The sequence below is a fragment of the Falco rusticolus genome, chromosome 1 (genome assembly GCF_015220075.1).
Source record: "Falco rusticolus isolate bFalRus1 chromosome 1, bFalRus1.pri, whole genome shotgun sequence".
NCBI lineage: Eukaryota > Metazoa > Chordata > Aves > Falconiformes > Falconidae > Falco > Falco rusticolus.
This window is the reverse complement of record NC_051187.1, coordinates 58,876,224-59,336,069: the sequence shown is the minus strand read 5'-3', so window position 1 is coordinate 59,336,069 and position 459,846 is coordinate 58,876,224. Positions and strand designations below refer to the sequence as shown.

Here is a 459,846-nt window from a genome sequence, read left to right as displayed (position 1 = left end):
ACGCAATGTGATCTGAGGTCTCCGAAACTGGGAGCACTTGCCATGCAACAGTGTTTTTTTCTTTCCAGCTTTAGGCTGGACTTGAACAGGGCAATTGGGGTTAAACTTAGCTTTCCTGTTCAAAATTTCATGCTGTTAACTTGCTATAGCTGTGACAACTTCTGTTGGTCTTGTTGCACAGTGTTCACTTTTTATAGACTGGGGTTGTGTCACAGGACCAACATGTTTATGTATGTGCAGGGTGGAGAAAGCAGAGAAATGAGGGACCCCTTTTCCCATCTCCTTGGAGACCTGGGAGCAGCTGAGAAGCCTGTGCTCAAAGATTTTATTTTACTGTTCCCCAAGTAAACACATTCATGAAGAGACCTGGTCAAGCATGGAGGGGACCATAAATAAATCGCTCCCCTGAGAATAGCCACAGGCATTCACATTTCCCAGCTGCAGAAGCTGTAACCAAGAAGCATTCTGCTAGCTTTGGACATGAATCGATCCCTAGGATACACGTTTAATGTGCTGAAGTCATTAGTTCTTAAGGATTTCAATTAGAAAAATCACTGATATTCAACAAATGGCAGGGAATAATACTAATTTTTTTTTAAAAAAATTATTTTTTAAAGTTGAAAATTTATTTTCAGAATTTTTTAAAATGTTGTATTTTCTCCATTAGCGTATAGCATGTCAGAAGCAGTGTACAATATGACAGCATTACTGGCAATCAAATAACAAGAGGATCAGTATGATGTCCCTTATTTGAAATAATATTTGACCTGAAGCATCATCACCAGTGATACTGGTTACTAATAGTACACAGGGGCTTTTGCTTGCCCAGTTTGACAGGCTGCACAATAATTCAGAGAAAACTGATTGCTCTGCAATCTCTGCAGATAGATATCCCAGAGATAATCCTGCTCCCTTTGTGCTGTAGTACCTTCTTTGGCCTTCGAGGGAAAAAAGAGAGTATGTTTAGTTTTAGATGGGATTTTCCTACCTGCAGTAAACAATGCAGGTTGCAAGAGGAGTTTTGGTGGGGAGAGAGGCGGAGAGGATGAAGAGGAGAGTCCTGGGCTTCAATATCACATTAATGCTTAACATATTTCTAATTCTTACTTCAAACTGAAGAGATGTGTAGTTATTTTCAGGATTTTTCTTTTAATTCTACCTATCAAGGACAGCCAGCATCCAGTTGTCATGAGGATTTTGATCCCCTGGTTCTTCAAAGGTACTTAGTCTTTCTGGGTGCCATGAACCTATATAGCATTTTCTCTGTTTTTTGTACTTTGCAGTGCAAACACTCTATATTCCACCCCCCCACCCCCCCCAATGCTGCTCATCTGCTAAATCTTTAATATTAATCTGGCAAAAAAAGCAACATTTAAATGTAAATGGTGAATTGTTAGAGATTAACATAGTTTGCTCTGATTGTCTGGCCAATGACTCTAAAGTTGTTTTTTCCAGGCTACAAAACCCTTGAGACAGGGCCTGTGTCTCTCTCTGGGTATTGTAAATGTCAATCACACAGAGAGGGCTCAATAAATAAATAATGCTGGTTTTGTTACTGCTGAATGATGTTTCCCTTGCCAGATAAATTACAGCAGAGCAAAGATCAAAATTCATATGAAACAAAAGAACTACTCTGATTTATTGGTGCAGAGGACAGAAAACTGTGTGAGAGCACACTCCTGTGCAAGTTCAATGTTACTTCTTCACTTTTTTTTTAATGTTGGAGATGGAACACTTGGTCTGTCTTAATGTTCTTCAGCAGGCTTCAGAGGAAACGATACTGAAGTTTCAAACAGTCGTGGGGTAATGCAAGCATGGCTATAATGACCAGGATTAGGAATTAACTCAATAGGCAAGTTCCTTCCCAAATAATGGGCTTGACTTGATTCAGGCAAGTCCCCAAATATGTGCCTGACACTTAATCTTGACTTCAAGAGAAGCTAAGCAGCTGCTTAAGCTGCCCTGAATAGCAACAGTCTCTCAACTATGGACTTCTTACGCTGTGCCTAGCAGTGGCAGTGACCAAAGGGACTGTAGTGGGTGTCCAGCAGCTCCGAGGATTATGCCCATCCTGTGTGTGTTGGAAACACTGTACTTTGTTCTGCATGTGCTGACGAACACAGCTCCAGTCTGCTAGCTACAGATTAGAGTTGAAACAGTAACAGCATCTCTAATCTCTGCTGCATTTAGCATCCTGAAATCCTATACATCTCTCGAGCCTTGCTACAGAAAGTACAGAAGCAGATAAAGCAGAGGATAGATTTGTTATGAACTGCTTAGAAAGTAAGTAAACAACTTTTTCACTTAAGCTGGTAAAAGTCAGGACTTCAGTAGCGTTACACTGGTGTAAATGAGCACAAAATTAGACCTGCCATCTGATGCAAGCCTTGCAGAAGCTCTTCCCACGGAAGACCCTCGGCCGGGGCCACTCGGCAAAGCCCACCCTGCCTTTTTCAGCGGCCGGTGGGATGCGTTACGACCCTCACGTTGCCAGATCCTGCGGTAAATCAGGGAGCAGCCCTCACTTCAACCGGTGTTAACAGCGGAGCGCTGCTCCCGCACCAGCGCGGGGAACGCAGCGAGGCGGTGGGAAACGGCGGGGGCCGCGGGGAGGTGCTGCTGCCCAGGGGATGCACCGGCTGCATCGAGGGACGAGGGAGAAACGCTCCAAACCAGGCTGATGGGCTATAGCACGGGGGGGAACAGTTTTGGTTTTTGTTTGTGGTGGGTTTGGGTTGTTTTGTTTTGTGTAGTTTTTTTCTTTTTTTTTTTTTTTTAGGCATTCAGGTTGGAAATTTCAGGCAGAAACGTGCAAGGCTGTTGTGTGGAGTGAAACTTAACTCATGGTTTGCAGTAATTCCGGAGGGCTACTTTAGCGCTTAAGAAAAAGCATTGCCTTTGGGTTCGATACTAATTGCTAATCCAGGAGTTTACTTCTCTAATCTAGAACGTTGGCTGCTGGAATTCAGGTAACAAAAAGATCTGTGGTGCTGTGTGTGGAAGGGTTTAGCCTGCTTGATAATATGACCTAGACATATATTGAAAAACAACCACCCCAATTTACAGGATAAAATGAAATTAAAATTCAGGGGTGTAATTAAACAGAGAAATTAGAAATATGCCTGGGAATTCAAGTAAGGGGATTTTCTATGTCTGGGCAGAAATCCGATAGGTTTAATGGTGATTCCAGTTTGAAACTGAGGTGTTGGAAAAAGCTTTTGCTGGAGCTGTGTTGAAGGACTTCCAAAATATGAAGATTAACTGAAAAGTCCATTTATGTGTTTATATTTACTTGTCGCCGTAGCAAAGCTCCAGCTGCTGTGTAGTTTTTATCACATTTCCCAGTGACTGGGGATGCTGTGAGTGCTTGCATTGTTCATTTGCTATTACATAGTATTGTCTTCTGCTGGCCTATGATGATTGCTGCCATAAAATGAAGAATGTGAAAATCGGTAAAACAATGTCAAATTTGTATTGTCCATTGGCACATAAATGGCTATTCATCCACAGGGAGCCCACTTATCACTAGTGATCTTTTCTCTGTGCCTTTCTTGACATGCTGGCTCAACTCTGGGAATTTTTGTAAAAGCTTTTCTGTTTTGTTTAGTTTTGTTCAGGGCTCTTTGAGGGGTGGGTGGGAGAAGGGATACTGTTTTAGAAGTATTTTGGACATATAAGTTGCGGCAGTTCTCTTGCCCCCATTTTATAGAAAAAGCCTAATGTCTTCATACTTGTGTGTTTATTTTTAGATACCCTATTTCCATATTTAGTGAATGCAGTTCTCAGCCTTGCAGAAAAAGAGGCCATGTATATGGGTATCTAAACGCATAGAATTGAAATTCCAGAATAGTGTATAAATAAGTAGCTCAATTCCCAGTCAGACTCAACTCTGCGCATTTATGTGCCCCACCCCGCTTAATGGATACACTATATTGTGCATCTAAAGCAAATGTATATTCTTTAAGGTGCCATTTTAGGGAAAATATGCTTCTCAGCTACTGCCTTCACACAGTTTCCATCGCTGCTGCTGCTACTTTTACAATCAGATCCCACTTCTTGCCTCTGCTGAAGGTAGGCATGGCAGCTACTGTCTGGTGGCTGCAGCAATGGGAAGCAAGGCATTGGTCCCTGGCAAAACCAGCAACACGAGAGGTAGTAGTGGGATGTGGAGACTGGGAGTCTGAGGTCCCAAGGAAGATGGAAATTGATGTGCTAAAGGGGACACATGCATTGCATGATACATTTGATATTTTTGTGTGGGTCAGTGGTAATCAGGTGTTACGGCACAATTCCAGCTCAGCTTTGCCAATAAGCCAACTGTAATTCTGTGGGGCTTTGCAGGGAGAAGACAGGGAGATAAATATACACTGAAAGGATAAAGTAACTGTTTAAATTTAATTGGGTAAGCTGAAAAACTTGTTCGTGATCAGAAAGCCTACGCTGATAAGCCCTAAGCTTCCAGGAAAAGTATGTCTTGTAGAACAGGGAGCATAATGAGAAATAGTTTAAATTTTACTATTTCTATTCTATATGGCTTGCAAATATTCCTTGTGTGAGAAGTGTACTTATGAGTCTTCCAAGTATTTCTATGTGCAATAGAAATATTTCTTTTTTTTTTTTTTTTTCTTTCTCTAAGAAACTGGTTGGAAGATTGTGCTGTTTTCAGCTGTTCCACTGGCAGGACTCAGCTGGAGGGTCTGCCATCAAAACTTTACCTGGGTTATATCAGATTCTCATTGTTTTTTGGGGGGAAGGAGGGGCATGATCTTAAGATACGTGTATGCTTTGCAAACAAATATAAAACTAGACCCTGCTACAGGCAGCACAAAGTCTACTTTAGGCAGAAGTCGCTGATACTACTTTACCATGAAGTGAGAGCAGATGTTATTGGTGAGCAGAGGAACATTGGAAGCCTTTCAAAGGAAACACATTTAAGGAGGGATTTGAAGGAGGAAGTGGCGGGAGCTTTGCACGTGAGAGGTTATGATGAAATGTTTAGACTTGATCCATAAATGACAGGACAACATTCAGAACAGTCTCACCAAACGAATCATAGGCTATTTGATCTGCAAGTGTCAAGCCTGAAAAGTCCCTTGGCTGCTTGTAAGCATTTCAAAGTGAATTCTTATAAAAGGTAAGCTTAAATGTGTGCCTTCCTTTGGAAGGCGGATTAACAGTGCTCCTAGGAGTATCAAAATGAGAGACATACTCAGTTGGTCAAGAATCTTGATTCCCCAGTCTACAATCAGAGGGTGAGAAAGAAACTAAAGATAGTGGTTGACGCCAACACTTCTCTTCTTGCAGATAAGCTGGCTGTTATATGAAGTTTTCAGTATGAAATTAATTTCAAAGCTAGGACGGGGAAATAAAAAAACCTTTAATGTGTGTTTTCAGTGCTCATCAGAGCAATCAGGAACTTCTAGGAGCTGAGTTTGGACATGTTTCCTTTGCCTGGTAGAAGAATGCCAGCACTACTTCGACCTTTCTAAAAAGTACATCTTTCCCAGTGATTAATTTGCAGAAGAAAAATACACATACTGATTGAAGGAATGAAATAAAATGTAAGAGGAAGGAAGGAATTAGAATATTTAACTGGAGGCTCTGGTCAAATTCATTCTTCCTGGTTCTTCCATTCTGCACTGTTTACTTTAGCTGCACCCCACTGCAAAGTTCAGCTCAGTGTGTATGAATTTATAGAGGATCTCTTCTCTATTTTTAATACACAGATGTATCGAAACATATTTTCACAGAAAAGGGGGAATCTGGTCTTACAAATGCTTTTAACATTAATGGAAACCCTGCTTCTCTGTCCTTTAATTGCCTTGAGACTCTCCAGATGGGGGTCAGATCCTTGTCTCCTATCAGTTTTCTACTGACCACTCACCCAAGTGAGTTACTGCAGGCTTATGCAAACAAGAGAACTGTGGAATCAGATCCTTGGGTTTTCGGCATGTACCCTTCTGTGTTGATGATTAGTCTCTCTAAAATCAAGTGAGATAAGAGCAGTAAGCTCTGCTAACACAGCCAGGCCGTGTATGGACTTTGGGTGATGCACTCCTCTTAAATCACTGCCTGATTCCTTCAATGATTCAAAAGCCAAACCCAGAAACTAATCTATCTATGGCCAAAGTATTTCTGTTCCTAAAAAAGCCAGTGAGCTCCATATGCAGATTTGGGGCACTTCTTGCTGTTATTATTTTAAGGTGATGCCTTCTGAGTAGCTGCCATTTCTCATTGCTGTCAGAGCAGACTAGTAGCTCAGACTGTTGCTGCTGGCACTGTGTCTTGTTGCAGAAATAGTTTATTTGTATAGGTTTCCGATCCTTTGTAAGTAGGAGCCCTGATGCATTTTATTGATGCTTCTGGCTGAAGGTGGCCAGTTCTCATTCTCCTTTTACAGTCTGCATGTAGTTAACAGCTATCAACTGCTCTCATGGAATGAGGATGAGCGTTTGTAGTAATTCTCTCTACTACCACAAACAGCTTGCTGGGTCTGTGCCAGCTTCTTCAGTGCTACCCCACTGTGATCCCACCGCTTGTGTTTCAGATCCCTCGGTTTCTCCTTCGCTATCTAATTCTATGCACTTGCTTCCTGGCAAGGTCCCTCAACAACACGATACCACAGAGCAAAGCTAATATCCTCCATGCTAGGATTTTTTTAGGAAGGGTTGAAAAAGGCTCTCTTATCTTGGCAGGCTGGCATCTAAAAAGTGGGAATGTTGGCAGCTTGCTCTTGGATTGGCCATTCTGAGGAAACTAGCTTCATCTCGCTCTTCATTTTTTATGCCTTTTACAGTCTCACATGTACAGTTTTACTTCTTTTCTTGGTGGAATAGGTTAAGAGCTGTTGATTAGACAGACTGCATCACAGTTGGTTGAAAATCAAAGGTCGAGATTTTCGAAATGTTTAGGAAGATGAATAAGCAGCACGCTTCCTTCACGATTAAACCAGTGGCTGAGCTGCGGGAGCACAGAATGTATGTGATTTGGGCCATTTATTCACATTCCCAAGTATGGCCTTTTGAGCTAACTTTAGGTACTTCTGAAAAAAATCTTGGCCAACTGTCAACAACATAATCAACAAGCAGAGAAGTCAGTTCGAAGTAGACCACCCTGAAATAGTTCTGCTTTTGCTGGCAATTTATACCATTCCCCCCTGGATCTCTGCCTTGAGTGGAATATCCTGTTGGATTTATTGTGGCTTCACCACAAAAATGGTAGCGAAGTCCCCTCTAAATTTTCTCATGAGGAAGGATTCAGCTGCGCACGAGGAAATAAGGTGTCACAGATAGCATACATATTGTTTATAACCTTTTTCTTGAAAGTAAGTATCTTCCACCATCTTTGGATCTTCTTGGATTCTTTATCCTGCAGAACAGGCAAAACTATTCATAATGAATCAGTAACATGTATTTTGGCCCTGCCCAGAGAAGTGGGAAGGCAGTGTATCTCGGTTGCAGTGGAAAGAAAAATATGCTTTTAGAGGATATTTAGACTTATGTGTTACAGCTGGGAGCTGCTCTCCTTCTTTTATGGAAGACAGAGGAGCACTGAATTCACCTAGCAAACCCACACATGGCTTTTAGTGCAGATGTTTCTGACACTTTAAGAGCAGTACTCCTCAAATGGGGCACTCTGGCATGGGTGAGGATTTTAAGCACCGTTTGCCCAGACCTCACCGAGGTCTCAGACTGACATGTGGGAAATCTGTATTTTTTGCCAGACCCTGCAGGTCTCCCAGGGGGCAGCTGCAGTTCACTGCCTCAGTCCCCAGCTGTGGAGGTGACGTGTGCTACATTTCCAGGAACTAAACCTCAGTAAAACTAACCAGCTGGCCTTGAGCTCCTCTGTTTTGGGACTCTTCTTGTGGGTCAGTGTTGGGAATGTACCAATATTAGTTTCCCAGGTGCCATGACAAGTTTTACCATTTTGTTAAATGGTGCTAGGTTTTGTTGATTATATCCTGAAATACAAAAGTAAACTCTGCCTTCCACCAGATTTAAAACAGTGGTGGACTATTTGCTTTTTGATGAGTATCGTGTAGAGGCATTGGTATTAAGTGTTGTGGGGGGATTATGTGGCTTTTCCTTTATTGCTGGATGGGAAGTTTATATTAAAGGGATACTGGGATGGAAAGGTTGAGAGTCAAATGTTTGGTGTTTGGTGCTGACACTGAAGTCATAACTAATGAGAGCAAGCAGGTATACAAAGAAACCTATAATAAGTCCCATGATAATGGAGTTTAGCACCAGAATAGTGCATACTTGTACATTATACTCCATGAGGCTTTAGCACTGACATAACCACTAACAGCTAGAAAAAAAATTCATTAGTAGGATGTGAGGAATTAATTTCAGTACTGATAGAAATTGCACCTCAGGTGCAAAATGCTTAAAAAGTAGATGTACGTGGGAAAGCAATGTCATTTGCGCTAAATGTTTTTACAGTAATGCATGTGAAAAAATAATAACTTTGTGCTGTAAGGATAGGTGAGTTTAACAAAAAACCCACGTAAGATATTGCCTTCAAATAAAGTAGTCTTCCAGACCCATGTACAACTTCTTTTCTTAGTTGCTTTTTACCTTTCTTCTAGCCTCTGATTAAGATTCCATTTGGGTGTCTTTTGTATCCGCAAAACATCAAATCTGAATTTACTTCACCATTTGCATTTTTGGTTTCCTACTGCTTTACATCTTACTTATCAGTAGCAAACCTGTTTTTGTCACTATTTATTTCAGTTCAGATATTGTGCTGCGTGTTTCAGGTTCCCAACCACTCTTGCCCCTCCACATGCAGAAAACAAGCAACAATCTTTGCAGGAGTGCAGATCCCAGCGTAAAACATTTCTGCTAATGTGACTTTGGTGCATATGCCCATAAGACAGCAGTGTAAAAGGAAGGGAAGGCATTCTTCTGGGTGACAGGTTTTGCTGGCTTCATAAGTCTGTGGTGGTCCCCCACTTTGTTAGGTTGTTAACTGGTGTTTGGGAGGGGCACAAACTCATCGTTCCAGAGGCTATGGGAGAATAAGAGGAAGCTGGCTTGGCTCATAATGAAGAGACTGCAAACAGCAGGGTGAACTATCAAGGCACAAACTCATGTCAAGACAGCAGTCATGTTGGGCTCAGGCAGTATTTTAAATTCACAGTTGGCTACAGCTTATTGGAGAGCCTTGCTCCAAAGACTGAAAATACCAAAAGGTGCCTGAATAAAACGCATCTGGAGAAAAAGAAGTATTCAGAGTACTGGTCACTGTAGGGTTCAAGGACATGTTATTAGTAGGTTATTGCTTCATTTTCTGGTATAGGCAGTTGCTCTCTTTGAGGCATTTCTATTCATATTCCCTCTAGGACCACAATTTCCCCTTAAAGAAGGTTACTGTGTGCACAGTTTTATATTTAAGCAAAAGCAAAATACATTTAAATTGTAGATCTGTTAGAAGGAGTTACCTATTTCTTTTTTTCAGGGTGTTGGGCTTACTTAGGGCAGTTCTACATTTGCTTTGTGAAGCTAGGAAAGAGATAGGTTTAGAGATACTGTGTTTTACTTAATTTCTTTCTAAGAGATGACTTTTACTATCTTTAGACATGAATTTGGATGGAATAAATTTAATTCATATCAAAATTAATTTAGGTTTCAATTTCTTAGCTTATTCTTGTATTGAGAGTAAGTCAGAGAAACACATTGATCAGTATTAATTTTCTGTTTCATAACACTGTGGTAGCTGTAACACAATAGTGGGACAATGACTGGTTATTTCCCTGAAGTTTCTTGAAGTCCCAGGGCTGCACTGTAATCTTCTCAAGATTTAACATGCATTTACTAACAGCATAAGTTCTAGCCACAAAGCACATGATTAAAAAGTGCTGAAAGAAATGTTGATATTTAATTTCCTTTACATTAACAGTGGCATTCCAAAAAGAAATAAAACTTAAAGAGTTCAGAAAGTGAACAGGCAAAAGGGAGACTTGGGGGAAAGTTTCAGTTTTCTACTGTGCATTTGAGTTTACTTAAGGTAATGTGATTTACTTATGCATGTGAAGTGGGGAGTCAGCGGTACTTCTCTCTGCAGGATCCTGGAGCAATTGTGCCCAGTTCCTCGGTATGTCATTGCTGGACAAGTCAGTGGCAAACTCATTGTGTTGCTTTTCTCTGAATTCTCTCAGTTGCAGTCTGAAGCAAGTTTGGCTAAGCCATAGGCAATACAATACCCACATATGTTAGCCAAAGCAGTAAAAGCTGATAGGAATGAGTTAATACAGTGTGAGTGAATAATGTAGGTGAAATGGAGGGTTCTGGTTTGTGATCCCTGTCAGATTTGGCAGTGGCAGCTGATTCCTAGCTGCACCAGCTGGCTGTCCTGCCCTTTTTTAAGGTTAGTGCCCCTGTAGCAGAAGCGATGGAGCAGGAGATGTACCTGCTCCTCAGCAGCAGTGCACTGCTCAGTATTTTAACATAAACTAAAATCAGTGGTGCTTTAAGTTGATATGTTGGGCTGTGCACTGTGGCGTCAGTGGAGCTGACGTGTTGCCTGCTGTGCTGTCTCTGCCATCAGGGCAGCAGCTTTTGGCAAAAGGACAGAGAGGATTTGAGGGGCAGCAAACTTTTTTGGATGGCTTTGCTATACATGTTGGGAATTGTGTACTATATTACTAAATTGAGAAAACGTAAAGAGGAGGAATATAATTGCACAAACTCCCTATTAGTGACATATTAGAATATTATAGCACTCACAGTTTTACTAGGTTCCCTGCTATCTTAACCAGCTTTGAACTGTAGTTTAACAGGTCACAATCCTATAGTGGAATTCCACTTGAATTTTGGCTTCCAAAGGCAACTGACAAGATTATTAATTTATCGCACACTGCCATTTGCCTGACTTCATCACCAGTGTTCACAGCATTTTGCAAGGAAACGTGAAGCAGGTCCTAGCTCTGAAAGACTTGTAATTCAACAGTCAGACCATGGCACAGAATTAAATCAAGGAAGGGATGCAAGTCTTTTTTTCAATAGTATGGTAGAGAGTTTGCCACAGCCACATTATCTGAAAGAGAAATTCTGTGGATGCAGAGGAGCTCAGGCGAGCTCAGGAGGGAATGAGTTGACCCTTCTATGCTACAAATGTTCAGCAATGGATTAAGCATTTGGAGAAATCCATCTGAAGACATGTTCTCTGAGACCTTCAGGAAAAAGAGAGGGTCCCAGAGCCAGAGCAGAGACAAAAGATGTCCAAAAATATGGCTTGTGTATTTTGTACCCAGGTTTCACAAAGCTGTAGGGATCCTGGAAGTTGAAGACTTTCTTCCATAAGAGAATGAGCACTGTTCTTCCTTCAGCCCCAGTAACTATGACAGACAGCACCTCCTCTTTGCAATCCTTCCCATGAGAGTGAGTCTCCACTTCTGGCCAGTGGAGACACAGATGGGCAAACAAATGTAGTTAGCTAGCAGACCAAGAGTGAAACTCACAACCGTAGATGATCATAATGCTCTGAACTACTGTCTAAGTGTGGAATTTATTTTATATTTCTTGGAGGTGTACACAGCTTTTAGCAGCACCCTTTTCTGCCTTTGAAATTGAGCAAAACTAAACTAAATGCAGAATATATGAAATCAAGTCCAACGTGCAGACCAAATGGGGTTAGTGTTTGAAAGCTAAATATAGACAGTGTTTCTAATCAGGGTTGGAAGGCCAGGAATAGAACAGCATGGCACACAGGATGCAGAAAGATAGTCAATTAACCTTAATTCAAGTTCAAAGTTTCAGTCTGTGCTGCTTTGCTGGCTGGGAGTGTGTGTCGAAGTACCCATGATATTTTGGTGAGGGCACTATGATCTGTCAAGATTTTCACAGCCCACATCTAAAAATCTATTTTTAGACTTCAGCTCTTAAAGGGGGGGAAAAAATAAGCAAGCTAAGCCAATTTTTGAACAAAGTCTTAGAATAATATTTATTGCTGGGCTGAAAACCGTGATGGCCAGTTACAGATGAGCTACAAACCCCAGAAAATGAGGCTTATAGTGGAAACTGCAACTCAACCATGTAACGATAGCATTGTAGATGGGATATGGTAACACAGAGCCATTCCCTGCCTGAGTGAACTGTCTGCCTTGGAGTTCTGACTCCATCCTCCTCTTTTTGGGGCTGGAAGGGAATCAGCAGACATCTCCTCAGATGCTAAGCATCAGAAACATCAGCATATCAAGTTGTATCACGGTTAATTTCAGGCCTGGAAATAAGAGAAAGACTTTTAGAATACACTGTAAATAGTTAGCAAACTGTAGAATAGGCCACTAGGAGAGAGGGGAGAGGAAAAAGTAAAGGATCAGTGCTCTAGTGGCTTAAACCATGCCCATAAATAAGGGACAGATGTTTCCCGTTGGAGCATCCACTTACAAAACAGCTTCATCTGTGCAAAGTGGCACACTGCAGCTTCTATATATAAACTGCAGCATAACACAACATAGCTGAGTGTTTATGGAAGCTTGTTTATTTGTAAAACATTAAGAGTAAAATCAGATATTTAAGAGCAGGTGGGATGTCTGTTGGTAAGTTCCCAATATTTCCATGTACAACAGCACAATTTTTTGTCTGCCTTCACAGAAGATGCTGCTATGTTCCTGCAGTCAGTGCTGGCTGTCGGTTCTGAATGCTACTTTTTGCATTTATGCAAGACATGAAAGCATCCAGAAGGTTGAGATTTAGGCCATCCAAGGCCAGATAATTGAGGGCTAATGTACTCTCCATATCCTTAAGTCTGTTTCCATGCACAAGTGCATTATGGTGTTTCATTACCAGATCATATAACAGTGTGATGTGACAATGTGACATACTATTCAGCAAAACAGGAAATGTTGAGAAACCTTTCTGTATTATTCACATCAGCAGCTTTCAATAATAAGTGACATGCCCTCCGTGATGGAATGAGTACGGATCCATTAGTATTCTTCATAAAGCATCACTCTTGTCATTATGGTAATGACAGACTTGCATGCTTAACCTATCACTTACAAAAAGAGTATGTTTGTTTCTATAGAACCAGATTGTTCTCCCCCACGTGTACTCAAGTAAGTGAGACAATTCCAGGATTAAGGGTCTCAGCAATGTCAGCAGGATTAAAGAGAACATTTTTTCAGAAGTGACTGGGATTTGTTAAAAGCCTCTTTCTTTAAAGTGTTATTTTTGATGCATTCCAGCAAGCACGGTTTTTACTAGGTTCATCATATACTGCAGTGCCTCAGCTACAAAATCTGGATCCGGATTCATAACTGGACCAAAGTCTCAGGTCTTTCTGTCCTTTACAGAGACAAGAAATTGTGGCTTATGACAGCCAGACTCCCTAAGAGCAGGATTTAGTATTAGGAGATTAGGAGTCCCTTTCCTGATGTACCTGATCTCAGGTACATCATTTCACTTGTATTTCAGTTTCACAATTTCCAACAAAGAGGTAAATAAACTTTTCTATCTGGTGAAAGGGAATCATATCTATAGGAAACATAAAGCATATTAGCATGCATATATTCAAAGACATGGTTAATCACATAAAATAGTTTTGGGACACCTCAGAAAAAAATGCTTTTTCTTGAAGATACCCTCCCAACCTTATAAAAAAAGTCCAGACATGTTTGTTTCACAAGCACCCCTGTTCAGTCCTTGCTAACAATTTCTGTCTGCAAGATTGCACAGGCAGCCCTGCCCCAATGCAGCATCAGCATTTGGAAATGCTTTCCCTGACTGTAGTTGGCTTGAAGTGCCCCTCGCTGAAAAAGTGCTCCTGTGTAATCAGCAGGGGCAGGCAGGATGGTGTTTGCTGGGGTGTGAATTTGCAGCACATTAGCTGCTCTACATTAACTCCCATAGTAAATGTGTCATTGTGCTCACAAAAGCATTCTTAGTACAGATTACGGCTATCCACACAGGAAGCTAGTGCAGAGTAGCTAGGGCTGTATAAATTCACACCTTAGCTTAGTCAGTACTAAATTTCCCCTGTGGACAAGCCCACTGTCTATTCACCTACTTAGCTTGTGTGGCTCATAATGCTGCTTTTCCTCAATTGCCTCGTTTCTGAATTTGCTCGTGGATGCATCTTCTTTTCTGCCTTTGAGAGTCATTCGTTACATGCTAACCACCAGGCAAACCTCTGGTTCCCGCAGCTGCTTTCACGTATGGTACTGGTGGCCTCTGAGCTATCAGCGCTAGGTTTGCCTGCTGGAAAACAGGGATGCTGTGGGATGGTACCTCAAGTTACACCCACTGCCGTGTTTCCAGCTGTAGCTGGTATTCCCTCTATGGACACCCTCCTCTGTCCTCCACGACCGATTTCATCTTCCCCTGCCTCCTCTGCAGCTCTTTGTAACTGGCTTGGATTAGTGTTGTGTGAGAAAAGTGAAGTCCTAGCGCGATCTAAGCATGGGCTCACTGACTTACCCCATACTCTGAGAGCAGCATGCTCAGGGGACAATCTGAACCATACCTGAGCAGAGCTGTTATAATTTGATTATTTGTTTTACAATAAGATCAACACCTCCAAATTGTTTGGACACCTTTGGTTGGGTATAAAGCTATCCGTTATAAGCCAGGAATGCTATAAACTTCCCTTTAGCACCTGCTTTGCCTCATTACTTGCTTTTATGTTGCTCAGACTTGTTGTCTGTCAGTTGGATGGTAAGCTGTTTGGGACAGAATGGATGCCTTTTATACTTTACCAAGGTCTAGGAGAATGGGGGACCCCTATCCTGTTACACAGGGGCACAGCCGCAGTACAAGTAATGGTGATCGTGATTACAACTGACAACTGAAATAAATGGCGCTCTGCAAACCTCTCCCACTTCAGCTGCATTAACATGAATGGCAGAGAATACAAACATGATCCCAACATTGAAATCTAGGATCAGACTGGTAGTGTTACAGTTGTATTTTCCCTCCCCTTTTCATGACCGGATTACACACCTTATTAAGAATATTTTCCTGCATGCTTTGTGTTATTCCTTTGCCCTCAACGGTGAAGGAATGCAAGAGCAAGCCTAGCATTTCTAAGCTTTCTCTCTTTCCCCCTTGCTAAAGTATGTGGGACTTGATGTCTAATCCATACGGTTTCTAGGGCAGGGTACTCAAAGAGAAAACACCATTATTGATAGAGGACATCACTGAGGTGCTTGAACAATGCCCCATTGTGAGAATGGAGAGGTTGTTGATGGTTCAGCTCCAAGCCTTGAATACCCTTTGCTAACCCCACAGCTGACCCACAAGAACATTTTCTCCTTGCCTGCTAGCCCTCTCTTTTCCTGACGAGTCTTTGTTGCTTTTCTATTAAGGGTCCTCGGTGTACTCATTTGCATGGCGATTTGCACTTCCAGCTCACAGATAATCCACAGCCAGGATGTCGCTTCTGTTCTAGAAATAAACCAAAAGGGTCCAGAGAGCTTAAATATTGTATTCAAGGATGTGCTTTGCAGAGGAGAAAGAAGACCATTCCTGCTCCACTCAGCTTCTGCGCTGTACGTCTTTCAAACACAGAGTTATTAATGCAGTAAGTGGGAAATTCTTTCCAAAATCCTCTCTGAAAGCTTGATGAGGTGTATGCCCACTTCCCTGTAACTCCAGCAGGATGCTAACTTTTTATCACAAGGCCATCATAAATAATGGATTTTAGGGGAACTTGGAATCATTGCTAGGAAGTCTTACTGCTCCATAACCACAGATGGAAAGCTCTTTAGAATGGACACCTTGTACTGATTTCCTTGCTGAAAACCTTCGCAAATGCAGATTTTGGCTTCCTACCCAAAGCTTTGAAGAAATTGCTTTAATAAAATCTATCCTCCCCTCCCTAAAAGGTTATTTTCTCCCCACAGCTACCAGTGTCTCAAAGCAAGTTAGTTTAGCCAGGGTGTTTAGCAGAGAAGAGGGTGCATGTAATTCTCACTTTTGACCCTGCAGGCCTGCGCTTAGGCACTACAATCACAAGCTGCCTTAGTCAAACATGGCTTTTAAACATCCAAGTGAAAAGTGTGTGTGTGGTGATGATTCCTAGTTTCGGGTTAGGTCAAAGTAGGTAAGCTTTATGATGGTCTTAACTTTTCATTTCCATGTTCCAAGTAAACACTTGTTACTAATTTTGTAAACGATGTGATAAATAAATATGTTACTGAGCTTCAGCAACTTTAACTTCTTTGGTAATCTTCGCTTTTTTTTTTTTTTTTTTTTAAATAAGTATAAGGAGATTAACTACTGCAAATGTGAATGTTTGGGTTTATTGATTTGACAGGTTAATATTGAACTCTTGTCTTGATCAATATTTGCCTAGGAGGATATTAAATCTTAGTGTCTGTTACAAAAGTCAGTACATGTATTGTAACTAGAACAGAAGAAAGTTGTAATGCTAGAAGTTTTATTAACCAATAATGAAAGTTTGGTAGAATTAATTATTTTCAGGTTAAAGTCAAATTAATCAAACCACTGGGCTGCTTTTTTAAGAGTGGTCAGGCATCTTGACCTGTTTGGAGATGCTTACTTTCAATTTATCCAAGTTTAATAAAGGAAAGTGTGTGGAGGGGAAACAGCCAAGATGATTGATTTACAGTTACATAAACCATTTTGTTTAACCAGAGATTAATATATTTAATTTCATGTGAAAGAAAAGCCCACTGAAGGAACAAACAGAAAATCACAATACTTTTCACCTCGCTTCAGCCAACAAATAGAAAAAGCAATGCTTTGAGCAGAGCTTGTTATTGCATTTGTTATACTTGCTTTCACTAGGTATGTCAAGAAATTTCTCTGTATTATGGTAGTCTAATTTAGATTTTAAGAAAATGGGGGAAAATAGGCAGACAAACATTTATCTCCAGGGAGGAAACAACTGATTCAGCTGCAGCCAGCTGTTTCCATACATTTACCAGAGTACATTCCTCCGGGGCTCTCACACTGCTGACCTATAAAAGGTGAGTGCTAGGAGCTTTCCAATGTGTTATCTTTCCAGCGTAGATGCAAGACAACATGAAAAAGGGAAATAGTTTCCCTTGTTCTCTTTGCTTGACGAGCCACCTTCCTCCTTCTAACGGGTTTCTCAGAGCTCTGCCACTTAATAAAAAAGGAGGTGACACTGATCCCCAGCACACATTCTTCCCATTTCCCTGGGCATAGGTATTTAACAAAAAGGAATGTTCCTCTAAAGTTTTGCCTAACTCTTCTCTGAATTACTGTGGGATGGCTCATGCCATTCCACAGCTGTTGTCTTGTTTACATAGCATGGTTTAAATGGACATTCCCATCATGGGACATATGGAGCGTGGATGTTACATATTGCATTCTAGAATAAGGCTAGTTAAATCCCACTTTTATGGCTTGAGTTTTTAAGTCCCTGTGAGACTTTGCTGCAAGAGACTGACAGGAGGGACAGGTGTATCATGGCTTCAGCCTGGTGACAAGTTTTCACATTCAGCTGCATTCTTCCAGTAGCAAAGGGCTGAGCAGCTGGCAGCCCCCGAGCCTCCCTGCCTCTGCGGGAATGCCTGTGGCAGGGAGAAGAATGTGCTGCGTCCCTTGACCCATCACGCAGCCGCATTACAACACAGGCACGGCTGCCACTCGTGTTCGTCAGGTGAGGCCTCCCTCCGATGCAGCCTCAGCCACCCTTATTTACCCTGAATGTGGTCCTGAGGTCCTTACCCTGAGAGATGCTGAGTGCTTTCAGGCAGTAAGCAGATCTCGCAACCAAGAATACGCAAAGAATAGGGCTTGCTGCATTCAGGTCTCTTTTTGCAAACAGCAACACTTTCCAGTTTTGAAATTGGGTGGAAAATGGACATACCTCATCATGTTCCCTTGCTTGCTTAAACCGAGATTTTAACAGGAATAAATTGCACTATTTTTTGCAGGATACAGTTTTAAAAGGGTCCTTCTGAAGTCCATTCAGCCTGCAAGCAAGGTAACTCCGTTAAGTGAGTGCTCCTAGATGCAGATACCCTTTGTGTGTCTATTTTAGGCAGCAATTTTGAGGAACAGGTATATAACACAACTGTGAGAGCCAAAAGCACATAAAGACTGGGCTTGTTTTGGCTGCATTGCAGCTGAGGGCAGCTAGGTATGAACCAAAGGGCTAGATTACACTTTGTCCTACATGGATGTGTTAGGGACGAGAGTACATCCTCCCTACTCCCTCCCTCTGCCTCATGTCGCATCTCTCATGGTCTGCAGAAATGTTTCTACATAGCTCCAGGGGAGGAGCTGGTACCACTGGCCAGGACTAGACATTTCTGTGGAAGCATAAAGTAGGGCTCAGCAGGCTGGGCATATAAACTGGCTACATTGTCAGAGTGGGCACAGCAAGGGCTCCCTGCACTGCTCTTCCACCAGCTTTCACCTGGGCCGTCCCTCTTCCTTCTCTTGTGCATGTTTGTGGTGCTATGGCAGTGAGCAGGATGAAGTGCTGCACCAAATTCCTATCCTAACTATTCAGGCTAAAAACCTAGCCGTAGGAAAAATAGCTAAGAAAAAGCAGAAACCAGTCACCTTCTTTGGTTGTAAAAGAGGAATGGTGTGAGAATCCAGGGTGAAGTCCCAGCCCCCCACCCCCTCGTATGAGCTATAGCCAGCAGGCAAGCGCTTTTCAGAGTCTTTTCTTGCAAGATGTGTTATAGGTATTTCTGCATACAAGCTATTTCCTCTTTCTTTTTTTTTTTTTTCCCCTCTCCCCTTTGAAGGTCACTGTAAGGGTGAGTTGCACCATTACACAACTCAGTAAAGGCAGGTGCTACAATTACCTAGTCTAAAGAAGCATGCAAGAGCATTTTCTCTTTTGCAAAGAGAGCAAGCATCTGGATCTTTCCTCTTTTACGGTAATTTCATTTGCTGTGAAACGAATGCATTCAGATCCCTGAATTTTCCTTGAAGACTATCCCTAGGTACCAGTGAGCTGATCTGCAGCGATCTAGAGGCTGGGGGATATATAAATCTCATTCATTTATGGCCACCTTCCTCCCGCCCTCCCCCCAAATCATATTGTCTCCCTCCAGATAGCAGCAGCTGTGACTGATGCATCCATCCAGTGGCAGGGAGGACAGCGTGGGTCTGAAGCTGCAATGTTGCTTGGTAACCACCTGCTGAAAGCACCACAGAGCCAGGTGCTGGAGCCCGTGGCGTCGCATCTCTCAGACAAATGGGTGCCTCACAGTTGGCCTGAGGATCAGCAGTGCTCGACATGGACCCTTTCTGCGCGGCAGCCGCTGCGTTATGTGCTGTGTTGTCTGGTCATACCGTTTGAGAAGTTTGGCTCTTTTTCTCATCTCTGCAGTTGATGTTGTGCTCTTCACATGTGGCTTTGGAGCACTCCAAGTCCATAAGGACAATGCAAACCTATTCTGCGCAAATGGACAAGGACATGACCCTGCATCCTCAACACCATGGCAGAAGAACTCAATGGCACAAGAACTCATGTATTTATGAAAGTATTCCTATTTGGATATATTTATCATATAACATTTTGTGATGTTCTGAGACTTTGTCATGTGGTACACTTAAAATATATTTTGGAATTCTGACATATTTGGAGCTGAGTCAGATGTGGAGCTTGGCTCCAGATCAGAATCTCGCTTACATTAAGTCTAGTTGTGGTATGAAACCCTAGACTGGGGTTTGTATTCAAATTAAATAATACTAGAATCCTGCAAGCTGTTCTTGTAAGAGCTCAGCTATATTTAGCGGCTACCTGAGCAGCTGAAGCTTTAAATAAAGTCAGTAGCACTTGCTGGACTTTTGTCCAGCATGATCAGAAGTCTTGTTGAAAAGGAAAAAAAATAAGGGTTTTTTTTGAAACTGAGCTGGTATATAGGCTTTACTTTTAAAAAAAGGAAGTATTTGGCCACAGGTTTGAGTTCATATCAGGGAATTAAATGATTTTTTCTTTCTAATGCTTTCCTTTTTCTGTATTTTTCTTAGCAATGAATGAGCCAATAACTCAATGAAAGGAAGAAGAAAGATGACCAAAGCAACATAGCCATGAAGTATCATGTGTCTGATGGTGTTGAACACAGATATCAAATTTGTCATTGTGCACATTACTGGCTTAAAACTCAGAAGCAAAATCCAAACCAGGATCAGAATGTAGCAGAACATTTATTTTGGCACATTAAACATAGAGTCACGTATTTAGCACAGCTTGTGGAGGAAGAGTCACACCTTTAAAAACAAAATGAAGCCTGTGTTCGCACCTCACGTGTGAAAACTGGACCTAAAAATAACACAATGGTTTTCCTGCATTAAGCAGACTAGAGCACATGGAGCCATCAAGAACTTCCTTAGTTCCTTGGACCTCCTACCCATTTAATACCTGTTCCTTGCCACGATCCCTGCCTTGCCATTTTCCCCTTGCATAAATATACATTGTCCTATCTTAGGCTTACCAAGTGGTGCTCAGAGGCCGTGGCCTCCTGGCAAGCAGCGTGGACAAGAGGAGCAAAGCTGCAGAGCAGAGCCATGGGTTCTCCTGAGCCAGCACCAATGTTGCACAGGCTTCAGGGTCTTTGTCCCCAATCACATCATCCTATTCTCTTCCAGCAGGGAGCCATCCAGCCTCATGGGCCCAGACTGCCAACCTGAACATGGTACTGGTGGGTAATCCAGGCAATTCACTTGAAAAGCACGCTCCTGGTCTGAGCTAGAGCATTAATGTATGCCCAGTCTGATGCGGCAGCAGCTGCTAAGCATCTGTTATTGTTGCTGTAGGCAGGGGCATTGCCTGAAGGTGCCCCTCTCCCTTTCTGCCTCTCTGTTGGTGATCTGATAACACAGAAAAGCCTTAATTTATTCATGCCTTCCCTCTGTGTGCTGTGCTCTCAGTGCCACCATACATAATGACAGCGTGTTAGTGAAGCTCTGTGCCTGCTTATGAAGCACAGCAGGCACTACAGAAATGCTCTGTGCTATTTTTCAGAATTACACAATTTTATTTAATAGTGCACTGGCTACAGGCTCTCCTGGATGCTGTAGGTAATTTCCCCATATTCCAGCCTGGTAAATGAGGAGGAGTCATCTTGTTTCCTCCAGGCACTGCTCCCCTGGGAGTGCTGCTGCCTGTGCAGATGCACAGAAGAAATGGTCCAGGTGTTCTTCTTTTGGTGCTGCTGCAAGGGGCCCTGTGCCTGCCAGGCTGGGGGGGTGGGGGGGGTGGGGGGGAGCGTCCTCTCTGCGCTGAGCTCCTCACACCAGCACCAGCCAGCGGGTCAGCTGTGACATGGCTCCGCATAACTTTCAGACAAACCCAACCCCTCTTTTTCCTGATGCGCAAGAGGATTCTGCCTGCCTTAGTAAATGTGATTCAGGTATCCGCAGTGATGAGAATGAAACAGAAGGTAAATCACCCATTCCACCAATGGGAAGGACTCAACAAGCGTGAATCTGGTAGGTCTTCATAAGAAAGTCATGAGACTGGCTGTGATTCTTCAAAGTACACAAACGTAATTTATTTTCAAATTTGCTTATGGTCTGAGCCTCTAGTATTTGCATTTTCAAACTCTTCTGAGATTTGGAGGGCAAGAACTTACCTCACTCTCTTTCTTTTCTCTGTTTAAACAGGTTCTCATGTAATCCTGACCCTCAGCACTGGGCTGCAAAGGAGCAGGCCATCCCTGCCATCCTGCCTCAGGCAGCTTCCCCTAGGCGAGAGCTGCCACCCGTGGTGCTGTCTTGCAGAGAAGGGCCGAGGGAATGTGTTTCATTCTGAGACATTCCCAGATTGCTGGCTACACAGCCCTGCTCAACAGCTGAAGAAAACACCAGTGACCCAGAAAGAAAGTAAAGATAGGAATGAAGCCCAAAGAGGAAGACCGTGGCATTGGTGACTGGGATATCTTTGACTTCAGGAGAAATAGCAGAGGCCAGGGACAAGCCAGTGTGTTGGCATGCTGGTGGTGGCTCAGAAAGCTACCTCTACCATCAGTTTTCTGCTGCCTGCCGTGCTGCACGCGTGAGTGGCTGTGCCCTGTTTGCTGCGGAGGATTTGCCTCCAGCAGAGCAACCTGCCAGGGGCAGCCCTGCAGCAAAGAGCTGTGGCGGTTTCAAAGCGCATGCAAACCAAAGCTCTGACTTTGTGGTGCTCACAAGACCACAGTTGACAGGACTCTGTGTGTGTGTGTAAGAGTAAAAAGCAAACAGTAATGTGGTAACTTTCCCCTTAACACAGGAGCTATTACTGGAGTCCGTGTGCATGGCTCACACAGCCCCTTTATTATGACACCTTGTAAGAGCTACCTTGCATGATAGAGTCCTTGTTCTCTCTCATCCTTTCCTGCTGTAAGTTTTCCACATGGAATGACACTTTCTTTAAGTGCTTCTTCATTACACTATCAGCTACCTCTCTCACCTGGGAAATAAAAGCTAATTGGCCCTGTGCAATTACAAATTCATATCACAGGCACTCGAGATAGGCAAGATTAACTAACAACCATTGCAAAAATGGTAATGACTAAGCTAGAGACACCTTGAAATTGTTACCCAAAGCGAAAAATTGTGACCAGCATATTACCCAGGTAACGGTAAACTATGAAGTCATACAGACATCTTTGGAAGCTATTTACAGGCAATTAAAGCAGAAGTCATAAATGATAAATTGCAACATTCTCAAAATCTGAAGTGTTAAGTGCTTCCATCCTAAGATTTCTAAGCTATGGATAATATATCCCCACATCATTTTTTTAGAAAATGAATTGCATGCAAGTGACCTTCTATCCTCCTCTGTCTTGATACTCTGTTTCACTTTGTTAGCAATTAGTACTACAGAGAAGACATCTTTAGCTCAGAACAGATTTTTCAGCTCATTTAACAGTTCATTGTTGGATGATAGAAAAACAATTGAATCAGAGAGTGGAGCTAAATGGTTCATCTGAGTACAGAAATGCTGTTTATTATTTCGGACACGTGTAGAAATGGCACTCGCTGTCTCAGGCCATCATTTCAAGAATGAACTGGGTACTAACTCCTAATTCTGTCTACCATAATGGTTGCCACAAGTCAGCGTTGCTACCTATGGCCTGAGGCTGAACTTCATGCAAAAGCTCTTCCTTTCCAAAATGGACCCACTTAAAGCCGTCAACTCCAGTAGGCCTGCCCAACCCTACAACCCACAGCACTACCTGGCCACTGCTGCACTTGTAACTTGTAAAGTACTTAAGGATGAAAGGTAATGGGAAAAAAAAAAAAAAAGATTTTGCATTTTTAGAGCTCAAAGAAGGCTAACAAATAAATGAGTCTTTATGTTCATTTTAGAACATTGTATGGCTTCAGGCAAGTACATGCTCCTTTTCAGGGTAAAACAGAGGAGAAGCAGTTTTGGTCTTTTTGGAAAAGTTTACAGAGGAAGCAAATCGTGTCTCTTAAGTGGAAGTGAAAAAGAAAACAGTAAAAAGAGCCATGTGCCTGCTTCCTTGAAAGTCCTCAACAGGGGAAGGGGGGAGTCTTGTTAGAAGGGTGAGATGTGGTCTATACTTGTATAGAGAGGGAAATAAGAAAATAGCTTCAAGAGGTGAGAAATGCCAAAGAAATAAAATAGGTATGGTAAAAGAGGTGTTTAAGAGGCTTGTTCTCCCTCAATGTATTCCCTGAAATCCTGTTTAATATTAACGGGACTTGAATACACAGCTTGTGGGGAAAGAACAGTGACCTTTGTGGGTTTAAGTAGGATCCTACAAAATTCAGAGCAACACAGGAGGCAGCCAAAACAAGTTGCTTATGTTCTAAAAAAATGCAACATACAGATTCACAGAATGAGCCACTGGGAAAACAAAACAAGACCAATAAAACAAGAGAAATAAAGAGACAGTTAACGTGAGAGCCATACCCTAAACTCAGGCAGATTCCTGGCATCTAGTAGATCTCATTGACCCGTAGAAATGGCATTAGATATGTAGTCTGTAATACAAAGAGCTTCTGCTCACTCCAGCCAGCAGATAACTGCAAAGATATATACATTCTCAGCAGCACATTACTGTAAAGAGTGTTCCTTCCCCTTTTTGCTATGCCATGTGATGAAATGCCGATGATGAAATACACCTCCTTGCATGATTTTTCATATAGCCACAAAGAAAATAACTCAAGAGACAGCATTGCAAATATTCGTACTGAGCTACATTTCTGCTGGAAGCATTTAAGAATATGTAGCAGTTCAGTCTTCAATGGATGTTTGGCAGTAGAGCTCTACAGAAACCTACAGAGCTAGGATGCGGTGACAATGCAGCTGCAGTCAGAAAGGGGACAAACTCTGCTGGAAAGAAGGATGCTGTCTCTGAACTAAGGGGAAGATGCGACAAGCCTTTAACTGGAGGGGATCACAGGAGCCACAGGAAGAAACAAAGAAGGTGGGAGTAAACACAGAGGGTGATTAATTTTGACGGGTCCCATCTCCTGACTGCAATAAATCAGTACATGTTAGCCTCAAATCTGGAAGAAGCGACGTTCCGGCAGATGCCTCTGAAAAGCTGATTGCTCCAGCGCACCCTGATTCGCAAGGGTATGAATGGCAGCAACAGGACAGCTACAGCAGTAAATCTCCCCACGGCTTATCTGCATTTCTTTGTCAATATATCTTCTCAAATCAGCATCCAGCAAAAAAACCCCAACAAAACCACCACCAAATCCCAAACAAACCAGCCTCCAGATGAAATGGCTAAGGCAACATGCAACTGCCCTAAGAAACAGAGCAGGAGTTTGGTTATGGTGCGTGCTGAGGAGCAGCCAGCCTGCAGCACAGCTACCCAGCCAAGAGGCTGCGAAGACCCTCAGACTCTTACATCAGTCCAGGAAGCTTTACATCAGGGTTGGAGTTCATGAAATTTTACATCTGATTTATATTATTGGTTTCAGAACTCTTCACTCTTTTATAAAGTGTATGGGACTTTTCCCATAAACATGGATTGAGGATAAGGCTTTCGAGTATTTTTTACACATTGTAATCATATACAGGCATGCTATCGCTTGCAAAAAAAAATAATATATTCCCTCTCTCTACGTGTATATCTCTCTCTCTCCCCTTTTTATTTTAAGCATATGGGCTGGTATTCCTGTGGGTAAACCACCTAAAAATTAGTTCCAGAACAGACACATTAATGGAGACTCAAATAACTAAAATGTAAAGTACAGCTGATGAAACCTTGGCAGCAAAATATTTGAGCATTGCCAGAAGAAAGTAGATTCTCACCTTACGGCCAAATTTCATTACCATTTTGATAACCAATACTACCAGTTTGCTTTGGCCTTGGTAACTTTTCAGTATTTCTTACATTCTGGAGATTAATGTGTTGTTGTCTGCACATAACACATAGTACTGCGACACTGTCGGATTTCTCCAGTTGAGTTGGGGTCAATGCCCGGATGGGGCATTTCCCGGGCACCTGCGGGATGAGCCCCCTCCCGAGCAGCACAGCACGTGAGCCTGGCGGGACCATTTCTGAGCACGCCACTAGTACCAGCTTTTTCCATGTGGCAGAAAGCTGACAGGCGCTTGCTTACACCCAGTAAAGATTCCAGGAGGAATTTGTAGATGAGTGAGTTATAGATGCCTATTTTCTGGCTTCCTGAAGGGAGTTGCTCTGATGCCAGATTCTATATTCATCACAAAGTTCATTGGAAAAGGTATCTTCACTTCATTTTGAATCTGTTTTGTGAAGCATCTGCTATGTTTCATGCAGGCTATGGCTGATTCCTGTGGAAGCGAGCAATTCCTACGTAGGATTTACACATGACAGCAGCAGGCAGAGCATTGAGGGGCAGGCTTAATCCTCAGCTGTGCTCCAGCTGATATCAAAGAGCTTTTATATTTAATAAGTCTCAAACACTTACAATCACAGAGGACAGAAAAGTACAGAAAAATACAGTAGAACCAAACTATACTCCAGGGCAAGATGAAACAGAAAATTAAAAGCACAAGATTTCATAAATGGCTAGAAGTCCACATTCAATAATAATGAATTATAAACAAATCATCCTGCTGTTTCAGGAGGATAGTTTGTTTAGATATGATGTCAGGCAAAACCCACTGAGTGCTGATGTTGGGTAGGTATATGCCAGAAAGCAGATATACAAGTAAGTACCCTGGGAGAGGACTTCTCCCTGAACCTTTTTTTCCTTTCTTTGTTTCATCTAGGAGAGCGATCCTCAAACATCATAGACCCCTCTCCAGCGAGGCTTTCTGTGCTCTGCATCTCTGCTCACCCACCTGGCCTTCCACATCAAGCAGAAAATACTTCAGCTGCAGCGATCAAAAACATTCCCTCTCCTGCCCCACCGGGGGAATGCTGCTCCCAAAGCTCGCTGGGGTCTGTTTCTGTCCCTCTAACTCAAGGACTGTTTTAATTTTAGACCTGAGCTGTCCTTAACCAGAAACATCAGAAAGACATGTTTTTAGAAGTTTTAAGCAACCCAGAACAAAAATCTCAGCTGGAAAACACTCTTCCTTAAGTCCATTGCACACTTTCTTCCTGCAAGATACCCCCAGTGCCATGCACAGGGCAGCCTCTCCACATGCAAGAGGCCAGCTTCTTGATCTTGAGATCTGCTGAGCCCAGTTAAGATGGCTTCATCCTGTCACCCGTCTAGGTAGCAAAACACAACCTTGAAAGTTCCTGTATCTCCTCCTGGTCCCTGTTTATATAGATATCAAGTGTTTTGTGTCACCATGATAGAGCTTTTCTGCCCTTCTGCTTTTTCATCCATAGTGTTATGATCCCCCACCATCAAAGCCTGTCCACTCTCTTCCCTGAGTCCTACTTCCACTCTGTCAAGAAAGATAGGAGCATTGCCCTCAACTATGAAAGACTATAATAAATCCCCTTTCCTCATATTTCCCTCCAAACATTATTGCTTTCTGCAGTGTTAACACCGAGTTGCCCTTCTTCTCCAACTTCCTCCTTTACCAGCCCCCACCGTCACTGATACTTGCTGCCGATCTCATATGACCCGTTGCTGATATGTTCCTGCTCACCCATAAAGACAGTGTCTCTCCCAACTTCCTGAGAGACTGAGACGGAAAGAGCATTTAACATACATGTAACTTTCAGCTGACTGTTTTTGACAGTGCAGTCTTGGAGAGATAAAGAAACAGGAAAGCTTGTGTTGATGTCTAAGCAGACATCTATAATTCAGCAGTGCAATTTTCTGGGAAGCATGCGTGTGGAGGGCTCTGGGTGAGGAAGCAGCATAGCGGGGCTGTGGAAAAGCCCTGCAGAAGAGATCCGGGACTAAGGAGCATGACTGATACCAAGGATGGTAAATTAAGAGGGTACCTAGTGGTCCCTTTCTCCCTTAAGACTCACTGGGTTAGATCTCCACAGCCAGCATTATCATCAAAGACTTACATTTTCTTAGAGGCACAGCAAATAGGGAAGACTAACCAGCTTGACTTTACCTTTGGCATAAAAATAATAGAAGTAGTGTAAAGAATATGACAGCTACCAGAAGTCTATGGCAGTAATTTGAAGAATCTGTGCCCCTGAAAGATGCAATAAAGTCTCTGGCAGCTGGCGGCCTGATGGAGTTGAGATGATGCAGACACAAGGCTGGGACCTGTAATCCCAAGCAGCCGTGCTATTTTATTATGCTTATTCACGTGAATACTTGTGAAATCTACAGGAGATCTATGGATTCTTTAGCTGATAATATCTCATGACTGGCCTCCTTTATCTCTCCTGGGAAAGAAAAATGTCCTAAATGTTCATGATCAGGTTTCAGACACTTTTCTGACAACCAGCTTACTTTTTTAGCTTTGTGACTCTCGAAGGCTGGGCTCAGTGACACCTTAGCTCCATAATTTTTTGTCCAGATATCACAGGTATCTTACCCCATTCTCTTTCCTTGACAATGTCACACAGAAGAGGTTACAGGGCATGGAGACACATGTAAAAGAGACCTCTCACATCCATTTTTGGAATCAGCTTTAATGGTTACCATTCCATACCCTATAAACCACCCTTTCAAAGCTTTTACAATTCTGCAGCCTTCAAGGAATTGGGCTTCTTTCCTCCTTTTCCTCTGCAGAGAAAAAAACCAAAGCCTAGAGAGTCACAAAGTCAGGAGCTCTGGAAAGCCTGTTGGTCATCTTCATGTACTTCTGCTCTGCAGCGCAGGAGGCAGATCCAAGCCCATTGCAAGGAGAGGGAAAGTGGGTGACCTGACAGCTGGTGGTTTGGTGTGGATGAAAGGTCTGAGAAAACCAGGGTGTCTTCTCAAAACCTCAGTAAATCCATAGGTCACACTTCTTTTGCACTTAATAGTAACCCTGTCAGATAGATTTTGTCACATACTTATAGGCAACTTAAAATTTACTTTAGATCCAGGGAAACTAACCAGCCATTTTGCAGACGCAGATAAGCCTTAGAGTAGGGTTTTCTGGTGTGTGGGTTTTTTTTAATTTGTTTTATTTTATTTTTTTCCCTGCCTGGGGTGTGATGCAGTTGAGCATCTTACCCGTAAAGGGGTTGCTATACACATTTGATCTGAGCATGGTCAGGAAGGGAAGATTTTTCTCTGGAAAATTTTTATGAAGAAGCGACAGTTTCCCTGAACTTTGTTCATCTCCTTCAAAAGTGGATTAAAATCTTCAGCTGCTAATGGCATAGCATTTTGAAACCATACTTGAATAACTGGGGAAGGGACCAACATTGATAGGGATAGTCAAACTAGGGATCGGTGCAGAAAAAAATAGAGCAATAAAACTGGGATTTCCTTTGAATCCAAGTTTGATCTGTTCAAATTTTTGTCTTTTATCCTGACTATCTTCAGCAGTGGCTGAATTATGATTGTCTTCAGAAAAGTAGGAAAAATTTGCCCGAGATCAATCATCCTTTATTAAAAAACCCTACACATTTAATATATATCAACATTGCATTGAATTCTATAATACAGGAAGCTGAATCTGAAATTAAATTGGTTCTCAGATTTTCTTTTCAAGATACAACAACTTTGAGAGTTATGACAGAGCACTTGTGCTTGGATTACTGACTTTTTTACCGTTTGCTGAATGATGTGACACTTTTTTCCTGTGATGTGACACTGGGTAGGTAGTAGTGAGCATGTAGACATCTGTGCCCAGACCTCACTGAAGTAATGAGAAATTCAACAACTGATTGGAAAAAGCAAGTCTTCAGACTTCGCTGCTGCCTTCTTCAGACCTAGTAACATAAAACAGAAACCTTGAGAGGATGGAGGAATCACTAAAAGCATCAAGAAAGGAAACTGAAGATAAGTGCAGGTACTGGACATCCTGATAAGGATTTTCACTTGGTATCGTCATAGTAATTTGGTTAAACAGAGAGAACAATTTGGCCCTGAACAGACTTGTGGAGGCCAGTTTAAAATGAAGCACTTGTCATAGAATCAGAACGGTTTGGGTTGGAAGGGACCTGAAAGATCATGGGGTTCCAACCCCCCTGCCATGGGCAGGGACACCTTCCACTAGAGCAGGTTGCTCAGAGCCCCATCCAGCCTGGCCCCGAACACTGCCAGGGATGGGGCATCCACAGCTGCTCTGGGCAGCCTGTGCCAGCCCCTCACCACCCTCACAGTGAAGAATTTCTTCCTAATACCTGATCTGAATCTACCCTCTTTTATTTTAAAACCATTACCCCTCATCCTATCACTACAGGCCCTTGTAAAAAGTCCTCAAATATGCAGTGATTGTAAGAAGATATTTTATTCCAGATAAATTACTTGGAATATACTAATTCCAAGTTGGTTAAAAATAAAAATCACAAGACTTTATCTGTCTTTAAGTCACTTGGAGGACATGGTCCACTGAACCAAGGGAAAAATTCCTGCTGCAACTAACTCCCTCACCCTCTTAAAATCGATACAGAGATTTTTCTTCTGCTTGCTTCCTGGTTCTTTCCTTTTAATTTGGTAATCAAATCAAATCAGTCCATCTGCTTCCTTTTCTGATTCCTGATTGTTTGTCCCACAATAATCTTTTCAATCTTTGACCCACAATGTCTGTAGGTTTCAGAAGATTTAGCCCGTTTTAAGGATAATGCTTATAGAAATGTTAATCTGCATTATAACAACTCTGTGATTGCCAACGTCCTGTGATCTTCACCTTCACATTTCTGGTAACTTTTCTCTTTGTGTTGGGGCATAAAAATAGCCTCCGAGTTACTGTTGCCTTTTTCAGAAGTGGTTTCCACTGTGATCCCTCAGAGGTGTATTGGCTATTGTAATAATTTCTCTGGGAGATAAAATTACTTCTTAAAAGTAACTGCTTCTGCATACAGAAATTATTTAGTAATGACCTCACATGAAAAAATAGGAAAAAAGCAACCAGAAATTTGGAATTAACTTGATGTAGACAATTTCCCTGCTGTATAATTAGCTTTTTGTTCTGGATCCTATGTCTTGACACCCATCTTGGCATTTTTGTATCCTCCAAATAGTCCAGCACACTTGAAAGTTTACTTCCATGACTAATCCTATTGATTTGCATTAGACAACTCACGTGAGTGGTTACACATTAATATAGGACTTTGCAGGCTCAGAAACTCTTTGTCCAAACTTCGTCCTCCCAGCCCTTCGCCATGACCAACGGATTCCAGTGGTGTTCATTCATATACAAATAAACAAACCAGGGAACCAAGGGATATTAATTGGCCTGGTGCCAGGGAATGGATGTCTTTTTTTCACTCTGAGGTTCTCAGGTCTGGTCTCCTTGTACCATTCCTGATTATGGTTCTCCATTCAGCAAAATTCTTGCCAGTGTTTCCCAAGCATCAATTGCATTTTAAAGCAAGTATTTGAAGCTATGAAAAATATAAGATAGTTGGTTTATCTGTTATGAGGTGTTTTGTAATACAGTCACATGAAAAATGCTTGTGAATTTTAGCAAAGAATGACATACAGGGTCTGAATTTTGTCTTGAATCAGTCAGTTTGTAGGGCTAGGCGAGCTGGTTTCATCATGTTGGAAAAGGAAATCCTGTGAAATATATTAAAATCCAGATGTAAGTGGGGCTTTTTTATTTCTCTCTCTCTCTCTCTCTCTCTTTTATTATCAGGTTTGCCAAAATACCAGTAAGGTTATGGAACTAATAAACTAAATCCTGTGCTCATGTGACTCAATTGCCTCTAGTCTGAAGATAAGTCTGACTTAAAGATTCAAATATATGAAGTGTTTGTACAGTAGATGTGAAATAAGTATATTTAAGTATTAAATCACAAGCAAGTGTTATCCATCTGCTAAGTATATTAATGTACTGCATCATGTATACTGTACTTTAATGTGCTTGTATTAAATTTAAAGTGACAGAAGGCAATCAATTTGGATATTTGAAAGTGAAAGGCGTTTCCAGGTTTTTTCCCCAAAAACAGTGAAGTAAATTGTTTTCTGGAGGTTTTTTGGTGATTCTGTGCTATCTTGGCAGATATTATGAGCAGCTCAATGAGAAATACCATACTACCTAACCTACCAGGGAGCTGAGAAGTGAGGCTAGTCGCAGAAGTGCTGGGTTCCAGTTCTACCTTGCATTTTACCCATATAAAACCACAAAAGTTGAGTAAAACCTCATTTAGGGTGCAAGATGCACTCTAATTCAAAGGCTGAACAGAGCAGAAGTGAGAGGAATGGAGGAAGCAGTAGAATGCAGATACAATTCAAGTCCACATATAATGAATAATATATAAGTTCCATTTGAAAGCGGGAACATTTGGAATACAAGGTTTTAACTCTATCTTGGAACATGCATGACCATTATTAATCAGTTAAGCTTTTATCCTGGTGTGTGTCACCTCAGTTCCAACACAGAGTCCCAGACTCCGATTTATACTTGTATTTATTCTCTGCCTTCTGCTCTCTTTGACCATGTGTGCAAAATATTTTACAAACTGAATGCAGCTTGTCATTTCAGCAGATGAGTGCTTATTTTTCACCAATCTGTTTTTGCATAATTCTAATCACAAGTTTATGTTGTATCTGGTAAAGAAATCCAGTAGTGGATTGTGGATTGGTCAGCCAGAATACAGCACACTGTAGACATAAAAATATGGAAAGAACTCCAGACACTAGTCCTGTCTGGTGGAAAATTGTTATCTGCAAACACCATCCACATCTTCAAACACAGACCCATGAAATGCAAACAGTAGCATCTTGTGTCAATACCTTTGGCCTGGTCGTGCACGAGATCTGCTGAAACGTGGCGTTTAGAGATTCAAATCTTCAAAGTGAGAGCACTCTCCTCCTGGTGGGAAGCATGGTTGCCTCAGGTCTGCGTGCATGAGCACTTCAGCAGACCTTACCTAAAATTCTCCTCCTTTTTTGCCACCGTTTGAGTTGTGTACTGCAGATCTGCTATTTCTTATATTCCACCTGCACGTGTTAATGGTCAGCTCAATATATCTGGGGTACAGTTCTTATTTCAAGCTGCGTTATTCTAGCTACCAGATACAAGATAAGCTTTTTAAGCATTTGAAGAGTTTTGTAACCTGAACTTGCATGCTATATCACCTTAAGTGTGATCAGTAATGTCTGAGATACAGTTCCTGACTGCAAGCAGTTAAATTACTGCTTGCTTGTATGAACAGCCATCGGGTTTACTCCTGGAGTAGGAGTTTGACTCTTCAGACCAAGTTACTCTCTCTATTTCAAAACCTATAAATCTTCACCAATAAAAAAAAGTAAAAAACAATAGGTTTGTTGTTTGTTTGGTTTTTTGGGGGGTGGGGGTGGGGTGGGGAGATAAAACCAGTTCTTCCATTGCATGGATAACATTCTGAAAAGTGCTACAGCAATCTGGTTTCAGTCTTTGCTATGATGTTAGTAGATGCCTTTTTGACTCTGGCATCATCATGGCTGCAAAATAAGAGGCAGGCTCACTGGCACTGAACATACACATGTCCTGGCTTTGCTCTGCCTCCTGCTTGTGGAAAGCTGGCAAAAGCAGCAAGGCTGAGTCTTACATGTTTTTTATCCAGTTTATTGTGTTTAGATGGGGTAAGTGTACTGCAAAGCTGCTGGTTGTCCACTTGATGGTATCAAGTAACTGAACACAGGAGGGTACTGCTGTTTAATGCTCTCTATTTGGGCAGACATGATCAGATAATTTTTTAACAGGTAAACCAGCTGTGTTATGTTCTTCACCTACACGAACAACTTCTGTGTTAGATTTAATCAGATTATGCTTCATTTAGCTTGCAGCTCAGATTCTGTAGTTCAGTCTAGTCTATTCAGGACCAGCCTTGCTGTAAGGTGGATAAATATGCCTAATCAGGAAAATCACCATGGTTTTTCTGTAAGAAGGGGATACTGCTAATCTGCATCTTCAAAGATTCTCTGGTATCTGTTTCTACATGAAAACACATTAGGAAGAAAAGCTATTGGAATTAATTTATTCTCAAATTCTGTCATTATCAAATAGTTTCTAAGCATTTTAACAAACTTTTAGATTAAATCTTTCCCAGACCAAGTTTTGGGAAAAAGAAAAATGTAACTTTAAGCTAGATCAATGAGAAAAGCTTGGCACCGGTCTTTCTCCTATCACTCTTCTCCATTACATTTCCCTTTGAGGATATATGTGAGCAGATTCACGCACGAGGAATGGATGAGCCTCATCTCTTCTCAGAGGTGACACTAGTCAGGGCTAAGATTTCTCTCAAGTGCATAGAGGCATAGCTACCCATTGCAAAAAAAAAGCACAAAACCAATTTCTTGGATAGTTTAAAGTTGTCCTTGCCTGGCTTGGGCTTTGATTCTAGTACAGCAGAGTTTTCTATTTCTCCCAGAGGGAAAAATAAAGGTTTCTCATCACACCTCTCCAGAATAGGAAACATCCAGCATGAGATTTTTTATCCCATAGGAAAGCAACTTTGCATTGTGTCCCACAGAAACATGGTGATCTGGCTCATTGGGCAATCTTTACAACAGCAAGTACGTGTAAACCTAATGCAACAAGGGACTTTCTATCTCAGGCTATTTAATTTCTGATGTGGAGTATGCCTTGTCCAAAACAAACGGATGGCATGATGCTGGGACAGAAAGATGCTTGGACAGAAAGACTGTGTCTTTCGGCCAAGCAAAACATTGAGCCAGATCACACTGATATATGGGTACACAGTTGTCTGTGCCCCATATGGGGCACTGAAGCAGTCAGAGGATGTCCATATCTGCACTGAAATAAAAAGACCTGATCTCGGGAGGAAATTTCACCCTGGCCTAGATGAGGCAGCACCCACTTGAGTACTGCACAGGCAGCAGTGGCGTGTGAGCAGCAAGCCTGCCTCAGCCAGAGGCGCCTCAGTAACCGCCTGCCTAAAATGATAATCATATCCTAAGGGCTTGCAGCTTTACTTTGCTGGATGTCACCACGAGCAGGGGTGAGTAATGGCACTAGTGAACTAACAGCAGGGGGTAATGTTAAGCGCTGGAGCTGGCGCCGACGGCTCCCAGCGCCTCGTGGGCCTGCCAGCTGCTCCAAGGCATCCTGGGGTACCGCTCATACCACACTCAGGGAGCCCGTGCAATGCACCAAATAAGAGCATGTGGGTATTGTTTGTTTTCTTCTGTCAGATTATTCATTCCAAATACCATCTTGTCTTCTTATTACCAACAGATAGTCTGTGAGCAAGTCCTTGTTTCGAAAAGAGCAGTTGTTTTTCACAAGTCGTGATCATGAAGTACGTGCGGCTTGGGGAAATTTGTTTGCAAACCATCCATTGCAGCTATTAACTCTTTATCACGAAGAAATTATCACCTAGGGCTATGTAATCATGATTTCTTCTCCCTGACTAGAGCCCACAAAACTTCTTTTTAGAAAGAAGAAAGACAAGTTATGAAGAATAAATAGCTACAAATTTCTGGTACGCTTTCTTCAAAGTCTGAGTAATTATACCAAAATCCACAAAGCTTTTTGGATCCATGTTTTCAGGCAGTTCTGATTGCTTGAATACCTGGGAAGTAACAGGTAATAAAACTGCACAAATATGACTCCATAAGGAAACTCGATTTGTAGCACAAACCAGCCCTCTCAGTCTTATCTGAGAAGTGCCGTAGTTGCACAAGTCTCTTTTTTCACCTCACGAGCCTTTGTATCTCATAAGGAGTCAGTATTCATGTGAATAAGTGCCAACCAGGGCGAACTATGTGTTTCTGCAGAGTCTGGTCCTGCTTTGAGAAGTTTCTCTATTTTGAGAAGTTTGTGGGGCACAGGAAACGTCTCATGAAGGTGGTGCACCGTGCTAAGGCCAAGATGAGAACCAAACGGGTTTGGAAGGCAAGAGGCAGCGGGGGAAGGAACAACACCCAACAGGCTGTCCGCCAGGTCACACGTGCAGTTCTCTGGGTGTCGATGCTTCCTGCTGTACAAACCAGGAGCCATGAAAATGGGTCAGTGAGTGTGGAACAGCGAAGAAGCAACTTGGTAAATAAGTAAATTAGCTAAAATTAAACCGGCTGCACGCAACGGGGAGTTAGCGCACGCCGCTCCTTTGGAAGCCAGCCCTCGCACCGCGAACGTGGCGACCGTTGAGTTAGACACATTCGTCCTCCCAGCTCTATAAAAAGAGCAGGACGGCAGAGCGCACCCCGTGTTTCATGCCCGCACCGTGGGCACGGCGGCCCGATCACAGGCCGCTGTGCGTCACCCAGCGCGGCCGCCCGCAGCTCCCCCGCCCGGCCGGGCCGCCCCGCAGCCCCTCAAGCCGCCGGTACCTCAGGGGCGCGGACGAGCTCCCGCCCTCCCTTCCCGCCATTTGTTAGTCTAATGTCCCGCGCGCGGCGCATACGTTATGCAAAGAGCGCGGCCAGCCCGCCCCTCCCTCCGCCCAGGTGAATAAATTATGCTAATGAGGAGGCGGGCGGGGGCGGTGGCTCCGCGGCGCGGCTGGCAGCGGGGCAGCGCGGGGGCTGCCTGCCGCCTGCGGGCTTCCCGCCTGGCGCGGCGCGGCTGCTGGGCGCCGGCAGGCAGGTGTGGGGGCAGCAACAAGTCCGCCGGCGGCGGGGAGGAGAGCGGCAGGCGGCGGTGGGGGGGCGCTTCCCGCCCCGCGCCTGAAAACCTCTCTGACAAGTGGCAAAGGGCTAGCAGAGCACGCTGCTCCCTCCGAAGGGCGGGCGCAAGCTGCGGGGGCTCGCCCCGCACCCAGCCCTGCTGCCGGCTCCTGGCTCCTCGCCCCCCCCGCCCCGTCCCCCCCCACCCCTTCCCGCCCCTGCTGCGGGGCTGAGTCGCGACCCGCTGCCGGGCGGCGTGCGGTGCGGACCGCGGTGCGCGCCGCCGCTTCGCCTCGAAAGTGTGTGAGCCGGTTGCGGGCTTTTCTTCTGCTCCCCGCATTTTGAACAACGATATTCTTATTTTGCCTTTTTGTTATTTATTTTCCCGCACTTTATTGCTGTTATTTTTCTTGCCGCTGTTTGCGAACTAATCGCCTCCATGGGGGGCGGAGGGAAGGAAATCAAAGCTGCCGCAGCCGGAGGGTGCCGGAGCGCGCCGGGGGAGCGCCGCGGAGCCGCAGGACGGGATGGCAGCGGGGAGCCCGGCTGCGGCGGGGAGCGCTGCCCGCGGCGGGCCGGGCCGTGCGGCTCGGCGGTGGCCGCTCTCCTCTCGGCGCTGGCGGCCGCCTCCTGCGTCTACCTGGGAGTGCGGACCAGCGACCTCCAGGCCCGGGTCGCGGCCATCGAGGGCGCCCGAGGGGGCTTCTCCGCCGCCGCCCCGCTCCCGCCGCTGCCCGGCTTTTCCCTGGAGCAGCTGAACGCGATGATGCAGGAGAAAGTGGAGCGACTTCTCGCCCAGGTGTGCGGGACGGGGGTGGCCGCTCAGCCTGCCTGCCTGCCGGGGGTGGCGGGTGCGGGGCGGCGGGGGGCGGCCGGGGCAGCTCCGCGGCGGGGAGAAGCGGGGGGGCGGCCCGCAGCTCCGTTGTTGGGGCGGGCGGGGGTCCGCGCTCACGCTTTGCTCGTCCGCAACTTGCCGCCGTGCCCGAGCCTCAGTCCCTCTGATTCTGGATCGTGCGTGTTTAAAAAAAAAATAAAAATAAAATATGCGGGGGTGGGGGGGCACTTGCGGCGGGGATGGGAGAGGGTGGGTGGCGTCGGGCTTGTTTTTGTTGTGGTGGGGGTGGAGAAGGCAGTGAGACACCTTGGGTCGAGGCCAAGCGGAGACGGCACGGCTGGTTGCGCAGCCCGTGGAATAGCGGTAACGCAGTCCGCGCCCGCGCTGGCTGTGCGGGGCTCGCTCGCCCAGCGCCCTCACGTCGCTTCTCTCGCCCACAGAAATCCTACGAGCACTTGGCAAAAATCCGAGTAGCGAGAGAAGCGCCTCCAGAGTGCAACTGCCCACCAGGTAACAGAGACAGCTTGGAAACCTCTTCTCTGAGGATTGTAGCTCTGGGGGTTTTGGTATCCCGATGTTTTGCCAAATGTAAGTCAGATCCATGGGATGCCTCTTCAATCACCAGTTGTACCCTGGGTGGAAAAGCCCAGAATTGTCTGTTTCCACTGTGGCACTGGATCTGAATTAACGGTGGTTAAAAACCCCGGTTAGGCTGGGTGATGCCAAACAGTAACGCTTAAGAAGTTCATGGTCTACCCTAGCAAGAAAAAATATATTGTGTCTTAAATGGGGTAGTACTGAATCAAGGCATTGTATGCCGAGCTTGGGAAGTAGAACAAAAGTTCCTAGCAAAAACATCGAACAACTTATCACACGGATTGAAATAGGTGGAGAGTCTGTCGCAAGTTAGCAGTAATATATACAGGCGTTTTTTCAGTCTCATTTTTCTGTAGTCTTGGGTGAAAGCAGTTCCCCTAGGAAAGGACTGCAGGTTCATACCGAGGGTTCAAAACTGCATGTGTGTTTATGCCACCGGTGATGTTGCTTGACTGGAGATGGGCGTCCCTAATACTGGGGTCAGTTGTTCATACACACAATGTATGCGTGCAATGTTTCCTGTGTTTTCCATGCTGCTTTTTGACAGCTGATAACTGTCTATATTGTTTTATCTTTATAAACTTCTGCTTATACCCAAGTTCAAATGGCATCTTAAAAGTTAAGAAAATAATGTCAGTGTTTCACAGGGCAATGCAGGGATTCCAGCATCCTCTGTGTGTTGAAGCACACTAGCTGCACAGTATGCTTTACACATCCTGCCACTCTGGATGAAAAAAAATATCTCCTTTACAGGTGGAGTATTGACTGTCAACAAGACTTAAGGTGCTGATATTTGACAGTAGGATGTGTGACAGTACTGTGTATATAAGGAAGGAGCTATTCTAGTTTCAGATTTAATTCCTGCCAAACTCATCAGTCTGAAAGGACTACGGAATCTCTGTGTTAAAACCGACTGCAGTGGTCGGTACAGTATTTTGCTGATGCTACAACTGAAAGTGGAGTGTTTACTGGCTGGTATAGGAGTTACCAGGGCTAGCATGAAAAGGGTAATATATATGACTAGGATTGTTTTAAGTGTGCATAGAATTACTTAATTCCCAGCTAGTTTTGGTAAGGAACATTGGCTTCCTACTGTACTACATATGATTTTTTTTCTTTTAAGGCTGACATGTGCATACAGTGTTGATCTTTTTCTGTTGCTTAACTGCAATAAATGACACAATTCAAGTTCCTGCACTAAAAATGGGGGTTGTTTCTCAAGTTGTATGCAAAGATGTATCCTGTGAGCCCGAAAGGTTGAATTTGATGCCAAGCTCTTTTTCCTTGTTTGAATTAATCTGTTACAATGTTTTCACTTGCTGTTTTCATACTAAAGGTCGGTATCTACTTTTCCACAGTTGGTGTTACATGCTGCTTTACTTCCCCACTACCACTAGAGCTCCACATCATACCAATTTTTATCTGACCTTTTTTCTTAAGTAGTATGTTTTATGAAATAGATAAAGAGCAACAGAATATTTCTCACATGCATTGTAAAAGTCGTTGCTAGATGCAAGTCAAAGTGATCTGGGAAAAATTTTCAAGGGGGCAAGATTTGTGGGATCAGGAAAACCTACATGAATCGTTACAAAATAAAAAAGAAAATTGCAGAGAGGACTAGTTGGTATGGGAATTAGAAATGTGATATGGAGCTTTTCACCTCTTGGTAACTATTTCAGTTTGGAAGCAAGTTTTGTAGTGACTGAAAGATGTTGCCATGTGATAGCCTCATTTTGGACAGCTTAAAATGAGTTGATGCTCTCATGCTTGTTGCCAGTGGACAGGTGTCTACCTCAAAATGGCATCATCTTGGGAGCCTTGTCTGAGAGAACAAGGGCTGAGTGGCACCACCACCCGAGTGCAGCGCCTTCCTAACAGCAGGCTTAGGCAAAGCAGGAGGGGATAGAGCAAATAAATTGTTGTTTCTTTGTTTGGCTCACTTTGTTTGTTAGAATTCCTTTTTGACTGGACAGGATGGACTTTTATTTTCATCCTTAATGCTGCTATTACAAATCTGGACTACTGTGTTCAGAAAGATGCTTGGTTTAATAGGAAAAGCATTATGGAAACCTGGTGATTTTTCTGTTGCCTGCTATTTTTGAAGCCAAAGAGTACATTGCCTCTGCACTTTCTGACATGGCTCCCTTTTGCTGCTTTATTCTGCTCTGCGTTTCTTCCCTGGGTTTCTGTAATAATAAAATACATGTCTGTTAGAGGTGACTTTGGAAGGCCTTCATGGTACAGAGGTGATTTTTGAAACTTCCCTATGCTGTGAGAAAAGTCTGCTGCTAAATGGCCACCAAGGCAGTTTCCACCAACCTGCTCTTTGAAGAGGAATAAACATTATTTAAAAATATATTACATTGTTCTCTACCAAAAGAAGAGAGGGAAATTCAGTCTGCAGACAGGAGGTTGAGAATGTGGCCTTTGATTTAGGATTAAAGTTATGTGGCTGGTGTAGTTCTCATTAGCTTGGGATGTTCATCCTGTTGTGGCTCTCCATGGTAGGAACTTGTACATTTGAAGGAAAGTGGGTTGGAACGGCTTGGATACCAAAGGCAGCCAGATTCACAACTGCTTGTAGCTTGCAAAGCTGTCCACGTGTAGCTCCTTTAAATTCAACAGTATTCAGTGTTCTGCCTTGAACTTTGTCTGGAGTGAAGGGTGGTCACATTTCTCTTTAAAAACTTTGTTTTCACTAAATATGTTTTTTCTAATTATTATTATGATTATTTTCTAGTTATTATTTTCTATTTTATTACAAAAGAAACACGATGTGAGGAGATATTGGAGTTTTGATTTTAATTCTGCAGGACTAAAACCAGATACCAAAGATCTTGTAAATATTTTTAAAATGACAATAGCAGGCATTCTTTCTCTTAAAGCAGAGTAATAAAGTTTGAAAAGTAAATGCATGCTGACATTCCTCGTAAATTACCTCAGCTCCACCAAGAGTGCCAGCTTAAATCTCATGCTTGCAACTAGTGCTGCAGTCACTGCTGGCAGTTAGCCTTCTGCACATGGGACTGGGTGGCAGACTGAGTGGCTAAAATTATTTTAAGGCTAATAAATTAATTTTACTTTTCCAAATTTATCATTTATTGTAAATTAACTATTTTCTACGGTAGAAGATGAAAAAAAGAAAAGTAGGTGTGTAGGTAGTTATTTCATGCATTTCAATCTTCCTTTAAATAGCTGCAGGAGCATAATGAGCTTTTATGAGAAACAGTCAAGCACAGTGCTGGATACTTCTTATCAAGTGCCAAGAATTATACTGTTGTGGAAAGAGTAACATGCAGAAAGACAGGGATGCTACCAATTCAATAGAATTTTAAGAAATTCTTAGGTTTTCATAGATACTTCAGAATTTCCTCTTCCAGAAAACATTCGTGTGTATACCTGTGCCCTGTAGACCTAAACTAAAACAATGCTTGCATGTTTCAGTGAATTGATCCTTTGTATGTTGTAAGGGTCAAGTTCTGACACTTGCAGTCATGTGCGTGATGTCTCATTCTGTAAGGGGTCCTCAGAGCCCACTCCTGGAGTCCGATGATGTTGGCAGGAGTAAGAGTCAAGTCTATTAGTACAGAAAGTTCAAACTTGCTCAGCAGGAAAGCTAGCAGTGATTATGTGTGGGTCTACATGTCCCTGTTGGCCCGTTTAGGGAAACAATTACTTTTTTTTTTTTCCATTTTCCTGCTTTTCTTTTGAGGAAGACCTTTATAGTGAATTTATTCCTTAAAAATTATATGCAAACAGTATTATATAGGTAGGAATGCCTATATGCTACACACTATTTCTGCAATGACAAAGTGTAGGTTACATAACACAGGAGACTTTTTTTATCTTGAATTGCTACATCACACTATGCATGGATGCTCACTATAGCTTGCATGTAAAATGATGAGGTTTGCAGGTTTGAGGGTTTTATTGTTTGTTTGGGTTTTTTTTCCCCTTCTTTTTCTCCCCAGAATGTTATCTGAACTTTGCTGATGGATAGCTGGGAAAGTTGACCAAACAAATTTACTTTTGTTTTTCTTTGTGCCACAGGCAATGTTTATTTCCTTGCTGTTTCTCTTGTAATTTTCCCATCAAGAAACCTGCTTTTTTCTTCCTCTTGTGTTCAGATACCTGTGACTTCAAACCTTTTCCAGGCGTGGACACTGTCATCATTCTTCTTTCTTAGCCAGCTATTTTGTGCTGGTTTTGTAATCATGTCATCTTGATTCTTTGTTCCAGTCTTAAAAAGCCTTATGGTTTGTCATTTGAAGTACCTCCTATTTCACTGTGTAATTTGCTGTGATCAGGTTATAAAGCTTGTTTCAGTGTTGTTGTGTGTATATAAACCTGTTCATTCAGGAGATCAAATGCCATAAGCCAAGGGTATTTTTTTTTGGGATGGAGAGTACCACTTGGTCTTATTCTGGTTATAGTCATTCTAGTGTGAAAACTGTGTTGTACAGCTAGTTCTTCCATAAAATAATGAGTCTGCTGCATGCATTTTTGGCAGCAGGATGGGTGACAAAAATCAATGTATTTTCTTAGCATCCCAGTACTGTTTTTGTTGTCTTAAGCACCTAATGCTCTTTTTGACATGCAGTGGAGGTACAATTTGGACACTCTTTCTTGTTTCCACATGTTCCATAAGGACTGTTTCCTGGTGCCTTTTGATGAGTGAGGCTGAAGGAATGGAGGTTAAATAAATCTGGGGGAGTAAAAGAATCCCAAAACAGGTATCAGCTGGGTATTATTTTTTTTTATTTTATTTATTATGACTACAGTAAAGCAGTTGTGTAAAGACTGAAGAGGTAAAGAAAAGAGGAGCTGACTTAAGTGTTCAGTGGTAGAGAGACTCAAAAGAAAATACAGATAGATACAGAAAGTATCCAAAGTGTTTTTCCCTGTTACTTAAAATTCCAGAGTCTGCTATCTGAACCTAGCTCCCAGCGCTACTTATTTCTGCCATGTCTGTATCATCTATTTGCTGAATGCGGTGCTCAGCTCTAATTTTGTAATTTTTCTGACAGGGCTTTGGGTTCTCCTTTCATACCTTCACTGGTTTAATATTTTTCATTTCAGTTCCTAGATAAAGATGTTTATTGATGTGCAGCAGCATGCAACCTTCTGGGTAGTCTGTTGTCTTGTTTGGATGACTGATTAGAGATACTGTTTTCTCCCCACAGAATAGCTAAATATATTTTATTGGCTAAGATGTGACCTTTTAATTCCCTTCCCTCTGGGTAAGGAGGTAGGGCGTGCAGCATGATGAATGAAACATAATGTAGCTCAAAGGAGAACTGATTGACAGCAGGCTGCACCAGGTTTTTATCTTTTGTAATATCATTGATGTCAGTGGTGGTGTAACAAAGGTTGATTTGACCACAGATGTGTTATTAACAAAATATTTCTCTATGACTTGGATTAAAATTCATTGAACTTGCACACTTTTGTCAAAAGGCACATTAAAAAGGTTTGACTAGCTGCACAAATGGTTCTTGGATTGAGATTAATATAAGAATTTACGTTCTTATATATGTTCTTAGATTTCCTTCCATGTGGCAGCTGTCCATCTTGAACTGCTGAAGTGTCAAAGCAGTTCAAGTACAGTGAGTCTTGCAGTGTGAGAAGTGGCTGCTAAGCCCCCTTCTGGAACAATGCCTCGCGTGTGTGTTCTTTTGTCTTTTTTTCTTTTTGTCTTTCTTAAATCATTAAATATATGCATCTCTTTCCTTAAAGAGTCTTTGAAGCTTGGGTAACTGAGTTCTGTTAGGCAATACTCCCCACCCCTTTCGTTAAAGGTTAGTGGGTTCTTGGGAATGTGTTGCCAGAAGAACAGCGCTGCCACACTGGCATTACAGCACTTGCTCTCCTGCTCAATCCCTTCTGAATTTACTGGCTGCAGCTTACTTGTCTATTTTCTGTATACACAGAGCAGTAAAAAAATCAGCTGGCTTTGAAAACAGCATGACTGACAGAAGCTGTCTTTATAGGGCCTTTTATGTTATCAGATAGAATCATATAATTAATATGTTCAAGCTACCAACCCTGTGAAACCATCAATCTTTAACACAGAACTTGAGCAACGTTCTTTCTTCAGGAATGTTCATCTACAAGGAGCAATTCTCCCCGTCATTGTTTCAGTTGATTTTCTAAGTCAGCTACAAAAAGGAAATCTGACTGCTTGCTTAGAACTATTAAGAAGATGTAAGAAAGCATAGAATAATACAGGCTGGAAGAAACATTTTTCACTCTATACAATTAAAGCTGCAGCTTGCAGTTAGATAATACACACAATAGTGAACACGATGCTGCAGGCTTGCTTTTTGGAAGCTTCTGGACTGTCATGTTTTTACTGATTAGACTTACTGCAAAGCAGTGCCTGCTTAGATTCATCTGCTAGGGTCTTTTCATGAAATTAAGTTAAGCAGAAAAAGCTGTTTGTGAGACCTTAATAAAAATAAATGTCAGGACAAATTTTCAGAACTGAGTGCCAAATTTGAAAGTGCAAGATTCATATGTACCTCTCATGTAAATACAGCTATGTTTTTCTCTGTTTAGACTTGATCTTCTGGGGTATCAACCCTGCCTGTATTTCTAAAGTTTGTCATCTCATTCATGCTTCTGGCCTCTGGAGCAAATGTATCTAGGCCATTATCAGATATTTCCTTCCATGTGGTTCACAACTGCAGTGTCTAGTCAGTCGTAGCTCAGCAAGTTGTAGGATCTGCTTTAAATTTGTGATTAAGTGCAGTAGCCTTGTGTAAATAGTGTCCTCAGCTAAAAATGTGCTGCTCTGCAAATAGGTGAATGCGTATGACAAGAAATTGCTCTGCAAATAGGTGAATGCGTATGACAAGAAATTGCTAATGCATAATGTGCCAAAGCTAAAATAATCTACTATTTAAATATTTCCTTAGATTGTCTAGTTCTTAGCAGGCAAGCTACAATTTACTTATTTGTAAAGTAAACCACTTGTCCTATGCTTCGTATTCACAAAGAAAACCTTGTCATTGTTCTCTCCTTAAAACAGCTTTTAAAATATGTTGGAAGACAGTCTTGTCTGTGATGCAGCTATGAAACTTATCCTTTCTTCTCCTCCCCTGCTCTTCTGTCCAGGTTTTGGGTTTTTTTTAGGTGTGTGTGTTAAATTAAACTTGATTCTTGTTTATATGTGCAGATGTATTTTTACAGGAGCAGGCATTTACATGCAGTTGTAAATATTGCATGCGTGTTTGGGGAGAACTGTTTCTTCTTGAGCTTGGAAAGCTTTGAAACAGATGATGCTGCCTGGTGAGCTTTTTGAAGAAATATGAAGTTATACAATTGTGTAAATCTTTTTACTAGAAACATATGTTCTTGTAATTATCAAAGATACAATGACAGCACTTTGTAGGGCAAAGGAACAACAAATGGAATGAAGAAAGAGTGTAATAACAGAGGTGATAAAACCGGGATGTTACTTTTTCTTTTAGAACATTCTGAAAATTAATACAGTGATTTCAGAGACTTTAGCTTAGATGTGCTCGACCAAGAAGCAATGTGGCTTTTAAGCAGGAATAGTTTATCCTACACTGTCTTAAAAATTAAGCAGGAAATTGCCAACTATGATGAAAATATAGTTTTCTTTAGAATATGTACAGATGAATTACCGGAGGAAATGGATGGAGGTCTATTAAAATCAGTACTTCTGGTTTAGTCTTTGTTAGGCATTATAATTGTCATCTTAGTTTTGGTTGTGCATGAGACTCATCTTGCAATTATTGTGTGTGGGCATGTATATCAGAAAATTAATGATTTGTGTATTTTTAAGTGCTTAGGAATTTAAATTTGGGTTTTTAGGAATAGGTCTTACAGAGATATATTTTTTTTATTTTATTTTATTTTTTCTCATAGATATTTACCTCTGCTCGTATGTCTTGTTTGGGCTCACAATGGAGAGTGGATCACAAATTCAGGTTCTTGGAGAGGTTGACAAGGAGGCTGTACAGGGGATAATGATGGACATGAATCCCTCTAAGTAGCTTCGCCTACCTTTCTGTGGCTCCTACTACAAGCTCAGCTGAAGTAGTGTTGAGGAGAAGGGTACCAAATGGTCTTTCTCTTTGATCTTTAATCCTCCTTTTAATGCAATATACTGTACTGTATAACATAGCAGTATGATGTTTTTGGTAGTCTTTCACACTCTGCTGTAACTTGGACACATAGTAGGCTGTCTGCCGAGTCACAGTGAAATAGCGTAGAATATAGCTTGCTATAGCAGGGAAAACCTGCATAAAGCCAGGTGGCTGATACACTGCTTCCCGCTGACCGAAGTAGCTGGTTTGTGCCATTTCCTGGTACTGCTTTGGTTTGATGGTACCTGGGAGGTGCTTCCCCTGAGCACTAAAGATTTGTGGGAGGGTAGTGTTTTATTTTCTCCTCTTTAAAAAAAAAAAAAAAAAAAAAAAAAGAGAGAGAGAGAAGGAGAAACGGAACCAGTTAGCTCATAAACTTTCGTTTTCTTACCCTTTGAAGAGTTCTAGTACCCCTAGGAGTAAGGAGCTGTAGAGGATGAAAATAGCACGGGTGAAAGACTGTAGAAAATAAGTAGTTTTAAGGCCTTTACTGTTCTTTCATTTGCAGTTTATGCTGTCTTAAGAGGAAATCCACTTATTTTACTTTGCACTTGAGTATTTTTAATATCCCTTCTCTGAATATAACAGCACGGGGGAAAAAAGTCATACCACATGTATATGTTAAAAGTTTAGCTTATGAATGAGGTTCCTTCCATAAGTATAAACTCATTCTTAGCACTGAGGTTCCTTCCATAAGTATATACTCATTCTTAGCACACTGTGCTTAAGATTATGTTGAAAAACTGTTACTGAAAAGATCTTTTCTAAATTGTGTGTGTGTGGGGGAAGGGACGGGGAACACAGAACGACTTTCAAAATCAGGGAAATATATTGAAAATTGGAGACGACAATCTTTTATCAGAGGTGTAGCTGCCATTGCAGCGATAGATTCGTGTATGTATATCTGAAAGTGGAACAGCACCCTGTAATTTGAAGGATGCTAAATGGAGTCTAAAAAGATACTTCTGTGACTAAGACCATGTACAGCCTGTAAGAGCAAGAGCATAGCCAGCTACAGACTAAGACCTGGCTTCTGCTCATAGTGCTAGTTGTGTTGCTAGGGAATGATGTAAGGTTTCTTAAATATCTGCTTCAGCTGGGTAATAGTAGGGTTTTCATTGAGGACTGTGGTGCTGAAAGTCAAAGTGTAGATATCTTAAGCTGAGGAGGTATTTCCTTCAGCTGCCACCTCTAATAATCTCATATTCTTATATGAGAACCAGCTGCTTGAAGGCACCCCTCCTCTTCTTTCCTGCCCTGTGCCCATACCCTCTGAGTAAGCTTCTGTTCCCTTGATGCCATTGGGCGAAGCCTTGATACCTGAGCATTGGGGTATGGCTGCAGGGGATTAAAAGGATAAACTCCACAGTCTGTGTATTAATATTCTCTTCTCCTGTCACAGAGTTTACATCTAGATAATGCCCAGTGCCTTCACTGTGGAAAAACACTGTGAAGTGTTGGCTGGAGAATCTCTGTGCTGTCAACCCTTCTGCTGCTTTTTATCAAATGTTCCTTTAATGTTTGTACCTCCACTGCTGTACTACTGGTTGCTGCCAGCTGAAGGTTGACAAATGCTGAGAAATTGTCACTTCACCTTGACATGGAGGTGATTAATATACTATTGATTTCATACCTTTCACCTCTCAGACAGGATAGCTGTCAAACTTCAGTAAAAAAATACTTCCTGACTTGTAATTTGGCCCTTGTACCAGGAGGTGTGCTCTGTGTAGACCAAAGTGGGGCCCTTGTTCAGGTGGCCCTTATGGCAGTGCTGAGCGTGAACTCTGCTGTTCTTTGTCCTCTGTCCTGGTGGATGCTTGATGGTTGTTTGTGTTGGTTAATAATACGCAGCTGAGGGAATGGCTTTATGTGGCACTTAAAAATGGGGTGGTATCTCAGAAACGGATCGTGGTGTTTGCTGTAGCTGTCTATGTGTTCTTATGAAAAAGTTGCAGTTTGGTAGGAATCATCTTATGTTTCCCAAGTGGCTCCTGGGAGTAGATGCACAGAATACTGATGAACCAGAGAGGCTGAAAGATACAGTGGCATGGCATCAGCTTAAAATGAACCAGTGCTTAGCCAGCCATTGTCAATACTTACTTAGAGTTGGTGTCTTTGTAACGATGACAGCCGTGTTTGTAGAAGGCTGGAAATGTTTCTGTATGTGAAGATGAAGTGTTTTTCCAATGGAGCAAGCATGTAAGTGCGCTGTATTTTTTTAGTGTAGGGAGACTCATTTTAGTGAAGAGAGATTGAGGTTAATATTAAAGTCTGACAGTTGTGGATTTCACTTTAGGACAGCCTTGCATAATTCCTTAGTTTGAATTCCAGGCTAAGCCACATCCTAAAGTGCTGTGGGAGGACTTTCTTTCAGTACATTCAATTAAGAAGCAACACACAAGCTGTTGGAGTGGCCAGTTAAAAAGAAGCATAAGCCTTTAAAACTGAACCACCAGCAATGAGTAAGAAATACAGCAAGACTGAAACCCTCACTTGTTTTTTTTTTAATTCTCTCTTAAAATTGATTTGCTGCTACAAGGTAATCTTTTGATGTATTCCAAATAATTCCAGTCCATTTTAGGATAATAGGGAGAAATTAATCTGTTTTCAATGTGTATTATAACAACTGGAACGCTCTGGAAACACTCTGGAAAAAGCTCTTTCATAGCACTTTTAAAGGAATGCACCTTAGAGGAAACATTGTGCTTAATGAATTACAGCAGGGAGGACTAAGTAAGAGTTCTCTGTTGTGACTGTATTCCTTTACAGGACTGCAAAGCTGGGGTAGAGCATCTCACTATTTGAGTTCTTCCACCTCTAAAACAGAATTGATGTAAATATATTAACCAAAGTGCGCCAAAGACTTACAGGTACAAAATATTCATAATTTTGAATAAAGTTACTGTCTTGAGGAGCAGAAGTTTTGTTCTCTCCAATGCATTCCAATAGTCTCCTTTTAAATTTTGGTTATCACCTCTCCATGCTCCGTTTTGGTCAGTAGTACAGGATGTGATCAGATGGAACCTGTTGAAGTATCATTGCTGGCAGTCACATGTTCATTTTCTGACCATACTGAAACAGGATGTTGTATAGTGCTCTTCTCTTAGGTTGTTGAATCATCATGTGTGAAAGTAGTTGAAAAAACATCGATTTGCAGCTGAAGTAACTTTTTGGGAACTGTTTTGAAGGATGTTTTTGTTCTAAAAGCAACCCACTCAAGAAACATTTTCTTAATTGAACGTGTGGGCAATGCTAGCTCAGAGCACTTATGCAAAGACAGAAGTAGCTGCTTCCGCTATCACAATTTCTGCTATCCAAACACTATTTTACTCTTAACTGAAGGTAGGTGGAAGTAGCCTTTAACTGGAATTCTGATTGACAATAATCAGAACTGATATGTGCATATATGTTACTTCAGGCACATTAATAGTCTCACAGATTTTAACTGAAATCGGTAATTACTCTGGAATGAGAGAGCTGAGTTCGGCCTCATTTTTTTGTTTTATTATTTGTTTGGGTTTTTTTCTTGTAACCTTGTGCATATCTGTTTATATGTGCAGCCATTATCATCTGCTTTAGCTTTGATATATATAGTTCTTTTCCATCGTAAAAAATATAATAATTTTTGTTTATTTACCATTCATTTTATTCTTTACTTTTTCCAGTCTCTAAGCAAGAACATTATGTCTATTATCTACATCTACTTCTAGGAATACAGAATTAGTTTTGTAATATTGTAAGAGTTATGGCTGCACTTGGGGACAGTCTGAAAAGTAGAAATTATTAAATATATTTATCTTTATGGGAAAGTTACATATTCTCAGATCTCAATTCATCGGTCACAGACCTGCTGAGTATTGTTCTGAGAATTGTTGATTGTTTAGAATGATTAGATAAAGCTACTAAAAAAGTCTTAAGGAAGTCTTCAAAACCTCAGTTCTCAGTTCTGAGGGACAGAAAAAACCAGACCCAAATATACAGCTGGACCTTTATCTTAATTTCCTTACCAACATGACGGAATTCTGCATTATGCATGTTTTTTTCTGCTCATATACATTTTAATACTTGTGGAAGAGGTGATCCTTCAGTTCAGCTCAGACCGTTCTTTTAACTCTGAACTAGCTCTCCTGTTTCCCACTTTCCTGATGCTATTCTTAAAAAGTCTCTATTTACCTAACCCAAATGTTCCCCTCTTCCTTTTTTTTTTTTTTTTTTTTTAAGCATTAATTAACATTTTTCATACCAATGTGTTTTTGTAAATTTCTTTGCTTGCAGTGGTATGAAAAATTTGAAGATCCCTGTTTGGGTCGTAATGTGGAATAATCATAAAATCACGAAATATCTTGAGTTGGAAGAGACTCATAAGGATCACTGAGTACAACTCCCTGCTCTCTGCAGAACTAGCAAAAACTAAACCATATGATTAAGAGTGTCCAGATGCTTCTTGAGCTCTGACAGGCTTGACGTTGTGACCGCTCCCCCGGGGAGCCTGTTCTGGTGACTAACGACGGTCTCAGTGGAGAACCTTTTCCTAATGTCCAATCTGAATTTCCCCTGATGCAGCTTCATTCCCTTTCCTCGTGCCCTGTCTCTGGTCACCAGAGAGAGGATATCAGTACCTCCCCCTCCTCTGTGCTCCTTAAGGAAGTTGTAGACCTTGATGGGGTCACTCCTCACCCTTCTCTTCTCCAAGCTGAACAAACCAAGCGACCTCAGCAGCTCCTAGTAAGTCTTGCCCTTGACCTTTCACCACCCTGGTTGTCCTCCTCTGGATACACTCATAGTCTGATGTCCTTCTTCTATTAAGGTGGCCAAACCTGCACACAGTACTTGAGGTGGGGCTGTGCCAGTGCAGCGCAGAGTGGGATGATCACCTCCCTCAGTTGGCTAGCTATGTGGCGCTTGATGCACCCCAGGACATGGCTGGCCCTGTAGGCTGCCAGGGCACACTGACTCATATTCAACTTGCCATCAACCCAAACCCCCAGATCTCTTTCTGCAGGGCTGCTCTGCAGCTTCTTTTCCGCCAATTTGTATGTATAACGGGGATTACCCCATCCCAGGTGGAGAATCTGGCACTTGCTAAATTTCATATGGTTGGTGTTTGCCCAGCTCTCTGGTCTATCCAGATCTCTCGGTAAGGCCTCTCTGCCCTTGAAGGAGTCCATAGCTGCTCCTAGTTTAGTATTATTGGCAAACTTGTTTAATGTACATTTGATTCCTGTGTCCAGATAATTTGCAAAAACATTAAAGAGCACTGGCCCTAAAACTGAGCTGTAGGGAACACCCCTGGTGACTGGCTGTTGACCGACGTAACCCTATTTACTATCACTCTTTGAGCCTGACCTGTCAGCCGATTGCTCACCCAGTGTATTAGGGACTTGTCTAGCTTGTATGGTAGACATTTTGTCTGGAAGGATATTGTGAGAGACAGTATCAAAAGCTTTGCTAAAATGCCAAACCACCACATCTACAGGCTTTCCTTGGCCAATTAGATGGGTGACCTTGTCATGAAAGGGTATTAAGATGATTTAGCAGGACTTTCCCCTCATGCTGGCTGTGACCAATGACTATCTCTCAACTGTTTTTCAGTAACTCCCAGAATAATCTTCTTCATAATTTTACCAGGTACTGAAGTGAGACTGATAGGCCTGTAATTACCAGGGTCTTCCTTCTTACTGTTCTTGGAAACTGGGACATGCTAGTCGACTGGGACCTCTCTAGACTCCCAAGACGGGTAAAAAATAATGCAGAGAAGTCCCATGATGACATTGGCCAGCTCTTTCAGTATCCTGGGATGAATCCCATCAGGCCCTATAGATCCAGCACACCCAGCTGGAGCAGCAAGTTTCAAACAAGTTCAGCATTGACTGGGAGTTTATCATCCCCCCAGTCATAGTTTTCTAGTGCAGGGCTCCAGGGCCCATCATTGGTGTGGAAGACCAAGGCAAAGACATTAAACATCTCCTCTTTGACTACATCCCTATTTGTGAGGTAACTGACCTCATCAAGTAATGGACCGATGTTATCACTGATCCTCCTTTTGCTGTTAACGTATTTTAAAAAAAGCCTTTTTTGTTGTCCTTCACAGTGCTGGCATGTTTCTCCCTAAAGTGGCAATCAGCATCTCTGGGGTCCTCCCATGTCACCTGTACTTGCTTCCAATGTCCATACACTTTCCTTCTACCAGAACCCTGCTCAGCCAAGCTGGCCTTCTGCTCTACTTGCTTGACTCCTGACACTTTGGAATTGCTTGCTCCTGTGCTCTTAAGAGATGGCTCTTAAAAAGTAACCAGCATTCATGGATCCTGATACCTTCAAAAGCACATTCCCAGGGGACTTTGCTGACTAGCTCCTTCAGCAGCCCGAAATCTGCTCTCCCCATATGCAGGGTTGAAGTTTTGCTGGCAGTTTTTCTCCTATTGCCAGTGATTTGAATCTCGGGTACTTCATGGTCACTGTGACCATGACAGCCGCCAGTCACCACCCACAAGTCCTCCTGTTTACAAACAACAAATCTGGGAGGGCATCTTTCCTAGCCAGCTCCCTTAGTACCTGCACCAAGTATTTACCTTCAAACATTCTTCAGCAGTGTGCTAGCAGAGGGGAGAATACATTAGTCTGTTGCTAACTTCCATACTCAGAGGAAAATCCAGTTGTCAGAGACTGAGGTAAGTGAGGAGGAATATGCCATAGCAGGGACAAGGTGCCTGATTTGTTCATAAAGAGTCTTCCAAGATAGCCTAACAAAAAAGAATTAAGGATTGACACAACCTGAGGGAAAAAACAGTAAAATAGTCTTTTAACATTTTTTCTGTATGGCTTTTCTCTGCAGCATCTGGGAAAGGTTAGCTTGGGGTGGATTTTAGTATTCTGGAGATTGTCTCGCACAGTACTTACTGCTCACTCAGTCTGAGCAGTGGATGACAGCAGGATATGTTGAAGTGTAAACTGCTGAAAGGGCTTCCCAAAGCTTAGCAAATACGTGATATCAAGAGGAAAAAAAGGTGACATGTCTGTGGGGTGTCTTCTACTGAAGATTTTGTAGATATCTGCTCATCCAAGATCTCCATATTTAATGGCTTGAGGGACAGGTTGGCTGGGGACTTGAGCAATGGTATGTAGTGGGGTAAGTGCCTCTTATTTCTGGGTTGCTTCCTACTGATGTGTATACGCAAGTAGTCATTGCACGCCCTCAGCTTCTCCTGAAAGATCACGAGCAGGGAGAATGCGTGGCCTGAACGCTGCCCTCCTGACAGAAGGTGTTATCCTGCTGCGTGGAGCTGACAGGGAAGGAATTTATAGGAAGACAGAGGCTAGTGTGAGCTAGTAGTAAGTTATTCCCTAAGAAAGGGAGTGATCATAACTCTTTCCTATTCTATATCACTCTCTTCTGGTCTGGTAGTAACACGACACAAGCAGAAGCCTGAAAACAGTGCATGTGCTGGCTTCCTCTGTGCTGCAGCAGTGTTCTTCAAAGCCCACAGGAGCCATCACACTCTGCATGTTATTTATCTCTATTGAAACAAGTTCAAGTGCCAAGACAAACGGGCTGTGGCAGAAGTTGACGTTGAAGTCCTAAAGCATAGGGATGGACTTGATTTATTCCAAAGGCTGTTATCATCCCTCCTTGCTTGATCGTGTTGCTGAGTTCTTTATCTCTCTTTTATTTCCTGCTTTGTGTAGAGCAGGAAGGACAACAGCTAGGGCCTGAACTCTGATCCCTCCTATAGACTGGTGTTTTGCTAGAACTGGACTTGACTTATGGACTTATGGTCCCAGATGACTTTTTTTTTTTTTTCCTGAGGCATGTAATTTCATTTCTATGCTCGGCTTAGTAGCCTAGTGACCACATATCCCTATTACATGTGTGTTTGTCTTGTGAAGTGTAGGGCTTCACAGGAAAAGATTGCTGGGGCACAACATTATTATGCTGTTAATAATCATACTTTGTGTTGAGCTGTAATCACTTAGTTACTAATAATAGCAGTTGGATAGGGATAATGAAGCCAAAACTTTCTAACTCTTTGGGAAAATTCCTGCTGGTTCTAAAGAATGCTTGTTTTAAATGAAGACACATATCTCCTCAAACTGTCATCTGTCTTTCAGATGCCCAAGCATTCTCTCTCTTTGACTGCCTTCAGTGTTCTCTAGACTGTGTTACTGGACGTGGCCAAGAGGGTTACTCACATCTCTGTATTGCGCTGTGTTCAGACACACTAATCTTTTTGTTAGGCTGTGATTGGTCACCTCAGTCTAAACCCTGTGAAGCTGAGTAAAGTGTCTTGAGGAGGACTTTTTGTGACAGATAGTCAATAGTTTAAAGTCTGGGAGAAATCTATAGTGATCTGTGGGGGTCCTTTTCACGGCAAATGGACAGATGATATTCTCCACTTGAGGTTACACAAAGCATACAATAGCACCAGGACTTGCATCCACGTCAAATGAGATTGCATGGCTGCTTCATGATGGCAGCATACACCTTTCATAGACACAGCAAGGGGACATTTACTTGTTGCTACTTTCCTTTCATTTGCTTTGTGAGAATAAGACTGCTCTTTTATGAAGTGAAATAGCATTCATAGTAAAACAATAGCTTCATAAATGATGCCATTATATACATATGTACCTTCTATAGAACTGGCCCCCATTTTCTTTCTGAAATGCAATCACAAGGAAGGCTAGAACCAGTAGTTCTGAATTCCGTTGATTGTTTTGGTAAAATACAATTAGTTTTTTTAATTGTGCTGTGAAATGATTGAACTGAATAAAAAGACAATTTTTTTTCCATAAAGAAAGTTAATTACATGCTCTTTGATTAGCAAAGAAAGTACATAACGTTAATTTTGCTGAGCATGCTGCAAAATAACTACTAATGTATTGACCAGCGGCAGGCGGCTTATGTTCATTTGCATTCTTTAAATAGGCTGCATTTTACCATTCAATTAATTTTCTTGTTCAGTTATGTACTAAATACCATCTTCTGACGTTGGCCTTTTTAGAGTCAAAAAATGCCTCTTGGTTTAATTATGAGGACAAAGGACCGATTTCTTATTCTGCTGTCAGCTAAGAACAGTTATAAAATAATGAGATGGAAGTTGGGAGTCTTTTTATCCCTACATGACATACTTAAACTTAGTATGGTTTGGGTTTTCTTTTCCTTTTCCTGAGTGGAACATCTCTTATTGTGGTCCATGACAATATCTTTTAGTGATAATGTGTTAATATCACTTTTATTTTTCTGTTCGCTGTCTGCATCAGGAGTAAAAGTAAATACAAATCTTGCTGGTTGACTTGGTTGTCAACAGCTGAATACACTTAATGAAAACAGTGGTTTAAAACTTTTGCCCCAAAAGGTGAACTGTAGGATCAAAGTGTATTTAGTAGTGTCGTTAGCAATAAGTTGTCTTTCTAACCTGTTCTCACATGTAGTGTATTTTTCAGTAATAACTATTCCAAAGCCTGGAATTTAAGCTAGTGTATATGGCTATATATTAGTGAATAATTTTTTTTGCTTCAAGACAATAACAGTGAACAGACTATCAGCAGAACTTCTGTTAAAAACCCCAAAAAACTAGCAAAAATCTTCTATCCTTGGAAGCTGTAGCATTCTTTTAAAAAACTTGAACTTGAAAAATCTTACAGCCTTATTTCCCAAAAAAGTAATGGAAAACTGCAGAAAACTTTTCTTTGAAAAATACCTCTTTGGATTCTTTCTGAAGTAAAACTTTAAAAAAAAGTGCAAACAAACAAACCAAAATCAAGAGAGACCCCATTTTTACAAGACAGTTTTTCATTAAAAGTTTGATAAATGACTGAGCAAAACAGACTAGCTATAGGCAAAGAAGTATCCTTCAGTGCTGTACAGCATTGCTGGACGCATGTGGTGTTACAGGATATCAAGGGAGAGGAGGAATAGAATGTTCAGAGTTTTGTTAGTGTTTTCTTTTAGCCTTTTTGCAGAAGTCATTGCCTGTTTAATCCAAGCATAGTCCCTTAAAGTGAGAGGAAGAACAGCTCCTTGGAGCTAACTTTGAAATTTCATGTTATTTCCATTAATATGGACTCAAAAGTGATTTTTTTCCTTTGGAGACTCATTCTCGTGTTACCTGATTTGGTAGAAATATTTTCACTTGACTTGAATGAGAACTAGGTAAAGTTGCACTACTTCATATGATGAACTACCTCACAGGATTCTTGTGATACACCATAGCTATTAAAAAACATTGGCCTTTATTCACAGGATATACCTAGCTGATGAATCCAGCTTTCAGGTTTTACATATTTAATGGTTGTTGGTGGAGGGCTACTCATACTGAAATACTTTATTTTCAACGGTTACAAATCTGTTTTGCACAGTATACAAGATCTAGGTTGTTACTGGGCTGGATTTCCAGTGCTTTGCGCTTATTCTAAACCCCTTATACTACTACATTAAACAGCTTAAAATAGCTCAGTGTGTTCTTCCTGATGGATCTGTGGTACTTTATCCCTACTACGCTTTTTAGACTGACCTCGAATTTGAATTAGAAACTGTATTTGTTTAAGTCAATTATAGTTAAGATATATGGAGAAAAGGTGACTTTGAAAAAGTGAATTTATGTTTTCCATACATGTGTTTTGTTTGCAAATGAGGGTGTGTTTTTCTTTCTATTTGGCAGCGTTGCAACCCATGCTAAGTGAAAAACAAAGCTGCATTCAGTGTAAAGCTCCCTTCTCCCTGCCTCCCACCAGGAATCACTGTCAATAATAAACCTTTTGAGGTAGTGCTTCTAATGAATCAGGAGGCAGAACAGGCCATTTGCACTTCTGTTGTTTATTTGGTTTCTAGGGAGATTCTTCTTTGCATGTAGAGATGGCTGTTGAGATGTAAGGATATATAGGCCGGAAAGAAAGCCTTGGTTAATAAGGTGAGACATTTCTAAGTTACTTTCTTCTTGCCCATTAAAATAATGATTGGAATGCATTTTCTAGAAACAAGGTGCCAGTTCCCCAAACAGATGTATATTGCTGTTGGCTGGATGTGTTAATAGGATAGGTATTACATATATATGAGGTGTTAGGTCCTTAGCTACTTATTTGCATGTGCAGCTATACAGACGTATTAGGGCACTCCTGTCCATGCATATGCTTATAGCTCTTCTGGTTGGTTTTTTTTTTTTTTTCTGAATTTTTGCCTTTAAGAATTTAGATTAGCACTTTACATCTCCATTTGTTACATCCAAATGTACAGATTTCCCCTGCCTTCCATTAGCCTTGAAGCATTGCAGGGGGGGAAAGCCTTATTCATGTAACAAGTGTAGCTTGGATCGAATCTCATCTATTGTTGGTGTCAATCAAAGTTGGCTTTCTCTGCTTAAGTAAATCAAAATTTACCAGGTTGGGTTTGCCCGATCCTTTATTGTCCCACTAGATTGGTCAACAACTTCCTAACACCTAGGTTTGTAACTTCATGTTTTATCAGAGTTTCTGATGTACTTTTTCTGGAGATCTGATGGGTTCTCATAGGCAAATGATGACAAGTTGTCTTGGTTTTGGCTGGGAGAGAGTTAATTTTCTTCCTAGTGGCTGGTACAGTGCTGTGTTTTGGATTTAGTATGAAAATAATGTTGATAACACACCGATGTTTTAGTTGCTATGTAGTGCTTACGCAAGTTGAGGACTCTTCAGTTGCCCATGCTCAGTCAGTGAGGAGGTGCACAAGAAGCCGGGAGGGAGCAGAGCCAGGACAGCTGACCCAAACTGGCCAAAGGGATATTCCATACCACAGAATGTCACGCTTAGTGTACATACTGAGGGGACCTGGCGGGTGCTGCCAGTCACTGCTCAGGGACTGTCTGGGCATCGGTCAGTGGGTGGTGAGCAGTTGTGTGTGCACCACTTGTTTTTCCCCTTGGGTTTTTTTATTCCTCTCTCTCCCTCTCTCTTCATTACAAGTGTTATTCTTGTTGTTGCTATTATTTTTTACTCTTGTTTCAATTATTAAACTGCTCTTATCTCGATCCATGGGTTTTACCTTTTTCTGATTATCCTCCCTATCCCACCATGGGGGAGTGGGGTGGGAGGGAATGAGCGAGCAGCTGCATGGTACTTAATGGCTGGATGGGGTTAAACCATGACACGAGTAAACAACTTTTTATTTTATGGTAATATTGTAGATATTTACAGTTACTTAAAAGTTAGTAAAAGAAGTTATTTAGGATAAAATTTGTTCTCTTTAAGTTAATAGGACTTTTAAAACTGCATCTTTTCCACATGTTGCTTATTTTCATGAATTATTGTTTGCCCATAGAACAGTACCAAAAATAGAAGAGCACACCCTGTTCTTACAGCAAACTCTTTTTTTTTTCTTTTTCCCTCCCCTCTATGTACCATATTATTACCAGAATAATTTATGCCATGATATGCTGCTTTAACTCATCTGCGCATTCTTTTTAGCTGTCTAGCGGTGCTTTCATTGTTGCTTTAACAGGTAAGCTAGTGAGAAGCATTTTAATTGCACACCTAACAATCGAAACTGAAAGGCATTTTGTTGTTCAGTCTTGCTTCCACTGCTGCTTTCTGTATGTTTCAGTTTCTGGAACAACCTGGGAGGATCTGCAAATCTATTTGAGGACAGAACTAGAATTCAGGTGTCTCAAAATTGAAAGGTTTACATGAATCCTGAAGTGGACAAATAATCTGAAAAAAAAAAAAAAAAAGTGTGCAGTTGAGTAAGGCTGAGTACAAAATACTTGGGATGTAAGTAAGATTGCTGTACAGACATTGATAAAGCAGCTATTCTGAAGAACTTTCTGGGGTTTATAGTCAATTACAAGCTGAGCGTAAGTGTTATACTCTTATGACAAATGACAAATAGCGTGGGTATATCGAAACAGGTTATCTGTATGAAATAGCTCCTGCACTCTGAATTGGTAAGGTGTCACTTGCAGAATTTTGTCCAGTTCTGGGAAGCATTTAAACACAAACATGGCTCAGATGAGGAGATTCCAGAGCACAGCTGCAACAGCCATCAGAAGAAAGCCTGTAGGTACAAGGGAGTTTGAGAACTGGAGTGGTTTAGATTAGAAAGAACAGAGGGGAGGAGTGAGTTTTCAAGACCTAAAAGTCAAGTTGGGGGGTGTGTTGGGGGGGTGGAGAAAGAAGGTAGAGCAAGCTGTGTGTTTGTTTCTCATCTTCTCTACAGAAGACAATGCAAGCAGTGGAACCTGTTCTATTTGATGGTTATAGCATCTCCATTACAAGATGTTTTTTAAGAAGAGACCTGTAAATACGTAAGGAGTGATATTGATAACTTTTGCCCTTACTTTATGGAAGGTGTCTAGATGATCTCTGGAAATTCTAGTGTTGCTTCTCAGTTGCTCAAATGTTAAACATCCTGCAAGTTAAATATTGATTCATTGCTTGTGGCAGGTATCATTGCTCCATCAATACCCTTCATAGATATGACTTTTTAGAATCCCAGGATTTGTTCGCTGTCATCTTTACACTTGAATTCAATTTAAAAGATAAGACTGCCTGTAGGTATAGGTGTAACATTGATATCAGAAATGTATAACTGCCAAGATTGGAAAGGAGAAACGTAGCTCAAAAGCCAGGGCTAAGGGGTACTGTTCGTGTATAACAGAAATGTTCTGAGGAGCTAAGAGATTGGCAGTACTTTCTTTTCCAGTTTTCGGTTGTTGCATAGTATGGTAGTACTGAAATATTGCAGTCAGATGATTTTATTTCTAGAAATTCATAGATTCTAAAGTTAGAGTGATTTTCTAAATTGCCAAGATAAAACTTAAAAAAATAAACTTCACTGCTAACACTATTTAGGGGAGAGTGGAGTGCTTTTTGGATGATTATTTGTTGTAGTAGCATAGTGACTAAATTTTTGTAGACCTGCTTGCCAGTGTTTGATTTCTTTCTATTTAGCATGTATATGGATTTTTTTGGTAAGAATTTTTCCTTCAGTTTCAGTGAGGCTGTGTGTATCTTTGGTGATCTTTTTACATGCAAGTCAAGCGATTACAGCTCTAGTAAGTACTTGGTTGGTAGACTGTGAAATAAAAAAAGCAAACATGCCACAGGAGATACCAGAGTGAGTTAAGTTTCATAGTGCTTTTTTTGGTGTGTTTATGTGTGCTGTTGCAGACGCAATATGTTATGGTAGTATTTGGAGAAACTGTGAAATTGTGTGGTTGTTTTCTTTTCTTTGGGCATGGTACTGAAATTGTGATCACTGGTACAGTAGATGCAGTTCTGTTTCAAAAATAAACAGTAAAACATATTAATAAGAGCTAGGATAGAATATACCTCTCTAAATCCTCAGTACTTCTGAAATTGTTAGGAAATCTGTTAGGGTAACACTTGGAAAATCTGTCTTTTTGCATTATGTATAGAACTTGGCGTGGGTCTGTTTGCTGTATTTCTTGATTCTCCTTTTACACAAACCTCCTTTACCTGTTTTATTCTTCACAAATTAATTTACTGGGAATTCTCCTGCAAGATTTAACAGAATCAGTCTGATGTGTTTTTCTTCATTTCTCCCCATGTCTTCCTTAAACCTTTAAGAAGTTGGCATGGCTAGCTAAATGCTGGAATGGTAGATGAATGCTCCTTAGGTTCAGAAAAACCAGGGGCCTCACAGTGAAGGGAGCCTCCTTTGCTTTGAGTCACAGTTTGATCAAGCTTGGTGCTTTCTGTGCTCCTTATGAAAAGAGGTTGCAGTCAAAACCATAGTACTGTTGGCATCATTTCTGTATATATGAGGTGGCAGCCGTGATTAAGCAAACATGACTTTAAAGCGTGGCTGAATTCTAAAAACTGACTTGTAAAATTAACACCTTCACTAACTGTCTGTTCCGTATGTGTATGAAGACATGAAGTATAATTGACTTAAGTGACAAAAAATATCATTATTCCTAGTCCTGTCATCAGCAGGGTAAACTGCTCCTTAGGCATCATCAGAATTGTTGCATGACTTACAAGGCTAATCATTCTCACCCATGCTAACCCCCGTAAGCTCATGTTGCAGAGGTCTTTGCCAACAAAATGACTGATATGTTTTGACTCTCACAAGCTTTATGGAAATGGTGTGCATGAAAATAAGAATGATCTTGCTTGATGTTGTGGGTTTTCTTTTTAAATAGGTTATAGACTGATTTTATTTTTCTTTCTTTCTTTCATAAGAACAACTGTAGATTTACTGCTATATCTTTTGGCCAGTAGCAGATCTGCAGAAAAAACATAGAATGGGTACGAATACATCTCTGCATAAATCAAGAAACATAAACCTGAAAATATCACTGTCGGATGTGAACACACAGTAATTTTTCACTTAAACATGCTTGCAGCCTCCGGTAATTTGCTTCTTGGAGTGGTGTTCAGGTACTGATTGTTTTCTGTGGTGGGCACATATAGTTTACCATCTAAACTGGTATCCAAAATTACACTTTAAAATTACTTTCTCCTGAAATAAGCTGTACAGAGGCAGTTGATGACTGCCAGCACATGGGGTAATATTTGTGAGAAACGGTACTTACACTGCTGCCGCAAACTCTAGGGATCAGGATATCCCTATAACCCCCATAAAGACCATTATGTGCACATATAGAATGAAGCACTAAGACCAGTGTCTTAACAACAGTCACGTTTCAAACCTGGGAAATATATTGAGGGATTTCATTGACTATCTGCAGTTTGAAAGCTAGATGCCGATTTTGTAGATTAGCCTTTCTATTTTGAGAGTTGTTATCAGAACGACAGCAAGTTCTTAATGAAGTTTGAGCTTTGTTGCTGCTAATGATTATGCCATTGTTATTTATATCTGTAAATGAAGGTTTTAAAGATGAAAAGAAATGAAGCTTCAGAGGCAGCTTTTGGGACTCCATCCTCAGAGGAGTAAATTCAAGATGGTGGGCGGGTCCTTGCAGGACCCTGCTGTTCCTCTCATGGGTTTGGTTTGCTTTTCAAAGGAGACAACTGTATAAATTACACTAATTAATAAGAGGAACTGTATTCCCACTAGTTTCTCTGAATTAAAGCCCTACATGATAACCTTGGACAAAAGAAATGCTGTAAATGTTTTTATTACAAGTATTATTTTGTACACGCACAGATTTTATGGGGATCTCTTTACGTCTCTGTTTCTCTTAAGAGCAAGATTAACATTTCTGCAAAAGAAGGTCTCCATTTGGCCTCATTATGTTTGCTTTTTGGCCTTTGCACCCCTGTGGTGGTGGGAAACTTGTCTGTAGTCTTTGGGGGATTTGTTAGTGTGAAGGGGAAAAGAGGAAATGTCTTTGTGATCTAGATTCATTCAAATGGGGGGATGGCTATTTCTCTTTTATGAAAGTGCAAAGGTGCATAAAAATTGTGTGAATATGTCAGTTAGGGGGCTGTTTCTTGTAACCAGTGGATTATAGCCTATCCTTAACATTTAAGCAATTTAACTTTTTAAATAAGTGATATAAAAGCGTATCTTAGAACAATCCTTGTTATTTTATAGGGCCTTAGAAATGTGAGTCTAAAATAAGAAACATCTTATGTTGTAACAGTATGGAAAAGGTAAGTAATGATTTTCATTAAATTAATTTGAGAGGGTTTTGTAACTGTCATCAGTCTTTGGGTGTTTCTTTTTTCCTTTTTATAAAGAGCAGAATGTTGATGATAGTGAGTTTTAAAGAATGATTCAGCTACTTGATCATTTAAAAGTGGAGGAGTTTCTCATGTAGTACCTATGCATTGCCAAGGAAACTTTTACGTCATTAGTAACTCTTTGGGTTAGGCAATCTTGTTACTTTAAATAAAATCTTTACTGTTTCCCAAGACCTGGACGATTCTACATTGTTAAAAGAACCCTAAAGATGTTATAGTAATATTGTGCAACAGTTGGCAGCTGTTGACTGGAAAGTTTGCTCATTTCAGTGTATAGTCTGTTAAAAAAACCCTAAACCCAAAACCCACACCAAAAAACCTACCCCATGCAAAAACACGATCACAAAACCACCATCACAAAAACATATCATGAAATACTTGCAAACAAAACAAGTCATGACACTAAACGATCTTCTAATTTTGGTAAGCATAATTGGCAATAAGCTGCTAAGAGGAGGAACTTTGAAAGAACAGTCCTAACTGCTTACAAGGGTAGGAGTATGGTCTTAGTAGAGAGATTCCACATACGGTACTGAATTGTGTTACCATTCCAAATTCAGTTTACATTACTAGAAAAGTCTTAAGGTGATATTTACTATATGGAACAGATTACAATAGTGATCAACAAGTTATATATAAGTATAGTCTTAGGTATAATGTGTTTATTCCTCTCAGTATTACTATATTGCTTAGGGACTTTGCTGGGATCAAGATTTTGTTGCCCCAAGTATTGTATAAACAAAAGGGGGAAGGGGGAGGCAGTCTTTACTCCTGACACTTTACGATTTAAGCGTGAGGTAACAGGAAAAGGTAAGTTCAGTACAAGCTCTTGGGGAGAATATGTAAACAGTGTGGCAATATTGGTTAGTACAGCAGGCAATCATTGATCAAATTGGCACCATAAGAGTTATGAAGTTGTTTTATTTGATTACCTTGTCTTGTAGCAGGAAACCAGAGGGTTTATCCTTTTAAGTAGGACTTGAAGAAAAATAATAAGGAAGCTTTGCAGATCTTTGAAAATGTCCTGCAAAATGGGAAGGGCAGGATGGGGAAAGCTTTTTGGAAAGGTACTGCTTGAAAATTAGAAAAAACAAAAGTGGGCAGACATTGTTATTTGCTGTTTAGGCACTGAGCCTGATGTTTTGGAGATGAGATTATTGGGAATGTGGAAGAAATTGAGTCACAGAATGGTTGGGGTTGGAAGGGACCTCTGCAGACCATCTAGTCCAACCCCCTGCTAAAGCAGGTTCTCCTAGAGCAGGTTGCACAGAATCGTGTCCAGGCAACTTTCAAATGTCTCCAGAGAAGGAGACTCCACTGTCTCTCTGGGCAGCCTGTCCCAGTGCTCCGTCACCCTCAAGGTAAAGACGTTCTTCCTCATATTCAGGTGGAACCTCCTGTGTTCACTTTGTTCACATTGCCCCTTCTCCTGTCAGTGGGCACCGCTGAAAAGAGCCTGGCCCCATCCTCTTGACACTTGCCCTTAAGTTATTTGTATGCATTGCTAAGATGCCCTCTAAGTCTTCTCCAGGCTAAACAGGCCCAGCTCTCTCAGCCTGCCCTCATAAGGGAGGTGCTCGTGTCCCCTCATCATCTTTGTATCCCTCCACTGGACCTTTTCGAGTAGTTCCCTGTCTCTCTTGACCTGGCGAGCCCAGAGCTGGACCCAGCACTCCAGATGAGATCTCACCAGGGCAGAGCAGAGGGGGAGGATAAGCTCCCTCAACCTGCTGGCCGCACTCCTCCTAATGCACCCCAGGATGGTACCATTGACCTTCTTGGTCACAAGGGCACACTGCTGGCTCATGGGCAACTTGCTGTTGACCAGAACTCATGGGTCCTTCTCCACAGCACTGCCTTCCACGTAAGCATTGATCCATTAGAGAAAGGAGTGCCAACAGAAAGAAAAGGGGAGAGAAGAGATTCAGCCATAGCATTCCATACAGGTTCTCACATCTGTCCTGAATGAAAGATGATGTGCAAACTGTGTTCCAGAGTGACCAGGAATTTATTCACTGCTCTTGAGTTGGGAGACATGGAAAGAAGTCTTGTGATGGAGGGATCGGGGTGTCTTTTCATGTTGAACATATAATTGAACACGTTGAGTTGAGAAATAAGAAACAGCTAGGCAGATGCTAGATGCTATCACTGGACTCTGAAATGACTTCAGTATAAACTTCTCCATCTTGGTCATACTATTGAACTGGAAAAGTTGGAAACTACCTAAAGAAAATGCATAGAGGTAGAAATAATAAGGACCAAAAAAAGAAAACAGAGGTTCCCTCTGCCAGCCTGGCTTGAGGTGATACAAATATTGCAGCATCCTTTGAACAGAGCCTTGTTCTTTAGCATTGCCTGCCTGTAACAGATGTATGCTTTACTTTATCCAATTTCACGGCTTTGGTTTGTACAAGTTTTATGTTTTCACAATACTCATGTGTTTTTAACTGGATACGATAAAGTTTCTACTTTCTGTATAGTTCCTAATTCTTCTGAAGTGCTATATGGCCAATAATTTTAATGGAAATAGGAGACCTAGAATTCTGAATTATGAGGGTTGGATTTCTGAAGCTGTTCTGGAATTTGCTTCTCACTGACTTAGTTGAAAAGGGTAGTAGGTGCTGAAATCAATCTAAGTGCAAGTCCTTACTGTGATGATGTGTGTTAAGATGTTGCCTGAGCACATACAAACATAGACACTTAAATGCTTTGTTAAACCTGGGCCAAGATGTAATACTTTAAGAGCCAAGTATCCATTTTTTTTCATCAAATATATGAAGAGTACACACACAGTTGCTCTCAGCAGTCTCATGCGTGACTAAAAATTGCTATTCCATTGGCAATGATACCATGTCTGTGGTGCAGCCCAGCTGTATCAGACTTAATGACAGAAGCATCAAGCCAAGAGCGTTTAGCCTAGACTATGAGCACTTCAAAAATATTAGAATTCATCAATGGTCTGCAAAGACGAACAAAAAATAGCTGCACAGATAGAGTATGGTTAGGCTGTAAAAATTCTGGTTATTTAAAGGAGGTACTGGCATGTAACAGGGCTCTGCTGAAACGAGTAGATCTCAGACCTCTCTGTCTTGGTGACATTGCTCAAATTGAAAATGTCAGAAATGTCACCATTTGAGCATGACGCATGAACATGAAACTTTAATTATATTTCTTAAAAAATGATTTTACAAATGATCAGATTTGCTTGGAGTTATGATGAAGGCCTGTTGCTGTTCAAGACTGTAATGAATCATCAGTTTGTTTGCTCAGTATTCACACACCCTTCATGCAACACAGACAACATGATTTAACTGAAAAAATAGAAAACATTTATTATATGAAGATGGAATACACTTCAGAGGCTGAGACACAGTGATGCATAGGTACATGAGTTCAAACTAGCATTTTGGGGCCTGATTCTGTGGAGCAGTTGCAGAAGAAAGATTTGGGTTTGAGTGGTGTTTTGTATGTGGTTTGGGCTTTTTTTTTTGGGTGGTGGTGATTGTTGGCTTGTTTTTCTTTGGGGGTGTGTGTGTGTGTAAGTGCAAACATGGCTGAGCTTTGTGGAGGAACTGCAGTATGCTTTACTCATTAAACTTGGGCTGTAGAGTTCTCAGAGTAAGTGGAATAAGAGGATTTGAGAAAACTATAAGGAGTTATCTACCCCCTGCAGACCTTGGATCCTGTGTTTATTGCAAGTAGTATGAAAAGCCTCTGAAAAGCACTTTTTGTAGGAAGATGAAGTTGCTATAAGACCTTTTGTGAGAATGCATATCAGCATGTTGTTTTTTTTTTTTTTTTTTTTTTTTTTTATGGCTAGGAAACAGCCTGATACTTCAAGCTCCCCAATCTCAGTTTAAATTTCAGTTTAACAAACCTTCTTTGGAGAATGTGATTTGATTTCTGAGGTGAGTTTTGTGAGAATCTGAGAAAATGTGTGTTTTCAGCACAACATGCTAGTTACAGCTGCGGTTTCTCTTGTTTGTTTATTTAAGCTGAAATCTGAATCGAGACTCTGGGATTGGACCCTGGCAAATTAAATCACCTCAGTCTGAAACAAACTGGTACAATTTTAAGAAAGGGACATGTTTATTAAAAAAACCCAAACAAACAACAAACCCAAACAAACACAAAATTTTAGTAAGTGCTACTAGCATTTCATTATACCTAAAGCGTGTGGTAGCTCCTGATATTGTGTTGGGAGAATTTTTGTGAAGCTGCTTTACAAGAGTATTTCTGTCTGGCTCAGTGAAATATCTCTAAGATTTGTTTTCATCCTATGAGATGAGGAGTTGATGTGTTAGCAGTAGGGGTAGTAGGAGAGACTGTTTTCACAACAGGCTAACAAATGAGAAGCTAAAGGGGAAGGACTGTGACAGAGACTTCTTGTGATCTGTGAATGTTCAGCTTCATTCTGCTGCTCAGTGAAAGACACTTAAGATCAATCACGATGGTAAGAAAGTTTAAGATGCTGTTTGTTCTGAATTTTTACCTTTTTTTTTTTTTTTTTTTTTTTTTTTTTTTTTCCCTGAGGTGTAATGACAATTCCAGTGCCAGGGTCATCCCAGATTTCTCATACCTCTTGAAATGTCTCAACATAACCAAATGTGTTTGAATATGTTTCTCCACAACTTGTGGGTTTGCTTTAAAGCAGCTAAGTGTATTGCAGGAAAACTGTTGGCCTTTTTATTCCACACTCAAGAAACTGATGAAAGGTACCATAAAAATACCTGACTGCAAACAAAACCTCCCTCTGCTGATACAATTGTCTTAAACCAGAAAGATGCACTTGGAGTAGTGCTGCAGTGAGCCAGATGTGTTCTGTGTAGGACTATTTAGTTGATCCTAGTTCTGTATTCATATAATCTTTTTTCAAAAGTAGGATGTATTAAAGGTAAGTCCCTATGTTTGCTTGTTGGATATGATGCTAAACTTGAGATTGTTTATAGATAAAAGTTCTACTTTTGAAGGTAAAAAGGAAAACTTGTATTATTGGCTGCAATTCCCCACAAATCTCACAGGTTGTAAAATGTATCTACAGGCAGGTGTTCTGCACACTTAATCTGGTATCGTTACTGCCTGATGTGCTAGTTTGTACCTCTTGGAATATTAATTTTAATAATTACTCATGTGTGGAAATTACAGACTTATTAAGTCTCAGGGTTGTTTTTCTGAGAGATGATAAAAAGCAGGTAAGCATGCCTCTGTTCAGAGAAGTTTATTTGTAGTAGACTTTTGTCTGGAAAGGAAAAATTGTTAAAATTGAACCTTGTATATAACTGTAGATATGACTGGATGTAAAATGGAGACACTCAAAGTTAAGAGGGGGGATACCTGCTCAGAAGTAAAAAGAAAATAAAACCCCGAATTAAATATAATTTCTTTTTCTCCTCCTGCATAAATGCTCTTGAGCATTGGCCATAGCACTGCTACTGACTGATGTGATTGCAAAAGGCCACCAAGTGATGTGATTTTGCAGAAATGCCCAATAATCAAGAGGTTTTGTACTTCTCTCTCTGTGTGTATGTATGTTTCCCTATTGCCTGTTAGCGACGTAGAATTCTGTTATTTCTCAGCAGTTATGTGAACTTTTTTTTTTTGGGGGGGGGGAAGTCCTTTACTGGCAATATTTTTCTGGAACATCATGTCTGTACTGTAAGTGGATTTGCTGTGATTCTTATTGCCCATACTATTACTATAGCTTCTCTACTGGTTCCAGATGTGTAAAATACAATATGGGGTGGGAGGAGGGAGAAGTATAATGAAAAACTTCTGGATTTCCATATCATAGACAATTGCTGTAATTTGGCAAAGAAAGTTTATGGAAGTGCATATGATATTTAATGGAAATGCAGTTACTTGATTAGATCACTTCAAGGAATATAGAGTAAAAAAAGCTAATTCTGGACCCTCCATATGGACCATATAAATACTACTAGACAGTTTGCCCATAAAAGCAACTGTCTTCTTATATAAAAAGGAAGAGAGAGATTGTAGGTCAGAAACTGTTGTATTGTAGCTGGAAATACACCTGAAAAGATTCTTGAACTATGAAACCATAGAGAAAGCTGAAAGTTATTCTACTTCCTTCCACCCCCAGTTCTCTTTGTGAAACTGGAGTTCTCTGGATGTGCTCTGTTTATCCAAAGGCTTTGATCTTGGAAATTTGTTGGAGATGTCTTTAAGTTCAGTAGGGATTCGCAGAACCAGCTGAATCTTTGGACCTGTCACTAATGAATTTAAACTTCCAAGCAATCTTCAAAATGCCTTAATGTCCTTGTATCAGATGCTGAATGCATCCACCTAACCTGTTTAAATGTGGGTCTTTTTTCAAGAATGTGGTTTCAAGTGTATTGTGTATACATTCAAAGACAGTGAAAGGGAGGCCCTCGAGCTAAAAACAAAGCAATCCCCCTAAAAATAAAAGCATCCTACAACATCCAAGGATCAGTCATGACTGAGATAACCAAACAGGCCTTGTAGGTGAGTAGCCTCAAAATCAGAAGGGATCCTTACTGTGTTGAGAGCAGCAGACTCAAAGCATAACATGGTCATCCTGGCAGAGCAAACTGCTCAGGGTATTGTAGTGAGGGCATGTTTGATACATAGCACTCAGTTTGGCTTGATGTTATACTTATTTTTGAAGGACAGATACTGTTCCTTAATACTACAGTAAGTTGAGAATAACCCCCTGAAGTCAGAGCTCTCTCTGATCTAATATACAGATTATTAGCTTAATTCTTATCACAGGTAACTGCAAATTCGTCCCTGATGCACAGAAAAGCTGTTGTAGTTAGACAAAGGTGCAACCATTTCTGCTGTCACTTCTACATCTGTAATTTTGCAATATTGCTGTGTGTGCCAACAGCATTAGTCTGCTAATTTACCAAATACTAGAACTAAGCCAAATATACACACTTCAAGAACACTGCTGATCAGTAGTTTAAATATTTAGATTAACCCGGGCCTGCTTGTAAAACAAGACAAACCCATCGGTTTCCAAGCCAGTCAGACTCAGCATGAAGTAAATTAAGATGCACATTTTACTAAAGAAAAGCTAGAATTAATTATAGAAGCAGCTACAGCGTCCCATCAAATATGTGGAGAGCTGGGAAAAGATGGCTTTCTTAAATTTCATGATTCCTGAGAACCATGTATTTTCTTCCATGGTCTTTGAAGATAAACATTTTTGGGTTGTTTCAATAATAGATGTAGATACATGAAGTATCTTGTATGAACTCCTCAGCTTGTTTATTCATCTAAAATCATAATTATATAATCATCTTAGCCACTGCATGTGTGCGTTATATTGTGGATTAACACTTCATATTATTAATTGGGGGAGGGGGAGAAAATGTCTTTTTGCTTTGTGTAACTGCAGTGCATGTTAATAGCTTAAAAATGCTAAAATAGAACTTGAAAGTGTTCTTAATGGTTAGCTGATTTACTTTTTAATTGAATTTCAGACAGAGGGCAAAAGTTTGTCTTTGAATTCAACTGCAAGACAGCTTTCAAGTTAGGTTAAAAAAAAGTGGGAGTCACTTTTGAAAAGACAGACTACACAACTGTCTATCATTTGGGCAAATGAAGCTGGCTTAGGTTACACAACTCTTTATATTGGGTTTAAAGGGGATAGTGCAAAAACAACAAGTGATGCTATGTAAAAAATTATATTAAATGGTATAAACCAGAAAAAGTTGCTTGCTTAGAAGATTATTTGTCTGTAAACGGGATGCTTTTTTCTTGACGTATGTGTCCTGAGTTGTCTCAATGATCAAACAGATTTTCAAAATACTTTGTCCTAGCAAATGAAGGAGCTGGATACAGGGTTCCTTTTAGATCATTTTTAGTTAAATGTTTCCTACCTTTACTTTGACAAAAAGAGAGGCCTGTAGGAAGTAATGCTTTCATCATTTCAAACACATATTTCTATTCTAAGCATCTCAGGTGGTCTGTGTGCTCTTAAAACTGAGTCTTTTGAAATAACACATAGTTTTAATACTTTTTTAAAAAAGTATAGCATGCAGTAAAATAACCATAGTTTGTCTTCCTTAGCATTCTGTGTTTTAAGCATTCATGTCACTGTATTGGCTAACATGACTCTGGGGAATTTCCTTTATAATTGTTGCGCTTACACTTCAAGAGTGATTAGAGTCCCAAAACTATTTCAGAAAGCAAACTGATTTTCAGCATTCTCTGTCGAGAGGAGAATTGAACCTCCTTGTTGTAAGAGGTGGTGTGGGGGTGCAGGAGATAGGGGAGACTAAGCAAAAAAAAAAAAAAAAAAAAAAAGAAAAGATCTCTTAATATCATGGGTTGGACCTTATGTTTGAATGTTTTGGGTACTACCAAACAGTCACTTCAATACAGTTTTGGATTATGACATGCATTATAATAGATTTTGAGATCTATGAATTTTCTCTCTGAAGTTGTGTGCAAAAATATCTCGTGTTTGAGTAGAGGGCATATGAAATGGTTGTGATTCAGGAGGCGGCTGCGGCTAACTCTCATGTCCTCAAAGGAGCCAGCAGAGTAGGTAGGACCTTCATTCTACCCTTGTGGCACTAAACCAGCAGTGATGAGTTACTGTCCTGGTGTCTGGCCCAGGTGGGAGGCAAAGGAACTGTTTATCAAGCTGCAAGCAGTTTGTGACCTACCAAAGGTGAGTGAAAATGCTCTTGTGAAACCACTGGTGTTCTGTTGTGTAAGGTTTTGTAGAAAATGGCTTTAGGGATGCAGTTAAAGGATATTGAATTTTGTTGGTAGAGTCAGGTCCTGTGACTTTGTAAAATTTCAATGCTGATAATCAATATCCATCTACAAAAAAAAATAATCTAATACAATAATTAACAAACACGTGCTTACTTTTTAACACTGTAAGTACCTTTTCTTCACTGTCTCTTGTTTTCTTTCTGTATGCTTTGTGGGAGTTTGGAAAGAAAGGTTACTTCTGTAGCTTGTTGCATAACCTTTTCATGAGAAAGAATTTTCTCAGTAAGTTCCTTGCCCTTATAGAAAAATCTAATAGAGAAAAATGGGATTCAACTCTTGAAAGGAAATGGGTAGTATGAACCATGAAGGAATGAAAGTGATCAAGTCATCAAAGGGTACTTAAAGACAGTCTCTAAATCACCAGCAAAACGAAGTCATTCTTTGGATCTTGGGGTTTGTGGGAGTCTGAATTTCAGGTGCCACTGTTCAGAGTCTGAAGTGGAAAAGTTGTCTGCTTTCAAGAAAGGAGAGAGAAAAAAATATATTAAAGTTTATGCTGTAGTTAGGTTTCAAAGTTGGTGCTGAAATAACTTAATAAAAGCTCATGATGTTGTTTCCATGAAAAATCAGTGGCTAATATATGCTTTGTGTATATCTGTGATTGCAGAAGCTGAGACATCTTTTATATTTTATTATGAATTCATTCATTTGCAGTAGATAAAAGTGCAGTGGCCAGAGAAATCTAGGCACCACTAAACCATATTTATCTTGACATTGCTTAAGAGCACTGAATTGTAATTTTTTTCATGGGTAGGAGGATTGAAGAGAAAATAATTAAGCAGAACAATCATTGTCCAGGCCATCACCTGATAAATAATGCTGAAATATAAGGCATGTTAGTATTTGACGTCACACCTCCATTTGCAATAAGTAAAAGCATCCAAAAACCCAGTAAGTTTTTGTAAACGAGAAGAAAGTGTTCATCTTGGTAGTTTACTTGGAAATTTTTATTGGGGTTAATTGCTTAGCAGAATATCAGAAGAAGCTTGAATATTGACTTAAGAAAAGATGGACTGAAAACTAAGTAATGGTTTCCCTGCAAATGCATGTGGGGAAGCAGTCTGTTGAGCACTTCCAGAGCATTGTCGGGATGAAGAGACTGAAGAGCTCCCAGGGTACTGGGTATGTCTGCAAGCTGTATGTGTGTTTATTTCCATGCCTCAAAAGTGCCATAAATTTACTGCATGCTTAGTGTGGTTGTGTGTAGTCTTTTCCTGACTTCTGTAGCAGGAAGGAATTTGAGATTTCTCTTAACTATACATGTATGTGCTCTCATAGCAATCTCTCAGCTTGCCTTAACTTCTCAGTGTTTTTCCTTTCACCTTTTGCTTTCTAATCTTCTGCTTACACACCCATTTTCCTGTAACAGTTGCAGAAACAATCGCTACTGAGGTGCCTATTTATTTATTTATTAGTGATGCTAAAATAAAATACTGATAAAGCAGAGTCCAGTTTCTGACTGTCTGGCTGATGGACCTTCCTTTTTTTTTTGGCCAAGGTAGAATTACACAGCAGGGAAACAAGTTAGGAGAAGAAAGTTTAAGTGAAAGAGTGACAGCACACGTACAGATTTGTGTGTGAACATGATATTTTCCATTCAAGTCCTTTTTTGATGGAGTTTTATTTTCTGCTCTTTCCAAGGATCCAGGCAAATGAGCTGTTTTATGGTTGGTATTTAGGATAGTTTATTAAACCCGTCAAGCTGGTTCCTTTTGGTACACATATCCAGACATTTACCGTGTCTCTGCTGAGAGTGTCTTCTGGAAAGCATTTTGAAGATGGAGCTAGATACTTGCGCCCCTCGAAGTCACTTAATGGTTTTCCTGGCAAAGATGAGCAAACCTGTGGCCATCTTCAGCAAGTATGTGAGGATTTCTCTGGGGATGTATGCAAAGCTGCACTTCCTGTTAGTGTATGTCACCTTAATTGGAGCAATCTGTGCATACAAGCACTGGGGAAACCTCCATTGTGAACTTCAGGATTTGTGATAAGGCATTGAAAATCACTCAAAAACATCAGTCGTGGCCTGGATCATATTGTATTAGACGTTGTGTAAACACAAAAGAAGACTGTCCTTTTTCCATAAAGAACTATGGACATGTTGGAGCTGGTCCAGAAGAGGGTGACAGAGGTGAGCAAAGGGCTGGAGCACCTCTCCTATGAAGACAGGCTGAGAGAGCTGGGGCTGTTTAGCCTGGAGAAGAGAAGGCTCCAGGGAGACCTTACAGCAGCCTTCCAGTACCTAAAAGGGGGATTTGTAAGAAAGCTGGAGAGGGACTTTCCACAAGGGCACGTAGTGATAGGACAAGGGGAAATGGCTTTATACTGAAAGAGGGTAAATTTAGATTAGATATAACAAAAAAAATCTTCACTGTGAGAGTGGTGAGGCACTGAAACAGGTTGCCCAGAGAATTTGTGGGTACCCTATCCCTGGCAGTGTTCAGGGCCAGGCTGGATGGGGCTTTGAGCAACCTGGTCTAGTGCAAGGTGTCCCTGCCCATGGCAGGGGGGTTGGGACTAGATTATTAATGTCCCTTCTAGCCCAACCCATTCTATGATTCTATGTTCAAAGTAAAAGCTATAAACAGAAAATGGGGTGGGAAACAGGACCACTGAAATATGTAAAAGAAGAGTGATCCTTGAGGGGTGGGAAACAGGACCACTGAAATATGTAAAAGAAGAGTGATCCTTGAGGGTGGCATCATGTTGCCTTGTTCTCAAATAAAAACACCTCAGACAAAAAGGTATGAAGGGAAAGTTGCTGGGGTCTGACCAAATGCAGTAAGAGACACTGATAGGCACTTTGGAATCAGAAAATGGAGGAAGTCTACAAGTAGAAATGTGGGAAGAATGTAGGAGGGTGGCAAAGAGGGTGCCAATTCGAAGAGACTGGCTGAAGAGGAGGAAAGAAAAGAGACAGTAGAGAAAAAAAGGTAATATTCAAAAAAGTAGTTTTACATGCACTTTTCAATATATAATCTTTAACTGTGAGAAACCATTGGGAAGAACTTGTGGTCACTCATTTTGACAAATCAGGCACCTTACTGAGATGCTGAAATGAGGATGTGCACCACTGGTTAAGCCACATTGAATTAAATTAATCTGTTTACAGTTTTATCACTGAAACAGTGTACAGATGAGGGAATTTACTTTTCTGAAACATACTTTTGCTCGATGTGTCCAGTTCTAGGATTTCCAGTTCAAGAGAGACAGGGAACTACTCGAAAAGGTCCAGTGGAGGGATACAAAGATGATGAGGGGACACGAGCACCTCCCTTATGAGGGCAGGCTGAGAGAGCTGGGCCTGTTTAGCCTGGAGAAGACTTAGAGGGCATCTTAGCAATGCATACAAATAACTTAAGGGCGAGTGTCAAGAGGACGGGGCCAGGCTCTTTTCAGCGGTGCCCACTGACAGGAGAAGGGACAATGTGCACAAAGTGAACACAGGAGGTTCCACCTGAATATGAGGAAGAACGTCTTTACCTTGAGGGTGACGGAGCACTGGGACAGGCTGCCCAGAGAGGCAGTGGAGTCTCCTTCTCTGGAGACATTTGAAAGTTGCCTGGACACGATTCTGTGCAACCTGCTCTAGGAGAACCTGCTTTAGCAGGGGGTTGGACTAGATGGTCTGCAGAGGTCCCTTCCAACCCCAACCATTCTGTGGTGTGATTCTTTGAAAGGCCAACACTGACCTGGAGGTTCAGGTATGGCTAAACTGTTAGTGTTAGTCAAGTTAACTTGACAAATAAAACTTATTTCATGAAAATTAAAAAGAAAGTAGAGGCAATATATGTGCATTGCCAAGGATTTAAAATTAATTGTATAAGGAGAAAAAATAATTTCTTTGATTATATTTTCTTGGAGAATTTTATCATATAATAGTTTGAGCTGGAAGGGAATTTTCAGGGACATCTTCAACTAAATCAGGTTGCTCTGAGCCCCATCCAACCTGACCTTGAATTTTTTCCAGTGTTGGGATATCTACCAGCTCTCTGGGCAACCTGTTCCAGTGTTTCATCACCCTCATCATGACAAATTTCTTCCTTATTCCCACTTGAAATCTACCCTCTTTTAGTTTAAAACCACTACCCCTTGTCCTATTGCAACAGGCCCTGCTAAAAAGTTTGTCCCCATGTTTCTTATAAGCCCCCTTTAGGTATTGAAAGGTCACAATAAGCTCTCCCCAGAGCCTTTTCTTCTCCAGGCTGAGCCAAATCTCCCCAAATCTCAGCCTGTCTTCATAGGAGAGGTGCTCCAGCTCCCTGATAGTCTTCATGGTCCTCCTCTTGACCTGCTCCAACAGGTCTGTGTCTTTCCTGTGGTGAGGACTTCAGAGCTGGATGCAGCACTCCAGGTGGGGTCTCACCAGAGCAGAGCAGAGGGGGAGAATCTGTATTGAGCTTTTCCAAACTTTCTGGTATGGTAAATAACAGAATTCTCCTTCTTATGGTATGATATACTTTGTGTATGTTTATTTAGTACATTAATAACACTGTTGTTCTGGTGGTGTTCTAGGTAAATACGTGTATTTTGATGTAAGGGGAAAATATCATACATGGCATAAATGAGATCCAGTGGATTGGGTGTTATTCCATTTCCAGTTCGTGCATAATCTTACAAAACATTTACTGCTGGTTTTAGTTTTGGTTGTAAGCTGTTACTAAATATGTGCTTGTGTTTGTACGAAAGTAAAGTACTACCTGTTGTAAAAACCTAGCTAGAAATGAGACTGAAAATTTTTATTCAGTCTTAGAGGTGTTATTGGTTGATTGAGCTTTGAGTTACTGAGCTGTACACCTGGTACTCTCTTTACCTGTTTGTTTAGTAGAAAAGCAGGTGCATGAGGAGTGTGTTGCAAAGATGTATGGATATCCCACTTAGGTGCTTTGGAGCAGTGACATTGCTTTTGCAAAATGTGATGTGCTTGAGGGGAAAAAGCAAGACTGCTAGTAATAATCCAGGCAGAAAGTTTGCCTATATGCTTTAATCTCTATTTGCAGAGCTGAAACAGATCGAAGGACAGGGATGCAAGAATGGAAAGGAATAAATACCTCTTTGTGTGATGACACATATTTTATGTGAAACTTACTTATTTTGGGGGGTTAAGGTACTAATGGAAGCACAGAACAATTGTTAGAGTAAAGAAGACTTATGAGCACAACAGGACCTTAAGTAGATGAATTAAAGATATCAATGTACCTGTCTGGGAGTGAGATCTGGGTTTTGGGGGTTTCACTAGCACTACTTCAACAACAGTTTCAAAATGTCTCCTGTGCTGTAAATTAGAAACTACTCTATTTTAATTAAGACCATGTGGGAGCTCAAAGGGGACTGAAGGTTGGGGAAAACGCCAAGGTGCATGTATTTGTAGCTGCTTGTTTTCAAGGAAAGAACCTTTCTCTACAAAGCAGCATGCTGAATAGAATGAAATCATTGAATGTTGTTTTGCAGTCACTATTTTTTTACATTGTAGAGTATTAAAAAGATTAATAGGTAACTTGATTGTATTTGGGGAGAATATTTCATATATGTGCATATTCCCTTTAAATGATGAGTAGTTGAAATTTAATTTTAAGTGGTGCTAAATAGAATGTACAGCACAGTGCAAAAGGCTGTAGGTATTTTCAACATCTGCATGTCAAAAAGCATAGAATTACAAAGTTAAGCTGGTTCAGATTAAACCAAAGGTAGTGTTTCATTTTTGTGTGTTTCAAGATGGCAATGTGAAAGTGATGCTTCATTTGACATGAAATGGTCTGTCTGAGTAGGGACAGAATACTTTATTTTGAACACTCTGTGGCCAAGTGAATAAACCCAGAGATTTAAACTTCTGAGAAGGCATCTCCTTACATCTGACAGCTTGAGCTGTGTGTTAGTTGCCCTGGATGTGCTAGGTGGAGCCCAGATTTGCCATGTATCCACAGTGCTCTGGCTGGGCTGTTGGGTAGTGAGGGAATAATTCCAGCCTCTGAGGGAGGTTTTATGACACTGGCTCTTAGTTTGTTTTTCCTCAGATTAAATTAGTCCAGTGGATTTGATCTGGATTCATTAATCCTTTCAAGTTGGCTGAAACCACACGTTTACTGAAGAAAAGCCTGCCCGCTTGAGCCAAATACCCTTGTCTTCGTTGCAAATGGAGAAAAAGAGAGCATAGCTCTATGAAAGGGTCACAGCTCCGTAAGGTCAGGTCCAGCGCTGCTGCTGTTCTTTTAGGAGGGGAATTGAACTGAACAGCCTCTTATCTAAATTTCTCACACAGTTTCTCTAGTAGCACATATCTAATGCTGAAAGCACTGCACTGTTGAGAGCTAATTTTCTTTATTTAGGTTCAGTAGTTTGCTTATCCTGCTACAGCTGATAACTTCATGCAGAAACTTCAGCCTTGATAAGTAGAACAGGAAGTATTTTAAATCCCGTGGATATGAAGGATGATTGTGTTGCTTTGTTTCATGTTAGTTTAGTAATGGAGAATTGATTTTGTTTTTGAAGTAAATCTCATAACACACACAGTTTGCAGTTGTATTCCATGGGGTTGTGTTTGTGTGTGCATGTGCACATATGTGTGACTTAAAGATTATTACCCCTTTTTACATATTGTATGGTAGGATCAAATTCTCAACTAAGAGGAGCTGAGATCCATGCAACTTTAGTGGTGCTGTGCTGATTTAAATCAGCTGAACTTCTGTCTCTTAAGTCACTGGCTATTAAGCTCATGTTTGCCTAATATGTAGTCTAAACTTATCTTTTGATTACCACTGCCACAAAAATTGCAGGTTTGCCTGGGTGTTTGCATGTGTCTGTTTGATGGGTAGGTACGAGGTTACAAGAACTGATGTGCAGATGTATGGTTTTTATGAATGCATACAGCACGTATGTGCATGTCCCTGGAGCCATATAGAAAATTAGTCTTTCTGTGATAGGGAAAAAGCAAGGTAGAGGCTGACCTCCCCATTACATCACGTAACCAGACAAATTCATGATGTAATGCCTTGTTCCTTCTAGCACTGTGAAGATCATATGTATTTCTATTCTTCTCCCTTTGTCTGAAATTAATTTATGAACTTTCAATGCCTTTTATATGTAATCTAGTGCATATTTTCCTCTGCTGGATCAGTAAGAATCCAGGCCAACTCCATGGAAGTCTATGGCACGATTAGGAGCAGGGGGTGAACCTTAATGAACTCTTTTTCTCTGGAACTGCAGTATACCATCACCTCCCCTAAAAATGGGGGCAGGTACAGATGCTGCAATTTTTGAGAGAATCCTAGAGGAAGAGAAACATGGAGCATCAGCAAAATCCCGTAATTCTCACTAGACAGAAGACAGAGTTCCCACTGCCTTTCGGTAGGAGCAGAATAGCTTTGCTCTTGTGGCAGTGTCTGGCTGTACTCCTGTGTGGAAATTCTGTACTGCTTACGCCTTGTCACAGAGCACTTCAGCCAGTGGTGGTGTGTGCAGGTTCCATTACAACACTAAGGATGTAGATGAACTTTTTACCCTAAATACCTAATAACATGGTGCATGCCACTGTATTTGGACGCTTATGTAAGCAGTTGATTTCAAAGTGTTCCTATTGACTTCAAAGGGAAAATATATCTTTTGATGTATGCTTAGATGCCTAACTTTTGGCATCCAAAGTTTCTAAAGAACTACATTGTCATTAACATCTATAGCATATATGTTTATACATATGTAGGAACAAAGGTCCTACCTTCTAAAACCTGCCTAAACAGATCCAAGACAGAAGTTAGAGTAGTTAAGTGTGGAAAGATAAAGCTCCAGATTCTCTTACCAGCAATGTAATCTTTTACAGGGACATGGCTTTTTCAGAAAGTTCTTTTTCAGGGGAGGAGTCGAAAGAGAAGGCATGCATTCTTGTTGTTGAAAGCCTGCTTGTGCTTTTTATGTTGACCTTTTTCAGGAGCAGTCTATCCATACATAAAGGAATGCAATGCTGACAAGTTTAATAAAGTTTTTCTGAATTGCTCTGAAAGAGGTGAGTGGGGGAAAAAAAATTAAGATGCAGGAACTACTTTTCCCTCACAAATAATTTAGAAAATCATTCTCATATTTTGTTTTCTGTCTACCAGTGTACGTAACTCAAGGTGATCTCCCCCTGCTTTATTTCACTTGACTAACACTCGTGCAGTAAATTCTGTTGCAGTGAATTCCATTTGGCCCAGCCCTGCAAATGCTTGTATGATGCATGCTCCAGAAGGTAGCCCGATTAATAAATCAGTTCCTCTGCTGTAGCTAAGGTATACAGAAACTAAGACATGTGGAGAATGATGGCTGAAAGGTCTCTTTGCTTTGTAGTCCTGTTTGATATGGCAGTACAAAGTTACTGCAGCTTTTCTCATCTGTTATACTGAATGTATTTTTATCTGATATCTCCTATCTGGTCAGAAAACTGAATTACCATTGAAGGGAAAATGTAATCATTTAAGAAGAAAGTGAAATTTTAGCATAGAAATCTACCACAAAATGCATGTTCCATAAAACTTCGGTGTAATCGGATAATTCATGGAGGTGCAGTGGAATTCTTTTGTTTAAATCATCTTGAACTGCTTTTATGTTTAATTATGGTGAAAGCATACACTACTACTAATAATTTAAGATTACTACTCCACTTTGTAATTTGGAATGAACAGAATATTTGGAAAAATATTCTGATACATTACAGATGTATGTGCTTGTGCACTTGTCTTCATTCTTGATATGAAATGGGAAAATGGAGTTCAATTCATGCATAATGAATATATTTTGTGTTTAGATATAGCAATGTATCCATAAAAAAAATTGCTATTGAATAGAATAGTTCAGTTGAAAAGGACCTACAGTGATCATCTACTCCAACTGCCTGACCACTTCAGGACTGACCAAAAGTTAAAGCACATTAAGAGCATTGTCCAAACACCTCTAGAACACTGACCGGCTCAGGGCATCGACCACCCCTCTAGGAAGCCTGTTCCAGTGTTTGACCACCCTCTCAGTGAAGACATGCTTCCTAATGTCAAGTCTGAACCTTTAAACCATTCCCATGTGTCCTGTCACTGGATCCCAGGGAGAAGAGCTCAGCACCTCCTTCTCCACTTCCCCCCCTCAGGAAGCTGTAGAGCGCAATGAGGTCACCCCTCAGCCTCCTTTTCTCAGAACTAGATGCACCCAGAGTCCTTGGCTGGCCCTCACAGGACATGCCTTCCAGCCCTCTCACCAGCTTTGTTGGCCTCCCCTGGATGCATTCGAGTACCTCAACACCCTTCTTAAATTGTGGGGCCCAATTCTGATACATTACATATGCATGTGCTTGTGCACACAGCCCCAACTGTGTTGTGAGGCTGCACTGACGCTGAGTGGAGCGGGACAGTCACCTCCTTCGGCTGGCTGGTTATGCCGTTCGGTCACCACAGGATGCAATTTGCCCTCTGCTGCCAGGACACACTGCTGGCTCACCCCCAGCCTGCTGCCAGCCAGCACCCCCAGACCCCCTTCTGCAGGGCTGCTACCCAGCCACTCCTCTCCCTTTTTATACTTGTGCCCAGCAATACTCCGTCCTAGATGCAGAGCCCAGCATTTGGTCTTGTTAACTTTCGTACCATTAACAATTTTCCAATGCTCCAATTTATTTAGATCCTTCTGCAAGGCCTCTCATCCCTCAAGAGAGTCAAAAGCACCTCCCAGTTTGGTATTGCCAGCAAACTTGCTAATGGTGCATTGAACTTCTGCGTCCAGATCATTGATAAAGATATTGAACAGAACTAGTACTAGAATTGAGCCGTGAGGAGCACTGCTAGTGACTGGTCACCAGCCAGATGTAGCTCCAAATATCAGGTATTGATATAACCTTATATTTAATGAGAAAATCTGTGTCAAAATATTTTTGATCCATGCAGCTAAATACTTATGATAATCTGTGCAGTCTGATACACTCTGTATTGTTTGCTAGGAAAATTTTATAACCTTTTTAGTGGACCTGTTCTAATTTTTTCTACAAGGGCTAACATTGGCCAAAAGCACAACTACAAAGCAGCACTGCACAAAGGTTGTCTGGCAAATCCTTTTCCTGCTGCTCTTGTGGTTGTTTTTTTTTTTTTTTTTCCTGTGCCAGAAACAGTTCTATCCTGATGGAAGCTAGCTGTTACAACAAGGAGCTGATCCTCCTGGGGTTGGTAGAAAGGGCACTTGCCTTATGTTGTGGTTAATGGAGCATTGGAGAAAGGTTGGGAAAGATGAGGGGGAGCAACTGGCTTCAGCCTGCTTTCAGAGAAAGGAGGGAAGTATTTTTCCCGATTTTTAACTAAAACTGGATTTATTCAGTACGCGTAGCCATTGTGGCAGCAGTAATAGTGATGATAATGATAGTCTGTCAGTAGGTGGGTAAGACAGCCAATCTTTGCCCCTCAAGCACAGGCAGACAAGGCAAAGTGCTGCCTCTTCAGGTTATTCCTACAGACGGCTGTCTTGGACTGCTTGTGCCTTGAGTCAGCTCTGATACTTGCTGGGGGAAAAAAGAAAGAAAATAATCTTGGTGCTTTAAAAAAATATTTTCAAATCTATAGCAGTGCAGAGTTTAAATTGCACCTAAATTCCTTCCTGACAAATGCCAACCTGACCATCTGCACAGTTTGCCTGCAGGCCATGCTGCAGAATGGCTTTAGTATGAACTGTGAATCATCAGTGTTAGCACTTGTAGCTCTCTGGATACTCTGAAGAAGTAATAACCCAGAGGAACTGTGTGTGAGGTCTGAGGAAATCATAATATCTCAATCTACAGCCTAGCTCTTTCATGTAAGGAAAGATTTTTTTTTTTTTTTTTCCACTGTTGCACTGTTAAGAAGATGCATTTTCTTTTCTAATATAATGGACTATAGTAATCAAGTGATTACTTGAAACCTTGCAATAAAGAACTCAAGAAATTTTTTTTCAACAGCTTGTTTTCATAATGTACTGTCAGAAATTACTTGATCTATGCTGTTCATTCTTAATTCAGAAATTATTTTTGACATTGTGTCCTTACAGTTTTTATGCTGTAGTGACGTTCATCTGAATGGTCACCTCCAGCAAACTGGAGTTCTTATTCTCTCTAAGAAATAGATCACATTTGAAATATTTTTACATGCAACTATCTGGTTACCAATTCAAGAAGTAGAGGGATTGTTATCATACTCCCAGGACTGTGATATAAGTTCTAAGTAAAACAGAATACAGTGTAAGTTGTTCGCTTTTCATGACTGGTTTGGATCATACTGATTCAAGTTTTTTAAGGCAGATGTGTTTTCCAGAATGACAAGGGGAGGTCACATGGTAGCTCTTCACACAGTTTCATTTATCTGGACCTCAATTTACAAGGATCTGAAACAATGTCAAGTTACTTTTCTGTCTAGTGAAAATGCATAACTATAACAGCATGCAATGGTCTCTGCGCTCATTCACTTCATTGCTGTCTGATAGTTGAACTGGAATGACAGAAACAAACCAAGTGTTTTTAATTCTTTCCTGGGGCTGAGGATATTAAACAGGAAGGATATTAAATGTCGTGAGTCAGATTATCACTTTGGACAAATTGGAGTAATGTCACTGAAGTCAAAGCACTGGTTTACACCTGCTGAATGTGTTTCCATGGCCTCAGTACTGTGCATAAGGGCAGCAATTCCTCCAATCATCACTTATAGTTCTTATAATAAATATTGATTTGTAGATATCAGCATCGGGAATTTCTACTTGAAAATAAAGTAATTCTTGTGAGCAATAACTTATTTTGAACAATCTTTCCATTGTCAAGAAAATTGTGATGGCTTAGGACTAACAGCCTCTAGAGGCTTTCCATATTCAGGTTTTGATATAAACTGGTTCACTTAGGGAAGAGTTTCACAGGGTGTGTACAACTTACTACTGTCCTCCAACTTTCTGAATTTATGAAATATACAGATCCAGTGGGCAGGGGTGACTGTTGGCAGAGGCTTTTAAAAACATCTGGGAAGTTACATCTGTGCTGGGAGTTTTAAATCTCAGTTGAAAGTACCCTGCCAGCCTCAGTTTTTTGGCAGCCAGGGAACTACAGATCTGTTTTTGAAAGAAAATCAGTTTTGGATGTCGCTTATGTAATTTATTCATGTATTGCACTAAAGCTTTTTTTTTTTTTTATCAACAACAAAAAGGTAGCTGGTTATATATAGGCATCAAGTAGCACTCTGAGAAGATGAAAAGCGGGTGCCAAGCCAAAATTTTGGATTCTTTAGAAAGACCAATCCCATTTTGAGTGTGCATTCAAAGCAGTTACGGGCAATTTTAAACGTATTATTCTACAATGACACCCTTTCTTTTGAAACTTAAACTGTTCAAGAACTTAGATGGAGAGTAGAGTAATAGTTTTTAGATGACAGAAAAATACCAGGTCGGCAGTTCTACTAACTTGTGACAAATGGAATACCTTGACATTTTATTTAGACTTCAAACTCTGGCTGTGGGCTAGAACGTGCATTTTGTTGTGTGTCTGGGTTGAGGGGGCAGCGCACAGAGGAAGCTCCAGAGACGCAATGATGTCCCAGAGGCATAACCTGTCTTTGGTGCCGCTACTGCCCCAAGTCACATCTTAAAAAGGCGCAGAGTGCTTCTGTTAGCCCAGCTTGATGTGGGTGCCTGTCGTGCCTATGCTGCAGCCATGCAAAGCAGTACTCTCTCTCTCCCCATGAGAAACTATGCTCAGTATACTCTTTCTCACACACACATCACTTTGCAGCAGCGAGGTCTGAAGGGAGGCCCTGCCACAAAATCCTAGTGTTCAGGTAAGTCAGGAAGGTTGACAAAGCACAGACAGAAGGGGCGAAGCAATATTCTGCTTTGACAGAATAGTCAGAAGACCAAGTTTGTTTTCGTAGCGGGAATATGCCACACTTTCTAACAAGTTACTAAACAAAAGGCTAATTCAGGTTCTGGTATAGATTGTCTGGGTCCTGGTATACATTGTATATGGGAATCTATATCTCCTGAACAAGGCCGATGTTTCAGTTTGTGCTTACGTGGTACGCAGGCTCAACTGAGTGCTGTCTTTCACTGGTGTGGTGAAAGATGCATCTACAATGTACTTTGAAACAGCGGCTGCAGTTGTGTGAAATACCCTGGCTGTCTCGGGGTTAATAGTAAAGTGGGGAACAGTGCTAGATGATTTCTGTGTGCCTCGGGAAGATTTTGCTACTGATGGCTGTGGTTTCTCTACTTACCGGTCTAGCTAGCTGCAGAACATACATGTGCCACAGCTGTACTGTGAGAGTCAAGTTACTCAAGTCATTAGTTGTCATATAGCTACTGCCAAATTAAATGAGTGTCCAGAGTTACGAAGAATGTAAGATTCTACTAGAGAGGCATTTATTACCCAAGCTGACGGATAATATGTACTGAAGAGTTTACATTAGTAATTCTTTTCTTGTTTTATGGAGAGCCATAAATGTCTTCATGTTTTTAACAAGCATAAAAAGACTGACCAAAACTTGCTTTTTACATTGATGCTGAATGGTCTACTGTACATACCTGATGCACACATCTGTTCTGTTCAGTACAGAATTCATGCAATTCCAGACACAGTGCATGTTAGATACCGTCCTGCTCTCTTAGGGGGTAAGTGCTATGTTAAGCCCTGAGAAACCAGTTCCCAAAGGCTCTTGCAGATTTGGAAAGAGCTGAAAATGAAGTAAAGGTGTGTTGAGAGAGGAAAAAAGCTGTCATTTGCAGAGGCTAAAAACTGATCCCTGCTTCAGGTAAAGCCTGTGAAGAGCTGTGAGCCATTGGGTTCATTCTCTCTCTCTCTGGACCTCTGTTAACTGTTAGCAAATCTGTGACATTGGCAGTGTCGGGGCAGCAGAAGGCATGTCTGTCTACATTCAGATGGCTCCACATCCTCTCTCATTCCAGCAGTCTATTACTTCCTCTTTCTCACTTCAGACTGCAATTAGCACTTTTTTATGGCTTTGAAATATTAGAAGGGGGAACCATGATGGATAGTAATGTAGATGCTTGAACTTTTGGGGAACATTCTTTTCATATAGTGGTGATGCCAGCTGCTCCATTGGCTCTGTCTGGTTAATGCTTTTTCTCTTGATGGTTTTTAAAAATGAAAACATGCTGAAACCAAGACATCAAGGTTATTTTAAGTCTAGCCAGCAGTAGAAAAAGTGGCTGAATTAAAGTGCTTTGTTCTTCAGTGAGGGGCAGAAGTTTTAAGGCTTGCCTTTCAGTGGTTGTAACCCAACAGAATAACTAAATACCCTATCAAATATAATATGCTACAATATTCTGTATTTTGTGGCCATTAACACTTGCATCTAAACACATTCTAAATGTGAGCAATCAAGAGGATATCCTGCATGGTGTTTTCATGAGGGATACAATTCCTCCAGTTCTGACTTTGTCAGCCTAGCATTTCTGGATGGTCTCTTCAATTGGATGCCTGCCACCTTGGTTCACAACATGTAATATACCATCTATACGTGTTCTAATACAAGCGTCAGCCGTACTAAAATTTTAATTTTCTCCCAGTTAAAATTGCCAGTTTCATTCCAATATGTTAAATAAAACTGACCTTTTTTGATTTTAGATAATTCATTTTTTAATAACTTGGATTTTAAAATCAGGTTTCCATGTACCAAAAACTGTCTCGAGGTACTGGCAATGTGGCCAGCTGTAGACTTCTAACTTGAGGTACTTAAGACTGTGATTATATAGTTTTTCAGAGCTGAAAATTGTGCTGTGGGCATTTGTACTGCAGAGGTGATTTTGATGTTTGAGAAACAAAACTTAGATAATGAGAAGTTGATACAGAAATAATTTAAAAATTAATTTTTCATAAGCAGCAGGACAGAGACATTAAAAAGCTCGGAGTGAGGGTGGTGATGAGAAAACTAGCTAGGTAGGTTGTTTGGGATGCTGATGATATTGAAAGACATTAAAAGACTGCTGATTAATTTTATCATACATTAAAAATAACTGAATATTATATGTTCATCTTTTGTTGATTTAACTGTGACTGTCATGTCTAATTTTTGTAGTATTACTTCAAACAAACCCTTTTAAAGTGAATTACAAGGTGAGACTGTTGTTTTGACATGGGAGGTGTGAAAGTAAGTGTGGTGAAATAACACTCCTTAATGTTAATGCAACATTGTGCCAAGTGCAATGACATTTTAGCATCATAATGCACTGATGCCTGGTAAAGGTTGGGCCACTTCATTCTACTGATCTGTGGAAATACCAGCCAATGTTGCAGAAAAATGTAGTCCTTCAGTCCAATTCCCATTAACTATGTGGAAATATTCCTACAGAGTAATAAAGCTTAGACTGACACTGGACTATTTAATATGTAGAAAAAGGAACTGCTGTAAATTTTATTTGGCTTAGATATAAATGAGACCTGATTATAGCACTTCATGCACTCTTTATAGCAGCACATATTAGTCTAATGGCTGAAGAAAGAGGATCTCAAGCTACCAGGATAGTAGATCTTCATACTTTAATATTGATGACACCAGTTAAGATCCAAGTTCAGGAGAAAAAAGCCCCAACATGGCTTTGCCTTCTATGTGTAACTGCATCATTTTACTCTCCAAGTCATTGCTCTTGGCAGATCAAAATGTCAGCTACACTACTATTACCCATCAGGCACTTTTCAAATAATAATAATTACACTAACAAACAGATAAATAAATAAATTTAAATGCATTGTTTAAAGGGGATAAATGTGTTTTTCCTTTGGGGAAAGCTGTGTTGATAAGGAACCCACCTAATTATTGTTTTTGTTGGGTTTTTTTAGTGTCCAGTAAGAGTATCTATTAGACAATGTAAACATTTTATTAACATAGCCTCTGCTGTACTTGTTCTGTGAGGTACAGGGTGGCTTCTGTTACTAGCTCTTTCATATTCTGGCTAATACATGTAACATTTTTGTTTTAAAAAAGAAGAAAATGTCCATACTATGTCTTATCTCACACACAAACCGCGCCCCCCCGAGCCCCACCTCCCCCCCCCCCCCCCCCCCCCCCCCCCCCCGGTCACATTCCAAGATATTCAAGAAAAGATACAAAATTTTAATTCTTTAGGCCCAGTCTGTCAGCCCTTTTGATTTTGCTTTTATGGGGACACAGTGTTTTGCCCTTTGGTTCTGTGACCACAGAGGGTATAAATGAACCTTTCGTTAGTAGGCCATTGCTTTATATGCTGAAAAAGTACCTGTATTCATCAGCTTCCGTGTAGATGCTGTAACATTGAGGAATTGTGTGGAAAAGGACAGAGAAAAGAATCTTATGAGGTTACTATGGTAATGTGATGATTTCATGATGTAATTCCTGGGTGCATATGTAGTGCTGCTCCCCAGTCTCAAAAAGGATGTGGTAGAACCAGAAAAGTCATAGAAAGGGGTGAAAGGCTGACTGAAGCTATGGAGTCATTCCTTACACAGAACAAGCTAAGACTCCTCATGTTGAAAGAGGTGCAGATATCACTGTGTGTAAAAGCTCAGCTGATCCACAAAAGGTGAGCACATAATGACAATTTGCTTGTCTTTTTAATGCAAGGTCAAATGATCTTTGCACAAAACTGGCTTGCTTACAGCAAACAGAGTTAAATGACTTTTGTGCAATGTATGGCGAGTCTGTGGAAGTCTTTGTCACAAAAGATGGATGCTGATGGTGTACAAGGCTTCAGAAAGCATCTTTATACATCTATGAAAGAAATGTTTGTCTATTAGGCATATACCCTTACTTCCAAAATGCCTGAGCTGCACTGTCACTGGGACACTTTTCTGAGAAAGTATCATTGTGTGCCACTGCCCTGTAATAGCTTTCCCCAAACATCCACCTTTGGTCTGATAAGCAAATTCTTGTAATGTTTTGAAACTAGCTAAAAGTGACATCAGAATAGCGTGGCACATTTAAATTTGCTCCAAAGTTTTAGAAAAGGCATCTATACCAGTGAAAACTTCACAGGCAATTTTCAAAAGCTGCGTTCTACAAATAAGTTGATTAATTTACAATTTATGTGGCGCTTTTTTATTTAGTGTTTAAAAAACAGTACAGAAATGGGTAAGAAATGTTAACAGAGGTTGCAGATGGAGTTCACAAAGAGCAAAAGATCAAACTTTCAGTTTCTGTCCTCCCATGTATTGAAACAAATTACATAAGATTTAAACTATAAATACAGAGGTTAAAAGTTATGCCCTAGTTTTAGCTATGTAGATATCTTTCTCTGCTAGGGGCTGTTTGGTCAGAAATAATGCATTAGTGGTATGAGCTGTTTGAAGAAAAAAACCCACCCCATCATTACTATTTATACCTCTAATTTTTTATTTATAAAAGAGGTTGTCATAGGAGTCCTGTTTCTCTCCCATACATAGAATGTGGCCAATCATCTGCATAAGAGTTGCATATCTAAATGATTTTGTATATCTGGAGATGAGCGTCTGAACAGGAGTCACACCCATGAATCTGTGGTGAATCAACGAAGTATTGGATTTGCAAGCTTCACACTTGGACTTCGTCTTGGAAATTGTGCTGAACCTGTGTTAAGCAGAAAGTTTGTCTAAACACTTACAATGATTCCAACTTTGAGCGTATGAATTGTTCTCCATAAAGTAAATTTTAGTGTAGTTAGGGCTTCTATTTCTGAATATAAATGTTTTAGGTACTTAGTGAGCTGCAACAATTACAAGATTAAAACTTCAGTACTAGGCAATTCTGCTATAACCAATACAAGGTGCTGGGTTAGCTCTCTAGACTACTACATATTTGAATTCTGCTTTCAGATGCAATGTCTTACAGGACCGTGCAAAAGAAGGATATCTTTTTTTTTTTTTTAAATAATGCCATCGGCAACATATAGAAACACAGAACTAGAGAATAAAAATTAGGGGATTTTTAAAATGGAAAAATCTATTAGATGCCCTAACAGGCAAAGAGTGTTTTTATCTAGTATTTTTCTTCCGGGATACTGCTGTTATATTGCAATAGTATTTCTTTTTCTATATTTGGGGGATGGACAGGACAGACTAGCTGGTTATTCCCCAGTTAATTTAAACAAATATTAATAGTATTTTTTCATAAATCATAGGCAAGCTTGTCCTTAGATATCCCCAAAATATTTTTAAAAATCCTGATCTTCGAGGTATTAAAGTACAATGGAAAGTGGCATAAGATTTTTTTTTTTTTTAAATGAAACAAGTTATCCATCATCAAAAGCCAGAAAGCAGGAAATCAACAAATATTTCTCTTATACCTGTATGGTAACGTGTACTGTTGAGGAACTGCATGACTCTCAAGTTACTAATTTTTAATTTAGATATCCGTTAGGTATTAAATTTGAAAACTACACGGTGCATAAATGTTTCTGCTGGGTACTACCATCAGAATGTCATTGAGCAAAATTATTTAGCTTTCTTCCACTCCTTTCCAAAGCTTAATGGACTTTAAAATCTTGGTTAGTGGTTTTTTTTTTTTTTCTTTTGTTTTAGGAAGGAAACCCCAATTCAAGTTGTTCTATCACTTTAATTCTTTTCTTCCTTAGAAATGACACCATGTGTTGAGAATTTTTCCTTGTCTTAATTTCTAAATGTTTCTAAACCATTGGGTTTTCCTCCTGTTGAATGAATGTTTTTTAAAAAATAATAGTAATTAAACACTGGAACTTACCTTTTGATTCACTGGATTTTCCAGCACTTGCAACACTTCAATTACTTTCTAAAAGATATGTTCTACGTCCAATAGAGATTACAGGGCTGTTGAAAGCGTCAGTTAGTGAAATTCAAGAGATCCAATGAGATGGATGATCATAACACTTTCTTCCAGGTTTTGGTGTCTGAATTTATTGAAATTACTGTGTTTGTCAGCCAGTTCAGTCAAATTTCTTTAAAAAGTTCATAGAATAGACAATAAGCCATCATAACAGGCACAGAAACATAGTCCCGGGACAGAACTCCCACTGATGCCCTGATTACGGCCTGAATAAGGATTTGCTTTCTGGAATAAGACCTAACAAAGTGTGGATTGTGCTGCATAAATGCATTTCCAGTGTGGGGTTAAGCAGGAGGTCAAAGGATGAGTGCCATTCACATAAATATGAGTGTGAAGTAAAAGAATTAATTTCAGTTAACTGTGCACAAAGGAATCAATGGAATTGTTAATCCCAGTAAGCTGTTCATTGCTATATGCTCTTGTAATAGCTATAAACTTCTTTCTTTTTTAATTGAAAGGAGAAATAATTCCAATTAATGAAACTCTTGAAATGATCTGTAGCTCTTGAATATTTTTTCAGTACATTTTTGGATCATATTTTCAGAAGCGTTCGACTTCTGTGTTATTGTGATAAGTGTTATTGTGATAAGTGATAACAAGCAGACTTCTAGTGTCCCATGTTCAGAAGGTAAATGGGGGCAATCTTGAAAACAGGGTTTATTTACGTGAATAGGTAACCAGACGCTGTTAGGCATAGGGGAGTTCTGGGAACCTGCTTCGCTCTCAAACCCAGCTGCAAAGTTGATGCATGATTTGGACCTGTGCTGGTCATTGTTTTCATAACAGCCCAGTGTAAATTAAATGAGTCTTGAACGACAGCTATACGACATACCTATATGACCTCTTCTCTCACATTTTAGTCGCTAGTCAGATCTCCTATTATAACTGATGTATGTGCAGTTCTCTAGAGCACAGGTCTGCCTTTAAGTAGGCTGTTAGGGTGAAGGTAAAGTTTAGGTCTTTTGTATTTAGAATGATGCCTGGGCTTAGGGATGGATCACTTAATTTAACCCAACTGTGCTAGGGCAACTGAATGAGTGTATTATCATTGTGTATTGATGGGTACACACACATCTTGTCTAGCAGTAATGGACTGCATAAACAGTTTGCCATTTCAGCTGACCTACAGCTGAAAAAAATTATTTGGAAACGTGTAACAACTTGCTGCATTAGCTGGGGAAGTTCAGTCCACAAAAACTGAATTGTGGGTGTATAATTTTACCTTGAAGGTACCATTATTTCATTATGTGTACCTTGCTAGACTTCACTGTTTTGCAGACCATGATGATGCCTTTTTATAACTGACATACTGAAACCTGATGCAATCAGGCCAATAAAGTGTTGAAACAACTCAGGGTTAAAGCATGCTGTGTGCTTGCCCTACAAAAGGGAAAATTGGTTCCATGTGCTCAAATTAAATGTTGATTTAGACCTCATTTTCTGAAATGTAAACCATGCTTTTGAAAGAACAGCTTGGTAAATACTTTTGGTTTTATTATATGGATTTAGAAATAAATTGGGGAGAACTTCAGGCCTGTCTTGTCTTCCTTCCTTGGGAAGAGGTTTCATTCAATTGAGCAGTGTATTTCAGTGTGAGTGTGTACAATACGGACCCTTTTGCCATGCTCAGCACTTTGTATACCTGATTGAGGGCTATTAAACTCAAATTTGATGCACTGGCGGAGTTAGCTGAGTCTTGTTTAACATAATTAAAATTCTGTGGTCAACTTTTTTTCCCCCTGCATTCCACAGCCAGAAAAGCCAATGTGTGCTTCGTGAATGGCCTTTGTAGTCAATCTGTTTGTCTCTACTGAACTGCTTTTGTTTTTAATAGATGTCCTCTGTATGGTCATTTCTGAATGTCTCTTCAGTGTGAGTTAAACTGCTAATACAAGTACCTAGAGTGATCTGGAGGTCTGTTCAATCTCAAGGAGCCTTAAGGTTCAAACAAGGGTCTACTGAAGAGCAAATCAGTTAACGGTTAAGACAAAATGTAGTGAGCCAAATAAAGAAACCACAGTTCACATAGCTGACATCATCCTATAATATCTCCCAGACAACACTGTTCTTTATAATGTGTTTGATGCATTTTTTCTTCTGTAGACACAAAGATTTCAATTGACTTGAGTGCTCCAGAGGCTGAATTGTCAAAGGTATTTGAGTACTTAAAGGTACACACAGAAATTTATTTGGATTAAAAAATAATGCCTAGGCACTTCATTCCTGTTTGTGATTTTAGGGACACCTATTTGCATTCCTAGATACTGAAATACTTTAGAAGTCCGGTAGACAAGAAGGTCTTTCATTTTCTGTGAGGTGTGTCATCCTCCCGTTTGCTTGCTACGCACATGCTACGCACAACATCGGTGTGGAAAGAGGTGAGAAAAGAGTGGAAGCTGAAGAGCTGATGTGACTGAGCATGTTTACCACAGTAAGCAATGCATTTGACACGTTTGGTCCTTGTTTATGGTGATATCATGTATGGGATAAAAAACTGGTACTGTCTGATGTTTAAAACATAGCTGAATGCTTGATCTCTGACATTCTTAGTGTTGATGTTGGCAGCCAGCGTATAGACAGAGGTCTCAGACATTCCCTTCTAGCACAGCCTCCTCTCAGATAGCAGAATCACTTACGAGTCTTTTACCAGCTCTTTTCTTGGAAGACAAAGATGATAATTGGCTCCCAGTTTTGCCGAAGTACCCTATTCCTTCAATTGGTGGTGAAGTAATTTTCTGTCAGTGTGCTCCCCACTATTTTCTGTAGGCTGGATGGCACCCTTTGAGGAGAAAATGTTCTGAAAAGGCTGTAAGAAGGAATTTTTTAAAATGTGGGTTTCTTTCTCAGTGGCCTGAATAGTTAAAAAAAAAGAGGAAAAGAGTGCAACATCTACGTTAAGGTATAAAACCTCCACCTGTTTGTCTAGCTGCTTCCTCTGTTTTCCAGGCTGGGTGTCAGTGTTTGGACTCGCAATGGCTGGTTTTGAAACAGCCACTGAAGAAGTTCTGCTGCACGGAACTGTGAGCCTGGAAGAAACCCACGTCTGAGAACAGTCCTGCCTGTGTGCCTGAAGAGTACTCATGTGGCCACAGATCACTTTATTTTACATAAGGCAAGGAGCCTGCAGCTGTAATGCTATAGGCAGTCAAAACTTTGATTAGCTTATACTGATTAGCTTTGTTGTGATTTACCATGACATAGCCTGTCATTTGACTTATGTCATCGTTGTAAGTGGAATGTGATTTTTCTGCTGGTTACTTTGGCTAATACCGCATCGTTGTGATGGGAATTGTTGACTCCATGTCTAGGGAGTCCAAGATACAGTTTTACAGCAGTGGCGAAATATACTGCATAGAGCTGTCTGGCAAACAGTTTACTATCTGCCCTAAATGTTGCAATGTTATTAATATGTTTAGAACCAAAATTATACTGACAGCTATTGTTTAGTAATCCATTTTGTTACAATCTCTTTATGACATGGGTCAGATTTTGTATCTCTAGTGCATTTTTAGGGCCCTGTGGAGTTTTTTCCTTACTTAAGTAATTGAAATCATGATAGTAATTAATGTGTAAGGTTTCTGGCTATAATAGAACCCCTGTCAGAAAGTACAGAGTCTTCAGGAGACAGGAAAAAACATTTAGTGGGAGCCTGTTTTCAGAATTGTCTTGTTTCTCTAGGAAGGAGGATTTTAATGCTGGTTTGAAATTGTGCTTGGTGTTGAAGAGAAAGTGCATTTAGGGAAATATGGCTTTTATTACAAAGGGCTTTGCATATGGGAAATTGGAAAATATTGTTTTCAGTGATTTCTCACAGTAAATCTAAATGCTGTGGGGAAAAAAACAGATGACCTCTCGGTTTGGCATTCCTGTAGCAAATCTGAAGGGAAGGCGCAAGTCGCCAACACAACTGTGGAGCTTACCAAAGCCCAAAGGGTGATTAAAGCATTTCAACAGTATTTTACTCTTAGTCCCATCGTGCTTGGGTATGTCTTCCAGATAGCTGTACTGATCACACTCTGTGGGGGGTGGGGAGAATCTAGGGAGAAGGATTAGGATATATCAGGATATTTAATCAACTTAGGTGAATTGTTTAAGACTATGTTAATAATAATAATAAATAATAATGTTGTTAATAAATTCAGTCTCTTTATCCTACTATTAATAATATAATAATAAATTTAAAGGACCAGCTCCTGCTTTGGTCAATGTGGAGAATTTACGGTTTTGCTTTTAAATGCATCAGCCAGGATTGAGATTCTGTAATACCACGAAGTCCTGTCCAGTGCAAAAGAAGGTGCTGCTCCTTTAGAAATATGACTCTCTTGCTGTGAATACGTGTACTGTTAGTTGCTGCTTTTCTGTTGCCTGGCTGGTTGTGCCCAAATTGCTTAACTTGGTTAGTTTCTTACTTCATGATCATTACAGACAGTCAAGTCTGTCTTCATCTGTGGGTGAAAATAAAAAGTACAAGCTGTAGATGGACATAGAAACTGTCTTCTCAAAATGAGCTCGTGTCCATAGCCGTTACTAGCTCAGATAAAATGCTGTTGTAGAAGCAGCAGTCAACATTACTAAGACAGGTATTATGGAACCTAGTAATTGGGATATGTAGAGCTCATTCTTAAACGGGAAATTCTGACAAGTACAGCTTAGACTCACCAGTAGATGCCTACACATTAGCATATTACCTATTAGCATATGTACTGAGGGTTCCTACCCAGTGATTGTATTGATGTGTTGAATCTGTTGGGGAAAACACTCATGGATGTATTTTGAAATAGTTATAAGTAGTATTGTGTTTACTGAAGCAGCACAGCATGGGCAATTCCAAATTTAGGATGGAGCTGGATAATGAGAATCTCAAGCTTTGTGAAGCCTAGCTTTTGTCTATTCCCTATATGGCTGCAGAGTATTGCAGAGGAAGCTATATGGAAATGTCTGCTCTTTCCTTCATTAACTATTTTCAAACTATAACAACTGTGAAATGAGAGGGGTAGGTAGGACTCGGGCTGGTTGAACAGCCCTTGATTACTTCCCTTGATAGTGCTGAAAGCTGTATGATTCTAGATCCAGCTCTGAGATTACCAAATGCTATCTTTGCATTTCCCTAATCAGGTCCTATCAGCCTGACATGGAAAAGAGTGACATCAAACCTGCAGGCCCCCTCCAGAGAAGAGCATATTAAATACAGGAACTTGTCCCATAATACACTTTGTAAGGCCTTCATTAGCTAGAAACCCCCAGCATGTCCTAAACTTGACAAGCAGAAAACAAGACTGGTGTACAGCCTGTGCATACAGAACTGAACTTGGGTGAATCCTGAATAAATGGTTCCATGTATACCTTCGCCTAAGGTATGCCAGCATGCTGCTTTTCTGAATTTGTTCCCCTTTGGAAATTTTTGTGATGCTTTCCTAACTATTCAGCAGTCAGAAGTAATAATAATAATAATGTTTAATTGTGACTAGTCATGGAAAAGGACACAAGAATAATGGTACTACAACTCCAATCAGAATACCCTGAAGGTTAAAGTTTGGCTTGTAATTATAGTAATGTCCTTATTGTAAAAGGGTGCCTTTTTTCTTATGGGACAACATAAATTTGAGCTCATTTCTTATCTGAGCTCATTTATCTTTCACGTTTTCTTTCCCTGTGAAGGGAAATGGAATCAGAAGTCAGAAATGAATTTTTAAGATGTATTAATTGGTAATATCTCAATCTTTGAAATGAGGCATGTGGTAATTTGATGTTAAAATGGGAAGGAATGGAAGGATATGCAGTCCAATTGGGAAACTGAGAGGGAGGCATACTTTTGCTTGATAGAACCTTAGCTTTTTACAGATGCTATAGTAGAGCTCAGTTATGAGCATGTGTAAGAAAGGGAGTGGCGACTGTTTAATAGTAAGACCTTGAATGTCCCTTTTGCTATTCATGCAGGCACTGATATTATTTACATCTCTATAACCATACTTTAGGGCTGTGCCAAGATTTTTTAAGTCTCCCCCCTCCAGCTAATTGATTATCTGATGTGGGCTGCTTTGACTTGGCAGTATCATATATACACAAAATGAGGTACAGGGGCAGCTGGCATGCTCATTTCTAATTTCAATGCTTGGCAGCTTCCGAAATCAGCACGGGGCATACTGAAACACTTGGCACTTCACCCGAAAGTAATGAAGTCTTTCACTTAACCCAGTGTGAGGGTAAACAGGATGTTAGCCAGAGTTGCTTTGGTGTCAGATATCAGGTTAAGGATAAAAGGCACAATAATTTATGGACTAACTTAAAAGTTTCTCTTTTACCATTCCATTTTTTGTTTACATTATTAATAATCCATTCATATGTTTTCTTTGTAAGTTGTAAATTGTTATCTGCATAGGACTATAAAACAATAATTGAAGTCTTTCTTTAATATAAAGCTAATTTCTTCTTCCGCTTGACAGATTAAGGAGATGATAAACAGTTTCCCTCGTAGTACACGTGCTGTGGCTTCAGCATTCTTGCCTAACCTTGTGTTTCTCAATTTTTGCTTCTGTAGGCCCTTGCCAAATTTATTTTACCTGCAATGCCTATATGAGACTAAATTCTGAAAGAAAGAATTATGAAATGTATGCATGTGTGTAATGGCACAGAACAGAATATGTGTTTATCAACTAATGCAGTATTTACCAGTGCTAATAAAGTAATTAATAAAGTACTAGGAGAGATGATACTAAAAATTTCTCTGTAAAGTAATTGTCTTGTTGAATACAGAAGGTATAATTGGTCTAATGTGGACTTTGTAAGCATTTGCGAAGGATCTGAGATATTATTAATGTAGCTGTAGAAGATGGGTTATATTCTGGAAGTATTTGTAACTAACTGCCCAGGGAGACTAAAGTATTTTACAAGAATGAATGTGTAGTGTAAACAAGATTCTGCAATTTTGTCCTCAAAAGAACTGTACTTTATATTTTCATGAATAAACTTAGCACAGAAATACAGAATTCTACCTATAAGGAGGGAAAAAAGACAACAGTTTTCCAAAACCAATCAGAAATTCATGTATATCATGTATAGGATAAATGACCTTGAGGACTAGAATAATAAAATAGAGGTTAAACAGCCTAGTTCAAAGAAAAAAGTCATGCATTTGGGGAGTAACAGTCATCATAATTTCTGCTGTAAGGTGGGGGGCCAGCAGGTAGAATCCCTGGAAAAGGAGGAAGGCTGGAGTATTATTCAGTCGATGAAGGTGTAAAAGGTGTAAACTGTCTATAAATAAAATGAAGCACAGAATATAGAATCTATCTTTTGAAAGTATGAGTTCCTGCATGTTCCTTCAGTAGAAACAGGAATAGGAAAAAAAGACTAACTGAACCAGGTAGTTAATCAGCCTATGACAAGGTTCCTTGGGGTCCTGAGAAATTGTATTTGTTTGTCAAAAAGCTACACTATGCCAGAGGAGTTCTTTTGATTTCCATATTTTTTATGTGAAAATTCAAGTCTCTGTGATCAACCACAGCTTGGTTTCTATAATAAACCTAACTGGATAAATCCCAGTCCTTCTGTGTCTAGGATAATCTCTGATAAACAAAAGCAAACAAACAAAGACCTCTTAGGTTTCCATCTGTTTCCAGTGTCAAATGCTTTCTTCTACTCTGGCCTTTGTACAGTGTCTGCTTTTATGTGGCCTGCAGCCAGCTGTCCTTAATCCATGATTTCGTGATCTTACAAAGTTAGCTTGGTCATTATGCAGCTGGGAGGTTTCCAGGAGAAAAACTAGATTTTGGTAGGGTATATTGGCACTTCAGTAGGTGGCACTCTTCACTTTAGGTCTTGCCCTAAATTCTATTTTTCCTCAGGAATGAGAGGTTGCAGTTTTGCCTGTGGCCTTAGCTAACTTCTGTTTTGGCAAATGTTGCTTGATCCCCCTGAATTCCTCTCGCTGTGTTGTTTCCATGCTGTGAATTTTACTTCAGTGAAATATTTGAAGTAAAATCACCCTAACACTGGAGTCAGATCAGAAAAGGACCCAATAAATGGGACATAATCTGCTTCCTCTTCCACAAATGTTCATCTTGTAATAACTCAATGGTTTCCATTAAATTGTTCCAGATGGAGTTGGGTAGAGCTGAGCCGTAGTCGTCGTTATTCCTTGCTAATATTTTGTATGCGGTCCAGGCTACTGTGGTTGGTACTGCAGTACTCAGCCCATGGTACACCTAAATCTTCATGTTGGTGGTCTGTAAAGGAGCCAGCCCTGTTTATCTGACATTCCCCGTAGGCACAGGGTCTTGGTCTAATGTAACTTCACAGGAAGGAAAGTTTGCAGTTAAGCTGCCTTTAGAGCTCCCTAAACACACTGGCTCAACTACACCACTTCCTAAAGCTTTAATGTTTTGGACCATGGTTTTTCAGTTCACCTTTTCAGGAAATGTAGTAACTGAAAAATATGACTTTCGGAAAAACCCAAAGAAATCCCAACAGACTTTTGCTTAAATCTGTGCAAATCTTGTCCTACCAAAAGAAAAATGACATGTACCTCAGTTTCCACATTGTGTATTTCTTGGGGTTTGGCCTTAAATGAAGTTCCTGTGATCCCTTTGCTTGATTCTCACTTACTCAAATAATTATATTTATCTGTCTTAATAATTGGTGATCTCCCTCTGTAGTTGGTCTTCTGTTAAAAGGGCTTACTTCTAAAAAAGGGGAGGGGGACAAAAGAAAAAATGCTGCTTACTTTGTGTCTCTTTTGCCTTTGACTTTAAAAAAAAGTTAATGTCTTAACTGTATTACCTTCTCTTATGTTTTGATGATATTCTGAATCTCACTGCCTGCCAATACATATAACAAAATAAGATTTTAGTTTGGGGCACTTGGTCCCTTTCCTGTCTGTAAAACAGCACAGCTCAGTCAATAAGGTACACTGTTTGTGCTGGCTGTCTATCTGTTCTGGTTACAGACAATGATAGAGGATCTCCTCAAGCCTTGCACTGCATATTCGACTCTAAGGCATACAGTAATTATTGTAATAAGCTGGTATTGATTAAATAGCTGTGTTTCCCCAAATGATCAATCTTTATTTTCTCTTCTACGCTGCTGCCTGGTGTTTTTTATGTGTTGCCACGCAGTTTTCATAAAGGTGATAGCATGAACAGAGCTGCATTCTGTGAAAGAGAAGATTCTATACCAATGGCAGTTGCTGTGACAGTAATATTTCTCTGTATTATTTTTATTATTATTACTCTATAACCTCCTAAAAGCAGTTTTTAGCTTGTTTAGAAGTTCTTACTTCTGTTCACTGTAGGAGGAGAGTAGAAAGAGAATATATGGCTTGAAATAATTGTACCTGCTGACGTGGTTCTAAATAAAGATTTTTGGAGGTCTGTGCCTTGAAAAACACCTGTCATTGTGTGGCACTGCAAAGCCACTGTGTTATTTCTTACTGGCTTTGTCTGCATCTAACCACTTACAGTGTAACTTTTCTCATCTCGATATCATTCATTGTATGATACTGAGGATTAGACTGATGACATGAGAGGTCAAGATTCTCTAATCTTCCCCCCTCCCCTCAAGCTTTCACTTTATTTTTAGAAAAGTTTCTCTGATACCTCAGCGCTCTCACTGTTACAAAAGCGACACAAAATGTGTTGCTTGGCTGGGGGAATGTGGGTACAAATTTTGCTGTGGCAATGGAAGCTTCGCCTTGGTGTGTCTTTTACTGTAACACGGTGACAGAGGGGTTTAGACTGTATCCTTGTAGCCATCAGCTTCTGTCCAGAGATTTTGTATTGTGGCTCTCCTGTGACTGATAGCTTTTGTAGAGTTCGCTGGAACCACACTGACCTTTAGCAATTCCCCTCTATCAGAACAAAGATGTCTGCTGATTCCAGTCTGCATAAATTCTGCATTTGCTTTTAAGCTGTTTCTGTATATAAGTGTAGGTTTAAAACTTTCAGAACCCATTTTTAAGCACTGACAAAAAAAGAATAGCATTTCTAGGACAAGAATGTCTGCAGAACAGTAGGAAAATAGCCAAGCTGTCTTTCACCTGCATTTTTTAACCCTTCTGTAGTAGTGGTTATATGAAGCAACTCCCTTTTTACTACTGTCACAACATTTTGGCTCTAGTCACTCTTACTTGTGGGTTGAAAAGATACGCTTGCTCGGAAAATGCACTTACACAGTGTCCCTCGCAAATGTTTGGCCAGATCCTTTTGCAGTAAGCAGACAACTCCCCGAAAGTAAAATGCCATCTTAATTTCATCTTCAGATGATGATTTCATAATTGTTGCATTTCAAAATCCCTCTTGGACCTTATAGATATTGCTTCTGTCTTTACTGGAAGTTTTCAACAAGCAGATCTGGAATGGATACTAGTCTGGTTTGCTTTAAAATGACAGATAAGTGAAGACTGAATGAAGTAAATCCTTTTTGAAAGGAGTGGTTTTGGTTTTGGGTGTTTCTTATGCTGATTAATATTTTCCCTGCTGGCAGGGGGAAAAAAGGCCAGTAATTTTGTATCTTCTGACTGTGGTGTAACCTGCTTGGAAACAGTGTATTATAGCTCATGACCCTACAGAATCTCACTGGAATCTCTTTGCTGGACTGTGCTTTTCAGTAGATTGACATGTAATCGCGTAGGTTTGAGGTTTTTAAAACCTATTTTCTTGCAGCTCTAAAGGTCACTTCATAATGGCAATTCACTTGGAAGAGAAGTTAAAATTAAGTCATATTTTTTCTCACTTCTTTTCTAGATTGTAACCAAATAAATTTCAATCTCAGTTATCACATAGAATTTTGCTTTTGTTTAAGGTTCTAGATATCTGAAGTAGCTTGAGTTGATTCCAAATTGGCTTTAATAGGACATGAATAAGTTCTGGCTGCAAATTAGAAAAAAATCCCTCAACATTAAATGAAAGGTCTGGAACAGTCTTCTGATTAGAGAGTGTTTGGTTCAAAAATCCCAAAGTATTTTGAAATTGAGTTTGTTAGGTACTGTATGATAACTGTACATCACTGAACTTGACGACTCGGGAGGGCTCTCATGTTCTTGTGTCCCTAAATGTGTCTTGTAGCTGAAAGCACAACTGGCCCTGGTTATTAAAGCGAACTGTTAACTGGAAAGGATGAGGTAATTCTGTTTCCCAAGATCCATTTGTGTTTCTGAGGTGTGGGGAGCTATGCTGGCTTGTTTACTTGAGACCCATGCTGGGTGGTTTGTCGGTGGTGAGGAGATTATGCATATCTTCACAGCTGGAATAAAATAACTGCAAGCAAACTTGGAAAGGAAGCAGAACTCAACATATGCAAATATGGAATATTATTTTGAGAAGCCTGAATATTTTCAAGTAGCAGAACATTACTGCATTAATCTCGTATGGAAAGAAAATATTATTGGAGATAATAGCTAAATATTACTGAATATAGCTACATGTACAGCAGTAATAAATATGCCGTTCCCTGGAGGATTTTTAATATTCAGAGAAGAAGTCTGACAGTAGTGCTTTACAGTGTCTCAGATCCAGAGATGGGAAACAGTAGAAGTTTCCTTTGCCAAGGGCTATATATCTGCATTGTAGCCATACAGGCTTGTTAGTTCCCTGGAGGTAAAGTGGCTTTTTGGTCACCTTCTATATCATGTGATTTGGGTACAAATATTGCTTTCCCAAAATTTCCTCACAGGACTGGTTAGGTCTCCATAGCTGATTCAGCTGTCTTAAAGCTATGATCCAGAATACTGGCCAGAAACATGTTTTCAGTAGGTACCAAGTTGTACGCATTGGTTGCAGCGATCTATTTTCAGATGTGGATCTGTTTCTGCACATCTGAAGATTTTTTAGCTGCATTAGAAATAGTTTCTACAAGTAACTTATAAGTGTAGATGCATACGCAGTCGTGTTGACATAGTCATTTAGTCTACTTTTAGACTCATAAGAACTTCACAGTCAATGCACCTTATCTTTAAATTGTATGTGAATAATGAACATAAATGTGCTGGGCAATAATTGCGCATCAGTGATTGTCAGCTATTAGATTTGTAGCAAAAAGCATGAATGTTTGCTAAATAGGGGTGTGAATAATCACGTGGTATTTAATGAAGGAATTAGGTGAATGATTTATTATTTTAATAACACAGAAATAGCCTGGCAATTTTTATGTTTTAATAACTTGTTGATATTTTGAGCAGCAGCTCATATACTGGACAAAGAAATCAAATCTAGTATCAAAATTTGTCTTCAAACTTTGGCAATGAAGTGTAGGCTTTGATAGGTGATTTAGATTAATCAGATTTGTGCCTAAACTGTCCCCGGTTCAGTATTAAAACTAAAAATCTCTAGGTTTTTTGCTATTATTTTGAGTATGCTCAAATATACAGTTCAGTGGAAGGAATGTATTGTACAGAAGAAATCATTTCACCTGTAGGTTCCCTTCATTGTTCTTTAACCTATTTCTGTGCTTTTAGGGAGAGCTGCCTAGCAATTTTATACAGATGCTTCACAAAACAAGGTGTATGCAGCGACTTGCACTTCTGTGCGGGTGGAATGCTCTGGGGGGATAGGTAACAGCAGTGTTAGACAGGGATCCCCCGTAACTTGTGGAAGGAAGCTTACCTTGCGGGAGTTGTCTGTTGCATTTTCCTAGGTGGCACTTCGGTCAGTTGCATGTAGTATGTAAATGTGGGTGTGTATCCTTCCAGAAGATATGTCCTTACTGTACATATGGTATCTATCTAGCACGTAATTTGCGTAAATCAAATTTCTTTCTTCAGAGTAAACTTTTGGGTGACAGCCAAGCTGTACAGTCATCTTTATGTTGCCGTTTTAACCTCATTAAGGGGAAAGGGAAAGCTGCCTGTTTTCCTCTACTACCGTGTATGCATCCCAAACTCTCCAAATCTAGCTTCCTGTCTTGTTGATCCAGCTCAGTATTTCTACAATATATGTACAACATGTGTTCTGGTTACAGTACACATGAAGGCATCTCCCTGTGCGTACTCACTGCCAGAGTGGTACCTTCCTTTAGCTTTGAATAGGTGGCTCTGGTGTGCCATCTGCTTTGAGTGGGAGTGAGTGTACACCAAGAAGGAAGAGGAATTGGCTGCAAAGATGGGCGCTAGGCCCCCTGCCCCCTAAGCTTAATAATAAAAAGAATATGGACAGAAGCCAAGTATATTATGTACCAAAATCACTTCCTCTGCAGAATGCAGTTAAATGAAAAACATATGGCGTAGCTTGTTGAGTTGATTTTGTTCTGTGCTCTGTCCTGGTAATGGATTTGTTTTCAAAATTGAGCGTTCTGCATGTTTCTTGGTGGATGCTAGTAGGCTTGGAAATATCACAGCATGTGGGACCCAGTAAAACACGAATTTCATTTGTTTTCCTTGGCTTCTGTGTGTCATGATGTGTTCAAGATGATAAGGTCTGGAAAACTGTAAATTTTAGTTAGGTCTCAAGTATGAATCCTGAGACTTGTCTTCATCTTGCAGAGGAAGTGTAGTAGTAGTAGGAAGGCTGTTGTTCAGCTGTGCTCCTGAGGGTGTACTGTGCAGCCTATGTTTTGTTTACGTTAAAGGTATGCTGACAAAGCTGTTGGCTCTAATACTGGACTTAATAGTTTTGTTTGGCTTTGCAGCTGTGTCTCGCTGTCCTTTCACGTTGCCTGCCTGCAGTTCTTCACAGGATTATATACTGCAGCAGCAAACCCTGCTCCAGTGACACTGCTGAGGCCAGGATTCTGGTATATTTATGTATTGTCTTCGGAGTTTGCCAGGCACTTTGAAAAGATGGAGATAAGTGGATGGGCATCTGTGTGCTCTCATTGTTTTGTGACCATTTAAGGAGCTGTGAGCTGAAATGAGCCATATGACTATTTGTTTTTCCTTCAGCCTTGTTCTTGAAAAAGTAGAGTTGGGGAGAGTGAAGATAGGGTTCCCCTAGCTTATCTGGCTAAGATACATGGTTCAGAAAAGAAAAAAAGTCATAACTTTAAGAGCTTGGAAGGTGAGCTTTTCATAAGGAATTAAAAAAAAAAACCCCGAACCCAAAACAAAACAAAACCAAAACCCCCTGAAAACCTGAAATACTGTGACTTTACTTCTTAAAAGAGATGTTAAAAATTCAAAACCTGGCTGCTTAATATGCATATTTTAAGAAGCGCTGCAACTCTAAGGGGCTGTGGTCCTGTTGTACTAGCTACCATGGAACCTAAACTATACCCTGCCCAGTGCAGCGTGCTGCTCTTTTGGACTGTGATGGTGCAAGGCATGTCATCTGTGGGGAATTCTTTGTAAGATAGGGTCGTAGAAAGATAAACTAAGGTCAAAGAGATCATGAAAATTGCTAAAGAAGGGAGCTCTGGCTTCCTTGTTACTGAAATATGTATTGACTTCCTCCAAATTTTATTTGGACAAAGGACAGTTCGTGAGGGAATTCTATGCCACTTTTCTATTTAGTGGCAATTTATTTAGCAAAATAAGTACTTACTTTTAAGTAGGGTGAAAATGTTAGTCCATCAGCCTCTCATGTGACACATTTGATCCTAATGAAAGATGAATATTTTGCAGTCTAGTCAGCAGGTCAGATTAAAGCACAGATTTTCCCATCTACCTATGTGGACCTCAGGGCAAAGCTGACTGAGGTCATAAGTGAAAGCCAATTTGCAAGTCCATGTCCTTAACTGATGGTTGTAAGTCACTACGTTTGTTGAAATACAGTTCCTTTTTCTGGAGCGTACCAGGATTTCCTAACATCTCAAATAGATACAGGTTTGATATTTTAAAGGCAGTGGTATTGCCAGAGAAACTACACTGAGTAGCTTTCACTCGATCAGCTCTCAGCTTTTATCTATTGCTATAATTCCTGGAATTTATAAGTAAAGGTATTTTGTCCAGCTTGCCCTGATAGATTGACTGTTTTGTGTCTGGGATAGTGTTTTTACGTTGGTTATAAAGGAAAAACAGATTTAGAGTTTGGGCACTAGAGGAACTTCAAGAGTCTGCTTGCTAGGTTGTGGGTACTTGGCCTCTTCAGAACAGCTGCTTAAGTTCATTTCACTTCTCTCTGTTTCTTGTGGGTGATGAGTAAAATCTCTCGGGGGGAGAGAGGCAGAGAGGGAATGAAGAGACATCGGGGTTCATAGCCTCAGCTGTTGGAGTTCATCACCCAAATCGGATAACTAGGATTCTCTTCTGAGTTTCCCACAGTGTGTTCTTCCTGCCAGCCTACAAGGTCATATGTATAATTGGGTATTGCAGTGAACTTCAGTCTAAATCTGCTCTGGTCATGTGAATAGTAATCTGAAAAGTGACTTCTGTTGAGCCTGTGAAGTCTATCAACCTGCAGCGAGACAGAGCTCTTCAACACTTCTTTGATTTTCACTGCCAGGAGTTGTTGCACCACTACAAAATACAAGCAGGGTAGTTGACAGCTGGGTTTTCTGAGTGATGGCTGCTCTCTCTGCAGATAGTTAAATAAGCCCAATACCACAGATTTGCAGCTGTATGTTGTAGACAGAATGGTTTGACTGGCTGATTTTAACAGTAGACGGTAGGGCAATGACACAGGTCCTCCTTGTTCCTTGGTAGAAGTGACAGTGATTTGGGCCTTGTGTACCTCAAGGAGTCTACCTGCCTTCAACATTGTCACCTTCTCCTACACACTTGTATGGCACAGCCTGCATTCTTCATTGCCTGGCTTCCCAGGTTTTACTGAGGCATGCTGAAATGGGCTATACAAAAACACTATAAGACACAGGGTCTGCAGTCCTGCAACGCCGTCTAGGTTTAATTTCCTATCCTGCTATAATTCTTTATAGCAGTTACCACTCATAAATTATTGTGATGCAACAATGTCACTACTTTTTAATGGCTCCTCAGCTGGCATGAATTGGAAAAACCCAAGCAATGAAGTGGGATGACACCAATTCATACCAAGTGTGGATTTGGCCACTATGCTCATTCTGGCTTTGAGCTGGAAGCTGTATGAAGTGTGTCTTTTCCAGATTGCAAAGTGTGGCATTTCTCCGTATCATTACATCTGCTAGGTCTAGTGGGTAGAGCTCTGTTTACGATAGCTGGAAATTTATATGGAGAAGGATAGGTTCAAAAGGTCTGCAAACATCAGAGTAGAATTTGAGTAATGGCCTCGTGTGGTTTTCCTGTGTAATGGTACTGTTTTTATAGGCATTTAAACTATGGGGGGAAAAAAAAGTCAGGCTTGTGTTTAGATGACTTTTAACATTTTTTTCAAGCAATAAGTTTGATTTTGTTCAGCAAAACTCAGTTATTTTTCAGAAGCTTAGATGCTGAAGAAGATAAGTAAGATACACTGCAGAAATCTAGAAAAAGGTATTTTCAAATTAAAATAACAATTAAGTGTGCCTTATTTCATAAACTTGCATGAACATTTATCTAATCTTTCTTGAATTTGATACCAGCTTTTTGGTCTACAAGGAACCTCTCTTAAAGTGACTGGGGGTTAATATAATACTGTGTTATCAAACTTCAGTAGTTACCTGCTTTGACACCTAATTCAGCAGCTTACCTCATTATGTGTGCTTAATCACACTTCTAACCATAAGCCTATAGTAAATCCCACTGCTATTACTGGGGGGGTTTACCACTTGTGAGCATTACCTTGGATTATTTTGAGTTATGAAGTTCTCATAGTTCTGGATGTCTTTTTCAGCGATCGGGTATTGCCTCTTCAGACTGCAACATTACTGTTTTGGTGTGGGGAGTTTTGTAAACGCACAAGATATCAAGGCCAAGATGAATATTCTGAAGGAGGAAGGTTATTATTTTTTTTTCCTTATGATAGTGTAATGTTTCCTGTAATTAATCTGCTTACCTGGCTGCTAAACAAATAAATGTGCTACAACTTATTTTTGGCACAGGCACAGTGTGGTTAAGGGCACTAGCCATACTCTGACATGAGCTGGCATTCTGACACCTTTTGGCTGTTTTTGCAGCTCTGATGAGACCCATACGTTATCCCAGAAGGGGCAGTTATATCCACTGGATTTTCAGGGGAGTCCTTGTTGTGTAGGTTGCCATTTCTCTCCTCCATGTAGCTTCAAAGTAGGAATAACAGACAGGAGGGCAAGCCATTACAGCAATAGCACGTGTTGTGCCTGTTTAAGGTTAGTAACAGCATGATGTCCTACCCTAATTCTGGCTTTAGTATCATAGGAGAACTGATGGTGCACAGCCCTTCCAAAAGTTCAGAGCCCCAAATGGCTATTGCGCTCCCCCTATTGCAGCCTAGATAAGGTAGTCACCCTTGAGCTTCCAAAGTGCTTGCCCTCAAAAGTATACAGGTTTTAGTGTTACAGGAGGGCAGAAACTGGCCTTTTAGCTTGGGGGTTAGGGGTGACTAACATCTCATTCTGGTTTTAAAAAAATAAAATAAAGGCAAAAAACCCCACCCATGTCCAACACTGACTTTGCGCAGTTTGGCTACTCTTCATATAGCTCAATGTCTTCAACAGATGCTTGCTTGCAAAAGGACCAAACAGTGTAGAAATCTGTCTCATACTTGGAGATCACAATGTAAGCATGTGCCTACTTGAAGCCTGTGGTGAAAGAGGTCTCTTTACCCAGAATTCATACCCAAAAGTGTCCCTGTTTTCTTTTCTCCTTGCTTTGGGAAGTCATCTTTTACTGAATGTGGAATCTGCATTTCGCATGATGGAGTATGGCCCTGAAGTTACTGTATCTCGATCCTGCTGAGCTTCCCAAGTAACATTAGTTTTTCCCCGAATATGACATTGAAGCCTGTTCAGTCTGTGCTTTAAGTAGTCATGACTGGTTCTACTTATAAAAGTACCAGTATTGCACTTGTATACTAGACAACCAAGGTCTGTGCAGGAGAATTATTTTCTGCTCAGCGTTGTAACACCTCATTAGAGTGGGGATGTGGTCCTCAGACTACATGCCAGTACACCCATTTTATTTCAGTGCCAAGAAAGAGGAGAAAAAAACCTAAGCTGCCTTATTGAGAAAATTCTGGAAGCACCACCTGACTTTGTACAGAAGAAAGATGTCAACAGGCATTCTGGACCTGTTAGTGCAATTTCCAAATAAAACCAGACATTCCTAAACTGATAATACATTATCTGCTGAATATTTAGTTCACTATGATCCTACAAGCAATATTCCTTTAAGTTTTACATCTGGAACTGAGCTATTTGCTTGGCCACAGGACCCCAAAAGCCAAGAAAACCACAGCCTGCCCTCTCTAGGGTGTGTTTGAAAAGGGCAGGACAATGAAACATCATATCCTGACTTCTACAGAGATTTTGTGCTTAATCCTTCCAGTTTTGCCATAGTTTGGTTGTGGTCTGTCTGGAAGAGGCCATTGCAGGTCACCTTTAGAACATTTGATTGTTTTGCCACCTTTACTCTTAGAAAGTTAATTTCCTATATCCATAAACATGTGAAGGGCCAGTTACAGTAAAACCCCTGAAGAACAACTGTCTCATATGTAGCCTGTAGCCTGTGTCATTTTAAAGGAAGTTATCATCATTGGAGCAAATTCCAAGCAGCAAACTCAACATGGTACACTGGTCTTGGTGCAGAGTTTGCTAGGGTCAAACCCTTCTTTTCTCTCTCTTCTGTTCTTCTGACGACATGATGGTGAGGGCACAGCAAGGCTGGCACTGAGAAAATAGAGGTCTTGTAGAGGACCTCCCATGTATCTGTTAGAGATGAGGTCGCTAGACAGGTGAACTCTCAAGTGGAAATAGGATGCCAGGAAGCGAATCGAGAGGTACAAAAAACTGGCTTCACTGATAAATTGGGAAAGGAGAACTCATACCTCGGGGGAAGGGCCCACAAATTCTTTGCCCAGTGCTTTACAGGAATGTAAAATTCTGGTGGTGTTGGTCTTTTTTGGCATCTTGTTATCAGCAGCCTTCTCTTCATCTGTTGTCCCTTAGTACAACATAAAACTGGCTTGGTATTTAGTCTAAAAAGCTTAATTTATGAACAATCACCAATTAGCCAGAAAGTGTGACAGCTTTTTTATTTGCTTTTAAATAGTCCATGCATTTCCTAATCTCTGCAATAGGGCTGTCATGCTGAAAGAGCCAGACACACAAATTGAGTCAGAAAATGAAGTGGAACCTACTCTTGCCTTTCTCTCATAAAAAAGATGTGCTTTTAATATAGAACATGGCCAACTCCATGTAAGTATAGAAAGGGCAAGGAGGGGTGCAGCCTTTGTAAATAGCTCAGAACTGATGGTGGACTCCCCAGAGATGGTGGATGGAGCAGAGTCTAGTACCTAATGTGCAAGATAAGATTCTGAATTCTTGAAGTACCAGTAACAGCAACAACCCAACATTTTGTCTAAACTGCTCCTCCTGCAGCTATACTTGCACCTTAGCTAAAGAGTTGCAAGAGATGGAAGAAGAGGAGAAGTAATATATCTAATCTTCAGGATTTATTTTTTAAATTGTTTTTATGTTTTCAGCAGATGTGACATCTAAATGTTTTGCAGCTCAAGTCTTACATAATAGAGTATCAGAGAGGGATAGCAAAAGGGGGAAAAAGTTGTAGTATGAACGTGCTATATGGAAGTTTGAATCAGGATTTAGTTTCTGAAGTCCAAAGGAGATGTAGCAAATGCTTGGGATCGTGACAACATATCAGCAGTCTCAGATGACCATGGTATAACCAGGATGACACCAACATGCATAGTTTAACCGTACAGGGCTTTGAAATCAGTAGCACTGGCTGGAGCTGTCCAAACAGTTGTTGTGTCAGGTGCAGCTGGGGCCAGTCACGGCAGGTTGCGTGGAAAGCAGTCTGTGACGTGGTGAAGGATGTGTTTTTGCCAGTTTGGAGGAATTCCAAAATCAGCTGCCCAGCCCATGAAGCTGCTAGGGTACAGATGGTGACTGTTGCCTTTGGTGGTCACAGTGTAGTGAATGTTAACTTGCAATGAATGGGAAGTGCTAACAAGGTATGAGGAAATGACAAGAACGTGCTTGTAGCAGGGTGGCAGAACATGTTCTTGGGTCGTCGAACAAAATATTTATTCTTGTAAATTAGATGAATCTCTACAGCAAGCCATAAGTTAATCATGCTGCAATGTATTTAAAGAAATAAAAAGTCCAAGGGCTTGTCAAAACCAAGACAGAAAGATCCCTGGAACAAAGGCAAGTTCACAATTTTTGGAGCTCTGAACACAGAGCCATCTGTCAATGCATAACATACAGTGGAAGAAGCAACAACAAAAAAATTATCCCAAGCCCTTATGGGTTGGGGTGTATCTTTTAATAGAATGTTAATTCTATGACCATTCTTGCTACTCCAACTGGACTTGTATTACACCGTCTATTCTAGCACTGTGCTGGTGTTCTGTGGCCCGTAGAAAGATTGGAGTAGTTACAAAGCTCCTGCAGGTTGCCTGTCTGTGTCGGTTAAAGTACCTAATAAAACTGCAAAGCTTGCTATGCCTGAGTTATGGTAATTCATGGAAATATGTCAGACTGATTCTATTCCAAAAAGTAGCATTGAGATGCTAAGAGTGTGCCTACATACCCAACTTAATGTTGAACCACGGATTTGCATCAATTCCAAAGCATCTAAATACACTGTCCTGCTCTTCAGGGTTGCTATTTACACTGTTTGAATTTAGCAATTCTTCTGTTGGTTCCAACTGTTCTGAAGAATCAGGCTGGTTTTATTTAAGTCTGTCAAGGTTTCTTTAATTAAAAATGGCTACAGGTTCAGGATGTTAAACATTCAAAAACAAAACAAAAAAACCCCAAAGCCCCTCTTAGGTTAAAAACTCATTTTAACCTCAAACAATTGCGATTTCATGACCAGATTTTCAACAGTGTTTGGGATCACCAGACTTCACCTCCTGCAGTTATGGATGGATTTGTCATAAATGCTCATGTGTAGGAAGGCAGTTAATGGTGGGATTTTCCAAGTTAGACTGGTCTAACCAGTTTGAAGGGCTTGCAGTAAAGGCATAGGGTAGTATGACGTGACCTATCACAAAAGCTAGTATCCTAGATTTTTTTTCCCCCAATTTATTTATTTATTTTTTGCTTGTTTTGAAGCATCTCTTTGATTCACTTCTGCCTTCCTGGATGGATGGTGTTGGTGATACATGAAAACTTTCAGGACATAAAACTTTTTCATCTGGATCTGCAAGACTGATGATACTAGCTATAATGTTTTAAGTACTTTTCATATATTCTTGATTTTGAGGCTTGACGGTTTTTTGTGAATGCTTAGCTTTCCTTCAAAGATAAAGGGCACCACTGACTAAGTTGAAGTTGGTTTTGTGGAATCTTGCTTTTTCCCTTTGCATTATTTATAAAGTTAGTTTTGATGACTTTTTGCAGTCAACAGTATGTGTAGTAGATGCATGCAGACTCTGCTGGCACCATAATTAAACAATGAATTGTATTATCTGGCACACCAAGCTCTGAAGTTTTAAATTATTCAGAAACGTTTTTGTTGTGAGCTGGCGCATTCTCATTAGCATGGATCTGGTCAGCCAGGATGAATCAGTCATGCAGGGAAAATTTGCGAACTGCTAGGCTTGTCACCTCCTGTTAACTCAGAAGGGAAACTTGGCCTGAAGTAAGTCTCGACTGAGGGGTGTGTGGACAGTATTGATAGCAGATGGTACCCACTCCATTAGCCCTGAAGGAACTCGATTATGCATTGATGGGGTAGGCTGAGGAATGAGGACATGGATAGAAGAAGGTCTTGTTACTCATATGAATATGAAGAGATAAAAAGATAACTTGCTGCCTTGTACTGCTGAAGAATAACAGTACAAGTTTCAGTGATGTAGGCACCTGTCACTGACTGACTGAGTACAGGGCTACAGTGGAGAAAAATCACAAGCACAACTGTCCTTTGCGTGCTTAATTCCTCCTAAAATATTTTTCTGGAGTTGAAGAGAATATTCAACCTTTTTTAGAAAAAGATTGCTTAGTGTTTGTATTGCTTTAAGTTTGCAAGAAATCCCTTTTATTCTCTTAACTTCTACCTAAAGCAAGCACTTTCTTGTTTGTTTTTGTCAAGGAAACAAGAGCTCAGTAGCCAAGTCTAACTTACATTTGCATGAAAATTAGGAGCATCACAACTAGGAAACAAACAGCAAGGCTTTTTTGTTTTGGTGCTGGGTCTCATGGTGCATAGGGACGTTGATATGCTTGGTATGTAGGATGAAATTTTGGTCATGTTTAAGTCAAGAGGGTTTTCACAATGATTTAAAGGCAGGGGGGAAAATCAGGATTTCATCCCAGATATTACCGTCCCCAAGACTTCCAGGCCTTTCAACTAATTGAGTCATAAGGATGAGAAAAGAATGGTTTATGTGTAAGATGTGTAATACTGTAGAATATAAGTATTCTTTTGTATGGTATTTTGGCTTGCTTTGAATGAAATGGTGAAGGTCAGAATTTTTTATACCCCATCCTTTTTTTTTTTTTCTTCTTCAGATTTTGTTTGGTAAAGCTACACCTGCAAATAAGTGAGACTTAATGTAAGTTTGATGGCTGACTTTAACAAAGCTTGATGTTTTATCAGCAAATTAAAGCATGAAATTTAATCCTTATTTTTCTTCAGCAAATAATATTTCTGTGTTGCAGAGTTGTGGCAGCGTCCCACAAATGAATTTTTGGTCTGTTGTCTAAACTTTGCTTACACTTTATTTCAGGTTACATAGGGAGCAATTAAATGCCGTTTTCTACAACACTATCAGAGGCTATAGAAATATTTTTCAGGACCCTGATCAGGATCACAGGAGAGAGTGGAGGCTATGTTAAATAAGCCAAGAAGTTTTTGTAGGGGTTGTCTAAATAGGTAGGAGCCAAGTCACAGGTTCAAAGGTAATAGAAAACCCATGGAAGGCAAAATGGAAGGACTAAAGTAAGGCAGTGGCTTGACCATGCATCTGTGAAAGGGGCTGACTTTGCAATTTGCAAGGGGTGGAAACTAGGCTTGAATTTCTCACCTCTTATGCTTCTATTTCTTAAATTTCATTGGTTATAGCAGTGAAAATAAACAGAACGGTACCAAAGAAACAGCCAACTTAGTAGTCACATACTTCTCTTTACTTTGGTATAGCCCAACAATATCCTAGGCTTTGACTAGTTTCTTGAGCCAATAAGCAACTGTATACATATTACTGTTAAAAAACAGTTAGTATTCAGATTATTTTGGTGGTCTGTAATACCTCAGATGCTTCTTTCAATGTACCCAGAATGGAGAATAATCATCACTTCTCAGACACTGCAAGTGGTTGCCAGAGAGTATTTCAAATGGCAATCTTCCTGATTTGAAGAAAAGGATAAAATTCCATAATGGTGATTTGGCAGGCTGAGGTAACCTCAAATCTGAGTTGCCAAACTAAAGTCTGTTTTTAATAGGAAGAGATAAACTCAAAGCAAAAAATCAGCAGAAAACTTTTATTAAGTGTCCACACCAGAAAATGTGGTATTGCTGATCATAACTGGATTTGAAAATAGTAAACTATTGCTATCTTAAAAGACAATACTCATAAATAGGGCAATATCAATATTCAGTCTGTCCAGCTTAATATAACGGTGCATGTATTTAAAGCCATAGATTTGTATTACACAACTCTGTCAAATATCTGGCTTGTGTGTCTCATAGTGATTTTCATACTGAACCCCTGAGCAACTGATCACCTATTACAGCTCCATTGCCATGAAATTAAATTAATGCTTCCAGATGAATAAGCAAAAAACTTCAGACAAAATCTCATATGACCTTGGGGTTTTTATCATTCCACTTCTTGTCCCGCTTCTAAGGTCTAGGAGCAGTCACTAGGTCAAGGCAGCAAACAACTGTTCAGCTAGCTGGTGGAGCCAGAAGTGTTCTTGGTGTGTTTCAGGGGAGCATTTTTAAATGGTTTTCTAGAACATCTTGGCAATTTCATGTGCAGTAAACACCGACAGCTGTTCTGCAACTCTGTAAAATGCTTTCATAGCGGAAGAACATAACTCTACTGAACACTACATGAATTGTACACTCTTTGTAAGACAGGTTTTTTTTCCCCACTCATATGGATATTGAAGAGAGCTGATAGCACGCACTTTGCCTGTAATGATGAGTGACCAGTTCTTTGGTTTCCAAGGGCTAAACTCCATGTTCAGGATTGATTCCAAGGGATATTAAGATCCTGTAAGATGTTATGAGTTCAATGAGTGCGTTTGTCTTATTGTACATATGGTTACTGGTAATATCTAGTGCTGTTTCTTTCAGAGAAGCATGAAAATAATAAAATAGGTGTGTGAGTACTCATGCAGGGTAAGGATTAGGCTAAAAATCAATATTGTGGTTGAACTAAGTACTGCAAGTACATAACAAAGGAGATATGTTACCATTATGAAAGCGTCATGGATGGCTAAATCTTTATTGGATATGTGAGTACATAATTCAGAAGGCTCCTCTGACCTTTAGTTTGGTTGTAGACCCTTTTGTTATATTAAGCATAAATATATTAGAGATATGGAGAGAATAAAGAAGAGAGAACACTTTTTGCTACATAAAATAACATGACTTTTCATTTAAGCATTAATCATTCTCAGTGCATTAACTACATTTTATCAGATTGCTTGACCTTTGCTGTCAAGGGAGTAAATGCAATTTTACTTCTCCATAATGAAAATAACATCAGGAAATATATGCAAGAATGCTTGTTTAATTTCCTCCTCCCTGCTTTCTTTCTCTGGAAAATTATGAACTGTTGTCTCAGTCCTATGAAACATATTTCGCTTGGTCTTGACTTTAAAACACGAACACATTTGTTTTTACTTCAGGATAAAACAAATTAAGTTGGTATTAAATGAGGTAATCAAATTTTTATCTTTCACTATTCAGTGAGTGGAGTTAAATTACTGCTTAGTTGTACATGTTTAATATTTCTAGATTTAGGTAAATGTGTGTCTGTATATGCGTTTTATCTTCAACAAATTAATATAAACAAGGTAAAGTAATATTAGTTAATGGTAAATTAAATTAAGTGATGATTCTGTGTTCTAGCACTAAGTTTCTGTGTTTCTGTTCCTGCATAGGAATATATCTGAGAGAATCTGAGAGTAAACTGAGACAATATGAACTCATCCATCTTGACTTCGGGCAGTTGAGAGAATCCTGAAATAAAGATACAATTAAAATTAAAAGGGAGAATGCTAAAACAGTTTCAGGCTGTTCAGGCAAGTGAGGCAGGAAATCTGGTAGAGGAGATGCTTTTGGAAGAGTCATGCAGAAAATACCAAGAATAGCTAGTGATAAAGAGAAGCAAATGTGTTATGGAGTCCTGATATTGTATGGTCCATCAAGAGCAGAATCAATTAAAATGACCCATCTCACTGCTCCTCCCAAAACACCTTCTTGGGGAATGGCTCTTGCAATACCAGGCAATTACCAGGGAAGGCAAAATATCCGTTCACTAAACACAGTACAGATGTATACTGGGCAACTTCTGGTGCTAGCAAGTGAATGAGAAGTGCAAGAAGGACAATTTAGATGGTGAGAGAAAGTTTTACTCTGAAGAACATGTTGTAAGTATGTTTGACATGGTGATTTAGTATTAGTTGGCAAATACACGATGCAGAGACTAACATCTACTTAATGGGCAAATGTAAGATACCCAACAGACTAAGAACAACGTAAGAAAATGGACAATGTAGGACGAACAGCTAATATTCTGTCAAATGCATTAAGTGATTGAATAATCTCAAGGAAAATCGTAGATGTTGTATTACTAATTATGATGGGTTAACCCTAGCAGCAAAGTGCCCACTTAGCCACTCTCCCCCTCACTCATCAGTGGAAAGGGAAAAAAGGAAAAAGTCAGAAATGAGAGAGCTTGTGGGTCAAGATAAAGGCAGGGAGATTGCTTATAAATTACTGTCCTGGGCCGAAAGAGGACTTGGGTAAATTTACCTTGCTGCTAGTTAAAATTGATTTAGGTAGTAAGAAACAAATAAACATTAACCTTCCCCTCCTATCCCCTGACTCAACTTCACTCCTTTACTTCACACTCCTCTACCTGCCCCAGGTGGCACAGGTGGGATATAGTCAGTATAAAGCAGTTCCTCTCTCCTGCTCCTTCCCTCACAATTTTCACCTGCTCCAGCACAGTTCCTCTCCACAGGCCACATTTCTTTCAGGAAATATCCACCTGCTTTGGCATGGGGTCCTCCATGGATGTGGATATCTGCTCTGGTATCACCTCCTCTTCTTTAATTTTGTTCTTGCTGTTGCCCCTGGTTTTTTTCATAGTTTTTTTTAATCCTCCTCTGCCTCCATGGCATTTTCTGCCCTTTGTCAGAGGTGTCACCAGCTTGGCTGGGGGGCTCAGCCGTGCCCTGTGGTGGGTCCACTGGTGTTCACTAGACTCAGCTTTTTCAGGCATGGGGCAGCCCTTGGCTTACTGAGGCCACCTCTGCAGCCTCCCACTGCCAGCCACCTGGGCACTTGTGCTTAGTTCTGTGTCATTGACTCAGAAATTATATTTTGAAAAACTGAAAGGGAATATGCAGTAACGAACACTATTGTACTTTTTTTGTTGTTAGTGTACACCCATTTTGTGGCTAAGTGGTAGAGGGGAAAGGAAGAGTGTTTTGTGTCAAAGTAAAGAAAATTTTTTGTTATTGTAGATACACTATAAAGTAAATGGTTTTGGCATTGTATTACTCTTAGTTTTACTGTTTTACTGATGACAGAAGGACTCGTAACTCAGAAGACTTCCACCTTAAGCAAGTTATGTGGTCTTGTAGTCAGTCCCTCATGCATGAACTGACAAGAGTGTTTTCACTTGCAGGCACTCATAATTTTATTCTGCTTGTTTATTTTGTGGTATTTCCCTCAAGATAGTTTCTAACACTCCAGATGCTCTGCACAAAACTTTAAGAAATAGTAATGTCATTTTGAGGATCGCTCAGCTTCTGCTTAAGCTGCACTTTGTAGACAAAACCTCAGTGCAGAATGGGTGCTCAGGTGGCAGCACATTTATGAAAAAGCTCTGTTTTATGGACTTCATTTTTGTTTTTCTGTAGATACCAAACAAGAGGCAACATATTGGTGGTCTGGTTTTGGAAAATACAGGAAGTGTTTATTTCTGTCCTGATAGCCTCTTAGTCTGGTAGGGTAACAACCTTCACAAACCAGGAGCCTGCCAGGTATGAACATCCCAGGCAGGGTGGTGAACTTTCCACTGCCCATTCTTGCTTCTTTGTGTCAATAAACTACAACACAGTTCGGTGTCAGCCAGCTTTCCTAAACCACATCACACTACAGCCTTGCGTGTCCTCTGCCTACATCTGTACAGTTGTATGTCTCTGTGGAAAAAAAGAATGAGAAGAATTACATGGTGGTAGAGATATAAAAACCTTTATTAACGAGAGCTTCAGAGATTATTTAGCTGTATATAATTTGTTGTAGTTTAACTCATAACGGGTGAATGTTTGTCTTTCTAGAAGAGTGCCTGTTAAGCCTGTATATGATGTAATGGCATTATATATATGTCATAGATGTTACAAAAGATCCCAGGATTTCATGGATCTGTGAACATTGTAATGGGACTATTTCTTGTGTCTGGCTATAATTTCTAAATTAATTCAAGGAAAGGGCAAAGAAGTCTATACGCTGCTTCTCTGGACTAAAGATTCCTCAGGTCTCCAAGAGTCTGGGGTTTTCTGTACAGGTTCAAATCCTGAACAGTTTATGGCCTGCGAGCAGCAGCCCACATCTCAGGAAGCTACAGTCTGTAACCATCCACCTCTTCAGCTGTGGTGGAAGATATGTCAGGCAGAGAAAACATTGCTTTTTTTTTTTTTTTGTAATCTTGCAGAAGCAGTTACTGTGGACATTATCTGTGAAACGTAGGTGTAGCTGAGGGCAGTGTTCTAGCAGGAGAACACACTGTATCTGTGTGCAGCTGGGGCTTTATGGTCCCTATTTTCAGGATGCATTTAGACCTATAAGTTTTTCCCACAGAGGTAGAACAGGTTCAGTAGGTTGTGTCTATTGATGTTTGTGTCTGCCTAGATGGGCTTCCTAGTAGATGATACACAGTACATACTCCTTAGTCAACATAAGGTTGGTAACTCCAAGAACCAATGGCGACCTAATAATAAATCTGTGTAGTCTGCTGTCAGATGTGCTTTGAGAAGGGAGTACTGGATAGGAAACATGACTGTATCAGTTTCCCTTCCCCTTTCCCCTACAATTTCTGCTCTGATTAGATAGCTACTTCTCTCCCTGCTCTGGTACACAGAACCCAAATAAATTCTAGAGCACAAACATATTGGTAAAATAGAGCTTAATAATTTAATTGGGAGCCAGAAACAGAAAGGATAAGAGAGTTACGCTGACCATACTTGTGACATTCTAATTTTACTGATTTTGGAGTCAAAACCAAGGTATGAAAATGGCACTATCATTCAGTGAGAAAGGGTTGTGTGTGTGAGGAACTGAAGAAGTGCATTGTGACTAGATTGGCAAAATGACGCTAATGCGTTACAGCTGTATTTAGAAGAAAATCTTTCAGGTTTTGAAAATTAACTGGTGATGGATGGATGGAGGCTGTGGCAATTGATATAGCAGTGGTGCCAAGTGAAACACATTTGTTACCAACAGGGAATAAAATATATGCTACTGAAACCCTTTAGCACAGCTTGGAACGTGATATAAATAAAGTATATTTTACAATTATGCCAACAGTCATTCCCAAGAAACGGTTTCACTCTTTGATTCTTCCCCCTCCACCTCCCTTCTGCATCAGTTTGTACATACGTACAAGTTTCTGTATTATGTTTTAATAAAGAAGTATGCTCAAATTAAGTAACTCTTACATTCAGACTGAGGAGGCACTGCATTCAGGGATATGCACTAGATATTCATTGAGCATCCAGACACACCAGCTCTCTTGAAGTGTTAAAAAGTCACCATCCAGTTGGTTGTGGATCATCAATAATAGTTGACACAATTGTTTTGTGCTGTAGAAGTGCCTAGAAACTCCAGTCATAGGCGGGCAGCACTCTGTCAGGCATGGTGTGAACGTTACATGAGAAGATGGTAGTTGTCCTAGAGAGCTCACAACCCAAGCTTCAGGGCTGTTGTGTGCTGTTTGTTAGACTTCACTTTTTCAACAAAGGGACATCTTTTGTTGTATTTTGCAGAATTCCTCTCCTCCCATCCACCTTCCCTAGTCAGAATAGGATTAAAAGAGAGTAGATAATCTAGTGCTGTCAGATCTTGTATTTCATCACTGTTGCACCTAAATTTGAATTTAACTCCCAGTTGGTGCACTGTGTTTTGAAAAGATGGATATAGCAGGCTGAAACCAATTAAAGAACATGGTCAATCTCCTGAGCTTTGGAGAGCGAGGAATAGGAGACGGAAAGGAAGAGAAGGTCTTTTTTCACCTATACTACTTGCCTGTTCTTTTCATAGACAAAATATATACCTAATAGAAATAGTAAAATAACTCCTGACCTCAGCTTTTTAATAATAGATTGAATTTTTAAACTGCTATGAGGCATGAAGTTTATATCCAGTAGTTCTAGTGTAAAGGTAAAAGCCAGGACCAAAACCATAGCGATGATTATGGCAGTTTCAGCAGCTTTTAAAATTTTATTCCATGGTTGGATTCTGTGTGCTCAACAGCTGTGACTTCTGTCTGTTGGTAAACATATGTTGAATTTGAATGGCTGGATAAAGCTCATGATTAAGTGCTGCACATCTCTATCATCCAAGTAATAAAGTTTCACGTGGAATGCTGTCAAAAATATGTGTCTACTGAAGGCTATTAAAATGATACCAACGTATTTTCTCAAAGATATCCTTTAGCAATATGTATGGGTCTTATGCCCAGCAGCTATTTAAAAAAAATCACTGATAGATAGATTCAAACCTTTCAAGAGGTATGACTGAGCCTGGTCTGCAATAAAGCTTTAAATTACTTAGGCTTTATTTTTACTTTGAAGAGGCTTGTTTTCTGATTAGGGCTTTGGTTTGCTCATTTACGTCTGTGAAAGGACTACATAGGATCATCTCAGTTTTTTTCTGGAATTTGCTTAGCAAGAAAATATAAAGTAATACCCTTTTCTAAACAAAAGCAACATGTCAAATGGCCACGTGAACATAGAAGTGGATATTGTGTTGGCTCCAGATCATGGAAACGCTACAAGCCTAACATATTCAGCATTATTCGAGCTGTCTAATGGAGGTGAGATTGAAACAATTACATACAAAATCAAAAATGAGATCTCGGTTGTTGGAGGGGAGACGGAGAACAATGGTAAGTGCCACTAGTGTGATTAAATGTCTCTTTCTTAAGGTTTGTATTAACTTACAGAGCTGTAAGAATTTGGATGGACGTGACTGTGAATGCTCTTGGGAGGGCAGAAGTATCTAAGAACTTGGAGAAGTTCCATTTGAGATTTTGTTTCTATTACTCTAAAAGTAAAAATGTAAAGGATTGGAGGATGCTTTCAGTCCCATGCAAGTTTAGATGGTTGCAAGCTTTTAATAGTGTCTGCATGTCAGCAGTTCTGGGAGTGCTTTGTACCTAAAACTTGGTGGGGGGTGGGACCGAAGGATGTGGTACAGGGAAGTACAGGTTTATAGACATGTTCTGTCAGCATTCATCCTCATGGTAATAGTTAAATGTATCTGCTGCCATACTGATATAACTGAGCTGATTCACAAAATGAACTATAGATGCTTCACCTGGAAAAGTTAGAGGGGAAAGAGGAATAAAACATCATATAATTCCATGTTTTAAGAAAAATGAGGCCTGGTTTATGGTGCAAGAGAAAGCAGAGTATGATTTTTTCCTATCACCACTTAGTCCTCCTGCTGTGGCCTTTCTGTGGAGAATTTTAGAAGCTTTTCAGCACTGTAGAAGAGGGAGGAGCTCAGTCCACCAAAAATAAGAAACCAGGTGATTGAAAAAATAGTACTGAGTAACGACTCATAACAGTTGAAACCAATTCTGACATTTTTTTTTCACTGTGAAGCCCGTTGTTATAGAGCAGTTTTAATCCAGTATATGAGCCAATTCATATAGACAGGTTTGGAACTACAGATGCGGAACAGAAGCAGAAAATACCAGGAGTTTAAACTTCTATAAAGTTTGACAAGACAGAGAAGAGAGCGCAGTTGATAAGGGCAGAAATCTTGAAAGGGAACCTTTTAAGCAAAGATTTCCTGAAGATAGTCCAGAGATTAAATGTTGATCTTTAGGATAAGAATCATATAATGAATAAATCTTTTTACAAAGAAAGAAACGGCTATTTTTACTTGCATATAAGAGCAAGTAAACTTTTGCACTTCAATATTTTCATGTTCAGCTTGAGTGATTTTGCATAAGGACACTACAATTACATTAGTGTTTCAAGGGTTCCGATTTCTAAATGTCATTTTCATTTCCAAAGCAAGGAAGAACATACAAGGACTTCTTGTGTTATATACTGCTTTTAGTTGGAAGACTGTAAGATAAATCTCCTTACATTACCTGTAAGTATCATTCAAGACTAAATAAAACCAAAAAAGATAATGGATAAACTACTTTATATAGTACATATCGTTGTTGATCTTTGTCCCCGTCAGGCCTGAGTGGTCAGTTAACCTTTACTTTGTAGATTGCTTAGCATTTTTCTGTGAGAACTTAATCACCAACCTCAGAGGAAGCGAAATACTGAACTCTTGGACTGAATGCAGTATTCCATGATTCAGTGTTCTCACTTTTGCAGTGTATGGATTGTCCATTAAACTCTCCAGGTAACCTTTTTTAAATTAGTCATAAGTCGTGGAATTGCAAACTCAGAACTGTTATCACAATGGATATAGGAAAAGGGTATTGCTGGTGGATTCTCTGACTTTAAAAAGAAGTAAAATAAAATAAAAATATCTGTGAGTGTTAGCTAAGTGAATAGCAGATGCTCAGTCCTAGTAATTTCTCCAGCAGTTCCAGAGATTTTCTGCTCAGTATTTCTGGAATTCTAACAGATTTTTACTTTTTTTTTTTTTGGTTCCCCAGGGATATATTCCTTCTGAAGACCTGCTAGCAATGAAGAGGTATTTTTGAGGCATTTGCACATAGTCATTAGGTTTGCTTTGGGGCTTTTGTTATAGGATATACTTTCTGACAACAGTTACAGTGTTCTATAAACAGCAGAGAGCCTGACCTTGTGCTAGGCCATGAAACCTTTCAGTGTGCAATCATACTGTGACCTAGAGCTCCCTTAAGGCTAACAGGTGCTCTGCTCACCCTCTACGCCAAAAAAGATACTTAAGATGTAATTGTGAACAAAAATTTATCAGGCCTGATTCTGAAGTCAGTTGCACTGAAATACAGCAGATGTGAAGTACACTCCCCATGCAAATTTAGTACCCAGTGATTTCAGACCTCAGAACTGAATGTCGTGTTCACCAACACACAACATGAATTCTACAGTTAATTGCAGTTATATGTTGATTATATATAAACTTTTGGTGGCTGGGAAGAGTCAGTGCTTTACAAGGATATTCAGGGCTTCATCTGTTAATTTCGCCACCCCTTTGCAGATTAGAGAGGTTATGAAAACAAATAGGGTGGTCTTGCCAGCAACATTTCACTTAATGGTAATACTAGCAATGCCCTGTTAAGAAGTTACTGACAGCTTTCTTGTGTTGTGAACTTGTCAGCAACAACGTATAGAACTTCGCCTGTGTTGTGTTAGCATAGAGGCTGGTAATTCATAAACGCTGAATTGTTCAGTTTTTGGCATGGCAAATGTTTTTGGGCTGACGGAGCAGATTGCTAATGCACTCAAAACAATAAAAGGCAATTGTCTCACTCAAGAAGAACTTGAGAACACATGCTTAATTTTCTAACAATTTCATCTTGTTAATTATCTCTTTTTCTGAAACATCTTCCTGGGAAATCAAGTTTTTTCAAGTGATACTGGGATGCTACAAGCAAAGCTCACTAGCTAGGACCCAAAGTTCAGTGTAACAGGGAGTTAGGAAAGACATCTTTGCTTTGCAGGAGGAATGTGTTGTGTACCTTTTTATTCCAAGAAGCTTAATTTGAATTCCTATAAAGTAAATCAAAAAAGGTTCCGTGTAGTTCCCAGTTACAGCAAAGAGGATTAGAAGTTGAAAAGATATCTGATATCTGCAGGTAATGAAACTATTTGTGACCTGAGGGTTTTTTTGTTTGAGCAATTACTCATTTGGCCTAGTCTGGGAAAACCATTAATCATAATGACCATTTTAAAGTGCATCCTTTCCTCCACGGGCAGAACCACAGAGGTCATCACCTAGTCATTCAGGTCAGTGGAAAGGTCACACGTCTCCTCTTGCTTGACTACTGGCCCAGCATGTAAGTTGACATTGGGTTAACAAATGGCCACTCTTCTAAGCGTAGGGAATGTGGCAAGCTTGTACAAATGGACAAGGTTCAGGCTTATAGAAACATACAGGTGGCTGGGCCTGTGGTTAAAAGCTGAAACAATGTAAGCCAAATGAGTGCTGCTCTCACCTGAATGAACCTAGTGTTCTCTAAATGACATATTGTTTGGCAGTTGATTCATGTTTGGTATAAACATGGTACAGAGAGAAAATTCCCATAACAATTCAGATTGCATATAGTTTTGGTTTTTAGGTTTTTTGAGACTCTGACCTCTCGAAGATTTAAGTATAATAATTTAAAAAATGCGCTGAATCGTGCCATTAACAATACTTCATTTTACACATGCATGCATGCTGTATAATGAAATGTATTTGTCTTTGTATCTTTATAGCAATGTTTGATTTCAGTAATAGACCTTAAAAGAGTATTAGCCGTACAATATTGATGAATATGCAAAAAAGTAAATAATTTATTATAAGCACAACTTTAAAGAAAAAAAATCTAAATACGGTTTGTTTATGAACTTGCATTTGAGATGCATAACTTTATGTTGGCTTTGTTTAAACTCCTGACTGATAGAAACATATGGTGGGAGGAAAAAGAACCTCAATTGAGTCATCTTCCCAAGGTTGATTAGATGAAGTCTAATTGCCTGTATCATATGCATGTCTGTTGTCATGTCCTAGGAATGTAGCGTTCCAACCAATATTTGTAGCTTGTGGGGTCAAATCCTAAGCAAAGTGATGTGGGAACTTGTAACAGCAGTGTTAGAAACGTGTTGTAAAACTCTGTGTTGCTGCCTTGTGTAAGGTGTGCTGTGGTGGCCATGTAGAGGAAGAGGGAATTGTTTGACAAGTAGAAGCGCTGTTGATGTGTGGGCGGACAGCACAAACTCCATCACCGATTGCCAGTCTCCCAGCCACATGGTCAGTCCCAGGCGTGAGTTGCTTGGGACCTGAAGTGAGAGCTGGCAGCGTGCTCGCAGTGCTAGTGCACCGTATGCTGCTGATTCTGATCCTGCGACTCCACTGCTGCATGCAGTTTCATTTTTACTTGGCTTGTCCTTTTATTCCCTTTACGGCATTTGGCTGGTAGTTAAGACTGAATTGCAGTTTAACTTACTATACTCACTGGGGAGCTAATACAGTATCTTGTCACTTGTAAACTGCCTCAGCATGATGCAAGTTGTCATTTCAAATGTGAATTTCCTATCAGAAAGGAGCTGCATTTCATTACCTTGAGAAACTTATAAAGCCTTTTTTTCTGTAGTTGCTTGCCAGGCTCTGCAAGGTGGAAATACGTGTTGCGGGAAAATAGACTGCAGACAACATGTGATACTGGGTGCTTTGCAGAATAAAAATAGATTTTCTAAGATGTATGTACACATACGTATGTTTGCATGCCTATATATGTTTATCTGCTTTTGAATCAGTCAGCGTATTTTCATCTTTTAATAACCTAGTAAACTTGCTTTTAAATTATAATCTTCCCCTTCTTTCTGATATAACCATGTAAAGATACTCGTATAATTCAGTGAGTCTACTAGCTGGCCTGACTAGCTTTCACTTCACATCTGTTTGTGGCTCTGACAAGAACAAATTAGTACTATTTTCACTCCAGTGAAGGCAGCACAAGTCAGAAGGATGGTGTAAAGAGACTGTGAAAGAGATTTATATGTAGTTTTGTGATGCAAGTTTTATGCAGATAGGTTGGACTGAGGCTCCTATCCATTAACTAGCAGTTTTTAATCTGTGCATTACAGAAAACCTAGTGATTTTGCACCATGAATATAGTCCCTCCCACTATATCTGACTCAAGATATAAAGCAGGCTTTGGAGTTATGTTCAAATGGGACAGCATACACACCAATACCGGGATTTTTTTCTATCCAAGTATAAACCTTGAGATTTAGGGCAGTCATTAGCATTCATGGGATGATGCAAATGTAAAGGATGTTTAAAAGAATCCATGGGGATCAGCCTACAGGTTTTTCACAGACTAATTTGTTCCTTTGTAGTTAATGGCTAACTGAAAACTTTCCCTCTGAGCAATCCCGTAACTTTCTTTTGCAGATGTGTATCTCAGTCAAAATTCCAAATCTGCTTAGATCTGAGTTGCTGGTATTTGGTGTTTTCCATAAAAAGTCATGAAGTAGTTCTTGTAGTACTTTTCCAGCCCCAAAATATCCAAATTCAATGAATACTACTTCTTTCTGTGCATAATATGTTGTGCATTATGTAGCATATAAAAGAAATTTTTATAACAAGTGAATTTGGCTTGTTCCTCAAACACTGGGGTCACGAGCTGCTCTCTGCATGCAGGTCTGTGGTTTTTTTGTTGTTGGTTTTGTTTTTTTTCTTTTTTCCTTTGGGCTTTATTTTGTGATCTTTAGTTTTATAGCTTTCTCTCCTAACAGTCTGCTGCTTATAGCTTCTCTTTGCTGCTGTTTTTCTTGCAGATTGTTCTCAGGCCAACCTGACCACATTCACTGTCAGCCAGCCCCTGTAGTACTTAATGTCCTGTCTGTTCAGAAGTTTCCCTACTTGTAACACTTGCACCTATTCACAAACATTTTACTTGCAAAGACCCCAGGTTCAGTAAATCTGTAATTCTACAGTCTAAGGTTCTGTCTGTAGTTTTCTTACTCCTGAATAGGTTCTGTATTTACAAAAGTGTTTTCACCTCTACATTCTTGCAGACTCAAAATCTGACTTGAAGTCTCTTGTCTTCACCTTTGCTCTGGCAGTGGAACTGCCCAAGTTAGAGTGCACTACCAGAACATTTTGCATAAAGCTTAGGTTATACCTGGGCTGCAAAAAAAGATTACACAAAAGATGGCCAAGCTAGCTTAAAATCTAGCAAGCTGAGTATGGTGATCTGCGCTGTGCTCTATGCAACTTCAGTCACAAACAAATAAATACACCCTTGATAATCAGCTCTCCACCACTAGTGCAAAGCTGTTTGTTTTTCCTTCTGATTTCTTCTTGTTTTCCTCTTCTCCCTCCTTCTCCAATAAAAAAAGGCATCCTGCACAGTGCAGCTGCCATGTTTCTTTTACTGCAAAACCAGTGAGAACAGTACCACCACTTCAGGACTTTTTAAATGTTACAGTCTATTCCAGTCTCTGTTACGTCTCTCAACCTGTTTCTCTGCTTTCCAGGTCAACTTGTTCCTAGCTTTTAAGAATAGTAGTCTTTTTGGGTTCTGCATATGTAATGGTAACTGTCTGCTAATACTTATTATCAGATCCCATGTCCTCCAACCACTTGGAACTGCTGAATGTATCTCAATTGTGCTTAAGTGCCTTCTTCTGTAGTATAACTCATATACTGCAAAGAAATTCTAAACCCCACTCTGTTCTGACCACAGACTTTTAAGACTTTTACATTCTTATTACATGTATGGTGAGAGACAGCTAGGAAATAAAGATAATAGCTATTTACCGACACCTTCTTACAATATAATGCAACCAAGTGTGTGTGCAATTGAATCCACAATTCAAAAATAATACAGTTCCTAGATATGCCTGCATTTCATGGAAATGAGGGCCATTTGTTAAAACAGAGATCTTTGAGATTAGAACACAGTTAAAAAGTGCAAGTTAATTTTTTTTTTTTTAAATGTGGATTCGTAACTGGATATATAGTCTTCCACTCCTGGGTCACCAGTTCAAATCTATCCCAGGTCAGTAGTCACTGAATCCTGGTACCATCTAACAGCTGGTGGTTTATGTGAAATGAGTAGCCTGTCTTACTTCAGTTTGTAGTGAACAGGTGTCCACACTGCAAAAAAGCAATAAACTACAATTGTTAGCTTAGCTAGCAGTCTTTGTATGGGAGCAAAAATCTGGGCTGCTGTAGAATTAAACTGTCCTGCAGCACTTGAAAATGATTTCTCCAAACTGGCACTGAAGTTTATTTGTGGGCAAAATGATAAGGTTTATAATTCTTATATTCTCTTCTTAAACTGCAGATATGGGGAGCTAGAACACTTAATGTGGTGGCCAAGATGGCTGTGTCAGAAACTCTAAATTACCTTTGTAAAAAGGAAACAGTAAGATGACAGCCTAATCTAAGTATCTAAAGATTAGAAGGGTCCGCTCTACAACATTGCTATTAAAAAAGCCAATGAATTAAAAAAATCAAGGAATTTCCTTGAAATTGTCTCCTGTTCTGTGTTATAGTTCTCATCTGATGTTGTCTCCGAGATCACTTTTCACAATCCCACTCTTCCATGAGAGCAGTCCTACGGTGGTATTTGAACATACTGAAAAGCAAGTACAAGACGTTAAAACCTGGTATTTTCAACAGACATACGCCCTGTCTATAGGTGAGAGAATCTTTGATGGGAGGGAATCTGAAAAATTAAAAATTAAATTCCTTAGTCATAGAGATGGATCATTAAAAAGTTTGTCTTAGCCTACCACCCCCGTTCCCCAACTCAGTAATGAAACCTACTGGCCGGGAATTTTTTCAGAAGCTTCTTTTTCCATAGAGTCCCCGTTACAGTGAGGAGCCTCCTCTCTCTGCCCCTGTCATTTTGCCCCATTGCAACAAATGTGAGGTTTGGTGCTTGTGGGAGGGCACGTGGCGCTGCTCGAAGGGTTGACAGGACCTGTGTGATCCCAGGGAGCATGCCCTGGCTGAGCAAGCCAACGTGCCTCTAGAGCCAGGGCTGTTGCAGGGTTCCAGCAGGCATCGCCGGACTGCCCTGCCCCAAACACTCGGCCGTGGCGATTCACACGCCGGGGCTGGTGTGCTGGGGAAAAGGAAAAAATGTCATGAGGACATGCAGTAGAAGGTGGCCTCACAAGGGCACAATGTTACACAGTTTTTCTTCAGCCTAACAGGTGGCTTGTCAACATAACTGTAATTTTATATAGAGGTATTCAGAAGCTTTAGAGACATAGTCTATGGCATTTCAGTTATGTCCATGCCTTTGATACTGGCGCTAGAGTGTTGGGAATGGTATGGCACTATTTAAACTCGGTGTATGTCAGTGTTGGCTACATGGTTGTGTGCCTAGTGCCAGCTCAATACTTTCTTGTGTCAATGACTGCTCATGCTGTGCATGTAAAAGGCAGCTGGAGTAGTAAAGCTTGGGTTTCGCAGATTTGTTGATAATACGGATGAACACTGTGTTACAAACATCATGGTAAAAAAGCCTCTTGGTAATGCATGATGTTCCGTCAGCTGAACACAGGAGTTTAATAAGTAAAGAGATGATAGCACATGGTTTAAAGTGTCACCTTTGTTAATGGTTCTGGTCCATGCAGACTATATGAGTGTGTGTTCTATTTTTGTTTCTCTAAAGAGGAGCTGTGTTACATTCTCTGCAACCTTTAGGAAGAAATAAGGACACTTTTTTAATTTGAAGAGTGGCTTAATGATTATTTTAAGCCCCTGGATTAAAACAAACCAACCAACTTGATATCTGTAAGGTTTCTTCAAATTCATTAAGAATTATTTTTTTTTTTTAGTTTTGTATTCTGACAGATGATTTCTTTCTCATCTCATTTAGACTGAGTAGTTCTACTGACTTTCTTGATTTGTATCTGTGTATGTGAAGGAAGAACACGATGGCAGATACGTACTTATACTTCTGCCACATTTTCATTCCTATGATAACACGAAGGGTACTTGATGTGTTTAAAGTCTGCTTATGTCTCTGTAAAAGAAATTGATTAGCAATAAGACTGATTTTGCTTCCTTTAAGCTGAAGAGAGTTTTTGCTGCTGTTGTCAGAGTCACTTGGTACAGGCGATGCTGCTGTGCCTTTTTTACAAAGAAGAAACTATGAGATTTATACTCATTATGCTCTCTACCCATCAACCTGAAATAAATTCTGATTTCCACCAGTAGGTGAAAATGGAAAAGAAACAAGCTGTGACAACTACTCAAGTTTTCTGTGGGGAAAACTGGTTTAGCCTGATAATTTTAATTTAAATCTGAACCGTGAATTCCTTTGTTTGGGTGAAGATCCCCTAATAACATCAATTTTGCTTACCTATTTGTCTACTCTCTAAGAGGTCTTAAGTGGCTCTTGTACTCTTAAAATCACATTGCAGAGGAAATAACCTTCTATAGTAAAATCTAACTGTAATAACATTAGATTGTCAATTTATAGTCACTGAAATAATAAGTAGTCAATTCTAATGCTTAGTCTTTATTTTGCTTAGTGGGTTGCTGGTGGTCTACTGTGTACTCTGTAGTTTCTCCCCTTTTCACTTGCAGCTGTTTCTTTTGATGCCTTGGCAGCTGTAAGAAGAAGAAAGAGGAGTGATTGCTTAGATCTTCCCTAGTGCTGCTTGTAGCCCTAAAAGCAGGGAAGCGACATGAGAAACACCACCACTTTGAAATGGAATAAAGCCCAAACACCTACTTGTTATCAAGCTTGGAGTTTCAGAGAGGAGGAAAAGACTTGGCTTTCTTTGGCTATACTAAAAGCAGAACAGATGCAGGAAAAAGAACAGTGTGAGGGTACATGACAGAAAAGTCAGTCATCCCTACTTACTAGGACACCAGAAACAACATGATGTTTCTTCCTGCCTGTTTAAAGCACCCTATTAAGGAGCAGGAATGCCAAAAGGGAAGATAAATGAGCACTTCAAGCCTGTGTAGTGAAGCAGTGCTCAGCTCTGTCTCCTTCCCCTCTTTATTAGGTAGCTGCTCAGCAGGGCAAAGAGGAGGATGCTGAAGTCGCACCCCTGACGGTGGATATTCTTTTCCCACTGTGTGGAGTGGCCTGAGTGCCCAAAGACAAGAACCAGAACCACTGAGCAGGAGAACATGGCAGTGTTGGAGACCTTGTCTAGTGTTTGCAGTACAATGAGTAGGATTGCACATTGCACGTTGCTAGTTGGGCTTTTTTTCATCCACAGTCTAGGGCTGCCCTTTCCCGCTATAGCCACTAGATTCTCTACCTTTCCGCAGCAGAGATCAACATTAATATAAGAAATTAAAGAATATGTCAGTTGACTAATTTGGGTGTCACAGGAGCAGAATCATAATTTCATAATGTGATGCATATAATAGCAGCTGTTTAAGTGGAATAGGTATGATTGTCATAAATGGCCACATCTGGAATTACTGATGATGTTCAAGAATAAAAACCTAGAGAAATACCAGCATTTTAGGTAGAATGTGGAGTGTGTGATCTGTTGTCGCTTATGTTCGCTGGCTGATCAAACTGATACTTTCCTTCATAAAGGAGAAAGAAAATTGTGTCTGGATGTCCATCTTGTGCTAGACGGAGGTATAATATTTAAAGGCTGCTTCAGCTTTAGTGAAAGCAAAAATTGCCATAGTGAAGAGCTGTGAACTTTGAAATAAAAAAACCCGAATTGTTGACATTCTGGTACAGCAACTTCTGGAAAAAAGATGCTGGTCAACACCTAAGAACAGACCGAGGATTACGGTTTTTTGATTTAACTGGAATTGACAGAAGTTTTACTTCTTTGAATACTACTACAGTGTGTGCCACTCCTACAGGAAATAATTTACTACTATTAGAACAATCAGGAAAGGTTGAAAAAGGAAAAAATGCAATCAGTAAGATTCATAAGAGCTCATCAGGATTTCATCAGTTGCCTAAGATTGTGATATAATAGGTTTGTTTTCAGACCTAGCCTTTTCACCGTGCTGTTTGAGAACACTTAAATTGTTGGCCTAACAAGGTAAACGTGCTTTGAAGGAGGCATTTTATATATTTTATTGACAGTTTTTATGTTTTTGTTGTAAAAACAAGAGGAGATATGGGCAAGGCTTTATTGTTTGCTTAAAGTGTTCCTAAATAATGGCTAATGATGCAGAGTTCTCAGACCCTTTAGAAAAACCTGTAGGGGCTGTTTGTCTCATGATAGATTTCTGAAGATGCCTTCGTAAAGAATGGCTCAGCGTGCTTACAGTAGTTAGCAATGGCTTTTATTCAGTCAAGCGGCTCCTTTTATGCATCAAATCTAACGCACCAATGATTATCACAAAAGAGCTTGATTCCTGTGTTACAACAGTAGAATAATAAACAGCTAGCTGAGAAGTAGCTCTGTATTGCCACTGGTTCTCTGCTCAACAGATACTGAAAAGAACCTGTGTAACTCTTCCATAATGGTTAAATAGATAGTAGCATCAAATATGTATGTGTGCCATTCAACTGCCCCCACCTCCAACGGTCCTTTAATCTTATGCATCTTCTTAGTGAAGGTAGGAAAGGGAGTTTGCTCTTACTCGTCTATTTTATGTGTTGGGTTTGCCATCCATACCTGAAAAATTAAAACTGGGAAAAAAACCCCCAAATAATATTTGGCATATCCACACCTTTTCTGTGAAAATTATGTATTTAGCATTTCATATAGGCTGTATTAGTACCATACCTCAAACTATATTAATCACATAGACTGTTCTCAGTTGGGATTCATTAGTGGATTACATTGTCATTAATCTGTTGTAAAAAGTGTCTAATGTATAATCGCTGTAAGCAAGTACATCCCATACAACTGTTGAAGAAAAAAATGTGTCTGACATTTAGTAGAAAAAGATGCTATTAAGATTGTTTTTAATTTAGTATTTTTAAAATAGTTTTCAAAATGTGGATTTTGTAATTTTTTTAACGTAAACTTTTGTCTCTTTTCAAGATCACTGTGTTAACTGAGTAGAAATATTCCTTGTTGAACTGTATCATTTCATGTTATTTTAAAGGTAAAGAAAATAGGAAAATGACAGATTTTTTTTTTTTTGTTACCTGAGTGAAAACAATGACTTGCAATTACTTGTGCAATTTGTTCATACATACTGCCATATATTGAATATTATACAGGTGAAAAAATACAGTGTGGAGGGACAGAACAGAGGATAGTTGTCATCACAGCTCTTAGCATTTGATGGATGATGGATGTGGCTTTTAATGCATTATCTACAGATCCATGTATTTAAGGATTCATTGATGATGGGGAGAACTTTGGTGGGTCACTAACTCCCACTCTACCCCAGAAGTCCCTTGAAATTTAATTTATTTTGTGATACTGGTGGCCTAGCTACTAAAGTTTTCAGGCTGCATGACTATATAATTTTAATGGTGTTCTTGGTCTTGCTCGTATCTGAAAAGCTAGGAAGTTTTGATGTTAGATTTATCATTGTTAGCATTTAACAAAGAAGATTTTGTAAACAAAGTTGTGCTTAATTCTCTGTGGCAAACATGAATGAACGCTTGAAGTGGTGATTTGACTGGAAGGTCATGAAGATGTTTTTTGACTGCTGAACTGCATCAACTAATCCTAGCTTTTCATAAGATGTCATCTGTGCAGTGCTTTCGTCTCGTTATGTTAATAGTAGTAAGAATATTGTTGGGAAGAATTCAAAAAGGTGAACTGAAAATATTTTTTTTTAAAAAAATATTAGGGCTAGGAATGATTAAACTAACTTCTTAAACATGCTTCTTACCTTGTGTCTGCAGTGTAATGTGTATTAACTCTTGCTTCAAAAGCTGTGCCCATATGTTATTCTGGTAAATTCCTATCAAACTGCTCTCATTGCAACAATTTTTCCTTGTCTGTCAGGACTTGGATAAAAGGGTGTATAACTGAAATGTTATACATTTTTTTTGTTTGTCTGTTTTTTACTTGTTTGCTATTTGTAGTCTACAGTTACATGGATACCATGCAAAATTCTGTCTTGTCTTTTATGGGCCAACTTCATGCATCTGTATGATTTCGTTATTGGTGTGGTGTTGCTGGCAAAGATGCTGTTTCAGAAAAATTGAGTTGAAATGATGCATATGTCTAAAGCTATCTGCAAAGCTGCAAAACTTCATATTAGGATATGTGTGTGATAAAATACAACTTCAAGGAGCTTGGAGATGGATCATAGATGCATGAAGGTGCCTTACTGTGCTGTTCCTCAGTTGATTGCTCTTTAAATACTTACAGCTCATGTTCCTATTTCCTGGAGTGCTTGGTGGTCCCTTGGAGGAAAGGGGGCAGAAGGAGTGGGGTGGGAGGTGAAGAGTCAGTGGAAATTAGAATGTATTTTACCCTTGCCCTTGTTTTAGTTCTGGGAAGCCCGCTTCAAAAGCTGGATCTTTAAAGGTCTTTGCTTTTATCTGGAACACACAACCCCCTTTAGAAAGTTTCTTTTTCTTTCGCTTGACACCTACACACTAGGTTAGCCAGTGTGCTAAACAGCAATGTCTAAATGCTTCCTTTTATGTGTTTCTAATTGCGGGGGGATGTGGAGTTCAGAAGGGTCAAATTAGAGCTTGCACACTGAGCTGTGACAGTGACAACTGACAGGACCAGCTCAGTTCTGCCTCTTCAGGCAGCCAGTTGGAAAAACTTCTTTTTAAAAGTAACCCCTGTAAAATTTCTTGCTCTGAAAGTGCATCTACTAGGCATGTTTGTGCTTACTATCCCATGGGCTGTTTTGTTTGGTTTTTTCCTTAAATATAAGGGAGTTTTTGGACATTTACTGGAACCATGTAAAGTATGTTTGCTTTTTAATGAAATTTGAGGAGTGAGCAAGGGTGGATGCGTGAGAAAGAGAAACAAAGAGAATAGGAGTGGCAAGTGGATACTTTCCTAAAATTTGTAAATGCTTTTATTTGGACTCATATAGAAGAAGAGTACTTGCACTTTTTCCCTATTTTTGCCTACATTACTATTATACTACTATTCTAAGCAGAATTGCTTCATAGTATTAAGAACGCATTTTGTGAACAAAACTAATAGCATTGGGTAAAATGTTAGACTAATTATCTTAGCTGAATAGATCCCAAATTAGCACTCTAATTATTATATAGTTCCAGGGTCACTTAATGGAAAACCAGTGGAGCTACTCTGTGTATGGAAAGGGAGAGCTAAGAGTAAACTTTAAATGTAGAATTATATATGCAGTCTTTTTGTACTTCAGCATGCGTTTGAAAATATGCTAATGAAACTAGAATAACAACATAAAATAGCTGGGTGCAGAAGAACAGGCAGGTCAATGGAATGCTTTGTTTAGATATATTCTGTTAGTCCTTATGATATTGTTCACATAGGATCAGAGTTTGCTACTAAATGCTGCTTTGCGTTTCTTTGCAGCAAGGGCACCTCACTTATGAATTACAGCTGTTGAAACCAGCTCTTATAATAAGCAAATTTGGTGAGGTGGTAGGGTGTTTAAAATTGATACCTAAGCCTGAATAAACTTTCTGGAGTTCTAATATTTTACTGGATTATAACCTGTTGTTTTATAGCACTGAAAGTAATTTATGACAGTTAAAATAAGTGACAAATGGGGGTTTGGAATGTGCTGCTTTTTCCCAGGAGGCTAAGGGTTAGACGTGGAGGTCAGATATGCTGTACAGGCAACTTTGCCTTTTCTTTAGAATGCCTCAGTGCTCCTAGTTTGAAACAAAACAAAAAGCCAAACAGGCTAGTTGTCTCAGAACAACTTAAGAAATTGCTTCAAGGGTCTTTCAGTTTTTCCTAATGTGAATTTTGATTAGTTTTTTGCCTCTATTTTTTTTTTGTTTTTGTTTGTGTGGGGGTTTTTTTGTTTTTGGTTTTTTTTTTTTTTTTACTTTGAGTAAAAATTTTTGCTGCTGAACTTTTCAGGAAACGTTTTAATTTTGTAAGTATTACTCTCTTTTATTGTGAATTGCCCATAGCATCATCAAAACTGCAAACTGTGGTCTTAGATTTTTACTAAATGTCATCATAGTATATTAGTTTCTGTTTCGGCACTGTGTAGGAATGAAAGACCAGAAAAGCCTCAGAAGTTTATCCTGTGCGCTATCTTTCTTAGGCAGGATGGTTCTCTAAGTACCTGTTGTCCAATCTTGTTTAAATTGTTCTAGTGCTAGATTTTTTCCATTTTCATTGGTAATGAAAATCCATTCTGTAGCTTCTTCCTTGTTTAGCTGTATCCACTAGTTTCTGTGGATTCAGTCCTTAATAATAGGTGTTAGATAAGAGTCACAGATGAGACAAACAACTAGACCTGTTCCTTGTATTGATGGAGGACAACTGCATTAGCCTGCTGTGGAGGATGGGTAGCCAGCTTTGCATCCTGCCCTTCCATGATGGAACTAGTTATCAGGTAGCTGGGGCAGACTATGTGTTCTCAGAAGTGAACGTCTGTCCACTGCAAAGTGTCACATCCAGTGGTGTCATCACCAAACTGCTGAAGGATTATTTCAAGCCTATGCTCATTTTGCTCTATCAGTAGTGGCAGAGTCAATTTGCAGACCCTAATGAGGCATGTTGAATATTCCTTCAAATACAAACATTTCTGCTTCAAAAAACTTCTTGATGGACACTGCATTTTTCTGGGTAACCTTTCATTTTTTGTAGGCCAAATGAGCATAAATACTGAGGCACCATCATTCTTGGTGCCTAGATTCTGCAGAGAGAAGCCATGGATAAATAAATCTGTACATCTTAGGGCATTAAAAATAATATTTCAGGTGAAGCAGCAGTTGCAAATGACTTCAGTTTTATTTGTGTTGAGTTTTGATACAGTCATATAATTTAGTTTCTTTATTGTCATTAAATATTTCCATTTGTAACAGCTGTGTTACTTAAAATACCGATACTGGGAAGTACAGCAGGAGATGGAAATACTTCATTTGAGAATTAAATGATTTACTAAATTACAGTTTAAAACTAGTTGCTTCAGTATTTTAACAGTAACGTTGGTGGGATATCAATTATTTCAAAATGGTGTTTGATCTGCTTTCCTATGTATTTGCTACAGTTATTAATTCCTGTATTACTGAAGCTGGTGGGATTCTTTGTTCTGCTCCTAAATACATAACGTGAAGTCTGAGGAGCCCCAACTAATTTAACTTTTATCCCAGTGGAACATCATCTCTAGCATATTACCAAAATAAACAGTAAGGCTAATGAATTTTTCCCTAAGTTGATTAATATTATTTCCTAATTGGAAGTTATTATAATGCAACCAGTTTTACATTTATGGTAATTAGGCTTTAGAGTGAACATTTTCTGTATTATAATACAAACATGCTTCAAAGTGTGGACCATTATCTCTAAAAGCTAAATGGAGAGAAGCATCACATGTGGAAGAAATGGCTTACCTTATAAAATATTTCCTAATTAAATGCTGAATAATCTGATTGCTTTAAAAATGTGGGGTAAATATGACTTAATACTAAGATTATTCTCCAAATACAGTATTAACCACCAGCAGAATCTGGTCTTGTGTCATAGATGCTCCAATATTGTACCTGGCTATATTTATATTAGAATGCCTGCAGTAACAGCAAAACATCTTCTGCTTTCCATGGGTCCTAAAACAAATATCCTGAAGATCTCATCTCATCAGCTTGCCACTGTGTTTGTATTAAGTAAAGTGAATTGTTGAAGATGTGGGAGCTGCATGCAGCATCAGGGGGCGAAATGACACAGACAGTGGGTCTTCATGGGCTGTGTTTTTTCTGAGCAGATGTGATTATAAGTAAGTGGGTGCCCTGTGAGAACACTTCCCTCTATCTGTTCATATAGTGTGTCTTTGGCTTTACTGAAATTCAAGTAAAAAGAGGTATGATAGGACCTGGGCACGCGTGCTGAAGTTTACTGAAGTTGACAGCTGTTTACCTTGTGCTTGTGTGACTCTTTGAGCAGAGCTGTATTTACGTATTTGCTTAATCACTTTACTGAATAGGAATATTAACTGGCAGAACAGGTTTAATGCAGGCAGCACCTGCCAATCTACCTTAGCTGCGTTGCAGAACGACACTTTCCAGAACTCTGAGGGCAATTCATTCCTCATGCCAGTCACTGGCCTCCCTGCCCAGGCTGCCAATAAACTGCCAATTATGATGGTGGATTTTGTGAGGCTAACAGGTGTTCTTGAGGAGTTGGACCACCAAACCATTTGACACAGTAAGCAACAGCAAAGAGTGAATATTACTGTATATGTAAATGTGTCACTATATATCTTTAGTGTTTATACACCATATTATGAATTTTCCAGAGAATGTTTTTAATCGATGCAACAAAATGTTACAGTTGGCTATATATTCTGTGTAAAAACTGAAAGGCTGAACTAGCGTGACAGAGACCTCCTGTTTGTGAGCGATTTCCCCCGTGCAACACCCTGCAGAAACAGCTTTGGCACCAGGAATGCACAATAGCCATGAAAGGCTGTTTTGTAGCAACCTACTTCCTCCCGTTTCCTCCCACCCATGAGTTTTCCCGGTGGGTACTGTCCCCAGAAATGAAGACCAGTGCATGTGGACCACCCAAAGAGATGTTTCTGTGAGGTTTTAGCAAAGGGAGGCAGTGCACTGGTGGTCACAGCCTTCCTCAGGTTCCTCCATTTTGCCCAAGCGTGGGATGAGGGGCAGACAGGCTCGTAGTTTCGGACAGACTTTGAGAATACATGGCCTCGCGCCTTGGTGCCGTAAACCAGTTCGCATCTGATAGTGTGGTGTTCTAATGTTTGTTTAATTTTATAACTTCACTGCTATGGTATTTGAATGTGCACTTAATTGGACTCACAGCTCTCCTGTGGACCCAGGTTATCACTATGTATTTACATCAGCCAAATGTACTGCAGGCATGAGTCAGAAAAGTACTGCCTTCAGTATTCTCGTCATGCTTGCAGTAAGGTAGAGAGAGCTGGAGGAGTCCTGAATTCAGCTTCGGGTATCTGTATATTTTGTGTCTAAGTCGTGCCTGATCACATGAAGTGTGTTGTAGATGCAGAAGGTTAAAATGTGTTTGCTTTTTTAAAAAATGCCCTGTGTTTCTGTGGATAAGAAAGATTTCCCAGCCAGACAGAATTCCATTCAGAAACTGGATTAGTTGATGACTGAGTTGCTATGAACAGCTTTGGGTGCTATCTGATTAATCCATAGCTGACTGTAGGGAAATGACAAGATATTTTGAATGTTGCTGGATTATGTGAAAGAGAAGTAATTTAAAAATGAGACTAAAGATACCTGTTAAGAAGTTGAACAGTGTCTGCCTTAGAAAACAGGTATTACTGAATTCTTTCTTTCGTGTTTCCAAATCTAGTAATCTGGTTCAAGGGGCTTTGCCCACTGCTGTCCTCCATATCTCTGCATGTCATTTGGGAAACACTTGTTTTCAGGACATGAGACAGTAGTCAATTACTGTTCTTTAGGAAGGAAACAAAAATCAGCGTCGTCTTCATTTTACCTACCATGAAAATTGATGTAGTAATGCCTACATCACGTGGAACTGGGATATTGCCATTGTTGATAGTGTGCTTTGAGGTCTCTGAGTGTAATATATACTGTATAACAGTATTTTGTTTCTATTGAATATTAATATAAGCATGTATATGTTTGTTCATGCTTCCACATACTGTGAAGGTTGCTCCTTGGAGGTTAAGTGTAGACTTACAGAAGTTATTTCTTTTTTAGCATTTAATTCCATTTCCCCTGCTCGTTCTCTTTTTGAACTAAATTATTTCTGATGCATGCTGTTAAAATAAATTAAAAGGTTGCAAAGACATTTCTTCAAGTACATATATTTATCTTTTTTGCCAAATAAAGTACTGTTTCACAGATTTACTCCTGGGTCTTACCCCATGCATAAAGACTGGGTTGTAATTCCTTGAGTACTATAAAAATGGGATACTTAGTCATCTCAGAAGAGCCCTCAGGAGGTATTAGTTGATTAACTGAGTTGAGGAGAACGACCAAAGACTTTGGAAATTCAAGAAGTCTAACAATTATTTTTTTTATTATTATTATTTTTAGAACTGTACTGGGGTAAGCCAATTTTCAAAGTATCCACAGCAAGATTGATCTCAAAGCATATAGTCGTATGAACTTGACGGTCTGTGAATGAACCTTTGTTTTTCACAGCTTTTCATATTGGGCTCTAATTTGAGATGACCAGAGGCTGTATTTCATCTTTCCCACCAGAATTCGTATATATGAGATTGCAACTTATTTTCTGATATGTATAGAATATTATTAAAAGGATGTGATTTAATGATATTTTATCATCTTGTAGACCAATTAAATGCTCTTCATGCTTTATCTTTTTTTTTTTTTTGCTTTTTCTTCCTTTTCTGGTTTTGCCTCTTGCCAGCACAGTGAATGTAGAATCTGACGGAGAGAGATGCAATTATTTTAAAGCATTGTAGTGCTCTATTACAAACCTTTTGTCTAGTGGCTCATAGTATCTCTATTTCAGATTTCATTATGTATAACAGAGACTTATGCGTTAGGTATGACTGCTAGGCAGTGGTTTGTCACTCGGATGCCTGCTATGCTCTGTGAGGACTAATGAGGGAAGGAATGTTTTGACTAGACTGCACAGCCAATGTACTGAACTTTATGCTCAGCATTAAAAACCAGAAGATCTGTTCAGTCAGACAAGCTGCATGTACCTAGAAAACAGCAGGTTCCCATGCTGGAGAAGACTTTAATGGTGAATTGATCAAGGCCTAGGGCTGTTAGTGCCCCTTCTTTGACTTTAAGTCCACCTTAGCTTAGTGATGTAAAGTTTAACAGTATACATGGTGGTGTTTATTCTTTCTCAGTTCTTCCCCTTGTCTTTTGCAATTTGGGTGGACTAGGAAAGTTTCTCAAACAGCAATCTGCTGGTACTTCAGCATAAGAAGGATGTACTTTGCTCAGGTGCTCACCTGAGTCAAATTTAGAATCTTTGACTCAAAGACAGTCAGGTACAAACTTCCCATGGAGATTTTTTGCCGAGGCTGAGCAATCTGTAACTCCATGCTGTCTCATTTAAACCTGCCTTAGATACATCAATATGTCACAATTGCTGCTGTGTACTCAATAGGTCCCTTAGGTTTGCATTTTTGTTGTTATTCCTCATAGACCTTTTTAACCAGAAAACATACAACGTATGTGTGTGTCCCATTGTATTTTTTCTGCACCATTTATAACAAGAAATACTATCTGTTACTATCTCTCCCAGACCCAGTTCAGCTACTCAAGCTGTATGGCATAAATTAGAAAAGGTTTGATTAATTTCTCTCTGTTGCAGCCTTCCTCAAACCTTGCCTTCCACTTATGCCATAAAATAGCTGCATAGACAGCATCACAAAGGCCAAAAGGAGACTTGTCCTGAACAATCTGTCCCATGTTATTTACACAGTATGTATAAGGTAAGCATATCTTTGTGGTTTTAGGTTTTGATTTTTTACCCCTGAAAAGGGAGAGTTTAGCCAGAAACAGTTGAGTAAGAGAAAAAAAAAAAAGTTTAAATAGTCAATGTAATGATCAGTTGGTGGTTGCAGAAGAGCATTAAGGGCTTACAAAAATGTTGGAAATCACAAATTTACAAAGTTCTAAATTTTTTATTGCTTTCAAAATAACACACTGTTCTCTGCCCTGGAATCTACTGCGGCAATGTGATGTTCCAACCTCAGAGCCCTGATTCCTCAAAAGACAGTTTTACACTGATGTTTATTAAGAGGGCATATGTATAGAGAAAAAGTATTCTAGAAAACTTTTTTTACTATCTAGCATTTATTTTACCGTAAGCGTATAAAAACTGCAGAGACATCCTTGCTTTACATTGTCTGTTCTGTTTTAATACTTCTATTACCTTCTTTAAAAGTATATTTGCAAATATACAGCAGACTTTCATAGCAATACAATAGTTTTAGTTACATAAGAAAATGCCATTTTTTATTGTCTCAAATTGTACTACGAACAGTCCATGAAGTTATGCTCGCTTTAATCTGAATTTCAGTGCATTGAAAAGCATAGATTTAATTTACAGCGGTTCATTATGATCTGCTAGTATGAATTGGTGTATAAAGAGGTCTGTGGAAATCCTCAAAGTAGTTCTTCCTTTAGGAAACTCAATTGGATTTTACGTGTCACCAATGATACACTATCTTGACCTTCGGTAAACTGAGTGGTTAATGTCATGTTACATATGTTTTCTTTATCAGACCTCTGAATTTTGCCCAGCTTTTGATTTCCTGCCAGTGTCTGGAAGTTGAAATAGTGAGTGATAGACATGGATTAAAATGCAGCTTCCCTAATTTCTCAATTGTGAAACATCTCCAGCATAATATACATATTGACCTCAAGAGTAATTGTGGCTTTTAAATGTTTCTCAAGATTTAGCATTTTTCTTCATGACACAATGCTATAGAACACAAAGGCATGGCAGTGTGCTATCAAAAGGCTTGCTTAGCTACTGAAAGGACTGTAGTTATATTAGCATGGTGCTCAACTAATTAGTTCCTCCCACCACCCTGCCATCATGAGAAGACTGCTGTGATACCTGAGCTAGCACTATATGTGATAGTTTCTAGCTTAAGTTTGCTAAATCATTTTCCATTTCCATCCATCTCCTTCTGCCTCCTTGGAAATTAAGGCGTATGAGCTGACTGACCACTTTGGTTAGGAAAAAATAAAATAAAACAGACAAAAATATCCCAATTTGAAAGACTTGCAGGAGTGTTGAAACTCTATGTGACAGAATGCTAGCATACTCGTAAATCCTGATCTTGTACCTGAGCATCACTGTTATACCGTACCATTCATCTGTACACCTGTACTTGGCCTTGCATGCATGCATTTCAAATGAGCTTCTGAAAACTAAATTAGTTTATTTTTGGTCAGAATTTGAATTTTCAGGACAGCATATAGCAGTATTCATACATGGTCTTGTTTTTGAAGCTGTAACTCTCTCTGGAGTGATCTAGGTGCTGTGGCTTTCACTGGCTGAATGGAACTTTGTTTCTTCTGAGCATTCTTTTGTGTTTTTATCATTATGTGCCTCTTATTTTCCAAAAGCTTCTCAAACATAAAAGACAAATTCTGTCTGTGGGACATTTCCATGTGTCAGAAATCGTTGATGAGAAGCCTTAAAGTTTGGAAAAGTTTGTGTGTGTATTTTAAGGGAAGCAAAATTGAAGGAAATGAGAAAAAAAAAGCCTAGGCAAAGCAAGTACATGGAGAACTCGCTGTGTATTTAAGGGTATCTGTTATGTCGGGACATGGTATGCATCACTGCTGCCTCTTGACAGGTTCACCATGGAAAGACACAAATTAAATTCTTTCAGTTGCAGTTTTGAAGCTAAAAGTGTTTGACTGGTTCAGCCTCTGAATGGTGTTTAAGGAATAAAGGGAAAAAGAACAGGAAGTTCTAATTGGCAAATTACTTCTTGTTATTTAGTTTGGCTTCCAAATTGGAAATTACGATAATGAGGAGCTTTGTGGGACTAGCCCTTGAAGAGGGCCAGGCAGCTTTTTGTTCAATTACCATTTAATGTGAAGATATTCAAGGAACATATTGTAGCATTTAAGCCATCACTTTCTATTAAACAAGTATTCTAAAGTAATGATTTTTAAATCCCTCTCTGTGGATGGCTTTTGTGATTTTAAGATGTCTAAGTGAAGTGTAGATTGCAAACAAAGGCTAAAAGGTTTTTGTTGTTATGTAATACTTAGCAAAGTGACTTAAAATATATTTCTCAAGATGTAGTAAAGAATACAGTGTTGTATGCCATGATAGGACGACTTCACACTAACTCAGGAACTGTCAAAGTGAATATATACATTTTAAATGCAACTTTCATTCATTCTGTTGTGTTAGAATTTCTTAACAAGTGTTGTTGTTGACTGAAAGCAAGATCATTGAGAAGGATCTGATCCTGGAAATATATATGTAAAAAGTGTTGTTAACTCGTGAATTTTATCTTGCTGATCAAGGCCTAAAACTTGAACTGTTTGGTGTTACATGTATTTATAAATACAAGGGAAAAAAGTCTGAAAATAACAGAGGAGATGTGAAAACTCAGTCCTCTGAGAGGAATACAGTGTGAACTCTTAATGTTTAAAACTTGCTACTAGTAATAGGTTTATGTTTATTTAGAGTGCAAACAGAGAAAATCAGTTGTTGGTTCCATAGAAAATGGACTGGGATTGTACTGTTGTTTTTTTGACTCTCCCTGTTTTGTGCTTTCTTAGTGCAAATGACTCATTCCTTTTCTTTGCCTTGGAGCGATCTGTTTTAGCAATCTTGTCTACTTTTTATTTTGTAGAGCATGCTGCACACAAGCTTGGTAAAAATCTAAAGATTTTTACTTTCTGAGCAAGGAAATGCTGTAGACAAACCAGTTACCAAGTTCCATAAAAAATCTAAAGGCAAAAAGTATTCAGTAATCATGCCTTGAATGGACCACTTAAAAATAATAGTTTTACGCTATTAAGAACCATTTCACACATGCACATATTTTCTTGCCTACAGTTCTGTAATTGGCCTTTCCCATTAAGTTGCAAGCTCAGAATAAACAATCCTAACTAGCTGACTTTTCACTTTTCAATGTTCACATTAATTAAAATGGTTAAGTAGAATACTGGAAGAGAGTTAATTTGTTCAGCATGTTTCCTTCTGAATTGGATCCTTTCAACCCCAAATCTGGCCTAAAGCAAGTGCACTTAATGCCATTTCTTAAACCTCTTAAAACAGGGGCATGTAATAGGAACACAGTTCCTGAACTCCAGCAATGATGCTGGACGCTGTTCTCAGACTGACTGTTCCCGTTTCGGTATGAGTGGATGACCAGTGGGTGATGCATAGTTTCACTCTCCTGTCCAGCACAGAAAGCTGTTTGAGAGCAAACCTACAGGCAATTTGCTTTATGTTTTCCATTTGGCATAAGCTGTTCCAGGAAAAAAAACCACATCAATTCATTAAAAAAAAAAAAATTGTTATGTATGCTGTTTAGTTACATTTATATGTTAATGTGTGTGAGCATGCAACTGTATATCAATGTATACACAGATTCATATGTACATATACATGGTACTAATAAAGGAAATATCAGCAGATTATAGTAGTAAAGTACTTCATTTTCTGCAGTCGTAACCAAAAATATTTGGAATTAGCCCCTGAAAAAATACGGTAGTTCATATCAAAGTTTCATAGTAAAGCCAGGAAGGGACCTCTAGATCACCTATGTTGACCTCCTTCCGTATATCACAGGGAATACATTTTACCCAGAGACTGTAATGAAAATATTTTATTCCTCAGGAGACTGCATGCCATCAGCAGTAAGCAAGAGAGACAAATGCATTAGTAAATATCTGAGCCTTCTGTTATCATCCAGGTTGTATAAAATATATCCCAGTGGCCCCAGGGAAAGCCTGTGTTCAGCAGTGGAAGGGGAGTGAGGAAAGAAACCAAAGTCCCTTGCTCATCTAACTCAGGGGAAACCTTTTCATATTTGAATGGTCTGGTGATCGGTAATGCCTTGAGCATGTGAACTGGTCGCATACCAGTCAGGTATCTCAAAGGCAGATTCCTATGGCAATTTTTAAACAGTGGGTTGCTTCATCTCCTATCTGCTTTGAACCCGTGGCTCGTCTCTGATGGTCCATGGGAAGGCCTGCCCAAATACAGTGAACTGCAGAACAGCATTTGTTTCTGACCTCTCCAACATCTGGCCGAAGCCCTGAAGCATGAGATTCAGTCATGCTGAGTGTTGCAAAGCATTACAAGCATTTGGAGGTCAATACAGGCAATCTTACTCTCCCCTTTTAGCCCTTGCTAGACTGAGATAAGCAGGGGGTGTCATAGATCATCAAGTATCAAAGCTAAAAAGGACAGCAGCATCCCTGCAGTAGGACCCTTCACAAATAGGCCATTGTTTGTTTTTTTGGTGGGGTTTTCTTTTTTCTTCTTCCAGGAAGTAGAGGATTAAAATGTCTTGGATATTGTGTCTTTCTTAGAAGATTCCTGGTAAGATCTTACAGAGTTTAAGATGTTTGCAGATAAAAGTAAAGATGAGTTTAAGTAGACCTTGCTTTAACATTCATAAGAGACCTAGATAGACGGTGTGGGTAGTTGACAATTCAATTTATCTTGGCAGTTCCCTCTACCAAATCTTAGTGCAGCCTTGAGAATGAATACGTTCTGCTAGTGGAGCACAGTCATATTAACCTGAATGGCACTGTTTAAAGTATTACTCAGTTCTTCCATCAGAGATGTTATTGGATCAACTTCCCAGTTATATGGCATTCCTAAATTATTTTTTTTTTATTGGTACATTAGTTTCTGATTCTGAATTATAGATTCATTTTGATCTACAACAGCATAACTGTTACAGATATCTGGGATGGTGTATGGAACACCAGAGTATCAATAAATGCATTGAAACATCTTTCCTTTGCTCTCAGACATACCTATGACTTTTGCTAAAGGAAAAAGATTTGCTTATCAAAAGAAGATAAGTTTATAACTTAATAATTCTAAGTATCTTTTTTTCAAGAAAATATGTTGTGTACTGGGTGCTTTTTTAATAGACATTGAAGAACAAGGACCAATGACAGTCAAAATCACAGACAACGAAAAGCATAAAAAAAAGATGATTAAACACCGGAGCTTAACACTTTTAAGAGAAATGGTACATCTCTATGTCAATCTTTTTATGATTGAATGCCTGTCAGGAAAACGTGTAATAGTGGAACATGGTGCCCAGTGCAGAGGTAGATCATGTAAAGGGGGTCATCCAAAGATGAGTAATGTGAAATAACTCTCTAGCTTTAGCACTCTAGAAACGCAATATGCACAATTATTTTTATTACTGATTTTGCTGTTTGTTTTTCATTGCAACTTCTTTTCAGTCCAAGACACAATTGAAATATGTCTTCACAGTAAAAGAGAAAGTAAGAAAGGATAGAAAATTGAGATTTTAAATCCCCTATTTAATAGTCACTTATGTCTAATGTAACTTCAGTTCTTGGTTTCTATTCAGAATTAATGATGAGGAGGATGGAATATTTCATATCTCCACTGAACCAAAGATGAAACAGTTAGACCATTGTCATCTCGATAGAAGATTTCCTATCTCTTTTGCATAAATCTGGCATCTGAATGCAAAATGCAGTAAGCACATCATCACCTGTCATCATGATGCTATCTTTGACGGGTTTGTGGAAAAGTTAGTATGCTTCATTCATTTATATATTTCTTCTGTGAGTTTTATAAATGAAGATGATTAACCATACTATCAGTAATCCTACTGCAACTCCAAAAGCAGAAACACAAACATTATAAAGTCAAACTGAATTTCACAGGAGCAGTGAAGCAACAGCACACTGTCTCACACAACAGGCCCATTAGTAAAGTGAAAGACCTGTCACTTATAATTTATTGAGTCACTTATAATTTATTGAGAGAGGCACACCACAATTTTGGAGCCGCAAGGACATTTTTTAATACACCTCTAATGATGCTGTATCATCCTCCATAAAATCCTACCGTCTGAACTGCAATGTGCTTCATCACCTTCTGACAGGCAGAGAAGGTGCAAAGGAAAGAGTGTAACAGAGCCATGCGCGTTTTGTGGCTCTTGTTCTGAGCGGTGCACATGGAGTCACAAGCTGGTAACCAGCTAGATGAGAACAGCAGGGGAAATGAAATCATATAATAAAGGGAATGCAGTGAAGCGATTCCTTCTTTAGGGTGAATGAGGTCAGAGGGGCAAACGTGCTATGAACTTTGTTGCTGTAGCAAGAACTGTGCTTCAGAGAGCCTCAGAAATGCCATCCACTCAAATCTCAGTCCCTCCTTTGTTTTTTATTTTTTGAAATCTAGCACAGCTGAAAGCAAAATACCAGGCATTTAAGGGATTTTAGACCCACTTTCAATTACTGTTGCAAAGTTAATGCTAAAACTTAGTTAAAATGAAACATCTGCCTCACTGGTGCTTTCATAGGGCTGATGTTCCCTTGGATGATAACAGGGGATGTCTCTGACATATACGGAGACATTAATTAAAACTGCCATTTTCAGCTGCCTAATTTCTCTCTTCTCTGGAAGTCACTGTTCCCACCACAGGATCAGCAGGAGGGGAGTGTACAAATCTACTGCTACTCTGTTGTCTGCCTTAAACTGTTGATGAAGATGGGTTTATGCAAATATTGTGTCCATGTCATTACTTCATGTTGATTTGTTATTTTTGGGGGTTTATTTTTGTATTTATTATTTTTATTTTGTTATGCATAGTATATTTTAGAATTATTTTATTTGCTTGTTTTTCTTAGTTTTGTCTTATTTGTTTTTATATCTTACTCTCTTTTTTCAGTTTGCTGTCTCACAGAGTAAATTCCCCTTTCTTTTTGTCATACCTCTTCGTTGAGTTTATATGTCTAGTTGTAACACCTGAATACAGCCATACAATATGGAAAAATCAGTTTTCTTGGTAATGAAGTGGCTAAAGTGTAGTCTTTCTACCTGTAGTCGTTACACTCTGAGTATATATATTATATGGAAAGGCACAAAACCCCCAAGAAATCAGTATCAGGAATAAAGTTTTAAAAATACCCAAGATTTCTATCATAAGTCCTAAAAAGTTTTTGTGGCTTGCTCAGATAGCTTGGTAGATAGAAGGAGGAAAAAGGAATATTTTCATCTTATGAAACAGGAAAATCCCATTGAGCCACATCTATACCTTTTCGGAAGTTTATTATATATCTATAGAAAAGAGGAGGAGAACAACAGAGAAAACTTCTTCAAGAACCATAGATCATATTGGGAACATACTGTCACTGGCTTATCCATATTTCCCAGAGGCATGTGGCGACGGAGACAGCCATTAAGCTGAAGCAGAGCTATACTTTCAGGAGATGCAGGACACAAGAACAAAACAAAAAGTGTAACCAATAGCCCGTTGAAGGGTTTAATTAGGGCACACTATATAGATGTAGAATGCTTCTCTGTGTTTTGACCATTTAAGTTCTCATTAGCTTCTGCTGACCTCTGTGTTGTCACCGACATTGCCTAGTGCTTCAAGAACATCACATTCCTCCTGCTCACTGTATTTTCCTCATGAACTAAGCTAAGGAGTAATTACCATACAACGTGATAGTCCTTTGATTGTTCTCAACCCTGAAGGTCCCAAAGAACTCATTTCTGTATCATATGTATCTAAAAGCATAGAGACACAACAAAATGTTAGTTCTCTTATGCTTTCCTACTGTGTTTTAAAATGTCTTACTCTTGAAGAGACGTACATTTTGTTGTAGTTACTCCCTGGACTGAGTTATTGTTTCCTTGAAAAACACAGCATTTTTATTCCATTGCTCTGTTGCTTCTTCAGACTGTGAGCTGATCCTCATCCTCGCTTTTAGGTTTTACACTGACTTCTCAATGCAACCCAATTTTAAATTTTCAGTCGCAGTGTAATGCTTTCTTGAATTTTTATTGTTTTGCCATTGAAAAAAGTGAAGGAAATACTGAATGGCATACAGAGATATAAAAATTATATTTTGCCGAACATAGTTAAGAATATTAATTATATGCAGTAAAATTTCATCATCATTTTTATAGTGTCCTGCATAAATAACAAAAAAGCATGTATTCTAAGAAGCCAAAGAGGGCCAAGCAGGATCTCACATCTCAGAATGTTTACAGCTTTTCTTCAGACTCCTCAGTGTATTTTTAGCATAAGAATCAGATCAAAAGCAAATACGTTAGCTTTATTTTTTTTAATGCATTATGCTATTTATTGCCTTCTGATATCCTCTTTGGTAGTCATTTGTTCTAAGTAGGGAAAGGAAGTTCAATGGAAGATAGAGCTATTTTGTCAAAGCAGATCTCAGTGATGCAGAAGAGTTCAGGAGTGAAATAGTTTTTCTTGCTGCTGTTCTACTGAAGGCATACAGAGAAACTGTAACGTGCATCGTCCTGAAATGTCACACTGCTTTGTGCTACCTTGCCATCATTGTGTTAAATTGATATTGCCATGAGGGGAAAGAAAATGTGACTTTAAATCTCAGGGATCTTGCTGTTCACATTTTGTCTCTGTTACATTCTTCATTAGGCGAAGGAGTTTCATAGTGAGCAAAGTTTATTGTTGAAATTTTTCAAGACTGGAAACAAAAATCTTCATTTTGTTGAGGGATTTTTTGGGTATGCGTGTGTGTGCATGTGCAGGCAGGTTTGCATATCCACATCTGTGTGTCAGTGCTTCAAAGTGGAGTTCATTTTGGCCAGAATATATATGAGAGAATGCAGTTGGCTTCTTTCTTTGACAGCTCCTTACTGGCATGTAATTGCTCAGTAGCTTGTGTTGATCAATTTGCAGCCTGAAGTGAAAATGCCACCATAATGTGAAGGCTGTGTATATCCTTAGGCAGTAAGGACAGTTCTTTTCTTCTGACAACAGGCCATTTAATTTCATCTGGTAAATATGTAATGAGACAATGCTGCATGACTAAATGTACCACAGGAAACAAATCCATCTGTCTTATCCTTTCATAGGTCATCATAATGGCTAATTCATCTCACTTAAAAATGTATACCTTCACCTTGTTCCCAGCTCTTGAATCTAGCCATGCATTCCTCTGCTAGAGTAAATGGCTATCTAATCTGAGGAGTCTGTTCATGTGTAGCTACTTACAAACCATAATCAGGTCACATCCTAACCTTCTCTTTGATAAAATAAATAGATTAAGTGCTTAAGCTTTTCACTCTAAGGCAGATTTCCAAGCCCTGAATAATACTGTTTAGCTGTTCTCTGAACTGTTTCCAAATTGTCAGATTCACATTTTCAAACTGATGCTGGTACTGACCACTTATTTGCAGTTAATGATCTAACTAATGTTATATGAAGTGTAAGCCTTACCTCACTCTCTCTGTACAAGCTAGAGTTGCTTCGACTGCAGCATCTGCAGATGCTCCTTTTTGCTTGGTTAGTAACCACGACCAAGGACGCTTCTTGGAACTCATACCTGTCTTTAATCAGGTTCCCCCATCATAACACTGACCCTTAGGATTTCGTCTTGAAGACGTGACTTTGCATTTGACAGTGGTCCGGATTTTTCTCAGGAAAAATTTCTCTGTATGCAGTTGTTGATTCAATACACTTTTACTCAGTAACTGAGAGCTAAACCCATGTCATAACAGCTGAGGTACTCTCCCTGCTGAGGAATACTAACAAGGTGATTCAGTTAACTCCAGAGTGCTGGAAAGAAGATGAATTCTGCATGTAATCTAAGCAAGTGGGGTCCAAAAGGAACCCTGCAGTTGATCAGGCTTAGGAGATAGCTGAAGCCTTTGTTATTTTTAAAGCAAACTGAAATATGAGGTTAATCCTCACAACAATAAATTCTCGCTCCTAATCGAAAGGGCTTTGTAGTTGTTAACTAGCAGTTCTGCATGAAGTTCAGCAACAGCAAAAGACGTTTCCAGATGCCTGATACTGGATATTTGGAAGCTTTAGTATTGATCTGATTCTTTTGCACTGAGTTTGTGCTCAGCTTTAGAGAATCTCGCTGGGGGCAATAGCAAAGGCAGTTCAGCAGCTTCAATATGGAGCTCCATGCATGACAATTCACTTTGCTGAGCAGTGCAGAGCTCCATGCCAGCAGGGCTATATTGAGTCTTACACCTGCTATGGGTTCACTCAGAGCTAGCTCCTGTATCTTTATGATGTACGTTACACCCTTAGGCTCTTTTGAAGATCCAACCTGTGCTGTTATTTGAGAATAAGAATTTCTCCTGGCATTTATGCAATGTTAAGTCCTTTAAAGTCTATTTTAAAATGTTCAATGATTATTAAAATCAATCTCTTTGAAGACCTAATATTGATACAGTGGGCAAATACATATCTACTATACACATGCACACATGCAAACATTTACAGATGCAAATACACAGGCACACAGAGCACTCTTCTGCAAAACCCACCACTTTTTCTAGCCAGGAGCACACTAGGTTTCATGGAGCCGTTATAGTACTAGCAGGTCCCACAGGCAGCCTTCTGTGAAACTGTTATTGTCATAGCACTGTGATTATACAGTATTTGATATTCTCAGTGTGGGCAGAGGTGGTAATGACACTGAAGCAAACACTTTACGGTGTTTAGTCAGCTGTGTATTAAATGTTATGTATCAACATACCTCCTTGTTTGAAGATTTACATTCTTGCTGGCCTGGCTTTAAAACAAGATAGATGTAAGCAAAGCATATACATAGACCAAAAGTGGAATACGTATGTGAAATATTTGTGTGCTTTTTATTTGTTGGAGGAGTAGAAAGTTTAACAATTACAGCAGATTCACTTTATTAGGTCACCACAGTGTCCAACATAAAGCTGTTAGAATGTGAAACTGAAAAGAAAAAGCCAAATTTATGGATTTGTTCAAATCTGATGATTATTCAGGACTGAGGTATGGGAGTTTGTCTCCCTGTTTATAGGGCCAAAACAAGAGCCAGCAGTTTGTCTCATTATCTTTATTGAAGGATTTGTTTGTGTTGTGTTGCAATTTCCCTAGTTTTCCCTGAACAGCTGACGTGAAGGGTATGTTTTTGGTTATGTAGCTAGTGGCAGGGAAATATCAGTATCAAGAGTATCAATAAATTTTGGATACAGATGCAGTGATCTATGCATCACCTTAATTTGGATGGAAGCCATGATTTTTTTTTTTTTTAATTTGTGAATGTACTAAATGTCATGTGTGTAGAACTGAGTCTGAACTATGAGATAACTGCCTTTTCTAGTGCCCCTTTACTGAAAACTTTAATCCTGTCTCAGGGAATCAAGTTAAGTGAGGGAATCAAGTGAAACACTGACATTTCGATGAAGCAGAACTGTTTTCTGTGTTGATTGGTTGAAAGCATAAAATTTTACTAATTTACAACATTTAACCTTAAAGAGAGTTGAAGTGATTGTGTGTTGAATTCTGTGTTTTCTTTCCCTTGAGTGAGCTGGGGAAACAGGGGTGCCACAGCTGCTGTGAATGGCCTGTTAGGAAGAGGCTGAGGTGCCCAGGTGTGACTGGGGGTGACAGGACCAGCTGTAAATGGTGTGGTGAGGGGCTGGAGGTGCATCCCTGCACCTGGGACCAGGCTGTGACCTCCCTCCTGGCTTTAGAGTGGGGGTGGCTGTTTTAGAAGACCAAACTGCATGTAGATAGAGAAGGGCTAGAGGAATTTGAAAGTATTATTTCATATAGACTTTTGGAAGAGCACATATATGTGTTTTGGAGGTATAATAACTTCAGGTTTAACTTTGCTGGAACAAGAAGGATTTGGATTTAAAAATCTGTGTGTCTCGCACCTGGAGGAGTACATCTGTCTCAGCAGAAGAGCATGGCTGTTCTCTTTCATTATGGGGAGCTTCGATCATTTGAAGCTTGTTCCTTTGAAGTGATACTAGTGAGGGGAGAACTGCTGGGAAGTTCAGAGATGTAAGTAGGGGCTGGAGCTGTTGGCTTGTCTTTATTTGCACTTTTACTTTGAGTTTTGGCTGATGAACTGTCTTTCCTCAAGAAAATGTGGCATCTTGCACATCTGAAGTGTGCTGGCTTAGTCTTTTTGGAGTAAAAGACTGAGGTGGCCAAAGACTGTCTGTCCCTATCCCACACACACCCCAAATTAGGCTGTATGTGAGTGAGTCAATATTATCTTTCAAACACAGCTAAATTTGCAGAAACAGGGAGATAAAATATTTCAACTTGGCAAACTAAGCTAATTGTTGTAATGATACTGCATATAGTCAGTGAACAGCTTTTGATTAATGTCTGACAAAAGCATGCTTTCAAACTAGTTTTAAAGGTCCTGAAAATCACCTTTTCCCTGAAAATACTGAATTTTATGTGACAACATAAATATATGTTTAGTAATACATGTATTGGCTGTGAAAACTTTTTTTCTGATTCTTGGCTATGCAGCACGTTTCTTCTGACAGAGGTTTCCATTATAGTGTGACATCTTGAAGGACTGTGCTCCCTTCCACTGAGGATAAGCTATATGTTAAATAGATTATAAACTTTACAGGAATATATTTTTATCCGTGTGTTTATTAGTCATGCAGACACATCAAAGTCTTTCCCCTAATGGATAGCTGTCTAGTTGCTTCTCACTGCCTAGGAGTAAGCAAGGAAAAGTTTACAAACCGCTTGAATATACCTTATGGAAAAGGAAAACTATTTCTATCAACAACAGTATTTAAGCTTTTCCCAGAAATTATAGTCATCTTTTTTTTTTCTTTCTTTTTTTTTTTTTCCCTTTCCATTCTTTCTTGTTCTCAACAGGATGCCTTTTGCTTACTTTATCCTAAATATAGTCTGAGCTGTAATCATGGAACTATTTGTTCTGAGCAGTAGTAGTGAAAAGAACAATGTGGCTGATTTGCACAAGGATTTCTTACTCTTTCTATAGTTCTGACAATTTTGTACGTGAGCTGCATTTGAAATGTAAGCTTTTATGGGGTCCTTTATGAACCACCTGAACCTTTGGATTTGCACTAAATCTTGAAAACTACTGCTATTCCATGGAAAATTACTTTCTTCCTCTGCTCAATGGTAAACAACTATATATGAAACACTTGAAAAATGCCCCATTGAGTAAATGCAAATGGTAAACAATAATCCCTTACATAAATAGCTTTTCTAGAGGGAAAGGGGCATTTCAAAATGGAAAATCAGGGAAGTATGTGAATAATTCACTAGCTCTACTAGCTTTTGTTAAGGGTGGCTTGGTTGGTGAAGGTTTCTCTGCTAAGAACCTTTCCCTTTTGGCATTCATGTCCATCATATTGATAGCTTTCTACTCTATGGATAAAAAGGATGTGACTATTTTTATTTTTGTTTAATGTGGAACCCAAGGCTGATGTCCTTGGACTACTATGTGCCAAAATAGTAGTAGTAGTGGGTTAAATGATAAAGCTTACTGTAAAGATTTGGTACTTCAGCAGTATGGAGCAGAAATAGTGAATCATCTCTTTTCCTTTGTGCTTTGATACGTTACTGCCAACTCTTTAACATGCTGATCCTGAACACTGTTTTCATTGTTATTTTTAAATAATAAGATCTACAGAGCCAAATAAAAGTAGTAACATTGAATAAGTATATTTGGAAAACTTTATTCAGATTTGAATTGGCAATTGGCACAAGTCAAAGTCTGCATGCTTCAGTATGAAAGTTGTTCTCATGTGTTCTTAATGAATATAAAGTACTTTGCATCACTCAAGGGATATCAAAGCATATAGTGTATGATCATATAGTCTTACTACAGAACTTTATTCTCTGTAGAACTATTAGAGCTTTTCCGCAAGCCCTCTCCACGAAATAAAGGAGTTAGGTAGTGTACTGCCATGAGACTAATCCCTTATCCAAACCTCAAATCCTGTTCTGCTTCTATCACCAAAGGGAGACAAGGCACTGGACCTTGAGAGCTGAAGTTGAGGCTTCCTGTGGTGTCTACTTAGTGTTGGATGTTCATATAGAGAAATGGAGCCACTGTACTGCCACGGTCTGACTAGCTGTACCTGCTGGTATGCAAGGCAGGAAGGACCACATCATACCAACTTGCTTCTCATGCTGCAAATAGCCAAGTCAGAACCATATGATGTGACATCTTGAGTTACAGCTATGGTCTTGCCTTATGCCTTTCCCCTTCTCTTAGGCAAATCAAACACTTTTCTTTGGTGTTATCCCAGCACACCTTAGAATCAGTTTAGGTTGGAAAAAACCTTTAAGATCAAGTCCAACTGTGAACCCAGAACTGCCAAGTTCATCACTAAACCATGTCCCTAAGCACCGCATCTACGCATTTTTTTAAACACCTCCAGGCATAGTGATTCCACCACCTCCCTGGGCAGCCTGTTCCAATGCTTCACCACCCTTTCAGTAAAAAAATTGTCATAATATTCAATCTAAATCTCCCCTGGTGTAACTCGAGGCTGTTTCCTCTTATCCTGTCACTTGTTATCTGGAGAGCAGGCCTACCCCCACCTGCCTACAACCTCTTTCCAGGTAGCTCTAGAGAGCAATAAGGCCCCTCCTGAGCCTTCTCCTCTCCAGGCTAAACAACCCCAGCTTCCTCAGCTGCTCCTCATAAGCCTTGTGCTCCAGACCCTTCACCAGCTTCGCTGTCCTTCTCTGGACACGCTGCAGCACCTCAATGTCCCTCTTGCAGTGAAGAGCCCAAAAGTGAACACAGGATTTGAGGTGCAGCCTCACCAGTGCTGAGTACGAAGGGTACAATTGCTGCCTTAGTCCTGCTGGCCATGGCATCTCGGATACAAGCCAGGATGCTGTTGGCCTTCTTGGCCACCTGGGCACACTGCTGGCTTACGTTCAGCCAGCACCCCCAGGTCCTTTTCCCCCAGGCAGCTTTCCAGCCCCTCTTCCCCAAGCCTGTAGCATTGTGTGGGGTTGGTGTGACCCAAGTGCAGGACCTGGCACTTCTCCTGGTTGAACCTCACACAATTGGCCTCTAGCCCATTTGTCCAGCCTGCCCAGATCCCTCTGCAGAGCCTTCCTGCCCTCCAGCAGATCAACATTCCCTTCCAACTTGACATTGTCTGCAGACTTGCTGAGGGTGCATTCAATGCCCTCATCCAGATCACTGATGAAGATATTAAACAGGACTGGCCCCAATGCTGAACCCTGGGGAACATCAGTTCTTTAGAATTGAGAGTTAGGTTTTCATACTATTTGCTGTTCATAGACATATGCTAGGAAGGATGATGAACAACATCTTCCCAGGTACACAATAGTGTTTGTGCAAGAGCTGCTTTTATGATGTAGTGAAAGTTGAGAAATGCTGAGAAATCTTTGCTTCCTAAAAGGTAGATAAACTGTCACTTCATAAATTGACAGCAATGGGTTAATAATCATCTGTTTCTTTACTGGTCAGAAGGTCAATAGATGAACCCTCTATGAGTCGGCATTGACAAGGTAGGTTTGAACTGGAATTTGACAATGGGGCTCCACAGTGAAGCTTAATATGAATTATATTTTCTTACAATGTATTAGAGCCAAATGCTACTGAAATATGAAAAACATGATCAAAATCTGTTTTACTGCAGTGCTTCAATGAAATGTGGAAATCCATACAACCTGTGAGTTTCCTACCATGGATTAAATATGGTCCCAAGTCTGTGCATGCATCTTGGGGTTAGATATCACAAACTATTTGAGTTTCTAATTACACTGAGTGTAATCAGACCCTTTTGATGTGTGTGCATGTGAACATATAGTTTACATTTACTGGTGAAGAGATTACGCTCTCCTTGCTGCACGTATTTGGTTGTTGGTATGTTAATAGAAGCTTTGTATAAATTGAGTGGAAAATGTGAGTCATAGTTTCCTTTCTTTCTGTCTGTATACCCTGTACAATACCAAGGAAGGCATAATAATACTTGGTCTAGAGTGCTCTTTAGAACGGAGATTCCTCAGCATACAGCTTCTTCCTGTTTTTGCTGCAGTGTGAATTATTTTATCAGAGGAAGCAAATTAATAATGAAACAGTTAAGTAATGTTTTCCGAAGTGTTATTCTCTTACCATGTTTGAAAAATGCAGGAAGTTATATTACCCATTCTGTAACACCATGTCCAGTGACACTTGTTGGAGCTCCAATTTTGCCTACGAATGCGTGAAGAAAAGCTCCTTGCACTTCAGGCTTGTAAATTGCTTTATTATTTAGTCTCAGCCAATTTATGTTCCACAGGTGGTGATCTTGCAGGTGTCAAGGTGTGGTTTAGGAACACACAGATGTTTGCACTTGTACTGGTCACCTAGAGACTCTTCTTCATCAGTGATGACCATTTTCTAACCCACCCCACCCTCCATCATGTGGATTCTTACCCTACTTCACCACCTTCTCAAAAATCATTTCATTTTGATGCTCTGTTGGGGAAAGACAAGATATACACACTGTATTTTTCCTATGCTCTATTGTCTGTCATAATTTTGTGCAAAATTTCTTCATTTTTGGACCTGTAAGAAAAGACCTGTAATTCATATTTCAGAATGAACTGAGAGGTGTTACTACATCACATACAAATCACCATAATGAAAATACCGTGGCACCTGATGAATATATGCAAGAACAAAGAACAAAAAGTATCCCTGTAAAAAAAAAAACAACTCAGATTACTACTGTTAGGACTAAAGTAAACTCTTTTCCCAGCTCTGTGCATCAGAGCTGCAATCTTGAATTGCAATCTGGGTGGAAAACCATATGCAGGAGTTGAGAAGAGCATAGAAGACTGTGTCTCAGACTCATTGTCTTTGATGCACAACTTCCAGCAAAACAAATCAGTAAAAAATACTGTTTTGTAGGCTAATAAAAAATACTTCACAATGCATCTGAAGATAGATCCATCAGAGGTTTTGTAAGTTATCCTCATCTTGCTACTTAAAGATGAAATCATCATTAACATTGTAAAAAGCATATTTGATCTTTCCTGAGGAAAGTGTAACCTGCAGTACCACGAATGTGGGTATTTACACAGTCTCAGCTGTTTGGGTGGGTTATCAGATGAAAGAAAGCTGAAGACGGGGCCATAGTCAAAGTAATATTTTCCACTGCAAACTTTCCATGAAGGAAGAAGTTTCCTGTTTCCATGTTTTTATTCAGAAAACTAATGTATCAAATCAGAAAAGAATGTCACTGATACATTGATACTTTCGTATTTCTGTGCAAGTCAGTCAGCTGGTTTGAGGCCAGTGGCTACTGGACAAAGAACTCTGTGGTAGAGTTTGCTGTCATAAATAAATGTTTTTTTGGTTATGTTAAGAGAAAGGGGATAGATAGAGAAAAAAACATGAGGGACTTCTTATTTTTCCACTTTCTCTGCTTAACTGGTCACTCGGATAAGTGCAGCTTTCAGGGCTTTCACCTGTAATTGACATTCTTTTGAATACTGAAGTTCTTGCAGTTCTCCTTCTACCTTCACCTTGAGACATGCTTACTGAGGGGGAAGTAAGAACATAAACCAGAAAAGCCAATATGGATGGATGCATAGAGAACACATACATAATAAATACATAATGTAAGTAAAAGTAAGGTGTGATTGCGGGGGGGTTGATGATAAAGCTTATGCATGTATAGTAGTAAAAACCTAATTGTAGTTGTAACTGATACAATTGGAAATGCTTTTCAGGTTTCAATAATTTAAAACCAGATTATAGGCTTTTTATTCCTAGTGTTGAGTAGAAAATCAATCAGTTGATTGATATCACTGAACATGCTTTCAAGAGGTAAAGATTTGGAAAGAGACTTGAAAACAGTAACAGACACAAAATAAATAATCATCTTCTTTGTGTAATATTGATGGTTTCCAAAGGAGTTTGTTTAACACCAGGACACACTTTTTTTAAAAGCAGTTTGGGGTTTTTTTGGTTGGTTTTGATTTTGGTTTGTTGTTTGGGTTTTTTTTAGTATGGCTAAAGAATTCAAATGAAAAGCAGATGGATAATATTTAGAGGTTGGGTGGAGTTTTTGCCAACAAAAAGAGACAATTCTACATTTAGATACTTTTTGTAAAGTAAAAAACTTTCATATAACCAAAGAGCATGCCAAGCAGAATAAAATTTGTGATCACTAGAATTGCAGTGCTGTAGCTCTGTGTAATATCAAGGGGGAGAGATCTGTTTTGCACATTCGTGGTAAATCACTCCCCATAGCTACAAAACAACTTGCTTCTGTCATCAGGGGGTTAAAGATGCGGTTGTCTTCCTGTTCTGTTAAGAGAACTTTTATCCACCCTTAGCTGTTCAGGGAAATGCATCAGGAAAAAGATTATTCACAGTTGTCCAATACTGCTATTACATTTCTTTTGAAAAAAATCTTTTTCTTTGTTCATCCAGTGTTAAGAAAATATGGAACTTCACCTGTCATCTTGTCAACTTATTTATTTCTTCTGTCTTGCTGAGCCGTTTTTATTCATAGGTGAACTTGTGAAATCATTTGACTGAAAGAAATGGGGCATTTTGTAGATTAATGTAATCATCAAATTAGAGGCAAAGTTCTTGTCATGTATGTCTTGACTAAATGCTGTAGCCTCCAGAGTTTTGACTCATTTTAAATGTGTGGTTATCTTAATGCAGAGCCTGACTAAAGGATATTTGTGGAGAGTGTGCTGTCTGGCATTTTGTATATGCCTTCAGCCCCTGTAATTGAGATACAATGAAACACCATTGAGAAGACAATTCTTTTCCGCAGAAGTGTTTGACAGTAGATATCATTGCAGGACTTTAGGAGAAGAAATTTTTAGTAATTTACAGATGTCTCGTACTACGTTGGTTGCCATTTCCATTTTAAAACAAAGTAAAAAATATTATTTTTTTTACCTGTAGGACTCCAGACTCTCAGCATTAATTTCTTACAGGAATGAGGAGTAATTTCTTACAAGAAGATAGGATTCAAGGTCAATTATACCAACCTAACAAATTAAAAAACCTAATTAAAATATTGTAAGGAGCTGATAAATAAGCTAGCTTCAAGTATTTCTTTTTTTTTAAAAAATGCTGTTACCACAGAATCATAGAATAATTCAGGTTGGAAAAAACCTTTAAGATCATCGAGTCCAATCATTAACCCAGGACTGCTGTGTCCCTAAGCACCACATCTATACATTTTTTTGACACCACAAGGGATGGTGATTCCACCACCTCCCTGGGCAGCCTGTTCCAATGCTTCACCACCCTTTCAGTAAAAAAATTGTCATAATATTCAATCTAAATCTCCCCTGGTGTAACTCGAGGCTGTTTCCTCTTATCCTGTCACTTGTCATCTGGAGAGCAGGCCTACCCCCACCTGCCTACAACCTCTTTCCAGGTAGCTTTAGAGAGCAATAAGGCCCCTCCTGAGCCTTCTCCTCTCCAGGCTAAACAACCCCAGCTTCCTCAGCTGCTCCTCATAAGCCTTGTGCTCCAGACCCTTCACCAGCTTCGCTGTCCTTCTCTGGACACGCTGCAGCACCTCAATGTCCCTCTTGCAGTGAAGAGCCCAAAAGTGAACACAGGATTTGAGGTGCAGCCTCACCAGTGCTGAGTAGGGAGGGTACAATTGCTGCCTTAGTCCTGCTGGCCATGGCATCTCGGATATGTCCCATATGTCACATGATGGCACTCGGGCTGGTCTGCTCCATAACCTTCCCCCCGGCACTGAGGCCAGGCTGACAGGCCTGTAGCTCCCTGGATCCTCCTTCCTGCCCTTGCTGTAGATGGCTGTCACACTGGCTAACCTCCAGTCTCCTGGGACCTCCCCAGTTAGGCAGGACTGTTGACAAATGATGGAGAGTGGCTTGGTGAGCTCCTCCACCAGCTCCCTCAGTACCCTCGGGTGGGTCCCACCCAGCTCACTAGACTTGTTTGTGTCTAAGTGGAGCAGCAGGTCACTAACCGCTTCCTCCTGGGCTGCAGGGATTTCATTCTGCTCCTCCTCATCCCTGTCCTCCAGTTCACGGGGTTCACTGGTACAACGTATACAATTTTTTAAAGAACAGCTTTAATATTAGTCACAAAATACAGCACATTGCATAAAAATAGCTGTATGTACACTGCTAAAAGATAATGTAAAACCATTCTGAATAGGCCATGCAAAGATTAGTTTGATACTAGAAGTGTCTGAGCCAAGGGGTGTGGAACAGGTGAGGGAGGGCATACGGATAGCTGAATGGCACCATCACCTATTGGACTTGATCAAATAGAGCTATGAAGGAATTTTTTTTGCCACCAATATTTTATGTTAGACAAATGTTTCTGGCCTAGTTGTTACCATGAGGGCTGGTTGATGGAATTGAGAAACTGGGCAGAAAAGGAATGAATAGTTTTTTTTTTTAAAGAATCTCTATTATAAGAATTTTTATTACTGTTTCAACTCATGAGGCCTGAAGTGAACTTCAGTATATTTTATTCTAATATACTTATTCAGTGAATTTTAATAGATAAGATTTTGTTTTACCACCCTTTCATTTTTAGCTGGAAATATTAAACATGCAACTATATAGCAACCAGAAAAATAACTGAATTGAAAGCTTGAAGTGAATGCCAGTTTGGGAGCATATGTAATTCTTTGTTCTTTGGTTTGTTTTTGCACTGACTGAACAAGTGAATATGTGGATTCAGTTTTTCTTGTTTTGATAGCTTGAATATGGTTTAGTGATGCTGCTGAACCTACAAAAAGCAAAACAAAAACTCCAAATCAACAACCAACAAGAAAAAAAAAAAAGTCAGTAGCCCTTTCTATACCACTTAGTCATTCCCTGTGAAAGAGATAGGAAGGCGATGAACAGGGTGGCTTGAGCGCTGAGAGTAACATGGAAAACTTTCCAGGCTGTCCCTAGGCATTAAGCTGAGCTCTGTTGGACAAGCCTGCTAGGAGTGCGCAGGATGCCTGCTGCATCCCTGGCTGCCGGGTTGGTGGGGTAGTGACAGTGGCAGCAGAGCCCTCTGTCCTGGGGTTACCTTTGCAGGTGGTGGGAGGGTTTGTCTCTGAAGTCCTTATCCTGTGCTGGTAGCTTTTGCCGTCCACAAGAGGACGAGGAGCAGTATAATCCATGCTTTGCAGTAGATAAGCCTCCTTTTTCTTGCTTCTCTCTTTTTGCATACTGACTGCCAAGCTGTCTAGGTGCAATCCAGATACAATGAGCTATAATGCGAAGTAGCTTAGTCTGGCTTTTTCCTTTCCCTAGCCCTTTGCAGTGTTTAGGTGGGAAACTGTCTCCTCTGACAAAGTCAATAGATCAGCAAGTGTCAACAGACAACTGTTGAGGCCAGACAACTGTCCTGACTTGCTTCTCTTTATCCTGACCAAGGAAAACTTCTGAGAAATTAACACCTTGTTTAAAAGAAAAACATTGTCAGCACATGACTACTCAGTGGTAATTGTGTCTGAAGGTCTATGCTTTGCTGCAATCATTCAGACTTGCACAATGTCAAAAGATTTGTATAATGTAAATTCTAGCGTTTGAGGCAACAGGTTGATTACTTCCAGAACCCAGACAACTCTCTGCAGTGAATAAACAGTAAAAGAAGAAATTACAATAATTACTAAACCACCCTTTCTCTCTGAAGAGATGGGTTAGAGGAATTGTATTCAGAAAAAATACAGGGAAGTAAAAGGTGATGGGAGGTTAAGACCAAGAAATGTAGAATGAACGTCTGTTAATACATGCCTTTTAGGGCTTTTTAGCGTGGGTGGAAGGCAATGAGCCTACAGGTCCTTCTCTGCAATTTAACTTGTGCTAAAGCAGGTGGAAAATTACTGGGAACCTGGAGTTTGTTCTTTATATTATTTTTGAAGATATAGTTAACAGTTGTACCAAGCGCTGTGGCAACTTCAGATACTGAAGTGGCATGTCTGACAAAAGATTGGTGTTGAATGACAGTCCTCAATGATCAGGTAAGAATGTAAAGAAGGACTGGAACAAAGTATATCTGTGGCTTGAGAGGTCTGTTCTTGCCAGAGAAATAGTCTATGCATCTTTAAAATTGTATTCGTCGTGTATTCGCTGTATTTGCTTAAGCAATGTCAATTTAGCCTCCTTAAAATCTTATTTTTAAATTAATCTCAACCTATAATATCACATTCCAGTTAGTCCTTGACTAGATACATGAACCTTTCAGTGCCTAGTCACTGTAATATATAGGAAAACATAAAAATAAACTGAAATCTTAAAGATAAGACCCATCTGGAAAACAGCAGAAAACTGTCATGTAGTGCATCTGGAATGACCTATTCCCTCAAATTTGTGTGTGAAATGGAGTATAAATCAAGGCTATACAGAATTTTCCACCCCAACCAAACCAAACAACCCATAAAAGAAAAGCTATCTGAATTCATTATGAGGTGTTACCATAAAATTAAGGAGTTCTGGAACAACACTGGGAAAACAAATCATGAGTTATGCATCAAAAAGTTGCAAAACCTTGAATGTTTGCTTCAGCCTACTTTTGCTTGAAGGTTCAGTGACTGAGCTATCATTTCTTAGTTAATGGAATGACATAAGAAAGGAAGAGGATTATGAATACAAGTTGAAAATCTCTTTTCATTAAAGATATCACCTTGTGAAGCAGTATCAGTGTATTTATCATGCTTTCGCCTTAGGAATATTATGTGGGTGCTGAAAGGTATTGACTTCAAATTTTGCAGAAACAGACTTGACTAGCATTCCAATTAGGCTGAGTTGTGGCTATTTTTGTTAACAGGGTAAATTGCTAAAACCACATTTCCAGTTGGCAATTCATTTTTTGAAACATATCAGTATGTCTTTGATGGTTGTCTTTATTTTGTAGAGAACCAACCTGATATAATCAACATTTGATGTTTCTTTTTGTTGACTGAAGCTGTCAACAACTGTACCATGCAAGTGTGGCATGGTATTTGTGGTTATTCTTTATTTATGTTCTTCAAAAAATAAGCAAGGAAAGACATGCAGATCAGTTTGTTGGGTTTTTTTTTTTTTTTGCTCTGTGTTACAGGAGCAAATTTTCATTGGCTAATGGAAATATTTTGAACTTTTTTTTAAATGATAATTTAGTAAACATTTAGTGTTCTCATCTCATTAGAAACTGAAAGACCATAATGCAATATAATGTGACAGCTTAATGAGGCTGTATCTATTTAACTTTACCTGCTAATAATTTCTTTCCCCATAAAAACATTGGTAAGTCTCAGACTTAATTTGTTTTTTGACAGCAAGCTTTATCCATGTGTTCATTCAGTTGGTAACAATTGCTTCAAAATATCAGAAAATAAAGAATTAAGTATTTATGCAATAGGCTAACAAAAGGCTTTTAGGAAAAATTCCTGGCAGAAGGCTTTGCTTATTTTTTTCTTCTTTAAACTCTTCACTAACAGAGTTTTAGCATCATAAAGAGAAGCTTTTTTTCATGCTTCCTGTGAACATTGTAACAGGAATTAATTCCTGACTTTTACTACCTTTGAGGAGGACTTCTGTTTATTGATGCTGGATTCATATATTTATTTTTTTTAAATGGGTTATGTAGTCAAAAGTCTGTAAAATAGAATTTGTGGATTCTAAATTACATACTAAATTTCTTTGTTTTGCAAAAGAAAAACAATTTCTTCTCAAGTATGTTCAGTAATGTTATCAATCTTGGAACTTTCTAGCCATTGATGAAGCCTGAAGTTTGTGTTTGGTTTTGAAACAGATACTTAATCCTTACTTGGAATATAACACACTGTAGACAGCAAACAAAGCATATGTTACTATACCTTTTGTTGCATGATATGACTTCTACAATGTCTGGAGGTGATTAGGAATATGGAAAACAAGCTTTCATGAATATGACCACATCTGTCTTTCTAACCAAATTCTCCTATGGGGTTTGAAATTCCAGTGCTCTGAGCTCCTTAGAAACTCTTTCAGTAACTGAAGGATTTTTCAGAACAGTATTTAATGGATTGTGTTTAAAGAAAATGTCATGTATTGTAGCAAAATAGAAGGGAAATTGTTTCTCAGTCATCAGCTACAGGAACATTTAATGCCTTCTCCCTCAATAAAATCACTGGTGGTGCAGTTTTTCCTTTAAGCAGATATATTGATTGATTTTTTTTAGTTTGGGGTTTTTTTTTTTCCTTTTCTATTTCAAAGGCTTAAGATTAAATAATTTCTTAAGCCCAAGTTATCTTCATTTTTCCAGTGTAATTTAATATGTGACACTTAGGTCAAATGGAGGGTTAACTTCTACCAGGGAGTTAACTACACTGTAAGACAGTGTTACAGTGATTAAGTAATACTGTGAGTTCCTTCTGTTTCTTCTCTGCAGTACGTGTGCAAAATAAAGAAGTCAAGATCTGGTTTAATTTAGGATTTCTATTTCCTTGTAGTCATAAGAGCTCCTGTATGGATGTGTCTGCTGCAGATGTAAGGAATTTATATTACATCTGTTCTGAGTGGCCAGCTACTCTTTTGGTGTAATAGCTGTTCATAGAGAGTAGCCCTTGTTTTTCATGAGTGGTGGCTCCTGATGGCTCCACCATGGCAGGGCAGTGCTCTGCAGTGTCATGACATTGGCAGCCAAGTTTCTGCATGGAATTCTACTGTTTTCCATCAGTTTTCTGCTATTAATATTATTCTGATTTCTTTCGAGGTTTCGGTGAAAATATGGTAGCCAAATTAACTTGTATCAGAAAATGCAATGAAAGGATGGCCCTTTAGGATCCTGTAGATTTTCTCTGTGGATCCAGCTCTAGCATTTCTCTGAGTGGAAGAGCATGTTGTCCCTCACAGAACACTTTACAGGTAGCATGGACAAGAGATTAATGCACACCTTCTATGATCCTTCCAAATCCCAAGGTACGGGGATAAATTCAAGACAGAACTAATTTTTCTTGGGGTAGATTTTAATGCTGTTAATATTAAATGGATTATTTTGAATTATTTTCCTTCAACTGGTGTATAAAGAAGAGTCATGTGAAATTCTATGTGTGGCAAACTTTATTACAGGGGCCAGGATGTGCCCTGTTTGCACTCTTCTTCGATGTAAGTGAGAGTTGAGCTTCTGAGATTCTATAATTGGTCTTTATTGGTCTTCCATAATAGTGCTTCTGAAGCGCGTGTTGAAGGAAATAATACATATTTTAGTAGTATAAAAAGGATAGTTTTCATGTTATTTATTTTTTAAAAAATCTTGTAGCTTTAGCATGGGTTTTTTAATAAGGTGAGACACAGAGAGCTGCTGGTTATATGAATTTCTCACTGGGGAGAGAAAAGAAAACTCCATCAGTAGCTCTGTCAGCTTAGTGTGGATGCAGGGAAGGCCCAGGAGGAACAGAAAGCAACAGCCAGATGTCAGCTTGATGGGGAAACTTTTTTCAATTTCTGTTCAGACTATGGGTTGTTTCATGAGAGGATGATAAACATATGGAATAAATTATGGGGAATCTATTTGGAAGCTAAAAGCATAAATGAATTCAAGAAACACCTAGATTTCTTTTTAGAGAAAGGCAGTATTGAGGGATATTGTGAGAAAACAGGATGACTGCATTAATGCCATCCTAAAGTAAGGAGATACTCAGGGCCAGGTGGCCTTTTATTCCTAATGCTTCTGTGTTTTTTACTTTATCCTTGAATATTTGTGTTCTGAAATACCCATCTCCAGTTTGCAGTTGAAATATGAGTTTCAAAACTGGCACGTTAATTGAGGCTAAGGTTATTGTCCTTAGGTGACTGAAAAGAATTGCCCTTCACGATTAGAGTAGCTTTCCGCATTAGTCTGAGTGGTATGGGAAAGGTTGTGCTGTATGGACAGCTAACAAGAATGTTAAATATGGTGATTAATTTATTACTCAAGGAGACAGTAGAGGAACATTTAAAAAAGCTGTACCTCTGGATTCTGTGTTATTTTGGTCCATTTCTAGGGTTACTCATTTACATATTCGATATCTTTCTTTGACATCTTTACATATAAAGGTATTTTGGTCTGTCTCTACTCGGTTAAACGTAATTAAAACTAAATTATTCTATAAAAGTAATTTAGTCCTGCTGAGATCTTACAAGACTTGTGTCCTAATTGTGCATCCTTATGTATGTGATGTGGGACAAAATGAAATTCTCCTTTCCTCCTTAGGGGCCATCTTTCCATGGTGCTGTATGTTTCCTGCCTACATTTCCAGTAACACTGTAAGGGACTTAGTTTGGAATCAGGCCCTCACAGTCCTGTACTCGATGCGGAATCAAATAATTGATTTAGTAGTAGCTTAGAGGAAAAGCTTCTTCACATCAAGTGTTACAGCTATACAGCATGTGAAATTTAAACATTGTACCATGGTTCTCAGATAAAAATTGTAGAAAATCAATGCACTTTTGAACTAGCACATGGTCAATTAAAATCTGAACAGTTCACTATTGTTCAGTGTCTCTCCAGTTTTATTTTGTTTTCTACCAGAAGCTCCCCTTAAATTGAAATATTTGCAGTCAGAGCCTTTGCTCACAAATGAAGTCGCCCCATAGTAGGTGATCATATAATTGTCTGACTGTGCTTTTACAATAAGTGTGAAATAAAAGCTTTAGTACAAATAAATACACTTAACATGCATCCTAAAATCAGGAAATTTATCTTTGAGCTTAAGCATAAGGATGTACTGAAAGATCTCACTGTATAATTGCTTTGAAACAGAGTGAGGAAAACTTTATGTTCATCTGGACTACTGTAACTGGCCTCTCCTGTCTGTTCCTTTCTTCTATCTCATGCCCTCCAAGGGCTTTGCACGGTTGCTTTCCTTGCATGTAATCTGGCCCTTGAGCTTTATTATTTTAAATTAGTCTTCACTTACACAAGTCAAAATCTGGAATTCCACTTCCATCTGTTTTAGATCAAGAATTAGAGATAGAAATAACTTCCTACAACTCAAGGGTGTTTGTGTGAGATCTGAAAATAGAACTTGGTGGTAGTGGAAAAAAGCCAGCATCTCGTTGCCTTGTGAGCTGAAGCATCTAATTGTAACTGGAGGGAGAAAGTAAGTTAAGTGTCAGAATGTGTTTAATATTTCTTTTGCTGGTGCTAAGGCAGCAATAAAAGATGTAGACTCACAATAATAGGAGAATCAGGAATAGTCTTTGGTGTTTGCTGACATAAGTAAAGAGGATACGGGCCAAAAAGTGTCCCTAGGAGGAAACGCTAATTATGTGGCTGCTTGAAAAAGGAGTTCAGAAAAGCTCTGTTAATTGTTTGGCTGCTGTTCATGCCAGATCTGAATATATCAGCATTTTAAGCCATTACTACCTTTCCATCACTGATAAAGCACTCCAGACCTTCTGATGAAGTAACTTACTGCGAGTAGTTATACTCTGCCTGTAGCCTGCTGAGATCATTTATCCAGCCCATGGTGGCATCATCTTTGGGGATGCTGAAAGGCACACGATCTGATGATGGGCAGTAGGAGGGCCAGATTCCCTCTCTTTATCCCAGGGGAGATGCCAGCTGTTAGAAAGCTGCCACAGGTACAGTTGGTTCACTTCTGAACCCACTACGGTATGAGCCTGAGGCACCTGTGGGAAGGTGAGTCTGTAGGAGAGAGTGGGTGGAAGGCAAGAGCTGTCAGTTGTGTCGTGCCTGTCCGGCCATTGGGGCTTGGCTCTGCTGCTCTGGTGCAGTGCGGTTTCGGAACGTGCACACACAAGGCAGTTGCTGAGGTGAGCACAGGCACAGCAGCCCCTGACAGCTGGCGGTGCTGCATGGCTCTCTGCCCAGCAGAAAGGTTGGACGCTGGTCACCTGCAGTGTCTCCAGAATGTGAAGACCTAGCGAATCTCAATGGCAGTGCTGTACAGATTCACAGATTTCTGTGGGTGAACAAACACTGCATAATCATGGCAGACTTTTACCCTGTGGCATGGCAGACAAGATCAAAGTTGACAAATTCCAGAAATTTGTGTTCTGTTCTAACGAGGTTTCTAGAAGCAAATACTGATTTTCAGTATCTGATTTCTTCATGGGTGGTTTAAGCCAAGCAGTTTTACATAGTTTTTTGTGGTGTTATGTTTGGTTTGTTTTTTTTTTTTTTTTTTTTTTTATTTCCCATGTTGATGGGTCAGAATTCATGGAATCAGTCCGACTTTACCACAGCACACATCGAAACAGTACCTGGCTCTTGTCTTTGCTGTAGAAACCTTGTACCTGACTAGTGATACGGGTTTTGGAGGGTCTGCACCTGCATCTTCATCTAAACCTACACTATATGCTTGTTATTCCAAGTCACAAGACTAATGTGGACACGTGAACTTAAAGCATTTTGTGAAGGCTGAAAATGTAAAATACAATTCTTCAGGAGGTGGAAGTCTAGACGTGAGCGTGCTGTGGTGCTGTGTGCACGGGGGAGCATCACACCTAAGAGCAAGCAGGCAGGTGCTGCTCCAAAGGAGGGTACAGGTCTCCATTCGCATTTCTGCCTCTCTCAGAGCTAGAGACCAGTTAGCCAGCCTCCAGGGGAACTTTTTTGCTCATCCTCCCTCTTACCTCTGGAATGGTTTAAGTACGAAATGTCAGCCGTATACAAGCTTGGACTTGGGAGAAGGCACAGATTTAGATTGTGCCTACTTATTAGCATTGCTACAGAAGTGCAAAAGCCTTGTGAGCTCCTATTCCAGTAAGAACCTGAGCAAGTAACAGTCCCAACCCATCCTTAATCAATTAATCCGTTTTTTAAATTTTTTTTTCTGTAGAATAAGCCAGGTGGCTTGGTTCCCAGTTGCTTGGCTTTGATCATTAAACTATATGCGTTTTCTGACATATGAGTCTGAGTACCCTGTGACAGGCAAGCCAAGGGGATCAATGGAGCTGTGTGTTTTCTTAAAGCCTTTGTTAAGTTGTGGAATAAAACACAACTTATTTTCAGTTGAGGGAAAAAATATATTTCTCCTTCACAGAGATGAATGGAATTGGCTGAGCGCTGGTTTTGTTTCCAAAATCATTCCTGCTGTTCTTCATGCTTTTGCCAGTTTCATATGGAACTTCCTGGATTTCTCTCTCACTATACATATAACATTAATGTATTAAGCATGATATTGAAATGTGGCTAGAGTATTATGTTTACTGAAGACTGGCATGACTGCCTTCATGAAACAATTGTTACATGCTAGCTGTGCATGGAAAACTTGTTCATATGTACAGCATTAAAATATTGCATCCCTTTGTCTAGACATCAAAATATTGGATTTGGTCACCTCATGCTAACACGCAAGTTTTAGAATGAGCTCAACATTGTCTATCCAATGAGATGATAATATCTTTTTCTGTTAGGTTTACCTTTCCCAACCAGGAAGTAAGATCTTTGAGCTAGAAGTGAAGCTGCTTTCTGGTGGGTACCTGCCTTCCCCCAGAAAGGGAAGGGACTGCCAGCAGGGCAGCTGTTACATAATGCCCTGCAGACACAGTACGGGGGGTGGCGCGTTGTTCAGTAATCTGACTTGTTCGTTAGCCAAAAAGTGATTTCCATGAAAAAACTTGTTGGCATACAGAGCTTGATGCATCATGTCACTTTATCTCTGTCCCTCCCTCCCTATACGTATTAAATTTCTTAGAAACAGGTGAAGTGATCTGAGTGAGATTAGCCTGTTCCAAGTTTGTTAAACAAAGAAGTGGAAACAACAGGAGTGCTTTCAAGTGATGGTGATGACGGCTGGTGTAAATTTGGGATCAAAGCTAGTCTCATATTAAAAAATGTTTAATTATTATTCTGAAAGAAAGAGGAATGGAAAAGGATACCTCTTCTGGCATGGCCAAGGTAATTAAGTTAGATTCAAGCATACTTGCTTGCACATTAGAAAACCTTTCACTAGCTTAGAGCACAGCAGGTGGTTACCCATGTCTTCTAAGTTTCCACCTTTGGATACGTGGACTTTGACAATACATTTTGAGAGAACGGCACTGGCAAAAGCTAATACGTTTCAGCAGCTAGGTCTCTTAAAATTTTGGGCATTCAAATGCCCCTTTTATTTCCTATGGTCTTACCCTGTATTAAATAATCACATTCCACTTCACCTACCAGGTACCCCTTTCTCTGTGAACAGGCAGACATACTCGATTGCTTTTGTCTTGTGAAGCCAGTGTCAGCTGTAAGCAATGTAGCAGCAGTACATCTGCTTAAATAAAAGCAGCGTGCTGTAAGTCCAGGAATTTTTTCAGGAAGCACATGATTTTGATGAAGGACTATAAATTACTGTCCAAAACAATGAAGGCCTTTGCGTACACTCTGCTATAGAGTGAGATCTTTGGAAAATCGATAAGACTGTCTTCCCTGCGCGGATGTTGTTTCCTCATTGTTCCAAATGAACTTCATTTACTGCTTTAAGAATGGCATTTCTTATTTACTTAGGATAACATAATATCGATTTAGGAAGTTCACATGCCAGCAGCAACCCTGTGACCAGAATTAGCTCTGTGCTGTGAAATATTGCTGCTCTTGTGTTGAATTCCTGTGCAGAACTGTCAATAATATGAATAGTAATGGATAGCTTATATAAAGCCTAAGAACACCTAGAAAGGAGGTGACACCATAACTCATCAATAAGTTATTTTTCCTACGTATTGTTTAAAGTAAAATGATAGAATTTCTGAGTGAAGTCATTAGATCCGGAAGTCAAGTGCTTGTCCGTAGGCAACAAACCAGCTGAGAGACTTCTGAAGAGAAATGTTAACCTTGTTCGCATCTTGGTCCTTACCACACAACAACCCCTATGTCCATCATATTTACCCATCAGCCACTCTAACCTTGTGGTCATCAAAATTCAACACAATTTTTCTGTATTTTGCTTCTATGTGTTTAGCTTTTCAAGCATGAGTTGATTTCCTCTCCTTGGGTGATACTTGCACTTCCTTCAGCAGAGAATCATCCACCGTTAAGGTGCTGGATGCCCTTTTCCAGGCTTTAGCAGTGTGAATGGTGCTGATTCCCACATTCCCTCCTTGGTCTGCTCAGTGCTTCATCATGCTCAAAAACACTGTTTCCTGTGGTCTTCACTTTAGCCTAGGTTCTGTTCTTAACCAGGGCAAAGGATTTTAGTATCGTTAACCTCAAAGAAAGTAATACATTACAAGGTTTTTCTTTGTAGAGATTGTTTTATTACAGTAGCTATGTTTCTTTTGTATACTTGATGCAACCTGGTTTTTTTTTTCATAAGCCTTTACCTAAAATAAAATTGCTTCAGAAGTTCTCTCCAAATTATGAATAGACAAAATCAACAAAGCCTAGAATTAAAACAATATCAGATGTTTTGCCATTTTGCCTGATTATATACATATGGCCAATATAAGCCAAGCTGAATAGCATTTATTTTTTACCCCTTCCCCCAAAGGGATTGAATTGTAAAAGGTCTCTCAACAGTTTTAAGTTAATTTTTGGTTTCATCTAGTTGGTTCACCAGACCCTATAGATGATCCACCAGATTATTGTTACTTATTTTTTGTGAAATGAATTAATACTTGAAAGCTTGCTTTCTATTGTGGCTTACTGGCAAATGAAGTATGACAATATGCATTCTGAGTAAGAATTAATTTTTCTGTCTGACTAACCTCTGAGTCAAAGCTTTTCCAACAGATGGCATGAAATGTATTGCAAAACCCCATGCACTAATGCTGTGATGTAAATTATCTAATTGAACTTTGACAACCTGCTAACCAAATTGTGAATCTTACATCATGCACTAGGTACATATATGGACTAAGATAAACTCTCCTGTAAGTAATAAGAAATGCAAAAGGATTCCTACACGTGTAGAATGAAAATGGTAAAAACATACTGCTAAAACAGTTTAGAAACCAGGCAATCAATTGCTATTAGCATACCACGTAATGATCATGAAAATGTGGCATACTGAATATAAGTGGTGCAACCTCAGGTGACCTCCCCAGTGGATAAGGGAAAGGCTGTGGATGTTGTCTACCTGGACCCTAGAAAAGCCTTTGACACAGTCTCCTACATCATTCCCCTGGAGGAACTGGCTGCTCATGGCTTTGATAGGGGTACTCTGTGCTGGGTTAAAAGCTGGCTGAATGACCAGGCCCAAAGAGTGGTAGTAAATGGAGACGCATCAGCTGTTGGCTGGTCACACGTGGTGTTCCCCAGGGCTCAACACTGGGGCCAGTTCTGTTTAATATCTTCATTGATGATCTGGATGAGGGTATTGAATGCACCCTCAGCAAGTCTGCAGACAACACCAAGTTGGGGGGGAATGTTGATCTGCTGGAGGGCAGGAAGGCTCTGCAGAGGGATCTAGGCAGGCTGGACCGATGGGCCGAGGCCAATTGTATGAGGTTCAACGAGGAGAAGTGCTGGGTCCTGCACTTGGGTCACACCAACCCCACACAATGCTACAGGCTTGGGGCAGAGCGGCTGGAAAGCTGCCTGGGGGAAAAGGACCTGGGGGTGCTGGCTGACAGCCGGCTGAACATGAGCCAGCAGTGTGCCCAGGTGGCCAAGGAGGCCAACAGCATCCTGGCTTGTATCCAAAACAGGGTGGCCAGCAGGATAGGGGAAGTGATTGTACCTTTGTAGTCGGCACTGGTGAGGCTGCACCTTGAATCCCGTGTTCAGTTTTGGGCTCTTCACTGCAAGAGGGACGTAGAGGTGCTGGAGCGTGTCCAGAGAAGGGCAATGAAGCTGGTGAAGTGGAGCACAAATCTTATGAGGAGTGGCTGAGGGAGCTGGGGTTGTTCAGTGTGGAGAAAAGGAGGCTCAGGGGAGGGAGACCTTATTGCTCTCTGGAGCTACCTGGAAGGAGCTTGTAGTGACAGGGATGTTGGTCTCTTCTCCCAAGTAACAAGTGATAAGATGGGAGGAAAGGGCCTCTTGTTGCATTAGTGAAGGTTTAGACTGGATATTAGGAAAAAAAAAATTCACTGAAAGGGTGGTGAAGCACTGGAGCAGGCTTCTCAGGGAGGTGGTGGTATCACCATCCCTTGTGGTGTTTAAAAAATGCATAGATGTGGTTTACTGATGGACTTGGCAGTGATGGGTTAATGGTTGGACTTGATCTTAAAGGTCTTTTCCAGCTGAAATAATGCTATGATTCTAAGTTGGCACGATTTAAATAGGGACCTCTTTTTTTCTGAAGATCTTTAAATGGAGGTGTCTGTCAGTTATGTCATCTGATTGATTTATATATTAAACAGTTATCAATGCAATAAGAATATATTCCTGTAAAGGGGGGGGGGGGGGAGATAGCTGTGTTAGCTTGTTACATAACAACCTGCACTAACTGCAATGAACTATTCAGAAAAAGTTGTGACTATAACTTACTGGACACCTCTGTGTATGGCAAGCTGCAGTTTTCATGCACTGAGCGAACAGCTGCTGAACATACAGACTTCAGCTTGTTGACTGAACAGTTTGGTTGAAATAGCTGTTTCTTTACTTCTTGACGGGTAAAGTAATAAAATCTGATAACATGATACATGAATCCTGCTATGAAGTATAAATAAAAAGAATTGGAGCTGGACTTTCTTGTAAGCTCTGGATAATTGTTTGTAAAGCCAGAAAACCTTTTAATTCGTATCACTCAGTGAAGACTAATGTTGCAAACATCTATCCTTTATTGGAGTGTGGTATTGGACGCTGCAGGCTGCCTTTGCAGAGAGCTGTAATTTGTTCTGAGAATTTTTTTCTTTCTATAGCTACAGTGCTTTGACTCTAGACATGCTCTAGTGCCACCTTCTCTTCCAGCAGTGCAACCTAATAACGTTTTCAGCTCAATACCTGCCTTCAGCAATGCTAGCAGATAACTAGAAAGAAGCCTGCTGTTGATAAAGGAGGAGAAAAGTAATAGCAATCACGGTGTTGACACAAAATAAATGAAGGGCAGTTTTCTAGAAAATGGAGACAAGTAATAGCAAGAGAATTAGAAAACAGTGGGACATCCAGCCTGCAGAGCTACTTAGAGAGATGAGTACTTGCTTCCAGCCACATTCATGAGGTTTTTTTACGAATGCCTAAAATGCCATTATGGAGGAAATTAACCTGAAAACCTAAATAGTCTATGGGGGGAAGGAGGAAAAAAAAAAAAAAAAAAAAAGAACTTACCAGAATCACTGAGTTACAAGTCAGGCTATATCCCAAGCTATATGAATTTTTTTTTCAGGTGAGAAATAACTTATCTTTTCTTCTGTTGTACTTGACCAAAGGATATCTATATCTCACAAAGTATTCAAAAGATACAGATGATAAACAAATGCAAGAACAGGTTTTATGAAATTCATCTGTAATGTTTTCTTATGCTATAGGATGAAAGAGGATGAAATCTAGTTTCTACTAAACTTCTTGACCATGCAGCTTTGTTCTATTAGAATAGTGTTATTTCAAAGCATAAACATGTACGGGCTCCTTAGCCTCTTTATTGAAATATCTCTTTAGCTAGTGGACCAACAAGCCTGTTACAGAGATTCTAAGAATTGAGTATTAAAATGCAAATATTTATTTTTTTAATGTTTTTTTTTAATTATTTGGTGTTTCTCTGTAATATTTCTTCTAAGAAATGGTGAATACATTTCCAGCATCGTAATTGGCACCTTGGAGAATCAACATATACAGCAATGAAGTTAAACTGGGTTTCGTGGAGAAATGAGTCTGATGCTTTAGTAAGTCTCCGATTTGAGAATGTATGCATAGCTACAATTGGATTCTGTCACAGAACAACTAGGAAGGTCTGTTGTCCTTGGACCAAAAAATGACCTGAAATACAGAGTGCATTTTGTTGCTTAGCATGCATTGCCTTCTCAAGGTTTTTTTCCTGCTTTTTCTTTAATTTAACTTCTCCTGCTGGATCACTGTAAGTAAATAATTCTTTACAGAGGAAGAGAAGAAAACAAGGATGTTGACTGAGGCCAGAATCAGTTCCTGTTAAATGCAATATAAGGTAGTGTCTCTGGAGAAATTTGTGTTATTGTGAAGCTTCTAGAACTCTTCATGGTTCCTAAAATAGCTCTACTGTGAGACTGCAAGGTATCTGTTTGTTTTGTGGGCTAGGTGCCAGGTTATTTCCACATGGAAACATATTCGAAGAATAACTTCAAAAGCTTTCTTAGCCCTCATGGGACATTCCCTGTTAAGAGTGCAGTCTACTCTCTCTCCATGTTCATTAAAACCACTTTTGATTGACAGTGAATTTGTTCACAGAATTTAGTGGAAATAATTTCCTTTTCATAAAAGGAAGTTGTCATGCATTATTCACGAAGGACAAACCCATCCAAGTACAAACTGAGCCATCACTTTCCACAACTTGGATTGCCATCTTTTTCCCAGTAGCAACCCTTCAGGAGTTCTGCCCACTCTGTGCTGGGGAGACTTGTTAATAGTCTGTTGTGCGGATGCTTGACTGCACCTCGTTGAAGCTTTGGTTTGGCTCTGTAGCTGGGAGGTTGTAGGCAGTCTGCCTGCTGAATCCTCTTCAAGTTGTATGAACACAAGATCACATTTGCTTGTTGGGTTTGTTGGCAATGATCTGTGGAACTGTCTGATCATCAGGAAGGATAGATGTCACTCACCAGCAGCGACCTGGCTTTCACTTAAGACTAATCTGGCCTTGGTCATAGTTTTGAGGAGGTACTTCTGAGTAAGAAATGGAAAGTTTTGTATTATACAGTTTTTTAATTAGGCTGTAATATACTGCTGATTTCAATCATTTTGCGATTTTCATGACTGGTCATCTCTGACACGCCTTTAGAGACTGACCCTTTTTAAATACAAATTATCTCTGTAATGACCACAATGCACTCAGGAAAGACTAAAATTGCCTATTCTAAGCAACTTTTGTCTGAGTTAATGGTTCCTTGTTCTGGTAGTGGTGCACTTTGTCAGCTTTCTTTTTTTTTTTTATCAGATGGGGAAATGTTGTTAGAAAAAGAAAATCTTGCTAAAAAGAAATGTTGTAATAAATAGAAAATTTGAAAAGAGCGTGGAAATTTGTTTCTTAGGAGGGCATAGCCTCTATCACCAGGGAACCACTGTCTGGTGGATCCCTTGCTGACTGTGGATCTGTTTCTGAAAGCTTCCCTCCTCCTGGGGACTGACTGTCAGCTGTAGCAAATCATTGAAAGGGAAACCTTTCAAAGTGAGGAGGCCACAAAGGTGGTAGAATAAGTGCTGTTTAATTGCTCCAAAGCAAATAAGGAGAAGATTAGGCCCTTTTTGAGGTCCCCATTCACATCTACAACAGAAGTGCCTTTTGTGCAGTAACCTCTATCCATGCTGTAAATACGATAGTGACTGGCATTGGTGCAGATACAGAAAGATTCATATGGTTAGGGTTGTCAAAGCTCAAAAAATTCCTTCTGGGGTTGGTAGACCCCAATTCAGCTGTGATGCAGTCAGTGACTAGTGTGTCAGGAGCTGTTGAGGATATAACTCCCATGTGAATGGGGAAGCTTTTATCATAAACCTACCATGTGCTATTTTCTTGTGCTTTATGTGAAAACTGAATTTTGCTCTAGTACCTCAGTATCTTGTGCTTTTGCTTTTGTCCATTGGGCAGGCTGCTGTTTTTTTCATATTTAATAGAATTATTTTCTAGGAGATAAGTCAGCTGTGTCTGCAAGAAGTTTTCTGTAATGCTATAGTGAAAGAAGGCATTACTGAAGTAATGGAATGGCATCAGAAGAGATTTTTTTAAGTAGTGAAAGAAACAGTGAGCTGTGATGATACGATGAAGAGAATGCAGTGACAGTTAACCACCTAAATTGGGAAGATCCAATCCTGGTTTAAAAACTGTAACTAGTTGTCCTAGAAAACCAATTTCACCTCAATATAGGTTTCTATTGAACTAAAATGAATTATAATTCACCTTATTCTATGCAGTCATGAAATCTTTTCATTCCAGAAAATTCTGTGAATCCCCTGCTCTCAAGGAAAATCAGAATATATAGGTAACACTAGTATCAAGAGCTTTTAATCACCACGTTTGATTTTTATCTGGAATGGGAAAAGAATTGAGGTCCAGACTATGGGACTCTGCAGTGAAAATTTCCTAATGCATAACATCAGTATATCTGAAAATAGTTTGGATAGCTGGATTGTCTTATCTCTAAAAATATTTTCTTCAGAATCATAGACTGGTTGGGGTTGGAAGGGACCTTAAAGATCACCTAGTTCCAATTCACTTGCCAAGGACAGGGACATCTTCCATTAGACCAGGTTGCTCAAAGCCCCATGTAACCTGGCCTTGAACTCAGGATATAGTAATATGTAAGGGGAGCTTTGCATCATAAAATGAAAAAAATATGTTCTCATAAAATGTAGTACTTTGTTCTGTGTTTTTTAAAATTCTCTAGGTATGGCAGTTTGGGGTTTTGTGTTCTCATCCTAGAATAAGCCACCTTCTTATCAAGTAGTTTGCCAAATATACTTACGTCTCTATAGCATCCTGGATGTGTGCCTAATTTCTTCTTTACATTTGACTCCTGATTTCCAGAGACTGACAAACAAGAGGTGTTTTTGAAGTACGGGAATGTAACCGATACCCAAATTTCCTCTTTATATGCTGTTGACATCAAGGTGAAGGGTCTGTTTCAGTAAGTAATAATCTGAGACATTAGGTTCTTCAGTATATATTTGGGCACTGAAATAAATACCATGGCTTTCAATACCATTGGGGGTTCATTAGCTTTCAGTGATTCTGTTAGCGAGTGTTCAGATTTGAAGTTCACTTCTGTTCTAAGATATTCAACAGCAGAGTGTTGCTCTTGGAAAATCTTTTACTTCACTTCTACATGCAAGCCCAGCAGCAGACTATTCCAGAGAAGTGTTGAAATGCATCAGCCTGTTTCAGATTGTTACTAATTCAACTGCATCAATTTCTAAAGAAAGAAATTGGTTAAACGACTCTTTTAGCTAAAGAATTGACATTTGTTACAAAAGGTGAATGGACTGTGAAATATAGGCTGTGAAAAGTTGACATAGTTGACCCTAAAATGATTTGTTGACCTCAGAAGTGACAGTTGCTACTTTTGAAAGCTCTTCATGTCTTTCTAAGCCTCTTATAAATGTACACTGCTATTGACTGAATTTTTTCCCTTTTTCACAATCTTAAAAAATGAGAAAATGAGTCTACACACTGCTTAGTGCAATTAGAGAAGTATTTATACTCAGGTTTTTTTGGCTAATGTGTTTATCCCTATAAATGATTCTTCAAGCAACACTGCCACAAGCATTGTTTTTGATGAGCCCTCAGTCTTGTTCTCTGTCTATGTCCTGACTTCATCACTCAGTACCTCATACTCAACCCAAAATAATCACTCATTAAAGTGCTGTTGTATTTATAAGCTCAGATGGTGTTGGTTGAGAAAATAAACTTTCAAGTGCAATTTCTATTCAGTATATTCTTCTGGACATTCAAACTGAAGTGTTAGTATTTGAAATGAAAGGGAGAAGGAAAACATTTCTTTGTGACACTTATGAATAAATTACCATTACTGTAACACTTGCAGCAAACTAGAGATGAAGGAAAGTGTTCATTTACATTTCAGTAGTTGAAAGGCCTGCGTTTTAGTCATTGCCTTATATGCCAGAAATGTAGCTTTTAATTTAGTCTAAATAAACAACATGAGCAGGTTTTTTTCACCGCTAGTTTTCACTGATTTCTGATAAGCATGGTTAGGTTTGTATGATGGATGTGTTCCTTGCTGGGCGAATCGATACAGAAAATCACTTGCAAAACTAAAAAGTAATTATGTGGGGGCAGAATATGGAAGGGAAATAAAGTAAATCTGTTAGTTAGGAAGCCGTTTGAAGATTAAATCCCCAGATTAAACATTCATGAATTAATTATCAAAGGCTTTATCAAATGGCTAAACCTTGGAAAAAACTTGACAACACTCCTATGTCTCTTTCCTTGTCTGTCTAAAATGCTTGCTTTATATAAATGTAAAAAGACTTCCTTGTTCAAGAGAAATCATTTAGTTTAAAAACATTCTGAATTTTCTACACAAGTGATTTCTGTCATTTAAAGGTAATTTTTGTTTGTAAGAGCAAACGCCTGGCATGTTTTCAGATGTGAGGCACAGGGCTTTGGGCTTTGGATTTTCTCTTAAGGTTTTTTTTTGTTATTATCTTTCCAAATGAGAATGTGACATTTGTGTGTTACATTGCAGACTTCATCTGCTTGGTTTTTTATGACGTCATTGAGATTTTTTTTTTTCCTTCCCCCTTTTTTTTTTTCTCCTGGTTTCTTAATTCTTCTAGGAACTTTTCTGAAGCAGTTATGAGTCTTCATATTACTAGAGTTAGTAATGCCCTGAATTGCTACTAACATTCAGAAGTAGTCATGGGAGACTGGGCAAGGTGGCCACTAGAAGAGAATCACACCCCATGTTGACACACAATCTAAAATGTGTTTATTTGGCAAGACATACAGCGGGTCGATAGCGATTCCTGTTCTACAAACACACATGTATCACACACAGACCAGAGCTTCAGTCCTACAGTTCAGACCCATCCGGTGACAGGGGAATGGGGTAGTCACTCAGCGAGGTGACATGCAAGGTGTGTGGGTGACGGCTTGGCTACTACATGTACCAGTTGTTCTCATCAGGCTGCAGCTTCTACAAGGTATCCGACATCCATGTATTGTATTTCTCTCCCCTGGCCCCTCTGTTGGCCCTGGGACTGTCCTCATAACTATTTATTCCTCTCTACATTAGATCATTGGCATAGTCATGTAGCCCCAGGCCAATGTCTCCGACTCCCTCCTCCCCTGAGGCTAGCTAGTGGTTGCTGCTGTGGTTTCTATCCCCCCTTGGCCTCCTGCCTGTATGTGTTATAAGAAATGTTACCTTTGTTATCCGGCACATGCTGGATTAATCTAGTCAGCTTGCACTGGGCAGATTTAGTCAAGTCTTACTTACTCTAGGCAGCACCGTGGATAGGTTACACCTGGTGTTGTGAGTTACGAAAAAGAGAACTCCAGGCAGAATATTAACTGGACAGACTAACGGCAGCCCCACTGCCCCACAGTAAGGTGCTGTTTGCAGCCACCTATTTGGCAATCCAGGAGCCCTGTAGTTATGAATATGGTAATAAACAGCGTATTCTGCACTGCCCATCTGTGGCTCTGACCTCCCCGTCCCCTCTATGCTAGTCTCTCTGTCCTCACACGGAAGGGAGCCACAGAGCTCAAGTAATTGGGTGATTAGAAATTGGATTTTCAGAGGCATTTTGTAAAAGCTTTTTTCTTCTCAAATGTCTTTGCCTGACATATAGTACTTTCCCCAGTGATTGAGTTCTGGCAAGGTAAAAGGGTGCCTGAAAAGACATACATTAAGGCTAACACTGAAAGCTGGTTTTGTGTTTTCCAGTGACTTGGATAAATGTGGAGGGATTTTTAATGATGTTAAGTTTGTTCTTTTTAGGTAGGCATCAACTCTAAATCGGCTGTAGACCCCTACAGAGCATCATAGAAGAGCAGTAGCTAGTGATTCAGTGCCACTTGACTGAAATCTTTTTTAGAAAGCAGAGTACCATCTTTCAGAGTTGTCTCCCATAGTGCTGCCAGCTTATAAAGCCACTTTCTGAGGGAAATTGTTGCTCATAGGCAGAGATTTCATTAGTTCTAAGCGTATGATAATGATCTGAACACCACAGTATGCATGTAGTCTTCCTAAAAAAATCCCAGTATAAATATGGAACTATTTGATTCTCTGATATAGAAGCATTTGTACATATTTCTACTGATTCTCAGGTTTTTGAGACCTGTGGTGATTCAGGAAACGGGTGTAGTGTTTTTTGACCTTTTCGCAATGTGTACTGCTGTAGTGGGCATCAGAAATCCTGCGTATCATATGCGAGAAAGCATATCTTTAAAATTGCTGGAAGCTTTCCTAGAATGAAGATGACTTTAGAAGAAGCCAGAATTGCTGATTCAGAGGGGAGCTCTCATAGTCATGACGAGAATTTTTTTTTTCTTCTGTACAGTGATGTCTTAAGGGAACAGAGCAAATTCAAACCTGTTGATTTTAGCGGGGCTCAGGATCCTCCAGCTCCTGTAGCCTTTGTCTGCAGGCATGTATAAATGTGTCCCTTCCTTTGAGATGCTGAGGAGGCAAAGTACAGAAGAGGGCCTCTCGGTCTTAACTATACATCCTGCGCTTGACAAATGAGCAGCACTTACGTTGTTTCCATTTAGTCTGGAGTCCTGTCCTGCACCTGTGCAAACAATAGCTTGGGAGGTGGATCTGGAGTAGTGCACTGGGTCAGCACGTGGCAGTGGGTCAGGCTGGCATCAGTGAGACAGCATGTCTGGATGCTTCGCAGCACTTTTGTCTGCCCTCATACTTCAATTTAGAGGTATGAGTTCAAATTACTTTCAGCGTTTAAAAGCTTTAAAAGTGAGGAAGGTTTTGAGTGCTCCTGAAGGGCCATATTGACTCCCTGTATGTGACTCTCATACAACGAAAGGTTTCATAGAATTTAAGAATAATACCCACAGCAGGAATCACTAATGTCATTGCTGAGTGGCTGGGATCCAGCCATGATTCCTGCATTTCTTGAATGTTGCTGCTACATCAGCTTCTCAGGACATTTCGTCCACACACCAGGAGGTTGACAGACAGGTCCATGTTTGGCCTGCAGCATTACTCACGCTCCGATGCTGTCAGTGATGAAACTGTATAGCATGGACTCAAAGTGGACTATAGGTGACAGCAGGTGTTCCATTACTCACTGTCTGATAACCCTTTTCTTGCCTCGATCCCTGCTGGCCAACACAATGCAACATACTGTGCCACTGGACCTGTTATTGAATCTGCTTGTGGCACTCAGATAATGCTCTGTAGGTGCCTGAGAAATTCTGGTGGGACTTTTAACTAGCTCCTTAAAAGGTCCGTGAAGATATTGTGATTTTATGTACAATCTGTTTTGCTAAAACCGGATTCCCAAGCATGGAGCAGAAGATAACTAGTAATACTTTGCTCTTTTACATTATGTTCATCAATGATCTCAAGCTGCTTTGCACTCATCACATTCATCCAGAGTTTGTGATGGTTGGACCTGTTTCATTCAGAGAGACACTGAGGCCCAGAGAGGTTTTATGACCTGCCCAGCATCACATAGCACAAACAAATTATGAATCTGGAAATGTCTCCTTGCAGAATATTTTGACCTCAGTGTGTGCTAACAGCACATTTCACAGATGGTCCACAATGAAGACCTTGTGAAGGTAGCCCGCTTGCCCACTTACCAGTTTTTAGGGCTTGTTGGTGCTCCACTCTGCAGGCCTTAGCAAATGCAGAGGTAACGGCCTCTTGTTTCACTGCGAACCTCTTTCAGGTGATTTTAACACCTGACAATATCCCCGTGAGCAGGGTCTGTAGTGGGAAGTTAACCCTTTGTGGCTTTTCAAAATACTGGCAGCTTCTTATGTGCTTACTATTGGAATAGCTGTTCCAAAGCTGTTTGTAGTTATTTATATTTGTGGAAACCTGTATATTTATTTTTAACAAGTTCTTTATATACAGTAATTTTGGTTGATTTTTTTTTTTTTAATATATGGCTGCACCTATTTCTTTTTCTACAAGAAATGGTGTTTCTGTCTTCATCAGGGCAAATTTACATGTACAGTAGCTAATGGTCTCAATATTTATGAATTGTTCCATAGAGAATCATATTTAAACAATAGGGTTTTTGGTTGTGGTGGTTGGGGGTGGGAAACACAGAGTGGATTCTTTTTTGCACTTTATCCAGCACTGATTTCTAAACAACTCAATATCGGTTGCTTTTCTCATTTTGTGACCCAGACAAGATGCTGTGCATTTCAACCAGGCAATTGATATTCACAGTCTTTTTGTCTGTTGCACAAACCTTATTCAGAGTCTTTAAGTTCAAATAAGTAAATGGACAGTTATATTTTATTCATGGTACCAAAGATATTGTATTTTATTAGTGTGGAATTAACACGAGTAAGCCTTGGGAAAACTTCTTGGATCACACTGTATTCTGTGGCAGCCGAGTAACAAGAAGATACTGAGAAGCCAAAAGGCTTCTCTTCCGTTGTGAATACAAGTGGAAACTATAGCTGAGAATTAATTTTTTCTGTTGTTTCAAAGTTTAAAGATCTTTTGCCCTTGTCAATGTAACATGTGATCCTAGATCTGATAAATGAGGTGGGATTCACTTGAGGAGCCTGTTAAAGTTAATGTGCCAGTCTTCTTGCATTCTACTGTTGCTGTTTTGTTGAAAGGGTTGGCTGTTCGTATCTTGATTTTCCCAAATACATCACACTGCAATAGTCTGAACGTTTGTTGAGCACCTGTTCAGGGTAAAATGCTGACAGGGTACACAATAGAAATTGCTATATAATGTTACCTATGAAAAAGGCTGTAGAAACACATTACAGTGCTTTGAAATTGGCACGCTCCTATGCCATTCCAGCTTGCTTCCAAGAAAAAAATACCATTGACTCCAGCAAGATAACATGCCCAGATATGAAATTCATCACCTTAAACAATGAGAAGCTGACATAGCATTGTAACTGTACCAGCATGGGCATTATGCCCAGCTGCCGATGTCTTTAGAGTTCATTGCTTTAGACAAGAATAAAATCCCACTCTGCAAGTTTGCACGTGGCTATTGCAGAATTGGCATGAATTCCTGAAGAAGATAGCTTACTATTAAGAAAACATTTAGGCCTCCCGTGGTGATAATGTTAAGTCACTTATGTGAAAACATGCCACAGCTATCTGGGCTGGTACAAACTATTGCTCTGGAGTACATGATATTTATATGTGGCCTTTTAAAGGTCTTGCAGTGCTTGGTAGATGATTCCTCTTATCGGCAGTAGTGAGTTTTGAGAAGTCTTGACCTTGAAATAAGTGAAAAATGTCTTTAAAGTTATTGTCATTTTGGAAAAAGAAAACCAATGTCCTCCACAGGCTTCTTTTTTGTTTTGTTAGTTTTGAGGGTTTTGTTTAGATCCATTAAATGCCAGCATACGAGTGTATTTCTTAATCCTGTCATTGCAAGGCTGGACATGAACCCCTTACTAGATAATGGACTGTATTGGCTATCATGATAAAGTAGTAATTGCACATTTTAATTTGCAGAAGTACTTGCAGTGCTGGGAGGAGATAAGTAATTGCAGGTTTGAAACCTGGAGTACTACATTTAAAGTATGAAAGTTATAGATTCATACATGTTGACCTTGAACTGCCAGAAACAGTAATAAACATGGTAATGTAATATTTTTCTCAGACATAATAATCCTATTAAATAAACATTTCAGAGTCAGCTTATTATGATTTGTGAATACAGAACATTTCTTCTCTTCCCTAATGTAATAGTTTGGATATTAGAGGAAGTAGAGTCAATCCACGCTGGAAAATAGAAAGTGAATTAGATCCTTTTAGTGTTACTTGACCAAGATTTTACAGTAGATGGCTACTCTTAAGAACTGATAGTAAAGAAACTATCTTCATGTCCGAACTATAGCAACTGTAAATACTGAGCGATTCAAGTTTTAGTCTTCACTTTCTCTATTTTTGTGGTTCATACAGAGATGATGTGATCCCAAGAGCTTATGTTCTCATGAGAAACCAAAATGAGTGACTCCTGATAGGGAAAAAATAGTCCAAAGGTATTACAGATACTGAAAAGTTTCAGAATACTCACACATATGGTAGGATTCTGAATTAAGTACCTTTTTTATTCATGTTTTCTATAGGCTTTTATATTTAGTTTGTGTGTTGTCTGAGAAAGCACTTTCAAATCCCTTAAGGGTCTTTAGAACAGTTTCTTGCTGTATTGATGCAAAGACAATAAAATGATAGTTGTGTGCTTGTCAGTTTTTCATTATTAAAAAAATTAATAAGAACTACTAATTCCCATCACTACACATTATATCTTTTCATGAAAATTTCCCATTCTTCAGTCAGGTATTAACTGAAGGAAGTTTTCGACACATGGTATGTCAATTAAGAAGGCAAGTTGACAGTTACTTGTGAAGTTCTGCAGAATGTGAACACAGGTTAAGAAGATTGCAACTCTCAATGTGATTTATGTTGTTGATAATTTTTATGTGTGACAGCATTCTGAGCTTAAAAAATTAATATGAAAAAAAGGAGTGATGCCTATGCATTTTACTGCAATGGACGGTGTGGAGAATCTCATGACAAGGAAGAAGTATTAATATACTTTAGGAGATTGGCTAGCATTTTCATTCTTAGTGAAATTGCACTCTGAAAACTACTAGTATTATATGTCTAGATATACACAAATACCCTTATGTCTCATGGAAAGGAAAGAAATATCTGGAAGATGCTTCTACACTGCATAGCAAGAAAGAATGAGGTAGTTCAGAAAACTGAGACTGATCCTGAGTATCAGGAGTTGGTACTCAATGCAGGAGGCTGTGAGGACTGTTCAGACTGCAGGAAAGGGGAGGAACAGAGAAGTACTCCTCCCTTTACTGTAATGAATAAGCACTTTGTACTCCAGTCTAGTATTTTCTACCCTGCTCTTTCCACATGGTGCAAAATTTCTAGTGGGGAAAAAGATGCTTTCATAGTCGTGACTGAAGTTTTCAGCACCCTAATATGTATGAACACCTTGGTGATCAAGATTTTACATTGCATGCTGGGCAAATGACTCGAGTAGCACTGATAATTCAGTACATCTCTATTTTCCATATGATAGATTCACTGTCTAGGAGAACTGCAAGACAGCATTGAACAAAATCTTAGAATTGTTTATGCAATTTAGAAGACTTTGGAAGGTAATTTCATTAATCCCCTGCTGGTCCTGCTGTGAAAAATCTGTGTGAACCAGAGATTATAAATACATGAAGATTTCCAAAAGCTCCACAGTAGTAAGCACCTGCAATTTTACTAGTGCTAGGAAACTGTTTTCCATATTCAGCTGCTGCTTCATGCATGAATAATAACCACTGTAAGCTGTTCTTCCTTAGGTATTTGCATATATTGCATACACTCGCCTACTTTAATAAACACTTTTGGATGCACACTTTCTGATTAAGCTTATGAAAAGGAAATAAATGACTTAACTATTACATCTATAGCAAAACTCTTCACAGGAATTCTGAAATTTTTGCTATGCATGACAGTCTGGCAAATGAGACAACTATTATGAATTTATTGCGACAGTATTTCTTGTTTTTATCAAAGGTATATATTTTTCACCTTACATTACTTTTTTGTGTGTTGAATGGTGAAAGTTACATTATAGTACCCTGGAATATTAACTCGTTGTTATTTAAGGACAGCGTACCAATGGCACTGATAATAATGGTATTACCAACAGTAACTGCTTCTTACTTAATTGTTTTCTCCCATAGATCTCAAGTTCTTTACAGAGGAAATTGTAATAGCATGTGTAATAAATGTATAATATTTGTAATGTAGTGCTAGAAATTTTATGGCTTGGGAGAAGGAGGGAAGAGGGGCTTATACTTTGTGAATATCACTGTAAAAAAGCCTTTATTGAGTAGAGTGGAAGGGAGTAGATGTTAATTAAAGGTCCTAAACAACCCCATGTATTCATTACTGGGGGAGCTGAGGCTCAATGGAGAATATGCCTTGTCTGTTCATCATTTTAGACAGGCTTTAGGCAAGGCCAAGGAGAGTATCAGGCTTCTGAATTGGAAGGAAATTTGGTTCAGAGACCTTCTGAACCAACCAGCAACACCTTTGTTTTCTGGCTTTTGTCTTTGTTGGATTTTATTTTTAGAGGAAAGGTTACATTTATCTTGTTATACCTGGAAGGGGGAAAACAGTAACATCTTAGTGAAAGCTTGAATAATCAAAATCAGGGTTTGATCATAGGGTGCTGATTGCATTTTCTGACTGTTCCATAAGTGAACATTTCTTTGACTACTGTGATAATGAGAAGAGGGAAATCTGCCAAACATATTCACAGTAATGACATTAAAGATCATGAAAAGGAAGCAGCTGAAATCTGGACATTTTCTAGCAGCGATGACATTTCTGCAGGCAATCAAGACCCTAAATACAGAAAGCTTCCCTCCCTCCTCCCTTTCCTCACCAAATGTTGAGGTTTTTTAATAGGTAATAGTTACATGACTCAATATCTGGCTGTCAAAATTACTCTTTTCATGGTGAAATGAGTAAGACTTTCAAGAGCATGAAAGTGAGTGGGCTGCCCCTATTGAACCTCTATTGAGCTTCTAAGTGACCTTGTTGCAGATTTTTGTCTTTCCATCTATCCTCATCCAAAAGTGATTAATCCTAGTGCTGAGTTCAACACCATTGATTTTGACATACCTTTAAATTCTGGTTCTTCCTTTGTGCCCAGGTCCGCTATAAAGCGATTTTAATGGTACACATCCAACACCACACCAGTATCTAGTTAAATGTTCTTTTGCACAGGAATTAATATAACCTTTCAAATAAATAGATTTGTAGTTAAAGGCCTGCCTTTATTTAATAAGTGGATGTTGCCCTAATTTTTAATTGTTCATGCATTTGTTGTCTTTCAGTTTTCTCATAACATGATCTGAATCTGGCTGTCATCTAACTCAATTAAACCTGCTCAGGCCACTTGTCTTTGGCAGAGACTAGAGACTCATATTCACTAATAACAAAATTTGTGGGGTTTTTTTCCTGGTTACTTTTAAGCGTTAACTTGGGCAAAACAAATTGTTTGCTTTCACCAATAAGTTGTGTAAATATGTAAGTGAGGAGTTGCAAATAACAACAATAAAACCCCTTTTTCTTCTCTGAAATTCTTACTGTGTTATAGTGAAATTGCTGAACTTCATAACAATATGGTTAATATTTGCTCTGTGGTCTGTTATTTGTGTGTAAGTTATCTGAAGACCTGGTAGACTTCCAGATTTGGCATTTTGTGGCCCATAGAGAGGGGCTGCCTGTCCTAGATCTGCTAAAGCTTGCTTCCTTCTCTGCGTGTGCTTATATGTACACACGCATGTGTATGCTAGCACTCTCTAGTTCATGGCTGCATTTGAAAGGCCACAGTAAGCAGGTGGTTTTGCAGCCGTGTTTTCCGTTTATATAGGCTTTCGTTGATTGCATTCACTATCCCTTTAATTAGGGTTGATATCGTAGTCTTAATTCGGAAATGATGTTTGAGCTTTGATGTTCAGCAGACGATCATGACCCTGTATTAACATCTGAGAAATATTGCCAGACCCTAGCATGCTTATTCATGACTGACACCGAGGAGTTAGTCTCTGCCTTTATCCAAGAGAAATTATTCCAATACTCTGCTGTCTGGCTTGCCAAGTAGGTTTATATGCAAACTGTAACTTGTTTCAAACATTGTTGCCAAGTTAGTATTTTGTTCAGGAACATATGAGTACATATCACCGATTTTGGAATCTAAATAAAGCTGTAGGCTTCCAACCCCCTCCCCACCCCCACCTCCACCCCCCCCCAAGAGCTCTTCACACTTGTTTTCCACAAAAACACTGGTCTCTTCCAGCAGGTCTGTGGCCCTTACTAGGGCAGTTCTGTAACTACGGTGGTAGGAGGGTGTTTCGCTTCCTGACTCAGACAGTCCTTGTTAGATCCCACTTGAAGATTCTTTTAGTAATGCTTAACCTTGATGGGGGGGGTGTGTATAGCTTCCAGTTGTATTATAAACATAACTTTTCCCTGCCTGTAGTAAAACACAACACTTAGTCATAGGAAAGTGCTAATGTTTAACTTCCTGTAAGTTCCGCTTTCAGGATATTTAAGTACAGCACCGTATAAATTTATTAACTCTGGACAGCATTTTAGGTGTAATAGAGAGCCCAGTGCTTTTCAACATCCCATTCTTTTGAAGGAGTGTTAAGTCATACTGTCTAGTTTAACTAAGAAAAATGTTTGTAAAAGAAGTGGCTTATTCCATTTGTGACACCCTGAATGCGTCACATCTGGCCAGGTTAAGAATGTCACTCTTGCTCAGACACCTGTACAAGGAACAGCCTTCCATTATGGTCAGCTGCTAGAAGGTTATATTGTGACGCTCAGAATCAGGTTTTCAATAGCTCTTCACACAGAACATAATAGGGTCCTTGCAGCTTGACTTGTAGGGTAAAAAGCCAAGAGCTTGCTGTTTTCAAGCTTGTTCTCCATGATTGTCATTTCACTCCAAATGTTATTGCTGCTTACTGATTGTGGGAAGCTACAGTTGTGTTTTGCAGATGGAAGGCCAAAGCAGGTTGCCCTGTCGACAGCGAGGTGTGTTTCTTTTGTAAGTGGCTTACACATCAACCCACTCATGCTTGGACACAATTAGAAAAGTGTGCCACTATCTACGAATTTGATTAACTTGATTGGCTTAAATACCAGCCTAGCTAGCTTTGACTCTGTGCTTGTATTAGGTATGTAAAAGCTTGCTTAGTGTCTTTATTTCACTCTCTGAAAATACTGTGAGTAGTTTGCATCTAGTCTTTGAATATAAATAATAACAGGTTATAAGTAACCAGTGTCTAGTTTTGGTGTATGAGGATCTTTAACTCTTGTTTACATGGAAACATGTATAAACTATTGTGTGTTGGAGGACAGCTAGCTTTGTAATATATTATGAAGACTATCCATTACTTTGGTGTTTTCTCTGAGACTGAGCTAAATCTCAAGATGCTTTTTTTTAACATTCGGCACTTTCCCAAGTAAAAGCCCTATGGCTTCAGGGGAAGATCTGCCTCAGTCAAAACTGATAAGACCCTCTGGAGTTGCCTTAAAGTAGAAGGCTCTTTTGTGTGTGTGCTTGACTCTGAATGTATATTTGTGTGTCTGGCAGTCTAAAATGATAAATCAACTCGTGTATTTTCTTGAGATGGAAATTTTACTCATTTGTACTGCTAGTCCATTTTCTTTGTATATGGGTAAAGGATGTTCTATATAAGTTAATATGAACAGTCATTAGATTTGTTGTGTCTCTATTATGTCACGAGAAAGACCTTGATAAAGAAAAGGGCACAGGTTCCACCTGTGAAAAGGCAATAATAGAGTGGATTAAGTTATGTGAGTTCAACATGGGGTTACAGTTGGCTGACAAAGTTATAGCACTGGACGGTTTCCAAGCTACCGAAGATACAGCTGGTCACAGAGAAGCAGGTGAGAGCATCCATTCTCTTGTGCTGCTTTCTGCAAGCCCGCTATATGTGGGCATGTACTAAGCTTTATATTTACATCAGGCAATTTTTGACTGTTTAAAAATAATCAGAAACATGTCATGAAACGAGTCACTACAATAGTATAATAAACTTTTATCCATTAATTCTTTAATCGTACTCTGAGCCTGACTTAGTACAAGTTTCCTTGGTTGTCCTCTTAAATTATGAGACGCGTATAGCAAGAATGATCCAACTCCTGGTTGTTTTGGCACCTGCTGAAGTCTTTTTGTTGTCATTATCCAGTGCGCTTGCATCTCAACCTGAAGTACTGTTCAGTGGATCAGAGACACACTGCTATATTACATAAGCACAGTCTCACAAGAGTGTTTAAAACATGGGAGATTGTACTTTCCTTGAAGACTTTTTTTCAGGCAAGTATTCTGTTTGAAATAATTGAGACTAAGGCGCAGGATGTAGCCCAGGATAATAAAAATATTTTACTGCTCTCTGCCGGGTCAAATATGTGTCTCCTTAGGAACCAGAGCCAGTGTCACTCAAAAGTTCACAGGCAGCTGTAAGATGTAAAGCAAAGCAAACAAGTTACTACTTTTTTATTATTTTTGGTCTTTTGCAGTTGTGTACCTCCTGTGTTAATTCAGACAAAATATTTTGAAACATTTGTGTTCAGTTTGTTGTTTTCCCTTCCTGTAGGTGAGTGGTGCATTAATAGAGGGGATGCTTTTATAGATTATCCAGAAGAAACTGACATTTGGAGTTTGGGAGTAAGGCAGTCCTGGCACTCTTTTTATTTATTTAGTTTGTTTGTAAGCAATAATTGCGCTGCTTTGGTGCTGTTATGCAATAGAGACTTATTGAACCTTTTAAAGCCACTTATTATTTTTTGTAATTAGAACTAACTTGTGCAGCTGTCACTAAGCTCTTCGTCAGATGATATATTTATTATGTTAGAAATGAGAGGAGGCACGTGAGTAAGACTTTGAAAAGAATATGCTCTGCTCAGGGTAGGGTTTTATGTTTAAATGGGTGATCAGCACGTGTGGTTAGACCAAGATGATTGCAGTACCAGTGCCTGACTAGTTATGTGCTGCCTTTAATCCCGTGGTATTGTATTTCATTGTCTCCCAGTACACTACTGTCACAACTGAAATAAAAACCCTCTAAATTCAATGAACACTTTAATCTGTCATCATAATCACGAAAGTCTTGTCAATCATGGCTTAAAATTTAAGCATGCGGATCAAATCTGTAGTAAGAGGAGACACCTGGACTCCACAGTGTAAGTGGAGACAGTCTTGGATGTTAAATATTTGTTTCATTTGTGTTGTACAGTTTTAACTGAATATGGTGTTAGTGTCGTTCCACATCTTTAAAAATTTAGAAAGGTTATTCAGTGACTTTGCTGGAGAAACTTTTAAAATAAAATGAAACTGATATGACAAGTAATGCAATGGAAATTTTACTTTTTTGTGTCAACACTTTGGATTTTAGGCTTGCTCTTGAGCTGAGAAGTAAAACCAGAAAATGTGGAAATTTGAGTGGCTTATAAACAGGTTAAGGTAGATCACTTGCAGGTTGACCAAAAGGCACTAAAACTGAAAGAGACTCTAGTCACTTAAAGGTGTATTTGGTTCATCCTCAGCTTGTAAACAGATACATTTGGTAAGCCATTTGCTTTTACATGTTCATTTCAAATGCAGATTTAAAAGTATGTTGCTCTTTGCTCACATAGCAGCTACTTCAGTATCATATCCATAGTACATAAAATAATAAATTTTACACCCTCTCAATAAAGTCTAAGGCAACATTGCTGTATTGTCAGTTTTAAAAAGTTGGATTATTTTTTTTTTTTAAAAAAAAAAGTGGTACTCAAGAAATTACTAGTTCTGTAAGTGCTGTAATAGAAAAATGTAAAAATTGCAATTTGTCATACTTCAGACAGGTTTTGCAGTGTCTAAAGTGAAAAATCCATTTGAAAGCCCTTTCAGTGAGGTTTTCAAAAGCACTTGTATTAATCTAAATTGAATCTTATTGGGAATTGTAGCAAAACTCCAAACTGATGATGAGCATTCGGAGTGATCTGGATCATTGATCCTTAGGTAATTTTACTTTCACTGCGGCCAGTGAAAATAACGTGACTGCCCGCAGTATGGGTTGTGAGTAGCTGACATATCATTATTACCATTGCGTTGCCCTTGCCATTGTGAGGTTCAGTTTTCAGTGGCTTATCTTTTTGCCAAAAATGAACCACAGTCTGTCAGTGTTTCTTTTTAAACAGGGCCAGATCTTTAAGACAGAAAGTTAAAGGAAATATCTTCTGGCTTTGTGTTCTTTGTTAATAAAATCTCACATAACCATATTCTGGAGTGAAAGATTGAGATTTAACTGTGGTTGGTATTTTTATCAGGTATATGACCTTCTGCTATTATCATGTGGGAGGAAAAGATAACACTCTAATTTCACAAAGTTATAAGCCTTGGGAAAGTAATTTTCGTATGCTTGACACTGTTTGCACTTAATCATGTTTGCACGGAGGTGAGCTATCCCAGCTGCTCCAAAGCAAAACCACCAGCCTGTGTTACATCTCCCCAGAGCACTGAAGGTGTGTGTAACTGGCACGTGGGTGCCTGAGCAGGATTTTTTCTAGCTGTTGCCCCTACTTGCTGTTGTACTGGGCCTGGCAGCTGAGAGCCATATGGCCAACAAGGATGAAGGATGAATTTTAAAAAGCAAAACAGAAAAAAACCCAAACAACAACCAGGTGCAAATGCAAAGGGAAAGAATGTGAGGAACTTGGTGGAAGTTATAGAAAGAATAAATTGTTGTAGGACTTGGGAGGAAATAGAAAACGCCACTTTGACTCTAACACGCTGTCGGGGTTTTGGCCTGTGTGGCCCATACATCTAAGCTGTGTCCATCCCACTGCCACATGGGAGAAGTGTGTTGCCTCAGGAGAGAAGAGTTGCTTAAGGAAGCTTTAAGGTCATGTGTTTCCTCAGGTCAGAGTGAACCCATAGAGAACGTCATGACCAAAGTCACCCATGCACATGCAAGACCATGTGCCTAAGTGAAAAATCGCTCAGACTGAGTGTAACTTGACAGAACTAACATGAAAGCCACAGCCAGGATGGAGGCCCGCATAGTGCTTCCTGCATGGAAGCGTACCTGCCTTTTAGTGGGGTGGGGGAGTGCACTGACCGACACAGAAAAGTCCCTGTTTCTCAACAGCACTACATGAAATGCTGCAGTCCTGCTCCGTTCTGACCTATAGCTTATGTTACTGTGTAGTTACTAGGGAAAGACTGACTTGTTCTCAGGAACCGTGACAGACTCTGTACTTGAGAGTTAGCATGCCCAAAGCACCGCGTTTGAGAAGGATGATGCTGTTGTTGTTTGTCATTTTCCGGATGGCAAAAATGTTGACACTGGGGTATAATGTGGCTTCCTAGAGGTGGATGCAGATTAGGTTTTAAGGTTTTAAGGACTTACAAGTCAGAAGCTTTTGCTTTTATACAGCTATGGTTGTACTGTGTAGTTACTTTATCATCCAGTATGGCTGGCGTCCTGAAAAAGTGTCTAAATCTGTTCCTAAAGGTAATTTAAATTGTATTGAGTGTCAAGAATATTTCAATTCTGATACTTTATTTTTTATTTCATCTGCGTTGGTATCTGAAAAAGTTAAATGAAGCCTAAATAGTTTTTCTTAATGCAACATATGCTTTTTGCATCATAGGACCAACTATTGATACAGCATGATAATAATACAATGGAATGGCAAGTTGAAATGATGAGAAGACTTTCATGCCTTGCTAGTATAGAATAGCTATCCCTACATACTTCAGCTGTCCCTCAGCAATATTTGTCAGCCAGGTGATAGCAGCTATTTCTGTGTTTGCAAAGATGACCATGTGTGCTTGGAGTGTTATATGTTCATTAAAATAGTTTAGCAGCCTCACCACTAAAACTTAGTCTGTAAGAACCAGCAAACTTTTCCAGCCCAGGCTACTGGGATGTATTTCAGACTGCTTTAACAAGATAGAGCATAATTAGTGCTGAACACAAAAGCTGTGATCTGAGGTGAATAATTTTGCTGGTTGCCTTATAAATGTGAATCTTCACCTCTGGCAGTATTTTAAATATCAGTTACACACGTTCCATCACAGCACTTTGGTGATGCAGCAACTTGTGAAAAATACAAGTGTTTCCTATCGTACTCCTCCTTCTACTGAACAGAAAAGAAAGAGAGAAAATGTCAGTACAATGAAACTTTGGGACCGTAATGCATCACAGGCTGCCTGTGATTTGGTAAAGTTTTGTGATATATATATATGAATAGGTCAGTGAAGGCACTCCTAAAACTACAGCTGTGGCAAAGGACATGGCCAAAGTGTTGGCATACATAAGGATGAAGAATAATGCAAAATATGCTGCAAGCCGGTTAGGTAAACCAGTGGTGCCTTTTTTGCTGGAACACTGGTCACTTGTATAGAACATGAAAACAACAATATTGAAACAAACACAGAGAAAAAATACAGACTGCGGGGAGGAGGATTTGCAGGGACACCTATTACCTGTGTTAATAAGGTCATGTGTGGTATTTGCAGAAAGTAGATAACATACCTTTTATTGTGGCGTTAAGGGAAGATATGTATACTGGATGTTTTGTGTGATGTTTAATGGGCTCAGTCTTCAGGTTGGGCTGGGAGCTGGTAGCCAGCAGAGCAACTAAAAGGGTGAACATCCCTTAGGCACTCGGGCATCGAGCCCCAGGGAGCAGCACCAGCAGCCATCACAAAGGTCTCGGGCAGCTTCAACCCAATGAACGATCGGTGAGCTGGGTAGGGAAACCTAACTTCAGGCACTTCCAGTGACTGACTGGATCTGAAGAGGACCAAACTGGTGAAGTACATTCATTCCAGAAACCTATATCTGTGAGGAGTGTAGGTGGAGGGAGAGAGAGGGAGAAGTGGAAGTTATGCAGCATTTAGGGAATGCTCAAAACCCAGGGTTGCTGTGAACCCTCTACTGCAGCTGTAACAGAAGGAAAGTATCTTTGGACTTCTAGGTTAGATGGAAAAGAAGAAAGGGTGTCCAGTGGTTGCCCATAGACAAGAATTGAATTTTATGTACATCTTGCTTGTCAAGGCTGATCTTCTACTTTATCGTTGAAGACATAAAGTCTTGCTTAAGAAACTTTTGCCTTTGGTTTAATTTTGAGCCAGTCTCTTGTTAGGGGGAAAGATGAGGCAGAGTGAAACTAGCAGATTTAGTGGAGCTGTCTTTAGAGAAATCATGGAAGTAAGTTTTGAGTACAGACACTGCTTGGAAGGAGGACCTGCTCTTGGGAAGATGCTTGGGAACCCAAGGGCTGAGCGATGCCAGGCTCTGCAGGAAAGGCTGTGTCAGGCTGTTTGTCACCAGCTGCTGACTCCTGGTATGGAGCAGCTCTGCTGGACATACATTAGTGCTCCTCCTGTAGGAGTTACGTTGGAGCGAGACCTCAGGACTGTGGACAAAGCATGAAATGTTTCAGCCTTATCATGCTAAAAGACTCACTGCAGAATCAGAGAAAGCTTAGGAAAAGGTAACAATAATTATGATTTATGATATGGAGAAAATTCAGATGGAGAGACTGAAAAAATAGGGTATGTTCACCCTACAAAGGAGACAAGAAAGCATCTTTACTAGCGTGTGCTATTTAGCACGGTGGTATCAAGAAGCTGGGTAACGAATATGTTTCTCAGTCTTGTAACACTGTAAAAGGAGACACCTGTGATTTTATAAAACAGCAAACTTACCATCAACAAAAAGAAGCAAATAGTTCCTGAAGCAGGTTTTACACTGTGAGGCTTATTGTTACACAGGGTTTCTTAGGCCAGCAATTTTACAAGGTGAAGGTGAAAAAAGGCTAGACTTTGACAGAATTAATTCAGAAATATAGTACTGATTGATTTTAGAATTTTTGGAAGAAATGTCACCTTTTGTGCTTCAAGCATGTTTAACTACCATATAAGAAAAAGAATGAATATATCTGTGTATGCACAGTTCTGGCTATTTTACAAGTGATAATAATGGGATTCTTTGAGCTCCCTCACTAGTACCTGGTACTGGTGAAATGATGTACTGTAGTCAGATGGCATTTAGCATGCAGAGAAATGGTACAAATAATCTGATTTGGGGAGGTCAGATTTCTTTGCTGTGGATCAGATAGACTGATTTTGGCATTTCCTCATCCAAGTTGCATAATAGCCTCTGACATGTATCCAAGCCCTGCGATGCAATGATGTTTCATGGTGAGCCAAAAAGATGATGTACTGTGTGTGAAACAATGAATGATATTTATCCAGCTGAGGCTTGAAATGAGATAGATAATTTTATGAGGTAGGAAATTCAGGCAGGCTGTCCCAGTCACACTGAGGTACAAAGCAGAAGACTGACATGCCAGGTGGAATGATTATGCAGAATGGGAGCAAAGAAGAGTCCAAGTGTTATGTGAGCTAAAAAAGCTGAGAAAAGAGGGAAGAGCAAAAAGGCTGACAAAGTAGGCTGGAATAAATCTATGCAGTGTTTGTATGAAGGTGCTCAGCTTTGGAGATAGAAATCTTCCCATTCTTCCCTATTTGGGGTGGATTTGACAGCAGAGAAGGGACAGTGGATGTGTCTTTCGAGTCTCATGTTGCCCAGACATCCGTCGGGTGAGCTCAGCCCATTGGGATGTTACAGTGCTGTTTGCTGAAGTCAGTGACCATTCCAGCAAGAGGAGGCTAGCAGATTGGGGCAGTTAATCATGCAGCATTAAATGGAGTCACCGTGCTGATCCTGGCATGCATATTTCACAGGCAGAGGTGTTAGGCTCAGCGGCTGCTGCTCTGCTTTGCTGCCTACCTGCATCGCTGGCCTGTGCTGTCACTTGGTGCTCCTGCTGCCATAAAACACAGACATGTCAGTTTGCTGGGGAAGCATTCCTCTCCCTGTGAGCAGCGAGGGGTTGGCTCTGTTCAGCACGGTCCTGCAAGTCCTTCCTGAGCTGTTCTTGACAGCAAGAAACGTGGAATGGGATTAAATGATGGCAGCTGTGTTGCACTCTGGGAGTGGAAAGGAGGGAGTTGAATCCATTGCCAAATTGGGGTGATGGAGACTGAAATGCTACCAACAGCAGTTATCTTGCCAGTGCTACAGTCAAATCAGAAAGTGGGTGGCCTGGCTGGTTTGGTTCAGAGGGCTTCTAGATATTTTAATTGCATGCTTTCAGCAAGGTTGGCAGCTTTATGCCTGATAATACTGAAGTGATTCTACTAACCTCAGCAAAGTTGCGCAGAATTTACTCTGACAGTGTAATTGGGTCAATTCATTTTTCTGACTTGACAGGCAAAATCTTACGCTACTGTAAACTATGTGTGAACTGGATGTCCTTTGAAATGGCCAGGAAAATATTCTTCTTTTGATGTGCACATGGAATTCTCATTACTTTTAACAGTAGCTACGTGTGTGTGTCAAGCAACATGTGAGCAAGGTCCAGGGCATCAGTAAAACAGGGAACAGGATTCTGAACTCTCTTAGGTTGGTGCACTGGTTTGGTGTAAGAGCTCTTACTTGCAGGGACAGTGAGGACCAGCTGGACTTTGATATAACCCGAGATAGGTAAATCTTTTTCCTTTGACTTGACAATGCCACTGTACCACTTTCCAAAATTAGGACAAACTTGACTTTCTAGATAGGTTGAAGACCAAATGGCAAAGTATTGTGATGTGCCTGGCAGGTGCTGATAGAGGAACTCTAGGTCTCATCCACCAAATGGGTGGGGGGTTTTGTGTTTCTTTTTTTCAGTCTGCTGCTTTGAAAAGTAGGATTTGTTTGCTGTAAATATATCAATGAATGAAAGAGTACAGGTGGTGCCAGTGTAACAATATGCTAGTACCACCCTTAGTTCTAAAGGTGAACACGTGGATTTTTTTGAAAGACCTGACTGTTAAGGCATAACTTCCTCTCTCAGTTTGGGTCACTTAATTATTGAATCTGTCTCCTTAACAGCACAGGATTAGTCTTTAGAAGAAGGTTACAGAGCCAAAACTTGATGTAGGCAAAATGCACCTTGTCTATCCCTCTGTTACCAAATTTCCTACCTGGTGTGAAGCAATGTAACTTCATCATCATCACTGATTCATACTAATTAAAAACCTGAGCCAAATTTTTCCAGTGCCTCATAAGTATGCATTATTTTAGCGTAAATTATTTCTTCTATAGTGAAAAAATCTATCTCAGAGAAGGAAAACACTGTTCTTGTTTTAGACTTTTGATAGGTCAGTCCTTTTCCCCTTTGAGCAAGGACAACCTGTTAATGCTTTTGAAATATTCTTTTTTAAAAAGTAGATGGAGAACTGAAGACAATCCTGCTCTTGTTATCTAATGTGTCAACAATATCCACCAGCTTTACATTTTTATGTCTTTGATAAATTAATGACGTCATAGTTTAACTTATGATTCAAGCCCAAGCACTGCAAAAATGCAATAATAAATACATTTTAAAAGAGTGTATTTTCCATCTGTTGTATCTGATTTAGAAAAATATGCATAGGTCTGAAATTAGGATTTATGGTGTTCTTAACTGTCAGATTAAGGCAGATTCTCTTGTCTCTTAAAGCTCATGTGACTTTTCTTGATATATGGCAAGGCACATAGTGGAGCACATAGAACAGTAATTTGCTTTCCTCTAGTAAAAACTGTGTTCCATATAGCAGTATAAAAACAACAGATCTGCTGCAGACCTCTGGCACTGCTGAACACAGAGGACAAATTATTAAATTGTTAAAAAGAAATAAGGCACATTGAGGCAGCCTCTCCAGAACCACAGCAATGATATGACAGTAGTCTACCAGTACAAATTATTTCTGATTTGGATCACTATAATCTAAGATCTCTGATTGTAAAGATTAGAATACCCATTACTAGGAAGTAGATGTCACCAAAATTGTGCTTAATATGTTTTAAAATGTCTTGGAAAAGCTGTTAATAGTTACATTCTTGTTCCTACATGGTCTCTGCAATGGTACTACATCAGTAGTTATTTTGACAGCTACTGTCAAATTTTGTCGAATACTGACTATTGAGAAGAATTGTGGGGTTTAATTAGAGGAATTTGGGGGCGTAGAGGAATTGTTTTTTACAGGCTTATTATTGAGTTGTTACTTCTTATTGCTTGTATTTCAGTTAAAATATCAAGTGCCAAAGTCTAAAGCTGTTATCTGGCTGAAGCTGGTTGTGTGTGGGGTGTGAAGATTTTTTCTATTTGTGGGTTTTCGTTTGTTTGCCAGTTTCTTACAGTAGGTAAGAAAGGCAAAACTTTTTGAGCAGATGAAATTTAGTGCTTGAGAAGATAAATTCAGATAAGTGATTGACTCTTAGTTTTTGGACATTGGTCACGTGAAAAGGGGTAGGGGGGCAGAATCCTCTCAATCCCAGGTGTTTGATCTGTCTATTAGCGCCCCAGGAAAGCTGAGACCCTTGTGCCTGACCAGTCTGTCAGCGTCCTGTTACAGGGACCCTTCACTGGACACTCCCGCTGGATCGGAGGGTGATTCGACCGACTTGTTCAGGGAAATGCAGCAACAACATCAGGGGGACCCCTCGGCGGGTCTGCCCACTTGGTTTAAATGTGTTACCCACCGCTTGCAACTGCTAGTGCCCACGAAGGACTCACACTAACAGTTTATGGAATAACACTCTTTAGTATAAAATGGTGGCAATAAAAAGATTTGTGAATGCCGGTGGTAGGGACTGTCTGCAAAAACAAGTACTATACAACCAAAACCTTAATTACTAATGACAGCTAGAATGAGTTAGTTATTTAGCATGCATAAGTCAAAGTTCTTCCCCAGTAGGCATCCCTATGGGGGAGAAGACAGGTTCAGCCTGTCAACTGATCCCAGAAGTTACAATGGAGTCTTCCCTAACTTCCCCCTCATTCTTTCACTTTTTATACTTTTTTTTTACTCTCACGTGGAACTTGAGTGACTCTGGTCATACATTCTTTCATTATTGATTGGTGTAAACTTCTCTTGCTTTCACTTAAAGACATAGTTGATAAGAAATAGAAAGCACGTGCTCGGTGAGGGGTGGTCGTGCCTTGGAGGTGGGTAACTTTGGGGTGGAGGGGTGTGTTAGTATTACAATGAGATTATAACAAGCAAATTTCATCTTAAGAGAATAGTTGTGCCACAGTTGTTGGCCCAGCAACGGACATAATCTCATGTATTTTCCATTTGACAGCCGGTACGGTACCATCAAGTCCCAGCCCTGCAGGGAGCACAGCAGAGCCTGGCTGCGGTGTCTCCGCTCTGCTCCACCCTCCATTGCTCCTCCAGGACAGCAGGTTGTGTTCCCTAGGGAACCATGGTGGAGTAGATTCTGTGCATGCCAGCTGTCCTAAAGTGGCAACCATATTTTTCCCTAAAAAGGTTGTTATAATAGTACAACTTCTATTAGGTCCCAGTTTTCTAGAACTTCCCCTAAGCAATTTTCCCACAGAAGTATAAATCCTCCCCCTCCTCCCCATTTCTTTAATTTTCAAAATTCCCTTTGTGGATGTGGAATGTAGCATGTAGATGTAGCAGTGGCATTCAATTAAAATACTTCCTAAACTTTCTCTTCATAAAAATCAGATTCATAAATGTTTTTGGAAGAATAAAATAATTTCAAATATTTTGAAGCTAAATTAATTTAAAAATGAAAACCAGCTGATCTCCTGGCATTTCACTTTTACTCCCTACCTGTCAGTAAATGTAGCAAGCTTAGGAAAACAACATTAGGCAAACTTGGCTACTATAAACTAGCTTTTGCTTATTGCTCATTATCATTAATCTTTATTAACCCAGCTCGTTCCACTGTGATTCAGACTTTTGTTTTTCTTTCTAAGTGTTATATTTTTAATATAAAAATATATTCAAAGCAACCTACTTTTTAACTACTCTGGATTAAATTCAATTCAGCATGGATGTTTCTGATACAATTCTAGAGACATTGTTATGCTGGGAAAGAAAGTTCAGAATAGTTGTGTCATATATTGTGTACCTTGTGCAAGCTGCAAAAACCTGTGGACTTGTTGTAAGCTGACACTGTCCTTAGAATAAATTTATTCACCACTCCTTCTACTACAATGAGTCTTCATGAAATCGTCCAATTAGTGCAAAGTTATAAAACTGTAGACAGATGGAAAATTAATATTTATAGCAAAATGCCCAGGGTTTTGATAACTGGAAACTCTTAGAGCAACAGATGATGTTAGCAGTTAAGATTTAGAGAAAGCAGCTGGTTCGGGAAATCATGAAAGCTTATGTACTTTCTGAAATACTAGGTCATCTAGTGATGACCTTAAATGTCAGCGTTAATGTTTCTGTGAATACCATCTGTGATTAACTGTTTAAAATGAATTAGTTTATATTGGTAAAAAATAAATAAATGGATAAAGATAGAGAAATTATTTTTTCATACAGTCCCCAAAACCTGGTAAAAATTTGCAAGACCCACCTCTCATCTCACAATTTCTAAGAGGTTTGAAAATGCCACCACCTTGACAGAGACCCAAGTAGTGCAGAAATCACGAAAACTTTTAATGAGAGAAAGAAGCGATCCACATCACTCAGTAGCCTTAAATGCTGCTGGCCTGATGAGCCACAGGTCAGGGGCGGTGCTATGATTTCATTAATACTGGTGTAATTCCAGAGTAATTTTCCTAACTTCAGTGCTGTGGTTACTTTGGAAATACAATAAGTGGTTTTCTGGTGATTGACACTTGCTCTAAATGTAGTAATCTCAGAATAGCAGCTTGGAAGGGATCAGCACTTGATGTCAGAGGAAAGAACTGAAGCCCCTTCTTTACTGCCACTGTACACAGCTACTAAACTGGCAATTTAATGCTCTGTGGAAATACGGTTTGCTGGTCAAATTTAATTCCCTCCTAAAATTCATAGCTTGAAGTTACCTTCAGGGTTTTCTGTTAGCGGCTTTAATGCCAGACAGCTGGTCTGTAGCTGAAGCTTTTTAGTTTCAAAGTTCTTTTCTTTTCTCAAAAGGAAACTTGGTAATAGACACGTTTGTGTATGTGCACGTGCACTTCTATAGCATAGTTAAAGTTTAATAAAATAATATTCTGCAGAACAGGCTGGGAATATTTTGTTGCTATTTGCTGAAAGACAGGTCATCACCCGGTGAAGAACCTTATAAGCTTCTCCTGCACATCCATGTTTCTGATCAGCCCAAATTGCTGCACAGCTATGTTGTGAGCTTGGGGATAGTCCAGGAAACCTCCCCTGAGGGCTGCTGCAGGGGCATTGTGTGTGCACAGGGACTCGAACAAGTTTCAGTGTCAGCTGGGGGAGGGGGGGAACTATGTGTGTGGAAACTTATTACATGTTGTAACATGCCTCTACCTGTGTAAGGAGTTTCCATGGATATAGAGGCTGGAGTGTTTCAGGAGGAAGTTGCAAGGCTCTCCACACTGAAGTGGCACTTCTGCTATTTTTCAGCATATAATAACAAAATATTCTTGTCTCGTTAAGTATGCTGTTGATTATGACTATCCTATGCCATTCTTGCTTTGTAGAATATTGTCTTAAATTTGTGTTGCATCTTGCCCCTACTGTAATTGTTAGAACAGAAGAAGAAAGAAGGATTTTAGTGAGACTTAAAATGTTCTGATAGGAATAACATTCTCTGCCTTCAGGGCAAGAGCTGCTTCTCTTTCTTTCTTTTTCCTTCTTTTCTTTTTTTTTTTTTTTTTTTTTTTTTAAATCAGTTCTTTTTTATTTCCCTGGCAACCTAATGCTATTTCACATATATATTGGGATTGTATCACTAATGTTACTTTTCAGCATCTTACTCTTTTAAGCCAGACCGCTGTAAATACATCATGCAAAGTAAGATTTGACATTCATATGCATTTAAATACTATGGGATGATAGGATGACTTGTAAAATCTTGTAGCTGTTTAAAGTAGCAGAGAAACGCGCAACATTTGCACAAAACCAACTGTGCACCTAATATCTATTACAAATGGTGAGATACAGCCCCAGCAGAGGTGCTTGTGCTCCTGCATGCGTCGCTGCTTGTGGAAATTCCACCTGTGCACCTGCATTTCTTCAACAGCTCTGGAGTCCCACCCACCTGCGGTTCTCTCTGCAGAGCAGCAGCATGTCTGTGCCACCACCATAGCACCACAGCTGCTGCCTCTCCTCCTGGCTGTGCAAGAAGTGCAAGTCCCTTGCATTTTCAGGAACAGTATGTGAAGGGCACTGAGAAGAGAGCAAGGACGTTGCACTGGTGTCTGCAGCTTAGAAAAGATGTTGAAGGTTGGAGTGCAGAAATGAGGGACAAAAATGATGTAATTTTTTTTTCTTTAGAGGTGGCAGCAGACGCTGACTACAGTATGTAAATATTTCTGGAGAAAGGACAATGAGCAGTAAAGGTTTCCTTAGCAAAAGGCATGCAGGGACTAAGCTGTTGTGTTATGACTACCAGGTACAAACTGGATGCAAAGAACCTTAGTGTCCAACAATCCATACGCTGTTGTTACTGTTCGGGGGATGGCGAGCCAGGTGATGGTTTCACCATCTCTTGGATGTTTTCAGATGAAGGCTGTATGCATTTTCCAGAGGATATGCTCTCATAAATAAATATTAATCTTTGGGCTTAATACAGGAATAACTGAATGAAGTTTAATGCCTTATGCTAAGTTTGGCTTAAGAAGATTGAAGGAACGGTGCAGCAATTTTGAGGAATACAAAGACCTTTTCTTGAGAGAAGAAAAGGAACAATTTCTTCTCTGGGATTGGTGGTGGAAAGCACGAGAATTGATGGGCTTCAGTGCAGCAAGCTGGAAAATAAAGAAAAATGTTCCACTTGTCAGAACAGTGAAATACTAGGGTAAAAATGCCTGTGGAAGTTGCGGTAATAATTTAGATGTGGTAAACTATTTCCTTGAGAAAGAGGGATGAACTGAATGACCTCTCAAGTTTCTCCTAGCCTGTAGTGGGTAATGTAGCTGTCAGTTTTATCTCCAGCTTCCTAAATCTTATTCTGGTTATCTTTTACCCCTGCTCAGCCAAAGTCTCTGGACTTCATGTAATGCATCTGTTTAATCCCTTTACATCCAAACACAAATGATATTCTACACAAAATTTCAAGAAAAAAAGTTACAACCCACCATCTTCTTTTCAGGTCCTCCAGGAAAAAGAGGTAAGCGGGGCAGAAGAGGAGAGACTGGTAAGTTTCCAATTTCATAAGATCCATTGTTACTGGATGTCTGTGTTTTTGGGAGGATGCATACCCAGCATGTCTTCATTTTCAGTTTTATTGCTTGTGTGCTCTGAAAGAGAGTTCTGAAAGTCCTCTGGTAAAAACTTGTGACCCTTGGCATATTACCTGGTGGCCTTCCAGAGTTTTCTAGTCTTGGGCATCGTTAATTTGTAGGCACACTTCATAATGCTTGACATGGTACCATTGGTAACACATTGGTAATTGTCAAACCATTCTGGTGTTAGAATAACTCCGTGTAAGTCAGTAGTTGGAGTACTGTAAGTCGGCATTGCATCAGGCCCCCCTGGTTTGAGGTGAACAGTTTTATAAGGAAATAAAGGAGGAAATAAAATTACTTATGTTAAGAATGTAGATATTCAGGGAAATAATGTGGTAAGTAGACTATGTATGAGAGAAATTTTGTTTACTAGAAATGAATAGCAATTAAGTTCTTACAAAAATAAGAAAAACATTTGTCGGTTTGTTACCCTGTACCAGGGAGATTGCTGTTGAGAGAATCACGCTGTTGGTGCAAAGCTTGAAATTTCATTTGCGACAATGGTGTGAGATGCTGAGTATCTCTTCCTGCTGACCTTCATGGGAATTGAACTGTTGATTAGCTTGCTGTGTTGAGTTTTTCATAACGGTGAACTTTCTGGAGATGATGCAGGACAAAATGAGCATTTCTGTTCTCCTTGACTGTCTCATCTGATCTGCCAGCTAGGACAATCTTCCAATCAGCTTGATTTCTGTAGATCTTCTGTAGTCTTTCTTATCTCTGTAAATGATCGTTTATCTGGTTCCTGAAATCTATGTCCTTATTTTTCTGCATCACAAAATTGAAGCCAAGCCCTGCCAAAGGTTAATGCAAATCACCTTGGTGTTTCCATTCAGTATTGGCTTAGTATTTACTTCAGATAAAAATGCTATGGTACAGAAGGAAATTCTGTGGTTGAAGATTGTCTTACAAATGATCCTCGCAATTACATTGCCGGATGGTGTGGATTCATTTTACATCTCAAATAAACACATATTAAACTATTAATAAAGGAAATTGTTCTCTCTCATTTAAAAGCAGACCTGCACCTTAAAACGCTGTTTAAGAATGTTTACCAGGATAAAGAAATTACCTTAGTTACTGGACAATAAAATCGCATTGTTAAAAGCAAAGGGCTGTCAATATTAAAAGCAATCTCAAAGTACAGCTGCTGCTGTTTTATACTCCTTTTGCATTTCACTTGACTCAGAAATTAGAGAGAGGCATAAAAGCTTAATGAAATGCCATTGATTTGGGAGCTGCAGCTGCTCAACTTAATAAGACTGAAATTGTAGATTTGATTTGTGGCCCTTTGATAATGTTTCCAAGAACTGCTACACAAAAGTCTTTGAATCTAAATAATTGAAAAAATGTGTAAATATCACTTCATGAAGTGTGACATTTTAATAGGGAGCATTTTATATGTGTGCCTTGAGAAAGGAAGGTGATGAAAAGAAAGTTCAGCTCTGTCAGGTGGCCACTGAAACCTTCCCTCATAGGCAAAGTTGGAAGGCTGGAAGATGCTGGTGCACGTATGTCTTGACAAGATGCCCAGGTTAAATGCCAAGGGTACTTTGTGCAGTTTTGCAGCCAAGCTGTGATCGAATGCCAGCTGTGTGGCTAACTGGTGGGGTGGGTACATATGCTTTATGTGGAGTATGGCAACATGAATTGTAGTCAATGACTGGTATTTTTGGACTGGCATGAAATTGCATGGAAATGGATGGAGAAGCAATTTGCATAAGATTGCATGACTGTAATTGAAGAATTGATAAGGTAAGTGCATGCATTCAGGCATTCGTCATATTTACAAGTTGCAAAGCACAGCCAAAGTTAAAAAGTACTTGAATGGGAAAATGTGTACAGTGTATTAGCAGTGTTGCTCACTTAAAATCCTGAGGCCTTGTGCTTGGCTTCATACATGTGTCTTCCTTTAATAACTGCATAAACTTACATATTCTTTTTTCTCTTTTGTTTTACCCTCTTTTCCTCTCCCCCACCCCACAGGACCTCCTGTAAGTACAGTGATACATTGTTGGTTCTTCCAGAATCAGGGAGAAATCTGTTAGATCCTGTTAAGTTACCACCGTGATAAAATGATCTAATGTCATCAAGAGGGACTTTTGATATTTATACTTACACAGCGTAAACACTAATTATCTTGGAGCTGAATAATTTAATTGGAAAGTTCCTTAAGAAAAAAGTCTTAAAACCGTAAGGCTTTATATTCAGCACTCAGATGGCAGTTTGGACCACAATTCCACGTAAGTATGTTACGCTCGTTTTGCTTATGACTTGATAACAGATATTTTACTGCAGTGTAAAAATGTGTGAATATGCCAGACTGAGTCACTTTTGCTGGGTAGTAACTTCTTCTGTGGTTATCACAAAGTCTTGGGGTGCAGGCTCCTTGTCCCTTGGAGGTATGCAGCCTCTCCAGCACATTGCAGTGTAATTGCAACTGAAGCCAGGAAGTGCTTGTGTAAAATGAGTATTAAATAATACTTGTCAGTTTAGAAAGTTGGCTGGATCTTGTGCTAATCCTGTTGGTAAGAAAACAGTTTCTGTCTTCTGTGGTTTTATGGTTGTTTTGGGGTTTTTGTTTGGCTGGGTTTTGTTTTCTGTGTTGTATATTCCCAGGGTAGGTCAAAAGACTAACTTGAAGAACAGAATTGAACACATATATCTCAGATATCTGTATTTTTCATGTCATCCACATGCACCAGATGGTGTAAAAGTGTGACTATTAAAACTATTTCTTTTACCGTGTTTGCAAACTTCTATGTTTTTTTTCTTTGATAGGTATTGTATTTCCACAATACTTTCAGGACCAGATTATCTGTCTGTTCTATGCTATGTGCATGTTTGAGAACAATGAATTAATATGTTGAGGTTCTTCTGTGACCTAATGATTTTCTGTAAACTGTGTATACTGAGCAGTGATACTACTTATGCTTGAAAGATTTTGACCATGTGCTCAGCAGTTCATAGTGGCAAATTCGTTTGACAAGCCATCAATGAAAAGCCAGGCTTAATGCATAATGCTGCTGTGTATTTGAAAGAAACACTGGCTTCCCCAATTTCTTTTGCTGTCTTCCCATGAAACACAAAGAGCAACCATAAATCATGATACAAACCATTTTCCTGTAGCAAGACAACGTGGCAAGAGTTCACTGTGTGCCTCGTTATGAATGTCTTTGGCTTCAGCTCCCCACTGTTTTTGTATAGGTCCATTTAAAAAACAGAAAAAGACTTAACTGTACCAATATTAACACAAACCTAAAATAGCTCCCAAAATGTAATAATTTTAAGAAGTATCTGACTTAAAATTCCAAGTTTCATTCTCAAAACTTAAAAGATTTCATCTTGGCTGACACACAGTAAGGGTTTAAGTTGCTACAAGGCATTTAAAAATATAATTTCTGTTCCTAATACACTTTTTTATTTTCATAGACACAGTCTGGCTAGGGGAAACTGTTGTGAACTTAATTATTGTTTTCACCTGGGAGATTGTGTTATTTGTTTTATTTAAAATAGCAAGTATTTGTATATCCCACATAACACTGCATGGAATTAGGTGTATGTTGTATTTTCAAAGGCTGCTGCAGTGCTGTTTATTTTCCTTGTAAATGACTACTGGCTGTCACATACAATAACAGTCAAAGGCTGAGTTTTTTCAAATTATTTTTAATGATCTCTTATACCATTCTCAAATTGCTTCTTTGGTACCTATGTTGTAGTTGTAGCTTATGTATCTAATTCTTTACTGCCTAAGCGCTAAAGTTTTTTTTTTTCTTTTAACCACATATTACCCTTCAGTCTGCATGGACGATTCTCTTCATAGTAGAAAGGAGTTTCAGTGAGCATCAAAGTAGCCAGTAGCCTTTCAGTTAGAGGGTTTATTTAAGTTAAAACATACAACTTTCACTGTGAAAGCCTTATTTCTTCACTGTGTAGTACCTATTTGATATTTATTGGTTTGTAATATTGTCATATATAAAAATTAAACAATATGCAAATTATAATTTACCAGTAATGTACTCTGCATGTTTGTTATGTCATATGTCATGACTGTGTTGTTAATGTGTGTCATACCATTTCATCTCATTCAACCAGGGTCTACCAGGGCGAAATGGCTATCCGGTAATGCATCATATATTTATGATAGCGTATATTACTTTAAAATCATGTTGTATTTTGGTGGGGTTTTTTATTACTGTCAAAAAGACCTTTTTTCTGTTTCTCAGATGCCTAGAAAATATAGGACTTTCCTTTAAAAACAAAATGAAAAACCTTTTAGAAGTTTTGAATAAGAACCTGTTTACAATGCATAAATGCAATGCACTGATTATTGGACAGTTTACATATTTTGTGTTGAGTTTCTGCATTCTTGCATACAAAAATAATTTTTTTACTTTAATTTTTAAAAAAAAATCTTTAGCAAGCTACTGCATCTCAATTTTCCATATTAGAAAGCTGCACAATTGACATATGGAACCTCTAAGTCCTTTCTTTTTACTCTGTCCTTTTTCTCTTGACTGCTTCATTCAATGCATTTTGAGCAAAGTAAAATGCTATTACAGAGGTCCTAGGAGTTGGCTGCATTGTCTTTTGCAGAGTAATTTCTGATAATGGAGATGCAATTCATTTTTCTGTCAGTTTCATTCATATCTTTAGGATTTATTGCCTGAAAAAATAAAATATGAAATAATGCATCTTTCTAAAATCTATTAATAACCTATTTCTTTCAAGTAGTCAGGCAAGCTGACTACAGTGTCCCACTCAGGGAAAAAAGCATACGCCTACCGTCACATGTGTATTAGAAACCAAATGACAAAATGTGTTAGTGGATGTATTTCAGAGACAATATGTATGTACAACATAATGACTGTTAAAGTATGATAATGACCTTACTTGAAGCACTAGAATAGTATAGCTCAGCGGGCCCTCCTATACTGATTTGCCTATATATTTCAGACAAAAGATGCTTAATTTTTCTGTGGCTTTTAAAAATGTTTCTATTCATAAATATGAATTGGGTACCTTGAACACCTGCAGGTAGAGGGCAATTTCATAGAATCTCAGAATGGTTTGGGTTGGAAAGGACATTTACAGATCATCTAGTCCAACCCACTGCCACGGGCAGGGACATCTTTCATTAGACCAGGTTGCTCAAAGCCCCATCCAACCTCACCCTGAACACCTCCAGGAATGGGGATTCTCTGGGCAACCTATTCTAGTGCCTCACCACCCTCATCATAAAAACTTTCTTCCTTATGTCTGATCTAAACTATCCTTTTTTAGTTTAAAATCATTGCCCCTTGTCCTGTGGCCTTGGCAAAATAAAATATATATATATCTTCACCTTTCTTATAAGCCCTCTTTATATATTGAAAGGTCTCAAAAATGGCTCCCCAGGGCCTTCTCATCTCCAGGCTGAACTCTCTCAGCCTTCCTTCATAGGAGAAGTATTCCATCCCTCTGATGGTTTTTATGATCCTCCTCTGGACATGCTCTAACAGGTCCGCATCTGCCTTGTGCTGGAGACCCCAGAACTGGGCACAGTACTCCAGATGGGGTCTCGTGAGTGGAGTGCAGGGTCAGAATCATCTCCCTTGACCTACTTGACCATGCTTCTTTTTATGCAACCCATTTCAATGCTTTTCTCTGGGCATCTTCTTTAGTTGCAGAGTCTTCTGAGAAATGTTACCAAAGACACATCATCTAATGTCTATTTTTACTATTACAAGTAGCTGAAAATCACCTGGTGAGGAATCAATCATCGGCATCAAGAAACCTGCTTGGATATACTGAAAATAATATTTGGTTTCAGAATGCATACCCCGATTTTACTCAGAGAGCTTAATCTGTGTAGGTGGGTGCACAAGTGTGTGGAGGAGAAGATGGAGTGAAAAGCTTGCTAAAAATACCTCTTTTGGTCATCATCCAGCTGTAAACTCAGTATAGAAAGGTAGGGATTTAAAAGAAAGAAGGACCACAGTGACAACAAACAAGCCCTTAGGCTCTTAGGTGATCGCTTCTGTGGAAATTAAATATCTTTGGTGTTCTTCATTCCAGTTAATGAGCTTAATGCTCATAAAGTTTACACTGTGCAAAGTACAAAAGCCTCACAGGCTTAACTTCTTGGCCTAAAGTATAAACTGAGAAAATGAGTGAATGTGTGTATCGGTGATGGACTCATGCATGTTTTGCAGGCTTCATGGAGACAGTTTGAAAATGTAATTTTCACATTATATTTTTTTATATGTAATATTTAGAGCCTGAAAGCCCAGGCCTTTGTCTAGGTCCAGCTGCTTTCTTGAAGAGATTTGTTGTGGGATCTGAAGACAGATCTTGGAAGCCATGTTATTGAAACTGCTGGGTCTAATTAGTGGCATTGGTATGGGCAAACTTTAGTCTGAATGCATTTCTGTGCATGTGTACAGGCATCTCTGTGTGCACAGGCAAAGGTGTGCTAGGCACTGATTGAACACTTCTGCCTGCCTGAAAATAACTGGGAATAGAACTTGGCTTTGGTTCTTCAAAGGCATCACTTGGCTGGCTGTGTCGATCTTTCAGTTACAGCCATATCCTCATGCTTTGAGTGGGAAATATGTAACAGCGAGTTCAATGCACTTTAAAAGTACTTATACAGCCCTGTAGAGCTCTATGAAAAGGCTATTAGTGTTTTAAAGTTATTTCTCTAGGGTCCTATTTAACTCCAGTAGAACCCTTATTGCTTTAATCTTTATTGGATTTTATAGGATATTCTGTTAGGATAGTGAAGTATATCTGCCACGTATAACCTGAAAAAGCTCTCTGCTTGATAGGCCAAAACATAGCATTGTGATCTCACAAAAGCTAGTGGCTGTTTTCTCCAAGACTCAAGTTTTCATTGTCTGTGTTCATTCTAATTTTAAAGGTAACTTAAGAAATAAGAACAGTAAGAGGAATTACGGTGAGCAATAGAAGTTTCTAGGAAGATATGGTATCAAAAGTCAAGAAAATAAGCTGGACTTACTGCTAATGAGTACCACAGTTAAGGGATTTGTAAGACCATGATTAACTGTTTAATATGTAAGGCACCATGAATACTATAAAAAACATGCATTGGTACAGCTTTTTTCCCTCATTAACATTTGCATAACAGACAGTGACCAAATTCAGAGTTGTAAGTCTTGCAGCTTGAGTTTAAAATTGAAATAGGCTATCACTTGTTCTTAAATAAAAGAGAACAAGAGTGCACAAACATTAGAGAATGAGAACACAGGCGTTTGTTTCCGGGGGTTTATATGACGATGTCACTTCAGAAATAATGCTAGAACTTGGAAAAAAAAAAAACCAACAAAAAAACCTCAACCACTAAAAAAATCCAGCAGCTTCTGAATGCAGTGAGGAAGCCAAATACACAAACCGTGTAGTGCTCTTCAGGGGAAAAAGAATCTTATAAACTGGTTGAATGGGTAGGAGTTATTTACTGTTTTCCATTGAAAAACTGAGGCAGACTGAGAACATTTTTCCTACTCCTTTTCCCAAGTTGGGTTAAAGATCAAGCTCAACATCCAAGTAAATCATCCTGGAAATTGTTGCATGTCTGGTGTAAAGCTGCACTATTTTCAGAATAAAGTGTTAGAATATGAAGATGCTCACATAAGATTACTTCATAGAAGAGTGGATTGGGGACATTTCTCCTACATCTCTCCATGGTGTCAGTTTGCAGAGCACCTGATGTATTTACAAGACACTTAGGAGCTGTAGAGGATTATGACTGCTGCAGGTGATCATATGAGTACATGGTTATGAATATTCTGTATCTGTGACTGTGATAGTGAAGTAACAACTGCCTCATCTGCAAAAGCCAGCAATATAACAAGATATTTTTACCCTTTTCCTCTCTTGCAATTATAAAAAGAAATTGCCTTAGATAAGCAAAAATAGAAACTTCACATGGTGATTTAAGAAAATTATTTGTGCTGCAATAAATGCCTGCCTACTGGTATGTTCTGGTTCTAAAATGTTTCAGTCCATTTTATACATAGAATTACAAATAAAGATTAGAAAATTAATGGAATAATAAAACAGCATTATAATAGATAAGCTCACTGTGCCGTTAGTAATACAGACAATTGTTACCATACGCTGGATCCACCAAGACCCTCTTTAAAGTAGCAATTTCCATCTCAGATGCATAAACAGAGGACACCTGTGTTGTAAAATCCACATCTCCACATGGCATTTTCTACATGTCAGCATGTGATGCAAACCAAGCACATAATGCGAGGATACTGTGGGTTAGTGAGGATCACTGTAGTTTAGATTCACAGCTGATGTCAGTTCAAAATCATACAACCCATATATCAATCAGAGAAATACAGAAATATGGCTGATGGCATACAGATAGGGTAGATGTAATTTAACAATTAAATGTCTTGTTTTCTGTATTCTCCCTTGCAGCTTTAAATATGACCCTCTTCTTTTTCCTAATAAAGCATGTATAGGTAGTGAAAGAAATTAAGCTGATTTGTCATTTATTTGACAGTGTACATAAATTTCTGGTCACTCTAGGCTCTCTGTTGAGTTCAGCTTTGCAGCTAAGCAGGTGGCATGCAGAAGGCTGTAGTTATGATTTTCATGTTTATGCTTTGGCAGGCATAACTAATGCTTGAACTGTACCTAAGGTCATTCATACTTGCCTTTTGTTGGGCATGCCACTTGAAATTTCCCAGTCATTTCCTCACAACGCACGATGCAACTCTCTGGTGTAACAGAAATAGCTTTATTTATGAAACAAACTACCTTGGAGCAAAATTTTGTGTTCCAAAGAAGCTGTAATTCTAGGACTCAATTCTCATTTTGTATTTGGCAATTGCACATGGTTGTAGAGCAAGTAACCAGTGACAGTTAAAAAATGCCTCTTACAATTTGCCTGAACTGTAACTTTCTCACAAAAAAAATTGAGATTCAAAGAAAATGTTAAATCACTTACAGTAGAAATCTGGTATTTAATTATTACTTATATCTGTCACAAACAGCAAAGGAAATTCCAAACCATCCTATAAGAATTCTTAAGTCATCGGTTCCTTCACCTTGAAGGAGGGTTGCCAACATGATGCGTCATTTTCTTTCATGCTGGATTTTTCATTTGGACTTGTGATATAGCTGAAAGATATGTAAAACTTTACTAGCCATACAGCTCCCAGATGAATATTCCTATGTGGGAGTTTAAGTGCGTTGTTAATCCTAGCTGAGGTCAAGGGCTATAATATTTCATTAAAGAAACTTATTCCTAAATCACTGGACTAGGTGGTTGGATTCTGTGATTTCCAGAAAGTGCAAAATAGAAGTGTTTTCTGAAGGCTGCAGCATGCCTGCTTCCCCGTGTGGTCAGCATTCGGTTCCCATTTATAAGACAGGCAATATGAGGAGGGGAACATCTGGAGCAGGCGGGCACCTGAACAGGGTGTTCTTATAAAGCTGAATGAGGAACTTTTCCCCTACTGGGAATCAAAAAGTTCTTTCATACACCTGTGGTGGGCCCCACACTGCTTTGCATCATCCCGTAATTACACCAGAAGTGATATGGCTAGTGCTTGTTCAAGCTAATAATGTTCTCAAAGATATGCTTTGGGTGTTCTTTCTTAATGTGAGAAGTTAGCTGGTAGAACAAAGCCCTAACGTACTTTGTCTCCATTCCTTGGGATCTTTGGGATGGGCACATTTAGTGTGTATCTTGCCTTTTGCATCACAAGGAAAATACTAGGGTGTTGTTTGGACTGCCCTTGTTTTTTGTATTCTCAGCTACATGTGTGCATATTAAAATCAGGATTAGTTAAAGCAGTTTCTGAAAGCAAACATACTTGTCTGGTAGGAAGGATTTATACAAGCAGTGTGGAATGTCAGTTGCAAGTTTATTTCCATGACTGTGTAGGATACAGATCATAAATCATCCTTAGAAAAAGGTTATTTTGGTTCTTTTTTTTTTTTTTTATTTCTCTTTTTTCTCCTCTCTCTGGCTTAAGGTAAAACAATTAACATTTATTGGTTTTGCAAATATTGGGATCTGCATAGTGCTGATAATCTAACAGAGGACCACTGAGTTAAGAATTCTTTTTGGATTATTTTATACATGTTCACAGTAGCTATTTCCAGTATAAACTAGAGGAATTTAACCCTTTGCTGCTTTGCTTCACAAAAGGAGCATAATGGAAAAACAATCATGCACATGAGCACTCATCAGTTGAAAAGACTATTAAGTCTTTAATGTAGAAATCAGTTTATTGCTGCTACATAATATTCTTACCAAAATAAACTGCTGTTTGCTTCAGTTTGGAAGGCTGGAATTCTTAGCAAGTGAAGTAATGCCAGAAAAAAATTGAAAATTTTTAAAAGTCACACTATTCTTTCTGTAACAGTTCCTTGTTTTACCAGATCAATTGCAACTAAGATAAACAAAGGTAAGGGCAGAGTCTTCTACTTTTCTTCATGCTGAGCAGCAGTTACTCAGAGAAGCAATCCCCAAAAGAAGTAGTACTTACTATGAGAGGGCAAGGTAGAACTGGGAGCCATGCGAAGAAAAAATCAGGAGACAAATTGTGGGTGCTAAGGAAGTTCTTTATTTCCTGGTACACAGATTTTTTTGTGAATCGGAAGCTGCATCACTGTATTGGAGTTTAAGGCTTACATTCAAATTCATATTTTAGTTCAGTAGTATTAGACATGTATATTGAGGTTTTTGGCCTCCAGCAGTTGGAACGATCTCAGTTTGCCATTTGTAGTTAGCTTCACTGGGTGACATTAACAAAGGTACAGTATTTTTCTATAGCTGAGAGTGAGGTTGAAAGGAAGTGCTCCAAAAGCACCAGGAGTAGCAGACAGGCAGTTCAGGAACTTCTGTCATGCATAACGTAGTATTTGCATACCCAGTCACTGTGAAAGTTCAAGTTGAGGTTCCTTTTCTTAATCAGAACACTCTTGAGTGAGGCCTGTGATTTTCCTTCAGGTAGTCTGACTGATTAGCCCATCTCCGAAGGGAAAGTGACCTCAGCGTTTCCACTTCCAGCTGTGTGGATCAATTACCCTGATTTTTTAAAATCTACTCTGCATATGATAGGAGATCTCTCATTTTAGTTCTCTGCCCTTAGAGTATGTAAAGTGTAATCTGGTATTGCCATCACACGCATATTGTTTCTCCCTAGCTGGGAATACAAAGAAACACACTTTTGTTCTTCGTGCTGTCACCAGCTACTGCAAAACTCTTTCTATAATCTTGAAAACCAGTTATGTCAGAAGAAAGCAATGAGTATGTTTTATTTGGATGTATTCATGTGTGGATCCCCAAAACTTACAAGAATAGTCTAGAGATTTTGAGATTAAACGAACTAATGAGATTGGTAAATGCTTTAGTATTTTTAAAGTTGTTTCACTGAACTATATTTTGTCTTTGGATTCACCTGTTCAGCTCTGGTGAATTTCAATTTAACTTGCATAATTTGACTGAAATTAGAAAACAAGTGAGAGGAGTGTATGATTTGTTAGAGTATGGCTCAGAAAGGCACAGGAATGTAATATTTGCATTTGCAAGTTTTCTTGGCTCTGGGGGTAGCCCATATTCTGTACTGTAGATCGATCTGATTTCAATAACTTTTGTTTTTTTGGCTAAATGTTTTCTCGGTTGAGTTTGCCTGTTTCTGCTTGTGCAGCAGTTCTGAAGGCAGAAAACTTACTCTCTGACTGTGCAATGACACACCAGCTCTACTTAGAGTTAAAAGGGGATTTCAGAATCAAAGTAGAAAAATCTCTGAATTTCTTTCTGGATAGGCAAGCTTCAAAAAGCAGATGTACGAGTATGGAGAAACTTAGTAGTTTTTCCTAAATACCTTGAGGGGGTGAAACGAGCAGCAACTCAACAGCAAGATTTTGCAGAGATGAGCTTTTGTTCTCCAATGTAAAAAAAAAAAACAACCACCACCTCCCCCCCAAAAAACCCACCAAAAAAACCCCAAACCAAACCCAACCAAATAAAGAAAAACACACACAAAAGAAATTCTACTTCTTTTCACATAAATTTCAAAAATGCATAAATGGAATTTGCCATGAAAGAAAAAGAGTTATCGGAAGTTTTTTTGGAAGTTGGACCTGTATATGTCTTTTCACCTACAAAAAAAAAAGAAAGAACTGCAGAAGTAGTCTGAAGCAACATTGCTGCTGAGGATCTGAATTAAAATGACAGGATTCTTCTAGCATCCTCTCAGTAGTCTCTCTCGAGCCAGTTACGAGCAAACAAAATTCCCTTTAGACACTCCATCTAGCTGGTGAATATATGGCTCCAAGCTTTCCCCTTCATGGCTGCTTTATTGTATTGATTCATTCTTGAGTGAGTCTCTTTTCTTCCTCCTCTGTGACTTGCTCCAATTCCTTACCCAGCAATATAGTTTCTAGGTCCCTCAAATCTTTTGGCAGCCAATATAGTGTTACAACTACACTCTTTCAATCATCTGCTTGCTTCTGATAACACTTTTTTTCTCCCCTCTCCCTCTCCCTCTCCCTCTCCCTCTCCCTCTCCCTCTCCCTCTCCCTCTCCCTCTCCCTCTCCCTCTCCCTCTCCCTCTCCCTCTCCCTCTCCCTCTCCTTCTCCCTCTCCCTCTCCCTCTCCCTCTCCGCATTTTCTCCCTTTTTAAACCCTTTTATGTTTCTTCTTGAGTGAAATATTGAAAAGCAGAAAGTTCTTAAGTTTTCCCAATAGTCTCATAAAAATACTAGCACCAACAGAAGGGTTATCCTATCTCAAACATTATCTCCTACCCAGACACTATTCATTGTCATTTTCCAGGCATGACTGACACCTGGGCTTACAATAAAGAACACCCAACTTCTCCTCTCGCTCCTCTTCCTCATCCTCCACACTCATGTGAACAGGTCAACCTGCTATTTTCAACCTTGTCATAAATTTCCGAATGTTACACTTTAGGTTTAAATTGCATTGTCCAGTGTTTTGCTTGAAAGGCCATTAGGACTGTGGTCTGACGTCAGTGGGACAGGACATTAAGGCATTAAATGAGGAAGAAAGAATGACAAAGGTTGTAGTGCATCCCCAAATACTGATTTATTTCCTGGAACGAAATAATCTTTTAGAGTTTGCTTCATACAGGTTTTTTTCATAATGATTTATGCTTTTTGAGAATTTACTGGTTCCAAGTAATTTTGGAGGGGACAGAATTTTATGTGGTACCATTAGCTTTTGATGAATGATTTAGGTTATAGTGTGTTTAAAACAGTAGTGTCTTTAAACTAGCTGCGTGTATATTTGTGCCTTTTAAATCTAGTAGGTACATGACAGAACTATCTGAATGGGCTTGCGTGTGCAGAATTTTATATTCCAGTTATTTGAGCACATTTGGCAGTGCATAGCTGAAAACACCTGCTTTGGAGTTTAAGTTTTAATGCAGTGCATCCGCACCATTATTTTTTTCTCATCTTGTATCCCAGTTGGAAATAATGCATTTTTGGACTAGGACTAGGTATGAACGCTGGCATTTTGGTTATCTTTGAATTCTTCAAACAAAGTTTTCTTTGACCACATGATAGACCAAAGAGATTGGGGGTTTTATCTACATTTTTATCTATTTATGAACACTTTGTTACTTTGGCTTTTAGGTTTTTTTATCTTTTAAGGCCTTTGTAACTGTTCTCTTTTTTTGGAGATGTATCCACTCTGATTGATCTCTTTTGTTGTAAGTCGAAAGGAAAGTATCTCTATGGCAGCTGTATGGTGTTTTTTTTCATTCCCTGGGAGCCCCATTCAAAATATGTGCCTCTGTAGGCAGATAAAAGGAACGTGATGCTCAGGTTCTTCTATCCTAATGGAACAAAAATCAATTTACATACCTGCTCTTGAGTTTTGGTAATCTTCTAAAGCTGATGGTTCCACCGAGGGAAGGTCAAAAATTGGCTTCTGAAGGTTAGTTCTCTATGATACTGTGTTATTTACCAAACAACTGTATATATTTTTTTTAATTAGCGGACTTCATTCCCTCTGAAAAGAGAAAATTTCTACAAACCAAAAAAAGAAATTTACTAAAAGAAGCATAATGGTTTGTTTTTTGTTTTTTGTTTTTGTGTTGGTTTTTTTTTATTATTATTATTATTCTGTAAAGCCATCAAACAGGTAACAAGAAAGATTGTTCTTTAGTAGGGTTTCAGTGAGCAAATGGATTCACTTCCATGGTGGTGTAAGGAGACAGATTCTTCAGAATTATTCCAGGAGAACAAAAATCTAATTCATCAAAGTCATCGTGCCACAGCTGTTACAACAATCTATCTCCCGCTGAATGCTAGCCAGCTAATTTTTGAGAAGTGACATTTTTTCACAGTTTATTGTTTTCTCATCAACATGGCACCAACCACATCAAATATATTCACACAGTGATGTTGGCGTTGATGAATTAGCCATGTGCTTTCTATTTACAGATACAGGAGTTTCAATTTCTTCAGGAGAAACTTCATTCTTTTAGGTAGAATGTAAATTTCTTCCTGCTCTGTGTGTATGTTGTCTGTGTTCAAGTACTTGTTAAGCTATACAGGAATTCAGTAGCATAATGAGGTATTTTTATGGAAACACGTAGTTCTGCAACCTATTGCAAGGCTGTTTTTATGGATGGGTGAAGCATATGGGGGTAAGCACTTTAAGATCACAATTTCAAAACAGTTTATTTTTTAACAGCAGGCAGTTACAATGTGCTGTTTCTCAATTCACTGTACCATATATGATTTGCCAAGTTTAGGCAGGTTCATTTTACAATTTTCTTTTTTTTTTTTTTTTCTTCTCTCCTGAAGAAGTACCTGAGTATCGGTTAGGTATTTCATACTTGGAGTTTTGATCTACGGTAAACAGTGTTAGACAGTGATAAATAATCTGTTTAAAATGAACCAAAACAAAACAGAGTCCACATGACTCCTTTCTTTACTGTAACTTGAGCTATGTTGCTTTTACTCTTTCTAGGGTCAACAGTAGTTTCCCTTTGCAGTAATTTGTCATACAGATATGACTGTACAAATGTTGCAGATGCTGGTGAGATGTATAGGCTACAAGGAGAAAAACAGTGTCTGTCTGGAAATAATCTTCTTGCTAGCCTGATGTATGGAAGACAACAAAGTGCTTCACAGTTTGGGGTTCACAGTCATACTTGGCCCTTTTCTCCTATATATTTGTGATGTGTGCGATGTTGGCCATGATAAATAGAAGGATGTCTGCCTACAGTCTTTTAGAAGAGTTCATTCCAACTTATATCTGCCCAGTTTTTTCTCATGGTTTTTTAGACATATGTATTTCAGCAGGAAGGGCAGTCATAGTTCTCAGATACTCAAAAATGCATCTGCACCACAAGAAACTGCCTGTCAGATTTCCTGCATAAACTATAAAAATAAAAAGTATCTCGGCAATTATTTTTCGGCCGTGAAATATGCTTTTGAAAAGCTGTGACTATAATTTTTCTTGCATAGAACTCTTTGTACTCCCTTATTGTTACCATATGCAGTGCTTTTTTTGTAGTTCAGCCACTCTGAATAGCCAAACTCTGAACAATTTTTCTTTCTTCAAATCGCCTGCTTCTAGACATAACCAGTCCATCTTATGATTGCAAAGGAACTATTAGAGTATTCAGACTGCATGTAGGGCTCCCAGCTGGGAATCTTGTAATCTAGGGTGATATTGCCCCAAGGAAAAGTTTGGAAAATGTACCTGGCATTTCTGGTTTATTTTGGAATCTTTAAAACTGTCCCTCACTTTCTATCTTGTTCCATCATCGATGATTTCTGTCATCTAACTTAGGCTAATATAGGAACCAGAACCACTTCATGAAATTCATAACTTCAGTTGCATGTCCTTTTGTTTTTTGAAATTCAAAGAAATTAAAACGTATGGAAAAATGCAAACCTTTTCTGTAACAAGAACAGCAAAATACATGTAATATTCCTGCCAGTTATGCTTGGCAGCTTACTATTAGCATTGGCTTATTGCTTCAGATGTGCATGCTGCATATTTCTCTGTACTGAAGGCACTACACTTGACAGGTGGTTAAAAATATAAATTGGAATAACTTCTGATTACCTTTATGCTCATGAACTGAAATCTCAATACTGAGAGCCTACTCTAGGCATGGTGTAGCATTTCTGGCTGATGGAGGTATAGCCTGGAGACTTAATCATGGTGCTGCTATTCTTCATTCTCCAGGTTTTATCAGGACCTTGCTTCTGAGTCACTTTGGTGTTTCCAAGGCATGTTTGAGATCCTTATTAGCTTTTTAAAGGCAATTTTGCAAGGGTTTTTGATGAGTTAATGGCTTGCAACCAAATGAGAGATTCTTGGATTTACAGGATGAGGCTATTAAAGGCTTAAGAATGCCCCCCACCCTCACCACACCCCACCCCAAAAAACCTAAAAAAAAATCCCAAAAATACCAGTGTGATGGATTGGGGAGCAGTTGGAGTTCAATTCTTGAATTAATTTGAATCACTATTTTGCATGAGTCTAGGAGAAGCAAGATGTTGCTTCTGAAGGCTGAATGAGATGAAGTCTCTAGCAGTTCAGATGGGATCTGTAAGCTCCTGGTCAAGAAGATCAAGCAGCTGAACAGTGCTGTGAATTTTTTGAATTTTTTTTAAAAAAACCCAACTTCATTTAAAACTAAATTCCTACCTTGGAATACATTTATACTTATTTTGCAATCTCCAGGTGATGATCCATCTAGTTGAGTTTTATGTCTCAGGTAGTAGCTCATGTGAATTGCTTGAGGGCAGAATTCAGGAAATCCTGAAATGGACTTCTTAGAAAGAATGTTGTAGTACTTCATTTGTCTTTGTCAGTAATTTTGCTTTATGTGGTAAAGGGTTTTAGACAGCAGGCTCAGCTCACCTTTCTTTCACTCTTGTAGAACATTCTTTTCACAGAAGAGTTTTCTCCAGCCCAAATGATCTGTATTATTTGGGGTTTTTTGCAGTAATATCCTGATTGCTGGCCAGAGAGACTTGTTGCACGTTGATTTAGTGTACTTTTTTCTCCCAGGCTTGGAGCAAGTGACTTCTGTACCTGGGCTGTTCTCTCACGTTGTTCTTAATGGCAATCATTTCCATTCATTTTTTGAAAAAGAACCAATAATATTTCATCAGTAGGAGAAATTTAGCTAGCTGACGAGCTTATCTTACTCATTGCCCTTATAAGTTCTAAACCAAAACTTCACTAAAAAGAAATCTTGTCAGACTTGCTAGGAATTATATAACCTTGCTAGGAATACTATACTACGTCTAATTAAAGTAAGCCTTGATAAACCTGTCATTAACCAAAGGAGAGAAAAAGACAGACATGGAGATTCATCATTTTAACGGTGTTGTGATGAGGAAACCTGACAGTTGTGTGGTTTTAAACTTCTATCAATCTTGAACTAAAATAGGTGGTTTGAAAAGGCAATGTGTCATCTTTCACCTTACCTGAATTTAGTGGGGTTGCAAACCTGCTGTCTGAGAGAGATTTCCTTTCTTTTCCCACACATAGGTATTTTAAAATTCAGTCTGACACAGTAACGGGCATGCAGCTCATACAGCAGCTGTAAAGCTAGATTCCTGCGTTCTTCTGAATCTCCTATTGTATATGGATTGACATAAGAGATTTCCAAGCAGTTGCAAGTACCAATTTAACAATCCAGCTTACTATAAATTTTTTAGAAATGTGGAATAATTTAGCCAATTTTATCAGGGTAAGAATTTCTGAATTCTGAAATGCTGCTGTAAGAGTCTAAATTAGTGTATCTTAAGACTGCCAAATGTGTGATCTAAAAAATTACTGGGGGACACTTTAAAATGTTGGGGGGTTATTTATTAACAACTGAGTGCTGAACCACACGCCTATTAAAATCAATCTGAAAATGCACTTTTAATTCAGTGCATTACAAACTGAGTCCAGAAAAGACTTGAATACTGGCCAACTTCAGCTACAGCATTGTTATGTCTCATTAGCTTTATTTGTTGGGCCAACACTGGCCATGAGAAATGTTGAAATAACCTCGGCCACTTATTTGTGCCATGAAGTTCCAGTAAATTGAAATACAGTCTACCATGGTGTCACTGGGATTCTGTTCAGTTTTCTGTATTCATACCTCTCTCTAAGATGCAGGTGTTTCTATATTAATTTTGTGTTTGTGGAGATTTTGAGATACCTATGGTCTGCACTGGGGGAGAGATGATTTTTTTTTTTTTTTTTTGCCAAAATACTTGATTTCACACCAAATAATCGGTAAATACAGAGAGTTTCCAAAGTCTGAGAAGTCATTAACATTTGGAGATAATAATTGACCTGCTTGTAATTTTTTTATACTCAAAACTAGAACTAATTTGCAGTGTCAAAATTTTTCTTCATTTTTTCCACAGAGAAATGTGTTTGCAACATTTCTCTGCATGCTTCCAATTAATATAAAAGCTACAAAAATTATGCATTCTTAAAATATGCCAATCTATTTTATTTTAAAACAAAAAGCCAAACCCCTTCCTTTAGGTAGAGGGTGGTCTGCAACTTATAAAGAAGAAATGACATCTGTTTCTGTTTATTATGTATCTCCTGCTTCACAAGTCAATCTTCTGATGAGTATTCCTTAAACGAAAAGGATCACTGAAGGATGAGTGGAGAACTTAGAAGTAAGAAGACAGGCTGCATCTTCCTTTTTTCCTTCCCTTGGAAGATTTTTTTTTAATCACTTAGTAGATTTCAACATGTGATACCTTTTCTTATCTTCACTTTTCACTTAGAATTTTCTGAAGAAATTAATATTACATTAAAACTGCCTAAAGTAATAATACTGACTATCTTTGTGGTAGGAACACACTCAAGATTTTTGATGCATTTGCTTACGTATTTAATTTCTAGCAATAACCCCTAAAATCCTTAAAATACTTACCTCCAGAGTAACCCATATGTAAAAAGATACTGCTTAGATGAAAAACTACCGATTTTGTATAGCGTTCAAAATCTGACTAAAAATATCTTTCTTTGAGAAATGTTACATTTACAGTCTTCATGAGGAAAAAACCAGACCAAAATGGCACTCATACCCCCCTTACTCCCGTGTGTTGTCTCTGTCCATATTAGGGTTTTTATATAGGTAGGTAGTGAGTAAATAGCTGGGTACTATTTGGAAAAAAAGCAACATACTGTACAAACACCTTTGGTTTGGTATCTTGGAAAAAAATGTATGTAATGCTGTAAGTAAATATCCAGTGTCGTGGTTTAACCCCAGCCAGCAACTAAGCACCACGCAGCTGCTCCCTCCCTCCCTTCCTCCGCTGGTGGGACAGGGAAGAGAATTAGAAGGGTAAAAGTAGAGAAAACTCATGGTTTGAGATAAAGACAGCTTAATAGGTAAAGCAAAAGCTGTGGACACAAAATGAAACAAGGAATTCATTCACCACTTCCCATGGGCAGGCAGGTGTTCAGCCATCTCCAGGAAGGCAGGGCTCCATCACGCGTAACAGTTACTGGGGAAGTGAAATAACCATCACTCTGAATGTCGCCACCTTCCTCCTTCTTCCCCCAGCATTGTATGTTCAGCATGACACCATATGTATGGAATATCACTTTGGTCAGTTGGGGTCAGCTGTCCTGGCTGTGTCCTCTCCTAAGTGTTTGTGCACCCCCAGCCTGCTCGCTGGTGGGGTGGGTGAGAGGTGGAAAAGGCCTTGGCTCTGTGCAAGCGCTGCTCAGAAGTGACTAAACCACCTGTGTTACCAGTGCGATTTTCAGCACAAATCCAAACAACAGTCCTGTACCTAGTTACTGTGAAGAAAACTAACAATATCCCAGCCAAAACTGACACATCCAGTAACAGCATACATTTAGAAATGGTAGTGGAAACCTAAAAAGGGAATGCGTAGCCCAGAAGAATCATTTTCAATACCATGTGTCGTATCTACAGTAAGCAAACAAATAGTGTACATGTCTGTTGCATAAACCTAATCATCCCCCTGCCTTTCATGATACATTGTCTTGTCTAGTTTTCTAAATTTTTTTATGGCCATGGCGTTATAGAAGACTATATATTTGGTACTTGTCAAAAATTACTCACTAATCTGTAGTAGCTGTAATTTAGAGAACAAAGCAGAAAGCAGTTTGAACTATATAGTGCAGCTCTGGAGACAATCAAGTTTAAGTCAAAGACAGGCTATAGTTTAAAGTCTTTCTTTCAGAAAGAATAAAAATATCTTTGAGTATTTTGTGAGACTTCCAGTGCAATCATGTAATGAATTTCAATATATATTGCCTCATGTTGGATTTTTCTCAGTACATCCTGAAGTATCCTTACGTACTCTTTCAGCTTATCTCTCTTAACCAGCCTGTATCAGTTCTGGAAATTCTTATTGTTTCCATTTTTGAAAAGTGTTTTTTCTATCTTTCCAACACTAGAAAGAAGTAATTGAGAAAAGAAGGAAATGACCATGTTTTGCCTTAAAAGATTTAGTATTTTTATAATGAAATAATAATATTAATTTTCACAGTAGTGACCTCTTATCTTCAGGGGTATTTTTTTTCTCCTGTAGGGCAGTATGTCTCAAGCAAATTTCCTTATTATAAAAAGCAAATCCCAGAAGCCTTTCCCAGACTTCAGACCAAATACTCTTGATAGGAATGGAATCATAGGGAAAATACCTGTTATTTCCCATTGTGTGCAGGAGCTTCTTTTCAGACTACTGGGAATTTCTGATTCTTCTTTACTGAGACTCTTCAAGATGCTACACATAGTCCTTTAGTTCAAGTGCAGTAGCTATGTGGCATGGGTAGAGAGTAGGCAAAAATTTAGCAGTAGTTAAAATACCTATCACTGTAAGGGAGTACAAATTGTATTTTTTCCCTATGATAAAGAAACGTTCCCAGCAAAAAGTGCTTCTACACAAAATGCAAGCATTGCTACAGCTGCAAGAGCTTTGGGCTGGTCCCTCTAAGCCAACAGTTTGACCCCATGATGAATTTTCCTTCTACAAATACTTGCATAATTCTTTTCTGTATTCATTCATCATAACAATAATTAAATATTTTGGGCTAAGCTTGCAGCAGACCAAACAGTTCAGTTTAGCTGCTGGCCCACACAGGCCTCTGGGGAACCTTAGATACTTACCATGACCTTACTTTTGAGTGTTTTAACTGGTAATATCTGTAGTTTGCTTTCTAGAAGTATATGTATTCATAGCCAGGCTTCAGCTCAGCCTCCATTTTTGCACCTGCAACAGACTGTGTGTAAATATTACTAGATAAATATCCTGTAGTACAGTGCTAGAAAAATCTGGGAAAGCCAATAACTTGCAGGCATGCTTTGGTTTTTGGGGTGTATAGTACCATATTTAGAAAATTGCTAAATAACTATGAGAAAATTAGTAAGTGCTGTATGTGTGGGATCAAGAGGCACTGAGGAAGCATAATAATAAAAGCTGGCTTGTTAATGCACTGTGAAGTGTTGTTTGCTTTGTTGGATACCAGTGAAGAAGTGTACAGAGATAACATTTGAAGGATATTGTAGGTTATCCCAACAGTCACAAGCTTTCCCAGGACATCAGCACATAAAAAAGGTAGTGGCCATGCAGATAACTAAGATGCTGGTGACCCACTTTACACTCAGTATGTCATCTACTCATGATGTGACAGGACATCACAGTAAGTGCTGGAGGGAAAGAGAGGTAAGGGGGTTTATTCCTGTAGGGCTTCCCAGGCACAGTAACTTGTTATTGGATCTGACAAGTACATTAGTGCACAGTCTTCTTAGAAAGCCAGTAACATACCCCAAATAATGAATTTCACAGTATGTACATCCAACTGATGTTCTCTTTCCTACCGAGTATGTCTGGAATTCTTGGCAGAGTCCATGATCCAGGCTGGGAGAGGACAGATTGCTAGGGAATGCATTAGACTGATAAGGCATCACTTTTTTATAGTGGTTTTATTTTTTTCTTCCTAGCTGGTTGAAGTGACTTATTCATGTGGCTATAGTACCTATTAGCAATAGTCTAGAAGGTAGGAATATGCACTCCTGGGTGAAGGGGTCAGTAGAACCCCTGTCAACCTGATTTAGACTAAGCTATTACACTTCAAATTCTTCTCACAAGCCAAAGTAGTGCTCAAAAAGGAAGCAAAAACCAGCAAAGATAAAAATGGGTCAACATAAAACCAGCAAATATATGTTCTCTTCTCAACAACAGAGATCCAAATCAAGCAGTGTGAGCTATCAGTTCTAAGGAGCCGTGTGCTTAGGGAGGGCAGTCTTGAGAGGTGCCTGTGAAGCTCCAGGGGGAATGTCTGACTGTAGTGCCAGCATTTAAGAGAAAGCTTCTCTCCAGCAGGTGTAAACTAGTGTCCCTTTTGCATGGGACAAGACCTGAAAGCTCACAGTTTCAGCCTAAAAGAGGAATTTAATGGTAGAAACAAGTTCTTTGCCCACTCTTACTCCATTGTCAGTGAAAGGTAACTTCACTCTTCATTTGTCAGAAGGCATAACAATTAAACAGAACATTTAGAATTAATCCAACTTTCTCTAGCCCTCTTCTGTGATCACTTAAATCTGCACTCGATACAGAAGCATTTACTGAGTTACAACAGCTTACATTCACGGTAAATCCTTCCTAGAAGTTGCACCCATATAACTGGAATCAGCCTCTGGACTCTGAAAGAAATAAGTGAATTGTAAAGTATCAGTGAAGATAATTCCATGTTTCCCAAGGAATAATAATAATAAAAAAAAGCAGGATAAGGCACAGGACTTCTTGACTAAAGTATTGGCAGAAATCGTTAGTACCTCAATGAACTGCATGAGCTGAAGTTTCTTATTAACCATCATTATTAATGTTAATTTAAATACAGATCAGTTATGAGATTTTAAATGTTTGCTCTTTTCATCCTGAAACCATGTAAAAAAAAGGTTCAGTAAATAGGCTAACTATTCTGTTTTCTCAGTTATTTAAAGAAAAATACACAAACCAGATGCATTATTTCATATGTTTGGTTATGCTGTGCCACTGTGATTTGCCAAACTAACAATTCCTTCATTGCACGTTGGTCCTGTCTTTTGTTAAACACCAGCTACTGCCTGGTTACTTCCCACCATTCTGTTTTTATTAATTCTCTCTTAGGTCTGCTTCTTTTGTTGTTTCTCTTCTGTGTTTCATTCTCAAAATATCTTTAAGGTATTGCATTTAACTGCTGACATAAAGTTACTCATCTTCCAAAGCCCACAGTATTCCCCAAGTCTGTATATTTTCCCTCATCTTCAGTGTTCCTTTGATTTAACTGTTCCATTTTGTTTTGACTTTTGATTATCCCAGGGTCCGATTGGTATGGATGGAAAGCTGGTAGGTGATTTGTTCAAAACCAGTGTAATTTAGGTCTTGCACATAGTCCCTCTTCACTTTTGTAATTATTCTGGCTGAAATGTATGTTAATCACATATTAGCTTCCTTCAGCATAACTTATTTCAACCTCAATAGCATAGACTTTTTATGAACTGCTGAAAAGCCACTTCAGTCTTTTGTGTCTACAGAAGTAAATGGAGGTCAGCCACGCTGCTCCTGTTTCCTTATCATTTTCTGTCTGGATTAGATGGGAAGATAGATGTTCTTACTTGGGCACTCTGTCCAAAGAACACTCCACAAGGGTAGTTTGGTGTTGCCTTTCAAACAGCAGAATATTATTTCTGACCACTTATCTGTGACTCTTGCTGGCTTCCTTTTTCCACAGGTTTTTCATTTTTGTGTTTTAATTTCTCCATCTGGATTTTGTTGGCTGATGAGATCTGAACAGCCCCATGTCTCATTTTAAATGCATTTGTATGCTATCCCAGATATTCTTCAGGGAGATGCTACTTGAATTAAGTTAGAAATAACTTTTTTTATACAAAGTATTTTTAAATATATTTGTGTTTATGTATATATTTGTACATTTATGTATTCGGATGTATGAGCCTGGAAGTTTGATGTTCCAGCTCTTTAAAGGTTAAAATCAAGCAAAAGATGTGAAAATCCAGTTTCTTCACTTTCTCATGCTATTGTTTTCACTCCCCCTCTCTTTTTCTTTTCCAAGACAGCCCTTTTCTTCAATACCCTGAATACATCTTTTCCTTTCTGTCCTTTCGCTTGCTATAAGCCCCGTTTCCTTTACAAGCTCAACCTGTTAACTTGCAGTGTCAGCTTCCATTTTCTTCTCTTAAGACTTTTTCCTGTGCTCCTTGAGGTCTCTTTCTACGGTTAAGTGACTTTTCTGCAATGATTGCAGCCTCCAATCAATAGGCTTTTTCTTTAATCTCCTCTTTTAGCAGATCGATCGCTTACCTGTTGGCTTCAGCTAGACCTGGCTACACCATATATATTTTCTTTTTCTTTTAATATCGTTTACATATCAGCAGCTAATATTAGGTTAAATTGCTAGGAAGGGATTAACTATCAACCACAGAAGACCTTCCATCATGGTAATTAGAATAGGTTGCCAAACTTAACCCCTTTTTTCCCTGCAAAAGAATGTATTAAGTTGGTAATGTATAGGAATATATAATGGAAAACTGTCCTGAAAATTTTGCTGAAACCTTGACAGATTAGGCAGCTATACCCCCTGTAGTAAGGCAGATTTAAAAATAAATAAATTTTTAAAAAGCAGAAATCAGTAGTAGATAGTCAAGTACGTGAACAATGAACCAGAAGTTCAAAGTAGCATCCACTAAAATACACCTGATCAGTTATTGGTGTTGGGACTGATCTGCACATGCATGCAAAGAGCAGCAGTCAGTTGAAGCTACAACCAGTGAATCAATTTTCAAGTACATAACATGCCTGAATGAAGAGGTGTTCATTAGAAAAAACCTCGGAGTAATGCTGACTTTTCAGCCTTGAAGAGTTTTCACTCTGATTGTTATCTAAACTGTAGAGAAATACTTCCAGCCAAAATATTTTAATCCACGAGTAACATGCATTGGGAATAATTTATGCAGCAATGAGCCAGAATGATGTCAGCAATCCTGGAGCCCTTTTGGGCACACAAGAATATTAATTGAGATTGAGCTTGCTCAAATGAGTTATAATATCAGACTGTATTTGTGTTAGAGGGTTTTTTAATGAACACCAAAGTAACTCACAGCTTTATTCCTGATCCTTTCACAACATAGAAAAATGAGAAAAGGCAAAATGAACAACCTCTTTTTCATCTCCGACGCTTTGAATAGTTGTGTGACAATGACCCTTTACAATAAAAAGGTCAGTATGGTGATGCCTCTCTCTACCTGTACCTTTGTAAGCAGAGCTGATGAGTTCCCTATTACAGTGCTTGCTGCATCCTCTGGTTAGTGTCACTTACTAGATCATTAGTGAGAGGGAAAATTATACTGTTAACTGTAGTAGCCAGTAGGGCAAGGAATATCTAAAAGCATATAAAACTACTGAAGGATTGGGAACAACAGACAAAACCAGAAAATAATTACCTTCACTAATACAAAGTTCCTTCTGTGTTCAAGAAGCCAAGAGGATAAAAAATCCTGCTATGAGTACTTTTGTATTCAGCATCTGCATTTACGGTTAAATGCAGGATGGTTGCAATAGTGACAGCATATATAAACTAAGAGTAACACAAGTACTATATTCCCCATTATCTCATAGTTCTGTTTCCAGGTTTCCTCCCTCTGTATGGCAGACGTGATAAAAAAGTAATTAAAAATGCACAAAAAGAGAAAAAGGTAAACCAGTAATGCTGTTAAGACTGAGAGTAGAAAGTACTTTCATGGGAGCATGATTCCATCCCTAACATTCAATTCAGGATATGTTTGTGTTATGTGTGTACGTCCCTTATATATGTATTTATAGCATGTACCATGTGGACACTTAGTAGCCTACACGTCTAAGTTTGGTTGAGGGGAAAAGTGTCAGTTTTCAAAGAATTTTGTTTTATTTATGTATTCTATTTATGTGCTTTCTACTGCTTTGAATCAACATTTTGTTGAAACGCTTGGTAATTTACTTTCATTGAAGTGCTTTTTTAACATATATATCTTGGAGACATTTGGTCAAAATGTACTGCAACTTTGGATATACTTGCGAGACAAACAAATTGTGAGTTTGTATATAAAAGTTTGCATGCATAGGTCTCAGTTTAGTTAATTTATACAAATTAATTGTACAGGCTGCCCAATACTGCATCAGTAAGCAATTTCTGATAATTTTAGCATAAGGTATAGCATGTAATAGCTCAAAAACTGCTGTGATGAGCAGATTGTGGTAAAGTCTGAGTGCTGAGGAGTCCAGTTGTATTCATTAACCTAGTGTGATGTGTAACTGCATAGAACTGACCAATTCAAAAACTTTACTTCATATTAGAACTGGCAAACTTCAGCCAGTTTTTTGTTTGTTTGTTTGTTCTTGTTTGTGTGTGTGTGTGTCTGAAAACCTCTATAGTGCAGAGTTGTTGTAAGGAACTAATACAAAACTGCAGCACCTACAACAAGAAATGCTTTAGGCTGCCTTCAGTGTAAGGATTAGATAGCCACAGTAATTCTTTATCTCACCATGACTCCTCTGTAACCTTATGTCTAATAATTCTTATATTTGTTTAAAAAAAATCTTTGAAAATTTGCATGTGAATTAAAATATCTTTTTCTGGGTTTTAATTTAGCACAAAAAAAAATCTTTTTAATTGGTAAAAAAAGCATTTTTCTTCAGCTGCTTTTCTTGAAGATAGCAGTTCCCTTTTGAAATGCTTCCACCCTTCAAAGTCACAAAGAATCACAGAACATCTACAGTTGGAAGGGATCTCTAGAGGTCCTCTGGTCTAACCTCTCTGCTCAAGCAGAGCCATCTAGAGCAGGTTGCCCAGGAACACGTCCAGACAGCTTTTGAATATCTCCAAGGATGGAGACTCCACACTCTCCCTGGGCAACCCAGATCAGTGCTTGATTACCCTCACAGTAAACAGTTTCCTGCTGTTCAGACACAAAAGTTTCAGCTCTTTGTAGTAGTACCTTGTAGCTAAAGTGAAGAGGGTTTTGTAAGACTCATAAGAAGTCTCAATAGTCAGTTTCAACAAAAGGTTATGTAGTTTCAGTTCAGAAGCTAAGGTAGCCCTAGGAGTTTCAGAAATTCTCTCTTTATAGGGAGAAGTATAGAAATATTTGTCTCTTTCTTACAGTGTGAGCTGATTGTCTGGGTCGTTGTAGTTCATAGTCACAGCTACTATACCATTTTGTAATATAATTCTGCTTCATGCAAATAATTTGTAATGAGTGGACTGGAACATCTGAAGGCTTGCACTGACTTTCCTGGGCTAGGGACCGTAGCGATGGGAAGTCTGCTCTGTAAGGGCTTGCAGCAGCTAGAGATACATCAAACTCCTCACTGTGCAGAGAGACCCTCTCCGTTTGCCAGGAGTGGTCCAAGGATGATGCTGATAAATAAGGGGGAGGAAATATATCAGCTAACTCTTGGGTAGCTGATAAAAGTTCATCTACTGCTGACTTGATGGTTTAAATATTGGTTTACGCTTGGTTAAAACTCTGGTGCTGGCAGCAATGGCAAAAAGACTATTGTTTGCCCAGCAATGCCTTTCCCCAGCTTTTAGACTTTAATTGTTCAACAGGCAATAATGAGCACTTCCTTGAAACTTAGGGGTGAGCCAAAATACAGGAAAAGCACCCAATGCCTACTTCTAAATCAGCTCAGTATCTGTAGATTTTTTCTAATTTGAGAGTGATTGAATTGGGTCTTTCTGTAACTTCTAAATTATTCTACCTGAAGTATGAAGTTTCTCAAATGCAGGTTCAATGATGTGTTATTGTAATTTATTTCTGCAATAAGTGAATTGCAAGAAAGTTCATCAATTTGAATTAAAACATTCAAATTCAATATACACTTAAGAGTCCAGAATCTGACTTCAATTTGTTGTTAGAGAGTACTGTAACTTCTTGCTACTATTTAAGGAGTTAATTCTTGTCATAACTTTCCATAACATTATCTTTTTCTTGTTTTTCAGGGTCAGCCTGGTCCTCAAGTAAGTGCCATCTTATTGTCTTACATAGTTTAAAGTTAAAGACAAGGCCCACCAAACTCAGGTTATCTACAAAGTATTTTGATGGGGTTTTTAATCTAGTGTAATAAGCTAGAAACTGGTAAGCATTGCATAATTCAGTGAGGCAAGTATTTTCCAAGAGAGAAACATCAGCCCCCCCATATGGTTGTCTGAGTTCCCTCAGCTGTTTGACCAGATGGTGGGGTTGACAACATAATACTGAATAAAGCAAATCTCCTAACTATGGCTTGAAACTTTGCCATTTAACTTTAAAGCAAGATAAAATAACTTAGCAAATGTGTAGCAAATGTCATACTTCAACTGCTTATTAATCACATGCTAATAATGTTGCTATAATCCAGGCAGCTCTCAGTTATTTTAAATATTTCAATGCTAGCTATATTAATTATATACACTGCTTTGAATTAGTTCTGGTTTATGTAATAGTAGAACTACATAAGGTAGTAAGATAATAAGAACTACTTAAGTATAGTAGAATTACTAATAGTAGAACTACTGTTTAAGAATAGTCACTTTGGTGAGCTGTAATTGAAGATGTGGAAATCCAGGGACCTAACTTAAGTTCCAAGGTAGAAATAGACCAGCAGAAAGGAAAGATTAGGTATAGCAAAAGTTAAATGTAGATTGTTTGACTTAAAGAGCAGTATAGAAATGTGGAAAAGCAAGGAAATGGGGGGGAAGCCAATACCAAAACCAAACTTAGGAAAATCAGCTTCAAAACTCTACCTTTTTGCATACTCAAGATGCATTACGGGAAGCAAATTCTGGTCTGTGGGACCATTTTAGCATGAGTTGCCTGAAGCAGGATTTCTGTGAAGGGTGTTTTATATTGCAGAATCATAATTGAAAGTCAAAACTTCACAACCTTATTGACAGATAATTTTTTTAAGTTAAGATTTTCTTTACAGGAAGCAAGCATTTTCCTCAGACTTTTTTTTTTTTTTTTTACTGTCTCTGATCAGCCTTTTCTGTTGAAAAACAATTAGTTATAAACCCTCATCCTACTCAGTTTGATTACCTAGTATCCTTGCACTGCCAGGCTCTATTTAATAGTATTATGCAAGTAGCCTGTATGATATTGGAAATGACCACCCCCCCATAGCACTTATATTTCACAGTAGGCTTTTGATGTGTGTCTTACACAAAGAGGTGTCTTCAGCCTCTGTGCTGCTGGGGGTCGATGAAGAGAGAGCTTGTAATTGTGTGTGGCACTCCTGCTCTGAACAAGCTCTGCTGAGGGCCTGAGGCTGTTACTTGAGCCTGTGAGCTGCCCTCTAGTTGATGTTGACTTGTGCTGCCACCCATGTCTCTTCCCTCTGGGCTTGGACCCCCACCTCCCACATTTCAGTTGCTTGGAGAGCGTCTCTTGATTAATTCTTGTAAACAGCTTCTCAGTCTTTAGAGCTCATATCTTTACGTGGAATGCCCTGAGGTAGCTGTAGGCAAAGAACCACGGTGGATATGGCAGCAATCAGTGCTATTGCAGGGGCAGAAAGGCAGAGAAATCCTGCCATGATTGTAAGAGAAGTGGGTGCAAACCATAGGAAAAACCCTCTAATAATCCACCCACCCCGCCTCCCCAAATTGTATTAACCTCTGTGCCCTGAACATTTATGCCGAAGGCATGTACAAGCTACTAGGACCCACAGGACTTTGGATGAGTATTCTTATATTCTAACTTCAGTAGTTCCTCTCAGTGGAAATGCTCATCTCTGTGGCAGTGCCATTGTTCTGGGCAACACTTTCCTAATTTGTTCTGGGCAAGACTTTCCTAATACTGCCTTTTCCCCCTTTTCAGCTCATGATGCTCTTATTGAGGCAGGGGTATATGTATGTACCCAGACAATCTGACTGGTTGATTGAGTCCAAGAATAATTCTTGCAAGGGCACTGGTGAGGAAGTCATAACAGCAACACAGTCAGAGTAGGATTCAGCTTCACATCATAACAGCTTGAGACAGAGCAGGAATTGGCCTTAGGTTAAGATGCCTAAACCTAGAAGCTTGTGTGTAGGTGTTGACATGTGAAGTGTCTAAGGACTTCTTGCAGTTAGTGAAGATTGAGTCAATACTCAGTGTACCTACAGACCTCTTCAGCTCATTGTAAACCATCAGGGCTCAATTACATTGCCTGCACACAGGCTTTTTTTGTTGCATGAGATGATCCAGGGTCTCCAGCCTAGCCTCTGGCTGTTGTATGTACAACGCCTGGAGCTTGTGTTGGACCACTGTTGCATCTGTCAGTCATGGGCAGCTGTCTTGGGTACCTAGGGAACCTCTCACATGATACTAGTTGCACACATTCATGCTTCTTAATTCCTGATTCTGCTTATAAGCGGCTACTAAATCAAATAACCATTCTGCTGAATTGCTTTCTAGCCTATGTTAACACCTGTGTGTCTTAGGGAACTACATGTACGCTGTACATTTAGATCTTTCCTCTTAAACTGGAACCCAGATCCAGGTAACTTCATGAGACAGCATTTTAAAAATGTTGAAAGCTGTGGTTGAAAATCTTGAGATTTTTAAAGATCATTTTAAAAGTATCAATAGAAAACAGAATCTGTTCACATACAGCTAAAATAAGTTAAACTCCCTCAGTTTCTCATTAAAAAACTGCAGAAATTTCAGCCACCCGTGATTGTCAGTAATTTCCCTGGTCTTAACTGTGACCATGAGAAATCCAAAATGAAAAGTATTGGTGGGTTTGGTTAGTAAGTAAAGGCTTCCTGTCTTCAAAGACCAGCATTGCTATGCTGACAAACGAAGCATTTAGGAAGTTTTTGTTGTCATAGCCAGTAAGTCCACACTAAGATCAAAGACAAATTCTAATCCTTTGTACACTCAGTGTTAATTATTAGCACCTACTCTTCTTTGTTACCATTTTCAAAAAGTGCACGCCAAATTCACCCAACGCGTACATAATCACTGTGTGCAAATATAAATTCATAACATATCAGTAACACCTCCTATCTTTTTATCTTGGAATTTTTACTGCTTCTTTTCATCAAAAATACACTGCAAAACATAATTTTGCTTCATATTTTCCTGTTTTAAGTAAAAAGATTTATTACATCTCACAAACGTGGGTTTTTTTTTTCAGAAAAGCTCATGGTTCTATTGTATCTCTGAAAGGTAAAGACTATAATCAATAGCTAAGGAATTTCTAGCATAACCTTTAAAAAAATAAAGTGCCTTCAAATGAGTTTGGTTTTCTGTTAGAAAGAAAGCTGTTTCAAACACTGTGTAAACAGAGTTTCTTTGTAGAAGAGCAAGTAATATTTTTTTTAATATTTTTGTTGAAACTTAAATTCCGGCTTTTGACTCACTCCAAAGAATACCTACTTTTTCTTATTCAGAATGTAAATATATGTTTAGGTTAGCTTGTACCAGAAAGGGTTATTTCCCCAATAAATCTATACTGTGCATACATGTCCTGTTTAAAATAATGGAAGTATTCATGTTTGTCAAAGAGCAGACTTTAGCTTCTAATCTAAAGTTAATTCCATAAGGAACGTACTATCTGGGTAAAGAGAGAAGGCTTGTTATTTTTAACTTTGTTGTTTAGAAGTAAAGTTCCTATAAATATTAGAAAACAGTGCATTTAGTATTACAGTGAAGGAAGGCAAAATGAGCCTTTACAAAATCCTGCTGAACTAAAACTATTAACAACTGCAAATGTGGGTCAGGGGTGGTGTTTCAGTGTGACTTTGTCTCAGTCAGCCAAGTATTTTATTCTTCATGGCAATATCCTCTCCCTGGCCTATCTCTAGTGCAACATACTTTCTCTCTTATGTCAGCATACACGACCACTCTTTGTGTGGGACTTTGAGATACAGCAGCCCCACAGATGCTTCTCCCTTCTCTTTGGCAGCCATTCAAATCTGCATTAGAAATGGACAAAAATACTGATGATTGATATTTGTTTTCATGAGATTCTTGTTTTCCTGTATGTGGGATGTCTGTGGAAGAGATGTTATTTCAGTCCGAAATTTTCCAGTGTTGTGTGCATGATGAGGGTAACCATAGCAATTCTGGTGACAAATATATGCGTGTGTCTTTTTCACTGTCAAGCTTCAGAGTATGTGACTGGAATATTTTTAATTTCTGATGGCAGAGATTCTGATTCATGGTTGGACAGGCTATTACTGGCTTGTGCTGTCAATAGAGCTGGTGGGAACCATTTTAACTTTTAGTTTGTCAAGGATTGAGAAAAATAGCCAGCAGGACCTAGGCCATAGTTTTGTGGTGTTTGGGATGACAGCAGTGTATGTAGGAGGTTTGTTTGTCACTTCCTAGAGAACACTGTGATGGTAGGGGGAATCCTAGACCTTAGGGAAGAGTTGAGTATCTGACAGCAGGAAGGATGGGAAGGGACTTGTGTAAACAAAATGTATTTAATGTCCTGTTGAGTTTCCCTTTCAGTTTTGGTAGTTTGTATAGTCACCTTCATTCCAAGACCTGTTAAATATTCCTCTTGGTTAGCAGATGCCATTCAGTACTGGGCGTTGACCAAGTCAAGTTATCATGGATGTGTTTTGATGGCTTTTTAAGCTATGGGCAAGGTACATAATATGTCCTATTGACTAATGTTGCAAAGTGATCTCTACCTGTCAGACCCTTAAAGCTGGACATGCTTCTTTTGTTCTGATTACCATAAACTGAGGTGTAAGCTCCATGTTTCTTGTTCTCAGCAGTTTGCCTTTAGGAACACCTTGAGTTTCTCTGCTTGTGTGGAGAATGGGGGAAGGAGGCAAGAAGTACGCTTACGAAGGACAGAATCTGCATAAGGCTGGAGAAATAGTTCATCAGCTTGAGATACACAGTGCAGTAAAGTTGCTGCTCCTGAGAGGAGCCCAGTGGTTGTACTCAGGCCATCAGCTGTTCATACCCTAGAGAATGATCTTGTGTGGTGTTGCTGCTTCTAGCAGCTGACAGCCTAAGCTCTTTTGTAAACTTTGATCCTGCTGAAGGATTGTATGACTCAGTTTGAATATGCAAATGCTACTCTGCTTTTGAGCTAGGAGTTGCAGGTCAGATTTTGCTGTCAAACTTTAATTGGTAAGTTAACACCAAACAGGTACAGTCACTGAAATGTTTGTTTCCTAGGCAAATATGGGGTGGTTATCTTTGTTTTATATATTTGTGTTTGCATCCACACCTTTTTCAGGATGCCATCAGGCCATTATTTCAGGGAAGGTTATGAAATTCTTTCAATAAATTTTAGGCCTTTTAGTTTCTTTTTAATTCCTTATGTAAAACTGTGATTACCTATACAGAAATCAGAATATGACTAAGAAGGTGGGTAAATTCATGGAGGGATACACTCTGTTACTGTGATCTTTCATTTAAAGGGAGCCAAATATAATTTTGCATCCAAAGTTTTGGGTTCAGTTTTTTGTTTCTTCTGAAGTGTCTTCGCTAACATGTAAACAGGGGAAAGAGATACTGCATTGCCCATGTTCTGCCCTCGGTATTAGCGATGTCAGTGAGTGTTGAATACAGAACCTTGATGTCATGTCAAGGCAGGTGCTATAAATTAGGGAGGAAATCTGTTTTCAAAGGGGAATTAACATTTTGTTAGCTTTGGTAAAGAAGGACAAGTACCGAAAGAGAATAAATAACAGGGTTTTTCTTTTGAAAAAAAATCTTCCTAAATGAGTTTAAAACATTTTGGTTTTAGTTTTGAAGTTTTCATATGCATGCTCTACATCTCCTCTCAACTACTGTCATCAAGTCCAAACTAATTAGTTATGCCTGTGTAAATGAAAATAAATTTAGATTTAGCCTAGGAGTCTGGGCTCGTAAACAGCAGTAGAAATAGATTAATGTGTCTTTTAAAAAATAATTAGTCTCATCTAATAGCCAGGTAGGCATAGGAAGACAGCCAAACATGGTATGTAAAAGGTATTTTTTTTTAGATAACCTTATAAAAAAGGATATACAAAAAAATGTATAATGAGGCCAAATACTTGATCCCATTGCTGCTAATAACAATTTACTATCAATTTTGAGATCATAAATAAATCTTAACTGTGGTCAACACGTAAACAAACAAGCTTGTACTAAGTTTCATATGATTTAGCAGGCAGAGCTTCACCATTTGCTTACCATTTTCCTTCCTTTCTAAAGCTGTAGTAGAATTCCTGAACACTATTGAAATTGTGCAGTCTTAGCCCATATTGACTTGTGAACGCAAATGCCATCATCATGGCTTTTCATTTTATGTTAATTGCCAAACCGAACCACATCAGAGAATTTAGGAGGAGAAATCATGCTCAAAACTTGTTAACTGTCTGATGTGTACATAAATGTTTATGACACAAAAGATGCAAGAAATACATCTTTCCAGAAGGAGTTAATGTATTTAATTGTCTTAAAGTATGTTGCTTTCTCAGCTTTGTATGTAATAAAGTAGAAGTTAATTTTGTTAAAAGGAACTAACAACAACAATAAGCACTTCTAAAATATGAAACACTTCAGTTACCCCTGATAGACTTTCATACATGTGTAAAGCAGGATAGCTGTGAATATTAAATGCTTTTTCAGCTAAGCAGATGGCATTAGTGAAAATAAGAGGTTTCTTTGCTTTGTGAAGAAGAGACCACAGAACTGAAAATTTAGGTACAAATTGTGCTGGAGTATCAGTTGTACCAAGACTAAGGAAGCACCACACATAAAAGGCTGAGGAGAGTAAGTTCAAGGCATCGACAAGAAAAATTCTTGTAGCACTGGATATTGTGCTCTGCTTCCAAGATGTTTTTTTACTGGTCTGTTCCCACCCTTCTTGTCAGGATTTTTGAAGGAGCCTCTGGTGGCAGATTAATGACTTCCTTACAGTACCCTGATAAGTGAACTTAGTCGGAGGTAATTGGACTTGTTAGAGCTCTGTTCATCTAATGTTAGATGCCTGAAGCGGAGGCCAGACTCCTACCCCAACTGTGCTACTGTGTTATTTTACCTGCTCTGATAGGCATGCTTTTGAGTTACAATTTCAGTAACTACCTCTGGAAATCTTGTGCTGAAATAACAAGGTGTTCAAATGTTCTGCAGCATTTCCTGGAAATGGTAATTTATTTCTGGTTTTCTTACCTGATTCAGAAAAATGTCAGATTTTAAATCTGTTAATCTAACAATTACCAATTCAATCTAGGTTTTGATTTTCTACAAGCACAAAAATATGAATAGTCATTGTACAGAAATCTATGGAAAGGGCTCTTCAGGCAAGGTGATGTCAGCTCTGGATGCCCTCATAAAATAAGGTCTGTTGTTATGAAGGTGGCTTCTTTTACTAAACCTGAAGGTCTCCTTCCAGAGCTGCTGCATGCAAGAGATGAAGAAAAGGTGGAAGATGGGGTCTTGGAACAGTTCAAATTGTTTGGCCCAAAACTTTTGGAAGTTGATTCCCTCATTCATAGTTCACATAGTGACCACTGATGGTACTGTTACTCTGAAAAAACAAGTCTTAGAATAAAAAAAATTATAAAATTAATATATAAAAATCTAAAACAAAACATGAAGGACAACATTCTGTTTGTAGGGTGTTATTAACTTTTCTTCATGGTGGCATCATTAGTTTCTGAAAATAATTGGGTTTGTTTAAATAAAATAAACATGAAGATCTCAATCATTTGTTACATATGCTAGCATAAGCATCATGGGGAATCACACATTGGCATTCCATCTATTCATCTAGAAGTCGCAGCTGTCGCCAGAGCATACTAGATCTAACAGCAAGTGAAGAACTGTGAAGCAAAAATTACTTGTAAGCCTTATTTTAGTATAGTATTGCTTAGCTTAACAGAGTACATGAGTACAAAAAAGCAATTGCAAGCCTAGTACAGTGGTTCCATTATGAGATGTACAAAGAGTTGTCAAAATATAATTAAGAACTCTGAAATATCTCTTGTATTCCTAAATCGTTTCTTTATCAAATGACCTTTGTGTTTTCTTCACCCTATTCTACAGATGACACAAATACACTAGTGTCTTCTGTGTTTTATTAGGAATTATGTCAAAGTATTGCACTGAGTTCAGGAATATTATATAGTATTTTATCATCCTGCTGCACATGTTTTTAATTTAATATTAAACTCTTACTGGCTTATTGTTTTTACTGATCCTCATGCTGTATTTCAGATTTGAATTCCAGGTCAATTTGTCGCAGATTCCAGTAGTTTCACTAGCTTTAAAGAAAAATTAAATGAAATGAAGAGTTATAAAAATGTGTATTTCATCAAGCTTATGGTGACTTAAAGATAACACTGTGATATATAAGACCTTAGTCTTTTAGAAGTTTCTGAAAATATCAGTTTCCTTGAACACCCATTATCAGCCCAGAGCCCTGGTGACTTTCTGTGCTGGAAGCTTAGAAATCCTGCAAACTAGAGAAGACCTGGGAGATTTGAATCTCAGACTGTCAGATGGAAGCCTCAAAATTTGTATTTTCCATTTTAAAGTGACACTTTTGTCAATTGAAATTTTACTTTAAGCAGCCTCATATGTAGCAGAAATGCTTCAGGTTCTTTATTGAATTGGTGCTGTCATGAAGAGCTGTGATGATGTGCTATTCTATCCTGTAAGTATGAGTCAAGTTTGGAGAGGAGAAAGAATAAAAAATAGAAAATGCAGCAATTCCTTTCATTGGAGTGTTTTGTGTACTGCCAGTAATGCTATTAACGAGCATGGCACGGAAATGTCCATTCTATTTGCGAGCTTTAATCCACAATGTTAGGCTTGAAAAATGCTTTGTCTGTCCATGCAATAGCATAGGAGTTCCTAATAATCCTTTTTGCTGATGTCCATCAGTAACATTCAACAGTTGTGAGCTGCTGAGAAACATGTGAGAGGATCACATATTTTCAGAAATACAATCCAGTTATATTGCACAGTATGTCTGTTAGTGATCATTTGCCAAAAAGAATGAATATCCATTTAAGTATACAAATACATATGTGTGTAATTTCCCCTGAAGATGTTCTGAATTTTGTAGACCAAACTATTAGTCTTGAGGAGAAAACTGTTTTGTTTTTAATAAACTTTATGTTGTCTTAAATTGCTTCCTGTATGAAGATGTTGCCAGCCTTGAAGGTTACAAAAATATCTTCAGTCATCTCACTTTTATATATGACTATGTATAAAAGTATGTGTATGTTTGTAGTTGATATAAAAATTCCTTTACATTTATCCAGTGTTTCAACTCAAACTTTACAAATCTGAACTGTTCTCAAAGTAGCTCTATGAAGTATGTCATTGTAGTTACCTCCTGTTGTAGATGAGGAAATTGATGAAGATAAATGAAAGGTTTAGTTCTCATAGCATTTGTTTCAGACATATTATTTTATATACTATTTTTATGCGCTTTAATTTCTATATACTCATTGACTTTGAATAAATTGATCTTTGATTAAGGCCTGAAACATCCCCATCAAGACTAGAACTATCACTTACGGTGTCAAGTCTTTGCCTTTTTTACCAATGACTTGTAGCTAGGATAGTTTGTAAACATTTGCAGTAACCTGCCTCATATGGATTTGTGCAGTGCAGCTTTTATCATTACATTTGTCAGGCAGTTCTTGTAAAAAGGCTTGTTTGGGTACTGGTGGAGCATGACATGCACAGAAACTGTTTAAGGAACTACAGGACGTGCAAGAGGGAGATAGGAAAGAAAGTAGGATAAGATCTTCAGACAACCGTATGTTGGTATTTCACTAAAAATATGTTTTTCCCAAGCATTATCATATCCTCAAGTTTAAAAAGTTACCTAGGTTGTGAAATATTTTCATTACTTTTAATCTGTGGAGGTTATACTGCAGTCTCAGAAACTTCTATCCCTTGGGCTATGTTGTACACTGCTATGGCTTTATACTAATATTTTACTGCCATCTTCTTTTAACTGTTCATGATATAAGTAATCAAACACACCACTTCTTTTGCAGCAGCATTTTATAGTAGCGTTTGCAGACAACACTAAAAGAATATCTAAATCTTTCTTTGGCATTCTGCTACCTTGAATGTGTAAATGTATCCTGTACTGAGTAGTAAAGTTTGGAAAAGAAAAAAACAGTGTATGACAGGATGCCATGCCTTTGAAGTACTCAGTGAAACTCAGGGCATTGGTACTGAAACAAGTGTGGATTCACCAAAGTAAACAAAAGAGTGGAATTGACCTCCCCTCATTAAATGTCTGTGTTAAAATATATTTGCTGAAATTAAGTTTGGAGTTGAAATACAGCAAATGTATGTTAGCTGCAAAACCTTGTTTGTATGTGAGCTATCCAATATTGCTCATTTACGCAAGTTCAGCTTTTATTAGTTGCCTTGATATGCCTTGATATGGTAACAGGTACGGGCCAAAATTCTTCAAAAAACGCACTAGACTTTTAGTAGAAGATTCTTTGAAATTAAATCTTACTGCTTTCAGGAATTAATTTTGGGTTGGTTTTAATTTCTTCCAAAGAGGGAGATGGGAAAGTGGGATAATTTATGAAAACAGAATTAAATTAGTATGGGTCACAACAATCAACCTGGTTGGGTTTTTTTCCTTGAATAAGCTTACTATTACTTCACTAGCTGCCTTGTTTTGAAACTAGTCCTTATTTCAAGTAGATGAACAGGGAGTTTTTCAGGTACCTCAGTCATTTGTTTCTGTGTGGTTATGATTTTTTTGTAGAGCTGTACCCTGCACAGCATCTGTTAATGAAGTACATCAACCTCCTTGACCCAATTGCCAGTGAAAGGCAGATCTGCCTGGTAGATATTTATGTGCTATTTCTCTACATACAGTAATGGAAACAGTAAAATTGAAAGATCCAGAGGGCTAGGTAGCTTGGAAGACATATTTCAATGGCCACAGGTTATTCTCTTGTAGGTAGTGACTGGCATTGGTGAATCTCCATTGCTCTGAAACTTTCCCCTTCCCTTGCTTTCTTCCTTTGTCTGTTTTCTTCAAAATACTTGAATTTTAGCCTTTCATCCTCATCAAAAAGGTTCTTTTAAGTCAAACAAAAAAAGACCAAGTGAGCAAAGGACACTCATCTCGGCTGAATTACCAACCAGGCCATTAAGCAATCAGGGAAGCAGGAGACGTCTTTCAATTACAGAAGCCACTGTTCAAGTTTTAGGTAAAAAATGATGGAAACATAGAAAATGAACTGCTGTTTCTGAAAATAAAAGGAAGTTGTTAACTCCCAGTGAGGAGCTGTTTTCTTACTAAACTAAGAATAAATGAGAGAGCTCGCCTATGCATAAGTAGCTATCAAAGAAGGTACTAAAAATATTTAATAGTGTGGTTTTTTATCTCAAAAATATGGAAAAAGGATTTCATGAGCTTGATTGGTAGGAGGTGTAATTTTTTTCTTTTCAATGTCTATTGTGTTGGGAAAGAAAGCCAGAATGTACTTCCATGATCCCTGCAGTTTTATAAGCCCTAAATTCCATCAGACTATATTGGTCTCCCTTTTTTAGTCTTGTTCTTTTATTATTATTATTGTTATTGTTGTTTTCCCAAGTTCTCATTTGGATTTGGAGCCTATTAATTGCTTCTACAAAGTAGAATGTGTTATTTGGGTTCAAGGCATTGATACGTAATGCATCTGCTTAGATGAGGGGACCAGAAGGATACCAGGCTTTTTGAGGCTGATTACTGGTACTGTCCCCATTGGCAAGTGCAGAAAACTCCTCTGGAGTGGTACTATGCCATTGTTATTTCAGTAAGTGGGAATAACTGGGAGGTTAAGCAGTGCTAGTTATTTTTTTTCTCCTTTGTTTCATATCCCTTTTAACGTTCAATGCAAAATAAAAGGTGTGAAGTCTGTGGCACTAAAAACTGTTTAGAGCTATAACTTCTTTCCTGTTGCGGTAGTTTAACACAACAATAAATGAAGTTTTTATGAGGAACAGGTGAAGCCATCTACCTTGAAAACTCTTCACGGTCTAGTTCTTCTTATTGTAAAATTTGAAAGCAGCCTTTCATTCTTCTTTGTCTTTCTGTCCCCCAAACATGCTTTTTTATATTTAATTCATTGCTCCTTCAGTTTCTGTGGCATCATTTCTGTTGACTGCAGTGAGTATTTACTAATGAAAGTACAAGACTCTACTCAATTGCACTTGTCATGTTATCGAATCTTATAAACTATGAATCTTATCAAGAAGCCCATGACTTACAATAAATATTTTCATCTACTGATAGCAGACTAATTTTTTCCCATTCCATATATGTAAGTTTTTTCTGTCACTTGTGACATAACCACTCAACTACTGAGTGAAGGCTGATACAGAAATGCAGTCTGGTTTTTAAATTCCACCACCAGCATGCTCACACATGGGAAGAAACACACATACGTATATAAATTCCTATTGGAGAGGATATAACAGGGACACAAAAATAATCTGCTGTGTAGTAGTCTAGTATAGGATGGTGCAGGACTTCAAATGTCTATTCTCAATGCAACAAAAGGAAGAGGAGGAAGAAGTAGGGAGGCTCCGTGAAGTTAAAGGAGTGCAGAACAGCTGAACAGACTACCAGAGATACTGGAGGATGAGGAGTTAATCTCAGTCATACTGTATATTTTAGCAGGGTCTGTTGCAACAGGACAAGGAGTAATGGCTTTAAACTAAAAGAGGGTACATTTAGAATAGATATAAAGAAGACAGTTTTTACAGTGAGGGTGCTGAAGCAAGAATAATCTGTCTAGAGGGGTGGTGGATGCCCCATTCCTGGAGACATTCAAGGTCAGGCTGGACAGGACTCTGAGGAACCTGATTTAGTTGAAGATGTCCCTGCTAATTGCAAGGGGGTTGGACTAGATGACCTTTAAAGGTCCCTTCCAACCCAAATTTTTCTATGATTCTAAGACAGCCTGTGATGCATTTCAGTTCTCAGTTGGACATGTAATTTGACAGGGATCTGCTGGAGGTTTGGTGGAAGACTAGGAAGCCTGAACAAGTCTGTATCAAAAACATGTCTCATTTTTTGAGTGTTTTATAAACCAAGTATTGAATGCCAAAATTGGTATTTTGTTGTACTATCATTAAAAAATATTTTTAAAATCATGAATTGAACTTCAAACAGTCCTGAGGCTGGTTTGGAAAAAGCAAATGTAACAGTTCCAGTCAAAAAATCTCACTGTTCAGTCTGTTTTAGGAATTGTGATTCTGTAGGGCACACATCAGTTGTGTTTTCAAATGTCTTCCTGCAGGTCTGAGCACCAGCAAAAAAATTGTGTGTTTCTGTCTTTTTGCTATACCCAAGATCATGCATTTGTGTCCTCCTTGCATCTATGGCATTATTGAAAACAGAAACTCTGGATGTTTTCTTATAAAATCAGAGAATCAGCAATATTGGATTTTCTCCTCTGTGTTTTTATGTGCTGTCTTACACGTTTAGTAGAGGAGGATATCCTTTGTGGTGGTTGTTTTTACAGTATTGCATCAAAACTCTAGTATCCTCAGTAAACTTCTGCTTATCTAGCAAGTAGAATAGAAAGGTGTGCTGTGGGCAAGGCACTGAGGGCTTACATCCAGGAAATACATGTATTACAGTGTATTGAGCAGTAAGTGGTAGTCAGGAGGCTTTTGACTTTACCAGAAGCCATTTTCTTACCTCTGGCATGTACAGCAGCTACTCGATTCACAAGAACCTTAACAGTCAATTTAGATTATGATGTTTGCTTAAATTCATTTACGGCAATAGTAAAGCCAATCTTGATTTTTCGTGCTCAGGCAATGGGTGCAGTCATATACTCTCTGTTCCATGGAATCTTCACAGGACTATTTGTGTTGAGTTTTGCAGATTTTCAAAGAAAAATACTGTGTTTGTCTGTAGAAGGAAATAAAAAGTTGGGGGAGAGGACAGCCTTATTCGTTAAACAAAGAAGACAAGTGTGTCAGGGAAAGGAAGAGGAGACCTCCGCTAGCAGGTTCTTTCTTGGGACACTGAACCTTGTGTTTCTTCCTGGGTACTGAACTAGTCAGTTAGCAGTGACCTCTGTGCAGCTTGCGATGCAATCTGATGATTTTTGTGGCCAACATTATAAAGTTCAAAAAAGCACCCCATCCTCGTCTCAGCAAGAGCGCTGCATGAGAAATGAGTGTCTAAATTACAGTCTAAATGCTTTCTTGACATATTTTGGGTAGATCATGTTCTCCTGTCTGCAGTTTATGAACTTGTCTGATTTATGCATTGGCGTAAATCACTAGCTTCTGAATATGGTTGTATGGATTTACAGCAGCATTCACTTACAGTTTACTTGTTGGTATGAATGTTAACTGAGCTGTTTATCTAGATTGTTATATATATCAATTTTATGTTTCTCAGGTTACATTTATTTACATTATGTTTATGAAGCTAGGCACAGTTATCATGTCAAATATTCAGGTTTCTTTTTCTCTGCCTTGGAATATTGTAACAAAAACTTGGAATATAAGGGGAGCAAAGAAAAGATTGGTAAGTGTATTTTAGGTGATGGCTTGGCTTTTTCTATAAAGTTTTCACCATAAGTCAGTCATATCCCAGGCAAAGGATAAAATAAGTGAAAGAGAAGGGTATATAGTTTCAGTGGTACAAGCTGTTCTGATTCACCAGAAATTCTTGTGAGCCCTTGTAATATTGATGCAAGGTGAGATGTTGGCATTGTAAACTAGCATATGTAAACATTGGCTGTAAACAGGGCCAAGTTCAGCAAATGTCAAAACCACATTGTGCAGTCATTCAGGGCTTGCATAGTGAATGCAAGACTAAAATGAGTGTTGTAACTTTGAAACAGTATTGTGTTTCATAACACTCCATGTAACCTCTTATCTTATGATTCAGCGTATCTTACCCTAATATTTTGCAGCAGCTCTAGGTTAGCCTGGGGATTGTTGTTATAGTCACGAACTTGCAATTTGTGAAAGTCATGAGCCAATTTCAAAGAAAGAAAAAAGCTGATCTTTGTAACGGAATACTTTGTTGTCATGTGCTGAAACCACCTCAAAATAACTACCCTCAAAATAAACTGCAGGAATTGAAATAGCTTAGGCAATGTATGGCATATCATTTAGATGTGAAAACATGCTTAAACTAAGTTGGCAAATTGGTTTCCTTTTTGAATTTGTCTAGATACCATTGGCCTGTTTAGTTTGCTTTTCTGCTCATCCACACAAGACCACTATTCCCTTACACTGCCAGTTATACTGTTATTGTGGGTGCTGTAGCTGCCAGTAGGGATGAATGCATTGTATGCTGTTTTATCCCAAATAGAAATGAAAAAATCTTGCAGGCTACATTCAGTCCTCTAGCTGCCAGGTTGCCTTAGCTTATGGCTGTTGTGGTTAAATATAGGAAAGCAGTGACTATATCTAAGAGGTTATCATCACCTGCATTTCAGTGGTACCTCTGTCTGATGGGAGCTGCTGAGTTTGACATCTCAGGTTCCTTAGAGCCCTGAAGGTGGATGATCCCACTGGGACCTGGGACTGTCACAGTCCAATTGATTCTATTTGGGTGGTTGTTGCCAGCTTGTGCTGGGCACTGGCAGGTCCTTTTAGCAATGGCAACATATGGGTTACCTTAACAGTCAATAAAATTCTGGATTACTCAGCCTTGACTTTGGAGCTTTCTATAGAACCTAGAAACATTGCTGTTTCTTTGAACCCCTTCCTGAGAATCCTTTACAATTTTCAGTTCTACTTTCCCCTCAGTGCTTGGAGGAGCCTTTTTGGTCAAGTCACGGTAGAACTGCCTGTATTATGGTTAAAGGCAGATCTATAGCAATAGGAATATGGACAGAATATATCTGTAAGAGAATTCAGATAATTTTGAATGTTTGTAAAACCAATATAAATCAAATACTGGCTTTTAAAGAGGTCCTCTGAATATAACCATTGCAAAACTATAAAGGGGGAAATGGCTGCAAGGGTGGCATATAAAATTAGCATCTTTCAGGGAATTAATTAAAAAATGCCAGCTGTGTGAAAAAATCATGCTAATCACACTCGGATAACGCAAAGGGGAATGTTGTCTGAATGAGGGATTGGTCTTATGTTTTATTGTACCACGTTCTCTTGCCTTTCTTTTTCTTGTACACATATTTATAATAATGTAAACATTTTTTACAGAGAATGGAAATGGGATTTTGATAGCCAAAAAAAAAAAAAAAAAAGGTGACCTGCCAGTAATCCTGAGCATGGCTGTTGAATGGATTTGACCCTGATTTCAGCTTTGTTCTTGGCTGGCAGGTGCCTGGAGGCTTTTCAGTCTACTTCAGAAGACCTTGTTTTAAAAACAGTAGTATTTGTCGCCCAATTATGAATGCAGATTTTGCATGTGTTTGTGATTTACAAGGCCTTGCTTATGTGAAACAGGCTATAAACTCTCCTTGGAAATGTATAGTAGTCTGGAGTAGATAATTACACTTTGAGAAAAGAGCCTCTGTTTCCAGTGAAAACACTGTAAAGTTATTTCAGAAATGCTCTGACCTCAGACGTTTCATATAACTTACACAAAATGCTTTCACATTTGTGCAGCAGCTAGCAGCTTGATCTCTGCCATCTCATAAACGAAAGCACAGAAGTGTCCCTGGGAAAAAAGCAGGATGTCTATGCTGTGGCCTACAAAGCTAGTGTTATTTTACTCACTCTGTTCTTTGTGTCTATACCCTTAAACAGAAGAAACCTTGCCCTCCTTTAAACAAATCTGTCTCCTAATCACACCCCACCCCCGCAAACCCAACTTTCCCTCAGATTTGTCTTCCTCCCTGCCTCCACTCAGTGTACACACACTAATAAATTCTGCAGCAAAAACCTTGGGAGAATTTCTCAGCACAAATGGAAAGAAGATGTCAAAGGCTGAGGCTAGGAATTTTGTTTTTAAAGTTGAGAGAACAATAGAGAACAATTGAAACAATGGGGGAAGAGCCAGAGATGGGTGAACAAGCCATGAAAGAATTGCATTAATTTTCTTTTGATGAAACCCCACTGGTTCTCTTCTCTAGCATCCAAAAGAGCTATTTTTGTTTGCAATTGTTTGTTTGTTTTTCAAGACTGTTGGTGGAAAGCAAAAGCATTGCAAACACAAGTGCAGAGGCTTGTGAGAATGTTTACACCAGAAATGCTCTTGTGGCCTTTTGAAAAGCTGTTTTTAACTTCTGGTACAATGAAGTTGTCAGATATATGACGTCGTGTGAAAAATGTGTGTGCTGGAAAGATGATTTAATAGAAACAATGGTGTGTGGCACATCATGAGAGCAAACACCAAACAGTCATAATTGCTGGCTTTGCCCAATAAAGAGCAATGAAAAAAACCCTGGATTTCAGAATATGATGTAGACAGGTAATTCTCAGAAAACCCTGTGCAGAAAAAGGAGAACAAAATTTAATTAAGATATGTGTTTCAGTCTTATTTAAATACAAATTTGGGTATGGATTGTGCTTTCAGAGAACTCATGACAGAGGAAATTACGCAAGGGAAAGGCAAGGGCCACTTCTGTAGGTAGAGACAGTTGAGCATGTTGCCAGCATTTGTAGCAGGCAGACAGTCTAGTGGCCCAGCAGATTTGCTGGCTGAAGCTCTTGTGTGAGCATGCTCCAACTTGTTTCTATTCCAGTGAGCCAGGAGTTCAGTGTTCAGGGAACTGATGCAGTCTCAGCTGTTTCAGTTTGTACCAACTGGCAGAGCTGTGGCAGGCATGCCTCGGGAAAGTTGCGAGCCAAAATCCATCAGAAGCAGGGCTACCCTTGGACATAAGAACGGCGTTGAGCATCTGGATGAAGACAGTAACAACTCCCACAACCACAGCATGATCCAAAAGCCAACATCTGTCTGCAGTCTTGGTCATGTCGTGTTATCTATAATTTCAAGCCTAAGGCCCAAGAAACAGGATTCTGACTGTTGCAGATAGGGGTCATGTTATTTGCAGTTTGCAGCCAGTAAGATATTTAGAGCCAGTAATGGTTTGATAATTTGAGGAGATAGAACACATGAGCACAGCCCTTCACTTGTGCTCAGTGTTGACTGTGAAAAAAGGCAGTAACAGCCAACCCTGGCTGATTTTAGTTCATCCCATTCTGCAGTTACTGTTACTGATGGTATGAGTTTGTGAATTCACAAGCTCAATGGAATGTATGTGCATTTTTTAAAGTGGGCCTGCTGAAAATATACTCTAATGTCATGTCCAAGTAAGTATATGTGGAGTCTGTAACTAACAGTAGACAATGCTGCATGTAGATTCCAGAACACGTGCATTGGAGAGGGTCAGTAAGAGTTAAAGTATGAAAAAAATAGACGGAGAGACCTTAAAGGTGCAGCAAGGTTGTAATCCATTAAATTATTTTGTTTAATTTTTTTTGAAGAGGACAAGTTCTTGCAGGGTAACACAAAGTGGGCAGGGGTCATAGTTAATGCAGCAGATAGTTTTGCTTCAGCTAGTGGTGAGCACTGTCCTTTCTGAAGGAGGCGTGGGGATGTCAGGTAGCAGACTTGTTTCTATATCCTCTGCAGCAGACAGAAGAGATGGCAAGCTATGGAAGGAGAGGCATATGCTTTAACTCCTTGAAAGATTTAGCAGCAGATGCTCCTCTCTGGCATGCATTAGAAGTCCTTAAAAATAAGCAGAAAATTGGCTGCAATAGGGGTTCTCAAAGACTTGCTTGCGGTTGATCACATCTTTAATATACAGCAGACTGACCTTCCTTCCATTTGCATTTATGTGAACCACATGAATTTTTACTAGTATAAATTCTGAAATGGTTCAAATGTGCTCGGCTCAACTGGGTTGCACTTGGTTATTTCTAATTATGTTGCTGGTGGCAACCTTTTCTTGTGCTGCTTGCATGCAGGCACACACACACTCACTCTCTCTGTTGTAACAGTGGATGTTGCTAGCTTGGATGGCTCCTTCTCTGTTTCCAGCTGCTTTCATTATGTACCTCAGGTCTTTCTTTGTAATGAAACACCTGCGTATCTTTCAGAAAGCTGGAGGTAGAGTCTGCTCTGTGTAAGCAGCCAGTTCTCTGCAGACTGCTAGCATTTTTATTCACAAGATACTAACCTGAAAACTAGTGTTTTAGAAACCTGCTGGTAGCTTTCTGGAAGGTGCTCAATAAAAATGGCATAGGAAAGGGCCTCGCTGTTTTGTGATTCTGTCACCTTACTGTTTGGCTGGTGGTAAGTAACAATAAATATTACTTCTGCAAAACCATGTTATAAAAAGAGCTCATTTTGCTTGAAACAGTGTGCTTGAGACTAAACACCAACTTCAGCTTTGCCGAAGCTAGGAATGGAAACACTGCTTTTAGATTCCCTAATCCATTTTTCTTTGGCAATCTAAGCCAAGGAGGGTGCCAAAATACATGACAGATATATATGTCTCTGAATTTATTACCTGCACTTGCAAAGGAGTTTTATAGTCTTAGAAAACATTTACTATCTGGTAGGAGATAAACTGTTGTCCCTAACCAAAATCAATAGAAATTTTGCCATTTCAGGCATAGTTTTGCTTGTCTGCTAGTCTGATTCAACACAAGGGGTGAGCAAGCTATTCAAGAAATAACTGCAGAGTGCCGATTATTAGTACAGTGAACAAGCCAGCTCTGGAATAACCCTGGCATTTGGAGTGAAAAATAATAAGGAACTGCATTGTGAAGAAAAAATCACAGGCTGGTGCAGACCTGTTACTTGCTGTATCTCAGGACTTCGTTAGTATCAGTAATCTATCTTTGCTTCTGTTTCTTTCAGGGCCCTCCTGGTCCAAAAGGCGAGAAGGTGAGTTGATGTACGGGTGACACTAACAACGTGAATGGAAAGTCCTCCCAGCATGAACTAAAGAGACCGTTTCTATTGACGCAGTGTAATGTTAGATTATGTAAGAGAGCTGGGTAGCACACAGATGCTGTGTTAAACCTATCATCTCATCTTTCCACTTTGCAGGGAGATCAAGGTGATCAGGGCCCTCGGGTAAGCATCTTAAAAAAAATGTTACACTTCCCCCTCGCTCAGTAGGCAATTAGTCTTTAGTGCAAAACTAAATTAAATACACTGTCTGAGCTAATTATGCTTATTAGCTGCATTTACCCTGCATGTTGAAGTTAAATGTCTGCAGGACAGTAATACTGAACATGACCAGATAGTGTCTGGGAAGATTTGAGTAACAATAGTAATGCATTAAAATATAGTTTCCATTACGGGTGGAAGCAGGTTTCACAGTGATTTTGCTCTGCTGTTTAAAAGCTGGCTTTCCTAACCAAACCTTTCAGTTTTCCCAGCAATGTTTTCACGCCTTGCATGGGCTTCCACAATGCAGAGGGACGGTGGGTTTCTAATAAAAATGTACTTCTAGATTTCATGTAAAATATATCTAGTATTTAGGGAATTATAAACAACTATAATGTATGCATGTATTAGCTCTTTTTCCTTACATGTATCTATTTAATATTTTTAATAGCAACAATATTATCACCTCATAAATACACCCAGACAGTTAAACAGAACATGGTTTAGTTGTGGAAATGTAAAGGTTCTTTTAATTTTTAACTGTCATGTTTATTTTAATAGAGGAATACAGGGATGAAAGTTCAGATAGATTGGCTGTGCCTCTTCAATCTTTACATCTGTGCTTCGTTAGAAAGTATTTAATTACATTGTTCTGATGATGTAGTGACTCTCTTCAGTTACACATTTATAAATTTTTCCATAACAAAGTGTTCCATGATATTTTTTACTGTCAACTATGATAAGTATTTTGAATTTGCAATTTTATTGAAGTATTTTGTTTCATATTATTTTATGTATTTTAGTTTAATTTCATTTTACTGTTTGCAGTCAATAAGATTATCTAAAGTCACAACATGTTTTTATATCTGAATTTGATGTTGGTGCTACCAGTGTTAATTACCTACAGGGTGTCGAGTTATGTTTGGGGATATGACTGCACATTATAAAGACAGAGGCCTATTACTAAACAGCTTTAAATATTATTTCAGTTGAAACTCAAAAAGAAGAATTGGAAAAGTATTTAAAGAATTAAAAAGGAAGTAGAGGGTAATAAAGCGAGGAATATTTTTTTGTAGGCTAACTAATACAGACACTGAAGATTCTGAAGAATGGGAAAATTTCCTTTTAATTTCTAAGCAAATTTAGTATCTCTCAGGAGCCGTGCTGGGCTGTGTATTTTGGCTGGTTCTGTGCTACAGAACCTCATGAGGAACATGAGGAGAGCGAGGAGAGTGTCTGTGGCTTATGAGAGGATGCTCCATTCAGATAGTGTGAGTCAGGGGTCTGCGCACAGGTGCTTGCACTAAGTGACCTTATGTTCAGAAGAACTGGTGGTTCGTTCAGAACAGGAGAGCACATTTGATGGAGGCATTAGAGAGGGATGCAGTAACAAATAAATATGGAAGAACAATGTTGTAAAGAGTATTACATAACTTGAGGGTAGGAATTTGGAATTATGAGTGTTGGAGAAGTTTCCAGGGAAAGATCCAGAGGTCTAAACACAGAAAAGCAATTGAAGTGGTGTCAACACAAGGGAATGATGATGCTCTTTTTTCTTATGGTGGCACAAAATGTCAGAGCAGAGGACAGTTTTGGAAGGAAAGCAAAGGTGCCATAGCTTCCACTGGTGTAGATATCCTGGCAAAATATTGGAGAGATGCAAGAACTGGAGAGTAGATAAGTGTGCGAGGCTTTCAGTCCCTGGGCTAGAAGTGTTGGCGATACCCAGTAAGAAGATGCCAGTTTTTTCGGTGCTACCTTATAAGAGGAAAACCTGCAAGAGCTGCAGTGGAATATCTGCTACACAGAAACCATTGTGTGTCCCACTTTGCCAAGACATACCCCCTATACTGGAAGGCAGTAGAATCCTTACTGGACCACACAAATTATGGTTATGGCTACTTTGTGGGTTTGATAAATCAAGTACAGCTAAAAAGCAAAAAATATCTAACCTAAGGAATTCACGTTTAAGGACATCTGCAGCAGTAGCTGGCAGTTGAGATTGAATTCTATATCTGAATGTAGAAAAATAATAAGTTCAGAAGTAAAGAGGAAGAGGTGGAAAATAGCACCTTGTGGGTTGGCTGAACCTCCACGGACTGTTTAGTCAGTGCATATTGTAGTAACATACCTCTTTTTTAACTATAAGCATATAAATTAGGTAATTTGCCCAGTCATGTTGTTATCCCTTTATCTCTTTTGAAGTGCATTTGAATGTGTTGTACAGCAGCTTCTCCTTTTTTGCCTTGTGTATTTCACAAGTAATAAGTACTACAAAGCCTCTAACCATTTTATGTTTCATGGTACAGCAGTTATCTCTTCTGATGACTGTCTTCAGCGTAAATCTGCTCAACTTACTGTGCCAGAGGATTTACAATATAATTAATGAAAAGTATATGTGTAAGTTAGTCATGCCCCAAATGAAACTAAACCCATTTAAACCTGGTTGGTTACCTTTGCATGAAGTTTTCCATCACTGCCTATGTAAAATAAATGGTTTTGGAAGTAATACCGTACTGTATTATTTTAGAGAAATGTTGTACCTGAAAGTGACTGTGGGATGACATCAACATTTGGATTTGCCAAGTCTACAGAAAGACTGGATATAGTATCTAAATGTGATAAACATTTTAAAGCTAATTAATCTTTTACAGATAAGGAGCCTGAAGTTTCCTTGGGTTTATATTTTTACATATTGGTTTGAAACTAGCATTTAGCTTAGCAAATATTTCCATTGTTCCAAGTAATTTTTATGACTGAAATTTCAAAATTACCCTCATTCTTTAGAAAAGCTGCTTCTTTTCCTCCAGGCATTTTCATTAGTAAAAGAAACCAAAGTAAAATGTAAAGACTGTCCGGGTCAAGCTGAGACCTTAAACTTTTAAAATTCTGCTGAAAAAAAAAAATATTTGTGAAAGAAGAAATTTTTACTTTCTGTCCTCACCAAAATTTTCACCTTGAGACTTTTGAGAGGTCCTTCTTTCCAAAAAAATTTCAAAAGTGTAAAAACAGAAATCATTTATCTTTAAAATTCTTATTCACAGTCACTGGACATGCTGAGTGTATATACTGAACTACTTGGAAGTTCAGGTTTTCTTGAAAATGTCTTCAATAAATTAATACACTAGTAGGAACCCGGCCCTGACAATACTACCCAGAGTTCAGGCAGCTGTATTTTTAGAATAATGGGTCTGGTTTTGTTTTGGTTTGGGTTTTTTTTGTCTTTTTTCAAAGAAACTGAGAGGTTTTCTTAAGTATTCAGAAGTAATCTATTGATCAATCTCCATCATACAGAGATGGCATAAGGGCTCTAGTTCATAATGTCATATAGCTTACTCTACTTATGTCCATACTGCCTGTAGAAAATGTGAGCTAAAGCAACATTCCAGTAGTGTGACTGATGTTGAAAATCATGCCCTGAGTGTGAGTTTGAGCAGCAAGTTAATACAGCTTTTGGTCACATGAGACCACAGATAAGGTAGTGGTGGATGCGTTCAAAAGTCCTAATCTTATTTGAAAAAAACGCTCTTTTGATTTCTTTATATATTTTTTATGTCAGATCTCTACTCATTACTCTAAAGTTCTAGTAGACAACATTTAGGTCAAATACAGAACTAGCTTTCCTCAATACCAGTGTAAGAAACAGTAATGTTAGTAAGTTTTTTGGATTCTTGTCTTTTTGCAGAGGACATGGCTTCATGACATGTCTACAGAAATTTGCATTACTGTTCTGAGCCATGTCAAAATTAAAAATAATGGGGTTTAGCCTGTGGACTATTAGAATAAATGCTGATGTCAGTCCGGTGCTCAGTTTCATTTGCTCAGCTCTACCACAATTTAAAAAAAGCCTTTGAAGATTTCATAATGGTAGGATTGCAAAGGATATATTGCCAAGTAGAGATTGTACCATGACTAAATCTTCCGAGGTGAACATTTAGGAATGGAACAGCTAGTACTGAGTGTCTTAATAAGTCTGTTCTCATCCTTCTGTAAATGACATAATAAATCTCTTCTGTCATTTAGTTCAGATGCATGAGAGATTCCTTGTTTATTAGGTCCAGAAATCATCAGCTAGCAGCTGCCTTTAAATTGAACTTGGTCTAGGTACAATAAGAAACAACTCGGAGGCCATACTTAAGTATTTCACAAAATTATTTTCTCCTTTTGGTATGCTTAACTAAATTTTCCTAGCAGCTGGTTCTACACAGAACTGATAACATCTCTAAAATATCTTCAGCAGAAGAGATTAAGTTCTAGAAAGGAAAGGTATTCAGAAGTTTATTTTATTGTGTTATTTATTGACTCAAAGTTTTAAGATTCCTTGTGTACTGTTAAAACAGTTAGTTTTGGGTAATGATAAAACATTCTTTTCTATTTAACTCTTTCCCCTTTGCTGATTACTTTTAATATATTTGCCACTTATTTGCTGCACACTAGAGAGAAATCATTGTTCTACAATAGAAATTTTGCAGGTTCTACTCTTATGTGCTGGCAAAGTATTTTAAAATTGTCTAATATTGACAGAAATGGTCCTGGAAGCAGTCTATTTACTGAAATAACTAAATACAAATATGTGTGTATATATAGATACAAGCTATCTCTTTAAGCTCAACTATTGCTTCACTTGTTACATTATAAACAAAACTTTTTTTACTGTCCCATATTAAAGGAAAATTAAAGGTATCCAAGTGATACATTTTCAGCCAATTTTTCTTTTAAGAAAACTTTAGAAAGTCTGGTTTTAATATGTGTGCATTATTACTTGTTAATATTTTTCGAAGGAATGTGTAACAAATATTTTGAACCTTTTCCTGTTCCTACTGACAATAAATGGAAAACCTCTGTTGATGTCATTAGAATCAGTACCTCATTCATAAATCAGAAAATACTAGTTACTGAGTGATGATCAAACCATGATCATTAACTACTCACCCTCTTTTAAAGCCATCTTATTTTGTATTATGTTTCATTCAAAAGTTGGTTGGTGGTTTTGGGGTTTTTCTTTTAGAATGGAATAGGTTTGCTTCATAAAATAGATAGTACTATATAAATTAACCTGATTTCTTGCCTTTACCAAAAGCAGGATTCCATTTTTTGGAGGCATTGCAACTGTAGCAAATGTAGGTAAATCAGTGATGTAATAGGAAGCTTTGTTCCCAAAGAGTGCATGACGCTATTTTTATCCTCATTCAACATCTTGGCAAAGCAAAAATGTATTGTATTATAGTCACAGTACTATATTAATTAAATAAAAATGTACATAATTTAAACATATTCTGTGAATTTCTTTCAGGACTGTCCTTGATGATGTTTGATTAGATACTACTAAAGTTTCTCTTAACTTCTATAAATACTGCTCATTAATTTTATCTGCCTTAATAGAAGGACTACATAGCTTTCATTAGCATAAATTAGCATTGTCCCCACCCTTTTCTTTTCTGATTAAATACTCTTTGGTTTCACCTATATGAATACACTGCAAAAAGCTGTGGCAAAGGTGGTGATACAGTGATGCTATTCCCTTAAGTGGTATTCTTATGTCTGTATAAAAGCTTATTTTCTGGTTTACTATGTGTTACTTCAAACATATAATATAAGCACAGTACTGCTTTAAATTCATACTTTATCAGTATGACTACCCACATAGTTATTTCTTCTGTTATTAATTGTCCTGTGTAGAGCAAATTACAGTTCAAGTTATAAACTATATATAACCACTGTTTCAAACTGTACCCTTAATGTGCCACAATAAGAAGGCTAAAAAATGTTCGTGATTCTTTCTGTTAACATAACTTTCATGAAAGTAACATCACTGAGAAAACTGCTGGAATCTGGTTTAATGTCAATTTATCATGAGCAGTTAATTTAACTTCTCAGACATTGTTTCCTTATCTGCTACATGGCTACAGGGGTGTTCACCTGCTGCATTCCTCGGACTAATTATCTGTTCTGCTTCACTAGTACTAGGCTGATGTGGCTCCCCTGTTTTCCATTAAGCTGAAACTAGGGTAACAAATTGGAGCAAAGTAACCTGGAGCTTTGTAACTAGAAGAGGTTAGGAAAGAACTCAGATTGTACTGGCTGCCAACTTTGTCTGAAGCATTGGGACACTCAGACTTGAGATGTGCCTCCTTTCAGAGTTCATGGGAGCATCCTTTTGGCTCTGGATGGCTCTCCAGGGCCAAGCTATGCCTTTGATGTTTTGCTCCTGAGGTTCCCCTGGGGAATGCAGAACAGCTGTGACACTAGAGTGCCACATACTTGCTCCCAAGACAAGGATGTTGTCATTCCTCTCTAAGAGCTAGGCAATGCACATCTTCAGTCACCACCAGTTGGTTTGCATCTTGCCCCTTTTTAGTAGTGACAGAGGAATGGTGAGGAAGGAAGTCTCTGAACATCCTGTTCCTTTTTCTACAGCCCTGTCCTGTGACTGAGAAAACATCATGTAGTCATTCCATCTCAAACTGCATCTGCCACACAAAAACACTGCAATATTTCACACTTGATTTAGACCAATATGATCAAAACCAGCTCTAAAACCCATCCAGCCCTAATAAATATCACAGAAGTGGCTTGAACCACTTACTTGTATTGCATAACTGCAGTGGGTATAAAATTTGAAGAGAAAAATAAGCCAGGGGAGAAGATTTTTGCTGTAAGAACCAACTTTGGGGGGAGGACCAACCCATCCTGAAGTTAACTTGATGCCTGCCACCACTTTCAGTGAGAGGAGTAGGTTTACCTTCAGGAAGGGTATTCTGTGTAGGTCAGATAGTGATCACTCATCAGAACTCGTAACAGAGTTGTGTGGAAAACACATTTGCATCACTGAAAATTCATCTTTAATACTAAGACCAAAATAGAGAGGTTTTTTCCAGCTTTGTTCATTTTGAGTGCAGCATCAGGTAGAGTTCGTTGTGAAAATACAGAGATTGTTATAGGAAATAACGCTTTTATAGTGATACGTTTGTGCTAGTTCTTTAAACATTACATTTTTATTATTTTAATACAAAGTCTATATTGTTACATAATGTATTCAAATTAAAGGTCTTTGCCGAATGATTGCCTAAGCGAAAAGAAATTCCTGGTTCCTTGTCTTGTTGTGGTGCACTGTTTTAGTTAGCAGATTTGCTGATGGAGAAAGCAGCAGCTATGATAAAAGGGATTGTATAAAAGAGCTCCCACTGAGAGTCCATGGCACCGTACAGGGTGATACCAAACACTGTATTCCCCAGGGCAGTTACAATAATTAGCTGCAGGACTGGCACTTGGTCTGAGGGATTAATTAGAACTGCAGGTAGTGTTGGGGGGAGGTAAAGCAGCCATAAAGAGTGTCAGGATCGCTCTGGCCTGAAGCCTGTGTGATTTGATGTGAAATAGCAGCAGCTGGCTGTAACCTTAGGAAGTGCAAGTGAACAGCAGGTGGTAATTCCTGTCTCATTTACCATGTCTTCACAGGAACATGTAAGCTTGTGCAGCTTGGGTTTATTGGCAGGTCAGAAGGAAAATCCTAAGGAGGACTGTGACATTTACTATACTAAGCAAATGCAGTAGTCAAAATGGAGTGTACGCAACATAGTGCAAAACCAGTAAAGCTGTTGCTTAATGTTATTATACTTGCCTTACGACGAGGTTATAATGAACTTATAATATTGACCTCATGGAGACCAATGCACAAAGCTGAATGTACTGTGAAATATCTAGGACTGCTAGTGGGAATTACATCTTTGAAGGCTGTGATGTATGTAACAGGAGGAGTATTCCATCTAAGTAAAAAATCAGAGAGAGGGAACAATATGTTCTGGCATCCTTTGGTTTTCTCAGTAGCTGTTGTATGGGGATGAGTAGGCTTTATCTGCATTTCCAGGTAGGTAAGCAGGACACTGCATTACATGGTCACATGCCTGTTAGCCTCCACCAAGCATCATGTTTTGCTTGGCATTTGGGCAAAAATTGCAGCGAGGCATGCAACAAATGTGCTAGTTTAGAAATTGTAACCAGCCAGCATTTCAGGGTGAGCTTGAGTCGCTGTCAGCAGAGGAATTTAGTGGGCCAGTGGTCGCTGTTGATCACTGTAGTGTTTTATATTCTGTGAGGGCCTCCCAGGGTGTAGAACGAGAGCCCTTCCTATGTGCAGTTCAAGAATCAAACCAAATAAAGAGAAAATTGAGTAACTTTGAATCCATCGTTGAGAACAGCTTTAGATAGAGAAAAAATAAAACAGATCTGGGGGATATTTGTGACTATATTTATAGCAGAGTGACAGGAAAGGAAGAGAACTCATTTTGTGGGAAGGATAGCTCTTTTTATGCCTTTTTAGAAGCTCATTGTTTGCCAACATTATCTTCCATGGATGCCAGAAGATGCAGTGCCTTCTAAAGCCTCCCACACATGCAAAAACTATGTACCCATTATAGTTTCTTTGCTGGGTTCCATTTCATATTCACGTGTTTCTGGCTGTCTCCAAATATGCCTGTTACATATGGGGAGATGATCCAGATCCAAGCTGGCACGGCATGTCTCTGACCATTAGGTCTGAGATTATGCCTGCTTTGGGTGAAGGAAAGAAAGCTTTGTCCTACTTGGGAAGAAGCTGAAGTTACTAAGCTGCTGATGGAAGAATGGGATTGTCCCTTTTTCCTCATGCGTTGTTTATCTAGGCAGAAAACTGCAGTTCTGATAGCTGCTCTTGAACTGGTTCATGTGGTGTTGGGAAGTATTGAGAATTCTGGGGCTGGACTGTGAAATGTAAATGTCTTTGTGTGGAGCTACACAAAACTTTAAAAATTCTTTCACTTCCTCTCAAGAAAAAAAATATCTTTCATGGCAAACCAGTATATTTTCTGAGTAAACTCCTTTCTTAAACAATTCTCAGCTCTCCTTCATGTTCAAGAGAGATAAACCAAACCTAATATGAGTTTTGAGCTTCTGCTTTTTAAAACGTCGAATTGAAAATATGCTACTTTTAGAGGTAGCTGGAAATTACTGTGCTGTAATCCTAAAGGCTAATGAGTAAAAATGAAGTTGTTAAAAGATTCTCTGTTTATCCTCTTTTTTTTTAATAAATGAGATTTAAAGTTTATTGCTGGCTACTCAGATTTTAGTTATTTTGTAGGTTTCTTGTTTGTACTCATTTCCATTACACGAGTATTCAAGTTTTATTTAGAAGAGGAATGGACCATATGCACAGCAGGGCTAATGAGTCACAGATGTAAAGATTCTGGCACGGTACTATCTAATAACTTCTTTAGCTCGTATTCCATAATGAGATAAATGTAAATATTATACATCTGTTTTCTAGATGATTTATCATTCCAGTCTTAGCAGTGTCTCAGGAGTGAGTTTCTTTAAATGTTTGGAGGTTTAGTCTATTTTGGTTTTGTTTTCTTTTTACTTGTTTCTAAAGAGGAGATTTCAGGTCACTGAGCCACACCATGTTCGTCAGAATGGAGTGGGAAGGCTGGTAAAACTGCCACTGGCTTTATGGGATCCATTTACAGGGTCTTAGCTTGTCTCATGGTTATATATCAGGAATAAAGATGCTGAATGCAGCCCAGAGGTGCTACTGAAGGACATGTATGCATCATGTACCTTTTTCCGTAAAGACCAGTGCAGTCTTTGTGATCCAGAGGATCTCTGATGTGAATGTATGTGGAGTTGAATAGAGCAAATATTTGTCATATTGAAAGAATCTGCTGCAACTGAGGGACCTGGCAGGCTGCTGTTGCCTGTTGGTGCTTTCCACCAGGCCAACGAGACTGCAAAGGTCTCTTGCACTGTGGCAACATGGGTTGCCCCAGCAAAGCCTTCATGCAGGATGTCTTGGAAGCCACCTTGTCTGGCAGCCAGAGCCAGGCACAGCCTTCCCTTTCAGAGGTGCCAAGCTGCAGTCCTGCAGCCATACACTCCAGGCCTCACACAGGGGCTGTGCCACCAGCCACACCTCATAGAGGTGGCATGGTGCATGCATGAATGCGGGGAGCTTAGGGCAACCAGACTGTATTTTAATCTATTTCCTCAGCTGATGCATATCAGCCATTGAACAAGCCTCTACTTCAGTCAGCGTGCTATGCTAAAGGCAAGGAGAGGACTTGGGCATTTCTTTCTTTAGGAGTTCACTGATCAGCTCTATAAGGTTTCAGTTTTATCAGAATGTCTAATTTGCACCCTACAAGGCAGCACAAGAAAGGTGTTGAACTGAGAGCAAAATTCACCCCTTGTATTGTCACAGCAGGCCACAATTACCACACTCTTCTTTTTTGTACCAGTACAGTGCAAATTCTGCACGTGTCAGTAGCATAGGATATGCAAAACCATATGCAGCACACAGCACTTCAGGGGAAAAAAAATTGCCCTGCATAAGAAAATGCAGCTATGCATACGTTTTGAAAATATTGGCCTTGGCCATTTCAGACTACCCAAGATGTAGCAGTAGATTGTTGTTCAGTGTTTATAATTGTGTACTTATTACCAGTTTATGTGCTGAATGTCATATGTTAAACAGAATGTGAGGAGCAGGAAGTTAATCATGCAAAGCGCTTCAAAATCCACTGTCGCTGCTGTCAAGTTCTGCAGCAATCCAGAGTCAAAGCTTTCAGCATAGCTCTCTTGAAGTGCTACAGCACATTTCATTTGAAAATGGCTCAGTCATCTGCTGGCTGATAATCTAACAACTGTCAAATGATCATAACTATTCACTGTAATTTTAAGAAAATTAATCCCTGTGGGACTGCTCCTTCTAAAATCTCTTGATATTCTTGTAGTGAAGTAACAACCTGCATCTGCAGTGTAGTGCAAACCTAACTGTTTCCCATATGACAGAGAGGCTGTTTCCTGTCAGTAGGCAATGTGGGGTATACTAAACAGTGTTCATTCTGTTTGTCTGTTAGTAAATTGTCTCTGTGATGTTTGTGTTGTGCTGTTTTGGTACCATGTTATGCTGTGTCCCTAGGGTCTGCCAGGCTTCCCCACAGTCGCTGCTCTGCACAGTAATCAGATCCTCACCGTCAAGGTTTGTGGCTGACACGTACCTGTTCAGTCAGGTCTCTCTGTATCAGCATAAAAGTGCACATGAAAATTTGTTTTTACCATGGAATACCAATGAATCCTTATGGTGGACCTAAGTCAACCCTTACAAATTGCATTGGTATAAGTACCCCTGATGCAGAGCATGGCATCAAATCTGTAACTGTGTATAGTGTTAGCCCTGGAAACACCCACAATCCCCATTATCCTGGTCAGTATTTTATTTTCAGATGAGATTTTTCTGTAGTTCTGCTTCCCTGAGGCACACAGGAGTGGGGAAAATGCCAGTGAACTCCATACTGGTTACGTAGAGTCAGCTTTTTGTGTTAGATATCAGAGGTTTAATCTGTACATACAGATTTTTGCAAATTAAGCAGGAAGGATTGAAGCAATCTGGTCAAGCTGGAACTCCAGTCCTTATTAAAATCACACCATTCTTCATGGCACAATATGCTGGTTAGAAAATCTGACTGAAAGCTGAACTGGTGCTTTGTCTCTAGAAGCTTTGCTGAAGGAACAGCATATAAAAACACTTATTCTTAGAGCCCAGGTAATGAAAAAGTTAATACACTTGAAGAATTCTCACAGAAAATCTGTGCAGAAAAAACTTACACAGTTAAGTCATTTATACCATTAATTCATAAAGTGTCGCGTCCTGTACGTTAGAGGTAAATTTCTTCAAAACAAAATGCACAGTTTCTGTCAGGCAGAAGCACCGGTTTGTATTATTTTAGCTATGATAAATCTAATGAATATGTCTTTATTTCTTTCTCGGGCCTTCTGATGTCTATTCTTCAATTCTCTCATCTCTGATCTTCAACCTTTGACCTCACCTGCCTGATCAGATGGTGTTTCCTAAAATCAATCATGGGTTTCTCTCTGCTGATCAGCAGCTCATTAAACGCCGCCTCATTAAGGTAGTGCTTCATCTCACTGGAGTCTGGTTCTTCTTTACATTCAATTTACTTTCTGCTGTACCTGTTTTGTAAGATGCCTTCTTATAGCAGGTTGTTAATATGAAAATGTTTTTGGAATGAAGCAACTGTTAATGATATTAACAATTTAAAGGCTATGGGTAGCTTTGCTAAACGATCCACATTTAAGATGCAGTCAGCTTTTTACAGCAGTTTGCAGTGGTGTGCTGGAATTTAAATAACTTCAGCACCATTTTTTGGTGTCTTTTTTTTTTTTTTTTTTAAAGGTGAAGGTAATATGTTTTGACAACTCTTTTGAAAATTGGCTTTTAGAAATGAATTAGTAGAAATCATTAAGAGAGTCACATTATTGTCACTGTAAAGCGGTTCCCCAAAACAGATGAAAAATTACATACAGGTTCCTGGAAATGCAGTTATTTTCTATGCTCATTTTTTAAATCTATCCATGCATCACTGATTGGATTGGAAAATTGCCATGCAAACTGAATATTCTTACATTCTACTTCTCTTTGTTGCCTCAGCTTTGTTATGATTATGCCAATTGTGAAGCAAACAGCTGCTTATTGAAAACGGTTACTTGCTCTGGAGAATTAGACGAGTAAAATACTGCAAGGCTACCCCAAACTTTGGCACATGTCCTGTAGTAGGACAAGCCATTTAGAATTTGAACCTCTGCTCTATGGCTGATTGTACTGGACAGATAAAACCCCTGGTCTTCAAGGCAAAGTGCAGACTCTTGTCACAAGCAGTGAAGAAGCCACTGTCCAGCTTCTTCTAGCCTGGCACTCTTTCTGGGTAAATCTAGCACTCTTTCTGGGTAAATCAATGTCTTTTTGTGTAGTTGATGGCTCTAAAACAAACTTGTGATGAGTTTTTTGTTGGTTTAGGGGGACCAAGGACAAGCTGGACCCCCTGGGCCTCCAGGACCACCGGGACCTCGAGGTCCCCCAGGAGATACCGGCAAAGATGGTCCTCGCGGGATGCCTGGCTTACCGGTGAGTTAGTCTGTTGCTGTCATGTTTCCAAATTCCTCTCAAGTGTATGCCAGCTCAGTTTCAAAAATGTTTTCTGAGGCAAGACTGGCAAGTAAGACATGTGGAAGCTGAACCACTGGCAGATTTCATGGTGTACCTGAAGTCTCACATATACAGGGCAAGTTCATAGCAGGGCCAAGAGTAACACCTAGGTTCCTTGCCTCCCACCCTTGACAGTTTCCCCACACGTTCTAAGGTTTCCCAATTGCTCATTGATATTTAATAGCTGCATAAGGAGGGTCTGTCCCTCTCCACAAGTAGTAAATGTTTCTACTTACACTGCAAGACAAAATTGAATTTGAGATGTCATAGCATTGGATGGGCTTGACTTTTCACCTCCCGATTTAGCCTCAAAAATCATGGAATTTAAGTAATAAACTACTAAATGCTGCCCAAAATGTAGTGAAGTTTTAAGTCAGATTCTGCCATCTTTACACAAGTCAGATGGAACAATTTTCTTTGGCTTATCCCCTGTATTTCACTAGAACAACCAGCAGAATCCAGTATATAGCTTATTGTTTGGTTTAAGCACAGGATCAGACCCACCACCTTTGGCACTTCGTAATCTGATGATTAAACGCTTTTTAAACAGATGCATAAACACGTGGCTTTTTTTTTAAAAAAAAAACAAAATATGAATATGGTTTTGGTTTTATATTTTGCAGCCTCCTTGATTTTCATTTTTTTAAAATAAGTACCCCTCTTTTTCATCACAAATGCCACTGTGTTATTAGTGTGGAAACAGAACCACAGAGAGGAATGAGATGTGACAAGTGAAATACCGCATGTACAGATACACATCCTCACACACCCCCATGATAAGTAAAGATCGCAGCCAAGAGGACACATAGGGAACTAGCAAGGGACCAACACTGAAACATTTTTTTTTTTAAGAAAAAGGATTGCTCATTATGTGGGGCCAGGACAAGAAGGCATTACATGTCCCTGTAGGGCCTTTTATAGGTGAAACCAAGAAAGAAAATATCCACACTCTTGTTCTGGCCCTGCTCGGGTTACCTCATCTGAAATTGTATTAACTGTACAAATATAATATAACATGATGATAATAGTAAGACTCTGCTAAAATTTCCTGTGAAAACCCAGCAAGGCTTGCCAATTAAGACCTGCAGTACTGCAGCGTTGCCTCTGCTGCTGTTTTGGTTTGGTTTGTATTTTACCACCATTGCCCTTGAAAGTTCTAGCTCAAGGTTATGAAATAACATGAAAAATCTGTTGCTTCCATTGTGTTGCTTTACTTTGACCAGCTACTCATTTCTTGTTAGTCCTGCAGGAGATCAGGCTTTGGGCCTGTTGTGGTTTAACCCCGGCCAGTGACTAAGTGCCACGCGCTGCTCGATCGCTCCCCCTCACCCAGGGGGTGGGAGGAGAATCGGAAAGGAACGTGAAACTTCAGGGTTGAGATAGGAACAATTTAATAATTGAAATAATATAAAAATGAAAGAACAATGATAGTAATAACAGTTGTAATGAAAAGGACGGAGAGAGGGAGAGGAATGAAATCCAAAGGGAAGGGAAGAAAGAAAACAAGTGATGCACAACACAACTGCTCACCACCCGCTGACCGATACCCAGGCAGTCCCTGAGCAACGATCAGCCCACCCTGGCCAAGTCCCTCTGGTTTATATACTGAGCATGATGTTTTATGATATGGAATACCCCTTTGGCTAGCTGGGGTCACCTGTACTGGCTGTGTCCCCTCCCAATTCCCCGTGCCCCTCCAGCCCTCTCCCTGACAGGGCCTGAGAACTGAACAGTCCTTGACACAGTATAAACATTACCCAGCAACAACCAAAAACATCAGTGTGCTATCAACACTGCTCTCACACCAAATCCAAAACAGCACTGCACCAGCTACTAAGAAGAAAATTAACTCTCCCCCAGCCAAAACCAGGACAGGGCCTCATCTGGGCCTGCCTTGTGTTGTTTTAGTATGGTAAAATTGGCTGCCAACAGCACAGTGGCTTCTGGTTTGCTGTAGTGAGGGTGAGACTGAAACCAGAACCCATTTCTGACTGCAATGATACCATTTTTATAATTCATGCACAAAAGGCCAGCAGAATCAGCTGGTGTTGCTGATTACAATGTGACTGTGTGTTGCTTCGGGTTTTGTGCTTTTTAGCAAAGGGAACATTAGTGTTTCTCATAACAGGAAAGTCATGCATTTTATGCAATGAGGTCATTCCGTTTCATAATAGTTCTGTAGTGATTTTGACTTTAGATGGCAAGGGAGAGTTTCTTTTTATAGTTTTTTAAGCTGTGGCTATCTTAAGCCCTATAGCATTATGGAAAATCAGTTGATAATACTGCTTTAAAATCATATACAAAAAAGCACTTGGATAGAAACCATCCAGACAGATTGCTGACTGTTATTACCATCCCGTTCCTTGCTACTGTCCTGTACCCTCAGGTTAATGTTTCTGATCCTCAAAAGGCTTGTTCCTCCATAGTTATGTGATATACAGTTGAGCAGCAGAACTGTAAAGGGAAAGCTTAGCTGAGAGGTAATGACAGCTTTCTATTTTTAAAAGGCTTGTGTGGACCTTTGAGCTGAAGAGCTGAACAACAGTAGCCACACTGTGTTATGAGCAGGGACATTGCAACATCACACAGCTATAGAAGGATGTCCTTACAGTGGCCAACCACCAACTAGAAGGCAGTAATACCCTCCTTGCAGTGCTAGGCAATGCAGGGCTTTTCTTCCAACCTGTCCTGCTCAAGCAAGGAGCTTTGCAATCACCAGAGCTATAAGATGATGTTTTGGCCCTTGCTTTTCCCCATGCCTGTACACTTGCTGTGTATCCTGAAAAAGTCAGGCAGCCAAGGTAGCAAGGCACAGTGAGCAACTCCAGCAGCCACCATTACTTCTCTTCCACAGTGTAGCAGGGCTGGGAGCAGCCTGTGAGCCCACACCTCTCCATCTGTGCCCACACATCTCCATCTGTGTCATTACCACCTTGCATACTGGAAGTGTTCATCCTGATACAGATACTTAAAGCTTCTAGAGATGTAAAGGTGTTGGTTTCTCAGGCAGGAAACCTTTAGAGCTGAGGAGGTAGAAATGCTAGGGAAATGCCATTGGGCCTACTGCCAGGAGAGCAAAAACCAAGGAAGGGGTGTAAGAAAAGGTTGTGAAGCCTTCTGCTAAAACTTTTCTTTGGATGTCAACAGAAGAACCTGTTGGAACCAGAAACATACTTGCGTTCCTATGGCATGATACCTAGAATAGGTTACTTCCCTTTGCATCGCACAGAAACCAGCACAGAGACTTTGAAACTTTAACACCTCCAAGAAGAAGTAAAAGGAGAATAAGGATTTTTGCTGGTAATAAGACAAAAGAGTGTGATGCAAACTCTTGAAATTATTTCACCATTATCTCCAAACATTTATGAGGATCTCTTGATGCTCACATCAGGCTGTGTGATTACTGTATATGTAAGTTAGCAAGGCTTCAGAGTGAGATGAAAAGTCCAACAGGTCTGGCTAATTAGCTGTCAGAAATCTATGCCTGTGTGGTTTCTCTCTCCTGGGTGTCTTGGGGTGCAGATGCTCCTGTGTGTTTTCTTCTGAATGGAATGCGCACATACCCGGAGAAGCAGTTCTGATTCTTTTTGGTTGCCAAGAACAACAACCTCAGAACAGTTATCAGGTTTTTGATAGTTCTCTTTTATAACAAAGCTGCTAAAGAAGATCCTGCAGCTGTGCTGATACAACAGCATATGGATTGCCCTGTGCTTTCTTGGGTTTATAAGGGAGTGATCTATAAACCAGATCACTCAAATGGTAGGAACTGTTTTTTGGATGGATATTTTTAGTTCACATTGTACAACTTACATGTTTTACTGTGTCTACAGACAGTTGTATGTGTTCATATGGGAAGAAAGGGGAGAAGGTAGATCCTGACTTCTTGTAGATCTGTGCCCACAGAAAGAGAATACATTGGCAAAATGAAGGATTACTGTTTTAAAAGCCAATCCAAGTATTTAACAGCTGAGTAATTATTGCATGGCTTCAAAACACCAATATTCATGGGTTTATATGGAACATGATAATTTCCAATGGTAAGTTATGCCTGCTAACGGAGGTGATGACACAAAGCAGTAATTTTGCAATATGTAAACAGGGGGATTCAGCACATATGTGAAAATAGCATTTCATTTTGTCCTTTAGCGCCATTGACTGCAAGGGAATATTACATTTGGAACCAAGGAACAGAGTCAGAACAACGATACTTAACTGTTGCCTCAAGAGCTATACCATTACAAGATTGTGAAATAGCACTTGGCCTCTTAAAATGTCTGAGGCTTGGCCTAGTAGTTTAGAAAGAAAAAAAGGTTATATATTTAATCTGCAGTCAGCTGCCATACCTGTTTAAGAGTGGAATTTTCAAGATATTTTATTATTAGGTAGAAAACTGATTTCAAGACATGTTACTGGAATTATTTTCTCCTTTTTTTATTGTCAGGGTGAGCCAGGAAAACCAGGAGAACAAGGACTGACAGTAAGTATTTGTCTCTTCCAGTTTATTAAGAAACTGTAACAGATACATGACATACACAGTTTTTAAAACGAGAAATTCCAAAAAGCTTTATAGCTGTGTATTTCCTAACTTTCCTTTGTCACAGACTATTTGAAGCCTCACTTGTGAAGAAAAGATGAGAAAGACAGCATACTTTTTTTACATACGGTTGCCCATTACATAAGGCAATTTTTTTTAACTTCCATAAGTAGAGGGAAATAAAACAGCTAAGGGCAAGGGCATAGCAAAGCAAAAAAAGAGCCGAGCCAGGTGTTCCCAGTTCCTGGCCCCCACTTATCACTGTCTCTGAAGTTGAGCTGTTTCCATCTTGAGACCATGGAGCAGCACAAGAACCATGTACTTGTTTTAGGGCCAAAATCCCAGCTGTCCTCTGTGGCAACAGCTCTGGCCCTTTGCCTGATGGAACAGCGCAGCATACTGAAACTCTCAAATATTCTTCTCTCCTGGGGTTTTGTATTTTTCCCTCTGTGTGTGTGTGAGAATGTAATAGTCAAATGAATGCATTTTTTACAAATATTAAGATATGGGAGTAGATGTTTTCTGTTGCATCAGGAATTAATTAACCCTATTCATTTCAAAGCAAATTGAAGCTCCACTGGTTGTAAATCAGCTTCAGGCACAGGGTAAGGCATCAGAAGTTTCTGCCTGTCACATATCCCAGAACTGTGACAACATACAGAGTTTTTTTTCCCCTTAAGTTCTCCCTAAACACTCATGGTCATTCCTATTTTTATGAGAGATGACAGAATTGTAGCCCGTGACATGTGGTTTTGATTCCTGAATGCTTCTGAGGAGGAAGATTATATGCTTAGCAATCAGTGCAGATATGATTGCTTTCTGTTGGAATTTATGAAGTTTTAAACAGGTGTGATGATATTTTAACTTGGCAAATTGCAAAACATTTTGAATTGACAAAATCCAATATTTTTGAAGAAAAAACTAAGATTCTGAGACTCAGAACTACCTGCTGTGATCAGCCAGTTAAAGTGCTGTACTTTTAAAATTCAAGATAATTGTTTAACAAACCAAATCAAAGCTCCCAAATGTATTACCAAGGGCTTTTGCATGTTTTGGGCTCTGTTTTCTTCTGTCCTTTTGGTTTCTGAGGGTCTGTTAATAATAGGTGCAATAGCTAGGAAGGGGGGGGGAGGGCGGTTGTTAGTTTTGTTTTCTTTGGAATAGTGTCCTATTTGACCTCTGGACAAAACTCACTCAGATTCTACAACAGTGTCTTCCTTCTATTCAAGACCAGATCTTCAGGTTCACAGAATTCCTGAGGGCTTTTAAAGCAAAACATAGTTCATCACCTTTTAGTCTCCACGTTCAGAAGATTCCCACTGCTCTAAAGTAACCATTTGTGTGTAAGAATACAGAGCTACTACAGACCTGTTTCTCTAAATGCAAGTGTGTTTCAATAAAGAAAAAAAGGTGTTTAAAATATCAAATTGGCAAGCTTGAGTTAGAGAAAGACCCCAGATAACATGAGTTTCCAGCTCCAAATGCCTGCTCTAAAAGTCAGGCTGACAGCTTAAATGTTACATTGTGTGTAGATCAAGTAAAGAGCATCAGAGTATCAGGGAGGTAATTAATTTCTTTTTATTCTTCTGGATGCTTCTGACATGCTCTTTATGCCAGTATAGATTTCCAGACTTTCTTCCCTATGGAAAGTGGTACAATTATTCAGGTGTTGTCTAGCCGCTTCTGACATTTTCCATTGTGGATTTCTGTACTCAGATATCTCTCTACAAACATATTGGAAATTGAGACACTACTTCAGAAATGGCTGATTTCCCAACAAGTATGCTGTAAAATTGTGCTGTCAGAGGAAATAGGTATATTTGATGTGGAGAACACAGGCCTTTGCCTACCTGAGATTCTTTTTTCTGCATTTCCATGTATTATCTTTTTAAAGTAAATGAACGTGGAGATCTCTGCTCAAAGGAACTTCTAGGTTAATTCTGCAGGAATTCTTTGTAAGGACTTGCCTTTGTTTCACACCAAGAGTCTGGAGTCCAAGTTAGCATCCTGTTTGTTGAAAATAGCATTCCTGGTTGAAAATCTTTCCAGATTGTCAGAGTGCCAGTATGCTTCTATTGCTCTTCTATTCTTGCAGTTGAGATGTTTGGGAGAGCTGTTTACAAGGGGGTTTGGGCTCTATATGTTGCTGTGTCAGGAAGAATCTGTTTTCTCTTTAACCCAAGATAGTTCAATTTGGTTTAAGCATGATGGAGGCTTAGGTTTAAGTTAGAAGGTATGGACTGTATGCATCTTTAATGTTAGAAGGAATGTAAGAACAACTAGTTGCAATTGTGTCTGGTTTCCGTTGCACTTGAAAGCCCTGCAGATCTACTTTCTACAAGAGATGAAGCTATCATTCCTGTGTGCAGAAAGGATTAAGAGAATGCAGAGGGAGACCAAGCAGAGGGTCAACCAAAGGGATTAAGTTTTGAAATATTATGTGGAACTAGCAAAATATATGCCCTGCAAGAGGGAAGGCCAGTAGTTTCCTTAGCTTTTCAACCTTTTCAGTTAAAGTTGTGTCCTGCCTCTCCTAATTCATCCTTACTCCCATGCCATTTGTCTTCTTTTCCTGTTGATAAGGACTCTTAAATACTATACATTTTTTCTGGTTTATCTTCTAATTTTCAGAATAAGTTGTAAATGACTTTGTGATTCTTTTCTACCCAAGAGCTAGGATTTCAGTTCCAGACTATTCATAAGAACTTAAGGTGTTCAGTGATGGGAAATCTCAAAAGCTGACACTGATGATCAAAATTTTCCGGTTCATAAACTGCAATAGGATGGAAGGTGTGCATGGGGTGGTTTTGTTTCTAATTTCCACGTGGAAGAGTTTTTAGTGCTTTTGTGTTTAACATATTTTAAACTAGTGCACAGTAAAAAAAATTTGGAAGAATAAAATTTGCAATGTTTTCAGCTCCTTGTAAAAGAATTAAATTTAAACACGTTCAATGTATGAATCAACCACTTCTTGTCACTGAAAAAAACCCCGTATATTATTTTATCCCCCAAAACTGGCTTTAAAGACAGGTAAGTAATTTTACAGATGTTTTGCATGAACAGAATGAATCTCCAGAATAACCAGAAAATTCAGGTAAAGGTGTCTCTCTGCAAAAGAAATCTATACTATAATGATTAACCCAAATGCAAAATCCCTCTGCTTTAAGATATATTGTTTTCCAAACTAATAGTTTTGTGCTTATACAACCTTGCTGGGCATCTGTTCAAGAAAATAAGACCTATAGTTACTGCTTTTACTAGTTATTCAGAATAAGAAGGATGTCCTTCCAAAGGATATTGCCATTTCTGTGAAAAGCAGTGGAAAATTGTGACCTTGCAGTTGAGTCTGCAAAATATCACATCTTTAAAATGAATTAATATTAATTTTTCATCTTAGGTTTAAATGAACTCAGAAGGATCAGGCAGAACTAACTGGGGAGTGTTGCTGGCTTCAATTCAGGCTTTTAGACCAATGGTCAAGGTCAGATCCTCAGCTGGTGTGAACCTTCATAGCTCCTCCAGGAAACTACCAATTGTGATTTTCTTTTCAATTGCCAAAGTCCTGCAGCAGCCCTCTTTGTTTCATTCTGTTAGCATGTTCACAGTAAATTTTATGAGGTATCATTCTTTAGCTGTTTAGCTGCAAACGTTTACCAGAACTAGCAGATAAAACAGAAATTCTCAGCCCGTGCCTCTCACGGCAACTATTTTTTTTTTTTTCTCAAGTACAATTGCATTGGCCTTAAACTGCAGGAATTCTCAGGAAAAATAGGCTTTGGCATTTTGTAACCTCTGTACTTCAGTAACGGTTGCCACAACAATAACTAAGAGAATGATGATAAGAAGCTCTGCCTGAGCACTAATTAACACTTATTGCTGCTCTTTTCATCAGCTAAGGTAGATAGCATAGGAGGGGGGCATTGCTCAATCAGAAGTTATATAAGGTTTCCCATCGTAGTTAATCTGTTTTCTTAGCTGGTCATTCTTTTATCTAGGCAATTAATTAATACTAAAGTATTGCACCTTTCAATACTAAATACTCTAGAAATTACAGTCTTTATGAAACACTCCTTAACCATGCAAGAACACATTGTCAGAATTGCGTTATGTGCCCGTTAAACACAGAAAATGGGATCAGTGGGTATAACACAAGTTCCACTGAAATGCGGATGAATACTTTGTATGAAACCTGTGCTTTCCTCTTCATGTACGTCTGCTAGTTCAGGTTTCTTTTTGAGTTCTTTATGTCATTAGAACAGTAAGAAATTGGTTTGTTGAAATAAGGAGGTGATCGTTCCCCTGTACTCGGCACTGGTGAGGCTGCACCTCAAACACTGTGTTCAGTTTTGGGCTTCTCACTACAAGAAAGAAATTGAGGTGCTGGAGTGTGTCCAAAGTAGGGCAGTGAAGCTGGTGAAGGGTCTACAGAACAAGTCTTATGAGGAGCAGCTGAGGGAACTGGGGTTATTTGGTCTGGAAAGGAGGAGGCTCAGGGGAGGGAGACCTTATTCCTTTCCAGCTACCTGGAAGGAGGTTCTAGGCAGGTGGGTGTTGGTCTCTTCTCCCAATTAACAAGTGATAGGATGAGAAGTTGTTTCTAGTTGCACCAAGGGAGGATATTAGGAAGAATTTCTTAACTGAAAGTGTTATTAGGCACTGGAACAGGCTGCCCAGGGAAGCGGTTGAGTCACCATCCCTGAGGTATTTAAAAGACATGTAGATGTGGCCCTTAGGGAAGTGGTTTAGTAGTGGACTGAGCTGTGCTAGGTTAAAAGTTGGACTCAATGATCTTAAAGGTCTTTTCCAACTGAAATGATTCTATGATTCTATTTTAAGTGTTTGATGATTCTTATAGGCACCAAAAGGGAAATACCTGTTCTCAAGAACAGTCTTGGAACTTCTTTTGTCCTGTAGAAATATAGACACAGTGTCTCCTAGAGGCCTTCTAGTTACTTTACATAGGAAGTGTGGGAGCTTGAAAAAGTCTTTTATTCAAAAGCTTTGGGGGAAAAAAGAGAGGTTTTGTTTGACAGTGTATTGTACCATTGTGATGTATTTTCCTATATAACTTTTTCAGTATACAAAAACATTCACTTTTTCATCGTATTTTGTTAGGCGTTTTCATTTGGTGTTTGTGCTTACTGTCCATGAACTCTGATACCTTGTAAAGAGAACCATTATTGCTGCCCCAGACCTGCAAATTGCCCGAACTTTCTATTTCATACATTTCTTTAAATGTTAAATAACTAAGTCACTAGAAGTTGAATATAAAAACACTTTGAGAGGCTGTTGCTAATGTATCATTCCCTGAATTACTGTGCTTTGAAACTGCAACTTTAACCTTTACAGGGCAGAATTATTTCTTGTTTTACAGCTTGCTAAAGCACAAGGAACAGAGTAAGCTTAAAAGGAAAATATAATTGTAACATAGAAGGGAGGTCTAGGACGAATTCTGTACTCAGAACATTTGTTCTAACTACATTTAGGTCAGTCTTTTCAGTTTTTGTTGTTTTTTTATTTTTATTATTGTTATTTGATTTATTCCATATAGTTATTTGTGAAGGCCCAACTGAAGTGTTGAACTTCATTTGATCATTTCTGTGATGCCAAGGTTTGATATAAGCGCTGGAGGTCTGTTGATTTAAGAAAATAGTGATTGAAGAATGGCATCCATAGTGGAAATATTTTACCTTTTAAAAAACACAGTTGCATAGAAGACTTTTATTAACATTTGTTTATCCTTGGTTACCCAGTTTTCCAAGTGCTCAACTATCAAATAATTCCCCATCTCCAGAGAAACATGGGTAGCAGTTGAATTTCTTTGGAGCAATACACCTTCTTTTCCATCCTCCTATTGAAGAGCTGTTTGAATGAGAACCTAATTCATTGAAGCCCTGCAATAGCTTTTCATAGCTGCCTAGATAGTTTACTCAATTGCATATGATGGCAAAGGGTTCTTCTGAAGTGTTCATGGTATGTGAAACAGAACTATTTTTAATTTTTATTGTATTTAGTTATCTTCCTATTCTGGGCAACCCTTACAATGAAAATTTTAAGCCCTCTCAGCTGAAGTTTCTCAGTGAACGTGTGTATCAGTTTAAAGCAAAGTAGCATAATTTTCTAAAATGTTAAGCAGTCACGTAATCCAAACAGTTTTCATAAACTTTCATGGGAATTTTTGAAGCCTAGGTGCTCCTTATAAAATGAGCTTTTTAACATTAGTCACCAATGGTTTTGGAGTTGATTCTGAGCGTGGAAACTCTGGCAGCTTCCCATGATGCAGGCAAAAGACAAATATTTACTATCAACATTATCTGCATAGACTATTATAGAGTGATTTGTTGATCAACTATAGATAACATATTTATACATATAGGCAGGAAGTGAAAGAATTCTACAGCTCTTTTCTTAAAGGCTTTTGTTTTACCTCCTTCATATTCCCAGGGATGATAGTGACAGAGATTGAATGACAATATATTAGCTGTGGTAGTAGATCAAGCCTCCAACTACTGAAGACTACTGTGTGTTTCACAAGTGCATGGTCACTGCAGAGCAGAGGCTTTGGGCTTGAGAGGAATGAGGTGGAGAGCTGTGGTAGTAGCTCTCTGTACTGGGCAGCCTGGACCAGAAGAGCTATCCAAAATGAAGTTTAGCCAAGTCTGCATTTGCAAAGCATCCCTTTGGTACTACTGCAGCTTTTATGGAACAGAGAACAGCTGAAGAAAAAGAAAGAAAAAGCAAAACAATCTAAGGAGTTGGTTGGAAACCTTTACGTATTTCTTGCCTTCTGCTCCTGTCTCAAGCCCTACATAGAGATTTTGATTGCTGGTCTTACTGTCTGTTCATCAAGTGAGCAACACAGCACTCTTCCCATTTCAGTAGAGTAACCGGGGAGGGGAGAAATCCATGTGGACTTACTGAATTTCCTATATAGGTTCTTCTAGAAGCTATCAATTATACCTCTGGAAATGAACTCAGGTCTTGAGGGTTTTTTTTATTATATCCCTTCATGTTCTTCTCTTTCTCCCAGATTGTACTTGGGAGAATACTTGCTTATTTCTATCTCACCAGTGTGGTTCTGTGCCTTGCTCAGAGAATGTAACTCACTCACGGAAAATAGGCAATTTACAGCAATTCTGCAGTGGTTTACAGTTTTTTGAAGTCATTTTCTGTTAGTAATTTAATTTCAGGTTTTCTGGTTTAAGTGGCTGCTGGCAGGCTTATGTGGGGGAGGGATGGGAGATTTCAATGGATGAGCTGCTAAGTTTCCAGTGGCTTTGAGCTTCTTTTCCATTGCTAGGGAGCAGTGCTTTAAATAAAAATTGTTCCCTTTCAGCTATATCATACAGTCTGAACGGTCAAAGGATAAGCAGCCGTTGTTATCATGTGTAAATTGTGAAATGTGTCACTTTAGGTAAGGTTTTAATTACAATTGGTTTTCTAAGCATAGCTTTTCTGAAGGTAGCCATAATGTTGGGGACTGTTTTTGTCAAGTGGCATGGTAGCTCAATGGGCATGAGCAATGGGAGCCATTTCCAATCTGAGAAAGCCTTTAGTACCCGAAATGGAAAACTACTAATTGTATAAATTATTTATTGATAGGTATCTGCTGCTGCTTTTCTCTGAATGATTCATTTTGAAGGCACAATAAGAGCAAGACTATGCTATGTATAAATATTCTCTTATTCAGTAACTCCTCTGGAGGAGCTGGAATGATGGCAATGGTGAGGGGGAAATTCTGGGAAAAGACCTTTTCCTGGAGACGCCTGCAACATCTTGAATTATATCCATCCCACAGGCTCACAGCTGCAAGCACCACGCATAAAGTGCTCAACAGAGCAGCACATTTAACAGTTTACTTTGGGGGATGGTAATAATAAGTGAATGATCATTTTACCTTTAAGTAGTAAATTTGTATTGAAGGCTCCTGAATGGTAATTTAATATAGCTGAATGTCTTCAGGTTTTATCAGCTTCTTAAATAGCTAGAAACTGAAGAGGCAATATCCATTCCTTGAACGTAAAAGCAGCAGGTATGACCTATAAAGGTAATCTGTTGTTTTGTATTTGGTCTGGCCTATTGATGGAGGAATTTTTCTTAAGACCTGAAATTCCCCCAAAATGTAACTGGTTAATACATGAAAGGTCAACAGATAACTGATGCCCAGGGTGCAGACATCTGGAGCTTATTTTGGTAACGGTGATGTAGGAAAGCTCTAGTTTGTGCATTAATTTCTTGGAGTTTTTAAGATGTTAGTCAGACCTGCACCTTTCTCACAGAAGAAGGAGAGGGTTCCTGGCTTATCACCTTCCATGATGTCAGACACTGAAAGAAACTTATTTCACTCTCTGGAAGAAAGGGAAAAAAAGCTGTTTGTGGAGTATGTTGTTGTATCTGTGATTGCTTCCCCAGCAGGTCACTTTAACCTATCAACATTCTCTTGATTTGTTTTATCTAGTTTTTTCCCTGTCTCCAGTGTTCTTGGAGACTACAAGCAATGCTTAAGAAATAGGCTGTTCTTCATTTACCACATTCAGTATTACTGGTGTCCTCAGCCTCTAGCAAATCTTAGGGTTAGAACTCAGGCATTTACTGAAAAGAAGACCTGATTTAAACAGCAGGTTTTCCAAAATGCAGTGGGCTGCAGGGATTTTTTCTCCACTCTGTAAAAGCAGATAGTGTCTCTACTCATTGCTGTGATCATCACCAGTCCTGAGTGCAGGAAGAAGGAATTTTTCATCCTTTACCTCATAGTTGAATTTCCATTAGCAAAATATGTCCCTGCAGTGAAAAGGAGATGCTTATAAGACGTAGTTCTGCTGAGACAACGAGGCAAAAGTTTCAAGAAGCAACATTAATCTATGTTTTTGCAAGGTTTGATGCCCAACCTTAGACATATGAATCCACTTTTGAAATCGCAAGACTTCATAAAAATCAGTGGATCCAGGACCCAGAATTACCACCAGTGGAGATTATCCATGTTAGCAGTTTAAAGTTGCATTGGAGCAATGTTCCAACAAGTCCTGCATCTGCCAACAGTGGAGGATTCTGCCTAACTTCACACTACCTTAAGAATAAAATTGGCCCTGCATTTTGAAGCAGCTGTTTTTTTGAATAATTGCAGTTCTGATATCTGTCAATTCTTCTTTTGTTCTTTCACACATCAGAAGGATTTGGATTCTCCAGTTTTGACTTTTTGTTTTACACCCTCATGGACTCAGAATTCACCTTCCTTGATACAGCACCAGAACCCAAAGTAAGAACACGGGGAAAACAGTAAGAACTGTAGTATATATGGTCTGGCTCTTACCAAAACGGAATGCCAAAATGTCAAGGACATAGTTGGCTGATCTATTTCCCTGCTGCCTCCCCTCTCCACTGTGGCCACAAACCCTGGGTACTTCAGAGACACCAGATGAGAAATGGGTTCTATTAATATTAACAAGACTTTGACTCTTGTATGACATTAAGCAGTTAAGCTTTCCTGAATTGAAATATCTCTTCCTGCCTTCTCAGGATAAAACAGTGATTCTTTTACTTCCCAGGGGCATTTTTAATAGTTTCTGAAATAAACTCTTAATGATTTTTCTTTTAACTTGCAAATGATGGCACAGATCACATATTGGGTAAAAGATAGTCATGTATGCTGACACCTAGAAGGTGAAAAGTTTTTGAGTCTTATGCTTCTCTCTATCTTAAAAGCTACCTGTCTGCCTAAACCTTGGTTTTATGCTGCCAAGCAGATGTATTACTGTGGACACACAACTGGCTAACTGTTAGCTGGTATCAGAAAGAGAAAAACCACAGTTGTCTTAATGTTAACAGATTTGTCAGTATTAGAAGAAACAGATGGGTGGAAAAGAAAAGATTAGAAGGGGGAAAATTTGCGTCTTCCAGTTAGTAGTTAGATCAGTTCCAAAAGAGAAGGGAACAGATCCAATGTGCATTTTTAGTATAAATTTTTACTTGATGTATAAAACATAAGCTGGTTTCCATCCAGTATCAGAGTGCTTGCACAATAAGACAGTTTTAATTGCTCATTTTGGTTTAAATTGGCTAGAGTTATGATGTTAATTGAATTGTTTTCCCTTTGCAGGGACCTCAGGGGCCTCCAGGACAAAAGGTATAGTATAAAAAACAATACTGTGAAAGTGATTATTCCTCCTGGTGCCAAATTGCGAGCAGAAAAGGTGAATGGAATTAGCTACTGTACACCGCATTGAATCAGTTAGTTTAGGCTCTGAATTTTGTTTTTGCAAAATGCAGCCGTATAATGTGAGACATCAGATTTCTCATTTCCGCCACCATAGGAAGTTCAAGAAATACAGAGCAGACTGTTTTCAATCTGTCTGCTTAACTTTCAGGTGAAAAGGTCACTACAATTTTCTTACTCACGCACTGGTATGACTAGGAAACCAAAGTTAAAACATTGTGAAAGGTGGAGAGATAGAGTTTCTGCTTAAATGCATGTCCTTACTCAAGTAGATCAGTGCCATATGACTAAAGAATTGACCAGCAGAAACAAAGGACATAGGTGTTGCTGATAAATGGTGCTGGGTTGGCAGTGTTCAGGTGGTCCGCCGGTGTCTTCCTGTTCCTTCAGTAACCGGAGACCTGACTTCCTGGGAATGCTTTCAGCATTATTTACACTCATTAAAGCTGACTGCCTCGGTTTGATGGAGTGAGCTTAGGATTTATGGAATTACACCATTAAAACAGTTCTAGATATATCAGCAATAACAGCTAGTAAGTGGCACTTCTCCAGCATCTCACCCATGCACCACCAAGGCAAGTAATTTTCTAGATAATTTCAAAAGTTTAAAAAGTTGTGCGGAAGATATTTAATAAAACAGGCTTAATTTTAACATATGCAAGAAGGATGCCACCTCTGTTTTATTTCTTCTGCAATAATATTCTCTAGGGTGAAGGTTTGCTTGCATCTGTTCAAATGGAACTTTTTCAACAAAAGAAAGAAAAACCTGCTGATATGTAAAAATGTAATCCCAAAGCATGTAAATTGGTGGAATTTTGTCAGATGTGAGCTGTATAGGGTTTGCAAGTTGAAGGAGAAGACTACCACTCATGTTTAGCAATGAGGGAATGCAGCATTGTAAAGCTGTACTAATGTCTAAGTTGTCATTATAAAATTATACCCTAAGACTCAGGGAGGAGGATATGTTACATGTACAGCATCAGCAAAACCTATGTGATGATGACCTTTTGAATATCTGATAAACTTGTACTTGCCATGGTAGAAACAACTTTATTTACACTTTCTAACATCCTCTGTCTCATAAGAAAAATCAACAGCTATAGAAGACTGACACTGAGAGGAAGAACTGTTATGATTAGGATAGTTTATTAAGGCTGATGGTTTAATATTCTCCTGAGTTTTGTCTTTAGTTTTCTGGAAAAATTATACAATGATGTGAAAATGTTCACTAGGCCCCCTTTGCAGCGGGTAGCAGTCACAACCACGCATCCAGCAAAAAGAGCCAACAGGAACATCAAAGTGGAAGCTTTGGGAGTAAGGGGAGAGCATTCTGGGTCATGGAGATATGCTGACATGCCAGTGTATTATTTCTTAGTGGTTTGCAGCTCTGTTATGAGCTGGAGCCTCCTGGGCATTCAAATGTTGGAGGTATTTTGTGATCCTCATGAGTTGCTTCTTTTCTTGTTTCACAGGATTTCTCAACTCTATTCATTGAGAAACATGTGCATCCATTTTGGATGTGTTCCCTTTGGGTGTTGGTGCCCTTTGACTAAACCATTTCTAGTGGAACATCCAACCAATATGAATAGAGGGGGAAATGTCATGCATTGATTCTTGGGATGGAGACAAAGCAGGGCATGAAGGGATTCACAGGGTGCTTATTTGTTGTAAGGGTTCTGGGAAACTGCACATTTCACTGTTAACAAAGCCTCTGTCTTTCCCAGTACCCTGTCCTCTTTTTAGGGTGCCAGCCTTTCAAATAGCTGTTATGGTTTTGTATCCTGTTACAAAGTTTATAAATGAAAAAGAAAAGTAATGCTTTCAGTTTCCTTGCTAAGCGATACCAGTATTATGTAAAACTAGGAGAATGCTGTGTTAAGCATATGCAGTTTTCCTGCTTTCCTTATGCCTCAGGTTTTCACTGAACATCTGTACCAAGTCGCACAAGTTCCTTCAAAAACATTGTCCATCATACAGAAATTTATAGTATGAGAGCTTTGTAAAATTATCTTTCTGATGTTACAAGTCAATGCTGATATTTTGCTTTCCTTCTTAGCTCCTTGTGTTTGGTTTGTGTTGGCTTTTAAATATTGATTGCAGTAATACTGATGCAATTCAAAAGACTATCTGCAATTTGCACTGTCAGGCTGAACTGTTGCAGATTATCTCCAAAAAGCCTTAAAACAGATAGGTGCTACCAGTTACTGAGCTTCAAGCATCCCTCTTGAAACATTAATGGTTTTGTTCAGGTGCCAAATTCCATTTTGTAGGATCAGTCTCAGAATTTATTGAGAGCACTAAATGGAATTGCACTTTAATTCTTTCGTTTCTTGTGAAGCATCCACAACACTACAAAGAAATCAGCTTGAAGTTTGTTTCTGGAAGAGGCCATACAGGGCGGCAATCATTAAAATGTACAATATGAGAACATGTCTAATTAGTATAAAATCTCAATTGAAAAGAGAACTCAGCTTGGATAAAAATTAGGTTTTGAAAAATTTATTGCAGTTACAATAAGCAAGCATTTACCATCATTTCTAAGTGCTGTATTAAGAGATGAAAGGTTTCACGACCTGTTTAATTTGCTAAACACTGGTGTCTGTTTCCCACCAGGGTTCTGTTGGAGTGCCTGGTGTTCCAGGGAGAGACGGACAAGTGGTGAGTTCACTGACTTTGTCAGCACTGCCATTATTTATGTAGTTGATTAAAGCTACTTAGGGCTTGTTCACATGAACAATATGCAACCTTACATCCAGAGCTGTGGTTTCGAATTGGCTGCATTGAAAAACTGTACAATCTGGTTTGTGCTCTGAAGTATTTTTTTCTAGTTTTACTTGAACAGGCAGCAAATGTAATTAATTAAGCTGAAGATCTGGTGGTTCAGATTTGATGGTGACTGATGGATTCCAGAGAGAAATGTGTGTTAGCGATGCGCAACTTCAGACAGTATATTTACAAATATATTTTCCTGTGGATTCTTTTTTTTACTGTTTGTTAACTCAGTCCCATGATGCAAACACTTACGTTAAGATTGGGTATTTATACAGTGCCAATACACTGTTAATGCAACCTATAAATAGAGAATAAACAGAAACTGGAAACACAGGTGGAGAATAATCTGAAATTGAAGTTGGGGACGAAAATGCAGAGGAACAAACAAAAATATTCTTGAACACAACTTGGAGGAAATGCTAACTCAAGCAAGTCAGTGTCATCTTTCAGTGCCATCACCAAGTTAACTCATAGTTCAGAACAGCCATCCATAAGGAGGGGTCGCAGTAAAGCAGCAGGGCTGTTTCACAGCATTGCTAAGGTTTGTTGGCAAATCTGGGTGGTGAAGTTTAAATAATATGCCTCCCTGACTGTAAACTGTACTATCCATCTGTTGTTCTCACAAGCACTAACATTCCCAGTGAACTTCAAAAGCACTTGCAGGGAATACCAAAAGGGAAATGTATGATATAGGTTGTTCCCTATGTTTAAGCAGCAGCAGATGGTAGTGTATAAGGATCACATTATACAACCCTTCTGCTTCCCTCCCCAACAGCCCTAGGAATAAAAGCACTTAGATGTTTCAAATAATTTAATTTTAAGTCCTCTTTCTTAACAAAAAGAATATATTGTTTATTATAGCATAACGTACAGTATGAGACCTGTGTTTTGACAGTGGTTACAAGAAATTATGTAATAATCAATTATTTCGCTTTCATGATAGTGATAATGCTAGGAACTTATTTTTAAAATATTGATTATTGTCAGTCCTGTGGAACAACAAAAGAAAAAATATTCAGAATTAGCTATATATAGCACACAAGAAGTTATAATAAAATGTATGAAACAAATTTGCATTACGACCTGAGATTTTTTCCTTCATATTTTATAGTTGCATTCAATTGCAAAATGAATGGGAGACAATGGTACTTGCCAACACAGATGCTGTTGCTGTACATAATTCAAGTAATTTTTGTGACCAAAGTATGAGTGAAAAGCCAGTGAAGGCACACTTTGCAGCATAATTTTCTTTGGATGTGTAGCAAGATGTAAGAAGACTGGACAGTGTGAGGTTGCAAACCACATTGAATAGAACTGATGATTCACTTTTTATCCAAGAGCTTTATTTTTAATAGCATCATCACATAAACTCTAGTCAGAAATCTTCACTCAGATGAGCACAAAAATTGGATGTTGATGAAATTAGTCAAATGTGCAAAACTTATCTGATTATTAAAGTGTCGTTTGGGGAGATGTGGAATTATTTTTAAGCTGTATTGGCAAAGTTGCTGTATGTCTATTTTTAGGAGACCACACAAACTTACCTGCAGTCATGAAGAAGGAAAGAAATATGCAGTTGCCTTTGATTAAGGGAAAATGCACACACATCTTCAGATGTTGTTTATCAACTTTAAATTATGGTTTTAAAATGCCTCCTAACATTTTTAGTTTATGGTTTTACGTTTATTTGATTTATTTCAATATTTAAGGCACCTAAAACTTTGAAAGCATTCTTAAATTATAGCCACATTAATAAAGATGTCAGCATATTTTTAGCGTAGCTGGACTGTTTTACTTTTGACCTTTAAGAAAAAAATAGATAAAATTCTAAACTAAAATCTAGATAACCGGGACAAAAACCTTACAGATAAAAATGAAATGTGTTCACATTCTTTTGTTTGTTTTCATGGTTGGTTGATATTGACTAGCAATCACTTCCTTATGTGCAGAAAATACATTATTTTCATATAATACTAAGCAGATGAAAGTTGAGTATTGCTACCTCTCAATAAATAGATAAGAAATTCTGCTACCTGGAAACAGCGGTAGAAATAAACTGATGCAGTATTTATCAAAAGTTAGAAAGTATAGTGCAGCCTAGGACTCCCATGGTAATAGTTTGCTACCAAAGGGTCCATTCTTCCAATTTCTATGAAAAAACAGATTCTCAGTGCACTGTGACACAGAAGATATTGTTGAACAAAGACCAGAGTAATAATTTCAAGGGTTGGGCTGTACTATGAGCTGGCTGCTGGGACTCCTGGCTTTACTCATACAGATTCATGCTGATTTGCAGAATAGTGGAATTTGACTTGAATGTGTGATGCAAGTCATCCCCTTTTTAGAAGTTATGTAGTTAAAAGGCTTTACAAAAGCCTTACTGTCTTGTTAGCCTTTTAATCAGTGAGCTCACTCTGTCAAACAGCAGCATGTGCAGTGTCCTGAGTTCCAAGTTAATATTTTTTCTTAGCTTAAAAGGCAGTGAGTGTTAAGCACATGCTTAAAATTAAGTGTGTGTGTGAATGCTTTCCTCATCTGGACAATGAAATATCTTTCAGCTGATGAATGCCAGCAGTGAATTAGCTGTGTTCTCCTTAAGTTGAATAATACAGAGCTAGGTCATCTCCATCTTATATGTGTCTCTGTAATTTTCCTTTTCCTTTCCCTTCACTTCTTCTTTAATTGAAATAGTGGATTATGGGAGACGATTGACAACCAATAGGTCTGGGAATCAGATCATAAATTCTGAGTGCACTTAAAACAAATTTCTAATCCCTTAACATATGAAGTACTTCTCTTAGACAATCTCTAGATAATAAAGTAAGTGTAATTTTACATGACCCACATGTTTTTGCAGGACTGTTAACTAGTAGATTTTTCTTGTTCTAAGAGCAGTAGCAAAATCATTGCCATAAAAACTTCACACGTTTTTTCTTTTAGGCCAAATCCAATGAAACATTACAGGTAGCTTACACGGGCATTAACATTCTTTCTTTGTTCCTGCATTTGGGAAACTACAGCCACACTGCTTATCTTGTTGAGAACAGTAACTGGAAAGGAGATGCCTAATAATACCTGCAGCTAGAGAGAGTGTCATCCCTGGGATGGACAGAAGCCTTCTGAGATAGGTCGGAGAGTCTTTCTGAGTGCTCCCTTTCCTTTGCAGACCGTTGTACAATCCACCTGTAGTAGGTTGCTTCCTAGCAAGATGCCACAGAAGACAATCTTCCCTTTCTTGATCCGTGGCAAGAGGTCCTCAGATACTCAAACAGTATGAGAAAGGATTATGTGCACATGGAGATACGAGGTTGCAGTGATCTAGGGATATCAGATCCCTACTTTAATCATGTTGAAATGTCCAGGGGTTCTTGGAAAGTTTGACTATGCAAGCATGGCATACGTATTCTGGTATATGTTTAGTGGTACTGATTTGATAAGGACTCCCGGTGACTGCAGGACAACACAAGGAGAAAAAGGGAGATTCCCTAGGTAAGGATTGCATTTGGCCTGAAGGAGCCTAGTTTCTGGAGTCTGTGCAACTAACTTTTTTTTTTTTAAATAGGGTTTGTCTGGAGTGCATAAACTCCTCACTCTATACTTCCATGGAATGCTTTTTCTTACATAGTACTGGGTGGTTTTGTCTTTTTGCAATGGTGTCTTGAGAACAGAATGTGTGGTCAGGGTAGTTCCTTCATTTCAAATTATTTCAGAGTTTGACAATAGCAATTAGATAAACCTAAGAAATATTTCCTTTCTTATCAATAGAGTCTGGGTGTGCACATTTCTTATTGCTTTCTTCATGCTTCTCATCACTCTAATTTACATGTATTTCCCCATCAGTGTTTACTGTATTATGTAGGGGACAGTTTTTAAAGTACTATTATCACATTTCTTTAGAGAAATGAGGGAGAGCAAGTGTGTACTAACATTTTCTTCAAGTAGAGAAGCATAAAGGAAGGAAACATCATTCAATGCACTTCAGAAATTCTCAGGCAGTTTTGCAGGCCAGCTGAGCCTTGTTGAAGAGTCTTTCCACTTAATTTCAGCTGGTGAGTGGGCCAGGAGAGATTTCCAGTCCTTAAACAAACAATTTTAAGTTACTTTTGGGGGGGTGGGGGGTGTGAAAAGCAAGTTGAAAGGCAGTAATTCAACCCTGGGTTGAAATGGAAATCATAGTAACAATGTCTGAGAAAACACTTTTTTCCCTTCCGTCCTCGATTATATATTTTAGAGTAAAATTAGACTGGATTAGGTTTGGGGGCCTCTTGTATTTCCTTATCCTTAAAATTGATTACATTCTAGTGACTAAAAAATATAGCAATACTGACAGCTTTTCTTCTTTAGGGTGAGGTGGATATCAACCAGCTGGTGCAGTTATACATCTCACCAAAACCAAACCTATTTCAGAACAGCAGCCTCCAGACTGTTTTTCTCTTACAAAAAAGAAAATCTGGGGCCTCCAGCCATGTTATTTTTAGCTGATTAATTCTGGATATGAAGGTATATGCCTCCAGGGCACAAAGCACTCCAGTAAGGAGAAGCATTCGTTCAGCTGCCTTGACTCCTTTCATATGGACTAAGTGGGTGAAATATTTTCAGACCTGTTCTGAAGTAGGTTTTATGAGTCCATATTGACAGATTTTTCTCATATTAGTGACAGAGCCCAAGCACTGCTTTACACATTTAAGTGCTCATCAAATTTATATTCGCTTCAGTGTAAGCATTAAGACTGCCCCTGCCACAGGAGTATCTGAGGAAATTACTACACCTATGTATTGGGCAGAGCGCTGAAAGACGTTCTTTCCTATATTCCAAATATAGGAAAGACAGAGACAGTCTGTCAATGTTAATACAGTTATACAATAAATATAGGCTCAAGAGTGCCAGGTCACAAACCAAGGAGTTCTCATGTGCTGTTCAAAGGAGCATCCTTCTGGTTATTCTTTGAACTGTCTGAAACTCCTGAATTGAATGCTTGGTTTTGGTGTATTCCTGGCATGTTAGCATTTCATTTGCTCTGGTAATTAATATTAATTGGAAAGAAAATCCATATATTTATGAGTCTCAGAGCATTTTATTGAAGCCAGTTCTGGAAATTATCAGGTTTTGAATAGCTAATGGTGATCTTCTGCATAACTCATTCAGTCATGCCTTGACACTGCAGTTTACTGATGGAACAGTCTTCTTTCTAATTCATCACAGCAGTGACAGTAACTTAGTTTCTTAGAGTGTTGCTACTTTTGAGGAACCAAAGTGCCTGTCCTCCCATCAGGGCCTTTGGGGTTAACATGTGGGACTTATTTGGTGTTAATGGCAGTCCTCCATCCACAGGTTAGCTCCTGTAATATGTTAAAGACTTCCTGTTATTGACAGCAAACACCACACCACAACATATCTGTTAGAAAATGCACCATCACCGTTCCACTGATGGGTTCCCTGAAATTTCTCTACAGCATATAAACAACAGCAAAAAAAAAAAAAAAAATCCCACCGAGTCTACAGCATTCTTCTGTCTAAGTGGTCATCAAATAAATTACTGGAACATTTACAATCCTGCTGAGTTAAGCTGCTTGATTTTGGGTCAGTGAAAGAACAATAGCACATTTGCTGGAAAATTTTATTTCCTCCATTCTGAGACCATTTGTGAATTCAGCAAACTGGATCTGAATAAATTTGGATACTGGTAGTGAATAACTGGGGACTTAAGTGTTTATAAGTCTTCTAGTGGCAGTGTCTTTTTCTGCATAAACAAGAGGCTAGAGAATTACCTTCTAGTACTACATAGGTTTTACAAGAAATTTGGGGAAAAGGAGCTTTTCTAGCATTTTCTAACATTTTATAGTCTATTTGTGTAGTGAGTCATGTCATGAAAACAGTCCTTTTTTGGGGATGGTGCAGTTACTCAAAGGCAAGAGAAAACAATTTTATATGAAACAGAAGCTAAAAGCGACCTAAAGTATTCCTGATGCAGTGTGCGGGTTTATCAGTTTCGGGCAGGACATTTGTACATCTGGTAGTTTTGTTACTGCTTTTACAAATGCAGCAATATCTTGGTAGACAGTATATTCAGATAAGATGGTGCTGGTAGCACAGCATCCTACTAGACTATTTCTTTGTCAACCATAGTTCAGTTAAACTCCACATTGCTGAGCCAGTGTGTAGAAATCATAGCCCATCTCAGTGCCAGTAGGGATAATTTATTTTTGTTATGGTATATTATGGTTGTCCCACATGATTTTCATTGCACAGCACAGCTTCTATTGTGTGGTCTTGCTGAGAATAAGAATGCAGAAGAGCAGAAAGGGCTAGTGACAATTCCTTTAAACAGAGTACTGAGACCTTTCACATCTCCCCACAGCATCTTCTCTGCAGTCCATCCCTTTCAGCGAAGAGTTTCAAGGGGATGCTCTGAGGGTGGCTTCACACAGTTTCTCTGTGCCTTGCATCTTCTTCTTGTGTGAGGGTGTAGTGTGGCCCTCATTATAATTTTAATTGGGAAAGTGGGTTGTGTTTTATGTAGGCACTAGAAGGTTTTAGAATATGTCTGGGTTTTGTGATTCTGGTCTCTTTGTCCCTGAATGATTTCTCAGGATTTCATGATTGCAGAAAGGCAAGTTATGACCTAAAATCAGATGCAGTGTAGACAAAGTTACTCTTCATATGGAAAAGAAAAACCGCTGGTGAGGCCACTCTTGGAGCACTGGGTCCAGTTGTGAGCTTCTAAGTACAAGAAAGATATGGACATACTGGAGAGAGTCCAACAAAGGGCCTCGAGGATGAGTAAGGAACTGGAGCATCTCTCCTATGAGGAAAGGCTGAGAGAGCTGAAGCTGTTCAGTCTAGAGAAGAGAAGGCTCAGGGGGAGTCTCATCAATGCGATCAAACACCTGAGGGGAAGGTGCAAGGAGGATGAGCCAAGCACTTTTCAGCAGTGCCCCGTGGCAGGACCAGAGGCAGTGGGCACAAACTGAAACACAGTGGCTTCCCTCTGAATAGCAGGAAACACATTTTTTTACCGTAAGGGTGACTGAGCACTGGCACAGGTTGCCCAGGGAGGATGTAGAGTTCCCATCTTTGAAGATAAAAGCCATCTGGACGTGCAACTCTAGGTGACCCTGCTTGAGTAGGGAGAGTTGGACCCAATGATCTCCAGAGGTGCCTTCCAACCTCAACCATTCTGTGATGCTGTGAAAAAAAAAAAAAAGTCTCGATCTGAAAGCTAGATGACGTGCAGAAGACAATTGCTCCTGCAGCCTAACACCTTTGTTGTTAGTGCTATTAAAGCAAGGCTGCAATGTGAGTCAGGAAAGACATTACCCATGGCCTGGTGAATGTAAAAAACACGTGAGATTAAGGATCTAGTTTTATAGCTTCTCCCATTTTACCAAGTTGAAAAGCAGTTTGATTGAAATTAGTGCATCAGATGACATTGTTGAATGTCTAGTTTTCCCTTGCAAGCATCACTCCTTGAAGAGCAGTGTGTCTTCAGCCTTTTAAAGGGCAGCTATACTTCTTGTTCAACTCCAAATACTAACCTGTGAGGCTGAAGCATACTCCTACAGCATTTTGAGCTGTATGCAGTTTTAAGATATGCTTCGATTAATAAATAAATAAATAAATAAAAGTAACTAAATGGACAGAAAGTAATTATCTGTACGTCCTAAGAGGAGTATTTTAAATTATTTTCATGCCAAGAATCAAAATCGTCTTTTGGGACCAATATTTCTAAAATAACACAGTACTTCAGTGTACAACAAGGGGAAGAGCTGCCAATCTACTTGCCTTCAAAATGTTAGGTTTTGCTGCTGGTTTCCTTCATGTCTGCTTTTGGAATTTCCTAACTGGTGGGAGGTCTGTCAATGCTTTATTCTTTTTGGGGGTTTGGCTGGAGGGGAAACCAGGGGTGTTGGGGTTTTTGTAGTTCTTTTTGTTGGTGGTGGTTGGTTGGGTGATTTTTAACGTTGGGCTTTAATGGAATTGTTAAAATATATGCCGGTAAAGCCAGACTGCCATGCCTACAAGGCACGCAGTGTGAAAAAGAGAGGCTCCCTGGCACAAAGCTTGTTTTGCTGTGCACTGAGAATGTTCACCAGGGGTAGGATATAGAATAGCTTATGTGCTGTACATTTTTATTTCGTCTTACTACTCCCTGATTCCTTGTATGGACAAGAAAACAGGGTTCCAAAATAGAGAAAGAACTATTGCAGATATGACAGGAAATTATTTTAGCCCCTGTTCTTCTGGCCTTTAGAAACAGAGGGATAATCCACTTCAAAAGCATAAAGCTACAGGGTCATTTCTGTGCTGTCCTAGGTTTGCCCTCTAATTTCTGATCTAATTTCTGCTATGCTAATGCCTAGTACTTTCAGTGCCAGAAGTGTAGCCTTGGCCATAGGAAGGTTGCATATAGGTCAGAAATGAGACTGTTGGTGTGAATAGGGATTAACTCTGACTAGGTGACAGCCTGAGGTTTTCATTTTTTTTCTGAAGAAAATAAGATAATTCTTTTGTCCCATTTTTGCAGTCTCCTTTTTATCACAGTAGTAGCTGTCTGCACTCGGCACTGATGTGTAAACCTGGGAGGAAAGTGCAGGCTTGGGACCTCAACCCTCTGCTTAGAGATTTAAATCCCTGAAAGTGTCAGCTGACAGCAGCTGTTTTAAAATGAAGGGGACAGAAACAAATTTGTTTGGAGTGTGGGGATGAGGAGAAACACGTGCATATTCATTGGTCCCTCCTGCTTCATTTTGTCAACTGGCAGTTTTCTTCAAGTGCCTTTTGGGTCAATCCTTTAGGACACTTATGCCTAATCTCCCAACAGCTTCAAATCCTGACCACTCGTGTATCAAATGCCTGTGGTACTGTATCAGCCTTAGAACTACGGTAGTACAAAGGAGCCTTGAAAAAAGGGCTGACTCAAATGGCTATTTAATTCCCTGTGATATTAATGGTACCTGACACTTTTTCTCTGGCTTGGAAAATACCTCACTAGTGTTTCACTAGAACTTCGATGGTTTTGTTTTATATTTTGAAATAGCCCAGCTCTTAATGAAATCAAGATGTAATTGCTGATCCTGTTACCTAATTTAGAAATAGAATGGAACCTACTTTCATGGACAATCAGAGTTTATGTATCTATGATTAAAATATGACTGTGGAAGTAAGGAAAAGTCCTTTCTTCATGGAAGACTTTTATGCAAGATTGGAAGATACATGCTGTTGCATTTGCAACAAGCCTTTATCTTAACTCCTCTGTAACTTTTGAGTAGAAGGTTGGTTCTTCATGTTTGCTAAGTTTGAACACTGTATAAAAGTTGTCCACTGAGTTTCTGATATGAATTACTGTTTCTGATTTGATTACTATATTAGCTATTTATTTAACTTTTACACATTTCTATACATTTATATCGCAAAGGGCTTACAGAAGAACCTACTTGCAGGCTTTTTGAAATCTTTTTTTGGGTGTTATTTTAATGTGCTTTGCCACCCTAGAAGTACCATGCAGTTGTATACATGAGGATTACCAAAGAAGATGGGTATTTCTTGTGAAACTGAGACATACTTCTGCAGAAGGTTTTACCTAATTAGCAAACACCCCTAGCTGTTTTACAAAAAAGTCTAACCATTGCTTTATCATTTTAAAATAAAGAATATCTGTGGGGTTTTTCCATAAATCTGGGAAATAAACACTAGGAAATATCTTTAATGGTTTGTTTCGGGTTTTTTTCTTTTATTTTTTGGTTTTGTTTTTACATTTGGGGTGAAAAAGGGTATTTATAAGTAATTGTTATTTGTTGATTGACTGATGAAAATTATTTATGACTCCTTGAGCTGTGGAAGAATATACATACTATACTTTAAACATACCCCAAATTTGGAACATTGATGTAATGGTGAAAATTTTAAAATCTTTTAAATCTACTTTTCAGCCACTGGTAGGAGTGTGAAAAGGACAAGTAAGGTATATTTAAAAAATTAAAAAGCTGTCTGTTCTAAACTATTCCATTTCTGGAATGGGACCTTCTCGTTTTTCTTCATTATCTGCTTTCTGTATGAAACCAGAAGCATAAATGTCAGAAACATTTAAGATAAACATTTCTTGTAGTATGTCTGAGTTGCAGAGAAGAAGAAAGCATTGGCAGTCTTACTGGGAAGGCTATCCTCTTAAGGTTAATTGGCTAGCTTTTCAGAATCAGAAGTCACAGTTCTGTTTTTTTAGTTTGGCATCTGTGTATTTCTACCACCTTCAGTAAAAAATATTTCTTATCTATACAGGAGTTAATTAGAGTTAAGCCACCCTAACTGATGAAATAAAGCATTTTTGTGCCCAACCGTGGAGTATTTACAGTGTCTTTTTTTAATTTTATCATTACTTACCCAATAAGAGACAGCAGGGGAAATGCTGTTATTATACTTCATCATGTCTTTCTTAACCCCAGCTTGTGTTTTCTTTGCATTTAGGGTGAGCCTGGTTTGCCTGGCATAGCAGGAGAGAAGGGAGCAGCAGGGCTTAAGGTTGGTATTGAAAATGGTTAAAACCAGAAGCACACAGTATGTGAGTGAATGTATAGATAACAGTCATGCTTTCCAAATTGGGTTTATATTCTGACTGGCTTTTAATAATCTGCTCCCTCCAGTGATCAGTGCTGTAAGAGGCTTTACACATTTCACCATAAAGAAGCATATTCTTCTGCTATGCATGTATAATTCCAGCCAGTGGCACTGACACATATGCATCTACTGCCATGTGAATGTAATATGCCTGCAAATGTTTGGAAATTTGGGAAGCTCTTTAGAAAGGCTTTGTTTATGCTCTTTACAACGTGTTTCAGGCTTCTTTTCAAGAACTACTGTGGTCAATTCCTTGACAAATGTCAGGATTAAGTCTTGAGGGCTGATCCTGCTATTACGGAAGTTAGCAACAAGCCTCATTAGAAGCATGTCTCAGCCTGTATTTGTTAAATATGAATGTCTCTTTACACTTGATTGTTAAATAATTTGTTCAGCTATTTTAATATTGAACAAGTGAAACAACATAAAGTTTATGATAACTTCATTTAAAAGAAAGCTCAACATGTCTGACATGATGGGATCTGTGGGCCTCTTGGAAGGGGTAATACTAAATTCTAATCCCATCAGCTGTGAGCGTGCATCTTTGGTGCACATGTGCTCCTCAGCTGATTCTGTGCATCATGCTACTGCTGACAGACATGCAGGGCAGGGTCTTTACATTTACTGACTGGCTGCTTGTCCATCAGGAATGAAAACAAACCATTTGGGAACATGACCTTTTCTTACTTTGTATACAGAAGAAGCCAAATTATGGCAGTTGATCCTTAATTCGTATTCACAGCTGTAGTCTTTGAGTTGCCTAGCGACTGCCAGCCATCACAAGGGGCAAAGATGAGCCAGGGTGCAGTTCTGAGCCAGAAATGCAGAGCTGAGTTGTCAGGGTCAGGCTGGTGTCCAAAAGTGCATTTGCCATTGAGCCAGTTTCTCAAGCAAATTATAATTTTGAAAAATGTCTATAAGCCATCTTTTTGTTACAGGCAATGTACGGAGCACTGAAGGCTTTGCACTTTGAATAAATCATGAATTAGTTCAAGACACTTCAGGCATTTTGTCTCTCCCAAGGAGCCTTCTAAGCTGTTAACAGAATCATAAGTCTTTTCCCTCACATTTGGCTTTTGGATTTTTCCTTTGTTTGTTCCTAAAATAAGAAGAACCAAATGTAGGAGTCACATAGGTCCTGGCAGGCTGCTTCACAAAGATATATGTCTGTTTGTCAGGGTTTATTCTGGGGCAAAATGGGGAAAAAAAGTCTTTAGATGAAAATCATCAAGCTTTAAAAATTATGTTGAAGATATATTGCCTTTTGAGTTCTATTAAATTTACATATTTTATTGTTTATTGAAGATTTTCTTGTTGGATTTTATCATCTAAGACAATGTCACAGTAGTGACATAATTGTTAGTAATTGACATACTAATGACAATATTACTAACATTTTGATTTTTGCTTGTGGTAGTAACTTACAACTTTGCTCCAATTATTTTCATCAGGGTGACCCTGGAGAAAGAGGAGAAAAGGTGAGACATGTTTTATTTCCTTTGTGGTGGTTGTGTTTTGGAGAGCCGCTTGGAGAATTGCCAGTGCACTGATTCAGAGTTTAAAAAGAAATAAACACAGCTAATACCTAGACCTTGAGCAGCATTGTGCAGCCTTTACGAGTTTCAAATAATACCTACTAATGGAAGTTACTGATCCGCGATTACTGCAGTGGGATTAGTCACAGAAAGCAGTCAGTGGTCATGTGTTAAGGACTGCACAGCTGAGCAACTGTGCAACTAATCCTAACCATGATTAGTCTCAGAAAAAGATGAGTCTGCCTGGATAAATGAGATCCACACATTTCTCATAATTTGGTTTCAATGTTCTGTCAACTGTGCAGAGTAAAACAATTCGGTAACAAAGCAATAACTACACAGACTCTAAATGATAATATGGGTAACCAGTTCTCTGCATACTAAAAGTGGATTCCTCCCTTCTTGCTTTGATCAGATTAAATAAGAGCAAGTGAAGCTGTTAGGCTATAGAATGCATGGAGAGGTACCAGCAGCACAAATGGTACACTAACGGTGCTCTGACTTGCAGTGAGTTAGCAAGGAGCTACTCCTCTGACATCCAGTCATGTGAAGGCAAGATGAGGGGGCAGAACAAGCTCCACACTGCAAAAGTGGGTGTAATTGTGCTCCTCCAGGGAGAATGGGCAGTAGGGGCACCCACATGAGAGTACACACTGAGTGAGAGTCAAGCTTCTGCATCTGTACGAGGGCAGCTTGAGAAATTATGTAAGCCCAATTTTGAGTAGGAATTTGTACACAGCCTCATCTTCTACGAGTACACTGAGACATGTTTTTAAAAAATAAGTTTGTTGTATTTAGGTGCAATTTTCTCTTGAGAAATGTTTACCCATGTCTTTGCAGCTGCAATTGAATTTCACTTCCAGATCTTTGTAAGTCTGTGTAATAGCAGCTGGAAGCATGTTTTGCAAAGGCAATTCATTTCACATTTTGAAAGACACATCATAAAAATAATCCAGGGGAATCTTGAAAGTGTATACCCCACATGTAGAGGTATGTAACTGGGATTCTCTTTTCATGAAATCATTGCTTTGGTTAAAATTACATTTGTTGAAGAACTTCAGTAATCCTTTGTTTGTTTTCATACACAAAACAAATAACTACAAATGTTAATATATACTGAATTTCTGTTACTTAACATAGTGATATTTTTCCATGATTATCCTTTGACTTTTCCTAAAAAATGTAATTATAAATGCCCTCAATATGCTTTATTGTGTCAAATGAACTTGGGATGACATTTCTAACAGTTGCTATTTTGTGTTTCCATGTTTCATCAAGCCCTTAATTAACATGCTGTTAGATTGTCAGCTAGTTCCCATTGTGACAGTCACTGTGACATACAAAATGGTCTCTGTTATAAGTATTCTGAATGGAATTTTACATCAAGGTTTTCAGAGCAATATGGCAGATACTGAATAAATATTGTTATTGGAATAGTACTATTGGTTATCAGACAAAGACCTGGTAGAATTTATTCTATCCTACTTAGACAACATTTATCAATTTTTTGGCATTTTAAATATTCTTCACCCTTTACTTGAACCTCAAATCCCACAGAAAATTCTGGCCTATGGTCTTATATAGAACAAAGACTTTTTGGTGCAGTCTGGGCTTATTGTGTGGCTATATAACTGTAAATGGAAATTGCATTTTTCAATAGACAAATCTTTTGAAATGTTTCTTTTTCAAAATTGTTTTTAAAGTAGAAAATGTCTTCCCAGCCGTGAAAAATTCTTTTCTGAACATCACTTCTTTTAACAGTGAACAAGGCATAGAATTTATGTAGAGATAACAATCATTTTGGTGGCTTCTTGGAGGAATGGCATTCAGTGAAGCTTTCTAGTTTGTGTATCAATCATGACAGACTTCAGACTCAGAAAGTATATGCCATAAATTATTTGAGAATCCTAATAAATAATATAATAATACCTAAATAATAAAAGGTATTGGAATTGTGAGTCACCAGAATTTGATTAGATGCATTTAGGTGAATATCTCCCTCTGTGTTGGAAAAAAACATACTGGTAATCTAAAATGCTGAATCACCATGAAATCATTCCTTCATTGCTAAACCACAGCGAACTGGGGAAGTCTGTAGACTATACCAACAGGTAGTTATTTGATAGTTTGTGGGGGTTTTTGAGGACCTGTGAAAGGGATTACATTTATAGTGAAGACTGTGTAAGACATAGCAGCTATATAAACCGTGCTTGAGAGATTGAGCTTGCCAGTCATGTTGTAATGTGGATTCTTCTCCGCATGCTGTGTGCTTACATAAAATCATTAAAATATAATACGTATTTTAATTATAGGGTGATGCTGGAGAAAATGGACCAAAGGGTGACACAGGAGAAAAGGTACACTATTTAACAGTGGAGAAAAAAATGTGTGCTTTAAGCGTGCTTGCAGTACAACTAGTTAAGGAAAAAGAGTAATTCCATCAAAAGAAAAATGCATTTTAAAATATGTGTGTGTGTGTGTGTGTGTAAAGATGTTGAATGATTTGACTGAGTTCCTTTTTATGAATAGCAGAAAAAATATCATTGTTCTGTCCAATTACACATAAAGTTCCTGACTTTATACATTAGCAGCTTTAGCACAGGATACATCATAAATCAGCATCTCTCTAATTAGCACTGCTCTTTGCTGAAATTTGCATTATAGGAAAACTTTGGTCACAAATTGCCAGACCTCTGGAACTAGGTCTGCTGGGTTATAGCCATTTCTGATATATCCTTTTACGTTTTCCCTTCTGTGCTCCCCTCAAAGGAAGGGACCAAATCAATATGGGACAAAAAAATATGGTATCATGATGGGTAACTTCACTCCAAATTGCCAGCTGGACAATTTAGAGTTGAAGATACAAATAAATTTTAAACCTTCTTGCCAGATGACATCAGACATAACCCCACTTAATACTTTGCTAGTTCATTGTTGCAGAAGACCAACACGTCGTAGAAGTCACTAAAAGGTAGACATTGTCAAAATTTTATTTTACTTAGTTTTGATTTATTTTATGTGAGACCCATACTGTATCACTGGGGGGAAAAAAAAAAAAAAAACCACAAAAATTGAACTTGAGTTATTAAATGTGCTTTACTTACACAAGTTATAGTCTTTAGCAGTCAGAGCAAAGCCTGTGTTGCATGGGAAGAAGGGTCAGTCTCTTCTAGCTATCACTTCGGAACTCATATGCTTCTAAAAACATTCATCTTAGTGGCAAAACTTGGACAGAAGCATAAAAATTTCTTCATGTATCGCTATATGTGTAATTGCTTAACCAACTCACATCAGTTTAGTGCAAGGAGAAATTTATGGCAGATTTATCAAGCTGGTAAGGTATGCATGCAAATCCCTCAGGTCCTGTAATCTGGATACAGTAAAGCTATGCTTTCAAGAACACAAGGATTTTATGGGGCATATTGTAAAATCAGCAATTAAAAAGAGAGTAGATTGAAGAATAGTGAAGTTATTTGATTCCCAAAGTTCATTTAAATAATACTTTATCTGCAACCATGCTTATTAACCCAGATGAAAGTCTTAAGAACTTTATTTAGTTACTTACACAATGTATGCCAATAACATCACCTTGATCCACTCTTATGTGATTCAGGAATATAGTCTCTTAGCAAGTATGAGATTGTTGCTCAGATACGTAGTCCTGCAACAAGTAAATGGGAAGTTTATAACCTCTCAGGGAAGCCTAGTGCAGCTTCGTGTGTTGGTTTTCTAGTTTATCAACTGTGAGAGTGAGGTTGCATCCACTAGAATGCCTGTACTGCACTGTGGCACTGTGGTCCGCAGGGCACATATCTCTCTTTTTGGGATTGTTTAAGGAAAGAAAAACTTCTCTCCTTCTTTCAGTGGGAAATCCTTCCTCCCCAAGTATAATGTTTTAAGTATTTCTGTGTGAGCTTTCAACAGTTTGGCAGTCTAGTTGGGATCAACTTGTGGAAAGTATAGGTCATCAGGAGACTGCTTATATTGCTGTATCTGGAGAAACTTCAATAATTTGTTGAACTTCTTAACACAGAAGTCTCCCATCTCTTCCAGGTTTCATATAAATTTCAGAGGTGGCATGGCGACATGGGAATATATGCTGTTTGTGCGAAGTGGATTGCTTTAACCATAGCAAGCTAGAATCCACTACATGAATTTTTACAACAGTCAGCAGCACTGTGACTTAGTTGACTTTCATTATTTTTCCTCCATTTTCTCTACCTGTAAGACAATCTGCCATCCAGAAAAAAAGATCCAGATCTTATAGGAGAGCTGCATCTTAAAGCTTCTGATACATAGCTGTGCAAAAACCACTTCATAAGGAGCTTAGGAGTGTGGGTTTTGACAATTTAGAAGTAAGAATTAAACTTGATGTCATTACATTACTTTTGTACTGTTAACAAGGATTGTATTATTTCCTGCTTTTCAGTGTAGGCAGGAAATTTTTGCTGTATGATCATTATGTATATATAATTCCAGCAAAAATTCGGATTCCAGCAATAGCCAATCATATGCATTTAGAGGAAATCAGAATGATTGTTACAGCCACATTCAACGAACATGTTCACAAAGTAGCCTTGACTTTTTTCTGTATTTTCTTATTCGTATTTTTTTCTGTATTGTGTCTTCACTTGCTCTACTGGTGTCATGATCATCTTGAGGTGGCAGTTAAACTGACCTTGACTATAAACCCTGCTATAATGCAGGGTTTCAAAGTAGCTCAATAGCATTCCTTCTGTATTTTCCACTGGGTGCTTTGTATTGGGTGGGAAATTAACATAACAAACTATGTTTGCTTTCTTAAAAGAAGCAGATGAAAGCAAGTTTCAACAAATTTCACAACCAGCCTTATTGATGCACTAAGCTTATATATAAATCTCTTCTGTTATAGTTTTTCCCTACTATACAACCTGTGCCTTGTATTTGGGTAAATCTGAAAAGTCTGGGGCATGTGTTACATTATGAAACTTCATTAGTTTTTTTCCAGCTGAACACTTGTGGTGAGGAGTGTTAGACTTATTAAGGCTCAGTTTTTAAAGGCTGTTTTTAAGAGAGCTGTGGGATGTATTCAGAGACAAGACTAGTGTCCATACAGTTCTCAGGTGTTCAACCACATCCATGTACAAACCCTTCCTGCTCAGTAAACAAGCCATTAATTTTATGTAAATAAATGCAGAGACAATTGCACTAGATCATAATGCTGCACATATGCTTAAAAGATGTAATTCATAGCTCCCAAAACTTAAAAGCATTTATCTAAAAGCTTAAATAATGTTTCTGTGAGAAAAATACTAAATTTTAATTTTTGTGGTCAGAGAGAGATCAGATGACAACAGTTTCAGACTAGGTTTAGGAAAGAGTTCTTGTTTGTGCGATTAAAGTAGCTTTGTTTTCCGAACTGCTGTACCTAGTGGCTCTCAGAAATATGGAGCTAGGTGCCTGCTTCTTGGCCTGTGACTTAAGAAATAAACTGGTTTTGTTAAATTGTTCTACTTTGAAGACAGTCTCAATGCCAGACTTGAGTTCTTCCTTCCGCTCTTCCACTGCAGTCTTGGTCCTTAGAAAATACCAAGTATCTTCCTTCTGTGTGCATGTTCCCATGCTAAAGTTTCTTCATTTGCAAACTGTCTGACTCATCAGAGAACTGAGAACATGCTGTACCATATTTTTTTCTTTAATCCCATATAAATTTCAATTTTTGCTGAAAGTGGATTATAAATACTTTGTGTCCTATCTTCCCTGTATCCATCATTACCCCTTAAAATGTTTAAATGGTAAATGTCTCTTACCAGTTGTTTTTCCACTTTATAGCTACAAAAAATCCTTGAGGCTTTGCATTTAGTTGTACACACTTGTAAGGGATTTCAGCAGTATCACTCATGCATGCCTATCAAAATGAGGCAGCTCAGGTTTCTAGACATTAATCAAGCTGTCATAATATCACTTTTTGTGTTTTCTTCACACAAGAGCAAGCTGCAGTAACTGTGTAAAGAAAATCTATTCCTACTCTTCAAGGAGCGGGGAGCACATTATCTGGTAGCATTTAATTTTATCAGGCAAATAACAAAAAGATCCCAAACCAACTTTAAAACTGGCATTCACAGGACACTTCCTGCAGTTTTACTGAATCATCAGGAATGGGTATCCCTTATTTATATTTTAACACAAAGAATATTAAGCATTTATACTCTGCTTATAGATCTTCAAAGTGGATTACAGTACTGGCTTCTGTGCTACCTATGTAAATCACTAGCAGGCTTTGGTAAGCTTGAAGTTGCTACTGTGTAGTAAACTGTAACTTTCAATGAACAATCCAAATTTATTTTGAATAACAAATAATGAGACGGTTCATCAAATATAAGCACTCTAGCCATCTTCAGCAGCAACTAGCAAACTTTCATTAATTTAGTTTTTTTCAGTTTTTTTTGGTGTGTCATTTAGGGAAAAAAAGTGCAGCAAAGTGAGTATACAAGAATTTTAAGGATCCTGCGACAATTGTACAAAACTGGGAGCTAACAGCTTCCTTGGCCAGGTCACTCACTGATCCTCTGCCCTTGTGCGTATCACTGCTTACCAAATCCAGTCAACCCAGCAAAACACAGAAATATCTTTCTGAATGCTAGATGCCTCCTCAGAACAAAGACCCTTCCTGAATACATAAATTATTATAGCTCTCTCATCCTGTAAAGTATAATACTTAACTGCATTAAATTATCAGTTAAAATATGCTGAAGAGCTGTGGAAATAGAACTGTGACTTGTCCTGATGGGGATAAACACAAAGGTCACTGGCGTGTTTTTTCAAGGTAAACTTTCATTAGCACAAAAAGCTTTGTCAGTTGAGACCCGACACTTGCCATCTGTAGAATTAGGTTGCAAAGATTGCCATATTCTTTGTAAATGGCAGTAAATTATTTTTAATGTGTATCAGCAATTTAGAGATGTCAAATTATGTCCCATCTTCTGGTTTTATAGAAGTACACTTATACAAAATCTGCAATTATTACATCTACATTATTAGTTGTGAAATTTGAGGTTAACTATTATGTGGTTTGGATGAGTGAAACTAAAACTCTCTGCTGTTCTTGAAAACAATTTTCTGAATCACACTGATTTATTGGCTAAATTCCTATGTAGCAGTACAGAGAACAGGTAGTCTTGCTATGTATGTAGTTATTTTGCTATATAATCTTGCTATACTCTTGAATGTTTTGTTATATCTGTTTCCTGAAAAACTGTATATGTAATAAGTGTGATTATTTCTTGTGGATTTTGTATCAGGGTGACCCTGGTTCTTCTGCTGCAGGAATTAAGGTAATTTAGTTTTAAAGTAGTTGTACAGGGAGAAGAGGGATGGTTGGTTTGTTACTTTGTGGTGTCACAGACATTTTAGATACCATTAATGTTATGGTTTTCCCCAGCTCTATTTTTAATGCATTTTGTCATATCTCATGTCTTTCATCTCTTTTTTTTTAGGGTGAACCTGGTGAATCTGGGCGGCCTGGACAAAAGGTATTAGTTGGAAATGTTCAGTTTTCCTTTTCTTCTCTGTTGGATTTGTTATAAATGATGTTACACAGATATTACCAGTGGCACTTACCCATATTAGGATGAACCCAAGACAGTACAATTTAACAGCCCAAGCCCTGTACGCATTTGGTGTATGATCATTTTGTATTTTAAAAAAGCACAGGAATGATGATAGTAATTAACATGAAAAGCAGTATCAGACTAACTCACCCACCCTTCTAGCCACAGCACACTTCTTGCCTTGAAAGCTTACCTAATATCAGCTGCTGAGACTAACAAAGAACAGCTCTGCTCCTTGAGTGTTCACAAGTTAACCCTGCATGTTTGACTGAATATTAATATTCAGACTATAGTACAATATTACATCTCATTAGGAAGGAAATAAATACTGACTAGAATCCCTTTCACGTATATCTGTAAGGGGAATCAAACTGTCAGAGGTACACGGTACGTTTGGAACGACATATACCAGGTAATGCCATTCTATTCTTCCTTGCAGGGGAAGAAATTCCCCTGGGTTCTGCGTAGCTGAGGCTGCTATTGCAAGTAAAAGTTCAGCAGGAGCTGTAATGACTCTATGCTGTACGAGGCCCTCTGAAGTTGGGGAATTTCCTCTTTGAATCCACAGTACATCAGACACAGTGAATGCTGTGCCTTCAGCTGCCTTTCATGAGGAGGAGGCAGGTCCTGCTGGGGAGAGCTGATGAAAGGGCAAAGAGAAGAGACAATGAGAGAAACAGATCTTTGCTTTGCAGTACTTGGTTTCCCACGAGAGCTTTCGGCACCATTCTTTCCTCTTACAACATTGAAAATTACCCACTACTGCCAGAGTGGAGCGGAGTCCAGCTGCCAGTTGAGCTAGCAGGTATTCCAGCCAGGCAGCCAAGAACTAAAATTTTATATAGTGGATGGCAGTACAACCATTTTCTAATACTCTAGGTCTTTTGGTGACTAAGCAAAACCCCAAACACATACAAATACACAATAAAAGACAAAGACTTTTGCTTTGAGAAATTATAACTGTCATCAATTTTAATAGACTAAACAAAGACTATTATGGTTGCAAATGCAGTTCTTTAGTAGAATGTAGTGTTAATTAGGAAAGGTAATCAAAGTAGTTTAAAGCTATCAAATCCACAGAATCATTCAGTGTGTATATACTGCAGTGTATGCTTTGCTTGGGTAATAAACTAGACAATGCACTTAAGAGCCTGTTGAGATTCATACTCTCATTAGCTGGCTGCCGTGGAAGCAAAACTAGCAGTGATTTATCAGCAGGCTCCTGGATCTCAGTCCCCAGGCACTCAGGTTTGATCTCATTTAGGTAACATAGATAAGTCAGATGTACGCAGTTCAGACTTTCTTTAGTCTCAGCTTGTTGTTCACACAAAAGGTTTAATGTGTTCTTTCCACTTCACCTCACAAGCTTCCAGTACGCCACATTCATGTCCCCAGCATGAACAAGCAGCTCCTGTAATACACTCATTCAGAGTGCCTCCTCCAACCAGGTGCCCCACGTCTGCTGTTCTGCTCCCTGCTTAACAGGGACTTGTTCACCACATCAGAGGTTGTGAGAGGCCCTTTTTTCAACTGGAGACATGCCTCTGCTCTCCATGTCACCTCAGTACTTTTCCCCCTACTGTGTCCCATTCCTATTTCCTTCCTGTATCTTCTCTCCTTCCTTATATTTTACTTCTTCCTCCTCTTCCAGTTATTCCTTATCCATCTTCTAAGGACAGATATACTGAGCTGCCCACCTGAATATTGTTTCCATGAAATGAAACGTGACAGTATTTCAGTGGCTTGACAAGGCTGTTGTGCTGCAGAGGTGGTAGAAGAACCTGCTCTGCCAACCTGAGCATTAAGAGATGGAGTTAGTATACAGCTTTGTATACTAAAAAATATGTTTTTGGATGTACTTTAAAAATTCTCATAAATCTTGCTCAGACCTTTCATATCAGGAAAGGTCCTGAAAAGAAAATATTATGCATTCATCTACAATACTAATTCTAATGAAGCATTCATGATTTCATTGTGTTTCACATTGTTTAATATATCTTTGAGAGGCATTTTAATGGTTTTAGATTACTGTGACTCCGAACTGGCTTTGGTGGATCCTTGCTGCTTGTTATGTGTGCGTCTATGGGGATTAACTTTGTCCCAAGACTAAACAGTGACCTACTGCAGCAATGCTAATAGGTTAGCAGTTATAATTATTCAAATGCTGTGCTTAAAAGTGAAATTCATTGCTTCCACAATTAGATTAGAAAAGGTCATGGTAGTAGAGTGGTATGTATGGCTACTGAAGAAAGAAACTGAAAGACAGAGGAGTAGGGTTTTGGAGAGAGCATTTTGTCAGGAATGAGTACAGTGGAGACTTTTCAAGATTAACAACCTGTTTTCTGCTTTAGAAAGTGTTAGGCAACATATCGCAAAATAATAGTGTCTATTTAAAATGGTATCCTAGCTTCTATTCCTTCATGTGATTTTATAGTTAGTATTTTGAGACTGGAATCTTTCCTGTGCTTTTAGGGAATGTGAACAGTTAAAATTCTGGAGCAACTGAAATGGACAAAGAAGCTGTTATCAGATCCTTCTATAACATTTTAAAATCACTCCATTTGGTAAAGCAATTTGCAGACCCTTTATTGTGTTTTTCAGTTGGTGGCAGAGTGTAATTTTGTTATTAGTGCTTCAAGTCTACTTAATAATACTGCCTCAAAGAAGTGTCTTTGGGTACTGTAGTCTGATGAACAGCTGTATTATGTATACATGTCCTTTTGTACCTATACATGTGTATGAATGTATGTAAGTGTGTATGTATACACACACACGTAAACTATTTTAATAGCATAATCAGCCCAAACCACAGAGTTGAAATCTGGATTTCTGTAAAGCTCGGGAATGTACAAAAGCTGGAATATAGTTCAACTCATTATAAAACTAAAAGTTGGCTTCGGAGTTCAGATCTGAGCTTCCAGAAAGTTCAGGGAATGTTCAGATCCAAGGTGCTGGTTGGAATCCATCTCTGCATTAAAAAAAAATCTCCAGCCTTTAAAATAATGTTTTCTTCACATGTGTTTGTGCTTTTTTTCCCCCTGTTCATCATCTTTATTTCCCTAGACAACATCTTTCCATTTAGCTGGTATCTCAAAATGATCACTTGTGTGAATGTTGTCGTTCCTGTCCTAGACTAATATCAGCTTCATTTCAAAATTAATACATTCAGTTTTCAACTCCTGTTCCAAAATTACCCTTGCAAATGTAGTACTATAGGTCTTTTCATTGCAGTTGTACATAAGCAAGGTGTTTCTGGGTAAAGCAATAGAAGGTTACATTTCCACTATCCTTCATGACACCCTGTATATTCACAGATAAATAGCAAGCACTGAAATGATGCTACAGATAGCTCTATAAAAATGATGGCCCAGTTATAATTAGGCAGTCCTGCTTCAATTGCACAATTTAAACCAAGCTCTTCTGAATTGCCTTTTCAAAACTAAATCAGACAGTTACACAGCACAATATCTAGCTCAGCGTTGAAAATGGAACAGAATTAAACATCTGTCGTAAGTATGGAACTGAAATGGCAGTGTGTAAAAGGAACCAGTATGCTTCTTTTTTTCTTCTCTTTTGGTGAAGGTTAACGTGAGTTCATTTTTGGCTTTCCTGACAGGGATTTTCAACCTGGGTGTCATCTTCATATCCATGGTTCCCAGAAGACATTTAAGTTCTTAACATGACTCTTACTAATTGTATATTTAAGTCACTCATTTTGAAAATATCAGTACTGCTTAAACTGACTAGCAATCATCTGTGCTGTTCTATCTTGCTGCGGAATATACAGGGGTATTCACTGGATAGTGACTATAACTGAATAATGTCTGTAATATTATGTAATTTTCCTGTATAGGGTGAACCAGGTCTCCCTGGGCTTCCTGGACTCCCTGGGATAAAGGTAAATAAACTGTAGTCTCTGTTGTACTGGGGGGACACCACAAAGAGGGGGAGACTGCAAGAATGTGGCTAAAATAGACTTATGGTACTTGTGCTATATCTTCCGAGTCTCTGGTATCGAACTGGGGATTGTCACAGAAAGGTTTCACTTGGAAAACTGGTTGTCTGTGAATAAGCAAACAGTATAACTTACATTAGAATGTGAAGTAGAACATTGCATTCTAGTGCATTAAAAAATAGCCTAATAGAGAATTTTTATATATTTTTATTTAATGGAAGGGTCTTGTCATCAAAATTTTACTTGGTTTCCACTTTAATGTGTGCTTTCCAGTAACAGTAGTCTACTGAATTTACCAAGCCTACAGCCAGAGGACTGCATTAATTGTACACAGGCTGTGGAGAGCTGGCTCTGTCAAGAAAAACACTCTGTGCTCCATTACACAGCAGTGATTTCCACCAACTAGTCAAAATGTTTTAATAAGATTCTATTCAGTGTTAGCCGCAGTCCCTGACCTAATACCTGGTTTAGTCCCTGGCTTCCGGTTTGTCTGGGATCTTTAGGTAAGTTGATACAAAAGACATGTGGTTGGTTTAGCTCTAGCGTAAGTGGTTGCATTGGGAGTTGCAGACACTTGCACAGTTTGAGCTGTAACTGTATAATGCTGCACAGAGTGGATTCACGTATCCTGAGTGAATGCAGATTAGAGTGGTTGCTTCTCCTCTGTGGCAAAGGCTGTTCATTCAGAAAACAAAATCTCTTTGAAACTTTTTCTTTGCATTCCAGCATGGGCCTGTGTATACCTCAGGAGATAGTTTATATCATTTCTCCAATAACAAGGGGAATAAGTCAGAGGCCAAATGCTTGTCCATTTTGGTAGAATACTGGATTTAGCTCACGGAATATAACATTTGCAGTGGTTTTCTCAAGGGACCTGTGAATTGCCACAGTAGTAAAGCATAATGTCCCTTCTGTGTTACTGGTAAATTATGGGAAGAACGGAATGTGCATATGAAAGTTTGCATGTTGTAATACCTGGAAATATAGATCCCAGGGAGGCTGTTCATTTTCTACAAGGGCAAACTCTATATTGACTAATGAAGATCATGTAGGAGCAAAGTCCTTTGTGTGACCAAACTGTGTTTCTGTGAGGACCTTTGACAGCAATCCCTATGCTGTTTAACAGTGAGCAGAGGTAGCTCAGCTGGTCAGTGCCAGTGTCCTGGGGGCACTTGCCAAAACCAACTGGAGTTGTGGCTGGTCTTCGGGAATTCCATTGATGCAGACCATGCACGTCCATGCATATTATCAACAACTAAATAAAAAAGTCTGAGTCTGAGTATCTTGTCTGGGAAAATTATTGTTGTTAAGTTTTATTTATTGGTGGTACGAATGGGTTAGAAGGGCAGCTTTCAGGTTCATCCAAAAGGCAAGATGTGAAGTAAAAAATGGACAGAGCGTGGGAGTTTTGCTCAGTGAAAATTTATCTCAGAATTCAGTGGATACAGTGGAAAAGCAGTACAGTTGTTTGCAGAATAAAATGGAATAATTTGGTCAAATATTAATCCTTTAGGAGAGCGCTAGCTTCTATTAAAAATAGAAAGGGGAGAGTGATGGTTCAGTGAGGAAATTCTATCCAGTGCAATTTTGCATTGAGGTGGCTAGACACACCCTAGATGGTGACAAGTGACCTAGCAGAACATGCATAGGAGAGAGCAAAGCATTTCTGATCACATCAGACTTGCAGGGTGGGTGCTGTTTGATTCAAGGCATATGTAAACTCTGTTCAATTAAGAAGTCTACAGAAAAGCCTAGATTTTTCTGTCGTAGAGCCTACATCTGTGGCATGAGCAGTGGTAGCAGAAATTAGAGAATGGCTGGAGTTAGGATAGGGGCACTCATCAACAAAGAAAAAGTAGTAGTTTAGCCCCTTTTTCTCATCCTCTGTTTTAGCAAAATTTATGTATCACCACAGTAAAATAATGTCAGCAATTTCCAAGAACAACCTAAGTGATATTGAGAAACAAATTTCCAGTCAACTAATGTTGATTGAAAGCTACTGTGAAATAACAGTGACTGGATGAGAAACCTGAGCATGAAGGAAATCCATTTGTCTGGACTTGCAATCTGTTGAAGCTATCACGATATTACCACACAAAACTGAAAAGAATCTTATTTGGAGCAATGACTTTTTCTTTTTTTCCTCATTGTTCCATGTTGTTTGTTACATTTTTTTCAGGACTGCTGGGGTCTGTCCCTATCAGGACTTTATAAAACTCTAAGATATGTCTTTGCTCTTCTGTCTTAGTAGTGATATGCAGTGGTGGCATAATGCAAGACACAGCACAAACCCCACACAATGTCATTACAACATCTAGGAACTTGTTACAACGTGTAAGAAGTTTCCATAAGGGAAATGGATTACAGAGTTCTTGTGCATTTGCATGCCAGCACAGTAGCTGTCAGGAGGGATTTTGCAGGCTATTCCCAAGCTTTTTGAGATGGACATCTGGCAACTCTAGCAAATCACTAGTAGGGGCATGTAGGAGAAAGTGATGGGGCTCAGTACAATGCAGTGGCCATTTAATCTCTTTCCCAGTAGGAAAAAAAAATGAATATTCTTGTATTGCTGGTATTACTTTAATACTATTCTTTTCTACAGTATTGTTCTCTTCAGTTTCTGTGACATTATGCAGGTGTGCACATGCACACTCCAAAGTCTTCTATAGAATACTCTGTTAAGGTCCCTTACAGCTAAAAAGCTTTAGGGTTCTCATTGCACTTTTTGATCCTTCTTCAGTCCTATGTAATTCGAATTACAGAATGTTCTCCAAATTTGTGTCTTCCTGTGATGTTCTAGAAATTAACATGTTATATTTGTTTTCTGGCTATTTCCCTGAGTTATTCATAAAACACATTTCCCAAATGGATTGGAAAGATTAGCCCTAGGTGGCAAGTGCATCTGAAATGCATTAATTCCTGTAGATCAATGGATATAGCTTAAACCAGTGTTCAACTGGCCAAGTAGTCAAAGAACGGGGACATTATATATTCCGGAAATCAGATAAACAAATAGCAAAAGTTCATATCCATTTGATATACAGTAACATAAATCACACAGGTGATTTCAAATTAACAAACTAGTTGTCTGAGGATCGTGTTTACAGAGCTGTTATGTTCTAGACAGCTTTGGAATGGCTGGATGTTGATAGACAAATACATAGAGGCATCTTCAAGACAGGTGACAAGAAAGATGCAAGAGAAGACCCCATGTTGCCTAATTTTGAAAGAATTTCCTTCAGTATCTCTTAGTACTTCCACGTAATGAAAAGAAGATAGCATACAGGGATATTCTACACACAGGACACTCTTGAATGTGGTTCATCTGGTCTTCCCTTTGACTATTGCGTAAGCAACTGAAATCTCCTTTTCTTCAAATGTTAGCTGAACTATGAATTTGCTTTCTTGTGAATGAATCTCTCCACAGTGGCAGGCTGTGTTACGAAATGCTTTAGGTAACTGTGCACATACATGGCATTCCTTACAAATGCTACACCAGCCTGTGAAAACATAAATGCCATGCCAGGCAGTGGACCGTATCTTTCCAGCTACATCTCAGCTTTCTTCTCATGGTTGAAGAAGCTTCCCAAGGCATCCAGTCCAGTATGCTTGAACATGTAGCCAAACTACTTAAAGGATTAATAAATACTAATCACTGGGAAAGTTTCAGCTTCTTATAATGCCATTTCAATTAATTAATCAATGTTCCCAGGAACCTGTTAGAGCTTGGTTAAACATGATACTGGAGTCTGAATGAACAGCAACATTGGACGGACATGCAAGTATCATATCTGAATTCAGAGTATGCAGCAGGGTCTTTTATTACTTTTCTAGACCCATTCACTATGCACATACGGATGTCTTGGGAGTTCTTCCTGTTCTTTTTCATTCTCTCCTCATTGTCAGTTGGTGCCATGGAGGAAACACAAGCGCAGTCAGTTATTTCCAAGACAGTGATAAAGCTGTCTGTGACATGCTGGAGAAACGTTTCTCAAGCACCTGTTGCTGTTTAGGAATGGCTGGAAACTTAATGAGCCCCTGAATGTGTTCCACCATGTCACTTGGGAAGCAAGTAAGGCACCTAAACACGGAGTATTAACTCATTGCTCTGGTATCTCCCAACTGATGCCAAGCAGACGCAGAATACTTTCTATGAAACACAAACTTCATATATCTGTTTTATCTCATAACTTTCATGGGATGATAAATACAAAGCAGTATGATGATACATACAAAGTACTCACCGTAATGTAAATCATGTATACCCTTATCCATTGTAATGGCAGACATCTCTCAAATCCATTGTGTTGCATTTTCTGGCATTTGGGCAATACAGTCCTCAGATTCATCACTGAAATGGGAAGACCACAGAACACAAGCTTCTTCTCAGTAGCAGCACTTTATGCAGGATCTGGCTTTTCTTTAACATTTCTAGCAATTCTTCCTGTTTTTAAAACAAATACTGAAACAAATTTTGTGAGTGCAACTAAGTTTTTATTCTACCGTGTTCAAGGAAGCTGCTGTTGAATGGTTTGGCATGAGAAAAGAGAGGATGCTTAGCCCTTCTGCTTTTAGGATGTAGGAGAAGTTTTCTATTTTCAGATCCAGTGGAACTAGCTGACTCAATAGACTTGCCAGTATTAAGCATCTTGTATCTTTTTATTCAATTACTTTGGATTGACTTCCCTGGGACTGTGCTTGAGCAAGGTTTCAGAAGAACCTTGATAAGGACATGGACTTTTATGAAAGCAAAAGCAGTTCTAGTTTTCATCTGCTTTGTACTTAAATTTCTTTTTCTCTGTACATACTCGAAGATCTTATCCTGTGACTTCCCTAATTCCACGTGAAGACTGAAAAACTTGCTGCTCCACAGAATGTATTTTTTATAAGAATTGATACTCCTTTCATCCAGTGAGTTCTGTTACAAAAGAAAACTTTCAGAGAAAATGAGAGGCAGAATTTTCAAGCTGGGTGCATAGAAGTTACTCTCCTATTTAAACTCTTTCCTAACAGAGACTGACTGTTGTTGAAGCTCATGTGTTTAGATATTGGTCTTCTCATCTGGTAGCAAAATGAAAGGAAATCTGAAGTAAATGGTAGCTCCAAGCATTTCATTTTGGAGTCAATGTCATTCATCACTTATAGGGAAGTTCCTCAAGCTCCCCTTTCCCCCCACAAGTTCTTAGGAAGGCTGGGCAAATTTTCCTGATACATTTTTCCTTTTCCATATTTCCATACTTCTTCCAGGTTTTCTTCCTTGTTAGTGGCTGTTACCAGAAAACCTGGAGGGCCTATATCTCTCTGCATTTTTTCCAGAACTCAGATATTCTCGTTCAGGCTTCAGTTCATCATTACCCTGTAGGTCACCATACTCGGACCTCTTTCTAGCCTGAACTCAAGAGCAGGAAGGGACCAGCTGACCTTGTGACAGGCACCTCCAAATCCAGGATCCAGACATTTGCTGAACACGTTAATTGCAGCAATTGAAAATTTTGGGAAATCAGCTTCAAACCCTGCTTCATAGAAGCTTAGGTTTCTCCCTGAATTGCACTTTCCTGAGCTGATACATATTTTGAAATATTAAACTGTGAACTAATCTCCAACCTTTCATCCCTCACATATAGTGTTCTTAAGAGTGGGTCATCTGCCTGAGCAGAGGAAAATATACAGTGTAGTATAGGTCAAATACTGAAAAGTAGACTGGAAAGATGTATGTTCTGGGTGAAAAAGACAACTGATCTAAAAAAACCAAGACTTAGTACCTGTGTTTGAAGGGCTTGTTTTCAGAAGTAGCTCTATGCATGGGTAGGTAAAATATAAAATTTTAAAAAAATTACACAACTGTGAAATTGATTTTCAGTATTCAGTTTCTAGAGTGGAAGTACATATACAAACATGTATCTGTATGGATGTAGCTATGTATCTAGCTTTGTTCATTAACTCCTAACTGTCTGGTTTCCATATGTTACAGCAGTAATTACTTGCATAGGGTAGACATGTAATTTCCCAGAACTAATTTTGAGAATCAAGGCCAGAAAATGAAATCACTGTTAACATTGGACAGTATGCATGTGTCAGGAGTGTGTACTGGCGCATTCTTTGAGATATATTCAGTTCTTATTAATCCATCAGAAACTATATCTTCGAAATCATGAAAGCTCTCATTTTCTTTCCTGGAAAAGGCTAAAACATAACTGAAACACTGGATGTTGTTTCCTCTAAAGCTATTAGTAATTGGAAGACTGAGTTTATAAAGTTCTATTTCACAGCATCTGTTTCATAGTGTATTTTAATTTTTTTCTTTGGGGAAAAAAACCCAACAAACAAACAAACAAAAAACCCCCAATCCAAATCCAAAATTTTGAAAACAGCTGGTTAATCTGAGAGTCCAATATTCTGCTGTATTCAGAAGTCAATCAATTTTGTTATCCAGAAAGAAGACTTGACATCAGTAATCTGAAAGTATTTCTGTGCCTCAAATACACAATTTTAGATGGTCAGAAAAGAGTGTGTGCAATAAAGTACTTTATATTTCAGAGTAGTAACAAAAAGTCCTTAGATTTGTCATCTAACTGTTTTCTAAAGGAAGCAATTTGGTGAAAGATTCTTCATAATTTAACAGTTCGGTCATCACAAAGAATTAAAAACAAGGCATTTTTTTGTAATTACATTAAACATCATTACAACAAGTGTTTTTATTCTAATTCTGAGAAGCAGGTACCATGCTGACTTGAATTATAATTAGCTTTTAAATAAGAAGTCCTTGGCATGACTAATACCTGCAGAATTAATCAGTATTACTGGTTCTGTTAACACCTTCCAAAGCAGCATACCTTCTAAGCAGGAAGAACTTAAAAGGAATGGGAATATTAGTCTCACTAAAAAGCAATAAATGTCGTACAAAGTAGGGTATGTTGTGAAGCTTCAGGGTTTTAGCCAGGTTGTAAGGTTTTACTTCTCTAATTCTAAATGAATCATAAAGGCTAAACATGCATCTGGAAATTCTAAACCAGAATGTTTTTTTCTAAGTTGAGAGAGTGATTTGGGAGTAAAGATATTGTTTCAAATGCGATGAGTGAGCCAGACAACCTGTTTTAACTGGTCATTTCTGGAGCCAATCCTGAACTCTTACAAAAAGCTTTAACAAAGACCTTATAAAATGGGGTTAAGGTTTTTTAACAGATTTCCTTTTATCTTGCCTATTTCTTTCTTATGAGCTGAATACTGTAGTCCTCCCAAGAGCAAAATTCCGTTGGACATCAGGTTATATATAAAGTCCCTTTAATACTCTTCACATTGAGAAATTATAAGGTGCCATTCTCTCTGACTTGTATAGTCTAAGGCCAACAGAGTTTCTGAAAAATTGTCTCACTGGAACTGAGTGCCATAGATGCAGGCAGGACATAAGTAAGCACAGCTTCATCAGTTGCCATGGACTGCTCCATTCCAGTCTCCTGAGAATTTACCCCTTGTGCCTCTCCAGAGTGGAAAAGTTGCAGCATTTTGGTTAGATAGTAATCTCAGTAACAATGTCTGAGGGCAGAAGATGGCAATTTCTGGGAAATCAACACAGGTAGCAGTGAACCAAATCCAATTTATTATAATTTCATAGTTGTTCTACAAATTGCCTTGCATCTGGGTTATGGGTTTGGGGTTTTTTTGCTAGGTCTTCTTCTGTATAGCATCACCTTTGCAGGATTTTTTCAGTAGAGTTAGGCAAGGAAAGGTTATCAGACTGTTTTTGTTTTAAATATGCCTGGAGTGAGTCAGGGTAACATTTAAGACAAGCATACCTTGGTTTCTTGATGTGATTAAAATGAGAACCCTTCCATGACAGTGTTTGTCAGAAAGGATACTTCGGGCTCTCCCAAGATCTATGACTCGAGTTTGCAGGGTGCCCCATGCTGGATGCAGGAATTTTGGGAGAACCATTAGACCTACAGGCAGGAGTTTGGAAGCTCCAAGCCTGCCCCCAGGTTGTGTGTGGAAGTATGTCAGGGTTCTCCTCCAGCCCTCACAGCTAGGTTTTCCTTGTATGAAAACTGTGAGATGGACCCACATTAGCAGAATCCTCCACAGGAATTCTGGATGTTTTGGCATGGTTTCCCACCCCAGAGGTGTGCACACGGGAGTCCTGGCCTTGGAGTGTTCAGACTTCCAAGTAAATGCGAGGGAAAGGTGAATCCTGGCTCTGTGGCAGACCTGCCAGTCAGCCCTGGAGGCGCAGAGCTGCCATGGTCCCAGCACTAGGGCAGACACTGAATATAATGTTTCAGGACCAATAAGCCATGTAATAAAGGTGAGAGTCTGACATTTAAACTTCTCTAACTAGTTCTAGTGCATAGCACTAGATAAGGATAAGGATCGAAATGACATTGTTCCTTGCAAATTCATGGTCTAAAAGTTGGTTTAGTCTCATTTCTACAGCATAAAGAAAATAATGCAGTAATCTGATGTAGAAGGAAAATAGTAAGGTGGTCATGAGACTTTAAAAATTTGGGTTTTCTGAGAGCTGTTGCACAATTTAAAACCATAAAGGGAATAACTGGCTCGTGTGTTTTACAGTTTTAGCAACAATGAAATATTTTATCAGTTACTTCAAATATTTTTATTTACCAAAGTAGGATAGTAATTTCAGAAATGGAAGCAAATTTATTTCATTGTTACAGAAAAGTCCATGGTTTGGGTGCTTTTCTGCAGCACAGCTTTTCTTTTTGGCAAACATTGATCTGGATGGGAAAATGTGTGTTACATTCATTAGAAGAATAATTATAGAAGGAAGATCCTTCTGTGGGAAACCCGTGTATCCAACAACTGCTGTTCTCTACTGATGGGTTGTATCAGCATACAGCCATGTATTTCAGGCACTGAAAGTGGGCTGGGTCCCTCTGCAAGAGCAAAGTTTCAAATACTTTTGTTGTGTGTGTCAGTTGTGCAACGAAGGCTAATTCTATCTGAATACAGTATGAGAACCACATTGTTAGTAGACATTTGCCAAATTAATGGTGTTTAAAACAGCAATTATAATTGCAAATGGAATTTCAGCTGTTTCACCTTTTTTAAGTGAAAGTCCAAGTTTTAGCCAATTACAGGTTCTATGAAAGTTCAAACAAGACAGTGACCGTGAACCATGTGTCTTAGGGTTAACCTCTAATATCTAAGCTAACCTCTGCCTCAGCCCATAAAAGCTTTGATCACTGTGAAAACCAATTTATGAATATGTATAGATAATAATCCTCATTAAAATTTTACTGTCCTCTGAAGTAAATTACAGGCAGCTTTTTTACTATTAAATTCTGATACAGCTCAAATTGCAGTAGGTGTACAGCAGGCTTTTTTCTTTTTCAGACATTTTATGATAAAAGGTGAAAATTAACATTAACAAGGTTTGTGAACAGTAGTATATCATTTGCTGTCTGGCCCACTAATATTTCTACAGTTGACAAATATTTGAGGGTGAAAATGAACACACATAGAGGTAATCTTTTAGTCTTTTAAAACAGTAACATACCAAGCCATTAAAAATTATTAAAAAGAACAAATCACTCCTGTAAACTGGAAGCAATTTGCAAGCTTGTTGATTTTTTTTTTTTTCTAATACGAAGTTGCCTGTGTTGTATGGTTGATACAAATTGCTCCAAGCCCTAACAGCAGGTGAAGTTTGAATGCTGAACTTCGTCTTGTTGGATTTTCTTTCTAAGCAGTTGGATCACTTTCTAAGCAGTGATTTTGTAACTGTGCCAAAGGGTTGAACCAAAATGCACAGAGTCATCACTTGCTGATGGCTTTCTATACAGCTGCCAAACTGTATTTCAGATGGGGGAGTTCCCTACTCTTCTTTCCAAACCTACCTGTTTAACTCCTCTTTCTAGATTTTGTGTTCCCTGCCCCTGCTTTAGCAGGCAAACAAGCTTGTGACAGATTTTCACTAAAACTTTGGGTTTATTGTAAGAAGTTGTAGTGAGATGTTTAGGGAACTATTATAAATCTTGGTTACTTTGATTCCTTCCATTCCTCTCAGCATTTCACAGTGGTTTGGGACAAAGTCCTGGCTCATTTAATCAAGAGACATAAGATCAGGAGGTGTTTGTGAATCCCAGAGCTACAATATTGTCAAATCAAAGTGCAGTCCTAAGCAAGCACTTAATTTTGCTTTCCTGCAGCTACCTTCCAACTAAATCATAGATATCATATATTTAAAACAAAACCTAAACCCCTTAGTCCTTGTTTTCCTAACTGCATTCCTCTATGGTTCTAACATCATGTTTCTGTGATGGACTAATCAGAATGGTCTCTCCCTTGCTTTGCATAACAGGGACATCTGCATGCCTTACTGAGAGAAAACTGTTTTCTTTACATTTCACACATCATTGGCAGTGCTAATTTTGATAGATTGTCTATTTTTTTTTCCTATCTGAATGGCATAAAGGATAACATTAAGTAGGAAGCCAGCAATATTTGCAGAATATAATTGCAGGATACAGTAGGTATGAGGAATGGGCATTGCTTCTCATGTAAATGTTTCTCTTCTGAGTAATTGAGACAGAAATGCCAGACACAAACCTGAGGTAACAGTTGTTACCTCCAGTAACTTTGAATGGTGCAAAATTATGATGCACAATGAGCATTTTAGTTAATGTTTTATGCTGTGGTTACACTCAAGAAATTTGAAATTAAATTAGAGAGGTCACAGTTTCACATTGTCCAGACTTCTTGTCTTTTTACCTAGAAACTTAGTTCAGATGGCAAATCAGATCTGTCTTTTAGTCTACTTAGCCTCACCAGCACGAGATAGAGGGAGAGTTGCACATTTTTCTTAATGTAGCCGGGTCTGAACTATGCAGTTTGTGCAGTAAGAATAAGTTTAATGTGTGATAAGAATATACTCTTGGATCATGTTCAAGTTGGCATCTACCATAACTGCCACATCCTTCTCAGCAGAGCTGCTACTCAGCCAGATCTGTTCCTAGTCTCTGACACACCGCTTCTTCCCCTCCACATTTGATAATGTTTTAAAACTCTGTTTCGTATAAGATCTGTATTCTACTTATGCTAATTAAGCCACCAGCTTCTCCTGTTATCAATTTCACTAGATATTGCAAAGCACATTTTTCTTGTCTCTTCAGAGATTTGGGGGGAAGGTGGGACCTCCTTTTGGACCTTGACCAAAAGTGTTCTTTTGTGGTATGCAACTGGTATAGTCCTGAGCAAAATGTGAGAATTTCACACAAAAGCTGGGCATCAACCTCTGAATGACACTTCTAAGCCTTACCACTGAAAAGATTGAATCATGTAGTCACTGCACGTTTGTCCTTCCTGAAGTCATAATTAGCTGGCCAAGAAATTAGTCCCAGTAAAGTCAGTATTAAAACAGTCTGGGGCTATTGAGTACCTTCTTATTCTAAAATAAGTGATTGAAGCTGCATTGTTCTTCATCTACTGACATTAAAGTGCTTCCATCTGCAATGACACCCTTATGTTAATCTTGCTGATGTGCGCTAATATGAAGACTTGCATAAACTGTAAGGTTATTTTCCCATAACAGCAAAAAAACCCCATGATTGTCTGTGACATATTTGTCTTAGTTTATTTCTTTGTTATAATTTTTTGAACCATGGTCAACTGGACCTTTGTGCTAGAAAACTCATTATTTTGTTGTATTTTTTGATACTCTAAATTGAGGTCAGTGAGAGTTTCCTATGGCTCTCTGTATAGCCACAGGAAGGATTTCTCTGGTTATATGTTTGCTAGAGACCTTCTTTGCTTTGTTAATGATGTTAATGATGGATTGCTGATGACAGTGCAGATGAATGTGCAAGAAATCTTCCTAATTTGCTTACCCCATGCAGTTTACCTGCATTTCTATGGAAGCGAAGAAGTGAAAAGAAGAATTATCCAACTGCTTATATTCACTGTCTCTTTATGTTTTCAGTAATCATGTCAATATAGGTTTATGACACATATGTATTTTAGCTATTTGAAGAGGCATTTGATAGGTAATTTTAGTTATTAATTTCAGGGATATTGTTAAAAGGCTAATAAATAAATCTTTATTAATTGGGGTACAGTACTGATTTTAAGATTCACCATAGCTTGTTGGGTACATCTTCTTCATTCAAATTTATGTGAAAAAAATGCAAGATTAAATAGCAGGAAGCCTGGTCCACAAGAGTTTGTGAAGGAAAACGTATGGCTTATTAATCGTCCGCGATGCCCCTTCAGGCATAAAGATGAGTAATAAAATAAGTCCTTACTCCTCTGCTTAATGCTGCTTCTGCTACAACTTAGCTTGATTCCTGCTATTTGCCTATTACATTTGTACAAATGAATGGGCAGGAAGGGGTCGGAACAGAGAGGGAACAGGGAGAGCTGTGGCTCTTTCCCAGGTGTTCACATCCAGAGAAGTCATCAGGGTATAAAGAACTGAAGAATGAGGAGGGAGAGTACCATGGTGCTGGGAGTCTCTGACTTGGAAGGTCACTTTTGATCTCCATTTGGGGGATGCTGCAGCTAAGTACCTCCCTTGTAAAGACATTGCAACAGGACCATCTGGCCTCTTCATTTGTCATTGCTTTGTCATACCCTTACCCTGTCTGCCTATCTATTCACATGCTGCAATAGAAAACTATCTTATAACACATGACTAAAATGAACTGTCCCTTTTTAAATTTAAGGAATCACTTAGAACTCCCCTCCTGTCTTCAGACTTATTTTGATATTCGTTTGATATATTATGTTATAGTCCAGGTTGCATATTAACAGTTGTTAACCTCACAAAAATGATGTTTGACACCTCCATTTGCATTTCATGTGCTGTGTGATGGCTAGCTGCAAGAATTCATGCTTATGAATGTTACCTATGATGAAAAATACGTCTGTGTAACTGCTGCATCACAGCTGGAGAGCTGTAAGCAATACAGGGAAAATATTATCCAAAAGAAACTTGTGTTACTGTAATTATATACTGCAAAATAAGTAATCTAATGTTCCTCTCATATTGATTTTTAAAGGGTGAACCAGGTTTCATTGGTCCACAAGGAGAACCTGGGTTGCCAGGGCTACCAGGAACAAAGGTAAGAGTAATTGGCCAACACTCCAGTGGAACGTCCTTAGAGCCAATGTCAAATTCAACTTCCTCAGCAAGTAGTAGAGACTGAGACTGTACTAGTGGAGGAAAATGTGGAAGGTTCATGGACCAGTGCTATGAGATATGTGTCTTTTACCGATGCCGTCAAATAATGTGAAGGCAGATGTTACATCCATTCACAATTTGAGTTCATCCATTGCCTTTGCTCATGTTAGCATGCCAAAACTTGTTCAAGAGGCATAATATGTATTTTTAGAAAAAAGCTTGAAAGTGTGTGGAGGTATTAGAACTTTGATATTGTAGACCAGACTCTGAAATTACAGATCCACTAAACCCATATTTATTTATTTCTTCCTGTGGGTTTTTTTTTAGCCATTGTATGGCAAAGTTAGAATATTATGAAACCTACAGTCTCAAAGTTTGGGAATCTTTATTGCAGTCCTTTCAGAATAGGGGAAAAATACCTTACAAATCCCATTTCCATTTTGAAGCCCTCTTCTTTTGCCTTCAAGAAGACTGTATTTACTCAGGGGACAGTTCCCCAACTCATTTCAAGTCACAGTTGAACGTGAAAATGTTTTCTTCTGATGGTTTGGTTTCTTTGGTCATGCTGAGTTGGTGTTGTGCTGAAGACCACCTAGTATTTTGTGATATATTTGTATCTCTTGCAATAGGGTGACAGAGGAGAGGCAGGCCCTATTGGGAAGGGTGAGCGAGGTGAACCTGGAGTTCCTGGACCAAAGGTCAGTATGATTTTATGTTGGAAATGTTTTGCTAGCTTTACACCTATGAACCCATCTTTTTTCTGCAGAAAAATAGAACAAAACATTGGTGAGTAAACTTTTAAATGAAAATTCTGTCAAATACTCCAGTTCAGTTCAGAAGACAATAGCAGTTTTGTGTTCACAGCTGTGGAACTGCTGTCTGAATCAACTCTTATTAGTTGGAAAGATACTACCTACATACACTGTCACAGAGTTAGCCTAATTCATTCCAGCTAAAGTCCTGACCTCCAGGTCCCTAACTTTCAGCATCGAACTTCAAACTCTTTGACCAGTGAAGCTATTGAATGCAGAGAAAATCCATTTTGCATGCTGTTTTCTAACTCTGTAAGAAAAAGATCATTCTAACTACATTTTAGCATTGTCTTAATATTTTCCACTGCGTCAATACCATCAGTTTTCCTTTTCTGGTACATCTTGAAAACAGTAGGGCAGATTCTGTGCTCCTTGGCCAGTTAGTTTGTATTCACCTGAACTGCTGGGAAAAGAAGTTGTGGTAATGCTTTATTTTAAGCTCCTTATTTTAGGACATTTAACTATCTTCTCTGTCTCTTAGCTATCATTTTTCAGGAGCTATGGAATGACATAGGTCATTCCCACAAACCAATGTTAACGATGTCTACTCTTTACTAATGCCAATACTACTTTTCCTTTGAAAGGATGGAATCTGTGGCCTTTGCATGCTGGTGTTAAAGAATATATTACTCTAAGTGCTATTAAATTCAGTGCCTTTACAGATTCATTATCTTGGTCATATAAAATGAAGTATTTCTGCTGTTCTATACTGTAGTTAGTCATTACTAATTTTCTTTTTTCTTTTTCTCGGCACTCCCATTTCTCTATCATCTCTCTCCTGTCTCTTTTCCTTCAAACAGGGGAAAACAGGTGAACCTGGATCTAGAGGCCCAAAAGGGTCAAAGGTTAGTAGTAACAAAACTGTCTTTAGTGGAGTAATTAACACAATGGTTTTAGGATAAATTATTTGTAACATTTCACAGAAGCTTCACTTATCTCTTTAAAAGAACTTGTAGCAGTCTGCAGTGTTCTTTATAAGCAAAACCTTCTGACTTTCACTTTCAACTATTAGAATAAAATCCTGCATGTTTTAAACACTGTTTCTGGTTCTTTCCCTGTTAGAACATCTATTCAACTGCCTGTGCAACTTGGTTTCTCTCTGTGTAACTAATGTGTGTTAGTCCTCGCACATGCCAGGAACCAACACCTGACAATGCCTGTGAAGATTTAATTGGTTTTTGCAATAATTCTGTGGATCCACACTTTGATGAATTGGGTGGGAATCAGTGGTATTCCACATACTGCAGGCTGAGATATGTTGGTCATAAGTCCTTCAAAGGCAAGACTTGTAGGTTACATTAGTGTTTAACCTACTTTTAAAAACTATTTTGATTATATCTATCCATCCATCTCTATATAAATATAGTTGATTAGCATATATGTGAAGAGAGATAAAATATATGCTTTTCTATTACTTCATCTGTTGTGCAAATACTGTGCTCACTGGACTTCATGTTATATTATGGAGTCAAAATAAAATGAAAGTAGAATTGTTTTGGCAGTTATTGAGTCTACTGTCGCAATAAAGATGACGAGACAATGGAGACTGGTGGGATACTGTTTGCAGCGCTTGTAAGGCCCGTTCACAGTGCTTAAGAACATGATTAGATAAGTGCCACTTAACCTCATTCCAGAAGGAAACATTGGAAAGTGAGGGAGCAGATGAGGAGATTAAAGCATCAGAGTGAGAGTGGAAGAGTGAATCAGCCTCTCATTTGCCTACAGTACCTGGACACTTCCAAAATGCAGCAAAAAGATAAATACATCCCCTTTAATTCCCTTTTTATCAAAAAAGAGAAATACACTTTTCATTTTACCTGCATATTTGTCTTGAAAATATGGACCACAAAAGTCAATCCAGTATTGGGAGCTTCATTTTTTAACATGACATGTTAAAAATGTCTAATGACATGTTCACTGGCTGCTGCCAAGGCGACACTGAGAGACAGATGTCACAACCTTGATTTTGTCCTGCCACTAGCCTGCTCTCCATATTCTTCATTAGCCCCAGGAAAGTTTTCTGGTTTCTACGTTTTCTATTACCACAGGTGAATTAATCATTCTTCCCTGACTTTTGCCAAAGTTTTATAGATTTCAACACGAACAAAAGTTGCAGTTCTTACCCAGATTAATCTGGAGTAAAATAAAAATATACAATCTTGCTATGAAAGCATGAAATTAAATGAATCGTAGTTATTGGATGCTGGGTTATGAATGCATACATGTTTGAAATTCTCTCTGTTGCTTAAAACATATTAGTAATAGTTGGGAAAAAAAGCTTGATTCTTTGGGACTTCTTATTCCAAACCAATACAGCACTCTGTAACAATTCACACAGAACAAAATGGGTCGTCAACCCTGCCACAATACAGATTTTTAAAGAAATTTTTCCTTTAATTAAGATCCACATTCTGTTTATGATGAAAGACCTTTTAAACTGGTTTATTTAAAAGGTAAGAACTACATGATATATTGTCAAATGGCATATCTGTTTTCAAATATCATTTTTGCATAGGGCGATACAGGTGACAGAGGTGACACAGGATCTACAGGCCCACGGGTAAGTCTGCTTCTCATTTCAGCTGTTTGCTTTCTACTCTTAGATTCAGTCCACGCTATGAATTGAAATTGTGTCAGCAACTCTAGTTAATCTGGTGAAATTGGGCAGTTGACTGGTGGAATGTGTGTTGCTAACTGGCCTTTAATATGAATAACAGCCCTTGCTACCATTTGGAGCAGTCTCCTGTTCACAGCTCATGGGCAGGATGTTACATGCCAGATGTTCTGACATTGTTCACAGCTAATACAGAGCTAGAGTATGGGAACTGCTTAAATTTTTAACCTCAGAGGTTTCATATATTTGCTTTCCCACTGCAGCACAAATCACTGTGTACTGACTTGTTTCTTTATGTTTACTTTTGAAAAAATATATATTTTCCTTTAAAAACAATCTTTAGTTTAATGGTAACTTTTGTGGTTTGTAGTAATATATTGTAAGTATAACAAGATTCCAACACCACCCAATCAAATCAAAGCATGTGTCAGTAGTTAAATGTGTAGAATAGTCTTTGGCTATTTTTGGCTAAGTCTCAAAATTTTTATGGAAAATATATTACAGGGACCACCTGGACAGAAGGGTGATCAAGGTGCAACAGAGATAATTGATTATAATGGCAATATCCACGAAGCTCTGCAGGTATGCAATACAACACGGCTGGAGTGGCTTAGTCTGATCTGGGAAAGAGCAGTTTGACAGCATTCTACTTCTCTTTTGTGTAGACGTTGAAAACATTTTGTTTGCAAAGATTTGCAAGATTTGCTGAGCTAATTAATCAGGGATCTCTTTCTATATTTGGAAACCATGTTTTCTGTTCCATGTTAGACAAACTGTTTCCTTGATACAATTTAGCTGAGTGAATTAGCTTCATTTCCCCTGGAGTGTACTGACATCATCTAATGAGGATAAAGCTGATTCATTGCTGGCTCTGGTGCTTAGTGCTGAATTGATGTAATAAGCCACATACATAGGTTCAACAGAAGTGTCTGCTTTTCAGTTCATGTAGTATTATATTGACATTTCTTTTTTTCCTCTTTTTCCTCCTCCTCTTCTTATAAAATGCAAAGTGCAGAATATTTGAGATTTGGAAACCTTGTAACATGGTTCCATTAGCAAGCTGTGGATTCAGTCAGCAACTTGAGTTTGTTAAATAGACCAAGCACCAGTCTTCCAACTTATTTATTTCCAGAAAACTTATTTTGACTGGTGTGCAGAAAAGTGTGGAGGATTAAAGTGGGGTTACAAAAAGAATGAATGAGCGTTTGCATAAAAGCAAAGTACCAAGGTGACATATGTCATTGCAGTCAAGGTGATTTACACTGCAGTCTACTCAGATGCAAATTCCATGCATTATAGCTCTACCGAAGTGAATGGCTTGCTTATGTGCAACTGAAGAGTGAATTTGGCTCATTGTGCAGCTGATCATTTTCTCACTGAATCCGCTGAGCTGTTTTTTCTTGCATTTACTCAGTGGGAGCGGATAGATGTCTGGCCAGTCATTTGTTTTTCAAGACTTTTGAAAAATGAAAAAATCTCACTGCATTTACTAAAATGTGAAAGCTTGTATGTTGTTAAGGCTAAGTCCACTCTTTCATTGTGTGTGGCGTCTATGGGGAAGTCTACATAGGCATGTTGTAAGGCTCTGAATTATATCTGTCTCATTATTTGGTTTACTTTTAAGGGACACACAACTTTCAGTCTTTTAAATCAGTCTCTGAGATAGATGCCTGAAGTAGCCTGAAATTAATGTTGCATATCACCAGACACATTTACCAGGGGCTTTAGCCCCTGTATCTCCTGTATCCTGTCTTTGTGTGTTAACTCTGGCATCAATGTTACTTTCAAGTTTCCTCAGAAAAGCTGCAGCACATCGAGGAGTCTTAAAAAGGGACTAAAGTCTGAAGCAGTGGTTGAAACTGTATTAGGAGGCCCTTTTTTGTAAATAATTTCAAATGTCATCACCTTCTGATCCATGGCAACAAATAATTTACATTAATGGAATGGTTCTGCAAGGGTGATCTAAATAAGATTATACAGGAGCAGTCAAAAATACCCTTCCCAAATCCAGCTCAGTCCTTTCAGATGGCAAGCACCCATTCCTATGTTTCCTGGTGCCACCTTCTTGGGGGCTCTGAGATTTGCAGCTCTCCCATAGAAGCAAATGAGAAGTTTCAGTGCTCAGCACTAAGCTGTGAACTTGTACAGGATTTGGCCTGCTGATTTAAGAAGTTGACAAGAGTTTGCAAGATCTGGGCTGCCTGTCTGTTTTTTTAAAATTTAGTAATCAAGCAGCCTAGAAGCTTCAGAACAATTTAGTTTCTTTGCTTTGTGCCTCCCACTCAATTTCATGTGTCAGTGGAGAAGGTGTCTTAGTCCATCAGCACTGAAAATTGCGATCTTAAAATCATCATCATCATAGTTTGAGCAAGACCCCTGCTAACTGTATGCAGCTTTCACTTGAAGGACAAAATTCGTGTCTGTAAAAACCTAATCTTCAGAAGTATTCTGCAGAATTTCCTAAGGCAAAAGGCAGTAGCTGCAAAAGTTTAACCTTTGTAGGAACTACAGGATCAGATATTAAAACCTGAATATGCTGCTGAAAAAGAACCCGTTAGTGTGAACGTGGAAACATTAATTTGTAATAGTTTAGGTTTTCATATCTAAATAAACTAAACTTTTAACTATTTTTAAAGTTCTTGATATATTTCCATTAATATGTTAAAATACAAAGGACATACATATATTAAACCCATATGTTAAAGAACACTTTTTTTCCAAGTACTTCATGTTGAGCAGCTTCCAGATTCTTGACAACAGTATGTATTGTTGCACTGGCAAATGAAAATTCTTTTAAAGTTTAAAACAGAAGATTGCAAACCTTTGTTTGACCATAGGAAAACTATTAGAAAAGCTAAATATTTCCTGTTCCAAGTAAGCCAGTACGTTCTTCACAGGCAATAGGAAAGCATGTGCAAGCAGCAGTATTTGGGGGTTTTGTTCTGTTTAAAAATGTAGACAAACATTTTAATGACTTCTAAACACTGTTTCACTTGCTTTTAGATTCTTCTTTGGCAAACAAATAGTGTCAAGTCAAGATCTTTTGCTTCCTACATGAAAATGTATTTTGTCTTTCCAAATATTTAAAGCAGAATTGCAGTATCTATAGCTGGGTTTGTAGACCGGAAGTTTTGGATTTAGATCTTAACTTTTATGTACATCTACATTTCTATATGAAAATCAACGTTGTATCTCCACTCTACGATTTATATTTCTTAATTATACATTGGTGCAGAACCTGCAGAGAATGCAAAACATAGGGCAAGTCCTTCAGTCAACTTACGACACCAAATCATGTTTTATTAAAATGTTTAAAAAAAAATCTTTTGGAAGACTTTTGCTGTGGTTTACCTATTTAGTCATCATTTATTTGATCTCTTAAATTGTATAAGAATCTGCAGTCTTCATCTGTTTAAACTCCTGATTCTCATAGAAGCCAAGTAGCTAGTACAACATGGGGAGTTAAAAATAATGTGGTTTTTACTCTCATTTTTTGGAGGCATGGTGTGTCCCCAATACAGCATAGGTTTTGTGGAGATGATAGTTGTAGCAAGCAGAATAATGTATTTCCTTGTTCAATACTGGTAATTGTGTCTCTTTTTAATACATTTTGCCAACAGAGGATTGCCACCCTGACTGTCACGGTAATTCCTATTGCATGACTTACTGTATGTTGTAGAACTTCTCCTTTGTGTTGTAGCATGTTCATAATTCTGCTAGTTTGGGACATACTTTCATTGGGTGTCAACCTGGTTCACACCATCACATGTATTTATTTGCTTGGTGTTCCCATAACAGAGAACCTCTGGTTAAATGCCATTCAACAGTGGAACCAGTTCTGCTCCTGCCGAATTAATGACAAAATTTCAGTTCACCTAATTAAGAGACCAGGAAAGTATAGAATTCAGTAATTCTGTAGGTACACATCTAGGCAGATGGCTGGTTTGGAATTTTTAGTGTATGTTCCCATCTTTGTGTGTCTCCGTGGAACATAGAATGAAAACATGAAGCAGAATTTGAGTACCAAAATAATTTTCAATTACCAACCTTATTTTCAGGGCAGAAATTCACTTCTTTCAAATTGGCTTGCAAAGAAACTTCATTTGGGAGCTTTCAGACCAGATGCAAATTAACTCTTTTCTAAAAAAAAAGGCCTGTTGCAGCTAACTATAAATAAGTAAAGCTAAGTAGAAAGCTCAAGTATGAGGAATTCTCTTGTCCCACCTTATCAGATCTCAAAAATCAAAATAAACTTTCCAGCATCTGTCCCCAAAATTGTGCAGACATCTGAACACTCCAGTGCTCTTACTCCAGCTGATTTCTGTGGGAGGTTTAGCCATATCAGGCCAGACACAATTTCTGAGAATACTGACACCAGCTAGGAGATGCTTAGAGTATCGCAGGTTCTGCCTTTTCTTAAAGATGCATACTTGGTATAAACAAATTATTTTATTCTTCTTTCTCTTTCAAGTTCTTCTCTGCAAGATTGCTCTTAGTTCTATTTTCCCATCTGTACAAATGGTCTCTTTATATTAATAGAGAGGATTTTTAAATGTTGATTGTTGATTTTTTTTAAAAGGATCCCCCGCCCCGTGCACCATCCAAACCAATATTTGATAAATGACACTGTCCCCAGCCTGAGGCAGAAATGAAACAGATAGTTACAATTTAGTCCATGGCAAGTTCACAAAGCACTGGGTATCCCCAAATACACTTAGCATCTTTTAGCAGAATCCTCTTTGCAATCAGTTGGAAATTTTTTTCTGAATGTGGATTGTTTTGGATCAGGATATGAGCGCTGGCAAATGTGGATGATGTGAGTTTTGGTCTCCCTGCCATTAAGAGGAGTTTTGCCATTTTGTCAATGGGAGCAGCAGGACCTTATTATAAAATATGAGCTGGACTCATTTTAACAGGTTTTTGTCGTACCCTTTTGGTTGTTGAGAGTTGTCATAGATTAACCAACTTGTCCCTAACTGTTCTTGGTTTCCCTTGTGTTAAAAATCTATCCCATTTTGCTGTTGTACAGCCTGTGTTTACATGGCAAGTCCTGCAGGAATTTATTTAAAAGCTGAGAGGTTTGTATGTTTCTGTTTAGGGACCACCAGGACCACCAGGACCCCAAGGGCTGCAAGGGCCAAAGGTGATATTCCTAATATTCCATTGTATCTTAATAGTGAAGGTATTTTCTGAGGGTTTTTTACCTGGTGTGTGCACAGAGGTACATGGATCTCTCCTGTACAGAAAATTTAACTGCAACTTTACCACATATGGTATGTTTCAAACTTTGCGTCCAAGCCTTTTAATATGTAGCTTTCCAGAACAGGTGCTTTGTTTGGTTGCCACACACACATGCTCAGCTGAGAACCAACAAAAATGATTAGTACTAAAATGGGGCAAAAGCATCCCCGCCCCCCCCAGATCTGCACTAAGGCTGTTCCCTAGGATTTTGCAAAGTAGCCGCACAACCAGATGCTCTTACTCATCACTTCTGGCTGGATAGGAATGAGGTAGGCAAAACTGTGTGCAAGGCACCACTGGCCACAGTATGAGGGCATGTGAATGAAGATTTTATATTACAGTGGTGCCCTCCCAAACAAGTACAGCATTTTCTAATGACAGTAAAAATTAAAGGACGCACATGCAGGCAGGAGCCTGGCTGCAAAGCCAAGCCTGCTAATCCCACCTGGCTGATGCAATCATAGTACCAGAACTGTAAGTGAGTAGCCCACACAGAGACAATGAATACCATATGCTGCACTGTTCTGTAAAATTTAAAACATAAATTTGCCTATACTTTAAAAAAAATAAAATGGTGCAGTTAGTGGACCTTCCTTAAATTGGTTTTAAATTAGTTGAGATAATTCTAGTTCTTAAATACTAGATATATTTTCTGTCAGTGTCTCTAAGCTCTTCCAAGAGTAAATACATCTTTCTTCAATAACAGTGCTAGACATTTCAGTTTAAGGCTTCATCCAAGGTATCATATGGAAATACATCACATTATACAACTTAATTGTTTTGAGAAATTGTGAGAAATCAGGTTCATTCTTCTACATGAAAACTGATAATGGAATACACTGTTAAGTGCGCAGAAATGGCTTTCTGCATTAGGATCTACCCAGCATTTCTGCAGCCTGGAGTATGTTGTAAAACACAAGGAGTTGGAGTGTGGAAGAGGTTGTGTTCCTTCACATGGGTGAGCGTTCTCATCCAAAATTAATGATGTAAAGCTGAATTCAACCTTACAGGAGTTGTTTTCCAGTATTATAGCCTCTACCCATCAATGTAACTTGTTCCCTTGGAGAATGTTGTTCAGGAACCAGTCATAGGGCAATGTTGTGAACTCCTTTGCTGGGTGATTTATACTAGCCAGGGAAAGAAAACATGAAGTCTCTGTCTACCCTACATATATTGAGAGCCATGATCCCTTATTTATTCCAGTTGCTGACAAAGTTCCCATTGGATTGGAGTCTTTTCACAAAGTTTCTGGGGTTTCTTCTTTTTTTTCCCCTTTCTTTTTATGCACTGTCTGGCCTTTATACAACCCAACGTTTGTGTAATGCCCTCATCATCAGGGCTCTTTACTCAATATGTTGCATATAGGTATTATATATATGCTGTTTGTTTTGAAGGTTCTCAGGTTTTGCTGTTGTTAATTATGGCAATTTCTCTGCCTCTTTCCTCTGATGTCTGGGACAATTGGGATAACCCAATTCCATCTCAACTTTTGCAGGGTGAACCAGGATCGCCAGGAGCTCCAGGAGCTGAAGGGGAGCAGGTACATTATGTGTAAATAATGCAGTGAAGATCATGTGAGCAGCCGTAGGTTATTTCAGGAGATTTCTGTGATCTAATGTTGTAGATTAGATTTCATAATTTAGATAATAATAATATGATGATAGTAATTAATAAAGATCATTATTATCTTTCTGCATACTCTAGCCTAATAATGGCTGCATTTCTACATATCAATAACAAAGGTCAATCCATGGAATAACTTATTTTGCTTATTAGGATCAAAGCTAGAATTCTGTTGGTGTATCTGTTTGCACATGACTTGCTGAATAAGTACATATTTTAGGGTCCTAAAGGCTCAAAAGGAGATACAGGTGATCCTGGAATGCCTGGAGAAAAGGGAGGAATTGGTCTGCCTGGCCTGCCAGTAAGTATAAAAAAATTAATAAATTTTAGCTAAAATACTTGTAATTTTTCTTTCTTCTGCTATCAGGAATTTCCAACAGTACTGATAAATTGCAAATGGGACACAAAGCACTGGGGAGGAAAATTCTGAGATTGTTCTGCAGCTAATCTAGGAGGAGGTGTAAGATTGTCAGAACTTTTCATTCCAGTTACAGTCAAACAAAATATTGCTTTGGGAAGAGAGAGATTAGTTGGCACGTGGATCAGATTTGTACCTCTCTTGTAATATATAATGCAATTTGGGCAAGTGTAGCTTGTAGGAGAAAGGAGCTATGTTTCAAACATTTGTCAGGAATTTTAGATGACTCTAGATTGAGGAGGGAGAGAAAACACATCAATATTTATGGGATGCATTAATCCTATTCCTATATAGACATATATGTACAAATGAAATTTCTCAGTAAAAATAGAAACAATTCCAAAAATGTATCCATAATACAATATACCAACTTAAGAACTTGTCATAAATATCATGCCACAATTGATAGCTGACAATATAAAAGCATACCTTTACATTTGTTAAGTTTATTAATAAAATAACACCAAAATTTTAAAAAAGGAATCCCATTATGTGTGCTGTATTATTCTTTTGAAAAAATTATAATTATTTGAAAAAAAGTATTATAATTTCTATATTGATTGCTAACAAGATTAAAGCTGTTTATAAATGCCATTTTGTAATGATTTTGTAGGGAGCCAATGGTATGAAAGGCGAAAAAGGAGATGTCGGTTTGCCTGGTGCCCAAGGTCCTTCAGTAAGTCTCAGTGTGGTGTTGCAGTGAACACAGTGGTCTATCAGTGGTTCTCCAGCTTTTGATTCTGAACAATAGTTCATATCCACGACTGATCTTTCCTGACATCTTTGACGGTTCCTACGCTGGAACTTTCAAAATATTTTTCTTTTTTGAATAATTTTTGCTTTTTTGAGAATTTACAGATTTCTGGTCATAGAGCTAAATAGTGTTTAAGAAATTCTGAAGATATAATCCTGTTCTGTTATGTTCTCTCACTATGAACATTCCTGCTCACTTCAGTGAAAGCCTTCTGGCTCTGTAACGAATCAAAAGAGAAATACTTTGCAAGATAAATGAGAGAGATGAAACTGATGGGGGGGGGGAGGGGGAGGGGGAAGAAAACCCAACACCAAATCTCTCTCAACACCTTGTATTCTGAGCATCTGAGAGAGACCAGTGAGAACTAGACTAGACTGACTTCAGTGATGTCAGGAATAGTGGTATGTGATCCAGGATAAAGACTAATTTTATGAGACCAGACATTCTCCTGTTTTTTCAGAGCATTGTAAAGGCATTTAAAAAAACAAACAAACAAACAAAAAAAACCCAACCCACAAGCAAACAAAGAAACCAAACCCACAACAAAACCAAATCAAACAAACAAACCTCCCCACACAATACCTTTATGATATGGGTGTTTGACATTACCAGAGCACAGTAAGTTAGGAAACCTCAGAGCAGAAGTTAACTACTGCTGCCTTATTAGCGATGTGCCCTGGGGATTTGAAACCACAGCTATGAGGAGTCAACAAGGTTACCCTCTGCCAATGACACACTAGGCACCCTGATCTCCAAGTCTCTTTCTTTGAAATTAAAATTAGTTACCAATTAATTCACTAACTGATTAATCTTGTGCTGATTGTTTTCACTTGAAACGAGGCTTTTCGTTTTCAGGAGATTTCACAGATGGTGGAGTCTCTGTCTTATGTTTCAAAGCTGATTTGTTGCTGCTATTGCCATCACCAACTAGTCTGGCAGAAGGGTTGCACATAAGTCTGGAGACCTGATTTAGAATCCCTCCTGCCGCCTTGCAGGTTACGATAACAGCCCTTTGGGATTAAACCCGGGAAGAGAGGTGATATTAAACTGTATATGTCATCGTTAAATTTTCTTCTATGGATTTATTAGGTACACAGAAAGCCAGCACAGAATATACATGCAGTAAGTGCTGAGCAACCTGATTACATATTTTAATGACTTTAGGGACTCATTGGTACAAGTGAGCTGAATGAAATAAAAGGAAAGACAAGGGGCAGTTTTGAAAATATGCCAAGCCCTAGCTTGAACTTAGTATCTTTTCCATTCATCAGTATTGAGGAGGAATAAATCCACACATTGTCGTCTTCTGTGTCTGTAGATTATGTAGTACGGAGACAACTAAGGAACACATACCACAAAATATTAAAAAACAAGCTCAGTACTGTTTGTTTTAGAAAGACATCCCCCCAACACCTCCCAGTAGCTTAAAATGTATCTCAGACCCTAGGAGTAAGAATCAGGAGACAGGCATGCTGCCATATGGCACAGGTAAACCTATGCTTCAGGTACCCGGTCTTTCAAACCAAAAAAATTTCCATTCCTAAAACCTTTCTAGATAGGCTGTCAATGTGCACCATTGTATCACTATGTTTGTAAGTGCCTGCCAACAGAAGGGTCAGTCTGACTTTTGGTATCTGTGAGGGATTTTTCACTCTGCATAATTTAATGCCGTTGTTTTTTATCTGTAGATGATAGGACCACCTGGACCACCAGGGCCACATGGTCCTCCAGGACCTATGGTAAGCTTGGAAGGAAGAGAGGGTCTAGAAAGGGCCTAAGTCCTCTTGTCATTTTCATGCTTGCTTAATAGAAGTGCTATGAGAGCATGTGACCATTACAGAGAGATCTAATTTAGAACCTTTTCTGCATGTCTTGAAGTTCATAGGAAGCAGAGAAACAAATTACATCTGCCTATGTCATTGTTAACACACTAGTGGTCTGGTTCAGTCTCTGAATCAGGTGTTCACAGTTGCTTTATTGATAGCTGCATTTCATTTGTGAGGACAAAAATATAGGTGCAACTTGCACCCCTATAAAGCAACAAACTCTTAAAAATTTGTGGCATATTTTCATAATAAAAAATGGTATCTTTATTTTCAGGGACCTCATGGACTGCCTGGCCCAAAGGTAAATTAATGGCTGCCTTGAATAGTCACGTTCTTGATGTCTGCAGAGTGTCATGCTTTGTTCTTTAATGCATGCAGCTATATTTTGTCTTATGTCTCATTTAATAAATGTTTCTGATATTCTTAAACCTTAAAGCAGATTTTAATATCAACAGATAGCTCAAAAGCTTTTTAGATTTTCTGTGATTTTTTCTCAGTAGTATTTCTATTGAACATTGGCTGTATCCATTTTTTGTATTAATATTTGTGATGTGGCACTACGTTTTTTATTTTCCTATTTATGGGCAAGTTACCATTGTGCTTGCAATTGGAATTACTTTTGAACACAAAAGCATGTCACATGCTCAGGAAATGGAGTCAGACAAACTATTCTTTATGCTCTCTTGCATCTCCTACTTCTTCCAGTATGAATGATTTTTCACCTTCTTAGGTGCCATTTACTTTGCTGACCAGTTACCAGTTCCTTCACACATTATGCAAGTTCCCGATGACAAACTCATGTGTGTATTTTCATGTTTTCCAGCCTGGACCCCCTGATCAGGCAGGTCTGCAATACTATTTGAACATTTTCCACAGCATAGTGCATGAAGATACACTGTAGGCACCATCTATGCCCATGTAAAGAGCTCAGGAGGAGGAAAGGGGCTTTTGGCAGAGTTGGAATATTTTGATTTGTGCTTTGTAATTCACTAACCACCAGAAACTAAAATTCAGTGTGACACTATAGCATAGCATTCATTAGGGCCAGTGGTGTTGTCAGGTATGATCATTTTAACCACTATAGCTCCCTAATGACATGCACCTTTCTCAAAAAATAAGTAAGAGCAGGATGGTTTTTTTTTTAGTTTTGAGGATTTCTTTTGTGGTTTTTTTTTAAGGTGTGAGACAGAAAATCACAGGTTTGGCTCCTTATGAGACTGTGTTACTTTGGCAAAAGAAGCCTGAGTCATAAATCATTTTTTGAAGTCAAATCTGTTCCATCTTAGCACCAGCCCTGCCTTACCTCAGGCTTTTGGCCCTGGACCCAGGCTTTTGTGAGATTTGTCAGGTCTGTTTCCAAAACTTCAGCATTTTCAGTGCTACTGCTCCGAAAGTCACATCGAGTCAAATAGAAGCATGAAGAAATGGCTACTTAGCCAGGGTGCAAAGCAGGCAGATGATGTCTGGAGTTACTTAAAGCAGCAGACAAGATTCTATTGAGATTTTTTTTACAAAATATGAATATGATATAAGGTAACATAATGTATCAAAGGGAAACCTAGGAAGAAGGCGATGGAGAGCAGCCTAGATGAAATACCCATGTATTTCTGTTTCCCAAAAGAGGCAGGTGTGGTCAGTACTCTTTCTGACTGGGCAGCCCTCATGCTGAGGTAGTTTTTCATGATGCAAGAATGATTTATTGGCAACTCCAAGGCCACCATTATCCTCTTAGTGATGTTTGATGTAACAGCCTATGCATAATTTAACAATCACAACAAGACAAGTGCCATTTTTTATGCTGTTTAAACTTCTCTTTATGAACACAGAAACTGTGGACCTCCCAAACAGCTTGGCATTGTATAACCTATACTGCTTCTTTTAATTTGTTAGTTTAATTATGTATGCTTAAAGGTTTAAAATATCTTTATGTTAGATTTTGCTGCAAATTCCAGTTTGTCATATGAAAAATTATTGCTTTCTTACAAAATGTACTTTTCAGGAGATCTCACTGTAGAAACCTGCAGTTTTGAGACTTATTTTTCTGAGTTTCTTTCAGTTGGAATTATCTGCATAGAATGGTTTATGGGATTTGAGGAAATTCCAAAAACCCCTGAAAGCCTGAAACTCATGCTTAACTCAAACCATCTAACTATAGTGATAATTATTAGGAAAAGACTCAAAAGAATCTGTTACTTATAAGTTTCCTGTAGGTTTTTTCACACATCTTTTAAATCTCCAGCAGACATCTCCCAAGTGCTTTTGCCCAGTACTGTATCAGTATGTAAATTGTCAGTAAACTGAGAAGGTTAAATTTGTGTCCTTGTTTCAAACTGGAATTTGCAGCCATTTCTGAGACTGGCTTCTTCTATCCCAGCTTAAACACCCATTATAGCACCAAAAACTTGGCATTTATACTTTTACATTTAGGGTGAACCAGGGTTAAATGGTCTTAAAGGATTGAAGGGTGAACCAGGTCAAAAGGGTGACAGAGGGCCCCTTGGTCTTCCAGTAAGTAAAAAACCCCAACTATTCAATCTCAGTGCAAATCACAAACTTCTCTTTCTACTCCTGATAAACAGCTCTGGTTTACTCAACAGCAAACACAGAATATACCACCTCAGAGCAGAGCATCGGTCTTTGTTTTGTTTTACTCCAGATCTGTGCTATTGTCCAAAGTAACGTCCTGTAACACCCATTGCTGTCAGGTTGTTGGTTTTTTGTTACGTGTCAGTTGAAAGTGTTCAGTGTCACAAGGATGCCGTCACTCCCATTACATTATTCACATTGTTATTTAAGTGTCTTATGGTGTTTGCGTTAAAAAAGGAAACTGCCCTTTCCCCCACCTCTTCAGTTATTCTTCCTCTGATTGTACTTCTGCAGTTAAAATGGAGAGACCTAACTGAGGAAAGTTAAAAATTGATTTAGGGATTATTTTTTATTTGTCTCATTCATTAGGGATGGTGGATTGTTACTTTTGCCTTGTTCTTTAGAAAATTTCCATTCGGAGTGTTTGGCGTAAATTTTGTCTTAGAATGAAATAAAGGACCTTAAAAGTAAATTTTCGAGTGGAAACATTATGGTTCTTAAAATTTAGGTTGACAAAGAGAAAATAACTTGTGTGCTTACTTTGTATGTTTGAAAGCACTCTGAAATGTTAGTTTTATTTTTTGCTCACAAAAAGACCTCATTTTTCCTTTTCTTTTTTTTTTATGTATTACTCCACGTGATTATATTGTTAATAGTAAAATACAAGAAAAAGAGTTAGTTGACCCAAAGGAACCCAAACCCCTCTGATTAATATTTTCAAGAATTATGTGCAGGGCCTGCAGACAAATTTATATGCAAAATTATGTGCAGGGCCTTCACTAAGAATGTTCAATTATTTTGAAAAAAAAAGTTCATTTTCAAGTAGACGGTCACAGCTACATAGAGAGGGGGCTTTGGAGGCCTGAGCCAACTCCCTGAAAGTGCTAAAAAGAAGAAAGTTTTAGTTCTGCCAGAAATTATTGTTGTCGCTCGGAGCAAAATATGCCATTAGTTTTTCAAATTTATGTAAGTCTTGTCTTGCCTCCTGCTTACAACTTTTTCTAAATGTCTTTTTAAGGAGCAAAGTCCAAGTGTTTGACTGTCTAAAAATGACTCATTTTGACCGTTAACGAGGGTTGGTTTAGCCCCCCGCCTTCTGCCCCTTCCTCGCCCCGATTATTTCCCAAGTCCCCAAGAGCTGTGGTCCCCCCGGGCTCAGAGTGACCGCCAGCAGTGCCGGGCTTTCGCTGCCGCTCTGTTATTCGCACAAAATCCACGAGAGGTCACCCCGTCCCCAAGGATGCCGGAGCAAATAGCCCCGCTGCCGGCTGCCGCCCGCCCCCGGCCAGCCCGCGGCTGTGCGCTGAACTGGGAGGACGCTGGGAAAACAGGCGACGTGACGGTCTCCCGGGCTCTTGGAAATGAATGAGGCCGTTGTAGTCGGGACCCCGAACTTGGTGACTGCATAATGCAGTATTCTTGCACCTAAGTACTTTCCATCGTGGTTAACGTACGTTGTTCTTTCTTCGTGTAGCGTAGTATGCAGTATTGTCAGTATTTACAAATAGCATCTAAGTAAATTGAAAAGTAAATATTTGTGTGTTGAGGCTCAAAAACACCCTAACGCCTGGTGCTTGTAGCACTCCTATATACTGTGATGTGCAGGCAGGGGTGGATCAGTGATGTTACAGTAATGTGAGAACAGAATCAGGCTCTTGATGTTTTATGTGGATTTTAAACCAACTAATGTGATACCCATTCCAGAACCCTGTCACAACTTTTACTGTATGTTTGAATTATGTTTATTCATCAGCATCATTTACTAATCTCACATTCTTGTCATTTGTGTTGTATCCATCATCCATGCTTCCACCTAACCACACAGGGAGCATCTGGCTTAGACGGAAAGCCAGGACCCCGGGTGAGTCCCTTGTCTTTCTGTGTCGCTCTTCGTTACTTGGTTCGTGTGCTTTCCAGCAGCTCCACCAGCCACGCTCATGGAAAGAAGGCCAGACACCACAGGCATTTTCCAGGCTGTATAAGAGGGGGCTTCGAGCAGGCTCTTAGGGCAATGTGTGTGGGAAAGAGAACGTAATTCTCTGGAGAAGGAGCTCTGGTTCTTAAAAAGGTTGTTTGGTTTTGATTTTCGGTTGGACAGCTACCTTGGCTGGGGTGTGTATTTTCCCGAGTAAGGTTAGGGATTTAGTTCACGCAGGAAAACATGCTTGTTCAATGCTAATATGGAATCAGCAAAATGGATGCAGAGGTGCTGGGCTTCTGCCATAGGCATTCTGATATTAAACATAAATGTTAAATTGTTTCCTTTCTATAATGATAAAGAAATGGATAAAGTGAAAGAGGAGTGGAGTTATGTATTTGAAGGCTTCTCTAAGATTCCCATTGATCACTGCAACAGGCAAGTCTACCTTACAGGTGGACATTTCAATTTAAAAACTAATCAGTGTTTTGAAAAATATGTATCTTTGTGTGACCTTTCCTTTCACTTTTTCTGGCAAAATTTCTTTCAATAAATGTAAAATCTTTGTAAATCTAATGGCTTCCGTGAATAAAGTAAAATCCAACTAGAAGAAAAATGTGTTACCTCATAACAGGAGAGTTTGTAGTTGGCATTTTGAAAGCCAAATGTATTTGTTTGGCCGGGTCCCATCACAATTAAGTCTGAATTTTTAACCGGTGAAGACTGATTCCATGTTAGTTCTTGGCTAGAAGACAGCTGTTTAAACTAAAGACTTGTAAGAACAAGACCTCTCTCTTACCCTCTTTGTTTCCTTTCATAGGGTGTAGATGGCCCAGTTGGTCCCCATGGCCCTGCAGGTCCCAAAGGAGACAGAGTAAGTAGATGTTCCATGTGCTTCTCTTTACAAAGCAGCTGCCGCAATGGCAAAGTGTCGCGTGGCTACTTACAGTGTGCCTAGAGGTTACTAAACGCAACAGTATCTCATCTGTTTAAGGATCAGCTCACAACTGGATAGGTGTTCTAGTTACACACACATTTATCTGTTTAAGGTCAGTTTTGTAACTCATTAACTTCAGAGGAGCTGGTATTTTGTAATGACTAATCAGTAAGAAAATTACAGGACTTTCAAGTTCACAGTGCTACACAGAACATAATTTTGGTTGATTTCATTACTTCATGTAAAGGGATTGAGTGAACAAACTGGGACAAAAGAAGACAGTGTGATCTGATTATATGCATGTGCAATGGCAAAAAAAAAAAAAAAGAGTACTCTCACCTCTGCACTTAAATGTTTTTATCTTGAAAAAATTCTTTAACCTCTATAAAATTTAAACTTTTCTTCCTTTTTTTTAAAGCTTAAAAATAGGAGTCCTCCTATGTTATTTGAAATATTCACAGTAAATTTTCTCCAATGGAAAAATATGATAGGGACCTTAGTCTTTAACTGTGAGCCTGTCACCTTTAACAATAAAACCACCAACTTGTACAACAAAACAGGAGATGTTACTTTATACTAAATAAAACCTCCAAGGAGTTGCCAGCCCAGAATTTTGTCTCTGAATGTCTCACTTTAACAAAAGAGCTGTGCTAAAATGACTTCAGACTTGCTGTATTAAGGACATGGCCATGTGGCACAGGTCCAATTAGCTTTAACAGCAATACATCTGAGAAAGATATGTGGTGTGACTTGATAATTCATTTTTACAGAACTCTGTGTTGAGAAATAAATACAAGACATGCAGCATAGTCCAAAATAGGAACGGTAGACTGTAGTTACCAGGACAGTTAACCGTCTGGAGGACCTAAATATTATTCTTTTTTTCCTAGGGGACTACAGTTTCAAATCTTTTTTTCAACTAAGTCATAACTTTTTTTCTATCAACTCTCTATGAAAATAGTTGAACGTAATTTCCTAAACCTCGGGAAACAATTTAAATTGGAGATACATGTAGTAGTATATATAGATACTGCATATTTTATTCTTGTGTTATGAGCTTTTATCTTAAGGATACACAAAGTTTATACAAAATTTATATAGATGGTGAAAAAGTAGACTAGGAAAACAGTGCATGTCACTAGAAAATAGGAAAACATGACTTTTAGAATGAATGCACTATTAATTTACTGTGTGAGCTTAACCATGTAATTTTCTCTCCAAACTTTACACTGTTCATTGATTATTAAAAGCTAACACAGGATTTCACACTTCCTGAGGTATGATACTGGTGAACATTCCAATACTGTGGTTTTGTGCATTTCTTTTGGTAGAAACAGAAATGATAATTAATAGTATGAATTAATATCATTTATTAGGCTGGTGTCTTACACTCCTTAATAAATTCTTCAGCTATTGAAAATACCATTTTGCTAGGTGCTTAGGGAGCTTTTACCGAGACCATCTTCATTAAGCAGAGGAGCTGATCCTAACAGGCCTCTGAATCTGACTGTGTACCTACTAATCTCACTTATACATTGTCTTGAGAGAAAATTGAGAACATTGGTAAGCAAACATCTTAAACTACTACTAGTGAAAGGGGACATGTAAATGTGAAGGGTAATGACATGCATAATGAATATCCAACTTCTTGTCCATCTAAAAGAGGCTAAAAGACAAAATTAAGGAAATGCTAAGTTCCTGAAACTCTTGCCTTGATGGCAAAGACCTGGTTTTGAGCTTGGGTTTGGCGCTTAGATGTGTAGCCTGTGAAACAATGTCATCACTACACATGTTCTGTTCTGGGAGGGAAAGTGCATTCTCTTTAATTTGGTTGAAATGTTTGTTATTGTGGCAGTGTTATGAAATCAATCTTAAAGGAGACACCAATTATGCAGCTTTATCCATGCAAATGGTAGTTCGTATTCATCCATGATTCAGGAGGCTGCAGTGAAACAGGAGGCAAAAATCAAAGGCTACAGCTTCTGTTCTTCGGGTACTGATGAATTGTCTTACAAAAATATTAAAAACCTTGAAGTCTGAGAATGTCTGTTTCCCTGAAGAAAAGAAATGCTTTATCGTGATGGCTGAGGGCAGTATGTCCATGACAGTTCATCAATCTTACATAATCCATAAACATTCAGGATCTCACTTGATATTCCAAACACATTTTAGCATGTGCTTTGTATTGGAGGCAAAAAATTGTGAGATACCTTTCTCTAATTATATTCTTAAATAACAGATGAGATTATTTCCTAGACTGATACATTCAGTATCTTTATGTCTGCCATATGTTTAGAAATATTGTAGGCCTGTCTTGAGAGGACTTTGTACAGTCATCCTTGCTGTTGAAGATCTAAAAAAATTATACCTAACTAGTCTTAACATATTTCAAGTATTGATCAGATTTGTAGGTCAGCACATTAGTTTCTTCTCAGCAGAAAGTTATAAAGCTGCAAGGGATATACTGTTTTGAAAATCAGCTGTTACTTCCCAGTACCTCTTAGCGTTCTGCAAGGGCATCCATCCTAAATCTGGCTCAGAAATGGCTGGAGATTAGCAGAATTCAGGAAGAGCAGGCATTACGTATCCATCACCACTAGACTAAAGTGAGTATAGACAGTGTACACTTATGTAAACGTATGAAGTATCTAAAATAGATCCAAAGTCAGTTACATTGGACAAATTCCTTACTGCTGTGATTATTCAACAACAGCTTCAGACTCAGTTTATTTTGCTACCTGCTTTTTTGTATTATCCAGTAAATAAAATTTAGACTTAGCAGCCCATTTTCAGAGCTTTGCTAAGGGACTTGGCTGCACTGATAATCACCACTATTAATTAGGCACACAACTACATCTCTGTCTTGTGCTTTTAATAATAGAGTAATGAATTAATAATGAGTAGTAAATAATCCAGACCTTTAGAGGACCTTCTACACAGACTTATCACAAGAGCTTAAGTGCAACTACTGCTAGGACAAAACACAGCACCTCTGTATGTCAGGGGTTGCACAAAGCCTGCATTAGGTTAAGGAAAGAAGGTGAAGAAGGAATCCAAATAACCCTGCATAAAAGATCTAGGGTAGGAGCTTTGAAACTGGAAGTGGTCAGGACAGGTCATTTAATCTCATCAACACTGAACAGTTTAGTTCTCTCAAAAGAGTATGGCTTTTCTGCTGGATTTTATTCAGAAGAAAGAGCACCACAGTCCAAAATGAGACTGCTGCCCACACCTGCTCGCCAGCCTTGGCCGCCAGTAAACTCACAGAGGGCTCTGCTTGCAGTTACATGGGCTAATGTGGGCTGACTCAAAAAGTTTAACTCCACGTCAATCCTGACAAAGAACAATTTGAGAACAAAGATGATTTTGCTACTGTCAGCCTGAATTTTTCCACCTTGAAATTGCATTTCATTTGGAAAGGTTTGCTCTATATTAAGCTTGCAAAATTATTTTGGTAGCATCCCTCTTGAAATCAGTAATTTTTCCATGGATTTTGGTGCAAAATGAGATCAGACTTCTAGAGTAATAGCTGTACTTGTTTGTCTTGCACTTTAATACAGTTTTGATTTAATAAACTCGGGTATTTACATCGCTAATTTAGAATCCAATAGAGCAGTTAGCAACACAGTACAGCGTATGGGATAATCTTCACAATGTCACTGTTAATAGCATTGCCTGTGTAAATACAAGCTTTGATTGACACATTTTTGGTTGTCACTGTGTTGCATCTCAGCTGCTGTGCTGGAGCTTGATGCTGTACATCCTCAGTTTTCATTACAACATTGGATTTTTGCTAAGCGTGATGTTGCAGCTATTACTAGCCTAAAATTGAAATTGGTGCAAGTTCAGTTTAAAAAATATTTTCAGTTACTAATGGATTTACAAACAAATGTAATATCACATGCCCAAAAAGTCATTTTACCTAGAAAGTAATACACCCCTTCTTTTCACCCCCTTAATCATTTTATAAAAATAAATGAGCTTGGAAATTTTTCACTCAAAAGATTTAGGAATGCATAAGCTTTAACCTGAAGCACTTGGTAGAGATAATTTCTATCTAAGACAACGTTTTTGTTTGCTTGTTCTACAATCTTTCCTTAGGGTGAAAAGGGAACTGTAGGTGACCCTGGACCCAGAGGACCGTACGGCTTGCCTGTAAGTTGCGCATAGTTTGTACACACTGCGCTTTTCATCACTCCTTGATTAAACTTGATGTGCTTTATGACTGCTTTTCACCTAGTGATACAATTAGCTGGAAAAGGCAAAGGCAGATAATGATCCCTGCTAGTGCAAGGTCACTGCTCTGTATCACAGACTTAGATTTCTACCCATGCACTTGGTCATGCAAAAGTAGTGACACAGTGACACAGACCTGACACGAATCAGCAAAGGAGAGGAAATCCAGCATGCAAGGTCTTCTGCTTCTGCGGCCTGTGGTCTGGGGGCTGTGTGAGCGTGGCAGCAGTTCAGGATGAACTGTGGAAGGCTATGATTTTCTTAATGTCAATTAGCTCCTTGGTTTCCTGTGCTGCAAGGCTACTTCACCACTGTATTTCTGTTTTGTTTGATACTTCAGAGACCAGATTTGTTTTCATTTCTGTGCAGTGCGTTCAGAAGCAATTTGAGAGGTTCATTGGTGATTCATAGGTGGAGATGGTATGCTTTAAATCAACTATCCAAATGATATTGTGTTTCTGAAATATGAGTAAGAACTTCCTTTGGCCTAACGAGGACAGCGCCAATAAAATCAGTTGACTTACTCTATTTACTTTGCTGATGACTGGGTCAGGTGTGTAATATATGCATGACTATTCTATACTTTGACACAAGAAAAGCTGTGTAAATGTGTTTGGCCAGGCACAACAAGCCTTTGCAAGAGACTTGCAATGTTTCCATACTCTCTCCAGTCTAATCTATTTTGTTACTTAATTTAAACTTGAATACAAACTCGTGGTTTAATTGGATCCCTTTAGTTGGATCAGGACTCAATGACTAGAGACAGTTCTCAGGCTTTGGGGAGTGTTAAATCAGCTTGCAGTGCATGTTATTTGAAGTTCACTTTTGTGAGATAAGGAAAAAAATCCAATTTCTGTTTCCACTTCCTGTGAATTAAAAATGAAAAATTATAGACTTTTCTGTATTTTTAGTTTGCTCTTGGAATCTGCATACTACAAAAAAAATTTTACAGTCAAGTTATCAGGTCCTGGAAATGTTAAACACTGACAGAAATGTCCTTCACTAATGGCAATGCTGTGCCTACAGCCTTAGCAGCATGGGGTACCGCTGTACAGAAGGAGCGCAGAAGCTGGGCATCAAGGCAGCTGTTGGTATCACAGCTTAGGGATGCTAATGTAGTTTATATCGTTCTTTGGCAGGGCAAAGATGGCGAGCCTGGCCTTGATGTAAGTAATATGTATGACCAATACACTCTCAATGGTAGGTAAGCGTCTTTCAAGAAATAGCTCACTGAGAGTAACACCTTTGTTTCCCTTTAATGTGCATGCAGTACATACAGAGAGTGTGCTAAATGCTGCATTTGTTCTTTCTCTATGATAAAGAGGACAAAGATTATGCAGTATACAGCCCTTATCCACAGACCCCACCAGATACACTGTTTAGTAATACAAGTAGTTGGTTCTTTGGATGTCAATAGGCTGAAAAACTGTGCTTGGTAACAAAATATTCAGATTTTTGGCTCAGTCATAGAAAGACAAGGAGTCACTAACATTTGTTTAAGTAAATTAATCTTAACAAGAGAATAATTCCATAACCATAAAGGGATAAATTTCAAAATATAGGCTTTTTCCTTGGCATGCTAAAAAGACTTATTGAAAATCTTTTCCTCTACTCCTACACTGGTTTCAGACCTAACTTGGAGGAGTCTTTCCTAGAACGTACATATACTACATAGCATGGAATGTTGCCATTTTGAGTGATATGATTTCTTTCTGTTGCTGCCAAAATAACTCCACAAAACACTATGATTTACTTGCCTCACATGCTGTCATGTGCATGCATGTGTGCACACATAACACATGTACAAAGCATGTAGTAAAATCATCTTTTTTTATGTTTTCCAAGAGTATTTGAAAGCTTAACCTGCATGTGAATAAAAGTCGACCTATCCATTTTGTTTTTATAGGGTTTCCCTGGTCCTCGAGGAGAAAAGGGTGATATAGGAGAAAAGGGAGAAAAGGTGACCACAGCGTTATTAACTGTTGCTTGATTCCTCAGCCTAGTCAGTTCTGCTGTCTTTATGCTATAAATTGTCCCATTAAATTTATCTTTGTTTTACTGTGTGCCAAAAGGCAGGTCACAGGTACATGCTAAGCAAAATCATGAAAAACCACGAAAATTTATGCACAGAACTAGTGATATCAACGTGTCCCTAAACACAGCTTCTTTTTAGAATCATTTTCTCCAATCCATCCTACACTCGCTGAAAATCCTTGTCAGCCTGAAATTTTTAATGCAGACATCACTGAAATGTGTCATTGTGGTAGTAATTTTATACTGAAGACCCCAACTCTGTTCCCTGGCAGTGTTTGCAGTATAACTGCTGACCCTAGTGACCCTGTACACACTACCTGTCCCACACCAAATGGATAACGACAGGAACTGTTTACATTTCTATTTTTGGCAATGTCTTATTTGCAATTAAGTACTTTGTGATACTTATGGATTGAAATTAAATCACATACGCTACCTTTCTGGTAAACCAGCTAGACAGTGAAGGTAACAGAAACAGCCTAACTTCATTTGCACTGTCCAGACACAGTGACATAGAAATATGTTTAGTAAAAAGCAATTTAGGGCTAAATGCATGCAGAGAAAGCTAATGTGAAAATCTCCTCTATTTCTAACCAACACAGAGCCCAGTTGCTAAAAATGCTGAATTACCAAGCCACTTAATATTAAAGCCCATATGCAAAGCAGGTGATTTTTCTATCTCAGACAACTATTTTGCCTAGCTGACATGTACAGAGTTATACGAGGACCACTTCCTATCACGATATCTGAAACAAGAAGCAGGGTTAAAAAATCACCATGGCTGTTTGAATTCATCTCCTTTTCTTAATACTGTCAGGCAAAACACTTCCCAAGAATGCATTGATAAGGATACTATGTAATGTATCCTACCCTTCTGTTCCTTGTTATATTGCTTATTTTAAGCTCAGAGATCACTGGTAAGGTACTGATTTTGAAAAACAACTGTTGCTTAAGCAAGTGCTCTATGAATATTATAAAGGCAGTGTCTGACCTGGCAGAGTAATCACAATGAATGGTGAGCTCTTGCTTGCTGTCAAAGACTACAGATCTTTCTGTCACAAGCAAATAGCTTTATTTTTTGAGAGTAGTTATTAGTAGAAAGGTGTAACAGATAACTGCCAGCTCTGATAGATGACTGGCAAAATGGCCAGCCTGTGCCTAGTGGGAGATTCGGTAGGTGCCAACCTGAATGAGGTTAACAGTATGTTCTCATACTGGGATACATTAGAGGAGTCATGTCCAGAAGAATAAAATAAGTTATTCTCTAATCAATCCTAGTGAGGTTGCTTGAAAACTGCAGGTGGTGTTTTCAGCCTCCCAGTTCAAGAAAAACTTGAGAACTTGGAGATGAAGAAGGCTACCAAGCTGACAGGGGGCTGGGGCACGTGCAACCAGCAGAAGAGGCTGGAAGGATGTGCACTGGCTCGGTCTGACAAAGAGGAGGCCAAGCTGCTTGAAGGGGAGGTACAAAGATGGTGGAGCAAAACTCTTCTGGTTAATGGCAAATGGGAAAACACAGGACCATGAGCTAGCTGCTCCTGGGAGGCTGAGAGTGGCTATGAGGAAAACCTTGTTCACTAGGAGGGCAACGCAGCACTGGGACAGTTTACCCAGACAGGTGGCTGAACCACTGCCCAAGGAGGACTGCAGGACCTGCTCTGGTCTGACCCAGTCTGGGGTCAGGGAATCGTCCTGCTCAGGGTACAAAGTTAGACTAGGTCACGTGCAGAAGTCCCTTGCAACCTGACCTTTAAGACTCTATGTTTCCTTGTACAGCTAGAGATAGGCAGATAAAATACAGCCATCAGAACCTCAGATCTCTGGAAGAAAAGCTGGAAAAACAGTTGGCTTGTACAAATATGATATCACATGAAAATGGAACAGCTGAGATTCTTGCACTCAGGATGTAGAAATATTTTAAAGTCCTAGAGTCCAGCATGCTGCTTTTGAGTGTTAGTTGATTATTCCCAGAAACTGACTAAATAGCTCGAACATAGGCCCTCCAGTTCCAAGAGGGCAAGGGAGTTCTACATGTGAATTGTGTGTGGCCACAAGGCACGGTGAGGCTGGTTCTGGCGCTTAGTTGTGATTCAGGCTGCCTGTGTAGCCTTGATCTGCTGGGCTGCAGGAGTCTGGTGCCCCACCCCCCTAAAAATTTGGGAAAAGGTGAAACTTGTTTCTTGAGGAGAATGCATGGGATAAAGTACTTAGCAAATCTGACAGATGTTTCAGAAACCACATTATCTTAACAGTGTTCAGGTTAAAAGGATTGCCAGAAAATCTGTAAAGCAAAAATGGAGATGTAATCTCTGCATTAAAAATTCCTAGAATATTCAAAGCAAATTAGAAAGCAAAGGAAGTTCTTTCTTAGTGAAAAATTGGTGAAGATACAACTGAGACCTCTGGGAAAGAGACTTCAGTTTCACAGTTTCAACACATTTTTTCCAAAGGTGAGGGAATACTTGTTACTTGCAAGTAAACTGGTTTTACCAAAACCACCTCAGCTGCATCAACTGTTCCTTTTCCAAATGGAAGGCTGACTCTCAAAAGACACAAAGTAATGCAATTAATAGAAGCTTTCATTATAACAAATTTTCTCAGTTCTGGTCTTTTTCCTCATGTTAATTGCTAAATATCTATGACCAAATTTGTGTAACACTACCAATTTCAACAGAGATAAACCAGTTTACAAACTGAGGGTCCAGCTCACGATTTCTTGGTTTTTAAATATTCCTTACAGTATTGGCTGTTAGACTGACATCGCACAAGGTGAGATTAGCGAGTTTCTAGTTAAGAAACTTAATTAGAGTTGCATTGCAAAACTCTATATCATTATTAACATTTTATTAAGAACCAGTGACACAGTTTTTTCATAGACACACTATGATAGGTAGGGATTATATCTTTACTTCTTCAGTTTGAGATGAGTTCTAGACTGATGATTTTTATTGTAACTTGTCAGTAGATCTGCTACAGTGAAAGCAAGTCAGTGTTTGCATTATAATGTCTGCTTAACTTGGCTGTAAAAATAATTTTTAAGTGTTCTAGCTGTAATTACTTATATAAAATTATGGTCCAGGAGCACTCGGCCTGAAAAAGGTTTGTACAATTGAATTTCTATTTGCAGGTTGTATGAATAAAACTAAAAAAAAAAAATCTTTTAAAAAAGGAATTGCCTTTAACAAAAGGTAGACATGGGGTTGTGGGGAGAGGGAGGGAAGAGGGCCCTGATCCCAAATGTGCAGTTGTGTCTCTTGTAATAAATATTGACAGAGGAGTATGATGTATCACAACAGTGGCTGGAAGGGCACCATCCTTACCACCCAACATTCCGCACTGATGAAAATCTATGCATGTGAAGATCAGAGATTGTTCCGACCATAACAGTGTTTCAGAAGTGCCACAAATTTGTATTTCTCTAGGCACTGAGAAAGGGCAGGAAGGATTTATTTTAATCTTCATCAGATATAGGTTTTCCATATCTCCTATGGATCTCTGTAGTTCAGAGCAAGGAGGTGAAGATTAAGAGACAAGAACTCAGTCTGCCAAAAAAAGTAGTAAAGTATTTAGAAAATCCAGACCATTCTCTACACAGATGACTGCTGCATTGTTTTGAATAAGATTGTAGGTTTGCCCTGCAAAACTGGAAGTTTAAATAGTTGTCTGCTGACTTGTAACACAAGTTAAAGAATTAAAAGTCCTGAAGATAAAAAAAAAGTCAGAAACCAAACTGTACTGTCCATTTTCAGAATATTTTTTGGAGTATGTCCATGCTCTGTGCTTGCATACACTCGCAGCAAATATATTGGCGTTAACATCAAGCACAAATAACATGAGATTTGACTCTGAAATTGTTGGGCTTCTGTGCTATACTGTTGTGTTTGCAGATTTAAGATGAAAACCTAGCCAATTTACAGTTCCTGACTCCCGGGGATTTTTTTTACATGACAGTCTCATAATTTGGTAAAGAAGGGTAATGTTTGGGTTGATGTTTCCCTAAATATTATCCTGTGACTTTTTGGCACACAGACAAGGTAGACAAGAAACTCTGTTCCTATCATGTCATGAATGCAGTATGTTTTGTTCACAGAAAAGTTTTTTTTTCATTTGAATGAGTCAAGTATGCTGTGATATTAAATGAATAATGTGCTTTCTTTTCTTTTTTAAATATGATATAGCTAATTAATTGTGTAAAAAGAATTTTTCTCTCTTGTTAATGGATTAAGTCTTTCTGTACTGGTGTGGAACTATTTAAATGTCTATGTACTATGCTTCACCAAAATCCGTCTGTCTTTCCAAAGGGGCATTCCTTCCTTCTCCTTCTACCTTCATTCCTTACAATTCCTCTGTCTTTTTTACCCTTTTCCTCACAAATTAAATCCTCCCAATAGCCACAACCTCGCTTGCTGGTTCTCCAATATCATACTAATTTTCCTATGACTATTTTTCCCATTTCTTTGTGATATTCCTGATTTACTCATCCTTCCTATCCCATTTTTTACAATCCTAGTCCAATTTGTTTCTTTTTTTTTTTTTTAACAGAACCTTTTATGATTTTTGTGAAATTGAGAGCAAACCTGAAACTCATTTACCATTGTGATCAACTGGTGTGAAATCGATTATAAAATGAACTCTCTAAACATTTTATACTGCTTGAAGGTGAGGTCTTCTTTGCAGGTAGCTTTGTTGAGGGAAGTCAACTCATTTCCATGAGTAATTAAAGCATTGTGAGTTTTATATCTTAAAAGAAAACTCACTATGAAATCAAAGGACTGAATTTCAGTAAAATAATTAGATGAAATGTTGCCTGCAGTAGAGGGACCATTTAAAATTTGGAATATTTAAATAAAGAGTCTAATTATCACTTCTGATTACTCTATGATACCAAGACATTATGAAATCATTGAAAGTGTCATAGCACCTCTCCATCAAGCAGCTTGAATGTTTTAATTCCTGTAACAGGGTTTGAAATGGTTGTGTTGTATTTGGAATGACAAGAGTGCACCCTCAGTAATGTCTGTGGATTTCTGTCAACACCACTAAGAACAGGATTTGTCCCAAACTCTTACCGGAATGCAAAGGGTCAGTTCAGCAAAGGCCAGTTCACCCATGACATGGCACCGTGGAAGCTGATAGAATTTAGCCAGAGACCAGCCATCCTTGCAAAGCATCCGTGCCACAGGCCTTTTTTTCACAGAGACTGAGCTGATGTACTCTGCTACTGCAAAGTCACTTCTGACTAGTGACAAATCTAGGGAAGCTGACAAATTCAGCTTACCGTGCATGTGCACTTCAGTACTACCACTTAAAACAAAAAGGAGACATCTTACTGTGTGGATGTGGATGGGGAGGATTTGCAGATTTGCCTCTGTCTCAAGAAATCAGTGATTTCAAGCCCTGTTCTAGGATTCAAAACATTCATAATACTGGTATGAAATACCAACACAAACTAATACCGACTGATTGCAGTTCTTGCTTGTGATCATGTAATTTATTTTTCCACATAATGCACCATCCAAACCAGAACACAGTGGTAAGTGTCCTTTCAGCTCTCCATTGGCTTAAAAAGAAAAAACCCAAACTTTTAAACCAATATTTCTTTAATTTTTTTTTTCCAAAAGAATGAAACTTGTTTTATCCAAACCATTGTATCCACAGGGGGAAAAGGGAAAGAAAGGCAAAAAGGGGCCTAAAGGGGAGAAAGGAGAACAGGGTGCTCCTGGATTAGATGCACCTTGCCCATTGGTACGTCTCACTTGTGTATTGGACAATCGATTGCCCTGCTGTAGACTGATGGAATAAGAAATGAGGGGAGAGGAACGAGCACCAGCTACTGTGTCACCTGTTACCCATTGTTAATGCAGTATCTTAAGTTCTTGGCAAATTCTCAAGCAGTCCTTGTTTGTCAACCTCCTCGTTTGGTTTAAAGCACCATACTTAAGACCTTCAGACTAAATTTGTGGCTTTTGTTGGTGCTTTATTTCATTTTCTACCAAACATGTTGGCAAGAAACCAAATTTTGGATGTGCCAGAGTCGTCGAAATTGTGCCACGGTGGTCAGCTTGCTCCTCTTGCCTCTCTGTTGTTATTTGTTCACTCCAGCTAAGTCAATACTGAAGGCATTTCCTTGATAGTAACATTGCAAGTTAATCTTTACAAACAGGGATTCCGTGGAATTAAGGGGGAAAAAGGGGAGCCAGGCCAGCCTGGTCTGGATGGGCTGGATGCCCCTTGCCAATTGGTACAGTATTTCTCTTTCCTACCAACCCTGCATGCAGTTCCTTTGTTTGTAGTCAGCCATTCTCAATGTAAAGTAATGTTTTTCTGAGCTGACTTTACATTATTCATGTAATACATGCATGTGCATGAACAAACCAGTTGCTTCAGTGATCCTAACGGCAATGAGAGAACACACATTTTTGTTGACACCTCAAACCTAACTCTCAGTAGTTTGCTCCCACATCACATGGCAACTTGTAAGTTTGTGTCCTTCCTACATTTTCCCTGAGAATCTTTGGTTTGTTATTTTCCTCACAAAATACCTATTGCCTTACTCACCCTGAACGCAAGTCTTTGTAGAAATCCAGCACAACCTCCACCTCCACCTCTAATCAAGTCTGATGACTTCTGTCTGCACTGGCTCAGTTCTTCACCCTAGCCTGCCCCAGAGCTACTCTGCACCCTGGACTTCCTTTCAAATCCATGCAGTCTTAGGTGCATGTTTTCATGATTTGGTCAAATGAGTGTCATGTACAGAACGATGTAAATATTAGTTCTAAAAATCAAGTCATAGCTTTCCATTAAAACAAGCTGGAGCCTGATCTCCCAGGCGTTACCCAAGTAATATTCTTGGTGCCTGGCCTGTTAATCAAATAGTATTCAAAGAGATCTGGAAATGACAAGCTTACCTGAGGTTTGTAAGAAGATAACAGTCTGCAGCCCAAACCCTCACTGTCTTTGTTATTTAACGTCTTCAATTTAATGGTCTTACCCTTGGAACTTACTTTCCTGGAATACACACGACACTCCCCACCCTATGTTAGCATGAATTCAAGTTCCCACCTATACTAAAATGCTACTTGTTGACCCTCTCCCTTGTACCAATCTGGCAACAGTGATTTTTATTTAATGGCAAAGTAAGTTTAAATTCTTTACCATTTTAAAAAAAAAAAAGGAACAGTACATACACATATCCTAAAGATACAATGAAAATTTTCTTTTTAATTGTTCACAGTAAAATTTGATCTGCATGTTCTGATATTGTTTGGTGGTTAAGCACGGTTCTCTAAGATGAATGTTAAATTAAGTAGATTTTGTTTCAACTATAGCACATCTAATTTGAAGTCAGTGGATTTTAATCTTAAATACATAGTCCATTAAGATTATTCCATAGTCCATTTTGTTTGCTTCCAATTAATGGTAACCATATCTCATGTTTTGTTGGGGATAATCAAGCATGCTTTTGTAATTCAAAAATGTTTCTCTGTCTCTATATTATCATTTATATCTGGAGATTCACTAACAGTCATTGATGGATGAAAAATACTGCGTTCATAGGTAATTACTAGAACAAGCTGCTAAGCAAACAGCACTGTTTCTTGCCTTAAGCAGCAAGCCATTCCCACCAGATTACATACAAGCACATTAAAAATTCTCATTAACCACTACCTTCACATGTAAAGTAAGATAATAAGTACTGTTATTCTATATTCTAAAAAATGTCAAGGCCCAATCTTTTTTTTTTTTTTTTTTTTGCTCATTGTATAGTCTAATGACATAGTATCTGCTCCTAATTCTGAGCTTACAACTCTCTGGATAAGCTGTATACCAATGTAAATTGGAATGAGTTTCATGAAAAGCAGTATGACTGTGGTCAAAAGTTGGCTCTGATCTTACTGGACACATGAAGATATGTGAAAGCAGGGTGGTGACAGAAAAGAAATGGAGTGACTCTCACTAGCATAAGAAGAAATTAGATGGCCATATTGTCCAAGTGATGAAATAATCAATGCTTCCGTACTGCCCTCCTCTTACCACTGACATCTTCTTCCACTATGTCAGTTGAGGTATGTTCAGGCCTTAAGATTTTGCTGCTTCATTTAAAAGCTAAGAATGAAACTGAATAGAAAATACCCAAATTTGAGTCTCACTATCTTATCATTTGATTAACTTTGTACTAGGACCCATAAAACACAATATCCTCCAGATAAAAGTGATAATATCTTTTTGCTCATTGATCTGGTACATTCAGCTACAGATTGTTGTGAATAACAGATTATATTTAAAATAATGTGCAGCCTGAGCTCTAACAGCAGTATGAAACTGATGAAGATGTTCTAATGATTTAGGGGGAAAAAAATTCTTTATGGCAGAGAGGCACACATATGTATTTACAGTGTAAACCTTCTCTCCTTTGGCTTTTCCTTCTTGAAAACAAGAGAGGAAATAAGTTAGGAACTGGTAGCTACTTACTAGATAGTAAGTCAGAGCTGCTTCAGCTGTTCTAACAGATATTGATGGCTTATCTATACTATCAAACTTAACTATGCCTTTTTTTGTTTTTCCTCCCTCCCCTTGAAACAGGGTCCCGATGGATTACCAATGCCTGGCTGTTGGCAAAAGGTAGGATGCGCAGAGCTTTTTTCTTTTCAGGGGCAGTACATCCTCGGCACACAGAAAAGCCTGTCACAGTCATACTGAACAGTATCAGAATATACTTCAGAGCCTCTCACAACACAGAACAAGGCCTCTCCATCACAGCAGCTGGTGTGCTAAGGTTGTAAAATATGTAGAAGTAATAACTCATTGAGGCAGAAACAGTTGGCATTAGATTTCTGGAAAGTCTACGACTTTTCTCATTCATATGAAGACTCACACATACTTTGGTTTGTGCACATGACCACTGCTTCCCATTCTTTATAAAAGCTCATGGGTAGGGCATTTTTTCAAATATTTATATTGATCTCTTAGATTATTTTTCTGGGACACGTAGAACAGCAGTGCATCCTGTCTTTCTCTTTGCCTTACCTTTCTATTCTTCAGTACATTCTCTTGGCTGTTACATTGTATGCTAATGTTAACTGACAACACTATTTCAGTAAAGATTTAACCTAGGCAGTGCTAGATTTAAAAACAGAGATTTCAGACTAATCTAAATGGAAGGATACTTGTGTACATTTGAAAACATAAAGCATACATGAGACCCTGGGCGTGTTTATCTCTGAAGAATAGCCGGTGCTGAGGAAATAGCTATCCATATTTGCAACTCTGCTATATCTATGTATTTGGAATAGAAATTTGAAATAGAAATTTACTAATTTGATTAATCTGTATCTCTTTTTGTCTTTGCAGTGATGAATCTAACCTTACAAGCATGAAGTTGTGTATATAATGCTCCACTTTTTGTATTTATAGTTGAAAACTGAAAATTTGATTTTACAAGTCTGAGATATGTTTACATGTAGCTGCTTCTACTTGTTTGCAATAGTCCATGTGTACATCTTGTTTTCACTCATATCTGCAGTTAGATGATACATAACTGCAGGGTAAACCTGCAGAGATTCTCTCTCTAATGAGAGAGAGATATCTCAATACAAAGATCAATAATAGAAATCTGATTATTTCTGTAAATTCTTATATTTTGGCTTGTGGACCTACATGGACAATGAGTTCCATGAACTAGTTTACAAGAAATTGTGACCAAATAAGAGCAAAATGCTATGAAATGTACTGTACCAGCTGCCGTTGGAGTTTACTGACTTGGCTTCCATGTCCATCTTAAACACTTCACTGATTCATGCCACCATATCTGCTTGTACGGACTAAAAGCATGAATTTGTGTGCCAAACCTGCTTGTTGTGTGATCATGTCACATACTAAATGGCTGCTCACAGTGACCTTTGATTCCAGCTTCTGAATTGTTTCCTTTTGTCATCTCAAGGGAGTCACACCATGGCTTATTGCTAAAAAGAGATAAACCAAAGGAGGATAGAAAAAGGCCTTGAATTTTTGGGGAATAGAGTTCCAACTGCAGGTGGATGGCTTCCAGTCTTGCGGGTCACTTGGTCCCTTTGATCAAAGAGGGTCCTGCCTGTTAATCAGCGTCGGTTTGCCTTGCACTGCTCATGGTTGTGAAGACATTCACGATAGGCCCTGTCGAGTCCTTAATCAAGAAGGAAAGAAGTTTGAAGAAGAAACCAGACTTCTCTGTGGGTTGTTTGAAAAGGTTACAGAGGTGCTGCAAGGGATCATTTGATGGCAGACACCACCTGAGACCAGAAGCTTCTCAACCTTGTTCAAGGATGGACAGAGTATGTACTCTGCATATTGTGTTTTGGGACTGCTGGAGGAAAAAGCATTCTTGTGGTGGGGATGAATTGGAACATCCTCCAGAGGAGGAGGATAATGGAACTGACCAGAGACATTATGTACCATGGTGTGGTTTTCAGGTGATTCAGTTTAAATTACACAAATCTAGCTGAACTTCTTTGCAGAATTTTGGAAGCTATGGTTAATTTTGTTACCTTTTCCCATAACTGTTGCCATAAAGGATGCATTTCAATAATGTATTCAACATTTGGAGTGATGGTATTGAAGAAAATACTTCAAGCCACATGTTCATCTTGTTTCAGTATTAATGGTTTTTATTTCAGAGTCTTTGAAGCCTTTAAGTCTAAAAAGAAAAAAAAAAAGAGTTTATGTTTGTATTTCACAGACTGATTTATTCATCTTGTTCCTTTTCTGCTGTTACAGTGACCTTAGTGGACATTATTACTCAAAAAACATTGGAGAGAAACAAGTCTGTGTGATTACGGCTGCACGCTTGTCATCGCACTACACTGTTAAAGGTGTCGATACTTCTCCATTTCTGTTCAGATGACTAGCTTTCTAGAGAAACGTTGGCAACATTTTGCTTCCCCGCTTTTTTTATTGCTTATTTTGTGCACATTTGTAGTTTTTGCCATGAAGTATTTTTTTCCAGTTTTGAGTCTTCATATGGTGCGCTGTAGTTAGTTTGAGAGACTAGTTTATGAGAAATGGTGCCATATTTGGCAGATGGAAATTCTTTTTATATCACTTCTGTTCCTAGTGTATAGCAGGATGATCACAAACTTCTTTAGTTACTTTTCCTGAGTTGTCTTTCATACGTAGACCAAAACTGAAGTTGAAGACAGCCTGTCTCCATCCATGTGAAGGCACCTTGCCCTTCATGGAATACATATTTTTCTTTGCTCCATCATTTCTGAATCATGAGAAGATGGGGACCTGCTGTGGTTGCACTTTTTGTATTGCTTCACAATCTCAATCAATGGAAATGCCACTATAATGCAGTCTTTCACTTTGCTAAGTCTTTACTGTCATTTTGGTATATCAGAGACAAAACCAGCATTTCATAGGGGAAGATCTTCCACAGATTTTTAAAACTAAGAATTAGTTTAGTGGCCTCCATCTAGTAGTACCTTATTAATAAAAACAAAATTCCAGCACTATATAGATATATATACTGAATTTATACATATTTTTACTGATCAATTCCATCTTTCCAAAAATAAACAAGTGTTCATAGATACGAGGAAAAATTTCTTTGCTTAAATTTGCAGACGTGCAAGTATCAACCTGTTTCAATAATCATGATACAATAGTAAAAGCCTTCATGTGGCATAGACTGAATGTAAAACGTTAATAATCAGAGTGCTACAGCAGTAATGTGAATGAGGGACTTTCCAGAAAGCGGACGAGTGGAGCAGCATGGAAGCCCTCCAGCTTGGCAGTTTCAGTCTGCTTGTTTAAGAAGCGCTGCCTCAAAAAACAACCGGCTGAGGAGCAAGCTGCCCACCTAACAAAAGTGAGTCTCTTATGCCTATGTCCTGACTTGGCACATTTGGCTAGGTATATTATAGACATGATGACTAGTAGTTGAATGTTTTTTATAAAATATCGAATACTGGCAATCATACAGTAAGATGAAATATTTTTTTAATGTCCTCAGAGTATTCAAATGCAAAATCAAGTAGAATGTTTATTATCTGGCTAGGTGTTTTAGCAATTCCATACCGAGACTGTCCAGAAACACAACTCATTTAAGAAATAGCAACAAGATAAAGAGCTATTAAATGCATGCTGTTATTAGCACTTTCATAGTTTTTAAATTTCTGTATCTATATTTTTAAACTGTCCTCGTAGCATCCCTTTCTATATGAATCAATAAAGCTAGCAGAACCTTGGTTCATGATTTCTTCATTCAGAAAATACAGACGCTACTGTTAAGTGTTAGTCAAAACTCAGTTTTCTTTTAGCACCCTGACACTGAGAACTGCTGAAGAAATACTTAAGCACCTTTATTCAGTTTCTTTTCTGTCTTGTAAATTAATTTCTTTCTTTAACTCCTGCCAGGTAGGAATACTTTTTTTCCCCAAATAATCTAACTGAATTTTTTTAAACTTCTGTATTGTTCAATATCATGAAAGGTTCATTCCATTTAAATGACCATGGGTGAACAGCAGATAAACAATTAAATCTGACAAGCTAAACTACATACATAGCTTTGACATTAAGATTTGCATCTCAAAGATTGATTTGAAATGAAACCTAACAGTATCTAGAAAAGTGGCATGTTCAGTACAAGAAAACAAAATAATTTAGTTTAATATTTCATCAAGAAAAGCACCCTGTGAAGACTTGCAACATGTTTATTTTGCTGAAAAAGCAGCTATTTTTGGTGCTAGTATATCTTTTCTCTTTTGACGGCAAAGCTACAGTTTGAAACACCTGTGTGTTGTTGTATCTTTTAGTAGCATTCCTCCAAATAGTTATGATTTATTTTGTTTAGTTTGTGACAGGAACAGTAGTTCCTCTACCAGTCTTTTCAGTGGTAGAAATGTGTAGTGGTATTAGTCTACACAGTTTCTATATCCCTGACTTTTCAGGTATAATTAATTCTTGTTTCTTTGAGAGTTTTCAGTATTTGTTTCATACCAAGTTTTGTAATCTGTTACTCCAGTGTGCTATAACCATATTGTGCAGAAGTCCTGCTACAGAAGCAGCAAGTCTTTTAAGCACTGTATGGAATATGTCTGACATACATGGTCCTTGTCTTCATATTCATAGATTAGCTATGGGGAATCTTTCTTTCAGGATGCTTTGGACACCTTTTTATTTTTTCCTGAGGTAAAGCATGAAAAGTTAATTCATGGAACAATGAAACAATGTATTTTTTGACTTATATTTTTATTTATTGCTGATTTTGATGTCGTGTTCTGATAGTGTAGCAAAGCAGAATGACACTCTTCATCCAGCTATTTATATATTCTTTTAGTGTACTGTGTCAGTAGTATGAATGACTTTCAGAATCATCAAATCCATATACCTGCACATGTGTAAAGTACAGAGCTGAAGAAGGGAAAATTCTTAAGATTGATGTGCAGTGCGGAAAGATAGCATTGGCTCCACTGAGCACTACCCTTGTGGAAGAGTGCATGTGAGCATCAATTACCCAGTTACACCAGCGGAAAAGACAATGCAACCCCAGTGGAGATAAGCAGACCTCTGGTCCTTGTGGGAAGGTGGTGCTGCATAAGGCTGGGGGCCGTGTTGTAAGATGTGGTTTGGATCCTGGATCACGTTAGGGTTTGGAGAGAGTTGTCCCACTGACCACCACAGAACAGGGATTGTAAACCTGGGCTCAGCCACGCAGGGCTCTTCACTTGGCTGTGCATCCCTTTCCCCAGCAATGAAATGGGAAGAGCGATGCATCCTTCCCCTGCAAAGCGCAGTGGGATGTGCAGAAGGAAGGACCCAGGTATTGTGCTTAGTAGCAAGGGGAATATTATCAACTTCAGCAGTGTGGTTTTGCTTACATCAGGACCACTTCAGCGAGTAAAAACTGCAGAGATCCTCCCAGTCTATTGAATGGGATCAAGATGTTCAAGGCATGCAGAAGCAGACCTTTCCTTTCAAATTTCCCAATCTCTGCCACTTGACCATCTTAAATTACATTTTTTATTCTCTGTATTTTACCTAATGAGAGACTTACATTTTCATACTAAAGAGTCACACAAAACACTAACATCTGCCAAGAATAGTGGCAGTCTAATTTTTAGTCACTGCAAAAAATTATTCAATTTCAGTGACCAGAATTAAAACTAACATCTGATTAATTTTACCCCCCCTTTGTGCAACTTGTTTTTGTGGATTTGAATGTTACTGTAATGTACAAAGGAAGGTTTTCTTGCACCCTCTGTTATTGAAGTATTTTACATGGTGGTTGGATTCATTAAATGCTGTTAGAAACAAGTGCCTGCCACCATCGCTTCTGACAGAATTTGAAAAACATACTCCACAAAACAAGTAGAGTTTGCATTAAAAAAAAAGGATTTGGAGTGTTGTTTTTGTTTCATTTTGGTTTTAAATGCATCCAATTATCAATGCTGCTTGGAAATTGAATTTTCTTTGGAAAACAGGGGGCCTTAACTTAACCTGGGACCGTTAGTGTTTTACTTGTTTCTATTTAAAAAAGAAATTGTATGAATTTCCCAGATACCATTGGTACTTGCACACTTCTCTGAAGTATTATGAAAAGTTGGGTTGGTAGAAGAATGTTTTACATATCGTTAACATATATGTGGATATTCTTATATTATTGTACATGTTTGGGAAAATATCACACAACTTTTAAAATGTCACTAAGATGTATGTATCTGACTTTTTCCTTTGGAAAATATTATATATTTTTATTTGTATTTTTTACTTTTTTAAGTTCATTAATATGTGCCGTTATTTTTGTATTGGAAATGGTCTCATAAATGCAGTAGAAGAGAGAAAAATACAAAGTAAGGTAATTTGGCAAGGATTACAATGCTTGGGGGGAAAAACACATGGGTCAGTATCATATTATCAATACTACAAATATTCCGAGTGTCTTAGCATTGTAAATATGTCACGAGACCTCTTTTGACAAATAGTGTAAAGAATTGCAAGGTTTTAATCACCCATTTTAATTTGTTATTAATTACCACTTTCTTGTGGCCTCTGGTCTTGACTTAATTGAACCCGATCAAACAGCATGCTTTTGTTTTTATTATTAAAATTTCTCCTTGTTTTTCGGTTGAATACTGTTTTGTTTTCTTTCAGTTTTGTACTTCGGGTTTTGTTTCTTGCTTGTGAGAAGTTGATCTTCAGAATTATTTTTACACTATTTATGATTTATTTTCATAATGTAAAAAGTGTGTAATTATTAAAATATTAATCCAACCGTTGGTGCTGATTTTGCATAGTTATAAAGTTGTTAGTGTAGGTGCAAAAAATTGTTCTAGTCTGTCTGGATTGGAAAAAATGTGTGCTGCACTGTGCTAATCTGTAGTCTGAAATCTGGTGCGGGTCCTGTGAGTCAGTATTTACAAAGACGCAAAAATCAGGGCCTTTGCAACCTGTTCCATTTTCCTACAGTGTGCAATAAAACAAAAACCCACCTCACTCTTCCTACTCTTAATGTGTCTTCTCCCTTCAAAGTCAAGTCCATTAAGTCATCTTTTTGTAAACAGGCCGCTCAGGCTTCGGGCATCCACAAAAGTAAGGAAGGAAGAAGCTTTGCTGCAGACCAGAGCCTTTCCTCATGCTGGAAAAGCTGCAAGGATCTATGTATAAACCAGAAGTTAAAACTTGCTTAGGCCAGTCCATAGGCATCCTAGGATCCAAAGAAATAAAGCTTAAAATCACCAGTCTCCCCCTTCTATAATACTGAAGGTGAAAAATTAACCGATCCAGTTTGTTCAGAAAAGACAGTAATTATTGCAAAATGGTATATTTTCAAGTACCCTGGTCTAAGAAGACATGTATGTGCAGGGGTCTCTTTGAACAAAGGACTTTCTTTGAAAAATAAAACATTGGGCAGCAACTGTAATCTCTCCAAAATGTTATTTAAACGTTTGGGTTTTCTAAATCCCAAAATATTTTAGACAAACAAAACACTTCCCATTGTTTCCCCTTCCTTCACCTCCAAAATATAGTCACTCTAGGCTAAGAGAGAGAATGAGCACCGCCAGGGTTTAACTTCTGTTCTTGACTCTTGGCAATGTTCATAAATGTTTGTTAGTCTTACCTAGTTCAGGTTTTAGATTCTTGGGGGAACTGAAAATAGCTTTTCTCCCTTTCCCAGATGAGGTACTTACAGGTTAACATGCCCAGCATCCCTGAGGAAGCACCCGGTGACACCGAGAGCAGCCCCTGCTCTGCCATGCTGCACATATGTCCATATGCATATATATACATTAAATATATATATATGACCTGTAGTGTTCAGGGAAATACTGTACACAAACCTCCTCAGAAATCGCAGTCTCCCTGTGTATAGTGTAGATGTACTCAAGCTGCTTTAGTTTGTCTCTGAGATCAAAGGTGGACACAGCTCCTGTCACATCAACCAAGATGCAGGTTTTTAATGTGCTTACACCAAAATGCAATGTTCTATAATTAATAAATATCCTGATTACTTTTTCTGTGTGCAGGTTACAGCTTGACTGAGTTTTCCAAGCGCCCACACTTAAACCAAGCAGTCAGGAGCTCTCGCTGGATCACCTTTGTCTGGCTGCTCCCACCTGGAGCTAACAACTACCTAACAACTTTTTTCAAGGTTTTAGGACCTCTCTTCTCTTTGGCGTCTTAAGATTGTTGTGAGGTAATTAGTTCTGGTTGAGATAAAGCTGACAAAAACAAATACGACCAAAACAAAATTAATAATCTAAAATATCAATTTTCACTATTATTTCAATTAGCTTGTGTCAGAAAGATGTGCATAAAATAGATTTGCCATTTAAAAACCTGGAATTGCAAACACTACTGGTTCATTCTTGACAAAAATTATTCAGGACCCAGGGAGCATGCGAATGGCTCTGCAAGGTGATGCTGCCTTGAAACCCAGTAAGTAACATCATCTTGCCCTTTTCTGCCTTCCCCTGTAAAGGCCTATTTAATTGGCCTGTTTAACCCAATTAACAGACCCTGCGCTCAGCTGGCTCGGACTGCTGGACTGATCACCCCATCAATGCACAGGCAAGTCCATTCCCCTTCCAGCGCGCATGCCAAGCGGCTGGCTATCCCTGAGAAGCTGCAGCTGGGTATGGTTTGTTCATCTTTACCTTTCTGCACTGAAACAGGTCTTGAGCGCAGATCATTTTCCGCTGGCCACCCGTAGTGCTTCTCAGGATGCACCAGCAATACATTGTTTTTCAGAGGTACAGTAACTCCTTAAACATTTAAATAGGGAGACAAAGGCACCTTACTTGGATACTTTGAATAGTGCTTAGAAATACTTACTCCTTTTCATCATTTGTGCAGGAAGCCGGGCTGCTGGTTGCTGGTACCCTGCCAGGACTAAGCCCTTAAACAAGTGTGGAAAAGATCAGTTAAAATTTTCAGAAAGCAAACAGAGCAGGACTGAGAAAACTGTATGGTTTGGGATTTTTAAAAAACCGCAAGTATTTTGAAAAGAAAGGAACTATATCGGGGAGAAATAGCTGCTTGTATTTACTCCTCAGCATTACGAGGGCAAGTGGAAGAAGCGGGGGAAGTCTAAAAAAGCCAAGTGACAAGGTGCAGGAAAGCCCTGTGTCTTGAGCAGGCTCTCTCTGCTAATCGGGGCAGGGGGAGACCTCTTCTGCTCTACGTGAGACCTGGCAGGCTGGCTTCTGCTGACGTTATCAAAAGTGTGTGCAAAAACTGTGAGCTAAGAGCAAGGGACAGATATTTTCTTGATTGTTAAGCCTCTTTCCGTGGCTGTGAAGGAACAGGGAAGCAACCCTGCCCTTGCCCTGCCGCCCATTCTAACAAGGTACTTCACCTACCACTCTGAGCTTTCCTGATGAAGTTTAATATTAATTCAAGTAGTTATTAACCTAGCTGTGAACAAACTATCTTTTGCTGAGCCTGGAACAAAAAGGTCTGATACAAGTAGGGCTGCTGCCAATTCGTGCTGGCAAAGGATTAGAAGCACAGCAATTTGCATGTGCCTTAAATCTCTTTGTGGTCCAGGGTTTCTGTGAGAGCAAGACTGGGCAGGTGAGCGTAAACAGCTGAAGTTTTTCAGTGTTAGTGTTCCCAGCAGCCCCGGAGGAGGGACGAGGCTGTGCTTGGCACTGACAGAGGGCAGGTACTAGCTGGGTGCAGGAAAATCATCTCTCCCGAAATGCTTTCAGACTCAGACTCACATGCTGCCACTCACTGCCTTGGCTCTAGCCTTTCTTTATGTTACTCTTTCAAAGGGATTGCAGTTATGTCCAGTATATAACGTGTACAACTTGAACTACATCTGCCCTGTGCTAAATATCATTTCCCAGCTTTCACAGGTGGGCAAAATGGAAAAGCGTTTGCTGACAGCATTCCTGACAGGCTCTATCCCAGGCTCAACTCGGATGTTAGCAGATTTAAATGCCTGTTCTCTTCTTGAGACCCATGAATGAACCTCATCACTGCCTGTATGATACTGCCCTAGCTGACTAGCTGACAGCTTTGACACCTTCATGTCTTTTGAGGCCATCCCTTCTTCTGCCTGGATGAGGCACCGAAAGCAGGCAGCTGCTGTCTCTGCTGGGGTATAAGAGGTGTAGCTGCTGGTGCCTCCTACTGCTTCTGCTGCATGGCTGATTTGATGAGGCAAGGCTTCTGATGCAGCAGGAATGCAGGAATGTGAAAGCTGTGGAGTTCCAAAATTAACACTGTCTGAAGAAGCTCAAGAAAACGGCTGTAGGAAAAGAAGTGCTTGACTAGAGAAGCAGAAAGGCAGATATAAAAAAATGTAAAAATCAGGAGGTGTATTTCTTCCATCTGCAAAATTTGGGATGAGATACTGGATACTGATCTAGAAAAGACAAGTATCAGCAAGGGGAATTGTGTGGCTTTACATAAGCTCTCTGAAAACTCTTCCAAACACAGAGCTGCAGGTGGCACAGACGAGCTGCAGATGGGCAGCAGGGAGTAGGTGCAGGTTTTGCTGCTGGCTGCCCATGCAGCTCTCGAAGCAGCCTCCAGCCGAGGAGCGGGGGGCATCATCCATGCGAAGGGGAAGGTAAAGCTGAGGTGCTCTATCAGCAGCTAAACTGGTCTGAAACACAATGCCTCTGGATGTGAGTTCTGCCATTCTTCCCCATGAAATTGTCCCCTCTTTTTTCTTACGGGCTTTGACGTCCAGTGAGATGGTCATCAAGGGGAACCATGAAGAAATAGAATCAAAGGATCGTTTAGGTTGGAAAAGACCTTTGAGATTCGTCTGTAACCCAGCACTCCCAAGTCCACCACCGAGCAGGCAAATCACTTCTACATTGGCGTAGTGGTTAGAAGGAGCTCATGGGACAGGTTATACTTAGGTCTTGCCCAGGCCAAAAAGGGCGTACCGATACATCAGGGCACCAGGGCTTGAGCCCTTTTCTACTTACATGTCTAAAAACACAGAAAACCATGCTCTTACTAATTTGCTGCGCTTTACAAGAAATACAGGTACTGGCTTTGATGGATGGATGTGAGTACACCTCAGCCTACACTTATGACCAGGTTCCGACAGAGAAGGAGCTGTGAAGATCTTTCTGTTATGACCCTAATTCTGATTAAATCAGCCGCTCGGTGCCCCCCAGGAGGATGTCTGCAGCAGAAGCGCTTTGCCCACCGTAAGCACACCGAGCAAAGCCGCGCCTGGCACCGCCGGCCCGGCCCCGCCCCCGGTCCCGCCCCCCGGCCGAATAAGCCCAAAAATGGAAGGGGAAGGCGGGGCGAGCAGGGACTGGGCGGGGCCCGACGCCGGCATAAGAGGCGGGGTGTCCCCAGCGCCCCCAGCAGTGTCATGCCGAGCCGGGCGGAGCAGGGCAGGGCCGGGGCGATGGAGGAGCGCTACAGCAAGGCGGAGACCCTCGCCCTGCGCAGGAAGCACATCGGGTAGGGGCGGCGGGGCGGACGTGGACGTGGACGTGGACGTTCTGTGGCGGCTGCACCGGCCCCCGGCGGTGGCGGCGGCCCTCACGGCGCCGGGGAGCCTCTCCGGCCCCGCGTGGGTCCGTGCACGACCCGTCATCTCCGCTTGCCAGACCCGTGTGCCACCTCCGTGCCACCTCCAGCTCCCGGGGGGGGGGGGGGGCGGGGGTGATGCCGGTGCAGCCGTTACAGCGCAGCACGTCAAACGCTGCTTCGCTGCTGCTAGCGGACCCGCGCAAGCCGCCCGACCGTGGTGCCCGGCGTCCGTCTGAAACGCGGCGGTGCGGGGTCAGGGCTTGGGGTCCGTGAGCGACCTGCCCGCTGCTGAAGAACGGACGCCTCCGTGGGGTGAGGCTGAGGGGTCACTCAGCCGGGAGCGCCCGGGGCCGTGGGGGACGAGCGCCGGCAGCCGCCGCCGTGTGTGCCGCCCGGGTCTGGCCTCGGTGGGTGCTGCCGAGTGACAAACGAGTGCGGATTGTTAAAAGCAGTGCTGGCTGCTGAGGGCGTTAGAGGTGTGTGGCATGTACAGGGGGCGCAGCAAAGGGTCACAGAAGTAGTGCCCTGGCGCGGTGTGCGGGGGGGGATGGGCGGGGGGCAGCGCAGGATCCCTTCCCTGCGCAGGGACTGTGAGATCCACCGTGCCGGGCGTGCAAAAAGAAACTCACTGAGCGAGCTGACACCTGTTAGAAGAAAAAAACCGTAGCCAAGAGATGGCAGATGATGATGATGATGTGCGCTGCTTTTAAAGCGTACCAAATAGCCTTGGGAAAGACCTATGCAGTGGGGCTAGAGACTGTCAGAAAGTGAACTAACTTCACTTTCTAGGGGTCCCATACGGGCTTTACAAGTTCATAATATCAATATACCCAACAATAACTCTGTGACTGAGTTAAACACAGGTCTTTCCAGGTATCTGAGGCCATATAAACATTACTAAAAGTTCAGAAGACTTTATTCCCCTCAGTAATAACATCCAACGTAATTACATAGCTGGCATGTACTCCAAGGTGTGTGTGGGGGGGGATAAAGTGTTTAAGGAGTACTTTGTATAATTTTACAAGGAGCCTGAGTTTTGCTGGAAGCCGGTGTGATTTAGGTGCCTATAAAAAGCTGCTTTTAAAGATTTTATTCCAAAGCAAGCAGGATGAGATAGTGAGATCTTTAGGACCCGCAAGGCAATAATGTGGTGTTCTTGAGTGTGACCTCTATACGGTACGGTCAGCCATTGTGTGATGAACAGTGATGATATAGTATAAAACAAGGCTTAGCAAACTTCGTTTTATTCACAGCAAGATAATTGGCCATTGTGCTGTTTTTGGGTGGGATAGCATTAGGTTTCTTCATGGTAGCTGGTATGGGGCTATGTTTTGGATTTGTGCTGAAAACACGGATGCTGTAGTCGTTGCTGAGCAGGGCTTACAATGAGTCAAAGCCTTTTCTGCCTCTCGCCCCACCCCACCAGTGAGTGGGCTGGGGGTGCACAAGAAGCTGGGAGGGGACACAGCCAGGACAGGTGACCCCAGCTGACCAAAGGGATATCCCATACCATATTTCATCATACTGAGCATATAAAGCTGGAGGAAGAAGAAGGAAGGAGGGGCCATTCAGACTTGTGGCATTTGTCTTCCCAAGGAACCGTTACACATGATGGAGCCCTGCTTTCCCGGAGGTGGCTGAACCTGCTGATGGGAAGAAGTGGAGGAGTTCCTTGTTTTGCTTCTCTTGTGTGCACAGCTTTTGTTTTACCTGTTAAACTGTCTTTATCTCAGCCCACGAATTTTCTTACTTTTACCCTTCCAGTTCTCTTCCCTGACCCACTGGGGCGAAGGGAGTGAGTGTGCGAGCAGCTGTGTGGTGCTTAGTTGCTGGCTGGATTTAAACCATGACAGCCATATACGTTCATAAGGCATGTAAACAAACAGCTACAGCCTAGAAATGCAGCAGGACATGGAAGGACTTGCAGTCACTGTGCTCCTGGGAAACCACTTGCAGACAGAATCATGCTTTGAAAACACCCTCATTAAAGACCTACTTCTGTTCCCACTGTGTTTGGGGAGGTGTGCAGAGACTTTTTAATTTCAGCACCATCCTGACCACCATCTGAAGTGCTCAAGAAGCTGTTTGCAGAGGGAGGCAGTTGTCTCCAGAGCTGCAAAAGATCAACCCCCTCAACACCCTAAGGAGGGGGAACAACTGTGAAAACTAAAATGATGTTAAAACGTTTTTTGGGTTTTTTTAGGCCTTCCTGCAAAATGTTCTTTGCCAAGGACCCTCTGAAGATAGTGCGTGCTCAGGGCCAATATATGTTTGATGAGAAAGGAGAAAAATACTTAGACTGTATCAACAACGTTGCACATGGTAAGCAGTTTAACTTACAAGTCTGCTTCTATTCCTTCATTTCTAATGGGGATCAGAACACACTCCTCCCAAGTGATGATGTTCACATTGCTTCTCCGAATCTCCTTGTGTGGTTCAATAGCTGACTGCTTGCTAGTAATAACTAATTATTTTCTTCTTTAGTCGGTCACAGTCATCCAGAAGTGATAAAGGCTGCAACAAAACAAATGGAACTGCTCAATACAAATTCCCGGTTCCTGCATGACAACCTTGTTCATTACGCGCAGCGTCTTACAGCCACCCTACCCAAGAAACTCTCTGTTTGCTATTTTGTTAACTCTGGGTATGTCTGAATATTTTTTTTCCATTATGACTATTTTGCTTCTGTTTGAGATGGACACTTGGAAGGGCTTGGTCTAAACCTTACTAAGTAGGACTTAACTACTAAACAACAAAAATATTTCTAGTACTGATTGAAGGATCCTTCCCATGTGCAGCTGTCATATTTAGTGTGATGGCTCAATGAAGGAAAGCCAAAACAAGAAACTGGTCTGCTGAATGCTATGCAAAAAAAAAAAAAAAAGGGGGGGGGGGGAGCAGGAAAAGGAAATTAGACTGCAAATTGGTGAAATGTTATGTGCAGATCGGTGCATGCTATCGGTAAACTGGCATATGACCTTGGAAATGAGTAGTTTTCTTTAGGCAGTCCATTTAGTCTGTGATCACTTCTGTTGCCAGAACAGACAACCTGCAGGCGCTTGTGAGCAGAGGGGCTGCTATGGGTCAGGCTTTAAGTATGAGTACCTGTCCAGGGAGCAGATTTGCGTTCTCTGCTGCCTGATGGTGCAAGCGCTGGGGAGAACGGAGCTGTTATGGAGGGTGGGAGATGGGGCTGGCAAGCTGTTGCTTTTCAAGGGTTTGTGGCTGCATTGCACTCTCGGCTGCAAAGCAGTCTCATTTGTACCAAGAGGAGGTAAATGTCTACGAGCAAACTGGGGGAGGGAAAGAAAGCATCTCTTTGTTTGCTATTTATACAAAGAGCTGTTTCTTCTTTGCCCTTTTACAGACATTCAGTCTCAACCTTAGCAATGTAGTATGTATAGTACCAGAGCCTGCTGCATTGATTTATTATATATCCATTAGTCCCATGCCTCCTCTTCTCTGTCAGAATACCACTTTAATTGGAAGTGCTTCCTCACTGTTTGGTGGCTGTATCTGGTATTATGCAGGTCTGAAGCAAATGATCTTGCTTTACGACTGGCTCGGCAGTACCATGGGCACCAAGATGTGATCACCCTTGAAAAGTAAGTACACAGAGTAGCTTATGTGAATGTAGCCAGAAACTCCTGCCATTACTTCAGAAGCGATTTTTCAGCAACCCCCTGCTGTTTGTACTCACTGCCTGCTGAAAGAAAAGCTTTGTTGCTGTCATACTAGAACAGGTCAGGAAATCCCTTTTCTACATTCAGATAAACACAAGTTTTGAAGATCTCTGAAAAAGAAGCTTGTCAGGCACCTCAGAAAGTCAATCACCTGTTACAGGGTATTTCCCACAGAGACTTCTAGAGCAATTCAGGCCAGAGACTTGAATGTTGGTTTTCAACACCAGTGAGTGGTTTGGCCACTGGGCTGCTCTGGAAAAGGGCTTTCTGTTTGTCATGCTCTGCTGGACATGTTTCTTTTTGTACAAATAAATGTTCAGTGATCAAGAAGAAAGATCCTGTAGCTCTGCAGCGGTGCTGCACTGATGCACCACTCTCCTCCAGTGAACGCAAGTACACACAAAACCAAGCAGCTCCAAAATTGGGAGACACCGAGAGGGCTGTCAGCCGTGGCTGACCACATCTCTGTGTTTCCCTATCCTAGATGCAGCTGTAGAGTTAGTTATGTGCTGTAGGGCTGGATCTTCTTAGGCTGTGATTAGCAAGTCCAGCCAGAGCAACTGCAAGAGCATGTGTCTCTGAATGGCACAAAGCTGCTTTGACCCAGCCGTGCTCAGACCCCTTTTAGCCCTCCTTGACTCATGTGGCCAAGATCTGGAACCACTGAGAGCAGCTTCTGTCAGGAGAAGCTGAGGATGGAGCTGGCTCTGTCACTGTTTCACTGCAACATCTTGTCTTTCTGAACACGATGGGGTATTTCTTTGCCATTGTCCCAAGGCTCTGTAGGCTTTTGCCATAGCTACCATTCCAGTCAGGGTGGGCTTTCTGTCTTTTCTTTGTGTCCTTTGGCAGATTTTGTTGACTGGCTAGTAGAAGGGTGTAAAGAAGACAAAGGAATGCAAAACTGTCCTCTCTACCCCCTGTGTATGCTACTGTGAGATTGTGATATGTCTTTGATATGGTTTGAGGTTCCCTTCACTTCAAGTTTATGGCTGAATGAAAGTGTTTATTGCCTGAATGAAGCTGCTACATGCTTCAGTCTCAAGAATCTGTTTCCTCATTTTTAAATTAAATTGGTCTCCGTCGTAACCAGCTTTTGCATACTCTGCAATATAAAAGTTTTATATTCATACATTAATCCTTATCCTGAAAGTGACTTCTTCCAGACAGTCTAGCCTGCAGGGCCTTCAGGGCAGGCGGTGGTGTGCTGCTGCTGCGTAAGATCCCCACCTTCCAGTGCAATGCACACTCTTGAGAGTCTCTGCAACGGTGTTGGGGTCTTGCTTGCAAAGCTTAGATTGGCTGGAGTGGGGCCCACAAGCTGGAAATGAGGGAGCTGGTCTCACCCTTTAATTGCTGGGTAAGGCTGCTAGGGAAGCCACCTTAGAGGCAGTGCAGTCCAAGGAACATCATCTTGGTCCATCCCCATGCTGGCACTTAATTTTATGCAAGAAAAATACCTCCTGGTTCCAGTCTTGCTGGTGAATTAAAGTCAACAGCAATTGCATATTGCCTGTGAGAGAAAGACAAAGAGTAAATTAAATCAAGATCCCTTCACAAACAGTGCTACTGTGTTGCAGATACAGTTGCTTATTCTGGACTATTTATGGGCACGGTTGTAAATTTAGCTCTTCTGTACATTTGGTGAAAAATGACTTCAATATTTAACACTTATGCAGTGCTTACCATGGCCATGTTACATCTCTGATTGACATCAGTCCCTATAAATTTAATCAGCTGGGAAAGGACAGCAAGAAGGAGTTTGTGCATGTGGTAAGTGTGTTTTTTTGGTTTTTTGTCATTTTTATGCCTGTTATGCAACATATTGAATTACCCACTTCTGGTGTAAATACACTTTCATTCCGTTTTGCTGATGCTAGAGTACATGTACTTGGCTGTGTGTCAGTGGATTAAACACAGCAAAATTGTTTGCTTTTGGATTTCTAAGAAGTTATTCAGCTGTGAGACTGACTTCCTTCATAGCGCTACAAGTTTCCTGAGTCACTGCACTGTGTAGTTACACAGTTGGAAGAACTTAGCCAGTATCTGTTGTGTTGGCTTGTCTAAAGATACGCAGGACAGGCTGCTTCCAAAAACTGGCAAGGCAGACCGCACAAGTTCACACAGATCTGGGTATAGAGCTCATGGGTGTCCAGCTGAGTGGGATACTGTTTGATTTTCAGCCTGAACTTACAAAGACAAAAATCATTCACAGTCCAGAGATGTACACCAAGCAGGTCTTTCCTATCTAGGCCTCCTTGTGTTAACCACACTGCCGAAGTAGTATCTACGTTTTTATACCACTGCCTTTCTCTTATTTACTGAACATCTCCCGACTCTGTTTGTAGAGGCTTGAAGGTGATACAGCTTCATACCATGACTTGGATGCTAGAATGGAAAACCCCATTCTCCACTTGCAGAAATGGATCTTTCTGCAGAATCTGAAAGGAGATGATGGATGAGGGCTCAGTATTGTGTCTTAGGGGAAGAGGAGGGGTGGTCTTGAAAGGTGATGAGGTAGACGATGCCTTTTTCAGCAGCTGCATCCAGTAATGTTGAACACATCACAGGGCTGGATTGAGTTTAAGCTCCTGTAAGCATTTTTGCAATTCCATGGAGAAATTCAGGCTGTAATAACTCCTATTATCCACCTGTGTGGAAAGACAAAAATGCAGAGCAATAGGAAAGCACATAAATATTTCATAGAAGGATGGGTTTTAAAAGAAAAAAAAAACCAACAACATATTGGTCTTTTCAGGCTCCTTCTCCGGATATCTACAGAGGGAAATACAGGGAAGATTACCCAGATCCAGCAAGTGCTTATGCTGAAGAGGTGAAAAAGATTATTGAAGAAACACAGAAGAATGGACGCAAGGTGTGTGGTTTGTGCTCTAGAAATGCTGAGGCTTCATCTATGAAGTGTGGCATGGGGGCATGAAACAGGCAACTAAGGACACGTTTCTTTACTTGGTTTCCCTTGCCTCACCCCACCCCCCACCTTCATTTTCCTATGGTGGGTTCTGTGTTCAAAATGAGTCATTTTTCTACCTGACACTCGTATCATAATTTTTCTAGGCATCAATGAAAGGATCAATAATAGTTGTAAACAAGACGATAACAACCAAAGCAGTTTAATTTCCTATTTTATGCATTGAATCAGTAGATTGTAAATGTGTTAGGGCAAGCTGATAAACTACGTCACAAATTCTAGCAAGGATATATAGAAGTCTCCAGGACATGGAGAAAATATGCTAGATAAAATCTTCATACTGGATTTCTGAGTCTAGTAGCTTAATATAACTTTGGAGTCATCTAGAAAGGTGAACCTTTCAATCATTTACAGTATGACCTTGATAAAAACAGACAGTGGCTGAACAGGTTTACCTAAAGTATGTATTAATATTTTGTATGATGGCATTAGTGTTTTGAGACATGAAGGGCTTGATCCAAAGCCCACTGAAGTCCCAGAAGACTTCAGTGGAGACTGGAACAACATGTTCCCTTCTAGTCCAATGGACTTAAGTCACTCTTATTTTAGTTTCTTTATCAACTTTTTTTTGTTCTCTACTAACGGATAGTTTTGTGTTTTTCTTCCCTTGTTTCCTTTCTCTTGCATATTTCTTAGGTTTTGGTGACATAGATCTGTGGCAGGACAAGTTGTGCTAAAGGCTAAGCCTCACATGCTATGGAAAGCTTCGTACTCTTTGGCCATAGCATGCCTCTTCAAATATAATGTACGGTTCTTTACACGTCACTGCTCAGCCTTGTTTCCAGGAAGACTGCACCAGCCCAGAGAGACCTCTTGATGCTCAGGGAGGGTTCACAAGTGGTGTGGGGATGCAATCCCTTAAATAGCAGACTTATGCTGAGACTTTGGGGTAATATCGTATCTCTGCTGCATAGACCTCTGCTGTTGACAAGAAACAAAATTTTGATGTTCCAGTGTATCTGATCTGCTGCTCTTCCCCTTCCTGACTTGAAATAACTTCTTTTTCATTCCTAGCAACTGGACTTATTTCACCTATAGAGTTTTTCTCCTCTTTTGTCAAGTGCCTCATGCTGACATTTTACTTGTGTAGTTATTTGCATTAGGCAGAGGTGCCCAAAGCATAGCCTCAGGTCATCTTACAGTTCAGCTTCTACCCAGCTATGCCTGGTGTTCAGGGTTGAACAAAAAAGCTGATCACCACCTATGCCCATTACTGGAGAGCCTTGGCATTAAGCAAGTTATTAACCTTCTGGGAAAAATGGCAAACACTGCTATGTGTCTCCTGTAAATTGACATTTGTAAATAAAATTACAGTGCTCCCGGGAGCCTGATCCAAGGTCCACTGATACCAGTAAGTGTCTTCCACTTTAACAACTGTAGGACTAATGGAGGTCCTTGTATTCCCATCGGGTTGCAAAGGTGGCCCTGGCTACTGCAAATTTGGGCACCCCAGATTACAAAATGAATAAATTCTTTAGCCATAGCTGTTCTCAAGAGCCCTCAGATGTCCAACCCATTGCATGATTAAATTAAGGCACACATTTAAACATTTATTTCTAGACTGTTAGATGTTTGTGCAAAGGCCAAGTAGATGAACACAGCTCTCACCTGCATTTGTTTTTTGTAGATTGCTGCCTTCATAGCCGAATCCATGCAGAGCTGTGGAGGCCAAGTAATTCCACCTGTGGGATATTTCCAGAAAGTGGCAGAGTACGTACATCACTTCAAAAGGGCACAACTGGAAAATTAACCAAAGAAACAGGTTCTTTACTATAGGCTTATCCAATCAATTCAGCTATCACCCTCTCTTGTTCCTGGCTATCTATGGTTCCTTTCTACTTTTTGAAGACCATGATTCCACTTCTGGTTTTTTATTGAACATCAGCTGACTAATTGTTTTTGGCTGGATAATTGTCTTTCCTTTTCTATCTTTATTCCTCAGGCCATAAGTCTGATGGAAGATGAAGTTGAACCATCATAGATATAACCCTGCAGTACCATTACAGTACCTCTATTTTGCACCAAAATACCAGATTATTTTTTTTCTTAACGTTTAGCAAACTAAAATGTTTGTCGATTGAAATAGCTATAGCTGTGTTTCAGCAACCTGGTCTCACACTGGAGAATTTCTGTAATACAAACTGCCTTGTCCAAGATTGCCTACCCAAGGCATGTACTGCAGAACTAGTCATTCAAGCTGTTCTATTTGTTTTCAGGTACGTGCGTGCCGCAGGTGGGGTGTTCATTGCTGATGAGGTCCAGGTTGGCTTTGGCAGAGTTGGGAAGCATTTTTGGGCATTCCAGCTGCAAGGTGAAGACTTTGTGCCAGACATTGTCACCATGGGAAAGCCCATTGGCAATGGCCACCCTATGTCTTGTGTGGTCACAACAAGGGAAATTGCTGAAAGTTTTGGTGCTTCTGGACTGGAGTATTTCAATACAGTAAGTTTGTAGGTGAAGGCTTGCCTTTTTTTTTTTTTTTTTTTTTCTTTTGATCTGCATTTAGCAATTAGAAGTTGTTCAGGTGATTCAGCTAAACTCTGCATCCATCACTGCATCATGTTACTAAGAGCTTGAGCCAACCTCCATCTAATATCTAAAAGCAAGCTGTGAAATATGCTCTGTACCAAGTGGTGTGTCTTAATATGGACCAGCATTAGCTCTCTGGCAAGTCGTGCATCCCAGCTCACATCCATACAGATAAATTCTTCCTTACTTTTCCCTCTCCCCACTCCGAAATGTTGGCCATGTAAAATTTCACTTTCTGGGACAAGCTGTGTGCTGGTGGGGCTCCTGCCCTTGCAGGCCTTGGTCTGCTTTGTCACCTAACAAAACAGTGACCCTTTACCAGGAAACCCGAGCTGCCTGCATGCCACAGAGGAGCAGCTTTCTTTACACTGAGTCCTCTTTCTGCTCCTTTGACTAAGCCTTCTTCCCAGCTATCGTGAATCTTCCTGCTTTCAATGGAGTTTATACCCTCCAGTTCAAGAAATACCAGACCTATCACCCACTGCTCTTCACAGGAGCATTTTGCCTGCACATGCAGTTAGCAAACCATGAGAGCAGACTGAATGCTTCAGCTGTGAAATCTTCAGATTACTGAAACCTGAAGAGGAGGCCCCAGCCTTGGGCCTCTCACACTTCCCAAAGCGTGAGAGATGGTGCTCCACAGCCTACACAGCACAAAATCCCCACCTCCTCAAGCTTTCCTTACAACATGCCAAGCAGGAGAGGGCAAGTGAAAACCATGTGGATAGACACAGATGAATGTTTCTGATGGGTTTTGTTTTCCTGTCTGTCTTTACTATCAGTTTGGAGGCAATCCAGTGTCTTGTGCTATTGGTTTGGCTGTGCTGGAGATAATAGAAGAAGAAGATCTCCAAGGAAATGCTACACGAGTAGGAAATTATCTCCTGGAGTTGTTGGCTGAGCAAAAGGAGAAACATCCCTTAGTGGGAGATATCAGGTGGGTGCCTTGCAGCAATGTCAGAGAAGAAGAATAACTGTGCTAGAAAAATCAACAAGTTTGGGGTGAGTGGAACGCAGAAACATTGGCATCATTATGCTGCACCTCATTTTTTTTAAAAAATAGACTACCCAAAACTGATACTGCAAGACAGTATATTTTTCGAAAAACTTGTCCATTCATCTGCTTAGTTAGGTTTAAGCGTAGCCACTGAAAAGCTCTGTGACAAAGCAGGAGAAAGAGCCATCTGCACAGAATATCCCAGTTGTCAGCACACTGTCGGGATGATGGTGATTTTGTCCAAATCTCTGGTCCATTTCATTTGGAGATGTTAGTGTGGGCTTTCCTCATCTCGTGTTACTACCATGATAACTGCCTTTTGGTTTTTAAGGGGGCATTGGGTTGTGGGGTCGTTCTTAGTTCTGGTTATTTGTATTCCACAGCTCCTTGACTTGGTTTACAGGATAAGAAAGTTATTCCGTCATTCTTAACTGGCCATGTAGCCTTAATGAGCCAGCTAAATTTATTTATTCAGAAATATCTGTTATCCCACTTATCATCCAAAGTAGCCAGTGCCAAAAGATGAGAAGAGAGGAAGTCTCCTCTCTTTCCTGCTTCTTCCTCACTTGCCTCCCAGGGAAGGGAACTGCAGTTGTTAGAAACAGGTTTTGCATTTGCAGTAGGAGGCTTGGGTTACTGACACTGGATTTCACTTGTCTGCATTTTTTTTTTCCCTGTTCCAGGGGTGTTGGACTGTTTGTAGGGGTGGATCTGGTGAAAGACCAAGAAAAGCGAACACCAGCCACTGCTGAAGCCCTTCATCTCATTTACAAGTAAATGGTTTTTAAAGACTACATGCAGTGATTAAACCCATCTAATATTCCCCAGCAGTTAGTCATTAATTTCAGTTTACATTTGTGTAGTTTTTGGTACCATAGTAAAACAAAAGCTTCAAAATCAAACTCATCCTGAAAGATCTGACAGGGCACATTAAAGTTTTATACCTCTGTCTAACACAGATGTTTCCTCTTTCCACAGGCTGAAGGAGCATCACATCCTTCTTAGTGCAGATGGACCCCACAGAAATATACTAAAATTTAAACCACCAATGTGTTTCACAATGGAAGATGCAAAACATGTAGTGGAGACACTTGATGAACTTCTCACAGGTATGCATGCTTTAGTGCTCAAAGGAATACTCTGTTAATTTTCCAAGTGACTCGTTAGAAACAGCAGCCACCATAATCTAGGCCATTACATGCAAGAGAAAGTAATCAATTACATTTCTTACCACTTGTCCAAACTGCTGTTCTTAACACAAAGTCTTACAAATAAATAAAAAATCTCATATGTACTTTATCCAAATTTTAGGCAAAATCCTGCTCTTGATCCTTTCTCTCACAGACTTGGTGTTACTACACATTTCTGGTCACATATGCTACATGTTAAGGAGCAAACATATTAATTCAGCACAGGCCTGAAAAACACTGCTGAAACACTGGTGAAACTTTCCATAGTGTGCTCTACCTTTTTTGTTGTTGTTGTTGTTGCTTTTTTTGGTTTGGGTTTTGTGGTTTTTTTTTTCCTTTTAAACTGGTGTACTGGAACACAATTGTCTCACTTACATTTACCCGGAAAGTTTTCAGGCTCTATTTATCTTCTACCTGGGGACCAATTCAGGGGAAAATAATGTCAGGTATACTGTTAGCGTAAGGACTTTCCGAGCCCATTCTACATTGAACATTCCCATCTCCTGAGATTGTGACAGCTGGAGTTAAGACTAGCATGAACCTGCTGGACAAAGACAGAATTCAGCTCTGAAAGGTCTAGCTGAACCCTCATGCTACAGTCAAGCTGCTAATTTCCTTCTTTTCTCTAAACACCTCCAAACTATAGTCATGATACCTTAATCACATTGCCTCAGAAAAATGTTTGGGGAAGTATTCATCATTCTTCACTTACTCTTCTGTGCTAAATGCCCAGAGGAACAGCCGATCAGGTATTTTTACTTCAGCCAGCTGTTAAATTGACTATGTGCTTACTTAACCCTGGATCTTTCAGATTTATTTATTTTCTTATTTTTTTTTAGAAATGGAAGAGGCAACTGGAATGAAGACAGAAAAGAATGCATCTGCGAATGCAGAGTGTAAAATAAAAGTATGTTTTGAATTTTTTTTAACTCTTATTCAGATAAGCATTTGGCAAAGCAAGTGTAAATTATTTTGGTAGGGCACACCCTCATTTTTGGTGGTGTGAATTGTTCTGCGCCTTGAAACTGAGCTCAGAGCATAACCTGCTACTAGAAGCCTGAGAGGATTGTGTTACTGGGGCAAATCCAAAAAGAGCTGAGTAATACAGACCTATGATGAGAAACATGTTATAGACAAGCCCCTCGCTTTGTCTGCCTTGTGTGCAAACAAGACCAGCCAGACTCTGGGCTGCACGAAATTGCGAGCTCAGCAGTCAACAGTTTTACTAGTTCTAGGTATTGCATGCTACTGAGGGATATTTGGCTTTCTAAGCAAGCCTTCAGCCAGGAAGGTGTCCAAGTTTTGGGACAGTTCCAAGGGTTTCATTCCCACCATTGCTTTTTGAGTATGAATGGCTAACAGGCATCCAAATTAGGACTTCATAGGTTACAGCCCCAGCTTTGGATAAATGATAGGTAATTTCTCACACCCTTAAAAACACATCACCCACTGTGTTATAAGGAAAGCTTGCTGAGCTGTCGCATGGTGAGTTTTCCAGTGATGCTGCGAATGGTGGGAAGGCAGTAACTCAGCCGTCGGGGGATGTAATAATTAAGGCAGAGACCCTAAGTATTGCTGGCTGTCTAGATTGTACTATATTTGGGATGCAAGCCTCCTCTTACAAACATTTGTACACATTCAGTTCCATTTCTTTCAAAGCTAAGAAGTTGTGCTGCTAAAGGAGGAGAGTCAGGCCAGGCTACTTAATGGCAACCAAGTCTGATGGCTGCCTGCTGGAAGACACGTACGTGCCTTCACTGACATGTCATTTCTGTTTCAGACAACTGAAGAGAGTTCTCAACCAGAAGGTGCAAATGAAACCATTGGCCATATGAATGGAGCTGCCTGCAGACAAGAAGATGGTCTTTATTCTAAAAACCACTCACTGCCAAGTGAAAGAATAAGAACATGAAGTGGGAAGGTTCCCTCATTCAGTTTGAATGTGTGTCCCAGTCTTGCTTTTGAGATGAAGAGTGCAATAGTCGGAGCCCTAGGATCTGTTTGAAGCCTAGTCCTACCTTCCATAAACTGGCTGAATTTGTATTAGCTATACATTAGGAGTTTAAAATACCTTTTCAGATATGAGAGCTGCACCATGTAAAATCTAGATGTGACCAAATGGAATATTTTGTGATATGCAAATACCTTGGTGCTGATGGCAGGCTTGACATAGGTACAGTACACAAACTCGGTGAAATCTGTGGATCTACCAATATTACACAGAATCTGAATTGCTTAACCACCATACAAGGAAATGTCAATCCTATCAATTTTAAAATTATATGCTTAACATGCTATTTTTACAGTATTTTAAATTTCAATATGTAATATTGAGATGTTAATTACTTCCCATGTTTTAATGGCTGAATTCACAAAACAATGCTTGAGAGAAATTATTATTATCTTCCAATGTAACTTAGGTCCTATGGACTATGTTGCCAGCTGATGTGAATTGGGGTAGCTTCGTTAATGTCAATGACACTCTACCAAGAGTTTACCACTGTGTGTGTAAAGAGAAGATGTTTATGCAGGGTATTCTCACCTTATGTTCAAAGAAAATGAAGAATCTGGATGCTGATTTTCTATGGGTAAAGGAACTTTTATAGATAACTATTTATATGGAGTAAGATTTTATGAGTATTGTTTTTCCAAAAGTTTATATATGGAATACTCTCGGTCCAAAAAATAGGCAAGTAGAATAGACTTGGCTGACTTGCCTCCTTATCAGTGTTAAATTTCAACAAGAACACACAAGTCCTGCTTTTCTTTTTTTTAATACATGCACAACTCTATGCTATGGATGACACTGAGGGCTTTACAAATGGTTTCTACTTCAGAGGAAAAAAAAAAGACAAAATGTATCTCCTCTTCAATTTTAATACCCTAAGTTCTGCTGTTTGTAATTGCTGCTAATGATCCTGCTGATGTGACTGGAAATTGAACACATTACCTAATTCCATGGTTTCCACGATGTGCTACATTAATATTGATGTTTCTGGTGTAACATTTTCCAACATCCTTAAGCTGGATTATTTTCTGTTTCATGATACTTGAATAATTCTTCCATCAAAATAAATCTCTTATTTGTAATTATTATGTCCTCTACAAAGAGGGTTTTTTTTGTTTTAATTTTATCCTCCCGGAACAGTTCTGATGATTATTCAGAACATAAATAGAGCCTGAAAACAGTTCAGTTTTGGTTGGGGGTTGTCTCCATGCCAAAGCAGAACTGGCCAGGCTGTGTTTCCCAGTGGCCCTCTGCTCTCGGCAGCTCTGAGCTTCCAAGCCAGATGTTAACTCAGCTGCTGCAACTCAGCCCTTGCTAACCGTGCACCAGGAATGATGTCTGAGGTCTTTTCCAACGTGAAACTATGCAAAGACCTAACGTGCTGTGTGTCCAAAGGCACAGCTTAGGTCACTCCCCTTATGAAATGGAGTGTGGCTACTTGCATTATACTTCATCTACTGCGTGCAGCAGCAGCAGCAGCAGCATGCGCTTCCCAGGAAGCAAATGCTTGTGCAGTTTATTGGAAGGGTTAAGCTCAAAGGCACACAGCCCACCAGTCTGTACTATGGCACTGACTGTTAGGGCAGGTCATTAATTTTCAAAAGCTTTCTACCTTTCCTGTCCAGGCTGTGCAATTCCTGGTTTTAGCCGTATTCTTCAGCCTCCACTCTAGCCCTTACATTCATCAGACACCTCCATAACCCAGTTCAACTCACTTAACCCTACAAGAAAAAAAATAAGGCCACACTTTTTTCCCCATTGGTTTTCTGCAAAGATAATGAACGTACTCACTGAGGAGGCCTGGGCCTGCACAGACCATGCAGCAGGAGGAAGAGGCAGTGGGGTGAGAGAAAGGCAGGACTCCATCCCAAGTGGGCATTCACATGCTGGAGTTTTAGTTGCTTTTATCTTCACTCTAGCTCATCATCCTACTGGAAGTGAAGTCAGGTTAATTTTATTGCGTTCTCAGTTTATCACTCTTTCAATCACTTTTATATTGCACGTTTAAGACTTTCAAGCAAACAGACTGGTTATGACAGCAGGAAAAGGAAGGATGGTGCTTGCTGCAAATACTGATGAAAGAGTGACGCTGAGTCTGAACCCACCAGCAGTTAATTCCCCTACATGAAAGCAAGCAGGACTGAACCTGTACGGAGTCAGAAAGCTGTGCCTTAAGAGAGCACTCTTCTGGGGAGAAGAATCAGGATGAAAAGTTGCCATTTCAACACACCACCACTGAACTGCCAGGGAAACAGAGCATGCTGCATGTCCATATCTGAGGAAAAATGCCACAGCCTTAGCTCCATTAAACATTGCAATGGAAATACACTGAGTAGAAGAATTATGGAGGAGTATTATATTTTGCCTGGTGCTTTTTAGATATATGGTTTCTTAGACATACAACACAGTCTTATCAGAGAATACATTTATAATCTTTACAGCTGTTAAGCTTGGTGGCTGTGAACTAACAGGCCCAGCACACCAAAGTCCAGAGGGGAAAAGTCCCATCCTGTTTTCCCCCTGCCACACATACACAGAAGCAGCAAGCTCTGCTGATAATCTGTTAAAAAAAAGGGGAGCTGAATGAAGGGGACCAAAGGACAAGCCTGAAACGCTTACTTTCCATGTGCTGCTGCAATGTGCAAGACATTTCTGTTAAAAAAAGATTAAAACATAATGCAGAGACAAAATTTCATTTTTAATGTGATAAAAGTCTGGGTCAAACATCTGACTGGGACACCTTCATCTAAAACAACAGCTTTCAGCACCAACATGCAAAACCACAGAGATTAGAAAAAGAAGTCAGAAACAACCAGCAGAAAAATATTTCTAAAAGCGGAGAAGGCTGTTTAAATGTGACTCATTTAAATGGCACACAAGAATTTGTACAGGCATCTTCTGGATTCTAAATTCCTAGTGTGCAGATATTCTAAGCTAAGAGCTAAAAAACCAGGAAGTGTTAAAAAGAAGCTGCACTCAGTAATATACTAGAGAAGTTAAAGGAACCGGGATGACAATGAAAGAGTATTCATTATACTGTGCAGTTATTACTGTGTATATACATATAAGCATATTGTATATAAGCACATTTGATCTACCTTGTTGGGTTTTTTTCTTCATTTGATATAATAATTTGGGAAAAAAACCAAGTGACTAATGCTTGCAAGCAGAGCACATTAGCTCACGGCAGCAGAAAGGTTAGTTTAATTTTCCAGGTTTCTCAGTGATGACTTGAGCAGGTGAGCTAGCAGTGTCTCTTTTCAACCCGGACCTGGCCTGTGGTGCTGCCAGCCAAGCTCTGGCAGAAGGATTATGCAAGGGAAGACAAGGCCAAATGAGTGTGACAGGATTTCCCTATCTCTGCTACCCATACACATTGGTGTTTTCCCACCTGGAACATTTGATGTTATTGGTGTCTATGGTTCAGCAGAAAAGCTGTATTAGAAAAGACAAGCTACGCTTTTGCATTTCCCACTGACTTGTGGTATGACTAGACTGTGTCATGTCACCTCTGTAGGCTTCACCTTCCAGACATGCAGGGTATCTTACAAAGGGCGTGAGAGAAATCTACACAGGAGGGCTTTTCATGTTGATATTGCATAAGGAAATACATTTGGGCTTAAACAAAGGCCCTAGGTACAAAGCACCAAAAGTTCAAATCCTTCACTGAGCTTCACAGCTCAAGACCAATCTGCGCTAAGCAAAACAAACTCTTGTCTCTCCCCACCTCTGCTCACAGTCATTCATGTGTGTTAGGATAAACACAGCTCCAATATCACAATAACATACATTTACAACATAGGATTAAAAATTACTTACAGGAAGCAGAAGGGGAAGCATATGAAGAAATGTGTTTTGGCTCAGCACTGATGGTTGCTAGAAGTCTTTAATAATCAACAAGGCAGAAAGTCTTGTGGTCGCATGAAAGCCTGAAAAAGGATTCCTGGCTTCAGCTTAGCTGTTGATTCAGTGAGTGACAACATCTTTATGTCCCTATTTGCTTCCATGTATAAAAGCAGCTGTAATAACCTTTGTTATGGTTTGTAAAGGTTATTCACCTTATCAGCTAATAATTAGCTTATCACCTAATCACCCAATTATATAGGACTCCAAGTAGTTAGCTCAATTTACTTATTTGCAGTTACCTCACTTTATACCCTACTTGCATGTGGTTTTGTCAGGAAATAAAGCCCTATGATGTGCAGTACAAAGTCAGAGACCGATTATGTGAAATATCATGAAGCACTGAATAGATACAACCACGGAACAACAGGGAAGCAAGCAGTCTGTCTCGCATCTCCCAGGAAGCTTAGAGAGCTAAAAATACTTTTTCAGCTGGTGCAGGGTACTTCTTCTAAGCAAAAAGAAAGCTTCTGGTCTCCATTCCTCAGTTTCTTCATTCTAGTCACAAAATAAGGCACAAAAGGAGTTCATCTGGAAAATGCGCTGCTAACACGCTCCAGTGACTTGCTCTTGAGAACAAAGATTTCTGTTCACAGTATAAATCAGCTCTCAATTAAGTTAGCTTTATTCTACTCTCTATTAGGCAAGATACAGATCATACAAATTGTAAATAAATCAGAGTGTAAGAACAGACTATATCTTGCACATTCATCTGTGAAAAACAGCATTATAGTACAGGTGAGACCTACGGGGCTCTGTAAGACAGGACCAGATTCCCTTCCAACTTAGGCATCTATGCAAAAATAGCCATGGCATTTAATCCTGCTTTCTTAACTCACAGTTAAATGAGGACACTGTTACAGGTGGTGAAGCTCCACTGAAAAAATAATGACTTCCAGTGTAAGCTAGATTTGATGTAAGAGAGGTTTTTTTCTGACACAGATGTGTAAAATATAACAAATACCTACAAGTAAGGACTGTATCTTCACTCTTTTGTCTGAAGTGTGTTAAGCTGTTTCCTGATCCACAAGAGAGGTTGGAAAGTTACCTGCGAGCACAGTACGAAAATATTTGCCCACAAATGCACATGGCTTCAGATAAGTTTGGAAGACTTTTCCATCATGCCCCTATTTACTTATTCCTTGCATCCCCATGAAAGTCCTCTTTTCTTTCTACGACACCTAACGTACGCTGCCAATCTTTCCCCAGTTTGGATTTGAGAGCAGGGGGATGTGGGACACTGGAAAGCATGCCAAGAGATCACTTACATTGCAAGCATTCCCTCCTCCCATAGCACAGCCGAAGCAGCACAAGCCTTCAGTTGCCGCTGGGTACTCACCTCCAGATACATTTTCTGTTGACTTTATTTTGTCTTCCAGTGTTCATAAAGTTACCAAATGTCTTCTTCCTCCTTGTCCCTCAAAGGTTTGTGAGCTACCGACAATACTGCCATCTGTATAAACTTGCTATTTCACATTCCAGAAGAACAGTCTAGAAGAACAAATAGCAGCTATTTATACAGGCATTTATTCTATAAATAATATATGTGCATGTACATTATGCCCGGGGGTGTGTGTGCACTTGTATCTATATATATTCTTATAGATGCACAAACACATATAGAAACATTTATACAGAAGCATTCCAAAGCAATTTATCTATGAGGCAATCTCTTTATGTCAATAAATGTAATGTAAAACAGAGGGAATCTCCATTTGACATATTTTTTGGATGAATAAATAGATTTTATGAAGGAGGGGGGTCTTAGCTAGAGACTAGTAATTGCAGGTGAGCCCTTTAAGAATACTTCAGTGTACTGCTGTCATGGGCAAAGATATTTCCACAGGCAGCAAGGAAAAGGAAAAGGCAGTAAGACATCTGTAGGCCACTGCTGGAAAAGGAAAGAAATACCACCTAAGTACAAACCCTGAAAAACACAGAGCTTTAAAAGTGTGGTTGACAAATTAGACTACATTAACAACAAAAAAAAATAACCTCACTTACGAGTCCAGGTCTTCATTGCATGGTATTCTTCAAACTGAGTAAATCTTTGTACCAAAACATGGTTTTATGGATTAAACTGGTTAATTTATAGGTTTAATACTGTCAGAAATGAGATCTTGGGGAAAAAAACCTTGCAACCAAAAATGCCTTAGAGATGCTTGAAACACTAAACACCAAGAGAATGCCTGTAAATAAAAATAGCTGGCTGTCTTGAACTGTATATACAGGAAAACTGTCAGAAGGTACAACCATTTTGTGCCTTACGTGCTATTCTCGTAAGAGGACTGGCCAACCTGCCGAAATCTGGCAGCGCAGGATCTTAGGCATCAGCCTTCACGGTCCTGAGCTTCCCTGATGTGGAGCTGCTCTGCTCTGGGGCTGTAAGTCCCTCTGCCTGCACTGGCACTAAGGGCTGCACAGAGTTCAGGCACCCACAATCCTGCTGCTCAGATGTCTGAGGCCACGGGCACACATGGATTACCTCGCGTTCCGAAAACAAAACGTCTCTTTCTCAGCATTTAGAAGCAAAACTGCAGCACCTACAGGAATCCTGACCAACAGACCTGGTATCTTCAGAAATGCCTAGATGAAAATTATCTCTCTGCTTGCTTTTCCTCTCACATCTCCCCCCAAAGTAGTCAGAGATAAAAGAGCACAACTGCCTTCCTTCACCTCCTTTCTCCTGGTCCGTTCATAGACTGTCCTCCTGCCTTGTTTCAAGGGGCTCCTAGGCCAGTTGCTAGGGGGCTGCTAGTCAGAGGTGGCAGTTCTGCTCTGGTAACACTTCCCCTGTGCATGCTGAATGGTGAATTACCTCAAGACAGTCTGTTCATTCTTTCCTGTTTTTTCAGACTTTTTTCTATTGAGTTAAGTGCTTTATACTTACACAAAAAACAACCCAAAGGCTTGCTCAAACAGAGTATTCCTTTTTGCAGAATGGTCCACCAGTCACACCTGCATTTTCTATCGCTGTATTTTTTGCCTTCTCTAAATGATTACCCAGTCACACCTGCATTTTCTATCGCTGTATTTTTTGCCTTCTCTAAATGATTACCACTTCATTTGCGATGTCTCCCTGCAAAGCAAACATTGCTTTTGGCTCCTGCTGGACACAGCTTGCAGCAGACTGCTCAAGGGGGAAGGTTCATGGCAACTGAACCATAGGCATGAAGAGCAGACTGCATGGGAAGAAAGTGGTGACACATTCCAGCCCATGGGCACCAGATTGTCTTAAGCAAGAGGCAAATAGGAAATAAAAACAAGGAAGCAGAAGAATCAAATGACTTGAAGCACCTTATAAGTGCACAACACAAGGACAGATGGGAGAAAACTGCCAGCCAACAGAGCATGTAGCGGTGCCAGTGTATTTCCATATGTGTCTCCTGCTAAAGGCTTTCTAGATGGTGTTACAATCCAGCCCCTATTATTATGTACTTGCTGAGGGCCTTAGAGCAGCAGTGTTGCCTTGTCTGAGACGCAGGAGTCTCTCCCAGTGGGTATGCAATGACAGCTTGCTTAAACTGGTTGAAATTTTTTGTTAATACACAAGTGTTTCCTCTTGGCTGGCCTCCATAAAAGCCTATGCAGCTTCTAACAGGGCATTGCATCTGCCTCACCCTACCTGAATCAAACTACATGCATCAATCCTTCAGTATCTGGGTTTTCCAAAAGATAATCTACTTCACATGGGAAAAGACACACCAATGACTTGAGATTTAATTCCACTGGTTTGAAAAAAGTTCTTGTTTCTCACAGCAGCAGCAAATTTGATTTTGCACTGCCTAGATTTCAAAAAATTTTCAAGTCTCATCATTTGTACAATACCAGTGGAAAAAAAGTCTCATGACTCTGCTATCAGTCCATTTTATGTAACATGTTTGCAGTGAATGATTAAACAAAAAGATTATTGCTTAGTAAGTTTTGAGTAGTTGCCCAGAAATCATGCATGCAGAGCCAAATACTACCATTGATGTTTAAGCACTTTGGAAAGGATTAACTAAAGAACAGTGCCAAAATTTGTCCTTTGAATAGGGAGGTGTGCTTGCCATTGAAATGTCAATGACAAACTCAATACTGATCTGAAACTTGACCCAAAATGCACAGGGAACCTCATTCTCCTCCTGTTACTTTAGATACTAGTGCTAATGTACACTGAAGGACAAATCCGTGGTAATGAAACTAGTGATGACCGTGGTCTGTGCAAATGGGGCTGTGTAGGCTTATGTCTTTGACAGTTCTCTTTGTTTCCCTTTATGAATGTCACACATTTGTGTGACCCAGTAGGCTGTTCAGGAATAATTTACATCTGTAATGCTACGAGTAATCTTCACAGAGATTTAGTTATTTAAGTTTCAAGTGCTCCCTGAGTTGTTGATTCCTTAATAATTTTCACATCAGGCACATCAAAAGTTCTGGTATAAATACATGGGCAAGCACTGTCACAGAGGAATTGACAAGGGTCCCTATGGCTTGGAAAATATAGTGGGTATAGTGCCAGTTCACAAAATTATTGTGAAAAGCAAAACCAAAATAAAGCACAAATGCCACTACTGATTTCATAACTAATTACCTTTACTAAACATTTTCACCATTTGCTGAAGTGTAATGTTCAGCATTAATGGAAGGCCTTGTCTGTACTTGAAAGTTAATTCTGACCAGGTCAGAGTACATGTACATTGCAATAGCTATTGCAGAGTAACTTGTGTGTGAAAACCTGTTCTGGAATCAGTCTGCTGCATTCCACTTTAGATTAATCCAAGGTGAAAGAAAGAATTTGGGATCTGACACATAGCAGAGTTGAAAGCTTTTTTTAGAAGTACTTGAATTTGATATTTTCTAGCACTGTTCTCTTCTTCCCTTTTCAGCAGGCTTTTTGGCATACATATAATTCAGCTCTGCAGTAAGGATAAAGGGAATAGTAAAAAAGAAGGGAGTCCTTCTGCGGAACCCTTTTATTTATTAATTCCTGTTGATGTTCTTCAGTTCTACAGCAAATGATGTAACTAATGATCTTCAGGTATCTGAGGCCTCTGCTTATACCTTTTGGTTCAGAACTTGAGGACCACGGTGCCCAAGACCCCTGTGTATCTTGCATAGCAGGCTCTGTCTCAATAATTCTGCAAAGGGTAGGGAGAGGATCAGCTCGGACACTGCAACTGCACAGTCAATCACCGTGACAGCCAATAACATTACTTTTAGAGAGATCCATAGCTTTGCACGAGATTTTAGCCACCATACTCTTTAGAGCCCCTGAACACAGCAATGATGACACCAGCAATCCCTAGCTCTTTAGACAGCTTTTTTACTCCTTTCAGCTGCAAGAGGGACAAGCAGCATTTCCAGTACCACGTAGCAGGCCAGAACTGCTTACACTATGACTTTTAACCCTCGCAGAGTGGTCCCCCTCCTCCAAGGGGGCTCACAGAGCCAAAAAGGAAATGCTCCTCTGCATATGCAGCCACTCTTTCTATTGGGAATGCCTGGTACAACTGTGGAACAAAAAATGTATATAAAAATAAAAATAATACAAAATCAAAGCAGTGGCAATAGACGACTCCAGGTCATTCAAGGCACTCTGTATTTGTTTTCCTTGGCTGTGGTTCTGACTGTCCTAAAAGCTGGTGCTCTGAACAAAACTGGTGTTAGTACCCTAGCCTTCAGCTAGCTAGGCAGGAAGCCCAGTTTTCAGTACTGTGCTCTTGACCACAAAGCATACACCTGGGGCCAGGATTTGATGTGACAGTTTTAGGCTAGCTACTACCAGATCAAAACCACTGTGGCCACAAGCTACACAAAGCTGATTCAGTGCAGATTTAGCTAACAATAAATTCTGAGGGTAGAGAGAGGGGAGGTTTATTTTGATAGGTGTTATGCCAGATGAGGCATAAACTGCCCTGCTGCAGATAGCACAGAATCCATAAACTCTACATGATGCGCTTTGGCAAATCTGATAGAAATTCAACCAAGTGTGTTCCCCTCATCTATGTCAAATCATGCTTCTAGGATGCTTCAGAGGTGAACAAAGCCAGTATCTGGTACTGGATGGCATACCTTGAGACTGGGGAGTTAGATACTAGTCTCATACAGATGCCCACCAGAGGCACTCATCACTCTGTCAAAACCACAACTATAAATCACCACACCAGGATTTAGGCAATCCTCGGATTACGCTGATGAAGAGTACTGCTGGAGATTATATGCAAAGAGTCACTGAACATGCCAATCGTGATGATTTTCAGTTTAAGAAAACAAAATGAGAAAAAGAAGAGTCACAGTGTCTCTAGCAGGGCTGTCTCTAGGCTTCAGTAGCAGTATGAACTGAACTTAAAATGGCTGGCAGCAAACCATGCATTTTAAGATACGTAAAATCTCAATGTGTGGCAACAGTTGAAATACTTAACTAGGCACATTAACACTTAGAACCCTGTGTGACTTGGGGAGGGAGCCACTGGAATAAATGTCAAGTGACCTACATGTGCTATCCTTTATTTCACATGGAGGTATCCAGCCAGACCATGATACAGACTGAGCTCAGGGACACAGAATAGCAGCAGGAGGTCTTCCACTAATCTGCAATGAATAGCAGGATCAATCTAAAAGAGACAAGGTGTTTCAGATTAGGAGAGACAATCTGCATCGCTTATGACTTCTGTGGGGAAATGTCTTGATACCTATCCTGCATTAATGCCTTGTGTCCGTGGGAATGGCTGGGAAGCACATTTCCTCAGGAGTTTGAGCATTTCAAAGGTCTGGAGCAATCTTGCATAGTAAAAGAAGAGAGAGAGAACAGTGTGCATATCTATCCTGAAACATGCTTGTAAATATCTAAGCCACACAGAGCTTTCCACATGAAAGGATGTATCGAGCTTCTGCTTGCTCATCAGCTCTATTAAGCAAGACAGCTCTAAAATTTGTTGGAATATACCATATTCCCAGCTGGTATAAATTACTGTGGCACTTCTGTCTTCACTGAAGTTATGCAAGTCACAACAACCTTGGATCAGTATCTTCATTCACATGCCTGCATCCCCTGTCTCATGCATTCAAACTACTGTATGAAACAGTGTGTGAATTTACAGACTACTTTTACCCCCAAAGTGCATAAATAGCCTGAAGTATAAACCTACACTCCATCGGTTTCCACCAGCTCACATACTCTTGGGTTATACTATCCTGCATTAATATACCATAAAAAGGAAGTATCAACACATATTAAACAAGCTGGTTGAAAGAGTTAGCAGTTTGTCTTGTAAACAAGCATCATGCTGGCTCTACTTTATTCCTAGCATTAATTTCTAATTAAATAAGCAATTGTAAGTGTCTGAGAAATTACATTCACCGTTCACCCAGAAAAAGGAATCCCCCTTTGCACCCCATACCCTATCAGAGACTTCCGCCGCATTCATATAGCCCTACTCATCCATCGCCACTCCTCTCTTGGCAGCAGTGACTGAGGAGTATTACATAGTATCTTGTGCACCGGATAAATCAAGTGTACCTTTCTCTAAACAGAGACAGAAAGGGAGAGAAAAGCCTCACTGCTGCTACCTCTTCCTCTCTTTGCTGCCCCCCACCGCATCCCCCCACCCCAACCCACTACACTTCACCTCTGCCTGCCATGTGGTCTCTCTCCTCCTTCCCATCCTCTGTTTCCCACCACTAGTCCCAGCACTCAAGCCCAGAGGACCATGTTTTGCTGTACATCAGCACTTCCCTGATCTGCCGTGAAGCAGCCATCCCCACAAAGCTTCTGGGCAATGAAGCTCCAGGAATTGATCCCCAGAGTTGTCCTGCCCACAACAGAATCTCATTTCCTCCACTGTGGCCAGTCACATTCTCAAAGGGAAGAACAGTTAGGTGCCTCCTGCATCACATGGCATTACCACCTCCCCGCGCTGTTCAGCTTGACCAGATATTACTCTCACCTCTCAGGCACTCCGCTCACCTTGCATCACCCTGCTGGCAAACTATCACACACGGCTTGTCAGGCAAACTCATACCTGCTAACCGCTGAAAGCTCTTCACAGACATGCCCAAGGAGACAAAAAACCAACAAGAGACAAAAAAAAAAAAACAACCGGGGAGACTCCTACCTCTCTTCCTCAGTCCAGAAAGGCTCTCAGAGGGACAGGGGCTACCTGTAAAAACACAGCTGGCTCTGCTCTACAAAAAACAGAAGTTGTTCCACCAAAGCAAGTTCCCTCCAAAACACCACTGCCTTGCAGGTAGCTACGGGGCCGCCAGGCCTGGTGGTGGCCAGGGCACACACCCTTCCCCACCTTGGCCCCAGGGCATGGGATGCTGCTTTAGGAGCATCTGCTCTTTGCTCCGGTGTTCCCCAAACAAATCCCTCCTGGAAGGTTGTTTCATTTTGGGGACACTGGTAGGGAGAAAAAAAACTTCTTCAATGTGAACAACCACATTCACTATTAACTGTGCAGAAATAACCCAGTTCTTTTTCAACTGAAAATAAAGGTCAGGTAACTTTAGGTTCTATGGCTGTCTATGGCTGCAAATATTTCTGGGTATAGCATCTCCATTGTCTATGCCATTAAGTTGTTCTCACGGTGTGCTCCGAGATGTTGGCCTACAGCTTTTTTCCAAACGTTTCTGGACACGGTTAGGGAGTTGGTGCAGGTAGGAGACCATCCCCAATAAGCAGGCTGGATGCGGGCACCCTGCTCTGGAGGCTAATGCCAATGTGAGCCATTCTGGGTCACAGGAGTAAGTGACAGATGATTAGGACTTTTATATTTTAGTACAAAAGGATTAGGTTCTTTGCTGCCTTGCATCTTTTACTACTTTTATTTCTCCTTCTAAGACTGAAAATACAGCCTGTATGTTCTTCCACAGTTGTCAGTCTAACTTTACATGGGAATTTACAAGTTAGTACAGGAAATTTATTTTTTTTTTTTAAATTACTGAAGTGAATTCAGGTCTTGGAAAAATGTGGATCTCAATGCAAACCTTGTTGGCTGAGTCCACGTTTGATTTTACTATAATGCAAATTATGCAACAGGATAACCTGCTTACTGTGTTAGTTGAGTCAGCTTCATCAAAGGCTTTCATAGGAGGTGATATAACATCCTAGTAGGCTTATAGAATTAGTGACTGTGCATTGACTGTGTGACAGGAATGATACTGGACTGGAAAATACAGAGGGTATTTTCTAAGCTCTGGGTAAGTATGTGACTTCTGTGGGTTTATACTGCTAAAGCCCCAAGCACAGGGAAAATAAAACACTAAAGGATGTGCAAGAAACAACACCCGTCATTTGAATTCCTCAAAATAATGAAGGAATCTGTTTTTTTGAGCACATATTACACATCTAGTAACATCTAAAACAAGCGGCCTAAACCAACTGGCATTGCTCCCTGATTCAGATCTTCTTGAACCACCTCCGGACTGCAAGGGTTCAGTGACTTCCCTGTGCCCTTCAGGAGCAACAAGCTTTTGAACCTGCTCACCTGTTTGCAAAAATTTATGGAATCTGTAAATGCAAAGGCTGGATCTTTTCCCAGGTTATGTATGAGTCAGGCTAACCAGAGGGCAGAGGGGCCAGCAGATGCACACCTTAGCGGTGGTAACAGCATGACTTCAACAGAATGCTCATAAACTATCATTTAGCTGGTTTGCCGCACCTAGCTATTGCAGGTTATTTTTGTTTGATGTTTAATTGCTTACTGAACCTTGCGCGACCTGGTAGAACATATGACATCAACCATGAGTAATCATTTGTTTGTAGTTAGTTACTATTAACACTACCAGGTAGCTTGGGCAATAATAATTAAAAAACAAAAGAAAAAAAAAGAAAAAAAAGGCAAAAGTACTCAATAAATACTCTTTACCTGTATTTAAAGGGTTTCCCTTTTTGTGTCTCTGATGACTAAGGAAATTAATAAGCAGTGTGGAAAAAGCTGACAATATCGTGGAGCAGAACTATAAGTACATAAATAAATTACTACATATGCGGTTATATCAGGACGTTTTGTATTGACTGCTCCTCTTGCTGCTAAATTGCCCCTGTTGTCAGACATACTCCAGAACTGCCCTGCTGCTATTTCTAACCGTGATGTCTCACTCTTTCTCCTTCCTTTTTTAAAACAAATATCTAATTGAAGCCTTTGTCATGGTGGGTCCCGAGGTACAGAATTAGTTTCTGCTGACATCCAGCTCATCTTTCCACTCCCAGTTTCCAAATACCACCATCACCTACCTATCTATCTACTCAAAGCTGTATTTACTGTGACTGATGCTAATCCCAATTCCTTTCTCACTTGTATGTCCAGCCTAACTCCCTTTATTTTCCAACTTTCTCAAATAAATATTCCCATTGAGCTGGAGGTTACAGGTATGATGTAGGTCCAAATGTATTATAAATCAAACCAGGTAATCCTATTTTTTCTGGCCCTTTCTGTTGTGAATTTCCTTCGGGTTTGTCAGTATAAAATTAAAGTGGCTGCATGTCACTATTGAATTGCTTTATTTACTTTCATTCAAGGTTTCTGGGGAGCAGTCATTTAGGTGTTTAGTTATATATTGTGATATTCCAGCTTCTATACATAATAGCACAATCAGTGCTTTGGCCATGGATACCAAAATAAAAAGAAGAGATAATTCTGGCTTTACAGGCTGACATACAAATGTCATACATGATTATCATGTATGTATGATATCATACATGACATAAAAATATCATAGTTTAATAGATTGTATCACTTGCATAAATATCACTTGCATAATGTGTCTGCATATCCCCTGGAAGCCCAATTCAGTACTGTCTGCACTGCACTACATTGGATATACATTACAAGGAGATAATCAACCTTTAAAGCACTTCAAGAAAAATCACTGTAATTTGGTTCAGGTATCTAAAACAGTTAACAGTCTGGTTTTAAGACAGGGAAGCTTTATTTGCTTTTTGTTCAGAATCATAGCAGGTCTCCTACAAAAATACCCAGGAATTTTCCCAGAGACATGGCAATATATTGGTTGTGGCAGGACACTATGCTGTTCCAGGTACTAGGAACATACTTATCAGAAGAGTAAAATTCCAGGGCTTGCCTGAGAAGAATCAAATAAATAGTTGCACACAGTACAGGGCAGAGGTACATCAACAGGCCTTACACAGGAACAAACTGTCAATGAAGTTACTGATCAAAACAGTTCCAAAACCATGCAACCAGTTCCAGGGCCTTGAAGGCATGTGAGACTGAGATGTGGTGACTACCAGAATCCTATTCTGTGTGGGAGTCTTTGAGTGAGAGACCCATCTCTTTAGCTGCCTTATTCTAAATTACTAAGCTGGAACTACACTGGGTCTGTTTAATTTTCCTTCAAAAATTTTGTCAAATCAAACACATTTGTTTCTACCAGTTTCAATGTTTTTTACTAGATTTTGCAAGTCCAGTGTACATAAGAGAAAAACTTAAATACAGAGAGTGACCTTTCACTCTGCAAGCAGAGGTTTCAACAAAGTCATGTCTGATCAGATTTCAGAAGATTTCAAAACTTTTGAAAGCCTTGGAGGTATCTGTGAAACAGAACCTGCTTTTTTTTTTATGGCTTGTTACAATGTTAACACGCACCGAGACACAGAGCAGGACCTGGCACTCCAGCTAATCCAACATGCTGTGCTGACTCAGAAGTATAGCTGGAGACTAAGACGACTCTGGCTTACACAGACAAACAGTTGATAGAGTATTTTGTCCAACATCCTAACTTCAGCGTCTTCTGTCTTCTTGCCAAAGTGAGACTTTCTAGCTAACCTTATTACTGCTGTGTTATTATCTATGCCTGCACTACTTATTTCCAACACATTTCCAACAGCAGTGTAAATCTCACAGCTACCACCTTTCCCTGCTGCTTGTACCTGACCACACACAGTACATAAGCTGTTGCCCTATACAGAATTTTGCAGGTGATGCAGTAGAGCAGATATCAATGAATCAAAGACGGCACCAAGGGTGTTTCGCTTGCAGTGAACTATGTTCCACTTAGAGGTTTCCTAAGAAGCAAGGAATATAGATTGAATAGTCCCTCAAAGACGTGCTTCCTGGCATATAGCAAATGAGAAGGAAATGTCCAGTAATTTAACAAAAAAGGATGTTCAAAATTATTAAGAGAGCTTTATCATTTCTGTACTCAGTTTTACCTGAATGTAAACTACTGGAACAACATTGATTCAACCCAAGAGACCACAAAATACTGTTACCTAAAGTGAAGCATTTCCAAAATGTTCATGCAGGTTCCAGAGTCTCTTCTGCTGCCAAAGCAATTTAAATTTAATGCATTCACTTTATTTAAAAATATCTCTCCGCTTTGGAGAGTTTGGAGCCAGATGCCCTCCTTCTCAGCATATGTAAGTGATAATGGCAGGTGAATATGTACTATACAGTAGCTTCATATTTCTCCCATTAGGATCCATGTCATTTTCTATTTTTAAGAGCTGACTGAGTGTTTACTAGGCTACGCTTCATCTCCCTCCTTCCCCTGTACCGTAACCTTGTAACCCAAGATGCTGGTGGCAGTATTGGGTTTGCAGTGCTCTGACCTTTTGTTCCTCTACTTGAATTTGACTGGTTATATCCCGCGATGGCTGCTGGTTGGGTTACACTGATAACCTTTCATGACATGCCTGGTGAACTTCCAGGCAGAAACAGGGAAGGACCATGACTTACCTCAATTCAAACAGTTCAGAGTTGGCTCCCCATTAGGCTGGGATGGTGTTAGATCTTTCTGAAATTGCCCTGGATACACATGGGGCCATGAAGGGACTTACCATTTAAGCCTTCGGGTGACTGATCCACAGGTGACCCAGGTACTGAATTCACATTCTGGGCCCCTTTCTCCAGTCCTTATTCAGGCAAAATACTTAGTGAACTTCTTAGGTATTTTGCCTAGTAAAGACAGAAGAATCAAGCCACTTGTGGAACCCATCACACATATTTAACAAGAAAAAGCAATTTCTCACCTGCTATGCCACCATACATCACCCATCACACAAACCTGATCCCAAAAAGATATCCAGAGAAGGAATGACATGAAAAATGTGAAGATGTTTGAATTATTTTGTCATTCCCATCTGGAGGATCTCCACCTAAACCACCTGGGAGTTTTACCTGTGTGCCAACTGTGAGATCAAACTGGAACCAAAGCACTGACTGCCACTGTTTGGTGGCCTGTTTCTCAGAATAAAAAAAAGACTTGGTAGAAGCTGGAAAATTGCTGCCATTTGTTAGTAAGGCTCTGAGCTTTTTTATTTATTTGAAATCTTTCAGCCTATCTAAAAGTAAAACAATAGATTTGTGCCCTTTCCCCTGATTTCTGATGTATGACCAAACTCATGTTTCTATATCCCACTCAATTCACTTCCAAAAGGTTTTATTTTCTATTTCAATTTTCTGTCACTATTCCAATCTGGAATATTAAACTTTGTGTTCCTTTTCATATGCAATAACTCATGGGGGTGAACACAGTTCTTGGAAAACGTTCTTATCACCTAGCTAAAAAAGCATTATTTTGAATCTCCTTTTTGCACAGGACTTGAATTAATTTTGGCTTCGACATACCGTAAAACTGTGCCTTACTGAATAGCTAGTTGCTGCTCAGAACGATGGCTCCTCCTCCGCTGACCCCCGGCTGCATCTTCCCACCCTTGCCCTTGGCCAGCACAGGCACTTATTTGATGCTGTGGAGAACCAGGTCAGGAAACTTAACCGGAAGAAAATTAATCACTTTTTTTCATGGTTTATTTTTTTACTGTTTTGGTTTGAACCAAAAGGTTACTGAGGGTTCAGAAAAATGCAGAAATAAACTAATAAAAATTGCACACTGTTAGATTGAGTCAAACATTTTTCTGAAAGTTTACTTCTACCCATTTGCCAAAAGTAGAGTTTTACCTGGTATGACTAGAAATCCTTCTGTCTTGCCACTTCTTCAGACTATGGTCTCTCACATTACCCCCAGATTATGACACTTCTGGAAAGTTCAGTGGACAAGACTTGGATTCCTTCTGGCACATATCTCCACACCTTGCTTTCCCTCCACCTCCAAAACACATTCAGTTATACTCAAGGCAACTCACATTTTCAAAGACTGACACAATTTACTAAGAAGCAAAACAGATGCATTTTGCTTTTCAGATATTTTAATGAGTTGCTAATACTTTTCTGAAGCAATATTCTTTAATTTAATCATTAGCCTTCTTTTTTATTCAGCCCCTCTTTGAGGAATTAAAGTCCTTTTTCATAAGGCCATAGCCTATCAGTGGAAATACAACCAGCTGCTATTTTCCCTACATGTCATAGCCATATTTTATAGCACTTCACTTTTTTAATGTGGATGCACAGTTTATACTTATTCATAGAAAAGACTCATTTGTTTTGATTATGTATTCATAAGAGTAACGACTATGTATTCATAAGAGTAACTGCTGACCATTCCTCTATCTCCAGAGACCAAAATATGATCTTTACCAAATCACTAGAAAATAGACAGCAGCAGAGGAAGCACGCTGACAAGACCTTGCTGATTTATGCTAGCTTCCCAGCTGAGCTCTCATACCTAGGGTTGCTGTAAGAGGTAATAGACCTTTACATTGAATCCTTCGTTTGTCTGCCTGACCTGCCAGTTAACTGGTAGTTAACAGTTAATGCATTTCCCAACAGTGTTCTGCGATAAAAGAACATGCTCATGGTTTCATAATGCTTATTTCATTGCAGGTGCTGTCTTCATCAGTTAAGTCTGTCTTTCCCTATTTACAACAGGGTTATAAAGCCCCACTGATTTTCATACTTTGGAAAAAAAAAAAAGCTAATATATTGTAAAAATGCAAGCCTTTTTACCCAGGTATATGTCTTTAGAGCTCAAAGGATCATCCTTACCAATGATGAGAAATGCTGGATTGACTCTTACATGTCTGATAAGTGGTGCACAAAACAGCTGAGTGAATTAACCAACCAAGGGCAAAAGGCAAAGATCATGCATGGGATTAAGGCAGACAGTGATCCCCCCTGAAACACGCTATTTGATCATTTTATTTTAAAAAGGCAGTATGACTTTGAAGACCTAACAGTATTTTCCATAGAGCTGAAAAGTAAGGATGACAGATGTCCCACTAGCTCACTACCTACTGTCAGAGCAAATATAGTTTTCTTGTCACCACCTACAAATCCCAGGATACGACTGCCTCTCCTCCCTCCCATTTATCCCTCCATGTCTAATTCCACATTTCCTCACCCCACCTGCTCTGCCAGAGCTCCCATCAGCTTCCCTCACAATCACTGTGCCAAATCCCTTAGGAGCAGCAAGAGTTTCCAGTGATCATCTGCAAAGTCCCTATCCTTCTTTTAATGGCTTATTACTGTCATGCTACTGACTGCAAGCAACTGAACATACCTCATTTTTTTATAAAATAAAAGGAGGAAAGAATGAGTTTCTTGGGTAAATCCCGAGATGAATGATATTGCAGGGAAAAATCACATTTGGTCAGGATTTCGCTGACATGCACTGCTGATTTTTATTGGTATCAATGGGAATCTGCATAAGGATCTAACTTCTCTTGCAAAGCATAAAACAGGGCAAGGAGATAACAGCAACAAAATGAAGCTCATAAAAACCTAGAAGAAAGTTATTACAACACTGACAGAGGTCATTCTGTGAACAGTCAGCGTATTTTGGTATTGGACCTCAGTTTTGCTTCCTACCATGCTGGCTGGGAGTACTTTTCATAAAGAGGCACTACATCTTGCCTGAAAACATCCTCCAGGCTCCAGCAATTATATGTTCGTTCTTACCCCCATCAGGGTCCTCAAAACCTTAAGGTACAACTTTCCAAGACTCCCCGCACAGTCCATACATGGTCTACCAGAACTCTACCTTCCTACTTCCTTATACCTAATTTCTCAAATGGAAATTCTCAGCCTCAACTGCTTTACTCACAAATGAAATGAAAGATACAGGCTATGTCTACACAGCACAATGAAGACGTAGGTATCACCAAGTGACTTATTTTCAGGCCTTGAAGCAGCACAGTACAGTGACCATTAGCACCTAAACTAATAGCAAACGAGTTTTTATATCTCTATGGCACCAAGCTAATGCAGCTGTGCTGCTTCCAGCACTCCAGCTAGCAGCTCTGCGTGGCCCTGCTTTGTGGCATATGGATAACCTGATTCACGTCAGCATCTACATAGTAGCTCTGCACCATGTGAGACATACCTATCATTGCTGCTCCACGCATCCGAAACATGAGCACAGGACTCCATCTCAGTTGCCTAACCACTCCTGAGAGTCTTTTGCATCTTCCACAGCGATACAGGGTGCACTTCTCTTCAAGCACCACCTCTAGTTACTGACTTTCCTGGCTGAAAAGCACACTATTTTTAAGGAGCAGAAGGTAAGTATCTTTGTCTCCTCCTGCTCTTCCCCTGGGTTTTATCATTCTGCTGTCTTCTCTTCTAGTTACAGCAGATAAGACTGATTCAGCTGGTCAACAGACTGTTTTGTGCATGAAGCTATAGTTCTGCTTCTGTCCTATACTGGCTGTCCTCTTTTGGACTCTGGAGAAAAATATGTTTTAGCACCTGAACTAGCTGACTAAATATTTCAGTAATTAGGCTAAGTATCATCTGCCTTCCTGCAGGTGTGTAATCCTTTCAGGACTAAACTAACCCTTTGCACCTACTATATCGACAGCCACAACAGACAAACGGTATATACAGAAGCTGTTCAAAATAACTCACATCCTCTGCCATCCTGGTTGTCCCTCTTGGATTTTACTAAAGGTAAATTGTAATTATATGAAAGATGTTGGATCAAGATAGAACACTCCCCATGTCTTTCCTTTCATCAGCAAAGAAGTACTGCATTAATAAGAAAAGTCAAAAACATGTATCCTTACAGTCATCAAATAAGCATAGTGCAATAGTATTTCTCAGACTGTCGGAGAAATTTTTAAAAGAAGCCAGTTCAGAACTCTACCTGGTACAAAACTTCCAATTTCCACAGACATAAACACCAACAGACATAAATACCAGAAGCAATTCCCACCCAGGAATTTTTCCACAGGTCCCTAGAGGGCAATGTATCTAAGTAAAATGTGGAGCAATGAGGCTCCAGGAGAAAATCAGCAAAGGAGAGATCCTCCCAAACCACAAAAACAGGTAAGAATTAAACTTGGCAGATATTTCTCAAGGTGATAAGAAAATACGTCAAATGTACAGTGCAAGCAATTCCCTGAAATGTGTCAGAAACAACCTTCTGGCAGAAACCAAAAAATTTCAATTTCACTGTGTCTGCGAGTCCACCTGAAACTTCATGTTGGAGGTGTGGAGTGGGCAGTACGCCTGGAGGAAGAATAATCACCAGACTCCTCTTCCCTCCCTACCCAACTAACTGTGAGCTCAGCAATGCCACCCACGGGTTTGCACAGCCAACACAATGGAACCCAGTGTGAGTTTGCTCCTCTAAGCAGTACCACAATGCATTAGCCAAGCGATGACCATATATTTTTAGTAATAGTAACTTCAAAAAGTATACTCTATTATCAAATTATCAAAGGCTACTAGTGTCAGAGGTTATGCAGAGGGCAATTAGCATGGAGCTGCCTTAAGGCTCGTATGTGAGCCCACAGCATGCTCCTTAGGACCTGAAGGATGTTTCTTCAGCACAAACATAGCATAAAGCTGCCTATATTGAGTCTCTTCCAAGCCCCCATTACAAGACAGGCAAAGATGTTCAGGGAAAGGAAGTCTCAGTTACGAAAAAGCCTTTAACAAAATGTTTTACAGCTATGCCGCATTATGGCTAAGCAGGCATGAGTTACAGAAACCTCCTTTCGTCCACCAATACTTAACCTACACGTAATTCCATTTCATAAATGAAGACAAGAGAATACAGGAGACTTTTCAGGCAGATATAATTTGTTCTGAATTTATTAGGGCAACACAGCAACTGATAGATCACCACCTGAATTTCAGAGCACAAATATGGTTCCTCTGTGGCACCAGGGCAGTCTATAAACACTCCCCATACAACAGGAAAACCTTAAACGACAGCTCCAAACCTTGGGCAAATGTGCTGTATTTACAGCTGGGCCATGGCTGGCTGTACAGTGGGCCAACCCAAAACCCTGGACTCATGTATGTTCACACCATAAAGAAGCTTGTATCTCAGTCAAGAGTAAAGCTTTGGACTGTATTCCCAATTAATCCTTAATGAACGACCAGTCTTTCTAACCCTGTGGGACACTTTTTTTTCTTTAGGGCTATTTTCCACAGCCTAGGAAGTGAAAGAGTCATCAACAATAACTGAACATCCTGCCTCCCCTGCAGTTAAGTACTGCATCATTAAATTCCTGCGATTTTCCCTTGTCCTCATAATTTCTGATGGGACAGGGTCTCAGAACGGATAAGCACATGTGTCCGACAGCACTGGAGCTGCTGCAACTTCGTTGCCATGTGGCCATTAGCCTTGCTCTGTGCCAAACTTGCCTCTGCCTGTGGTGTCAGCACAAAGTGCAATAAAAAGTAACACGCTTTGTCTCCCAGATTACCTATCCATGAGTCTGTGTGTTATTGTATATATTGTATATATTATGGGATATATTGTGTATATATCCCAATCAAGACTGTCCCACTGAGGAGAAAACTCTTTTCCTAAGTGCGAGGATGTGCCCGTACCAGGACAGCAAGCGAGGTTATCTTGGGACAGGCAGCAGACCAAAAAGTGGATTGTGTCAGCATGGGAAAGGATTGGGCAGGAGGGAGGGTGTGTCGGGGCATGCTCCCAGGCAGAGAAAAGCTCAGCATAAACAGGGAGAGTTTCTTTGAATAAAGACCTTGGAAATGCAAAGAACTGGGCCACGCTAATGAGGGCACTGGCACTTCCCTGCAAGCTGAAAGCCGGGGAGGAGGGTGGAGGGAAAGAACAGGAAAGCGGATGTGGAAAACTGTGGAAGAGTTGCAAAGAGAGCTGTAGAAAGGAAGCAATCTGAAACTTCAATCTGACAGAGATAGACAGTACAGTTGGTCAGGAATTTGGTGGTAGGGTTTCTCATGATGAAATTTAATTAATGTGAAATCTACAATGCATGTAACTGAAACGCCAAGGAATCCTTTACCTGGATGAGGTGTGGTGGAAACAGAGGCTGCCCTTGTCCCAAGGAGCTTAAAAATTACACTTGGGCAAGATGCAGCAAATGGCTGCAATAGAGGGGCAACAAGAGGAGGCGGAGAGGCACCATCGGGCTGGTCTCAGCACCAGAGCCGAACTCTGGTCCTTTAATTTTGGAGGCACCACAGGGTCGGAGGCATTTTTAAAGGGCAGTGTGCTTGGAAAAGAGTAACATGGTATTTCAGCAGAAGTTTGCGGGGCACAAGCAAAAGGGCTAACAGAAGTGGAAATACGACAGGGCTCCTTTGAAAATTTATCAAGGGAGAATGTTTAGCACAACAGACTAATTGGAGAGAGCTGGGAGTAACCGTTTCAATAATATATGAGATGGAACGGAGGGTGAAGGAGACACCAGGAATGATCTTGCAATGAAAACAGTCTACATCTCGGAACAGAAGATACAGAGCTTGCCAACAAACTAGCAAGCAGGAGGGGAAGCACTGTGCTTAAAGTTTCAATAAAACGCTGCTGCAAGTACTTTTTTTCTATAGAAAGTGCCCTTTGACAAAAGCATTTAAAAAGTCATTGTTACTCTGAAAATATCTGGAATAAAAAAGTTTTTATAATAACTCTAGCGAATGCTTGCTGCTGAGCTGACAGTGCCTGACACTGTTGGTGAAATGCAGAACAGACAATTAGATCTAAATTTCTTTCCTAGCTCTACCATTAAGCTGCTACATAACTTTAAGCTAGTCACTTTACTGTCTCAACATCCCATCTGTAAAAGGGGCATAAGGGCAGCCATCTGTGTGACAGACACCAATGCTTTGAAATGCTCAGATGCAGGCATCTGTAAAGGGTGTTGAAAGACCCCAAAAAGGGCCTTTTCTACAGGCACTGATGCACACATTCTTCCTCCTATTTTCATTTAACTCCCTTTTACTGTTGAAGAGACAGCTACAGGACTTATTTGTAATGAGCTGGCATTTAAACTTCTATCCAAGTGAAACATAAGTCTCCCATACACCAGAGTGAAATCCCTACTAACTTAGGTAAATGCATGTTATAGATTGCAGTATTTTATGGGGGCTGCATCAAGAATTTTTCACATTATACTTCAAAACAGATGCCAGCAGGAAGAGTTTGGCAGGAACTCTTCTAGAACCTTGTGGTAGTAAACTCACCCTACTTTATAACCATACACACAGAAATCCTGGTGAAGTCCACACAACTTTGTCTACCTCTGCAATCTATGTTCTGACTTCTGACTCTAATTTATGGACATCAGTCATAATTTCAATACTACAGAGTTCTTTTCCATACAGTTACTGTATCTTAACCATTTAAATAGTTCCTTTTAACCACTTAATTCCTTCCCCACCATCAGACATACAGTGGATGTTCAGTCAAAAGACTGAGGCTTTACTTTTTTCTCTGTCTACATGAACACTGTGATTTTAAGTAATTCATACAACTTTATAATACTCCACATTTTTTTATCCTTTGATAAGCTATGTATGAAGTCATCTTATATAAAATACATATACACACAAATACTGACTTCTTAATTGACCTAGTCTGTTAAGTGCTTTGAAATTTTGGGCTGGGTGCTCCTACAGAAATGCAAGTTGTTATCCTCTTGTATGCTTTTAAGCCCTTAAGTTTCAATTGGAAACTGAATTCAAGTGAAAGACGTCTACAGAAAAGTCTCTTACGTGCTTATACTTTCCCAACAGGAAAACTGGATCCAGATTACTCACCACTGAAATATTTCATGTACATACCAGTATCAGATTTCCGTAACCTACTTCTGAAGCCAGACTTCCCTTCCCAGAGTGAAGTGTTGCAGGGACTGTCCGCCATCCAGTGTCCAACCATGGGCTTAACAGACAATTAAAACTCCAGGTATGTAAAATCGACAGTTGTCAAGGCTGAAAAAGATTAAGAGTAGTAGTTAACAGCAATACTGGAACAAATAATGGTAGAAAAAAATTTTTTAGTCAGCTTCAGATATTATTTACAATGTTTAAGTAAAAGATACTTATTTTCCAAATGCAGCTGCACAAAGGCAATACCTTGTACTGACATCCCCAGTAGGTAAAATGAGGCTTTTTCAGTCACAGTCAACCTGCAGTTAAACACAGCTCTTGAACACATCTGAAATACTAAAAGCCTGACTTCCCTCTTTGCACCAGTCTGTCTCCAATGATTTCAGTGAAGTATAGTCTGGGGTTTTGATAAGATACAAAAATATTTAAGGTCACTGTGTTTCTATTGTCCTTAAAAACATTAGAGGGAAAAACTTCCTCATACATATAAAATTATTCCTGCTTAGGCTATGAAACCAAATGATGATTTAAACCTAGTTTGTTAATCATTCTGTTAAGTAGCAGTGATTTTAAGCATTGTGTGCCTTGTGTACCTTTAAAAAAAAGGTCTGAAGGAACATTCCATTTCCCTGGTTTTATGAGCTTCCATATTTATTGCCTTGTCTACTGTGTATATGAATCTCAGCATTTGTGACAGATTTTTCTTAGTTTGTTCCATTGTGTACAGACCATATGTTAGCTATGCTCATAAAACACTCAGTAATTGTATGTGCAGAAAAAAAAAATAGTTACTCAATAAGAAACTTAAGAACTTTTAGGTTATCCCTGCAGAGGTGTTTTTAAATCCAGCCCCAGGAAACAACTGCCTCCTTTTCTCAGAGTTGTGATGAAACTTTGGCAGGATTCTCAGATGTATTTGGCAGTTAACCTCTACTGATTTAAACAAAAATTATGTACCTGAATTCCATCAGGATCTTGGCTTGACTGCTGTTGATGTAGATTTTGGATACAGGAGTGCCTTTGTTGGCTCCCTAGTGTAATGTTTGGGATGCAGTAGGGTTTATATTGTTTTCAGGATGAGTCATGCAGGCAGCAGCACAACATATGGTGCGGAGTGTAGAACAATAAAGACAAAGATATGAGACAGCTAAGAGAAAACTGGAACAGTCAAAGGAACAAGCAGAGGATGAGACAGGCTGAAAGGATTAGAGAAGCCAGGAAGCTGAGATTTGCCACAGATAGCAGGAGCTAATGAAGTGTGGAGTCAGTGCAGGGTGAAGTAGCTCAGACAGTGGTCAGCAGGGAAAATTAAAGGACCTGTAGTCAGAGTAGAAGGCACAGAGGTAGGAAACCCAAGAGGAGCTAGGCTGATGGATAGCCAAGTAGCTGGTGGGGCTAAGTGGTGGATTTTGGTGTGATAAAAGAGAAAGTAAGAGAGAAGAAGGAATAAGGAAGTAGAAGACCTGAGGAGACCGATAAATAATAGCCTTTGAAGGCAGAAATACCACATCAGTTAGAAAGAGAGCAATCAAAACCAGCGGTGGTGTCCTGAAACTTGAAAGTCGAGAATGACAGCAAAGAAACAAGGGATGGCAGCTGCTGAAAGACAACAGTGTAAATCCCTCAAAAAGAGCTCAGGCCAGCAGCAGGCCAGCAAAAGGAGATGAAACACAGTAGTTCAGAGCTAGTTTAACAACCAACTGTAGCAGAGGGAGGTGGACACACTTGGGTAGAACACAAAAGAAGTAAAATTCCACGGATCAGTGAAGCACAGTAAGCCAGAGGGATCTGGAAAAGCCTATGTAACTGAATTGCACGTTAGTGTCTTATAGCTGCTCCATCTCAGAGGAGGCAGAAACGGAGAGAATGCTCCATCAGCAAAATACTTCCTAGAAATATCACAGGCTCCCTCTACCCACTCACTGTCCTGTTTTAATACAGCACCTATACTGACAGCCACCTAACTGCAACATATTTCAGGTGAAAAACTAACATGGAAATTAGGAAAGGAAAAAGCCTTAAATGCTCATCCATACATTTCTACTTTCCTTACCACAACAGCCAATTTTCTGTTCTGGCAGTAGGCAGTTAATGGAGCTACTTTCTGCTGTCATATCTAGGTCATAGAACTACTTCATTTTTTCAGACTGAACTGAGGCCAGCAGGATTCTGTCCTACAGCTGCAGCCCCAGGGTATTTTTAAAAGACAGATTTAGTTATATACAAAGACCTTTCTATGACTGTTTTTAAAGCCAGAGAGCATCAGTGTTTGAAAGGTCAAAAGTTCTGTTCTCATCCACGGAATAATAAAGACGGGCAGCCACTGGAAGATTCTTCAAGAAGCCGATCACTCACCCCAGAACAAGGCCAGATGTATCTGCAGATTTTAACAGGCATTTGCCTAGGCTGTTCTTAAAGCTGAGCACAGCAAAAATTCCATCACCACCACAGATCATCTAGTCCAGTAGTTAAATATGTTACCCTCAAAAGTATTTTTCTAGTATTATCCCAAATCTTCCTTGCTGCTATTTAAGCTTTATCTACTACCAAAGCAGAAACAAAATTACTGATTTCCTTTTCACACTTACCTTTATGCTTCATATACTTTGTAGTTAAGTTTTGCAAACATCTTAGTGTGATGTTGTATTGCCGCAAAAAAAGGCAAGCACTCCTGTTCAGCCTGTGGTGCAGCAGAAATCAAGGATCTGCTCTGAGGAATCCCACATTTCATCAGTTACTTTGCTTGAGTAGCAGTGGTATTTTGCACTTGTTCCTAGAAAGAATAAATCAGCCTAGTTAAAATCACTATGAATCCTAATTCTGCCCTCCCAGCAGCCTCTGATGCTAATTTAGTAAGTACTCCGTACTTGATCCACATCACCAGGTGTTGAACAAAACTAGGTACAGGACAGACCTCAAGAATAAAGTATCTTTCCACTTTGATAAAAGGACATCAACTAATCAGTAAACACTCTCTGCAAATGGCTTTCAAAGTACCTCGGCATCCAGTTTATAGTTGGTTTTGGCCAAGCCAAGTTTCCATAACATGCAAGACAGCATCAAAAGCTACAGCCTAAACATCTGCTTTTCTTCTGTCCACAGGGCCCATAACTCTCATGCATGGCTTTTTCTTCATATGACTTATTCTTTAAAAATCCAAGTTGGCTACTCACTTTTTTGCCATTTTCTTCCAGGTGCTTAAAATGCTTCCCCTGCCCCCCCAGACTTTTCCTTCAGACTGAAGTTAACCTTATTTTTTTATTATTCCCCATCTCTCACACTGTCCATCCACATTTAAAGACAGATGAGGTACTGGAAGGCTGAATATAGTGAACATACTACCCATCATCCAAGAGCCGTCAGGAATAGCTAAAAGTTCTGAAACTTTCAGCCTGCTGACAAAGTAACATACAAAAAGTTTAACTTTCACGGTTTACTCTAGAATAACACAACCATTCTAAGTCTTGTCAAAATTTTCCTTTCCCTGTTTCCAGCTAGGGGCACACAATTACTGCTGACAACAAAAGGATACCAGTCCCCTCCTCAACATTGATCTTTGTAGTGAAAACTTGATACAAAAAAAGAAGGAAATTACAAATGTCAGTCTCTTGCATGTGTAAGGCAGCAGATGATACCATATTGATCTGATTTACTCACAGCTAAATACGATTTCTTGCAGGCTGCAGGTGGAACACTCGAAGAACTTTGACATTTATAGAACCCATATGGGATAGTTATGTGATGAAGTGAAACTCCATCTTATACCCGAAGAACATTAGTAACTTAACTGGTATCATTAAACAGGAGCTCAGCAAGTTGCCTTACAGATTCAAGATACTAGATATCAGAATGCAGTGCCTCTCATCTTTATCACCGATTAAAACGTGGTGCAAGTCAGACATGCCTGACTCCCATTATAGTGCCACAGCTGTTTCTCCAAAACGAGTTCATGGTCTCAGTCTAGTCCTTCACTGAGGGGTATCCATGTCAAACAAAAAGGACACCAGCGTAATTAACTTTTACGAAAGAAACCAAATCACCTAGAAACTCTCGTATTCCTAGTGGCCACTTCCCATGATACAATACCCTTTAAGATGAGTTTGATGCATTAGTTACATTTTTGCTGTTACTAAAATGCAGATGTCTCCGGTTTTCTCCCAATCATCATTATAGCTGAAAGGCCTCAATGAGACTGCAGAGTGTTACAAAATGCTCTCCTTCTGAGATTCTTACAATTGTTCCAGTTCCTTTCTGGTAACTGTTTCAACCCTCTTTAAGCATGTTCTGGATGAAAAATACTCTAAAGTAACTGCAAAGTTGAGAAACGGCAATTAGAAATTCTCAAAATAGGCCAGAACTATTGCAGCAACTCTTTCTTGTGAGGAAAACTGTATGCTGAAGGAAAAATACAATCATCACATTCACAAACGTGCAATACCAATTACATTGTCACAGACATTGCTACGCTGTAGCAAAAGTTGCCATTATATGCAGCATTTCTATGCCCGTCAGGAAAATAAACAAGAACTGCTTGTCTTCCCCACAACCATGTTGGTCCCCTGCACTGGAAGCAGCAGAAAACATTTAAGATTGTCCCAGTTTCTAAGACCATAACTCTTAAGAAGTCTAATATCTAGTGCTTCCCAATTCACTTATTAAGAACATGTACTTACATATGTAAAATAGTAACTGGGAATGGAAATATGTAGATTGTAATAACCGTATCAAGCAGTATTTTGTGAACAAAACAAAACCAGCTTTGCAAGTAGTTAAACTGAAGCACTTTCAGTCTCCTAAGCAAGATTCCATTAGCACAAAATATTTAGAATTCGAATGCTGAAAATTAGTAAGAAAACCTAATGGTGGTACTTAAAAATATCCTGCATCAGTGTAAGAAAGGTGTCAGTTTTATTTCAGTCATCAGTGTGGACTACTTCATACCAATAAATGAACTTACCTGTAAAAAATATGTTTCAGTTAATACTTACACATCTTTAAAAATTTTTGATTTGTACTTATAAAAAAAATGCCACACTTACGTTTACCAGCAGAAGTATTTATCAATAACTCTTAAAAATTGCTGGAATGTCTTCCCTCCAAAAATTGTTTCAGTAGCACAGACCTTCCAAACGTCTCGATTCTCAGAGAAGGAGGAGGGTCAGCAGAACCACTGTAGAGGAATGAAGGCAGTGGGTTGATTGGCATTGATAACATGCAGCTGTGGCCTTGCCTCAGAGGCAGTGAGTTGATTGACATGGATGATGTGCAGCTGTAGCTCTTCCTGCGAAGTGGTTAAATAGCCCTGAGGATGGTGGGAGAGGGGGTTGGATGGAGGAGCAGTGTGGTCTGATCTCTGGAGAAAGGAGCTACAACATGGGACAGTAGAATCTGACTGATAGTAAAAGCCTTGTTGCAGCCTGATAGCTTGTGCTGCAACAATTGAGGCAAACTGAGTTGGGCTCTGACTACAACAAACCACCACCTTGGGCTTCCAGAGGGGTGACTTTTCCCTGTTTAGAAGCCTGGTTGACAGTCCCTTGGGAGGGAGTCCTGAAGGGCAAAGGGGTCCAGGAAGGTTGGACATTCTTCAAAAAGGAAATCTTCAAGGTGCAGCAGCAGGTCATTCCCCATGTGCTGAAAGACAAGCCTGGCAGGGAAGACTGGACTGGCTGGAGAGAGAGCTTTAGCTGGAAGTCAGGCAAAAAAAAGAGTTTATAACCTTTGGAATAACGGGCAGGCAGCTCCGGAGGATTACAAGGATGTTGTGAGGTTATGCAGGGAGAAAACTAGAAGGGTCAAAACTCAGCTAGAACTTAACCTGGCTACTGCTGTAAAATAAAATAAAAAATGTTTCTATAAATATATTGGCAACAAAAGGAGGGCTGAGGAGGATCTCCATCTTTTATTGGATGTGGGGGGAACTATAGTGACAAAGGATGAGGAAAAGGCTGAGATAATTAATGCCTTCTTTGCCTCGGTCCCTAATAGTCAGACTGGCTGTTCTGCAGGTACCCAGCCCCCTGAGCAGGAAAACGGGGAGCAGAATGAAGCCCCGATAATCCACGGGGAGGTGGTCAGTGACCTGCTACAGCACTTACACACACACAAATCTATGGGGCCAGATGGGACCCACCCAAACAGGAGCTGGCAGAGGAGCTCGCCAAGCCACTTGCCACAATTATCAGCAATCCTGGCGAACTGGGGAGGTCCCAGAAGATTGCAGGTTAGCCAGTGCGATGCCCATCTGCAGGAAGGAGGATCTGGGGAACTACAGGCCTGTCAGCCTGACCTCAGTGCCAGGGAACGTAATGGAGCAGATCACCTTGAGTGCTATCATACAGCACATACAGGACAAGCAGGGCATCAGGCTCAGCCAGCATGGGGTTATGAAAGGCAGGTCCTGCTTGATGAACCTGATCTCCTTCTGACAAGGTGACCTGCCCAGTGGGTGAGGGAAAGGCTGTGGATGTTGTCTACCTGGACCTTAGTAAAGCCTTTGACACCATTTCCCCCAGCATTCTCCTGGAAAAACTAGCTGCTTGCAGCTTGGATGGGTGTACTTTTCACTGGGTAAAGGACTGGCTGGATGGCCAGGCTCAAAGAGCAGTGGAGAATGGAGTTACACCCAGCTGTTGGCCGGTCACAAGTGGTGTTCCCCAGGGCTCAGTACTGGGGCCAGTCCTGTTGAATATCTTTATCAACGATCTGGACGAGGCGATCGAGTGCACCCTCAGCAAGTTTGCAGACAACACCAAGTTGACGGACTCCGTTGATCTGCTTTTGTGCAGGAGAGTTCTACAGAAGGATCGGGAAAGGCTGGATAAATGGGCTGAGGCCAACTGTATGAGGTTCAACAAGGCTAATTGCTGGGTCCTGCAGCTGGTCACAACCATGCCACGCAACGCTACAGGCTTGGGGCAGAGCGGCTGGAAAGCTGCCTGGGGGAAAAGGACCTGGGGGTGCTGGCTGACAGCCGGCTGAACATGAGCCAGCAGTGTGCCCAGGTGGCCAAGACGGCCAACAGCATCCTGGCTTTATGTGATTCTGTTATTATGTCACAATTTGCAGAAGTGTGGAAAAAGTATTTGGGGCGGGGGGGAGGGTAGGAGGAAGGAAACCAGATGTCTGGTCTTATTTATCTAGAGGTATTTTCAGCTTAACTCAATTTAACTATAAGATCACTTGGATTGTTAAGGGTTCATATATGTATATGCTAACTTTAAAAAGCTACACAGGTTATGCATCTCTTCCTGACTATACTAACTAGGCATCATCACTCAGAGATTATATTGAAGCCTACAGAGAAGCCATGGATTCAGTGTTTTCTACAGCAAGAGTGCCAGAAAATCAAGACCTCTACACTTCAGCCTGACTCTTTTCATTGCATTTGGAAGTAGGCCAAACTTCTGGTTTTAGTCACAGAGAGATGTATTCTTATAAGCTCTGCTTTACCTTTATCACAGTTTGGTTTTAACTTCCCACCCCACAATCTAGTTCAGTTCACCCTAGAAGTCAGAAGCACCAAAGAGATAAATAGTGTCACTAGTTACAAGAAGTTTTCTTTCCGTCACTGAAATATCCCTGTTGCCATCCCAAACCCCTACAGCAGAGGCCACCTGCTGTTACCTATAAAGAACAGCAGGCATTTACAGAAAATACCAGCCTTCCTTTAACTGAAAATAGGAGTCCTAGAACATATAGGAATACCTCTTCTTCGACAGTGCTCATCAGAAAATTTTTCTTGGGCGACCAAGAATCCTCCAACCCATATCCGAAATGAACCAATTTCCAGCTGTGCATTCTGACATCTTCCTACCTAGCACACTCCTAATTTGTGGGTGGTCTGTCTTCTGCTCTGCATTCGTTTTCCTGGTTCTCTCTGTGCCTCATGCTTTGGTAAGAGGATCACACCAGATATTAGTTTATAGCCTGTGACCAAAGAAACATAAGGGATCATTCAACCTTATTTGTTGCGGTCACCATCCTCATTTTACTCTCCCAAAACTATCTTCTACCTTGCAATTATAAGTCTGCTTTATTTGTTCTAAGTTATGCCCCCTAGCATGCAATTTTAACCAGATGCATTTCATAGACCACCAGCCTTCACTATACCATTACAACCACTGTTTAAGATCATTTAGAATCAGCTGCAAACTTGGAGGCTGAAGCTGAACTGTAGTGGGACAAGTGCTGAGCCAGAGGGTTCTCAGCTCCACTGATTGAAGCGACTTGGTTTGACTTCCTTCTCAGATGTATTAAAAAGTTGAGTAATGTATCCACTTATTTACTTACATATCAATATTCCCCCTTGAAGGTAAGTATATGTCTCACCAAAACTAGAGCGACCAAAAGATAACGCTTTGAAAAAACTGCAAACTTTGCAGTTATGAGCCTCATGAAACAGCTTCAGCTCCCTTAAATCTTAATGACAACATGTGTAAGATGAGGAAATGTCACAGTGAGAATGAGGGAGTGGAAGTGGCATATCCCAAGGGCAAACGATTAACAGCTAGATCAGAGATTTGATAAGTATGTGAACGGTAATACTTCACATTTACAGGAATAAACAGTATTTCTCACTAACAATTATTATACAGATGAAAATAGTGCTTCAAATGCATATGGCTTGCAAAAAAGACATTTATGGAGATTTAGAGAGATCTTTCCTTCTCCCAGAATGCAATACATGACTTCAATGAAACATGATGGTAACATTCAACCTTTTACAACGAAGACAAAACAAGCTGGAGCCTTGCCTCTCACAAAAAAGCAGCAGCTTCAGAAGTCTTCTTGGCTACTGATAACAGTATGTCATTTGGATACAGTACAAGTTCATGGAAACTATGAGGTTACTTTTTCCTGATATTAAAAAAAAGAAAAAAATCATTATTCAATAGTGAAAAATAAAGCTACAATTGTGTAGTCATAGTATGGCATTTCCAGTCTGGATGTAGAACAGGCCATGCACACAAGAAAAGCCTTCAGAAACTGCATAAAACTCAAACAATTTTGTAGAAAATAAGTTTTATTTGGCTCCATTTGTACACTTTTTCAAAAAGAAATGCACATTCATACAGTTTGCCTTTCCCAGTGCATGTCTGAATTTGCTCACATAGAGCCATTAATAAAGGCAAAATGTGCCTTTGAAACCATTTCAGACACATAGTATTTTGACTGTAAAGCATCCAAAATTACTAATTTTCCAATTATAACTTATGAAGAAGTGTTTGGGTGTTTCTTCTCTGATTCATCCATGTAACTGTCCCACACAGGGAAGAGATGACAGAACTGCAACAAAGAACTGTCAAGCCAATGGCTAATGGTCATTTCAGGTAGAGCTAAAGATAGGTTATCTATTTCATACTGAGCTGGGGTATAAGAGAAAAACCCAGTGAGGTAACTTGCTCTTTTCAAAAGCCCTAAAACTTTGTTTCAAAACTACAAATCAGCCACTGGTAGTGAGAGTTTGTTTGCAGAGAAAGCGTTCTTTCCCTCTTTGTTTCTCATGGCCAGGTCTCTTTCCTGTTGATGGAGACTATGGAATTGCTTGCTGCTTCTTCTTAAACACTTCATGGAGAGGAGTAAATTCAACTGAGGCTTTCATACAGCACAAACAGTACTAACCCATCAAGTAGCCCCTACAGAAAAAAAACATGAGTTAGAAAAAAACCAACAGTTAGCAAACACAGGCAGCACTGCTCAAAAATCAAGAGACATACAGTCTTTAAGGACTTCAGACTGTCAAAAACTCTGCTGATCAAAGTATTTAAAACAATAAATCCCGTCCAAGTTACAAACTGACCAGCTTAACTACACACTCTTCCTTGGTTTATTTTCTTCAATGAACACTGAAAATGGATTAGCATCTTCTGAATCCAGCTTCAGTATTTGTTTGGAATTTTTGAAGCCCAGTTTACACCCTACGAAAGATTCTTTATTTCTCTTTACTATTATACTACCAATTAACTTATTCAGTATAACCCAACATTTTCAGGCACTCAACATAACTCTGGTCTCTTTCTCTTCCATTTCTCTGAAGCCCTGTTTCTTTAATGCACTTCAGAATGAGAACTGTCAAGGCGCATGTACTCCATGAAACAAAGAAAATATCATCAATGAAGCAAGAAAATATAGAGCAGGTTCCTATCCAGGGAACCCATCACTTCTATGTCATGAAACAAACTTTTAACTGTACTGCAGATGTTAAAATAGTATATTTAAGAAAGGAGGAATGACTGTCATTGTTAACACCTCATGGAGATACTCCAAAAATCAGGTTTCAGCTATTCTAAGTGAAATGGATGAACTGAGAAATACAAGGGGTAGGGACGGTGAATGGAATTGAAAATCCTGCATTTGGATTTTGCATAGCCTGAAAGCTCCAGGTCTTTCATACCTTTTTATCTGTGAATATATACGTATTAAGATGTTACATATATTGTATGCTTCAACACTATGTTCAGTTTTCCAGCAACAAAAACCCCCGAGACATTAGCTTCACTTTAGGACTCCTTTGGATGTTTCTGAACACTGCTGCCATCAGTTCTTCCAGTTACGATCTCTCATATACTGTCACTATAAAGAACTCAATTGCCTTTCCTCGAGTTCTTTGAAACTTTTTTTTTTCCTCAAAGCCCTACTTTTACCTGATCAGTACACTCAGTCTACCTCAAAATTCATTGTAAATCAGATTTGCTAATCATATCTTCTGACATACCAAGAACTGTCACCTTTTCTTAACCGCAGCACAATCTTACAGTAGCCGGCCCCAAAAGCATCCCACCTCATTCAAGGTAGCTTGTTCCACAAAAAGCATTCAAAAAAGCAACTTACAGCCAAGCTGCAGGTCTTCAGCACACCTCACTGTATTTTCTGTTACTCTCAAATTTAACATAGGTTCATGAGACACGAAAGAGAAAAAAACTTGAAGAGTATTAAATCACTTACGGTAATTTCATCCTCATGAAAACTCTGGCCATGAAGAAGCTCAAAAGCACGCTGACAAATCCAATAAAGAGCAAGAGAAACCTATTCAGCTTGGGGATATTTGGTGCATTGGATCGATCCAGAATTATGAATCCTAGGCCACCCATTGTGAAGAGGAAGCTGGATGCAAGCCCTTCCATAATATATTGCCCATTTACTCTAAAGGGAAAAAAAAGAGGGGGAAGAGAGTCAGAAAAAGATTAGTTTTAAAGAAACTGCTTAAATTTCAAGCCCCACCTACTCAACTTGGTTTAACTGTACAAATTCACAGGATGATTAACCTTGATGGCTGATTTTCTAACAAAAAGTAGGTATGAAAACTGACTTTATGCAATTACATCAATGCTTTAATATGCAATTTATCTCCAGGACTGATAGTCTGCAAGGCGACCAGTCAAGTGTACTAGTGGTTTTAAACATAATGGTGTATACTAACGGCTATCACACAACCTCATCAGTTTTCAGAAATATCTAGTCCAAAGTAGCACCTGGTTTCATAGATGACTCGAGGCATGGACCCATGACCCCTGGGCCACTGAGCTTTCCAAGTCTTATTTCCATCCCAACATTTAGGCAGCAGTGCCTGAATCCTCACCTCAGTACAAATCCCACTCAAAGCACTATGTCAGCATACAAAGTGCATCTACTGGTTCCAGCACACCACAAATGCAGTTCTCGCCTGCGGTATGTTTTGTTACTGAGTCGCTGAACCTGAACATATTGATTGTGGGGACCCAGCCTGGAAGTTCCCCAGCTCCTGTCAGTCCATACAGCTATACTTCCTTCTTACAAAGCTCAGATGGAGAGAGGGGAAGCCAAGATGCAGAAAGAATACTGCACCTGGATCATGTCTCCTGCTTCCCACAGTTACTGAACCTTTTTCCTATCCTCATAATTAACAATACTAGCAACGTCGTAAGATTGGCATGGATGAAACTACTGTGGACATTAATACAGAAATTAAGATTATAATTATTGTCCCACATCCTGAAAAGAAACAATTTTGTCTTGTTTCATGTTGTTTTCACTGAAAGTGAACAAAGTACACTGAAAGTGTACTAAGGTGCTATCAACTCCTGCAGCAGCCTAATTCATCTACACTGCAACAATCCGAGCCAGAGACATACATCTAGTCCAAGTCAAAATCTGTCTATGAGGCATGTCAGACTCACAGATTCAAAGAATTTTTTCAGTATTTAACAAAAGCTATTATTTGTTTCCACACATATAAAACACACAAGTACAAACATAGATTTAACCTCTTCAGACCATTTTGTCACTAAGCAGTCTCTAGCTTACTTTCAGTAACGGAAGCAAAAGGCTCAAAGAAAACACTGTTCTTACACATTTGTAAATATGTTCTGCATGTTCAGACACGAGTCCCAACTACACTAGAGTTGAACAGGCCAGAACCAAAAGTTTCACAAAGATTATGTATGCTGCTATTAAGCATGATTAAACGTGTCTGCATCCACCATAAAACCCAACTGTAGCAGCAAGAGTCTGGAAGAAAGAGAAGCACTGCCAGAGCAAATCTTTCTTATCAAATTTAAGTTTTGGAAGGACTGAGGTTTTTTAGTTGCATTCATTTCAATGCCTTTTATTATTTTTTTTTTTTAATATTTACAAACCAAAGACTGATATAGAAGAGATCCTGCCTTGCACAGAGGGCTCAAAAAAAAGTAGATGCATAGCTCTGTAGGAAAATTTCATTCACTTGCATTTAGGCATTTGCAGCTTGCTTGCAGCGGCAGAGCCCTTCTCCTACCTGTATGCCAAGAAGGCCACTGGCCTCTGATGCCCGTGTTCATCTGTCATTGACCCCACGCTGGGAGGTTCCACAATCACGTCATATATAATCCCTGCGAGAAGAAAAGCATGCATGATCTTTAACTTATAGCAGCAAACAGCGAGAACCACCCTAACACCGCAGGGAAGCCCGGAGTTGGCCCCGGGTCGTGTTTTACAACCGGCTTGGAGCCGGACAAGGGGGGTAGCAGCGGCTCTGCTACCCGGGGCAGGGGCCAGCAGCCCGCCCCGCTGAGGAAGAGCTACCCCACAGGCGGGTCCTCCCGCCACACCTCCCGCCCCACCGGCCCCTCACCTCCGGTGATGAGGAAGTAGGACACCACCACCAGCGCGTAAACGGTCATGGCCGAGGGCATGTGCACCCAGCTCGGCCGCTTCAGCTTGATGTTGGGGCACTCGAGCACGGCGAAGGGCAGGCGGTACAGCGTCTCCATGGCGGCGGCACGGCCCAACGCAGAGCCGCACACCGCTGCTCCCCGCCGCGGCCGCCCTCCGCAACCGGACACGAAGGCGGAAACGGAAACGGGCTGCCGCGTCCGGGAAGGGGTAAATTAACAAATTAAAAGGAGGAAAAAAAAAAAAAAAAAGGGCAATACAACGAACAGCCCAAACGTTAGGTCCAGACTGAAAGGATGGACAGAAAACGCTAAAACTTTTTTTCTGCCCAAAATCATTCTGGGAACACAGAGCGCCGGCCGCCGGAGGATTTAGCCATTTTACTCACCTGCCAGGACCCAACAACCCTGACGTGTCGGTGCTGGGTAACGGCGAGGCGCGTGGGGCGGGGCGGGGCGAAGGGGGCGGACGCGCCCCCGGGCCGGGTAGCCACGTGGCCGCCCCCGCCGCGCCGCGGGCAGCGTGTGGGTCCGTGCGGGCTCGCCACCAGCCGCGCTTCTGGAATCCTCCCTACGGGCAGGAGCAGCACCGGCCGCGGGGCGGGAGCGCTCCTCGGGGCCAAGCGGCCCGAGCGCTGCGGCAGGTCCCCGGCAGCGGGGGAAACCCCTCGCCCTGCGGTGAGCCTGCGCGGCCGGGCCGGGGAGACGCGGGCCCGAGGGAACGGAAACGATCCTCAGCCGAGCCCCCGTGTCTGCGGGGCCGGGGTGCCCCGTGCATGCGGCGCCCCTTCTGGCCCGCAGCCCGAGGAGACACACACACACACCCCACTTCCCTCCAGCCGTCCGTGCTCTGAGACCGGGGCAGGGGCCGAGCGCAGGGGGCACCTGTGTGTGCACAGGCCGGCTCACGCCTCCGCTCAGTCCGCAAACACCGTGTCAGCCCAGGCCAGCCGCAGGGCGACCCGCCACTGTCCTCAGCTGGGCAGGGAGAGAAGCACCCAGGGGAGGGATAAGGGAGAGAAATTCCACATTTTGAGTAGAAGCATGTGCAGTTGCTCTTGCTTTGCCAGTGGGGCTGGGGAGAGCCCTCAGGGCAGTTCCGTTTTCTCTCTACCTTTAGCTGAGCTGAGGTCTAGTCTCCTGACAGCACAGGGTTTCCTGCAGAAGAGGCACCTGCAGCCAGGGACTGAATTCAGAGTGCTAGTGAAGTAATAAGTCCATAAAGAAAAAAAAACAACAACAAAACCCACCCACCCGCGGGAAGACTGATGCCTTTCAGCAGACATCATTTAACACGGGGGAGGGGCAGTAAATATGATCTCAATACCAACCCTTCCCTCCACTCCCGATTACGTGAGCGTGTTTAAAAGCACCCACTCCAGGTGAACATGCTTTGCCTCACCACGCCATCCATCCTACTACCCACCACACAGAGGGCACCGGCAGCCCTGACCCACAGGACTGCCCCCATACCTACTGCGGCTGTCTGCCAAAAAAAAAAAAAAAGCCTTACTACCATTTCACTGACACTTTGCCTCACAACTGCTTTTATGTCTGCCTACAGTGGCGATACCAATTCTCCTAACTCATAACTCAATTACCTTTCAGTGCAATCACATCACTTATATCATATTATAACCATTATATTATATATAACGGTTTTCAGTCTTAGCCCTCCCGTTCGTTAAGATCTCTTTCTCAGTGCGATTTGCCTGTCAATAGATGTTTATGACATTTTTCCTAATTATTCCAAAAGTATTCTCCCTCTATCTTGCCTCCTTTCCAAAACCCCCAAGGAAAACTAATGTCACAGCTTTTAATGTAAAACAAGAGCACTTTCGGTACAAATGCTCACCCTACTTGCTGCTCCTGCTTTAAAACCATTTTTCCAGCATGCCAAAGTACTGAAGTTTGTACAAGCACAGCAAGGCAACAACTAATATTTTAACCTTGTAAACTAACTACATTAACAGCACCTAAAAAATGTCAGGGTACTAGTGTTAGTCTTAAAAACTCCTATAATTAGCTACAGCCTTTAGAACAAGTTTTACATTTAATACTTACCAACAATATTGTTTTAATGACCTGAGACACTGTGAAGCAAATCTTGGGAGGTACAGCTGCTTTCACCATGCATGGTGTTAAGTCAGTGTAGTGGTTTAACGCTGGCCAAGTGCCTAAGCACCACGCAGCTGCTCACTCACAGTGGGACAGGGGAGAGCATTGGAAAGGTAAAGGTGAGAACTGGTGGGCTGAAATGAAGTTTTATAGGTAAAGCAAAAATTGCACATGCAAGCAAGGCAAAAGAAGGAATTCATATTTTCCACGGGCAGGCAGGTGTTCAGCCATCCCCAGGACAGCAGGGCTCCATCACACATAACGGTTACTTGGGAAGACAAATGCCATAATACCAAATGTCCCCCGCTTCCTCCTCCTTCCCCCAGCTTTTATATACTCAGCATGACATCATATAGCATGGAATATCCGTTTGGCTAGTTCAGGTCAGCTACCCCAGCTGTGTCCCCTCCCCATTGCTTGGGCCATTCCAGCCCTCTTGCTGGCAGGGCCTGAGAAACTGAAAAGTTGAAAGTCCTCATAGTATACACGTTACGCAGCAACAACTAAAAACCTCAGTGGTATTAACACTGCTCTCACACCAAATCCAAAACACAGCATTCACCAGCCCCTAAGAACAGAATTAACTCTATCCCAACTGAAACCAGCCTGGACCACAGCAACCTCCTGCCCTCAAAGCCAGGAGGCACCAACACCATCGCTGTGAATTTGTGGGCAGTTGACCCAAAGTACAAGCTCACTGCTGCCAAAAGGGAAGTCTTGTCAACTCAGTTTTCTGTGATGTTCTTGGTTGACTGTAGAGAGCTTCAGAGCCAGGGTAAAGTGTGAACAGACATTATACAGTCAGGAGGAGGAATCTGCACACATCTCAGTCACAGATTCCTCAAGTGATCTTAGAAACCTCTTCAAATGGCATCCTCACTGCTCCCCGTAAGTCTATGTGCTCAGTAATTATTTCTCTTTCTTATGGCAGTGGTGGAGCTCACTACTTTTTGAAAAAATAGTTCTTGGTAAAAAATGGATACCCACATCTTCTCAGATACGAAGAGAAGTTCCAAATTCAGAGCTGGGGGTGAGGAATACCACTGCAACCCACAGATAGTGCAACAACAAGTGTGTTAAGCACTCCTGGATAGCATCAGAAGCACATTTACAGTTCTCTCTACACAACAGAATGAGGCAAAGTAGCAAAACAAGCCCATTTCCACTTCTTACAATTGCTTTTTACATCACATCACTGATAATAAACCAACGCAACTTCAGTTCACTACCAGAAGCCTAAATTGCTAATGCTAAAACCTACTTCTGAGAGCAACTGAAGGTCTGCCCTAGCTGTGCCCTGGAACTCTGCTCATATCAATCACACCTCTAACTGCTGACCCAGAAAGCACCCAACAAAAAGAATGCAACAGCTGCAGCTTTCTTCCAGGAGATCCAGATGTAGCAGTATGCAACTGTCTGGTGGATGCAGCATTGGCTTCCAGAAGTCAAGACTATTCAACCCACCCTCAGACTCAAGTAACAATAACTGCAGGACATACTAGTAGAAAAAATTTCTACCTTAGGCCTATACTAGCTGTCCTTTTCTTCATCTGACAATCTCTCCTCCCATCTTTAGTCTTAGTCTTGTTTGCTTTTCTTCAGATACTTAACTTCCTCCTAGGCCAAGTCCTCCAATGACCAATACAGCTGTTGCCATGAAAAAAATCAAAAAACAAAACCAAGTATCAAACCTGCATTGCTCAAAGTTACTCCAGCTCCTCTACGGGACTGTGAGGCAGACCTGGGAGGTCCTGTTTAAACCAGACCTCCTTCCACCCGCCTGATTTCCCTGCCCGCGTATCGCACAGAACACAGCATCCTGATTTACAGCATTTGTGCCACCAAAACCCAATTCTGCATTATACAAGCTGAGAAGCAGTTCCTACCAGCTTTGACTAGCACACGGAATGACAGGACACAAGAAAAGTGGAGCTTTCATTTATTGGGGTGAAACTACAAATAGATTCACTTTGACTTCTGGCTCTGTGCTTGTGCCTTCAACACCTTCACAACAATCTTCTGCTCCTCAATAAGAAAAGCTCGTTTGATTCTGGAAAGTAAAGAAAAAAAACCAAACAGCTTTAGGACATTTATCTACTTGAGTGAAAACACAAAGACAAAGTTACAATTAGTTTTGCTGTCCTCAAACACTGTGTTAGTTCCACAACAAAAAGGGAAACCATGGATGTTCTTGTCAGGCATCAAAATAACAGCGACAGTGTCTAAAAGTAGTGGTTTGGGGAATGAGGCCCAGTATGCCTGCAAATTTAGGGCGAGTGGCTTGTAGGCGAGGCAAGGTAATACCTGATGGCTGAACACTGGAAAAATCTACCACCTTGACTAACTTTTGAAGGAAAAAAACAAAAGCCCTCACTGGTAATCTAGTCATTACTTAAAGGCAGAACTGGCGTGACAAGTCATGGTCAGCCCTCTTCCTTAGAACTACAAAACTTTATGGGTGTCTAGTTCTCGACAAGAACAGTTCCCTCTCAGCATTAAAGCTTCTTTGCACATGAACAGAGAAGAACCCTGCCAGGTCAAGTCATGGCTAAATAGGATTATAGACACATGGGGCCACCATGCAAATGGGACCTACATGACAGTACTCGGACATCAACAGCCTATTTGGCGGTTTCAAGTTAAAAGCACAAATATTACCATACATACTCTTCTACCTTACAACATGAAAATGCTATCCTACATACCACCTGGCATATATGACTACCTTTGCAGTACACAAAACCCACCAAAGATGCCTAAACAGGCGCAGAAAACCTGCCCATTACAGGAAAGAAGGTGACTGTGTCTTTTGTTTAGGCAGAGAAAGACATACTCAGGGTATTAAAAACGACCTACATAAAGTGTTTGGGAAAAACACTCAGAAAGAAAGTGGCTTTTAACACAGAAAAGTTATGCTATGGATCTGCAGCCGTACAACCCATCTTCAGTAGCACCTAATGCCATTTAACTTAGACTCAAAAAGAAAAAATGCTGGCCAGATATGCACTACAGATGAGAAGACTGGCATTAGACTGCTGACTCCAGAGATCTGCTTCGATTACCATTCACAAACATGACATGTTCATTGTAATAAACATTATTCCTCAAACTTGCCAAGGAAGTATAGAATCTACAGTTGTTACACAATAAAACTGAATCCAGTTGAGGCCCAGCAAAGGCCATCTTAAAGCTTAACTGCATAAAGATGCTTAATAGGCAACCAATTAATAACTCTGAATCCCAAAACACCACAAAGAAGCCAAAAGCTCCATTGATTTTAACTAGTATCTTACATAAGACAAAATGGGATAACAGAAGTCACAAATCTTTACTACAGAGACTAAATATAAAATACAAAAATCCCAAATGAGCAGACTGTTTAGCACCGAAGCGAGAGTGCAGTAAGAAATCATTAAGAACATAAGGTCTCTACAAAGGAGCTTCACATGCATTAACTAGCTTAAACCGAAAGAACAAAATCGCACACATCACTACTAACGTGCCCCACGCTTACCCTCTCCATTTTACTACACCAATCTCAGAGAATAACCTTCAAAATCTTGGTCCACATTATGTATACAGTGACATGTAAAAATCTTGTATAATGTTACCTCAAGAATAAAGTTAGCTTTCTGCAAGCTTACCTGTCGCGAACACACTTAGCACACATGGAACCACCATAGGCTCTGCTAACATGTTTCTTCGTTTTTGACAGCCTCATAAGAACTTTAGGACGCACAGCACGAACCTAAAGAAAGCAAAAAAATGAGAAGTCTATCATAAGACAGCGATTCTGAATAACAACCGTATCAAGAAATTCACGTTGATAGGTTTAAAAAGCAGCAACACTTGAAGTTGACTAAGATGCAAGAAAGCGACAGAAGTCATGGTGGGTCTATGTGCCATCTTCAGTATTCCTAGGCTGAGCTTTTCATTCTACCTCTGGGGTTCACCAACAGGTTCATTAAAAAAATGGCCTATAAAAAAGATTATTTTCCCACAAAAGGCCATCAATATTCATGCATTCCCATCACTGTTAAGAGCCATAGTGTTACACCAAGAAAGTATTTGCGAGAACACTATCACATTAAAAACATTAATTCCTTTTTTCTAAAATTAAAAGTCAAACTTACAGGGATTTTTTGAAAGCCTACCTAATAGGTCCAATTTAGACTTTTAAACCTACTACAGAATCACCTTGGTCTAGCTCTAAAAATTGCAGCCAGCTACATCTCAAAAAACAAAAGAACTTTGATGTAACAGCAATGAGAAGTGTAAGCATTAAAAAAGCACTTCCTCTAAGTTTTCAAAACTTATTTTGACAGTTAAGCTTTACAACATTCGTAGAATATTTTAAATAAGAAAGTTGTTCCAGTGAGAATTCATCAATAAACAGGTCATATTATATTACTTGAAAAGGCTCTTTATGCTAAAAAAAACTGTTAAAAAAAATATCTTATGCTTACACCACGAAGTCTTCCTGGGCATATACCACATGCTGACTTTGGTGCCTTCCCCACTTTCTTGGTGTAAAGGTAAACAATCCTGTTCCCGGGTGTTCGGGACCTAAGTGCAGCAGAAAAATAGTCAGTTAACATAACAATCAAAACTTAAAATTAGCCTTCTCAAAAAAATAAGTTCTTGGAAACTGTATCTTACTTACAGTCTGGTCTTGTTGGAAGCTGTGTTGTAGGACAACCTACGGCGGTAGGTCAGGCGCTGAACCATTTTTTACACCTAAATTAGTCAAAAAGAAAGCAGCACTAGTTTAAAGGCTGAATGTCTACATGGAAGTTTACTTATTACAGCACCACCTACACCTAAGCACTAGGTCTCTTGCCCAGGGGCTGCTAATTCTATGTCAGCATTAACAAAACTAAAGCCTTTCCTCATCAACAGCCAATACAACTACATTAAAAAACAACACACGCCAATGCGCAGAATGTGATTTGCAACAAAAATCCATCCGAACTAACTTGAATGCAGCTCAACATCCTGGTCTTGCCCGTATGAGGTGATGCTGACCCAGCAAACCGTTCAAAGCTTTAGCACTATGTATTTTCTAACCATCATAAGCCTGGCTGACAAGCAAACGCCGTCTCTTGGTATTTCCCCAGACAGCAAACTGCGCCAGCCGCACTCCAGGCCCGGACCGGAGCCTTCGCCCAGCCCAGCCCAGCGCGACGAGGCCAGCGAAGGCCGCCGTACCGCCTCCGCGGCGGCGCCGAGCAACGCCCCAGCGGGGGCTCGGCAGCCCTCAGCGCCCCTCACCAGCCCCCGCCGCCGGGGCTGGCACCCCTCGGACGCTGGGCCGGGCCGGCCGGGGCCCAGCGCTGCAGCCCCCGGCATCGGCCGGCTGCGGCCCGGAAGACGGGACGGGGCCCGGCCGCGGAGGCCTCTGGAGGCCCGGCCTCTCCGCCGCGCAGCTCTGCCCCCGCCGGAGTCCCTCACCACACACCCCCGGCGCCCCCGGCCGCCTCTACCGCCTGCCGGGCCGCGGATGCGGGCGGATGCGCGCCGACCGCCCTCAGCTGCCCACCGCCATACCTGGCGCCGCCGGACCCGGAAGAGGAAGCGGAAACGCGCGGGTCAACGTTGAAATAGCGGCGCGCCGGCACCCGGAAGGAATAGCGGCACCTGCGCGCTGTGGCGCCTCTCCCGGCCACGGAGGCGGGCGGGCGCCGCCATGTTGTACGCGAGCGGAGGTGCCGGGCGCCGCCATGTTGTACGGCTGCAGGGGGCGGGCGCCACGGCCGGGGGCAGGCCTCTCTGCTGCAGGTGCTTCGCCTTGCACAGGGGGATCGCACACGCGTCCTCCCGCCCTGCCCCCACGGCTTGTTTTGGGTTTTGTCTGTTTTAATGAAAAAGCGTTTTTCTAAAAACCATCAGCGTCTTTCCTCAGCAAGAACATTTTGTTCTTCATTATGGCAGTTAGGGAGTTGTAGGCCCACAAGCCGTTTCTCAGCCTGCTCTTCTCTGTATCGCAGGTCACTCACACACGCCTTTCCACCCGCCGACCCGGCCCATAACAGACCTGGGAACAGCGTGCTCTGCCGCAAAGCAACCCGGGCCACAGCCTGCCCCCCTGCAGGACTGCATCCCTTCTCCTGCCATCCTCAGCGCGGAGAGGGTTGCCCCTTCCCTCTTTTTGCAGCGTTCTGGTTGTTCAGGAACGCCTGGCCTGGAGGGCTGCAGGCCATCCCCCCGCACCGCCCCAGCCCCGCAGGCTCATCCCCGCGCGGGGCTCTGGGGATCAGCACACCCCGACATCGGCCTGGCACCTCCTCGCTGCGCCAGCTGCTGTGCTGGGAGGCTGGGGCAGAAAATCCTCTTGCCTGTTGGTTTGCCAAGGCACGGACTCGCTGTCTCAGGGACAGGCACTCAAGCAGGAATATGAAGATATGAAACTTGCTCTGTCGGTCAGGTCAAAGGTTCACCTGACCCAACATCCCATTTCTGACACACAGGTACCTACAAACATGAGGGAAACAGGAGAGGGCTAGTTGATCTTTCACTTAATACACCCTCCCCACATTCAGCAGTCAGCACCTTACAAGCCTCCTGAGCTGGGTCATGTTTTTCTGACTTTGGTATTTAACAGTAGTAGATCCTCGAGCAAAGAAAAGGAAGGAAACAGCAAGAACTAAGGGAATGTAAGATTGCTTTTCAGCAGCCAGAAACAGCATGCCAGTGGTGACAGATCTGCCAAATTTGCAGTTACTAAAAAATAAACACAAAAGCTACCCCTCATCAGCTCCTTGCAATTGCATTAAGCACCACTTTTGTAGGGAGGAAAGGAGCGACGCTCACCGGAAGGAGCCCCACCGGATTACGCTTCTCCCAGACGTTTGTTTCAGCTCCCATCCCATGCATGCACATTGACAAGCAGAGCTGGCCTCCGCGCTCTGAAACCAGCAGCTGGCTGGCAATAGGAAGGCCCCCACTATCCATTTCTGGCCTCCCTAATGGATCCTGCTGCCACCCCGCCACACAGCACCAACACATCGAAGACCAAGAGAATTTAAAGCACACGTTTCCATCCCTTCTGCTCCCCAGCTGGTGGTGGTCCTGCTCTGCCACGCAAAGTCCATCCCCTCCTTCTCATGGCACACATGAATGTTGTGGCTGCTGCTGCAATTGGTGCTGACTTGTACGGGCAAAATCTTCGTACATCATCTGTGCGAAATCTCCCTCTTCAAGGAGCACAGGATTGGTCCCACCATCTGTAAGCCCCAAAATGCTCTTTTGCTCTGCTGGCCTGAGCAATGTTCTGCAATGATAACCAGGGACCTGCACATTAAATATGTAGGATGCTGCTGCCATCGTTAGCAGCTTCAGCTTTGCTTTTGGAGAGTACCAGGTGCCCAGAAAGCTTTGATGTGTGCTCCTGGCCTTATTTGCGAGTTTGTAACTCGCAGTTCATTGTACTGCATCCTCCCTGTTTTCGATCTATAATTATTATTTTGGCTAATTATTGACTCTTTTTAAGTGCAAATTATGGACATCAGAATTTTTCTAATTCATGAAAGAAAAGAAAATATGTATGAACTAGATTTTAGGGTATATTTAAAATAGGAGAATATTTCAGATGACAAGTAAATTTCAGAGCAATTAGTATTTAATATGAACCTTCTCGGCCCAGAACCCTGGGGGTATAAGAAAGCCAATTAAATTAGATTAAATATAATGCCTAAATATAAAAGTGTAACAGAATCCAATTGTTAGAGAACAACACTATTAAATTATGATGGCGTAGTTTAGTTTAGATGTGTCAGTGCAAACCAGGTACTATTTTATTATTAATAACAGTATTGATATTTTTTTGAACTTGCCCAGTTGGGCTCTAAACCACAACCAGGGTAAATTTAGGCGCTGTCAATTACATTCCAGTGGTTCACTCTAATGCACTGGCCTAGTTTTTCAAACATTTTCAGTTTATTTTGTAGAGGAACAGGGCTGTCAGGCAAACAGCTCGCTAGAGCTCTGAGAATGTTAGCTTTATGACAGCTGGGTTTATGCTATCTAATAGGGGGATGAGATTTGAAGCAGGGAGCTCACTATGCCCATTTTTGTACAGTTTAGTGTTAGTCAAGTGATTCTCCTCGTGTTCTCTGCTACTCCTACCTCTCATAGGACCAAACCATCTCTTTTGGGAGCAGTTATTTCTACATCCAACACGTCTCATTAACTTTCTGCACTTTTCTTTCCTTGAATGCAACAAAGGAGATGGATTAGCAGACGTGCAACCCATCAACTTGGAAGAGTAACAGTGGCATCCTATTAAAACCATTTTTTCCTTTCTAGTATGCAGTGGAGAACAGGGTCTGAGGATGTGGACTTTTCCTTAAAATCTGGATGTTAGCTTCCAGGGTGTATTTGCTTATTGGCAGTGTAAAACTGGAAACCTTTTTTCTACCAGAGATTAGGAAGATAATCATATCCATGGCAGAACATAATTAGTAACGTGGTGCCTTTTGCAGCAGCCACAAGTTGTCACCGTCTTCTGTTACTGCACCAAAAAAGCATTTTGTTCACAGTTTAAGACCAGTTCTTGGAATGCTGACCATCCTTGCTTTCTTTTCCACATGGTCCTCTCCTTACCTCTCTTTTTTCTTAAAGTCCCTATCTATGTGCACAGCCATTTGCTTGGTCCCATGGGAAGTTCCACCAGAGTAAGAGCAAGAGTGCCCAAATGAATAAGACTTGATAAGCCTAGCTGGACCCCTGGAAAGCATCCCCTTTACTTTCCTCACCCTTCTGTCCGCTTCCAGGGATCTCCCAGGCCCCACAAGGACTCCACTGCTCCATCAACCTCTCTTTACAGATCTTTCTAGGTCTCTCTGGCACCGTAAGGTTCAGTTAAAAAATGAGAGTTTGTTTTCACTTGTATTCACTTGCTGTCATACCAACCTCGACTACAAATTCTAAGAGCATGGGAAGGAAAGTCAGCCTGTGTGCAAGTACATACTGCGTATGAAGAGAAAAAAAAGTGATGGCTGAGGGATATACTGCTCCTGTTAAGTTGCAGCCACAGTACCATTTCTATGAAGAGTGGATGAATATGTGTTTTAGAAACATCTCACTGAAATCAGAATCCAACCTCAGGTGCTGCTTGTATGCAACCGGCAGGATTAGGTCTGTAATGAAGGAAGGATGCAAGAAAAACCCTGGAAAAGTAATAGCTACTGCCAGAAAGGGCAGAAAGAAGAGGTCCAACGATTCCTTGTCTCTCCAGACGCTATACTTTTTTCTTAAAAATCCGCGTTACCTGTCACTCATTAACTGTGTGGATGTGTCACAATCTGATTATATTCATTTATATCGCATAACCTTCCACAACACAGACCCAGTGCAAATTATGTTATGAGAAACTGTAGCTTCATTTCCATTTCAGTGGAGCTGTTAAACAAGCCAAATTATTTTTGTAGCAAAAGGGAAAAACAGTTTAGTGGGAATGCACTCCTAGCATAGGAAGTACTAACATCGTATTGGGTTGAAACTTTTTCTGGTCAGAAAGCTCATAACCCGTAAAAAAAGAGAATTAAATCCCGTTATTTTAATTTACATCTAGCACGAGATAAGTAAAGTTATCATTTGAAATTCTAATTAAATAGGATGATTGACTAAGGTAGGACATCAAAGAAAGAAGTGAATATGATAAGTCAAAGTCTTATTAATTAGTCCGCGTGGAAGAAATTCCAGGGCGTCAAGCTGAGGCTGCTGCAAGGAGAAAAAAAGCAGACAAGAAAATGTGTGTTTCTTTGAAGTAGGAACTGAGATAGTGATGGAGGTAATTGTGTCTGACTGGATCCAGTAATGAAGAGCCCTAAAATCAGACCTAGGAATCGGAGGAAAGATTCTAGTAACGAATGTGGCTGCCCCCCTGCTGCGAAGAAACAGAATGCAGAGCTGACTAATTGACCCCGTCCTATCTCCCAGTAGCTCTCTGTTATTATTTATTAACTTTTTAATTTCTGAATTATTTACGTTCTGGGAAATTATTTTTGACAAGCCTGTTAGGCGTGCAGAGTTAATGGAGGATGAAAGGACCGGTACTAGAATTAGCGGGGATGTAGTCACAGGCTACTGAATTTAATGATTTGGAAGGGAAAATTGATTTCACACAGCGTGTCACTTATACTACTTTCGGGATACACCAGCTATTTGATTAATTGAGGAATAACCAACTCAACGTATATTTGAAGTGTAAATGAATCACAGTGCTCAGCTGTTTATTTTTCCCCTTTTTCTGATGAGAACCACTGAGTTTGCTTAAGTTGCTGATTAAAACCAATACAGGTAGGGCCCCATATTCACACCTGCTTACTTCTCCTGCCTTAGAAAAAAAAAATTAATTTCACCATCTGGAGGAGACATGCAATCCTCTGTCTCACTTGGGATGGAGTTCGTCCCTCCTACACAATGCCTAATTAAATAGGCTTTGTGTGCATTCCCCCTCCCCCTGTGGGAAGTGTTTAAGATGGAGCAGGGTACCGAGCCCGCAGGCAGCACATGCGGCTGAAACGTCAGTTCTGCACGGTGGTGGCTCACGGCTGCTTTTCATCCAGTCGCTGAGATGAAGTAGGAGTCCCTGGCCTACGGTATCTCCTATGTCAATCCTCCTGATGCAGCGGTGTAATGTCAGTCCACCCATCTACGGTGTGGAGCAATGAAAAAATAAAGGGGCTCTGCACTGCTCTTCCAGGCTGTGAAAACTGTATTTCATCTTCATTGTCAAATGCAAGCTAAATTGTGTCTGCTGCTCACACCTAAATCTTCTGGCCATCCAGACAACAAGGGCACAGGGGCAATCTTTTCCCAGCAATGTGTATAATGCTGTGGGCAGCTCACATCTCCAGAAAGACTCTCACTGGAAACATCTCCAGAGCTTCTCAGGATCGTCACATCAGTGCTCCTTCCCCCAACAGCAGCCACCCAAGGCGAGGGGTATGGCTACATTTCTTCTGCTCCTCCCGGCATCCTGTGGCTAGGATGAAAGGGGCAAAACACCCTCTCTGACACGGCTTCCTATGGCAGACTCGGGTAAACCACTTAAGGGCAGCGTAATCAGCTGTGCGGGCACTGGTGGTGGTCACTGTGATTTTGGGTGTCTGTAACAATAGTGTCTTCGGTTGGCTCAGTGTGACCTCCCAAACACCTTGACAATCTAGTTGCATAAATGCTAGTCCTAACTGGTCCAGCTTTCCCAGTTATAAAATAAGAGCAATTAATACTACTATTTAAAAAAAATTCAGGGATTCTGTGAAGAGAATTAATGTGTAATTCTTTACTTGCAGAAGTTTTAGAGAGTAGTAAACACCAAATTAGGTATAGCTGCTCCTTTCCACAAGAAATAATTCAAAAACATCTGCCATAAATTGACATGGATCCCATGAATACGTGAGAAATGTATAGGCTAGACACCATTTCGAGTCCAATATGCAATAAAACTCTTAAATTAACTGGGACCACACTATTGAGTGGGAGGTTAATTGTCCAAGGGATCTGGCATTTTGGACATTTTGCTGTTGCTTTAAAATAGGAAGGGCTACCTACCGTGGCAAATGTTGACCATATTGTGGTGAGGGGAGTGGTAAAGAATAATAAAAAGTCAATCATGCATCAGTGTACCTTTAAAAAAATACATTTGTGTTCATTATTTAAAGATGCATTAAGAGGTACAGGAAGGTTTTGCTGCTTAGGTTCTCTAAGGGGTTAATAATTTATTTAAACATCTCCCTAGATTATTTTTCAGAGCACTTTAGGAGCACTAGGAACATTTCTTTGGGACGTTTACTGATGGGAACATGCAAGGATAGCCTGTTTTTTCTGTTACCTTTTGGATTATACCAGTGGCAATTAGCTATGCAAGGAGGATCAGCTACAACAGGGTGTTAAAGCAGATGTGTGACCCGTGGCCGCTACTCCAGGCATTGCTACTTTAACACTTTTTTCAGCATGTGTAGACTGGACTGGCTCCTAGAACAAAAGCCTGAAGCAAAACCTGTTCTTTCTCGGTCTCCTGAATCTGTGAGAGATCTTTGGTTTTATTTTGTGATTGTTATTAAAACTTTCTAAGGAAGAAATAGTGATGTTGATAAACCAACACAAAATACATTTTTTAAGATTACACTTTGTAATACAACTTTGTAATACACTTTGTAATAAAACTGTATCACTGAAACTACACTCACTGCCATGCAATTCTGAAGAGTTCAATTCACCAGCGGCAGAATTGAACACCCCAAATTTCATAGCAGATGTTTTATATATTTAGACAATGGCTGAAGAAACAGTGAGCTGTATCTTCAGATGCTACAGAAAAATTAGGCAATTTACTTGAAGGTCTGCCTTACAGCTTTAAAGTGGTCAATGGAAAACCAAATATGTTCTATAGTATGTGTAAAAATTAATCCTAAAATATTTATATTCAATAAATATGAAAGTATTTGGATGATTTAGCATGCTCTGCTGTTCTATACTGGAATTAATCATAGCGATGGCTTCTCCCTATTTCAATATTAAAACAAAAGGGGTGTGCTTGCAGTGCAGCATCCTGGGAATTCAGCTCAGAAGTCCAATTAACAACAACTAATTCCCCATACTGCCTATTTACCCCTAAGAGTTGACTAGATATAATGTCATGCATTTTGCATTTAAGCTTTTAATGCCCAGAGGATAACAAAAATCTATCCTGATCACTTTTTATTTTCATCATAAGAGGACAGAAGAAAGCATCCCCACTTCCCCTTTTGTTAAGTGTATCCATGTCTCGGCGCTAAGCCTACGGAAGGAGCTGTTTCCTGCCTTCTCCCTGTGCCTCCCTACCTTACTTCTCCATAAATGCCTTCCTGCTTCAAGAAGACAGGAAGGTAATAATCCCTTTGGATGTGTATAGGTAAGTGCATCTTAAAGCAGTGTAGAATTATTCGCCTTTGAGCAGTGATCTACTGCTCATTCACTGGACCAAGTTCACTGCCCTCTGGACTGTCACACTGTGTTGTATGCCGCGTATACTCCCCTCACACTGGTTGTCACTGCAAGAGCTATCAAGTTAGCACCTTGCTGTGAACATATTTTAAGAGCTGGAACTGTAACATACTGTAAATGGTAATGACCATGCTATAAAATGCTATAGATTAGGGAAATACTTTCAATAACTAGAATTATCTTCCGCAACTCAATTTTGCTTACAATGTAAATCAGATTTGAATCAAATTCTCCAAAGGTAAACATCCAGCACATTACAACACGCTTTAGATGCAAAAGGGAGAGAAGCAGAGAGGGATTGAGTGGTGCATATGTGCATACGAGGCTCTGGATATTCCTCACCAGGTACAACCTAAACCATACATTAAAAATTAGGGACACATTAAAATATCTAGCTCTCTGTCCAGATGTAATGGTGTTTAATGGAAAAAATTAAGGCCCATATACATCTGTATTTATGACGTTCTGCAACAAAGAAATAATGCCATGGAACACAAAATCACTGGTTGAAGGGAATTTGGAAGAAAAAGGAAGTTGTTTGAGAAGAAAATAACAGAGCATATTAAAAGTAAAGCATATCACACTGCTTGATAGCAACACAAAATATGACACTGTGCTGAAAAAAATGCATGGATCAATGTTAAGTAGTTGTGCCTGCAGAGCTGCAGGTTATTGTGCAGAAAACTGCCTACAAAATATTTCTGCAACACTGTACTTTGCTGTGCGTGGCAAAAACCCCAGAAGGTGTTACTTTTTTTTTTTTTTGGAGCTGTGATGAACTTGGCTTATGCTTGGGATCAGACTGCCTGCTCCTTATGAGGGTTTCTGAATTGCACATTTGCGGATTCAAGGCCAAATCTGAATTCACAGCTAGCTTTCCAAGTACTCAGCTGCCAAGAGCCAGGCCAGGCTTCTCACAGGTCCAGGAATCGGAACAACTGAACGGGAATGGAGCTCTTCTGAACATCCCAGACTAATTGGCTGATTCGTCTCTTAGCAGGCGCCTGTGACAGAAGTTGAGACAGCTGAGTGCAGTATTTCTGACATACTCAGATGCGAATTTTAGTACCTGTCTGTACAGAGCTGGCAGGTGCAAGAAGGGCCCTCCTCTGAACTTCTGAAGAAAAGCGTTGGCTGCATCTCGTTCTCAAGCAGGTTTTTAGATCACTCTGCACCTAGATCACTGCTCCCTGTGAGCAGCAAAAAGAGCAAAAGTCTGACAGGCTGATCCTGAAACATGGTTCTGTGGAGAGCAATACAGTACCCACATTTGTGTAACACTCCACAGTCAAACTTCCCGCTTGCTGGGAAGCAGAGGACAGCAGCACTAATGATTCTCTCCCTTCTAAAGCCTCTAGATTTTAAATGCTTTGAGGAGATTGAAGACAAGCATTAAATTTTGATTAAAGGGACACTGCCAACACTACATTAAGCTTAGAATTTAGGGGTTTGTAACAGGCAGGTGTAGGTGGATGGCAGGTTGAATGTAAATATTTCTTTGCAACAGAGCAAAGACAAGTATCTTATCTTTGAGCTGAGAACAGAAGGCATAAAAAATTAACTTGATTAGAAACAAAAGTAACATGGTCCACTCTAGTTTTGCTACCAAGGGAGAAAGAAATGCTGATGGGAGACACCATGTAGCTTCCCAAATGTATTACAGCTCACCAGCTGTTTGGTGTGCAAGAAGCCTGTTTAGTTGGTTGGGTTTTAATGTGGTTATGACAAAAAGCCATGCTGAATTCCTATTTTAATAAACTTACTAGGGACTGGAGTGAAAGGAAAGGTTGCCACAGGTAAGCTGGCACAAGGACTAGGCTACACCTAGCAAATGCCTTTGTGTCTGCTTTTAGTTTGTAGTGAATAAATACGGGAGGTGAAGCTATCTTGTGTTTCATGTATGGTCCACTGCAGCTGACGAGGGAGTACCTAATTACTTTCAATGATCAATGAGTTTTACTGCAACTCATTTTGCCTATGATGGGAGCCAGATCTGAACCAATTTTTCCAAGGGGAGATCCTAAAAGGCAGCACCTCACTGTAGCTTTAATGTGCACTAACCCTATAGAAAGACTATCACCCAGAAATGCTCATTCTCAGAGAAATGATGGCAATGTGAATCCAGATCTTCAGCTGATAAAAACCAGCTCCCTTAACAGAGCTACGCTAATTTATAATAGCCAAAGGTCTGACCCCACATCCCTACAAGAATTAGCTGCAGCCACAGAAATCTTCTGCAGTAAAGATGTAGCTCAGTTTGGGCTTGGCTCAACCAGAAGCAGGGTTTCTGCTGCAGATTTCTCTGCTGTCTTTGCAATATTCATTCAAACAAACCTTTCAAGGGAGCAGGCCAGAGAAGGTAAAGGCAACAGTGGCTATGATCGTCTTCTTGTTCTTCGTAGAGTATGAAGGAGTGAAGCAAACCTCAGATAACCGACCTGTGGCTTCAGATGTATTTTGAGTGCAATGGTAGTGCCTCCTCCCAGGGTCTGTGCAGCAGGTGAGAGGTGCTTCCCAAAGCTGTAGCATTAGGTATATATGATAGATAACAGAAGGCATGAAATAAGGCCGTGTGACTGCACTGGAGATGGTAGAGTTGCAGAAGGGTGCTGGAACACAAATTGAAAACTACTTGTTAAACAAGGTTAATTTGTTCTCCTTCCACAGTGTAAAATGGCTTCAAACACTTCTAAACTAGGTCATTTGACTGCTCAAGAAGTACATGGTGCCAGGCAGCTGTCTTTAGCAACAAGTTTATTGGAGAGTTTGATTGCATCCCAAAAGCATGCTAGATATTTCTGACCATATCAAAGAAAATTCAACTATATTATCAAGGCACACTAATGAGGCGGTTTGTTTAATTGAAATACTTTAAGTTTCCATGTAGTACAGCATGAAAAAATCATTATTTTCATTAGATGAGCTACTCGTTAGCTGAAAATCTAAGTTACAAAATATCACAGTGTGAGATAATAAATACATTGTAAAATGCATTAAATCCAGGTTATTAAAAGGAATTTCTATTTAAAATATATAGCCATGTAATTTGAGCATACTTCCTAGTATTAGGAATCAGGTTTGGTTCTTTGAAAAATACAGCCCAACCCAAAGGACCTCATCATGCTCTCATTGCAATCGCTGTCAAAACTCTGACCCGCTATAGCCTGGATAAATGACCTGATTATTCTGTGTCACAGTTCTGCAGTAATGGGCTCTGCGTGTAGCAGCTAGCAGTTCTGAGGCTCACCTAAAGGGCCCAATTTTGGCCTTGAATTCATCACTGCTCTGTTTGATGCAGTCATTAACAGCAAGTCAGGAAGCACTTTATAGCTTATATTTTCAGGGGCAAATGCTTACCTAAAAGTGTAAGACTTGGAGAATTTGTGAGCTTTATGTAAGAGCGCGCATCTTCATGGGACATCTCCCATGCCATTGGTCAGAAGTAGTTGAAGAACTGTACTGATCTCATCAACAGATTTAAGTCCACGATGAGTTTGGGTGAAAAGGGGAAAATGGCTGGAAGGGATCTCTGGAGCCCATCCAGTCCAACCCCTCTGCTCAAACAGGGTCAGCTGGAGCAGTTTGCCCAGGACTGTGTTGAGCTGGGGTTTGAGTATCTCCAGGGATGGTGATTCCACAGACTCTCTGAGCAACCTGTTCCAGTGTTCGACCACCTTCATAGTAAATGAGTTTTATCTTATGTGTAGATTGAATTTCCTGTATGTCAGTATTTCCTGTATTTCTGGCTCTGAGTTCTTTACTCCCCCCTGCTTGGTATTTATACAAATTGATAAGATTCCCCTTGAGTCTGCTCTTCTTGAGGCTAAGTGAGCTCAGGGTCCTACTCTGCATATCAAGAGTTCTTCCTGATCACCAGCATTTAAACATTGATCTAAGATGAGAAGGAAATTGTATTTTGGTTTCCGATTCACAGATGGGCTTGTTCCATGTGAAAAAAAGAGTAATGTAAGACTCCAGAGCAACTATTGCTTTGTGTAGTTTTATCCTTCTTCCCTGCACCACTCTGCCCATCTTTTCTATGTCTTAGACTAATGAGGGTATTTTGTCCTCAATTCTCATATCAGTGGTTCCTTCCTAATTTACTACTATACATACACCAAGGGATCTTCTGCCTCATCTCACTGGTACTTTCTCTCTCTCTCCTCCCTTGCTGAGGGATTAGTTTGCCAGCACTGTGAAGGTGTCCTTGCAGCATTACTCTGTCACTAAACTAGCCAGCATAGTTCACCATGGCTGTGAAGAAACAGCCCCAAGGTTTAGCAGCCACTTCTTAATTCCTGAGGAGTCCTGGGCATGCATTCAGGTTGCCTCCACGTGTTGGCATCCACTGATGTTGACACATCTTCACAGCTATTGCTCTCCCTGCCAGCTAGTCAAGCCAGCAATGCCGAATAGTGCCACCAAGAGCACATAGATACCGGAGGAGATTCAGAAAGGACTGCTGAAAGATCGCCTTAGCTAGCAAGCCAGCCAGCGATTCAGGAGAGCATACAGATTACAGATGGTGCAATAATCTCACGATTGGCCAAATGTGGAGCCTAAGCAATACTTATATGGAGATGAGCATACATTAAAGGCTGCCAATGTGACAGCAGAGAGGGCCAATATTGAGGCTTGCCCAGGAACGGGCACGCTGCCCCCACATAGCCACCTGCTGAGATCGTTCATGCCAGAAATGCAAGTAATCCTGGTAAGGCAGGTGCCTGAGGGGATCAAGTCCTTAGTCAAAGACAAGAAATGCAAAAACCCAAGCCCAGGCCACCTTCTCACACCTGGCAAGAGCCCCTCTGCATTAAGCCCGCAAACTGTAAACCCTGGAGGTTGGAGTGCAAGGGATGAGAGCTGCACCCCACACTCCTGCCTCTTCCCTCAGTTATTAAGACAGACTTTTCTTCCTTTGCAGAGACAAAGTTGCACATTTTTGAGTTATCTCTTGCTCCTCTCATTTTGTGTGGGTTTTGTTAAATATTTTTAGAAGTCTTTCCTTTTTTTTTCTTTTTTTCTACTGGGGCCAACAGGGATGCGGCTTGCAGATTAGTACTACTGTTAGCTCTCTTTAATAGGGCTTTTCTTATCCCATTTAAGTAGAATAAAGAAGCTTCATTTGTTAGCTTAAAAAAAAATCAAGACTTTAATTCTTGATCATTGCTCCCAAGAGAACCCAGTTGGAGTTCTCTCATCATCACTGATCAAGTCTGAACTTTTTTTGTTTGCTATTCAATTTCAGTTGCTTTCATCATTTCAGAGCACTAACAGGCTTTCAGCCCCGCTGAAACAGGGGATGGGGCTTTAACCATACTGCGGTGAAGTCCCTGTAGCAATGGAAAACTGCTGCACAGCATTTAGCTATGTGCTCTCCTCTACATAAAACCTGCATTTACATTGAATTACAATTAACCTTCTATTTTAATCATAATAATCAATATTCCATATGGCTTTTCCTCCTTTTATATTATTTGTTGTAGAGAGACTGGCAGTCAATTTCTCTGATTTCAGACCAGTGAGAGATTTTATCTAAGACAAGTGTAAAAAATTTTCTGATTACTAAACTGCTGTAGATCACCATCTGGATCCACTGCTAAAATGATATCCATGGAATGAAGCTTGCTTATGGTACGGAAAAACTTGCTCTGATGTTTTATAAATAGTTATTTTTTTCTTAAGAGATTCCAAGGATGATTTTGCAAGGGAGATCAGCTTATAAAGCAAGTCTGCAAAGCAGTTTTCCAGTGGGCATGCGATCCATCCAGGCCCTTTCTCTGGTTGCTCGTGCCTACCATCTCCTTTATGAGGAGATGCCGGAGTGGGTTTTTCTGAGTAAAATCTTTCCTAAATTTGCTCTTTGAGTGCTTCTTGAGGGTGAATGTTACCCAAGCTGTTAGGCCTTGCACAGGGAGAAAGCTGTTGTGATCAACTGATCGAGTATAAGCCACTGTTGGACCATTCCCAATAGGAACAACACAAATCCTGTCTACTGGCTATCGGTTTTGTTCTTCAGGGTCCTTGTAACCTTCAGTATGGGCAAAACCCCAGTTTCCAGAGACAGTGTGAGTAAGACAGCAAGGTCCCAAAATAGTCTGCTCAGCCTCTGCTGCTTTTCAGCTTAGTTTTTGTGCCCAGGGTGCTCAGGGTGCTTCTCTGCGTTTCTAAGTTTCTCCTAAGTGTTTCATGGCTCGCATGTCTGAAGGAAGTCATCAGCATCAGTTTTGGGTGCATTAAAGATGTTGACCTGGCAGAAACAATACAAAATACATGTTCCTTCAACCACAGCCGGCAGAGGGAAGGAGAATCTCTGCTGAAGACTCATGTAGTCCTTTGCTGAAGAGAAAACAGGCACAGTGCTCCTTCTACTGAGGAGCAGTACATGGCTCCACCTCAGTCCAGCTGATACCACCCAAATTCCCCAGATTTTCAGTGCTCGAGGTCTGCAGCCGGCTTGTGGTTTCTCCCTGGAGGGCTGAACTGTGGGAAGAGTGCTCTCTGCACCTTGTCAGTGCCTGGGAACAGCTGCAATTCGAGACATATAAACACTTTTTTTACCCCAAGCAGATTCCAATTAATGTGCAGATGGAAACGACATAGATGGTCTGTGGGAGAGAATCCTTGCTTGGCAAGGGATGGAGTATTGCTTTTATAAAACGCCGTAAGAACTCTAGTAGCAGAGTTCCTTGTTTTTTAAGATCCCAGCTCCCAGTTCAGCAAGCTCAGATTTGTACCGAAGGACTAATGTTGCTGGAATGTAAACCTGTCATTTCATGGAACAGGGATGCAGAAGACAGTCAGGAAAATCAACTTCTGCAAAAATTACATGATTTTGTGTACAAGGGAGAGAAAATTCAATTTTGCAGGTGGGAGCCTGCCACAGTTTAGCTGTCAGGGGCAGGAGGAAACTTAGAACCATGAGTGGGCACCTAGCAAAATAGTGGGGACATGAGGAAAGCCCAGAAATGTGCACCTTCTCTCATTCTTATTTGGAATCAACATCCAGAAGAGACAGTATTTTGTTGCAAATTTATTTTCAAATCCTCACAGCTTTATCCAGAACACATCAATTTTCAGCCTTAAACTCCACAATGAAGAAGATGTTACAGTGGGACACTTTCACTTCAAAAAAATGTTAAGTCGTGTGGTTGGTTTACCAGTGTGAATCTCCTGCTGTCCCTTACGCAGCTGAAAATGCTACACGCCTCTGCATCAATATAAAATATTTTCTTTTGAAAGGACAAGAGGAGACTGCAGAATTCTAGTTTTAGGCACCTTGGATTTAAACATCTTAGACTTTAATCTTTTTTCTCACATTTCCTTCTCTATGAAACAAAACCAAATTCAATCTTTGTTTGTCCGTTGTGATTTTTGAGAAAATTAACTGTACATAATTACTTTGCAAATAATTACTTTGTAAAAATTACTTGTAAAGCCTTTAGAGATCTTCAGATGGTAAGGGGTAGAAACATAATGGACGTGATAACCCTTTCTTTCTTCTTTCTCTTATCATCACTATAACTTGTTCTGTTTCTCTATGTTTTCCCACAAATACTGCCAAAGAAGGAATGACATTGCCAAGGAATCACATTGTCAGAGAGTGTTTTTAAAGTCAAGAGGCAGATTTTCTTCTGAGTTCTTCTTTTGTTAGATAAATGCATTGTCATTCTAGTTTCCAAACATGGTTAGTATGGCTAATTGCTCTTTCATCCACTGAAATTTGAGCTGATTAGGTCAGGATGAAAGTAAAGGGCTTTTGCCATATTGTATGTGGAACACATTTTATGTAGAAGCTACAGGGCAGCTTCCACCTGGCATTATCATGTCCCAGATGGGTTATTTTGGGTTATCATAACAGGTTGCTTATTAATTGGGTTATTAATATAACAGATTCTCCCTAAGCATATCCAGGGGATTGGGTGGTTAATACATTACTATTTTGCCTTAATGTATGGTACCTGCAAATAATACGTCAAAAAGCTCACTGATAGGCTTTGCAAATGAAAAGGCATTCTGAACTGAATGTATGAGCTAAAAAAAGTTATGATTTCTGCGGGGATAAAACTCTAAGCTGAATTGTGTTGTGTCGTGACTAATCAGTTTAATTTTCTTCTGCAGATGGATCCATCCTCAATAGAGGGCAGTAGAGGATGAAAATGTAACTGTTGATCTGTTCACTGTTGTGTTCAGATCAATTCTCTAATATTCTTTTAACTGGCTTTAAAATGGACCCTTTTATCTTGAAAAAGGAGGAAGTAAGAGTGTTGGACATCTGGGGGACACACTGCTAGCACCCAGATGTTAGCATCCTTCTGTACCATTTACTCAGTCAATGCTACATCAAGTTGTGCTGGGTAGGTGGGCGGGAGAGTGAAAGCATGGAATGGGAAGTTAGGGTTGTCCTGGAAGGGAGAAATCACTAGTCCTGTGCCTTCACAAGGGAAAAATCCTGGCATTGCTTCGTGACTGCAGTCTATTAGCTCGCAGCGGCCCTGGGAAACAGCACTAATTCTCTCAGCGAAAACAAATGGAAACTTCCCCGTGCATGTGTCAGTATAATTATTCTGCCAAAAATAGTAGCAGATTTCAACTACCTAGAGGTTTTGCTTACAGCTGGTAAACTCTGTTGGCTTCAGCCCCAGCTGTGAAAGCCAAGTAGCCCAGCTGGGCGCTGGGAGGAGATGGCACTGCCCCTCACAAGCAGGTGGGAGCTGAGGCAGTAGCAGCCTTTGGCCTTGGCAGGGTGACTGCCTTGCTCAGGGCAGGGAGAGCAAGGTGCTGAGGCAGGACCAGGAGAGGAAGCCAAAGCTGGACTGCGGGAAGAGCTGGGACATCAAGGAGCTGGGGCACAGCCAAGGTGGGAAAGGCCAAGGTGGAGCAAAAGCAGGGTAAAAGCTTTGAGCGGCCATCCAAATGTACTGAAGCCTAGACCTAAATACCACACTGGAGACCCTGCCTTTCACTTGAATCCGCAAGCACTTCCGTGGGGTGGCCTTGGCACAAGTTAGGCTCTCTGAGGTACAAAGCTAGGCCTGTATGTATGCTTGGTTGCTTTATGATGCATATCACAAAAGCATAATCCAGTTTGAAGTGTTACAAATAGTGCGTCCTTTCCACAGTGTCCACTGGGCAAAGCAATGATGGGGTGTAAACACACTTGTAACATGTAAGACGAGTCTACTTTTTTCTACCTGCCAAGCATGGGTACGTTCGGCATCTGACACCTAAATGTCCTCTTCTCCATCTCCCTGCTTGTTTCCACAGCTTCATTCCCTGCTTTGCCTTGGCCCTTCCCACCACCACTGTCTCAGATCTGCTGGTCCTCTTTAGTTCTGCCACATGCAGCTGCAGTGCTGGTGGCCACACTACCCTCCCCGTACTACTACTGTGTCATGCCTGATCTATCATCCCTGACTGTGCCATCTTTGGTTAGATCCCCACCACTCACAGTCAGCCATCATGAAAGATCCAGGTCTTTTTAATAAGCTGCAGTAATTAAAGCTTGCTAGCGATCAGGTAAGTTCTTACATGTTGTAGCTTTCTGCCTCTTCTTGTTCCTATAGAGAACAGCAGACAGCGCCTGAGGTAGCCCACAGTGCTGCCTCAGTACAGGCTGTCGTTTCAAGTTTATCTTCCTCAGTACCAACTGAGAAATGCAGCAAGCCTACTCCAGCTGACAACAAAAAGCAAGAGTCTGCTCAAAGAGAAGGACAGGGAGGAAGAATCTGTTGTGAATTTGGACAGGGGAGGTCAAAGAATTTGAGGCTTCGAGGGGAAGGTCTTTTTGGTCCAGAACATGTTACGCAGAAGACACAAATGTAGGATCTGAACTCAGTTTAGAGGCAGGTTATGAAAGGCCCTTGGAAGATAGATCAGGAGAGGGAAAGAGTTGCTTAAAAGGATGAGGAACAGGATGTCCACATAGAAGAGTTTCCAGTGGGATCCAACAGCAACATAAGGTAGGGTAGAGTGAGTCCTAATCCCCCAAATCTCTCACAACAGTCACCACAGCTGGGCACCTTGCCATAAACAGCAAACAAGCAAATAACAGAAAGGCAGAGCCACCACTCAGGGAAGATTTTTTGGATGGGTATCTGCCTGCATCAGCCAGAATTCTTCTGGTCCTTCTTTTCTGTAATATCTCATGTACCAAACCTACATGGGCTGCACTTTAAAAAAACCAAACCACAATCTTTCCCTAAATAGCTTGCTCTTCTGTAAATGCCAACATCAAGATGGCCAGAAGGTTCACTGGGGAGAGAAGCAAGACATTGCTGTCTTCCCACTCCCTGGTGGCTGAGCTCCTCTGCCTTATAGCTACCCTGCTGCAGCAGCTCTGTTCAAAGCTGAAAAACTCCCACTGGTGATGCTAGTACGCTTGGGTCCCAGCGATGAGAGCTGCCTTCTGCAGATGTATGAGCGCAGCCAGCTCATTTTCCCGGGAGGTGATAAGACTGGTTGGGACAGTAAATAATTAGCTTTTCTGCCTTCGGCTATAGAAATGATTATGAATTTTTAAGCACTGAGAGTGATTGAAGCCATTTCTGTTTGCTTTCTTTAGCTGTGTTGCAAAGTTTAGCTTCAAGAAGGAAAATACCCTCAGAGGAGGTTGACAGACAGGTGGGAAAATATAAAGATGCCAAGAGATCAGAGGTAAGTCAGTGAGCATTAAAAGCTGGGGGAGAAAGTCCTGATAAAAGGGGGTGGCTTTCATAACAAAGGAATTATCTTTCTTGTTCAGTCCTTCCTTTATCTGATAACAGGCTATTCCCCCAGAAAGTTGGCTCCTGGGAAGTTAGTTTTAAGCAGAAGTTGAACATGAAAGTTCATTTCTTGGCAGAAGTTGCTTTCTCTTTAATTTATTTATTTTTGTAAATTTATCCTAATCCTTTTTTTCTTAATTAACAGGATGCTGAAAGACACTGTGGAGAGGAGTTGTCTCTATTAAGACACAGATAGGATTTAATCTCAGAAGTATACTGCCTCCCCCATGGCCTGCTCAAGGCTGCCTGGTTATGCCTCCTCTGCTGACGGCATTTCTGCCTCCAGGACTCTTGTCCTCTCTGGCACACTAAGGGGTCCCCTGATGCCACATGTTGTGATGTTGGCTCTTGATCAACCTACTTGGCACAGCAATGAACCTGGAGGTACTTCAGGTTTTTCACACAATGCCTCATACTTATTAACTTTATGTGTTGCCTTGTCAACTGAAATCAATATTGATAATAATAAATGCATTAGCAATTAATTATAAATGAATTGACATTCCCTGGAAAATGCTTCTAAGGTAAAAACATGGGAGGACATTTTCTGAAGGTTCCCTGTTTACCTCTTATATTGCCTAAATGTATTAGCCTTGCAATTTTCTAGTGGTTTTAAAATGCTTACTAAAACATGTCGTTTTTTCAGCTGCTCCTCCACTTTCTCCTTGACCCACTATCTGGCTGGGCCAGAAGGCCCCTTGCCCCAGCTCCAGTGTCATCTTGCTGTTGTATAGGCAGAGCAGATACCACACTCCTTCTGCTGTTGCAACGGAGACTGCAAATCAGACCATGCAACAGCGGCTGGCGTGCACTGCGGAGCCCGATACCATTGCATCAGATTGAATCAGTGCATTGAAAACTTCCTCAAGGTGGCAGTGAGGGCCCAGAACAATTGGCCTAAGGTGTGATGGCTCCTGAAATAGGAAACTGTGTTGTCCCACCATGGCACCATGAGCCATTTTCCCTGCTGGAAAGACTGGAATAAGTTGTGATTGCAGATGGAGGCTTTCTTTCAAACCAGCGGGACAAGCTGAACAAGTCTCCTCCAAGTCCTGCAAGAGGGAGACCAAAATATATTTCCCAAAAGAAGGATTATCCGCCTCATGGAGGAAAGTTAAGAGGCTAAACAAAGAGGAAGAAACAGGAGCTTCTGCTAAACAGAGCAGCTGTATGACTTTAAAATGCTGTTCCCAAAATTATCACACTAGTGTACAGCTGCCACAAAGACAACATGATTTCTTGATGTTGAAGTGGCATCAGGGTGACTAGAGTGACCAGTAAGAAAATGCAACTACATGTTTATCCAGCCAAAACCATTTCCCTTCAAAGCCCTCCTTCATAAATTTATGAAGAGGTAAGGCTTGGAAAGAATCTCCTGCAATCACCTTGTCCCACACCTTCCTGTGAGCCAGGATCAGGTTTAGCCACCTCATCCCTGTAAGGCGTTGGTGTAACCTCTCCTCAAATCTGCCAGTGAAAAGGCTCAACATCCAGCGATAAATTAATTCCCAAAGTGGAGCTTAAAATCACTTTCCTGCAAATTATGTTGATTTATTTCTGTCTTTCTCACAGTGGCCACGGAGAACAAATGATGGCTGTCCTCTCTAAAGCAATTGTTTACGTATTGGAAAATTCCTATGTTTTCCCCCATAGTCTTTTTCCTCTAGACTAAACAAACTCGGTTTCTTCAAGGTTTCCTCATCACTTATGTTTTATAAACCTTTTATCATATCTGCTGCTTCCTTCTGGACAGTCTCCAACTCATCTGCATCCTCAGTTCTGCTGGGCCCTGCTTGGCGAGGGCTGACAATCTGTCGCTAAGAAAAACGCCACGCTTCTGACTGAGACATTAGAGAGCTGTTTCCAGATTCAGCATTTTTCCACTGGAGGTGTAAGCATTTTACCTTTTGTGAGTACCAATAAATATATATAAAATAAAACAAACAAAACAAACCAAAGTCTTGCATTCTTGAAGGTGATATGTCAACTCGGCACTTCAGTGGCTGCTGTCTTTATAAAACACTCACATGTGTTCCTTCACACTTTCTTCGCCTAGCAGCATGGCTGCTGAGGCAGTCAGGGGCCTTGCAGTTAGGAACTCTTCTAGAAGAGCCTCTTACAAGGCAGTGTAATTAAAGTCAGCATTCAAAGCATTTCAAATAATCAAAAAACTAACCAGCCCCCAAACAGAGGCAGAATCAAAGAGCCTAGTGTGGAAAGAAATCCAGTGACCCTGAAGGCATGAGCAGCCAACCCAAAGAGATTAAATGACAACTGAGGGAAATGGGGGAGGAACTGATGGCATCAACAGTGGAATAACAAACAAATGCAGGAGACTTCAAAAAGTGAATAACTGGGCCATCAAATTACATATGTATTGGGATAAGGAGAAGCCTGTGTGGTTAGAGTGCCCAGGCTTGGTTTAATTCCCCACCATGGAAGTCATTGGGTGTTTCCTCATTGGTATCCGTCACGGCTACCAGCGAGCACTTGTGTAGTCTTGAATGGTCCCACACTCACAGCCAAATCAGAAACACTGTCTTGTCTTCTCGCTAAGCCTGAAAAAGGGGTTGTGCAACCAAAAGCTCATCTGTTTTATTCATCTGTATTAGCTACAAACCTTCCACGTCAATATCCTTAAACCATGATAGCTGCTATCATGAAGCTTGCAAGTTTTGTGTGTGGGTTGTTTACCCAAGAGCACTCAACTCAAGAGCAGTCTCATTTCCAAAGATTTCTTTTCCATCTGTGGGCTGACTGATATTGCACAAAATGCTCAACAAAATATAGTCAGCAGCTCGTCTCTGATTAGAGCTCTTCATTGAGGAAACCTCCTTGATTTCAACTTCCAGACAAATTCATGGATCCCTCCTGTTTGTTCTCTAAGCTAAGCAGGAGCTTTATAACCCATACATTGGCTTCTTCTGTGTTTCCAATAACTTTAGGAGTGAAGTAGAAACTCCACATTGTCTGCATCATGGAATTCCTTTAAATGGTAGAACTGGGACCAACTCATCCTAAGGGTGAGACCAGCAAAAAAGAATTTGGTGCAATTAATTTAGCAAGCTTTCAGCCTAGTGTTTGTTTAACCAGCGTGGATGAGAGCAAAATTCCCCTGCAGCCCCTTTTAAACACCTCAACTAAGAAAATAAGCTTGAGTATGGTAAAGAGCATGTTGATATCCCAAGGGACCAGAGAAAGTGCAACAGGAGAGCGCCTCATACAGAAGGGGGAGTGTTAAGCATATTTAAACCAAACATTTCTTTCCCTTTCCTTTGGGATAAAACTATTTCCCATAGAAACTAAGGCTGTGCCCCTACATGTGTAGCCCGGGGAGAGATGCTTTGATGTGAAAGAGAATCCTGGTAAAGTACCGGATGCAGAAGCCAATGTGGAAATAGGAGGGACTTCCAGAAACAGGAAAAAGCATTGTCCCAGAGGGGCTTCCATCTCCCCCCTCCAGGTCGTCATTCAGACTGTCTGGCTAGTTTCCTCCTGCCAGTCACTTTGCCATAAGGAAAGTCTTGTCTTAGACATGGGGCAAAATTTTAAAACTTTTCCCTTACTTCAGAGAGCTGACAAAGTGAAAATGTGAGATTTTACGGCATAATCTAGATAAAAAAACTAAAGTGAAAATTTCACAAATGATAAACAAAACTCTGCTTTCAAGTGTACTACAGAAAAGTCGGAGAAATTGTCAGTGTTTCAGGAAAGCAGGAGTGCCATAAATTTGATTTAATCTAGGGAAGAAGGGAGAGTGATTTAGCTCTGAAAGTTTTTAGGAGGAATACAAAGAAATGAATGTGAGTATCAGCCTGAAATTCTTACAAGTATGTGCACTCGTATGCTGTTGGACCTACACGGTAGGATGAAGGGAACCTGCCCACAAAGTGCAGATAAATTGCTTTAGGTTATGGGTAGGACAGTCTCAAAGGCACGTGGTGTGGAGGATTTGTGTGGAAACAGATTGGTATTGCAGGATGGACAGCCCATGGGGAGACTGTTCTAGAAAATAAATCTATTTCCATCTTGCTCTTTAAAAGAGCCCAGTGTTACTCTCTCCTTTCTTCACCCTTCACTGAGATTAGTGCTGGTCATGGACTTGAACTCCAACAGTGAGCTTACACGGAGCACGCTGCTAGTGCCATCACATGACGCACAAAGAGCAGAAGTCCTCCTGCACACTCATGAGCAGACTCTGGTCACATGCAGAGTCTGTTGAGCAGCAGCAAAAGAGAGTACGAACCATGGTAACTTGTTATTGTACAATAAGTCCCTCCTCACCCTCCAGGTTTTCACTGTTATCAAGGTTCTTGTGGGTGCTGGTTCTGAAACAGCTGATAGGCAACTGAAGTATCATTTGATCAGAAGACCTTATCTAGGCAAATGGCCCTATGAAGATAATGGGTGAGGTTTGTTTCTGTAAGTATTTTAGCACGAGGCTCACGGATAATAAACTACATCATCATTTCGTTGTATGCTTTGGCTTGCGATGACAGATCAAGTGGTGCATTCTGCAGCAGTTTGTCAGCACTCCCACTAGAAAGCTGTGAAGGTTTAACACTGCATCCCAAAGTAAAATCTGACATGTCATTTTGCACCCAGAACAGTGTGTTTGTTTAATTACTTAACCAATTTTGTTGAATTATTTCTTTGATGACTAAAGAGGACTTCCTACTGATGGTCTCCAAGATTAACGATACAGGTATATTTATTAGTAAGTTAGCACTTAGTGCCTACCTCACATAGATGAAGTACACTCCCTATCTTCAATATCTTCTTGCACTGACTGTCTACTAAATAGATTACTGCTCTACCTAATGTTCTTAAAGCTAAACAGAACTAAACATATGGATTAGAAATATAGATCTCTAAGCACTGAAATGTCTTCCTGAAGATACAGGGAGCTGGAGGAGGTCAGCACTCCTGAAAACTGAGCCACAGGATCAATGTCACAGCTAAATCTTTGACGTCACAGCTAACTCTGATCAACATTTCCCCGGATGTCCAGTTGGCAATGCAAAGTCCTTTGAAATAGGACCCAGAGCTGGAGGAAGCTCCAAGCCCTCCTGTACAAGGACTGGCTTCCTCTTTCTCTTTAATGGGAGTAAGAGTATTTTGCTCTTGCATAGGGAGCCCTGAGGTGTATTTAATTAATGCTCATTATGAACTCTGAGAGGAGCTTGAGACATAAACATGATTATAGCTTCAAAGCCTAGGGGATCACTCACATTTTACTCAGCTCTCTTATGCTGGCAGAGTTCTTACTGACCTCCATAAAATCCAAGTAGACGGAACAAAGTCTTCAGGATCTGGCCCATAATGTACCTGTCTCTCACTCCTGTGCTGGACTTTGCTCTAATCTGTCCTACATTCTTCGGGCCTCATCTATTCCTTGACTCGATCAGCCATTCAGAGGTGTTGCTCCACCAGTAGTGGTTCTCATACAAACACTTGCTTACTATCAAACAGCCTGGCCCTATTAATAATAACTTTAAAGGGAACAGAGAAAGGGAAGACAAGAAGTAGGTTCAGTTTAATAAGATTTTTCTTTCACCCAAGTTTTATGTTCTTTTCTTTTATCTTTTTATCAAGGCAACTGTATTCTGAAAAGCCTCCGGGTACAATAAACAACAGAAGGTGATGCAATGGCTGCTCGTTATTGCTTGATGGGTGAATCATCCTACTAGCTGTTATCTCCGTTATTGGAACAGATCACTCGAGGGCTGCATTGAACATGGGCCACAAAAAGTAACTGTACTAATGTCATGATGTGACATGTCAGTCTCTTTATTTCTAGAAGAGTTTCCTTTCAATTGCACATAGATAAAATAATAAGAAGGGGTTCCCATGGGATATATTAAAAATTATACCTGGGCCTTATTTTTATCAAAGCTCAGTTGGTACCGACTGGCCAAATCGTGCAGCCTGTGCTCGTGCCAGTGAGCAGCTGTTCATGCAAAAAATTCCACTGAGTCAGCAGGGCATCTCAAGCGAGCGACTGCTCCCTGTTCAGAATTAGTACTGAGGTTTTTCCTACCCCACCCTGCTGTTTTACACAAAATGCCACATCCTATGTAGTTTCTATCGTGTACGAGGGTACTCTTTTTTTTTTTTTTTCTTGTTTTCTGACTTTTATGAATATTGTATTACTGGGACCAAACTGAGAATGCAACGTTTCTACAGGCAGTATCTGATCATTTAAAAAATGCCAATGTAAATATGCTGTACCAAAAGCAAAGTGACCTCTTTTGTCTTTCTTACACATGATGCCTAGTCTGCACGAGGACCTCAATAACTAAAATTCTAAAACTGACCTGCCTGGCAGAGGAGGCTGTTCTATGGGCTCGTATCCGAGGTCCTCCAGCCAAATTACACTTTTGACATACAAAGCCTAACTCTTGGTGTTAACTATACAATTTAGCAGCTGTGATACGCTTTTGCTTTGGATATTTAATTATACTGACCTATTGCCTTACATCTGGGCTCCATGAAAACATTTCAGTCCTTCAGGAAGCAGGCATAGAGGCAGCAAAGAAAATTTGTGACTTTAGGAAGTGCCTCTGCTGAGCTGTCTCTAGTTAGCCTCTGCAAACCAGATCTTGTTTACTCCACAGTATTTTGTGGCTTTTTCTCCCTTTGTTTCTTGCAACTCTTTGTGCGCCATTTCCAAACCCAAAGCTTTCAGGGTCTGAACCAACAACTCTAGTACCATCAGCTGTCCCCTGGGAGTCGGATGTGGTACTGCATAGCTATAATCAGACCACATAGTGCCTACAGCAGAAAGAGGCTTACACTTTATGCAGAACTATCTGTGCAGAAGGAGAAATCAGGACAGCGTGGGCTGTAATAAAGTTATACTATTGCTTATAAACAAAGACCACTGTACTGTCCTCTATTCACATAAGGCCATCTTCCCCCTTGGCACCAGGGAAGAGATATGTAACAACAAAGGGGTCTAAAAGCCTTCGTTAGGCATGTCACTGATGAAGGAATTTAAGATTGCAAATGTACAGCTGCCTGGCCAAAACCAGCCATACAGTGGTAGAGCAAGGCAGGGCCACAGCGCTAAGGCAGTACAGCAGCGCACAGGTAAAAGCGATGGGTGTCCCAGCACGGGCAGATCTCCCTGTGCAGCCATCCAGACCAGGCTAGCAGCTGCAGAAAAGCCCAGGGTGGGGTTAGGAGTGGCTGCTTGAAGCTCTGTCTGCCACCATTTCCCTACCTGTGAATCGCATGTCCCTAAAGGAGCAGCAAAAGTCCTAGCAGTAGCCTCAGTACCTACTTAAATACCAACATCCCTTACGAGTCTCACAGAAGTTCATCTAAGCCTCCACCCCAGGCAGAAACACAATGGAGTAGTAAATCGGAGGGATACAGTGATCATCTTCATCTCTATGGTATAAACTGTACTTGGAGGCCACAATCCAGCTGTGACTATATACCTACTACTAAGCTCCTTTCAGCTGCACGTTTTGAAGACTGATTTGTCCCTCACATTTTGATTTGACATGCAGTGGAGAAAGAAACTTTTCGGAGATAAGCCCTTTCTCCCTTTTGCCATTAACGTTTCTCATTCTCTTGATTTAAAAGATTTACAATAAATGGCAATGAATACTCATGCACTAGAAACAAGTGATGCCACTAAATTTTTACAAAAGAGACCAGAAAGAGACATAGCTGTGATTTCTATTTAGCTATGCTTTCTTTATAAAGGGGTGTTTCCGAGATGAAAGAAGTAACTGTTATTGTAAAGTACTCTCCATTTTGAATCCAGAAAGCACAGGAAGCTGAGCAGTCTCTTTGTTCATCCAGCTACTGCTGCTGCTGGAGACAAAGCAAGTCATGCATCTACATAGTCTTATGTTGATTTTGCTTTTCTTAGACAAAAGCTTTTCTAAGGGGTGGGGTCAGTCAACAAGAACTGAGGAAAAGGGATTTGCAGTTACAGCTGTACTGCCTTCTGTGCCCTTGGTCAGCTTTCATCTATTTCATTGCTGTATACATTAGGCTATGGCAAAGTCAGTTCAGAGAGAGAGGGAAGGAAATATCAGAATAATGCCAGCATCCTGGGAGAAACCTTGCCCATGGAGATACAGAGCAGCAAAGACCCCCTGGCCCGATACACCATCCAGCCTCTCCAGCTGCGGCATATTGGGTGTTAGTTAAACGGGAAAGAGATATTGATGGTTGCTCCCCCCTCCATTTTTAAATGAAATTTCATATGGAAAATTGGAAAGCTGTTGACCAGCTCTATGGCTGGTGAAAATATTTCTGAAAATGCGACCAAAGGTTTTTTCCTTGATAATTTTTAAGAGTTTGAAGGTTAATCAAGACTTCAGCTTAGGATAAAGTTCCAGCAATTCTAAGGAAGCATAGGTTTAAAATCTTCTGGAAGAAAATTTGAGAAAGATAAGTAGATTTGCTGGCAAGAAAGTGGGTAGATCTCTTACTCAGAACAGTCATGTGCTACAGAGGTATTTATTTTTCCTAAATTTCAGCATTTTTTACATCTGCTTGAAAAATAAAATAAGGTAGAATGGATTGTATAAATTACATTGTATTTACATTAAATATAGCTTTAGAGTCTTCTAAGATAAAAGGATTTTGCCCTTCTGGATTTTGCTTTGTTACACTTCAATTCAGGGTAATAATATCAAGCTAAGGAGACTAATTGTCATGGGCTGAATCTTCAGCAGCTGGAAATCAGCATGGTTTAGCAGAGTGCAGTGCTATGGATGAGGCCTTGACACCACGTACTATTTCTTTGGCACCTACTTGAGCTAAAAGGTGGAGTGGCTATATATGTTGTGTGGTAGGGGGGAAAAAAAAAAAAAAGCTGAAAGAGGAATCAGGCAAGTTAATTGCATGACAAGAAAAAACAGGAAAGTCCCATGAAAACAGAACCAATGCAATGCTGTCCCTGTGCTCACTGACCTGAGTCTGGAGACATGTGTTAACAGCACACACCGCAGCCTGAGGCAGAAAAATGTGATGTGGTTGACAAAACTGTGGCATGACTAAAGACAGAGCATGTGAATTGTATTTATGTACTAGCCTCTGAAGTGGAGAGCATATTGTCAAGCAGCCTGAGGGAGCTGTATCATACGCAGCTCCGTGTGCAGCATAGTATAGCTGTATCCCATTAAGATGCTAGCAACTGAATATATTAAAAATCCTCTTGGAGGCTAAGGGTCCAATCCTCCTGCAGTGGAATCAATACAATTTTTGCAATTTATTTTTAATGGAAGAGAACCAAACTCTTTCAGCTGTTATTCATCTGAAGGGTTCACATGCATACACAGCAATCAGTAAGACTAGCAGAGAGCTATGTGGCTTGCAGTCCCAAAAATGCCCTTCCATAATCACACCAGAATGACTAGGGGTAGGCTTGCATGGTATATGGGCACAGACACACAACTGCTCTGCCTGTATCCTGCCTAAAAGCTAAGCAATCCACTCACTGAGCCAAAGCTATCAAACACTGTCTTTCAGAGCAACTAGATCAGCCTACAGCACAGAAATTTGTTTTCTGATTTGAATATACACCTAGATGTATCCTAAAAGATAGTGGCATTTTATAGTCTGCTGTTACAAAGACCATCACCTGCTATCTCCTTCCCTTCCCAACCTTTTTCTTTTTTTTTTTTTTTTTCTTTTTCTAAGCTTCATAGTTCACCTCTGGCTAAATAACTCATGTGCATGATTTTGTTTCCATCTCTCTCAGGAAATATACAGAGCCAGAGAAATAATCAGAGCTTTAGTACACCAGCTTCCTGCTCTGCTTCTTGGGGAGAACAGGCTGGGTCCTGTTCCGCCTTCCTGGGCAGAGAGGACTCTGCTGATGTTGGTGGATCTAAACAACAGTAAAGCATGAAAACCCAAGACACAGTCATCCACAGAGGGGATCCTAGGCTAAAAATACGGGGCAGTTTCTTAAAAAGCCAGATGCTGGATTACATAGGAATTTCCATTAAGTGCAATAAATGTTTAAGTTTTCCATTTGAAGTGGACTTGAAAATATAACTCAACGCATCCTGAAGGCTCAGAAGCCCTGTCAACACATTAAAAAACAATAATAAAATAAATCCCACAATGTGTGTATGTGTGGTGGCTCACGACCAAGTGCTGGAGGTGGGCAACGGTGGTCCTCTTCATAGGTGGTGGTGTCCTGCACCCTAGCTCTGCTGCAAAAGAGACGATGGGGAAGGAGCCAGCTCTGGGTCCTGCAGGACTCAGACCTCAGTGTGCCCCTTGGGAAACTGCTGCAGCAGAGCACGCTGCTTCTGACCACAGCACAGCAGAGAGGGACTGTGCTGTTTAATAAATTATCTTACTGCACTGCTACAGGAACATCTCCAGTCCTACATAATTAAACCAGGATAAATTTCACGTGCAGGCCATGGGAGCAGATTTTAGTGCCCTTCCAAATGTGTTTTTTTTTTTTGTTAACTGCTTCTTAATCTCATTCCCTTAACCACTCACCATTCCGTGCGTCCCAATAGTAGCCCATAAAGGTGAGGCCACTTCGAGATTTTCATTGCACGGGCAGGCATCTTCATCTACTTGGACAAAGGCAATCTGAGTTTTACGTGAAGAGCTGCGCAGCAGTAGCAGGTTCAGCTTCTTACCAAGAAATCAGTTACTTCACAGTGGCTCTGGTATCTCTGGCTGCAGCCAGTTGTCTGAAGTAGAGAACTAAAGAAAATACCTTACCTCAGGTTGGTTTTTCTCTTGTCTGTGTTGTAAAGACCTTACGGCAGTTCTCTTAAACAGCAGAACATGCTACACTCTCAGGAGCTTTTCAAAGAGGGGCAGGAAAATAGGGACAGTTTGTACAGTCTCTTCAAACAGAGGCAGCTTCTTCTTGCTCCTGCTGAGTCAAGGGACAATTTGTACACCACCACTAATGAACTTCCCCTTTTTAATTTGCTGATAGCATAAGCCAAGCACAGACCCAGTGTGCAACAGGGCATGACTGAATAGAGAAAAAATGCGTAGCATGTGGCCTGATTACTGCATATATACACAGTAGTGATGCTTTCTGTGCTCTGCCTGGGTTCAGAGCAGGGTTTTATCTCAGCCGGGCTTGCGGAAAGGTAGCAGATTGCACACAAGGCTTCCTCCTTGTTGGAGTGATGGAAGGTGGAACATGTATCTATGCGATAGGGGTGCATGGAAAGCGCATGCAACTGCCTGCCACAACAGCCTTCACGCATGATTGTATAGGACTAGGATGTACAAACAGCTCTTCTGAAGTGTAGGTGTACTTATCCTCTCACCATTCACACCTCTGCTGCTGGGAAGAGCAGTGAGGACTGACAGAGCTTGGGACCTGGCTCAGGAGAGCTGGCTTAGAGCAGACGTTGGCTGGGTGCAGTGCAAGTGGGCTGCAGTTCCTCAGAGCCCACCTCCAGACCCCCCCAGAGCTGTTGCTGTTGCTGGCTAGAGACATTTACTGACAACTTGTGGTCTGGCTCCTCAGACTTCGTAAAGAACAACAGACTGCTGCACTTCTGCTACGTGGTGATAGGGAACACACCTTGCTCTCCCACAGCCAGCTCCATAGCTTTGGAGTTCCACAGTGGGGTCTCAGACAGGATCATACCACTGTGACCTGGATGTCTTGGTCTTATTGACACCCATGCTTCTGGGATACTTTCTGAGAGGTAGGTATATATTCCCTGTAACTCAAGCAGATACAAAAGCTGTAGCATGATATAGAGATCACAGGAAGAAATGCAGCACAGAGGGGTCTCAAGATTTTGAGCTTGCTTCTATGAAGCAGTAAAAGGCAAAACTGAGAACTTGAAGTCAGAAATGGCATCAATTTATCAAGACAACTAAAAGACAAGAAACCACTGAGGTGAAGAGAATGGCTGACCTGAGAGCCTGCAGTGTCATGCAGAGTCCTCCGAGAGTCCAAATGACAGCACCAGGAGGGGATCATGTATAAACAAATGCTGACCCACGGCATCAGAAAGCATGGAGAGATGCCCTGGCCTCGCCAACAGAGCAGGGTGACAAGACCTGCAGATTGAAATGTCCACATTCAGCCTTCTTACTTAACAACTGCATTGTCCTGAGCTGCTGTTGGAGTGAAAAGTGTTTCATCCACAGCTGGTGACATCGTCTGGCTCTTCCCAACGCTGAAGTGAAATATGGTCTGGATAGTCCCAACGTGAAAGTGAAATATTTAGTAAATATTCTCATCTTCTCTGTGTTATTAGCAATGCTTTTAATATATTCACACTGATTTGGTTCCAAAGAGACAAAATCATTCCTGAGTTAACCATACCAGACATGTTTATTCTAGAAAGAATCCCTTTTCCCCCATATTTCTTAAATTTCTAGCTTCAAAGTTATACAGATGGCTATGAACTTTCTTGGGTTTTTTTTTTACCCATCTCTCATATCTCCTTTTGGTTGGTTGAGTGGGTGGTTTGTTTGAATAGTCATTGTTTTTACATGCAGGTATTTTCTTTAAAACCAGTAGAATCTTCATTTCTAAATGTGTGGTTCTGGCTTTTGGCCACCTCAGAAAATGTTTCTACCCAGTCGTCAATTACAATTTTTACTTCCTTTTAAAAATTCTTTCCTCTGGCAGATTTGGCCCATAACTTTTTGAGAGGGGCACCCTCTATCCTCTCTCGGTGCTGCTGATGAGGCTGGAAACACCCATGGGAAGCTTTGCTTTGTCACACCACGCTGAAATAAGCAGTGGTGGCTAAGCCACCAGGGACAGCCGGGCCTCCAGCCAGCCGGGGCTTCAACATGTGTTTGAATGGTGATGGAGAGGCCACCATCTGAAGAATGTTTCTTGTGCTTTCCTATATATCTTACCTTTCCTTAGTGTAGTAAGAGAGCAGACAACTGCATCGGGCCACAAGTATTTAATAAACAGCATTTTTGTCCACTAGAGTTGTGGCACTTAAAAAAAAATAAGCATGCACTGCTCCTACTTTGCCTCAAAACAGATTGTGATCTTGATGCTTGACTTTGTGGGAAGCTGTTTCAACTAGGACTGCGCACAGAGGGCAGGCTTCCATTTATTAGGCTCACATATAAGAAAACTGCTTCTAGCACATCAGATCTCTGGCAGTACAGACCGTATCACACATCTAAGCGAGGAAACAGAGGATGAGTCGGACTTTGCTTCTACAAATGGAGCCGTGCACATGGCACAGCGCTTACAAAGAGGCAGGAATATTGTCTTTTGATCTCAGTAGGAGGGTGGGGACAGAGTGGGGGGGAAATGTGATATTACCCACAAGCTGGGGAAAGTTTCAAATCTCTGTCTCAGACAGGCAAAGTATTTGCTGCTGCGTTTTTGCTTTTATCCTTCTCATCACTGATATTAGCTCCTGATGCCCCTTTTTTATTCTCAATGAGTTTGTAGTAATTTATAAAGCTAAGTTTGAGATACAGTGGAAAATGTGCAAACTCAGTTCTTTAAATTATAAACTATATTAAAAAAACCTTTCAAAACGACTAGTTTGCAAAACATATTTTACTAATGTTAAGCTTTCATTTTCCTGAATAATGATCTTAAAATCCTAGAGCAGAGCAAAACTTCTGGTAGGATAAATTGGAGATTTGTTTGGACTAGGCCAAAAATTTATGAATTGGTGATGCTGGTTTAACTTAGTAAGAAGCAATAGAATTAAGATATGAATTTTGCAAAACATTTGTTGAAAGAAGGCTATGCTGTCTCCATTCAGTTTAACCATGCTATCAAAAAAACACACTGAAGTCAGTAATATTACAAAGGAAAATACAAGAAGAATGGCAGGGCGCATTCTACGCAGTTTTGTAATCTGTTAAAATGAATATCCTGAAACAAAGTCAGACTGGTAAGTACAGAAAATAAACAAAAAAAAATATCTCTGGATAGGGACACATTATTTTATATGAAAAATACTGCTTTATATATTTTTTATTTTTATTGAAAATCTGAAAACAATTTCAAGAGCAAAACCCCCTTATTTTTACTAGTTTTAAAAACCTTGAAATTTTCCAAAGAAATGTTGAGAATCTTTGTTTCCATTTCTTGTCTTTGACAAGACTGTAGTGAAAATATCTTCTAATCTCAAAATAAATCCTGGTATTTTAAAATACCAGTTTGTTTGGGTGGGGGGGTGTGTGTGTGTGTATCTCAGAGGAAGGAAGAACCTTTTGAGAGCAATACTGATTACTCAGCAGATGAGTAATTCCCACACCCCACTAACATAAGAGCAGACTGAGGTGACTTGTGCTTGGCCCCAGAGCAAGGTAGACAGGTGTTGTTACACTTTTTCATTGCATATTTCCAGTCCTACCAGCTGTATTACATTGTCATGGAAGATAATAGGATATTTTTTTCCTAACTCGCAGTGCAAAAGGCAGATGACAACTTAAAAGCAACCCAGCTTGATTTATAGGGTCTCAAACCTTTTGGTCACATTTGTCACTTAAGAAAAAAGTAATTTAAGTTCTGTGTAAAGTAACATGTTAGAAAGAGAGGGAAAGCAGGCTTTCATGTAGCCCAAAGCCCTTTACATTTAAAGCAGAAGAAAACCTCATAATTATAAAAAATCTCTTTTGTATGTACTGTAAACAGGCTGATACTTACATGCCAAATCAGCAGAAGAGGTGGAAAAAGCTAAAGACCAGTGTGTGAAACTGTTAACAGAAATCCCATTCATATAGATAAAGCAGCATGGATGAGCTGACTTTGTGGGGTTTTTGCATTAATTGGCTGTGACACTAGATACAAGGCTCAGTTCCAGAGACCAGTGTTGACTCCTCTAAAAGTTTGAATAATTAATCCAGATTCTCAAAAGAGAAAGCTTTGTACATGACCTGAACTTAGAACACGTGAAAAATCCTGAATGCACGTTTCTCTGATTCCCTAAATATTTTTGTCAAGACTTTCAGTGAGTGAGCAACTAAGTGAAAGATACATGAAAGCATTAGCAAATTGCAAAAACCTCCAATGTGTATTTATGGTGCAGGAAGTCTTCTTCTTTATGGAAAATAATAAGCCAATTTTGATCTCTTGGGCTGGAATTCCTCCCTGGAGATGATTCTTTCTTTCTCTTCACTGACTACAGAGGGAGCCAAGTTTCCTCAGACAGCTCAGGTAGGTGTCTGGGCTTCTGTAGCTTAAATCTCTCTAATGGTTCTAATGTGAAGGGCACACGCAAACTAAGAAGCCGATTCCCTTCAATTTTACAATAATTCTGGTGACACAAGCTTTCTGGGTGGAAGTCAGGTCTTCAGTTAGTCTGTTTCTCCTCTACAAATATTTAAATGTTTTCAGCTCAGAAGTTTGTATATTTTTCCTATGCCCAATAAAGACCAAGAGAAAGACAATATCCTAATGTAGTTAGCAGCAGCAACAGCAAGCAAGTTATTACACAGGGAGAATTAAATTAAAAGTAATAATATCAGCAAGTATCAGTTGAAGTTGATTTTTGACCACCAATCTATGAAAGTGGTAAATCTGTGTTTGTCTGGGGAGGTAGTTATTAAATTTTCTGGGCTTGTTTTTCTCCAAGCTCACAGCTTCCAGAAGAATACAGAGGATAGTCTGCATGCAGGAAGCCATCTGTGAAGGACATCAACAGATGCCACCACACGATGGTGGCACACACCTCAGGCTGTGGTGTGCCACATCCTTACGGAAAGCCCTGCTAGAGGAGACCTGCTCTGCCTAATAATTGCCAAGTCCTGTATGAGCTGCCAGTCAGTCACGTCCTGGCACGGAAGGACAAATGGGTCAGCTCCATTCCCAACAACCAGAGGATCCCAGCCCCCAAGACCACATAGGCTGCAAGTGTTACAAGACCAAATGCTGCAGACCTCTTGGGATATGGTGAAAGATGAGTACCTCATCTGCCTCCCTCCTGACTAGCGCTTTGAACTCCTACACTGGGTGAGATCACGCTTGAGGAAACTGCAAAAGGTGAGTGCTTTGCTCCCAAGGAAGGAAGACATTTGGTGGACTATTAACTATTTGGTGGACAATTAACTATTTAGTTGACTTTGCTGCAAATGGGAATAATCACAGACCAATCATGTTGACGTGGCTTCTTCCTAGATTTCTTGAGAGTGACAACTTTGTCACTCAGTTCCTTGAAATTTTACGGTATTTTTTGGTGATACAAAACCTTTTGTTAGAAGCGAGGCTTTGTGAGAGCAAGAAATCTTCTTAGACGTGAAACTATCAAATCAAAAATTAGCACACATCCACAGATATTTCAGTCCTTCTGGCTCTGCATATTAATGACATAACAGTTTGTCACTAATTTCCGAGCCACTCTGTGTGAGTACAGCTGACTCTGCACGAATAGTAAGTCGCCCACCACCCTGAGCACAGACCAATGTGACACCAAAACAGAGGTAAGAACCTGGTTTATACTGATTTTGGCATCATGATTATGCCAGAAAAGAAACATGTCACTGATACAAACTGTATGAGGTGAAAAGATGCATGTGCCTAGAACAGTCTCTGAAGAAAGCATGGTAGACACATTCCTCTCAAACCTTACCCTGTTGGTTTACTAATGGAAATTAAAAATTATATTTAGCCTTCTATTGTGTGGAAATTAGCCAGAAGAAATATTACACCAAAATCCATGCTCATGAAGTAGAGTTGAGTATCCACCTGTTCTAATCAGGTACCACTCCTGCTGCTCATACTGTCTTGCCTGCAATTTGAAACACTGTGTATTTGGGAAAAGAGGTTAATTTAACAAAGCTCTAATGAAAAACTTTGGGAATAGTAATATCAGCTGAGTGTCTGCCCTTCTGTGGCTTCAATACCACAGAGTTCACCTTGCTGTAGCTGCAGACCTTGCTTTCTTCCAGACTTTCTCATAAAGGTAAAGCAAGGCTGTCCACAGCCAAAAGCAAGCAATCCCACGTCATGCTGCTCCACATGGCTGCATCAGACCTATTTCCATTTGACTAGTGCTTCTGGCATTGTAAAAAGTAACATGGGAAATCCCTGTTTTGAGGTAATGCGGAATTAGAAATAAGTGGCTCTGCAGAAACCCAAGGCTGATGAAGTGAATTTGGATTAAGACCACAACCAAAATATTTTTGAAGTAGTTTTTTCTGTACAGATGAAGACATGCATGCATGTATATCATAATTATGCTTGACATCTGTTTACTGTTTCGGTCTTCATACCTGTATGCACATCTGTATCGACACTAGCAATTATACACACTACAGAGATGAACTAATGTGGATGTGTGTAAAGGGGTAATTGACAGTATCTTTTCTGATAGTGTAAGAGTTCAGAGGATGTAGAAAAAACCAAAACAATTGTTCACTAAACACCTGGATAGTCAGGGAGCTGTAATGTTCCTCTAGACAGAGGCAAGCCCACCTAAAACAAAAGAGAGATGCTGCAATTGCAAGCCCACAACAAGCATGGGACTCTGCCGGTGGCAGGTCTGAGCACTTATTTCTGCTGTCGACAAGCTATGGAAGAATTTCAAATGCATTCCAGCCCAATGGCCTCAGGAAGAAGAAAGA

The 459,846-nt window shown here is 39.8% G+C and overlaps 4 protein-coding genes and 3 long non-coding RNA genes across 7 annotated transcripts; 4 read left to right on the top strand and 3 right to left on the bottom strand.

The window, feature by feature from the left end:
• The first annotated feature begins 2,770 nt into the window (after nt 1-2,770).
• On the top strand, nt 2,771-19,818 carry LOC119144973. The gene is made up of 3 exons (XR_005103264.1): nt 2,771-2,969; nt 15,314-15,528; nt 19,013-19,818. It is a non-coding gene; the product is annotated as an uncharacterized LOC119144973 (long non-coding RNA).
• A 16,114-nt stretch (nt 19,819-35,932) lies between these two features.
• On the top strand, nt 35,933-346,607 carry COL25A1 (collagen type XXV alpha 1 chain). The gene is made up of 34 exons (XM_037393238.1): nt 35,933-36,741; nt 37,218-37,287; nt 204,542-204,586; nt 206,664-206,671; nt 232,681-232,698; nt 252,450-252,476; nt 252,642-252,668; nt 264,575-264,646; nt 265,552-265,659; nt 270,182-270,217; nt 280,371-280,397; nt 283,101-283,145; nt 293,721-293,774; nt 295,322-295,348; nt 297,718-297,762; nt 302,686-302,718; nt 302,881-302,916; nt 306,848-306,892; nt 319,960-320,022; nt 320,711-320,779; nt 321,694-321,738; nt 323,409-323,453; nt 324,012-324,089; nt 327,128-327,151; nt 328,606-328,650; nt 330,244-330,288; nt 330,592-330,672; nt 331,403-331,465; nt 333,232-333,282; nt 333,644-333,670; nt 338,694-338,747; nt 342,912-342,965; nt 344,186-344,246; nt 346,381-346,607. The coding sequence occupies exons 1-34, from the start codon at nt 36,382-36,384 to the stop codon at nt 346,605-346,607; spliced, it is 2,115 nt and encodes a 704-aa protein (XP_037249135.1). The 5' UTR covers nt 35,933-36,381.
• Nucleotides 346,608-350,741: 4,134 nt separating this feature from the next.
• Nucleotides 350,742-360,329, top strand: LOC119144969. The gene is made up of 3 exons (XR_005103263.1): nt 350,742-350,825; nt 353,664-353,702; nt 354,432-360,329. It is a non-coding gene; the product is annotated as an uncharacterized LOC119144969 (long non-coding RNA).
• A 4,537-nt stretch (nt 360,330-364,866) lies between these two features.
• ETNPPL (ethanolamine-phosphate phospho-lyase) lies at nt 364,867-379,296 on the top strand. The gene is made up of 13 exons (XM_037380936.1): nt 364,867-364,997; nt 367,273-367,391; nt 367,554-367,713; nt 368,600-368,674; nt 370,432-370,525; nt 371,511-371,627; nt 373,369-373,451; nt 373,958-374,183; nt 375,053-375,207; nt 375,951-376,040; nt 376,246-376,376; nt 377,297-377,364; nt 378,238-379,296. Exons 1-13 carry the CDS (start codon nt 364,906-364,908, stop codon nt 378,367-378,369), a joined length of 1,542 nt encoding a protein of 513 aa, XP_037236833.1. The 5' UTR covers nt 364,867-364,905; the 3' UTR covers nt 378,370-379,296.
• LOC119144963 lies at nt 379,224-382,469 on the bottom strand. The gene is made up of 2 exons (XR_005103261.1): nt 382,285-382,469; nt 379,224-380,396 (listed from the first exon to the last, which is right to left on the bottom strand). It is a non-coding gene; the product is annotated as an uncharacterized LOC119144963 (long non-coding RNA).
• Nucleotides 382,470-411,936: 29,467 nt separating this feature from the next.
• On the bottom strand, nt 411,937-416,653 carry OSTC (oligosaccharyltransferase complex non-catalytic subunit). Its single transcript, XM_037380924.1, has 4 exons — nt 416,407-416,653; nt 416,071-416,164; nt 414,264-414,461; nt 411,937-412,954 (listed from the first exon to the last, which is right to left on the bottom strand). The coding sequence occupies exons 1-4, from the start codon at nt 416,543-416,545 to the stop codon at nt 412,936-412,938; spliced, it is 450 nt and encodes a 149-aa protein (XP_037236821.1). The 5' UTR covers nt 416,546-416,653; the 3' UTR covers nt 411,937-412,935.
• A 3,833-nt stretch (nt 416,654-420,486) lies between these two features.
• RPL34 (ribosomal protein L34) lies at nt 420,487-424,176 on the bottom strand. The gene is made up of 5 exons (XM_037380911.1): nt 424,112-424,176; nt 423,228-423,301; nt 423,031-423,130; nt 422,209-422,312; nt 420,487-420,614 (listed from the first exon to the last, which is right to left on the bottom strand). Exons 2-5 carry the CDS (start codon nt 423,290-423,292, stop codon nt 420,530-420,532), a joined length of 354 nt encoding a protein of 117 aa, XP_037236808.1. The 5' UTR covers nt 423,293-423,301; nt 424,112-424,176; the 3' UTR covers nt 420,487-420,529.
• Between the last annotated feature and the right edge of the window lie 35,670 nt (nt 424,177-459,846).

What these genes read in the sequence shown, in the direction of transcription:
- COL25A1 (XM_037393238.1), top strand. Translation starts at nt 36,382, where the DNA reads ATGGGGGGCGGAGGGAAGGAAATCAAAGCTGCCGCAGCCGGAGGGTGC. An exon ending in CAGGATCTACAGGCCCACGG is followed by an intron (nt 323,454 to 324,011) that starts GTAAGTCTGCTT and finishes AATATATTACAG; the next exon opens with GGACCACCTGGACAGAAGGG. An exon ending in AAGGGCTGCAAGGGCCAAAG is followed by an intron (nt 328,651 to 330,243) that starts GTGATATTCCTA and finishes CAACTTTTGCAG; the next exon opens with GGTGAACCAGGATCGCCAGG.
- ETNPPL (XM_037380936.1), top strand. Translation starts at nt 364,906, where the DNA reads ATGCCGAGCCGGGCGGAGCAGGGCAGGGCCGGGGCGATGGAGGAGCGC. An exon ending in TGCTATTTTGTTAACTCTGG is followed by an intron (nt 367,714 to 368,599) that starts GTATGTCTGAAT and finishes GGTATTATGCAG; the next exon opens with GTCTGAAGCAAATGATCTTG. An exon ending in ACTTGATGAACTTCTCACAG is followed by an intron (nt 376,377 to 377,296) that starts GTATGCATGCTT and finishes ATTTTTTTTTAG; the next exon opens with AAATGGAAGAGGCAACTGGA.
- OSTC (XM_037380924.1), bottom strand. Translation starts at nt 416,545, where the DNA reads ATGGAGACGCTGTACCGCCTGCCCTTCGCCGTGCTCGAGTGCCCCAAC. An exon ending in CTACTTCCTCATCACCGGAG is followed by an intron (nt 416,165 to 416,406) that starts GTGAGGGGCCGG and finishes TTCTTCTCGCAG; the next exon opens with GGATTATATATGACGTGATT. An exon ending in GTGGCCTTCTTGGCATACAG is followed by an intron (nt 414,462 to 416,070) that starts GTAGGAGAAGGG and finishes TTTTCCCTTTAG; the next exon opens with AGTAAATGGGCAATATATTA.
- RPL34 (XM_037380911.1), bottom strand. Translation starts at nt 423,292, where the DNA reads ATGGTTCAGCGCCTGACCTACCGCCGTAGGTTGTCCTACAACACAGCT. An exon ending in GCTTCCAACAAGACCAGACT is followed by an intron (nt 423,131 to 423,227) that starts GTAAGTAAGATA and finishes TGCTGCACTTAG; the next exon opens with GTCCCGAACACCCGGGAACA. An exon ending in GCTAAGTGTGTTCGCGACAG is followed by an intron (nt 420,615 to 422,208) that starts GTAAGCTTGCAG and finishes TTTACTTTCCAG; the next exon opens with AATCAAACGAGCTTTTCTTA.